General features: G+C 34.3%; 24 protein-coding genes and 1 long non-coding RNA gene across 38 annotated transcripts in view; 13 read left to right on the forward strand and 12 right to left on the reverse strand.

Annotated features, from left to right (window-relative positions):
• Positions 1-9,720: 9,720 nt before the first annotated feature.
• On the reverse strand, positions 9,721-49,170 carry LOC132704904 (guanylate cyclase soluble subunit beta-1). Of its 2 annotated transcripts, XM_060675219.1 has the most exons (15): positions 49,089-49,170; positions 48,713-48,907; positions 47,866-47,939; positions 46,474-46,574; positions 37,639-37,757; positions 36,431-36,586; positions 35,557-35,710; positions 30,005-30,159; positions 28,716-28,927; positions 20,669-20,839; positions 20,494-20,612; positions 19,415-19,533; positions 13,709-13,846; positions 13,236-13,393; positions 9,721-9,924 (listed from the first exon to the last, which is right to left on the reverse strand). In XM_060675219.1, exons 2-15 carry the CDS (start codon positions 48,719-48,721, stop codon positions 9,804-9,806), a joined length of 1,806 nt encoding a protein of 601 aa, XP_060531202.1. In that variant the 5' UTR covers positions 48,722-48,907; positions 49,089-49,170; the 3' UTR covers positions 9,721-9,803. The 2 variants fall into 2 exon arrangements, with proteins under 2 accessions (XP_060531202.1, XP_060531204.1); XM_060675221.1 differs by lacking the exon at positions 48,713-48,907.
• Positions 9,937-13,214, forward strand: LOC132704905 (uncharacterized). Of its 2 annotated transcripts, XM_060675223.1 has the most exons (6): positions 9,937-10,765; positions 11,344-11,511; positions 11,875-11,979; positions 12,037-12,160; positions 12,213-12,548; positions 12,602-13,214. In XM_060675223.1, the coding sequence occupies exons 1-6, from the start codon at positions 10,642-10,644 to the stop codon at positions 12,747-12,749; spliced, it is 1,005 nt and encodes a 334-aa protein (XP_060531206.1). In that variant the 5' UTR covers positions 9,937-10,641; the 3' UTR covers positions 12,750-13,214. The 2 variants fall into 2 exon arrangements, with proteins under 2 accessions (XP_060531206.1, XP_060531205.1); XM_060675222.1 differs by having other exon boundaries at positions 11,875-12,160.
• Positions 20,848-24,813, forward strand: LOC132704906 (uncharacterized). The gene has a single exon (XM_060675224.1). It carries the CDS (start codon positions 23,781-23,783, stop codon positions 24,720-24,722), a length of 942 nt encoding a protein of 313 aa, XP_060531207.1. The 5' UTR covers positions 20,848-23,780; the 3' UTR covers positions 24,723-24,813.
• LOC132704907 (uncharacterized) lies at positions 25,146-27,964 on the forward strand. The gene has a single exon (XM_060675225.1). It carries the CDS (start codon positions 26,214-26,216, stop codon positions 27,147-27,149), a length of 936 nt encoding a protein of 311 aa, XP_060531208.1. The 5' UTR covers positions 25,146-26,213; the 3' UTR covers positions 27,150-27,964.
• Positions 49,171-67,714: 18,544 nt separating the features above from the next.
• Positions 67,715-267,185, forward strand: LOC132705243 (head-specific guanylate cyclase). Of its 2 annotated transcripts, none has more exons than XM_060675723.1 (14): positions 67,715-67,837; positions 79,951-80,194; positions 171,643-171,719; positions 183,298-183,380; positions 183,649-183,819; positions 188,338-188,533; positions 188,586-188,725; positions 190,267-190,478; positions 216,227-216,406; positions 219,687-219,825; positions 237,313-237,479; positions 256,062-256,205; positions 259,995-260,149; positions 264,809-267,185. In XM_060675723.1, exons 2-14 carry the CDS (start codon positions 80,015-80,017, stop codon positions 264,999-265,001), a joined length of 2,037 nt encoding a protein of 678 aa, XP_060531706.1. In that variant the 5' UTR covers positions 67,715-67,837; positions 79,951-80,014; the 3' UTR covers positions 265,002-267,185. The 2 variants fall into 2 exon arrangements, with proteins under 2 accessions (XP_060531706.1, XP_060531707.1); XM_060675724.1 differs by lacking the exons at positions 67,715-67,837; positions 79,951-80,194 and adding exons at positions 92,672-92,902; positions 94,372-94,524.
• On the forward strand, positions 152,123-152,682 carry LOC132705257 (uncharacterized). The gene is made up of 3 exons (XR_009619366.1): positions 152,123-152,248; positions 152,353-152,535; positions 152,596-152,682. It is a non-coding gene; the product is annotated as an uncharacterized LOC132705257 (long non-coding RNA).
• LOC132705527 (uncharacterized) lies at positions 179,064-180,728 on the reverse strand. Its single transcript, XM_060676148.1, has 2 exons — positions 180,136-180,728; positions 179,064-179,751 (listed from the first exon to the last, which is right to left on the reverse strand). The coding sequence occupies exons 1-2, from the start codon at positions 180,514-180,516 to the stop codon at positions 179,446-179,448; spliced, it is 687 nt and encodes a 228-aa protein (XP_060532131.1). The 5' UTR covers positions 180,517-180,728; the 3' UTR covers positions 179,064-179,445.
• A 36-nt stretch (positions 267,186-267,221) lies between the features above and the next one.
• LOC132705248 (RIB43A-like with coiled-coils protein 2) lies at positions 267,222-274,192 on the forward strand. Its single transcript, XM_060675729.1, has 8 exons — positions 267,222-272,283; positions 272,342-272,482; positions 272,540-272,703; positions 272,754-272,890; positions 272,949-273,052; positions 273,119-273,346; positions 273,733-273,839; positions 273,900-274,192. Exons 1-8 carry the CDS (start codon positions 272,161-272,163, stop codon positions 274,039-274,041), a joined length of 1,146 nt encoding a protein of 381 aa, XP_060531712.1. The 5' UTR covers positions 267,222-272,160; the 3' UTR covers positions 274,042-274,192.
• An 844-nt stretch (positions 274,193-275,036) lies between these two features.
• On the reverse strand, positions 275,037-281,829 carry LOC132705250 (histone deacetylase 11). Of its 2 annotated transcripts, none has more exons than XM_060675732.1 (8): positions 281,597-281,829; positions 281,389-281,535; positions 279,349-279,459; positions 279,202-279,293; positions 278,637-278,808; positions 277,641-277,846; positions 276,144-276,252; positions 275,037-275,269 (listed from the first exon to the last, which is right to left on the reverse strand). In XM_060675732.1, exons 2-8 carry the CDS (start codon positions 281,518-281,520, stop codon positions 275,186-275,188), a joined length of 906 nt encoding a protein of 301 aa, XP_060531715.1. In that variant the 5' UTR covers positions 281,521-281,535; positions 281,597-281,829; the 3' UTR covers positions 275,037-275,185. The 2 variants fall into 2 exon arrangements, with proteins under 2 accessions (XP_060531715.1, XP_060531714.1); XM_060675731.1 differs by having other exon boundaries at positions 275,146-276,091; positions 281,597-281,827.
• A 2,584-nt stretch (positions 281,830-284,413) lies between these two features.
• On the forward strand, positions 284,414-300,819 carry LOC132705242 (uncharacterized). Of its 2 annotated transcripts, none has more exons than XM_060675721.1 (16): positions 284,414-284,610; positions 287,305-287,393; positions 287,449-287,623; positions 287,701-287,928; positions 288,480-288,653; positions 288,710-288,865; positions 288,919-289,013; positions 291,721-291,940; positions 291,995-292,469; positions 293,557-293,662; positions 293,721-293,982; positions 296,760-297,024; positions 297,075-297,367; positions 298,080-298,177; positions 299,424-299,539; positions 300,603-300,819. In XM_060675721.1, exons 1-16 carry the CDS (start codon positions 284,545-284,547, stop codon positions 300,764-300,766), a joined length of 2,982 nt encoding a protein of 993 aa, XP_060531704.1. In that variant the 5' UTR covers positions 284,414-284,544; the 3' UTR covers positions 300,767-300,819. The 2 variants fall into 2 exon arrangements, with proteins under 2 accessions (XP_060531704.1, XP_060531705.1); XM_060675722.1 differs by lacking the exon at positions 284,414-284,610 and adding an exon at positions 286,953-287,087.
• LOC132705253 (serine/threonine-protein phosphatase PP1-beta-like) lies at positions 300,810-310,369 on the reverse strand. The gene is made up of 7 exons (XM_060675740.1): positions 310,265-310,369; positions 309,580-309,711; positions 309,292-309,522; positions 308,318-308,494; positions 306,313-306,461; positions 300,986-301,120; positions 300,810-300,932 (listed from the first exon to the last, which is right to left on the reverse strand). The coding sequence occupies exons 1-7, from the start codon at positions 310,320-310,322 to the stop codon at positions 300,909-300,911; spliced, it is 906 nt and encodes a 301-aa protein (XP_060531723.1). The 5' UTR covers positions 310,323-310,369; the 3' UTR covers positions 300,810-300,908.
• A 2,893-nt stretch (positions 310,370-313,262) lies between these two features.
• On the reverse strand, positions 313,263-322,809 carry LOC132705241 (polyamine-transporting ATPase 13A3-like). Of its 5 annotated transcripts, XM_060675717.1 has the most exons (18): positions 322,521-322,807; positions 322,447-322,461; positions 322,231-322,391; positions 321,586-321,814; positions 321,322-321,526; positions 321,048-321,264; positions 320,680-320,993; positions 320,405-320,593; positions 320,145-320,354; positions 319,945-320,064; positions 319,197-319,478; positions 319,029-319,146; positions 316,722-317,086; positions 315,127-315,333; positions 314,988-315,072; positions 314,668-314,935; positions 313,870-314,077; positions 313,263-313,820 (listed from the first exon to the last, which is right to left on the reverse strand). In XM_060675717.1, the coding sequence occupies exons 3-18, from the start codon at positions 322,286-322,288 to the stop codon at positions 313,662-313,664; spliced, it is 3,234 nt and encodes a 1,077-aa protein (XP_060531700.1). In that variant the 5' UTR covers positions 322,289-322,391; positions 322,447-322,461; positions 322,521-322,807; the 3' UTR covers positions 313,263-313,661. The 5 variants fall into 5 exon arrangements, with proteins under 5 accessions (XP_060531700.1, XP_060531702.1, XP_060531698.1 ...); XM_060675719.1 differs by having other exon boundaries at positions 319,197-319,504; positions 319,995-320,064; positions 322,231-322,461; positions 322,521-322,809; XM_060675715.1 differs by having other exon boundaries at positions 322,231-322,461.
• Positions 322,810-323,047: 238 nt separating this feature from the next.
• On the reverse strand, positions 323,048-324,643 carry LOC132705254 (proteasome subunit alpha type-6-like). The gene has a single exon (XM_060675741.1). The coding sequence runs from the start codon at positions 324,502-324,504 to the stop codon at positions 323,764-323,766; it is 741 nt and encodes a 246-aa protein (XP_060531724.1). The 5' UTR covers positions 324,505-324,643; the 3' UTR covers positions 323,048-323,763.
• Positions 324,644-325,820: 1,177 nt separating this feature from the next.
• LOC132705252 (ATPase ASNA1 homolog) lies at positions 325,821-327,592 on the forward strand. 2 transcript variants are annotated; one of them, XM_060675738.1, is made up of 4 exons: positions 325,821-326,033; positions 326,158-326,398; positions 326,456-326,685; positions 326,778-327,592. In XM_060675738.1, the coding sequence occupies exons 2-4, from the start codon at positions 326,289-326,291 to the stop codon at positions 327,425-327,427; spliced, it is 990 nt and encodes a 329-aa protein (XP_060531721.1). In that variant the 5' UTR covers positions 325,821-326,033; positions 326,158-326,288; the 3' UTR covers positions 327,428-327,592. The 2 variants fall into 2 exon arrangements, with proteins under 2 accessions (XP_060531721.1, XP_060531722.1); XM_060675739.1 differs by having other exon boundaries at positions 325,821-326,028.
• A 200-nt stretch (positions 327,593-327,792) lies between these two features.
• On the reverse strand, positions 327,793-329,468 carry LOC132705249 (actin-related protein 10). Its single transcript, XM_060675730.1, has 6 exons — positions 329,284-329,468; positions 328,989-329,229; positions 328,740-328,936; positions 328,448-328,688; positions 328,123-328,372; positions 327,793-328,054 (listed from the first exon to the last, which is right to left on the reverse strand). The coding sequence occupies exons 1-6, from the start codon at positions 329,349-329,351 to the stop codon at positions 327,930-327,932; spliced, it is 1,122 nt and encodes a 373-aa protein (XP_060531713.1). The 5' UTR covers positions 329,352-329,468; the 3' UTR covers positions 327,793-327,929.
• Positions 329,469-329,602: 134 nt separating this feature from the next.
• LOC132705256 (ATP synthase subunit g, mitochondrial) lies at positions 329,603-330,265 on the forward strand. Its single transcript, XM_060675742.1, has 3 exons — positions 329,603-329,753; positions 329,837-330,030; positions 330,098-330,265. Exons 1-3 carry the CDS (start codon positions 329,714-329,716, stop codon positions 330,161-330,163), a joined length of 300 nt encoding a protein of 99 aa, XP_060531725.1. The 5' UTR covers positions 329,603-329,713; the 3' UTR covers positions 330,164-330,265.
• Position 330,266: 1 nt separating this feature from the next.
• Positions 330,267-333,756, reverse strand: LOC132705245 (UDP-N-acetylglucosamine--dolichyl-phosphate N-acetylglucosaminephosphotransferase). Its single transcript, XM_060675727.1, has 5 exons — positions 333,457-333,756; positions 333,294-333,408; positions 332,954-333,233; positions 332,684-332,849; positions 330,267-330,839 (listed from the first exon to the last, which is right to left on the reverse strand). The coding sequence occupies exons 1-5, from the start codon at positions 333,633-333,635 to the stop codon at positions 330,353-330,355; spliced, it is 1,227 nt and encodes a 408-aa protein (XP_060531710.1). The 5' UTR covers positions 333,636-333,756; the 3' UTR covers positions 330,267-330,352.
• On the forward strand, positions 330,999-332,586 carry LOC132705244 (beta-1,4-mannosyl-glycoprotein 4-beta-N-acetylglucosaminyltransferase). Its single transcript, XM_060675726.1, has one exon. It carries the CDS (start codon positions 331,168-331,170, stop codon positions 332,401-332,403), a length of 1,236 nt encoding a protein of 411 aa, XP_060531709.1. The 5' UTR covers positions 330,999-331,167; the 3' UTR covers positions 332,404-332,586.
• A 10-nt stretch (positions 333,757-333,766) lies between the features above and the next one.
• Positions 333,767-342,378, reverse strand: LOC132705251 (uncharacterized). 4 transcript variants are annotated; one of them, XM_060675734.1, is made up of 7 exons: positions 342,325-342,378; positions 342,067-342,231; positions 337,983-338,518; positions 337,073-337,172; positions 335,701-335,802; positions 335,362-335,517; positions 333,769-334,048 (listed from the first exon to the last, which is right to left on the reverse strand). In XM_060675734.1, exons 2-7 carry the CDS (start codon positions 342,106-342,108, stop codon positions 333,992-333,994), a joined length of 993 nt encoding a protein of 330 aa, XP_060531717.1. In that variant the 5' UTR covers positions 342,109-342,231; positions 342,325-342,378; the 3' UTR covers positions 333,769-333,991. The 4 variants fall into 4 exon arrangements, with proteins under 4 accessions (XP_060531719.1, XP_060531717.1, XP_060531718.1 ...); XM_060675735.1 differs by having other exon boundaries at positions 342,067-342,243; positions 342,325-342,372; XM_060675736.1 differs by lacking the exons at positions 337,983-338,518; positions 342,067-342,231; positions 342,325-342,378 and adding an exon at positions 339,039-339,175 and having other exon boundaries at positions 333,767-334,048.
• Positions 342,379-342,388: 10 nt separating this feature from the next.
• Positions 342,389-349,369, reverse strand: LOC132705246 (uncharacterized). The gene is made up of 7 exons (XM_060675728.1): positions 349,212-349,369; positions 348,117-348,304; positions 347,519-348,054; positions 347,363-347,462; positions 345,794-345,895; positions 343,898-344,053; positions 342,389-343,776 (listed from the first exon to the last, which is right to left on the reverse strand). Exons 1-7 carry the CDS (start codon positions 349,255-349,257, stop codon positions 343,723-343,725), a joined length of 1,182 nt encoding a protein of 393 aa, XP_060531711.1. The 5' UTR covers positions 349,258-349,369; the 3' UTR covers positions 342,389-343,722.
• A 13,819-nt stretch (positions 349,370-363,188) lies between these two features.
• On the forward strand, positions 363,189-364,860 carry LOC132704463 (facilitated trehalose transporter Tret1-like). Its single transcript, XM_060674473.1, has 2 exons — positions 363,189-363,266; positions 363,548-364,860. The coding sequence occupies exons 1-2, from the start codon at positions 363,233-363,235 to the stop codon at positions 364,858-364,860; spliced, it is 1,347 nt and encodes a 448-aa protein (XP_060530456.1). The 5' UTR covers positions 363,189-363,232.
• Positions 364,861-417,236: 52,376 nt separating this feature from the next.
• Positions 417,237-417,818, reverse strand: LOC132704464 (uncharacterized). The gene has a single exon (XM_060674474.1). The coding sequence runs from the start codon at positions 417,816-417,818 to the stop codon at positions 417,237-417,239; it is 582 nt and encodes a 193-aa protein (XP_060530457.1).
• A 354-nt stretch (positions 417,819-418,172) lies between these two features.
• On the forward strand, positions 418,173-502,124 carry LOC132704465 (uncharacterized). The gene is made up of 3 exons (XM_060674475.1): positions 418,173-418,263; positions 501,458-501,613; positions 501,676-502,124. The coding sequence occupies exons 1-3, from the start codon at positions 418,173-418,175 to the stop codon at positions 502,122-502,124; spliced, it is 696 nt and encodes a 231-aa protein (XP_060530458.1).
• A 26,317-nt stretch (positions 502,125-528,441) lies between these two features.
• Positions 528,442-529,143, reverse strand: LOC132704466 (craniofacial development protein 2-like). The gene has a single exon (XM_060674476.1). It carries the CDS (start codon positions 529,141-529,143, stop codon positions 528,442-528,444), a length of 702 nt encoding a protein of 233 aa, XP_060530459.1.
• A 27,605-nt stretch (positions 529,144-556,748) lies between these two features.
• The window catches only part of LOC132704423 (protein O-mannosyl-transferase TMTC2), a 420,838-nt gene continuing 400,870 nt past the window's right edge, over positions 556,749-576,716 (forward strand). Inside the window, exon 1 of the mRNA XM_060674416.1 lies at positions 556,749-557,228. Coding sequence (XP_060530399.1) covers positions 557,143-557,228 — 86 coding nt within the window. The 5' untranslated portion in view covers positions 556,749-557,142. The remainder of the gene's footprint in view (positions 557,229-576,716) is intronic.

Here is a 576,716-nt window from a genome sequence, read left to right on the forward strand (position 1 = left end):
CCTCCCAGGGGCAATTCATTGATACTGCTATTGGCAAAACGTAGAAACGTAGAGTTTGGAATGTTCCTGCTGTCACGTGTCGTTTATATTCCTGCCCATTAAAATATAACTGTAAAACTGCGACTGTAATTCCTTATTGCTCGCCCAGCGACGCACCTGGTTTTAGAATTCTCTTAGAAACTATTCGGTGTTTTATATGACTGTGATCGTTTAAAATAACCCGAAGGCATTCGAAACGAGATACAGACTCAATATCTCGAAGATAAAGTAATTAATCTCCGAATGGTTTGGGTTTTGCAGACGCAAGACAAAGTTTATACGATTTTTTTTATGTTTATTAGATTTACTTCGCCAAATAACAATTTCGGGTTAATGAAGGCATTTCAAGCCGGCTTGTTAAATTTTCGCGGCCCATTGCATCTAACAAGAGAAAACCATGTCAGTCACCTGTAGAATGTCCAGTGTCGCGGCATTTTGTTGTTTATTAAGTTCAATTGTTGTTTTCACTTTAAAAAATTACCTAAAATTTGGTGTCAACGAATTGTCGGGCAACCATTCTCGTTCGTGAACGTACACATAACTTTACGACGAGTTCTTTATTTATAATTCGCATCAACATTGGGAAATACTGAATGTTAGTTAGTTGTGGTTAGCTGGTTAGCTGGTTAGCATTTGATTTAAATCTTGTTTACAGCTACATAACTACATACATAAATAAATATATCTTTAGTTTAATTATTTGCAGTGGTAGCAGTAATGATTATTTTGGTTTGGTTTCAGATTCAGATTGTCGGAGCCAGAAATCTGCCTGTCCGTCTCTGCGACCCAGAGGATCCATTTTGACTCTCTTCATAGCTATACTTTGTTACCCAGGTTCGATAGTGGTTCCTTGATGTAGCTCGTTGCTTTTGGTTTGGTTACGTTTAGCAGATGGAAACCTTCACAATGACATAATATGTGCATGGCTGTTTCCACCTCTCCTTGGCAGAATCTGCCTTCAGTATTTTCATCCACCCCCATTAGGCTTTAATGTCTCTTGCGCCTGCAGTAGCCCGTCAATAGACCTACCATTATTCTTACTGTCTTTCTTTTGTGGTTTAGTTGGAAATTTGGCCGATGGGCATCTGAGGAAGTCCTTGGTCTATCTCCTCATCCATTGCGCTTTCGTTAACCTTTGTCAACCTGCTATCTGGTTTAATGACTTATGACAATCCAGAACTAACTTTTCTGTTATTTTGCTGAATTGCGTATTTTTTATTGCAAATTGAATGTCGTTATAGATCGCAATTGGCTTATTACAAATCAATGTTCTATTGCCGTGATCTTAGCTTGGCACACTGCTAACTTACCCATTGGAATATAAATTTTTGTTTTCATTCTGGGTTCACAAATTCTAGCTCCTATTCCTTCTTTGGTTTATGAACCGCCTGTGTACCAGATTATATCCGCCCCTATTGGTGGGCCATTTTTTCCAATTTTCTCTAGTCAATATTTGAGTCTTGTGATGTTTAACAAAGCAATACTTTCCACAAATCGTTCCTGTGCCGTAAAGGTGATCCATTGATTGTGCGTTTTTCAAGTAAGCATTTGGTCGAATAAGGCTCCTAAAAACTTTGCTTGCTTGGAAAATTGTAGTCTTATTCCATGTACTACTGGTTTGGGCACAGCGCCCCCCCCCCCCCCCCCCCACGCTAGACATCCCCTATATATTCTGCATAGGTGAGACAATATAATTTCCTGTCCTTTTTGCAGTAATATGTGGTATATTTCATCCACGTGATTTAAATGTTTGAAATTAAAATAATAGCCCATCTGACCCTCGCGGTTGGTTTAATTTTTTTTTGACAAGATTAGTTTCGATAACAACTTTTGTTGGAAAAAAATTAGAAGGAACATCAAGATATCAGTATGCGGTTTCAATATGTTTTTCTGTAAAATTTGAACTGCGCAACTAGATTCGCTAAATTGATTTGTACTTTTAAATCTAGACGAGACTAGGCTTTTGAGAAAATTTAAATTGTAACCAATTTATCCAGTTCGTGAATAGAGTCAATGTGGTTTAACTCTGATATGAACAGGTTATATCTCTGAGAATGAAAACGAAACTTTTATCGTACTTTTAGTACAAAGATTAGGTTAATTGGATCCTTTGGTTTCTGAAATTTGACTATATTTATGTTATCCGGGAGGTTTGTTTGTTATTGTTTATTGTTTTGTTATTACTTTTTGTTCTAGATTCTAAAGTTGATGTAGAATGACTGATATTGATTTGTTTGTTTTTCATTTTTTTAAATTTAATTAAATAAGTGCCTATCTATCCATGAAACTGTAAGTTAAGTATCTTCCTGGACACGTCTAATGCACCACTACTAAATGAAGTAGGAGATGCTGCAGGTTTAATTTACTTGCTTCGAGAAACTTTTCGTCAGATTAAACGTAACGTAAAACGGTTAGCTCGAATCAAAGGAAGTTTCGCATCAGATTTAACTTTGGAGTTCCTATTTCACTACTGCGTTGCTTTTGTCGTCGCCGTTGACCAGGAAAATTGGTCGGTTTTCCCCAAAAGCAAAAAGGCAAAAATCTTTACACAATGTCGAGTTATTTTTACGTTTTCTCATGTTTAATAAAAAAAATGTTTCTCTCGACAAATAAAGCGAATCGATGCGTAAAGCGTCGGTTCACTAATTCTGGGTAAAAATTATCCTACAGGTGAAAGTTGGTAATTATATTTGTGATTGTGTCGCAATCGCCAAAAGAATACCTTTCCCTTTGACGTTTCTGTTTGCATTCGCGCGAGACCGAACAAATACCATTAATTATTGCGAAAGACTCCTTGTTTTGTTAGCATTTGTTAATAACAGTTTCACTACTTCACAGCGCTTGGGCATCCCAACGTGCCCCCCGAATTGCAAATGGACGTCCGAACCCTAAACCAACTGCACTGGTTAAAAAAAATCCTCTTTGTATGCGATTTTAGGGTCCAGCAAAGTTCCCGGCTCTCGGGATGGAGCAAACATGTTCCTACTGCAGGAAGGAAAAAATTGTTTTTGACATTGACTGGTTAAGGTAACAAGTACACGCAGAGAATATTAGAATCAAAAAGACGCTGTTGTCATAAGGCTACAATATTTTCGCGTTGCGACGTCTAATTAAAGCACCAAGAGTCTGCACCAAGGCGCCTTGGCAACATCGCAACATTTTGTATCTCGACTATTTATTATGGGAAGGATCAGATGCTTTAGAACTTAAAAACCTACCGACATATTCTGCTCAAAATGACCGACGTCTTAGCAGGGCTGAAACACATCTTACAGATTTATTTTGTTTCTGTATTTCATTTTTTCATTGCCAACAAAACATGACCTCAATGAAAGGCCAATGGCTAAACTAAATCCTAAATGTTTTATAGTTTTATACCAACATAATTGTGCTATGTAAACGATGATATGGAACTACAATATCTACGTGTTAGTTTACTTAAAAAATATTGCACGGAGGTTTTATATTGAAAAACTTTTTCGTTCATAGATTGTCTGTTCATTACTTCATTTATTAACAAGGGTCGCAGATAAAATTTTCTCAATATCGCTTCTTCAGATTCGTTTCAATTCAATTAAGTCTATTAATCAAAGAAAAAACTACAAGTTGGAAAAACATCAAATTTAAGTACTCCGTCGGGACCGCGGGTAGCAAAACTTCTTTTTTTTTTGTTTCGCAACGAGCTGAAAAAAACTTTACGCATCATTAATTTACGTCCAGACGTACAATATTAAAAATTAAATCACTTCTATCCGCTTTTGTTTTGACCCTCAAAAAAATCAGATAGTGGAGAAGGGGCTTTTATTTTGGGGACACAGTCTGGAAACAATGGGTCTTTGTGTTCGAACTACCCCGAGTTCTGTATGCACGTATGACTCATGCAAAAATAATTTTGGATACTTTATTTTTCTGACAATGAACAATTTTTCCATTACTAGTCCTTTGCAGTATAGATATGTCTGACATTTTAATATTGACACAATAGAATATTTAGGATCATCACCCAAATCCCATGATCCAGAGACGCCTTATGTATAATCTAGGACAATTGGGCGCAGCCAAGTGGAAGCAGCCCACTAAAAGCACAAACAGGTGCAGAAAACATATATTAAAAGTACGGTTACTATTTTATTTTTCTTTGAAATGTATATTTAACTAATAATAAAAGCAAATTAAAAAATTAATAAAAATAAAAAATACAATGACCCTAAGAAAAAAAAACTAAATCTCAAACTGTTTGTCAGTACTTGAAGAACAATTAATTACTGCGAACTACTGTGCATTGCTGGGAAGACACTTTCGCTTTACCACGTCAGTTTCGTTTTCCATGAATCCGAGCCACTTCGGACATTTCCGGGATTTTACCGCACGGGTTTGGGAGCAATCGGAATGTTTCGGAGATATTTCCCACGCTTTGAATTTGTCCATTCTGACAGTCATGTCAGTGAATGTATTCGTGTTTTGCGAAAATGTACCCAAAAACTAACGGTCGTAGAAAAAGTATAGTATGCAACACGTTCGGTAAACTTTTTGAGTGACTCGTTTATTAAACACTCGCTCCGCTCGTTTCAAATAAACTCGTGAGTCAAATGCCGTTTACCGTACTTGTTGCATAATATACTATTAATATCTTAATTCCATTGGAACTAATTGATTCGTGGAATAGAACTATTTGAAACATGATAGTAATATATTTCATCTTATAATTAATAGAAAGGGAAAGAAAATCAGAAACTAGCAAGGAAGGAATAGCAATGATATAGAGAGTTCTTGACTCTGGATTTTTTCTCATTTTATTATGAGATGTAACGTTATCTCATAACTTGGAAAAAATATTATACTTAGGGACAAGAGTTGTTTGGATTCATATTTACTTCTAAAATATTATATTGCTATATATACAGGATAATTTTAGCAGACAAGTAACACAGTTTTTATTTATAATATCCTATATTATTATTAATTTTAAATGTATTTCCTATTGGTATTATACACTTAAGCTTTACTGTTTCTGATATATTTCAAATTTTATGTTAAGAGAAACGTTTGCAGTCTTTCAACTTCTCCGAGTGAAGGCTAAACCTAACCTTAGCAATTTAAATGAATAAATCGTTAGAAAACATTTTTTTCGAATGAAAACCTCAAATTTTTATAATTTTTTCGTATTTAACATTGGAAGAAAGGGCAGTTTATATGAAGCTATTGCTATTTGAAAAAGTTGTATATTTCGAAATATTAGCAATAAAATGTTTGGCCTTTCTAAAAATGGTATACCAATGTTAACAAGCAAAGATGATGGCCAAACATAGCAGAAACACAGCATCCATCACTACATAAATGTCACCTACTATTTACTGTTATAATTTTTTCATCGGTATTATGAATCATCCAAGAAAGTTATTCAATAGTATATTTGAGTTTATTTGACACTAGCGGAGCGCAGCAGAGCGAGTTTTTAGTAAACGAGTGGGTTAAAAAGTTTTTCTAATCCCATCTGTAAAATACCTAATTACCCACCGATCTAGCGTGCGGGGAGCGTCACTTTTCCACGTCACTTTCGTTTCCCATGAACCCGAGCCACTTCGGACATTTCCGGGATTTTACCGTACGGATTTGGGAGCAATCGGATGTTTTCGGAGATATTTCCCATGCTTTGAATATTGACGTTTGTCAATTCTAACGGTCATGACAGTGAATGTATTCGTGTTGTTTTGCGAAAATGTACCCAAAAACTAACGGTCGTAGAAAAAGTATAGTATGCAACACGTTCGGTAAACTTTTTAACTTACTCGTTTATTAAAAACTCGCTCCGCTCGTGTCAAATAAACTCGTGAGTCAAATGCCGTTTACCGCACTCGTTGCATAATATACTATTTCAACGACCGCTAGTTTTTGGGTACATTTTCGCAAAACAACATTCACTGACATGACCGCCAGAATTGAGAAACGTCAAAATTCAAAGCTCCGAAAATATCCGATCTCTCTCAAATCCGTGCGGTAAAATCCCGGAAATGTCCGAAATGGCTCTAATTCGTGGGAAACGAAACTGACGTGGTAAAGGGACGCGTCCCGTTAGATCGGTGGGTAATTAGGTATTTTACAGACGGGAGTAGAAAAAATTGTTTAATTTCTACAAATTGAACAAATGTTATCAAAAAAATCAACAAGAAACGAATAACAGGAAAAAAAATAGTACCGTTAGTTTATAAAAATGTAATTTTTATAAATTATTTCTTAATATTCCAAATAATTTGTTGAAAAGCGGCGTCTTTATGTCTAATTCTGCAAACGTCACTTTTGACATAAAACTCAAAATATATCAGGTATCGGATATTGTATATGAAATATGTCTACAATTTGATGAGGAATTAAAAAATATCTTCATATACAGTTTTTTTTTATTTTTTACAATTTCTGTAATAAAATATCATCATGACCAGAGCTCACCCGATACAAGCCACAGCTACATTCCAATTAGTGGGTGACATACTTTTTCAGAAAGTCATTATTTCGCATTTAATGCGCGCATTTAAAAAAGGCCGGAATGTAGTTGTTAAAACATTTCAATACGTTTAGTAATTAGCCCAAATAAGATTTGTACTTAAAATAATAATAAACGAATAATTAAGTACAACACGACCACTAAATGACGAAAAAAATTGCTATGACTGTACTAAATTTGTTATGACTTAACTCAAAGTTGGAAGAAAACACTTTATTCGATTCTGCTCAGCCTAAACAAAGTCCAGAAACATTTGCCGGACATTTTCTGATCGCCATTATAAGTTAGAAAATGTTATTATATTACAATAAAGATAAATTTCTATGGCGCGAGATCGGCAGCTGCGGAGCGTTTCGTTCTTCGAATTTAGGTTGTTTTTAAACGATACTGTGAATTAATTTACTATCGCGCTGTAAATCAGCAACAATTTGCCTAAGAAAAAAATCGAAGAGAATTTTATTGCTCATTGTTAGTAGAAATGCTGATAAACGATCTAAAATGAATGGGGAACAATTAATTTGATTTATAGAGATTTATAGAGATTGTATGGTTCTTGTAGTGAAATAACCTATACGCCTGGTAATATCTGGTCCAACGATTTTAGTAATCCGGGTTATCTTTAAATTTAAAAAAACTTCCTACACTAACGCGCTCCAGATTTTTTGTCTTCAAAAAATATGATTGGAGATGATTTAGCAGCGCATATTGGCATTAGGAAGTTGCTAGTAGATAACTTTGGCAGTTAGTTAACGATTCCTATACAATGATCGTGTATAATTTTAACATAGAATTCACTAATCCTCTTTCAGTATTCCTCGATAATATAATCTGGGTATCTATTTTTTTTCATACTGCTGCGTAATTTTCAACATTTTATACTCTGCTTCAGACAGCTTGTGTCAATTTCGTTTCATTCGTGGAGTTATTAAAGATTTCAAGGCAATATATCGCACAAAATGTCTCGCGAGGTCGTAAAAGAATGTAGCTATCTGGTCACCCTAATTACAGATAATAATAGAGTGGACGTGGGCGTAGCTACACGAATATAAGCGGGAACAGCATCTGTTCACTTCTTAAATCCTTAATAAAAACACAAAGCTGAAATTGTATAACCCGGAGTCATATTGGTGAAACAGTAAAACGAATTGGAGAAACACGAACACTTTTCCAGATTTGTCTTGTTTTCTAAGGCCTCTAAGGAAATTGTACAATTTTTAATGGTTATTATTCTATGGTTATTTAAAGGGTAAATCTGTAAAGTTTCACTTTTTTTAACTATAAATTTTGGACAATTTGACGATAGAAACAATGTTATATTGCCATAAACTGCTTTTGTCGTTTTTTTTTAAGTAATGTGCTTTTAAAACTTTAGAGGTAACATTTATTTGGACGCTGGGGAACTTCGAACTTCCATCCTCTTCGTTTGATTTAATAACACAACTTGTAACCTGAGTGTGCATTGATTTATAGTGATGAAAGTTCGAAGTCGTAAATGCTTGACTTTTTCCGTACAGAATTTGCAGAAAATTGATATTGACCAAATAGTTTGGAGTTAGAGTTTAAGATATTGGCCCTGCTATTGAAGAAATAAAAATTAGATGCCAAAACTCAAGTTGCAAGAGACTTACTTAGACCACTTGCAACAAACGCTAAATGGCTTTGTGTTTCAATGTAAAAAATCACTGATATTTCTTTTTGCAGTGAAGAAAGAAAAATAAAATATCTTTTCCTTATTTTTCCCATTTTATAACTGTCATATTGCATTAATAACATAATCCAAAGAGAATCTAAAATGAAAACGCCAAATAAGTCATTTGAAGATGATGATTTGCTTCCCATATTACATATACATAAATAAACTTCGTTGGTTAAACTGAGTGGGTTCGGTATCCAATTCGCGGATAAAGAATCTGTCGGGTGTTGCACATTGTTTTTGACAGTGGAAAGAGGCAGTTCACCTTGCAGGAGGCGGTTCAATGCAGATCGCTGTCTCGTTTCCAGTAAAGCTTTTAAAATGCGCGACGCACGCGGAGCGAATTCTTAAAACAGGTTTTTTGTACATAAATATATCACCTTCCGTCCTCGTCTACTAAAATATAGAGAATAATTTCTCAATTATGGCGGGACACGTCCCTACGCTATACGTAATAATTGTGTGTGTATAACGCAAATGGCGTATTATCCATTTCGTTTCGAAAACTACCTCGTAATATCGCCGCGTTATGCGTCTAGATAAATACTACATGAATAAATGGAGCATTTTATTACGACGCAAGAAATATGAATTGCAACATTCGAACCGCTTGCTTCAGTGGCTTAAAATAAGGTTTTTATTTAAAGCGAATACATGTAAGCGGCGAGGTAAATTAATATTTGGTTTCGTAATGGATTATGCTACTCCAGTCTGGTATTTTCTTTGGGTGAATGGTTAGCGAGGTTAGACGTACCGACTAAATAACTAAATGGAATTAACCTACCGGTGCTTTAAATAATGACGTTCATGGAGCGGATGGGTAGGTTGTTCTTAGAGCAGCGGTTCACATGCCATTATAATTATTAGAAAAACAGGTTTTTTCAAAATTTTCAAAACTGTATTCACGAAACTTATAGCTATATAAGTGCACCAATGAAGTACTGCATAGCTTTTTTAATAAGTGTTTCGCAAAATCAAAATAAATACATTTTAAAAGCAGTTTTGGTTTGTTATTTCATAAACTCGTGTTAATAAAACTATATTTTTAAAATATGGCTGCGGAATTGCTTATATGATGCCGTTACTATTTTTGAATTCTAATTCGACGGTGTCAACATTCTGAGAAAAAAAATTTTTTTAAAAAGCCGCCTTTTCTATGGTTTCCTAAATCTGTCCTTCCGCAGCAAAGCCTCTGTTTGAAATAATTGTTTAGGTGGCTTGGATGTAGGAGATTTTCATTTTTTTTTTTTAAATAATTTGGCAACTCCCCACCAGAATTCAAAAACAATGACGGTGAAGTATAAATGAGAAACGATAAGATAAAATATATTTTCCCATTGCCGTGATTTTGTGAAATTGGTAATTGATGTAATGAAGATATGTTATTATGTCACAATACTAAAATGAACTTTATATATTTTTTTTAAATATTCGAATAAACGAACTTGGAAAAAGGATAATCACAATAGTCAACAACCAAAGCGATTTATTGAACTGGCAAATAGTTTAAACATGGAGCCACAAACAACCATTATAATAAAAGTTACTAATTTAAAAAAGATAATGCGATTAACATCCGGCCCTTGATAGAATATATACGTCCATAGGGTCTGATTTTCCTTTCATGGTAACGGGTCCTCTACAATCGAAATGAAACTGTTCGTCGAAGTTGTCCTCTTGAAGAAGAACCCTGCAAAATATTTCTCTGTTACTCGCGATCCCGATCAAATTACAATTAATTAAGTTCTCGTAACCCAAAATTCCATATTACATACGCGACCCTAATAGGCTAAAGCTGAAACCTTTTCAACGCGCTGGAAATTTAATTGAATTATTTTAAACGTGGCCATACCGCCATATATTATTAACCTTTATAGTCGAGGAGTTCTAGATATTTATGCCTCGTTAAGTTTGGTGTATTAACTTTTTCTAAACGTGGCGGCATATGTGTGTCGTGGGAAAAGGTGTCAGTGTCGCGTAAAGGCGGAACTTTTCGAAAAATAATTGCTTGGATAATAAAATCTTTAACACTTGACCTTGCAAAACGAACCGAATGTTTTTTTTTCTTCAAATGTGTTTCGCAACGGGCAAAATTCTTTGCTTCTCTTGCTTATCATTCATTCTTCTTTGAGCACCATCTTTGACAGGGTAAAAATTTTTACAACCATTCGAAAAGTTGGTTTATTAGATATCAGATCATAGAAATCTTAAATTTTTTTTTATCCTTTCTGCGTTTGCTATTTATTGAACTCCTTGATGTCTCAAGTAGCTACCACTGATGTTATATTCAGTTCATGGTTACTTGTAGATATAAAAAAAAACTGCTTTGGTGTAGTCATCAGAATTTAACAATATAACTGTCAATAATATGACAATCTGGACAAAATAGAGTGTTATTTGCAACGCGATGGAATTGCTTTTGGGGTACTATTTAGACCAATTTAAAGATGCCCCACGCTGTAGCCTCTACGACAGGCGGAAAAGAAAGCAAATGGTGGAGTACATAAGTACTATGATACAGGGATGCGCAGGTATCGGTTAGTTTTCCCCCATTGGTTCCTGCGGATATTTTCCTACCTTGATGGTTTAAATAAAGAGACAAAATCATCTGTTTTTTCCCTGAATATCAAGTGTATTGTTTGTGGTACAATACATACATCGAATAGGATAATATAATTTGTGGAATGAGTAGGATACATTCCAAGGTTACACATGAAACATGAACATGAAACTGGGTTTTCTATTGTTGATTTTGGAGTTACATTAAATTTTTTAGTAAATTTAAACATAAACAAGTCGTTGACCCTCAGAACCACCAATATCTTCTAATACAATTCCATCATAATGTTAATCTTTATTATATTTATATATATATATATATATATATATATATATATATATATATATATATATATATATATATATATATATATATATATATATATATATATATATATGTATATAAACAATTTTCCTAGAATAAGAATGTTGAAATTTTTATTTAGAAGCGATTTTTTATCATTTGTCTTTTAAATTACAAATCTAAGCGTTTGCAGACTCTGCATCGAATGAAATGAATCGAGAACAACAGAATTCTAATTTGTTTCAGCTAATGACGATAACGTCCAAGAAACTTGCAAAGAGGCAGTTTCCACGCTAGTCCGGTACCATAAAAAGGCGAAAACCGCAAATGGAACCGTGTGCATGATGGGAAAGTACCATAACATTCTCTACGTCGCCATGAAATTGTGTTATCTATGGCAATTAAAAGACCACGGTAAGAAAAATAAGCTTCGCAAGCTGCAAAAGACAAAAACTTCCTCGCGGAAATGTTTATGTATGGTTGAATTTGTTAGTCGTAGGCTTTGAGACTTTCTCGTGTTAATCAGCGGCATGTGCTTTAAAAAATGTAATTTTTATCGGGAATATACAGTTTCGCTTTCGGGTTTGATTCAATCATTTTAATAATTATCAGAAAAGCTAATAACTAGTGTTGTTGGACATTTCTCCTTATAAATATTATTATCAAACGTTCATATTCCAAATTTTTTAAAATTTGTTTGTGAAATTCTCGGAAAGACCCATTGTATTCGATTGAACATTTGCATTATGAAGACATTGACTTTTGTTTATATTTTAGAAACAGTGGCTTTGGTCCTTCACGAAATATATTCATGCGAAAGGACATTCGAACGTATTTTTATTGGAGCGATATTCGGAACAAAGGCACCTCACTATATTGCGGGTACTAGGGTTGTTTTAAATTTGACTTGTATATTCCCAAAATTTGACTTCCTCCTAGGTTGGAAAAGTGATTTTGACGATCAAGAAGAGAACATTCGGGGCCTGGTGTACTTCCTAGACAAGGCCAACTATGCTAGATTGGAACTTCCATTTGACGTGGGAGGAGAAATTAAACTATTCCGGTAAACAGATGCAATTCACCTTTATTCTCTTTGCCGATTTTTCTCATTGCAGGTTTATTGATTTACCAATCGAGAGCTGCGGAAAGACATCTGCTACGAAACTATCCGTCCAACTGGGTTTACCCGATAGATTGTTAATATTGCTCAGGTTTGGTGCACTAACGGTAAACGACAAAGACGTAGTGACAGTTTATGATCACATCCTGAACCGCCTCATGGAGTTCAACCATTGTTATCCCTACAATCTTGTAGCTTGTTTGCAGTTGCTGCTGAGAGTAATTCCAATGGTAAAAATATGCTTGCCTGAAGCCGCGAATATGATTACCAAGGACTCTGTTATTGAGCGATATGGTGATCTAGTCGATGATGGACTTTTGCCTCTTTCCCGGTGCTGTAAAGCCTCAATTTTAAAAGACCATTATTTTATTATATAACTTGCAGGTGCGGTTTCCGTCCACCGGAACTCAAACATCTTTCCCGATGTACGATCAGGAGAAAGCTTTGGGAGAACTTCCAGCTTCCGACTGGAATACGAATGTTGCCTTTGCCGGTTACCTTGCACCGGTACTTAGATATTTTAGAAGATTAATTACAAATTTATTCTTGGATTTGTTCTTATGTCCAACTGTTTTATGCTATTGTATCATTGTTGTACTGTTCTTAGTTCAACAATTTAATGAGAGTTTATCGTATATAATAGAAAACGAACAAACCTTAAAATCCTCTTAGTTTCTTACGAAAAAGATATGGGCATGATTTGTTGTGGAGTATGTACTGAACAAGTTTATTAGAGTTGTTAACCCTTACTCGCTAAGGTTTATGTTTTGAATTAGTGTTTAAATTTTTTGCTTAAAATTCATTTTGAATTTTCTTACTTTCTTAAACTTCATTAAATGTTACAATTTATTTTTTCCTTAAAAGTGCTAGCGATCACTACAATATTTGTGTTCTACAACAATTTAAATTTTTTAAAATAAAATATCAACACCTGCGTCACTCACATCAAAATAATAAAATAAATTGAGATTAAATGAGAATAAATTGTTTGTTTTTTTCAAAAATATGTTTAGCCAACCTGTATGCATCTTCGGACACGTTTATCTTTCCCGGTTGACCTGTGGTCTCCGTTCTACTGGTCAGATTAACCGTGTTTCCGTACAAACAATACCTTGGCATGCGTTGCCCTATTACTCCCGTCACCACCTCTCCAGTGTGAATTCCTATGGTGATCCTCTGCAAGAAGTCAATAAGGTAGTATTGGGGTTATATTCAAAAGAGACCGGACAAGTCACCATTGAACTCCCATTCTAAACAGACAACACGTATTTAACCCACAACATTAGTTTCCCCTATAAATTTAAGTAATGAAAACCACTGGTAAGTTTCTATTTATTGTGTAGTGTTGGCTAAAATGTTTAAGGAGTTTGAAGTTTTATTGGTTTAATATTTTTCGCAGAAATTAAACTTTTTTCAATGACTTCTCTGGTGTTGTTGTCATGTGATTAAGCAACTTTTCTCAAGAAGTGGAAACATTGAAATTTCACTTACAACCGGCTGCCCATCGATAATAACTGTGTGCCCCAAATCCATCATATCCAGAGCGAGCCTAGCGATGTTTTTGGCGTGCGTAGTGCAAGGCTCCGGCAAACCGCTGACAGCCATATATTTGTCACCAACCGTTTCCACCTGAAAAAATTCCAATTACCAGAATCACACAACAACTTAAATTGCATTTAAAATGGTCATAACCATCTACACTGGTGTAACTGTTAGAAATTTCTTCCATTGTTTTGTTAAAGTTACCAAACGGGCGCACAGAGGTGCAGTGTTAGCGATATAAAAAGTGAGGTTAATAATGGCAATCCCATTATTAAGTAGAAGAATAATGGCGATCCCATTATTAAAAAAAAAATGGAGGTTAATAATGGCAATCGCAGTAGTAAGTAGAGGAATAATGGTGATCCCATTATTAAAAAAAAAAGTGAGATTAATAATGGCGATCTCATTATTAAGTAGAGAAATAACGGAAATCCTATTATTTTTAAAAAAAGTGAAAAACAGAGAAAATGGCTATCCCATTATCGAAAAAAAAAATTAAATCATGTTACAATAGCAACCCCGTTGTTTGTTTGTAATGAGTTAAACTTCAAATGGTAGCATTTACAAAAATTCTGTTGTTGGTTTCTAAAATTTAAGAAATAGCGCGAGGACGCTTTCAGAGCAGGATGGCCGTGTTAGCGATATCTTTTATATGGCCGCCAAAAGTCAGGTATGCTGAGTCAGGACGGACGAGCGTCATGCCGTTCCAGCAACGCAAGAACGAACGGCAGTACGACGTACACCGAAGAGCTGAAAGCAACCAATGTTGTAATAGGTGGACGAATAGATCAGTGCTTTGGTTTTTGGGGAGAGTTTTATTCAGGGTTTAAACCCTTACGCCACCCCTTAAGTTAACATACATTCAATCAATGCGGGCAGAAGTTTATCATATTGTCAAAACATGTTCCACTAACAGACCCCAAAGTAAAAAAAAAACAAATAAATCTCAGGTGCTGAAAACATTATTACATATCTAAATCGGGGACCATTTTGTTGAAGACATAAACGGCATTTTTTTTTTATTTTGTTGCAGTTGCAGTGTTGCGCTTCAAAGCTCTCTGAAGAGCAATAATTGGTTATTTCCCAAAAAAAAAAAAAATCGCAAGTTGTTAGATCCGATGATGTGGTCAATAAATTGAACCACTATTAAAATTTGCTATCTATTTACGACGGAAAAGTTGACTTAACAAGGCATTAGGTGTTTTTCTGCTAGAAAAAATGAATTTTCTCTCTCCTGCAATGACAAAAATGTTTTATTCCATTAAACTTGTTCTTTTCATTTACTTAAATAAAAAAATTAGCTTTACATAATTGTTTAAACGGAAAAAAGGCTTTTTACCTTTGTCAATTCCCTTCTTGACAGAACTTTAATTTAGAAGAAATTTCTTCATTTCAATATGATATCCGCTTAATTAAATAATTATAGTCCACTGTGATATTTTTAAAATGATAAACATTTCAAAATCTTCAAGCATACTCTATAAGAAAAATACCAAATTTCTGCTATATCTTATATCTAATTTGAAAATAGTATTTCAACTTTTTCAATTGGCTTTTCAAACTTTTGGGAATCACCTCGTAGCTGGCAAACGAGTTGACGTATCAATTACAGATTTGAAGTTTGCTCAAAAATCGAGCCCGAAACATGTCTCATTTTTCGATATATATGCTAGAAATACCCTATGCAATCAAGTCCCACTAAAATTAGCCTACCCTGTATAAACATAAAATCAAGGCTATTTTGGTTGCTGAAACATGTAGAATTACTCTTAATTTTGTGTTGTGTGTATTGGATGTCTTAAATTGGGAAAAATATTTTTTAAATCGTAGGAGATAAATTGGAGACAAAAAAAAGACCTTTTCCAATTTAAAGCTATATATTAATCAATCACACTGTATATTATTATATTATATTATTAGGTCTCTTTTAAAAACATTTGAAAGTGTTTAAAAATTATTGTCCCTTTTCATTATAGATAGGGCGCGTTTAGTACTACTAAGAATAATTTACGGTTACGCATGCGTTTTAATCAATAATAGTTTTCTACATCAAACATTTTATATCCAATTTATTCAACCTTTGAATCAGTGGAATATTTTAATTTCCCATTTGTCCTCAAATAAGCCCGATTCGAGAGACGCGTTTGACTGTTTACTTAGGTTTTTTCCGAGAAAGGCTGTGGAAGTGTTTATTGTTAATCACCTCGCGGACACCGCTAAGGAAACGAAGAGAAATTGGAACTCGTATCGCATAAAAACGTGCACGCATACGTGCCCGGTTATAGGAAATAATAACTCGAGCTAACATCGCGATCATTCCGCTTATTGCATTATCGCGAACAGGTGTTTGAGCCAACGTGCAAATTTACTTACGGACGGGACATTATCGCGTTTATTATTAATGCAAATAATCATCTCGGGTTTACAATCAGTTTCCGGAACAGTTTGCATTCCAGTAGAGATTGGAACCCGCTAATCAATGTAAAAGTTTTCTTTATTATTGTTTTTTTTTCATTGTTAATTAGTGCGTTCGTCTCTCACTAATGCTAAACTAATTGGTACGGTTAAGGATATTATTCGCTGTAGGTTTCTCTCAAGTCGGTACCGTATTTGCAGAAATGATCGCGAATAAGGTATTGGCCGTGGCAGCACTTTTTTATCCGCATATTCATAAACTGCATTTGCTTTTGCTTTCAAATACGAAATAAAAAGTCAAAGTGGCATAGTATTAGGCTTTATTTTTAAATTATTTTTAAAAAGTGCTGGACAAATTAGACTCAGGTTTATCTAAAAAATCACACATTGATGGTGAGATAAAAATTGTTAACAACTCTATTTTGGAAATACCAAACCAATATGCACCTTTGAAAAACAAAACATTCTCTGATGAACCTTGTACTTCGTGGATTACTGACAATATTAAATTTTTAATGAAGAGAGTGTTCTCGTGATCTCATATAGTACAGGCAACTAAGAAATTATACAAAACATGCAATTGCTAGGGAAAAAATAACTAATTTTAATACATTATCACAAAAAAAGGTCGGGAATTTTGGACCAACGCTAAGAAGTTAGATACTTCCAAAAATGAAAATCGCTTCGAGATTCCAGAAGAATCTTAAAGGTACTCAGAATAATTTTTTAAATCCTTTCAAAGATATTCTGACAGGTAGATACAGTGTAGTTCAATTTACGAAAAGTACAACAACGAACTTTTTGGTAGAAACATCCGAGTTTATATTGATTAAGCAGTGTTGCGACAAATCATAACCTAAAACTCAATCCGAAAAAATTTCATTATTATTATCAACAACAAATTGAACGAAATATTTACATTCAGATTGGAAATATTATTATTGCAATTCGAAATATAGCAAACCATTTACGTTGACTTTTGAGAACTTTTAATGGTTTGATTTTCACACTAAAAAGAAACCCATGACTAATTACATATGCCATAAGAATATATACAAATTAAAGCATTTTTTAAATGCACTACGAAAATATTTTCTCTGCAATAAAATTCCTTCACTGTTTGATTACGCGGATATGATGTACGAAGATTGCCTGTTTTGGCAAACTAAAACATATCTATATATCTAAATATATATGTTACCGTAGTCATATATCTCCTTTTGTTTGGAATTCTTTTCACTTGATTGAACAAATAAAAAACCATTAGTTACACAAGATATTCTGATTAGTTTCCTGAAACTCTCACTATCATTTCAGGTATAGTAAAATACGAGAATTTGGAACCAAACCTTCTCATCTTAACTAAAAAATGCTTGTCCGGAACATATTTTTCTTATAACGGTTCAATTTTTGAAAAAACGTCAGGAACAGCTATGGGTTCTCCACTATCATCAGTCATCGCGAATATACTTATGGAAGCCTTTGAGAAGAAAGCTCTCGACACATTCCATCAAAAACCAAAATTATGGAAACGCTACGTCGATGATACTTTTGTTATTTGGCTTCATGGTCAAGAATCCCTGGTAGATTTTCTTAAACATTTAAAATCTATACACCCTAACATACGTTTCACCACTGAAATACAACAACAACTTCCCGTTCTTAGATAATCTTATCAATAGGAAATCAGACCTAACATTGTGTCTACAGAAAACCTTAGCACACAGACCGATACCTCAATGCATTGTCACATCACCATCCGGCCCAAAAATCATCGGTTATCAACTCTCTTGTTTACAGAGCCGTAAAACTATCTCAGCTTACCTCTTGCTTACCTCTGCTCTTCTCTTTAATAATTTCCACATTGCAGATATTAAGCGTTCCATCACAAAATACACTTCACTACAACCTTCCAACAGCAATGAAACCGAAAGCAATCCCACATTTGCCATTGTTGTCCTTCCTTATATCCAAAACATCACTGAACACATTTCAAAATCTGTCAACCTCTCTGATCTGTCAAAGACAAAATTCCATTTGAGATACCAGGAGTTTACAGCATTCCATGCATAAGCGGCAAAGAATACATTGGAGAGACCGGACGAAAAATATCAACTAAGCTCAAAGAACATGAAAGAGCCTTAGGACTAACACAAATAAACTCATCAGCCTAACACAATCACGAAAACGGACATAAAATTTTATTCGATAAAACTAAAATTCTTGAGAGTCTATAGAAATCTATAAGCAACCTAACAATCTTAACCGTGGTCATCCATCCGGAATCAGTCATCCGAGACGGTGTTTATGCCCCTCATCTAACTCCGCCCCCCTCAAACAAGATAAAAGCAGGTACAGAGTAAAATGTGCGCCAGTTTCAGTCAAGCTTTGAAGAAGCCAACAGGATGATTGACGAAACGTTGGCTAGTTCGACTCAACAAAAAACCGACGCAAGAGGAATCCAGAAGTTTTATAAAAAATAAATTAAGTTATATAATACCTCGTTGTAGAACTTTAGTATTTCAGAGATCATTTACGTATGTGGCAATAAATATTTGGAAGCCCACACTAAATTAAGTAATTAACGTAATTTATTTTTTGTCGCCATATGTTTAAACTCCCACAGCAACTTCACCGTCGATTGAGGTTTTCGAGCTCTTTTTTCTCCGGTTGTTCCCCTTGGGGCAGACTCTCATTCAGCCATGTAGTATTCAAAAATTGGGTTGTTAATGGCAATTTACACTTAAAATATTTTTTGTTTGTTTTTTTTTGTATTTCTTATGATAGGAAGTTTAGTGCAGTTTGTCAGATGTGTATCTTTTAGTCGTGAAATATTCTCGTGGGATTTTAGGCTTCCAAACCATTTTAGAACTTCTCGCAAATACTCTTTCTTTAGAGAATGCTTGTAACGGTTACGGGGCTCCTTTCCGTCACAATTTGGCACTTTTTTTTTGGTGGATAAATAAGGAGAATTATTATTATTGTTATTAATTTAACTTTTTTTTCCAAGACCTTGATTTTCTTCAACAACCATTTGTCATTCTTCACACTGTTCTTCAAATTGGACCTAACTATTTATCATCATTATTCTATCATATACTTAATCGAACTATTGTCCTTGTTTCATTAGGCATTGGACTTAGCGACTTAGCGCTTCATTTTTTACTAAAATTAACCAAAAATGTGCCCCCCCCCCCCCTTCTGCCTCCGAAAAGGGTTCAGTACCTATAATAATAATACCTTATAGATATTCGGGTTGACCTTGGGATCTGTCAAATCGTCAAACTTGGTATACAGCTCGTTCAGCATTTTGACAATTTTCATTGCACCTTTGGAGTCGGTATTGGCGGCGCAATAGTCTGGAACAATAAAATGTATTTTAATTTTTTAAGCAAATTTCATAGAGGGATTAACCATTCTAACAGAATTTCCGATGTTATTTGACAGGACTAAAGTAGTTACGATCCAGTTATCCGCCAAACTTCTAAAAACATAACCCGAAATCTAATTCTCTAAATATTCCACCCAATATAAAAGTTTTACATTGTTATGATTCCTAACATCTAGTGGGCTTTGAGTTCACATGATCTAGGGACTATTACATTGACAGAGCGAAGAGAAATATTTTGAAGACACTAATTTTTGCTTTGTCATTTAAAAGTAATTGTATATTTTAATCTAAATTTAACAAGGGTGGCTATTAAAGTGCTTCCTTTTTATAAATGAAAACGATAGAGGCGTGTTAACTGCATTTGTTTATTAGTCTCGTTTACATTAAAAATTTTGGTATGTTCTAAATTCAACAATACTCTGCTTTTTGTTCCATAAAATTACTGATACACATTTTCATAATATCTAACTATTATAGTTATAGGAAATAAAATAAAATAAATTGCCTTTGCCTGAAAGTTTAAATAATTTTTTTAAATGTATATGTTCCAAATAAATGAGATCGTATCAAATTTTCAATAATATCATGAGTCCAAGAAATAGGTAAATGGCAATTTTAAGTTTATTTGTAGCTAAGACAATTATTCCCTTGAACTAAAACATCAGCAGCACCTTGTATATTAGTTAACCGGCAGTAGGAATGAATTTTAAATTTTGTAATGATACCTAGTGTTAGTAGCACATAAACTTCGAAAATTAATAGTTTATTTTATGTAATAACTCATATTTTTATTTCGTAGGCCTTATAATGAACACTGCATAATGAATATTTAGTATGATCTTGTCCTAAAAATTCTTTTTGCTATGTTTCTGCGAAATCTAACCAAAGTCCAGAAACTTTCAAAATGAGAAGAACTCAATAACTTTACCAGAAAATCCAACGATGCCGGAAAAAAGCAGAGTCACGCAGTCGTATCTTTTGGCCGGAACGGGCCTCTTGTGTCTTAATTCACTCGCGACGCTGATGGGTAGAACAGAGTATAGCAATCTGAGAAAAGAGAAAAAAGGGTCACTCTCACACCTAGGAAACTAGCCTACACTTACTGGTCCGTTTTTTTTTTCTCGCCGTCCAATTCTCGGTAGGTCTGTTGCAACTTGTCCGTCAATATTTCCAAATTCCTCGTCAATTTGTAATCCGCCTCGAACTGCTCCGACATCAGTACAAGATCCCGAGTAGCATCGTGCAACGGAATATCGCTAATGTAGAGTCCTCTTCTAATAATGTTATTTTTTATTATTATTAAAACTGTTTCTTTAGATCACAATACACATAGAATAATTTCATTGTATGATCCCAAAAAAATTGGGATAAATACAACTAAACAAAATATACATTCAAGAAGGATAAATATTTATGTAGAGACAATACACACACATTATTTATAAAATATAAGTACAAAAAAAGTCACACGCTTTATTTCACAATAAATCCTTCATTCCATGTTCTCAATGTCCGTTTAAATTCACCCAAGAAATTCGTCACTTACACTGTGTGTATGTGTCTGTCTGTGTTAAATGAGAAAAAATTTGGTATTTAGATGCATAATGCCTTAAAGCTACTAAAATTAAATTATCAGGGGTGGACTAAGAAACATTTTAGAAAAACCATTTCTTTTTATTTCTTTTCTATAAGATTGGAAAAAAAAATGTACAAAATGTGGTAGGGTACAAAATGAGTTTCCTCGAAATTCAATCGTTTCATCTACATTTTATACAAAACGTCTTAATTTTAAGATTATTGTATTGTAATATTATATCAAAGTCTCAAACAGGAACTAGCTTCTATTAAGCATTCTAATACCTCATAAAAAGCTAAAATAGAAGAAGGCAAATTTCAGTATTTCTTTTCTATAAGATTGTAAAAAAAATGTACAAAATGTCGTAGGGTGGAAAATGAGATTCCTCGAAATTCAATCGTTTCATCTACACTAACGTTTTATACAAAACGTCTTAATTTTAAGACTAGTGTATTGTAATCTTATCTCAAAGTCTCAAACAGGAACATGCTTCTTTTAAGCATTCTAAAATCTCATAAAAAGCTAAGATAGAAGAAGGCAAATCGTTTTTCTCAAATATCGAGAAATTTTAACTCAAAGTTGTAAAATACGTATTTAAAATTTGAATGTTAATAGCAGTATATTTGGACAACTTGTATATAAAACAACGAAGAAATTAATTTTGATAATAGCTTACAGTGAGAAAGTCACCACCATCTACAACGAAATTGATTTAAAAATGCCCCTACTAGCCTTTTTGGATTCATTTTGAGGTGAAAGGAATAGTACCATTTGACTATTCAGTTTGAAATAGTATAATTTTGTTTTTTGTAAGTGTGTTCTGCATGAACTGATTTTTTTTCAGCAATAGCAACAGCTTATAGAAATATTGAACCTGGGAGTTAATATGTTTCTCTGAGGTACAGTAATATGAAAGCTTTGCACTTAAGATGTAACATGTAAACCTTGTTTTCATTCAGAATTTTGTGTTATTTCCTGTTGGCGAAACTTTCATCGGGATTTCCACGTTTTAACCTTTTAGCAATTAGCAGGTGCTGCATGACACCTTTCGAAGAAATTGATTCTCTTAATGTTTGCTGCTGTCGCTGACTAACAAACCATGACTTGTATCGATCGCTTAGTCACAGAGTCGCTAATTGATAATAATTATAGAAAGCCGTCACTGCCGCTTCCGCAAGCTCGACCACGCGCTGGACGCTTAGATTTTGTTTGATTGGTGTGGTTACTATTATTACTGAACTAAACCGGCAAACGATAGATGTTTTTTACTTCCTATTAGAAACAAATTATTTTCCCTACCAATAATTATAAAATTAAAACAGCCAGCAATCACAATCTAAAATTGGGAGCGCACATTTGAAGATTAAATAGGTTTTTTAATTCCAGGACTAGTACTAGCAACGACATTGATTTTAATTTAAAAAATACAGATCAGAAATCATTGTTTCGAGTATTCAGACTGAAGAATATTGATGTCGACTTTTTAAGAATTTTTTTCACCTTCCTAGATAAATTATATTATCGCGATGATAAAATTTTACGAAGTTTTAGCACCTATTCGAGAGATCAGGGAAAAAGGGAAATCTTGGCTTACTAGTACGCTACAAAAGATAATCAAATGTGATGTGATGATGAATAAAACTGCATAAAATTCAACACAAAACACTATAATCATTCCAAGCAAACAAGAAATCAAACAATCATCGCAGTTAACATGGAAAAAAAATAAGCTTTGTATTGTCAAGTCAAAAGTCAAGTCAAAGTCAAGTCAAAGTCAAAAGTCAAGACTGCTGTTGATTGATGTTCTTTATGAAAAGTCCAGTTAGTGTTTAATGTGCAATTCTGAAGCAAAATACGTATACTAATTATATATGTGTCCCTCTTTCTTATACGTATGTCCTATTATTCTGTAATTTGGGTATTCAGCATTAAATAAATGCAGAACGACTATTTTCTATATTTCGTGTTTCAACAATATGCAAACTATAACTGGATTGATTCACTTGAAGGGCGTTGCTGCAGCCTTTGAAGAACTAACAAAGAGTGAGTTGGATAGGTGATAATGTCTGACAAATATCTCATATTTTAGGATAGATCGGATTCTACAGAAAATAATAAGCAAAATATTCCAAAACAATTAATACAAAATTTGATATTTACATTTACATTTAAAAAAATTCTTAACAGACATTAAGGACAGTTTCTTGGATTTTCTTTATAGTAACGTAATGAAACATCGGGTATTCGTAAAATACATTCCTAATATTCAATAAACAGTAAAGGAGGAGATTTGCTAAAATTTTAACTATTAATTAGTTTTAGAAACGTTGCTATTGCTAATTCTCGAAGAATATCCATAAGTTTACCTTACTATACTTGACTGGTTTTGGTTAACTTCAAATGTCTTAAGACGTTAAATCCCGTCAGGAATAATTATCGACCATATGAGGAAGACTATTCTTCCTATGTCACGCGTGTCGCGTTTTTTTTATCTATAATGATATCAAAACAAGACAATACTAAAAGGCAATGTCGCTCCTGAAGGATAAACAAATTAAAATGATATATTATTACGGCCGATTGTGAAGATAACAAGCCGCGACGCTCAAAATGTTTGTAGTCGATTAGCGAACTGCGTCATGAACATATTCGTGGCCGTTATACTTGGGGTTATTTTTCCTCCTAACGCGCTTGCCGCCATGAGCATGCTTAACCAGAACTCTATAAAAGAATCCATTTCCGAATGCATGATCAAGGGGGTGGAATACTACGCTCCCACGCAGAAAACGATATTCGTTTCGGTGTCAGTATCGAAAGACGATTACAAAGATAAGGCCACGGTCGTGTCTAAGACGGTACTGCTAAGTGGGATTTCGAGGAGGCGACTTTGGAAAGTCCTCGTGGTAAACCCCAGAAAGACCAAACTCTCCAATTCGGAAGACCTGTCCAAGAGTTTGCTGCGTATGTTTATCGTTTACTTTCACGACCGAGGCGAGATAGAGGACATCCTAAATCGTTTGGAGAAGGAAAGCGTTCTGAATCCGCACGCCAAATTCTTGGTGGCGTCTCCGATGATTTTTGAAAATAACTCCGCCATCGCCGAGGAAGTTTTCGTAGCTTTGGCCAAACGAAACGTTCTGAACGCAGTTCTCTTACTCGCGGATCACCTAAACATTGCTCGTTTTGAGATATACAGTTGGTTCCCATTCGAGGAGGGCGATTGCAACCAAGACAAAATAGACAACCTGAACTTGATCGACAATTGCACGTACGGACATTTCGAGAGAAACGCGTCATGGTATACCAACAAGGTGCCGGCGCGATTCAAGAAGTGCACCATGCTTGTGGTTTACGCCAGGGTCCCGCCGTACGTTTTAAACATGGATATGGTGACGAGTTTGGAGGACAGTAACGATAACCATGGGGTGGAGATAAGCCTCATAAGAAACCTGGCAAAGATGTTGAACATCTCGCTAGTTTTCCAGGAGTCTCCGATTCTAGGAACGGTTTATCGGAACGGGACAGCTACAGGTAATCCAAACGATATGGGGCACTTGTATTTGCCACCTCGGTATCATTAGGTATGAGGACAATGGAACCTTCGAATTGGTATCCGATTTTTCATTTTTAAAATCGAGCAATTATTTATTTTTTCGAAAAATTTTTATATAAAGGTTGTGCGCCTTGAAAATACCTATAAAATCAATCGGTTAATAAAGAAAAAAATCTGAAATGACTTTTTATTTAATTGATAACAAACAATAGAAGTCTTTAAAATTAAAAGTAAAACTATGTTTTTCGTTCAATTAATTGTTTTAATTGCATATTGTACAACAGTTCTACAACGATGAGCGTGTACGCAAATCAAAGTTCCGTGCTGATTTCATACTTTGGCTTTCACCAATACATGAATCAGTTATTCCGAGACAATTTTCATATCCCCATCAAACAGTTTATCTGTAGAACGCAAACCAGTTTCAGTTAAGTTCTGAAGAAGCCAACAGCCGAAACGTTACGAGTTCGATTCATCAATAGCCAGCACAGTAGGAATCCAGAATATTTGTACAGCAGCCAGTCACAGTTTCTTTGAAAAATTATAAATTTTGAAGTAGCCTTTACAGCGGATGCGAAAAATAACTTAATTTTCGTACCCGGCTCGATCGGCTTAAAAGCAGACTTGGGTGTTTTGTTTAAGGAATCGAGGAAAAAGTTTGAACCTAGAAATTACTTCCAGCGATTTTATTACTTAGGAAAATATTTACAAAACAACTAACGGGTAGGCCTCTCTAAGCAGCTGTGATTTTAAACTATTACCACATCAAAAATAGTGATAGGGAATTTTTGCATTAATGTTGTGACTACTTACCTGTTTTGTCGTTATTTTACTCTTACACTTAAAAGAACATATTTCTCAGCACAGCTGATCCAAATCGGCAGCGCCGTGCGCAACACAGAATGCACATGTAACTGATGGCCTGACAACGAGGCGTTAAACACCTGTGACTTATTCTATTGGTTGATGACAAATAAATTAACTTAATAATTGAAAAATGATTTAAACAATTTAAAATAGATGTGTCATAATTTTATTGTTTAATGTTACTAGAATAAGCATTGAACTTTGATTTCCGCAGACTTAGGAGTATTTTCTGAGAAACAAGTAAAAACTTATTTTATGATCTAAGAGACTTCTTTTATTGTGGTATAAAGAATGTTCTGTATGTTCTGCTACTCTCCAACACGACTCTCGTACAAAACATTTTTAGGAAAAAAAATAGCTTCAGCTATTTTTCAAATAAACTCTATTCTTACGCCTTAATGGTTAATAAACAAATATATTTCGAACTTTGAAATGGAACATTGGATAATAATTTAGCCCTACCATTACCCTCAAACCTACTGTGATAGCAGCTGACAGTTTCTATGAAAATCATCTAATTCGGTTGGCATAAGGGCCCTTCGAGTTGCTGCGAAACGCTACGAACCACGCCCACATCATCGTGGGTAGTTACGCTCAGACTTACGAGAGGTCTTTGTACTTTGACGCGAGTCTACCCTACGCCTTCGAGTCCATGGTGTGGTGCGCACCGCACGACCCGATACCCACCCTCCAATGGCTCGCCTTGCTCGCGGTGATACAACCAGACGTCTGGATTTTATTGGTCGTTTCCATCTTGCTCTCCACGTGCGTCATTTACGCGATAGCCAAGCGATCACCGATCGAACGGAATTCGTACAAAGACCCGGGGCTGATATTCCAAAACATTTTGATAATGTCGGTCAATTTTTCTGTGAACCTGTTACCGAAGACGGTCAGGGTGAGGTTGGTTATCGCGATGATATTATTCCTAGCGTTCAGTTACAACAGCGCGTACCAAACCGATCTGGTGAGTATCTTGGCGCAGGATAACAAATTCGAGGAGAAATACGTGTCCGTCAACGACATCTATAGGTACAACTTGACGACGTATTTTACGGCAAACACTGAGCGCTTCTTCCAAGACGACACCCTTGCGAGCCGTACGATTTTGTCGAAATACGTAAGTTGCGAGGTGAAAAATTACGAGCTCTGTGTGAAACAGGTGATGGTGGAGAAGAAGGCGGCGGTTTGTTTCCCGAAAACCTTTCTGGAGTACATGATCAAAATCTATACGACGAACGCCAACCCCAAAGTTTTGCAGTGTTTCATGTCGGAGCCCGTGGTGACCTTTCCTTTAAACTTTGTAATGTTCAAGGGCATTTGGATTTACGAAAGGGTTAATCTTCTCTTGAATAGGATCCTAGCGTCAGGACTGATAGAGAAGTGGGGACGCATCCCGAAATATCTGCATAGGAAAGATCACAGCCTGGACGATTTCGGTTTGGATGATCCGGACGCAGACGGTACGAAAACTCTAAGTTTTCACAATCTGAAATTTGTTTTCGTGTTTATGGTGTTTGGGCATATTGTTGCCTCGTTTGTGTTCGTAGTCGAAATTACGTACGATAGGTACAAGAATAAAAAATAATTTGCAAATATTTTTATCGAGAAAACTTCGGTCGTGTACCTATTGTTGCTAAAGGGTAATTGTTTAGAATTGTTTTATGGCTATAGCTAGAATTTGCAAGAAAAACATTACATGATCCAATGACGATTATTTCCTGGAATCAAATTTGAAAGTACGATTGAAGTTTTGGATCGAATAAGAATAATCACAAGTCACTACGGGTGATTAGATCATTAATTAATTAAAATCATTGCCACAAAACGCTGAATATAATTTAAATATCAAATGTATGTGTGTGTCCAGCATTAATTTGAGTCCGATGGTTTGATGTCAATAGCGAACTGTTAACGAGACCAAGACGGAATGTCAGTGTATATCCTGAAAGGTTGTGTGACATATAGATAAAAGGTATCCTCTGAAGACAAAAACTCGCATTGGTTATTTAGAAAAATAGAAATAACCTGTGGGAAATAAGAAAGATTTTATAATTATTCTGATGGATATTCTGGATTCTGAGATTGGTTCCAACGTTGCTCCAACAGGAAACTGCAACAATCTAGTCTTTTATAAATTCATGATGGCATTTAGTGTAATAAATTCAATACATTGTGCATGACCCAAAATCTTCAACCAGGTACCGAGTCACGCCGAGATATCCCTTTAATTGTAACTGCCATTTATTTTTAATTTTCCTCCCAGATTATAGGGTTAATCAGGAAGCCTAAAATATGGAAAAACATTTTGTTGCATATGACCACCCCAAGGCGATCCACTACTAAAGGAGCGCTATTGAAAGAAGAGTTTGAAAATAATAACATTTTGGTCTTATTTACAGGAGGTGCAGTTTTCCATTATATATATAAAGCGTATCTATAAATTAAAAATAAGCTTTTCTTGGTTGGTATTATTTTCATCGTGTTTTACTTTCAATATCGCTGTTTTGGTTTTAGAACAATAGTATTAGGATGGTATAATAAAACAGTATGTTTTCCCATATTTTACGCTTCCTGAGTAAGCCAGCAATTTTGGGCGAAAATTTGAAATAAATAAGAATAATTGACATTTATTTAGAACCAGAAAAAGCACTTGAGACCTTAGAGCGCTCCTTCTCAGTAGTAAGGAAAGAGATGCCCCAGCTTGCGTGCGTACATAATAATAATTATAGTCGATAAAGAAGTGTAGTAAATATATAAGCAAAATATCCCTAAATGACTCTTCTTAAATATTTAGTATCTCTTTTGAAGAACCCGATAATTTTGAAGAAGCTTGGTCCAAATGCCGTCCTGGATATTGTATAACGCAAAATGTTGCTACCACAAGACTTCACTTCACTTTTTATATACGGGTACTTTTATGTAGGGCAAAAAGGTTCGTAACGAAATGTTATTCGACGGAAATGCCGGAATGGAAGAATTCGTGGGATCTACCAAGACATTATATATTTACGTAAAGATTAAAATTAAAGTACCTAAAGACTAAATTTAATTTGGAGTGGAAACAGAACCGCATCAAATTGCTGGTAAAAAACATAGCACCTTATACATTCTTGCTAGTTATGGTTGCGGTTTTTAGTATTGGTCTACGCACCTCGTCAAGTCATCCAGGTTGACCACGCTTGGATAACACAAGAATATTACCAAATCCGATTCCAGAATATAGAGCATTTGACCTTTGAGCCTCAAAAATCGGTATTCCGGAGGAGCATCGACTTGCATTACACCCGAGCGCGTTTTCAACACGTATATCGTGTTAATGTGTGACAGGATGTTTTCGAAAGTTAGCTCCAAATGCGGTCGAATCTGAAAAACAGTAAACTTAATAAATGGCAAATTGCTATATCGGTGATTTGCTAAGTTGAATAAGTTATTATGTGATAATAATTCATAATGATAGTATCGCTATAGCATGATATCAGCTATTTGTGAATACTTTCTAGAAGGATTTGTTCGTAAACAAAGAAATTGTTGGAGCCTATTTTCGCGCTACATATTAACATTGCTTTGTACGGTTGCAAAGTCATTCTCTCTATTGTAAATTATTATAATAACTAATGAAGTTCTTATTTAGGAGAATATATTGAAATAATCACGTCAATTATTTTAACGTTCCGACCGCAGATCTGGAACACCTGCAGCGATTAGATGTTTCTTATAGTTTTGGTTAGTTAGTTTTGGAGCGAAAGTCACAAAAAACATTCCATGACAAATTGTAAACCATAATTCAAATCACTTCCAAACTCCTTCGCATCATTTAACTATTTATACTGATAAGTATTTACGGCTAGTTACCGTAAATACGTTTTTCATAGGGACCACTAATTTGACTTAATTTTTTTGAAATTTCTGAAAATCGTGGTAAAAACTTAATATTTTATACCTATTTTTTTATTCATTCCGCTGGTCCAATAGTGAGCATAAAAAATTGGTTATAGTATTTCCGATGGACAACACATCGACTCTTATGGTTATATTTGTCCATTCTTTTTAATTTTCGGAGTTTACCTTTTCTTGCGAATTATTGACATTTTGATTTATGTATGTATGGCAGCCGGACATATGATTGATCGCCATTGGGTGTTTAGATCAATGCAAATAGTTTATGTAAACCCAGCCTCAAAAGGTAATAGGTGGCACATTTACCATGTGCACAGCTTCAAAAACTGTTAATTAAGCTGTTGAAGCCACGTTTGATCAAAAATGATTGCGTAAGTTCTCTCCCACTATAATTTAAAACTCCTATAGCCCCGAAAATATATCATACAGTTCTTGACTGCGATGTTAATAGATATGCGTACAAAGGCGAAAAGAGTGGAAATCTATTCGGCCGCTAGGGAACGCCCACCGGGGGCAATTTGTACCACAAAACTATTTGCTCACCGGGTCGAGTATGTCGGTGACGAGGCAATTGTCCTCGATGACCTTGGGCATGACTCTCGCGACCGTCGATCCGGTTTGTACGATTTTCAGGTTCCTATCGAACATTATGTGGAATGGATATATGCTGCAGAAGGTGGACGCACTTACTTTCGGCTCTGAAACAGGTTGTTTACGGTACATTTAAATAATTATCGGACCCAGATTATCGTCGGTCGTGTGGTGAAATAATTTCGTACGTGTACATGCACGGTTCGCAAGATTGTTATAGAAATGAAAAATAAATTTGCAACGAGAGCTGAAGTATATAACCTCGAGGCAAAAATAAAAATTTCCATTCCAATGGGCAACCTGGCAAGCAAATTAGAGATTACAGCACTAAAAAGATTCCCAATAGAGCAATTGCGATATCACCCGGGTTCCAATGTCATCAAGACAACGAAAACCTCTACGAAGTCCTGAACCATCTTGTGATGGCTAAACTCATTGCAAAATTAGCTATCATGACAGGTCAAGGAATTGCTCATAAGCCCAACAGTAAATTTTACAGCATACCTCTAAGCTACAAAAGGAAAGCCGATAGAATAGTAGAACGAAACAGTCACAAATGTGTTATATAAGCATTGAGAATGTGTTTTAATGTGCTGAAAGTAACCTCACAATTGATCTAGTCAGTAAATCTCTGACGGATTGACGCAAATTAAATATATATAGTTTGTCTCAATCTTCATCGTGCTGGCTTTTGCCTGCAGTTACGGGCCGACAGCAATAAAACTCGAGTGCGGTGGGATGGACACTCAAAGGTTTTGCTAATAATATCATTTTTTTGTTAATCGAGGTGGATATAATCTTATTTCATTACAACGACATGAAATATATACAATAAATTCATAGCCAGGAATATCTATTCATAATTACATTCTTATTCTAAATGTCCAACTCTAATTCTATTTCACTATCAGAGTCGTCCTTGAGATTAATTATAACAAGATTTATATTGTTTTGTATATAAATGTAAGAGTCCTCAATTTTTATAATGTATTGTACTGAATTTTTGTAATTAATTAGTTTTTTTATCAAATTTACAAGATTTTCCTCTCTGATCTTCGATTTTACTAGGTTCCAAAAATGCTCTATGCGGTTAAACATGCAATGATATGAAGGAAGACGTATAACAGTATGCCCAACCTGTTCCGCTAAATTATCGCATACATACTGTTTTTAACTGCATATGAATAAGCTTTTCTGTAACTGAATTCAAAATAAATATCATTTTGTAACAAATATTCCTGGATTTCAGTTTTTGAACTTGATGCGGCTGATGTTTTGCGTAGCATATATAACACTGTTACTGGGAATATTTTTTAAAAGATTGTTTTGAATCGAATTTTCAAAAAGTTCGGCACTTGTATCCTCATGATGATCCAAGCTAAAATCCTTAATAATCTTTGCAGACAACGGCAAGCAGTTTGGGACAAGTCCGTCTCCTGATCCAAAGTGTATTATGGTAATACGTTTGCGTTTATTTGAAGGTTCTTTCGTCTGACACGATGGTGATTGAGGCACACTATACAAAATAAATTAAGTTTATCCCTATCCTATCATGGCTGTTACGTATTTCTGAGAATCATTTTAGTTATATGATCTGTTCATAGATATAAGAAAGTGACCAATTACTTTTGAATGGGATTATTCAGGGGTGGTCATTAACATACAATGCAACAAGATTATTACTTAAAGTTTCGGAATTTAAATTCAGGTAAAATTGTGGTCCCTAATAGAAAATAATTTTATATCTTGGTTTGGTAAACTACTTTTAAGTTTATTAGTAATCATTCTTATTTCGTGTGTAATACAGCGTGTGTCGAATCGCGTGCGAATTCTGCAAAATATGTGCGAGTTTAGTGTATCTCAGGAGATGCTCCCGCCCAAATGTAGAAAACACTTTTCTATTGAGACTAAGGAAGTTATAAACAATGTTTATTTGACTCTAATTTAGAAGAAACGGCCACATTGACGAAAATTCCAACATCAACTGTATGGAAAATTGTGAATAATCCTATTTCAGCGAGGAAAAAAAGAAGCGATGCTGACGTTTTCTCGAGTGTATATGAAAGTGATCAAGATATAATACGGCGTAAAATTTACCAGTTATGCGGGGAACAAATCGTGCCTACATTAGATATCTTAATGAGGAGGCTTGAAAAAGATGAAACCGGGTGTTAAATGTGGCAGAACTACCTTAAGGAAGTGTATTCAACACATGGGTTTTAGATTTAAAAAAATTGACAAAAGGCAAGTTTTAATGGAGTTTTTTAGAATTCGGAAAAAAATAGGATTTACAGAGAACAACAAAGGCCAATTATTTACTTGGATGAAACCTGGTTCGACACTTATGATACCCCGGAAAAGGGTTGGGTTGACTCAACTGGTAAGTGGAAAACAAACGCACCATCAAAAAGAGGTAAAAGAATAACTATTTTGCATGCTGGCTCTAAAGATGGTTGGATTCCAAATGGACGTTCTCTGTCTGCGAAAAATATTAAAGATTCTTCTCTGGATTATCCTGAAGACACCACCGCTGCTTTATTTGAAAGTTGGTTTAAAAACAGACTAGTTCCAAACATTCTTTCTAATAGCGTCATTGTAATGGACAATGCAAGTTATCACAGTAAACAGTTGACTAAAATCCCTTCCTCATGTGACACAAAAGCTTTCGTGCCATTCGTCGTAACAATGTTTTTCCCCGTGTTAACTCCAATGTCATCAAACTTATGGAAACCGAAGTTTTTAACATCCCTAAACCCGAAACATATAGAAAAAACAGAATAATCGTATATCCATATTGCAAATAATATAGAACAAATAATAATTAGAACAGGCGATGATAGCGATGCTCATTCTGATATATTATGTGAATAATTTTAAGTAATTCAAGTAGGTACTAAAAATAATTTGTAATTCTATTTTAGACTTAAACATAAATACATAAATAAATAAATAAATATTGTTTAGTATATTTCCTAACAAAACCTCAAATAATTAAATTCTAAGCAAAGTACGGACCGCTGCGATATTTCATTCTTACAGCTTGCCTGGGTCTTTCCTTGATTCGTATCAGTTAGTCACTTTCTTATATCTATGAACAGACTGTACCCATTATTTCTTCCTTAGCTGCCTCGTCCTCGCGGAAAGAAGAGCTATAAATGTTCGCCGAAGATACCAAATATCAGCGATAAGTCAATTAGCCTATGATGCATGATAATATAAGTTTAATGTTTAAACCCAACGAACTGAAATGTCCCTATGGGGTAAATGGTCGTTAATGCACACTACGATGAATTGAAAATTTAAAAGACAAATACAGAAGGGAAAGCATTGTGGCTGACCCCAAAACCAAGAGTCTTTTAATATTACTGAAACTTTGTACGATAGAAATGCTTCGAAACATGTAGTTTTACCTGATGATGGCAATGTTTTTCCTTTTATCATAACTAGTAGATTTTATTTAAGTTGCTTAGAATTTTGAGATTTTCTCGCTTACCATATAGTGGATGATTTTAGCAAATAATTTAAAAAAATCCATTTTATTTGCGCATGAGATTCTACGTAACAATTTTCAGTATATGATTGAACTTGTATTCCTTTTTAAAATAAAAACGCGATACTTTTTTACTAATTGGTGGGTGCTATATGACATTGGGTGCTTGTGTTAATATCTGTTTTTACGTATTTTCACATAATTCTATTAAGCTCTTACTTTCTAGATATGTTTGCATATTTTCCACAGATTAACTATGTGAATTTGAAAGCTACAGTTATTTTTAAATTTTGTTTTAAAATGCACATGTAATTTTGTTTTGTTTTAATAAATATTTAGTTTTATTACTGCGTGTTATTGCGAGAAAGTTAAGTCTATTACATTTTTATACCTATGTGCTACTATGAACGTCATTTCTCCGCAAACATTGGTTAAAATGTAATTTTTTTTTTGTTTATAAATATGCTAAAATCCCAAGAATATGCAAAATACTAAGCCGATAGGAGCCCACAAGAATAACTTTTGAGATCGTCATTAAGCAGGAAGATCAAATTATAAAATACCACAAGATATTTTACGCGGATAGCAATGGAAATTTTCGGGTTGCAGGTGTCGGGGGATTCGTACATTGAAACTATTGAAATTTGTGTCCCTTGCTTAATTGCGTTCGCGTTTGTGTGAAACGAAGCTGTTTAACATTAAACACATAAAGAATAATAGTGCAAATGCCTATCCATTTCCATGTTCGCGTGTCGTGGTTACCGATTTTCCATGCATCGTGGTTCCTAAACCGACGAAGTGATATTCAAACTAAATTCCGTTAGAATTGCGACGTATTCGGAGTCGTATAATTTTCCGCAAATGGCGACTCCTAATGACACATATGGATCGGTTTCGCAACGGCGGTTACAAATTTCGATTACGCTGCTTAAATTATTGAACACCTATTGTTTATTAATGGCACCATTAATAGATTGAGGTTACTAATACAACGCCGGATTAACCTGGATTAGTCTGTAGGGGAAAGAACGAATAAAAGGATGCCAGGATATTAAATGATGATATTAATTGTATCAAATAAAAGAGGCCAGAACAGACATTTACCACTCAAAACCCGATAGAAGTTTAAACGAAATAAAATTGCAAATCCACTGGCCCGTCCCCCAGGAATTATAAATGAAAATAGACTAACGAAACAACTTCAAACTGTGTTCTTTGAAGACAAACATTTATCAAGTTGACAACAATTTGGAATGCTGCAACTTTGAAAAAAAAACTGAAAAAACCTCAATAAAAAACTGTTTTGAAATTTAGATTGTGCAAAAACTTCAAAGCATGATATCGAGAAGGTAGATGCAACTTCGTTGTTGAACTTTAGAAGTAAATCATAATATGACAGCTTATACAGGGTGATTCATACAATGGAGATACTAGATACTAAAATATTATGATTGATCTCGACATGTTGATACAAATTTCGCTGGTGTCGGAGATACAGGGCGATCAAACTTTAAATTTTATTATGAATTTTTTCACAAATTTGAAACTTATTTGGATCTTGCTTTTTGATCGTATTTTTTGCTATCGAGTTATGGTTGATGAAAATCTGAAAGGATATTAATTTTTTTATATTGAAAGTACTGTCGTTACCGCCTAATTCTGTCGGTTTTTGACTTATTTCAATTGAAAATATTAAAGGTATTTTTTCTGATTTTAACATAAGGGACGAGTATATAAAAAATTAGGTTGCTTACTCTGCAAGACTTTCTAATGAAGTTTTTTACTTAAAGGAGCTCAGGAATTACCCGACTCAGTATTAACAAATCATTAAGGAACACTCTGTATAATTTGATATAAAATGACAATACATTCGAATTGGTCGTATAGTCTCACAAATTCTTTGTGTTCAAGTTACCCAAAAAAAATTAAAAAAGTCTTAACTTTAAGAAACATTTGGATTCGATTCACAATTGCATAAAATGTTAATGATTTAAACTGCGTTATTTTTTATTACCCAAAGAGAGAGTTTCAATCTCGTCAATCTGCGGCAACGCTGGTCGTTCTGGTCCGGACTTTTCTGTGATCAAAAACTGGACATGATCGCACTCCTCCTTGGTTTTGAGGATCTCAATTTCCACCTCGGTCTCATGCAGTTTGCTTGCGACGGTCTGAAAGATCCACCATTATCTCTGGTACTTGTTATTTAATTATACGGAGAAAAAAATGAATATTTTTATTCATCACGTATTTTTCAATATCGTGTCAAGAGTTTTCTCTATATGACAAAATTGTTAGAGACGGCCAGCAGTTTTAATACTAAAAAGAATATACTTATGATTTTTGGTCCGGAAAGTGTGTTATTTTTCTCCTTTAATTCCTTTGTATTTTAAAAATTCCATTATATTTTTTAAAGTGGGTGCAGTTATTTTACTGGTGGTCATAGTAGTTACAGAAACACTGCTTTTTCTAAATGGGCATGCCTTCTTTGCATTAAAGAATTTCCCCAAGACAGGGGAAAACTAAAACCGACAGCCATCCAGACAGAGAAGATATGCCAGTCAGAAATCAAAAATAATAATAAATAAAAAACAAAGTAAAAGAAAATAATCGTCATTAGATGATGAAGTTGCTAGGATGGAAGATGTATTGTGGAAAGGAATATTTTGAAAACCACAAAAACAGATGCCTGTGCCATTACCGTTTATGGATCTTATCCAACCTTTGGGGTAGAGATGGTCAAATGAAAAAAATTGTTGGATTTGTTTTTTTTTTTGAAACTTTTAGTAATTATTTTTGATAAATAAAACCTGATATACCCGCATAGATGTTGTCTTAAACATATCTACCAACTTTTTGAACAAAACCTCTTTCTTGCAACTCCGAAATACCTTTACGATCCCAATAACGATGTGTTCCAATCCAGGTCTGTCGGAATAATAATGCAGAATAAGCGCACCATCTTCTGGCCGTTCCGTGCACCGGAAAGAAGGAGCCTTCATGCCCGGATAGAGAGTTCCCAAATGATCGTGTAGAGCGTCGAGGTTCTGCAAATAATTCGAGCCAAATTTAATCCGGGAGTACCATTAAGATTATTATAAGAAATATTTACTCAGTGTCGAAAAACGTGGCTTCTAGCAGGGAGATGGCGCTGCAAGTTACTTTTGGATTTACAGGGTATTCCTTAATGATGCGCTAATGGTATAATAGTAATAGGGAATAAATAATTGCTGGGCTGGGCTTTTTTTTATAATATCTAAGAAACTATTAAGAGTATCTGTCTCAAACTCGGTAAGCACTTCCTTTTTTTTTCCAGGAGTGACATTTTTGTGGCCTTTCATGTGAATATTTTATTTGTCACTTATGCATAAAAGTCACCTCTTGCATTTTGCTTGTTAGTTGCACTGTTCTTGTCTAAAATAATCTATTTAAATGAATTAAAAATTAGTGATGATGATATGGTAAATTAAAAGCTAGGCGTTTTTTCACGAAAGACTTCCTAGCACGTAGGTGAATTATTTCTAATATTTACCGAAGACGAGTTCAAATAAAATTACTTAATTTTGTCTATCATAATACCTTGCTGGAATTACCTGGATTGCCGGAAGATGTGCCAATTTCATATTGAGTAAGCGTGGCACGTGGCATCAATCAGTCAGTGCTGCAAAATGTACCACTTTCACTTCAAGAAAAATGAAAAAAGTAACATTTATGCAGATATGGCAGTGACTACCATTTTTTCTCATCATTGGTAGGAATAAAAAAAGTCTGGTGCATCGAATGCACTTACAATGACATATTCGAATCGATTTTTAGATAACATTTTTTTTTAAATTTTATCACCATGTATCTCAAAATTGAAAACGTTTATATTAATTAGTATTAACAAATCATTAAGGAACGCTCTGCCTAATTTGATTTAAAATTAAGGCCAATTCAAATTGCTTTGGTCATTAAATTTACTTAGATTTATATATTGCATGAATCAAAAAAAGACTAAATTTAATAGGAAATATTTTAAAGCATTTAAAGGAAACTCGATTTTCGGCGACTCGGTGGAATTCCTTAAACCTAAACCAAGTAAAACAAACATTGTTACCTGAAGAAAATCCCTGGGAGTCGCTCCCAAGACTTGAAGGATTTTGTCGTATCCCGAATCTTGGCAGAACTCGAAAAATGTTTTTCCGAACAGTTCGAGAATTGTATTCGCTGGAATTTCTAGATAAAAAAAACGCTCCTCAGAATATAGCCATATTGCTAAATACCGAAATTAAACGCAATAAAATTTTCGTAAATTACAGTCGACCTTTCAGTAATACTTAGCTCTGGTGATTCTAGGATAAATTTAAGAAAGTATCAGTCAGTCAATTAACTTGTCATGTAAAGCCAAAATTATTTTAAATTTTTAGTTGAGCTTGACGTGGTGGAGAAATTAAAGATAAATAATTATTTAGCACCTAATTTCCCGGGCGTTCTCGATTGAATCCACAAATTTTAAATAAGATTGTGACGTTTTATTTTCAGAAAAGCCCAATTTATTAGAAAATAGTATATTTATTGGACCTATATCACATTATACATATACTCTGTTTACTATTTTTAACTGCTCAGGTTTTGGAACTTAGTAAATTGCATGCTAGTTTTTGGGAAGAAATACTATATTGACCCTCAAGTTTTAGTTAATTACTTTAGTCACGAGTTTGTGTTGGAGCGAACAGAACTCGACAGTCCAACTTTATGAAGTGTAGGTTATTCCTAATATAGGAACAAAATTCCAAATAAATTTAAAGATCTTTATATTTTTCGCATTTTTGAGCAGAAACCTCTAACGTTAGAAAGAATAAAAATATTTCCATTTTTTTAAAGTTAAATTTCACTTCGTATGCAGGATATTATTTAAATATTTAACTTTAGGGAATGATTTCATAGTTTTTTTTAAAACAAAAATTTGGTATATATATAGACCTTGGTTGTTGAGATACGGAGGTTTTCATTTTTATTTTTATAACTGGTAGAGTTACAAAAAGGGAAGTAAATAATTTTTAAATTTTCCCATTTCAAATCACATGTATCGGCAAGGGCTGCTGATAGCAATTTCTAGCGATTTCTATGTAAAATGACACAAAATGACACAATACGTATAAAAAGATTATAATGTTTTGAAAGATTAAAGAGACATGTAGGTGACGCCCACTACAGTACAAGCAGATAACAATTTATTATATTACTTAATATTTTTTGGGAAAGGGTAAAACAAAAATTAAACTTTAACATCATGCATCTCAAAAACGAAGATCTTGCTGACCCATATTTTTTCAAATTTACTATGGAATAATTACTTAAAGTAAAACTACATACTTAATTAACAACCTGTAGACTAGGTGAAATTTAAAATAAAAAGATAATATTTTCATATTTGCCAATTGCTTAGCATAAATAAATTTAATTTTGTATTTTAAAACCTTTCGTCTGTATCCTTATTGTGACGTTGTAATATAAAAACATCTTCCAATTTAATTAAAAACATTTAAATCAAAGTTGAAACGCTTTCCCGGACAATAATATTAATACGGGGAATAAGTGCCACTTCATAAAAACGAGTCACTCGAAAGTTATCGCGCCTCCAACCTTCCCAAACGACGTTTTGCTCAAAATAGAGCTTTCACGCGGATTTTCCACTTTCACCCGTGAATGGAAAACTCAGGCACCGTGCATAAAAAGCTCATTGATTTTTATACGTCAACGATTTCAGAAGCAATATAAAACGTTTTGTCATTTCGAGGGCTCGACGAGCACATTTCCTCGTTAAAGGTTTGGTAAAAAAGTCGATAATATCTTCCATCAACTGCTGGAAACTCCGCAAAGGTTAATTTTGCAATGTTTGCAACGGCATGGTATCTGGACAATGAGTAGATATACAGGGTTGCCACTTGTTGAATGGGATTGTATGGGTTACTTTTAAGCCGCAAAAGAGTCATGGAATAAAAGTTGTGGATTAAGATGCATAATTCCTACCAAAATTAAATTATCAGAGGTGGACTAAACAATATTTTAGAAAAACCAAATTTCTTTCTTTTTAGTGTTTATTTATCTGAAATTCTACATATAGTGTAACTGAAAACTTAGGGTGAAAAAAATGGTGCAAATTATGTTTAAATTTCAGATTACAGATAACGAAAATTAACACTATTTTACCCGCTTAATGCACACCTGACATATACGGGAAACGTTTACCGAAAGAATTGCGCAGCTCCGTGAACGTCAGGTCCACTCTAATGTTTGTTTCAAAATATTACAGCTTCCAAATATTTTAAGTCAGTAGCTGTTACGTTGGTTGGTAGATTATTGCCATTCTCGGAATTTGCGTTTGCTTATGCTAAGACTAGAGCCAGATATTTGTGACTCACATTATCATTCTAAAAGTTACCTTTTTCATGTGCGAACGTGTAGTTTATGCAGTGATATTTGAAAATCCAAGACATTTTGCTAGAATAAGTTTTTCGCTAGTCTAACAATATAATATATTTTATCTCAGGTATTTAATCTGCAGGTAAGATTTTTTTGTAATGAAAGTTTAGAAATTTTTTTAGAAAAATTTGTTCAGCCAAATGTCTGACCAAGAGGATTCTGAACTTGAGTATGCCAATTTATCAGAAAGCGGAAGTGACGATAGCGATGTAGAATCGGATTCGGAGGAAAGCGAGGATGATGACGAATGGAATGATATCTGGCAACAAATAAGTACAGTTCAGCACCACCACGTTTCCAGTTTATTGATGTTCCGGGTTGTACATTCAATGCAGATAATTTTGCAGTCTTGGGTTATTTCCAATTTGATATTGAATTGAAAAACTCATTGGTTACCGAATCTAATCGATATGCAGAACAATAACTACCACGATCGTCAGATGTTTTATTGTCTATAAAAATATGCATAAATATAATTCAAGGAATACTAAAAAAGCCAGAAGAAAAAACGTTGGAACAACTAAAAACGTTTTTGCTACTCCAATATTTGCAAAACTAATGTCTTTACAAGCGATATTCATACATAAGAAAATACGTTTTTCTGATAATGAATCATATGAAACATGATAAGGAATCATAAGAAAAGTGTGTATATTTTATATACCCGAACGAGACATGAGTGTCGATGAAAGTTTGTTAATGTACAAAAGAGGATTATCCAGTACATCCCTCTAAAACAATCGCGTTTTGGGATAAAAATCTACATCCTCTGCGAATCTAAAACAGGCTATTTGTATTCGTTTATTATTTATACTGAAAAGGAACTATAATATCCCAAAAATATAAGGACATGCCTATGACTTCACAGGTCGTATTGTCGTTAGTAGATTGTCTATTAGAAGTGGTATGACAAGGAAGAAATTTGGCTCTTTTCGACAATTCGCAATCCCGAAAATGTCCTAACTGCAAAGAAAGATAAAGAAGGAAATCTCATAAAGAAACTTAAATTAGTTGTGAACTGCAATAACACCATGGAAGGCGTCGATAGATTAGATCAACACTTACATGACTACTAACTAACTTAAAAACGGGGGATAAATATTATAAAAAAATATTTACGCATTTATTTGATTTTGCTATTTTCAACTCTTTTATTTTGTACAAAAAGAACGTAAGAGGGATGGATAATTTGAAATACAGAACAAAACTGATAGAAGAAATGAGAAATATCACTTGAGTACAAAAGTCAAGAAGGCAGTGCGAAGAAAGGCTGTACCTTATAGAAATTGTGCGGTATGTTGTTTAAGAAAAGACAGCACGGGCAAAAAAATCAGAAAAGAAACAAAATTTTAGTGCAGTTAGTGCGACGTGGGACTCTGCGTAGTATGGTCTGTTCATAGATATAAGAAAGTGACCAATTGATTTGAACGAATTATCCAAAGCAATTGGATACTTTCTTATATCTATGAACAGATCATACCTTGTTTAAAATTTTACCATACACACTTAAAATATCAATAATTTTTTTTGCATAAATTGGTTAGAATAAGCATAAATAATAATTCTTTGCAAAAAAAATAAATGATTTTTTATGTACCTAAATTGATTTTGAAATGTGCATTAAAGGGTTAAAGGGATAAATTCGATTCGATCTTCGTATTATTGGTTTTGCTTTCCTTTTAAGGGAAAGTGGTTGCAGGGGTCCAAACATTTTCGTAAATAAATGTGAATAAAAGCAGAATGATTTTTTGGAGTCGTTGGAAGTTCGGCCATCTGCGCTGTTCTGAATATATTGATTTAAATGCAACGATGTCACTTTTATTGCACCAAAAGGTAGCCAGTTAAAGGTATAATACGTTAGTGAAAACCGCATATCGATATCTCTTTCCTAATCTATTATATCAGAGAGTCGCCCCTTCTGGGAATATTTTCAGAATACCTACCATTATTAAATGTTAACATTCGTTCTTTTAGCAAAATATAGCTACTGTTAAAACATCAGCTTTATATAAAAAATGTCAGTATTAATTAATTCCTATTCTCATATGTTTGAATATTAAAAAAAAATATATTACAATAACGCGGATAAAACACTAACACTGCAGAAGACTCCATCACATATATTTTAACATTTTCAATGTTTTGAAAATAAACACGTAACATATCAAGCTCTTCTACAGGCGGAAAAGGTATTTTTTGTAATATATAAGGTTGTTCGGAAAGTCATTCCTTTTTTTCCCGTCAGAGGACTTAATTACGTTTTTTCGAAACCAACTTCACACTTAAGCCGCATAACCATTATATGTCTTGAGAGCTGATATTGCAAGGCTTGTGTGTGAAAAAGTTCTATTAATTCTACGCAGTAGTTTTTGGTTGGTGCCCTTTTAAATATGGAGAGCAATAAGCAGCATTTTCGTCTAATTTTACTTTTTTACTTCAGAAAAGGTAAAAATGCTGTCCAAGCGAGAAAAAAATTGACGGATGTGTATGGAGAAGGCGTGTTAACAGTACGCCAGTGCCAGAACTGGTTTGCAAAATTTCGATCCGGCAATTTTGATGTCGAAGATGCACCACGGTCTGGAAGGCCGGTCGAAGCTGACAAAGATGCGATAAAGGCATTAGTTGATGCAAATCGGCGAATAATCACACGAGAGATCGGTGAGAGATTAAATTTGTCGAATTCGACTGTTTATGGCCATTTGAAAGGCATGGGCTTAACCTCGAAGCTCGATGTGTGGGTGCCCCATGTCCTTACGGAGCGAAATTTGTGTCGTCGCGTTGACGTGTGTGATTCGCTCCTCAAACGTCAAGAAAATGATCCATTTTTGAAGCGGATTATTACTGGGGACGAAAAATGGGTTGTATACAACAATGTTAAACGCAAGAGGTCATGGAGCAGAAAAGATGAACCGGCTCAAAGCGTGTCAAAAGCCAACATTCACCAAAAAAAGGTGATGCTCTCCGTTTGGTGGGATGTCAAAGGAATCGTTTTTTTTTAAGCTTTTGCCGGACAATACAACGATTAATTCAGAAGTCTATTGTCATCAACTGGACAAATTGAATGATTCACTTAAAGAGAAGAGGCCCGAATTAATCAACAGGAAGGGTGTAGTGTTCCACCAGGATAATGCGAGACCTCACACAAGTTTGGTCACTCGCCAAAAACTTTTAGAGCTTGAATGGGACGTACTGCAACATCCACCATATTCTCCAGATCTGGCGCCTTCCGACTACTATTTGTTCCGGTCCCTGCAAAATTTTTTGGATGGCAAAACCTTTACCTCAAATGAAGATGTCAAAATCCACCTGAGCCAGTTTTTTGCCAGCAAGGACCAAAACTTTTTTGAGAGGGGAATTATGTTACTGCCAGAAAGATGGTAAAAGGTGTTGGATCAGAATGGCCAATATATAATTTAATAAAATATTTATTCATTATACGAAAACTGTCTTTCATGTTCCCCAAAAAAAACGAAATGACTTTCCGAACAACCCAGCATTTTCTCTTGACACCTTTAGCTATAAGTTTTTAATAACTTTGCATCCTAGTGCGTTTTTCAGTATATGAAAAAATTTACAAACGAATACGTCAAGTTTAAAAGTTAGCGCACAAAAAAAAAACATTAGTAATAGCTTAAAAAGAGCGAAATGAATGCTTACCCACAATGAGCGAGAAAATTTTTGAAAAAAATCTTTTTTTTTTTTGCTGTTCGCGAAAAGCGTATGTCTATGGCTTATTAGAGGCTTGTATGAGGCGATTTCTTAAGAAGTTTGGGATATTCCAGCGCTGTCACAGCTACCCTTACCATGGCCGTATATCTTAGATAATATAAAAAAATGTGAAAATTTTTATGTTTATATTATCTTTAAGTTATCGCATACAAAATGCACATTTTGCAACATATGTAACTCTAGACTTATTGCAAATTTAGAGGGTTGTGCACATGTGCACATATACTTAGTTGACGCCTAATCTGTTTCCTCACACCGTTAATAGTTAAATAAAAAGTTTAGTTTATGGAGTTTTTAAAGTTTATCGCTATTCTTCTGAACTTCTTTTCATGCATCTGATGCAAATTTAGGCAAAATTCACACAATATATATCACTATTATGTCTGTTTGCTTTCAGCTCCAAAACGGTTCAAAATAGGTATGACATCTTATAATAATCAAATCAAGAATGAACTGCTTTTTTATTGCTTTCATCGCTTACTTTATGTATTTTGAAAAATATGATTGTATTCGATAATTGAAATCGGATACGTAATAATGTATATTGTCAAGCCAAAACCATAATTTCATATTTACCTAACACACTAACAAAGTTTATATTGTATTGTTTTAGTATTTTTATATCCACAACAGCTAAAAAGAGCTTTTTCCATTCCCTATTTACTTCTTTAAGGCAATGAAGTTTGTATAAAAAAACTTTCGAGAACATCCCACAAATTTTATTTATCCATTTCAAGTGTGTAGCGGTTTAGATGCACCTCATAAATTATTAGATGCACTCGATTTTCAGTCGCCGAAGATCAAAAAGTACGTGTGATGTATATGTTAATAACGAAACGTCACGATCAAGGGACGCCGCTGCTTGATATTAGTTAATCAAAGTGCGTTCGTTACTAGATTTGCGAGAATGTTTATGCAGTTTGCATTTTATCTTCCTCTAATGAAACCTTTCCATCAAAATTATTATGTGTTGTTTGTCAGAAAGGGGCAAAACCCAAGTTATTGACAGGCACTTTTTAAGCAATTAACGCGTATGTGATGGAGTTTTTATTACCTACGAGGTTGAGAAGCTTGTATGACGGAACCAGCAAATCCACAATGAAAGGTGAAGACTGAAGGACAACGAATAGGAACGTCTGTTTAGGTTTGCATATTAAAACCAACAATTATTATTATGATGGTAGGACATCAGGTGCTTAGTGAGCTCCAAGTCAATTTTATAACGTTAGTTTTAAATAGCTAGAAACTCTTTTAAATTAGGTGAAAGTTCTGGAATTTTTCATTTAAATGTGCTTTCCGGCTAATGTTTCTATTTTTTGTAAAGTATTTTAATAAATAAACAAAATAAATACATTATGTTATACTGCAAAATTTCAGATTTTTAGCCAAAGTGGTTAGAATATAACAAATAGGTTAACGTTTTCGCCAGTTGAGGAACTGTTATTCTGATTCGGGTCTAAAACGCCGGACGGATTTTAAATCTACCAATAATGACCTCCTATACATCATATACATCATAATAGGTTATCGATTTGAGAAAATATATACATACATACATTTCTTACTTACAAACATTCAAACTCAAATTTGCAGAGTTTAATATTTTTATAAAAACTAAAACTTGCAAGAAAAAAATGCTACTAAATAATAACTGACAAACCACGTTTTTAGATTTAAGAGAAAGAGAAGACGAATATTTAAAGAATCAAATATGTATGAAAAAATTGGTGTTACATTCCGTAGAAGGTTTTTTAAAAATTAATGGCGAGAGAAGAAATTTTTTTGAAAAATAAAAAATATATGTATAACATGGTGTTATACGTGATAGATATTTCCCTGTACGTAAGCACGACTGACCCAAAAGCGTCTGTCTCTCTACCCGTGTTCGGTCAGAAAAGCATTTTCTACATATTCAAAACATTTTTTATTTTAAGGAAATGATCCAAATAATGGATATGGTCTTTTATGGTTTATTATTTAAAAAGAAGAAAAAGATCTAAAACCATTTTCAGGAAAAAGTCTTTGAAGACTTTGCTTATTAGATATTTGAAGAAATAAGTGAATCTAACTTTAGAAGAACTTAAGCAAACACAATTTGCCTCAAAAATAAACATAAACCATAAACATTCAGGGTGATAAATTTCAACCTTTGCAAAAGCATCAATGGTGTCTCTATATCTATATCTCTATATCTAGTATCTTTTATATGTAAAATGAAAATACTGAAGTTATCTTTTATTAAAATATTTGCCATTGACTAATATAATTGACTAATTTTTACATATATTTTTAGTTTTTAAAAATTTCTCTTTCTTTTCTCTTAATTCCAAAAACGCGTTTTTGATAGCTTTGACGGCAGCCATCGGTTCCGTTTGTAAGGGGCATATAAACTTTCATATTTGTTAATAGCATTTCTTTCTTTCAATTTCCAGTTTCTATTAAAATATTGGTTCAAAAGAACTTCGTCTTTAACTTCATATACATAAAAAAAAACCTTTCACCAGCATAGTAGTTATGCGGGATTAATATGTAATAGTCACATTTCTTCATTTTCATAAATATTCTACCTAGAGATTTCGATAAGGTTGGCAAGTTTCCGAAATTTTTAAATTCTTGGCGCAATATATGTAATCTGCATTTTGATGCAAAAATATCGAAGTCCAATCAAACCTAGAAAAGCATCTATCCCGATCGCCAAATTTCCATTCGGAATATCTATTACCTCGTTTAAACTTACTTAAGACTTCGACTGCAGCCGATATTAAATTATAAGTTAGTTCGTCCTCGTATATCTGGCGTACCAAAAATTGACCTTCCATCTGAACTTCGGCATTCTTCCTGCAAAAGAAATCCTTTCGTTGAGTCTCTCTTAATATGAAAACTTTTTCGGCCGAAAGCTTGGAATGAAGGATAATGCGAGTCGATTCGATAATACGACGAAAAGGTTTCGTTGGGACGATATCACGGAAAATATTAACTCTCAGTCTGGTCTACTTTTTGTTTGAACAACGATCGAGGGGGATTTCAATAGTGGATCTGCGTACACTAAATTACAAGTTAAGTAAAGAAAACTTTTTAAATGTAACACATAATAACAAAATCACGAAAATCAATAAGAGGAAAAAAAGTCAAAACTCAAATTATTTCTTCCCTGCAATTCAACTTCTTAAAAATATTTTGAAAAAGTGAAACATATTCAGGATAAAACTCACATTTTCATAGCCTAAATTTGTAGCAAAATGTAACTTGTTAAACTAAATTGTTCCCAAAACTAAATTTATTTATAATACATTTTTAAATTTGTATAAGCGTTCTTTCAGAATTTATAAGTTTTTGTTTATATTTACTAATTTCAACACTTTTAAGGAAAAACGGGGACCTAATTCAGAGGTCACTATAAAATATTACTTCTTATTTTAGCTGCGTGAATTTGTTTTTGCCAATAAAACAGATTACTGGAGATATTTAGTTCATTTTAGATCTTCATTTTTGAATTTGTACATAACATATTATTTCACAATTTTTTTTCAGAATTAAAAGTGTTGCGGACAACTTATTACCACAATTTTTTTTACCTTCAAAATTTTCTTATCCAATATTACCACTATAATTATCAGCAATAACCAGTCACTTTACTTTAACTATGAACTCTCCCTCAACAAAGTGGCTCAGCGAAGTTATTACTTTATATTTTTCTATGTGTCTGTTGAAACGTTAGCCTCCCTTCTGTTAGTATTCCTGTGAAACTTTACAGATGTTTTTTTCCAATATTTTGGGAATTTGGTATTATTCCAATTAAAATATTTTTTTTAAAGTCTGTATTCGGGGACGTTATTGTATAACCTGTTCGCAAATGGACAAATTTAAATGGTAAGTATTAATTTTTTTATTGTGACTTATGAATGGATTGGAGGAAGTAATTAAATTATTTTATAGGCTATGGTTATGCTAATGAGCAATCATAATCGATTCTTTTTGTTAATAAGATGACTACACTCTACAGTTACGCGAACAGTGTTAATGCGTAAATTTTAATAGGATAAGGTTTGATTAATTTACCAGGGATGTTTAATGTAATGAATTATTGCTCTTTAGTCACTACCACATCTTAGTTAGTTAGGGTACTTACTTGATTGTTTCCCAAGTTTTTTCGCCAAATGATTTGATTACCAGAAGCTCCAATGCATAGTTTACGAACCCATACTGAAAAATGAGATTACTACTGAATTTCAAGTAGAACTAAAAATTAAAATTTAATTATAACCAAAAGAGCTTATGCGGATTCAATATGTTTTCAATTTATTTTTAATTAAAAACCCACGTTGATAACATCTCTATTTTTCGGAAAATTTAAGGCACTGTTCTAAAACAAATTGATTTTAAAAGCTTTTAATTGGAATGCTAATAAATCAGTATGTTTCTAATTAGGAAAATCAAATAATATTATTTTTTTAAATTTATTTATTTTTAGTTTGGAATATCCATAACTCTAGATATATGCTGATAACATGCTAAATTCAACATCAAAAAGGATCGACATTCAATATGAACATGCGCGAGTCACTTTAAATCTCGTTTCCAACCAATAAAACCTTGCGGCCTTCAAAAACCATCATGGCCGCTGACAGTTAGTGAATTCCACAGTTTTTAGTTTTAATGACGGCAGTATTTTGTCATTAAATTTTTGTGCGAAAACCAGAGTTTTAGTGATATCACATTTTGGTAACAAAAAAAAGAAAAATAGTTAATATTTCCAAAAAATACTAAAGCAGTGAATCTAAAAAACTAATAAAATGTCATATTATTTTTTTCTCGTAAAAAAATATTTTAGTTCGATAAACAAGAATTCAAATGTTTGAAAAGAATGTATTCTCGATTAACTTCTAACCATCAATCGTCCAGTATATTAGCTGCATCATCCCTTCCAAATTTGGATTTGTTTATTAATATTAGCTTTACACATGTGCGCTCGTTACCTTTATCATTTAAATTAGTCGACGGCAAACCTAAAAATAGTAAACAACTTGTACCACCTATGACATAAGGTGTCTGTCCCGATTTATTTAGTTGCTTAAATGGCCGGTAACTTTCCAACCCGAAATTTGTTTCCGAAAGAATATCCAAGTGCGGTTGCTATTTCATTTCCATGAAATGTTAGTGTTTTCATGTGCCTATAAAAAGCCTATGTATTAGGGATAAAATAATATCAGGTATTTATTTTTTTTTTCTGTAAAGATCATCGAAAACGAATCGAAACTATTGAAACATTTGCGCAATAATTCGTAATAAATGATTAACCCACGTAGGAAACGCGTTACTGAATTAAGCACGAAAAAAGTTTCATCTCCTTACCATATCGCCACCAAGGCACAATTTACACGTAAACTTGCTAGCGAATCGAAATGATGCGAGGATGGTTGCCAGAGTATTTAGCGCACTGAAAGCTAAAGGAGAATCCCTAAAATTTCAGACGGCGCACGGTCATCGATTGGATGTGAACGCTTGCGTTGAAACTCTGCGCCAGTAAGAATTTCTTTCCCGACTTTTGAAAAGCGTCCGTTTTGGCTGACTTTTCTGAGCGATATTGGCGCAATTGAAAACATTGCCCTCCACTCATTCATTTGTCATCCCCAATAAACTCAACTCACCCTCAAGGTAACTTCTCACTCTCACAAGTGAGCTAGAAGAAAGATGCGAAAGAACTTGAAAGTATACATGTTATAATAAGCTGATCTTCGATTAGGTAATCCCCATGAGTAAACCGCAGAGGAATTTTAGTCTACAGGGTAGTCGTAATTGGGGTGTTTTATTTATTTAATTTATTTATTTATCATTTAATGGTTAAAATCACATGACGATATCTTCACTACCAATCGAGATATAGGGCTTTTTTTTTCAAAAAAACATCCACAGGCTACTGTAATACTTTTTACAAAACTTCTGGATTCCTCCTGCGTCGAACTTGCTGACGTTTCGCCAATTATCCTATTGGCTTCTTCAGAGCTTGGCTCCGCTCCCCTCAAAAAATATATAAGCAGGTCGAGAGTAAAAATGCTAGACAGTTTCAGTAAAGCTCTGAAGAAACCAACAGGATGATTGGCGAAACGTCAGCAAATTTGACTCAGAAAAAATCGACACAGGAGGAATTCTGAGGAATTTTCGGCCTTTTGAAAATTGCCTTTAACTTTTTTATTTATGAAATTTTTGTATTCGGAGAAAAACAACAAACATCAGGCAAAGGCGAATGCAGTGTTGCATTATGTCAAACGAAAACCCAATCAACTTTATTTCAATACATATCCAGAGCGGCACCAACCAGGCAAGCGAATATTTCGGACGTTAAAAAATAATTCAACAAATTACAGAAGTTTCAAAAAGTCAAGGCAAAATCAAAACCACTGAAGTGAAGAACGGGAAATCCGGGAAAAATTGACCAGTTGACGCAACAAATACTGGAAAAATTAAAGTTTTGTTTAAAAAAACATAAATTAAATCCATATCGTACCAGAAAAATCCATTAATTACATAACAGGATGCCGGTAGAACAATACAATTTTGCAACTAGTTTATCGGAAATTGCAATGAAAACATTATTTTTGCGTTGTTTATTGTTTGTAGTGATGAGGCGAGAATTAACTGTTCCGGAATATTTAACAGATACAATTTTTATAGCTGTAGCACAGAAAATCCACATGCTATAGTGCATCAAAATGTGCAAGGCTGATTTGGATTCAATATATCGTTGGGGATTTTCCGGGGTAGATTTGTATGACAGTAATTTACACAACAATCTTTGTTTTTAGCTGTATGTAAGTTCTATTAGTTTTTAATATAGTATATTAATGAATATAGTGAAGAGGCAAAGTAAACCAAACTTTTCGGACAACGAAGAAGATGCTTTAATTTATTTAGTGAAAGAATAAAACTGATAACAACGGTTAAAGGAAATAACATTTTCAGGACTTGAGATGTCCTAAATTTGTTTATACATACATGAAAAATATTTAAGGCAGCAGCCTATAAAAAGGACATCATATATTTAACTGGCGTGGGTCTAGCATTAGCATCATTTTCAGATACTGGGAAAAAATATTGTCGATTAAGAGTGATAAAACCATATTTGGACTTGCAAATATATGTGCTAGTGATGCTCTGGAACTCGAAGCCAAAGTTGAACGGGCAGTTCAAGTCAACTTCAAGTAATTGCTTAATCAATGATACATTGACATTCAAAAAAGTATTTCAAATTTTAAGTTAAAATGGAGTTTTACAAATGTTTCAGGAAAAAACTAACCCCAAATATTATAAGGCTACAGATCTAAAAATATGTTCATACATGTTTAACCAAAAAAGCTGCAACTATAAATATCATTTCAGATATTGATGTATATTAATTTACAAATATCAATAGTCCCAACAGACGAAGGCCTACTGCTGTCACTATAATAACTTTAAACTCTTCGAGTGAAATAACAATTTTTGGCAGAAGAGAAAATAGAGTTAGCAGAGCCCATTATAAAGGAGCATGAAGCTCGCAATGTCCTAGATCTGCAAATAAAAATTAAAAGTAAAGAACTGGAAAAACAAAATTCTTAGATTTGGATCTATTTTTCTGGATCTTTTCTTATTCTAAAACTTTGACAATATTGGAAAGTCAAATAAAGTGAAATCAAGTTCATCAAATCAAAATCAAATCAAATCTTCCGATAGATTAGGGCTACGAACATAGAGAAATTTGTTTAGTGAATTACTATTTTATATCTAGTATTTTTCAAAGATAAGATAATCTCGGGTTATGAACACTGGATTAAAGAAACGATGGAAGTGAAATGTTTGCTTTAATCCAGGATTTGACATGGGCATAAAAAGATCATATTTTATATATAATTACTTTAATTAAATTTTACTTTTGAAGTACATAATTTAATTTTGACAAACTAGTAATTATTAATATTCATTGCATATTCCATATTCATGCAAGAACCTAATCACTGGTAACAATAATGCAAATATTCTACAAGCATTTAATATAATAATAATAATAAACCTTATTCTATCTTTTCCTTTTAGACAAACCGCAACATATTTTTTAAAATCCTTATACACTATTGCACTCTTTGATTTTCTCTGGATGGTTATTATAATCTACCAGTCTCTTTTGAAATAAGCAATGTTGAATAAACGTAGCGGTTACAGTACAGAATAGATTCTCCTAGATCGAATTTCATAATGAGGAATATAAGTCCCAAATTTCAGCTGATCTGAAAAATGTTTGAGGTGCGCCTTGTATTTTAATATATGCGTGCATATTATTTACGCCTTGCAATAATTCCTGCTTTTTTGGAAAATATTGAATTGACCGTTGTTTCGGATTTACCTGATGTACACGTATATCAAAATATACTAATCATCAATCAAGTTTTCAGAGCGCGATTCGAGAATCGCCTCTTGTCGGCCTCTCCAAACCCCTTTCGTTATAAACACACATATACACAATTTTTGTGTTTGCCGGGCGTTAATTTAAAGGACATTTCGACTTGTTATTGGCAGAGGTTTTCAATCGGAATTTTCGATTTTTATAGGTCGTTGACGCGTCAATGGAAACTTTCACCGATATTTAACAAACAGCCACTTAAATCATAAAAAAAAACAGGAAAAATATCCCATGTACCTGACTGTAGAGTGCGACGATCAAATTTAAAACTAAAATCAATTTCGTATAATGACTTTTCGGTGCGCGTTTCACAAACATTAAGCTTTGTTTGGTTTCGCTTTGGAGCCGTTTGATGGGACGGAAATTGCCCCGCTTTGAATATTAATTTAAAAAAAACTTTCGACTTTTTAATTGGCGAAAAAAACCGCTGCATGCGGAACGTTGGTATGAACAGAACATATAACCCTGCCGATATGGTAGTTAGCGTGATGGAATACTTGGTTAGGTATCTGGAATTATCTGTTCATCTCAGCACGCTGTGCAAATAATGTTTTGTTGCTGACAGTTCTAGTTATACACGGTCAATGAACTCAGTACAAACTCGATTTTGTTAGGCAAATTTTATTTAGAGGGGACGGGCAATAATTGATATTTTTTTCTTAGTCACACACTTGAATACAAAAGGCAGACAAGTGGAATAAGAAATTGTTTTTTATCATTTCCTAATTTTTTTTTCTACTTCTTTGGGATTTTTAATCGTAAATTGTTTGCTAAAATCTACTTTGTGAATTCATGCTAACCATTTTTTGAACTAAGCGTTATGACTAAAATGAACCGCAGATGAAGTGGAGAATTCAATGATTTGTCTAATTTTAACTAGGTATAACTTTGAAATGTCTTTGCCGATATTGGATTTTTGGTTAGTGGTGCTAAGAGTAGTCTATACGGCACTGGTGAATTTTTTCTTAAACGCCTTCTAGTTCTAAAGGGAGTGTATTTTAGGCAAAAAATTTGAAAAAGATAAAGATCTTGTAATAGTATATAATGCAACAAGTGCGGTAAATGGCATTTGACTCAAGAGTTTATTTGACACGAGCGGAGCGCAGCGGAGCGAGTTTTTAATAAACGAGTGAGTTAAAAAGTTTACCGAACGTGTTGCATACTATACTTTTTCTACGACCGTTAGTTTTTGGGTACATTTTCGCAAAACACGAATACATTCACTCACATGACCGTCAGAATTGACAAACGTCAAAATTCAAGGCGTGGGAAATATCTCCGAAAACATCCGATTGCTCCCAAATCCGTGCAGTAAAATCCCGGAAATGTCCGAAGTGGCTCGGATCCGTGGGAAGCGAAACTGACGCCGTAAGAAGTGAAAAGAAAAAATACCTTTATTATACTTTATTACGTACCCACCTCAAAATGTTTTTTATTTATACATTCCGTTTTATGAAATTTTGGATTTTAATTTAAAATGGGAACTAAGCAGTAACTAGATATCGTATATATTGAAACAAATAATTACTTGTAAAGAAAATGATCAAAAGCAGAGGCACGCAGTTTATAAAATCAGCCAGTCATTCAGAGGAGTGCCAAAACTTTACTATTAAATTAATATAGTTTAATATATGCTTATATAGGTTAGAGTACCAAATAAATTTTTTAAACCAGGAGAAAAGTGGCTTTGTTTTTTATTGAATACTTCCGACTATCCAAATAACCTTTTCCTATTCCCTTCTGTAAAATACCTAATTATACACTGATCTAGTGTGCATTTTACGGCGTCAGTTTCGATTCCCACGGCTGCGAGCCACTTAGAACATTCGTGATGTTTGATGTTTTCGGAAATGTTACTAACGGACTTTTAACGTTTATAAATTCTGACGGTCAAAAATTAGTAATTTCTCAATAACCGTTTATTCTCTACCTTTATTGGCAACGTTATATTTTTAGTTTCTGTGCTGTATGAGTATTCTTCTAATTTCCCAGTTTAATAGCGCAGCGGAACTAGTGTCTAATTAAAGAGTGAAAGAAAGAAGTTTATCATTTTTTCGAACTTGTCGCTTACGTTCGCTTACACTAAACACATATTTTTTTAATATAATACCTTATAATTAAATTTTAATGTTACGTACAAAAATTACACGGATAAATTTAGAAAAGGCCTATATGCATTGACAAATTCATTCAATTTTTTTGTGAAACTGTATTTCCAAAATGCTTTAGCGTTTTTTCCGGAACTTTTAAAATTTTTGTATACTCGACTTAGGAAACATCGGCAAATTGAAAACCACCGGCAAATATTAAATAAAATCCAATTTCTGATATAAGAAAAGCACAATATTCTCCAGACAAAACTTTTTCGATGCCGCTCGTGGTCTTTGAAAGAGAGAGCAATGCGGCCTGAATAAATTCTTCGATTCGTTGTTTATTGTCACGTTTTCGTGAACAAAGGTGCTAATCTGCGTTGTTTTTATTGGGTCCCTTACACAAAAGTTTATTTTCGTTGACCCTGTGCGGTCACCGGTCTCTGGCAAATTGAATTTTGGACATACGAATCTTCAATGAAACTTTTAAATATTAATGTTTTTTCGGATCTAGGGTTATTCGGTATCCAATGCCGTCGGATATTAAAACGTGGCACGTTGTATCACGGTCGAGTTTTTAAATATTTCCTTAAAATATTTTAAATTTAAATCAAATAATTTTATATTTCATTCTACTCCGGAATATGGGAAATTTATTTTAAAGCTCTGCATTGTTTTTCTATTAAATGTCTCAGTACCAATTGTTATTATGGCTCGAAAGCAGCATTTAAATTGTTCATTTTGGCTAACTAAACCATATTTTTAAAAAAATTGTAAAAGATTACTTGTTGCAAATTTTTAAACACATTTTATGAAAATAACGAAAGACTCTTGGCAGGATTTTTTTTTATCTATTAAAGGTCTGATAAACACATTTTTTTCTCCTTATACAATCAGCAGAATGTGCAGCGGATTTTTATTTTTGCAGGTTTTAACTTTTTTGTGAAACAGTTCATTATGTTCACGACATATCTATAAGACTTTATGGGAAAAAGAAAATTTAACTGTTTACTAAAATATGCCAACGAAAATATGAAATTATAAAAATCGTTATTTTATTATTATTAATTTATATTCAAAAAAAGTTAATTTTATGTAAAATAATTACAAAATAAAATTGAAACAAAAAGCAATATTGACTCTGCCTTCTCGTTCTCTTAAATGTGCTTTGCTTCGCTCTTGCTTCCAAACAATAGATATAGTTAAAGCAGTAAAATAAAGTTAAATATAGTTATCTGTCGAGTGCATTTTTTTTACTTATACATTCTACCCGTTACTTTTATTTTTCACGATTTTTAATAAGAATGTCTCAAAATAATCAACTTAAAAGTATTTTAAAGTATAGTATGAATGTTGTTTGAACTTTGTTGTATATAGTACGCTATTAATATGGTTTTTCATTTCAATGGACATATTTTTCAAATGCAAACGATTTTAGAAATCACGAAGATAATAACTGATAACATTTGTGGCATTAACAAAAATTGACCTTCCTGCACGAAATAATTACCCTCCATTCTTTAGACATTTCCCAGTTCATCGGCCTTTCATTTCACAACAAAAATCCAGTGCTAAGGGTGAATTTCCTTTTAACTCAAAGGAATGGCAAATTAAGCCACCCACTGCTGTTTTCCTACCGTATGCCAGAAGTCAATTAAATGAATTTTATGAAATTTAAGCTCTTAAATTTTACTAATCGCTTATAATTATGTGATTTAATTTTTATTGATTAGGCATGGAGGTGACTTCGTTACTATCCGAGTTTCCACTTTTTTTAAATTTCTCTGTACTGTTAACTGTATAAGAGAAACAGAAATGAATTTGAAAAGCAATTGATTCTGGTAGTAAATTATTAATTCAAGTATCAATTTATTATTTCTAATTTGAATTCCAAAACTAACATGTTGAAGAATTTGCACACTGCTCTAACAGAGTTCCAACTATTACTCACAAGATATTCATATTACATAAAGATCCCGGAAACTCTTGAAGGGGTAGACAGCTCATTAAATGTGCAGTTCTGTAGTTTTGTGAACTTGCGTTTAAATACTTACATCCTTGTGATCCTTTCACTAAAATCGAAAAAAAACACACCCAGTAAATCGCCTTTCTGATAAAATAACGATGTAATTGAAACAATTGTTTTTGACACGCGTATGATACAGTTAATATGTTTATTGTACATTGTGTATTGTAAACGTTTCTCTTTGTACTTGTTATTATTTTCGTGGATATACAATTCAAATACAAATCGTACTGCGTTTCTATATAAACCAAATATATTGTCGTTATTATCATCATTATAAACATAGCGAAGATGCACAAATTAGTCATATAATCAAGGAAGATGGATGAATTAATTTTTATGTATACAAAAGCATAGGCAAATTAAAAATTTAACTCAATATACCCAATATACAATACCCATAAAATAACAAATGGAATATTTTTCCAAAATTGCGATATGTTTTGTAAGAAATGTGTAGGTGTAGGTGAATTTTTAAACTCGTTTTATTCTCCGTCTTCTACTGCGTCTGCTTTTGCTTTTTTGTTTGAGGAAATTGACTTTTTGAAAGTTAAAAGGTAATATTGGGTGATATTAATAAAAACTGAGTACATACTTGTAGTAAGTGCGGCGTAGATTCTAACGAATTGAGCACATATATGAATAAACTTTTTGTATGGAAATGAGTAAGTCATTTAGCTTCTTAAGTACGTGCTCCGATCACAGTGAACGCCATAATTTTTACAAGTCCATTAGTGGTAATAAGGACGCCTACGAAGTCAATATGGAATAGAGATGAAGGAAGCACAAATATGAAAAAAGGAAAACAACCTGAAAAAGAAAGACTAATAAAAATCAAACGGAAATAAAAGGATTAAACTGAAAGGATGGGAAACTAATTTTTTTAATTATATGGATGGAGAAATAAATCCTTTAAATTGCAGAGTAAAAGGAATGTGGATCTACAGTTCGTAAAAGTGTAGCTGTCAAATAATTTATTCTAATATTCATAAGGATATAATTTTTCTCTACTTATAATGTAGCTGCAACATCCAAGACTTCTTCCATAATAAAACAACCTATAAGAAAAAAAAACGAAGTCAGCAATTCAAGGTAAAACTGCCGTAAACCTTACTACACCAGAACTTCAACGTTTTGTTATCTTTAGGTTTGCAAAAGGAATATTAATACCAATAAAAGGGTAGCAGGATAGACGGCTGTCCAACTTTAATATTCAAAAAGATGTGACAGATCCAGCAGGTAATTATTCCGAACAAATATGACCATTCTTATGAATTTGTAAGAAATTATATCCATCTAGTATTTGATAGCATTACAGAAGGTAGTTACTATGGCCTTTAAATAATCTGATATTTATGAATATAGGTAAGAACATAGTTTGTACCAGAATATTTACAAATACACCACCAAAAGTCTTGGCTACCAAATATTTTGTCTGTTAGTAATTAATTAACTAACCAAAATATTCAAAAACCAATGTTACATTTAAAAACATCGTTATATTTCTCATTTCACATGTTTTGATGATTTTTTAAATAAAACTTTATAGTTTTGCCACGTTTGAAAAAAATCCAAACATTTTTTTTGGATCTAGCTTTGGGGAAAATTGGCTACTTCCATTCAAAATAGAGGTGTAAATTTCCCCCTTCCTTAAAATTAATTGATTCATTAATTGATAAAAATACCCAATTTTGGTGAAAAATAATAATTTTTGTTTCTTCTTCAACTTGGCAAAAGAGTACTTTAAAGTTTTATAAAAAAACTCTGAAACAAGAGAAATATAATGTAGTTTTTAAATTTAATATTTGTTGTGTATTTTGACTAACTTACTGGTACTGCCTTAAACCATGAATTCTTCTTGCTAATACGTCTCTTCTTAATAATCTACAATCTGTAAAGTCTCATCACCATCATTGTTCACATTTTCCAAAATAAGGAAATCTTCGTCGTGATTCTGCGATTTGAGTATTTTTGCGAGGTAACTTAAAATTATTTGAGTAACTGCTTTATTTCTCCGAAAACATTCGATTGCTCCCAAATCCGTGCCGTAAAATCCCGGAAATGTCCGAAGTGGCTCGGATTCATGGGAAACGAAACTGACGTGGTAAAGTGACGCTTTCCGCACGCTAGACCGGTGGGTAATTAGGTATTTTACAGACGGGACTAGAAAAAGTATTGTATGCAACACGTTCGGTAAATTTTTTAAGTCACTCGTCTATAAAACACTCGCTCTGCTGCGGTCCGCTCGTGTCAAATAAACTCGTGAGTCCAATTTCATTTACCGCACTTGTTGCACAATATATGCTATTCTCCCACCCTACGTGGTTATCATAACAACCATGCATATCAATTTTATAAACATGATTTATGCAGTGTATATACTATACGGAGTATTGTATTCTAGATTCTACATTAGAATGAATGGTAAATTTAAAATTTAGTTATAGTCGAAGATAAGACCAAGAAATTTAGATTTTTCGGCTGTTGTGATGATATTATTATTTACCTTTTTGTGTGTTTCTTGAAGATGATGAGAACACAGTATTAGTGTAGATATTTTGTTAAACTATTTGTTAAATGGGATCAATTCTACTAAACCAAGGGGCTAAATTTATATCCGAAAAACACCCACCTCGTTTGTTGTCGGCAAGTTAATCGATATAAAACCCATCTTCCGGAGCATGTTTCAAGAAATATTTCAGGCGCGTTGCCGAAGTATATCTCGGGAAAGGGACGAGTTAATAAAAATTTACGAGCGTAACAACTCGTGAATTTCAGTTACATTTTCATATACGTCTCAATTCATAAACGTGACACATACGTTTACGTCTACTTAGTGCGTGAATTAATTCACTTTTAATAAAGATACACCAAACTTTTGAAAACTCTCGCTTTCGCTTTTAGCTCCCTACCTCCCAAGTTTCTTGTTTACTATTTGATTACAATTAGAACTCTGCCATTATACGATTCCTACGCACGCGAGATATCCACGTCGGTCTTTATTTCAAATGCCACGGCACTTTGAATCCATGGATCTTTACACCGTTATTCAAAGAAAAACACAAAGAAATGGAAAAAACGACAATAAAAATACGAAATTAGGATGTATGTAAAAACATATTCACAGCCAAAATTTAAGTATTCCTTACCTTCCTTACTTTTGCATTAATAGTCAATAAACATTAGTTAGTAAAATATATTTGTAAAGCGATAAAATGCGGTTCTAATAAAAAGCAGAGCAAGCATTATATGTGAAACTTTTTAAAATCGGTATTTGGTATGATCTTCGAGATTTTTAAAAAATAAAAATTGCCTATAGGATTTTTACTTGAGACTTGCCTCGCACCAGTCAAACCAAAAAATGGCAGTTTCTTTATTTTTTTTCGTTTTTTTGATTTAATTTAAGATCGTAACATATGAACAATGGAAACGTAGGTACTACGGTAAGGTTGTCAAAACGTGGTAATGTCAGCTGCGGGATAATTTGATTCCATTCCAAGGAATCATAAAAAAATTAATAAAGATAAATAAGAAAATTTTATTAAGATTTTAAATATCATTTGGCATCCTAAATACTAAATTTGTTTTCTACTCGGTATATTCGGAATAATTAGATATTAATAGCATTTCGTCAAGTGGAAATGTTTCCCAAAATTCTATCAAAATAAATAAGAACTAAAAGTTCAGATTTTCACGAAATTATATATTTTGACATGACAATTGTTTCGATAACACAGTGTCTTTATCAAATGTTATATTTACAAACTACCTACTACTATATATACCGAAAAATGACCATAAAACCTTAATTAATGTGACATGAGACATTCAAATGTATTGCTTAACGATCAGTTAGATTTAAATACCTCTCCTTTATTGAACTTAAATTCTCGCATCAACATTAATTAAGGTTTATTGTCATTTTTAGGTAGTTTGTAAAAATATATATAATTTCCTGAAAATCTGAACTTTTAGTTCTTATTTATTTTGATAATTGGATTTTCATCAAGTAAAAGCCACCTCAGTTCAATTTTCCAAAATTCTATTTTGAGTATTAAGTTCTTTTATTCATATTTAAGTTAGGATAAAAGATATTGAGATGAGGTTTTCATTGGTTTTTTGGATCCTTAGTTGAGTGTGATGTATAAGAAGTCATATGGTTGCATTTATTGAACATTGGTAAGCAATCGGAATTGCGTCAATCAATGGATAGCATGAGAAAACCCCTTTTTAATGGTTTCAAGTCGTTTAATGCATTAAGCCTTTTTCGAGTTGCCGACATTTAATTCCGAAAACATTCGAACAACCCCACCACTGTCCTTACCGATTAGAGCGACGCTAACTATGGTTATATTAAGAAAATTTTGCTCAATTTATCGTTTTCAAAACTACCTTGTTATCTTACTTATTAACCCGAAGGCAATATCTAATCTATCGTATAAGGAAAGTACGAAAAATCGATGATAAACCGAATCTAAATTGGCGAAACTGTACAAAGATGTGAAAATATTATCCAATCGCTTTGAAACGTTATATACCTAACGTTTCCCGCGATCGCTGTGCGATTTTATTTGATTTTATTCGGCACCGACAACGATATATATATATATATATATATATATATATATATATATATATATATATATATATATATATATATATATATATATATATATATATATATATATAAAAGCGAGATATAATAGAGCATAAAGTGTATATCTTGACAGTAAAACCAAGCCTGTCAACGTTTTACGGCTCTCTCGGAAATGCGGATGTGAAACGTCCGTAGGAAAATTTTCCGCCCTGGAATAAAACCTATCAATACCTGGCGTGGATAAACGAAGAAAAAAAAGAACAAGAGAAGACGAATTGGTACATTTCGCAAAAGATGAAAGAAACTCCTTGTCGGTCGAAATTACCGGAAATTTATGGGATTTAGATTTTCACTTGGATATGGTATGCTGAAAGCTTTTCGCACTATGTTCGCAACCTGATTCGTTTTTATTTCGCGTAATTTTGTTTTCAGACGGATCATCTATGCCGGAGAGTACCCGATACGGTCGGTGTCTCTGTTGACTTAATATAACCTAATAGTAATGAGAAAAGATGATGCGAGATAGCTTAAAATAGCTTCTATTATAATAGTTGTCGCGTTTCTAACGTTATGCGCAGAATACCAGAAAAATATAAAGTTCATTCCAAAAACGGATAAGAAACCTGAATAAAATAAAGTAGATGATAAAATATAAATGCTTTAAGAGGTCAATAAACTACCACTAAACTAAGTTGCCTAAAGTTCAATATAACTTCGTGCTCCCCAGTCACTCGAGATTTACATGCCCAATGATATCATCAACCTCACTTAAACGCTCTCTTCAATAACAGAAAGAACCTAGTTCTCCTGTAGAGGAGGAGTTTGAGTTTGAGTTGCAAACGTTTCTGGTTTAGTAAAAATTTATGTTATTTATCAAACTGAGGTTGAAAACTCAAGCAATTATAGAGAGTCGAAATTCCAGGAATTAGCTTTATTTTTTCATTTTTGCGTGAAGGATAATCATGACCAATTTTTATTATTTATATTAACCGTTGAATGCCTAAGTTATTGCCAAAGTAATACTTTTAACGTATCACTTTGTTTGCCGACTGTCATTTTTTTTATCCAGCGAATAGCGAGTTGATCTGCGTAAAGAAACTTCAGGTAGGCCAGCCATGACACTTTGCATTATGCCGATGGAGTTTTCCCTTGAAATTGCTGAGTGTGATACATTTTTACCTTTATTTTCTCTCCCCCTCCCCTCTCTCTCCCCTCCCCACCTCTCTCCCTCCCTCTCTCCCCCTCTCCAACCCTCTCTCTCCGCCCTCTCTTCCCCCTCTCTCTCCCCCCTCTCTCCCTCATCCTCTCCCTCTCTCTCCCTCTCTCCCCCTCTCTCTCTCCCTCCCCCCCTGAATACAAAGAAATATGACTTGTTTCAGAAAAATATGGTCAACATTCAATGATAACATTTCATAATTTTTTAATTTTGATACTTTTCAAGTTTTCTTGATAAAAAATGTTGTGAGGTAATAATCAATATACAAGGTTGGGCAGAAAATAAACTGTAGGTCAGGGAGCAACTTATCAATAAATATTAAAATTATACTGATACAACTAGTGTATTTGTGTTTATTGTATATACCGGTACAGGACATCAACACTGCACAGATATCCATTCCGATTGTACGTGAAACATTGTCCCATTTTTCCACAAAAAACTCCACATTTTTAAACAGGATAGTTATGAAGGGGACATCTAGACAATTCGTGGAATAAAGTTTTATTTTCGTGGAGATTACAACTTGAGCTACAATCCTGGTTAGAGTTAATGTATTTTGTAAAACAATCACTAATAGTTAACTTGTTGTACAACATCGTGTGATGAGAATTTTGAGTGAAGTCAGTCTAAAAGCAAATTTCTTTATATAGAGTATTAATACTAAGAGATTGTCGAATTTATATGATCTTATTTAGTTTTTGTTTGCACAATGTTTCAGGCAGTTGTATCACTTCATCAGCTGCAGACTAATTTGAATTATAAAGGTCCTTTTGTTTCTCCGACATATTGCTCTCCACATTCACAAGGTATTTGGCAGGTATTCTTTCTCTTGAGTCGATGTTTCTGTCTCTGTTCTTCTAAGTATGGTATTTAATGTCGTCATGAATTTCGTAATGAGTCGATGTTTCTGGTTTCTTAACTTTATAGGAGATTATTTTGTCAATACATTTTTGAGTGTAGCTACTATGAAGCAAATCCTTTTTAATAGTGTTTAATTCCACATGGTGCTTCGTCACTGCATATTGCACTCTTTTGCAGAGTATTTGGAAGATTCCTAGTATGGTTGCTTCAGAATGGTTAGACTTAAAATTCAAATACTCGCTGCTCTCGGTTCCATTCCAAATGATATGATGAAGATTTCGTTCAACATATCGAAGACAGCCCCTAGGTTTAACATTTGACAGGGAATGGGGAACCCATCGTTAGACCATCATCTTACCTTAGACCAAACTTATCTTTGACTTGAAAGTGGGATCATATAGGAATCCTATAGGAATGCACTCAACTACGTCACGGCTGTTTGCTGTAGTCTAGTATATAAGTCTCTTAGCCTTAGAATTAAAATTAGTATGCACTCAAGGTCAAGACATATTCGACAATATCTTATTCATTTCTAATGTGATTAATGTTTTTGTTGTTCTGATTGTTTTCCATTTCAATGTCACTTGTTTCGTATAGGTTGATTTAATACATTCAAACTCAGATTAGACAATTGGAGAGAGTCGAAATTCCAATGCAAAATGAAAAAAACGTGATTAACGTTTATCAGATTTGTCTGTTTATAAACAATACTGAAAGCTGCATTCATAAGTTTATTGCCAAAGGAATACCTTTAACATATGACTTTATTTGCCTACTTCAATTTTAGTATCCAGCAAAAAAATATACTTCTTTCTAGTGCAAAACTTTTGAAAAACTCGTTGAATATAAACAATTTTCATTCTATGATTTCAAAATTAAAACAAAAAACTTCATAAGTCTTCAGATAAGGATCAACTATTTCAGTTGGCATGATATAGCGATAAAAAGTGCTCGGTTTTTTTTAATTTACAGGTCTGGTTAAAGTTTCGGCTTTCTCTATATGTATTTATTTCCTTTTCATATAATTTTTTATATACGGATTTAAAATCATTATTATTTTTATATTCCTAATTTTGACTCGAGCACTGTTGTCATTTGTATTATGGATAATATGTATGTTATATAGTATTTGTTTGTTTGTTTTTGCAAATTATATTGTAATGAGCATTCTGGGTATTGAAAATTTACAGATTCTTAGATGCAACACAAGCTTGTCATAACTGTACTATTGTTGATAAGAAGTATTGTCAGATTATCTTATATTGAAGATAAATATTTGATTGATTGATAGTCATAATGGATATCAGAACATGTGCGAATGTCATTGAAAATTACGATGTTGTAAGTATTATTATTCTGTAAATGGGTAAGGCACTAAAAATTAAGAACTATAGAAATTATGTAAAACCTGCATCTTATCGCCTTGCAGGCTCGAATGAAGTATTATTGCTAAAAACTCCAAGACAATGAAAGTTTAGCAATAGAATTATTGGCAGTAGAAGATTACCTTCTAGAACCGGGAAGAAGAATATTAATAAAATCCAGGAAATTTTGAATCTCCCTCACTTGCGTGTCCAGCTAACAGAAACTGGGCGTCGCTCGTGTTTGTGTATCGTCTACGTTTCCTAAAGCCAACTTTAAATTTGTAGTTCGACAAATAACAATAACGGGACGCTCACTAACCCCAGAACCCAATTGGGGGATCTCCTGTAAACAACAATTTGAACTTCGTTTTATGCGGAGTATTTTTGACGGCAAAGGATCTTCTATTACTTTGAGAGCCGTGCAGTTTTCGAGTTCAGTTTCTCCTTTTTACGTCTGCATTGTCTTTTAGATTGTGATCTCAATTTTGAGTGTGTGTTATTTGCCGAGGATGGTGGTTTGCTGTCATTAAATATTTGTAGTCGACAATCTGGGGTGGAAAAAAGAGTTTTCTCTTTTTTCTATACTAATTACGGTATATTAAGGTGAATATTTGTCCTATATCTGCTTAGGGTAGTATTTTACAGGGATGTCGCTTAACATTTGAACCAAAATAGATATTAAGTTGCGTTGTTCGCATCAAATTAAATTACACCCTTTTTTAAATTATTTTATATTCCAAAAATGAAAAATACAGGCTATGTCGACAGGTCTTGGAAGTTTTCAATAGACCTGCTTCGACTTCAAGCAAATCAGATAAATCGTCTTTTTTGAAAAGCCAATGATCACGCAAGTTGGCAAGTTTCTTCCTTACTTGTAGATAGTATACGAGCATTTGATCCTGCACAATCTTTTTTTTTTGACTGGCCTAACTGAAGAAACCTTTTTGGGCTCTATGCTGTACAATTGTCTTATAACCCCGGATTTGTTAGCTGCTAGGAATATTTTTTGACATTTTGGTGCACTTTTGTCTGGGAAATAGTACACAAATTTGAGATCGACTTCTTTACCATAGTTTGCTCAACGACTTTCTAGTCGTTCGAGTCGTTTAAATGGCTTTTTAATTAACTACTGCTTGAAATTTCCGGCCCTTGGCATGTCGAGTAATACTGGCTCTCAACTTAGATTGTAAATTGTTATATATTATACTACTTAACATTGAGAGATCGCTATATATATAATAAAGTCTTTTTTATAACCAATCTTCAGCTAACATGGAATTTCTAAGCAAATAAATACATACATACATACCAAATTATGATTTTATTGTGATTAGTCGAAGCACTAAAAGTAGTTTTTTACTAATCAAATGAAAACCCTACTAAAATCTACATAAAATAGAATAATCATTTATCTTCAATACTTTTTGTGATGTCAATTAGGAGACATAATCCATGTATGTTTGTGTTGTGTTTAGATATCAAGCTAAACTTCGCTTTTTGAGCTGTAATTATGTAGTTAATATTGGTCTATAGTAAATTTTGACAAAAAAAAAGTACAATTATTTAAAATGTCTCAATAAAGACTATTATTATAATTATGATTTTATTGTATTCTAATCTACCATTAGTGACGTGCGCTTTTATATTATGAGGAGAAAATACTTCTTTTAAGTAAAAAATTTACGAACTAACCTATATGGCAAGTCTGCAGCAAGATTGCACATTGTACAACGTCGACTGTGTTGTTTGCAAATTCTAGCTCTTCTATATTTTTCTAGAGTTCGTTGCCTTACAATTCTTTCCACACAAAAATTACAACGAAATATTTTTTATCCAGATCTTGGTCTTTGGGAATTTTTTGTGAGAAAGTCACTACAATATCGATTATTATCTTTAACACATTCACAATCGGAACTGGAACTTTCATCTGTCTATAGGGTAGGAGTGGGAAGAAGATTCATTCTTTTACAATTTCCCCTTAACATTCAGTAACCCATAAACTTCCTAACTGTACACATTTGTATTTGCATTTCTGTAAATAAGTTTGAGGGCAGCGACATACAGTTGGCTTTAAGACTAGGTTCCGATATTTTCGACTCTTCTCAGTAAGTTTTTTTACTGTAGTCAGCGGAATGATGATCTCTATAATTCAAGCCTCTTGTTCCAATTTTCTTAGAAAAACTATGTCTGTAGACAAATGTTTTATCAGCAACAATTACATAAAAAGAAAGGAGAGCGGTGTCGTTATCTAGGACAAAATATCGCAGATATTTGGAGTGCGGTTGTGGCTGAGTCTGGTACAAAATATCAAACCACGAACTTCCCTTTTCCGTGGTAAGTAAAGACGTTCAGTAGTTGAATTTGGATGCAGACATTTAAACTTATTCAATAATCGACGATCTAGTTCGTCAGGGTCAGTCTCTGTCCATTTTAGTATGCCAAACAACTGCGACAAGTTGTCTACTGCCCGTGCATTGATCATAGATTTTGCCGAAATCGCATGTAGGTACTTGTAGCTTTCTTCCAATTCCAGTGCGTTAATATACGATACCGGATATCATCTCAATTAAAAGAATCAATACATTGTTATTATTATTGACTTTCAAAATAGAAAATACTTTAAATTGCTTGTGTTGAAGTTTCGATGCCAAATTATGATTGTTTTTTTTTATTTTGGATGTGTTTTCGAAACACACATAATTTTGGACTGATGACGTCCCGTTTTGAGCTCTTATCGAATTCGAAGGACCAGTTTGTTTAATGCCTTTGCAAGCATATTTAGAGTTAATTTCCTAAATTTAATGTAATATATAAATAAATTTAAAAAAAAGAAAGTAAATACAGGGTGATCAAACATTAACATTAAAAATTAAAAGAAAACATCATTAAATGTAATTTTTTGAAATAAAAACAAGCAATTTTTACATCTTTATAGGACATACAAAAGTTTTTGATTTCGGGATATTCGCAGTAAAAAGTTTTCCCATTTCAAATATGCAACAAAACAAAAAATTCAACACATCCAGATAATAATAGCTAATAAATTAGCTACTGATTTTTTCAAAATTGAAAATACTTTATATAGCTTATGTTGAAATTTCGGTGCCCAATTATGATTCCTTTTTTATTTTGAATTCGAAACAAACATAATATTGGACTGACTAGGTCCCGTTTGGAGCTTTTATCGAATTCGAAGGACCATTTTATTTAAATTTAATACGTGAAAAGGATTCTTTCCCGTTCAGTAAACGGGTCGCATTCGCGGGTTCGCAAAAAAGGAAATTAGGCGAGATAAAAGATAAATAGTATGCGAAATTTGCTTCACCGCGCCAGCGTCAAGAAACGCATCATAGTCAGCGACGCCTTTTCGATATTCAGTTGTTCCGACGACGCTGAATGTCTCGCGTTGGCGACGCCAGGGCCCCCGTGTATCGAGTTCGCGCGTGTCTCTTGTTTTCGACTTGGACGCACGTGTCTTTGAAGAGTCATAATGATGTAATTTTTTGAGAGGTAAATTCGATAAACTGAAACGCCCTTGAAATAGTTTTCATTGTTTTCAAGTAAATTCTCATTGATTGGCGAAGTCTAAAATGGAATATTTCAATAACATCGGCGGGCATGTGTACTATTTAAACCTAGCTTTTAAGGTTTCACTTGAGGTGTAAAATAATTATTGTAAACGATTATTTTCCGTTAATAAGTTTGACTTTTTTTCGCTTTTTGAAATTAAGGGCTCTACAGCTTCTTTGGCTCTTTCATTATAGGATGACACATTATATCAAAACCTGCAAAAATATTCAAAAAACTCAAAACACAAAATTTTTCGTGGTCAAGTAACAATTTTGATATTTTAAACAGAACCCCTTGTATATTAAAGCATTTCGAATTCATCGTGGTATTTCAAACTAGGTATAGGATATTTTCAATTTTGTCAAAAATGACGTTTGTGGGTTTGTGAGTTGATTTAATAAATATATAAATATAGAAATAAATTTAAAAAAATAAATAAAATAAATAGAGGGTAATCAAAAATTAACGTTAAAAATTAAAATGAAAACATCTTTGAATGTAATTTTTTGAAATAAAAACACGCAATTTTTACATCTTTATTGGATATGAAAAAGTTTTAGATTTCGAGGTATTCGCAGTAAAACGTTTTTCTATTTCAAATATGCAACCAAACAAAAAATTTAACACATCCGGGTAATAATAACTAATAAACTAACTACTGATTTTTGCTCTATCTGCTAGAATTGTTTCTGGTTGCTTACTCCTGATATGTCTTTTCATCACTCGCATTGTTTTCGCTTCAAAATTAATTAGTTTTAATTAACTCTTTGACGGGTTTATAGCTTGGCGAGTTTTGTAGCAGATATTTCAATAATATTCATTTTTAAAGCTTCTTTGCAAGCAAAATGTCATAAGATTATTTTCTGCTGTTGGAGATAAAGTTGATTATTATTGGATTATTGTAATTCATTAACGTTGTTTAATAAAATCGACATGTACATATTTGATTTGTTTTCCGAAAAAAGAACAAAAACAAAATATGAATTTAAAATACTCAGTATTTTTATATTTCCGGACGATAAAAAGTTGTTTTGCTACCCTTAAAATCGAGAAATCTGAAATGCTTATTGCACCTAGTTTAGAAACCTCGAAAACAATGCACTAAACTCACAACTTTATACATTTTCAACGAAGTCACGCACATTCAACTCATTTGCCCGACGCTCTGTTTTCATTGTTATTTTCATCACTAAGATTTTATTCTGTCCATAAACGTTTTCTTTATTTATTCAGACTGACCTTCATTGTCAAGCAATTAGAAAGACTTAGAATCGTAAAATTTGGTGCATTTTTTGCATACAGCATACACGTTGCTTTAAATATTGACATAAAGGTTGTTATTTGTTGTTGTTGTTGAATAATTATAATGAAATATCACTAAAATGAAAGCAACCTCAAACAAAACTTTTTGTTTTTACAAATAACATGGCAAAATGTCAAGTAACTAAAAGAAAGTAGTGTATGAACTTCTGCCAAGGAGTATATAAATTTCCTCTCCAAACGTTTCACTAGGCAGAACTGCGAATATTGCAAACCAGTCAAAACCTATCTTTTACCAAATTTACCAAAATTCAATATGGATATGTAACGGTGTGATGCAGAAAATGTTTTGGAAATTTTCAATTGGAAATTTTGAGGGGCCTTCCATTCTGTGCATGGAATTTTATTTTTCTTCTTTGTATTTTTGTAATATTGTAATACATTATTCAGCTACTAATTCATTGGTGCCACCCGATGGTAAATTATTTATATGGTTAGTCATTAGTAAATGTACATACATTACCCGCAATATCCCCTAATTACCAAGATTCAGAGTATCTGATTGATTGGGTTACTATACTCAAAATATGTCGGTTTGATGAAACCCAAAAATTTGAAAATTTTTTGCAATTTTTTTTTGAGTCGTATGAACTGTACGAATGTATTTTATTCCCAATTCATTTTTCTTATTTAGTTTCTTTGGCTTATTCAATTTTTCGCTGTTTAGGTGTCCGGAATTTACGTCATCGTCTCAAACTCGAGAAAAACCAAATCCCCGGATCGGGAACGCTAATTTAGTTAAAATATCGTCTTCCCGCTTAATAAGCCCGCGGGATTGTAAATAGATTACAGGAAAATTGATCCATTTTCAAAAAGTTCAACTTCCCTAATTTTCCCAAACCATTTGCGATTTCGTTTTTTTTTTTATTGTTGTTTCGTCGACCCGAATCGAATTTAGGTTTAATTAGTTTTCCTCCGGAAGGGCCTAATATAAACATGGCGAGAGTGATAGCTTCGTAGGGCGTTCCGTGCGTGCCAATTTTACGAGAAAATTACCGGCAGGATTTTGTCGCGAAAAAGGTAGTCATCCTTAGTCAACAAAACAATCATTAGGGCCAAAAAATGTACACCAATAGTTTCTAACCAGTGAAAATTTATTCTTTGACAGATCGCTCTGGCATTTTATGGAAAATTAAGAAGAATTATAGTTAGAGTTTTAATTCTGCAAGCAGCCCACTTCACAAAGTGAAGTAATAAGCTCAAAAAAGGGAAGCAACCTTGTCCTCCTCCACAACAATTCCTTTTTCTTATTTTGTCTAGAAGTTACTCTAATGGCAGCCCACTTCTGAGACGGAGATAGTGAATTGCAAGTTATTTCATGTGCCCACCATAGATCATTGCGTCTGTCTGTTCCCTAACCATTTTAAATCGTTCTTTTGTTCTGGTACCACGTCAAACTAGCGATATTTCTGATTAAATGAGAACTAAGTATTTCTTGTTTTGGGAAAATTTTTGCCCATCAAGCAAAATCTTTTCAATTATTTGCTTTCAATCCCTACAAAGGGTTTTTCACAATTACGCACAATGCAACCATAATCTCCCAGATCTTTAGTTTATGTAAGATGATCGAGAATTACAGTTGAGATTCGATATCAAAACTCGACAATTTTATCTATTCTACTGAAACTCAGAATCTTACCATTTCCTATGTTGCAGTCCAAATCATTTGAGGTACACCGGTCGAACAGTGGCTAAACTGTAAATGGAGTAATATATTTTTATGTCGCAGGCACATAACATGGTATTCCTCACAAAATACTACATCGTCCTTAGTTTTTTAGTACTCGTATTGTATATTCTTAACTTTCGTAGGTTAGATACAAAGTGGAAGTGGTACTCGAATCGAAATCTGCATTGTTGTAAACAGTGAGCGAGACTAAGATCATATGGAAGAAATGCACCCTTGAAAAAAATTGGATTTATTTCTTTGATGAGAATCATAAGAAACGTTTTGCTGTATTCTTCCCAGATGTGATTGATATGCGGTTTTGAGCTGAGATTTTATCTTACGTCTTAACCTTTGATACTCGACATTACAGTGAATAAATGTGGATAAATGACTTCCGAATACCGCCCGAGACTAAAATAAGTCGCAGAATTCTTTCTTACTCATTGCAACTTTTAGAAATAATCAGGAGATATTTTTGAAAATGTTAAGTTTCTTGCTCTAAATGTTGAAATATTGCTATTTTGCATAGATGTTAATCCTTTGCTAACATAATGATATAAATCTTATAAATTTAACTGCTAATTCTACTCCGAAAAATACGGAACAAATCGGCTTGAAAAATTATGAAAAATAGAGAAAAATAGTTAGTATAGTTAGTGTAGCTCATTGTAAAAAGATCCCAGCAACTGAGTAAAGTACCTAACCCTTTATATCCCAGACCTAAATGGTTTCTAAATGGAGTCTTAAGTCGTGAATCATTGCATAGGATTTTACTTAAAATATCGTTATATGGGGTGGGAAACCGTAAAATGAAAAAGTTAAAACTTTGAATTTTTGAAGGTCTCAACGCCCTCTAAATCCATAATGAAAAGTTAAAAGTCAACGTTATTATAAGGCTTGTTTCTTATTATTCGGTCCCTGCATTGTAAACATTGATTTTAATTTTTCTTTTAATTCAACGGAAAACAACTACTAGGCTAAAACCTCCAGGATACCTCTGACACGGGTTGTCCCCAAATAATTTTGGCATCTAATATTTTTTGTAGCTATATAATGGTGCAGCAATCTGAAATTTTAAAATTAAGAACCCATGTTAGAAGTTCTGAAGAACTAAAAATGCTTTCTTTTAATATGCGCCCGCAGGGTTGTCAATTCAACTTGAAAGAGACGACAACATTGAAAATTCAAATAAAACAACTTGTATATTTCTTTTTTTTTCCTTAGAAAAACACCGCTTTTTTAAGCTTTATATTTTTTGGCGTAAGTGTGCTATAGGTATTTCAAAAGTTTACAGGGATTAGCTAATACATTAATTTGCATGACCGAATGAATGGCAACTCATTACAGAGCAGTAAAAGTGAAAACTCACTTTTTTATATGCAATTACCGTTAAGAAGTTCAAAAATGTATCTACTAAATCCCCATACATATCCATAGGTCTAATAGAAGAGCGTGAATCACCCATTATGGTAAACATATTTTTTCTTCTAGCGACTCTAAGATGTAACACATTATATTAAATTATATGGAATGAAAATGTCATTTCATAAATGTAAAAGCGGATTTTCTTGAAAAAATTTTTGAAAATCAATCAAGCGCTACGAAGATTAACGACGACAATGAAACATGAAATAAATATGGCAAAACATCACATAGCTTAAAATCAACGAACAGGCTTATAGGGTATATTTTAGGCAAAAAATATGTGGAATGACCCCAGCGCAGTGTCAGTTACATTAACAAAAATGGAGCTACAAAGAAACCAGTTATATAACTGCCGTTCTCGATCGGATATTTTGGGGTCTCGTGACAGATACTTTTTCTTGCGGTCCAAAATATATGATATATCGTAAGCGCTAATGCCGGACTTTTCAGATCTTTTCAGAAAAATATTCCTATTTCCCTAGTGAAAAATCTTCTACCCACACCTTTATATTTAAGTTTCATCATACCACCGAGTTTTTATGGGAATTGCCCGGCGTACTCTGAATTACGATATGAAAAATGTATGGCTCTAATAAAATTCATCTCATGTGCTCCTTTATGGAGATATTATATAGTTCGCCAATAGAAACGAAATACATCGGGTTATCAAAATTGTTAAACTCGCGTATCCAGAATATTTCGAATATAATAACAGCAGCATCAGGGTGTTCCTTCATTTTGAAATACAGGGTTAAAACTAACTAAATATAAGGAGACATTTCTAGTTGTACAACAATACTTTTTATTCCTTCCCGTACCGTCTGTGTCCGATTTGTATCACATATTTGCAGATTGTCAGATGCACTGTTCTTGATTAGAATAATTCAATTTAAAGTGCTACATTTCGCAGCGCTTGATAGTAGAAATTACATATTTATTGTTATACAAAAATACATTGCACGAATCAATCTGCTTTTACCATTTTCTTTTCTGATTTTCTCAAGAGACATATTAAGTTTAGTCGAGAAATATTTATATCGAAGACACCAAAAGCTTTGTTCTGACGTTCAGCTTCAGAGTAAATAACTATCCAGTTCAGCTACTACGTTGGAATATTAAACTTAGAGAAATATAATTCTGCGAAATTCAACAAAGTTTTCAGTAGCAAACTATCTAAGAAATTCCAAATTATATTCTATAGCGCAATGTAGTATGTAATATATTTTTCTACTCCCTACCCGAAAATACCCCGTTATGCACGGATACTGAAAGTGCCACTTTAAGACTTGACCCACCGTCGCGAGCCACTTCAGATGTTTTCGGTACTTTAGTCACGGGTTTTCCAGCGATTGGATATTTTCGGTAGGTTTTTTATTTTGACGGTTGCCTATTTTGATGATCATGTCGCAGGCCAGTCAGTATTTAAGTTACAAAGGAACAACCAATTCGAATCCTAAAGGGAAACTTAATAACACTTACATTCTGTTCCAAAGTTCTAACCATTCGTTTAGGCTTGATATCATATTTCGCCTATTGTTATCCAGTCCCTACGGCAATCAGGGATATGACTGAAGGGGCTGTCATCGCCTGCGTGGAGTTCCTAGGCTAGTGCTTACCTATTCCAGCATACAGATAATTACATGTAACTGCTATCATTAACTTTTATTTCAACTGAATTTTCATAGAAAATGATAAAAATTCTGGAAGGCATATTTTATATTTTCTAGGACTTAGTATTCAGGTTATATATATTTCCTTCATATTAGCCATTATTTTGTAATAAACTCGGAAATGACCATATTTTTCCAGGAAACTTCCACTGGCTACTGTTATACTATTTGCAAAACTTCTTGTTTATAAATCACACTTGCTGGCGTTTCGTCAATCATCTCGTTACCTTAGCTGAAACTGACTCTGTTTCTACTCTGTTACTGCTTATATATTGTTTGGCGGGGGCGGAGCTAAAGGAGGGGCATGAACATTGTGTCGGATGACTGATTTCCATATTGGTGAAAATTAAAGACCTGAGTCAAGTTTAAGATTGATTGGTTGCTTAAAGATTTCTATAGATGCTCGGATTTTTCTTTCGTAGAAATTTTAGTTTTATAGAATAAGACTCGATGTCCGATTGCTGGTGTGAGTTTATTTGTCGTAATCATAAGGCTCTTTCATATTATTTGAGCTTAGTTGATATTTTTCCTCCGGTCTCTCTAATGTATTCTTTGCCGCATTTGCATGGAATTCTGTAGATGTGTCCTTTCAAAAGAATTCCATAAATATAATCGCGATGACTGGTGCTGATGGAGCACCTATAGCTGCTCCCGACATTTGTTGATAAATTTGTCCGTTACATTTTTCTTTAATCGGTTATCAACTCTCTTGTTTACAGAGCCGTAAAAATATGTCAACTGGAGTCACTGAACCCAGAATTAAAACACCTTATATCCGCTCTTCTCTCTAAGAATTTCCAAATGTCAGATATTAAGCGCTACATCACAAAATACACTTCACCATAACCTTTCAAAGACAATGAGTCCGAAACCAAGCAAAACCAGATTTACCACTTGTTCAAAATCATCTTCGATCCATCAAAGACAAAAGTCCGTTTGCGACCAGACCAAAAATATCAGCTAGAACACGAAAGAGCCTTAACACTTCGACAAATAAACTCACCAGCAGTTGCCGAATACAATCATGAAACCGGACACCAAATCTTATTCAATAAAACTAAAATTTTCACATGTAATCAATTCATCTACCAAGAATATATAGAAATCTATAAGCAACCAAGTTAATCTTAACTCAGGTCTTGACGTTTCACCAATATGAGAATCAGTCATTCCCCTCCTTTAGTTCCGCTTCCGTAAAACACTATACATGCAGATACAGTGTAGAATGCAGTTTTAGTTAAGCTCCGAAGAAGCCCACAGGACTATTAAGGAAACGTCAGCAAGTTTGGTTAATAAATAATCGACGCACGAGGAATCCAGAAGGTTTGCAAATATTACAGATACTACCCTATTTGAACTGAGGAGGCTTATACTTGATGAAAATCCATTTATCAAAATAAATAAAAACTAAAAGTTTAAATTTTCAAGAAATTATATATTTTGACATGACAATTGTTTCGACAACACCAAATGTAATATTTACAAACTACCTGCTACTATATATACCGAAAAATGACCATATAACCTTAATTAATGTTGTTGCAAGAATTTAAGTTCAATGAAGGAGAGGTATTTAAATCTAATTGATCGTTAAGCAATATATTTGAATGTGTCATTTTGTTAATCTGCATGGCTTCCAATAAATTTAATTTTCTACTTTTTGTGGCTGTATGTAATATATCAAAATTGTCGTCAAAAATGTGTTTTTCTGTGTTTAAGTGTGTAGCACAATTAGAATCTAGACTATCGTTTTTAAACCCTCTTATATGTTCGTTAATGCGTTTCTTGAAGGATCTATCTGTTTGTCCAATATACATTTTAGGATAAGATCCACATTTCAACCTGTAGACACCTGATTTTTGGGATTTTATACATTTCGATTTATTGTTTTTTAATTATTTTCCTATTGTGTTGTTAGTTCTGAAAGCTATTCTTAAACCACATTTTGACAAATGTTTTGAAACTTTTTCACTAGGTTCTCCTATGTATGTAATTGTTTTAAATTGTTCGTGTTCTGTATTAGGTTTCGGATAAATAGAGTTTATTGTTGTCTGTATTTGTTTTTTATTTATAATTTTATCTATAATGAACGGATTGTAGCCGTTGTTCAGTGCAATTTGTTTAATGATATTAAGTTCTTTATTGTCATTTTCTGTTGAGAGTGGCGTATTAAGAAGTCTGTGTATAAAAGAATTAAATGCAGCCATTTTGTATGTATAAGGGTTACTTGAGCTATTTTGTATGACTGTGTCCGTGTGTGAAGGTTTATGATATATTAAAAATTAATTAATTAATGTAAATAATTAATTAATGTAATTAATTAATTAATGTAATTTAAAAAAGAATTCAATTGTCTGTCCGTTCCAACAAAGCAAGCAAAGACATCATCCACATATCTATACCACCATAGAAAACTTTTACTTAAAGGATGTTCTAGTATGATATTTTCCAAATTATCCATAAAAATTTCGGCTAACAAAGGACTAAGGGGTTTTCCCATAATCAAACCTTCTTTAGAGATATAAATCTGTCCATTAAATTCAAAATAATTTTGGTCTAAAGATATTATTAAGCAATCTAATAAATCTTGTTTCACCAATGGGTTAACCTGCTTCCGAGTTAGGGTGAAATCTACTAAATCTATCACATCCATAGGTGGAATACCGGGAAATAAGTTTTGTACATCAAAAGACAATAGTGTTGCGTTAGAAGGGATTTTGATGTCTTTCATTTTGTTGATTAATTCAAAATAATTTTTTATTGCAAATTTTGGTTTAAAGTCTGTGTGGAACTTTAAAATATTTACTAATTTTGTAGAGAGTTTAACTGCTGGAGCTGTTACATAAGACACGACTGGTCTAATTGGCAAATCTTGTTTATGTAATTCAACTAAAGAATATAATTTCGGCAGTTGTGGATTCATAATTGTTAAAAAATATTTGTCTTTGTCACTAAATAGTGTGGAGTTAGTAATTACTTCCTTGACTTGTCTTTGATATAACCCGGTAGGATCTTGTTTGATATATTGGAAAAGTTCTGGTTTAAGAAAACTGTTCGTTTTTGAAATATACTCTGGGAGATCGATAGCTATGACTGTCTTCCCTTTATCTGCACGTGTAAATATTATGTTATTTTCTCAAGTGTTTGTTGTTATCTATTAATTGAGAGTTTTTTATATTCGCTATTAAATGTTTGTTTAAATTAGAATCGTTGATGTCCTTAATTGCTAATTCACAATCGATCCCTAAACAGTCTAATTCTCTATTAATGTACGAGTTAAAGTTGAAACCTTTTTCCAGAAATTCAACTTCATTTTTAGAAAATGTTGTGTCTGTTAAGATTATGAACCTGTTGTAAAATTGATGGTCGGTATACTTTGTAATAACTGGCTTGCTTTCAGCTATTTTTGAATTAGAAATTAATTTGTCTAACTTTAGTTTTTGTCTAATAAACTTTTTATGAATGATAGAAGAAATGTCTGTTCGAAATTTATAATCAAATGTGTCAAATTCTATGGGATTAAGTCTATGAGACAATTCAGAATGTATTACCTTTACATAAATGTTGTTTGAATCCCGTTTTCTATACTCATGTCTTCGTTCTTCCTTCATCCACTTCGCCTGTCCTTGAATCTGGGCTTTCCTTGCAACGGGACTTCTGTTGTTGGTTTTTAATTTCATGAATTTGGGAAAATCCGTCCATTATAGATAAAATTATAAATAAAAAACATATACAGACAACAGTAAACTCTATTTATCCGAAACCTGATACAGAACACGAACAATTTAAAACAATTACATACATAGGAGAACCTAGTGAAGAAGTTTCAAAACATTTGTCAAAATGTGGTTTAAAAATAGCTTTCAGAACTAACAACACAATAGGAAAATTTTTAAAAAACAATAAAACGAAATGTCCAAAATCTCAAAGATCAGGTGTCTACAGGTTGAAACGCGGATCTTGTCCTAAAATTTATATTGGACAAACAGGTAGGTCCTTCAAGAAACGCATTAACGAACATAAAAGAGCGTTTAAAAACAATAGTCTAGATTCTAATTATACTCCACACTTAAACACAGAAAAACACATTTTTGACCACAATTTTGATATATTACTTACAGCTACAAAAAGTAGAAAATTAAATTTATTGGAAGCCATGGAAATTAACAAAATGTGACATTCAAATGTATTGCTTAACGATCAATTAGATTTAAATACCTCTCCTTTATTGAACTTAAATTCTTGCAACAACATTAATTAAGGTTTTATGGTCATTTTTCGGTATATATAGTAGCAGGTAGTTTGTAAATATTACATTTGATAAAGACTCGGTGTTGTCCAAACAATTGTCATGTCAAACGACACTATTTAGATAGGTTTAATAAATTTTTATTTGCCCTAAGGTGTTAAAACAGTTATGTGATAATTAGTAAAAAAAAAGATTTAAAAATTTACCAATCTCTATATTATACATTCTAAGCCAAATAAATTTAATATTGCATTAAGTTGCAAGTAGTAACAGAAGATTATAATTAAAAATTGCTTGGTATTAACTTATGATAAAAGATAAACGATGTTAAATATATTAAAGCGACATTTGGCCTTGATCCACCATGACTTTTTAGATATTGCTTTGACCATTAGGCATTTCAAAATACTGCCATGCAAAAAGAAACAAACATACCAAATTTACAAAAAAGCTTTTACAGTTTGGATGCATGCACTGGGAACATCAACTTTGGATCAATATTGTAAAGATCAGAAGCAGTATAAATAAAATAGAAGTTGATTATGATGATGTTTAACTACTCAGTAATTTTATTTCTAAATATTCTTTAAGTGGGCTTAATGGACTTTGGTCCAACTTTTTCAGGAAATTCTCTTATGTGCGCCCCAAAGAAATTTTATTTGAAGCAGAACGCGCGTTTTATTAGATTGTTCCGGAACAGAGGCGGATATGAAAAAGAGCGGCACCCAAAAATAATTACCGATCTTTCGGTCTCTATCCTCACACATAAAAGACGTCATTGGAGAGGAACAAAGAGTCAACCGGCTAATCTTCAAAGTGAAATTGCTTTCCGCCATTGCGAAGGATAATTTTATTAGGAGATAAAGGAAGGCCGAGGATATTATTTGCTTAGTGCGAATTCATTTCGCCGATCTGCGTCCCCTAATTTCGAGGAATTTTGAAATCGCGACCTTTTTTACACGGAACGAATCGTCGGTTGAAAGTGGCAGCTTTTATGGAGTCTAAATTGCCATCTAAAAATATAATCTAAAAATATAATATTTTAAAAGGGACAACGCTACTGAACTTAAATCTGCAATATACATGGGTATTCAAAAAAAAAGGATAAATTAATAAAAAGAAGTAAAAAAGAACTTAAAGTTTGACACAGGCGATTTAAAAATAAATAAATTGCAATTAGTTTCTGGTATTCTCTCATCTTGATTTTTGACTTAATAGTATATATGATGACCTTAGTCCGCTCAAAGCAATTTATTTCATTTATTTTTAACAAGCGATATGTTTTGTAGATAATTTTATTAGAGGTCAGGTGTGTCTATGCTATGCAGATTACTTTAATTGCTTTATTTTGCTTTGCTTATTTATGAGAATAGCACTTATATTTCCTCAGCAGTGTCTCAGTGCAGTAGATATCTGACTTATTGGTGCGGTCTAATTTAACATATTCCGTTAATTTAAAAGGGTTCCTCGGTTGTGTATATGAAAAGTTGCACATGAATAAAATTTTGAGCAATAGTTAATAGTTTTTAATAACATTTTACTGGCAGAAGTGATATCACTTTTTGTTATAGCTTAGTACTCAGGCACTCATTTATTATTTGAAATGATCGTATCGCAAAAACAACATGATAAAAAGAAAGAATCTAGAAATGAAATGAATCAAACAAGGAAAGTAGCTTACGTAAGTACTACAGCTTTTACCATTGCGATTTTGTTTCAGATGGACGTAGAATGAGCGACCGTTTCCGAGGCACCTAAATAAGGACGAACAATCGCACCGAATCATGGCTTGTCCTTTTCGCAGGACGAACACGGAAACCGATGACGGCAAAACGAAACTGAAAAGAATGCTGACAACGAGACAGAGCTCCATTCAGATTGCTATTGACGACGAGCCCGAAGATAAAAACACCCTCAATTTGAAACATTTAAACGCGGCCATACTCACGCTTACCGCTCCTTCGGTAAGTCTTTTTTTGTCCTTCTCCTCTTTGTCTTGGAATTTACACTCGACGGGGTCGATGCGGTAGAAGGGTAGGATTAAATGCGTCGCGTTTTATTTTTAGTCGCGTCCCTACCGCGAAGTGGGTATTCCGCTAAATTTTTTATTTAAATAACGCTCTACTTAGTAACGTACATAATTTCAATAAAGACGTCTCTTTGTTCACAGAACTTTAGTCATTTCATACTTTTTTAATTAGATTACTAGGTAAGTGTACAAGAACTGTTGAACAATACATCCTCAGGAGATCTAATGACATTAAATTATTGAATTTTTGTAATGATATTGGCAGCAACTTTACTAGTTATGAATTATGAGTTTTCTTTTTACGGTGACCGCACGACTTTGAGTTTCTAGGTGAAAAATAACTTATTTGGACTATATCTTTGTATTAAAAATTTAAAAATATAGGTCAATTTAAAATCTGTGCCATTGTCGTCAGTTCTCGTAGACCTGAATCTATGATCTTCGCTGTACTTTTTCCAAATTCAAAAAATCATCGAAATTTAAAGTAAAAACTGGATGAGGGTTTAGTTTGTCTGGCGAGATGAAATACAAATCAATGGCACTATGTGTGCATTCCCCTTCATTTTGGTCATGTTGACAGAAAAAAAAGTAGAGCTATTTCTTTTAAATTCTCCCAATTGAACATAGTGTAAAAAAGAGCAGCGCCAGGGTAGAAATTTTATTCTGCCTACCGCATCCAAATAGATGGGCAGAGTGCAACTTCTATTCTTCGTCGTATTTTTTTAATGTTTTAAAAACAGCATTTGCGATTTTCGAAGCACCGCGACTCGCAGCCATGTAAAACAAAAGCACTCTCGATTAGTTCAATCGTAAAGTGTTCAATTAAACAAGCTCAACCTTCTTTTGAAATACACCGCCCCATCGCTTGAGATAGGTAAATTTATTCTCTAAAATGTGTTTTTCGTAGGCCTCTCTATGTGTACCATCATTTTGGATTGGACTTAACCCACACTGATTCTCTTTAGGCCCGTGGATAAGTTCATACTATTAAAAATCAACAGCTACAGGCATGTTTTTTTTTGCGTTTAGTTTCAAATCGTTAAAAAACATTTGATATATTTTAATAATAATACATTTATTGTTATAACTATCAAAGTTACATAGAAATAATTACATAACCAAAGTTAAATAAGTGAAATAATGGTCAACAATAGGCCTTGTTAGGGCAGCCATCTAGAAGTTCTAGACACTGTTCAGGCCTCAATTTAACAGCCAAAATATAATAATAAAAAATTTCATACAATTTATTTGAAAGCGCCAAGCGTAGATACACATAATTCTAAAGAAAATAAAAGAGAAGAAATGGAGGGGGAAGGAAAGGAAAGGGGCACATGTTTTATAGAAGGGCTTAATATTAGAGCGTACGTAACAACTGCTTTTTGAAATTATTCCTAAACGTTGAATTGGACTGATTAATATTAAAATTAGTAATAGAGTTAATGCAAATGGTTATATTATAGGAATATGATCTTTTAAATATTTCTTTGCGGTGACGGGGTATAACTAGTCGGTGTCTTCCACGCAGATTCAAATTGTCTATTGATATGTTAAGAGTAATTTTTCTGTAAATATAAAAAGATAATTTTGTTTTAAGAATGTTGAAATAAAGAGAACTCATTCGTAATTTGCATCGAAGATGCATATTAAGCTAACCCGACGCAGCAAGGTACGGGGAGATATGATTTCTCCTCCTTACTCCATAAATTAGCTTTAGACAGGAGTTTTGAACCTTCTGGACACGGTAACGATCGGACGCATCCAGGCACGGTCCGTACACAGCACTGCAGTGATTAAATTGTGACAGAACAAGTGATTCACACAGCAACTTACGAGTTCCCTGACAAAGTACATGTCTACTGCCATAAATTTATTTTAAATTAGCATAGACAACCCTTAGTTTATTAGTAATATGTTCTCTGAACCGCAACTGCGAATAAAAAGTGAGACCCAAGCTTTTGCATAACTCAGTGAGTGGCAATTTTATGTTATTAAGTTTAATTGTTATGTTATACTTTGCATGGGTTAAATGATTATCATTTCCAAAGAGTATTACTGAAGATTTATTAGGGTTAAGCTTTAGGAGGTGATCTGTTGCAATGTTAAAAATTTTTGATAAATCAGTATTGATGATACCTTCCGCGGTAGCTATTTCTTGAGGAAAAAATGATTAGTAAATTTGAATGTGATCCGCATAAAAATGACAGTTGCATTGGTGGAGGGCTCCAATGAAGTTAAAAGTAAAAATAGTGTACAACAAGGGACCAAGAATGCTGCCCTGTAGAACCCCCATTCGAACACCTAGGAACGATGACTGTTGCTGATTGTTTACATCCAGAAAAACTGACTGTTTGGTGCGCTTCATGGGCTGGTGGAATCATTGGTACTTCTTCAAAAACGATGATAGCCAGAACGTTACAGTCAATGGTGATCGGGATAGAGCTATGATTACTAACTCTTTCATTCCTGAATTGAATAACCATGATGTCCAGGAGATGTGGTTTCAACAAAACGGTTTAACATGTCACACAGCTCGTGCCACAATCGATTTATTGAAAGACACGTTTGGTGACCGCCTAATTTCACGTTTTGGATCTGTGCATTGGCCTCCAAGATCTTGTGATTTAACACCGCTAGACTACTTTCTGTGAGGTTATGTAAAGTCAATGGTCTATGCGGATAAGGCACAAACGCTTGACCATTTGGAAGACAACATTCGCAGTGTTATTGCCGATATACGGCCATAAATGATGGAAAAAATCATGGAAAATTGAAGGTCCAGATTGGACTACATCCGCGCCAGCCGTGGCGGTCATATGCCAGAAATCATATTTAAAATGTAACTTCCATTGTCTTTATTTTACAGGTTACACTTGATAACGGATAGTCCGGAACGTTGTGTAAGTTAAAAATAAAGACAATGGAAGTTCGACATCCTTTTAGTATTTCTACAAAATTGAACTTGTTTTGAACGTGTGAACTTTTTACCTTTCTACGCTGTGTACGAATATTTTAAAATTTTCTCCTTTGCACAGATTGTGCGATCTGTGCAACTCGGCAAGTTTATTTTTGTTTTATATTGCGTTGTATTAGCATTTTGCTGTCCTTTTGTATTTAATTTTAATTTGTCACTTATGTCCCCGTTGTGTAGTTGGGTTTACCCTGTTGAAGACTGTATCTAAATAAATAAATAAATAAATCGGCACTCATGCGACCAAAAGGCTTTTAAGGACAATTTTCGCATGTCGTTATTTTCCTGAATTAACCACACACTGCACAACTCCGTTCAATGAAAATGTCTTTATTTTCATCTTGATAAAACTGACAATCTTGTCAAGTTTTTCAGTTGCTTAAATATAGCTTTACCCGGTAGATGTCTTTCGGGATATTTATTTAAATACGTTTCTTCGGCTTTTGATTCATTTTTACGGCAGAGTATGAAATATATCATACTTATCACTAATTGAAAAGTAATTTATTTTAAAGCTCATAATTTATTCTTCACCTGGAATCACTTGGGATACGCAGGAATAGCCAACTTTATGGAAAATAAACACAGCGATATGAAATCCCGCTATCCTGAAATCTTATTTTTTATCTTGACCAAACATGAATGTGTTACAAATGGTCGAAAAGCGACAAATTCGCTCTATAATGCACAGGGTTGTTTGAAATGTGCGATTTTTCCAAATAATGCCAAACTATTCAAATGATGTTCGTGGATGTAAATATTATGAATGTTTCTATAAAAATTGTCTTAATTGCTTTGAGTAGCAATGCGCTTGTCAATTAATTCGATTTAACATTTAGTTGGTGGATTATTATTAATTCCTATATTAAGAAAGTTTGTACTGGCATGAAGTTTTCATAAATTTGTTGATTTTTTTTGGACAATATGATCAAATTATAGCAGAAAATCTATTGAAATATATTTTGACTTGGAATCAATGAATGGAAAAAATTTGATTGATTATGAAATAATTTTATTAATTATGAGTCAACCTGTAACATCTAATGAAGACAACGTAGTTGGTATTTTAGTATATTTTGTATTTCTATCGTTTTTTCCCACTGAAGGTCTATGTTCAACATTTAGTAATAAAAGTATTCTCACTAGTTTCCATTGGTGATCTCCTAACTTGATGTCCGCTGCATAAAGGCTGGTTAATGTTTCAAAGAAACTTGCACATAATATAATAGTATCTACAAATTTTCTTAATACCTCTTGCGTTGGTTATTGAATTAATGGAAGTTGTTGAAGTTGTGCCAATCATCCTGTTGGCTTCTTCAGTGCTTAACTAAAACTGAGTTCCATTCTACTCTGTATCTGCCTATAAACTGTTGATCATTTGGTTGTTCGTTTTTTTTGATTTATACGGATTCTCAGATTTTTATTTTGCACATTGGAGATATTAAGCTTTGAATTATAAAATAGGGTTTAAAAAAAACCACACACACTCCTAAAATCCCCAAATCACTAATACATTTTTTAGTTCTAAATAATTCTCAAAAATATGGAAAAATCTAATTTACAATTTTCGTTATTACTGGCAAATGTTCGTAATAAATCTCCATTGTTGTATTACTTTTGCAAACTGCACATACGTTCACCATTGTTTTATTATATTTAGGCGCTAATTTACAAAAAACTTAGAAACATTAAAAAACGGTGGATATCACATGATTGGAATTATAAATCCGATATCGCGGTCGTCAAAACAAATGAGCTTAGATGAAAAAATTGCAAGCTGCAAAGTACAAAATCAACACGCAAGTGCTTTTCGTGTGTGAAGATCAAACTTGGGATACGCGGACTGGGATACGTATACGACAAGAAAACCCCATGCGTATCACATTTTTCCTGTAAAGCCAGCCGATCGACTCAAAATTCAGCCGGAAACCGAGGCCTATTGGGTGTCCGATCGTATCGAATAATTCAGATGCTATTGAGATACAACAATAGCATGGATGCACCGTAATAGTCTGTAGCGCATCCCATTATTATACTTCGTTGTTCCGATAAATCAACCGTTAAAGCTCTACAATTAACCCATGATTATTGCGTTAGAAACGCATTAGCAGCTGAGGTTTTCTCTGTGTCCCAGGTAAAATGTGTTTTCTGACAAGCTGAAGTTGTACGTGATTGTGTGTGTATATAATATGGATAAAGTAGAAGTAGAAGCAGTTTACTGACTTTTTTTTCTACAATTAATACAAACTATATCAGGTCCTAAAAAATTAACAAGAAGTACAAGAAATAAAAGGGATTAGAGATGCATTTTATACCAAAAAAAAATCAAACAAACCAACTGTGAACATTTGTGTTGTTACAAAAGAATTCCTCAATTCTATAAATGCAATTTTTAAGGAATTTCAAAATTTGTTGACGCTTCTTTATTTTACGCAGGTTGGGAGTTTGTTGTATACATTTAAATTCAATGAATTTTTCTTTGATTTCGCATTTTACAGTTAGTCATGGTGTTTTGATGCCTTTAATGGTGAAATATATTAAAACACATGGAAAAGGCATTATTCTGTGTGCCAAAAACATTGCCTTAAAATTATCTGAAAATGAGGTGCACACAAAACTGGAATAATCTTTTCTTGAAGTCTGACGGTGTTTATATGATAATGTGATAATATGATATATCGAAATTACAAAAAGTTCATAATTTACGAGTAAGAAAAATTACTGTATAACTCCCGTGACAAACTTTCCGTGTCATCGATAGTAGGTACAAGTAGTTCTACTGTATTTCCTATAGCTACTCTAGAATCGCTGCGTATTATGTGATGGGACGAGTTAAAATGTGCGGAGTAATAGATCCTTGTTATAACATGCAAAAATACAACAATAATTGGTGTAGATTTAATAGTTTCATACCCTTTTTATCAAATGCGGGACAACAATAATGGCTATAAATACAAGAAATCCATGCGTGTAGTATGTAAAAGCAATTACAAGAAATTTCATGTTAATATGTCAAATGTATTCCATTAAATTTAATATTTGTGGATAATAAAAATTAAAGGTATCTAGATATGTATTTATGAGCGTCCGGTAATGTTTTGACACAAATATACAGGCTTTATTACGGATTGCATCTAGAAATGTTAAATCCTACCAACTCCATACAGTGAGCTACATAGATTCAAACAGGGTTTATAATTATTTTTGGTGTATTATAATTCAAAAGAGCAAATTTTAATTAAATAGGTCCTGAGCTGCCAGCGCTTAACCAGTGTTAACTTCAGGTATTTTAAGACGCCACATCCAAACTAGCAGCAGCCATTAGCTTTATGACTTTGGCTTGGTAACAACCTCGAAAGCGAAATACCTTCTGGCTCGCTTCGATAACGGCTTGACATCGGACTCCCGTCTCTCTTAGCTGGCTCGTTCTGGAACACTCAGCAGCCACCCTGACTCCTCCTCCCCCCGTTACCTTGTAAGCGAGTAGAAAACAAAATTACTGTTATGTAAAGCTAGTGTTTGTTATCCAGAGTTCTACCTCCGGGAACTTCGCATCCGGTCATAGCCAGTGAACTGTGACAATGTACGTTTTATTGATTACCTCCATTAAATTAAATAAATAAAATAATAATAGCAGTCCACTGTCTTGAGTGCCAATGTGTGTATCTGTAAGTGTGAATAAAGTTTTCATTTTTCTGCTGTTTACTTCACATCATGAAAAGTTTTACACCATCTCGAATGTATATTTATTATATTTAGTCTAGCTATTAATATAGGTCTATACAAAACCTAAGTAAGTTTCTGTCAAATCATAACACGTAAATAATACCAACATTTAAAGGTACGATTGTTATTTTCGATTTAGCATCCTACGCTCGTCATTAAATTCATTAAGAGGATCTCGTTAGGACTGTCTTTCATCTATGCTCGTTAAATCACATTTGTCGCTTTCATTTGTTGAAGTGTTTTGTGCCAAAAACCTTTATCTAAATTTTAATTCTCGGCTACACCACATGCCCCGGAAGCATCGATAAAATAAAGTCCTAAATTAAGGGATGGTCGGTTAATGACTTTAATTTTTTATTTCGACACGTATGGTACAGTTACTGGACCGTCAAAAGACCGTTGTTTTTGATACTTTTGTCCATTCAATTTGTTTCCATTAAGGTCTATCCAAGAAGACCGTACAAGTGATCCAAAAAGTGACTAAAAACCGGCTACCAACATAAACCAAGACTTAACTAAGTCCATAGAAATGATAATTGAAAACGTGGCGGATCTGATAGTCGAATACTTGAACTTGTAACCTACAACTTGGACTGTCAATTACCTAAGAATTTAAGGGGTAAAATGCTTTTAATTATTAGCGCCTCGAACTGTGAAAAATGTTCGAATGAATTTATCAGCTGTCAAAGAAAGATGCTTGACAAATAAATCTCGTAAGGTGATATGTCCATTCTATTTTTTCCTCTTTCTGATAAAATAGAAAATGATTGTTCATTTTCTTATACCTAAAGCTCACTAGAATTGATTGATTATAGTTGATTGAACAATATCTCATTATTCTTACCACCCGAAAAATCGGGAGTTTACCGCGTTCCACTAAATAAGAAACGATATCACAAACCTTCATGTATGCTCTCTCTCTGGTGAGCACTGCCCTATAAATTACAAAAAAAATCGACGAATACGATATTTAAGATTGTTTCGAAATACAACACATCCTTAGCTCTATCCTAGACGATTGATATGGTAATTACTTCATTTGCTCGACGTCTAGAGAATTCCTTAAGTCAATTCTATTTTCCACAATTCCATCATCCACACCACTTGTAAAGGTAAGAACACAGACATTTGGATAAATTTGATATTAATGATTTAAGCACTTCGACATACCGAGAGTACGAGTTTCAATTCCTTCAAAGCAGGTATTCCATTGCTTCATAAACTGACTTATCCTTTCATTTTTTCATTTTTTAGTTATGTTTTTTTTATGTTGTTGCATAATCTTTACTAGATAAATAATTATACATCCAAGCCTGAACTGCATCCATCCTTTGGTAATTTTCTAAAATATATTGTCCTACCCAGCAACATTTCCTACTATATTGTTTTCTGTATTTAGATTCAAAGATAAAATATAACTTAACATTGAGTTTGAGTTTTCTACATACAATATGAAGATGCTTTTCCCTCAGCATATTAAGTCGTTTTATTTATTCTATTGATTGGAGTTGAACTATTCCAATCTTAGGTTAACTCCACAATCAAAAATTAGCGTCCATTATATAGGGTGTTTAATAAATATTGGTCCATCCTAAACTGGAGATAATAGACTCTAAAATAATATGTTGAGCTGAGAGAAATATTTTCTAATGAATAATAAAAATGAAGGAATGAAGGAATTTGAAACTTATTTCGATTTTGCTCCTAGAAAAGAGTTTGACTCTATTATTTAGAAAAATCCTATCATGAAAATCTGCAAGAATATTTAATTTTTCCTAGAAAATATACTCTCGTTTAGGCCGTTAGCTTTTGACTTATTTGTATATAAAAAGTTCAAGGTCCAAACAGCAGGGAATAATAGAGAAGTTTTGTTTAACATCGAAAGAGATTTAAGAGAGTGTATTATAAGATGTATTGATAGTATGATGGTGACTAATTCCAACGACTGATTTGATTTTTTTCCTTTTCATCTTTTAAGTATTACTATTTACAAAACTTCTGAATTCCTCCTGCGTCAACAACAAGCTTTTAAGTATCATTTATAAAAATCAGAAAAAATATCTCAAACTTCTAAATGCAAATGTCCGACAAAGCAAGACGACCTAAACAAGATAACGAAAAATGTTATATTCTTTCAGAATTTTGTTGTGTTTTAACAGTAACTCTACAGGTAAAAAATATGATTCTATTCATCTAAACGATACGGTGAAATTAGCTTCAAATTCGTAATTGTCATGTCAAATTGACCAAAATCGCCAGCTTTTACTATTATTATTAAAATTCAAAATAAAATTTAACTTATTGTTATCATAATATTTTGGTGTCTGGTATCTCCAGTTTAGAGATTACCCATTCTATGTGAATCACTTTCTATATACATACATCTATATACATACCTATTTCATCATACATACATACATACCTATATCATCTTTTTATATTTTCACAGTTACTAGCCATTTGTTTATATTGAGTTGTTAAAGTTCCGAAAATAGGCACTTTCGAATGCGAGGCCTCCTTCATAGCCTATTTTGTAGGGGGGTACTTTTGGGCGGGCTTTACGCAATTAGAGAGATTAAATTTAATTAATACGAAACATTTTCAAATATTTGCGGATACTTTTGCAAGAAAATCCGGGCACGTAAAGCGATCAAAGGAGCACTTTCAGAAAAAGAGCCAGAAAGACGATTGCCGTCGCCTAGACTTCCAGTCTCTTTGAAACCCGGTGCGGTGCCGCGTGGATGCTACGCAACTTATATAAATTTCATCGTCGGTAAAAATCCCGCCATAGACGCCGTTCGCCGAATTAAATAAACTCCGACTAACAAGCGGATCCTTGCCGTAAAAGTAATTGAAAAGAGCCGGGGCTATTAATAACGAAAACAATTTTTCACTCTTAACGGTAGGGGCGATCTGGAATTATTTTTTTCGACTCTTGATTAATTGCCCGAAGAGGCATTTTGTATTTCATTAATTTGCGGATGAGCCAAAATTATGCTTTTATTCCGGGACCTTCCGGTTGCCTCGTGAAAGGAAATTTGTAATTCACGGGATCATTGAGCTTGTTTTCTAAAGCAATGCGATCTCGGAAAAAAAGGTGTCCGCAACCTTTATGTAAATGTGTCATCTTATTTCAGGGTCTTTCGGTTAAAGGTATAAAAACCACAGGCGTCTTAAAGATACCGGATAGGTCATTAAGTTAATACCCACATATTTTTGAAAAATGATTGGAAAGGGTGGTTTACATCTTAATTAAAATTTTTATTGAATTTTTTACAATATTAATTTTTTTGGAAAGACTATGATAATATAATTAAAATGTTATAACTATGTTGGAATACCATTCATAATATAAGCTTTAAGCGGAAACACGAGGAACTAAAAAATAACACACGCCTATGAAACACTCCTTGATGTGCAAACTTCACAGTATTGCAGCATTTTTGTTATCAGATAGCATCGATGTCCACAAATAGCTTTTCGCTTTCGAAAATTCGGTTTTCTCACAAAAAATAAGCAAATGTAGAAGCACTACACAAGCAGAGTTATTTATTATTTTATGTGGTTAGCTTCAATGAAAAATTAACAAGACATTTTATTAACGAATATTAAATTAATTTTCTAATATTTTAATATGCTTGGGGACCCTCAGGACTTCTTAGTCATCTCTACTTCTTCCTTCTTCAGTTTCAGTTAAACTCTGAAGAAGCCAACAGGATGATTGACGAATTGTCAGCAAATTCTATTCATCAACAATCGACGCAGGAGAAATGCAAAAGATTTTTTTTTCTCAATATATTTTTTTATTTCGCTATGCATGGTCCTAGATCCTATTTTTTTATTTCGAAACGGTAAGTAACTATGAAAAAATTGCAGGAGACAAAAGAGTTTCTAAATAAAACGCATATTTAAAAAAAAATGTTATGTCAAGTTTTCCTTAAATTTAATTAAGAAGAATGCCTCCAGCATTCTTCAATTTAATCCCCCCTCCACCCACTTTATAAAATAAAAAATGTGCAGAAAGTGTGTTTTACAATAGTAATACCATTTTATTGCTCCAGCTATTTTCGTTTCTAATATAAAAAAATAAAACTATATTTTCGAGATATTTGTAGCGCGACGTTTATATAACAGAATACCCTTCAGGTTTTCGCATTTGTTTTGAAACACCCTGTATATGTTACGAACGAGTGGTCTTTCAAGGGTAAAGTACTCGGTTTTAGAAAACTCTTAGATTTATTGACTTTTCGACTCCACAACAATACTCGCAGATGTATAACCTACCGGTCATACCCGCACTTTAAGAGAGAGCAATATAGGAGCCGGCAGGCCAAAGGACGAGCCGACCATGCACAGGCGACCTGGGAGTCAATTGCCTCAGCACAGGAGAGATGGGTTGGAAGTCGGGAGGTAGAAGACAAGCCAGCTATAAGAGACGGGAGTCTAAGGACAAGCTATCAGCTAAGTCAGACCAGGAGTACTCTTCACTCGAGATGGTTTGAATGAAATAAACTGCTATCCGTTATATTGGATTATTATTACAATAGTTGCAACCAGTACTATAGAAATGTCCCGAGTATTGTTTTTATTATTTTATATTTTGTAAACTATGTGGGTATTAATTCTTTAATTCTGTAATATCCACATAGTTTACAAAATATAAAATCATAAAAACAATGCTCGAGGCATTGTCTGTACTGGTACCAACGCTACCCTTCAACCTGCATTGGGTCAGTCTTGCTCTGATAGATAAATATTGCCAACTCCATAAAGTACGCCGAATATTTTCAAACAGGGTTAATCATAACTAGTGCAGATTACTTTGTAAATCAAGAAGCATATTTGATTGAAAATTGAAAACAGTCGGTGGTATGTGATGGAGGTCTTAAACTTTTATTCTTGGCCCCGCGGTATTTTTATCACTACCAATCAATCAATATCTCTACGTTTGTATAAGCAGATATAAAATTCTTCAATAGAAATACTAGAATTTGAGTTATAAGCGGAATTTGATTAGTGGAAGTAGTGTGGCAATTTCAATTAAGAAAAAATGAACGTGGCCCCGCCATCGGCTTGAACAACTAAAATGTGATTTTTGATTTCTGCAAAAGATGAGTTTGAATATCAAAGACTTTAAAAAACGAAAATCAGAAAGTTCAATTTTTTTCTCAATTTAATGGAATTACTAAAATGTTGTAATTCAGAAGAAAAACAAAATAAAATTAAAAAAAATAAATGAACAACTCTGTGTGTGCAACAGAGTACAGAAACATTGATGAATAGAAATAGGTAAAATATCATCTTAAGTTTTTCAAAATTGCTTTTTGTACCCCGTTTAATTAAACGAATACGAATGTATTTTGAGGTACTTCAAATATATAATACAAATATTTGAGGCGACTCGTCTTACGGGATTGCCAATCTGAAATTATAAAATAATTATAATTCATTAATAAATACTTACGAAAACATAGATATGTATTTGTTTTTCCTAAAGCAACTCAAAATAATTTAAAATTATACGGCGAAGTCGTCAACGTTTCGCCATTTGAAACGACTTGCTATATTAGCAAATATCATGGGCAGAAAAACATGTTTACCGTGCGTTCATTGGTGCCAAGGATTTTAATTTTATTGGACGGGATACAACAACCTGAATTTCTCGTATATTTCACATGAAACACTCCCGCTGTTTACGAGATGGTTTCGGGCAATAAACCAGCGACGACATTGGTTCGAAATTAAAAAACAAAAATTACATAACAGGCTTTATCAGAACAATTATTCTTTCATAAAGCATTCCAAAAAATGCTCGCACAGCAAATTCCGTTGTAAGCTTTGAAAGGGCTTTCAGAAAGACGCGAAACGACCAAAGTTTGAAAATCCGCCTGAATTATTATTAACGGAAAACACGAATTATGGCCCCTATTAATTATTTTCACAGAAGTGGTAAGTTTTTCAATTAAATTTGTCTAGTTTCAATTAAACTTTGTTTTCTACATGAGCCACATAATTGCTTCAATTTTTTTTATTATTATCCTATAGACGAAAACATTGTCTTCGACTGAAAAATGTGTGACAAAGACGTTTGCATTTGTTTTTTAAATTAACCGTCATACAACAACAAACAACCGTCATATCCTACGACCTAAAATTGAGGTAAAATATCTTATAAACTGGGATGCACAATGTTTTCGTTAATACAAGATCTTAAAGGTGAAAAAGGTTTTAATAAACATTTTGGAAATCTGCGATAGTGTGACAAATGTCACTTTAGTCACAAGTTTTAATAAAGGAGTATCTCAAGAAGTTTATCAAAGTGTTCCGTATTATAATTTTTTCATTAGTTTCAAGTAATCGAAGAGTAAAAGACAGTAGTTAACTGACGCTTTACAGTGGCATTTTCCTCACTTTCGATAAGTGCACAATTAAATAAAATTTCTTATTCTTTATTGAGTACACTGAAATGTGAATAAAGGGAGGGGATTGGGAAAATTTACCCCAATGTTATAGTTGTCGAATTCTAGTAATTTTGACTATAAACATATTTTTCAGAACCTAGGATGTTCGAAAAAAACATTTTCATAAGAAACTTTTCTTTTTATTGCAATGTGCAGATGTGCAACTAATTGGAATGCCGGGAAGGAAATGACACTTTACTGTTTATAGTCAAAATTACTGTAAATCAACAACTAGAAACTTGCTTCGTTTAGTAGCTGTACTAAATCGTAATGATTTTTAATGATTTTTACAGGTTTCTATTAAAAGCAATTTTAGCAGGCTAAACTTCAGTTTATAATTATTTTGTATACTTATTTTAGGGAGTAGAATACAAGTTTGAAATTTTTCCCCTGCGCTGATATATGATGAGTCGAATTTAATTTTTTTGAACACCTCCTTACAAAAATATTTCTAAGATTGAAATCCAAATACTAGAAAAAATATCATAGAACCTTGTAGCAAAGGAATTACACAGGGATCCAACAAATGTTCGAGTCACTCTGTGGTGTCAATTTCTCAATGGTTAGATCAAACGTAATTTAAGGTCTTTAATTGTGAATGTGAATGTTGTATCTTGATAGAAACCCTTTCACTTGCACCTACACATGTTTTCTAAAATTTAGTTCGTTTGATAAAATGATGTTAGGGTAAATTTTCCATTGGTAATGGTACCTCATTTTTTGTTTTCTCATTTCTTAGTTTTTCTTTATCGATACTACGTTATACTTCTCATTGATTTCGGTCTTTACTAATTACTTAATTGCTGCCAGCTGGCGCCTTAAAAGGAAATAACTTGGTCCACTCAACGCAAAGCATTTTAAAACAACGAACAATGTAAATTTTTATTCGAATTGGGCCGTCGAATCCGCGTATACAACTCCCTGGTGACAGACTCTCACGCTTGGTATTTCCTGCAGGTCTCCGGCATACTTTAAAGAATCCCAAAAGTTACATAAAAGAAAATTTATGTACAGCGGGCGTCTCTTGTTTTTTCGTCGAATAAAATGTCCGAATTTGTTCCCATAAAAGATGCGGAAGCCCTCAGAGTGATGATTAATACCCTTCCTGAGGTAAGCTTGCTTTATATCCCTTTCTCTTCGGCAGTTGATCTAATTTTAATTTGTTTGTACGTTATTAGGAAATGCGTAGCATGTTTGCAAATTTGAGGAAACATCGAAAGTTTCTCGCGCAACTATCTTTCCCTCCTATTTGTAATGAAATATTTCGTAAATAGCAGTAAAATAGAGTTTTGGAAATCACCAAATTGGCTAAATGTATTTATTTTTTTATCATTTGTTTTAGTATTATTTATGAAGAATGATTTTACCGAAAATGAAGGAATTTTGAGATAAATACAGTGTGTTCAAGATAAGGATGTCTATCATGGGGAAATTGGAAACGAATATGGTTACATTAGAAAAAAGTTGCTAAAATTTAAAATTTAATAACGTGCTTAACGTAGTTATAGAATTAGATTTAACATTGTAGCATATCGAACTTCTCATATGAAAAAAAAAAAGAACCAACAGCAAAATGACGCACAACAACGTTAAAAAACGGCATGTACTAATATCTCAATAAAATCATTCTGACATATTCTCAACGCCATCATATCATTCTCTACTACACCTATACATTGAAAAATTAATAAAAACCCTTTTTTGTGTTTTAAACTATGTACAATCATGCCGTGTCATATATCTCTGTATCCATAATAAAAAATGCAACTTAATACACGGTGTATCTTTTTCACAGACCCTATGAAAAATAGAATTGATGATGATTTCGCCGAAACGTAACATCCTACTGATTGCTATCTTGTAGAGCGCGGAAAAATGGCAATGAGAATTGACCAATATTTTTTTATATTTCTTTACATAACACTAGCCAAAACTAACCAAATCTGGGAATTTGTTTTTTTTTGGCGAAGTGATGGCAATTTTTTAGTTTTCTCAACAGCATTAACTTTTAAAAAAAGTTTTTATGGTTTCCAGCATCCTCATGATAGACATGTTTATCTTGAATTGACTGTATTTGTTCAAAATCACCACAGAATATAATTTTGACTATATTATGGATTTGAAGTAAAGTAAAATGTTTATTTTATATGAATTATCTATAAGAAAAAATATGTAAGACGGAATAGACGAAAATATTATAAGTGTTGATTTTCGAAAACATTTTTAAGTCGTTTTCTACATCTAGCGACCTCTTTATGGCATCAACACGACGTCCAACTACAAGAGAGAGGTTATTCATCAAATTGGTGTTGTTGTGATGCAAATAGAGGCAGAGCAAGAGACTAGTGAGAGCGCAATTGTCTAAATGTGAATGGCTACTATGCAACGTAAACTGGGGAGGAAATAATTTCCGAGCGAGCAATCATAAGCGTGTGAGATGTAAAAAAATTAAAATGTTCAAAATTACTTTATAAACAGTTAAACACTGCCTACTGCCTTCTGTAGCAAGCAACAATGTAAACCTAATTATACACCGACCTAGCCTGCGCAAAGTGTCATTTTACGACGTCAGTTTCATTTCCCACGGATCCAAGCTACTTCAGACACTTTCGGGATATTACCGCTCAGGTTTGGGAGCAATCGAATGTTTTCGACGATATTACGGTATGACGTGAATTTTGACGTACGTGAATTCTAACGGCCGTGTCAATGAATGCATTCGTGTTATTTTCCAGAAATGTACCCAAAAACTCACGGCCGTAGCAAAAGTATAATATGCAATATGTTAGGCAACTGTTTGGCACTCTGCTTGTGCCAAATAAACTCTTCCAACGGATCAGAGCCATTTCGGACATTTCCAGAATATTACCGCAAGGGTTTGGAAGCAATTGAATGTTTTCGAAGATATTACGGCACGTCTTGAAGTTTGTCAATTCTGACGGTCATGTCAGTGTTGTTTTGCAGAAATGTACTCACGGTCGTAGAACAAGTGCGGTAAACGGCATTTGATTCATGAGTTTACTTTATTGACACGATCGGAGCACAGTGTTTTATAAACGAGTGACTTAAAAAATTATACCGAACCTGTTGCATACTATACTTTTTCTACGACGATTAGTTTTTTGGTATATTTTCCCAAAACAATACGAATACATTCATTGACATGACCGTCAGAATTGACAAACGTCAAAATTCAAGGCGTGGAAAATATCTCCGAAAACATCCGATTGCTCCCAAACCCGTGCGGTAAAATCCCGGAAATGTCCGAAGTGGCTCGGATTCGTGGGAACGAAACTGACGTGGTAAAGCGATGCTTCCCGCACGCTAGATCGGTGCGTAATTAGGTATTTTACAGACGGGAGTAGAAAAACTTTTTAACTCACTCGTTTATTAAACACTGGCTTCACTGAGGTCCGCTCGTGCCAAATAAATTGTTGTATGATATACTATTGACACACTTTTAAAGATAACGCAAACCAATTAATATCTTTGAGCTTTTCTGGAAAATCTGCAATACTAAGCACAAATACGGGCGCTGATACATGGGACTCTGTTGAAGTGGAATCGACAAGTTATCCCTATACCTCATTTGAAGATTTTGAACATTACAACGAAATACCAATCTTTCTCTGAGTGAATCGTTTTTAATAATTTCATATAAAAACGTGCAAAAATGTCGTCCACGTCTAAATTTCATGCTAAATTTTGGATTCTTGATATTCTTTTTTTGCTGACCACACCAAGAGAGAAACCGGAAACATAATCATTTTAGAAATACCAAGGGACTGACCAGCCTTCATTACCTTTATTTTTCGTTTACACAATATTTCGAGCAGTTGTTTAACTGCCCTTTGTCAAGTGCGGACTAATTTTAATTCTAACAAAGAACCGCATTAGAAAAAGCGCAGGTTTGATCAACCTGTATTCATTAAAAACAATGGAAACATCTTTATCAATCCAAGCGTGGACTCCGTCACGGGTGGGCGCTGTAGTAGTGTAGTACATAAGCTTCGTAGCCTTAGAATTAAAAATAGTCTGCACTTGCTAACGGGTAGTGAAACGTCTGCCCGAAACGTCGGGTAAACAAATAAAGACAATGGAAGTTTGACAAACTCTTAATATTTCTTCTGAATCATTGTCTATCACCACAGAAAATAATCATTTTAGTTCAGATGTGACATTACTGAGGTTTCGCTCAACGTTTTCCTTAGTTTTAAATTTTAAATATGTTGGTTGTTGCAAAACATTTTTAGAGAGAAGAAAATTTCTTTGGAATATAAGTTTTAGATGTTGCTTAAACCTAAGATTACTATCGATTATTGTCCCCAAGTATTTTGTTTCATTAACTAAACCATTTTCAGTATTGCCGATAGAGATTTCAACATTTCTTTTAAGAAAATACACTTTCTTCTTGCTTCCAAAAATCATAAAATGAGTATTCTCAAGATTACGTTCAAAATTGGTTTTTCAGAAAGATCACTTAGTATTTGTAAGTCCTTATTAATAAGTTTAATAGTCTTCGAATTTAAGTATTTCGAAATAAGTACGTGAGGGTCCTAAGATGAATCCTTATGAAACATCAGATGTAATACGTACTTGATCAACCAAATTATTATTACACTGTTTATCAATTATCAAAACCATTATAATTTAGTTTAGATAACAAAAATAATAATTCGAATAACCAAACAAAATAAGGATGGGTTTATCTTCTTATCAGAAGCACGCGAAATGTCACATTCATAAGCGCAACATGTCCCAAAATTCTTTCGAAACCCGCATTGATTTTTCATATAATTAAATTATTAATGAAACTGATGAAATATTTAATTATATAAAAATATTTAAAATATTTTAGATAAAGCCGGTATACTGATAACGCGAAGACGTTAAACGTTGTAGAATTTGATTTTTACGGAAGTGGTTTCGCAATTGAAATTTTCCATTGCTTAGGAAAATGGTTGATCTCCAAGCAATCATTAATAATATGTGTTATATATTTATTCCCACATGTAGTGCAAATTTTAAGCAGTAATGGGGAGATTTCATCCACACCCGTTGCGTTTGTTTTAATGTTATTGTAAATTTCATGCACTTGAGAAACTGTTGCCAGATTAAATGAAGAATAAATTGAATCATAAAATACATTATTTTGTAAAACTGAAAAGAACTATTTTTAATCGAGCAATTTTTGAAAGCGTTAAGAAACCGTACTAATATAATTCTGTTTTTTCTTTGTTAGGACCGAAAAAACAAAATTACATAAGCGTTTAAAATTGTCCCAATCACTTATATTTTGTTCTTTTAGATTTGTGTTACCCACTATCCGGTTGTTCCATAAAGATTTTTAAATTATTATTAAGCCAGGGCTCTTTAGGTTTTGTAATTCGCTTATATTATTGCGATTATGCTATTTTTTGAGATTAAGTTCACAGTATGAGTGTCACTTGAAAAGTTTCCGACCTAACAACGATACAAGACATTTTTTCTCAATTTTTTTACATACATAGTTTCCTTATAACTCTATACACTTCAGCGATCTCTTTAACCCATCCAAATTTTACCCAGTGCTTTCCCCCTAAATTAATTGTTCACGAAGGTGATTGCCTCCTTATTTCACAAAAATCTTTGTCGTCCAAGCGCAGTTTTCAGATGAGGGAACAAAAATAAGTCGTTTGGTCGTTTGGTCAAGCATAGTATGCTCCTGCAATGGTTTTCCTTTTTGACGTTGATCAATTAAGATGATGAATAGTCGCCATCACTTTCCCACTCGGGAAAACAATTTTTGTTTTTTTTTGAAGTCGGTTCTCTCTATGCAGTACACTGTTTTGACTGTATTTTTGATTCAGGTTTATAATGGTATATTCACTTTTCATCTACAGTAACGAATCGGCGCTAAAACTCAAACTTATAACGCCTATACTGCTCTAATAGAGCGTTGGAAATGTTCAACGGAACACGTTTCTGGTCTAACGTGAGTAAACACGGCAGCCAGCTCGTGGACAACTTTCTTCGGACATTTTCATAACCTCTGTTAAATCTCTCACTTTAATTCGACAGTCGTCTAACACCATTTGATGAACTTTAGTAACATTATCGTCGGTGGTTATAGTTTTTGGACATCCCGAAAGTTCATCATCTCCTAAGCTCTTACGGCCATCTTTCAATTCACCTACCAAAATTTCACTGCGGTAAATGACGATGCAGAGCTCCCATACACAGAGTTAAACTGAAAACTCAAAAATGCCTGAAACTTTGGTAAGTACGTATCAAGAGGTACACAACTACGATCACCAGCTTTTAGTAACTAGTGCCGCCATCTTCAGGGTGAGGTCGAAAACTTTTCAAGTGACCCTCGTATACCAATTTATGTTCTGAAATATCCTCAACGCACGTAATACCATTTATAATTATGGGGAAAGTCGCTTCAGATTCTCTGCGACCGACTTACTAATTACAAAGTCTCCAAACCTGAATTTTGAAATTATGAAAATATTTTTAAAGTCGACTTTCTCGGAAGTTGAATTTTGCTCGGAGAGAGGTCTGGCAATCTCAGCCATAACTGAATGTCGCCGTAAAATCTCGAACGCCTCTGGTAGGAGCCGAACATTATTTTCGAGTTTCAACAGCGCCTAACAACTGAACGTCGTTAAACCGCTAATAAAGACGCTTATTGGCGGCCGTGAAAAAATAATCAAAGAATGCAAGATAGAATAATAATGAAATTAAAATTGGGGTTTTTATTTCCTCCTCGGGGCATTCCGAAACTTTTTATCGTCGCCCGAAGTTATTGCTACACATAGAGGACGATTTTATCGACCAATATTGCAAGATTTTACGATCGAAATGAATAAATGTAAATATCCGTCTTTACTGGAGTCTCGCAATAAACTCTGGATGCCAGGCCTCTAAAATATGTTATTCGAAAGAGATATTCGGCGGGGACTTAATAACGGCCGCGTCAATTTTAATGCGAACTTGCCAGAATTCGTATTAATAGACGCCGTAAATCGATAAACCGGATTTTCAATTTTACGGGTTATTATTCCGACTTTATCCCCGAAGAAAGTGTTTAAATATTTTCGCGTTGCTTCGCCTATTACATTTTTTATGACGAAAGCATTTTACGAATCCCATGGACGGTTTGAAAGAATCATCGAATTTGATATTGCCACGGGTGCTTGGCTTGTCACCACCTGATTGTTGTCAAAAAATGGGTGCGTAGCTTCAATTCTTAGTAAATAATACTCGCTACCGCCATGACTAGCTTACAGTCGCGTCAAGTGACATAAAGTTAGCTCTAGAAATCCGAAAACTTAGAGCTTTTAGAAAGACTAGCCGGATAGACATATCAGATCAGAGAGTAGTTGACAAAAAAGTTAATTTAAGTTTCACAAAATACGCACCACTTTTTTCATTCATTCATTTTATAATGAGTTTAGAAATCTAAACCTAAACCTGCTCTTATATTTGCGTTATATCAAAACTCAAATATTATATACGAGGTGTATTCTTAAACTACCGCAATTTTTAAGTTTTATCAAATTAATTCCCCCCCCCCCCCCCCACCCCAAGATATGATGCACTAGCCTTGAGTTCTTCCAGCGATCTTCAATCATTGCAAACCTCCTTCCTTCCATGGGTTTCTTGAGTTTTGAGAACAGGAAAAAGTCGCAGGGGTCATATTCGGTAAATATAAATAAATATAGTCCGACGTTGTGGCAAATTAAACAAAACTATATTTTCTCTTATTTACACTGCACCTCGTACAACACCTTCGTCGACACTTGGTATATAGACAATAACTACTATATTAGTCTATGACCCGTCTTTCATATTTTTAAAGAAACACTGCGTTCCGCGTTAACCACGTCTTTTACGGCTTTTTCGTCTAACCGTCTAATACCTAATGCCCGTGGTCAAGGCTAGTGACCTATTTTTAACCTTTCGTCGGTACGCATCAAAAACTAGTCCCGAACTCCCGAAGAAATAATAAACGAAGAAATACTGTGCTGGCGAAAACTAAACTAAAGGATATGATATTTAATCTACATGGCGGCTGAGGCATATTTGTGATATTGTTTTCTGCCAAAAAGTTAGACACCAGCAATGATGAGTGAGCAGGTGCATTATCGTGATCGCAAAATGCATAATCGTTTTCCCACAGTTTCGGACGTCTTCTTCTTATTCTTGCAAACGGCGCATAATTTCAAGATAATACTGTTTATTGACCGTATGACCTTGTGGTAAGAACTCTTGACGTACTACGCCACTTGACGTGCTTTTTCGGTCTTGGCGATTCTGGGTTTTTCCATTGACACAACTGGGCTTTGGATTCGACGTCATAACCATATACCCATGATTCGTCACCAATTATGACCATTTTAAGCATAACAGGATCATCAAGTGGGATCATGATATGCCGTTGTTAACATTTCAAGTGTTTTACAGCACTGTATTTCATTTTTAACACAAAATTTTATGCAAATTCTTTGTTCCTTTTTTTTTGACAGTAGAAAACTTCCAAGCACACAAAACACTTCAATCGCTTCTATCTTACAAAAAATAGTAAAAGTGCAAACTGGTTGAAACTATGAACATATGTTAGGGACATGTGCACCAACATAACAAAAAAAATCGAATCGCCCAATTACAAAAGACAAATTACTTTTTGAACACACCTGGTATACCACTTTTTCTTTGAACTACTAAAATATTCATAAATGCAGTTTGGAATATAGCAAAGTAATAAATCCAATATCTGCAGGCAATATGACTTTATTTATTAAAACAGGATTGAAATATCGACAAGCCGTAATTTGCAATTGCATATGCAGCCAACATCAAAATTGCATCCTATACCCCACCATACCTAAAATTTGTTTGAAGCAAGTTAAGGCCATTTGAAACAAATAAAATGGCCTTTGTATCATTAAAATCATTATTCTTGTGAGCTCTTTTATAGTTGCACAAGATCAATTAGAATAGTGTTACAGTTTAATGAGATCAACGTATGTCAGCTTCGGGTTAATCGCTTAATCAAGACGAGTTTTGGACCATCTTTAAAATAATGATAATCCGTCGTTTATCTTTTTAAAAGTGAGAATGAAACGGATTTGTACATAGATAACTGCAGACAAGGCACCATGTATATTCTAGAGGTATATCAATAAATAAATCAAATCTTTCAAAGTTGTATGAATATTTATTAATGTTCCTACCGAGAAAGGCCCTTTTAACCAGTTTTGTTAGTAATTTTGACAATTATTGCAGCAGGTAACACCTATTTCCAAGCCGTGGCATATTTAAAAATGTTATTGCGAAATAGACCGAATCATATTTGTCTTATAACAGTTCGACTGGATTCCCGCGGTGAATCCTGAATATATCGGTTATGTTTTAGCTAAGAGGCCGAACACAGCTAAGCTTGCAAATTTACCGCAACGAAACGTTGATCCATATTAATAAGGGAGTAATAGGAATCTGGATCTCGGGGCATATTGCGATTAAGGGATTGGAACGTTATTACCGACGGGAACTATTCATTCGCATTCTCAACAATACTCAATCAGCAAAAGAGAGGTTAAAAGGCCAGTTTCACTAAACGAAACCAGTATTTGTTGCAGCCTCGTGAAGCCATCTTCCTGTTCAAATTCCAAAACGGCCCTTAGTAATATTTGGTTGTCACGTGAAACCATTTTCTTTAATTTACCCAATGAACTTTCCAGCAACTTAAGTCGTTTGATCGGCATATTAAAAAAGGTTAGCCTTTATTTACAGCTTTTTTGTGTCTCAAAAACACTGGGTGATGAAAAAATTCAGTACATAAGAAGAACTTTTTCATCACGTGTTGCCTCGTGAGATATCATATTTCTAAAGTACAGATTTTTAACTCCGTAATCAAAAAATTCAGACTTAGTTTCCCAATATTTATCTATATATCTACCCAATTTCAGATCAAAAATATTATCTAACCAAACTGTTTTAACCAAGGCTGGCTACTGACAGCAAGAAAAAGAGGAAGATACCTATCAATTCGCCTTCATAAATAATTATGAATATTATATTAGGAACATAATAAAGAATTTCTAGACGGCAGAAATAGTGACAACGTTTTAAATATCCCGAAAAAATTTATTGCAAATTTTTCTGAATAAATTATCAGCTAAACCAGTAATTAATAAAAATCGATTTCTTCGGAAAGTCCAGAAACACACAAGGTTGGGGGAACAGAAAAGACTAATTTTTGATTCTTTGATCTAAAAAATTATTATATTTTCCCAACATGAGTAGCGTACCGCCATTTTATCTATAAATATCAATTTGATCACCTTCTAGGACGCCAATTACATTATTTTTTCTACTCCTTTCCCTAAAATGCCCAATTATACACCGATCTAGCCTGCCGAAAGTGTCACTTTACCAAGTGACTTTCTTGTCCTACAGATCCGGGCCCCTTCGGACATTTCCGGGATATTACCGCACGAGTTTGGGAGCAATCGGATAATTTTGGGAAACATTATCCACGGTTTGAATTTAATATTTGTTCATTCTGACGGTCATGTATTCGTGTTGTTTCGCAAAAATATACGGAAAAACTAACAATCGTAGAAAAAGTAGCGTATGAAACACGTTTGCTAAAGTTTTTAAGTCACTAGTTTATCAAGCACTCGCTCCGCCGTGCTTCGCGCGTGCCAAATAATCAAGTAACTCAAATATCGTTTACGTTATCGTTTCATAATATATTATAAACGAAGATAAAACATAAGTATGTTTCTAAAATCAATATTTGACAAAACAACCATACTAATACTGTTCACTTTCCATGGGAAATTAAGGCCTAAATTTATAAAAATTGTAAATAAACTCATTACTCAAATAGCGTTTACTACACTTATTGCATAATATGCTTTTATATGAATTACACGAAATAAATCATTTTGTCAAAAATGTTGATACCTGGTATCCCGAAAACGAAGCGAGGTAGGACATATATTTAAATAAAAAAGTCGACTTATTTTTTTTTTGATTAAAATCTTTTCATTGAATTTTGAGACACCCCGTATATCATTTGTGTTTCATATGCTTCAGTTTGCGGACGCCCCGCCGAAATCACACTCTTTCTAGCTGGTGCATTTCAACCTATCAATAACACGCGGAAGTTAAATATTCAAAGAGAAAACCGAGAACAAACAATAAAAATAAATTGCTCCGAGGAAATACGAAAACGGAACCGAATAGGCGGGGCCATGAAAAATTCGACATTCAAACCGGAGTTTTACGCCTTTTATCATTGTCGTCGTCCATTGTTGACCTTATTTGCAGTTTTCGCGTTGCGCTTTCTGCTGCATCATGTTTAAAAGAAATTGTCTAAACAATAAACACTTCTATCTTCGGTACACGTTATACTTTGAGGTATTTATTTACATGTGTTCCCTTATATGTTCTTTTTATTATGGCTTCTTATGTGTGTCTTGTCAAATACATGTAACGAAGTTGGTTAGTAATGAATATTTCGTATTTTTATGTTTCTACTTATAACGAGGGTGAATTCAGAGGCATAGCAAAATAAAAAAAAACTTGTCTAATAAACTTTTGCCTTTGGTGAAAAAGAAGGTAAGTAGTAGAGGACCTTGAAACTGAAAATTAAATTATGAAAATTTGTTTCAGAATACAGTTTTTTTAAAATATAAGAACACTTTTTACCTACGTAAAATTATGATTTGAAATACTGTATATAAAACCTAGTCTTAACGTTTTATTCGAGCTCAAATACTTAACTATTTTTAAATTTAAAAAAAGAAAAGCCACACTAATATGAATTAATATAACATTTTAATCAAAGAAAACCTCCTTACCATTAAAATGCAACAGCCTGCACCGCACAGTTCTTGGCTAACAGCTTAAATATGGCCTGGCTTGTGGTACATGTGCTGAAAAGAATGTTCTTCAGGCAGGTATTAAACTCATTCCGAAGTCAAAACAATAAAAGTTGTAAAAATGGTATATCGTTGAGAAACTTTACCTTAACTGAAATTCGTCTGAAGGGACTTTCTTATCAATAGACTCCTGATCACCGGATAGATAACACAAAACTCTCAAAACTCTTATGTCTTAAGTGCGGTCAAATGAAATATTTTAGTAATAAATCTTCAACACTAAAAGTATATCATTTAAGTTAATCGAAATCCACAGATATATGTGCTTTAACACATGGACAATAGGGTAGACAGTTATTTATCATGGTCGTTCGGCTATAGGGGATTAAGGGACATGATTCTGTTGAGGGTATATTTTTCTTATTATATAGTTCACCCATATAAGGCAGAAATACGTATTTTTACTTATATTTAGTGTCTGTGTTTGTGTATATATTATATTCTATTCAACTTTTAGAATCCAGATATCTTAGCAATGGTTTTATTGCGCACAATTTCTGTCTAAAATATATTTTTTAAATTACGATAAAAATCCAAAAATAAAAAACAAAAAAATTTCTAGCAAACGCGGGATCGAGTGGAACTTTAGACACTCTATTTTTATTAGTGTACTTAAGCCACTTTTTAATTTGCATTATTTGAAATTTCTATTTTTACCGGACCATGGGATTCGAACAAATATACAAAACCGTTTATTTCAGGTATCAATTCATTCACTCTGGAAGACCATCAGATGTGAGTTACACATTTCTGTCGTTAATGATAAAATATAGGACTGTCCATTGAAAACAGTGAATAGTCGGATTAAAAGTGCTCGCAAGTATAAAACAAAAACGAAGATGTGAGGTCAAGAGAGTAAGGCGAACGGTAACTATGGTGACAATGACCCATTAATTGATTTAGTTGAACAAAGTAATTGTAACAAATCCTATTCCATCACAAAAAGAGTAATGGAGGACAAGTAATACGAAAATACACCAGATGCATGCACATAAATTTCTACTATATGTGTGGTAGCATCGAAGTCGTTCATAATGTCTGAATTCAAAATAAGAAAAACTGAAAATAATTCCTTAAACCACTGACGAAATAAGCGGTTAAGCGGGGCGCGGTAATGATAAATGTCAGACGCCAGATTGGCCGTCGAAAGTCCGCTTTATGTCCGTCCTAGTTCCGCAAATTCTATGAAAACGCCGGCGCTTCAGTACATTTTTGTAATTTTCCGCTGGCTTTGGTTCATTTTTAGATTTCAGTTACCCGAATTAGGTTGGTTTTATGTGCCACAGTGCGCGCCGCATATTATAAATTGGAAACTTTATAAATGGTTTTTCGTATCGCAAAAGTTTTTACTTTACGCGATAAACGAGGTATTTATTTGACGCTAAATGTGAAAATGTGACTACAGAGTGTGTCCAGGATAACGATCTCGGAAACGATGAGAGCTGTGTAGTCGGTTAAATTCTGGAAAATTTGCAGAATTTGGCTTATGAAAAGTCCAATTTATTGCAGAAACATATGAAACGAAATTTTGGAAAATTATTTTACTTTTTTTCTTATTTTCCTTTTCTTGATCTACGATCCATGATTTCAGCGATTGATAAATTCAGTTTATTAAATAGTGATTAGCTAAAACACTTTTTTTATTTTCTTATTTTTTGTTTGTAACTTATTCGTATTAATACCAAATGAGAAATGAGAGAAACAAATGTTAAATTATAATCGAAAGTATCAGATTTTATTTCCCTTATAGAAGGTAGCTCAATATTGCGGAATTCTTCTATTTCTCTAATAAAAGATTTTATTTTAGCGGAAAATTTTATTTGCAAAAATTATTTGTATTATTTTGAATGGAACATTGTGTATATTATCCTATACCTAATTGCAATAATACCTTGATATTTATCTTGATAATTTTAACAATTTGGGAAGATGTAGCATTATTGTAATAATTGTAAAATTTGTGACTAGTAGTTTAACAAAGAAGTACATAATTCGCAAAGCTGCGCAACTTTGTTTTCTCAAACACGTCACGCTCTATGTTATTGTTAGGATTGATACAGAATTCCATTGGATTTGCCATAAAATAAAATTGCTAGACAATAAAATTACATCAAAACTATAATAAAATATATAAATAAAAACGAAAAAATAAAGCTTTTCAAAGAAATTTCCACAGGTTACTGTAATACTATTTACAAATCATCATCATTATCATTTACGTTTTGCCAATCATCCTGTTGCCTTCTCCAGAGGGTTAGCTGAAATTGGCTCGCATTCTATTTTGTACCTGATTATATATTGTTTGAGTGGGGCGAACTTCTGGCCTGTTTCAGTCAATGTCTGAAGAAGCCGACAATATCATTAGTGAAACGTTAACAGATTCGATTAATCGGCAACCGACACAGAAGGAATCCAGCAGATTTGTAAATTATATGACAAACTGTAAAAAAAGTTTTATTTATTCTATTAAGCTGTAAATAATTTTTGCTCTATTCCTTATATTCCAGTGGAAAAGCAGTCAGAGAAATAAAAAGAAAGAACGAAACTTCGAGAAAATGAATAATATATTTTTTCTTCAATGGTTAGTAAAACTCCTCATTTCACTACTTTCGGTATTTTGTTTATTGTTTAAATATCATAAATAAATTTAAACATTTAAAATCGCGATTCATTCCTTAATAAAAATGAACTCTTGAATGTTTGTTATCAAAATTGTAATAATCGCTGTATAAATAAATAAAATTTAATGACGGAACGAAGCATGATTGAAACATCTTGTGTGAAAGTCTGCTTATCTATGGAAAATTGCTAAATTCCCCTTGAAGATAAACAAACTTAAGATTTTTATTATGTGATATTGTCTGGGTTATGGCGTTTGTATTGATTTTATAAATGTGCCAATATTTAGTAGAGCAGAATTTGAGAAACCAAGCAAGCGCATCGAAAGTTACTTCTTACTTCTTACTACTGGAAGCAACAAAAACATTAAATGTAGAAACTAAACAGTGCAGGAATTTCTTAATGACTAATACATAGTATTGTGGTAATGCGTTGTGGTTTTCGACATTTCGATGCGGTGTTAATTGTCTCTGATAAGAAAATTGACAATCGGTAACATACCCAACACAGATATCTTACAACCCATTTCTATTGCCGCAAATTGATAAGCTATTTGTTTATGTCGGCCGGAGGATTCTACGCATTTTATGAATATCTTATCGCACCTCCATTTATAATGTCCAAACATTTTATCATGACAAAAGTTGTATTAAATATCTGAAAACCTAAGCTCAACTTTTGACTCTTTAAGTTCGCAATTCGTCTCATCTTCTGGAACCGATGAAAGATGTTATGTTTGTAGTGTATTATTCAACAAGTTTGATAAAAGCCACTTAGTCAGGAGTTTGATTTGTTACGTGGGGATCGCAGCGGAATGAGGATTTAATAAACCAGTGATTGAATACGTTATTCAGCGCATAGCATACTTTTTCTACGACATTAGTTAGGTGTTGAGTGCATCTTTGGGTATTTCAGAGAAGGGAGTAGAAAAAATGTATTTAGTGAAGTGTAAATATTTCGCAACATCGAAAATTACAATTTCTATAATAAAAGCTAAAAGTTCGTCGTTGGTCCGACAACTGTCCGACTAAAACGAGCTTCATAACTTTGTAACAAATGACACTAAATATGAAAATGTAAAAAATTTAAGGGCAAAAAGACAAACGAGAAAACTTAGCGACCGAAGCCGCAAAAAACCGACACTAAATTACTTTTGGGTAGGCTGTTCCCGGTTCGATTGTATGCCAAGCATATTCCCATCGTAAACAATGGTTCTATTAATAACATATTATGTTCTAGGCGGCTACAGCAATCTGTTTTTGGAAGGGCTTAATTTAAATTTGAATGGAACAGAGGATTTAGGTCTCCCCGCCGTCACACGGGGAACAAAAGTTCGATCGATATCATCAGAAACAAGCGATAGGGATTTATAGAATTATGGCGTTCGCAAAATTTTCATTAACGCTGATGATAAATACACCTCAAGTCTTCTATAGCATATTTTGGAATAGGGGCGTTAGTTCAAAGACGCTGAAAACAATATTTTAAGTGACATTTTGCAGGTAAAAGAAGTATTGGCAGCGTTGAAACTGAAAAAAAAAACATTAACATCAAATTATTTACTCTTACGTCAGCACGTTTGTAATTATACTTTTCCAACAAACTACGATTTCTTCTGTCACACTGATATACACTGCATTGCAATCTTCACAGTTCAAAGAGTATAGCCCTCATCTAGTATATTGTTCGTTTTAAAAGCTATAAAGAAACTGAAACTTAGAAAATTGTAATGAAATATTACCGAAGTTAAAAGTTAAAAGTTAAATGTTAAAAAGTCAATTGACAGACAAAATAAAGGGCAAAAACTAATGGCAACAAGAAGATTAGTAGAAAAATTGTATTTTGAAAAATTTCGATTTCTTTTACCTTTCCTAATTAACACCATTTCGAGAAACTATCAAGAGTTCTCCGATTTCCCCCTCCAAGGTTTTCTCATAAATTTAATTTATATACGGTAGCAGTTCGGTTTGCTATTGTTGGCTATCTTTCCAAGTCATGACTTGTTTGAAACTTTAATTTAATTTGTTTCATTTTTGCTATAATTCTATTGAGAAATTTCTCAGATGTTTTAAGTATTCCAAATTTCGTTGGTCCAGAATAGTCGAACTAGTAACTTAGATATTGTCAAGCATGTGTTGGTTTTCGATATACAAACGTACAAAATCTACGAGCTACTCCACTCCACTACTTTTACTCACAAGTACATCTAGAAAGTTTCTCTTTTTTGGTGGTAAATCTTATGCAGTTATTAATTAATTAAGGAGGATTGAGAAACGAGACCAGCTGTCTAGAGGTTTCATTCCAAAATCCAGATTTTGACATTGACGCAGTATCTATGCTATGTGTTTCAAACTATTCCATGAATAAATTCGCTATCGCTGGCGAAAGTGAGCAAGTGTGGAGTTGCTTTCAGACTCATTTTCTTTGGGTAAAATATCAGCTAGGTTAAAAGAACATGAAAGAGGCTTAAGACTACGACAAATAAAGTAATCAGTGATTGGCGAATGTAATCATGAAACCGGCCATTAAATCTTATTCAACCTAAACTTCTGGCATGTTGTTCTAGCAAAGAAAAGTCCGAGAATTCATCTCTAAACAATCAAATAATCTTAACCGTAACTCACCTTTTACCAATATGGGAATGGGAATGTCTTTTCTCTGGCTCCACCTGCAAATCAGTTTCAATTAAGCGCTGACGAAACCAAATAGTACAGTAATCTGTGAAAGTTTCTTTGTCATGATTATGATGAATGATGGTGATTGAATTTGGCTACCTGCAAGACGAAAATAAGATTTAATTAAATCTAGTAAACCCAGAGGTACGTTCTCATTTTGGGGTAGTGATATATGTTAACGTACCTTCTCTTCGAACAATGCAATGCACATGGCATTAAAATATAAATTTAAGCGATTTCAGTGATATATTGCGATCGATGGCGCGCTTAAGAAGTTAACTTGAATATAAAGCAACCGTAAAAATGTCTCGTAACGAAAACTCCAAAGAAAGTTATTGGTCGGCAGCTGCTGAATTTAATTCCGAAGAAATTTTCAATCGCCCCTGTGTCCTAATCTGCGTTTAAAATTCTTCCAGAACCTTCGAATGTGTGCGGAAAATGCACATATGTTTTACAAAGGCGGTTTATGGGGCTGCAATTCGTACCGCGACGGAATATTTGCATTGTAACTGGTTTAGTGCAATTAAATGATTGGGGCGGCTTGGTTTGAGGAAAATGTTTTTTGGCTTCGTATTTAACGGTACGTCAAAGTCTCTTTACGTTAGCATTTGTAAATTTGCGTTTCACGAGCAATTCATTTGCGTGTCGTACAAAAAATCTGTTTATTTATTAAATGTAAAGCCAAACATACTGGTTGATGCAATGCTGACTTTGCAACCACCACTAACGGCTTCAATGAAATGGAGTTCTACCTGCTATCGTAAATTTATATCGGGGTTTTTCTATTTCCAAAAATTTAATATTATCTATATGTTTCTTTCGTATATCGATTTTAGAAACATCGCCATGTTTTGCCCGTGGAAAGTCATTTCCACTGCTAGATATATTGTTTAATTAATGAAAAAGTATTGTTCTACCCCCTTCACTTTACCACGTGAGTTTCTTGTCCCACGGATCCGAACCACTTCGGACATTTTCGGGATATTACAACACGGCTGTCAGTTGTTTTGCAAGAATGTACCCTAAAACTAATGGTCGTAGAAAAAGTATAGTATGTACCACGTCTGAAAAACTTTTCAAGCCACTCGTTTATTAACCACTCGCCCCGCTCGTGCCAAATAAACTTGTGACTGATATGCCTTTTACCACACTTGTTGCATAAAATACTATTTTCTATTCCCTTCTCTAAAATGCCCAATTATACACCGATTTTGCTTGCGGAAAGTTTCTTGTCCCACGGATCCGGGCCACTTGGGGCATTTTCGGGAGATTACGTCTTGAATTTTGACGTTTGTCACTTCTGTCTGTAACGATCGTACAGCAGGTACATTATCTCCCGATGTCAAGCAAATTTGAAAAACGGTTTATAATTACTTAATAAACGACTTAGCGCTAGTGCTGCTGCAAATGAACTATGTGGCTAACCCTTAACTTCAGTGAAAAGAGCAGAATCAAATTATATTAAAACAATAAAACCCAAATTTAAATGGGTTTCGACTAAGGTGACCAGGATGAAAATTCACTTAAAGTACCAAGAATAAGTGGTACATTTACTAACTAATGACGAAACCCAAATAAACTGTGAAATTTAGTAATTTCACGGCCTATTTCGGCATGGGCACACTGGAATTCTTACGATCGATGAGAAATGGTTTGACACTGTTGACACTCGATCCACATTACAAAGGCTTCTTCTTCTATTGGGTGAATACTTTTATGGACCACTTTCCACCCCTTGACAGTTAGACCGGCGATCTGTAGCACTTGCTTATTCGTAGGATTCAAGGGATTCGTAAAGAAAGATATTTTGTTAAAAGTTCGCTTGGCGATACCAACGCGTCACAGTCCCATCTGCTGTTAATGACGGCACCAAGATATCTGAATTTATTCACTCCACTCTTTCACCAATTATTCTGACTTGTGCAATTTGTACCTGCCTACTAATTGCCATGGTTCTGGTTTTAAGAATGTTGCATATGCTGCCCGACATCATTTATGTTATTTAAAGAGTATCGTTGTGTGAATTCAAGTGTATTTACCAGAATTACCCTGAATTACTATGTCGTGTGCATATCTGATGTTATTCATGGACTTTTGGTTGACTTTAATTCCCTTGACTCCCTTAAAGTAACACGCATAGTCTTCAGTTAGACCAAAATTTTAACAAAGTGAAGTGTTACGCAAACCAGCTGAAAATAAAATATAAAACAGACTTAAGGACTTCAATCACTTTTGCAACTGATAGTATGATGGAACATTGTTTTCCATACTACAATTTTTGTTTCAATCACTTCTCTTGTGTTCTATTTCGTCTTCTTTTCTTAATGGTATCGCAATTTATGCGTTGGTTCCAAATGTTTCTCCCATGCTTTGACTAATATAGGATTTTTCTCCTTCTTTGATATTTTCTTTTCTATTGTCATCGCCATTTATTTGCTGTACTAGTACAGTTAGTCCTGCAGAGCCTGATTTGCTACCTTTCAATAAATTTCTCAATGTATTGCCTTTGTATTTTGTCAGTGTTAAGGAAAAATTTCTTTCTACAGCTTAATGAGTATGGAGGTAATAGCAACAAATTTCGTTTCCAAAAAAAGGTAAAGGAATTTTATAAATTTACCATAAATATTCAATATATGTCGGAGATCATAAGAAATAATCGAAATAATATAATAAAAATAATAAAATAGAAATAGAAACCCGGAGTGGCGGGTTCTGATGGCGAGCGAGGCGAACCCATTTTGGTATTTTTCCGAATATAGCCTGGCTTTATAAAAGCACTAGTTAGGTCGGATTTTAAGTAGCTCGGATAGTTTGTTTTTGATAGGCTATTTTGCAGTTGATCTAGCGGGTCGCGGATCGTTGGATTCCCTTTAATAATCAATTTAGTTATTAGATTATTTATTTGTTTTAAGCACCAAGCTAAGTTCGCAGACATATATTTTATTATGGAAAATACAGGTACCATGAGAAAATAAGACTACTTACTTTCTTTTGGGTTAGCAAAATGACTTGCTAAAAACCTTTTTCGAAATTTGATTTCAATTTAGGTCAAATATGTAAAAAATATTATACGTACTATTTTTTATGAAGGGATAAGAATATTTAGAAATTTCTATTCCCTAGCAAGTCAACTTACTTGATTTTTCAATTGTACGGGAGATAATGAATGACTTTACGAAGATTTCTCTCAAGGAAGTCGAAAACTAGGTGTTGTTGTTGGTATAGCATATCTTCAATGAAAATAAGGTCTTTCCGGTCCCTAGTCCCTTAACAAACTGAAACTGAATCCTTGAGTGAATTATATTTAAATAAAAATAAATCTAGATTTGTTTTGAACTAGGAATAAATTTAGATTTCAGCCAATCGTCTGTATCCGCAAATTTTAGCACTTTAGAATATATTTGGTTATGTCCTGGGCTTTGTTTTATTTTTCAGTATTATAATGATTGCTGTGCCGGTCGTATTTTCAGGTAGGTTGGCGGAGGTTGCACATTTTCGCCGATAAATTTCGTGTTCATCCGAATTTGATAAATGTGGCACCGCCGGAAAATTCGTTTAGAGTATGTTTAATGTGTTATGGTGTAAAAAGTTTGGAAGCTTTCTCCGACGACGCCGCGGCAGCATTCAAAAAATGCGGTCGAATTTTAAGCCGGAATGGTGTGTTCGGTCACGTGGTTTTTGCGCCGTATTATATGGGAACAGATTCAAAGAAGCGAGGAGAATCACTGGCTAGTTTTTTCATCCATCGATCATCGCGCTATTAATCAACGTTCTGCGCCGGCAAATGCTTCGCCATATCGAAATGTCAAAAACTTCGCGATTCGGCCGTTTCGTTCCGGAATAAAGTAATTCATAATTTTTCCAACTTTTTCGGAAAATGTATTTTTAACTTTAAAACAAATTTAATCTAAATCCGTTTTATCTACTTCGTTCAGCGAAATGATAAAATACGAATAAAATGTTCTTAACCCGATCGATTATTATAAAAAAATAGTAAAGTAAGGTAAGTGTGTCAGGATTTTACAATTTTCTTAACAAAGTCTACACACTTTATTTCGTCCTAAAATAACAAAGTCACTATCTATTTACACGCTATAAATAATTTATATAACTTCCCTATTTATATTTGCGCGCTCCGGCTTCTTTTTCCGACTGACTGGCGAGCGCGTTACATCGCTGACTCACGATGGGGGTGAAAAATAGCCCTGTTCCAGAGTCTGTGCAGATGGGCCCGTGTCAGGGCCGGGCTCAGGCCATACGTCTCGCTTGTCACAATATGTATTCAAATTGAAAACAAAAAAAATCTTTGTATATAGAAGTCTTCAAATTAAAACCATATTTAACAACTGCAACAACAAAAAAACAACGCAAACAAAATCGGGATAAATTGACCATCTATGTATTTATGTGAAATGTACCACGGTACACAATCACACGGTTTTGAATATAGAGAGCTACAAACTTCCCTAACCGTTCAACGGCAATTGAAATGTTTTTAAAAAAATTGTTTTTTTCCAAGTAAATAAACTCTAACAACGTGGTCAGTTGTCTGAAAGTGAATTTTAAGTTGAAGATAAAAACCTGTGTTACATTTACTTCTCAGGCCTAGCAACCCCACCTTATGTTATATTGCCCAACAAGTTTAATAAAAGTTACTATAGCTACGAGTTGAAATTATTACTATAAAATTACTTACTATAATTACTATAAAAATGGCACCCGGTCTCCAAAACAAACAACAACTTTAATAATTTCAAATTTCGTGCATTGTTCGCACCTTCTAATGCTTGATAGATTATTGATAAACTGGTAAATATCACGCAATGTGTCACTTCATCTTCAGATCAATTAATTCAGTGGGATATTTCTTTTGACGCTAAATAACAGAGTCAAATACCTTTCCGAGAATACTCGTGGGACGCTGCAGTTAAAATGGATTCATTGTTAACACGGCCAGCATAAAAATCGTCTTATTTACCCAAAGGGGAACTTAGCAGGTTATCACGCTCATTTAAACGCGTAAATCGCTTTTAGGAAGCTGGGGCAAGTAGATGTCACCCAAGAATAAATGAACCGGTGGTTTGAATTGTGAAAACTCTTCTAATTTAATCATTTTATATTTTAATATGTGCCGTAATATAGCGCCGTTTTTTAAGGATCGATTTCACCTTCATATTTACTTATATGTCTAACTTATGACAAAATATTCACTCTCATTTCAACTTTGCCTTGTTTTAAGTGTCAGTCATGGCGACAAGGTTCGTACCTGTGAGTGTTAATGTATTCATTCAAAATAAATTCACGCGAAGCTTGTATTACAAAATATACATTGTTCCAGCAGAAATCGCCAACTTGTTTCTGATCGATCAAGCTGGTAACAAACTTTACCGTGTGTTAAGTGAGTTGTACACGGCCTTTTTGTTTTTAAGGGGTCTGTTGTACTGGATCTTTAGCATGCAGAGGGATGGACTATAAAAATTGAAATGTATTATCCATATACCGATTCTTCTGATCATTTAATATTTTTTGCCAAAAACGAGTCTAATAGAAATTGAATATAATATAATCTTAGCGTATATAACCATATAACCTATGTAATTGAAGTAATCACGCACAAGATTATTGATGGCCGATATTAGGATATCAAAATGGTGAAACGCCGGTCCCGAGGACATATTGGGGTACTCAGTTCAAAACTAAAGAGTTATTTTAAGTTAGGGAAACGAGGACGAATCCAGAAGGGTCGCAGTCGGTTCAAACGGAGTTTTACATTTAAGTGGTTCGTTCGGTTTTAATTAGGGGTCGCATGTAGTGGTGAATCCTTTATTCTTATTAATTTCTCGTTTGAAACTCGGACTTCCGAAAGCAGTGCTTGTCAAATGATGCCGTGAATATACAGAGTAAACAGTGCCTTGCACCTAGAAATCTATAATGGATTTCACTATATAAGTACCAGTAGGAATTCCTGCAATTCCTTAAATGTAAGGATTGCCGTAGGCACTCAATATAAACTGATTATAGTCCGGTGCGTTTGCAATAACAAATATTCCGACGAAACTGGATTTTGGATGCTGCTTCTTATGCTGCTCAATCAGACTTTTTTAGATTAATATGTATTTTGAAGGATGTTCAGTTAAATGCCACGGTTTTTTGTAAAAAATTATTTTATATCACCAGATTTAATTGCATATATATATATATATATATATATATATATATATATATATATATATATATATATATATATATATATATATATATATATATATATATATATCTCACTCACACTCACACTCACAAAATCTCACTTGGAATCATCAATGCTCGCACCGCGAAAACACTTCGAACAGTGTTCGAAGATGCCAAGTGAGATTTTGGCGAAACATCTGCAGGATTCCAGTCGGAGTTCAACAAGCGAACGGATGATATCCCGGAATATAGTGTCATCACATTTTTCCATCCGTGAATCATCCATATATATATATATATATATATATATATATATATATATATATATATATATATATATATATATATATATATATATATATATATATATATATGGTTTTTAAAACGTCCTCCGACGTCGTCCGATTCCCAATCTCCATCGATTTCTGTCCCTCCATAGGTCCTCGTTCAGCCGTCTCCATTGTATTTCACTATCGATGCCCTCTCTCCAGCTCTTTCTCGGTCTTCCCCTCGTCCTTCTTCCTGTAGGTGTCCAGGTGAGTATTTGTTTAGGCAGTTGCTGTTCTTCCATTCTTTGGACGTGACCGTACCACTTTAACAACTGTTTTGTTCTTATTTCGACTGAAATCGTGTGGCCCACCTTCATGGTTGTGCGAATTGCTTCGTTTGGGACTCTTTCGGTTCTTGACCTTCCTGCCGCTCTTCTCCAAAAGTCCATCTCTGTTGCCTCCAGCGTTCTCATGGTTCTTTCTTTTAGTGGCCAGACTTCACTGCTGTATGTGACTATGCTTTTAATGATCGTATTGTATATTAGGTGTTTCTTTCGTCTCGTGATTTTTTGGTCCCACAAAAAGGTGTTCAACATAATAATGGCCTTTTTTCCTTGATTATTTCGTTCTTTGATGGCGTAGTCTAACGTCACACTGCTGGATATGTACATTCCCAGGTATTTGTAGGTTCCGCAGCTTTTGATATCCTGACCACCCTTTAAGAGGAGGTCGCGTTGTGCTCCACCGATACACATATACTTTGTCTTTTTTTAAGTTTACTTCCAACCCCCATTTCTTGTATTCTTCGATCAGTTTTCGCATCATGTATTCTACATCATCGTAGTCTTGCGCCATTATGACTTTGTCATCTGCGAAGCTTAGGGTGTATATGTTTGTATTGTTAAGGGGAATGCCCATATTTCTGCATTTTTGCTTCCATATTCTTAACGCTGGTTCAAGATATATCTTGAACAGGGTGGGGGATACAGAACACCCTTGTTTGAGTGCCTTGTTGGGTGTAAATCCATTGGACATTTTTTGACCGACCTTGACTTTAATGTGGCAGTTTCTATATACTTCTTTCACTGATCTTATTATGTTGACGCTTAGGTTTGTCTTGTCTAATGCCTCCCAAAGTTTTGTTAGCAGTATGCTATCGTATGCCTTCTTCAGATCCACGAACAGGAGATGTATCTCCTTATTGAAGGCTGACATTTTCTCGATAAGCTGGGTGACGCAAAACAGATGGTCAACGACGGATCTTCCCGCGCGAAAGCCCGCTTGATCTTCTGCTTTACTGTTGGTGTATTCGCGTTCTATTTTGACCTTTAATATTTTACCGTAAATCCGACTGATTGAGCTCGTCACTGCGATACCTCGATAGTTGTCGCAGTTTTCCTTGTTGCAGGATAATTTCCATTCTTCTGGGATATCTCCGCCGTTAATACAGTTTTGAAAGAGCTTTGCTAGATGTTCATATAGTTTGTGTGTTCCATATTTGATTAATTCTGCGGGAACATTACCTCTCCCCGATGATTTTTTATTTTTTAAGTTTGTGCAAATATCTTCTACCTCATTAATGCTGATTCTGGTCGGCGAAGCCGAAACCTGTATTATGCTAGGGCTGTCGTCTTGAAGAAACTGTTCTCGGTCCTCTGTTAAAAGTTTACGGAAATATTAATTCGATTTATTCGTTGTGACGGGAGTTACTATCTCTCTCTTTGTGTTTTGGCGTAGAGATTTCAGAAGCTTCCAGCTTTCACTACTTTTTGTTCCTCACAGGTAGGTATTTATTTTGTTGCATTTTTTTCCCATGATTCGTTTTTCTTCTGGGTTATTTTTCTTCTTACTTGGGTTTGTGCTTCTTTGAAGACTATCTTATGGTAGCTTGATTTGCTGGGTAGGTAGTGTTGCTACTTTTGTCTTTTATCTTCAATATCTTGTTTAATTTCCTCGTCCCACCAATAGGGTTTGTTAGATTTCCGGTCATCGCAGTATCCTATCGCTTCTTAGGCTGCTTCTTTCAGGCATTGTTTAATATATTCGTAATGTTCTGTATTGTTATTAAAGTGTTGTGGCTGGAGTTTCTGGTCAAGTCTTTTTTTGTATAGGTCTTTCGTAATTTCCTGCTCAAATCTCTCAAGATTATATCGGGGTTGGGGGTTGTCTGATTTGAGTATCATGGTCTTCTTTTAGTTGGGTCTCTTGTCTTTGTTGTCTATTTGATTTTGGTAGTGAGACGATTTTGGCCTTGAGTAAATTATGGCCGCTGCCACATGTTGCACTTCTAAGCACTCTAACGTCATACGTTCTCATCGATGTAGTTTGTCGGACAATCGTATAATCTACGATTGATCGTAGACTTCTAAACTTTTGTTCCCATGTATGGATCATTGGGTGCTGGAAGAATCCATTCGTTATTCTAAGTTCGTTTTGTTCGCACAGTTGGATTAATCTGCGGCCGTTGTCGTTTGTGACATTCTCGCCGAATCTACCCACCACTTTGTCGCCTAGTTTGGATCCGGTTCTTCCGTTTAGGTCGCCAAGGATTATGACCTCTCTTGAGGTCCCAATGTTTAATATTTCTTGATACAGCTGTTCGAAGAACTCGTCTTTTTTTGCACTGGGGCGTCGTCATTGACTGCGTACACCCCGACCATCGTTAGCCTAAGTCCAAACAGTGTCAAGTTTATTTTGATAATGCGTTCACTAATGGCTTCCCATGATGTTATAAATCTTCGCAACTTTTTCGCAACCAGAATAGACACGCCTTGTTGTGCTCTCTTGTCTTTGGCCACGGCACTATAGAAATGATGCGTAGTGTCCCAGATTTCCGGAGCCTTGTTCTTTCTTCTTAGTTTCCATTACCACTGCCACCTGTATTTCTAGTCTCTGGAGTTCATAAATTACTTCGTTTGTTTTGTTGGAGATTCCTTGGACATTCCATGTACCAAAATTCGTTATCATTTTCCGTAGCTTGTCATAAGGGTTTCCGTCCTTTCCGAGGCTGTCGATTGGATTTTTTAACAGATTTAAGTTTTTACGAGTAACGGGGAGTTGGCCCGATGTCTCAACCCCCTACCAGGAGGGCCAGGTGATTTGTGCTCAAGGTTGTCTTCCTCTAACCTTTGATGTACCACCATCCCACTACGAGGCAGTAGTTTCTTCGCCGTATCCTGGCAGGAGCCCTTATACTACTATCATCCGGGCCAGATGAACCTTAGTTTTTTAACGAGGTTGTTACTCCTCCCCCTCCTCCTTTCCCAGAAGTGCAATGGGACCCGAGGTTTGGGACTGGCATAGCGGAGTTGCATCAAAAGTTTTTGCCATAAATATAATAGCAAATAAATAATATATATAATATGTTTGAAAAATACCATATTTGCTTGCCGTCTTTTACATAGGGTTAATGGTCGAACCAAACAGGCGCGCAAGTGACCCACCCGTGCCTGTGCTTTAGTGTTTAAAATTTGAATTATAGTTACTATTGGTGTGTGCACCAAAATAACCGCTGTCCCATCAGGTGCAGGAAAAAAAGCTGTAATAAATGAAGATAAAAAAACCGCCATCACATTTTACTGAAAACAACCCGGTTTGGGCAAAAAAATGTGTGAAATGGAAACGGATCATTTTATTCCGCCCATGGAGAAAACCACTTTTAATAGAGCAAAGCGGAATTATCTGCTGTGGACGACGATATTTGAGAGAAGTTAGACTGTTTGGAAGGGAAAGCAGGAATATCTATTACATGAGCGAAACTTAAGGACATATCGTTGGTAAAACATTGCAGGATAAAAACTTAAAAAGCGTAAGGCAAACTTTCATGGACGACTATTGTTCATCTAACTACTCGGACGATGATGACTTAATCTACAAATGAAATTCTATTCTAAATACTATGTTTTTTTAATGATAATATTTATTACAATTTATTCATATAATTCTATATAAATTTCAAAATAATCTTCTCAAATATCAATTATTTTTTTAAATGATACTATTTATTACAATTTATTTGTTTTCATATAACTCCATATACATTTCGATTTAATTTTCTCAATTATTAATTATGTAGTATCGCTGCTGTCATATTACTTTCATTTACCACAGTTGTCTTTCTATTGTTTGCAAATTAGTGTCATCTTAATTCAGGAACGTTTCGAGTAGTCTAGCTCTTAGAAACTGAAATACGAATAATTATTATTGCAATTAAGCAGGACTTTACGATATAACCTTTAAGTTGTCAGCATTGTTTAATGACCCCTGTCATTGCAAATTTAGATTAAAAAACAAACTATAATCAATTTCTTCGAGTAATGGCAGCATATGATAATTATGAAATGTGGCCAGTCCGTAGGCAAATAGATACTTTAGAAAATTTGTACATTATTGACATTTACATTTATCTTACCGCAATGTTTCCGAAAGCGCGGTCCTATCAAAATGTGTTATTTATTCCCGTCATCTTCAAATAAGCGGGATAATTATTACCCAACATGTGGTAAGCGAAATATGGAAACCAATTAAATGGAAAGTTAACCCTAAAGATAGATCGCTTGTTTGTACGGTTGGTTATTGACGAACGTGTACCCAAATCGACTTCAGATGTTCGCATTAAGCCTTGATTTGGAGTGTTTGGAATTACGAACTGAAAGGGAACTAACCAAAACTGTCTATCCGGGGAGCACATCTGTGTGTAAATTTTACTACAAAAATTCTCATTCTTGCATGATAGCGTCTAATTTTAAGCTGAACGAATCGTAGACTACTAGGGTTAGGAGGATAACGTGGTGATCTAGTTCTTAGCACCTCAATTTTCCAGAAAATCATTAGCCAGCGATATCCACAAATTCAGTTCCATAAATGATGTTAACTTTTTATTCAACGATAGCCCTAAACTTGCCACGTCTTGCATTAAAAAATAATTTTTGTTTTACCACCATTTTACAGGAAATTTTTCTGTTTGGCTATTTTAATAATATTTAGGAGAACTAACAAAAATAGTTGTTGATTATAGCATCTGCTCTAAGATCCAACCTTACCCACCTGCTAAATCCAGGTTTCGCATAAATATTGAAGTTTTAAATGGAAGCAATATTATTCGATATGACCGTCCAAGCCGCAAATAAAGGTAAAACTGCCGTTTAACATATAAGCTGCTAATTGACTCATATTATTCAGTGCAGCACGTCAAATACAATATTGGATCAGATTACAATGATTTGGGCTTTTACGTATTTAAAAAAATTGATTTAAATTCGTAGCGCTGATGTGCGCAAAATTCTAGTTTATAGCCAATAATGTGCCACGCTCTGGTTTATGAATTAAAAATTAGGAGTCAAACCGGCTGCTTTCTGTTGCGCGAGGGGCAAATAACTCCCGTGCTCATAAGCTTGCTGCATTGATGTTGGTTAAATCGTCTGGCATTTTTTCGGATATATTTTGAGCTGTTAATAGATTTATCACAGTGATAAATGGAAGTCCAAATCAATGAATATGTTTATTTGTTAGTTGTAATCCGCTTAATGTGTTTTGTTTGAATATTTTTTAAATATAATTTGAGTTTGGTTGGGTTGGCTTTTATTCGTTTTCTTATAAATTTTTATAACTTGTTGAATAGTTTCAGTTCTGATTCAAGTAGTAATCAAGATGCCCCACCGAGCAGAGGTATAATAAGATAATGATTTATTTAATGAACTTAATGAATTTAAGAAAAGATATAGAATGTGTAAAAATAATATATAGGACTTGCCTTATGTTGGTTTGTTTTATTTTTCATTGGTTCATAGATAGTTTTTATCTGCGCTGTGCTTCTCATGCCTGTTGTTTGTATAGCATTAAATACCTTACCACTCTTTATCGTATTTATCTTTGTTGTAAGCTGCATTAATTTTTTTATGGTCCAACACACAAAATATTTGTTCTATCTATTGTTATTGCATTTGTCCTATCACATTATCCATTTTCTATTCTCAACAACGAGATTTTGGAAAATTTTCAAAATGCTGCTTTTTGTCGGTAACGGCATTTCAAAACTGAGATTATGGGGCATGCTAGTAAAAAAATCATTGATTTCGTTATCATCATCGTTTGATTTAACAGCCAAAAGAGTGACACAATTTTTAATAGTGCCTGGGAAATATTTGTAAACGCTTGTTAGATTACAACAGTCTGTTACATATCAAGCTTGATTGATGAATACTGGCCCTAAATAAAGAAAGGTAAGCTATTAGTGGGAAATTTTCAAACAAATGTTCTCCTTGCTTTCGCGCATATTTGCCAAAACATTATAAATACTAGGAAAATTGTATTTTGTATTTTTACCAAATCCGAACACTGTGTAGGAATACTAACGAACTAACCATTATTTTGGGTGATAATATGCAAATGGTCCTTACTAAAGACCAATTATTCGCCTTTTACACCCCAGATAGATTTCCATCACCCATTAAGTGAACGATAAATCACCAATCTAGTTAATTACGGGTGTTCGTATGCCATAATGGAGACGTAATCGCGTTCCGCTTGTCCACAGAAATCACGAATTCGTGAGATATATAACCCATAAATGCTCTTATATGAATGTGACAACAAAATGCGGTTAAAACGTAAACATTTCGATTTCAACTATTAAGTTTAAGGTTTGGAATTTTAGATCGGTTAACGTTTCACTGTGATAATTACGCGTTTTGGAGCTGCCCAACACCCGTTTTGTTTTGATGAGTTTCAAAAAGTTTCTAAAACATATGCCCTCATTTTATGAAAAACTTAATTTGTATCTTTTTTTTAATTTAAAGAATGATGATAAATTTCATTTTAGCACTTGGGTACTTGCGCAACAAAAAATATGAAAAGAAGTGAAAACTTATTGACAAATGCAGAGCAAAATCGGAAAAAATCTTTGAATCTGAAACTGTACATTTGTTAATATTATGAATGTAATGAAAATTAGAAATAAATATTTATGAAAAAGCGTTCCACGGAAAAGCAAAAGTCTCTTATCAGCAGTTTTGACGGCGAGAGTCGAGTCTTAAACATTCATAACTGGGTCCAATTAAAAATCTTATGAAATTAAGTAATTTAAATATCTTGATTAATGACACAAAGATCCCCCGTTAATAATATTGGTTTGTTTAATTTTTGTGTTGTCGCATTTTGCTTATTGTGATTCCGAATACATAAGTTTTCAATGTTTGATCCAAAAATAAGGCAGAATTGCAAATTCTAAAGCTTTCTTATTTAAAGTAGCAGGCGACATCCAACATTCAATCCATCATCGCCAACTTATTTGCCTAACAGGCTGATTATTTTATCCAATGTTCACTTTATAAGCCAGCGGCCTAGTCGTTCCACATTTCGTATATCTAAACAAAAATCTGTAATGTTTGAAACAAGCTTCTCCTGACTACTAGTACAAACGTAAAACTTATTTACTTCACGAAAAATTTAGTCAGATGAATTAAATGTTTGACTAGATATCAAACTGTATATTTGTTTGAATATTTAGTTAAAATGTTTTGTTAATTAAGAATAGTACCCAGTTATTTAATTGCAATGAGGAAGCTAAACTTTACCTTTTCATCTATTTAATATAATATGTATTATAATAATTTGAAGATACATTTTTTCTGTTATTTTTTTCCGGCTAACAAAGACGGTTTAATACTGTTATTAATTTATCTGCAATAAAGGGATGTGAAACCTATTGCATTAAAAAAACGCGACTACGATACTTCTAATTAAATTTGCACTAGAACTTCCTGACTTTTCCGAACATATTTTCTTTTGCAAGAAGGTAGGTGAGACTAACCCATAATAATTTGTTTTTTTGTTCCTGCTGTTTGGCAAGTTTTATTTATTATTATATGTTCGCAAACATTTCTTACATTATGACATATTTGTTTATTAATTTCGACAGAACAATACGTGAAAATAAAATCAATTACTTGTTTCATACAGATAATTGATAATTTCGTTGTCAGACCTTTTGAAAGTATAATACATCTTCAAAACCGGAGAATTCCCATCAAATAAAATTGGAGTCAGAGTGGCCGGCCCTTATGTTCTGATATCACATCGCTAATTCGCGTCACACTCCCACATCAGCCCATTTAAGCGCCCACCCTCGTAGAAGACCTATAGTTTATCTCCCAGTTAAGTCAGTCGATAATCTGTTTATTTACGACCCAATATTGTCCTCTTGGAAGGTAACCGGACACTTTGGATGAGGGTGCTTTTAAGCTGCGATGAATAGCTTCCCAAGGAAAAGTCAATACTTTTAATTTAATCTGTTTCTTTTTTATATACTGGGGTGAATACGGTACAGGAATGCCTATAGAAAATGCCTAAAAGCCTATATGTAATCGTATATCGTGTAAACTGAGGTATGAACTCCTTTGAAAATTTCTTACAAGTAGATATAAAAGTTAAAGTGAAATTATAACAAATTATAAACTTACCACATGTTACATGTAAGGTAATAGAAAAAACTTCTTTTGCAACACTTTATACGTTAATCGATCAGAGTCTACGTCCATAAAGTTTAAAGTGGGCAAACTATAACTTAAAACGAACGCGATCTCATAAACAAAAACAAATATTTGCTTCAACTCGACTGTAGTTTTATTTCCATTGCCCAGTGTTTGGTTTCTCTAATTGGCTTTTGCACCTCTGCATTTTCACGTTTGAGAATTTTCAGGAAGAATAATTTTGTTCTACAGTTGTTTACTTTTACAAGACAAAATAATAACGCGTACATATGGCGCCAAATACTACTTAATCTTACCTAAATATAAAATATATAATTTAATCTCTAACACGGATATATAAATAAGACCAGTATCACTTGATTTTCAAATAAGTATTTTCTAAGCCTTTTTGTAATTGCATATAGTTTAGCCGCTTTGTAAAGGAAAGGACCATTGGTACACAGTAAGAATTAGAACACTTGGAATTAACATCAAAAAATAAAGTAGATTGGAACGAGCCTCTAAATTAAGCCATGCCGCAACTACACCGTACCCGTTGTACGCTTGCTGGTTGGGAAATAAAAGAAGTTTAAAGAAAAATAGCACATTTCTATTTAATTTTGTCTACTGGTCTCCACATTGTTTTACAGAAGACCAGATGCAGTTTGCAGTTGCTTTCCAATGTTATGAATGTTGTTTAGAATATCTTAGATAACTTTTAACTCCTGAAGTGATTCTTATTATAGTATACAGTTTCGGTCTCTATGTCCAAGGACAAGGCGTAAAATGTAAGGACAAAGAGTAATTCAAAAATATAAAAAACTTTTATGTTGTGAAAATTTTGGTTTCAATCTTAATTTATATTCATATAAACTATAAACTTATGCGAAGGCTGACAATAAACACTGTTTTAGTTTTTGACTAGTTGAATTAGTTAGCGAACGCAAAGATAAGAACAGCGACTGTAAAGTAAAATGAGTCACTCTGGTCGGAAATGAACTCTGAAGGAAGCAACAAGGCAAGCAAACTTTTGCTTGCCCAGCAAACAAGTTACTTTCACGTTAAACTTCCACGTTATCTTACGACGGATTTTAAAATTTTCCGTGTGAATTGGCCGATGCTATTTGCTTCAATACCCTCGTGGAAACTTAGTTTCCTCCTAAATAATAGCATAGCATAACAATTTTGTTTTATTTCGTCACTTTTTATAGTAAAAAGGTAACTTGGAATTTTTTTTTAAAGTATAGCGAGTTCTAAAAACATTTTCGAACGATATCCAAAGAGCGGTAAAGTCATTAGCTTATGGGTTTATATTCTCTTGCCAGGTTTTAGATCTGGATTACTCTGCCTCTGTCTTAGGAAGTTTCACCCTTCTGTCAATTTATTGGTTATTAACGGGTTACTCAATTTTCTGATGTTATTTTGACTTGAACAATTTTTGGATTTTGTGCGTTTTGTTGCCGAAATTATGTTAAAAGGTTAGATTAAATTCGGATTTTTTCGTTATCTGAAAGAACAAAAAAAGTATATGTAGCAGTGGAAAATGTGTTTGATAAAGTATTTGCGTGAGATTTTTAAAAATCGAATTTCTAAATTATATTAGGAATCCAACTTGTACTTGAATTAAATAAGATGTAGACCTCCCGGAAAAGCACCAGGTCGCCATTATTATTAAGTTTTACATTTTCTAAAAATCGAAAAGAAATAGTATATTATGCAACAAGTGCGGTAAACGGCATTTGACTCACGAGTTTATTTCACACTAGCGGAGCGAGTTTTTAATAAACGAGTGAGTTAAAAAGTTTACCGAACGTTGCATAGTATATATATATATATATATATATATATATATATATATATATATATATATATATATATATATATATATATATATATATATATATATATATATATATATATATATATATATATATATATATATATATAATGTGACGTTGCCAACTTATTGGAAAACAATAGAAAATAATTAAAAACATGATTTTATATTATATTTGTATCTATCTATCCGCACCGCTTGTAATATCATAAACGGAACTTAAGATATTCAACTTGTTTTACAAAGAATTCAACAAAGCACGTAGTAATTGTATCATACAGATGTATCCTAACTGCTTTATCATTTTCAGTTATTACCCGTCTAGCACAAAAATATTCACGGATTCAAGCTTTTTCGTTATATTAATATGATTGATGGATGATTTCTTGTTATTGCAATTCGTTGCTGTAGTGTACCTACACAGATAAAAAGAATTAAAGTAAAGAAAAAAATAAAGCATATTTGTTTTAATTAAATAATTTAATTAGTATCGAGCAACTAAATATCGAATTCGAAGAATTATTTTTTTTAATTCGGATCTCAACTAAAATATATTTGTTGCAAAGAAAATTGTATTTGCCAGGATAGGTCGTACACTATTACAAGAAATATGTTTGCATTATTACAATTCTACTTTATTTATTGCAAGAAAAGGGGTATACTATATTTATTTCAACCAATGTAAAGTAAATTTGCATTATAAGGAAGGACATTTTGGCGGAATCAAATTTGCTATCTTCAGGTCGCTGATCGACTCATTTGTATCGGTCACCAGTGAATTGCAATTTCGGCCAAATATGGACCACTTTTGTATTGTTTATTAAAAAAAATATCCTTTATAAAAAGTTGTGGTACATGATGGTTTAAAAGCTACAATATCCAGAATTATTAATTTGCAAGAGCAAGAGCCATGTAAACTTAGTGATTGTGGGAACTTCTACAATGGTACAAGATTATAATCTAATGCCATTTTTTTTACTTTCTCTCTTTTTGCATTTATAGCTTCTTGTATCTGAGTCGATGTCTAAAATAATCCATACCTAAAATTTATTTTCTTCAATAAAATATAGGTACATTGTTTATTACTTGAATGACAATAGGTTCCCTAGACTCGGCAATATTAGGTTTCCACTTTTTAAGTTCGAGGGACCCATTACATATTAAATAATTTAATATCCACATACCTTGAAACACCGGAACAAGATGTTTCCCTCCCCATTCAGATAACAATTAATCTATTATTCATACTCGCAATCAGCATATAAAATAGCGGCAATACAAATGGCTATGTGCACCCGTGTCAACTCCTATTCCCGTCGGAATGTCCAAAAAAACCGGTTACTGACGTCAAAAAATTATGCTTCCGGGAATTAGAGATTTACTGACAGCAAATAAATTTTAACTTGAGAAAATATGGTAACATACTATTAATTTAATATTCGCTGTATTCCAGTTAATACCAAAGGCCTGTGATGTTAAGAATTGTTTAATTCAGGGAATAAATTGTGCAATATATATTTTGTTAATGTCGGTTTGTAGAAAATGTCAGCAAAACTTTAGTGGCCCAATAATATAATTTGCAAAATTGTGGATTATTCAATTAAATATTATAGTTAAGACAATTAAATTAAAAATATAATCAATTTTGTCTCAACAAAGCTTATTTACTGTTAACGTATTCTTTTTCTTGTAATTAATTTTTCCTTTCGTAACATTTGTTATTAAAATGATTAAATTGATCTCAGGGAAAAACTGTTCTCTATGTAGTTGTGGCTGTAAATTATAGTATCGTATAGATATGCCACCATGAGCTCCAGGTTACGGATAAATATTGCCGTTCAATGCCTGATTCAAAAAATTGAAACATGGAGTCAACTATTCGAGAGCACCAAACCTGTCGCGTTTCTGTATTCCCATAGCGGTGGATGTTCTATTTTTAACAAAGTGGATTGTTACTCTAGACGGATTTTCCGTCGAATGTGCATGAAAAACATGGAAAAGCAATCGTGCCGTGATTCCAGTCGACAAAGTGATCGTAATCGGAAATGTTATCTCTGAAGGAGCGGTAAAGCCCGACGCGATGTTTTGGCTCATTTGCTGGAAGTAAATCGACTTTTTAAAACATATCGAACTATAGCTATTATAATAGAACCTTTAAAAAGAGGTTCAAACATGACATTTTTCCACTGATGTTTATTATTTTATTAATTAAATAGATGGCGACAAAGACTGCAGATATGTTTAATTTATAACAGATTTTGTTTGTAATTTTAACTCTCTGTTTATTAATGTAATAACAATAATAGGTTTATCGTATAAACAATACTGCAACAAAAATATACTAACATAAGAGAACAAGATACAAAAAGATTCCATATTTAAAAGTTTTCAATTTAAAATTTAATAACTAAACAAGAGTTGGTGGCATAAGAAAATAATAAAATTGTAGAATTGTACTAAATTAACCGAGTTGATTACTGAAATAACTTAGACAATTAGATCAAATTGCAATTTATTCTAGAGGGAAGTGGTAAAGAAGGATCAGTATTACGATTGCTTAGAGCAGGTTATTCACTTGATAGTTTAGATAGTTGCGATACAGTTTGGAACAGTACTCTAGCATTCTTTCTGAAAATTGTTCCTTATAATACCTAATTAGAAGGGAGTAGAAGTAAAAGTAGTATAAAAATAAGGAAGATAAAATGTACGCAACAGCTGGGAGCTATATACTAGTTTGCATAGGATTATTTGATTTTAGTAAAAATAATCTAATATAAACGTTTGTACTATATAATTCATAACTGTAAACATACCTTTTTAAATTAGGTTTAGTAAAATATCAACATTTTTTGCCCAGGCGTAAAATATTCAATAGTTGGCACAAAAATTTGGATGCCTATACCTATTTCTTGATATCAAAAGGCCCTATCAAAATTTATGTAATTTTAATAATAACAGTCTTTATTGAGAATTGAGATACATAATATACATAATACACAGTATACAATACTAAAATCTCCAATTAATTTGTATATTAAAATAAAATATAAACAAAAAAACATGAAAGTAAATAACTAAAAATCCCGATCAGCACTTATTTATCTAATAAATCGCCTTTAATATTCTTTCGAAACAGTTTTGAAGATGATAAGGCAAAATGTCTATGCTGATTAAACATTTTTGCCGCCTTATAAGTAAACCCCCGCTCGTAAAGAGCAGATCTGTGTTGAGACACAGTTAGCGTCTTCTCCCTAATATTTACATTGTAAATTTCATAGAGAAAAACTATCTTATCTTTTAAATAGGTCTAGAAAACTTCAAGATCTTGTATATTAACACAGCGAATAGGTATTCAAATTAATTGTTTATTCTCAACCGCGGCACCAATTTAATTTTACGGGACCCGTAGTCATATTTCCTTAAGCCATACACAAACCTACAACAGTTGTTTTCTATTTTTTGAAGGCGTTGATGATCCAGGAGTGTTAAACATGGCTAAAACAATACGAAGCAATATGACAATGCAGAGATAATATATGACTCATAATTTTTTCCTAACTTTAAAAATGCTTATTGGCATATAGAGTCTTAAGTAAAAGATAAGTTCTTTTATTTGAATTTGAAATGCGCTCACTAAATCTTAATGATAAGTTCAGCGTTACTCGTAAGTTATTGGTCTTGGTAGCAAATGACAAGGGTTCCCCATTTATTTCAAGATGCAAGTATCTTTTCAGGAAATACATTGCAGAGTCGCGAGCAATGAGTAGCACCTGAGTTAAAGCATCTCTCTCGTTATAAGTAAAAACCTGCTGCAGATCGAAATTAATACCTACCTAATCAAAAATATAAACAAGCTGGGTATCGTCAGCATATGTATATATAACTTTCGACACACCATCTGTCGTCCTAACAATTTTCCATCTATTTTGCAAGTATTTGCAAAAGAAGGCGAGTGGACCGTCAGAGAGTTCAAAGTATTGCAGTTTAGCGGATAAAAGTGAATGATCCACATTACCAAGAGCTTGAGAAAAGTGAAGTAGAATTTTTATAGTAGCAAGTTTGTCATCTAAACTCTGAAAAATTCGATCCGTCTCATTAACCAAAACTTTTGCAGTACTGTGTCCCCGACGGAAACCAGATTGAAAAACAGATAGGATGTCATTATTTTTGACAAATTCATAGATCTGTAAGTAAAAAACAATCTCACAATCTTGCTCAAGACAGGTAGTAAGCTAAACGGCCGCAGGTCATTAAGCGATTCAGGAGAACTTACTTTAGGACACATCTGTCTTCCTGCAGGCTGGAAAGTAATCATTCTCGAGGCATGAATTTACTATGTGGGTTATATGGTTTAGTAGTATGGGTAAACTCAGTTTTAACGTTAAAAATGAAATTCCACCAACTCCCGAAGCATTTGATTTATTTTTAATTTTTACTTTATTTATTTATAACTTTATTTCGTCAGATGTAGGGAAGAGAAAGTGAAACTCAGAAGCGTTATGTCGCGTAGTCTGAAAGTGTACTCGAAAAAACCGCAATAATATAGTTATTTAACGTCTCACCATTTTGCATGTTATCTCATTCATTCATTCATTTCAAAGAGTCTTTATTCATTTACAGTATACTACATCGTCAAAGCCATATTTACATTACATGCAATAAACATATACAATATAATATCGTAAATAAACTATAGATTGTCATCAACGACGGTGGCGTGATGCCCGCGTCGTCCGGCCATGTTCGGGCGAGTGTTGGGGCACTTTGGTCCGGCTTGAAGTCTTTTAGTTGACAGCACCCTCCGGGTTCATGGCGCGTTTTGGTTACCTGTATCGAAATTCCAATAATAGCAATGCGGGGAGGGTGTTTTTATTCTATTGAAAGGAAACTAGTCTTAGTAAAAACCTTTTTTAAAAGAATTGATAGTTTTATTTCATTCCGAAAATCGGCGAAGGTGTTTGCGTATTTAGTTAACTACAGTTGGTGGGGATGGTACAGCGCGAAGATTGCATTTTCGTTTGGACGTGCCGAAGTGAAATGAAAAAAAAAAAAACATAGTTTTTGGTGGTTTTGCGCTATGTATGTTTTTAAGACTGTTTGTTTGCCTATTGGCTTGAAGTAATTGAACCGTGATTTGCGTTTGTTATATGTCTTTATTGAACAATAGAAGATGTTGATAAATAAGTTGGTGTTGGTTTAGTCCGTCTATGTGTCGTCTATTTATAATGTCTTTTGTGAGAGGCGATTGATGAAGTTGAACTCGGAAGAATTTATCAGATATTGTGTTAATATGATCACGTGAGAGGGACTTGGGAAATCTCGTGAAGTGTTCGGATTCGAATATATAGTCCCTCATTTGTAGCATGTCTTAGGATCTTATTTTGAAAACGTTGGAGTTTGATAAAATAAGACTGGGCTGCTCTTCCAAATAAGGGAGCACCGTAGAAAAGGATGGGTCTTAGGAGGGTCTTGAAAATAAGAATTTTATTTGGGATTGAGAGGGCAGATCCCCGACAAGTCAGAGGGTACAATTTATGTATGGCTGCGCTTGCTTGCTTAATGCGACGAGTGATATGGGGACGGAATTTGAGTGGTTGGTCTAAAGTTAATCCTAAATAATTTACTCTGGTTTTTGGTTCGATGATGGTATTGTGAATATTAAGTTTTTGTATTATGCGATTATCGTTATTGAAAAAGAATTTGCGGGTAAGAATGATTTGTTCAGTTTTGCTGGGGTTCAGTTTTAATTTCCATTTTTGCAAAAAGGGGAGGAGGGAACGTAGATGAAAAAAGCGATGTTAGCGATCTCGGTCCTATGGGAGTGGGCGTAAATATGCGATCTGCATCCTTCGGTGCGTTGGAATATCACCTATATACAATGTATATAGCCATGGGCCCTGTGGCACTCCGGCGTTTATAACGCCGGGTTCAGAAAGGGTCTTATTTACGCGTACTGAGAAAGTACGGCCCTGGAGATAAGAGAGGATGAGTCGGGTGAGATTTGGGCGAAAGTTAAGGACGTGGCAAAGTTTGTACAAGAGTCCGTTATGCCATACCGTGTCAAAAGCCTTCTCCATGTCGAGAAGTGTCGCGACGGTTAGCATTCTGCGATTAAACGCAAGTAGTATAAGCAAGTATGTAAGTACAGTCTCATGCGCTAATGGCCACGGGATGAAGGGTGGAGTGGCCTTTGCGAAATCCGAATTGAAATTCAGGGGACAATTTTTGATTTTCAGCAAAATTATTGATCCTACTAAGGATGATACGTTCTGCAACTTTGGACATTGTGTTGAGAAGTGAGATAGGCCGATAGCTATTGGGTAGTTTAGGGTTCTTGCGGGGTTTGCAAATTGGAATTACAATAGGTTTTTTCCATTGTGCGGGAAAATGCTGCAGACCCAGTACGGCTTTGAGGATATAAAGGAGTTTGATGATGGCTTTGCGTGGTAAATTCCTGAGCAATATATTATATATATTGTCAGGACCCGGGGCTTTGTTATGTTTATGACGGCTCGTAATTCGTCAAGTGTGTGTCCACAGACGATCCTCTAAAGGCTTAAGAATGACCTTTTTTTCCACTATATTTCTGGCATTTTAAATGTTTGCTGTTAATTCTTATATTTCTTTTTCGAGAATTGGGATGTCTTGTATATTTGTGTTAATAGTTGGCATGTTATCTGGTATTTTCGGTCTTGATTAAGTGAGAATATGTGCATATTTCAAATGTTTACAGTATCTGTAAGAAAAGGAGCATGAGGCTTACTCAGTCTCACTGAACGCACAGGGGCATGGCTATCGAATATTTTAACCAAATTCGTAGTAAGCAACTTAATTTTGCTCTGAATATCATGGATATAATATAGTGTGTCCCATTTAATTTTGTTCACACTTTGTCGAAATGCCTGTCGCATCTGTGAGCATACAATCTGTGCTTTCGGCTTTTAACTGTAAGTCAGAGCTCGCAAAACACCAAACTGTGATCGGAAATTAAATCAGTATTCAACACGCCATGATCCTTCACATACAATATATTACTTATGAAAATAGGATCCAGACGATTCGCTCTGGTTGCAGTGACTTATGGGCTCATTAATTATTTGCATCATATTTTAACAATCAAAACAGCTGCTGATAGGATTTAAGAGATCCAATAAATTCACATTAGCGACAATAACTGTACAGTCAATGTTGTAGGTAACAGTGTATGATACGAGTTTACGGATTCCCCTGCAGAACGCCTTATGGGTGAGCGATACACAACTCCTATCAGTACAAACAATTTTTGAATACTAAAATTGATCAGTAAATTCTCTAATAGGTTAGTTATTATCACTAACGTGAACAGAATATTTTGAAGCTTTTATATCACTGTAAACATAAAGCTAGGTCAATTTCGCGATCTATGTTTTCGGTGTTTAAATTATAACCCCAAGTCTCCGTCATGCAGACTATATGAAAATCGTTAGCAATAATTAAATCTTTGATATCCAAAAAGTAAGCAGTTGAAGAACTAACATTAAAGTTAGCGATTCTGAGGTTACGACACACCGCCATCACAATAGAAGAAAGTGAAGATTAACAATTAAGATGCTTATTTGCGTTTTACGTAAAGAAGAGTTCACTCATCGTGCTGTACAAGATCATTAACGTGTCCCAACTAAAATGTTATAAGTCATTAGCCAACATTATTAGGCCCTTGCCGCATTTCCGATGTAAAAAATAAAAAAGATCAAGTTATTAGTTGTTTAATACATACATACAGGGAGTTTTGATCTATAAAACTCAATAAATTAATGCAATTTGAACAGTATAAATTAACGTACAGAGCAGTAAATAAAATATAATATTATGAGCGGTATACACAGGTAGTGCACAAATTTAATACATATATATCTATAATTAATAACGTAAATGCACAATAACAAATACAACAAACAGACATTTATTCTTATTAATTATACTTTATATTATACAATTAAATATAAAATATGAAGGTTCACTACCGACTTTCAGTTAGTGCTCGGAAGAAGACTACAATGTGTTTGGCGAAACGTCAGCGAAACCTAGGCAATACTCAGCGCAAAAGTATACGTACAAGTTTCACAGCATGGAGAAGTTTCTTTAAAAAATGATATATGCATACCTTAGATACTACACAACACCGATTAGATTAACGGGTAAGTGTCAAAATATTCCGGAAGAATAGAAAGAAATTTCCAGTTGATTAAGTTGGTTGACGTTTGACGAAATGACGAATAAGAACATGAGTGTTCAAGTATTATTTTATAAAGAAAACGTCTCAAATGGAAACTTTTAATTTCTAAAACATCGCTTGAATATATTTATTTCATATTTTGAATGATTCTAGACTCATTTACTTCGCAAGTAGTGTAGAAAAAGGTAATTAAAATTTTTAAAAAATCAGAATATTTTAATATTGACTAATATCAAGGGAGCAATAAAAGATATAAATGCTCCTTGAATGGTGGCTTGATATATATATATATATATATATATATATATATATATATATATATATATATATATATATATATATATATATATATATATATATATATATATATATATATATATATATATGATGACAATAACGAAGATATGACAACTACGGAAATGCCAGAACAAAACTCTGAAAAAAAATTACGAGACAAAATAATGAAGTGTAGATGAAAATAATAATAACAATTTTCAAGAAGAAGTTTTTGTACCTTTTCAACACATATTAAACATTTAGAAATAAACTAAACATTTTTTAATAAAACAATGTAATAAGAAAATAAAGAAAAATCTAACATAAAATGATTACTCAATGGATAATTAAACAGGTAAAGAAAACCAACATTCTACAATAAAAAATCAGATGTGGTATAAACGTCAAAAAATATCATAAAACAACAATTTGTAGACGGCCAGAAACAATTCTCGAAGAAACATATTCGCATAACCATGTCATTATTCAAATGTTGTTAAGAAAGGTTTTTAAAAAATGTTTGTTCTTGTGCTTCTACCAATTTTAATATTGCACTTATCTCTTCCTTTATCTATTCTTTTTGTTCTTCTTTGTTTTCTAAATGTGTTTTCAAGTTTCTTATTAACATAAACATTTTCTTGTTTTTTCCGAGTTTTTCCCGTCTTACTTTCATCTTTAGTAATCTTGGATCTCAGTTTACTGTATCCTTTTATTATCATATTTACCTGCAGTGACAAAAACAACCTTTAGCCACACTTGATAGATTCTTTTTCTTTGGACAATCGTTTCTGGATTAAATACTTGGTGCTCCATTTAATTTCGATTTTATCCCAAATAAGAGAACAAGTCCTAGACCGACTAAAAGAAATATTTTCTTCAATTTATGTATAACATTCGTTATATAACCGTTATTGTGTAATACTCGTCTGCATGTCTCCTTTACGCTCATCCTTATGTTGGGTTGGATAGAATTTTTGATTGTTTCCACCACACAAAAAGTTATATATGATACATACAAATTGGCTATCCTCCATGAACGAAATTTTGAAACGATAGCTAGGGAGCATCAGCCATGCAAAACCGATGAACATTGGACCGTTTTGATTATAAAATGGTAGACACCAGTGGATAAACCGGTCAATTTTGAAAAGCACGAATCTGTTGACATAACTTGCCAGCATATTGGCAGAAAAGTGCATTCAAGGACAAAATCATACAGATTTTGGTAGGGCTGAACTATTAATTACCTATCAGCTATTGGGTATTTTACCTTAGAAAGTTAAGCGCAGTACTGGTTTTATTTCGTCAATGAGAACGAACTTTTCCAAAACTTTTTAAAACAATCACCGAATTAAAAATTGGGCACGATGTGAGAGACAACAAACAGAATAGCAAAAGTTCTGGCCGAGAACCAAATATTTGCAATCGATTTAATTCAGCTTAACTCGACGAAGTTCGAATAATACTCCAAGATACTTTCGAGTTTTCATGCCGCGCACAATTCTCAACATCAATTTCCCAAACTAGTTACTCTAGTGGACAACCTCATTAAACGGACGCAACTGTATAACTTTCCGAATGTCCTCTGAAGCACGTACGCGGATCAGGAAATTCAACGCGCCAGAGATAAAACGACTGCTAGAGGTTTAATTTTAATTTATTTTGTTTGGTCGCTCGATGCGTGTGCGGTTTATTTTACATTTGCTCCATTCGCGATGTCGCGATTCCACATTTGACCCAGGCTAATAGAATGCTCCAACCAACACACTTTTTCTTGAACAATGCGTGCCGTGCATTCCTGTTAAGAAAATCTATAGTCCCACGTCACACTAAGAATACAGTGTGGGGAGCATAGGTAATGCAAACGTGTAGTAGTCGGTTCAGCCCAAAATAAACATTTTAAATAGATTTCTCATACAAAGATTAGAATAACATGTTTTGAATTTGTTTGTAAAATAGGTAATATATATATTATAATATATAAAATATGTATTATATGGATTAGGTGAAGAAGTTTAGAGATATTAATTAATGACTGAAATGACCAAGTCCGTCAAAATAGCTTATAATTCTCCCCAATATGAAATTTTTTGACGTAGGCATAGAATCCCTCTTTACCAAAAGTCCCTATTTCTGAAACTCTGAACATTATTTCAGATATATTAAAACCCGGGAATCTGGAACCAAACCGACTCATCTAAATATTTCTAATCCCGAGAGGGGAGTTGATAATGATCTTCCGCTGAGAACGTTCCCTGTATTGCCTCTAAGCTCTGTATCATTTCCTTACAAGTTAATTCATTAGAAAATCAATTGTCTGTTTCTTCTGGAACAATTACGTTTTTATGTGCCGCGGTTGGAAGGGAGACATCAGTCAACTTTCTTACCGCAGTTACACAGATCCAACATCAATTTTCACAACCCTATTTACAATATGTGTGTTACCCTCAACAAACTATTTGTGATTTATGTTATGATGATCTCCCGGTGATACTTAGGCAACTTCGTTTGGGGTCGCACTGACAAGTCTTATCCTTTTCTTTCTTCTTCTTACTTTTATTTTAGTTATAAGATTAGTAGATTTAAGATTAGTTTTTACTTCTGCTGTAAATATTTCATGAGATTTAAATTTAATATTTCCTGTAATTGGGTCATGTTACCTGTTGGAGATAAAGTGGTATTATTATTATTATTATTATATTTTAGTTATAACGGCCAAACTTTTAAATAAACGTCGGGAACTGCGAATATATTCATGAAAGCCTTTGAGAAGAAAGCCCTCGACACCTTCCAACTAAAACCAAAATTATGGAAGAGCTTCGTTGCATCACACAATACACTTCACCGCAATCTTCTTAAGATAATGAGTCCGGGAACAACCCCACTGACCACATATCAAAAGTTTCTATTTCCACTTGGCCAAAAATCTCTCAACATCTTCGATCCGTCAAAGGCAAAATTCCGTTTGAGATACCAGGAGTTTTCAGCATTCTATGTATATGCGGCAAAGAATACATCGGAGAGACAGGACTAAAAATATCAACTAGGCTCAAAAAATATGAAAGAGTCTTAAGACTACGAAAAATAAACTTATCAGCAGTTGCTGAACACAATACCGAAACAGGACATCAAATTTTCTTCGATAAAACTAGAATTCTTGCAAGAACTAAATTCTTCTACCAATGAAAAATCCGAGAATCTATAAGCAACCAAACAATCAACCACGACAATATATAAGCAGGTACCGAGCAGAATTCGAGTCTGAAGAAGCCAACAGGATAATTTTCGAAATGTCAGCAAGTTCAACTCAACAACCGACCCAGGAGGAATCCAAATGATGTGTAAATATTATTATAGTATTATATCCTGGGGGCTGTGGAAGTTTCTTTGAAATAAAAATGATTTTTTTTAATTTTATTTCTTACCGTTAATAAGGAATTCAAGAAATTCAAACAAGGCCAAGTGCTCTGTGAGAGTAAGCAAGCGATATTAATAATTGCCGACACACTTTTTCAAGGTCGATCAAGAAATATCCGCCAACAAAATTTTAATATCATATATTTAGACGAGAGTTGGGTCAGTTTGGGTCATAGGATTAATTTTGCTTAGCGTGCCAATACAGATCGCAGAGACACTTTTTTAATGGGTTTCACAACAGGTCTGAAAGCACCTACAAGAGAATTCTATATGTTTTCTTAGCAAAGAAAAGCGACTGCGAATATTTCGAGCAATGGTTTAAGAAGTCGCTAATTCCCAATTTACCTAACAATGAACAAAAAAATATTGTTTTGGATAACGCTTACCTTATGGAAAGAAGTCAAAATTCAAGATTGGTTGCTCAAAAAAAAACAATTTCTTTAACGATTCCTACTTAAAATCAGAGCAGCTAGAAGTTTGCACGTATACAGCAATGAGTATGACAAAATTAAGAAATAGCTGTACAATACGGGAAAGATGTTTTACGTTTACCACCGTATCACTGTGAGCTTAACGCTATCGAGATGGTATGGAATCAAATAAAACAATATGTGGCAATGAACAACTCCGATTTCAATACAAAACATTTTCGTTCGTTAATAGATGAAGTATTTCAGCATTTTCCTGGAAAAAATTGAGGAAATTACGTTTAACATGTCATAGAAAAAGCTGAAAAGGAAATGTGGAGGAACATCAGGAACTTGTTATTAGCGTAAATTACGGCAACCGTTTTGAAAGCGACAATTTCACTGATGTACATAAAAATTAGCATTACCAGCGATGCTACTATACCACTTTGACTATAGAATGGGATAACTAAAGGTTACATAATAGGTCTGTGTGTTTGTCCGAGTACCCTCCATTAACATTCTCGTAATCACACAACAATATCGCATAAATATCTTCTGGAATACATGGGGCAGATCCCGAGAGGCACAGATATTTGTGTTCCAGTAGAGCAGCTGCGTCTCTGTCCCAGACTTCCAGTAACAGATGTTTGGAAACAATACCCTTAACCAACAACTGCTGTCAAAACACACACACAGGAGACCTGAGAAGCCCTTAAAAATTTCCAGAGTCCAGGGAGCAGTGCAGAAACTTATTGTCACATAAGACAAAAGGTCATTCGAATATTCTGCTGTAAATCAATTCAAATTATTTAAATTCAACCTTTCGATAGTTCGGCTTATTAAATTCATTAGTTTTCCGTTACTACATTCCCTGTGGGTTAACAGAAACTTTTCGATGTCATTACTATGTGACGTCTCCGGGAAACTTTCAAGAGTAACAAGATTAGCATTAATTATTTCTTAAAAAGCGCAGCGCGAGCAACTGGAAATGTTGTCATCTTACCTCAAGACAAATTATTTTATCGACAAAGAAATTCAAATAAAAGTCCTTAAAAGTCGTTAACATAATTTCACAAATAATAATAAAAAACTAACCAAAACTGGTGATAATGACACTGCCGACATATTGAGTAATAAACCAGATAAATAAGCAAATAATAAAACTTCCTTCAAACCGAACACCTTCCCAAAAATCCCAAAAATATCAGGTTAATGTCCAAATTTAAAGCAAATTGCAAAGTGATTGTAATGCAATAATACAATTTTTATTTCAACATATTAGCAGAAAATTAGCCGAAGCTTGCAGTTTGTTATGGTTCAGCCTACATCATTATTTATAATTGCTATGAGAATATTGAAATTAGTAATGCAACAAAACTAGGAAGGCCAAAATCGAAATCAATATTTCAGAAGTACGTCCAGTGAAATAGAAAAATATGCAATGCATTACATGCTTAAAAAAAATAATAGAAAAATCAAAATAAATAAGAACTAAAAGTTCAGATTTTCACAAAATTATATATTTTGAAATGACAATTATTTCGACAACACCGTGTCTTTATCAAATGTAATATTTACAAACTACCTGCTACTATATGTACCGAAAAATAAACCTTAACTATTGTTGTTGCGAGAATTTAAGTTCAATAAAGGATAGGTATTTAAATCTAGTTGATCGTTAAGCAATATATTTGAATGATTGAATTTTCTACTTTTGTTGGCTGCACGAAATATATCAAAATTGTCGTCAAAAATGTGTTTTTCTGTGTTTAAGTGTGTAGCATAATTAGAATCTAGACTATTGTTTTTAAACGCTCTTTTATGTTCGTTAATGCGTTTCTTGAAGGATCTACCTGTTTGTCCAATATAAATTTCAGCACAAGATTCACATTTCAACTTGTAGACACCTGATTTTTGGGATTTTGGACATTTCGATTTATTGTTTTTTAAATTTTATATTGTGTTGTTAGTTTTGAAAGCTATTTTTAAACCACATTTTGACAAATGTTTTGAAACTTTTTCACTAGGTTCTTCTATGTATGTAATTGTTTTAAATTGTTCGTGTTCTGTATTAGCTTTCGGATAAATAGAGTTTACTGTTGTCCGTATTGTGTAATTTGTTTAATGATATTAAGTTCTTTGTAGTAATGTTCTGTTGAGAGTGGCGTATTAAGAAGTTTATGTATAAAAGAGTTAAATGCAGCCATTTTGTGTGTACAAAGGTGATTTGAGCTGTTATGTATGACTGTGTCCGTGTGTGAAAGTTTATGATATATTCAAAAATCTAATTTGTTTTGCGCTTTCGTAATAGTTAAGTCTAAAAATTAATAGAGTTATCCTGTTCAATCTCGATAGTGAATTTTATACGATTATGTATTGAGTTAATATAATTTAAAAAACAATTCAATTGTCTGTCCTGGCAAGCAAAGACGTCATATCTATACCACCATAAAAAACTTTTACTTAAAGGATGTTCTAGTATGATATTTTCCAAATAATCCATAAAAATCTCGCCTAACAAAGGACTAAGTGGGTTTCCCATAATCAAACCTTCTTTAGAGATATAAATCCGTCCATTAAATTCAAAATAATTTTGGTCTAAAGATATTATTAAGCAATCCAATAAATCTTGTTTCACTAATGGGTTAACCTGTTTCCGAGTTAGGGTGAAATCTACTAAATTTATCACATCCATAGGTGGAATACTGGGAAATAAGTTTTGTACATCAAAATACAGTAGTGTTGTGTTAGAAGGGATTTTGATGTCTTTAATTTTGTTGATTAATTCAAAAGAATTTTTTATTGCAAATTTTGGTTTAAAATCTGTGTGGAACTTTAAAATATTTACTAATTTTGAAGAGAGTTTAACGGCAGGAGCTGCTACATAAGACACGACTGGTCTAATGGGCAAATCCTATTTATGTAATTTAACTAAAGAATATAATTTCGGCGGTTGTGGATTCATAATTGTTAGAAAATATTTGTCTTTGTCACTAAGTAGTGTGGAGTTAGTAATTACTTCCTTGATTTGTCTTTGATATAACTCGGTAGGACCGTGTTTGATACATTGGAAAAGTTCTGGTTTAAGGAAATTGTTGGTTTTTTAAATATATTCTGGGAGATCGATAGCTATGGCTGTCTTCCCTTTATCTGCACGTCTAAATATTATGTTATTTTCACAAGCTTTGTTTTTGATAGCTTTTACTAGTGACATTTGATAAATTCCTTTGGGTTTATTGTTACTTATTGATTGGGAGTTTTATATATTCGCTAATACATATTTGTTTAAATTATAATCGTTAATGTCCTTAATTTTTAATTCACCATCGATCCCTAAACAGTCTAATTTTCTATTAATGTACGAGTGTTGTAAGTTAAAGCTGAAACCTTTTTCCAGAAATTCAATTTTATCGAAAATGTTGTGTCTATTAAGTTTATAAACCTGTTATAAAGTTGATGGTCCGTATACTTTGTAATAACTGGCTTGCTTTCAGCTATTTTTGAATTAGAAATTAATTTGTCTAACTTTAGTTTTTGTCTAATAAACTTTTTTATGAATGATAGAAGAAATGTCTATTAGATTTTTCAATATATCATAAACCTTTACACACGGACACAGTAATACATAACAGCTCAAATCACCCTTATACACACAAAATGGCTGTATTTAACTCTTTTATACATAGGCTTCTTAATACTCCACTCTCAACGGAAAATTACAACAAAGAACTTAATATCATTAAACAAATTGCACTGAACAATGGCTACAATCCCTCCATTATAGATAAAAATTATAAATAAAAAACAAATACAGACAACAATAAACTCTATTTATCCGAAACCTAATACAGAACACGAACAATTTAAAACAATTACATACATAGGAGAACCTAGTGAAAAAATTTCAAAACATTTGTAAAATTTGGTTTAAAAAAAGCTTTCAGAACTAACAACATAATAGGAAAATTTTTAAAAAACAATAAAACGAAATGTACAAAATCTCAAAGATCAGGTGCCTACAGGTTGAAATGCCGATCTTGTCCTAAAATTTATATTGGACAAACAGGTAGATCCTTCAAGAAACGCATTAACGAACATAAAAGAGCGTTTAAAAACAATAGTCTAGATTCTAATTATGCTACATATTTAAATACGGAAAAACACATTTTTGACAACAATTTTGATATATTACATATAGCCAACAAAAGTAGAAAATTAAATTTATTGGAAGCCATGGAGATTAACAAAATGAGACATTCAAATGTATTGCTTAACGATCAATTAGATTTAAATACTTAAATTCTCGCAACAACTTTAATTAAGGTTTTATGGTCATTTTTCGGTATATATAGTAGCAGGTAGTTTGTAAATATTACATTTGATAAAGACACGGTGTTGTCGAAACAATTGTCATGTAAAAATATATAATTTCGTGAAAATCTGAACTTTTAGTTCTTATTAATTTTGATAAATGGCTTTTCATCAACTAAAAGCCACCTCAGTTCAATTAATAGAAAAATTTGTAATTTTATTTCCAATATACGAAGTTACAATAGATTTTTACCTTAAGTTTGGAAATGTTGTTATTGTTTTGGAGAAAATGCAAAAAATGCAATAAACAACCAAGAATCAAACAGTAAAAAACAGCTGTTGAAATCTAAACTGTTGTGAATAAATCTTAAATTCAAATATAGAATATGTTAATCAGAACAGAACAGTGTCAGAACAGTTTTAGAACCTGTTCGAGATCAAATTTTGTTTCTCTCTCCCTGAACTTCTTTGATTACATTCTTTTATAATATCTAGCAGACTTGAATGGATCGGTCATGTATATGAGCGGTACCGAACAAAGAAATCTGGGATACAGGCGACTCTACAAGCATACAATTTCCAAGACTTTCGAGACATCGATTCAAAGACTAGATTTGAAAAGTATTATCACCATCATCATCATACCAGGTGGAAAGCCATAGTTATGGAAGTCAAAACTTTACTAGGGTTATACAGCCAACGAAAATAAGAAATAAGTAATAAGAAACCAATCCAAAAATAAATTTATTTCAAAATATTAGATAAAAAGCTTTAAATTAATTGGAGTAACAAAAATTTGATTAGGTTAACAAATTTTTTTTTATATTAACGACACAATGCTTTCTTGTCTTAAATGGTTTGCTTACATCTTATATAATAACATATATTTGCGGTAGCAGATTTCGGAGAAAAATCAGTAAAATTACGGATTTTTTTACGGCTTTTCTCCCCGTACAACTTTTTTTGCGTACCGCCATCTATCTCTCCTAGAAACCTACCATTTCCTGAAGCGGCATATATGCGATAAGATACGCGTAAAGAAGGTTTAATCGCATTTTGACAGCCCCCCATCAATATCCAATCCTTTTCACATTCTCCTGGAAATTTTCGCATAATATAATCCTTGATGATTTATTGGTGGTTTTAGTACATCGGATTATTATGAATAGCATCGCCGTGTACCGTGTTGGATATTACGCATCGTTAAAATAATATTACAAGGCCCGTGAAATGGTTTCATCTTGCTGGAATTATTTACTAGACAACAACTAATCATAATAACGTAAAATTAATTTTAATCCTAAGAACAGGAGGCTATTTTTCATTAATGGATGAATAACAATCAGGAAAGTAACAGAAAGAAAGGTTACACGACGGAGCACAATGTTGGCTAAGGGCTGTAGCGGAACATAATAAAATACACTAATCAGAAGAAACTGATTTTTTTTCCCTATTGAAAGGTACATGTATCAACCGATTTAAATAAAACATGTCAAAAATCAAGATATGTTGTGAGGCACGAGTTTCATACCCTTAACTGTTGGAGTTACGAGAGATATTAAATACCCTTTATATTACATAGTAACTTGAAAACATATGCAACATTGATTTATTGAAAATTGAAATAGAATAGAATAGAAACTTTTCATACATTTGTAAGTCTATTTTCTTAAAAAGGAATATTAGGAAGAATAATATGATAGTATTTAGCTTTGAAGTCAGCAAAGAGAACATTTTATCTTAAACAGTATACAGATTAAACAAAAATCTAAAAATAAAGAAGAAATTAATAATATTTACACTATCAGTACACATGCTAGACAACATATTATTATAGAATGTATCTCCTATCTTAGAAAGATTGACATCTTCAAGGTTGCAAAGAACTTGAAAGGAAGGAGATTGTCATTTCTAACGACCTCTCCTTTTCAAAAATCATTTGAAAAACGCTAGATTACGGAATTTTGATGCTAAAAAGGCAATAACTTAATTATTAACGGACAGACTTATACAGTTACTACATTGATGGTGTAGAAGATAATTAAAATAAAGAAGCTGAGAAGTACGCAACATATATAGACAAAAATTGGGAGGGTAGAACAACTATACAACAAAATGAAGGAAGGAAGGAAGGGAAAAGGGCAAACACTATCAATTAAGAGAGTTACCAGGAAAGGGAAGTTACAGCCCCAAGTTTTAGGTCGACAAAACTACAAGGAAGATAAAGAAAAACTATGTTATTGTTTGCGTATTAATTTGTACTCAACTGGTCATATTCGCTAATTTGTTTATTTTGATAACATTTCTTTGTTGCTTTTCTTTTGTTTTATTGAAGTAAAAAATGGACCAGTATACTACGTTAGAGATTTCAGATTAACCGAAGTTCGTACCACTATAGCAGATTGTATAGACCAAACAAACTCAGTTTTTGATAGCGACCCGGCAAAACAGCATTTTAGAGCATTTCAAGAAGAAGAACTTTCCCCAGTTTAAAAACGCATTTGATATTATAGTTTTAACTAAAACATGAAAACCAGGAAATATCGATATTTTCTGCTTAGATGGGTACAAAAAATATATGTAGTGAAGGTAGCGTAAATTAAAATGATGGCGTATTAGCTTATGTGTAGGAAAACATAATTTTGAATTTTCTTTTTATTTAATTTTCGGTGTTAGAATAATTAGAATTCAACTAAAGCATTAAATCGATTGGTTTTTCGGCCATCTATAAACCACACACTATCTTAAAGTCAGAATTTATAAACGAACTAAATACGTATATACAACAATACGATGTTTATACCCGACATAAAAATGACAGCAAGTCATGTCTAGATTACATTTTTGTAAAGACTAAAATTTTTGATAACTTTGAAGCCAGTTGTATTACAGTCTCACATTACTGATCATTTTCCGACATTACTAATGTTACCTTTAAATAAAAATAACGGAAAAAGTAAAGATAATGAGAAATATATTATATACAAAATTATGCCCAAATTAAAAACCCTAGCTAAAAATGAAAATTTCACTTTAGTATTTTGTAAGACTGACGCTGATCAGTCGTTCTAGCGATGGAAAATCAATCAACTAAAATAATAAATCTTATGAGGAAACTAAAAAATAACTTTTACAAAAACATACACATACACCAAATCAAACGTAGCCCCCAAAATATATGGGAAACTGTAAATCCGTATTTGTCTCATAAAAGTAGAAAAAACTCTGATGAGACTAATAAGGTTCAAGACTTAGAAAGGATATTATTTGATCCCTACGACATAGCAATTTTCTTAACCAGAACCATTGACTTTTCAGAAAATCATATTAACATCAGAGACTCGATGTTTATTGAAGAAACGGGTGTTGGTGCGATTGAAAAAATTATTAGCCAACTGAAGAAGAACACTACACCTAGAGAGGATGAATTGATGTTGAGATTCTAAAAGAGATTGCCAAACAAATACGCCAACGACTATCGTATATAATAAATATAATAATTTCTACAGGTAAAGGTCCCCAACACTTTAAAGAGGCTTCTGTTAGTCCAATATACAAAGCAGGTGATCAAATACTGGGGCTCATTATCGTCCCATCAGTATTTTATCAAATGTAAGTAAAATATTCGAGAAAGTTATTAAAATAAGATTGAGAAAATACCTTCCACACAAAAAACTTATTTCTAAAAATCAGTTTTACACAAAATCAAAGTACAGCTGCAATTGCATTATTATTCAAAAGCTACCGCCATAACAGAAAACAATCAGTAGCAAGCAAACTGTTCACTGTGGAATACCACAGGGAAGAGTCTTAGGTCCCATTGTATTCAATATCTACCTAAATGATTTACTTTCGATGAATACTAATGGAACATATACAGTCCTAATGATGGAAGCCGACACTTGGAATAATGCAGAATTACAAGTTAAGGTAGATCTTTGTGCAATAATCAACTGGTTTGATGAACATTTACCATATATTTGCAAAAAAGCAGTGTATGTACCCTTTTCTAATAACGCCTTAACATTACCAGGTGACATTAATGAGGTTTACCTGACACAGAGATCTGAATTGTGGCAAATAGAAATAAAAAACAGTTTCAAATATCTTGGGATACCATTGGACAGTCATCTGAAATGGGATATTCATTTCAAACACTAGTTTAAAAAATCAGATCCTAGTATATATTTTTAAGCAAACGAAACAAATTCTTTCAATAAAAAAATTCTTTCCTTCCACTTTGCACTGGTCCAGTCACTTTTACTATACGGCATTATCAGCTGAGGCAGTACATATGAAGTAACATAAAACCATTAGAGGTAATTCAAAAAAGAGCCCTGAAAGTTTTATTTCAACTTGACCGACAATATCCCTCATATCAACTATTTATGTAATGCAGGTATTAATTATTCGGCAACTATACTATAAAGCAACTGAGATTCATATGCGGAAAAACTCATTATTCCACAACCACATACCATATAATTACTTTTCTAGAGAAAAAACGAAAGAAAAGTTAACACAACAATTTGCAAAGAATAGGATGGTACAGCCAACATTTCTGTTTGTTAGAAATCAATTATATGACATAATTCCTGCTGAAATGAAAAATATTACATCTAAAGGGTTCGGCTATAAATTATTTCGTTAGTGGAAAATTGTCCCACAGTCATTGACCAACTTTAAAACTATAGCTAAAAGCAAATTGAATCAAATGGAATCCATTGATTTGGTTCCTTTTTCCTTCTTTTGGTCCGTTTATTTTTGTAGGCTAGGATTATATGTTTTACTTTGTCTGTGTTATTTGTAAAATAAATAATACCTAAGGTAGCAGACAAGTTCCGCAACTCAAGCTTAATTAAGTGTTATGTACTCAGTAGAATCTAGGGTTCTGTTGAGGTAAAAGCTTTTATCTTTTTTTTCAGGCATATTATCTAGAATTCTATCGTATATCCATGTTAACAATTTCTTTAGTGAAATATTCGCCACTGTATAAATGTAATAATGGGTAGTTTATAATACATATTTTCAATTACTTATGTACTTTTGAAATTTTTATAAACTTGAACAAATACAATCACATTACTACATTCAAAATGGAGATAATTTTAGCAGAATGCCTGGCGAAACACTTTTGAAAATTAAAATTCAAAAGACCCAATTGTCAACTGTTTTCAGTCAACACTTTCCATCCAATTTCAAAGCCCAATTACAGGGTAAAATGAATCGCTCGAACATCACACGTCGATCATTTAAAATTCGTCCATGCAAAAGTTTCGCATTTGACCCATTTTCCCTTGACTAAATTTGCGGTCCTTTCGGTTTGTCAGTTCGTATGAAAACACGCGTCCACTAAAATACCCTCTTGTTTGAATGAAATAAAAGGCAAAACACCGATAAGGAGAAAAACAATTCCCCTGGCAATTTTAACGAGGTTCAGTTTATGTTCGGCGTAAGGCAAGTTCTTTCCAACGGCTCGGCTGGAGGCTTGTTGGTGCATGGAAAATTATTTTTATTTTCTCGTTTTCCTGGAACATTCCTAACAAATATGATTTTCTTGGTCGACAGATCGTACAGTATATACATTTTTTCACAAATTAATAATGTAATGTAATAAAATATAAAAAAACCTAGCGGGCACGGTCGGCACTCAACATAGAAAAATATATTTTAAACTGTATGTATAACTTTTATTATACAGAGGGTTGATTAAGTATATGGCGTAAATTTAAGGAATGATCCCTTTGTTAATTTTAAGACAAAATGTATTGGCGTATTGGAGCAAAATGATGCCAAAAAAAGAAAAACCAATCGCATCGTGTGTACATACAAAGTGTGGTTGTCTTCAGTCTTTCCAATCTGGATATTTAGTCCAGCACCAAGTGATAAGCGCCAACTACAAATGCCCACTGGAGTTTCCACCACTTGATGAAAATCATTTTTGTCAATCCGGTATTCACTCGAATTTGCGTTTCTCTTTATCCTTTTATTTCGTTACTGCCTAGTTGGAGCAGTGGCAGTGCACTCAGTGCAGACTCCAGTAAATCCTTATAAAAATTTTAAAAGCAAGCAGCCGCTTGACAGACTAAACCAGGTTTTATCTCTACGTTATTCCATCCGAATTTGATACGGGCGCACTAAAGGGGATAAACCGAATTCGAAGTAAACTGCAACGGATAAGAAAGTCTCACGAACCTCGTTAAGAGGTCTGCAAACGTGCAGTAAACTATAAAGTTTCTAGATAAAAATATTTCATGTTTATGGCGTTATAAGCAATTCATGTGGTAATTTGGGTTACTGATTAATCCTTATTCTAGTTTGAAATAAATCAAATTAGAATTGGCCATTACTCTACTTGTTAGGATTTTATTAAATTCTACAAGATTACAATATACATTTAACAAGAAAAATAAAAAATTGGCTTTGCAATCGACATTCAGCATAGTAATGATGTCGCGAAAAATATTAGCACATGGTTTTCCGAACCTTTTTCATGTATGTAAGTCGGCAGTCGCTTTTGAACTTTGTGCTTTGGTGAAGCGCAGTTTTTCTCTAAGTTTTAACTTGCAGCATTTTACCCAGTGGCTGTTATTTTTCTCACTTCGCAATTGAACCGAAAGCGCGACAGACACTGTCAGCTGCAACCCTCCCACACATGAGGCCTTTCACCCCAAAAGAACAAATATCCAGTATTTACGATCATTACGGTTAACACCAACGTGGGAAAACAAATGTCGTCGTTGCGCCTCACGAGTTTCAGTACACGTTCGCACATTTCCTGCAGCCACATAGAATCGAAATTTTGGTTGACAAAAATAATCACGGTAACCTTAGTAATGTAAATATTTTTTTCCAAGTTACCTTGGTTTTGGATTGTCGGCGTGATAAAACAAATATTAAAGTTTGCAAAAATGCGTACATTGGGGTAATTTTTTTACTGCAACTAAATTTTCGAATTTGCCGGTCTATAACCATCAAATTTACTTTGACAATAATCATTATTGGGTAAAATAATATAATATATTTTACTAATACTCAATTTTCATTGGTTACAACAAATACAACACATTTAATAATCTTTATACAAAATATTAAAGAGAATCTAAATTCTCTATTCCTAATATCAATACGTGATTGGCCATAATATTTACAACTATAACAACAAATTTAGTGCTATGTATGTATGCAAGACTACGATTCGCAAAACATATCAAGTGATTCTGTCAATACTACTATCGAATGCTTAGAAAATTCTACCCAAATGGTGTAATAATGGGTTCCAACCTTAATTTATCGCTATGTGAGCGACTAATTATCTTCAACACGCTTATTTCAAAGATCGTTTTCATATAAAGCTCCTAAATTACCTGGAGATCTTTTAAACGACTTATCTTTACTTAGTTAGAAGAAAAATATTAAAAACATTTATTTTAATAAAGACGATTTTTTATTGTAATGATTTTTTTCTGCTCCCGTCTGTAAAATACCTAATTACACACCGCTCTAGCGTGCGGGAAGCGTTACTTTACCACGTTAGTTTCGTTTCCCAAGGATCCGAGCCACTTCGGACATGTCCGGGATTATACCACACGGGTTTGGGAGCAATCGGATGATTTCCAACGCCTTGAATTTTGACATTTGTCAATTCTGACGGTCATGTCAGTGAATGTATTCGTTTTGTTTTGCGAAAATGTATCCCAAAACTAAGGGTTGTAGATGCAACACGTTCGGTAAACTTTTTAAGTCACTCGTTTATTAAACACTCGCAAATCTCCTAGCAGCGTCACGTTTTCGCTGACAGCGTGATGACCGTTAAATTAAAAAAAAAACATATTCCAAAATACAACAATATAAGCTTTAATGCTTACCATAATTCTTGGTCAATTTCATGCGTTTGGTCCCACCATGAGCCGCTACGATATTTTGCAGGATGACCGCCCGCGTGTGGTTTAGATGGATGTATCTTTAATGTTAAATTGATGTTGCGTTTCGACTAGCAACCAAATGACCGCAGAATACAAACGGAGCGGTGTTTGAATTCGGGTCGTCCAAATAAAAAAAAAACATCGCATTCTGTTGGCGGCATGTTCGCAACGGCCATTAACTTCGCTAATTTCTGTAGTGTGTGACACGAATTAAATTAACATTCCTCGGCTTTAGACCGCCTAGTCCTGACGTGTGTTCGGCCTTTGTTCCACGCACGGCTTGGGTAAGAAATTTTCTTTTGCTACACGATAACGATGCTACTAAAACGATGTCGTTTAATAAATTTGCAAAGTGACCTTCAAACATTTTTAAAGCGATGTTTTATAGGAAAATTAGGCACCTGTTCCCCGGAAAAGGTATATTCTGTCACAGAAATATGTTCCTCCTGATATTCAATGGGTATGAAGCTTTGTTGAATTTACCTGCAAAGTAACTCTAAACGTTTGGCGCCAAAAATGAAGACAACAATGGCCTCTGTACTTAGATGGAAGGTACTTCCTGATTCGCCAGGTAATAACATTTCCATTATCATAAAATGATCAAAAATATTATTAATAACATGTCCGTTAGGTATAAACAGCAGAAGCAGCCAAGGATTATCATATGTGGAATATTTCTCACTAGATAATTATTATTTTTCGACACGAAATCTTTACGCACATTTTCTTTCTATAGAATTTAACAATTGCAGTGTAAATTATTTTATTTATATCAGAATTCGGAACAAATCACGTTTCGTTCCGAGCTTTAGCCTCTGTCTCTCTGTTGTAATTAAATTAACTAATTAATTAAAGAAATTAAATATATTTTAGATATTTATTTGATGTACACTTGTTCATTAGTAAAGCAACAAAATCAACATTTACGTTATGTGTAAAATATAAGTTCCTTAATTGAAATGCTTTACTACTATAATGCTCTAGATTGAACGTTCTATAAGTATAAAAGAAATAACAAGGCACTTCATTCTAGTTTATCCATCAAAAATAACATTTCCGAACTCTCAAAAAGTCTCAACTAAAATAGATTCAAAAATAAAGGAAACAAAAATTTCAACACTTTTAAGCTGCAACTATTTTTAGTTTAAATATGTAAAACAAAGTCTCTTCGTTTAAGCAATGAAAGAATTTTAGTTTATTATTAAATTTTGTCCTAATTCTTGGATTTGGATTTGGTTCTAGCTTCCTATAAATTCGCTTCTTTTCCGAGACACAGGGTGTTGAAATTCTAAGTATTCAATTTTTGTTCAAACCTTTCATCACATTTTATACTGCGGAATATGTTTTATTTTATTTGCATTCATACGAAATTTGTATGGAATGTTTTAACGATAAAAATGGTGCACCACTGCTTTATCCTAATAAAAATTATTTTTAAAATTTCCTAATTCTCTGAACAAGTCGATCTCTTAACTTCTTTCAGAACTATGCAACATTTTCATGTAAAAAAATAAAAAACCAACTTCAAAAATTTTGCACAAAAAATACTTTTTTCCGTAGAATTTTAATACCTTGCATCTGCCATAAAACTTTCTTGCATTAATTTAGGAATGCCCTTTATAAACTTTCCGCATGTATAGGGTGGCCTATTTATATGACACATGTAATTTACGTTACCCTGTAAATCAAATGATTTTTGAATACCCTAACCTAGGTCATATCGTTTTTGACAATAGTGACTTTCACGGGTCTAAATCGATATATCAGACTGAATTCCTTTGAATTTGAAGTTAATTTCCATGCAAAAGAGGATCTAATTTAGTGATCTGTAGAGATATTTTAACAATAAATAAATACAAAAAGGGGAAAAACTAATATTAAATGAAAAAAGTTTAAATGAAAAAATCATAAAAAATATATATTTTTTAATGGAAACGCTCCATTTTTATAAGGTGTAAAAATTGTATATTTCGAAATATTTGCAATAAAACATTTCCTAATGTTAAAATGCTATAAGGGTTTTATGTTTTATTATTAGTCGACTAGCTACGCCGATGGCGGCGAAACATGGTGAAAAAACAACCGAGGGCTACAGGGACGTCTCTATTTTGACTGTGGGTGCGTCTGTAAATCACTAAGTTTGGAAGTTTTGTGTCATCGATTATAAGGGTGTTTTATTCTTATTGTTATTTTGTTGTATTATTTCAATTTGTTTGGGTGACAAGATTATCATTTCATATACACCAAAACGCATTATATGCAATAATGCCCCAAAAATTATCATATAATGTATCCCAGTTTCTATAATTCCCTCCACTGCCCCCCACCCCCCACCTTTAAACTTCCCCACAATGCACTGCAGTTCTTCACAATGCTCTTACAATGCCCACAATTCCCTTGCAATGACTCTTACAATTCTCCCTTTTTTAATTGATAGACCCATCACCTTTTTTTAAACGTACCCAAAGCCAATATTTTGAAAACTCTTGACATTAACGAAAAATGTAATAAATAATAAATGCTATTTATTGCACAAAAACATTTCAGTTAAAATAGAAAAAAAGAACACATTTAAGTGCTAATTTCCTATAAAACGGAAAGTCAAGTTTTGACTTTCTATAACTGAATATCTTCAAATTCCAAGAAACAAAAATAAGAAAAAAGTTTTGTAAATTATTTCATAAAAATCTGTTTTTTTTTTCATAAAATCCAAGTTTTTACAATTCATGAATTTTAGAAAAGTTTTGGTTCCATCGCTATGTTATTTTCTTATGTTATATTTTAATACTTTCATACGATCATATCTGTTGAAACAGTCTTTATTAATGACGTAAGGTCATCCATCAACAGTGGCGTGGTAATTTCCCACGGAACTTTGGCAGTTTTTTAAGTTTAAAATTATTCATCCACAATATTTTGTTCCTAAATTACCCTAGAAGAAGTGACTCTTGCTATTAAAACAGAAAAAAACAGGGTAGTATATGACTCCAGACCTGTAACGGCGAATCAAAATATCGTCAAGATAAAGAATTTATTGCACTAGTTATTACATCGCGAGAAAGTTAAATATTATGAAAAAAAAAACAAGAATGGAATAAACATAACAACTTAGTATTTTCATTATTATATTGTGTATGTTCCGAACTTTTTCCGATACTTTTATTTGGTCTGCAAGGTTGCTTTTTTTGCTTGCCGTGCTAATTTTTAACTTGATAGAAATAAAAATTTGCACAAGCTGCACATTACGCAGCAACGTACTGATGTACGGATACGAAATAAAGGTTAAGCTGGTTTCAGGAAAACGTGGGAAATAGCTCACAGGTGCGCACCTGCAGCTCGATAAAATGTTTGACAATGCCTTTACAATGCCCAAAATCCCATACAATGCCAACGCAATGCCCATACCAATGTCTATAATACCAATTTACTTCCCACAATGCCCAAATACCCAATACCCAATACCTTCAATTCCAATTTCCGACAATGTCATGCAATGCCCCACAATTTCTCTGGGTTGTACACCAAAAGTCATTGTGTTCTCACCCGTCGTATATACCAGAAGAATAACTTAACTACCGAAGTTGCCAATTCTGTAGTGCTTAAATGTTTTTTATTTCTGCCATATTTCGAGTTCATACTTTCGGCGAATTAATGGGCGTATATAGGGCAAATGTTTTGTGGAAAATCTTTGAAAATCTGCTACTTTTTGTAATAGAGAACCTCATACAAAGTCGCACTTTGTTTTTAAAATAACTTCTAACGATTTTTTCCTTTAAATTTTTAATGTTTTGTTTTTGACCAATCTGTATTTATTTCTTTTGAAAATACCACCCAAGGAAATCAATTGCAAATGTATACAAACGCTTCCAGCCAGAAAAATTGATGGATATAGTATATTTTACAGAAGGGAGTAGGAAATAGCATATTATGCAACAAGTACGAGCGGAACGAGTGCTTAATAAACGAGTGACGTAAAAAGTTTAACAAACGTGTTGCATACCATACTTTTTCTAGGTCCGTTAGTTTTTGGGTACATATTTGCAAAAAACACGAATACATTTACTGACATGACTGTTAGAATTGACATACGTCAAAATTCAAACCGTGCGATAATATCTCTGAAAACGAAGTGGCTCGGATCCGTAGGAAAGAAACTGACGTAGTAAAATGATACTTTCGGCACGCTAGATCGGTGTATAAATAGGTATTTTACAAAAGGGATTAGAAATAATTGTAAACATAATATTACTAAATTTAAACACCTGTTGTGTAATATACCTATATACATAAACTTGTTTTTATATTGTTTACAGATTCTGAGATTATGTGTCGTCCCATAATAAGCGGGCCACCCCGTATCTACTTGATTTGTTAAACGTGTTAAATAGACTACGAGGTCAGCTAGTAAAAGGTATATTCCTGTCAGTGTCGTTAAAGGAGTATTCAGTTTCCGGAAGTCTGAAACTTTTGAGTGTCAAAATCGCTAATTCAAAAAGATTAGTTTCACTTTAGAGTTTCGTATTTTGTCATCGTAGGTATAAAGTTCGAAGCCGTTAATAGCGACTTCTCTTTAATATTTAAGTAGCGCTTTAGTTTGATAGCTTTACGTTATGTCGTTCGAGAAAGACATCGTCGGTGATAGAGTTATTACAAGAAAATGAGTTACATTCGAGGAATAATAAGTAGGGACGTTGATCGAACTTCGAATAACTGACGGCGCGCCTCCGTAGGGAATCCGGTTTCTAAAAATAGGGGAGCTAGTTTATTCCTTGCAAATGGAGTACTTTCGCTCTAGGATGAAATTGCATCGACAATTGAGCAAAAGGACTGTCAACGGCGCTGAGTTTGGATGATACAAACTGATCGCAGCGTTTAGAATTTGATGTTAAATACAAAAAATAACCTGAACAAAATATTAAAACACCGATTTATAATAAATATTTTGATTTCCTCTTTCACAAATTTGTGGCAACCGTCATCGGTGGATCGCGAGAAAAGTATCTCCAGACTTGGTAATACACGATATAATTTAATTTGTTATAAAGTGTTCTATTGAAAGTTTTATAACTCTAAATTGCTTTTTTTAAATTTTGGTACATAGCCATAGTGAGACATGATCTATATTTTCGAAATGTTTACGCTCCTGTAGGGTTGACGATTCAACTCGAAGCGGTCGACAATAATGGAAATTCAAATCAAACACCATGGTTTAACGCAAAACTCTGAGTAACCTTTGTTAACATTTCCTTAGGCTTAATCCCTTACTTCGCTTCATTAAATCTTAATAAGTTTCTGCGGATGTCAGCTATTACAAAAATTTATTGGGCCTGCTCAATACATTTGTTTGAATGACCAATACATGAGTTGATGGTAAGTCATACAAGGTGCTACAAAAATTAACATTTCTGAAAGAAAAAGTTAGTAAAATTATTCTTTTTTAGTGCAACCATATATATTTGACAAGAAGTACCATAATTTATCTACAAAATCTCCATAAATCTTCCTATACCCATCGGCAACTGTTTCTTAGGTTTCAGAGAATTAAGATTGTTCCCCCGTACTTTATTTAAAACTGTTTGTCTATGTCATGTAGTTTTCAAGGTCAAACGTAATTAATTTAACTCAATTCAACGTGAACCACTCGTTATCATGGATACAACACTTTACCTACATATGAAGGGCAAATCTACAAAACGAAAATTTAAAATAACTCTATCTAGTTTTTGGCTCTCGAAACTGAATTTAACATAATACTATCAATCTGCCTGTGATGAGTTTCTAAAGAGACTACCAGAATTCGGTTGTTTAATCCAAAATTATGACACTAATTGATAAAAGCAAACCATCTTCAAGAACAAACACTTCACAAATATTTAGGGTAGATTAGTTTTTATTTGAATTGTAATAACTTTGCTAGCGAGCTGGATCTCGTTAAAAAAAGCACTACTTACTCTATGTTCTACATCATCAACCATTTATCATAAATATATTTCAGAACTGAAAAAATTTCAAACAAATTTTCATGCTTCTTGTGTATATCATAAAACGCATGGAATTTATACATTTGACTTTGAAACGTGAGATTCGGGAAGAGAGGAGGTAACTCCTTTTGTTATTTTTTAAAATCATTCTTCATCAAATTTTAATATTAATGCTTATTTCACAAATATTTGGTATTTAATTCCACTAACTCAATTAAGAGATAGTTCAGAAAACTAAAATTTTAGATTTAGATTAGTGATTACTGACTTTTTTATTCAGTGTGTTATAAAAAATGCTGGTTTTAGTTTTTGTTTATTTTATTTTCCTTATAGTAGCTAATATAATCTAATATTGGGCTGTAAGTCTGTTGATTGCATAATCTAATACTAATACTAAAATTTCACAAACGTTGCTCGTTTAACAAAATACCAAGAAACATTCAGTTGAGAAGTCTAATATAACTGCCACATGAAAAGCTTCATTTGCATCTGTTATTATGAACTCACTCACTGAGAAGATGCAAGATGCTAAAAATCATATCTGGAACAACTGTATCCACTAAATACCAACTCACCCAATCTCTTGCAGTACCAACGGCGCAAGCAGAAGAATCCAACTAATGTAAAAGTGCTAAATAGAATGAATGATCAACAACCTCTGTTTAAATTTAGCCCACAACTAGCTGATTTTTAAAACACGGGACTATTCTAAGAAATGTTGCGAAATAAACAATTAACTTAGTTTGATATTTATATTAATGTCAGAATACCACAATTCCTGCGGAGTATTAATTATTATAATTTACTAATAATAATAAATAATTATTAAACGTCAGGGCATCTAGGCTTTGGAAAACAGACATTTTAAGTAACACATTAAACATTAAAATATAAATTCCTTTTATAAGTCGAAGAAGCGCTTGATATTATTGCACTGCATAAACTGTTACTGCCATTACTTTAAAAATGTACCTTGCGGTCTAGAATCTTGATAATTTCTAGCAATTTCTCATGGCCCCATTGGTAATTCTTTTCCTCGTACCATACAGCTAGTAGTTCCATTCCAAAGGAAAGCTAACATTCTTATTAATTTTAATAATTGTGAAATTTGAATTTGAATATCGGTTTGTGAATCTATTTTAAGAACACGATTTTTAAATTTAACAATTAACCGGGGAATTTCATTTCGACTTTCTTTTCATGATTATTTTTGTTAATTTCAAGCCTAATTTTTTTAAACAAACAAACAAAGTACTATGTCTATATCGTTTTTTTTAGTATAAATTTCGTTATGAATAAAAATAAACTAAGAGGACTATAGGACTCATTTTTAACCGATATTGCGTGCTTTATAGACAGTAATAAAATGCCTTTAATAACAAAATACATTAAAAAATGTTGTATAGTTAATGAAGCTTGCAAGGGAAACAGTTGTTCGTGTAAACTTTGCCGAATAAATAGCAATTAAGATAACTCGCACGCCACAGCTAACTCCCTTTAACAACCATTACCCTCATAATTAACTCCTTTGTAATAATCACCCGATTCGTCCTTTGATAAATTTGATGATTTTGTTTTAGTTGTGGAGAAGCGGTGCAGTTTTCATAGACTGATCGCGAGAATCTACAGCAACTATTTATGTAGTAGTACGAACAAAAACAAAGGTTGTTATTTTTATTTTACTCCATAAAACAAATATCCCCGACTCACGCCGAGCCACCCCTACGTTCGAGAACGTTTGCAGTGAATAATGCGACAGTAGACAGTGACAAATTTCTTAGGGGTGGAATTTTGCTTTTAACGCGTAACGTTTGTTTTTTAAGCGCCTTTTGTTTCAGACTCCAAATCTGAAACTACGACGTTTACATTATCTTACGTAAATGGTTGCCAAAGATGTGTTCGCGTGTTGGTGCTTTCTTTGAAGCGGAGCGCCTAATGGCCGCTAATAAAAACGGAACCAACCGATTGTTCAGGATACCCAAAGAATTGTAGATAACACGAAGATAATTTACACTTGAAATAGGAACCAGGAATAAGTCATTAAAATTTAAACTCTTGTTACACATAATATTTAAAAAACAAAAAGGAAAATCAATAACGAAAAATTTTTTTTCTACATTGCTTATAGAAAAATTTTTTGCTGGAGCTGTGTGTGTAAAATCTCCTTAATTAAGAATGAGCAATCTCACTAACTAACCAATCACCAAACACCTATCTTTCATCACCACACTTACACTTACTTGCGATTACATTTTTTTCTTATAAGCTCGGTCAGAATCGTCATCCAAAAAAGAAATAGGCTAATCTTGCTTTAATTAGATTTGAAAAATCCACTTCCACCGCGGCAGGTATTTTAAGGAATGGTATTGTCAAATAAATGTACACCACTCACTTTTTTGCAATTTTTATTATTTGTTAATTAATTTAAATCGCTGGAAGTAGACCTTTTTTTACTCTTGAAATTAACTTTTAGTTCTTTTAATACACAATTAAAAAAAGATCTAAAAAATTGACACTAAATTAATGATCAAAATGCCTATCATCACCTTCATTATCGGAATGTTGTCTACTCCAGCCGAGTTTTGGCGCATGTTTTTTGAAACACATTGCATAAATAATGGTCAATGATTACGCGTACTACTAACAATTAATAATATTCTAGTAACTGGACAGGTACAACTTCCTATTTGCAGTGCTGTCAGTTTCTAACTTAAAAAATAAGTCTAAATAAATTGATCTGCAAATTAATATTGTTATTGATTTGGTGTTAATTAATAAATTATTTGATGAAATTTACAAATATGTATCTCCAGTTGTGAATCCAGTGCATTGTTTCTAAACAAGACAAAATTTTACTTTGTTTAATTGGGAGAATTAAAATTAAATTTTAAATATCTGTTGCAGCTAAATTAATAACAATTTGCAAATTAATTGAATCATACGTGTTTGGGCACGTGGGATTTAAAATATGGCGTGCTTTCTCTGCTATTCAGAAGTCGATTGCGTTTATTGCCGCTTAGCGAGAGACAGCGGTCCTATAGAAGACGTTCATACTGCTCTCTAGTAGTTGTTAGGAGCAAACACCGACAAAATAGGATGAAATAAATAATTACAGTCGGCGATTACAACAGAATAAAATATACGGTACGGAAAGCTAAAGAAACAAATGCTTGCAAGACAAAATTCAAACGACTTTCCAAGGAAATAATGTAAACAGCCATAAATCTCTACTAATGGATAAGAAATATAGGTGATTCGGCATTATTATTACTCGAGCGACAATGAGAAATACCAGGCATCAGCCCAGAAAACCACTTACGTTTATAAGAATATGTAAGTATATATTTTTTGAAATTCCGATATTTTAACCGAATAGCCAGCAATCTTATCTATATGCTTATTTTTACACGAACTATTGTTGTAATATTTGCTGGTACATATTATTTTCTTCGTCCTACACGCGCACTTTTTGTCGACGCAATAGCGCTTGCAATTACACTGTACAAAGCCTGTTTTGATCCAAATGCTAAACCAGAAGCTGTGCGGAAAGAAACAGACGTTGACGGAACCGAAGAAATGTCGATAAATTTTGAGTCAGGCAAAGTAAACTCATTACTACAGTACAACGACTGCAAAGGTCGATCTTTCGTTTCTGAAAAGGAATTAAAAATTATGTTAAATATGTAGCTGACATAAGTTTATTACATACCAAGCTGATAAAGTCCAGAGTCATTAATACTGAGTACAACAGCTTTCTTTCTCGGGGCAAGTCTATCTCTGTCAACATGAGATACTCCGATAATAACAATCATTTTCTCGGATTGCTTCTCCAGTCCTTCTTTAGAATCGTCCCGTACAATAATTATTTTCTTTGTTCATAAATATCGGTTACATGTAATTTTCTGTTTTTTCTGTACACATTTTTTTTCTCCTGTTGATCTTCATCATGTTTATCTTCACTTTCGTCTGAATTGTTCTGATAGCACAACTTTTGTCAGTGTTCTTCTGTTTCGATGTTAGACAAAAGTTCTTCAGAAAGTGACAAATCCTTGAAACCGATCTTCTGAGGCACACCGAATATAGCTTCATAAGGAATTTTAGTTATTCCCGTATGCAGAGAATGATTTGTACTGCTTTGCACAAATCGCAACCCTTCCGACCATTTCGTTGTGTGTTGATCGGTCACCTATGTAATCAGCATGTCCCATGCATCTTGATTTGATCTCTCAACGGACCCTTGACTCTGCGAATGGCGAGTTTTTCCATGTACCAACTTCAATCCGGGCCACATTTCAGCAAGATTTTTGATTATACGGGGTGCAAATTCTCTACCATTGTCGCTTTGTAGAATCATATGTGCCCCTAAAAAACAGAAAATATCTAATAACTGATAGGCAGCTTCTTCAGCTGTCTTGGTTTTCAATGCTCGTAGTACGGTGAATTTTGTTAAATGATCCTGATAGTTGAGGATGAAACAAAATTCTTGGTTTGGTTCACTTTGCATGTCAATTAAATCTACTTGACAACGTGATTTTTTTTCACTTGTCAAAATTGGCTTCACCACTGGACCTTAGAACTTTCTTTTTTAATTGGCATTGCTTGCGAAGTAATAAATAAATCTAAATTATTTGCCGTGTTATGTTACTCTATTTTCTCTTGAGTTTAGAATCCATAACTGAAATAAGCAAAAGTACTTGTAGATCTTGGGTCCATTAAAAAAACTGAAAAAAAAAACAAACCTCCTAATCTCTTATGTCCAATCCCACATGAGCGGAATGAATTATGTCAAATAATTCGTAGGTAATGCAAAAATACCGCGTTCGGCGGTTTCGTCTGACCTTCTTTCAATTAGCTTTTCCGTTTCGCCATCTTTTAAAATATTTTATATTTTTTTATATTTATATTTATATATATTTAAATTATTTCTTTCTTTTCTTAAAAATATTGCTACGATCATTGCTGCCACTTATAACTTCTTGCAGTTCATCATTAAAACGTAACTTAAGGTCTTCCGTGGCACTTTCTAGCGACTTTCTAACCCCACACAAATCAGATACTAAATGGAATTAATATTCTTACTCTAGCTTCGTATAGATATCGTGTACAAGCTGAGACACGCACAAAATCGACGATGCGTTTGGTATTCGCTTTCTGGCAATAGCAGTTGACCCAAAATGAGTTCTGGGCATCATTAAACAGCCGGAAAGCGATATGTTAGCAATTTGTTTACAAGTGCCGAAATCAATCTTATTCCCTGTCTAGTGTTGGTGCTGGTTGGTTAGTAAAGCCGATGTTGTTTGATTATTTCTTATGGCTAATCGATGTTCCTCGAGCATGGCTGAAGTCCTCCTATTGGTCTGTACCACGTACGTCAAGCAGCACGATCCGTACGCCACACTATATACTCCTTGGTTCTCCAAAGTAATTTTTTGTTTTGGGTTTCTTAATATTGCTTCAATGGTATAATCAGGTTTGTACGCCGTAGATATCTCGTGTTTTCGTAATATCCGGCCTATTCTGTCAGTAACCCCCTTGATGTATGATCTCTCTTGGGTTTCGTCCTGCACTCTCTGTTACGGCTGCTGTTGTTTGCTTATTGCCCTGCTGATGGTGCGCCGTTTTGAAGAAGACTGGTACTAATTTTCTTCTTTGTTCTTCTTGTTTGTAAGCCTGACGGACCAAACAAGTATTTGCCACTGCCTGTATCCGTGATGGGTGGTGGTGAGACTCAGCGTTCAGATATCTATTGGTGTGTGTTGGTTTTCTATAGACAGTGCCTTCCAAGTGTCCATTTTCGGCCAATGTGATGTGTACATCTAGAAAGGTCAGACTGTTATCCTCTTCAGGTTCTATTGTGAATGGATGGAATTCAGATCATCTTAGAATTTCAATAGCTCGTCTTTTCCAAAAGACCATACAACAAATACGTCATCAACGTATGTTGTCCATAGTTTTAGCCTCAGGTTTGTACGCCGTAGATATCTCGTGTTTCCGTAATATCCGGCCTATTCTGTCAGTAACCCTCTTGATGTATGATCTCTCTTGTGTTTCGTCCTGCACTCTCTGTTGCGGCTGCTGTTGTTTGCTTATTGCCCTGCTGATGGTACGCCGTTTTGAAGAAGGCAGGTACTAATTTTCTTCTTTGTTCTTCTTGTTTGTAAGCCTGATGGACCAAACAAGTATTTGCCACTGCCTGTATCCGTGATGGGTGGTGGAGAGACTCAGCGTTCAGATATCTATTGGTGTGTGTTGGTTTTCTATAGACAGTGCCTTCCAAGTGTTCATTTTCGGTCCATGTGATGTGTACATCTAGAAAGGTCAGACTGTTAGCCTCTTCAAGTTCTATTGTGAATTGAATCCTTGAATGGATGGAATTCAGATCATCTAAGAATTTCAACAGCTCGTCTTTTCCAAAATACCATACAACAAATACGTCATCAACGTATGTTGTCCATAGTTTTAGCCTCAGGTTTGTACGCCGTAGATATCTCGTGTTTCCGTAATATCCGGCCTATTCTGTCAGTAAACCCCTTGATGTATGATCTCTCTTGGGTTTCGTCCTGCACTCTGTGTTGCGGCTGCTGTTGTTTGCTTATTGCCCTGCTGATGGTGCGCCGTTTTGAAGAAGACAGTTACTAATTTTCTTCTTTGTTCTTCTTGTTTGTAAGCCTGACGGGCCAAACAAGTATTTGCCACTGCCTGTATAAGTCATGGGTGGTGGAGGGACTCAGCGTTCAGATATCTATTGGTGTGTTGGTTTTCTATAGACAGTGCCTTCCAAGTGTCCATTTTCGGTCCATGTGATATGTACATCTAGAAAGGTCAGACTGTTATCCTCTTCAAGTTCTATTGTGAATTGAATCCTTGAATGGATGGAATTCAGATCATCTGAGAATTTCAACAGCTCGTCTTTTCCAAAAGACCATACAACAAATACGTCATCAACGTATGTTGTCCATAGTTTTAGCCTCAGGTTGGTACGCTGTAGATATCTCGTGTTTCCGCAATATCCAGCCTATTCTGTCAGTAACCCCCTTGATGTATGATGTCTCTTGGGTTTCGTCCTGCACTCTCTGTTACGGCTGCTGTTGTTTGCTTATTGCCCTGCTGATGGTGCGCCGTGTTGAAGAAGACAGGTACTAATTTTCTTCTTTGTTCTCGTTGTTTGTAAGCCTGACGGACCAAACAAGTATTTGCCACTGCCTGTATCCGTGATGGGTGGTGGAGAGACTCAGCGTTCAGATATCTATTGGTGTGTGTTGGTTTTCTATAGACAGTGCCTTCCAAGTGTCCATTTTCGGTCCATGTGATGTGTACATCTAGAAAGGTCAGACTATTATCCTCTTCAAGTTCTATTGTGAATTGAATCCTTGAATGGATAGAATTCAGATGATCTAGGAATTTCCACAGCTCGTCTTTTCCATGTTGTTGTATGTTGTCCATAGTTTTAGCCTCAGGTCTCTGTTGCTTTCCTTTCGAAGTAAATCATGAAGAGGTCAGCAATCACAGGTGAGAGAGATGATCTCATTGCTACTCCATCTACTTGCCGATATATTTTCCTATAGTGGTGAGTTAAAGGCGCTCACGATTGGACCCAGGGGAACCCTGTTCTTATGTATCTTTGGGAGCCCGTAGAATTTTGAACAACGGCTCGATTTTTCCCTGGGTATGTCCGAGATCGTAAGAAATAAACGAAATAATAATATAATGAAAATAATAAAATAGAAATAGAAACCCGAAGTGTCGGGTTCTGATGGCGAACGAGGCTATGCGGGGTTAGACTTCTCGGACATATTAAAAGAATGCACAACACAGTGCTTAAAACAAATGAATAATTTTATAATCATTTAATGATTATTAAAAGGCAATCCAACGATCTGCGACCCGCTAGATCAACTACAAAACTAGTCAATCAAAAATAAACTATCGGAGCTACTTAAAATCCGACCTAATCAGTACTTTTATAAAGCCAGACTATCTTCGGCGGTGTGCGTTCTGTTCACTTCGGAAAGATACCAAAATGGGTTCCTATGGGTCCACAATATATGACAGAATTATAACTGTTTAGGTTAGACCGATAAATAATGAGAGTCAAAAATAAACACTCAAAATTTATCAGACATCGTTTCAAATGGTTTGAAGAATTTACTGACATGTATTTATTAGGTATTTAATTTATTAAAATCTTCTTATAACAATAAACATTGAAATTTATCCGATAGATGGAACATTTCCTATAGATGCCGTTTGAAATTCTAATACGATCCGTTATAACGCCACTGCATGCTCAGTTGGTCTGAATTATACCCGATAATCCCGATAATAAATAAAGATAAAGTCGATCGGGAATTAAATCGGTTTTGGAAATCGTGACATTCCGGTACGAAATGGGGGGGCGTTTTAAGATTGGTCGAGATTACATTGGGTAGCTTACACTGTGTTATTGCGTTTCAGGTAAACCAAGCGCGTCCGATAAAATAAATACATTTACGAAAATAAAGGAAAAGAAAATTTTGATTTGTCGAATACAATGCAAAGTGCATAAATAAAAATTCATTTTCATTTATGTAGTTTCAATTGTGTGAATTAGCATTAAACGCAATCTCTTATACAGGATGAGGGCAGTCCCATACCGAAAATTTGCCACTGGAGAAATTGACGTATGGTAAAATTTTCTTTAATTAAAGAATAAGCTAATTATGATTTTTTGCTGTTTGAAACGAGTAACGTTGAACATTAGTAGACATTAAGTTTTCCTGATCTATTTGCTGGCATCCAAAATTAGAATTTCAGATTTAAGAAGCAATAACGCATTCACGAGGCTTATTGTCTCTCCGCGGATAACCAGAATTCGAATACTCTTATAGCACATATAGGCGATTACGGGAGAAATTCCGTTCAGATGCTTTGTTGAATTGCCTCGACAGAAGCACTATTGATTGACTTTCGAGCAGAATGTTATGTTTGCGTAAATTGCAAATGCTGATTAATGTTCTGTCATTTATCACGTATGTTTGGGGACAAAAGGCATGTTTCGAAGGAAACGTTTCTCTTAAGATTAGTTTATTTTGAAATTACAAGCTATTGATTCTAAAATGAGCAATAGCTAGGTAAACATAATACTTAAATACAGTGTGTCAAGGGAAAATAGAAACGAAAACAATCTTATTCTGTTTTTCTCTAAGTTGTTGCACCTACTCATTTGGGAAGTTGCCGCTTACTTTAATTTGAAAAAAAGAGCAATAATTAGTACCAGCTAAGCATAATACGTAAGCAAAATCTGTCATGCGACAATAGAAACGTAATGAAGCGATATGCAAAGAAAAATGAAGAGCGCCATAATTTTATTTTTAGTCGCTTAACTCAAAAAAAAAAATATTCTTGCTATTTTTCTTCATGCTATTTCAAAGTTATTTCAATTTCAAAGCTCTATCATCATCTTGATAGTTTGTTGCTTAACCCAAAATATTTTTTCTCTTCCTGTTGTTTTTCTCTACGTCATTTTATTTGGAAAGTTGTCGCTCCACCTGTGTGTGTGGTCTTTCAAGATTCCTGGAACATACTGGTAATTTGTTTATCCCATCATACGATCAACCTACTCATTTCATTATATGTTTATGTGCAATACTGAAGCCGTTGAAGGTATATATCCCTCCTGTTCATCTAATGTATTCAGTTTTTGGTCTATCCATCAATGTTTTTTCAGCTCTTCTTCAAACTATTTTTCTTACTATAGCCTCTAATATTTATGTGTTATGTTTATTTCGCCGAATTTGATCGATTAGCCATGCGGCTCTTCTTCATATTCTTGTAGCATCTTAACATTCCATCCATCCATCCATCCATATATCTCAATTCCTAAGGGTTTTTTAATTTGCTGGAGGATTCTTTTAATATCAACCAACCAACCAATCGATGATTTCGAAGCTAGTATTGCTGTTATTTTTGACGCTGATATCATCACTTTTTTTAATTTTCTATTTTCCTGACTTTGCGTACTGGTTTTATAATTTTTGTTCATTAGAAGGTTGAAAGAAAGTGCCATTTATTTTCCTTTGAGATTTCTTCAATATTTTCATTTAATGTTTGTTTTTGTTATCTATTAATAGGAATTTTTGTGTATATTTTTTTTATTTAAACTCTAACGTCAGTTTTTCAAAGAAACTTCTACAGGCTACTGTAATACTTTTTACACAAACTTCTGATGTTTCGCCAATCATCTTGTTGGCTGCTTCAGACCTTGAGTGCAACTGGCTCGTATTTTACTCTGTACCTGCTTATATACTGTTTGAGGAGGGCAGAGCTAAATGAAGGGCATAAACCCTGTCTCCGATGACTGATTTTCATATTGGTGACGGGTAGAGACCTGAATCGCGGTTAAGATTGTTAGGTTGTTTATAGATTTTTATAGACTCTCGGATCTTTCATTGGTAGAAGAATTGATTGAATGCAAGAATTTTAGTTTTATCGAATAAAATTTTATGTCCAGTTTCATGAGTGTGTTCGGCAACAGCTAATGAGTTTATTTGTCTTAGTCGTAAGGCTCTTTCGTGTTCTTTGAGTCTAGTTGATAATTTTCGTCCGGTTTTTTGTCTTTGACGGACCAAAGATGTTGAGAAATATTTGGACAAGTGGTTTTGACTTTATACTTTTTTAGAACTATTGATATGTGGAACGCTTAATATCTTTAATGTGAAAATTATTAGAGAGAAAAGCAGAGGTAAGGTGTTTTAATTCTGGGTTCAGTGACTCGGGCTGAGATAATTTTACGGCTCTGCAAACAAGAGAGTTGATAACCGATGATTTTTGGGCCGGATGGTGATGTGACCATGGATTAAGGTATCGATCTGTGTGCGCAGGTTTCCTGTAAACACCATGACCCAATGTTATGTCTGATTTTCTATTGATAAGAATATCTAAGAATGGAAGGTTATTATTAGGTTCCAACTCAATGGTAAAACGTATGTTAGGGTGTATAGAGTTTAAATGTCTAAGAAAATCTACTAGGGTTTCTTGACCATGAGGCCAAATAAAAAAAGTATCATCGACATAGCGTTTTCATAATTTTGGTTTTATATGAAAGCTGATGAAATGAAATGAAAGGAGATTAAACCTTTCATCTAAAACCAAAATTATGGAAACGCTACGACGATGATACTTTTGTTATTTGGCCTTATGGTGTTTACAGGAAACCTACGCACACAGACCGATACCTTAATGCATGCTCACATCACCATCCAGCCCAAAAATCATCGGTTGTTTTTGTTTACAGAGCCGTAAAACTATCTCAGCCCGAGTCACTGAACCCAGAATACACCTTACCTCTGCTCTTCTCTCTAATAATTTCCACATTAAAGCGTTCCATCAAAAAATATACTTCACTACAATAACACAACAATAATGAGGCCGAAAGCAATTCTACACTTGCCACTTTGGTCCTACCTTACATTCAAAACATCAATGACCACATATCAAAAGTTCTAGAGAAGTATAACGTCAAAACCCGATTTACCACTTGTCCAAAAATTTCTCAACACCTTCGGTTCATCAAAGACAAAATTCTATTTGACATAACAGGAGTTTACAGCATTCCATGCATATGCGGCAAAGAATACATTGGAGACACCGGACGAAAAATATCAACTAGAACACAAAAGAGCCTTACGACGAAGACAAATAAACTCATCAGGTGTTACCGAACACACTCATGAAACCGGACATAAAATTTTATTCGATAAAACTAAAATTCTTGCATGCAATCAGTTCTTCTACCAACGAAAAATCGCCAACGAAAAATCCGAGAGTCTATAGAAATCTATCAAGAACCTAACAGTCTTAACCGCGACTCAGGCCTTTACCTGTCACCAATATCAGTCATCTGAGACGGTGTTTATGCCCCTCATTTAGCTCCGCCCCCCTCAAAGAATATATATTCAGGTACAGAGTAAAATACGAGCCAGTTTTAGTCAAGCTCTGACGAAGCCAACAGGATGATTGGCGAAACGTCAGCAATTTCAACTCAGAAAAAACCGACGCAGGAGGAATCCAGAAGTATTATATGATGCTTCAGATTGAATAATCATTTAATGTTTAATATGTCAAAAGCATCGATAAGTTTTGATTGGTCAAAATATAAATATTTACTAACTTCTACGCAAATAAAATAGGTTCCTACTTGTCTGTTTCCAAAAGTCTAAAATATGTCAAACATAATGTACATAATTATATAGCGTGTCCCATTAGAGAATGAAAAATCAAGTAATATTTCAAAAATAGCATTTTTGAAATGGTAATTTTAAAATTCAAATTTTCACGCTTTTACTCGCTCAACGGTTATGAGAAACACTCTGTGTCTCAAAAAAAGATGTAAACATATTTCATATGTCGAAAATGTGAAACCGCACGAAACATACACACCCGCCGAACAATATCTCTAATATCATTATGCGATTAAAATGTAACCGTCTAGAGTCTAGACATTTCTAATATTTTAATGATGCAAATTTATATCCGTCCGCTCCATGCGACCCTGTGACAAGATATCGTTACTACACCAGGCGACTTTCTCGAATTGTACTGTGTTCCAGAGACTTTTTAATAAGCGAACAGCCTCTGGGGAAATTTTCACTCCTTTAAAAGGATACGAATTTATTTAGCCACGAATCGGTTTATAACCGCATTGTGAAAAGATTTAGTTTAGGGTTTACGCCGAAAGCAAAACACAAAAAAAACTGTCTCAGAGCTTTCCGACGCTTGAATCGACGCTGTTTATGTTTGCCAAGTCTTCCGAACTATTCGAACAAACTAATAATCACCGGGGACCATCTCACCAGAAAATTGTTTTTCCACACTTCCGCTACGAGGCAAAACAACAATACTTTCAATTCCTGCTGACTGTGAATTAGCTCGATTTCGCTGAACTTCAGAATCTTAACAACGTTGAAGCACTGGCAAAATATATTTTTCGATATCCTGAGTGTCAGAAAATACGTTAAAAGTTTATTCACGATCAAAATATCCCAAGTGAGAAAAGAAATACAAAACGTGCCAATAATCTTTAATGTTACGTTAGAAAAAACACCTTAATCATAATCCTAGCTACGATGCGTGCTTACAATCGTTATAAATAGAAACACTCAAAACAAAAGACACAAATTTTCATTAAGAACGTAAACTATTCACTCGAATTATTTAAATCTATTATTTATTTAGATTGGAGACAAATTATTAAACTGAACCATTGTACTAATAATTATTAATGATAGATATTTCTGGTTCTGGTTTAGAGTTAAAAATTTAAGTAGTCTATATAAAGTTTGTTTTCATGAGAGAAATGCGAAACGTCTTTTTGATCGATGAAAAAACAGTAGTCTTTCATTTATAATGCGTTGCATAAACCAATCGTGATATATAACCTTAACACAGGTTGTATTCCGTACATATGTGAAGAATTTGCTGGTAGATTATTCAGCAACTGCCCTGATCGTTGCCAAACTATTAGGAAATATAGAGGCAACAACCGAGTAGTGGTTTAAAACCAATTCAAGCTCCTATGCAAACGATAAAGACCAATTGTTCACACTAGTAACATCGCAAACAAGTTTCAAATTAATGTGAAAACAAACCTATAAACGTCAGTTCGCATGATGTTTTTGGAATCAACCGCAGCAACATTTTTATTATGTCATTTGTTTCAGAACGACGCCATCCAAGAGGCGGTAAAGTCATTAATAGCTCGAGAGCAACAGAAGAATCCCCAGCGATATCAATGCTTGTAAGTAATTACATATTAATGTTGGCCAAGTTCTCCGGTTGTGTAAATGATTAAAATGAAGCTATAAGAAGCGCTTTCACAATTTTCAATTATTATTTCAATACGATATGCAATGATTTCGGCGACACTGCTGTCTAAAAAATTATGCGTTTTCCCTATAATGATTTTCCGACAAAACAATTATTTATAATGTTTGAACTTAGGTTTCCACAAATACTTTGGGAGCAGGAAAGAACATCCTGAATGGATACTAAAGCGTTAGAACCTCCTAACGATAGAACCGCGAAGATAGTTTGTTGGTGGACGTTTGAGTCAGAAAAATTTGAAATTCGGTGTGCCCAAAAAAGTTTGTAGTAATAGTAGTCAGATTTATTTAATAAAATTCAATAAAATTAATTTTTGATATTAATTTCGCTCAAATTAAAAAAACTTTTTTGTGACTGACGATGTTTTGTAGCTAGTTAAGAAAAGTGCAATTTTTGTTTAGTCATCTTTGAGATTAAATAATTGGTTAGTTTTTTTGCTTCTAAAATTATTGCGAAAACTCATCCGTAGCATACAACGTTAGTGAATGAGATTCGGTTTTAATTTAAATGCCAAAATCGGTAAACGCATCGAAAATATTATGTTTTTTTTTTTCGGAAAATCAAGCGCTGTATTAACCGGGGTAATCAAATTTTGCTAGCCCCAGATGTAAATATTTCATTCCCGCAAAATTTAATATTCACCAATTCTCTTTTGCGAATTGCGGTTTGTTAAATTTTGGTCACTGCTTGAACGCCGATAATCAGTTTTTACATGAAATCTCCAACAATCCGCGGCTAATTACTACCAACAGTTTTAGATATTTCCGCTGTGCCGGATATATTTTTTTTATTTTTACTTGGGTTTGCAAAATGTCTAGTTACTTGACAAGTAATCAATTATTCAAAGTTACGCGACAGTTATAATATTGACGTTATGCTTCCAAAATGTTTGACGATACTCAGCTCAACTTATACAAACCCTTTAGGGTTTAGAAATCTAACCTAGAGATAAGCTGAAAATCTTTGTCTTGCGATGCCTCTCATTTCAACAGAATGGAAAGGATATCCCGGAACACACGACAGTGTGAAATTGTAAACACAAAGGAAAAAGATTAAAAACCGCCTTCTTTCATGTTTTCGTGTTGTTTTAATTTTAAAATCATAATGCAGAGATTGTTTTAGGAAGTTATTATGATTTTTACAGCATTTTTTATTTATGCATTTGAGAAACACAAATTTTGGTTACCTAGTTTTACAACTGGGCTGCGACCACACGTCAGTTTTGTTGGAAACAAATGTTTATTTAAAAAGACATTAGTTCTTTGTAGAATAATGAAAACACCCACTATAAAATAAATAGATAAAGCAGTCCATTTAGAAAGCAGTGTATTAAAAAAAAAAACCTTTTTTGCTCTGATTTCCCTTACACATATTTTCAACGACTTTCTTGTTATTCTATAATTTCTATATTACGGTAATGTTTATCAGACAGTGATAATTTTGCTTTAATAAATAAAATGAACACGGCGATCCTAAAAAGTCAGATTAATTGGCACATGAAATCAATACAGTACAATTAAATTTAGTACGTAATAATTAATTGATTGCAAAAAAAAACTGAAAACAAGAACAACTGTTGCATCTATATGACAACATTTTTGTTCAAACACTTAATAAACTTTAGTAATAACTTTCGATGGGCATCTAGATATAAAGCAGTAACGTCATTGTCTCTAGTTTGTACAGGAATTATGTCACGAGCCGTCCCTTCAGCCCTAGGAAGAAGATGCTCAGCTAGATTGTGCCGCGTCAGGTTTTAATCGCATAAAACTGTTGTTTCACTTATTATTATATTATATTATTATATTATTATTATAAACTTTTTAATCAGCGACTTTCGGTTTCCTGTTAGAAAAGTCAGGTCTAGAAGGAATACACACACAATGCCACTTAGAAAGGTATAGTCCATCGATGTTGTAATAAATTATATACCACACCATACAATAATACATATAGTGTCGTATCTGGAAAAACGAAATTTTGTATATTTGGTTAGTTGTAATTATTTGGTTAATTCTGGCCACCCAGTAATGATAATTTTCAATACCATTTTCGAAAGGGGATTCAGTTTTCGAGCACAAATGATTACGAGTTACCCATGTATTTATGTCTTTCAAAATTTTTAAATCAATACCTAAAACTATTGAAATCAACAAATAAAATAATTAAAAATTTAAAATAAGGAAGTTAGGTTATGCGAGATAGTTATGAAATGCTCTGTATAATATAATATTATATATTAAAAATTTTTGCATTGCATTGGACATAGCACATCTGTACCAACAACTTTTATATGTAAAACTTTTCGAAAGAATCCCGCAATAGTGAGCTACCCTGTATGTTTAATTTGACTGATTGAAAAAATAGTTCGGCGTAATAAATTTAAAATTTTAGGCCTTGGGTTTTAATAGATTCTGCTCTAGTACTTAATTAAGACCTGTCTTTCAAATGTTAATTATTAATTTAGTTTTGCTATATTTACATGAGAAACGCTTATAAATCGAAAATCTGACGATGCAACTTAAATTCAATCTTCTTTCAAAACAACTTTATTGCCGTATTAAAGCGAACACTTTTTAACAATCTTTGCCCACGTTAACATAAAAACCTTTAGCAACAGCCGGATATTACTCTCTTTATTGAAAAAATCTTTTTCGCGTCTTCGTCTCAAGACGTCGAGAGTTTTAACGTGAAATTGAACGAATCCTCTCTAAAAGCATGACAAACAGGGAGCGAAAAACATGAAAAATTTATTTGGATACTTTATTTTTGATCGGTGTTTGCACGGTTTCTTTTTAAAAGTCATCAACTACGCATCTTGTTTGCCATTTTGATACCTACTATTTGTTTAGGCCATATTTATTCTGTTCATACTTCTTGCTTTATAATATATGCGAAAGATTTTTAAAAAAAGTAAACTTGACATATTAACAAGAACTTGGTTCCCTAATAACCATAATAAAAATAATCAATGGCCAATCAACGCTATCCAAGAATTGCGAATTAAAAATTGTTGTTTTTTATTCGTTCTTTAGGAATCTACACTTCCCCTTGGTAGAACTTACTCGCTTACATCGTGTATCACCATAAAATGTCGACAACTGTAATAGATCTAATGGGACAAATTATCCATTAATTTTTATCATGAAATATTTTAACAACTAGAATACATAATAAAATATGTGACATTAAATGTTTCAATTCTTTTTGAACAACTCTTAGATCCTTGCAGGATTTTATCATGTCCAGAATTTTCTTAAAATTGCCTTAAATCAGTCGCACCCCAGCAGTTTTAACACCAACAGCGCCAAAGGGTCAATTTAACATTTTTAAAAATTAGTTCTAAATCTTCCAGACCAAGGGCACTACGGGGCTGGATTTTTTCGGCTTTTATTATTTTTATGTTGTATACACGTACAAGTAAGCTTAGTCTTGTTTGGCATATCATTTTAATTTTTTGATGGCTTTTACTTATTAGCTCCGCTAGGGATCATTGTGATCCATGTCGAACAAGTGATTTGTTCAGTTGTTGTCTATTGTTATAACATACACGTGTTGTAAAAATGTGCCGTATCTCAATGTTTCTGAACTTGAACAAATAGCCAACTATATGGCAATGAATGACTTTGGTGGAGAAGATGATAGTAAGGTGGAAGGCGACGAATCAGTATATTTCCCAAGAGAAATGAGTTCCAGCGAATCATGCGATTCTGAGGCAGTGACCAAAGAATACCATAAAAAAACGGGTCTACAGCAACCAAGGTATCCAATTATCTTCGATATGTAGCACTGAAAAGCTCGTAATTTCTGAGAAAACAGAACTAAAACTATATTAGATATTGTGTTTTTATGTGCATGTTTCTACTACTTTTCAATATCAAAGTGAACAATTCTGTGGCAACTGATGGTGGAAATATTTTTGAAATATATATTTTTATAATTCATATGTCTGTACAACCTATGATTTTAATTGTTGCAGCTGGTGTTTTGGTTAGTCATCAAGTTGCCACTTTACAAACTGAAGGAACCGATAGTGAATGTAAACGAGGTAGGGGCGTGGACGTGGACGTGGGCGTGGTCATTCGGCAAGAGTTCCTCAAACATCAGCAGCAAATGCAAGCTCCGATATGTTTGCCATTGGATCCGACTTCTTTGGCAGTGATAAGGAAACAGGAAGGACATCCACGTCGAACATTGTTAGAGAAACTCCAGGACCACCACCATATGATGAACGGCATATAGTTAAAGGAGATATGTTGAGTGCATGGCGATTGTTTCTTTCTGAATCAGTTTTGCGACCCATAAAAATGTCTGCCGAAGCTGAAGCTCGCCTTAAGGATGAAAATAAATCGACGATTACACTAGAGGAACTTGATGCATTTATTGCTTTACTGCACTTTCGTGGGTCTTATAAGTGAGGAAGAATGAATTATGATCTCTTATGGTCTATTATTTGGCTCATGGATACATACATCAGCATTAACCCGGCCTGAGGAAAACCAGAGCTGTCTTCTCTCAATTCACTCAGGCAACTCTCAGCAGGCGCATCCACGTCGCGGGGGTGGGCCCGACACGCGTATGAGTCGGTGGCTAAGTTCTGCTGGGGACCCAGTATAGCGGGGTATAACGCTGTCCCCTTGCCCGGGGATACGGGCGAAGACCACACCGGCGGTGAAGGCGTAGAAGAAAGGTGGATCCGGTGTAGGTGGCAACCCAGCCCTCAGGGGGTAGAATTAAGGCAGACTGGAGTTGGGCAGCAGCAACTCCAACACCAGGGTAAAGCGGGGAAGAGATACTTCGGTACGGTTTGCTACTGGATATTAATGTGCGACTGTCAAATAATCGACAATATCATTATGTTCTCAAGAATAGCCACTATGGATATAAGTACTAGTCAAGAAACGGCTCCGAGTCCCCGGCGTCCCTTAGATGGGACAGGAGCGCGAAGAATCCCCGGGTGGAAGTCGAAAACTGTATTAAAGCGTATCGCAACACGGAATATTAGAATCCTGTTTCAGACCGGAAAGCTATAGATATACAGATATAGATACTGGGACTATCGGAAGTACGCTGGCCTGGCTCAGGCATTTGCTATCAAGATGAAGCAATCCTCTACTATTCTGGTGCAGACAATGGTGATTACACTAATGGAGTCGGCATAATCCTAAGGAAAGAACTAAGACACTCAGTGATAAATTTCATCCCCTATAAGAACCGCATGATGCTACTACAAATTAGAGCACATCCCTTAAATATAAATCTGGTACAGATCTACGCGCCTACAAGTGGGAGTAGCGAAGCGGACAGAGAAAAGTTCTACTCAGATCTAGAAGAACTAACAATAAATATTAAGAAAGAGGAAGTGCTCATTATAATGGGCGACTTCATTGCAAAGATTGGAAATGGTAAGGTTCAAGACTGTGTTGGTAATTTCGGATTGGGTGCGAGACATGAACGTGGAGACAGATTGGTGGAGTATTGTCAGGAGAAAAACCTAACAGTCACAAATACATTCTATAAGCTACACCCTAGAAGATTGTATACTTGAACGGCGCAGGGCGATAATGATCTTAGACGAATAAGAAATCAGATCGACTTTATAATGATTAATAAACGTTTTAGAAATGGAATACAAAGCGCAAAAACATATCCAAGCGCAGACGGCAACACAGACCACAACCTTTTGCTAGCCAATATAAAATTCCGCCTAAAGAAGCAAAGTAAATATAAACCGCCACTCAAGCTAAACGTAGAAAAACTTCGAACCGAACAATATAAACAATTATTCAACAAGAACCTCCATGAAACACTACACGAAGGGAGTAACTGGAACGACATGAAAAATGCAATATTAAAAGCTGGGGAAGAGGTCCTCGGAAACATCCCAGTGAAACCAAAAAAAGAATGGATGACCCCCGAAATTCTTATACTTATGGAAGATAGAAGGAAGCATAAGAATAAAAACAGAGAAAGATATAACAACATACATAGACAAATAAAACGCGACATCAAGAGAGCTAAAGAAGATTGGCTGACACGCGAATGCCACGAATTGGAAGAACTTCAGACCAAACACGACACATGTAATTTACACAGGAAACTAAAAGAACTATCTAGGAAAACTAGGAATAACACAACTTGCATAACAAGGAATGAGCAAGGTCATGTAATATTCGACGAGGAGGAAATAAAGCACTACTGGGAGAATTACATTAGAGTACTATTCCATGACGACCGAGACAACATAGAAATAACAACAACAAACCAGCGAAACGACTGCCTGGAAATACTTCCTTCCGAACTCAAGTATGCTCTAAAAAACAGTAATAATAAAAAAGCCGCAGGCCGTGACAGGATGCCAATTGAACTCCTGAAAGCACTCGATGAAGAGAACATAATCAGGCTAACACAAATTTTTAATGATGTGTACAATTCCGGAAACATCCCAACAGAATGGCTAACTTCAACTTTTGTTCCATTACCTAAAAAGAACAACCCAACCCAATGTCAGACTTATCAGCCTCATGTGCCACCCCTTGAAGGTCTTGCTGAAGATTGTCCAGAACAGAATTTATAAGAAATGCGAAGAACAGCTGGACAACTCGCAATTTGGCTTTAGAGGAGGAATGGGGACAAGAGAAGCGTTTGCAATGACAGTACTTCTCCAGAAGAGCCGAGAATATAGCAAAAGTATATATATATATATATATATATATATATATATATATATATATATATATATATATATATATATATATATATATATATATATATATATATATATATATATATATATATATATATATATATATATATATATATATATATATACAAACAAACTAACTGTTAATTATTGGGATCACCCCAACTTCGATGGATCGCCGTAAAGGGAGCAATAAAAGATGTTGAAGCTCAAAGCAAAGTGGCAAATTATTGTAATATCTAGCTTTCGCCCATGGATACAGGCTTCATCAGGACACTAAGTCATATAGAGAACAAAAAAAAAACACTTCATCAGAGTTAACAATCTAACCAAAAAATAGTGAAAAAACTTACACAACACGCCTCTTTCAACCTCTACATATAGAGAGATGACATTGGTATATAAAATAAAGTGTTTCGCCCGTTCTAACTATCAACATAACACTCGATGGATGAAATTTATGGAAAAAATTTACAATTGTAAAAAAATATTAACATCCACCACAACGTTACAAAACAATTCCACTAACATAAAACGTTAAGGTCAATAAAATATCCGGATTGATAAAATATTAAAAGATGAAAAAAAAAAACAGCCGATTTGTTACAAATGACACTCCGTATTGTCGAGAAGGAAAACTAAATGTGCGGGAACTTATTAACAATTCGCAATAACCTAAAAAAGCCACAACCAAAAAACCAGTCAATGATACCAACTGTACAGCCAACCATAACATATGTAAAACACCGAACAAGGGAGGGAATTTCAAACAGAATTCTTTCAAATATACACCCATTGTACACTATTTATATAACTATGTTTACATTATTGAAGTTAACGTTAAGGGTAATTAGAAACAATCCTTTAGGAACGGGGAGAAAGAAACAAAGAAAGGAAACTGTTTTTAAACATTAATAGCAACAAATTTAGCAACCCACTACAACCTGACCGTATCAAAAAACTCTGGTAGCTTATGCTTCGCAGTACGACTCTGATTAAGAAGATAGGTGTAGATGCTACTAAGACCCTCAACATCCTTCTTTCTGTTGAGGCTATTACTACAACAGTTAATATAACACATCTCTAAAAACTTACGTTTGAAGAGGTTCTTTTCACTCTTTAATACTACCGCTTCATCGTACATGACACTATGTCCGGTATCATTGACATGAGCACTTAAACTAGTAATATTTGGTTTTAACTTACAATCACTTTTATGAAGTGTTAGCCGTTTTTTCAACTTCTGGGAAGTATGACCAATGTAAATTAAATTGCAAGAGCATTTAATGCAATATACAACGTCTGATTTATGTAACGATGGGGTAATGTCTTTAAGATTGGAATAGAAGGATTTGAGGGGTCTTAAGTTGTAATTGGCAATTTTTATATTAGTATCTTTAAAGATCCTAATCAGAGCCGGGGACAATCTATCTATATACTGTAGTTTGCCAAAACTAGGCAACTCATTATTAACATTAAGCTGTGGTTGTAAAGCATTAGGCAGGTGTGTAGTGGCACTATTACAGGAGAGAATTTTATTTATTTACGATTGTGGGTATTTATTATTAATTAGTAGGTTCCTTAATAACAATAAGTTCTTATTTAACAGACTATGGTGACAAATTTTTTTAATGCGATCAGTCAATGCTACAATCATATTGATCTTTTGTTTTTTAGGGTGATACGATGTGAAGGGAATGTATCTACCGGAACTAGTAACTTTTCTATGCCAATCAAGAATAACTAAATTTTCACTAGTGCGAATGACCTTTGTGTCAAGGAAAGGGACTGAACGATCTGTCTCCGTCTCCACCGTGAAAGTGAGATCGGAATGAAAGGAATTGAAAATTTCAAGTGTGGATTCGATGAGGTTAAGTGGAACTGCTGTTAATAAATCATCCACATATTGATATATGAAGGGGAATTCAAAACTAACTCTGTCTATCACATAATAAAGTAATTTGTTCATAACAATCTCAGCGATCACAGGGGAGGCCGCACCCCCCATAGGAAGGCCCTTCACTTGTTGGTAGAATTTTCCATGAAATGAGAAAAAAGTATTATTATATAGAAAAGTTACCGTATCCAAAAACTCCTTCTTAGGTAATGTACAGTTGGGCTCAACCAAGTCAAAATGTTCCTCTATAATATCAACAACTAACTGTAATGGAATATGAGTAAATAAGGACACTACATCGAACGAGACAAGTGAAAAATCAGATGGTAAAATAGACTCATTAATACGCTCCGCAAACTCAAAGCTATCTTTAACCCTAAACTTATTGAAGCTACTAAAAGACTTATAAAGAATTTGACTGATAAATTTAGCTAAGGGTTGCGTCGACGCATATATATATATATATATATATATATATATATATATATATATATATATATATATATATATATATATATATATATATATATATATATATATATATATATATATATATATATATATATATATATATATATATATATATATGTTTTATAGATTACCAAAAAGCGTTCGATAAGGTGCAACACATGAAATTAATAAATGAACTGAAGAACATCCAACTAGACCAAAATGATATTAACATAATTAAAAGCATATATTGGCACCAGACAGCCACAGTAATAGTCAACAACTTGGAGACGGATGAGGTACGAATCCAGCTAGGCGTTAGACATGGATGTGTACTCTCACCGGCACTCTTTAATTTATACTCTCAGGTAATCTTTCAAAAGGCTCTTTCGGACAGAGAAGAAGGAGGAGGAGAAATTATCAACAATATACGATTTGCGGACGATACGGTAGTTCTGGCTGAGTCTCTCGAAGACCTACAATTGCTGGTGGATAGAGTTTACAACGAAAGTCGTGCAATGGGGCTCACAATTAACATAGAAAAAACTAAATTTATGGTTGTCTCAAAGAACCCGGCGAGGCAACATCAGTTATACATAGAAGAACGAGCTGTTGAACAAGTCGAAAAATACAAATATTTGGGAGCGTACATCACCTCTGGCCTAGATCAAGATCAAGAAATAAAGGTCAGAATCGAAATAGCAAGACAATCATTTCTTGGTTACAGGAAGATACTCTGTAATAAAAACTTGTGTCTCAGTTTGCGATTGAGGTTCGTCGAATGCTATATATGGTCACAATTATTATATGGGGTAGAAACCTGGACACTAAAAGCACAGATCATCAAAAAACTGGAGGCCTTCGAGATGTGGCTGTATAGAAGGATACTAAAAATTCCCTGGACGGATAGAATTTCAAACGAAGAGGTCTTACGAAGAACTGGCCGCGGTAGAAAATTAATAACTTTAATAAAAAGACGCAAAACCGCTTATCTGGGGCACATCTTAAGAAATGATAAATACCGTCTACTACAAACTATTATGCAGGGAAGACTAGATGGAAGAAGGGGTATCGAAAGAAAAAAGAAATGACCCTGTATATCTGCAGTATTATATCGTTAAGAAGTCGTATCATGTCTTTGCTATTTAAAAAATACTTAATATTACCAACAAGTGACCTAATGTGGGCAGCTATAAATTCAACAAGAATATGCCATCTTAAATCTCGAATATCTCAAAAACTAAGTAAAATTTAAATATAAGATAAATTACAAACTTACCTTTTTTTGTCCTAGAATTTCTGCCTAAACCATGCAAAATTCGAATAGGAATTTCTTAAGAAGGTGACCTTTATTTTTACCACGGATTCCAAAAATGTCTAAATATACATGGTGTTCCATTTAAAATAACAAAGTTTATGTCGGGAGGGACGCTTTTGGGACACCCTGTATCAACAAAATTATAATATTTTAAATCTTCAGGAGAGTCCAAGAAACTTTTGTGTGAAACTTTTTTTCGTATCTCTTGTGGGTTTCCAGATAGTATAGTGGGTCGTTTTATTTGCCACACGGTGTACACTACGTCTCTGAACCACGGAAAGCCATACTAAGTCAGTCAGAAATTGCTGCTTCCGCCCAATCCTAGATTTCGGCCGTGCGTAAGAATTTTGAACTTTTTGTATCCTCTTATCAATCCGTATCCAATCCAAAAATGTCCCATAAAGTGGCCGCAAAATTTAAATGTAATGAAATGAAACTTTCGCATAGAACAGGCTTACAAAATCTAAATGATTATATGAGTTTTTAAATGAAATTGTGCTATCCTCCCCTCTAAGTTTTATACTTTGAAAACAATATGGCAACTGACTTGCATGGATTGATTTGCAGAAGATGCTCGTTACAAATTAAAGTAGCAACCAAAAAAATGGTTTTCAAAAATTAAGCGAATAAAATTTTTTGTTGTTTTTTTTTTATTTGACATTGCGACTTAGTTATTTTGGTTAAATAATACGAAACATATTTAAGCACAAATTATTGCCACAAGTTGGTATTAAAAATTCGATTTATTGCGTTTCATATCACCTATGCATACTTTTCATTATTTTTGTTAAAATTAGATTCAATTTTGTTCCCGCACTGTTAATTTTTGTTAATATATTGATGTATATTCACAACACATGCTTATTTAAAAATATAACATTGGCTTCATGTTAAGTGGTTCATTTTATAAGTCATTTAACTTACTTTATACTTCCTGCCGAATTTTTTCCAAGACAAAAACGCAAATTGAACTGAGGTGGCTTTTGCTTGATGAAATGTGATTTCATAAAGACACGGTGTTGTCGAAACATTTATGATGTCAAAATATATAATTGCGTGAAAACCTGAACTTTTAGTTCTTATTTATTTTGACAAAAAAAGCACTTATTTTTTAATTGTTTCAGGCAACGGTTACCCCAAAATATTTCCCGATGCTCGCACTACGCTTACCTGGAAGATATTTACGACTTGGTGCAAAGGGACGAGGGTAAGTGCATCGCATTGCTCCCGTTTACATTTCGAAATTAAATTAAATGTCGGAATCGTCATTGTCACGTCAAACGTTAATTCAAAAAAAAAAAAATGACCGTGCGCGAAAACAAGCTTTGGCTTTCATCTGCGGACGAGAAATCATTTTCCGGTTCCACGGAAAAATTCGCCGGGACAATGGAAATCGATAATTAGCGTTGACAAGCCAATCGACTTACGTTTTCGGGATCGAGTTTGCACAAATTTTCATCATGTCTCCGTTTCAGAGATCGACGAGGTCCTTTTTTTCGACCAACTGGGTCAAGAACTCATCGCCTCGTCATGTACAGATCGCATGGAAAGGGCGTTCAGATGTTTGGGCGGCGACCTCAAAGAGTTTTTAACCACCCTCGACGGCGTTCACGACGTTCTCAAGTACCAGGAAAATGTCAACGAAAGTGAGTAATTTTCGATAAACGTTTTCCGCGGAAATTGTGAAGTTTAATAATCGGATACGCGTTCCGGACTTTGGGAATTGTTTCCGTCAAATTTTCTGATTCGGATTTAAGGGAAGAGTTGCGGAAACGTTAATTTAATAACCTTTTAAAGTGACGTAGTAAGAAGCGGCAACCGGGAAAGTAGGGTCACGACACAATGTGAATTCCCAAAACTTAACTTAGAAGAATAGCACTTCAACATTTCTATATACTTTTAAAATCTTAACAACCAACGGAAACAATGTGAAAGAAGAGCCGACAAACAAAAAACAAAATAACATAACTTACAAAATAACTTGTTTCTAGACATTTCAGAAAAGGTGGGTAATAAAATCTCATTATGTATGCAAAGATGCTACAGAGTGACTCAACGAATATTTATCCCACTACCATTGTTGGGGTAAATTTATGGGTTTCGAACACAATAAATAAATTAAAATTAGGCATTAGTCAAACTCTCTCCTCTTCTTTTGCGAAATGCTGGACTGGACTTTTCTGCATTTCTGTGCTAGAGCTAATTCCTCAATGCTTTATAGTTATGCTTTGACCAGACAAAGTTATTATTTTTCAAAGTAAAATCTAAAATTGGTACTTCTCAGTAAAGATTTCTACAAAGCTAATTTTCATTCAAGACCCCCTATATACCGGGTGATGATTTGCCGAACGGAACATAAAAAATAACATATAGATTTTTAAGTGGCCAAATATTGGCTTCCCTGTACATTTTATAGCATAGTTGTAATATAACTTGTTGGAAGACCCGGTATGATTAACTCATGTACCGAGTTTGAATAAATTTTAGTAAGCCAATCTTCAATTATTGAATTAAATATAATGGTAAAATTAGAAAATTTATATGGCTTAATTAATAAATCAAATATCAGTAAAATACATTTTGACATTGACAACACGAAAATTCGTGACAATATTTTAATTTCCGATTGTTATACGTTCTTAAACGCGCTTTACTTTAATTAAAGCTAAATATGCGCTATTCAATTCACGAAAACGTAATGATAATTAAGTGGTATTATTCAGGAAACAGTATTACAGCAGTGTCTGAAATGTTTTCAGTTTATTTTCCCGCTAAAACTGTATCTCTGATTTCAACAATTAAACATATTGTTACCCAATCCGAATCCAAAGAAACCTTAATAAATAACTGCAAATTTTCAGCTAAAAATGTCGATGATAGAGGAGAAGAAAGGGAAAGAGATTTGAACATTTTACTGCATGTTGAGGAAAACATAATGATTAGTACGAGAATTCTTGAACAAGCCGTAAATAAACATCAAACCACAGTGTTGCGCACATAAAAAAACATAAATTTTTTAATATTTGTTTCACTAGTGGATGTACATTCACAATCAACAACGAACCAAATGTTCAAAACTATCAGTATTGGAGCCAAAACAAAGAATATCGTTCTGTTCATACTCGAAGCCTCAGAAAATAAATGTTATGGTGCGAATTCGCGGACATTATATTATTGGGCTATTTTTTATGGAATATAACCTCACAACCTATTGCACTTATTAAAAAATCAAATTAAACTCGCACTAGAAGAAGTTGGGAGATCTGGTACCACATGGATGATTGTCCAGTCCATAATTTACGTTATGATTAGGGAGTATTTGGGAAATACTTTTAACGGGAATATTATTGGCCCAAGGTGCCGAATACTTTGGCCACCGGCCTGAAGAAGTTGTTCGAGAAGATCAGGAGATGTGGTACCACATGGATGGTTGTCCCGTCCATAATTTTCGTATGATTAGGGAGTATTTGGGAAATACTTTAACTGGAATATTATTGGCCCAAGGTGCCGAATACTTTGGCCACCGACCTGAAGAAGTTGTTCGCGAAGATCAGGAGATCTGGTACCACATGGATGGTTGTCCAGTCCATAATTTACGTATGATTAGGGAGTATTTGGGAAATACTTTAACTGGAAAATTATTGGCTCAAGGTGCCGAATACTTTGGCCACCGATCTGAATAAGTTGTTCGCGAAGATCAGGAGATGTGGTACCACATGGATGGTTGTCCCGTCCATAATTTTCGTATGATTAGGGAGTATTTGGGAAATACTTTAACTGGAATATTATTGACCCAAGGTGCCGAATACTTTGGCCATCGACCTGAAGAAGTTGTTCGCGAAGATCAGGAGATCTGGTACCACATGGATGGTTGTCCAGTCCATAATTTACGTATGATTAGGGAGTATTTGGGAAATACTTTAACTGGAATATTATTGGCCAAAGGTGCCGAATACTTTGGCCACCGACCTGAAGAAGTTGTTCGCGAAGATCAGGAGATCTGGTACCACATGGATGGTTGACCAGTCCATAATTTACATTATGATTAGGGAGTATTTGGGAAATATTTTTAACTGGAATATTATTGGCCCAAGGTGCCGAATACTTTGGCCATCGACCTGAAGAAGTTGTTCGCGAAGATCAGGAGATCTGGTACCACATGGATGGTTGTCCAGTCCATAATTTACGTATGATTAGGGAGTATTTGGGAAATACTTTAACTGGAAAATTATTGGCCCAAGGTGCCGAATACTTTGGCCACCGACCTGAATAAGTTGTTCGCGAAGATCAGGAGATGTGGTACCACATGGATGGTTGTCCCGTCCATAATTTTCGTATGATTAGGGAGTATTTGGGAAATACTTTAACTGGAATATTATTGGCCCAAGGTGCCGAATACTTTGGCCATCAACCTGAAGAAGTTGTTCGCGAAGATCAGGAGATCTGGTACCACATGGATGGTTGTCCAGTCCATAATTTACATTATGATTAGGGAGTATTTGGGAAATATTTTTAACTGGAATATTATTGGCCCAAGGTGTCGAATACTTTGGCCACCGACCTGAAGAAGTTGTTCGCGAAGATCAGGAGATCTGGTACCACATGGATGGTTGTCCAGTCCATAATTTACATTATTATTAGAGAGAATTTGGGAAATACTTTTAACTAGAATATTATTGGCCCAAGGTGCCGAATACTTTGGCCACCCACCTGACCTCTCGCCGAACGACTTCTATCTGTGGAAAGTGTTATCTATATAACTGCTAAAATTGAAAATCTTAACCATTTTCTTAGAATGTGACACAATATCAACAATATCAACTAAGCAATGTTAGAAATTAATTTTGTGATCGCTTAGGTAACTGATATTTATTTTAAATAATGTTTCTTTTTAGCAATGATTTGTATCCACATTTTTATTAGAATTATTAATTAATTTTAATAAAAGACTTGAGGGTCAAATTTGCAGTCGTTACTTGAAGCTTCCTTGTTACCGTCCTTTAAATGAAATTCATTCCAAGAACGCTTTAAGGGGCAAGGAGGTTTTAAGAACCGAATATGAGTTTGATCCGAAGAAAAACAATGAGATACCTACATTTTTATTTTTAATGTCTGCAACTAAATGTGCAAAACTTTATTGTAAATAACCAACCTTTATTTGATATTTCATTGTCCAGCTCGACGTGGTCAAGTTTTAGAAATAGCGTCATGGAAAATATTCGCTCGTATTTGTTGAATCGGCCTTTTGCATTTTTGCCATCATATTTAATTTAATATCTGAATATTGGGTTATTAAAATTTATTGGAACTCGGCACATGAGTTCAAACAGCCAAATTTCAATATTTGGCCAACTAAAAATTGGCATGGCAAATTCTATGTTCCATCTGGCAATCCATCACCCGGTATAGGCATCCTTCCAAATTTACCCAATTGGGCAAACCATTTAGTTGCTGATAAATCTAAAGAGACAGACATAGAGGGATACCAAGAAACCGTTTTTTACATTGACTTTCATTTGGAGACTGAGTAACAATTTTCTTATTTATGTTGACGACAATGCAATACCTCTAAATAAAGTAAGATTTACTAAAAAAATAATATAATTTTAATAATCAAATAATGTGCAGTTAATATCAATTATTGTTAAAAATTAATAAATTTTTGTGATTATATCAGTATGACCTAAGTTGTTCCTACGTGGTCTAGCAACTTGAAAACCGTAAGAGATGGAAAATCATATTGGGAAAAGATTTACATATTTTGGTTAAGAATTTAGGGACTGTTTTTAATCAAAAGAATTACGATATTTAGAATATGTAACCAACCAACTAAAACTAACCAAATGTGAAGTGTAAATTTACTTTATTTTTGTCATTTGAATTATACTATATTTAACTTAATAATAATTAAATGAAATTCAATGGATTGGAATATTAATTATAATTGATTAATAATTGATAACTTAGAGAATTTTAAAAACTCCAATATTTTCCGTTGATCACTGCACAATATAGTTCCCGGTTTGAATTTGAAGAAAAATAGAAACCTAGTTTCCCGAAGTGCCTACATTGCGCATAATTTTAATCATTTCATAAACTCAACGAATGACATATTATTTAGATTGTAACTGTAAGAGGTTCGAATTATCGAAGCTTATTTTCAGTGGACCATCACGAAACTGAAGCAGCTTTCGTTTGTAATGCGATTGACGATACCAATATTCAACTGGACTTTACGACAGAACGACCCGTAGTAGCGTATCTTTTAGCAGGCAGTCTCAAAGCGATAGCGAGATTATTGTATTCGACCCATGCAGAAGTGAGATTAACGCAATGTTCGCAGGACAAGAAATACTTCAGGTTAGTTACCACGAGATAATATTCCTAAAAATGCAAGGAATCCGTCTTTCAGATTTCACATACATAGGTTAAGGCCGCATAACGAATGCAACCATCTGCGGCAGAACATAAAGTCGACTTTGGATGCGAAGGACAATCTTCAAATGGGCGTCCCTACATTTTGTAAAGCATTCCCTTGGCACTTTGTGATAGGTAAAATCGGCGATTAAAATTTCCGCGTTTCATATATACGATATCAATTTAAAAAATTATTCCCTTTTTTGAAGTAGGTACATCTCAACGTTTCCTCCGGCCGTTATTAAGAGAAGAATGGCCAATTTTAAAAACCAGCTTATATACAGTCCTGCTTGGCATCAGGTGTAGCCGTTAGTCACTGTCCTGTCCTGTGCGCTTCAAGTGTGACTGACTGCTGGTCGCTGGTGTGTGAAGTAGTCCCGTGAGCGTCATGAGTGACCTGTGTTCTCTCTGGTGGGATATAGTTTTGTGCTCCTCATGTGTGACCACTGATCGCTGGTGTATAAAGTATTGACTACTAATTGCTGGTGTGTGTAGTAGTCCTCTGAACAATAAATTGTGAATGCTGGTCGCTGGTGTGTGTCCTGTGCGCATCAGGTGTGATAGCAAGCCGCCTGTGTGTGAAGTCTTGTGTGAAATAGTCCTGTGCTCAACAAGTGTAGCCGCTGGTTGCTGGTGTGTGCAGTATTCTTCTACGCATCAAGTATGACCGCTAATTGCTTGTGTGTATAGCAGTCCTGTGGGCATTAAATGTGACCACTAGTCACTGCTACTTGAAGTAGTGATTTTCATAGCCTTTTTACTTCAACTGATGGTTTGGAAAGGGCCTCCCGGCTCTCCTGAATGAATGAATGAAAACAGCAAACCAATGTTGTTCTTTGTACATTATTCCTGCCTTCGGTGTTGATTTTTCTGCCCCGGACTTTGCTCGCTTCGCTCTGCATCGTTCGTATGTTCCTTACTGCAAATGGATCTTCCCAATACATAAATTTGTCCGCACTGACATGATTCTTTATATTGTAATATGAGTTTGAAATATTTTGTTTTAAGTTGGCGGAAAGTCAAGTCACTAGTTTAAAAAAAAGAAGAGTTGGCATTAATTAATTAATGATCGGGTTTTGGTGTCTGCTCGTCTTAGTTCAAGTATCGTAGTATCTAATTGTTCTTAGTATCTGTGTGTACCTTGCGTCTTGCTACAGAATCATCGGGTTCATTTCAGACCTAATCACTCTTCTTTTTGTCGTATAGAAATGATTTGAGGCTGCGTTAAGTTATGACGTAACGTTAACCCAGCTCAACCAAGCCTTGGTTGTACTGTCATCATCAACTTACGTTTAGTATGTATAACTTGTTAGTATAAATTTTATTTTGTATTCACCTGAAGACGACCGGAGATACAGTTGCAGTTGAAACGTTGTGAAAACAAATAAAATAACAACAGACTTCCAAAATAACTCATTTCATTACTTTAAATGATTTCCTCGGTTTAAATTTCGCAAATGCGAAACGATTGCAAACGAAGCGAATGCGACTCCTGCTCGCCGCAGCAAATTGAGGATGTCGTCCGGAACGACGCGAATAAAATTCATTGCCTCGTTACGAATTCGACGACAATTTTATTCGACAAAAGAAAGACAAAACGAGACATTATAAATCGCGTAAAACTAAAACAATTTGCTTAAAAGCGTCAGCGTCTCACGCGTGTCTTTTTCCCGCAGACAGACGTTTGGAACTCGTACAATTGGGATCCGGTTTTATGCGACTCTTCGGTCGTTTTCTAAAGACTTGTGGCACCTCCGTCGCTACTTACTTCGCTTTTAACCGACCACGAAGCATCACGCTCTCTTTTAACGAAATCGTGAAAAGAGCCAACACACCCTTTGTTCTCGCCTTAAAGAGGATTCCTGGAGACCGCTTGTATCAGGCAGAGGTAAGTTTCATATTAACCAATGCTTAACGAACTAGTGAGACGAACATCTCATTCGGTGACGTCTCGAGCCTAAACAAATAGAGGAAAATTACCCGTTATGGGATTTTTTTCTGATTTGAAGGATGGATGTATCTTTGAAAGCAATATCAACTTAATAAGTCGCTAGCCTATCAATTGTTCTGCCATTTCCGTTATGCGTGTTTGCATTATTCTTATTTACATAAACAAATTTAATTGTTTACCATTATCCGAACGCATCATAATATGGGGTATCCGAAATATCCCGAATAAGGAGACCCCATTATAGCTAGAAACTGGATCATCAAGAATAAATTAAAGCACAATGCTACGTTAATCAGTATGCCCAGCCCGGTCAGCCAAATTATAGCACAGATACTGCTTTTTAATTACATGTGAATTTAGGACTTCCAAAAGTTGCGTTTTTTTGTAACCGAATTCAAAATAAATATTATTTTCTAAGAATATTCCTGGATTTCAGTTTTTTAAATTGCTGGGCTCATGCTTCGCGTAGCAAACGGCTGTGGTAGCTTGCCTTATCCATAACAATAACATTTACACAGTTATTAGGAATATTTTTGAAAATATTGTTTTGAAACCAATTTTCAAACAGTTCGCAACTTGTATCATGATGGTAGTCTCTAGAGTCTTTAATATTGTTTGTAAACAACAGCGAGCAGTTTGAGATAAATTCGTCTTCTGACCCTACGTTTTATGGTGATGCGTTTTCCTTTATTTGAAGGTTTCATCAAGGTAAATTATTGTAAGTAATTAAATCTCCAAGTGCGTAATCCGTGAGATTCCTTTACGTCTTTGCCTTTTGATTATTTTGCGGTACTTAAATCCCATTTTCCGAACAACTCTATGGAGGGAGGGTGGCACGGCTTACATTTATATAGATTTCACCTTCGTCTAGTTTCTTTTTCAGTTTATCCAATATATTTTCCTTCTTGTTAGGTCCTGGTCATTATTGTCTATACAGTGAGTTTAAAAATCATCACGTTTATTTCTTCAATTCTCCATTATTAATAATATACCTTATCGACGATATTGGCGCTTTTGTAAGTACACAGGTTTCTTTTAAAGCCTCTCGTTGAATAAATTCTCAACTGATTAAAGTTTCATCGACATTTTTCACAACCGGTTTTGCATCACTCGTCAAATGATTTCGACGCGACATTGTTATATTCTCGCAAAATAACTTTTTCCAAACGGACAGTACAAACGATTAATCAACACTGCGACAAATGTTCAATGCTCAACAAATATGCCTTGTCACTCAAGTAAGAATAAATTTTGTGCTAATGGCTTTGCCCAATAACAAGCCAACAAGATGAAGACTAAGATAGACTATACCTCAAACGACTTTGTAAATGTCCAAAACAAACTGGATAGGAAAGAGTATTTTTAAAACAAAAATCTGATCAAACTAGGCATATTAAAAAAATATCATTTTCTTTGCGCATAGAAAGTAAAATAGAAGCTCTTACCACCATAAAGAGGTGTGCTATTTCTAAATGGTTTAATGGCTTTCGTCATCGTCATCACCAACTTTCCCTCATGAACAACAAAATATTTTTTGCAATGTTTAAATTTGAATTAGATGATTTTTAAGTACCTCATATTAGGTCATACAAGGACTCCAGCCTAATATTGTAAAGACATTTATTTTTTAATAAAAAAAAATAATTTTGCAGTTGTTTATTATCTAATATTATCATTCCCGGTTAATAAAGAATCAATTTTGCTAAAATAAATTATTCAAAACATACATTCTTTTGAAAAATTTAAATGGTATTCCATAACTTTCGAGTATCCCCAATGATTTGAGATCTTCCACACTCTTCGTTGAGCTTATTTTGTTTAACGGTGGGGCATTTTTTTTTATTTACTTCTGTTTTGTAACTACGCCATATTTTTTTAATGAAAAAATGTCAAATTTCGCTTTGACCCTTTCAAATTAAACACAAACATGACCACTAGAGGGGGCATTATTTAATGCGAATAAGAAAATAGAAGTTTTACAAAATTTTGCATCTCATCAAATAGAGATTTCTTTTATCTGAACCATTTTGCCCTATCCGCTTAAAGTGGTGGAGAAAGGTTAGATGTATTTTTATTTACTCTTACTCTATATTCCACGTTGTAAACAACAATAATATGCATATGATAGTACATAGCAGGGGGCGCTGCCTTCCAACTTAACAAACATTGCGCATTTCTTCAGGCATGTAGTTTTATTTTTTTAAATAATTAATTTTTTTAATACAAATGTATTTGCAATGGTAATGAATTATGACCACTCCCAGGAAATATAAAAAAATGATTAGTTTACTTTGATATCGATAGTAACATTAGATTAATATAATTCCATTCAAATAATATTTTTTATGTGCACTTCTCATTTATTTTTCACTAATTAACATGTTTAGAACGAATATGTTCTGATTAAGGCGTTCAAAACGCACACTTAATAAGTTTCTCAAATATACTTTCGGAATGCATTTGGCAGATCTTAATAAAATTATAACGCGATAATTCAATATGCAGCGTGTTAGGTTTTTTAAAGATTTTTTTAATAACATCTAAAATAGTCTTTTCCGGAATCCCTCCAAACAGATTTTTATTTATATATTATTTGTGCATTAGATATTAGGGTTGCAAGCAGCATCACAGTAAATAATAAACAGAAAAGTGAAAAAAGGACTTTATACTCTATAATTTTTGTTAGCTTTTGCAGAACGGTGAATAGAAAGACCATAAACATTATGGGAATAACCTATCCATACACGCGACAGCATAAGTAAAACGCACGTCTCTAAAATTTGGCCTCAAACTACCAAGTTCATTGTTGATAAGAAATATGTCAGTTTCATATTGTTAATAATTAACAGCAGCCAGGTTTTTCAGAAAAATTTTTTGAGCGCTTTCGAGACGTCTAAGATATAATAGCTGGGATTCCATACAACGTAGTCAGACGAAAGCTTACTGGGTACAAATACGTAATAGATTCATATGAGAGTTTTGGGGATTAAGAATTCTTTTGTTTTCCTATTTATAAAGTCATTGTGTCATCCAACTTTTCATCTAGAATAACTCCCAATTATTCAAACTATACAAAGTTGACAGGGTTATTTCTTTTAGAAAGGAAAAAATTTAATCATTTTGATGCATTTTTGAACAGACTATTTTCATTGCAGTACAAGGTGTTTAAATTTACACCTACAAACAATATTATCTTGCCTAGAAGTCCTAAAAGGAAATAACTCGGCCGCAAGATCAAACTATGGAGATATAGCAGTTTTCAAATATTTCATATTTTTATCTAAGATTTTTAGCTTTTTCTTGTAGTACCTAATTTGTTTTATTGTTTAACCCAGTGACTAGTTATTTTGAATCTAATATTTAAAGTTCGTAGTTTTAGTTATTAAGAAAACAATTTAAACAATTTAAACAATATGATTTTGTCAATTTCGACAAAGAATAAAAAATGCTTTTTTATAGTTTTCTTGTTAATATTGTTTAATGTTTTCGTTTATTTTTTAATTCTTCGAAACAAAAAAATTATTTAGTTAAAATCTCATTACAATATATATAAGTAAAAAAAAATCAATTGATCCTTTAGTCCAGATGGAAATAATAGCTTGAAGCGTTAAATTAAAGTGCTCCTTCGGCAAAATTTTGTCCAACATTTCTGCCGCATTGATGTGATTACCATTGCCCCGACTCCTAGTGTTTTAATGGCTTGCTTCATTCTAAATTGTTTGCCACAGCGCCAAAGTTGTCTGACCAATGGCAGTTTTAGTTTAGCGTTATTTAATTCAATGACAAAAATCATTTAGAAAAACTTTTTCTCCATTTAGGAATTCGCAGCTAAAAGTTAAAACAAATAAATTACAATCCTTTTATAAGGAAAAAGCTCCGAAAAGAGTTTTGTTTAATCCGTCGTATATCTAGCTACATTGTGTTCTAAACTAACAAAAAAAAAGGTGCAAAACGAACAAAGTTTAAACAAAGCCAACAAGCAAAAGCACTGAACCGTATTAATGGTTGAACTAGTTTTTAAGGGAAATGTCCCAACATTCAATACAACGCTCTCAAGGGCATAATTATCAGACAAGAGCATAACGAGCATATGACTTAGCTTGTTTTGTGTTCGCGATACAGGGTGGTCAAAATTTTATATTAAGTACTCAAAAACCTTTCAGTTAATTTTGAAAAAACTTGCTCGTTGCTTATTGGTCGTCCTAAAGGTCAGTGTAATTAGAATAAAATTATTCATTTCAGTGGCGCCTGAGAGAGTAATCTAATTGATGTTTTTAGGTAAAATTATTATACGCCACTGTTGTTTTGAAGATTATTTTTTCTTTACCGCCCTATGCGAGCATACAAAATGAAATCACTTCATTAAACGAAAATTTTATGCATCTGCATTTCCGCGTTAACCTAAATTCTGATTTCCAAAAACTCTGTTGGAGAAATTTTAGGTTAATCGCTAGAAGTTCCAAGTTTTTAAATTTTATGGACGCTGTTGGCCCCAGAGCACAACTTAGGCAAACAATGGTGGGTCGTAAAGCGTGAAGTCAGAATGGTGTACTAAAATTTACAGCAGAAATATATGATAAAATCAATAATGGACTTACTTTAAATGGCCAGTTTAAAGAATAAAATCTTAAAGAAGGAACGAAATAATTGAAATTTTATTTAAAGGTGCTACTTTTTCATTATTAAAAATGTATTACATATTTACCAGTTTTTATAAATCTTTCTTCCAAATAACTTAAGAAACTGATTTTATCTACTCATTTACAAAATTCATGTAGTTATTACGTTGTTACATTTAAATTTACTTTTTTTTTAAAGTGCTCTAACAAACTGTACCTTTTTAACAATAAAAGAGCTAAACTAAAATTATTTGTAATTTGTGCGAAAATTACCGATTTTCCGAATTACCGATTAACCGAAACTGTTCATTTCGCAAGAATTGACTCTATTGAAATGGCTCAATACGTATATTTGGATTTTCTTGCCGCAATAGATTGCGGCTTTTTTCTCCTTATTTTCATTAAATGCCCCAAACGCTGGATGAATCGAAATCGTAGGGTTACCATCAGTATACCCGAGATAACATTTGCAACGACAGTCCGAGGGGAAGAGGATAAAAAACACGCTTTTTTTCTAAGGATAAATGAATATGTATGTCTTCATTTTTGTAATGTTAATAGAAATAAAAATAATTTTTAACACATTTCTCTTATATTTTAATCTTCTTTTAGGACAAAAGAGATAAATCAAATTTGTAAACATTATCACAAACGACATGATGATGACATAAGAGCAATTTAATCTAATTTAATCGGCTCCGTTAATATCTTAACTCAAAGAACCAGCTGGAGAGTAACAGTTACATAAAACCTTTTTTTTTAGGTAATATTGGTTTGAATTTGTAAATTTTGGATACCTAAGAGGAAAAGCAATATTTGAGGAGTTTAATTTTATAATTTTCTTGTTAGTTTTTAAGTTACATTTGTGTTTGTTCTCACTGAACTTGATTTTTTAAGTAGATAAGAGGGTGCTGAATCTTTAATTATTTTGTTAAAAAGAATGGAGAAAGAAAAGTTTTATGTTTTATGTTTATGTGGAAGTGTCTTTCGAAAATTTAATAGAATGCTGCGTTTCTATCATTAAAACATTAACCGGACACTACCATAATTAAATTTAGAAGGGACTAAAGACTCGCTCTTTTTTTTTGCTGAAAAGCTTGTAATATCTAATTTATTGAGCGTATTACAATATTATTTTCCTCAAACACGTGCAGTTTTCTGTGCTATTCTTCGAAACCATTGAAAACTGTTTTCCTTCAAATTTTAATTTAGTAAAATTGAATTTGTTGGTATTGTTATACAAGCAAAATCAACGCTGTCTATAAGAGTAAGTAAGTATTTTAAGGACTTTACTACATTTTTGAAATACAATGTACAATTTTAAAACATTCTAACTTATAGAATCCATTCTTAAGCAAACTAAGTTACTGCGAAATTTTAGAGTAACTTGAACAATTGCCATTTAAGAAATTCCCGAGTTAATCCGACAAAACTACGGGGTTGATGAAAATACAAAGCAAAGGGAATATTAATTAAATTTAAGCTAACAAAGTTTCCGTCCGCTCTTTAGTAAGAAAATGTAGAATGTCAAATTAAATCTCATAAATACCGAGAAATTTCAAGTTTTACATTAATCAGAAAAGGTTTCGCTCGAAGAATGATGTCGCCCACCTACAGAGTGTGTGACTAAGAATACCACACAGAAGGAAACTAAGAACAGCTGTCTCAGTGTTGCTTAAGATATTTATTTATATAATTTCATTATTTTCATTATTCAAGAGAATAATTCCAAGTACAGAACAATATTCACCGAACATACAAGCAGTGCATATTATTACACATGTACAAAAGTTATCAATTTTTTATTTGCAGAGAAATAAAATAATCTAAATCTAAATCTATGCAACTAAGACAACTTGCTATCAGGCATTATGCTCTGTTTCTTATTGCGAGACAGTTATAAATCAGTTTTGAACTGTAAAACTTAGTGGCCTTAGCCGTGTTCCATAGTACCGTGTATGGTCTGTTCATAGATATAAGAAAGTGACGAATTGGTTTTGAATGGGATTATCTAAGGGTGGTGATTAACATACAATGCAATAATATTATTACCTAAATTAATATTCTTTGGTTTGGTATACTGCTTAGTTTAAGTTTATTAGTAATCATTCTTATTTCGTGTGTAATACAGCGTGTGTTGAATCGTGTGCGAATTATACAAAATATGTGCGAGTCTAGTGTATCTATTGAGACTAAGGAAGTTATAAACAATGTTTATTTGACTCTCATTAAACGTGGTGTCAGCAAGCAAGTATCTTTAGAAGAAACGGCCACATTGACGAAAATTCCAACATCAACTGTATGGAAAATTGTGAATAATCCGACGTAAAATTTACCAGGTATACGAGGAACAAAGCGTGCCTACATTAGATATCTTAATTAGGAGGCTTGAAAAAGATGAAGCCGGTGTTAAATGGAAGTGTATTCAACACATCGGTTTTAGATTTAAAAAAAAAATTGACAAAAGGCAAGTTTTAATGGAATCTTTTAGAATTCGGAAATGGCGACTGGAATATCTAGAAAAAATTAGGACTTACAGAGAGGAACAAAGGCCATGCATGGATGATGGATAGATGAAACCTGCTTCGACACTTATGATACCCAGGAAAAGGGTTGGGTTGACTCAACTGATAAGTGTAAAACAAACGCGCCATCAAAAAGAGGTAAAAGAATAACTATTTTGCATGCTGGCTCTAAGGATGGTTGCATTCCAAATGGACCTTCTCTGTCTGCAAAAAATATTAAAGATTCTTCTCTGGATTACCAGGAAGACACCACCGCTGATTTATTTAAAAGTTGGTTTATAAACAAACTAGTTCCAAACATTCCTCCTAATAGCGTCATTGTAATGGACAATGCAAGTTATCACAGTAGACAGTTGACTAAAACCCCTTCCTCATGTGACACAAAAGCAACAATCCAAAACTAAATGTATATTACCGACATTTATTTTCACGAAGATTATACCAAAAACCAATTAATTGAGGTTCTGCAAAGCTTGAACCTACAAAAGCAATACGTCTGTGAATCAAAAAATCTAGGGCATACAGTTTTAAGGCTTCCACCTTACCACTGTATATTTAACCCAATTGAACATGTTTGGCACCAACTGAAATCTGCCATTCGTCGTGACAATGTTTTTCCCCGTGTTAACTCCAATGTCCTCAAACTTATAGAAACCGAAGTTTTTAACATCCCTCCACAATGTTGGGCAAATTCTGTTAAACATATAGAAAAAGCAGAACAATCGAATATCCATATTGCAAATAATATAGAACAAATAATAATGAGAACAGGCGATGATAGCGATAGTGATATTAATATATTATGTGAATAATTTTAAGTAATTTAAGTAGGTAATAAAAATAATTTGTAATTTTATTTAAGATTTAAACATAAATACATACATAGATAAATATTGTTTAGATTCTTTCCTAACAAAACCCCAAATAATTAAATTCTAAGCAAAGTACGCACCTGTTCGGCAATATTTCATTCTTAAAGCTTGCCCGGGTCTTTCCTTAATTCGCATCAGTTAGTCACTTTCTTATATCTATGAAGAGGCTTTATCTGATGATTGCCAAGGATCCCGAGAATGACAGGTAGACGGACAGGTAGTTGATGGGCCCGTGTCTTAGTGTTTAAGAATAGAATTATAGTTACTTCCCGACAGTTCTGGAAAATGACTGTTTCTGAATTTGTTGATGAGAAACGGACTTTCTAGAAATGAGAAAGTTATTATTCTCAATGCGAAATATATTCCAATATGAGTGAAGTTGGACAGTGAACGATATACTGACATGTGCTCGAGGATGAACGGCCCCATCAGATCACCAAAGACAAGTACAGAAAGAAAGGAAACTGCATAAAATGCAGCAGAACAACATAGTTAAAAAAAAGAAAAACAAATATCTGCATTAGACAAAATAAAGTCAAATGAAAAAGGACGATTTCATTCCACCAATAGGTAAGAGAAAATTGTGTAAAACTTTGAAGGACATGACAAAACTCAAAACAGAAAATCGCTGCACTTTCACAGATATGCTGAAAAAGGAGTTACTGGAGATTATAAATTTGAATAAACCTCCTTGTAATGCTTCGAAAATGTAATTGAAATTTGAAAGAAACAGTGTGGGAAGCTAATAACATGCTACTACTACTGTCGAGCCCCTTATTATTTCTCTGGATTCCTAGTTCATCCTACTACTCGGAACATGATAAGTAAAATATACAAATGAAGTTGTGTTGTAAGTAATATATATTTTTTTAAATAATATTTTAACTATTTTTATATTCTTCTTATTTATATATAAGTTTTTCATTTACTTGATCTTGCTATAATTAATAACTCACATGTTCTGCCAATCTCTATAATTTTTTAATTAAATTAAATTATTTAATTTAATTCATTAAATATTTATTATTTAATAAAATACTTGTAGTAACTCTGCTGTTGCATTACTTTCATTCACCAAACTCCTCCTTCTATTGTATGTCAATTAGTGTGACTCAAACTTAGGACCGATTCGAGGTGTATAGGTCTTAAAAATTGAAATACGGGATTTATTTTATTATTTTTTATTTATTTATTTATTTATTTGTACTTTGGGATATAAGCTATAACTTGGCCAGCCTGGTTAATGATCCCTGTCAATGTAAAGTTACATTTTATTACTCTCTCGCATTAATAAACTAGGTATAGGATTTTTAATATACAGACTTAATATGTCGTTTAAAAATGTCCATATTCCGTGACAATTCATGCTTCCAAAAATGCAATAAAAATATAGGATTTTAAATGGGATGGGAGCGTAGCTGGGAGAGGAAGAAAAAAAACTGAGAAAAAATATATTGCACCATTGTTAGGTCACAAACTTTTCATGCGACCCTCGTAAAGTAATTAACCTTATGTGATTAACAAAGTTTATTGTGGATTAAACACAATGCCCAGATCCTTGGTGTATTCAAACCTTTCTAGCAAAATATAATTAATGGAATAATCGTAAACAATAAGATTCGTTTTCCTCGTAAAAGTTAAAAGTTTTCATTTAGCCGCATTTTATAGAAAAAAATATTTCGGGAGGATGAAAACAGAGGATAACTATGAGAAGTGAAAAGATCATTGTCTATTAATTGATTTTTTTCGTTGCTTTTGTCTAGTTTCAAATAAGTTCTGTATTTAAACTTACCAAAATTAATAGGAGTAATTTTACTGCGGCTTTTTTGAAGTTAAATCTATTATACTTCTTCTGAAACAGGATGATCTTTTCAGCTAGATATCCTATGTCCCTCTGTAAATAAGATATCGAATAGGACGAAAAATCCCGTGCCTGAATAGATTGGAAAACCCCTGCCCTTTCAGTGAAATATTTGCTTCATCCGAAGCAAAATCCACGTTCCTTTAAAAACTTCGATTTTGGGGAATTGAAACGTACCAACTAGTATTTATTACAAATGAGAATTTGGAAAAGTTAGGACCGAAACTAATGGAACTTTGTTGGTGGAAAATCTAACCATGCGTTCTTATTCCGCTCAACGCCTGGCTGAACTTTAAACGGAATTTATAGCATTCTATCTACGGGTAAAAAATATTACCTTTTTAGGTTTTTGTGTTCAATTGTGATAAAGTTTCAACAACGACGACAAATCTGTAATATTCACAAATCCTTGTAAATGAAAATACTTCTCAAATATGTCTATGAAGTTTTGGGAAATTAATTCCATTACAAATTTACAAAGTATCTTGTATTCATGAATAAACGTTTTGCTTTTAGATAGATTAGATTATTTATTTAATATTTATTTATTTTACATATTTACGATTTAACCATTTTACAAAATTTTTACATTCATATTAAAGGCAAAGTTAACAGTATAACAGTATAACAACTAGAAACTATAACAAAATGTAACAATAACAATAAACAAAATTAACTGGCAGCATTCGAACGCAACACATCAGAACGAAATGAACGGATGCTGTCCACAAAAGGATCAAGCTTTAAACAGTTGCGCACTTTCAGCATTCTAGTGAGGGGTGAGTAAACTCCATAATTTGCGCGATGGTAAGGTATACGGAACATTGAGTTATCACAGCTTCTGTAATATGCGTTAAATTGTATTCTATGTAAAAGAGCTGGACAATAATACCAACCATTCAGAATCTTAAAGAGAAAAACTAAATCACTCTGAGATCTTCTGGCTTGAAGAGTATCAATTTTGAAAGCCTTAGCTATAATACTGTAGTTGATCTGGTACCCATTATAGATAATAATATGCGCCTTTGAGGCCAAAGATCTTAAAAATGATTCCTGAACGGCTTCGATGTTATCTATATGGCAGGCATAATATGGAGACCATCCCACAGATGCATACTCTTGTCTAGAGCGAACCAATGCGATGTAAAGGAGTTTAAACCAATGTGGAGTAAGTTGGCCAGTATTACGGACAACAAACCCAAGGACTCGCATTGACCTGTTTACTACTTCAGCAAAATGTGTCACAAAATTTAGTTTAGAATCGAAGCAAACACCCAAATCTTTAGTACTAGTGATGGCCTCGATCACGATTTCATCAATACTATACTGGTTGTGAACCATACTTAACGAACGACTGAAGCTAATACTACAGCATTTCAGGCGAGGCTATTAATGTTAGACCACATGCAAACACTATCAACGTGTCTCTGAAACAGCAGAGCATCCTTGCGTGATGCAACCCTCCTGAATATCTTCAAATCATCCGCAAACAAAAGACACAGCGATTCCGAAACTACACTAACAATATCATTTATAAACAAGTTAAAAAGGATGGGTCCAGTGTGAGAACCTTGGGGGACTCCCGAAAGAATATCAATTTTACCTGAGACGTAATTATTAATACGAACCAACTGAGTACGACCAGACAGCCCCCAGGCCCATAGCTCGAAGCTTAGAGACAAGATGCACATGACCCGCCCGGTCAAACGTCTTCGAGAAATCCGTGTAAACACAATCCACCTGACCAAACTCCTCAAAGGCGTTCAACAAAAATTGTTGGTAGGTGAGTAAATTTGTTACGGTAGATCTACCCTGTACAAATCCATGCTGTTGAAATGCCAGAATTCCCCTGCAATGCCACCAAAGTCTCTCACAAAATAACCTATCAATCAGTTTTGGAACCACCGACTGCATGCAAACGCCTCTATATTTAGCGATATCGCTTTTATCACCACTCTTGTCAATCGGTACCAAATAGCTAACCTTCCAAAAATACCTGAAGACAAGGACAGGTTTAAAATATGCTGTAGTGGCCTACTCAAAGTACAAACACATTTCTTAATCAAGACTGATGGAATCCCGTCCAGGCCATGCGAAAATCCAGTCTGCAAGTTCATAATTCTCTCAAACTCATCAGTAAGTGAAACACTCATGGAGTTAAAGTCTAAACTATAAATTAAACAAGTATACTTGATGCAAAATATACAACCAAAGTTTGTTCCCATTGTTTTCAGTGTGGTTGAATTGTATTTTGCTATACCACAAAAACCAACTAATATGCAGTGTATCTTATACGGGTTCCAGAATACTTTAAAATTAATTCTGAAAAATATTCGATTTACAACAAATCAATACAATACAAAGTTTTCTTAAGGATGTTCATATTACCTGCGCTTATATTATAATACATGATGTTCTTTTGTCATGGATAGGGACGAACTTTTAAAAATTAAATAAACCACTCGTAAGATATAAAATTGTTATTTTCATTTTTGGAGCCCACTCGCAACAAGTTTATTTTGAAATGTAATAAAATCTGTATTTACCATGGCCCACTCATTAAACAAAAATAAAGGTATATGCTTTGTCTTTGAAATAGCTTCTCCAAGTCTAATAAATATAATTAATAACATGCATGTTGTTCCATCAAAGCATAACCACATGTTATTAATTAATTTAAAAAAAACTAACTAACCAAAACTGAACGAACTACGAAGAGTGATATTTCTCTTAGCGACACCTTTAAATTCATAGCCTTGAGTCACGAAAACCGCAACACGGTAAACCATCAAAAATGGGACTTACTGTGCATACCGGCTTTGCAAAAATTGGATAAAAATTATCAGATCTGCACTGGCACAAAATTCAAATTGAATTACTTAAAGCATTACGTAGCCCCGGCAAAGTAACAACTGTATGCCGCTTCCAAATGCATTTAATTACATCCAACGAAGCGGCAACAAGCGTTTAACTACGAGAGCACCGAAGGCCAAAGTCTGCTTCATCGGAAAGCCTATTAGTAGCTATCAGACTGTCAGTTACAGAAGACGTCTTTCCCGTACCCTGTACGAAACTTGAATGAAATAATGGAATAACAATTATTGCAATTGAACTTGGTTTATCGTATATCACTTTGCTACGCAAGTTGTATGTAATCAAGAGCAACAACGGAATTTTAATTGGAAAGTATACTGGATCTTTTTTATAATTCATTTAGTTACGTCTAAAAAGAATAGTTCTCAAGTTTGTAAACGAAATTTAAAATTTGATACGTACTAAGAACATTTTGAAATCAGCAGAATAGCAATGACAATTTAAGAAAATGTTTCAAAATTTGAAGGTATTTTTACCGCTTTATGTTGCGCTTTATATGGGTATCACCCTTCCGCCATTTTTAACGAATCGTTACCTATTTCTTTGAATTTATTGCTTAAATCAACACCAGTGTTGCACCAGTGAAACAAGGAAAAATTTTACTCCACACGGACATTTTAAGGTTGCTGTTCAAAAAAAAAACTTGTAATAATATATAATAATAATACACACAACGGAAAATAATGGCATATAGTACCGCTATTGCAGTTTACTATCATATCTGATCCTAGTGCTTACTAACAATAATAGAAAAGATAGCGCTGAACAAAACGATCTGATGATTTCGCATATAATGGGGAAGCCTCAAATATTAATTATCACACCTAGAAGTTTTTGAACGAAAATATTTGTCAACAGAATAAATGTTCTGAGCAAACACAAAAGACAAATAAAATAGACTTATAGGTTATAATTTTAATTGAGGAGAAACGGATTTAGGGGTGAGGGTGATGCTAGGGGAGATGACAGGCCCTAGGTATGAATGACTTTGAATCTTTTCACCATGATAGCAAATTTATTCTTGAACTGTCATATAGCAATTCACTCAAACACTCAAAAATCCCCTATGCAGTCTTTTTTGCTAAACTGTCTAGTTAGCTGTTGGTGACTACAGCAGATTTTGTTGTGTTCTTTATAGTATAAATTTTGTTTCGAATATTACATCTCCATTGCAATTAATGCTCGTATTATTGTTCTTTTTAAGTGGCACCATAGTCCCCACAAGAGTAATTTTCATCCTTTCTTTTGATCATTATTAATCAACTTATACCCTCCGGTAAAATCCTTCTGTGTAGAGGAATAAAATGGAAAATTACATCCAAGCAATAGCTTTATTAGAGTTGTGCTGTACTATGATTGTTCCGTATATTCCGTATATTCCGTATAACGAATATTCTATATCATTTAACTTGCGCAAGGGGGTTCTGCAGAATAGTATTTGGGGTCCTCTTTTGCATATCGCATATACATTCAGATTCTCTAGAGCCTTAGTTTCTTTTGGCTTCCTTTTCTATGCTGACAATACCTATCATTTTCAGAATACCTCATAAACTATGCTGATGTACGTATAAATAATAACCTGGATAGTATTTACATTAGACTATCTAATCACCTTTTAAAACCACATTTAAGTCTTCGGCAATTATGACTCTCAAATATTCAAATTATGCTTTGTGAAAATGCCTTTTCGGAATTATGTTCAAAGTTTTGCATCAATCATTTATTGAAAACTACGCTTTACTAAGGTCTTCCATAAAATACTCGCAAGTGACTTTGTAACTAGATATGTCTCGAAGCGGTGGTCTCACAGCACCACAACATAGAAAAGAAATGTATGAAAAATCCTTTCCTTATAATATTTCTGAAAATATAAATAACAAACAATTTTAATATCGATCGGTGTCCATTATTATTCAAAAGTAATTTTAGAAATGAGCAACTGCTGCTACACCAGCGATGCAATCTTTTAATTAAAAATATTAAGACTTCTCTATCTATTTCTTCTGTTTTTTTTTTTTTTGTAATTGTGATTAAAGTTTAATGGCATACATTTTAATAAGCGATTAAAGCTACTTGCAGTATTTGCTCTGTTATCATTACAATTTGAAAGTATCTACTCAAATCAAGACCTGAACAGCATGCGGACCATCGGAGATATGCATTTTTATAAGGTCTGTGGTAAGCCATATTAGCCATAGTAATTAGGTATTAAAACATATACTTTTGGTCCCTATTGTAAATGCGATACTGATAAATAGACATTGTTTTAATTGTTGATCCCTTACTATCTTATTTGACATATGCCGCTCATTGTACCTTTATAATATAGTAATGGGAAATAAATTTATGACACTGTAATGGCTTGGAGACTTCAGACTTCAACTACCAGAAATATTTTTCGTGGTTGAAGATAATTTGATAAAAAGCCATTAATACATAGCCGTGGAAGATCTATATCATTGCGAACTAAGTCTTATTGGACTCGTCTGAGGCACAACATGATATCCATTATGATTGTTTTTATAATGTAATTTCTGTATGTTTTTTTTTTTGTCTGCCGTCTTTGGCTCTGCATTTTCACTGTCAACAATAAGCAAGACCATATAGCAATTAGATAATAATAACGGTATAAATGAATACGTTGCAGGCGGCATTGATGTTTTCGTTGAAAAGGGAATCATTTTTCGCTCACGCTTCAAAACATTTACCGAGATCTATGCATATTTATTAATATATAATATAAATAAAATAATAAGCTATAATTTCCCCTCAACCAATATCCCCCGCATTTTTTTTCTCATCCAAAATGTTTGTTATTGCCAACATCAATTAAAGCACATTGGGCATTTTCTTATTATGCAAAGCTAACAGATTGCTAAACTGCTCTATCGGTATATAAAAAGATCATCTTGTGCTCTTTGTTGTGCCTCGCAATCTGCACAAAGTTATTCTCCAAGAGCCTCTTCCTAATATCTGCTCGAAGTCAAGAGCGATTCAAAGTTTCGTATTCCGCTCAAGCGCCGAGCCAAAATAATATTCAACACTAATTACCCTCATACCTAAGAAAGGCGTCTTTGAGCTGATTTAAACCGAACTAAATATCGCACTCGACTAAAACTATTCCATTCAACGTAGTTCCGTTCCACGATTCTGACTCTCGAGACAACATTTGCATGAAAATGGACGCATCCATTTTACAGTTAAGGAAATGCATATCAGACGGGAGGTGCAAGTTGTTATCCGATATCACACTAAAATATTTAGATTACAGCCTTGGGCCATTAGGAGCGGGTGATAAAATTAGCAGCACAATAAAAGACAGCTGAATTTTAATTCCATAAAAATTGTAATGTTTATAATGCAAAGTAATTAAGTAACGGACATTTCATGTCATGATGTGCCACATTTAGATACGACTAAGTATCGGATATAAAATGTTTTATTTTCTATGTTATATAAAATGGGCCATCAAATATTTTTTATTAGCACTTATTAGCAAATTCAATAAATTAAAAAAAATGTTAAGTTTTCATAAAAATAATAAAATATATACACAGAAAATTTTATAAAAAACGAAACCATGCACTTAATTTGATTTTTGCTTTCCACGTTTAACCATCTTGGTAACTAGATTTCTGTTTCAGAAAACGAGACGTTTTTTTTTTGAGGTACAGGTTTTCAGGTTCTATTAATATTACGCATGATGACTGCAAGATATTGGAATAATTCTTATAATTTATGTGAAATTTGTTTTTTATTACGTGTGTCGTTCGAAAAACACATTTTGAACATTAAATATCACAGGTTAAAAAAATTACATGCACATTGTGTGGAAAATGCCATTTTTATTATATTTGCTTAAAAGAATTCAAAACAGAAATTAAAAATATGAGGTGATTCGAGGGTAAGTATTATCTCCGGATATGTTGATTTTTATTTTCATCAAATTTTTATTTTGCGGCAGGCAGAGGATTTAAATACGCAAGTGGTAAATGATGAGGGCAATGCAGCTGACCGGCGTGAAAAAATTTTGAGCTTATTGTAAGTTTGTAAAATGTATTTCTATTGCTAAATGTTCATCAATTTTCAGTGTCATTTTGTTTAGAGCCTTCCAATGTAGTCTTACCATGTCCGGAGCTCTGTGGTATATGTCGAAAAGTACGCGACAAGTGAGAAAAATATAAGAACCAAAAAAGACGGAACGTATCGGCAAAAAAAATTACAAATTTATGCAATGGCGTGTGACAAACAAGTTCTACAAGTTCCGTAAACCTCAAAAGCGGACCCCTGTATAGCAATTAATCTAAATTTTTCACCCATGTCAGCTACATTGCTCTTAGCATTTAACCAAACATTTGCGTGGTTAGATAGGCTGGCTCATTAGCATTAAAATAAAACCAAGAAAATGTTAATCCAAGCTGAAAGATTTTTGGAGTATATTTTTGAACACTAACTATAAATATTTCCGTTAGTTCTATAGAGACATATCACCCTATATATTTTCAAAATCAGGGAAAAAAAAATAAAATCAATAGAGCATAATCTACAAAAAAAAATACGTTTGGGTTTCTCTTATGCATGCGGTGGTTTGTTGCGAAAAGATAGAGGTGAAACAATAAAACTTATGCATTTAAATTTAAATTTTCTTCGTGTATCCCATAATAAACTCCCTAGGAAAATGCCATGTGGTATTCTCAAAAGTTGGAGGGAACCCATCAAACGTGCCACAGGTTGTTATTTTTGTCTTATTGAGAAATATGCTTTGAGAGATGGAAGCTGACAAAAAATTATTAACAGATTTCAAAGATGCCAATCAAAATTCATTTGTGCATTCTCATGTAACTTTTGTTGGTCAAACCTAGCAGACGTGAGTTAAAAATATGAGCCAAGGTTCTACTGGTATCAAGATATTAGAGGTATGGAACATGTGGCTGAAGTTAGATTTGGATTCGGATTTGCGAATATTACAGTGGACCAGTTCGTTATTTCTAGTAATTAAAAAAAAGTATTCCTGTGGAAATTCCGGGAAATTAAGGCACGGAAATATTGTAAGGGAACTCCCAAGAGCCATATTCAATGACGCTATACAGAGAATAACACCTTTCCGCTCGTATCACAGCAAATAATAATTTAACTAATATTTCGCAATCTTGAAAAAATCTGAAAATGTCTCAGATGTTCAACCAGACCATTGAAGAGATACTTTATGGAGCTTCAACCTTGAAACTGTCGGCAATATATAAAACCACCCCCAATTGGGAAATACCAAAAAGTTTTTTATATTTATTTAATCTCAAAAAAATCTGACGTCCCAGATATTGAACCATTGAAGAGCCACTTTGAACCACCTTGAAGCGGTCGGGAATATATAAACCTACCCAACCAACCAACTATTCGTTTTATTTATTTCGGAATCTCAATAAAATCTGACGTCCCAGCTATTGAATTGGAGAGTTAAAGAGCCACATAGAAGAGCTTAATAAAACAACTTAACAACTACAAAACTTCTACTCAACTACATTGAAGCGATCGGGAAAATATAAAACTACCCCCAATAATGAAATAATCAAATATTCGTTTTATTTATTTCGGAATCTCAAAAAAACCTACTGTTGTGCCAGATATTGAATTAGACCATTGAAGAGCCACTTAGGAGAGCTTCAAAATGATGTACTACTCAACCACCTTGACGCGGTCGGGAACTTATAAAACAACATTCTCACATAAATTTCATAAATTGATAACAATTGCATATTATGTTTCATTATTAAATATTTCCATTATAGGGAATGCTAATATTCTACAGAATACTAAATTCTGTACTTGATGACGTTTAAAGAAAAAACAATTTGAATCGTTTCCGGATTAGGATCAATAGTTATCATGCTGGTTGTACAATTTTTTTCAAATAATTCAAAAACAAAAAGAGACAGTCATATACACCTTTTGAAAATTAACTTAAAATTAACCATAGCAATAAAACATGATCAAATTTACAGGGTATGCAACTTAACATTTTAAATATGACAACCATTTGAAAACGAATGGTAGGGCATCTCATAGTCGGGGGTAGTTTCATACCTTCCCGACCGCTTCAAGGTGGTTGAGAAGTACATCATTTTGAAGCTCTCCTTTGTGGCTCTTCAATGGTCTGATTCAATATTTGGGACAACGTCAGGTTTTTTTGAGATTCCGAAATAAATTAAACGAACATTTGGTTATTTCATAATTGGTTATTTCATTATTCCCGACAGTTTCAAAGTGATTGAGTAGTACATCATTTTGAAGCTCTCTTAAGTGACTTTTCAATGGTCTAATTCAATATCTGGGACAACGTCAGCTTTTTTTGAGATTCCGAAATAAATAAAACGAACATTTAGTTATTTCATTATTGGGGGTACTTTTATATCTTCCCGACCGCTTCAAGGTGGTTGAGTGATACATTATTTTGAAGTTCTCTCTTAAGCGGCTCTTTAATGGTATAATTCAATATCTGGGACAACTTCAGATTTTTTTGAGATTGCAAAATAACTATAACGAATTGTTTGCGGTGATGCGAGCGGAAAAGGGGTTATTTTCTGTATAGCAACATTGAATGTGGTTTTTTGGAGTTCCCTAACAATATTTCCTTGCTTAATTTTCCGGAATTTCAACAGGAATAGGTTTTTTAAATTAAAGCAAATAACGAACTGGTCGACTGTAATATTCGCACATCCGAATCGAAATTTTAGCCTCATATATGGAACAGGGTTATCAAGGCAGAGGGAATGAAATAACAATAGGTGATCATATGTGAAATCACCGGGATGCTTGTGGAATGAAAAAGTGTTTCTACTACTCAAATTAAAACTTAATTTTTATAAATATAAAAAAGATGTTGACGTTTTTTGTAGCAATATAATACAAATTTCCCAATGACAATTATTTTCTGTTTTCATATTTCAATCACGTTTTATAAAAATGTTAACATGAAAACACAAGTGACTATACATCATCTGAATCATGCAGAAAGCAACAATCCACAATAAACAAAAGAGTTAGGTTTGTTACGTAGTGCATGAAATTTCGTTTAGGTTATTTTTTTATGTCACATTGTTCACAAGCTACCCCGGATTATAAGAAACTTGCTGTCGTCAACAAGTTGGGCTGGTATTTTGAATGCGAGGAAATCCCATTTAAAGTTTAACAGTTTACTAATTTGTTTTCAAATTCAAAATCTCTTTATTTTAGAGTTACGAGAGAAGTTAATGGATCTCTTTTTTGGGAGGTTAGCTCTACAAAAAATAAACGACTGCGGGATCGTCTTCTGTCCTGTCCGCATTTATGTAGGTTCGACAGTCAATTTTTTGTGGGTTCACAAAGGTCTTGAAATATTTAAAATACTGAAAAAATTCTCAAGTTACTAGTTACGAGAGTCAAATACATATATTATATCAGAAAACCTGACATGTTTAGAAAAAGTTTTATTTGAAAAATATAGAGCAGACAGCAAGGGACGAATAATTCTATTTGGTTAGATGCCACGAAGTATTCGCGGTGTTCTCCATTACGCCGTGTTTATGTCGCGCAAATATGAAAGTAAAAAGGAGAGGTTCAATGATTTTTACAATATTTCCACCCACGAATACTAAAAAGTTATCTACAATTTTTTTTTGGATTTTGTTATTTCAATTGGTTAGTTCATTGCTCACATCATTTCAGTGGACTATTAAATAGGTAATTGTGGACCAATCAGATTTTGCGTTGTTTGTGTTTTCGGTTTTAAGTAAAAAACTATATGGTAACACCTTTATTGAACGTAATTATGTTTGTAGAATATGGACACTAATAATAAAGGCAAGGACTGTTTATTTTCGTGATAATTATTTTGTTTATGACTTGGAAATACTTGTGCCTCGATATAATATGTTTTTCTCAATATTTCCATTCAAGTACTGTATTAAAAAATTTTAATCGAAAGCAATGTTGAAGGTTCTTTTGCTAATCAAATCCTTTATAAGTTTACATTCAGGTGTACAAATTGCCGAGAACTGCCACTATAAGTTTTATGTTGTTTTTTTATATTTTTAATAATTGCATAACTTCATATGTCAACTTGAAGTTGTTACTGTTAAAATTCAGACAAATATAATAAATAAAACAAACATATAATTGTGAAGTACGAAATAGAACATTCGACTCAACAACAGTATCATCAAAATGGCAAACGGCAACACCAAAATATATGATCCAGGGAAAAGAATGTAGTTGGTTGTTACAGGGTGGACAAATAAGCGACCTACGCGGCTGTAACTACGAAACCATGAATTGTAAGAGATTTGCGGAAAAAAAATTAGAACCATAGTTACCAAATTATGAAGTGCATTTTTATGCAGTTAGGAGGGGTTATGGCTATTATCGGGTAGAAAATATTTTTTTACCGAATCAGTTGATAGAACTGTAAAATTCTGTATCATTTTGGTTCATCGCTTTTAGTTATAGGGCAGCAAATAAGAGCGGAGGGGAGGGAATTGAGAGAGGAAACTTTGCTAATTAAGAAAAAACATAGTTGTGACAAAATTGTATTCACTTGTCCCGCTAAATAGTATTAATACGAAAATTTTAATTTTTTTTGATGTTTCTCAGAAATTTAAAATAGAATGTTACAATTGTTTTAACAGAAACTGAAAAATCAAATTTGAAAGAAAAACTTTCTAACCCCGTATCAAAAAATAAAATAACTTATTCAAGCCTTATTGCTTTTGCGTTTAACATTTGAAACGACAAGCGTTCTGTATTATCAACGTTATAACTTGGTAACAATTTCGCTTTCTCAAAAAAGCAAAGCCCAAAATGAACTTTCTATTTTTCAGGTGCTGTTAATAAATTCTACATAAAATAAAATAAAATAAAGTAAAGTAACATTTACTACAGCAATCAGATAATACTTTGAAACAGATATCAAATGTACATTAAATTGGAGAAATTTGTGCGTGCATTTGTTCAGTTTAATGCAACTTAACTTACTAGTTATAGCTAAGTTCGTATTAATGTTTAATAATATTTGAATATTAAAATTAAAATTAAATTAAATTAAATAACATTATTCTTAAATTTATCATTCACTTGATTTAAATCACTTCCAGAATGTCATAGTCAACACTAAATAACCAGGAGTCAACAAGTCTCTTAATTTTTGTATTTATTCTTATTTTGCAAATATATTGGAAGGGCGTTATATATTCTAGGAGCTGCGAACAGAAGGCCTGTACTGAAGTGAATTTTACAGTTGGTACTGGCATGGGTTGGTACAAATCTGGTTTGCCCTGAATAACTAAATGATCCTTTATGAATTTTGTTAATGTTAGTGGTTTGATGACCGTTTTAATGTATATTTTGTTAATGCTTAATTCTTTGGCGTCAGTAAACACTTTGAAAACATATTTCTGACTAATTGCCAGCGGTTGAAGAGTTGTGTCCCCAAACACATACACACACACACATATATATATATATATATATATATATATATATATATATATATATATATATATATATATATATATATATATATATATATATAAGGGCACTTTTTGACAAATTCTGACGCAATATATAAAATTTATAGAATAACTTTCGAATTTTCACAGTGATATAGTAGACATGGTCGTCCCATTTAAGGTTTTCATCAAAAACTAGCTTTAAATATTTTAACTTTTTGGTGGAAGCACCAGTTTTCGTCTTGGAATAAAGGGTTCTAACTAGATTAAATGACAGTACACTATAATCTGGCCATTTTTTTTTACCGGAGTTAATAATTCTTCAGCCTTTGAAAAGGCTTCTTTGCAAGTGTTTTCAACGATAGTGAATGCCGCATCATCCGCACATACAATATCTCCTCTCGGTAAAATAAAAATATTCCATGCATATATAATATAAACAAGATTGGCCACAGAACTGTTCCCTGCGGCACACCTTACCCCACCAGAAAAGAGCGGCTCAGGGTGTCACTAATTTTAGCTTTTTACGATCTATGTTGATTTAATCCGGTTTTTTACTAGCCCTCTGTATGTTGATATATTATGTTTATGTCAATTCTGCATTCCCTTTTCGCTGAGTTTGATTTTTGGAAGTTGGTAAACATATCAATAATTTGTTGTAATTTATATCATGTTTTCAATAGTAACCGCGATTAGCCGAATTACAGTTTTAAAATATTATTAATATTTTAAAAACTTTTAAAATATACGTCGGAGAAGTGTTTGGTGAAATTTTAAAATAAATGATGAAACTATGATTTTCGACGAAGTGATTTGCGAAATAAAACTAGCATAATATTTTATCCTTAAATCCGTTCCTAGTCATACGCTTCGTTAACTACGACGAGTCCTTTTTTACTTCCACGGGATTTCGTTCGAAAGATAAAAACGAGACGATCGATCGTTTATCAGTTTTTTTTTTCGATGAACGGCTATATTTTTCTATGAAAAGGTGCTGGCGAAATAACTTGAAAATATTAGTGTATGTTAGGCAAATTTATTTAGTGACCATACAGGGTATTCAAATAGACTGTGCCTCATTTTCGGTAGATTTTAAGAACATGAGAAACAAAATAGTTTTTTCGCTTTTTTTTAATTAAAATTCATTATTAATAATTAAATACTTTCATCCTCATCAAATCGATCAATCAAAAATAAACTTTTTGAAACTTGTTCTAACTAAGGAGGCCCAGAAATAATTAACTAAATCAAAGAGCGCAATAGTAACAAATGAGTATTCAAAAAGGTGTTAATTTTGAATGTATTTCATTGGAGCTTAATGTTGAGTAATGAAATTATATTATTTAAACTTGTGTTTCCAAGAAATTTTTCTATCCCTATCTTTTCATCAAGCTATTCCCGATGCCATGTCATAGTAGAAATTGACCAACCTTTTCAAGGATACTGTACCAACACATTTGAGGTGATGATCGTCATCTTGATCAATATTTTGATCAGTATTTTGAATTGTTTTTTCTACATGCTTAAATGCCTAACAGAGAACATCATCAAAAAAATTAAGATATATAAAAAGGAGTAAAGATATACGAGGTGTGTTCAAACTGTAAGGTGACTTCTAAGTTTTATCAAAAAGTATTTATTTATTCATCAAAATTAATGTTGCCTTCTTCAAAATAATCAGTTATAATATACTTGTGCCAACGTTTTTGCTAATCCTCGAACCACTTCTGGTTGGACACAAGCAACGATAAGAGATCAGGTGGATTATCGCGACTAAATCAATGAATTCTTTTACCACAATTTGGGACGTTTTCTTCCTATTGCTTCTCGCAAACGGCGCATAACTTCAAAGTAATACTCTTTACTAGTCGGACGACCTTGTGGTAAGAACTCTTCACTTACTACACCACTATAATGAAAGAAATCAGTAAGAAAAACTTTGACATTTGATCTACTTTTTTCTGCCTTGGCTAGTTCTTCCATTGGGAAAATTGGGCTTGGGTTTCGACGTAATAACCATATACCCATGTCAGTAGTTATGATCTTTTAGAGCATATCATGATCATCATTAACGTTGTTTAACAGGTCTTGAGCGATACTCCTTCGACGGTCCCTTAGTTCAAAATTAAGCAATTTAGGAACAAATTTTGCTGATACACGTTTTATGAACAAAACTGCGAAAAAAATTGCATGGCATGATCAAATAGAGCTGCTGACGTCTTCAGCCACTTCTTTAATAGTAATTCGCCTATTTTTCAACACTATTTCATTTTTCCAACGCTTTCATTAATTATTGGGGGCTTCCAGAACGAGCTTTGTTATTGGCGTCTTCTCTTGCTCAAAGTAGATTTACAATATGTCCTTCTCATTGCAAGTGTTTTGCAGCACTGTATTCAATTTTTACACAAAATTTTAAGCAAGTTCTTTGATCCATTTTTTTTTTGACAGCAGAAAATCGTCGAGCGCACAGAACACATTCAACGCTTCTGTCTCACACAACATGTGTACCAACATAACAAAAAATATTTCGAAGATCGAATGTACGTAGCCCACCCAATTATAAAAGCCACCTTACTTTTTGAACACACCTCGTATAACGTCGTTTTCTCTGTAATGTGAACATTTTTATATTTTTCAATATTATTATAATATTTAATTTTTCAATTTTTAAATCAAAGACTTTTTTAAACAATTTAAACAATTTTTGCAACAAACAAAAGAAGCAAAGTAATTTCACAAATATATTGTTTACTAGCTTCCCCTTACAAGGGACTCGAAAAAATACTTGTAACTAACATTACCTCTGAAAGCTTCCACCATTTTCTCTCACTTTTATTTCTCCAGCGACATTAAAATTCCAGAATTGGCTCAAAGATCACATGGAATTTGAGAACTTCGAAAGGAAGAGAAGCCTATTGAAACCTACAGCATGACGCAAAACTTTTGTCATGTACTAAACTTGATAATCCGAATATATATACCGAAAAATTTCAAAACTAACCAGAACTAACTTCGCACTTTCCTTCGGAAGCAGTTTTCGCTTGGGTTTAAAACAAGAAACTCAACGATTTGAATAGCCACCGCGTGGAACCACTAACTGCTTTATATTTATTTTTACCACCTTTTTTTGCTGTTTTTTGGGATTGCCCTCGTTTATATTTTTTTATAAAATTTATTCAGCTTTCAGTTCCGGTTGTCTCTCTTGAATTAAGATATTCATAAATAGCTAATCAAATTATACTTCCTAGAAACAATTCAGAATAAGAGGATATGAAAAGCAACCATACTAGTTTTTATTATATTAATGAATTGTCTTTGCATTAAGGATGCAGCATCGTTCAAATGTAAATAAAACTATCGCTTGCAAAACTTTCGACTGAATCGGTCCCTAAACTTTCAATTTTCTCCTCGTCTTATAGGTTTGAAATAAGGTTTGGATTTTTTTTTTTTGACAGAATCTCGAACTCAAGGGCCAGATGGTTCACTGCCCAGAATCGGATTCCATCCTGTTTATAGGATCCCCTTTTATCGACGGCTTAGAGGGTCTAACTGGAAGCAGTCTGTTTATTTCCGATATTCCGCTGCACGACGCTACCAGAGACGTGATACTGGTCGGAGAACAAGCTAGAGCTCAGGTAAGCGCGTAAAAATGTTCCAAGTTGCCCAAGGCAGCGTGTAATTAATTAAAGTTACGTCAAAACTTTCAGCTTGGGTATTCGCGAGATGCGGGTATGAACGTTTTGGAGTGAAATTACATTAGATATTGTCAGATCAAATCCTCAAAATACTTAAACCTTATCTACCAGATTATTGTTAATTACTGTTTGGAATACATTTAGCTTCGTCAACGCAGTCTTTTATTGTAATGTAATGAAAACAAATTAGGTGTGTTAAATTGGCTCTACATCGCGCCCTACGAAGGTAACGTATATCAGTATAGAGTTCTCTCGTATATTGGCTCGTCGTTTTTTGACAATTTATGAAGGCAATCAAATTTCGTTGATATTTGTTATTAATACATTTATCATGGGCAGGAATGAGAAAACGCCTAATTTTAACAGACCGTAGGTGCAACGTTGCAAATTTTAATCTTTTTAACCATATAAAGGCAATGAATTCACTCCTGGTTTATCCGGAAATAATGATAACTTAAAATTTAAATTGTAGCGCCCGTATTTTTTTTACGATACACACATTTTCTCCAGTTTTTAAATTTATTTAATTTTCAAAATTGCAGTTTTGTATTATATTTCTGAATAAAAATACCTTCACTTGCCTCACAGCAATAACCTCTAAAGTTTTGTTTGTTATTTACTTTGAATAAGCTACTGTATTGGTATTAAGACAAACCTAAAACAAATGGCACAAACGCCACGATTATGCCTATAATAAGCGACTAAATAAAAGAATTTGAAAACAAATCAAATATTACTACTTAGTCCACAATAAGCATAATTATATTAGACCAGTCCAATTTGGATCGTTATATTATCCCGTCACCCGGTATTTGATTTGTAATTATTTATTGAATATATAATTTTAATTTTTAAGCCAAAATAGAAAACAAACTTCAGAAAATAATCAAAGATAATTGTCTTATTTTTCACAAATCAAAAATTACGTTAACAAACTAGCATACTATTACTAGTGTCATTTGGGATAAGCGGAGCGGGTGCTTAATAAAAGAGCGACTTATTCTATGCTACCATTACCTTTTTGGGTACTTTAATAGGCAATGTTATTATTGAATCGACTAGACAAAACGATAATATTGGAAATTTCGTTTTTGGATAAGTTTGGATTTTTCGTATTTTTAGCTCTCTCCAAAAAAATTTTTTTTTGCAGACCACACCTCGTAATTTATTTATATTTTCAGTGTCGCCATACTAGAGTGAAATTTTTAAATTCGAATAACGTTTTCAAAAAGAAAAACATAAGCAAATGCCTCGTTTCACCTTAATGAAAAAATCGATCATTCTGTTGGCTCCGTTTCCAAATTTAGACTTGAAGTATTTCCCAATAAATTTTCAAACGCGATATCATGCCCGAGATGAGGCGGCGCTAATTGAATTTGTCTCAAAACGAAGTTGATTACGCTCATTAGAAAGGCTGTTTGCATAAATATGGCGAAGTTGAGCGGGATGCAACTTAAAAGCTTTGACCTTAATTTGACTATAAAAGGTTTATGCCTGCGGCGTTGGATGTGGCGACAGTTTTTGGAAATCGAAATCCATGGCGTATTTGATGTCGCATTTTGACAGCTATTAAATTGAAACGTTACTAAATTTTTTTGCCAGACATTTAGGATATAAAAAATTGTCGTCGGGTGTTGGGGTTTCTCCATATTTCGGAAGTTTCCCCTATTTTAATTATAGATTTGGGACCAATCGAATCTTTTCGGTAGATTTTATTCACTTATACGATTTTAACGTTTATCAGTTCTGATAGCACGTCTCTCAGTGAATGCATTCGTGGTGTTTTTGGAAAAATGTAGAAAAAGTATAACATGAAATACGTTCTTCACTCACCCGTTTATAAACCATTTGCTCCGCTGGTGCCAAATCATTATCAAACTTGTTGCATAAATTCTAAAAAATGCAAAGGAATATTTCTCTTATATTTTTTTTATTGAAGGGTACATAAATTTCAAAAAGTAGAAATACATAATTCTTTGCGAAAATATTTTGACAAAAATTCAGGATATAAAAATTTGGCGTTAGGTGTTGGGGTTTCCCCACATTTCGGAAGTTTCTGCTATTTTAACCACAGATTTAGGAGCCATCGCATGTTTTCGATAAATTTTTGCCACGGATACTATTTTAATGTTTAACAGTTCTAATGGTACATTTTTCAGTCAATGCATTCTTAGTGTTTAGGAAAATTGAAGAAAAAGTATATCACGTAACACTTTGATAAAATTCTCCAGTCACTCGTTTATTAACCACTTGCTTCGCTCGTGCTTATTAAAGGGCGATTATCAAACTTGTTACGTAAATTCTAAGAAATAGAAAGAAATATTTCCCCTACAAATTTTTTATTAATTTGATCGCTTTGATATTTCCATATTTCGCGGCAGATTTAATGACAGCTTAAAAGTCAATTTTTAAACGATTGATATTGATTTATTATGGATGCTGAATCTCATTTTGTGAAATTAATCAAATCTGATAAATAATTTGTTTGAGTTCTATTTTTTCTTATCAACGTACAAAAATCACTCTAAAACACAGGTTTCTTTTCGGATGGAAACTAAACATGTTTCAGAACTGTTGCATTGTCGATTAAATGTATTGCCCCATAAAATTTTTGATAATTTGAAGAATTAGAACTGTTAGCTGTAGTCAATTCAATTAAAAATACAAATAATATATGAAAACAGAAAGAAATAAATGACAATTGCGATTTTTTTTTCTTCAAATATCGTGCGAACGAACTGAAGTTACCAATTGCGAACGTTTTAAAAGTAACCGGTCTGTATTTTGCTTAAGAATAATAAAATTGTTAGTAAAACACGTCGTTTGAAAATACGGCTAAGTGATTAACTAGCACGTGCACCCATTTTTTAAGAATTTAGTCCTCAGATTAAATTTGTTAAGCTGGTAAAATTTTTATAACTTTACAACTAAACAATAAGTTAAGGAAAATTTTACATAATGAAATGGAATCCTTTAAAAGCATTTCATTTTTGTGTATTTGGTTTTTACAATTAACTACAATTACAATTAATATTTTGCGGTATATTAATTTATTTATTTTATGATTGGGTACGTGAAATCAACACACCTTTACGAAGGAAATATGAACTACCCAAATCAAAAACTTTTTCGAAATAGTGGCAGCTGAATTAATGTCCCTGCAGCTAGAACCCAACATTCATTTCCTTGCCGCACAAACACCGAATTTGTTTTGTTTCAGGACGGTCTCCGAAGAAGAATGGATAAATTAAAAAGCTCCATTGAAGAGGGCAACCGCGCCGTAGATAAGGAAAGGGAGAAAAATGTTAGTCTCCTACATCTAATTTTTCCACCCGACATAGCGAAACGCCTTTGGTTAGGTAAGACAATGATGTGCTTTCAACAAAAGCGTAGCCTAGTAACTAATAATGATCGGGTCTGGAAAACAATAGATATTCTATAATTCATGGATGCATCTTATTCGTATACATATAAACTTGCAGATAGAAAGCAACTAAGAATAGAAAGTATACATAAATTGCATTGAATCACCACATTATCTTCATAATAAAATGTCATACATAAGCAGAACTTTAGATTTCGCAGACAGACATCATCTTATCTAAATAAGAAAGTTTTTGTGGAATTGAAATTTTTAGGTTAACCCCATTTAGGACTATATATAAAATTATGTAGGTATGGCATTCGAGGTCTGCCTTTGGATCTTATAACCTCTTATCTCCAAGGTGGACAGCAGTTTGTGGAATACCAGAATGGCCGTTCGTAACTTAGATTGGCAAATAGCGGTGTATCCTAGGGCCCTGTCCTGGTCCCATTGCTGCTTACACATTAAAAAAGTGACCTATATCATTTCTTATCTTCTAACCACTGCGTGTTATTTGCCGACGATACATCTTTTACTTCATCTGCTATGAATGCTGAAGAACTATCCATTAAAGCAAATATGTTGGAGAATATAGCAAATGTTTGGTGCACTCCAATTATATCGTAAATAGTGCCTTGCTTCCTTGGTGTTCGGATTGATGACAACCTGAATTTTAAACATCATAATTAGAATGCAGAAGAAATCCATTCGTTTTGTTGCAAATATATGGAGATCATTGTCAAACTTATTTTCAAAAATTTATAGTGATACCTCTTCCTTGCATCTTTATCCACTATCAGTTGTTAGAGATCCACAGAACGAAAGGAGACTTTGCAGCTAATTCCGATTGCTACACTTGTTCGACTCGTTCTGTCTGCTTAGAGAGTTTAGGTTTACACTCAGGAAATCTGAAAAAAATTCTATAGATCTGCGACTATACAACGTATTGCCGAGATCTGCAAGAGGTTTGAGTAGCCCAAACAGCCACAGCGGTATTGTTTTTACTCGGTACGAGCATACAACTATATTTGTTTTTCATTTATGTTTATCTAATTCTCACGTTCTTGTGTTGTGCATTGTTTTAGAACTATATCAACAAATTCGATTAATGTTGATGAATTTATTATTCGATATCGTTCGAATTACATCATGAAATTTAATATCGAAACTCCTGAGAACGATAGCACGAGAATACTTTGTCAGAACAGATTAGCTGAAAAATTCAGGCCTGTGAAAATTTTAAAGTGAACATAACACAAAGCGCAACAGAAGCAATATGTGTAAGAACAGTACACCAAAAACAATTAACCCTGGTTTACAAATAAAATAAAGGACCTGGCAAAAAAAAAGAAAACCGCTTGTATCAGATATATTAATAACCGAAATACAGCTGAATATGAGAAGTACAAAGAGACTAGAAATAGAACAACCAATGCGATCAAACAATTGATGCAGGAAAATTGGGAAAGATTTTCTAAACATATGGAAAACGATCTGTATGGCGGACAAAAGAAGATATGTGGTCTGTTGAAGAATAGGAAAAGGCAGGTAGATGATAAATAACGTCAAAATGGAGGAATGGATAACCACTTTCAAATATATACTAAGACGTCTAATATCAGAAAGAGCTATCGTAACCAAATAATATCAACACTCATAACTAAAATATCACATTAGAAGATGTACAATCAACTAGAAAGCAGCTTAAAAACCGAAAATATCCGGGCACCGATAACATACCAAATGAGTTACTAAAATGAATGGGGGAAATTAGTAGAAGAAATCACAAGTCTGTACCAAATCATAATTCGCACAGCACAGATCCCCTCTGAGTGGAAAACAAGCATAACCATTCCGGTATGCAAGAAAGGGTCAAGAAAGGATCCTAATAACTATAGAGGAATAACCCTATTGTGCTCTCCATTGAAGCTATCAAAAGCAAAAGATTACGAGGACTATAGAGACTTCTGAAGGTTTTAGAAAAAAACGATCCACAGTGGACGCCATATTTATTCTTTGGCAACAAATGGAGAAGTCAATAGAATTTTATGTTTCTCTGTTTTGTCGATTTAACGAAGGCATTCGATAGAATAAATCCCCAAGACGTGATTAACATTCTAATTGAAAATAACATTGATTCCAAATATATAGGAATAATCAGAGAACAAAATGTTAACAATAAAAAGAGGATTAAAACAGAAAACGGCCTCACTCAAGAACTTTTAATAAAGAGCGGTATCAGACAGCTTAAGCCCTACACTACTTAGCATCGTGATAGGTAAGATAATCAATAGTGCGAAAATAATGAATGGTGGTTATCAAATGGGAAATAACTCTCTGAACATTCTCTGCTATGCGAACGATGCAGTTCTTGCAGCGGAGAATGAAGATGACCTACAACGACGATTACATAAACTCAAGGAAACTTCAAAGAGATATAACATGATCATCTCCACGGAAAAGACACATGCTATGGTGATTAGCAAAGTATTGATCCGGTGTAAGTTGTAAACGAGAAGATCACTGGAACAGGTCAAGATATTCAATTACTTAGGGGTCAACATATCCAGCTCCAGAGATGTGATAGAGAAAATTCGAGCAAAAGTTAATAAAACGACACGTATTTTAGTATATCTGAGATACATGATCTGGCAGACAACAGCAGACAACTCAACAGCAAAATGAATGCCTCGAACCGCGGAAATAAGAATACTACGGAATTTAAAAAGAGTCACTCTAAACGATCAGATGCGCAGCGAATCCATTAGAACAGAGCTAGGTATACAAGTAGATACTATTGGAGCAACCATGTGGACAGGATGAGGTCAGTAAGATTAACAAAGGACACAAAATCCGGGCACAAAACGGCCGGGTGTACAACGATGGCGAGATAGCTGGACGTCTCCTTGACAACAGGCACTATTAGCTAGATTAAACACTGCATGGCCCTAGTCAAAGAAGAAAAAGATTTTATCATTTTCCAAGTTATCAAACAGAATGTTAAAATTACAAAGATATCTAAGAAACTCTGGGGTTTACGGTATAGGGAAACCCGACACCATGAAATAATAAATGATATTAATTGACACAATTTAAACTTGATTATAGGAAATTAAAACACATCGCAGGTAAAAATTTGAATTAATGTATTCCTAGAATGAAAAAACAATCAATATCAGATCAGTATTTTTGTTTACTTTGATATTAGCTAGAATGCAGTTGTAAAATTTCTATTGCAAATATCCTGTTCCATTTCCGGACCTCTCAAGCCGAATGAAGTCTGCCATAAGGTTATTTCTTGTTGGGTTGTTGGATAATAGATCTGTATTTTAGATAGCGTGCAATAGGTACTGCATTATGTTCGAATTCGAATTCGAAAATACGAACGTCTGTCTAAAATGCCTTGCCATTATAACAGGATTGATTCTAAGCGAGAATAGAATGAGCAGAGTGAAAGTGATATATTTTTAAATAGAAATAGCTTTGGGATAATTTTTTTGACAGGTTTATATTTTCCCATGCTAATCCTGCGTCCAAATAAACTCCAAGGAATTCATTTTCCCGTGCACACCGAGGCAAACGGTGTTGTTCGATATTGGTATTTCTCACAGTTATGGTTCACGCTAAGCTTTTCTTCAAAATTTCCGGCAAATCCGGATGATCTGATCTAATACAAATATATTTTTGAGTTACGGATGGAAGGCTATTTGAAAAAGTTTGTTTTAACTAATTCTGTAAGCTGTGTAAAAAGTATAAACTTTTGACAAATTGACAATCTTAAGTTATAATACGAGGTCATCTATTAAGTGTCTCAACCAAAGTACCGGCCAGCGCGACACTGTGGTAAAACAAGTTACGTCGCCCTTGGAGGGCTTTAAGCCAGAATTCTACCTCAAATTAGTATTCCGTTGCCAAACACAAGTGTAAGCAAGGACTGACACGGCACGGCGCTCTGCTTTCTAATACAATTTGGAAAATAAAGTTATATAGTTGCAATTTTTTTTTGCCTGTTTGTTGATTTATTGTGTTGGTCGAGACGTCAGTTACATTTTTTTCGTTTGCCCGATAAAAAAAACGAATAAATCGTCTATTCCATATCCCTCTCTCGAAATAAAAATACTCCATTCAATATGTTTTTCATTTAGCGGATTGGATTCGACGTGGCCCCGACACGACCGCAATACCGAGCGGGATTTGTTCTCCACGGAAAATTAAACATTATTTTTTGCTCAAAATATTTTTTTTGCGCACGTTAAGAATTTCGCGAGTCTATTGGGTGATTAAGTGCCTTATTCCAGATACATTCCAAAAACAGTAATTAAATTGCAAACATTTCGGTTGAGACCTCGGGAAAATGGATCAAGCACAGATTTAATAAGTGAATAGTTTGTAATAGAACCATTTTCTTTTAAATGACGGATTTATATTAAGTTTCTATGTACAGTCTCTGATATATTGGCTGTCAAAATACGGAAACAAAATGACAAAGTACATTTCGTGTTGCAATAGTATACGAATTTTTAATTTCATAATTTTTCTAACCCACATTGTATTGACACGGATATCGTCTTTTTCTTTTCTAAAAATGAACAGAATCTATGATTTTTTTCAAAGTGATTTTTCGCCGAACTAAATAATAAGTTACCATCTTATTTGCTAAAATTCGGGATAATTTTTGACTAATAACCCGTAAAGTGTTTTTTTTCTCCAAAAATAGAACTATTTTGAATCATAAGCTATTATCTTGATTCGGGTTTAAAGGCCGTCGTCGGTTGGAATTACTTTCTAACGTTTCGCTAGCACGAGTGGCGAGCTTCTTCAGAGGTCCTTCCATCTCCGATGTTGGACGTAGACTGACGATTTCTCCTGCGCAGGTTGTATTTATGCCGATTGGTGGTGGGCGGGGCTTGTTCCACTTCGGTTGGTCTCGGGATATCGATCGGTACTGTTCGGGCGTTCCTAAGGATCGGGTTCCAGATTTGGTTGAGTCTAAGGGTCTCCTCCATTCTGTTGAAATTGTGTTGGTGTTTTTGTATCTCAATGGCTTCCCTGACTAGTCTGTTGTGATAGCCGTTGACCGGTGCTAGTAACTTACAGCTCTCAAAGTGTATCCTGTGTTCCCCGCTGCCCAGTGCGTGTTCAGCTACTGCAGACTTCTCTGTCTGTCCTAGCCTGCAGCTTGCTTTATGCTCCTTAAGTCTCGTTCCCATTGATCTCTTGGTAGTTCCGATGTAGACCTTTCCGCATGAACACGGAATGCGGTAGACACCTGCAGCTGAAAGTGAGTCCCTGTTGTCCTTCGCTGACCTGATGGTTTGCTGGATCTTCTTTGTAGGCTTAAAGATTGTTTTGATGTCGTGTCTTTCAAAATACTCTACCAATCCTGTCGGTGACACTCGGAATATACGGCAGATATGCGTGGTAGGTGGAGGGTCGTTGTTTGGTATCCCGTGATCTTGATGATCTTGAGTTCATTGATCTCTCGATCTCCCTCTTGCTGTAGCCATTTGCCTCGAACGCAGTTTTCAGGTGTTCAAGTTCCATCTGGAGGTTATCCGGTTCGCAAATCCTTCGGGTTCGTTCTGTCAGGGTTCTGATAACCCCATACTTTTGACTTGGGTGATGGTTGGATAGAGCATGCAGGTATCTGTCCGTATGGGTTGGTTTTCTGCAAACTGTGTGGTCCAGCTTGTTACCTCGCTTCCTCACTAGGACGTCCAAGAATGCAAGTTTTTGGTCATTTTCAGTCTCCATAGTAAACTGGATGCTGGGATGCTGACTGTTGAGATGCTGCAGAAAGTTGTTGAGCTTGTCCATACCATGTGTGCAAATCACGAAGGTGTCATCCACGTACCGGAACCACGTTGCTGGCTTGTACTCTGAGGTCTCGATCGCTTTTTCCTCAGTGAGACGACGTCGAAGCTCACAAGGATGCCGTTTTGTTCAATATTGATATCTTGAATCTTGCGCACGAAGTCGGTGGAGTCCCTGATGTAACTGGTGCCGTATCCTACGTGTGGTTGGAGCAGCGATGCCAAGTGTTTAGCCAAGTAATACGTTGGTGATCCCGGTGCGCTAACTATTGGTCTTAACGGGACATCTACTTTGTGTATCTTAGGTAGTCCATAGCGCCTTGGTGGAACAGTCTCCGTCCTCACAATGCGCTTCTTGATTTCTTCTGACAGTGATAATGACTGGATGAGCCGGTTGGTAAGACGTAGTCTAGCTTTCGTCGGATCCTTTTTCAGAGGTTTGTAGCTTCCCGGGTCCAAGAGTTCCTCAATCTTCCTTTCGTAGTCCTCGGTCTTCAGAAGAACGGTTGCGTTTCCTTTGTCCGCTGGGAGTATGATGATACCCTCATCCGTGTTCAGGCTATGCAGTGCCAGTCCTTCACTTCACGTCAGGTTAGTCTTGGGTGGTTTTGCCTTCCTGAGGAAGTTGGCTGTCTCGATTCGTATCTCTTCGGCATGTTGGTCCGGTAGGTTCTTGATGGCTTCTTCCGTGCTGGAGATGATCTCTTCAATCGGAATGTGACGGGGAGTGATTGCGAAGTTCCCTCCTTTGGTTAGCACTGTTCTCTCGACCTCCGTGAGTACTCTGTCCGTTATATTGACCACGAGTCGCTCACTGTCTAGGCTTGCTGTTTTGGGCGTTTGTTTTGTCGCAAACTTCTCGTACTTCCTTATCTGTTGCTCCTTTGTGCGGTCCACTTCGTGCGCAAGATTCAAGATATCAATATTGAACAAAACGACATCCTTGTGAGCTTCGACGTCGTCTCACTGTTTACCAAAGTACCTCTGAAGAGTTGCTTGGACCTGGTGAACAGGATATTTCTTGTCGATATTTGCAAACTTTTTGAAGTCTGTCTGACCGGTAGCTATTTCGTGTGGAAGGGAAACTTCTGCGAACAGGTGGACGGAGTGGCAATGGGAAGCCCATTAAGCCCGGTTATAGCCAACTTATTTCTGGAACACTTTGAGGAAAAAGCGATCGAGACCTCAGAGTGCAAGCCAGCAACGTGGTTCCGGTACGTGGATGACACCTTCGTGATTTGGAAACATGGTATGGACAAGCTCAACAACTTTCTGCAGCATCTCAACAGACAGCATCCCAGCATCCAGTTTACTATGGAGACTGAAAAAGACCAACAACTTGCATTCTTGGACGTACTAGTGAGGAAGTGAGGTAACAAGCTGGGCCACACAGTTTACAGAAAACCAACCCATACGGACAGATACCTGCATGCTCTATCCAACCATCACCCAAGTCAAAAGTATGGGGTTATCAAAATCCTGACAGAACGAGCCCGAAGGATTTGCGAACCGGATAACCTCCAGATGGAACTTGAACAACTGAAAACTGCGTTCGAGGCAAATGGCTACAGCAAGAGAGAAATCGAGAGATCAATGAACTCAAGATCATCAAGATCACTGGATACCGAACAACGACCCTCCACCTCCAACGCATATCTGCCGTATTTTCCGAGTGTCACCGACAGGATTGGTAGAGTATTGAAAAGACACGACATCAAAACAATCTTTAAGCCTACAAAGAAGATCCAGCAGACCATCAGGTCAGCGAAGGACAACAGGGACTCGCTTTCAGCTGCAGGAGTCTACCGCATTCGGTATTCATGCGGAAAGGTCTACATCGGAACTACCAAGAGATCAATGGGAACGAGACTTAAGGAGCATAAAGCAAGCTGCAGGCTAGAACAGACAGAGAAGTCTGCAGTAGCTGAACACGCACTGGGCAGCGGGGAACACAGGATACACTTTCAGAGCTGCAAGTTACTAGCACCGGTCAACGGCTATCACAACAGACTAGTCAGGGAAGCCATTGAGATACAAAAACACCCACACAATTTCAACAGAAAGGAGGAGACCCTTAGACTCATCCAAATCTCGAACCCGATCCTTAGGAACGCCCGAACAGTACCGATCGATATCCCGATACCAGCCGAAGCGGAACAAGCCCCGCCCACCACCAATCGGCATAAATACAACCTGCGCAGGAGAAATCGTCAGTCTGCATCCAACATCGGAGATGGAAGGACCTCTGAAGAAGCTCGCCACTCGTGCTAGCGAAACGTTAGGAAGTAATTCCAACCGACGACGGCCTTTAAACCAGAATCAAGATAATAGCTTTTCAACGGGCCGCGAAAGCCTTAACCTATTTTGAATTATATTTTTGGTTAGAAAAAAATATTGATTTGCGGTTGTTGGGCCTTTATTTGATTATCTAATAACGTAACAAAGGTCATATCGTTGAATTTATTATTTTATCAGAAATTTATCTGCTTTGGGATTATATCAGAAAATCCCACCTAATGGAAAGGTAAGCATCACAACGCGTCACACAAAGAAAGAATGTTAAAATAAGAAAAGCCCCTTTTAACAACTTCAAGTTTATTATAGTATATTATGCAACAAGTGGGGGAAACGGCAATTGACTTAAAAAGTTTACCACACGTGTTGCATACTATACGTTTTCTACGACCCTTAGTTTCTGGGTACATTTTCGCAAAACAACACGAATACATTCACTGACATGACCGTAAGAATTGACAAACGTCAAAATTCAAACCGTGCGGTAATATCTCCGAAAATGTCGCACAATGATACTTTCCATACGCAATATCGGTGTATAATTAGGTATTGCACAGAAGGGAATAGAAAAAATGTATTTAATATTGTCGCAACCATTTCAACCCCATTCGGCAGCAACGAACCCCAATCGATATTTTGCAGAAATTAAATGTCTGAAGTTTGGGTTTTGTTATTCAAAATCAGAATATTATAAAATAATGTACGTGGTTCCCCATGCAATCCAAAGGCGTCATTTACCCTTCAAGATAGGATTGATCGAACTAAATAACTGTGTTGGGTTCCTCTTCTTCTAAGCAAAGCAATAAGTAAGGACATAAGTAGCAAATTGTTAATATTAAAATATATACACTTACTTTTTTTCCAAGGGATCGCAGTCTAAACCAGCCACAACTAAGAATAAAAACATGTTTTTCTCTAAACATGAAAAAAAAATTATTACTTAATCCCAACAATCAGTGGAAAAGGATCGCAAACAAAAACAAAACTCTGACAAAACATATTCCGCTTAATAGAAACAAGAGTTTTGAATTTGTTTCAGTTTTCATTGTCCCTTTAAGTTCCAAACAACAAAGAAGGCACAAACTTAACTATTCGTTTGGTAAATTATTTCTTCTACCCTCAACTTTAAAATACTAAATTAAAATACTTTTTTGTACATGATCAAAGTGAACAATAATAGGTGAATAACAACTTCCACATAAACTTTCTCAAATGTATTCAATTTCGGGGCGTTGGGAACGATTCAGCCTCCAATTCGATTCCAACTAACGTTTCACGTTATAATAAATAGCAATTACGGTGTTAACAATAAATTAACGCGAATAAACTCTGGTCCGCTGAGTTGACGCTTCCGAAAGCTAATTAAAACATATTTTATCCGTGTCCTCGTGTATAAAACTGAACCCGCCGTACTCTCGTGGGTAATTATTTTGTTCATAAATTAAAATTTTAAACACGCTAACAAATCGCTTCTCTGGTAATTTTATTACGTAACCAGATGTGCACCCAAAAACCCATAATTCATCTGAGTTTCGATGTCGGTATACATTAGATTCACGAATAGTTTAGCCCGCGAATTTTTGACCGAAACTTTAACTGAATTAATTTAATCAATCGCCAGTCCATTGGTCAGTTGAATTGAATCGTCAAACCGTGTTTAAAGAAATCTCGGATACGAAAAGATTAGAATTCTGCTGAAGATATGCAAATAGCACAGGTCTACAAAATTAAACTTTTTGACAGATGTATTTATTTTGAAAACTGATTTTATATAATTTTGGCAGGTAGATTTCAAAAATTCTATGCATTTATTTGTAAGGTAAGGTAAGGTTTTTTTGCAAATATTGAAGAAAAAATAAAGATATTTCTAAAATAATTTATTTTTTTATTCTGTAAAAAAGTGGAATCCTAATTTAAGAAAATTAAAAAAAAATTACTCCTACTTTTTTGAGTGAAATATTCGTCTGTTTTCCAGAATGCTGCGTGGTCCGGACATTCGCCTGTGTGACTTAAGATCGTATACCAGCAGTTCCCAAGAAACTTATCAATTACTTCTTTAAATGAAAATCAGGCATTTTTCTCGACATTGGCCATTACGTTTTGAAAATCCTTGTTTTTGGATAATGTTCTTATCTGCGACCCAACAAAAATACCTTCTTTTATCTTGGCATCAGATATGGCTGAACATTTATGGCACAAATTTTTCAAACACTGTCCATTTTTGTCTAGGGCTTTAACAAAGTGCTTCATCATGCCAAGTTTGATATGAAGAGGAGGCAGTAAAACTTTTTTGGGGTCAACTAAGGTATCTCCTAATAAATCCAATGTCTATCTCTCACCCGACTATCCCACTTACAAATAAAGCACGGGAATTTTGTATAAACCCCCTGTTGTCCTAGGAGCTTCCGCAGCACTTTAAGGGCACCACAAAGCATCCGCTGATGCTCCTGGTAGCTTATTTTCTTCAGAAAAATTTCATACGTTTCTTTTAAATGCACCGAATGTACAACGAGGCCAATTAGTTATCATTGTGCCTTTTATACTACGCAATAAACAGGCGCCAATCTTCTTTTATATATAGCACATTGCCTAATTTTGAAACTAAGTCAGGAATATTGTTGCAATACATTGGCGGTCTATATATAACTCTGTTTCGCTCTGGTTCAACACTTCAAACTCTCTGAAATCTGGTGTGAAATCTGAGTCATCTGTGTCGGTAGATTCCTCTAATTTTGACGATATGACGTTTTCTAGTTCATTTGGGGCCGTAGGTATGGGTACGTCTGATCCATGAAAAAACTTGACGAATAGCAGAGTCAAAATTGGGATACACAATTTGTTTCTTATTTTTTCTATTGAGTCCTTGAACGTTACACGAACAAAAATAACAATAATCGCTGTGGTTCCTAGACTCTCTCGATACCATAGGAACACCAAAGCTTAACCATTTCTTCCTACCTTTTTGCCAGTTTCTTAATGCTTCAACGCAAACGGAACAAACAGTATGAGGACCCCAGGTCCCCACATTTTTCACAAAAGAAGTTATAGTTTGCCTTTGCTTTCCTTCGACGTAAGTACGACAGATATTACAAAAGTTATTTGTATTGTTCACACAATACCTTCTTTAGACAATTTATACGCTCTAGAACTCTAGAAACACGCAACAACGAAGACTACAGTCGCGAACACAGTAGTACCACGACCAATATAACCAAACTGCCCATAAGCAGGTTACAACGCTGCTTTGATGCTTCTGGGCCTACTCTGTTGCTTTGCGGAGAAATCTAATATTATCCAGTGTTGCCAAATCACAATTAATTTCATAAAAATCAATTCATTTAAAAAACACGATTAACAAGGAACAAACATATTCATGTCCTTAATAAAATAACATTTTTTTAAAAAATGACGTAATAGAGTAAAATCGTTTTTTTGGAAAAATGGCCCCTAAAAATATACAAATAAGCAAACAGCTTTCAGACATCAAAATCATTGTAGACTTGTGTAATCATAAAAACTGTAGTAAGCGGATTTGAATAATAACGGAGCTCATATTTTTGTTACATTGTCTACGTTTTATCCTTTAGTATATATTATTATCATCGTTTCATTTTCAGTTTTAAATTCGCAGCTTTTAGAGGCACTTTCTAAGCAAAGAATCTTAAAATAAGTAATTCCAAGATCCGCAGAATAAGTTTTCCATCAGACAGAAAAACATTAAAATGATATCAAATAGGGTAGTTATTTTTTGCGACTGATTACACGGCATGTTGGCATTTAACATACAGAGGTTCGGTGGTTCTGTTATCACTGTGGCTAATGGTCAAAAAGCAGCACTTGAAATAGGTCTAGGCAAACTCAAATTAATTTGAAGGATAACTTGAAGTCCAGCCTTTTGTTTATTATAATCAAAAACTCATTACATGGTTATTAGTTTGGTTATTAGGAAAGCCTCATTTTTAATGTTCCTTTTTTACATTCAACTTACATATCCAATAAACGATACGATGTTTGTAAAACCCTTCTATGCATACTAAGGCGTTAGAATCCGTTGCCAGACAGTTTAAGTTTAAGTTTAAGTTTTATCTGCCCATGGAGGAGACTTGTTATAGAGCATCCATTGCTAATAACCAGTGAAAAAAATCCATCCACTAAAGAAAATAGCTTGTGCAACATCGTACAAATAATTTCTCGAACTGCTTTAGAAACGTGATAATTGTTGTAAGTGTTCTAAATTTCAAACAAAATTCAGAAATTAAGTTAGCGATTATCAATAGCCTTGATCCTGCCACCCCTTTGCAAATAAGATGTTGGTAATGAATTTGTCACTAACGGTTATCGTTTTTGTTCGTTTCGCTATGGTGTTACAGCAGCAGCGACCCTCTCATATTATTCCACAACACGAGAGCATAAACGCGAACCCAGTCTGGGTTCAACTGCAAACATTATTTGAAAGGTTGTTAGTTTATTTATATTCATTCTATATCAGTGAAATTAAACAAGACGACAAAGTGTCCAATACCCTCTACTGAGAAAATATTGATAGCACTGAGCTCTGTCGAAATACCTAGAAAAAAAGATGATGCACAAGAAATGTGGAATGATACTAGAGCCTGGATAAATGAAATAGTCAAAAAAAGCTGTACACCTGGAAAGATAGAGATAAAATCTAAATCTTGGTTATCTGATAACACTGTCAGTTTGCTGGAATCACGAAAACACCTAAAAACCTTGCCAGCAACAATATCTGATAAAGAGTTAAAATTGAAAAACATCAATAAAGAAATAAAAATTAGCTGTAGACAGGATAAAAACGCTCACATTCACAAAATCTGCATGGAAATAGAAAGGCACTCCGCAACCAACTAATCTAGGGAACTGTGAGTTTCTTCCCACACAATCCGGATGGCATTGCTGAAGTCTGGCGGAAATACTGCAATAAACTTTACAACGATGATGGACCCTCCAACACCGTAAACCATTCTACACTTACTGAACACGAAGCCAGGATTCTTAAATCGGAGGCTGAATGCGCCTTAAAGAGCCTCAAAAACAACAAAGGTCCAAGCATAGATGGCATAGCTGCAGAGATACTAATGTCAATAGGACAGCCAGTAGTTGATGTTTTACATTTTCTATGTAATCGAATGTGGAAGACAGGAGTTTGGCCAGGCGAATGGTGCAGCTCACTTTATATGCCACTGTATAAAAAGGGTAACCCAGCAGACTGAAATAACTACTGCATGATTGCATTAATACCCCATGCATGCAAAATTCTCCTACAGATCATTAATAACAGACTTAGATCATATCTACTACTCCAGATTGCAGAAGAACAAACCGGCCGCGAGGGTGCGAGAGAACAACTAGGAAATGTACGACAACTAATTGAGAAAGCTAGAGAATTTAACATCACAATGTACCTCTGTTTACTCCAAGGCTGGTAAAATGGCCAAAACTGTGGCAAATACTCAAAGAAATGGGGGTCCTTGACCACTTAATAATACTCATCCGATAGCTCTATGAACATAATTACGGTCTGATAAGAATCAACGGTGTCACATCAAAAAACAGGTTTCAAGCGATGAAGGGTGTCAGACAGGGATGTGTTCTCTCGCCCTTACTGTTCAACATATACATCAAATACATAATGAGGAACATTCTGGATAACTGGCAGAGTGGCATATCTGTAGGGGGAAGAAAAGTCAACAATCTGAGATATGCCGACGACACACTAATCATAACATCCAGTGTAGAAGAAATGGAATTTATTATGCACCATCTCCAGGAAACTAGTGCAAAATTTGGATTGAAATTAAATCCCAACAAAACTAATGTCATGATTGTTGACCGGCAAAACCAGAACCAACCCAACGTAAAAAACATAGCTGGATGAATAAGTACCTGTACTTGGGATCCTTAATTGACAATAGCGGTGCATGTGAATGTGAAATAAATCGAACAATTGCGCTAGCTCGAACAGCTGTAACTAAGTTAAGTAAGATCTGGAGAGATACAGTCATCACTAAAAACACCAAACTAAGATTGTTGAGTTCACTTGTGTTCCCGATTGCCACTTATGGACGGCCCACCGTACAAATGAGTCCATTCTTCAAGAACTAAACACTGAACTGAATCTGTCAGAAATGATAAATCGAAGCTTTCTAAAATTCATTGGCCATATTGCAAGAAGAACGGACTCGCTGCAACTACTAATAGTCAAAGGAAAGGTAGGTGGAAGACGGCCGCGCGGAAGGTCACCCAAAAGATGGATAGATCAAAGCAAGGATCTTATCGGCTATGGCCTTCATAAAACCGTAATCATGGCTCAGAATAGAACGGAATGGCACAATACCATAAGCACTGCTTCAAGAGCATCATAGTCACTAATCCCTTCTTAGGGAAATGGACTAAAAAGAGAGATATTAGTCCTTAATCATAGTTTGAGATTATCACTATGTTACATTAGAATGTTTGAAGTTGCAGGTTTCAACACTAAATAACTAAGTTCCAGATTCCTCGACAGAAATTTCCTGGAATCTGACTGTAGTTGAATAAAGGTCCAAGTACTCTAATATATATAACTAGCCGTTTTTGGTTCTTTTCTTAAATCTTTAAGCTGATTTTTGTACTGTTTTGTATGGCTTGTGGGAAATAGCAGGAACTCGGAGTATGACGTGAAATTAAAAAACAAAACAAGACCAACGAATCCAATCAGAAAAGCCAGAGAATACCGATGGATAAATGAAAGCTACATTATGAGAATCTCCTGGTAGCAAAGCGATCTGAATATCAAAGAACAAAAGATTACATTTGGAAAAACCACTAAACAGACAACTAAGGCATTCTCTCTCTTCAAGAAGCATTACCTAACTCACCGACGTCAGGTAATACCCAGCCGAGCTTCTAAAGTGAGTAAACTAATAGACTGCAAAACTTATTTCATTCTTGCTACCGACTGAACAAACTACCCTAGGAGCTGATATCAGTATTTAAGAAGCCAGATGCAGGGGGTTACAATGGTCTTAGTCTTAATCAGCCCACTATTTGGAAAAGCCTTACAGGAAAGACTTGGAAGTAATACAGGTCACAGAATTTGAGAGTATCCAAGTTGCTTTGTGCCCGGCCGGACTTGTTACAATATGTACCTGTACTCCAACAAATCACGGAAAAGATGAAGCAGTCGATCAGGAGGTTCATTTGGCCTTCATTGATATAGAAAAGGCTTACAAATCTTTCCTTAGGGTTTTTCTGTGGGAGGCTCTCGTCGGACTGACGAGGCCGCTTATCTCATGATCCAGAAACTGTTTAGAGAAAATTTATCCTATTTTAAAATTGGAAGAAAGTTGTCAAAACCGGCAGGGGTGCAGCCTATCACGGCTCCTTTTCAATGTTTTCGTTGGAGAAATAATGAACATATTTTTACATTAAGCTTGTCATATGACAAGTGGTTTTGGCACGAAATTCTAAAGATTTTAGGCTAAGAGGACTATAGAATGAATATGCAAAATGGGATCTGTAGCTCAATCTTAAAAAACAGAATACTTGCCAGTTAACACTGAACAGAACAGCGATAAGACGCGGGCATATCGAGACTAGAGAGAAAAACGAACCTCACAAGTTATGAGTGATACAGAGATTTAAGAAGCGTGGTTTGTAGGGGTTTGGGCATCTGTTAAGAATGCCAGACGAGCGATGACTAAGAAGGGTATTCGAGTGGACTCCTCCCGATCGAAGAAAAAGGAGTACACCAAAAAGATCTTAAAATTACACCATGAGGGAAGCAATGGCAGCTCGTGGCAGAACCATAATTTAATTATTAACCATTTGGGCAAAAAAATGTGGAATATGAAATATAAAATACGACTCACAAATTTGCAAATTAGCCAATTACATCTATACAAAGCATTTTTCACAATTTACTTGTCTTTATTCCCTCATGCAACATGGTTTCAACGTATATCATTTTAAAAATAGTGTAATATTCATGTTTACAATCTATAGTAACTCCTTGTCTTAAAATAGGACTTGGGTAATTTTTCGGATTTTCTTGAATTGTAGCATTATCCATAACTTAAACAGGAGGAATGAGATCTAACATTTGTTTCTTCCAGATAATAGATGTTCCTGTTTTTCCTTCGAACTGCTTTCAGATATAGTCGTGGTCATTAGATAATTTCTTTATAAATATATTCTTTATTAAAAGGATTTTTTACAACGAAAATTCATTTCCTTCATAGCGTTCCACTATTTCTTCTCACCCTCGGGGGGAACGAAACCATCCTTTTTCATTTCAGACATAAGTTTATCCAACTGGTGGCAGTCTTCTCATTTTCATTTATTACCTATTCTTTCCTGTACTTTCTTGACCTTAAATTTTCAGATATACATTTTCTGATTTCCAGAAAGTGCAATTTTGCTAATCCGTGTCTTAGCAACAAATTCAGACACTTAGATACAGGTAGGTTAACTACCTTCCAATCTTGGTTTATAACTTACGGGTATTAAGAAACAGAGATAAATTTATGTAAAACGATGAAAAAGCTATTAAACTAAATGATTCAATTATCAATTTGAATTAATCCAAACCCGTTGTTTCCATTGCTTTGTCAATTTCATATGTTGTAAAGATAATTACGGAATAATTAGTTTTCTGTACCGCATTGTTCACTATGGACAATCGTTTAAAATAGAATGCATAATAAATGAAATCATTTTAATTAAAGAACTTCGCTGGAAACCCTATATGCACAACTGAAATTAATACAAAAATGTGAGTGGTACAATTTTTTATTCTGATATGTCAAACTATTATGATATTTGACTGTTATAGTTTAAGTGCGATGACAAATCAGACCGCTTTCAAAATGCCTTGCCATGGCCACTTGCCTCAGTTCAAGACAAACAGCTTTTTGTCATTAATTGATACTTTAAAAATTAGAAAATATGTAACTTCTGGCATGTTTTTTTGTATATGTTTTAACTTAATAGGATAAACGATACTGAACCAGCAGAATGTCCAATACTTTCGAGATTGTGAACTTCCTCTAACAACTCCAATATGGCAAATTATTTCATAGGAATTTATGAAATTTTTATGACAAACTGAGTATGCATATTTTTTTGCAATACTGACCCGCAAAAGTTCCAATCAGAGATCTTTGGGCTAAATAAAAGACGGCATTCTGCGGTATAATTAAATCCAATTTCTTCTGAGAATCTCGAAACGTTTTTGTCCCTCAAAAGCAATAAGGAAAGCATTCGGCCACGTCGCCAGACGCTTAAACTCGCAAACAATTCCCGAATAGTCCTTAATTTAACCGGAAACATCCCATTAATGCGAACGACGTATACTCTGCTCTATAAAATTTCAGGTGAAACGATCGAGGCAAAAACGCACGAAGACGTGACGATGCTCTTCAGCGACATCGTCGGCTTCACTTCGATTTGCTCCACTGCCACCCCGATGATGGTGATTAATATGCTTCAGGAACTATACAATCAATTCGACGTATTTTGCGGCCAGTTAGATGTGTACAAGGTAACCTAACTAACTAATTATAAGTTATACTCGGGTTTTTATTGAAACAAGAATTCCCTTAGGTACACAACTGAACGTATAAAACTTAACTTTAGGTAACTTAGTTTAATAAAGCAACACTCATGGTAGTCAAAATGTTTTCATTACTCGATGTTCTAAAAAACACTGGAATAATGTAATTTAATAATAATGCTGCATTTTTGACAACAAAAAAGTTTTTTAATGTCTCCGCTTCTAGGACAGAGGGATTGTCTAGTTTTTGCAGAAATTGTGACTGGTGGTGCAGAACTTTGCTATTTTTTTTCTTCATTGCCTAGGCCATTTGTCCGAATGATAGGCAATGAGTCGCATACGCAAATCTTGAAGGTAGCCCATTCGCCTCAATTATTCAACTTTTTTTGATTCTTTGAATATAACGCGGCCTGTTAATCCCACCTGTGTCTATTTTTCTGAAAAACACAGTAAGGGGCCTACAGTTAGTTTTTCTGGAGGTTCCACACATCAATAGGTTTCACGGACCTTAGGCAGACAATAAAGTTATGGTCTGTTCATAGACATAAGAAAGTGACCAGTTGCTTTTGAATGGGATTATCCAAGGGTGGTGATTAACATACAATGCAACAAGCTTATTACCTAAAGTTTCGGAATTTAAATTCAGGTAAAATTGCGGTCCGTAATAGAAAATAATTTTACACCTACCTGTGTTTAATATTCTTTGGTTTGGTATAGTTTAAGTTTATTAGTAATCATTCTTATTTCGTGTGTAATACAGCGTGTGTTGAATCGTGTGTGAATTATGCAAAATATGTGCGAGTCTAGAGTATCTCAGGAGATGCTCCCGCCCAAATGTAGATAACGCTATTCTATTGAAACTAAGGAAGTTATGAACAATGTTTATTTGACTCTCATTGAACGTGGTGCCAGCACGCAAGCATCTTTAGAAGAAGCGGCCACATTGACGAAAATTCCAACATCAACTGTATGGAAAATTGTGAATAATCCCATTTCAGCGACGCAAAAAAAGAAGCGATGCTGACATTTTCTCGAGTGTAGATGAAAGTGATCAAGATACAATACGGCGTAAAATTTACCAGTTATACGAGGAACAAAGCGTGCCGACATTAGACATCTTAATTAGGAGACTTGAAAAAAATGAAACCGGTGTTAAATGTGGTGTGGAAGTGTATTCAACACATGGGTTTTTGATTTAAAAAAATTGACAAAAGCCAAGTTATAATGGAATTTTTTAGAATTCGGAAATGGCGACTGGAATATCTAGAAAAAATTTGGATTTACACAGAACAACAAAGGCCAATTATTTACTTGGATGAAACCTGCTTCGACACTTATGATACCCTGGAAAAGGGTTGGGTTGACTCAACTGATAAGTGTAAAACAAACGCGCCATCAAAAAGAAGTAAAAGAATAACTATTTTGCATAAAGATGGTTGGATTCCAAAAGGACTTTCTCTGTCTGCGAAAATTATTAAATATTCTTCTCTGGATTACCATGAAGACACCACCGCTGATTTATTTGAAAGTTGGTTGAAAAACAAACTAGTTCCAAACATTCCTCCTAATAGCGTCATTGTAATGGACAATGCAAGTTATCAGTAGACAGTTCACTAAAACCCCTTCCTCATGCGACACAAAAGCAACAATCCAAAACTACATGTATAATGACATTTATTTTCACGAAGATTATACCAAAAAGCAATTAGTTGACAAAGCTTGAACCTACAAAACTGAAATCTGTCATTCGTCGTAACAATGTTTTTCCCCGAACAATCGTATATCCATATTGCAAATAATATAGAACAAATAATAATTAGGACAGGCGTGATAGAGATAGTGATACTGATATATTATGTGAATGATTTTAAGTAATTTAAGTAGGTAATAAAAATAATTTGTAATTTTATTTTAGATTTATACATAAATACATACATAAATAAATAAATATTGTTAATTATCTTTCCTAACAAAACCCCAAAAATTAAATTTTAAGCACGGACCTGTTCGGCCATATTTCATTCTTACAGCTTGCCCGGATCTTTCCTTAATTCGTATCAGTTAGTCACATTCTTATAACTATCAACTGACTTTACATGTCATTTTTGATGGGGACCCTCTAGAGAGTTATGATTTCCAAGCCATATTTAGCTGAATTGTTGGGAACGTACTGTCTGGAATATATTCTGATATTGAATAATATTTTTGGCTGCTTATAGCGCGGTGTTCAAAAACACTTCGTAAACAGTTCACAAAAAAAACTACTTAACCTTATTGTAATAAGAAAAAGAATTAGAAGGCGTATTACTGCCTTTATTTTTATTTGGTCGGTCTTATCAGCAGCAGGGGTATTTGGACATTTGGACATGGTTCTCCGTTTTTGTGTTGTGCATTTGGATTAGACATTCGTATAGTATAAGCTCAAATGTGATGGTCCAGTAATAAATTGATCAATGCCTAAATTACGATTTTTCGAAGTCTTAGATAGAACTAAACATCCGATTTATCATGGAAAAGTAAATTTCGTATTTCATATTTCAAAAAGTTAAAATAGAATTGGTTGGGCCTTTTGTACCCCCCCCCCCCCCTCCCCCTAACGACCGTGTGCATCTTAGGGAAAATAGTGGATATTCATAAGTATATCGCTAGATGACGGGCAATGCTTGGCCATCCACCGTCCCCCTGGGAAGATCTTGTGTCATACAAAATTTGCGGTGTTAAAATGGAAAGCAATAGCATTTAGAAGAAAATAATACAAACAAATTCTTGAAAAATGGAACTTATTACCATTTAATTGTTACCTATTTTTCAATTTTATTTATATTTATACATGTCAGATTCTGCGTATTGGCGGCTTACGTGTTGACTATAGCTTTATAAATATTAATTATCATGTCTCTTTCAAACTCTTATTATTCAGCATTGATCAGATTTTATAATTTGCTCACCTATTTATCCTGTCGCTAAAATAATAATAATAATAATAATAATAATAATGATAATCATAATAATCATAATAATCATAATAATCATAATTATAATTATAATTATAATTATAATTATAATTACATTTATTTCAGCAATTAGACAATACATTCAAAAAATATACATCAAATACACAATGAATTTGAGAAATTTGTGCGCGCATTTCTTCAGTCTAATGCAACTTACCTTACTAGTTATGGCTAAGTTCATATAAATATTTCAATTGAATACTTAAATTAAAATTATTAAATTAAATTTTATTCACAGTTAATTTATCACTTCCAGAATGTCATAGTCTATACTAAACAACCAGAAATTAATAAGCCTCCAAATTTTTGAATATTCCCTACTTTACAAATGTATTGGAAGGGCGGTATATATTCTAGGGGCTGCAAATAGAAGGCTCCTCTGCACTGTAGTGAACTATACCATCGGTACTGGCATTGATACAAATCTGGATTTTACCGAATGGCTGATTGTTTCTTTACGAATTTTGTAAGGACTTAATAGTCTGGTGACTGGTTTAATGTAGATTGTGACGACACTTGGTACTTTCAGTAAACAATTTTTTAGAAGCATATAGTTTGTTTTTAAATAATATTATATTCAAACCACGCTTCTGGCTAATTGCTAGCGGTTGAAGAGCCTTATCCCCTGCAGCACCCCAGACACATACACGATAAGATAAAAATGCTTCATCCAAAGATTTATATATCCTACTAAAGGAACTCTTGGACAAACTTTGACGTAATATAAAAAAATATGGAATAATTGCGAATTTTCAAAGTGATATAATTGACGTGGTCATCTCATCTAAGGTTCTGATCAAAAACTACCCCTAAATATTTTAACTTTTTCGTAGAATTTATGTAAAAATCCCATTTACAATTCATGTCATAGCAACAGTCAAATTTATGAATTTTTATTCTTTGAAAGTCTGAAACACAAGCATTCGTCTTGGAATAACTAATAAATTGGGTTTACTCTATATTAAGTGACAGCGGGCTAGAATCAAGCCATCTATTTACCAGTAATTTTTCAGCCTTTGCGACAGTTTCTTTTCAATTATTATTTCGGTAAAATAGAAAATATCTCATTCATATACAATGTAAACAAGATTGGCACACCATACCCGACTGGAAGAAAGCAGCCCAGGATGTCACCTTTTGCGCTCTATCTTGTAGGTATTATTTAAGCTTTTTTTGTTTTTACTAGCCCTCCAATACCTAAGTCTTCAAGTCTCTCCAGCAACATATGGTGCGACACAGTGTCGAATGCCTTGGCCATATCGAGAAAGACAGTAATACACTTTTTTCTGTCATTAAAAGATCAGACAGCTACCTTGATCAACTCATCTTCGGTGCCTACTTTTTTCCTAAAACCAAATTCATTTGTGTTGAATGAGGCGTTTTTTCTAAAAATTGTTTTATTCTAATTTCAATACACTTTTCAATTCGACATTTGGTCTCTCGAACCTGGGAGGGATAGTAACGGATTCCTTAAAAATGTCTGGGAAGACTCCCTTGGAGGATACCAGATTAACCAAATATGGTATCGGCGTAGTCAAATATTTATGTTTTTCTAATTAGATCCCACGTATTTTTCAGCGATTTAATTATTTCTATTAATTCTTTCTCTAGCATTAGCGACAAAAATATACTCAAATTACTATTTTTCTGTTTACAACTTACATTTTTTGCATTTTTATCTTCCACGCAAGTGTTTCCCCCACACTGAATCCCTCGGCTATGTCCTTGGATTTTGTGTAGGCAATATTGTCCCTGCAAACAACACTGGAAAATGCTTTGGACTTTTTGACATTCCGGCGCCGCATTTGACAGTCATGAGGTAAAGGGTTTTCTAGGTGCCAATGTTTAAGTTGTTTGATATGTATAACAAAGGATGCGATCCGTAGTTTTCCCAATATAATTTGGCGAATCCACAATTTTTTTTTATTCTCATATGAATTAAAAGTTTGTTGATGAACCGTATAGATGACACAATTCCATTAAAACGTCTCGAAATTTCCATCCAGTTTTGTCGGTATTTTACGGAAAGCTTTAAAAGGGCAAACAAAAACCCTCCGGATTTTCCACACACTTAAAATGTTAAGAAAACCGAAAGCGGCAGCCCGAAGCCACAGCAAAAGCAAAGTTTGTTATTGCGAGTTTTAATGAATCAAAATTGGAGAAGTTCCTTTCCTGCCAAAGTTTGTTTCTAAAAAGTTGCTCAGTTAATGGTAAGCAGCAGACCTTTTTAAAAAATAAAAAATATATTTTTAATTTTTTATATTCTGAATTGAGTTCTCGGTAATAAATACCACAGATTCTTTGAATTAAAATTTCATTTGAGTGAATACAGAATGCAACCATGGCGCAAAATTCTTTACCAGAAATGTGGAAAAATGAAACACTTAAACAATACTGAAAATAACAGTCAAATTATAACTAATCAATATGGCTTACGTCATATTCTTTTCATTTACGGATTCTAAAAACTGTTGGGCATCTTTAAAGTTCATCCTGACCATAGTCTAATTTATATGAAATTATTTTGCACAAAATTAAATGATACGCTGCCAATTTATATAGAGACAATCAAATATAAAATGATTTTCAAATAGATATATTTTGTATTCCGAACATCGATGATAAAATAACATTCTTAAACAATTGTATTTTATGTCTGTTTAATAAACATCCTCCTATAAACCGCTCTAAAAAAAATAAAAATTACTCGTATGCATACTTACGCTACAAAATTCCAACATTAAGACTCCTTGGTCGTAATTATCTTCTTTCAAGTAATCTATCTGATCCTGATGACTTAAATAGGTTTTTCATTTAGTCTGTACAGAATAACAAAGTGCCTGAACAACTAACAATTTAAATTTGTGCTTGCTACGCAAAATAAAATATTTGATATAATTAAAAATATAAAATCTGATAAGTTAAATATTACCTTAATTCAGCTGTATTATCCTGTTATTATTCCGATTATAACTCATATCATAAGTGCGTGCATTTTTGAGTCTCACATCTTCCAAAAACAAAGAACCCCACAAATTTTAATCAGCTGAGGTCGATGAGTATTCTTCCTACTCCTTCCACATCGTTGGAATGAATACTTGACTAACAAATTTTCTGGCAGAAAACAAAGGTAGTTTGGTTTTAGGAATTCTTGTAGCTGTGAAACTACGTAGCTGATATTACTGACGACATACTGCGAGCAATTGTTGACAACAAGGTCAGTGCACTGATAGAGTTGCACTTTAGCAAACCCTTCGATACAGTAAATCATAAACTAGTTGTCTCTATTCTGCACTATATCGGATTTGACAAAAATTCGAACACATTATTAAGCTCTTTCTGGTCCGATCGAGTTCAAAGAGTATTCTATTATAATAAGTATTCCTCACCGCTTTTTGTTTTTGTTGCTATATACTATTTATACAGAAGATATCTACTTGGAACTCATTAATCAAGTATAGATCAGAGCCGTTTTTCATACTTTAATTTCATACTTTGTGATATATCAGATTGTATAGGTAATACTCCTCTTGAACAGTATCTGGTTCTTCCAGATGTCCAACATTTTTCTTTAAAAACGAAAAAATCTTTTGTTGACCATGTATTAAGTAAAAGTTATTGTAATTTGAACTATAAATATACTTTTATTGTTATTATTATTATATCGATTATTTTTAGGTCACTATTTTTATCTAAATTTGATGAACTGGAACCATGTTTTTTTACGATAAACAATAAACCTTTATTATTATTATTATTAAGATGTTTCATTCATAAACATTTCTTAATTCATCATTTGTGGGTGACTTTCGAGCAGTGGAAACTTTGAAATAAACATCCCACATTCCCAGTCAGCTCAAAGAAATGTCGAAGAGAAAACAACCTAGTCAATAACAGTATTTCCATTGCTTCTCACATGTTTGACCGTACAACTGTGGTCACAAAATAGCACAACAAAACAAAATAATTTAATTGCCGCGAATTTGCACAACAACAACAACAGTGAAAAGTGGCAGTTTATTCAAGTTCACTGAACTTCTGGAAATATGGGTTAAAAACCCATTAGAAAGAGTAATACTGCCTTCGACGTAGGAGAAACTACGGACAAAGATCGGTTTTCGGCCAAGATAATAACCAAATGTTGTTCCAAGAATTTCTGGGTTAATTTCAAAATTACTGTCAGGCACGTACTTATAAAGGGTGTTTTTTTTTGGATGTATAGAACTTTAAGTTGGCATTCAAGTGATTGTCAAGTGATTTATTCTCAGTTTGGTTTGGCAATTCATCATGAATAGACTCACGCCTCAACAACGCTTGCCAATAGTGCAATTTTATTTCGAAAATAACGGTTCTGTGCGGAATACGTATCGCGCACTACGTCCATTTCATCGTCGACAAAATCGTCCATCAGAGCAGTTAATTCGATTAACCATGGAACGTGTTCGTACCACGTTTACTCTTATTGATAACTCGCATCCCCAGAGACGCCCTACGATGCATACAGAAGAAGCTATTGCTGCTGTAGAGCGTAGCATTGAGGAAGACCCGAATGAGTGCATCCGCCATCGAGCACAGGAATTGGATCTGTATCCATCCACTTTATGGAAGATTTTGCGGAAGGATCTTGGTTTGCGTGCTTACAAAATCCAACTCGTGCAAGAATTGAAGCCAAACGATCATCAAGTAAGGCGTAGATTCGTCGAATGGGCCCAAAACGAGATTGCCGTTGTTCCCGATTTTCATAAGCGAATTTTGTTTAGCGATGAAGCGCACCTCTGGTTGAATGACTACGTCAACAAACAAAACTGCCGCATTTGGAGCGAAGCTAATCCTCAAGTGTATGTCGAAACACCGTTACATCCAGAAAAACTGACTGTTTGGTACGCTTTATGGGCTGGTGGAATCATTGGTCCGTACTTCTTCAAAAACGATGATGGCCAGAACGTTACAGTCAATGGTGATCAGTGTAGAGCTATGATTACTAACTCTTTCATTTCTGAATTGAATAACCATGATGTCCAGGAGATGTGGTTTCAACAAGACGGCGCAACATGTTACACAGCTCGTGCCACAATCGATTTATTGAAAGACACGTTTGGTGACCGCCTAATTTCACGTTTTGGACCTGTGAATTGACCTCCAAGATCTTGTGATTAAACACCGCTAGACTACTTTCTGTGGTTCTATGTAAAGTCAATGGTCTATGCGGATAAGCCACAAACGTTTGATCACTTGGAAGACACCTTTCGCCGATATACGGCCACGAATGTTGGAAAAAGATATGCCAGAAATCATATTTAAAATGTAATGCCACAAGATTATCTTTCGGATAAATAAAATTCATGTCAATTGAATAATCCATCGGTTTATTGCAACTTAAAATTCTATACATCGAAAAAAAACACCCCTTACAATATCACACAAGCTAAATTGTTGACTATTGGGATGGTTCCCAACAACATTGTTTAACAAACGTCTGGACTGAAATTTAAAAAATCAAAATTTAGACCAAAAACTTCTTCGTCGCACATTGTATATTTTCAGTTTTTGTGTGCCAGGAAGCCGACTTCTGAAAAAGAACTTTTTTACAGTAGTAACGACTAAAGCTCGAAGTCGTTAATAGGCACATTATAAAGCTAATCAGAATGCCCAGGGTGATTCGTTTAATTACGGAATCAAGAATTTTCCATATTTTACCAAGGAACATTAGTGGCTTCCGTTAAAAGTTAGCGTCTCTCATTTTTTTTTTCACTCTTTCCAAGAAACCAGGCAAGATGTTTCCCCGTCGAATTGCGCTATCTAGGCATTCCGGATATTGTCCAACCACTAGGTATCAAAATGTCACCCTGCATTTTCACCATGCAATTTCAAATTAGCCCATTTCCCGTCATAATTTCTTGTATTTGTTGTTGTAAACATTCAATGTCCCGAGAATTTTCTTCTATTTACTATTGTATTTTGTCGATACAAACAGAATTACACATCAAAATCCCCAATCATTCTGCAATTTTAAATTAGCGTACTTGCAATTCGTGATTTCCTCCACTTATCATAAAATATCTAGGTCTGCCTTTCTTCAATTTTTTGTTGCACTGTTTTGATGCGAACAGAATTTTCTGCGATTTTTCTTCCTGCCACCTCGAATTTTCTTTCAATTTTTTCTTCCAGATTTGCCAGATTTCTGGAACTTTCCCAGTTGCCAAAACAAAAACCACGTCACAATCAATTTGCTTTCAATGCTCAGCGGAATCGTTCCAACAACGCAGATTTATTTTCAGTCTCTTTCAAATCTCCCTAAAAATTGTTCGGTTGCGACAATGGCAGTAGTGAAATCAAACAAGTCAATTCGGATAAAACTTAACGAAAAATATAACATATTTCTTCTAAAATCATAAAATCTAACTAGTTATACACTACTATTCACTATTCATTCCGCTAATAATTTATGTAATAATAATATCTTATAGCCGTCGAGTATATTTGCGCGGTCTGGTTTATCTTTTCAACTAACTCAAGCAGGCACACAGCACCTGCTCGTAATAATGGTAGAATATCCGAACTGTCTTCCAGCTCCGTTCTCTGCGTAAAGTTCGCCGCACGATGTACCGTTTTTTCAAATGGTTTTCACTTCGGAAACAGTTTAAGACCCGCCTATAAAGCGGAAGTGACCATTCTTTTCAGCACCTATACCACAAGCCACAAGAACTCTGCCGTGCGGACTGTTGTATTTTAAGAGCAGAAAAATTGTCTTTGATTAAACTGTTATATTAATTTATATTAGTGTGCTTTTTATAAATCTTAATAAAACAGTCCCAACTTGAGGTAGCTCGATTTCAAAGGAAATTTGCCCATTAGATAGGTTGACCTTATATGAAACACATTAGAACACTGATTCTAATTTAAACTTTTAACATAAGGACTCGAGAAATTATATAATATAAAAATAATAATATATATATATATATATATATATATATATATATATATATATATATATATATATATATATATATATGGCGTGTTTTCCCATTTTGCTATTGACTGATTTGTGGGGGTTGAGGAAATCCGAGTGTCAGTTTTGGAGTTATTTCTATTCCGTTTTGTGTTTCTAATTATTAATTACCAACTTACTATTATTCAATTGTTTTTAAAATTCTAACATTATTCCATTTTGTTAGTCACTTCCGATGTGCAGCGACGAAGAAGTTGAGATTACGGTCGATGATGTAATAATCGTTGATGATGAACTCCTGTCAAATTCCAAGGGATCAAAGACTCGGATACATTTGCCGGTTACTGCGAAAATTATAATTTTAAATAACTTCCGAGATGATTAAAACACTGTATGCCACAGTACGTGACATAGTTGTAAATGTTGTCCGAGAAAGAAAAACGCGGAAAGATCGTGTTGTCCCACAAAGTCTATTTGACACGCATCAAGCCGAAATAGTGAGACGGCTGATATATGATGCGTAACAGGAGAATATTGCGTAATGTTTTGAACATTGTATGTTGCCAAGAGGCTTTGCGTGCCTTCGTACGAAGAATTGACTTTTATTACAAGACCATCAATAAAAGACAAGTTTTGATGGAATCAAAAAGAGTTTTGGAATGGGGGACAAGATATTTGGGAGAAATCCGTGAAATTCGTGCTAAAAACGTCCTCATCATATATTTCGATTTGATAGCCGCGATTCCGTCAAAAAAGGATGGATTGATGGTAACAGGAATTGTTAGTTAGATGTGCCCGTTTCGAAGGGCAAAGGAATTATCATACTACTTACGGGCTCTGAATCTAGCTGGGTAGCTTTCTGCAAGAGACGTAAAAGAAGGAAAGGCTGACTACCACATGACAGTAGACATCTTTGAAAAATAGTTTTCTGAAAAATTGTTTCCCAATATTCCACCAAACAGTGTTGTCATTATGGACGACGCCAGCTACCATTCTGCACAAGCAGAAAAATACGAAATTTATCATCGACTAAAGAAGTCATGTAAAATTGGTCGCTTGAAAATGATATGTATTTTGCAAATTCTTACACAAAGAAGCTTATTTTCCCAAAGACAATCATATTTTTTTTTATTGTAAAAAAAAATCGAAGGGCAAAGGAATTATCATACTACTTGCGGGCTCTGAAGCTGGCTGGGTAGCTTTCTGCAAGAGATGTTAAAGAAGGTGTTAAGTATTCGTTTAACGTGAAATGAAAACTCGACCACGACAATGCAACCGTTTACTCACGACTCCGTACAATACGCGGCCAGGCAAGTGACTGCTGTGGATCACCCTAGGAAAACGTACCACATCACGGTTTACAAAAAAAACTAAACTAAACTGCGATATAAAAAACTCGCATATAGAACATCTTCCCCCTATAAGAAACTGAAACTAACTTAACTCTAGTAGTGTTTACGTACACTTGCATGTAGATATGAGTGCCATGTTTACTGGGCGACTTGTGAACGATTTGGTGGGTTAATCTTACTACGTCTACGAAGCACAAGCGCACTGTGGTCACCTGGGCCTTGATTGTCGTTGGGGTTGTTTTCACTGGGTGAGATGACGTCTTCACTTTCTGAGTCCGATGTTTCGCTGTCGCTAGACCTAACTGATGTAACAGTATTACTTGATCTGTTTCTTGTTATGTTGGAACGTGAAGTCATCGAGGAGTTTTTTTTTATTTGGGGCTGTCATGGAATTTTCCTTGCTGGGGCATGGCATGTTGTCGTTACAATGATACCTTTTTAACTGACTTGAATGTCTTTTCCATGTGACTCCACCCACCAACTCAACCAGGTAAGTTCTTCGGCCAAGTATATCTCGAACTACCCCTTGACAAAACCTGCTTTTATCTGAGTTTGGACGGTAGTCCCGGGTCGTTTCTGGATGATATGGAGCACCCGCTTTGTGAATGATCCCCAAACTTGCCAAAAAATTTTGAAATTCCTCGGACATAAACGTTTGACCGTTATCGGTGGAAACTTCTTTTGGGAGACCAAAACGGGCAAATAGAGCTCTAAAAATTTTTATGGTTTGTGCAGAAGACATGTCTGAGACTATGAAACATTCTAGCCAATTTGGAGTGGCATCTTAAATTACTAAAAATGTTCTATTTTAAAAAAAAATGGTTCTTTAGGAGTATCCCACATAATTAAAGAAGGTTTCGCGGAGCTTTCCGAATAAAGTGCGCATGTTTTGCATGAACGCGCAATTTTCTCAATAGAATCGTCGATTTTTGGCCACCAAACATATGAACGCGCCAAGGCTTTCATTTTAACGATTCCGGTACGAGTTAAATGTAATTCCATCAAAATACTGTCATAGAAGACTGGTGGCACAATTAGACGATAACCCCACATTAAACAACCATGTTCTACACAAATTTCATGTTTTTTAAGAAAATAAGGTTTAAAATCTGTAGAGGGGCAAGTTTGTGGCCAACCGTTTCGAACATAAAATAGAATTTTGCTGAAAACGACATCTTTTGAGGTTTGTTCTTTAATCTTTTTTAAATTAACTGGGAATTTTGAATTTTCAATGTAATTTAAATATGAAATTTGATCTTGTTTCCCCGAGTCGAATAGTAACGGGTTGCTGGAATGGTGAAACATATTTTCAGTGTTTCCCCCTAACCTAGATAGGAAATCCGCTCCGGCGGCGTTTTCGGCACGCACAAATTTCGTAACAAAACGTGACATTCTTCGTTTAGTGTGTTTAGTAGTGTTGCCCATTTTTTATCCTCGTTCGTCATCTCATTCGCGACGAAAAAGTGTTGAAGTCAAAATTTCCGAGTCAAATGAACCGAGGTTCCCGAGAAAAATTGACATTTTAAATAATATTTTGGTTCGAGTACGGACTGCGCCACTGTTAAGTATTCGTTTAACGTTAAAGGAAAACTCGACCACGACAATGCAACCGTTTACTCACGACTCCGTACAATACGTGGCCAGGCAAGTGACTGCTGTGGATCACCCTAGGAAAACGTACCGCATCACGGTTTACAAAAAACACTAAACTAAACTGCGATATAAAAAATCCGCGTATAGAATAGAAGGAAAGGCTGACTACAACGAAAACATGACAGCCGACATCTTTGAAAAATAGTTTTCTCAAAAATTGTTTCCCAATATTACACCAAACAGTGTGGTCATTATGGACGACGCCAGCTACCATTCTGCACAAGCAGAAAAAATACGAAATTTATCATCGACTAAAGAAGTCATGTAAAATTTGTCGCTCGAAAATTATATGTATTTTGCAAATTGGAGCGGGGATTCAAAGTTGTCCGTTTTCCACAATATCACTGCAAATATAATCGGATAAAACTGATATGGGGGCAGTTGGAACCCAGTTTAAGAACAAAAACCTCGCCGAAATTAGAAATAGAATTAATTAGATGTGAAGTAGGAAAATTATCTGCTTCTACTTGGAAAAAATGTATAGAACATGTCATCGAAGAACAAAATGTTTACAGAAGTCAACTAGCGCCAAAATTAATTATGAATGTGGGGGACGAGTTCAGTGGCGATAGTCATTATTTTGATATGGAATAAGGTTTTTTTTTTTAATATTCTAACATTGTTTTATAGCTAAATTTACTCATTCCCTTATATTTATAATAAACATTTTAAAGTAAGAATGGATTTTTCACTGCGTGGACTAAGAATTACCGATGAAAACAAAGTACGGTTCTGTAAGGTCACTGTGGAATTGTGAATCTATTTATTGAGGGTTACAAAGAGAAACCGAAATAAGGTAGGCCTATGGTTAGACCTTCATAAAAATTTACCGAAGTTAAATACTGGATTATGTCGGATATTGTGGGCGAACTATTTATTCCCCCAAGATTATGGAACGCAGAACGCAGTTATTTTTCGCACTGTCAAGAATCACCATATTCATTCCGCTAGATAGCTCATTTCCGCGTTGAAGCGGTAATAATATATCCACGTTGTTTTGATATCGAGGTTGAAATTCATTTAGTTTGAAGAAAGAAAGAACGAAAAAATTGTTTTACGGTGCAGTTATTTGCTCATCTGCTTTATCACATCCTGTTGCATATACGCTGTATTTATTCATTTAAATTCAAAATAAATATCTTAGCAGCACGATCCGCTATTTTCAAATTATATGTAATGTTTGTTTTTAATTTTCGTACGCAAATATTTGTTGATTCATAAAGGTTTACGCAGAACGCAGGTATATTCCGTGTGTGTTATCGGAAGAACTAACTTAAATTCATCCTTCGTATTTTAATTACCAAAGGACTTGCAATGTCACCAATAACACTAAAGCTACTAGTGTAATATTTTTTTCATTTTTTAAACTACAATAATAGGAAAATCTCCATGATTCGGATAAAAACGTGCTTGCACATTTCTCGCAATTCGAATAAATTCTCTCTGTCGCCACACAATAGCTTTTAAAAACGTGTATAAGGCTTCATAAAACTAGCACGCTCTAATTGCCTCAACGAAACCGTTAAAATAAAAACAGGCGAATAAAAAGCTACTCAGTTCATGTGACTTTTTGTTTATCGTGTAAAATATGCTTTCAAAGGATTTTATTTTCATGAAACTAAAGACATAATTATGTTTGACGGTCAACAACACTAAATTTGTGAACCAAAACCCAACTCCTGTTGCTCTAAATTTGATGTTACGCACTTGTTGCAGGAATAGTAACTGTTAGTGAAGTGGGCGAGAGAAATATCTCGTTAATCAGCATCCGATTAGATTATGGGTTTTATAAATAGTTAATATTAATTTGACTCCTAAATAGTAGATAGCAGTTAAAGTATAAGAGATAATAAATAAAAAGAACATAAATCCGGAACTTGTGGCAGAAGATGGATATACTGATTTTATGCTGATGTTCGTTTGGGGGGCAAAAAACAAATCCTTGGAATATACATAATCTTATTTCGTTAATGCGAAATGTTTTTAAACCCGTCAGCTGATAAGTAGATTTAATTAGCAACATGTGTGTGTATCAATTAAAACTTTGTAGCAGAATAGAGTAGGATCTCCGAAGCGTGTCGTGGTGTTATGTTCAGGAATCTATAATGGCTGGTAGCTTTGACTAACAATTTAGGAAGTAAACATGAAGTTTTTACAAACTTGAACTGGTCTTGAATTAATGAAGTAGTGTGGAAAAAGTTTCTCAATTTATAAAAATGAATTTTAAAATTTTACACAAATTTTTGAAGTAGGGCAGGCCAGTCAATAATCAACAACATGTGCATGTTTATAATTAGACAATATTAGACCAATATAATGTTAAGCATAATTGCTCCAATCAGGATGATTTACTTAAGCATGTATAAAATGTTTCCAAATCCATGAAAACAGCGAAATTCTTGCCGGAGTTTACAGCAGGTAATCTAACATTTTTTAAAATTACTTTAAAAATATGAACTTCTACGATTAGACACAATAATAAATTATCAGGTATTATCAGCATTATATTGTTTATTTTCCCAAAGACAATCATATTTTTTTTATTGTAAAAAAAAATCGAGGGCTACAGAAACGTCAATATTAGGTTTGGCTGTGAGTTTAGAAAGCAATGTATGTTTATTGTTCAATTATTTAATTATTAACTTTAATACAATCATTTATATACGTATAGTATATGAAACATTGAAAATAAAAACAATATAAAAATTATATTTTTTTGTAGAGAAACTTCCACAAAGTACTGTAATATTTATTTATAAATCTTCTGGATTCCTCCTGAGTCGAAGTGACGTTACGCCAACCATCCTATTGACTTTTTCAGAGCTGAAACTGAAGAATAAAACAGGATGATTGGCAAAACTTCAGCAATTTCGATTAATCGACAAACGACGCAAGAGCAATCCAGAATATTTGTCAATAGTACTAGTTGTAGTGTGCAAGTTCCTTTGAAAAAAAAGTCGAAATTTGAGTTCTCCATTTTCATCAATATACATATATAAGCTTTTGATAAGAAAGTCCTCGACACTTTGCATCTTAAACCAGAATTATGGAGATGCTAAGTTGATGATACTTTAATCATTTGGCCTCATGGTCAAGAATCCCTCTGAGCTTTTCTTAATCATTTAAACTCAATACACCCGGACATTCGTTTTACCATTCAATTAGAAACTAATAATAACCTTGCATTCTTAGATAGCCTAATTAATAAAAAATTAGAGCCAACATTGAGTCATTCAGTTTACAGAAAACCTACGCAAATAGACAGATTCCTTAATATATTCTTTAAAATGGTTGGTTACCAACTCTTGCCACAATGATCCTTCCTTAGGTTAAAAATATTACTGACCGCGTATCAAAATTTCTTAAGAAATGTAATGTTAAAAGCAGATCTAAATTCCAAAAATCACTCTTCGAACGATTTGAGACACCAAGAGTTATGTTGGGCTAATGAGCGTTGTAAACCACCATCGGATGACTGATTCCCAGATTGGGGACAGGTAGACACCTGAGTCGCGATTAAGATTGTTAGGTTGCTTATAGATTTCTATAGACTCTCGGATTTTTCGTTGGTAGAAGAACTGATTACATGCAGGAATTTTAGTTTTATCAAATAAAATTTTATGCCCGGTTTCATGAGTGTGTTCGGCAACAGCTGATGAGTTTATTTATCTTAGTCGTAAGGCTTTTTCGTGTTCTTTGAGCCTAGTTGATATTTTTTGTCTGGTCTCTCCAATGTATTCTTTGCCGCATACGCATGGAATGCACTAAACTCCTAGCGTCTCAAATGGAATTTTGTCTTTGACGGACCGCAGATGTTGAGAGACTTTTGGACAAGTGGTAAATCTGGTTTTGACGTTATACTTCTTGATACATGGTCAGTGATGTTTTGAATGTAAGGAAGGACCACAGTCGCAAGTATAGGATTGCTTTCGACCGAACGTTTAATGTGGAAATTATTAGAGAGAAGAGCAGAGGTAAGGTGTTTTAATTCTGTTTTCAGTGACTCGGGCTGAGATAGTTTTACTTCTCTGTAAACAAGAGAGTTGATAACCTATGATTTTTGGGCCGGGTGGTGATGTGGCAATGCATTAAGGTATCGGTCTGTGTGCGTAGGTTTTCTGTAAACACAATGACCCAATGTTAGGTCTGATTTTCTATTGATAAGTATATCTAAGAATGACAGGTTATTATTAGCTTCCAGAACGGGAGGTTGTTGTTGTTGTATTTCAGTAGTAAAACGTATGTTAGGGTATATAGATTTTAAATGTTTAAGAAAATCTACCAGGGATTCTTGATCATGAGGCCAAATAACAAAAGTATCATCGACATAGCGTTTCCATAATTTTGGTTTTAGATGAAAGGTGTCGAGAGCTTTCTTCTCAAAGGCTTCCATATATATATTCGCGTTGACTGGCCATAGTGGAAAACCAATAGCTGTTCCCGACGTTTGTTCAAAAATTTGACCGTTATGAGAAAAATATGTTCCCGATAAGCATTTTTCAATTAAGTTTATAAAGTTTGGTTCCAGATTCTAGGATTTTAATATATCTGAAATGATGTCGACAGTTTCGGGAATAGGAACTAGAATATCTTGTTGACCTAATGTAATGCTTTTTAATTGTTCAATGAAGTTAAAGGAATTAAGTACGAAACTGTCAATTTTCCCTGTAAGGAGTTTTAATAAGGAAGCTAGATATTTTGCTAGAGAATATGTTGAAGAACCAATGGTGCTGACAATAGGTAGAAGGGGTAATCCTGGTTTGAGAATCTTTGGAAGTCCGTAGAGACGAGGAATTTTAGAGTCGTGAGTGGTAACAGAATTTTTGACGGAGTCTGATAGAGAAGAAGCCTTAATAACAGATTTAAGGTTGCGATCCATAGATGGAGTAGGATCTTTTTTAAGTTGACGATATGATCCGTCTGTAAGAATATCTTGAATCTTTTCCTGATATTCATTTGTGTCCATGACTACCGTAGCATTTCGTTATCTGCTTTTAGGATCACGATGTCTGGATTGGATTTTAGAGATTTTAGGGCGATGCGTTCAGGCTTTGCAATATCGGATTTAGGAGGTTTTGATTTTTTAGGGATTTTTGCGGTTTCAAATCGAATTTCAATTGCTGTTTGAGATGGCAGTTTGTTTAGGATAGAGTTTAGATAGAGCAAAAACCGACGCAGGAGGAATCCAGAAGTTTTGTAAAAAGCATTACAGTAGCCTGTGGAAGTTTCTTTGAAAAATTAATAAACTCATCATTATAATTCTTACATTTAATTTAATTTTAACCGCGACTCAGGTCTTTACCTTTCACTATGGGAATGAGTCATGTGAGATAATGTCCATGGCCCTCCTTTCGCTCCCTCAAAGAGTATATAGGCAGGTGTACAGTAGAATGTAAAACAACCGACGCAATAGGAATCCAGAAGGTTTCTAAATAATTTTTCATAAAATAGTTTAGTTAGCCTAACAATAATGGACACAACATTTTGACATTTTTCTTATTATTTAAGAATTATGTAATTACTAGTTACTTTTTGTAGTAAGGTTATTTTAAGTTGCGCATCAGAATCATGTGGTGGGCAATATTATGGTACTTTGCAGGTCGAAACTATTGGTGATGCCTACTGTGTTGCCGGTGGATTACACAAGGACACTAGAACCCATGTGCAACAAATCACCTGGATGGCGATGCGAATGATAGAGACGTGTTCGTATCATCAAACCCATGACGGCCAGCCTATAAGAGTAAGTGCACGTAAGGAAAACTGTAAGAATGAGGAGCTATGTTCAAATTTTGGATCCCTAACACCCGAGCATGCGTTAAATTATATGTTAGTCTGGGCAAGACAAATCGCAATTTAACATTTATGCAAATCGGTCTTTGATATGATTGGCTAATCTTGTTGCGCTTAACTAACTGCTCCATAGGACGTAGTTACATCACTCGCAAATTATCCCAATTAATCTCTACCCGTGTGAATTTCATTCAGGTGTGCGTTAATATTTCTGCTGACGATGTTGTGTTTAGTGTCACTCGTCTCAAACCACTTTGCCTGTACCAATGTTATCGCACGTTAAGTTTTAACGAAAACGGTACACTCCGTTCATTTCGAATTATGTCAAAATACGTGGCGCAATAGAGCTCTGACCAAGACAACATGATAACCACTCTTATGAAGCTCAATTAATCAAATTGTTTTTTAACTTAACAGAAAAAAAACATTTTAAAAATCTTTAGAATTTTAAACGAGTTCGGTAAAAGCATACAAGAATATATTTTTTTAAATAAAATCCCCTATATATTGCCTATGAAGATACTAGGGGTTTTTCAAAGTCTTGCCAACTTGAGTAATTTTGAACAATTTTATTTAACTACTATATCCTTTTTAGTTATTGCATTTCTGCCACTTTTGTTAAGATTTCGCTATACTTGTCGATTCAAGTTTTTCCGCATTATTCGCAAATGAAAATAACAATAAGAAACTATTTTCAAGATCTGGGCGAAGTAATGTATAGAAATTTTAGTAGGATTAGTTGATAACTTCTTATTCAGTGTTTTTAAAATAAGCATTTAAATTTTATTTACTATTTCAATATGTATCTTTTCTTTTTCGTTTCGTTCTTTAACGGCTTTCATTTTTTCATATTTTCAAATTTTCTATAGTTTTGAATACCAAAATTATTTCATAGTAAAAAGACGTATTTGAAAGTAGTACACTGTTTGCCAATTATTAATCTGATAGAGTAAGGTATTTTTGTATTTGAATAATAAAAACGAATGTTGCGGAAAAGCATCGATTGGGAAACCCCAACAAAAGGGTATTTCATTTCAAATAATCCGAGAAAAATTGTTTCAAAGGTCGTATAACGGACTTACGTGCTTTACTGAAGTCTCGACTATCTTAAGACACTTTCTGATAATATAAAACGCGAACTTAGATAGATATAGGAGACCAATAACTTGGCAACGTCGAATTAAAATTCGAAAACAATTACCCAGTCATATTATATACAGTAGAGTTGTTAAGCGCTACATAGTGCAAATATATGTTTGTGCTGAGCATGCTTATGTGTTGTTTTCTACAGTAGTTTCCATTGTCCTCTTTCTAACAAAACTGTGCATCCTTGGAAATCTTGGAACTATAGATATAACGTTTCATTTGATGTAAAACAATTATCATTAAATAGCACTTTACGGACCTTATCTGTTGTTTTAAAGCATACACTCGAAATTGTAATTAAATATAAAAACGGACATATCAATTAATTGCCTAACATATCTGCGTCAGTGGATTTTGTCTGAAGCCCTTATTGTCTAATTTAAAAGTGAGTAATTCCCAACAGGGTTGTCCCGCTACCCTTTTCGTTCGACACGGTCCCGAGAACCAGCAATCTACCAATGTTAATTGAGTTTGTCGGACGACAAATTGGTTATACTCAAAAATCGTCTGGTTAATCAGGGTACTGTGACTACGCAGACCCCGCGTTATCGGAAATTAGGTGGGGAAATACGAGATCACACGCAACACCCAAAACATTTACCACAGATCCTACTTAAAACAATGTAATCAATTTTTGATGTGGTATAAAGTTTTTCAAGACTAAATTGTTGCGAGTAGTTCGATAAAATATTCTTACAAGAAATAAATTTAGCGTAGCAAGAAATTTGTCTACATTAATATAAATTCAAAACTTTGGAACTTTGGAACTTCGTAATAGCTGTGTTTATATATCGAGTTCGTGTTCGTGTTCCTCTGATGAGTATGAGAATAATGATGAGTTTAAAAACCGAAAAGAGGCATAAAATGTGTGGGAATGTGGCATACCCAAAGACATTATATCCGAGAGCCCTTAATATTGAAAGTAGGACTATGTTCATCGTTTCCTTGAGTAGTGTTCTACTGAGTAAAAACGAGAAAATCAACTACGCTACTATGCAAAGCATAACCTTTAACAATTAAAGCTATAGGCAGCATTAGCTATGAGAAAATGTGACCTTATAAACTTTGATAAACAAAGTTTAAAGAATTTTTATGTTTTACGTTGAAATATTAACCTAATTGTATGTCTGGTTACTGATCCCGATGATTCGGATAAATCTGCGTAGGTCTAGTGAACTGTCGGTGCGTGTGCATTTATCGTAGAGTAATTTTGAAAAAAGGAATACGAGTTTTTCTTCTAAATTCTTTATTAAACTATTACACATATTCAAGAAAAATGGTCAGTTTTGTGTACTACTTAAAGTACCGTCTGCACAGCCTAAACTTTTTTCTTTCTTTCTAAATAAAAAGATTATCTATTGATGGATATTTACGCTATTACGGGACTGTACAAAGTGAAGCGAAAACTTATTTTCTTTAATCGGTAAAAGTGAAAACCCAGTCCCTACTTTTTCCAATCCTTAACATTCCTTTTTAGTACGAATTAATTTATAGAAATATTTTAAAGCAGGATTAGAAACTAATATAAACTGAAACCACGAATTAAGGTCGCACTTTATTTAATACCCTAACCATTTTAATATTTCCATAATTCAAAATCACCAACACTAAAACATTGAAGTTCGACTTCGAAATGTACAAAATACTGACCCTTAATCACAGAACTTACTGTGCAGCTCAAATCATGGGAAAAATTCTGATCTAAAATAGTATATATGTAACAAGTGTGGTGAACGGCATTTGAGTCACGTTTAGTCAAGTTTATTTGGCACGAGCGGAGCGCAGCAGAACTCGTGTTTAATAAACGAGCATACTATTATTTTTCTAGTCTCTTCTGCAAAATACCTAATTTTACACCGATCTAGCGTGCGGAAAATATCACTTTGCCACGCGAGTTTCTTGTCCCATGGATTCGAACCATTTCCGGGATATTACCGCACGGGTTTGAGAGGAAACGGAGGTTTTCGAAGATTTTATTCGCACGGTTTGAATTTTGACGATTGTCATTTCTGACGGGCATGTCAGTAAATGTATTCGTGTTGTCTTGCAAAAATGTACCCTAAAACTAACGCTCGTAGAAAAAGAATAGTATGCAACACTCGCTCCGCTCGTGCCAAATAAACTCGTGGTTCAAATGCCGTTTACCGCATAATGTACTATTTCTATGACTAATTGAAGCCGTGTGATAAAACATCCGATTGCTCCAAAACGTGCTGTAATATCCCGGCAATGTCCGAAGTGGCTCAGATCTGTGGGAAACGAAACTGACGTCGTAAAATGACAGTTTCCGCAACCGCTAGATTGGTGTATAATTGGGTATTTTATAGAAGGGAATATTGATATTGATTGATATTGAGTTAGTTGAATACTTTAGCTTTCTTTAGCCTGTAGTACAAATATTGGAATTTCTATTCACGTTTTCAGATTTTTAAAAATAATAATAAACCACATTTTTTATAATGAATTCTGGTATATGAATATTTCAAAATTTAACCATTTAGATTTATTTTTATCCGTCTCTCATGGCTCATTCATGTCCATAATAATAAATAAACCATGCATAAAAATATAAATAATTGACCTGTTATTGCAGATGCGTATAGGAATCCACACCGGTTCAGTATTGGCTGGAGTCGTGGGTGTGAAAATGCCCCGATACTGCATGTTCGGTCACAACGTCACTATAGCAAATAAGTTCGAATCCGGAAGCGAGCCTTTGCGGATAAATGTCAGCCCCACAACGTACGAGTAAGTGTGGCATTTTCTATTATTCTCCATAGTCACAATCAAACAAGCCATTGGATAATATAGATGCTCCATATAACGTTATAATGCAACCCTATTTCATTTCCCAATGTAAATGACGACTTTCGGTTAAGCCAGAATTGGTTTTACGGGCTAATTTATACCTGATCGTCATCTTCTAAAATTTTAAAGTGTTTGTTAGGTAGCCATATTTGGTGTCATCCGATTATGAACCGATAAATGGGTATTACGTAGCAAATCCCCCGAGATAAATAAGATTATTTATGGTCTCCTATTTTTCCGACTTTATTTTTAATGTTTTATGATGTAATAAATTATTCCCTAGGAGGTCGCAAAATCCATCTTTCTCAGGGTTTGGGAGTGCTAAACAAACGGGGAGAAACAGAGTAACGCTGTGAAAGTTTCGATAACTTTAGTTCATTCGGAAATTAGATTACAATACATACAATCACGTTATATTAATAATATTTTCCGAATAATAAAATAAGTGTAATGCGACAGTTTTAGTGAAAAAAAAAAACGTTAAGAAATTTGCTGATTCAAATTCGCCAAACGCGCTGGCATTGGTCATGAAGTCGGTGCTTGGATCGAGTCCTTCGGGGTAGCTTTTCGCCGTATAAGCAGCATATTTTCATGTTTGTATTAGTTATAGTTATACAATTAGTTAATATTTCTCACAAGCAAATCATTCTCCTTCTTTTGACATTAGTAGTAACAGTGTATAATTTCTTCTATTTATATAATTATTTCGTACCTTTCAAGATCAGGTTTCATCTAAAGCTTTGATGTCCATGCCGCTAGGTTGCAATGTAGCAATTTTTTTTCTAAATTCCCAACCGAGACATCTGCGATATCTGCGTACAAAACATGCTCGTAAACTGGTTTTGTCAATTTTCTATTATTTCATTAATTCACTGCCATTAGTATTACACGAACTCTATCTCTGTCTATTCAAAAAACTTATCCATACACAAAAAAGGTCTTAGCCATTTATTTGCCAGACGATGCCCTAACTTTTATCTTATTTATCTCTGTCTTTATTTCCTCACATACAAATTGAAATTGATATGAATAGAAAATTGAGGTTGAAACACTTTCTATTCTCCTATTTGGTTCTGCCTGAAACGCTGAACAGTTCCGTAATGTTGCGGTAGGTAATTTTTCTTGTTATAATTGATTATCCGAAATATTTTGGGTTCTTATTACTGAAATTTTCCAGTTTCGTGTCCGTATCTGAGTATCTAATCGAAGCCAGCTTTTGTCCGTGAAAATGTGTAAAACTACATCGGATCCCAACTACATCGAATACCATTCGGGCTGCAACATTACTCAGTTTGTGTTTGTAAACTGCTTTTTGCTGGACTCAGTTTCAGGCTTAATTTGAACCATGAATTTGACCAATCTTGTCTTCTAATTTAAAATTATTGTTATTTTCTGGTCGCTACGGCTTACTAAACCAAAAAGTAGTGGAACTATCGTTTAAAACCAATTGCCCATCCTGGAAGAAACCTGCTTAGTTCGGAGTTCGATTGATCCAGTACGCAACATCGGCTTTCTAATGAATAAGATGTTCAAACGGACTGCATTAAGGTACATTGTCGCAATATGGCGCACGTATTTCATCGGCGGCTACATCTTGCATTTTATCCCTTTTCGTACATCATAAAAATTCCTTTTACAGCGGTTTTATAACGGTTTTCGTCTGGAAAGTGATTCCACGAAAAAGTAAAATGTTCATGAAGTCTAAAAGCGCTAAAAAATTTATGACCTCATTTGTCTCCGGAACGCGGAACCGCTAAGCCATTTTTTCCATCCCTGCCGGTCGAGCAAACGTTTATTTTGTACTGCAATTTTTCTTTTTCCTTTTTCCTTCGCGCGAATCTTGCACGCGCGATAAATAATTAGCCTCGAGGCGGGTTTTGAATTAATTTGGAACAATTAATTACCACGTGAGAATGATTTAATTTAATGTTGAAATAAGCGGGCGTTGACGCGAGGAAACTCAAATCAAAAGCGGTGGGGGAGGTTTAGGATAAAATGGCTAAATGCGGATTACAGTTCGGGAGATTTAGATGGAGAGATAAAAGAGGCTGATGCAGGAAGAAACAGTCAGTGCAGGTGAAAGATTCGTAATGGTACCACAAAACTACAACATTAACAGAGGAATATCTCTACTGTGTACAGGATGTGCCAAATTCCACACTGTTAGAGGCAAACTCCCTTTTCCATAGGCCTAAAAATAATGCGGGTATCTGGAACACAATTTTCATAAAACACTTAATTGGGAAAACCGCACATGGCACAGTTTCAGAGTTATAAGATATTTCTGGAATATGCGCATTTCAAGAAAATAGGTGCACCTTTTTTATTATGGAAAATCATGCGTTTTGTTTTATGCAAAATTTATTGGTTTCAATATAGTATTTTTACAACTAATTTTTTATTTCATTAATATTTGATTAGTTCTTAACCGATAAAGAGATTTTTCATATTAGACGCTATGTATATTTTTGTCTTATTTAAAATACATAAATAAAAACACATCGTAGTTCATAGAATGCAAGAGTAGTAGTTGTGAAATTGTGAATGCTGTTGTAACGACCAATATCTTGAAAGAAAACAACCTTTCAAAAACATTTTAGGAAGAATTTAAGGAGAAAGAGCCAAAAACTATACATCATCTGTAGGAGTTACCAAAAATAGTGGTTTGGGAGCAGTTACAAATAATTATACAATGTCAATTTGAAAACTAAAGACACCAACAAGACTGGCAAGAACCAACATTAGATAAACTTTAAAAGAACATACACTCAGTACCAGAAATGTCTATGGTGCATGTAGTAGAAAAATCTAATCGTGAACCGTGACTTTATAACTAAAATCAAAATTTCGTCATTACCAGTACGCATGTGTTACGGTTGCATTGGTCAAAACCTACTTGATGAAAGTTTAAAGCATCAATTTTTTCCAAGATGCCTCTAGCAAAATACCAAGGCTATATACCGGGTATCCCATATAAAAAAAAGTTTTTCGGTTGATAACTAATAAAAAAAAATAACTCTAGGACAGCAACGGACCATTCGTGTTTATGAAAATCATGGTCCAAACATAGTCCACGTATTTATAGTAAAAAAATCATGTCTGGGAAGATTTAATCCTGTTTTTAGGTATGAAGAAGCTGTTTTATAAAGACCAGCGAAAACGAATTTGTGAAAAGTCGAAACAGATAGTTAGTACGACCTTGAAATTGGGTGTACAATGCAGGAATTAAAATAACAGAGCAGGGAACGAAACCAATTTGAATTAGATACAGTCGACTAACTTATGAGTTTGGGTCGTAGCAGGTGACGGGCCAATCAGAGCAGGAAACCAGAAGGATCTAATAGAAAAACTTAATATTTCTTTACCAATTACTAATAGAGAACGGTATGAAAATGAATTAAAATAAAAGTAAAGTTGAAGTGAATATAGGATATTATAGTGGGAAGAATGTTGAAGAAGGAGAGAAAAAATTGGCAACAGCAATGAAACAGGCCCAAAACAGAAAGGCTTGCAAATTATTATATATAGAATAATAATATAATTACACCTACTGTGGTGACTTTAAAATACCTTCCGCACAACAACAAACATTGCTAATATCACTCGATTATGGTCTGTGTAATCTTTAGTAGGGCGCACCTACTTTCATATGTTCCGAGATGGAATTTTTAACGCACACATTCTAGTTAGTGCAGAGGAAAGTGCAGATTTTGTCCTTCAACATGACAATACAAGACCACCCACACCATACTACATAAAAACTTTATTAGACAAAATAGTGATCTCTGTGGTTCAAAAACACATATAGATAACGCGAAATAGGAGGGGCCAAAGGGTAGACAACACCTTTTTTTCAGCACTTGCTTGAAAGAATATTTTATGAATTCAATTTTTAAACAATCTAAATGTTAATATGTACTGTAAGCTGCATTTATTTTTGTTGATTTAGCTGTAATGTAATAAGCGTAGTTTATAGCAACTTTTTTTGAAAAAAAAAGAAGGAAAAGGAAATATTAAAGGAACATAAACTAGTAGACCGAAAAACTAAAAAAGTTCTCTCTTGCACTTTTCACTAAAATATTACAACTATTAAATCTGTATAAGTTTTAATCACTCTAAGGTTATTCAACATTCTATAGAGACTGAAAAAGGGTTTCTTAAAAGTGTTATTGATAGTAATTCTGTAATCATGATGACAATAAAGTACTTATTTATTTTACTTGCGTATTTTGAACACTTGTCTTTCGAAACCGAACAATTTAATTACTGGAACTGTTTCTGGCCATTAACACATTCGAATAGTCTGCTGAAATTACAAAAATACTACCATATAATTAACTGCGATGTAAAATTTTTACCCGCTGTAGGTTTTGTCCCTATTTTAACTCAATTAGTTTTCGACTGATGAGACGAAATACGTTTAGCCCAACAAATCGTTTTGTATGGCTTTTGAAAAGTCGACTTTCGGATTTGTACCCTGAAATTACAAAACTCTACTTGTTTTCCAGAACTTGCCGCAACATAATTAAACCCGCGCGAAGCCCAATCTTAAACAACAATCTGACGTGTGATTTAACCCTGCAAAATTACTATTTCCAGGCGGCTGATTACGACCCCGGGCTTCTCCTTCGAACCTCGGGACCGTTCCTGTCTCCCGAAGGACTTTCCGTCCGGTATTCCCGGGACTTGCCACTTCATCAACGGATATAAACATCCGGAGGTGCCCGAAGAATGTTCGTTGGCGCAACATATTGAGGCGGGTTTAAAAGACATCGGTCTCAGCGTAGATTAAGTTCTAATCACCTTAAGTTGGACAAACAATGTTTCTGTTGTCTAGAACAATGATCCCGAGAGCAGCATTTAAGTGAATGCTGGCACGAAATATTTTCCTCCATTATGTAGGCTAAACTTGGATCCGTGTGTTCCCAGTCTTTCAAAAAATATTCATTATAATAAATACCCTACATTTCATTGTCACGCTCTTCAATATTTTAGCTATTTTTCAACTTTTTATTTTTAGTTTTATCATACCTGGCTAAAATTTTAAAGTCATGTCGTCGTCGTTAAGGGCTTTCTACAGAATAGAGCAGCAGGTGATATTATAAGTCAAGAAGATTGGTTAAATTTCTAAATTGGCAAATAATGGCGTTGAAAGAGAAAAGTGAAACTTTTAACAAATCGTAACAAATTTTTAAGCTGCTGAAAAAGTTATTTGATGTATTTTGCAGAGTACATTTATCGTAGCTGAAGCACTATGTATTTTTTATTATCTACTAGCAAATCATTTCACAAGTTTGATCAATTTTTACAAATAATTTGGTTTATTATTGTAAAAACATATTTGCTCTTGCAACCGCTTTATCTTTTTGACATTTGCCTCCTGATTCATTCAACAAATCTTGTTTCGATTTCTAATATCATCTGCTGTTCTGTGTTCTGAAACTCGGTATGAATACAAGTTGTTTCAAAATTGAACAAATAAATCTTAAGGGCATATTTATCAACCAACAATATAAATATCTGTCCTACCATTTTTGTTTGTAAAATAAAGATTGACAAATCAAGTAAAAGGTGGAGTAAAAGGTTTTTGAATAACAAATGAAAAAACCGATTTTTTGTATAAACTTTGACACCCCGTACCTCAAAATCAAAGTAGATTAGGAGACAGGTTTTTATTGGAGACTTTTTCTATGCCCTTAAGACCTTCGTCCTGAATTATGAAACACCCCAGCATTATCAGAAAACAATCATACGCCTAACTAAATCTTCATATTGTTATTATTTATAATATCATATCATCATATTTATCCTATCATGTTATTTAAGTTGATGACATTAAATTTTAAAAGTGGTTCACTCTTAAATTTTGAATTTGATGTAACTTATGGTTCTAAAGATTAAGCTCTCAAGCATAATATTACATGTTTATCAAGTTCAATTAATCAATTTACTTCACTTGATTATTTGTAATTTGCGATTTAAATATTGTTCACCTAGTAGCGGGATCATCCAAATTTAAAATTCTATTTGTATTACATTGCTGTGTATATTATAACGAAAAAATGTATATTGTATTAAATGTTGTAAAAATAAGCTATAAATGCAATAAAATAGTCTAAACCTGTTACAAAAATAATATATTTTAAGAAAAGACCTATATTGCGAGGATGTAATATTTGGTTTGTAAATTTTTGATTCGACAAAGAATATTTTCAGCTCCGAAACTTTACAACAGTTTTGGTTCGCTAAACACTTTAACACACTGCTAGCAAGTCCTATCGCTGTGTTCTCCTACTTAGCAATGTCAACATCCAAAGAAACTGTCGAAATATTGCATACAAATTCCGATATTACTGGAAATCACAAATAGCAAATAAACTGTCAATAACCTTCTGACGTAATGGTCATTCAAAAATTTGTATAAAATGTTGTAATTCATTTTGATTCTAGGATCCAAAATAAACTATTTTTATGGCATGCCGAGAGAGAAGTAATTTAATGTCGCGATGCAACCACAGTAGCAGTGACTTATTTAAATATTTGTAAATAACTGTGTGAAGGTCTCCTTGTAGATGTTTAGACTATTTGCTATTCTTGATACTTGTTTTCCGTTTCCTCAATCACTCTATCATCGATATCGTTTAGTAATTACAAACAAGAGCCATTTGGTCGATAGTATTTCTTTTCTACACGCCACATTCAAAGGACAAAAACAAAATTATTTATTGCATTTTCGTGAAATTTAGTCAACTGTATTTCAAATTTTGTTAATTTAAATAAGTTTGTATAATATTTGTACTAATTGTGCAGGAAATTAAAGCGTTTGTTCTAAAATTTTCAGAGTTAGGGTGTTACGAATTTAACTTAGACTATTTTATAAATGTTAAGCTTATTCAGTGCAATAAAGTAAATTTTTATGTACATTTTAAATACGTCTACTGTAAAGAAGCTTTCTTATTGAAATAAAACATACGTGATCCGTTTTAAAAGTTTTATTAACTCATCGCAACCCTTCTCTCTAGCATTAGCGGAAAGACAACGGTGTAGTGTACTTTTCTATTGATTAAAACATGGAGCAAACGTGTTGTTCATACCAATTGCATATTTTATAGTGAACAACGTCTCAAAAATGTAACGATTTAATTATTTTATAAGCAATCTCGAAAATTTCATTCTTATTAACTCATTACATTTTCAAAATTGGAACATTGTCCATTTTGAGTCACTTTCAAAAGGTTTTATTTAAGAAAATAAAAGAAACAAAATTCAAATCTGTGCTCTTTAAAGCAACCAATTTAACGATTATTACTTTCCAAAACTGTTCAGTTTAAAATGATTTAAAATATACAAAATTAAGCCAATGGCTGATAAAATGTTTCTAAGAGTCTGTAATTCATATTTGATCACTCCTAGACCTTTTGGAAAAAAAGAAAGCTCGGTGATATGACAGAGGTTTTAAAAAGACACACCGTCATTCTTCTGGCGATAATGACGATTTCCGCCAGAATAAAATGAAAGACAAAAATCAAATTAAACAAAAATGTTGCCACCGACTTCTGGCTATACTTCGATTACATTTCCTTTCTTCAGATTATAGTTCACCATTGTGAAGTTACAGTACTGTACGTAATACAACTTACATTGAAGTAGTAAAGAAATGCACTCTGCTTAGCCCATCAAATTTTAACTGTGATGTTTATTTTGCGAAATATTTCAGTGGCCATATAAAAAAACAAATAAAATTCAAGGTGATCCGTTAAAAAATCAAGAGTTTTTTTTAATTCGAAAAAACATTTTTTGATGGTCGTTTGTGACCACCCTGTATAATATATTTTCGCCATAGATAGGTCAAAGCATTAAACATTCAGTGGAAAATTTTAGATTTTAGTTTTGAAGTGTAAAAAACCACATTTTTGCAAAGACCTGTTTTATCGCAGAAAATGCATTTGCCGAGCGGATAATTAAAATTTTCAAAAATATTCATTTGACACAAAAAATTCGGTTATTATGGCGCCACGGAACACTCTGTGCATACAAAAAAATATATAAATAAAATATATACATATGGTCAAACACTTTAAGTATTTAAGTTTTTTCCTCAGAGTCGTACTTATTGAGCTAAGGTATAGGAGCATGGTAAATGGACGACTTTGTACATGGGTCGCTGATTTCGGTGATCATCCACATCGCAGATTCTGAAGCTGAGGACTGAGAGCGATATGGATAATCCCATGGTAAATAAATAGACCTCACAAACATCGATGGAAAGATTTCCGTGGAGGATATAAAAATTACTAACGCGCAGAAAAGTACATTATCTGCTGGGGTCAATAACCAATTTTTTAAACTGGGCTTAATAATTATAATTATATTTTTATTTCGTTAAATTTGAATAGAAATATATATGTATGTATATTCTATAACAAAAACTAACTAGTTCAAGTACTTTAGCTACATTTTTTTCAACTAATGGTCAAATTTAATATCATCTGCCGGTTGACACAAGTTTAAATTTTAGTTTTGCCCTTCTTTTGGATTTCTCCTGTGTCGGTTCTTTATAAATTGAACTTTCTGATCTTCCGCAGATCATGGCTTCTTCAGAGCTTAACAGAAACTGTTTTGCATTCTATTTTATATCTGCTTATACATTGCTTGAGGGGGGCGGAGCTATAGAAGGGGCATGAGCCGCGGTCGATTGTTTGGTTGCTTACAAGAATTGATTACAAGCAAGAATTTTAATTTTATCATGTCTGAGTTCGTGATTGTGTTCGCCAACTGCTGATAAGATTATTTTTCGTAGTCTTGAGGCTCTTTCATGTTCTTTTAGCCCAATTGATATTATTCGTCTTGTTTCTCCAATGTATTCTTTAACACAAATCTATGGAATTTTTTCTTTAACGGATCGAAGATGTTGAAAGATTTTTTGATAAGTGGTAAATCTGGTTTTAACGTAACATTTCTTAAGAACTTTTGATATGCAATGAGTGATGATATGAGTGTAAGGAAGGATCAAAGTGGCAAGTGTGTGGTGTGTGAAGGTTGTGGTGATGTGTATTTTGCGATGGAACGCTTAATATTAGTAATGATGTGTCAATTATTAGATAAAAAGGCAGATGTCGGGTGCCTTAATTCAGGGGCCCAGTGATTCGGCTGTATAAACCTATCCAAAATTATCGACTCACTGAACCGAGAATTATAACACCTCTGATAATATCCACAATAAAGATGTTAACAGTTTCATTAGAAAATACACTTCACCACAACCTTACAAAGAAAATCAGTCCAAAAACACCCCCACACTTGCCACTGTGACCCTTCCTTAGATTGAAAACATTACTGACCACAAATCGAAAGTTATTAAATATAATGTTAAAACCAGATTTACCACTTATCGAGCAGTTTTCAGAGTTCCATGCATATGCAGCAAAGAATACATTGGACATATGGGACCACCGGAACAAGGGATATACATATCATCCATTCGTTTTCTTAGATTTTTTTCTCTAATATTTATAATTTTGTAACGTTGCTATTGAAACCCATTAAAAATCCGTGCACTGACAAGGTCTGATAAGTTTAGGGATTGAACATTTCAAAAACTTACATTTTTTTAGTGCGATTGCAACAAAATATAATCAGCATCCTTCTCTCTTCATTATCCTTTACAAAGAATGTGGTGACAGCATTCATATTTGATTCAGTAGTTGATTCCATGCTTGCTTATTTTTTGCATTCCTTTCGGCATCATGCAGTCTTGTATTTATTAAGGGTTTTGTTTGATCTACACATCTAGTTGGGGATCGCCTTCTGCTTTCTCTTCTATGAGGAGCCGTGATCGCGGACTAATTTCTTGTAACACGGATATGTTGGTTCGAGGCTCTGACCATGAGACTCGTAAGAGTCGTCTATGAACCCACATTTCGAAAGCCTTTATTCGGTTTTTATCTGAGTTTCGTTGCTTTAGTGATAGATTTGTTCTTCTATATTTTGTTTAGCTTGGTAGTCGCAGATTTTGCTATGATCAGACTACGGCGTATTTCGGTCTCAGATTTCCCAGTGTTGGTAATTAAGTAACTTAGACAGTTACAACTGTCTGTGGAGGATTGTTGTCTTGTCTATCAACAATCGTTATTTTCGTTTTTGGTTTATTTATTTTTAATCCTAATTTTTTGCACATGATTTCTGTTATGGCCGGTATAATTGACGCTATGATCATACATATTCCGTGTTGCAATTCATCTAGAACCTCTTTTATGACGTATTCCCTATAAGTGTTAAATAAGTTTGGTGAAAGAATGCAGTCCTGTCGAAGTCGATTCTGACTCTCGCGTTGTTTTTCTGGTAAAGGTTTCGGACTAGTTTGGGCATTTCCATTTGCTTCATTGTGGTCCAAAGGTAGCTAGTTACCTACCAGTTTACTTGATCAAACGCTTTTTGATAGTCTACGAAGCAGAGATAATTGGAATAATAATTTCTCTAGCCTTGAACAAAACCTGCTTAATCCTCTGAAAACGGTGGTAAAAGAAATGATTTAGGAAGGTTATGTATGATATATAGGAAGATCTTACTGGCGTGAGATTTTAGAGATGCTGTTCTGTAGTTGTTGCACTCTAAGAGCGAACGTTTTTTGAATATTGGAATAAACTGCGACTCTTCCTAGTCTGCCGGTCTCTGTAATGTCTTTCAAAAAAGCTTACAGATTTTGTGAAATATTTCTGTTTCTTCCTTGTCAAGAAAATTTAAGACCTCTGCCGTTATTTGATCCGCACCTGGTGATTTTTTGTTTCGGAGAAGTTTTATGGCATTTTCAACTTCCGTTCCTTGTATATCAGGCTCCTGGGGGGGGGGGGTGATTATTCTGTAAAGTTTTTTACAATTTACTTTCCAAACTTATGGTTCTCTACAGCCACCTAAGATGTGTTCATTATTTATATTAGGTGTAGTTTGTTTCTTCACTTTAGTTTTATATTTGGCCCAAAGTGGTTTGTGGTTGGATCCACAGTCTGTCTGTGGCTTGGCTTCGATGTTTTTGATTGAACTTTGCCATCTATTTCTTATTAACATATAATAAATTTGATTTATAGTTGCACCTGGTAGACTCTTCCATGTCGAGAGGCGTCTGAAATGATGCTAAAATAGGCGTTTGCGATTGTAAGGTTATTTCCAACGGCAAAGTTTAATAGTCTCTCCTCTCTAATTCTGATTTCCTAATCCGTGTCTTCCTCCATTAGGTATGTTTTCGAATACCGTACTGCCAACTTTTGCGTTAAAGTGGCCCAAGATTTGGCGTTCCAAAATACTGTACATCTCTTCTACGTCTTAATTTGGTGATTCGGTTGTGGGCATACACTTGAATTATGTGAAGTCTAGTTGGAGTTGCGTTCAGTGTCATGATCATTTGGTCACTCACAGGATTATACTCTATTACATATTTGAAGATGTTTCTGTACACAACCAATGCAACGCTGCTCCGGCAAGTTTGTTCCTTAGCCAAGTCGATAGATTTGGCTACAAGGAAAATATAATAGTTTTGGTTAGTTAATACATGGTCATGAATACGTCGAAAAATTGAATTGTTTTGATTTCGATTTTTAAAGAAAGTCGAAAATGAATATAAATATTTAATATATATTTAATTACTTTATATTTTGGGCGTTATCCAGAGTTATCCATAGTTTAAGCGAATATGGAAAACCCGGAGGTAAAATTTACCGCGACTTGTCTTGGGGGAGCAACAATGTAGAAGAACTTGAAGAGTAATAAATAATTCAATCTATAACACCTCTCGTGTAGTGGTAATAACGACCCCCTTTTCCCGTTGTCAGTTCATATACATGTGCAGCAAATATGTTTCTATGGCAACTCCACTAAACTTGTGTCGTCAGGCAACACCGCAAACACTTTAACATTTGTCGACAATTATTTCAAATTAAATCGATATTAAAGGAAATATGTTAAGTTTTCAATTAATGACTGAAAAAGATCGAAAAGAGGCGGCGTATATTGAAAGAAAAAGAATCCAAGAAGAGGAAAGGAGAAAAAGGATATTCAATCCTAGATTAAGAGTTATAGGAGTGAGAATCTTACTTTAATTAATTATATCTCAAACCGAAATTTCCTACTCACTAACAGATCGACACTGAAGCATTGCAGCGACAAGTTGAAGAGAAGAGAAATGAAGAAGAAAATCGTCGAAAATTGGACAAGTTATTCGATGACCGTTTGAACCAAGCTGATCAATTGGCATTGCAGTATTCTCAAAAGCAAAAAAATGTAAGTACGTCGCCATTAGAAGGTATCAATTATAGCCAGAGCGATTGAAATCAACAGGAAGAAAGAAAACTGCAGCAGGAGATCAACAATTTTCGAAAATACTGTCAGAGACCTGAAGATAGACGCGAATTCGATTTGAATGATCCAGAGTGGATAAAAAAACAATTGCCCGCCCGCTTAGACGATGATGATCCACGACTGGGACCATCTTCTGCGCAAAAGTGTGTATATATATGTAGGTATTAAAAACAAATTGTTAAATACCTAATAGATTTGAGGGCGAAGATCTTATCAGTGAACAAAGACTGAAACTTCAACGAGAACAAAACAAAGCGTGGCTTGATCAGCAACTACTGGAGAAAAATCAAGCGGAAAGGGACAGACAGCTAGCCGAAGATGCCTACAGAGGTATATTAGAATTTTTTAATAACATTTTGATTTTTTTAATATCTTGATCGTTTTGAAGAGGCTGTTTCGACCCGAGATCGGAGAGCATCCGATTTAGAAAAGCTTGAAAAGGATTGTCGAAGAAAACTTGAGGAAGCATGTAAGAGATATAACAAAGCCTTGGTACGATCTTTAATTTTATCCGCGTGACACGTCAATCCGTTAACATGCTCGAGGAGCATTTTTTAGGCGGATGAACGGTTAAACGAAAAGATGAACAAGGAACGGCAAATTTTAGAGGATAATACCGCGGAAATTTATAATAACTTAACCAGCGACTTGCTCACCGAAAATCCGGACGTGAGTCAAAGTAACATTGGTCTTGGGAGAAAAATTGCTTATTCTTACAAAGGCATGTCCGAAGAAGAAAAGCAACAAATTAGAAAGGAACAGCTGTGTCAAATTGAAGAATCCAAGGTTCGTATTCACGGAATTTCAACGAAATTTTATTTCAATGACCACTTGCGAATAACTGAAAAAAATTTCTACCTTCGATAAATAAAAACTGAAATTTTCAGTGGTAGAAACTTTAACTTATTATGAAATTAAACATGTTGATAAATGTCCATAAATAGCGAAAATATTCAAAAAAGTCAATCATATTAGTATTATTTATTAATCATTTAGTGGGTGAAGACATCTTTAAGGGTGAAAAAATTTCGATATCTATTGAATTAATTCATGTTTTTTTTTGCAAAACAAAGAAATCTTAATTGTCTCAGATACTACTACTAAAAATACTAGTACCAAATACAACACAATTTGATAATTTCATTTTTTTTATTTGATACCGCGATTCTCAGAAAAGGAAGGAATTGGAGTCGAAGATGAACTCGGACTTTGACAATTACATCAACGGTATTAACAGATCGGTTCACCTGATGAACAAAGAGCTGGATAGAAAAAGGCGGTAACGTCAAACGTTTATTACAATCTGTCGATGCGGAAATGCCAAATTTCTAATTTTTAGAGAGAAAAACAAACAACTAGCCGAAGAAAATAGAAGACTGGCCGAGGAACAAAAGAATCACAAACAATATTTAGAAAAAATTGTTTACGCTAACCGAACTGCTCCGGAATATTTCCAACAATTTAATAAATCTTCCAGATAATGTTTGTCATATTGATTTTTTTTATTCATTTTATTAATTTAACTCCATATAGAATTACGTACAACATAGAATAGATATGTTTCTCAAGTTCATGTCAGTGAATGTATTCGTGTTGTTTTGCAAAAAAATGACCAATAACCGACGGTCCTACAAAAACTATAATATGCAACACTCGTAAAATATAAAACGAAAACAAGGATATTCAGGAGGAATAATCGAAAAAATCCAGCTTAGATAATATAAGTTCTCAGCTTGTTGACTACTTCAGATCGTCGTCTAAAACCACTTTTTGCGTCATAAAAAAACTCTGTAAGGAAAGGCCGAAACTTAGGTATACGCTTAGTAGTAATGGGAAATTTCAGATCTATAAGCACAAAAACTAAAAACTCGGGCGTGGAACAAAGCAAATAACCGTTTTGGTCAAACAATTTCTTATGTTTTTTTAGTCGTATTTTCTAGTTAGACGCGGCATGGTCTCAAGAGTAAAAAAATCAACAATTTCGGATTGACAATCTAAATTAGATAGCGAGTAATTATTGTATTATTGTGTAATATGCAAACTTAAAATTCAGTACAAATTAGAGGACTGTCAAAAGTCATTTTGTCAGTAATGGTGAACATTATTAATGATTTCTTTTTGGTTTCATGAGATTTTGTTTTCATGCTATTTAAGGAAGCATGACTTATTTTGCCCTACACGCAAATATCTTAAGTTCTTGCGACAAACAATTTTTCCGTTAGTCAGAATATGTTTCAGTTTTTGTCTTTAGTCACATGAAACGGTCCAAAGTTAGGCTGAACCCTCTGTAACTTAAAAAAAAAATAATGCATCATATCCCTGGGATTAAGATGAACTGCTCGCTGTGCCACGGAGCACTGTGGGCCAAAACATCAAAATTAATATCAACAGATATATTTTTGACACTACACGCGATGTTTATAACTGACACCCTTTCAAAGTGGATACAGGCCATTGTGAGAAGTTCATGGAGTAAAACAAATTAGCTGGTATAAAAAGAAATGTTAATTAGCATCATAACAAAATTACCTCTTTCTGAAATAACATTTATTGGGGACAAATTAAACTTGAAAACCTTTTCGTGATATAAAAGAACAATGTTTTTTTAAAAGAAACTTCCACAGGCTACTGTACAAACTTCTGGATTCCTTCTGCGTCGGCTTTTGTTGAGTCGAATTTGCTAACCTTGCTAAACTCTTGGGAGCTTGACTGAAACAAATGATTAACGAAACGTTAGCACAAAAATCGAAGCAGGAGAAATCCAGAAGTTTTTTAAAGAGTATAAAAAATACAACAGTAACATTTTTTTGAATCTTTCAACATTTACAACAACATTCACAACAAATTTATTTATGGTAAAAAAAATATTTCTTTGCATAACTAAGTGTGAGAGATTCTTCATAAGCTGCATATTATAAACGAATATGTAATTAATTGTGAAAAGTATACCTTCTAGGATTACGCATGAAAATCGTTAAATTATTATAAGCAAAAACTAGCAGCTTTAGTACACATTGAGCACATTGAGTCTTTGTATATGAACTTTATATATGAAAATCTACACTGAATACGGAAGAATTTATTACTTTTCATTTAACAGAATTTCTAAGTCAGAACTGAAAATGCATCCACCAAATACTAATAAAATACAGAAATGAAATAGTTTTATACAAAACCACGCAACAAAAGTAAACCGTGGTTATTTTTCTGGTTGATTTGACCTAATGTGCGAGGCCACGCCAATTGCTGTTCCTTTCTTAAATTTGTTGAACCAAGTAGGCAACAACTAACTAAAACTACAAAATGTGTAGTGTTTCTAATCAGCATGAGTACAATAAACGGACGATACTACAATTCCTAAAAGAAATATTCTTGCGGTCCGTTTATTAAACCAACGTCGTATAGATTAATGATCGAATTCGCTGTAACACGGGCGGATTTTCTCAAATAGCCTCCGCTGGTTAACATGACTATCGGAATGCTTCTCATCGTAGCCTCTTGAAATACGTATTCGTCTCGTTTCAAAATACCCTGAGCAAAATATCTTATTAAAAGCTTATTACGATTCAAAGCGGCTACTCACGTATTCCGAAATCGACAAGCCGCCCAACTTGTCACCATTTAAAACGTCCGTTCCTGCATTGTAAACTATTAGGTGAGGGCTAAATTCTTCAAACACTTCCGCGAGACTCCTGAAAGTCGCATACAGGGTGTCCTTTAATGATGTGACAATACTTAAGGGGATAATTCGTGGGTTCGTTTTAAGAAAAAACTTTGTGTGAAGGTTTCAGATACAGCTTGGTAACGTTTTCAGGCGAACATGTGTTTTTTATATCATCTAAGAAACGGTTTAACATGTATTGAAGGTTCGGAAATCCATTTTGTGCATCAAGGGACATTTTTAAGTGTTTTTTTTTTAATTTCTAATAGTGACGCTCGCCCACGATTTGTATATCATATTTTGGAAGAAAAAATACTATGCAGCTGATATTTCTTAAGGTGAATATTTTCTTTCATATTTTCATTCATTCTGCATACAATTTACCCCGTGGATTTTCAGTGATCAATGCACCGTTCTTGATTAAATTAATTAAATTAAAAGTGCTACATTTGGCAGCACTGACCGACCAATAATCTATACTAATCAATACTAATCCTAACTAAATTATTATAAAAATTCCACTTTAATGGGCATTACAGGTCAGATGACAATTTGATATCTGAAATATTCTAACGTCTTAACAGTAAAAAGAAATCCAAACTAGTGAGGAATCCTTTGGAAAGATCGGTTTCATGAAACAATGTTTCTTACAATCCTAAATCTTTAAATGCAAATTTCTAGAAAAAATTATAATTGGAACCTTATGGAAGTTAATTTGTCCAACTATTCTATTCGTTCTCGACTCTACTTCTATTGTTTCATCAAAAATTGTTTGATTATAAGTAATCTACTCCAATGGCTTGAGTTTGTTTGTTGGCTATTACTGTGTGTATTTTTGGGGCTGAACTTTTTATCAAATATAATTTGACTCGAGTAAATTATATGTGACAATTTATTTTATTTTCTGCAAAACTAAACTTTATTATTAAACGTCGATCGAAGTGGGAAAAAATTAGTCCATTAAATCAAGGGGATTTATTTACTAACTTTTTTAAACTAACTTGCTGAAACATGAAAAAACAAATAAAAATTAAGTTAAGATTTTTTTTTCGAAGGTTTTGAAGACTAGGAACTTATTGCAACTCAAGGAAGAGTGACATACTGTAACATATTCCAGGTTTGCATCTTCAAAAATTATGAGTCAGTGTAGCGAAATGTACCACTTATAATTTAATCATTTTAATTAGAAGTGATGCTTCATCTGACAACGCAAGAGTAGGCTTTCATACAGAAACAAAACGTAATAATATGCGATACAAGTCGCCTGTATCTCAAAAATTAAGAGGTTATGACATAAGCTAAAATGAATTTTTTTTCTTAAAATGAGCTTAAGTATGTATCCCCTTCAGTATTGATCCATTATTTTGGATACCCTATATAAAATTAATTTCAGCGGAACAATTTCCAGCTCCAACTTACTTTCTGATTAACTTTAGATACTCTTCATCTTCGGTAAAAAAATCTAACGGCACATTTTTCCTGATTGCTCCCTTGACGTTGACGTCTCTGGGGTAAATCCATTTATTGTATACGTCCATGATGTAGATGTCATCGTTATCTTTGAAATCGTGTTCGTAGCCGTTGCCTTGATGAGCGTCTAGATCCACAATCAAAACCTTTTGCACCTATAAAAAAACTGCTATAGAACTTGTCATTAAATTCAAAATGAGGTAAGGGGTTGTCGTTCACACACAATACAAATTGATGAGAGGGTAACCGAAAATGGTGGACTGTTTTTAGAAATCCATATCAATCACTTTTTTAGTGAGTCATAGTTTTGACTTATGTATTTCGATGGTAACAACAAGAACAACACGAAAGTCTGGCAAATTGTTTAATTATTTTGCGATTTGATTAAAGCTTGAACTAATCTGTAGAATGGTTTTACTATAAGACAAATCCGGGCCTCAAAGTTTAGTCCCTGTATAGCTCGCCGTATATGTAGCATATGTTCGCTTATATCTGGAAATAAGAGTGTATGATTGCCCCGTGCTTATCGTGAAGTAGTTATGTAGGACTTTATATTTTGATGTGTACCTTATGTATATAGATATATATTTTAAACTAACGCTCTAGACGATAAGACCATATGGAATTGGTTTTGTATTTTTGATTTGTTAATTAAATTTATTAATTTATGACAATAAGTAATTGTGAACTGAACTGAATTGAAATCGGAGGTACTTTATGCTTCGAGACTATTTTAAAATACGCTCTGTTGCCAACATTTCGCTTAATTAAAAATGCATATTAAATTCTAAGTAAACATTAAGTTAATTTTGTTTTTCCTATACCTTTATTTTGGGAGTTTTTTGAAAAGCTTTCCTGGCAATAAACTTTAAATAAAACGTACATTGTTTCGGGAATCCTTTTAACAGGATGTTCTTTATCAAATTTTAGACCAAATTTATTTACCTTTTTTGGAAAATGATAGAATAGGAATTTTATGAGCAGGGTAATGTCGGCGTAAACGCAAAATCCACCACCTTTAGAAGCCGAACAGTGATGAAAGCCACCGCCTATATTAATGGCCCATCCTCTGTCCAAAGCCAATTTTCCCGCTAATATTGATCCACCTGTTTGATATCTGAAACACGGAACGTTTCAACTGCTCATACAGTTTCTGAAGTCACTATGAAGATTTTAACTGTATATTTATCAGCCAAGAATAAATCATATGTCCTGTGTTCGAGATCCACAGTGATAAAGTTTATAAAAGAAATCGGCTTTCTATTAATTACACAAAAAAATTTTAGCTGATTTTCACAACAAGTATTTATTATAATTATTATTAATTCGAGCGGCGTTTCAGAGAGTGGCATAACCAATATTTATAGGAAAAATCATAATACGCTACTGATTTTTGAAGATTTAATAATTTTTTGAGATTTTATTTTTTTTTAAACGAAGCTAGATAAATATGCTCTTAAAATCTTTGTATTCAACTAACCTCCCTGTATAAGCAATAAGCGCAACCTACCTCATTGGTCGTAGATAGGCCTTTTGCACAAAATAATTAGGCACTAATACTAGTGGGGCGACTTCGGCTATACCCGCTACTGTAAAGCTACACTGAAAATAAATGGATCTTAGTGATACAAAAATTAGTGGAAAATATTCCAACAACCTTCAAACTTTTTAAATATTTCTTCTTATGCACCATCAGTAAATGAGCTTTCTTCGCTTCGTTTGGCACGACTACAGTCTTTTTAGTTACTAATCCCCGATCATTGAGCATCTAGAAATGAGGAAATGTTAATAGTTTATACAAGATATGTCAGTTTTTCGTAGTAGGACGGCTACCGTTTAAGGACAACTACGGCAAATTTTGGCAGCGTTGCTCAATTTTGAAAATTTGTTTCGGGGCGTAAATTATAATCCACAAAATTAAGACAATTCAAAAAGTTGTCTAAATTATATGAATATAGTCAATCGAGCATCTAATATAAATAATAATAATAATAATAATACCTACTTATGACTCTCATAGGTGTCATTCAGTCGAGAAAAAAATGATTATTGTCTCCGATTAACTTTTAAATATACAGGGTGTCCAAATAATTTGTAAAAGTAATATATTTCGTTTATTATTTGTTTTAGAGAAAAATATTGAAACGAAAGTTATATACGAGACTTAGAGAAACAATTTAAAATTTTAAAAATATACAGGGTGCTTCATAACCCAACTTATATTTTTAAATGAAACTGCCTGTATATTATGGCAATAATAGATACTCCTTTTCATACTCAATCACTTAATGTATAGTTTTTATAGTCTATACTGCGTGTTTACGGAATTATGGCAATTTTTTTTTGTCAAAAATGTGTTTAGTACCGTTTATTTTTGACGCCGTTTTCGACACATTGTATATTATACTTATATTAGTTACTCCTATTAATGCTCTTTCAATTTTATTGAGCATTCCCTATAGCCAAACTTAGTATACTTAGAAGTACGTTAGCCATACAAATCTAAGCTTTCCATTCAAATGTAGGTTGGTTGATCATTTAAAGTGAATGGAAGATGTTTCGATTAATCAATAAAGTGAAACTTAATTAAACAGTGATTTTTTGTTTTGCAGGTATGTTCTTAGTTTTTAAAGGTTTATTTCTGTAACTATTAGCAATATTATAATATAATCCCTAGCGTAAAATACTGTTTAAATGGTTTTTCCAAAGTTGCGCAGTTCATAATTTTATTTTTGTTGAAATCTCTGGTTTAATAAATTATTTCCGCCTGCTATTATCTGGAAGAATTATAAATAATTGGTCTCTGTAGACTTTTCACGTGCAGGTAATATTTATTTGGTGATAGCTTCGGACGGTTTAGAAACTTGGAGTATTTTGTTCGTAAAAAATACCTGAAAAAATACTAAGGTTAGGTAGAGGGAATGCTCAATAAAATTGAAAGAGCATTAATAGAGGTAATTAATGACAGTATAAGCTACAGGGTGTTCCATTTCAATTTATCAAGAAAATTAATATTTTTCCTTTTGACCAACCCTGTATAAATGATTCGAACTAACTTTCTAGACAAGGATACGATTAGTTACTGTACCATTTTATAAAACTGTTGGCACAATAAAATTATAAGTGTCGGAAACTGCATCAAAAATATAAGGTATTAAACATAAATCCAGGCATTTAGTGTTTGATTTCCCACATATTTATGAATCACCCAGTATTTTGGAAAATGTTTTCAATTTTTTTCTCCTAGTCTCAACTACAAATTTTGTATTGAACATTTCTTGACACACTATTTGGACACCCTGTTGTTTTATGTACCCAAAGTATTCAAAAAAATGCAGCATGCATGTGGAAACTAAAAAATCTTCAAATTGCTAAATTCCCGGCATCGTCTTAAATTTTGCAAATTGAGCAAAATTCTTGGGAGTGTCGGTCAACTGTTTATTTTGATTGATACACGCTATACATTTTGTGAAGCTCGGTGACGATTTTCTTTGTGAAATTATCGGAATTTCTTGAAATAGATTTAACGATGAAAAAACTATGAGACATAATAATAAATTATAATCAATGTCATTGTAATTAAGGGTTCTATATTTCTACATATTTATATGGCTTCGTACATCGAATAATTAAAAAAAAAACGCAACAGAAAATTGATGCTATAGGTGGTTAAATAGAGTATTTATTCGTCACATACCTTGAAAATATTGCCCCATTTTCCCGCGTCGAATGGATGCAATCTCTCCAAACCAAAAAACTTGACGTTGTACTCTTTCCTGTATATTATCGGTAACTGTTCTGGCGAGATATTGACGTAAAGTGAATACATTTTTCAGTAGTTTACCTAACAAAATTTGCGGTGTTTATTCTGATCCCGCTTGAACACCTTCATCTTCGAAACTCACCACACTTAAATTTCCCGCCAACATTTATCGATCACCAGTCGACGTGATGCAGTCGAAACAATATTTCCAGGAAAAAGGTCGACATTACGCGATACGGGCAAATAGCGAATCACATACATTGCAGGGACTTTTGGCCATTTGAACACCGATTCGATGTGATTTTATTTTTTGTATTTGAATGAAAAATCCTTAAAAGTCGCGCCCCATGACATGTTATTGCGGGCGCACCAGCTGAATTTTCAGTCACCGCGCATGCTAATTGTGTTGGCAACAGATTCTTGGAAGCTTCACAAAAGCAGTTATTTATTAGTTCCTATTATATTATGTATCGTTGTTTCTGTACCTATTACGATCGTCCCTGGCAATTTTATGGTTTTGAATTACGGTTATTTTTGTATAGTTATAGTGGATATTTTTCCTGCAATAAAACCTTTATCTTTGCTGCGGCTGCTTTCCTAATTACAATGCATTGATGAAGAAACTTGGTTGCATTGTCATAATTTAAATATCACGCCATATAGAATATTGTATTTTCTGCTGCTCCGCCGTTTACTGATTATTTTTATTAATCATTTTTCTATATCCAAGTTTCACGATTTACCAAAAATTAATTATATTTCATAATTTTTTAAAGCTCTAATAATATGTTTATTATTTTTTGGGTCCTTAGAAAGCCGAAACGAACGTATTCGAAGAAAGAGGGGATTTTTACCATATGCCATCTACTCATCAGAGGTTTGTTAGTATCGAATTTACAACAAACTCTTTTTGTCGTGATTGATTTCATTTTGCCTGCCAAGTTGACGAATTTCAAAGGTTCAATAATTTTAAAACCACGTTTATCACAAATTACATCTGGTACCAGTACCAATTTATTGTATCTGCGAATTGATAGAACTTAAAATCAAACAAAAAAAAACCAAGAACGTAGATAAACAACTGAAATTTTTAAAATAGTTATCAATATTTATTTATGGGTATTTTTCTAAAACTACAAGATGGCGTCTTTAAAATAAACTAAATCACAGAGAGTTATAATTTTTAAGATAACTTTGTTAATTCGTCAATTTTCTAAACCAATTTTTCTAATGGTTCTTTTGAATCGGTTTAGAATATTTTCTACCATCAAAAATTTTTCATAACAAATAAGATATTTGTCAAATATACCATAAAACTTTCACAGAATATCAAAAGTGAAATAATATACAGAAAGCTTAATTTAAAATAAATTAATGGCAACGTGTATTAAAATCGTAGAATAAATTTAAAATTAAATAGCGACATCACCAGTGCAAAAATTCAGATTTTTTTTAAGCATTTCTATGTAATACCGAACTACAGCAAGTGCAACAAATTTCATATTTGTCAGTATAGTAGAATAAATATATGCAATAATATACGGAATTTTTCTGATTGATTATTTTTTTAGATAAGTTGCATACAGAAATAAATAATTAAACATCTTTGCTATTTTAAACATCAGGTCTATATCTAACGGTTTATCAGAAATTAGTTACTTTTCTTAACTTTTGTTGTTATCCCTAGTTTACCAAGAAAAGGAACGATTAGTTCTGTGTAAGAAGCGTGTTCTATAAATTTTGCCAGTATTAAAGGGCAGTTTAAAAGTATTTTTCTTCTGTTAGACAGCCATATTCCTGCTACTGATCAGAGTTTCATTAGTACCGGATTTCTAACAACCTCTTTTTGGTATTATTGATTTTATTTTGCTAAATTTCGCTGCCAAGTCGTGATCCATGTCCTGAAGCATGTCCGTCAAGATGTCGCTGATCAAAAAACGCAATCGTTTCTACTCTTTCTAAAACGGAGTACCATATTTGAAGAATATCAACAATTTTCCTCATATCTACTATCAGTACTAGTATCTAATACTCAATCGAATTTAATATCAATAAAAAAAAGTTCCTAAAAATGTAAGTCCACAAATGCTTATTTGTGAAATTTTTGAGATAATTAGGGATATTTATTTATAGGTATATTTAAAACTCTAAAGGAAGTCAAAGTCTTTAAAAAAACTAAGACGTTATAACAGGACAAAGGCCAAGAACATAAGGTACTGATGAATCTGATGAATCATTTGACTCCAGATATTGAGAAAATGGGTCCATAATATTTAGCAGATTGCCGAAAGACAAAGTAATCAACATCTCAATTCAAGGTCTCGTAGTAGAATCAGTGCACCACTACATCTACTCGGGCAGAGAAATCAACAGTCAACGAGACCACTCTAATGAGATTAAAAGAAGAAAATAAATCGGAGTAGGTTCTTAAACATGGATAAAATCTTATGTCATCCAAAATTAAAAAGATCTAGATATAGAAGCGTATGCCATAATAGTCGACAACCCCAAGAGAGACGGTACATAGTAGAAGGAGCTTATAATTTTTAAAATACATTTGTTAATAAATCAATTTCCAACATAAATTTCTCTTCTTGTGTAACAGCTGTTTGCCATGAAGCTCAAATGATAACGAAAATAATATACCGGCTGCTCTATTGAAAATAATTTAAAAAGTTAAAATTAAAGAGAATCTTCAATTTTCCAGCGCAGTTATTTCTTAACCACTTATAAGTAATTAAATAATTGCAACTTCATCAATTAGTGCAATTAATAAGTAAAACGGCACCAAAGGACCAAGTTCAACAAATTTCATATTTGGTAATAATTTCGGAAAATGACCTATAGATTTTACAACACTTTTCTGATCGATTAATATTTGAGCGCATTGTTTATGAAATTTTAATTATATAAATTGCATGGTCGCCCTTAAAAGATCCCAGTTGTTATAGAAACCCCCACGGACAGATATAAACATATTGGGGATTTGCTTTAAAATATAGGTCAGACAAACGCTGTGAGTGGACAAATGTGCCGGGTGATAAACAGTTGCGCGTATAACAATTTATCAGTCCTTTGACCTGCTAAAAAATGTTCGTTTGCAAAATATCTTATCTATTTCTAAGCGCCATTTTGACGAAAGCCGTAGTTTTGCAGGTGAGAAACGGCTGCGTCACATTTTATTGGGTAAAAATAGCAGAACATCAGTGAAACTGTATCTCTAAAATTAAAATTGTAATTGAGATGTTCATTAATAGTTCACTTTCAACGCTTTTAGATATTTTTTTACAGCCCTAGTAAATAAATAATGTTGTTTTTTATCTAGTTTCCAATTTGCATAATTTAGGGCTTCTTCATTACTTAATTAATATAATTATTAATGTTTTTCTCAAATAATTTTCGTTTTTGGTAAGGTAACGTTACCGCAATCGACACAAGCAAAGGAAAATGTCTTCAAGTAAAATGAAATGTATATTAACCATCCAGGAATAATTGCAGAAGTGGCAACCGAAATGGTCTTGAAATTTATTTTGCCTATAAAATAATGATAAAATAAATTAAATAGTTGCAAGGATAGATATTTTTTCACATTTAAGATCTACCGTTAATTTTAATAATAATAAATGATAAAGCAACCCTGCAGAGCAAGTAGGTTCATGACCTGTGTCGTCAGTTTTCTATACATTTGCTTGTCAGTTGCCTTCTTTTTTCATTCTTGCCATTCTTGCTATATCCATTTCGGCTTCTGCCTTCCATCTTGTTTTTGGTTCTCCCTGCGGTTTTTTTTACCGGTTGAATGAGTAAGAAGTGGTTTTTGAGATTCTATCTCTATGTATTCTCTGGACGTGTTGGGCTTTTAATTCCTTCTATCTTCTCATCCATATTGTATTCTCTTTCTGTGGACCGTCATTTTTATGTGATACTTTTCTTTCCCAGACTGATAATCTCTTGTTCTTGTCTTGTTCTGCTTTGTTTAATTTCCATTATTCACTTCCATATGGAACTACGGGTCCTATGATTGTTTTGTATAGTCCCACTTTCCTTTTCCTGAATATAAGTTTACTCAACTTAGTTAGTTTATTCAATTCATAAATACTACCTGGTCTCAGTCTGCTTTTTACTTCTATTGACATATACTCCAACAAACACCGTCCCCTGACCCTATTATCTGTTCTTAATGTGACTGAATCGTTTCTGTTAGTTTGTTACCTATTTCAAGTTCTTTCAATCCGTTCTACAGCTCATTTATTTTTATTAGATCATAGGTTAAAAAAGATCGAAGATCTACCAATATTTTTTTAATTATTCGTTTTGCATAAAATATAAGAAGTGCAAGATCATTTGAATAATGTTGTGCGCCATTTGCTATCAATATCAATATATCAATCTTTTATAGTTTCAAAGATTTACATTAGATATACAACTTCGTTTGAATAGAATAGGATTATAACTAATGAATTTCTTGTAGAAAGGAGAATGTACCCTTTTTTCAGTTCTTAAAAAAAATGTATTACTTTCAAGGAAAATAAGAACGCAATGCAAAACTACTTACTGTCATGTGTCAATGTCAAACAAAAGAAAATATGACATGTAGGTATGGAACATGTTCATAAAACATTACCATTACTATTTTAAATAAATTGAGATATGATGCTTTAATTCTTTATTTCTTAACTCTTAATTCTTAATTTCACCCCAATAGTTATTATTATCTATTAACCGAATTCGTCATTATAACAAAAATCGCGCATATTTTTCAAAAGACCTTGCAATTTATTTATTTTTTGCACACCAGCAAGTATTGGTACAATACGTTAATATTTCTATCGTTCGTGTTTTAACAAAAAATAAATTCTAAAGTAGACAGGCACATACTTATTGGTTCGACCCGGTAATCCGTGAAGGTCTCACATGCAGTAATGCTATCCACATTACTGTTAAATTTTAAATCATCGATTGTCTCGCCGTTAGAATTTCATCAAATATTCATGGCATCAATTGATTTTCATTGTAGACCATTAAGGTAAAAGCAGACGAACATTTTTATCACTACTCCATGCCCTTTGAAATGCAATTTTTGGCGAACTGTTGGCAAGTTCCTAAAAATGTCTATTTTTGAAAACTTTTTTTTGGTGTGCTGAATTTGTAATAGCAGTAGCAGTAATAGTAATTTTTTGAATCGATAAACATTATTAGTACAAGATTAAACAGAAATTATCGTAACAGGAGGCAACGTAGAAGAAGATCAATATCTATTCCTTTGGACCTTTACATTTATTTAATTTTTTTAATTAATTTAATTAGTTAATTACCTAAACTTAATTGAGATTTACTTAAATTATACATTTAAAAATAAAATGCGTCATGAGCAGAATCTCTGCATCAGTCAACAAGGAGCACTGACTAGCTAACCCAAGAAGTAATGAAATTTTTATTTTATATTTTTATTTATATATCATGAAGCGCTAAACAACATTTCTTCAATTATGTGTCTAATATTTACTTCTAAAACTGACGAGGGATATCATTGAGTTGGTGCAACTTCTCTCAAACATGTTTTGTTATGTCAGCGTGATATTGTGTTCTTTGCTCCACAGTAAGCCATTGTGAATCACGCAACTTACAAGTTATAGGTTTGTATTCTTAATCACAAAAGCAAATCGATTTTTGTACTTTTCGAATACGTTATTGAACTTTCTGAATAAAACATGGGCCACATATTTCATCACATTAGTTGAGATTGTTATGAATAATTGAAAAAATCAACCTTACTAACGTGTCGAATTGATCCAAATAAGACTCGAAAACGTAAACTATTCATCAGGTTAAATAGATACGAATATTTTTCAGGACAAAACCTTAACAATCGGTTTGCCTCAAACGACATGCGGGTTCAATGGGAAAATTCAGGAAGCTACCAGAAACACCACAACAATAGTGTAAGTAGACACACAGGAATGGCATTGCAAAAAGTAAAATAAAAATTTTTTGTAGATTACCAAAAAATTGTCTAGCGCAATACAGCCTCAATGCCGACAGGATCGCAACGTGCCAAAATAAACAACGCTGCACGCTGATGACGTGGAAAGTGCTTAGAGATTTCGAAAAAACAATGAATACCAATTACCAGAATACAGGAGAAGGTGTCGTACAATTTAACAACTCATTAGTAAGACGTTTGACAATAAACCCTCAATTATTCTACGAGGCTTCCAACTATTGTCAACAACCTAGGATTTGTTGTAGTTGCAACCTGGATTTAAATACGACCTCCACGTTATGCTGAAAGATCCCGACGGACGAATCGAGGAGAAGCAAGTTCCTTTAATTTATCCAGAACAAAACGACATGCCTTATTCAGATGCATCGGCTGCCAGCTTGATCTTGGAAATTGGTACCTCTTACGTGTACATTACTTCGGATCTTATTATTAACGCGAAAGTAGCGATATGTTCTAATTTAACGGCATACCATGTAAGTCATTGGTATGGAAATCCCTTCCTGATAAAATTTAAAATAAATAGGAGACAGTGTTTCTGCACAAACATTTTAAATTTTAGAAACTCTTTAGCTTCGGCACTCTCAGCAAAATGGTAGGTATGGCCTGGAACACTCTTGGAAGCAATGGCTAAGCACCAGAGCACAAGAAAGGCTTACAGTGTGAATTAAATATTGTCCTTTCAAGCCAATTATTAGGAATATACTCTTTGAGATACGTGGAGTATCCGTTGAAGAACTAATCAAGAGCATAGCCACCAATAACGGTTACAGTACGGTTTAAGTAATTATACTAAAAAATTTATTATTAGAGACTTTAAGAGTTATAAAAAGTTATAACACGTCTATACTATTAATGACAATCTAAATTGACCATGTCATAGACAGGTTGGTTTATATTGGACACTTTTAAAGGGGAACTCCTCATTCTTAAGGAGATAGGCGAGTGTTCTAGAGCAATCCCCGAATTTTGCTGCAAATGCCATCGATTATCTAACCAAAAAAATAGGTAAACTGTCCCGTTTTAGTTCGAGTGGACATTTTTGAGTCAAAACGGATCGGAAGTTATTATTCCATTGACAGAAAAGAGTTCCCAACTAATCATCCTTTCTGATGTCTTGATTGCCGCTGTCCAAACGAGCGCAACATACGTGGTGGAATGTAATGTGATTGACGCGGAACGAGAAGTGTCGATTGCTAACGTAACAAAAATTAATCAATATCCCATCCGGATGTATCTGATGGTTTGTTATTTCAGGCCATAGTCAAAATTAAAACTGTCGAACCTTCCAAAGATATTTGGGACAGCTTTGAAGTTCGCCTGCCATTTAAGAAAACTACAATCAACATGAACAATCCGATCACAATCAAGCCCAATATTGTTAACCCGTTTGGAAGAGAAATGAACTATGAGGTACACCCGAGTTACTTCTGTTCGTTATTAGTTTGTTTACTAACGAATTACAGATCGAATGGTTTTGTTTTCTGGAATCAAAAATTATCTGCGATAATCAAAGGGATTCGATTCTGCATTTGGAAAATGGTTTTTCTCGGGAAGGACTGTAAGTGTGCTTTGCTTTGAATTTTCATTAATATTGAAATTTTGATTTTTAATATTAGCTATAAAGGTTTAAAAAAGATATAAAATATAAATAAAAATTCTGGATATTTTTAGGAAGAGGTAGGAGGTATGGGTCGTTTATACCTGATCCAATATTTTTTCGTTTTTGTATGCAAAAAGAAACTTAATGCCCCAAAATAAGTCCCTATCCCGATCATAAATACACTGAAAAGTCAGAATCCTTAGCAGTATCAGGCCAAGAAGTAATTATCATATTCTTGAAAACATATAATGCAAGCCAATTTTTCTTATATTAAAAATTATTTTTAAAATCTTTAGATATGTTATTCAGAAGTAATAACTTTGGAATAAATTAAATGACTTCGGATACCATACTTGCACAACTGAGTACATGATTATAGGGTATTTTAATGTAGAGTAATAAAATGGAAAATTCCACCCAATTCCACTCAATTTCTATGTCCGCCATAGGAAACAAAATTATTAAAAATTAAAAGTTAATTAAAATTAAAAATTATTCAATACTAATAAATAGGCTCTGAAGAAAAGAAGAAAAGTTTTTTTATTTAAAAAAGGAGCACTAGACAAACGTGTCATAAGATAGCTAAACTCCGTCTTATGGGGTGATATAATTACTCGAGAAACAAAGTCCATCGTCTACCACAAAATCTTACGTACGGTTCAGAGCTTAAAACAATGGAAATGAAGGAGTTGTGGAATGTCTAGACTAGAAGGACAAGTGGGAAAAAAAGTTTAACCTGGTATGGGCACCTACAGCGAATCGGGGAGGCTAGATGGCCAAAGCGCATCAGGCAGTGGAATCTCGACGGACGACGGAAACGGGGAAGAAGCTAGAACGTCAAAGTTGATGGACCAATGAAAGCTCGAGACTTACAATCGAACGATTGGGATGACATAAATATATGGCGCAAAGGAAGCGAGAAACTATTGAGGCTGTCAAACACAGGCAAGATAAATAGACAAAGCATAACCGAACAGAGTAGAAGAGAGAGAGAAAATACTTTTCGCACTAAGCTGGGCTGGACTACTTAGATCATGTGCCCAGTGTCCGGCGTCCGTCGAGGGTTTCTTCTTCGGTGCTTCATCGACATAAGAGACTTACCGATTGTGGACGAAATGAACAATAATTGGGCTGCCTTAAAAGGAAAAGGAATGAAAATATCCAATTGCTAGTCTAAAAGCAGGCTATGCACAAGCAAAATACCATACCGCATAAACACTAACTTATAAGCGAATATTACAAGCATGAAAGAAGTTTGCTAAGATACCTGCAATATCTTCCGTAGCATAGGGGTGAAAGAGGAAAGAATGAAGATGAATGGGTGCAGGGACTCCAATGGCTATTAAGGTGTTGTAGAGCTCCTGGCTCTCACTCCAGTAAAGAGGGCCGTCAAATAAAATATGGTGTAAGTCTCCTATTTCTCCACATTGACAGAGATTATTCGGGAACACGTTGATTCTGTGCAAATGAACCGGACTGAGGCAATAACCGCTCCTTAGTCTGCACAAGGTCGTAACTTCTCGTCTCGAACCAATCATTCTCCATGTAGAGGTCCATGAACTCCAAAGGTTCTGTAAAGGGTAAAATTCCCGAAAGTACACATCCAGAGCCACTAGGGGAAGAAGCTATAGCATCCGCAATTTCATTTTCCAGAATGCTGGTGTGACTAGGAATCCAGCACAAGTTAATCCTTGAGCCTCGTTCAAAAAAATATATCTTGTGGTAGTATGGCAAGAACAAAATTTAACCAGTGCTGGGCGAGCTGTCGTAGAAAACCTGTCAACGAGTATTAAAGTGCTTTCAGGAAAAAGAACGAGACTAAGAATCGTCCACATTGGAAGCGAGGAGGGAATTTTATGAGGGCGTTTGCTATCCTTTCAATCGTGCCTTTTGGAAAATGATAAAATATATTCCAGCTGCTTCAGTAGTACTGATCGATGCCGCAAGTTAATTAAAGAAGTATCAACTGACTGGTTAACCACGAAATATTTTAATTTTGAAGATACTTAGATAAAGAAGCACAAATTGATAAAAACATCGCTTTATGAAATACGCAGTAGAAGATTTAGCAGAAAAAATAGGTGTGCTGTGCACACCGCTATATCATTGCGAGTTAAGTTTAAGCTAACGTTTATTAAGCAGTTCAGCGTTTATTAATCAGTTCAGACGACTTTTAACTTCAGGAAGAGATGACTGTACTTCAGATAGCGAGGAATAGCATTTTTTATAATTCAATTTCAGGATAATGTATTTTTTTTATAACGCTGATAAAAAAAATACTATAAACGTAATGCATAATTTTCTTTGTGTCAAATAAACATTATTTTCTATTTGCGAATATCATACGAGGACACCATGCAACACCATTGTCAGTGTTGATGAATGGATAGCAAAAGACAAAACCCGAGTTGTATAACCGACACGATAAAAAAAGAAATTTGAGTCACTGAGTATCCCCTTTGCATACCTATTACCACTTTAACTACTTTATTTTCTGTGTTGGTAGTCATTTGAATTTACGAAAATAAACCGTTGCCTTTTAACAAGGAAATAAAACCAAAAATAAATTAACTTTTTAGTGCGGAAACCAAAACTACCAAAAGATTACTATGAGACTCTACTACCCGCCTGGGTTAGCACATTGAAGATTTCTTTACGTTTTTAGGTATGACATAACCTTGAATGTGAAAAATGGAGAAGTGGAACGAAACGATTCGTGCCAAGTCGAGGTAATTTCTGGGGTACCATCTATCGAATTCCATATGGAGTACCCACTAAAACCCTTGAACGGGATCGAAATTGTCGCGCACATAGACGAATTAAGAACCTATTGTGCCGTGAGATGGGTTTCGGGTGGGCAGTATGCCACAGACCTAAATAAAATTGTAAGTTATTAATGGGTATGTAAGAGAAAACCGTAAATAAAATTTTACATTTAGCCAGGTTTCCTTAACGAAATCCATAATATTTCGTCAATGGATCGATTGTTTCTCGAAGAAATAGAAGAGTTTGGAAACATTACGATCTCCAAAGAGTTTAAATTAAAGATTCCGCCTCCGTCGAAAACGTGGCCCGGCCTCCAAGACGGAGTGCACAACGTGTCATTGACGGTCTCGTGTCCATCTATCCAAGAAATTAATAACCCCGCGGAAATCATAGAAAAACCGTCGGACTTTATCACGGTATCTGGCTGGACGTTAATAGAAATCGAACCGACGCCAATTTTGAAACAACTGAACGTATCTTCTGAAGATTGCGTGGCGACCAGATCGATTTATTTGTTTAAAACTAGTCCTGCGGTCGGAACAAGGCCCATATTATACAAATACGGGTTCATATTCGACGATTTTGATGCAGTTTTCTATACCGGGATAGATGTGTTTTCCACAGAAACGATACTTCCGTATAACGAAGGTATTATACTATAGTTAATAGCATTCAGGTTGTCTCACAATTGATGGAACATTAGACTTGGTGGAAGAATGGAATGTGAGAATTTGTGGAAACTTTAGGCACTTACTAGTTCCAATACAATCTGATCAAAATTAATCTTAAATAGACTCAAACTTGTTCATAAAATCATTAATAATCTACAAAAGTGTAATATTAATATTAGGTTCTACCCAAAACGTACATGATTACTGTTGGGCATTACAGAATAAGGCATATAATACTTTTCACAAAACTTCGGTGACGGTGTTTATGCCGCTCATTTAGCTCCGCCCCCCTCAAACAATATATAAGCATATATAGAGTAAAATGCGAGCCAGTTTCAGTCAAGCTCTGAAGAAGCCAACAGGATGATTGGCGAAACGTCAGCAACTTGGACTCGACTAATGTTTAATGTTTTATTAATAAATTAAAAGATGTTTAAAATGTCAATTAATTATAAGCAACAAGGCAGTGTATATTAGTTTTTTTTTGTTATTTTAGGAGCCACTGTTTGTGGCACTGACTAGAGAATTATTGTTAATATCAGTTCATGTTTGTGGAGATATTGTGTTTAATTAATGGTTTATAAAAACGTTACACTCACAAATATGTTAAAATAAGATTCCAGATCCTAGGATATTCCATTTGAAAAAAATAACTTTTTGTTAATTTTATATAGGATGGCAAAACCGCGAGACACTCTCTATACGAAAAATGCGACAATAAAAAGTGGAACAAGTGTAACAAATATAATTTTTTTTCGTTTGTGCTATTTGCGGTTTTGTGACATACTAGCCACAAAAGCTTCAAACCTCTCAACGAAACATGTTTTTTCTACTCTCCACTCCAAAATGTCCAAATCTGAGGAAAAGTGTCGCTTGTGACTCACAAACATCAAAATATGTGCTTCAAATTTACTAGAATTAGATAGCATCCAACCTGTGACTAAAGTACTGGAACTCACGCTTTTAAATGACCTCTTGCGCACAACTGATTAGCTCATAATTGATTACTTTAGAGTAGAGAGTAGAAAATGTATCCTTGCAATATCACTTATGCGTGGATTTAGACAGGGGCATTCAAACTTACGTGGAAGGATGCGATTATCTGGGTAATTGCGGGAGGATGTTTGGACCAACAATTATAACCAACGTAGAGAACACGCTAGACGAAAGGTTAGCTTACAATTAAAAATTAACTTGGAGTAGAAATATTGTCGATTATTGATTTTAGCGGATTTTTAAAAATATTTCACCAAAAACTTGAGGCTGGTGATTATACCAAAGCAATGATATACGCGGTCATCTTCACCCAAACCTCCAAATATCAAACGCACAGCATAAACAATACAGTCAACAGAGAATTAAAGGAAAAAATGGAATCATTTCTGGGCGCTGATCCCAAGAGTGAGTCGTGGAAAGCAAGCGCAGGAATATTCTTACAAAGTCTGGTTCAATTTGAAGCTTACTTAGAAGTGTCGACGGATATTATTGAGGTGAGGACTACCAGAAAACTTGTCTGCTTGAACAATACAGAATGATTGAAGTTGGTACAAATAAACTCCATCACTTTACATTATTCACGAATTAAAAAATGTGATAATTTGAAAAATAACAAAATTTTGTAAATATAGAATTTTTGTGGTAAGTTTAAAATGAAATAGCCGCTAGTAACTTTTATTTGGACTAATGTAAAATCAAATCAAACTTTGAAGTTGGCGCCGGAGTAATTGTGATATGAATTTCGCGCTGGCAATTCAGAATTGTCAAAATGCCGAATCAATTTGATGACATTCTGGTTACGTTTTAACAATTTAGTCGTATTAGGAGTTACGATATCTTGCGTTTAGTAAATTATCTTCTTTTTTAAGCCTAAAATTTCTTACTTGCAGACCTTGCAAACGATTTTTATGGCATTGCTTCAGTAATATTGTAAAGAATATCCCAAAATGGACATTTTCATTTGTATAACTTTTTTGTCACCATTTCTAAAAATTATTTTTAGACGCAGTTACTATATCAATAACGAGTTATGATCTAAAACTGATAATAAAGGCTAATAAAAACCCTAACCCTTCACCGAACGTCCTATACAGGACGTTTCTTAATGATGTGTCATGACTGAATTGTTAATTCCTGAATCTATTTTATTAAAAAAAAAACGTCGTCCCTACAGGTTTACTCAGATTTTGCATTTTTCATTGTCTATTTTTCATTTTTTTCTGTGGGGAAATTCCTGCTGAAAACTTTAAATTTTCATAGCATCTACCAGTGCCAAGATAATGTAATTCCAGATACGTCTCCTCCATTCATAAGTAATTATACTTAATCACCTGGTGTCAGTTTAAATTCATTTAATAAATTAATATGGGAATACATTTTTCGGTGCTTGTTTTTTGATCATTTGTTTAAAACAGCAATCGCTACCGCCACTACTGACAAGTGATTCCATTTCATGACGTGTTAGTCCGAGGATTTACAACACCAAACTGTTAAAATTAACCGAAATGTGTGGCCAAAAGAGTCTGGCGATTCAAAACATCGTTTCGAATCGTAGCGATATATACAGTGGTTTCTAATTAGGCTGGATCCAATGGTGACATTGACGACATTTATAGATATTCCCTAAGCTACCAAATTGTCTTATTTTAAATGGACGAGTATGTTTTTATTCCATTTTTGGATTACCGTTGACAAAAAACCAAAATATTTTAAACCAGAACTAGAATTTAAGTAAGATTGGCGGGTGGAATTTGGTGGTGGTGTTATGGATGAATCGATTTTAAATCCAAATTTCTCGAGTTATGTCTTTTGGTGGATGAGGCGACTTTTTGTTTGAATAGTTTCGTTTATTAATTGCCGATATTGGTCAAATGCTTCATCGGTTGATGAAACATGGTACCTAAATACACTTCAAAAGGTAGATGTATGGTTAGAATCATTGGTTTAAAAGTTATATGGCTTTTGTTTATAAATGGTATTCTGACCAGTGAAAAATATTATACCCTTTTAAAGATGTATCCCCCAATTAGCTTTGCTATATTCGAGCATTCTGAAATGGCGAAATAGGAATGATTGTGGATAGAAAAATTGGCTAGAATTACTCCGGTCAAACCTCCAATAGTAAATAAAAAAATAAATCCTAGGAATCGAAGAGTAGTTTCCCTTTTGAGAAACAATATCCAGGAAGAACTAGCATATAAACTTCCACAAGATGGGGCAAGTCCCCATGTAAGAGAGTACCTGAATCAGATGTTTCCAAATCGGTGGATCGGAGGTACTATCGAGTGGCCGTCTTTTTCACCAGATTTAAATCCCCTAGATTTTTTTCTGACTAATATAGAAACTAACCAAAACACCGTACGGGAATTTACAGAATGCTTAGGACATAGTCAAGTAGCAGAAGTAAGTCAGTTTGAGCATTTATTCTAATAAGTACCTTTCTTTTTTGTTTTTAAGTAGTTTTCATTGTTATTTAAATTTAGCAATTTGTTAAAATCATTAATTATGTTGTTCATAAATTAAATTCTAGTTTATTAATTAAATTATTAATTTTGTGTTTTTTATCATTCCTGCAAAGATTTTTAAGAGCAATCCAAAAATGGAATAAAAACACACCCTTTGTATATAAAATAAGAAAGTTTGGTGGTTTAGGGAAAAACCATAAACGTGTGTGGCAACGTCGGCTATGTCACCTAATTAGAAACCTCTGTATACTAAATTTCATCAATTTAAATCTGATAATTTCTGAGATATATGCACATGCAATTGGCACATCTTAATTGATTGGATGCTTACTAGTAATTCCTTATTATGGCACGCGAATATTTGTGCTGCAGCAGAACATAATTATTATTGAAATTTTAAACAGCATTCACAGAAAACAACATAATTAATATTACTATTCTGGCACTCACAAAAGGTCACATGACATCGAAAATCCCTCAGAAGTAATCTTAGTATATGATACGGATATTACATATATCAGAATTCGCCCAACAATTTGATGACAAACATTTCGAGCTTTAGCGATCCTTCCGTACACGTCTCAGGATGTTTGTCGGTTTTGAGCTTTATTCAAATTCGTCATCGTTGAAAAAGGCACGAATAATAAATCTTCTACTAACAGTGAACAATTATTGACATTTATTAATTCATTCATTCCAATTTTTTTCAAAATCACCTCGCGAGTTACCCCCCCGCCCCCTTCAACATTGACACATCACTAAGGAACGCGCTGTAAATTTAGAATGTTTAACTTGAATGTTTGCAGAGCGTAATACTCCTAAGGGATCAATTGTCTTCAACAGAAGACCAAAGGGAATCAATTGGCAGACATTTGCTATTAACCAAAGAAAAAAATAGTCACACACTGAAGGAGATGAAAATCTCGTTGGAATTGTCGGAGTTTATAATTGCGAATTCGATTAACAGGGAGAGTATAGAGAAAGAAAAGGAGCATATAGTAAACACGTTAGTCGCGTATATGGAACAGGCTTGCGCCAATATTTTTAAAGGACATAAGGTCTTCCAAGTTGGTTAGTTAACTAATTATTTCATATTCAGGCAACTAACGAGTCGGTTCTAGAAATGAAAACTCTAATTTTCGCTGTAGAAAAGTTTTATGTCGGTAGTAAATACGTAACGATTCCGTTCGAGCAGAATTCCTGGAATATGACGGCAAAAATTAAAACCCACTGGCGCGGAAACTCAACAGGGTACTGTTCGGCGAAGACCATGTTCCGAGATTATTTTAGTAGAAATTCCACCACCTTTGGATTCCATCTTGTCCGCGGTCTAAATAGTCCTTCCGAAGAGGCCGTCGATTTCAACGTAACAGTATTCTTGCCCACCGAAGAACCGCAGCATAATATTTTAAAAGTAATTGTTTTATCGATAATATATGCAAATATGATATAGGGTGATCTGTTAAGGATATGGAAGCTCGCTATCCTTAACGGATCAGCCTGTACAATGGACACGGAAATAGAAGAAATACTATACGTTTAAAACGGTTTGATGCCAAACGTGTAATTTTTCCACACTAATGAACTAACCATTTTTTAGGATAACCTAGGTTTTTTAAATACCACTGTAGTGCAAGAAAACTTTAAAACATTAGATGTCGAAACCAAAATTTTGAAAAATCGTTAAAAAATAAGTTTACAGTCTCCTACAGTGTATGCACGGAGAATGTTTGACTTTGACTTTCATTATCTTCTTACTTTAACGGATGTCCAAAAGGTTATTGTCAAATTATTCCAAAAAGTGACAGATTAAAGAAGCGTTTCATCACACAAAAGACCTATTTAAAAAAACGACATCCTAATAAAAAATATTTCGATATTCTTTTTTGTTCTAGATAATTAAGGCACAATTATCGGTAAACAGTACTTACACTTTCAATTGCAGGAGCTTGTGGAGAGTTTCTCCTGCTTTACCCATATACCAAAAGCATATTAAGGAAAACATATCTATTCGAGCCGTTTTATTACACTGATTTTTTTTAATTTTAACGAAATCAATTACTATTTACTAATTTATAAAACAGACTTCTCAAGGCTTTTAGATATTTTTAGTATTAAATTTTTAGTGTTCAGTTTACAAAAATGGCTGGTTGAGTACCTGCAGAATAAAAAAACATCTAAATGGTTACGTAGTATGTTCCTGTCCATCTCTGGGATATTTCTTGTAAGTACTATACCTATGTAAGTTAAAATATTCACAGAAAATAAAACGAACGTTGTCACAACTCAATCAGGCAGGTGTTTGACAGTGGCGTGCAGTACAATGTATTGCAGGATAGGCAAGAGGCGAAAAATTTTTGGGGTGCCACGCCCTAATTATACAATTAAACAATATACAGCTGACTTACAACCAAATTTCTAATTTTCTACTTAATACACATCTTGATAAAACATCATAAAATTGATCGTTTGCCTAAAATAACGTGGGACCGTTTCTTACATAGTTCTGTAATATCATTGGCATTGGCAATACCGCATGCGGCGGGCCACGGTATCGCACTGCATCCGACGGATCGGACGGTCTCGACTGCTTTCGTGTGTTCATCGCTTGCAGTCACGCACTGCTTTTGCTTGCCCATTTAAATGTAATGTTAAGCTTTGGCCGTCCGTTCGACTTTGAATAATGGGATGCGTTTTTTAGGTAATAATAAGACGTTGAACAGGTGGCGTTTGTTTTGTATGATATTTCCGGCTTTGCAACCGTAATAAAGACTATACTAACTTACAATTTAGAAAAATAAAAATATGTAGGTCATTTTAAATAGGTATGTCTTAAGTAATGAATGAGCGTTGTTAGATAAGTAAATTTTCAATTTATGTTTGTTTTCAATAAACGAAAGGGTAGGCAATGCTTTTTTGCCTATATGTAATGCACGCCAATTGGAATCTGGTGCGTGAAAGGCGTGTGAATACTCTTGATTGGCGACCATTCTTCCATTAACAGTTTAGATTTTTGTTTTGGTTTTTGTAATAAGTATTTTATTTCTACGTACCCGAATCGGTATTTCAACAAATAAACAACAAAATTAACTAAGACAGAAATCTTATCACAACCCTAAAATTCAAGCCAGACTCGCATGTCCACAAAGTCGAATCTCGCAGACGGGTTATGGGCGAATTTTTAGATATGAATTACTAAATGCCACAGCACGAAAATAATCGGAAAAGCTTAAAAACTATTAAGGTGAGCATTACGCAGAAACATGTAAATTTTACAGGAAAAAAATTATTTCCGATAATTTTCAAAGCAAATTTATAGTTTCATACGCACAAACAATTCCTTAGTACTGATCATAAGAAAAGTAAATTCTCTCAGATATCTACAGTAGACTACACCTTTTCTATCCATGTGGAATTTGTTACGAAATTGATCGCATCCGATTGCAATACTTAAAACTAATCTTTTATAGTTTAGACTTGGATAATTCGACATCATTAAATGCCAATGCAACTCTGGAAGAATATTTTGACAACGCAGAAAACGTTACGGTTAATATTCCCGAGATATCGTTTAATAGATTTGATGGTAAGTATCAGCCAGCAATTCCCGTCTTTCCACTAAAATTTTACCCCATTACTTTCAAGAATTTTTATTGTTGCTGCTGCAACCACAAACGCCGTAACCCGTTCATTCTTCCGTTTGTTTTTTTCAAAAGTGTATAATAAAATTTTAAATCTCAGAGTTCCATTTATTAGGGGAGGATACAGGGACATCATCGGATTGTAGATAAAAACATTGGTCATTTCTCTCCCAGACCCCTCTGTGGTTCATCAAATACCTCCAAACTTCTTACAAATTGTGAACAACAATTAGACGTCTGAGAGGGTAGATGGGCCAAATTGGACACTTTGAAAGAGAAACTCTATCCTTTGAAAAGGAGATGGACTAACGAAAACTAATGTCTGGAGCTCGATTGTGTGTTTCTATGAAAACATTTCCACAGGCACGCGAAAAGGCGATTTTTTTATATCCGATATGCTTTATGTTTTTGGATCATTGAAAAGGACTTAAAATTACATTTCCAAAGTTATTGCATACTTGATATTTTTCTATATGCACATTTTTGAAAAACACCCTAAAACTCTAAAGCCTAGAGTTTCTTTTTAAGTGTCGATTTGATTCACCCTGTACAGTGTGTTCCATTTTAGTTACAATTGCAGAGTAACATGGCTAGCAATTTTTACGTCGTATTCAGCAACGCAGTCAGTTTTTTAAAAATATTACTGTTTTTTAATATAACTTATTAATGTGCAACTAAAAATAAGAGATACGAGGTACTCTCAAAAATCTTAGAGTATTTTGAAATCCAAGAGCTGCCTCATTCAATTTCTCATAGAAATCTAACCTATAAATAATTTGGAATCTATTGGAGTTATATTCAAATACCAAAGCTGAAAGAGCTAACGATATCTATCTATACGCTGGGGCTGCAAAGTGTATATATAATACGAAGTCTATAGTTTTTACTATTGAAACCAGACATTGAAACCAGTTTGTAAAATTTTGGACCTGGGAACAAATCAAAGTGTTGTGTCTGACTATTTTGACGTTTCACATGTGCGACGTGTTTCACATCTCTCCGTTTTAGGTGAAAAAATTTCGTACGTCATAATAGCGTCTTGTTTCGGAGGGTTTGTGATACTGTGCTATATTATTCGCAAATTGACGATATACCCGCAGCAAAATCCAATTTTCGACCCGACCCACGAAAACGTCCATTACGGAAACCTGCTTCACGACGAGATCAACTAATCAATATAATTTTATCGATAAGGATTTTGTTTGAAATAAAGTTTTTTATTTTACCTAAACCTAATTTATTTTACATCGATACTTAACCGCCTTATCTAAAACATCACAGCGTACTTTATAACGACAGATTATTGTACATCGACTAGTTCTTCTTAGGAGTTAATATCTAAAATCAAATTAATTATAATTGAGTGGATTTCCTCTTTCCCCGCCGCTTACCTGAAACGAGCACAACAGGTCTTCATTTATGGACATAAGCGCTCCCGCGTTGTCAAAAGTTCCGCAATAATTCGGAGCCGAGAATAACGTCAACAATTTCCTCTGAGCGAAAAACTCGTAACCATCCTCGACCACCTAACAACAGCATTCATGTATTATTAGAGACTGACCGTTGATATTGTAAATATAGCCACAATATAGACAATATAAGGGCGCTGTCTATGCCTATAACTCAACTAACATTTTTCGCACCATAGATGTTAGTTTTGTACGACGTCCAATAACTACCGATAACTACTTTAACTTTTATAATATTGCGTTGAAAATACTTTATATCTGTAAAACCTTTTATGTTGGTTACTTCAGATTTTTTAAACATGTTTTATAGCGTTTTTAAAAACCTTATAAAATATAAAACTCTTCAAAATAAATAAGAATTGAAAGTTCAGATTTTCATGAAATTATATATTTTTACATGACAATTGTTTCGACAACACCGTGTCTTTAATAAATGTAATATTTACAAACTACCTGCTACTATATGTACCGAAAAATGACCATGAAACATTAATTAATGTTGTTGCGAGAATTTAAAGGAAAGGTATTTAAATCTTATTGATCGTTAAGCATAACATTTGAACGTCTCATTTTGTTAATCTCCATGGCTTCCAATAAATTTAATTTTCTACTTTTTGTGGCTGTATGTAAAATATCAAAATTGTCGTCAAAAATGTGTTTTTCTGTGTTTAACTGTGTAGCGTAATTAGAATCTAGACCAGGGTTTCTTAAACTTTTTTATATAGCGACCCCCTTCAAGCTTAGGAAATTTTAAACGACCCCCTCCTCCATATAATGAAATATATATTAACCGTAGATATAGATGTAATATCGCACTATTTTACAATGTAAATAAAATAAGGATTAAAGAATACGTACCCATTCATTTCACATATATATAATTGGAAACGTTGACGGGATATCGGTCGTAATAAAACACAATAAATAGAATGACATAAAACTATATATATATATATATATATATATATATATATATATATATATATATATATATATATATATATATATATATATATATATATATATATATATATATATATATATATATATATATATATATATATATATATATATATATATATATATATATATATATATATATATATATATATATATATATATATATATGACACTATATTCCGGGATATCATCCGTTCGCTCGTTGAACTCCGACTGGAATCCTGCATCCGACTGGAATCCTGCAAATCCTGCATCCGACTGAAATCCTGCAGACGTTTCGCCAAAATCTCACTTGGCATCTTCAATGCTCGCGCTCCGAAAACACTTCGAAGTGTGCAGCGCAATAAAAATAATATGCCGATTCGCCTAGCCTAGCTTGATTATGCTTCCGTATTGTATGTGTAAGCTGTAAGGCGACGCAGCGTCTGGGTACTTATAATCACTAAGTTATCTTGCAAACACTGACGCCGGCGGCCAGACATCAATGTCGAACGCTCAGTTGAAAATCGAGGAGCGCGTTGTATTTATTATTTTAAATGCTACTTCCATATTTTCATTTATAGGCCCTACATAACAGTTTTGCATTGCCACTTTTTTCAAAAAATAGTTATAATAAAACTACAATAGTATTTTGTATGATTTTTATTTTTATTTATATTTGTACGTAGTGTGTATACTAATTTTAAAATTTTATTTATAATGATTAAAAAGTATCAGATCTTTGCGACCCCCTTTCAGTAGTCTCGCGACCCCCCTGGGGGTCGCGACCCACAGTTTATGAAGCCCCTGATCTAGACTATTGTTTTTAAACGCCCTTTTATGTTCGTTAATGCGTTTCTTGAAGGACCTACCTGTTTGCCCAATATAAATTTTAAGACAAGATCCCCATTTCAACCTGTAGACACCTGATTTTTTACATTTTAGACATTTCGTTTTATTGTTTTTTAAAAAGTTTCCAATTGTGTTGTTAGTTCTGAAAGCGATTTTTAGACCACATTTTGACAAATGTTTTGAAACTTTTTCACTAGGTTCTCCTATGAATGTAATTGTTTTTAATTTTTCGTGTTCTGGATTAGGTTTCGGATAAATAGAGTTTACTGTTGTCTGGATTTGTTTTTTATTTATAATTTTATCTAAAATGGACGAATTGAAGCCGTTGTTCAGTGCAATTTGTTTAATGATATTAAGTTCTTTGTTGTAATTTTCTGTTGAGAGTGGCGTATTAAGAAGTCTGTGTATAAAAGAGTAAAATGCAGCCATTTTGTGTGTATAAGGGTGATTTGAGCCGTTATGTATGACTGTGTCCGTGTGTGAAGGTTTATGATAAATTGAAAAATCTAATTTGTTTTGCGCTTTCGCGTCTAAAAAATTAATAGAGTTATACTGTTCAATCTCGATAGTGAATTTTATACGATTATGTAATGAGTTAATGTAATTTAAAAAAGAATTCAATTGTCTGTCCGTTCTAACAAAGCAAGCAAAGACATCATCCACGTATCTATACCACCATAAAAAACTTTTACTTAAAGGATGTTCTAGTATGACATTTTCCAAATTATCACTAAAAATATCAGCTAACAAAGGACTAAGTCGGTTTCCCATAATCAAACCTTCTTTTGAGATGTAAATCTGTCCATTATATTCAAAATAATGTTGGTCTAATGATACTATTAAGCATTTTAATAAATCTTGTTTCACCAATGGGTTAACCTGTTCCCGAGTTAGGGTAAAATCTACTAAATCTCATATATAATACATATATAATATAATATAATACTGGGAAATAAATTTTGTACATCAATAGACAATAGTGTTGCGTTAGAAGACATTCTGATATGTTTAATTTTGTTGATCAATTCAACAAAATTTTTTAATGCAAATTTTGATTTTAAATCTGTGTGGAACTTTAAAATATTTACTAGTTTTGTTGAGAGTTTAACTGCACAAGACACGACTGGTCTAATGGGCATATCTTGTTTATGTAATTTAACTAAAGAATATAATTTCGGCGGTTGTGGATTCATAATTGTTAAAAAAATATTTGTCTTTGTCACTAAATAGTGTGCAGGTAGTAATTACTTCCTTGACTTGTCTTTGATATAACCCGGTAGGATCTTGTTTGATACATTGGAAAAGTTCTGGTTTAAGAAAATTGTTGGTTTTTGAAATATATTCTGGAAGATGGATAGCTATGACTGTCTTCCCTTTATATATTATTTTCAGCAGCTTTGTTTTTGATAGTTTTTACTAGTGACATTTGAGAAATTTGTTTGTGTTTGTTGTTATCTATTAATTGAGAGTTTATAATATATTTTATAAACTCTATATTTTATTGCGAATCTTTTCCTAAAATTCATATTGGACAAACAGGTAGATCCTTCAAGAAACGCATTAACGAACATTAAAGAGCGTTTAAAAACAATAGTCTAGATTCTAATTATGCTACACACTTAAACACAGAAAAACACATTTTTGACGACGATTTTGATATTCTACATACAGCCACAAAAAGTAGAAAATTAAATTTATTGGAGGCTATAGAGATTAACAAAATGAGACATTGAAATGTATTGCTTAACGATCCATTAGATTCAAATCTCTCTCTCTCTCCCTTATTGAACTTAAATTCTCACATCAACATTAATTACAGTTTTATGGTCATTTTTCGGTATATATAGGTAGTTTGTAAATATTATATTTGATAAAGACACGGTGTTGTAGAAACAATTGTCATGTAAAAATATATAATTTCGTGAAAATCTGAACTTTTAGTTCTTATTTATTTTGATAAATGGATTTTCATCAAATAAAAGCCACTTTAATTTAATATAAAACTTTTACTCTTGGGGTTTCAAAACTTCACAAAATCCTCATAAATCTTAAAGCACCTAATAAAGATTCTATAGCTACTATTGAAACTGGTTATAAATATAATATAATACAATAAATATACGCTATAAAACTTGTAGCCCAGTAGCAAACTTTCTCATAATGTTTTTGAAGTCATGATTTTTAATACTTGCATTCTTAAGAAAAACTTTTCAAAAATTAAATGTAGCAGCAGCTTTTTTGAAAAGAGTGTAACCCATTGTTGTATTACGGCACTAAACTTGAGTCCCGGATCAAGTTGTTTGCATTTTTATCTCTTTTAGCGGTTCAAAACTTTATAAATATTTCTAAGAAAAAAATTCCACTTCTTTCAAGACGAATTAATAAACAACGAATGAAAAGTGAGGTTATGATGGCATAATTGAACAATTTTCCAGGTATTTTTAGTTTTCCAAAGCAATTAAACCAAAACTAAGCAAAACTGTAGGTTTGTAAAGGTATAAGTTTTTAAAAATTTAACGTGGTAATCATTGCCATTCATTGTATTTATTGTTATTGTTATATTTTGTTCTTGTTTGATTCTAGCTGTTATACTGCTCTCTTTCTCTCTATTTGCCTTTCATGAATGAAAAAGTTCTGTAAATTGGTTAAACCGTAAGTAAATAAATAAATATTTTATGCAATATTCCATGAACACTTGAAGACATATTTCTTCAAAAATATGCAACGTTGCATTTTAATTGTAACAAACAATTCATGTGACATAATTTGAATTTTTAGACTTTTACCAAAATAATTAAATCTGGATAAAGGATAAAATGAAAAATTATTCTATAAATTTTTGGTGCCAAATAAAATAAAGTCGTATTAGAAAAATTTCAGACTATTGATTGTTATATCATTTAATAAGAAGACATTGTCATAACAATGTCAAATGGAAATCCGTTGTTGTGAAATTTTTCGGTGTAAGAGCAAACTACAATGACAAGGACACAAAACAAAATCAATTGGAAACAAATAATATAGAAAAACATGAAGTGAAAAGGGTGGTAGTTCGCGAAGTTTATAATAACATTTTAATGTATTTATACATTCATTGCCGTCATAAAACTTATTTATGATTTATAAAGGTAAGGATAACAGCCTAATTACAAATAAACCAGGAGTAATTTTTATATGGGACTTAAAAAATTTCATCACCGTTACCTTTACAGGATTCGCCATTTAAGTGCTTATAGGGGTTTCATAAGAGTAATAAACATTACGCAACGAAAAATGTTAGTTGGAAATACAGGAACTTTTGAAGCGACCAAGAAAAAATCTCTCAGGCCTGCTGTTATATTTAAATTCTCGCAACAATATGCCCAGATCTCGTTAAATGTTCAAGTAATAGCAGGTTAACAGTGTGGAGATCGCTACAAATAGCTACAAAATATTATAAGCATGAAAAATACTCATACCTGATGTCCGCGACAAATTAAATCAAAATCGTGTTTGGCCAAGAACTTTGCCACCACATCGGGACCAAACGAAAATGAGACTCCCCTATCGTTTTCAGTCCATCCGAGTTTTGGACATGGATCGGACCATAACAAATCACAAAGCAATCCTAAAAAAATATTTTTATCGGTAATATTTTGTTATGCAAAAGTCTGAACATTACTGTTTTCATGTTCTAGATAGTAAAAGAGGCTTTTCTAGTCGATTATGTGGTAAAAAATGAACAAAATTAAACTTTGCATGAAAGTTTATCTAGTCAAACATATTTTTTTTTGTACTTATGTATCAGCCAAGAGAGCTGAAAATGAACTTGAAATATTCAGGCATAGGAAGGAAAGAGAATAGGCAAAAAAACAGATTAAAACGAATTTTAAAAACTGAAAAGAAAACTAAACAATTTGTAAATATTAGTGTCATGAATAGTATTTTGCTAATAATTTTTACTTTATTCTCCATTTAGGGCATTGAATATATTATTCATATTTTGTTATTTTTTGAAGCAGTTTGTATCACGATAATATTTTGCTCTTAGGTCAATATCAGTTGGCCTGCTTTATGATTTTTTAGGTTTGTTTATACCTCTTAAGCAAGTGCTAATAACAAAAAACCAACCAAAAAAAAAAAAAAAAAGAAGAAATACGCCAACAAAAAAATTATGAACTATGTATCCAGTTTTATAATAAAAGCACAATTTTATATTTAAATAGTTTTTAAGTGCGTAAGTTTTCAGCTGCTTTTACAAGCAATTTTTATATATATACTTACTACTTACTGCTACTACTACACATAAAAAAAAACGATCGAAAATTAGTATGTGCGAACAATCGAATGAACAAAAAATGCATTTAATTAGGTAAGTGGATATATAGATAGATACATATTTTTGTTGCCATTAGATGCCGAGCTGTCCTTTCTATTATTTTTTCGAAAACTATCACATTGACCCCAGTGCGATTTGCTACAAAAGAGTGACGTCATATCAGCTGTAGCGTAAATTTGTACTTAAGCGCCAATGACGTCAATGTACTTTTTTCTAATAATTCACACTTTCGCTTTTCTTAGCTGAACCATTATCTTTTCAATTTGAACGGTCTTATCCTTAGTTAAGCTCTACTATCAGAGTAACAGAGTTAGCTCAGTGGGTTTGTCCTTATTTTTAATAAAAGGAATTTAGATATTTTGTGGAAATTTGGCAGGAATGTAGCTACCAGAGACATAGAGGCCCTACCTATGCAGATTATAAAGCAATGACAAAAAAAATTGAGAAGGTTCATTGAACAAGCGCATGCGCGAGGTTTAAAATCTTGCTTCTAACCTAGCAACATCCAACATGGCCGCTGACAGATTGTCAACAAGTTTAGATGCGGCAATTTAATTAAATAATATGGATATTGTCCCGTTACAACGAAAATGGCGCGAAGGGCAGCTTAGTGGGTGAAATTTAGAGGCATACGTAGGGCCACTGCATTATCTAACAGCTATAAGGGCAAACAAAGCATAGACTGAGGAGACTGAAATGAACTGGTAGACCATCGTGCATAAACACGTACGATTTCGGGTTAGAATGGCGGACATCCATCAGTAAATTTCGCAAAATTTCTTCAAGAAAATGGCAATGAAGTTGATGATTTTTGGGTTAAAATATGAAACTTTTGTAGGACCGCCGTCTTGGCTCCCGCTTAAAATCGTAAGTTGGAATTTATTTTTGTAGAAAACAGCGGCATGTCGATAAAAATATTCAGTGTTACGTTTACGCCGATGCCACTGGCCTCTACCAAACGACCCACAAAACATCTACAGCAGTTTAATTGAAAAGGAGAAAAACCCCTTTTTTAATATATTTTCAACCCCTTACGTATGAAAAGTAAAGCCATTGCAAACCATCATTTATAAAAATTTTCATTTCTCCAGCGAATAAAACCTTTAAGGATGGCCATAGTAACCGTAATAACAGGAATAATATACCTTGGATGGGAACGTCGATGGGTCTCTCAATATTCCTGATCTGTCCTATGTGTAACAGGTCAGGGCTCAAACCGCCGTGGCAACAGAATATCTTGTCACCGATTATGGCGGCTACGGGTAACCTGTTGAATAGGTCCGTGAAAATTTTGAAAAGTTTCGTATTGTACCTACGTTTACCTAGAAGAATGTTTCACGCGTTAGGGTGTTACTCTTATTATGTTGATAAGTAGGTGCTGACCGATAACGTTGGTATTATCGATTAAGACTTTTTTTAATCGTATTGGATAAAATTTATTACTTGCGCCATCGAATTTATTGAATTTATTTTATGGCGAATTAAGATTGATTGCCTTTAGAGGTGATTATTTTTTTTTGTACTTATGTATCGGTGTTATCTGTTTTCCTTTGACATCATTTTGTTGGCAGACAAACTAGGATCGATAGTAAACACACTGAATCGTATTTTTCTATCGATTCTAAGTAAATTTTACTTACCCACATATATTAAGCTACAATTTGAAAGTAAACAGTGGGCGAAATACTATTTTTAAAACGTATATCTCTGCATTTGTTTTATACAACACTAGTTATTGCGCCATGGTAAAACGTCTTATAAAATCAGATTTACTGATTTCGGTATGTACACGATACTAATTCTATAGGAAAACAAACTGTAAACAAAAACTGTAAAAATTAGGACATTATATTTTTGCTATTTTCCAAGAATTGCGAAACTGTAAAGATGGCTTGGCAATAATTTCATCAAAGAAGTCACAACATGTCTCGACAGATATTCAACTAGGCGATCATTTGCCAAAATTTACCAAAAACAACTATGATGTAAACAATTGTCAAAAATTGTGCTCATATAAAATATTTTCACGTGTCACCAAAACGCGTTTAGTTAAAAGTTAAAATACAATTTATAAGGTCAGGGTCTGTGGTAAGGGCGACAGTCAATATTACCGGCTTACATTCGTCGTAGAATCCATATATTTTGCAAACTTGGGCTGCTTCGTGATTTCCCCTGAGCAGAAAAAAGTTCTCCGGGTATTTGATTTTGTAAGCTAAAAGCAAGCACATCGTTTCCAAGGATTGCTTGCCCCGATCCACGTAATCTCCAAGGAAAAGGTAATTGGAATCGGGCGGAAATCCACCGAATGTGAACAGTTTCAGAAGGTCGGTAAATTGTCCGTGAACATCGCCTAAAAGTATCCGATTATTGTACCCAATAAAACGTCGAAATTTATATCGTTAGTTACCGCACACTTTGATCGGTGCTTCCAGTTCCAACAACATCGGTTGTGACATGAAAACATTTAACGCTTTGAAACACAGGCCTTTAATGTCCGATTCTGGCAAGTTGATCATTTTTATTTTGTTGCTTTCTCTGACTAAAAATTTAAAGGGACACTTTCTAGTATTGAAACACTTGACAAAAAGTAGATCAATTTCTGATGGATTTTTGGTTTAAACCTAGCTTTAAAAATTTGCAAAATTTGCAAAATAAATAGATACACTAAAAGCAAACCAAACAAGTACGTCAGACAGAGAAAGTCATATTTTCCTATACTGAGTAGTGGTTCATATTTTAGTAAACAACCAAAAGATTTTTTATTTCTGAATAATGCTGGCTGAAGGCAATTTTTCGAACGTACTAAACTACCACCGTTCTGTTTGCTACTAATTAAAGTTATGAATATTACATAAAACGAAATAATATCATAACAACGACTAAAAATTCAATTAAGGAGGACAAAGAATAAAATAGCTAATGAAAATTATGTATTATTTACAATATAACATCAAATTTTGATAATCCCATTAATCTATTCAACGCTGGTAAACCGAATGAAATAAACAACTCTATTTTTTTTGTCGTTGCTTTACTTCGCAATCACATTTACTGATTGATGTAAAGTGGTCGACGTTATCATGCGGACTTACGCTCTTTTGATGTTAATTTCTTGATAATACCATCGACGTCAACCTTAGCGAACGACATTTTCAAACAGAAGTTTGCCCTGCAATCTTAAAACTACTGCAAATTTGTTTCACACAGTTTGCACAATACGAGTGAGGCACGATTTCATCGAACAGGCGATAAGATAAAAATCCTAAGCAGTATTAAACAATGAAAAATAAGTGTTCTATAAAACTCAATCACATTACGCAGTTATACCTGTGCCTACTTAAAAGGTGCGAGTGGTATATTTTTAAATTGAACATCTGCAAAATCAAAATTGGAATTAATATTACCGAATGTTATGTACAGGGTGCGTCAATATCGTTTATTGCGGAAGGGGACGATCATTTATTAGCAGTTATGAGCCCCCCAGGAGTCATTTCAATATTTTGCGGTCTACACAAATTTGTTTTAGGAAGGGACATTCTATATCAATCAATCAAACAATCAATTTGACCGCTAGCAGTTCGTCAATTCGTCAGTTTTCAATTTGCTGCCCACTATACGTTCAGCTAAAAGACGAGTTAAGGGTGCGTGGAATGCTGGAAAGTAGGATAAAATCTTTTTTCTGTAATTGATGTCCTTAATTTATAACGAAATCATTGCTCTAACTCCTAACATCTCCTCCCATACTTTTAGCCGTCATCATCATCTCTCGGACCTGTAGTGTTATGTAGTCCATTTTAGTGTCGGAATTTCCATTTGAAATTTTAGGAATCCCGCTTAGAGAATCTGATAAAATAATAACTTTTGTAAAGGCTCTTTGTAGAACAACTCTTAGTCCCTCCTTTATTGCTATCGTCCCTACTGTGGCAATACACATTCCTTTGTGAAGTTTTGCCGAAAATTTATAATTAATTTTTGGTATATAAACACCAAATCCAACCCTCTCACCCTGTTTAGAGGCATCAGTAAAAACCAGACAATGTGTTTGGATATATTTCTCTATTTTCTCTCTAATATGGGCTTCCGCATTTTCTCTTTTTATATTTAGCTTAAGTGGTTCTATCGGGGCAATAGCGTTAAAAAAGTCTACGTTAAAGCACGGGAAAGTCGCACTAGAATAAAGTCTGTTACGGTAAGGCAAATATATATTAAATCCCTGGGCCACGTAGGGGGCACACGCTATTCTATCATCATCTCTATCTAAATCACCTCCGTACCTACCACAGTAATTTCGGAGATTCTCTATGAGGTCTGTTAAAGGATGGTCCGCAATGGCTAGGACTCCAGCCAGAAAGGACACTGCGAGTTTTCTCCTCCTTGTGTCCAGGTCCAGTTCCGATGCTTCCGCCAGCAAAACATTCGTTGGGGTTGACCTCATACATCCCAGCGCTATTTTCAAACCTTCAAAATGGATCACATTAAACTTGTTAAGTGCAGTCTTGTTATTGGGGTTCAAGAAAATGGAACCATAATCTAGGTGGATCCTAATCAGAGTATGAAGTAAGGTCATTAAGATTTGCGGGTCTGCACCCCATGAAACTCTACTTGCGCATTTCATTATATTAATTGCTTTCTTTGCTTTATCACAGCTATATTCCACGTGCATATTCCACTTCAAATGTTTTTGTAGTACCACTCCTAAATATTTTATATGGTTCTTAAAAGCAATTTCCTTATTATCTATTTTTATATTTACCGACGGGGCTCTTCTCCTACCTTTTCTAAACCAGACGGCTTCACATTTATCAATATACAGTGAGAGGTTGTTGTTCTCTAGCCAGTTCTGTAATATTTTTAGAGCTCTATTAACTTTGCTTAAGTAGGTAACTCTATGTCTTTCCCTTTGCAGAACAGGACCCAATCATCCGCGTAACCCACTATCTTCACTTGACCTTGAAAGAGTTTATATAATTGTAAAGTATAAATGTTAAAAAGGACTGTACTTAAGGGGGACCCCTGTGGGAGGCCCGAAGTAGCTAATGTTGGTCCAATTGGTCCAAAGATCTATTTTCCAGTATTTTATAGATAAGGTTGGAGAGCTGTACCGGAATATTAACTGTGTCATAAGCAGATTTTATATCTAGAAAAACTGCTGCTAACGATGAATTGCGGGCAAAAGCTAGATTGATATGTGTAGTAATCAACGCTAGATTATTATTTCCTGTCTGTGTCGAAATCCTGTCTGGAAATGAGAGAAAGTAACTTTGCTTTCCAGTAAACGTTCCATTCGATTTTTAATCATTATCTCTAACACTTTAATATAGCATGAAGCCAAGGTAATGGGTCTAAAATGGTCAATGCTATGGGGGCTCTTATTAGGTTTAAGTATCGGGATGATGGTATATTTTTTCCACTCGGTAGGGATGACATCCCCATCTAGAATGTTGTTATATATTTTCAGTAAGGCTTTTTTTGCTTCGACTGGTAAATGATTAATCATCTCATACGAGACGTCATCTAACCCCGGGGCAGAGAACTTCTTATGTTTTAAACCGTTATCTAGTTCTTCCAAGGTAAACGGTCTAACATGTTCTACAGGAATTTTCATTGTAAATTCGGGTTCCATATTACAAATGGCCATTTTATTCAGAATTCCCTCTCTCGGGAGTCATCTATATTATGTAGTTTGCGGGAAACTTTATTCCCTTTAAATTTATTAATTTTTTTCCATACATACGATATATTCGATTTTCTGTTAAGGGATTCGCAAAATTCCCTAAATTTTGACATCTTCTTGCTATTTAACTGTTTTTTAGCTAATGCTATATTCCTTTTATGACTATGTCAAATTCGTCATATTACAGAATAGGAATTTATTCGCGCATGCGCAAATGATCCTTTCCTGTCAATAGTTTCGATTTTATAACCCCTAAGTACAATGGAAGTGAAGTGAAAATAACTCTTCATTTTTTAATTTAATGCCTTATAATGGACATGCAACGTGATTACCACCAGAGACGTCGGATGCTTCGGTATATTTAACATTTCGAATTTGGACCCGAATATCGTTAGTGCTGTTAGTGATTTTACCGTTCTTGACTATTTGAGAAGTATTTTGTTTCCAAATATTAATTCAACAGTTATTTAAAATGGTTTTGAACTGTTTACTATGTGGAATAACCAGTTACGAGGATGTTCGAAAACTTCAGTTTTTATAGATAAGTTACACCTGTGGCGACAATACAGCATAAACTTTAGATATTTCCAAGCGTGGAACGGCTAAACCAAATTATGGGAAATCCTTCTGCACAAGCAAACATTCATAAATGTTTCTTTGTGTAATTAGACACACACTCGCGAAAATATTACCAATAAAGCAACGCGGCAAATTAGGAGCAAATTTTATTCGGGTAATAAAGTCATAATATAAGAAAATAAAACTTTATTGAAGTGACAATATAAAATAGAATATTGAATATAAAAATATGGCAATTATATTTGGTGGGCAGTGGCGTGTCTATTTCTTAGGGAATTAAGACGTTCGAAAAAATTATTGTCCTGCAATAACACTTTGTACTTATTCTTAGGAATTTTTTTGCAACACAACTTCTGCAGAACTTTCTTCAACCACGACCGATCTCCAATACATTTCTGAAAAAAAAAGGAGTGAACGAGAGTCAGAGTCTCCTGTTAAACGCACCTCTATAAACCCGGCTGCGAAAAAGTGAGCGAAAGGAAATAGCAACAACGTATACCTAAAATGATCCTGCTTCTTCGCTACGGAAGACGTGTAGATTATATCCATAATTTGTGCCACCTTGTTACACGGTCTAATCATCATCCAAATGACGAAACACGTCAGCAAGAAAGCGCTCGTAATGAACCAAAAATTTGTAATCAACATTTGCCTGGAATCAGAACAATCGCAACAATATTTTTTTAAAAATGTATTACATTCGAAACAAACGAAATCGACTTTCGCCAATTTTTTCTTTGCTCCCTGTTCTCTGTATTTTATTACGTCTTAATAAGTCTCGATCCTCAGCAGTCCTCAAAATATTAAAACGATACGATATCTACAGTCATTTTATTCCCTATTTTTGGTTTGTGCTTTCAATGTTGCGTCGGGACTTATTGCAACTGGATGGGATCGGAAATCGCGAAGAATTTTGTAAAATATTTTCAAAAATTTTTTGGATAATGAAAAAATTCGACTTTCTTGAAAATCATATGCAACATCGAAAAAATTCTTGTAGCAGATGTGCGAGATTCGTGGCAAGAACGTAAACATTCCGCTTAGTCAAAAATGTACAGGGTGTACCAGTTATGGACAAGACTGAAAACTGCCAGTATTAGAGTAAATTATAAAACTGAAATACAGTAACATATGGACTTTTTTTTCACATTGGGTATTATTAATTTAGCACTATTGAAATTATGCAGAGTGAATCGAATATCCTTAGAGATGCTGTTAGGAGGCAAACTTAACTTGGCATACCTATAGGGACGTCCTTTTGATAGGTGCACTGCCAATATGACATACTGGTAACATGAAACGCTAAAAAGCACTGTATTCTCCCATGAGACCACGACTTCGTCAACTGTGTCCGGCGGTATCGGCTTGAACCACGTCTGCTGATATAAATAAAAAAGAGCCCCTAGCTGAACGCAGACGCACGTTATAATCTGAAGTATAAGAGGCAACAAATTTTTGGCGGATACTAGAGAACTCATCGGTCTCTTTGGGCAAAGCTCATTGGCCGGACCTGGAAGCAAACTTATTTACCCTCTTTTTACTGTTTGTCCCTTTTATATTACCTTGCCTTCCCATCGAGACCGCTAGGGTTGTCGTTATAATCAAATCAATAAATAAGAACTGAAAGTCTCCCAAGGTTGAATGGCACTACAATGCTGCCTATTATAAATAATATGCTGATAGGATGCCTGGAAGTCCTACCTTATAGAGAATTAACACGGTGATAAACTGAATTAAACTGTAGAGAGCCATATATTTGAAAATAGCAAAGCTTGTAACCAACGCGCATCTACCTTCTAACATCAACAACGTCAAGCACGAAATATTTGAAATTGCTGACGTGAAAGGTGCTGCTACGCTAGCTTCCGCCGGAGACAAGGAAACACCGACGTGCGCAGCTTTTAACGCCTAAAAAAATACAAATTTAACGTCCTAACCGATCAAATCACAAAATATCGGTTTTTTGGGTAAAAAAATGGAAAAAAAATCGCAAGTCCGGTGGAGATTCAACAATATTATACAAGTATACAAGGCAAAAATAGTTTGCGGATCTGTTTGTGACCAAAAAAAGCTCGGCAGCGCGGGCCTAATTACACGAAAGGTCGAGAGCCACAGTCAAACGGCTCGCTAAAGGGCGGTAAAAGATTAGTAGCCTGTGTATAGCGAAACAGTACTGTGTATAAAAGGTGACTCGAAAATATGGGTCGGCAGACCCTTTGTCTGAAAACAACCTTATTTTTTGTATTTCCAGCATGGTTTTTATACACAGGGAGCTAAAACTTTTTAAATTTAATTACACTTGTTAGATCAAACTTTTCAGGTAAATTTTATAAATAAAACCGCCATACTTTCTTTTTTATAACAATCATGGTTTTTGAGATATTGTACATTACTATATTAAAAGTTAAAAATGAGCATTGTTTAATAGTTAACCCAGAACGAGGACAACTTACATACAACTAAACATAAAAGGTCTTTGAACAAAAATATTTAAAAACTGCAATTGTTATCAAACCATTTTAAATTTTAAATAGTTAACCTTTAAAATTTTTAATAGTTTAGTTTTCCTATATACATGTTCCTGTCAAACATATTTTTTTAAATCGCCTATTGACATAATTTTATGTAGGTTTAACAAAATGTCACCTAGGAAATAGTTAAAAAAAAAAATGATGTAAGGTAAGAAAACTTGAGGAGTGATGTCTGCATAATTTGTTCTCTCCTCTCTTTTTTTATAACAATTATAGTTTTTAAAATATTGTAGATTAATTGCTATATTAAAACTAAAAATAACCATTAACAACATTAAGCCAGAACAAAACTAAATATGTACAAAGAATCTTGTTTCGCTTTTTTTTCTTTTTTGTCAAAATATCTAATATGAATGCAGATAATAAGCATTTTTATTAAAGAATCACCCATAAGAGGTCTCTGATATTGTTTTAAAAAAATTAAGAAGGTAAATTTAAAAATATATATTTTGTCTTGAAATAGTTAAATCTATACTACATAATACTAATGTTTCTTTAGTATTTCTTTTTCATAACAAAAAGATTTCAATTGCTATCAAAAACAAATAGAAAACTGAGCAAAGTAACGATTTTATTAAACTAAAAAATTTTAAAACCATAGGCGCCCAAATCTTCCAAATTTTAGTTTTCCCACATACATTTTTTTTTAAATTGCCTAGTGGGATTATAATTTTATGTAGGTTTATCAAAATATCACTGAGAAAATAATTAAGAAAGAAAACTGAAGTAGGGACTGATATTCGATTATTAAAAAATTCAACAAACCCCGCAATCATTAGCACCGTCGCCGACCATGGAAACGATATAATCCAAATTCTGGAAATAAGTAACGAGCTGCGTCTTTTGGTCGGGCTGGAATCGGGCAAATATCGTAGCCCTGACCAGCAGACCCGGAACTATATCTGGAAAATTATTTTTAAACAAGTTCCAGGTTCTTCCGTCTATCGCAAAATGACAGTCCGTATTCCTATAATAACGAATCTGGTCTTCTCTATCGCTGGAACCGGCCTTTTTTATTGTAAAACCTTGCGATTCATTCGATTCGTCAGCATCGAGAATGTAAACATCAGAGTTTGGCGGCACCATCCCACAATCTTTGGCAACTGCGATCGCGGTCATAATATTATCCCCTAAGAATGATAATAATCAATTCAAATTATACATTGAAATACTAACCAAATACCAAAAATTCCGACAAAGCTGGATTTTGGTGGAGACTTGGGCTATAATTAAACGGTCAAAAGTCCCAATTTATCCCATGTGTACCGAAAATGTTATTAAAGTTCAAAAGTCAAAAATATCATTTTTCATTATATGCATCCATTATATCCATAAAAATTAAAGCGCCGCAGGCCTCTATATCTTTAATAGCTATATGGACTTACTCCATGATCCGCTAGAAAAATACTGTTTTTGATTCATTATGATTATTGATATTGATTTCATACTCTTTAAAGTCGACTTTAACATTCAAGTAAATCAACTTGTTTCTGTTGAATTAAATTGAATATTTGATGAAGACTGGCCTTAATAATTAATGTACGCTGATAAACACTCCACACACAGTCACTTTTAGCAGTACAACTTTTTCATTTTACTAATTGGCGCAATTCCACCTTCAGTTAAAAATTTATTACAAATAATGCCACATTTAAGTCACTCAAAAAAGACAGGTATATGAGCGCTGGACACTAGAGTATCTCTATTCAAGTCCATGGGTGTGCAAAGGACTAACTAACGGTTTTTTTGACAGTATATTCTCAGTATTATATAAGTTCATACATATAAAAGACACAAATAGGCTTTTTTTTATATGGTAATGTTATTATCCCTCGCCATCATAGTGCTATGTTTGAGAGGTCTTTTACTTATGATTTGGCGAAATCCTACAACGGCCTTCAATCTCAACTTTCCAAACATTATTGCAGCATCATATTATATTATTAAAAAAATGTTTCTAGAGTTTGGGTATGTAGATAATTTATTTTTTTGTTTATTTATTTATTCTTTCCCGGGATACATGTAAAATCAACTGAACTATTTATATATTTTAGTTGCACTCGTATCCTGTATGTATGTATATTTAACTATATATATTTTGAATAAAAATTTTTATTATCATTATTATTATCATTACTATTATTATTGTTATTGTTATTATTAAAGTGCCTGACTATATACAGGGTGTTATTGAAATGACATCGTATAATTTAATGAATAAATCTCATGGTCGATGGACAAACGGCAAAAATACTCGTCATAATGGTTCCAGCATGGTATTCCAGAAAAACCGCTCCAAATATGCTTGTCAACAATAGATACCAAGGAAGTGTTTTTTGATCTGATGGTGTTTCGCGGATGTATCTGGTTTAATTAAATTCGCTCTTTAGAAAACTAGTCACAGAAACAAATATCGCTTTAAAAAATAAATTGTTGCGGTCATAATCGTTATTGTATATCGATTTATTATTATATTATTATATATATAACACCCTGTATATATACTGGAATCCAACTATTTGCGTAAACGCCATCAATATCGCAGAAATAATGTGAATTATTCTACTAAATTTTCCTAAAATGTCGAAGTAGCAAAACTAATTCACAACAGATCACCATAGTAAAAACAGGATTTTAGGGGCATATTTTCCGTTCCTTCCTGAATTTATCTTCAGTTCATTTCGGTTCAGTTAATAAGAGAGCATGTAAGAGGCAGTATAATTGATATAAGGAATACTTTTGTGAAGTAGACGTATAAGTAGCATGTGTGCCTGATGCACAATGTAACCCAACTGTTAGAACTGCGATATCTTGGGCATGGCGATTCCTAGGAAAACAGTATAAGATCGATTTTTATAGTTAACAAATTGATAAAGATAAAAAGATAATGATAATTTTTTTTTTATCTCGACCTTGAATAAATTTTTTACCATACATAGAATCAATTGGAACTTTTTGAACTGTACATCAAGAAACAAGCTCTGTCGAAATTTTTGTTATTTGAAATGTCTATTTTGATAGGGACTATAAGCAGCCTCAAAAATTTAATTCACAAAATATTTACCAACTAACCTGTTATCATGACTGTCCGAATATTGGCTCTTTGTAACTGTTGCAGAACAGGTCTAGTTTCATCTTTTAACGGATTCTGCATGATAAGCAGACCGAGGAAAATCATGTCGCGCTCGATCTACAAAAAAATATTTAAATCATTCTGAGAACAAAACCAAAACTCTATACCATATCCCTTTTAGCTTTCTGTGCGTCTTTCCACTTAAATTTCATTGGGAGGTCCTTATACGCTAGCGCGATCACTCTATAGCCCCCGGCAGTGTAATATGACAGTTTGGAGTTGAAGTCTTGAGGGACTGATTCGCGAAGGCATAAGCCACATATTTTTTCTGGGGCACCTTTAGCAAAAGCCGTCATATTTGGTTGTCGCAGATCGCGACATATCACAGACATAGATTGATTTGCAGATGAAAATGGAAATTCTTTAAGTTTTCCGATTTGATAGTTTTGCTGAAAATAAAACAGTGTTATACCAACTCTACAAAATCCTATATTAAATAGAGCACAACGAAAAAAGGAGAAATATTCATTAAACAAAGTGCGTGTTTCATTTAAAAGTGTCAGACCTTTGGGTTTGTTAACATTCCATACAATCAGCATCATATTTTTCTAGCTAGCTACATAATTCCCACCAAAAATTTATAGCGTAATATGACAAATTCAAGGACAAAGTTCAAGTTTTCAAAAAATTTTGAAGAAAATAAGAACAAGTCCTTTTTCGTGGATACATTTATGGAGAACTTTCTCAATTTGTTTGACCAGTATTTAATGTCAGAATGATGCATCCAACCCATCAAAATTGTCAATTTACAAGAAACTCCTGTTAGCGTATCTATATAAAATTTGTTGACCACTGCAACCAGAATGATATGGTTTATACAATACAGCATTCAAAGATTGCTGGAATATCAGTTACCTGTCCTATTGCGCCGGCATCTCTTGAAAGGAACGAATTTTCCTTCGCACTTGGTGAAACTATGGTTGGAGCGAGCATGTCAAACCTTGAATTTTCATCTTGGCCCGGCTCTTCTAAGCTCTGCGAGGAATTTAATTCGATATACACACAAAACAAAACATGACCTCAAATAAACCACTCAATAAATTCAACAAACTCACCCACTTCGTAAACTCAAACATGTTTAAATCCAGAGGATCGCCATTTAACTTTCCTCCAATTCGTGTCAAAGAATGACAAACTGCCATGCATTGTACAAATTTTTTGTTGGAATCTAAATCATTAACATCGGTAACGGGGCGGAAAAACTTGCTGTTGTAACATGGTATCACAGAGTTCATATCTAAACCTTCATGGGTTAGTGTGCCAGTCTAAAAGAAATCTGGAGATCAATTGATCTTCTAGGTGGTTGGTAATATACCTTATCAAAACAAGCCAACTTTATTTTGCCACAAACATTTATCCTTTGTGGACTGATGCAAAAAATTTTCAACTTCTTCAATCTGCTTTGGCTGTAGACTGACCCTACGGCCATTGCTGCCGGCAGTGCTGGAGGTACAACAATAGTAATAATGTCAAAAGTCCTAACTAGAATTTGCTTTAAGGCAGCCTACAATTTGGACCATATAGATTAAAAATTTGAATTCAAATTTTAGATTGTGTAGGTAGAGATACAAAGGAACTTTTTGCACTTACACCTCTTTCAAAGTACAGGTATAAACAATAAGCCATGCCGCTCACAGCAATGGTAAATAAGACAAATACAAATTTGAATGCGTCTTTGTAAAACTGTAAATTTATTGGAGTCGGAAACAAAATACTTTTGACCAATTGGCCCTTGCACGTTTCAAAACCAGTTCTCACTACCCTAGCTAGTACACTTTCTCCCCCATAGTACCTAGTTTGGAGTACATAGGTACCCGAAAAAAGGGTATGACGTTTGTGCGCATTAGTACTATATTGCTTATTGTCCGAATGAAGAGCAGTTTTAGTAACTGGCGTACTTTCACCTAGAAATGTCTTTCGAATTTAACTTTCACCAAGCAACAAGATCTTCAACTCACCAGTAAGAACACTTTCATTCACAATACATTCTCCAGTAATAAGGACTGCATCACAGGGCATAACGTAATCTCCCACGGGAAGAACTATTAAATCCCCAGGTACTAATTTCTCGGGATCAATGGTTAAGTTGCTAAGCTTCCCATGACAGTCTGACCTTAATACATCAACTCTATGGCATTTTGAACTTTCTACACTATCATGTAACTTCTCACTTTGCTAAAGTACAACAATTGAATTTTAATCCCATCAATTTTATGGATTAAAAAATACTACCTTGCGAGTCTGGATCATAGCAGTAATACTTGAAAATAAAGTGAGAAAAACAACACAACCAGCATAAATAAAGTATTCGTCAATACACCAAAGGATTACAGAAAAAGCTTGAAACATGTAAAACGGGTTGAAAATTTCTTCAGTAAATAACTTCCAATAGCTTTTAATTTCAACTTCAATTTTATTGAAACCATATAGTTTCAATCTAAAAATGTAATCAATAACAAATATTGAGTACTAAACCACAAAATATTTCATACATACAATTCCAAATAATTGTGATCACACAAACCACTAGTATTATTTAAATATTCATCGACTGTCAATGGAGGAATTAATAAACTCAATGTACCAAATTCCTCTCTCTCTGTTATCCAAACAAATAAAGTATGTTGATGATGAAAATATCTCAAATTCAAATGGCCTCTATTTGGTAGGCAAATGCCCTTCATGCTGACTGTTTGAATATAATCATTATGATGGTTATCGCTTACTAAAAATCATAAAACAGGTAGAGTTGATCCTTCTACTTCAAATATGTTCATGAGCTTAAATTATAATTAATGCGAATATTGCAGTAGATAGGCATTTGATAAGAAAGTTTAAAAATTCTTATTCCCCATCCAATTCTTATTAATCATTTATTTAATTAGTTAGTCATTTGGTTAATTAGGTACATTTTTGTTATTTAATTAACATTAGTAGTTAATGGAAATTTAAAACTTTTTTGGGAAAATTCCCACTTGTTAACATCAACAATTCTGAATATGTTTTTGTGAAGTTGATGTTAATCAAACAAAAAACCAGAATTTGATTGGCTGAAATTTTGTGTCGATAAAGTACTTTCAAACAAAAATATTAGAAAGGATTTTTTTTCTTTACTGTTCTTATACTACAGTTATTCCTTACCTAAAAGGAAAGCTGCTACTTTGTTTGGACATTGTTTATATTTAACTCTGGCCTTCATTTTTGGATAAGATTCAAAAAATACATATGGGATACCAAGCAACAATACTCCTATAAAATGATAAAGGAGCGTTTTTTCCACAGATGCTTTGAGACCAGAAATTCTACAAATAACCTCATCTTGTTCTTCGTTTAAAATTTCTTGAACATTATTATCACCTATTTCCTGATATTCTGCCAAGAAAATAATAGGTAAAAAATTGCAGCATACACCTTAAATAAGTCTTAGTTACCATGATCTCTAATAGGGAACATATTCTACAGGAAACACCAGTATCTTAAAATCTTAAGTTAAAGAACCTGAAACTATTACTACTAAACACTACAATCTTATCACATTATTTGTCAGGGTATGAATAATATTAATACAGACTATCTAACATTGTGAATGAATACTGGTCAGTTGCTTTAGTTCTTTTTCCATAACTATGTATTTCAATAACAACTTGAATAATAAATTTATTAGTTCCATCCAATAAAAGAAAACACATTATTGTCAAAACAATATATTTTTGAAAACCTTCACAGTATAAAATTAACATAGACAAAGTATGTTCCAAAGGCAATTAGCGCCTTCCCAAACCTATATTGTTGGTGGTAATTAAAACCCCTAACATCGGCGCGACAGTGGTGCCATGTCTACAAACATTGGGCTCCAAATTTTTGGTAAGATGTGCTGGCAGCACACAAGGAACGAAAAAACTTAGATATGGTAAACATTTTTGGAACAGCCTAATCTTCTGGTGAGTTATTAGACACGACACTAACCTATTTCTAGTTTAGAATTTCGGTCTGTAATGCAAACTATTTCCAAAAATTACTCTGTTAGCAGAAAATTAGTCATTACTGAAGTAACAGAAGTATTAAAAAAATGTATTTTAAATAATACATTTAATTTTGAAAAAATCTGCACAACTTAAGTGCCTGGTGATTTTCAATGTTTTAAACTGGCAACATTGGACAGTTATATTTAGCAGTATTCTGAGCATATATCCTTAGATCATACTATTTTATAATGGTAAAAGCGTAATTGAGTTATATTCTTAGATTAACTAACCATTGTTAATCTAATGCTATATCGCCTATTTATTTTACATAGTTTAATGCAAACATATTTCTCCAACATTTATTATACCCTTTTAATGCTGTTATTTTTGCCATAACAGAATTCGAGATAGTATTTAATCCTAGGTAAAAATAGATAATTTAATTTCAAAATGACTATTGTCTGAAAGACCCACCCTCTTTCTTCAACTTTCAACCTTTTTACAATTTACAGTAATATTTTTAATGGACAAAAAGTGCAAATAATACAAATTTCTGGGTGTTCACAATAAATTTTGTTAGCATTTTTCATTTTGTGACAATTGCAATAACTGCTAAACAAAATACAAAGGGAAACAAGTGGAGTATAGATTTGAAATATGTATTTTTATCCACAAATTGGAAAAAAACGTGAAATACAAAACAACTAACTTAATCCTTCTCTGCTATCACAGTGAGATGTCTATCAATTTCTTGCTCTGTTAGTTTTCTAAATTTTGGATTCTCCTTAGATACAACTCCAACCTCAATCTCGCTTGGCTTAAAATCCACAGAAAGCACACTGGATAAGCAACCAATGGCCAGCTGAATAACATCATCATGCTGAAGCTCATGTTTTTTCTTTAGCTTCTTTTCCAAATAGCTGTTCGCCTCAGTTTGCTTTGCTCCAACTGCTACAGCTCTGTAACCACAGTAATAACCGGCAGGATCTGCTTTATACACACATGGGCCGTATTCAGCATCATATCCTATAAGCACCATTGAACACCCTAATGGGCGCATTTCAGCATTTTGTGTGTAAACTTGTGAAACATCTGCGACGCGTCTACATAGTGCGTCTATTGGCATCTCATATCCATTCTTGTACTTGAACTGAGCTGCTTCATAACGAGCTCTTTGCACTTGTGACTTGCTATCGGCAATCATACCAGTCATTACACAGCCAATATTATCAGTTAGCTGAAATAAATGGGTAATAGTATTTGCGTCGATTAACTTATCAGGTATTTTTCTCTGCGTAACACACACTGCCGTATCAATCCCTTTTAGGGCAATAGATGTAAGGCCGGCTTGATTAATGGCTTTGAAAGCATATTCTACTTGGTACAATCGACCTTCGGGTGAGAAAATGGTTATGTGACGGTCAAAACCTGCACTACTTCCACGCGACATTTTGAGTTTCTGAAATTCTTATTTTAAAATAAACTAACAAAATACTAGCGTTTAACAGAATGATACACCAAATTCCTAGCACAGAATATTGAGGTTAAACAATGATTTTGTTTAATTTTGACATATGCACAGATCGCAATCTAAGAGTGAGCAGTTACGACTATCAAAATCAAGAAGACTTCGAGGACTTCTTAAGTCATTCTTTTGATTCTGTGTTGGAGCATTGCACACGGCGGTTTAATCTCTGCTCGCTCCCTACAGAATCCGTTGTATTCGTCCCAAAAACCCTGATATTGGTATTTTTTCGTGTGATTCTCTTTCGGAAGTGTTTGCTGATCGTTTTTATGTGTTTAAGCAGTGTCGCTGTTTTGACCGTTCACGCCGATATGGAGGCCGGATGGGCCCGGTTCGTCCGTTGGGGAGCGGGGGGATGCCGGTTTTTTTGGTATATGTCAAAATCCTTTTTTGCTAACTGAGCAAATATTGGTTATATTTCTTATTTTTACGTAGTGGTCTATGATCAAAAGCGAAAATCCTTTACTGAAGTCGGCAATGGGCGAATGATCATAGCAGTGTTGCCCAACTTTAATGTGAAACGCCTGATCGAAATTGAATTGCGGTCATTGATTATATCCTCGACGGAAGTCGGTAATGGGCGAATAATCATAGCAGTCTTGCCCAACTGTTTTAGTGAAACGCATTATTGAATTGAATTGAGGTCATTGATTTGGTAATTCGCCAACTTTGCACTTAAATGTGTTGTAGTTCCTTTCCGTTATTTTATACCCACACACAATTTCCAAATTTTTATGCTTTTTTGTCTTTCCAGTAGAAGGAATTAATCGATAATACATATTACATAAGCTGTTTGTTAACTTTCTGCTGTGCGTCACTTGACGAAAATAAAACTTTTAACCATTGCCCGGATCATCGCTATTGGTCTTCCTAGAACAGCCTTCATACTATCCTATTCGAGTCATGCCAAATTTAAAAAACGCAATCAGGTTAATCAGTGTGGCGATGATTCGAAAGTGACTCCACTTATCTAACCAGAGTCGGGGGGCAGCTCGTCCCAGTCAATCTGGCTGTTCACTTACCAAAATCCAGGGAAAAATAGTTTAGCATTAAAAATAAGCTCGAGTGCATTGATATCGTGAACCAAAGAAGGTAGTTACATCGGAGATTAATTATAACAACAATGGCAGCTTTTCTATGCATACAGGATACAGAGCGCATGATCGTAATGGATATGCCTAGCTGAGTGCAAATAGTATTTTTTTTTTCTACTCCCGTCTGTAAAATACCTAATTACCCACCGATCTAGAGTGCGGGAAGCGTCACACGTCAGTTTCGTTTCCTATGAATCCGAGCTACTTCGGACATTTCCGGGATTTTAGATATTTCCCACGCTTTGAACATTGACGTTTGTCAATTCTGACGGTCATGTGAGTGAATATATTCGTGTTGTTTTGCGAAAATGTAACCAAAAACTAACGGTCGTAGAAAAAGTTTAGTATGCAACAAGTTCGGTAAACTTTTTAACTCACTCGTTTATTAAAAACTCGCTCCGCTCGTGTCAAATAAACTCGTCAAATGACGTTTACCACACTTGTTGCATAATATACTAATTCCCTCTCTTTTCCATGACTACAGTTCGACCTCGACAACGTGAAACAAATTTAATTTCTGTGCTCTGTGTTTTGATGTTTATAATGAGTTCACAGTAACCAATTTTTTGTAAGCACAATTTTCTACAATTCACGAAATTAATCAGTTTGCATAAAATGTCAGAAATTTCTACGTTGGAACCATCTTTAAATAAGGTCATTCAGCAAACTAGTTTAAAATGGATTTTTGTTGGTGGTAAGGGGGGAGTTGGAAAAACAACTTGCAGGTAACTTTATCCCAGAAATATAGTAACACTGAATTTATTCCCCATACTTGATTTCAGCTGCAGCTTAGCTGTTCAATTGTCAAAAGTGCGTGAATCTGTTTTAATTATATCCACAGATCCAGCTCATAATATATCTGATGCCTTTGATCAAAAGTTCACCAAGGTTCCAACATTGGTGAGAGGTTTTAATAATTTGTATGCCATGGAAATTGATCCAAATATCGGTGTTAATGAGTTACCAGAGGAATATTTTGATGGTGATCAAGATGCGATGAAAATGAGCAAAGGTAATTTGTAACTCTGAATCTCTCTGAGAATTTGTGTTTCACTCTACTAGTCCTTCCCCTTTAATACCAATACCAATACTAGTCCTTTGTAGGTATACTTCAGGAACTTATTAACGCATTTCCGGGTACTGATGAAACAATGAGTTATGCTGAAGTTATGAAGCTAATAAAAAGCATGAACTTTTCTGTTGTAGTGTTTGACACTGCTCCTACAGGTCACACACTTCGTTTGCTTTCTTTTCCACAAGTGGTTGAAAAGGGTTTAGGGAAATTAATGAAAATTAAAATGAAAATTTCACCTCTCATCAATCAAATTGGTGGGCTGATTGGCATGTCGGATATCAATTCTGATAGTTTTTCATTGAAAATGGAAGAACTTTTATCAGTTATAAAACAAGTCAACAAGCAATTTAAAAATCCTGATCAGACCACCTTTATATGTGTCTGTATAGCTGAATTTTTATCATTGTACGAAACAGAGAGGTTGGTACAAGAATTGACGAAATGTAGAATAGACACTCACAATATTATAGTAAATCAGTTGTTATTCAAAAAATCCGGTGATGACAGCTGCAAAATGTGCACTGCCCGTATGAAAATTCAGCAAAAGTATCTAGACCAGATACAAGATCTTTACGAAGACTTCCACGTGGTTAAGCTGCCACTCTTAGACAATGAAGTAAGAGGTGTTCAAAAAATAATATCATTTTCAGAGTATCTAGTCTTGCCTTACTCTGTTTAGTACATTTAAAGGGCACTGGGATGTATAAATTATTTGAAACATTATTATGAGTGTATGAAATGTAATTCCACTATTTTTTTAGATATCTATGTATTAGTTTGTTCTCTTTTGATGTTTGAGCTTTAGGTTGTTGTTATATATATATTCTTGAATTAAACTTTTGAACCTACACTTATTTGACAAAAGAGTATAGTTGCTTTTAGATAATGCTGGCGTGATGTTTGAAATGACTCGCACATGCACATTTTGAATGTTGGTTCCAAAAGAATGTTTTGTCACGATAGTTAGAGCAGACCTCTGATTATCTAGTAGTTATTTAAAAACAAGTTGGCAAAAAAACAAAATCAATATTTTCAAGCAATTTTTGCACACATTCCAATAAAACGTGTTTGAAGTGGAAAGTGCAAAATTTTTATTAAAGGTTAAATAGCATATTCATAAATAAAAACAGGACACATGCACTTTTTACATTAGCAGAATAATTATCGTGAACCAAAAATGATTACAAGGCCCTAATGCTAGTCACATCTCTTAAGTTAACCCAGTCTGGAAGGTGTTTTTCTTTTAAATAAGCCTCCTTGGTAAAAGCCTTCAAGGAAAGGAATTCTGTAGCTCCATATAGAGCACCTAAAAATAGGAACATTTACGTTGATTTCCATTTTTAAGTCCAGCAGAAAACAAATAATTCAAAATACCTCCGAGCCATGCCGTGCAATTTTCCTTGCAAGGTGGGGTATGAAAATAAAACTCCTTAATATTCAAAACCTTGTAACGTTCACTTTTTAACTGTTTAGCTAATTCTTCCTTTAAACGAGCCTTAAAACCAGGCGCCATTGTGGTCCCTCCAATAAGAAGCAGATTTTCGGCCAATTTTTGCCTCAAATCAAGATCCACTTTCAAAATTGAATCTAATATCATTGTAGACAGACAGTAGTGATCATTATCCTTAAAAAATGGTTACACAAGTCAATTAGATCAATATTATGTTAATTCAAATATAACAAACATTTTAGGTATTACCTCCTCATACAATATTTCATATGCTTTTTCCCTAGTTTTCCCACAGACATTTAGAATGGTATTTCCTCCTACTGGGTACTTCACTTCAGGTGGAGGAATTGTTTCAGATTTTACTAAAGAAAGCTGCTCTGCTCGAGATTTCTTAGTGACAAAGCAACATCTTACTTTTACATCCTCTATAACAGATTCTGGGAGATTCTGTACTCCACTATTCGAGCTACTTAGAAGTCCTTTCAAATTACTAAAATATTAAGCAACATTGCAGGGCAAGTATAAATAATTAGTCACTTGCCTATGTATTGCTTCTGCTCCAAGAGGCAGTGCTTGCCAGCCTTGTATAATAGGCAGACCGTGACAAATAGGTATAGCTACTGCTTCTTTATAACCCACATCAAGTACAAGTGCAGTATGTACTGCTAAACTTGCTAAGCTTACTAAGTGCGAAGGCAACACTAAAATCATTGATACTTCATATTGACAAAAAAGCACCTAAAACAAACATTTTTACAAAATGATATGCTTACAGCCTCACTTCTCATACCCTTGCGAGTGTCTCGCGGAACAAGGTAGGACATAGTAATGATTCAACAATTACCACTGGCCTGTCTTTGGGACTTACTAGTGCAAACTTAAAATATATCATATGAATAAAATCCGTAAGCATGTTAAATAAATCTTCTGGAGATTCATAGTCACACAGTTTACGTAACCGATCCGTTGTTTTGCAACGTACTTCTGAGCGTATAATATATCTGGGGGCGAATTCACTTGCAAACCCAAACCTAAAACCAACATGTTGACACTTAATTTGTGAAAACGAGAAAATGTGTGCTTACTTTGTATAAGCAGTTCCTATATCTAACACTACTATCAGCTTTTCACTACTTAAGGATTCAATTGGCATTTTTGTATTTTACCAGGGCGATGAATTCAGAATAATTTTTCAAAAAACATCAAAGATTGGTTACTGGTCATTGGTCAGTTGCATGGTAAATTTTATTCTCTGGATCTAATTGGAAGAAGAAAGTTAAAACTCTTGCCCACTTTTAAATTTTAACTTTCTCAGTTCAGATTAATTTTATTCACATTATGTTTGTGCAAGTCTTTTCGGTTTATTAATATTTCACAGAATCTCAACTTTCAACAAAAAAGTATTAATGTTAGTCTATGGCATGTAATGGTCTGTGTTTGTGCTCGTCTGTGGTTGGAGGGTGATCGGAGTAATTTTTTTTATAAGTTTTCGGGGTAGAACAATTATTTAAGAAAATGTCGAAGTTGGTCGCCCAAATTCCAAGTTTGGCAAACAGTAAGTAACGGAAATAATAATCATTAGTAAATTTACGAATATAATTACGTAATATAACCTTTAAAAATCGTTTTTTTTTATAGGACTGGCTGCCGAGGCTCGACCCAGATTGAATACTTTTGTAAAATATGCAAAAGTGGAATTGTCACCTCCAACTCCGGCTGATATTCCTCAAATTCGCGCTGGCATTAGTAAACTTATCAGTGGTGCACGAGCTGGAAACTGGAAAAATGTTACTGTCAGGGAAGCTTGGTTGAATACTTTAATTACTGTTGAGGTAAGCAAATGCTGTACGCTCCAAATTCGTTTTTATGGATTTATTTTGAGCAAATCTTTCGTTTTAGGTCCTTTGCTGGTTTTATGTAGGCGAGTGCATTGGAAAACGGCACATTGTAGGTTATGATGTTTAAAGTGTATTTGTTTAGTTTAAGAAGTATATAGAAGTCATCTGTACCTTGTTCTAGTATCGGCGCACTCTTTTATAATAGTGCTGAATAAAACTGTCAAAAAAACTCAACATTTTATTGAACATATTTCTTGGTAACAATAATAGCATTTAAATTTAAAGTACCCTAAAACAACATACTTTTCTTCTTTTATTAAATGTCATAAAATACCCAAGCAAATGGGTACCTAATTACAAAAGCAAGTATGCTGCACAGAACCTGCATTAAAATTAAAACTGTTGTTAATTTGGCTTCATGCAAGGGTCCAAAGTATAGCAGCACTAAATTAATTAGTGTAAAGTTATTTGTCACTACAATCCCATCATTTTCCTTCCACTGTATTAGTCTTAATATTTTAAATACCACAAGGATCAATTTTCCTAAAATATTTAGATCACAATATTTAAACACTGTGATGCTAACTTCCATTCGGTCAGTCTTTGAATTAAATTTTGGCAACCTATGTCTGGGGCAAGGTATTAATTTAAATAGCTGAGGAGATGAATAAAGAAAATTGAAAACCTGAGGAATGAAAAATAATAGCGTAGTTTTGCTGAAGTGACCCAAAATCCCGACCACTGCAAATGTCATTCCTGAGAAATAGCAAAATGTGTCGCCCACGAATACCGAGGATGGATACCTAAAAATAAATAAAACGACAAATAACAAAAAGTATGATTCTATAAATCTTGATTATTTCCCAACAACTACTAACTTAAAGTTGTCGCGATTTATAGCGCTTGAAGTGTAGAGAACGAAATTAATAAACTGTGTACTAATTGAGTTCCGTATCATATCTTGATGAGGCTAACCAAAAATTCTGTTATGGATCCTGCCTTCTGAAGGACCGTCTATACTATGCCATGAGCCTAATAAAAATAAGACTGGGCGGAGGTCTCATTTTGAAAGGTTGAATGTGACAAATATGGGTTGAGAATTCAGTTACCGGTCTGTGAAAATAAAAATCGATGAATTTATTCAGGCCTAATTTAAAGAAGGTATCCCTTTGGATGCTTTTGCTCACCCAAATTCTATTAGTTTTATCATATTTTTATTTGCAAAACACGGAAAATAAACTGAAGCTGCAGGGAATCTCCTTCCTTACCAATAGCGAACAAGAGAAACCCGAAAAATTCACATATCATACACTAACGGAAGGCAAAATAAACTTGAAGCGATTCACAACCCGAGAATATTTTATTAATTTCAATTCAAGTTTGTGCTTTACGGGAGGCACTGATATACTCTCAATGAGGATTTCTAGGGAACTTAACTGGCAATGTAGTTGCCTCCCAGGCTGGCACGGCAACGATTGTGGTTATTCAGAAGTGTTGCTACGGGCCCTACTGGCAAATAAAAAACCAATAAAACTAAAGGGCCCGCGAATATTTCAGAGAAGACTCATATATTTGTTTAAATTTGACACTTTTAGTGAACACCTGACGGACATTAGAATACATGAACTAGGCGATATTGTCGATTTGTTTGTCATTCATGAACCAAGAGGCAGTCGACTAAAGCAAAAAATGAAAATCAAATTTTGTCAGGAGTATCAACAGAAGATATTGTATGTTGAAGGTGAAGCTGATAATTTATGGAATTTAGTAGAACCTTATATAAGCAACTTAAGGGCGGATGATATAATTTTCACTAGTCATAGCAATGAAATACCCCACAAAGATGCATTAATTTTTTTGAAGTTCTATGATGACTTTCCTGAACCAATCAGTTTTCGCTTAAGGAGGTCAGTCTATGGTTTTTTCTGGCGACACCCTTCAAAAACCATAATAAGTGGAGGTGCTTGTACTGTATCGTATTTGAGAAATATTTTAAGTGACAACTTGGAACTGCTTGCAAGTAATAGTTCTTCACCCAACTTTTCACAGAAAGGGATAATTTTGGGTGATTTAAATCATACTGGAGGGTGGTATTGTGAACTGTGTGGCACCACAGATCAATTAGTGGAATATTTAGCTAATAATTCACATTTTGTACACTGGGACAAAATGAATGTTCAAAAGATTGATATAAAATACTTGGAGAACTTGATTGAAGGTGGTTTATATATAGATGGCAAAATGCAGCTTGAAAGGAGTCACAGGTACTCTGATAATAATTTTGCACCAAATTTTGCATTAGAGAATGATTGGAAGTTTGACTTCTTATTAATAAATTTGTATTCTCAAGATGATTATTATGCCTAAAGCTAAATAAGTTTTTATTTGACAGATCTGATTTTTGATATTGACTGAACTTTATTAATCGACAAAACAAATCAAAAATACTTTGTTAAGTTTGTATTGACAATTACCAAGAGGTCTGTGATAAACTACAGTGTATCAATTAAATATGTTTTCATTTATGTAAATAAAAATTAGTGAAAAACATGTTATTTCTTTATTTCTACTTTGATAAAGTGTGGAGCAACTAAGTAAAATGTGGAGAGTAGATTTCAGTTTAGCAATAATATGGAATCAGACTTACCAATTATGTTTTAATAGTGCAAAGGAAACTCCGATATATGGCAACATAAAATATAAGCTGAATTGGTGAGCTTTCCATAAATTTCCATACAGTTCAATTATGTTAAAAATAGCAATAGAAACGGCTATCACAATACTCTGCCCAACTTCCAAACCATTGACACCAGCTATAACATTTTTAAGAATTGTGATTGCAAATACAAATAGTAAGTTCAGTTTTCAAGGCCTTACAATTTTAAATCTCATTGTAAAAACCAAATTTAATTCTTACCGAGAATATTAATGGCATTTGTGCAAAAGACAGCTAAAGATCCCATATAGATATAATATACTAATCCAATGTCAATTGAAAGTCCTAACCATTCACGTAACGGTTTTGGAACGATGATCGTTGTTACATTAAAATTTACATAGTAAACCATGAGCAAAGGCAGGGATGCAATTGTTGGCAATAACAATTTGTGTCTCCATGGAACGTCTAAAACATCATCCGCAAATCCTAGAAGCAACATGCAGCAGATTGAAAGAAGAGCGGATATGAATTTCACAAACTGAAACCAAAATTCAATAAAGAAAATTCAATCTATCTGGCAGGTAAAAGCATTAGGTACCTCATCATGTGGAAAAGTTTTACTCCTTAACAAATTGTGACCAAATGGCACTGGTATAAACAAAAACATAGTGATTAGGAAAGTACATCCTACCACAACCCCTAAAGATTCGGGCCTGCAATGGAATATTTGGAAACTAATAAAAACCAAAATATAACCTTACACTTTATCACTTGTGGTTTTGCTCATGTCTATTCCGAATAAGTTTGCTTTTATAAATTTCTCTTTTAAACTAGGAATTAATCTAACTGTTATGAAATATACCGTTACACTCATAATAAAGTTTATTATTACCGGAAACATTTTTCCGTATTCTTGATTTATATCTATATCTGGCGCCATTCTTCATAATTTGGTGACGAACCAAAGAAAACAAAGTAGTCATACAACAGGTATTTTTCCTTATATTCGTTTTATCAATGATATTTTTGACAGATACAAAAATATTTTTTGCAGAGAATAGTTACTTGCCATTAACGCTGCATTTGCGAGGCCGTCTGACGTACAATGTTCCTCAAACCAAAGATCCTCCAGTATTAGTTACATTGATCCATGATAGACATGTTTGCCTTTTAACCGAAATTTATTGCATTACAGGCCAAAATAACATCAAATGTCTAAGATATACAAATAAAGCAGAAGTATAATTGAATATGCTAACATATACAAATAAAGAAGAACTATGAATATGTTTCAGTTTAGCGTTGATCCATCAACTTCAAAGCGCTCAGTAAATTTACCACTTTTTCCAATACCTAAAAAAGTCTCATAATATTATCATTAATTTCTAATAACATATAGGTATATAAATAAATAATAAGAGAGAGCAGTCACGCAATTAGAAATCGAAATAAAACCTAATCTATATAAACAAATTGGTATCATTTATTCATTTTTTTAACAATAATTAGATTTTGTACCACTGAGGTACCTAGTGTAATTGGAGCAAAAATTTTGATATGTAAACACACTTGCTTTAAATAATATTATATGCCGCCACTTTTAACTTTTAACTAAGTAATATGCTTACGAAAAATTGCAAATTTTAAAGTGAACCAAAGCGCACCAAAAGTAATATATATAGTCAACTGCAGCGTTTAGAAAAGCCCATGCAAGTGAAACACTTGCTTTGAGCTGATTATAATTTATGTTTTGTTAAGATAAGTTGAATTTTGGTAAGAAGAGTATTTGATTGCTATACTAAATACATTTTTGTTTCCTTATAAAAAATCTTTGTTTACTTTTATAATACGGCCAATTAAATTCATTATTGTGATATTATTTACCGCACTAGTTGTTTAAGTTTCGTTTCGAGAGTTAGCCGTTTTATTGTCGTAATGTGCTAAATATTTCCCAGTTATGTACAATGTTTTACCTTTGGGAAATTATGTTCGACAAATGCTAGTCCCCTGTTTTTAAAAATATGTATATTTTTTATTTTTCAAGTGTATACCAGGAACGTTTTTGTATTAGCACACATTAGCATCATTAGTACCAGTGCAAAAAATATTTTTTCTACTCCTGTCTGTAAAATACCTAATTACTCATCGATCTAGCGTTCGGAAGCGTCACTTTACCACGTCAGTTTCGTTTCTCACGATTCCGAGTCACTTTGGACATTTCCGGGATTTTACCGCACGGATTTAGGAGCAATCGGATGTTTTCGGAGATGTTTCCCACGCTTTGAATTTTGACGTTTGTCAATTCTGACGGTTATGTCAGTTAATATATTCATGTTGTTTTGTGAAAATGTACCCAAAAACTAACGGTCGTAGAAAAAGTATAGTATGCAACACGTTCGGTAAACTTTTTAACTCACTGGTTCATTAAAAACTCGCTCCGCTCGTGTCAAATAAACTCGTGAGTCAAATGCCGTTTACCGCGCATAATATACTATTTCCTACGCAACTCTCTGCGCCTGCGCAACTAAACAGATGAAAATACATAATTATAATTCTTATCGCTTTAAATAGCTTTAATATATTAAATTTTTAGTTTGGCATAGGTAAAGTTACACACCTCAATCATAAAGATATCACATGATATATCATTATCATTTCATTATTACCCAGACATATAGCTGAAAGTTTCCCACGAATATGTCTCCAGCGGAAAGGTAAAGCCTTTTTCCCAAATTGCAGTACATTATTAAAGTTGTCATTGAGTTTCCCTTGTCGAAACAATTCCATGGAGCAGCACTGATTGCTTCATGTAACAGTTCATTCTGAAAATGTTTATTATTTAATAAACGGCAGTGCATACAAGCAACATGAAATAATTTTTTAAACGCGGCAAGGTCTTACAGATTGAAAGCGAGTTTTTCGATATCGGCTTAGAGAATGCAATTATTTTTAGCCTAACCAATGCATCTATTTATCTAGTACTTTTACTTAATTAACCAACTAACCTGATAACTGAAAATTTCGGCCCAAATTGCGTAAAAAGTTGCTAAATATAATGCACCTATTAGTTCCAGCAACATGGCGCCTGGGTTTGTACCACCGTTGTGCTGGAATTGAATAGTTATAAGGTGTACGTATGTCGCACTCTCTTTGGAAAAAAAAAGAAGCATTTAAATAGTTCTACGAAACCAAGTAAAGATAAAGCACCAAGTTTAGTCCGGAGTGCCATATTTTTTAGAGTAAACACCGAGTTTACTAACAACATTTAATAGAAGAGTTCACAAAACTATTAAGGTTTGTCATGATTTTTCACGTATAAGAATACAAGTAATTTAGTGATGGGATGTATGTTAAATCAAAATTAGGACCCAAAACAAGAGATTAGGTGTAGAATAAAGCACTTAAGAGCAATCTTCCGTAAACTAAAAAAAACATAACAAATATTATTTACAAAACTTCTGGATTACTCCTGCGCCCATTGTTGTTGAATCGAACTTGCTATCGTTCCGGCAGTCATCCTGTTGGCTTCTGCAGACCTCAACTGAAACTGAAGAAGCCAACAGGATAAAACGTTAGCAAGTTCGATTCAACAACAACCAACGGGAGGAATCCAGAAGTTTTGTAAATAGTATTACAGTAGCCCATATAAGTTTCTTTGAAAAATTACTTACAAATAAAAATCTGAACTTTAAACGATACTATAAAGATACTGAGCCCGTAAATGTTATGTTTGGTTCTTTTGTATGGTGTAGAGGTCTGGACATAGTGGGGAGATTCTAAAAATAAATTAGAAGCATTCGAGATGTGTCAGCGAAGAATGCTAAGAATATCGTGGGTCGATCGCATAAGAGATAAAAAAGTTCTTCGAGGAACACAATTAGAAGATGGCGAGTTTTACGAAGTAGTAAAGCGAAATAAGCCAAGCAAATAAGAACGAGCGCCTTATCCTTCAAGGTCAAATTGGAGGACGAAAACGAGGAATAGGAAGAAAGGAAGGAAGGAAGAAAGATCTCCAAAATGCTGAAATTAACAGAAACATATGACAGTCGCCGACGCAATACTCTGCATGTCACTCTAAGAAGAAGAAGAATATTATTACTATAAAATGATCAAAAAGAGTATTACAACAATATGTTCCGAATGATAAAACAACTGGTAAGCGTCAGTTGTACGCCTTCTGACTAGTGAGAGATATTTTAAATCATAATTTTGATGAAAAAAATGCACCTACCTATTTTCGAATGTCCTAGCGGTTAGTGTAGTAATAGAAATTTTTACTTTCGCGGTGAAAAATGCAAACGCTAAGTTCGACGCTGAATATACATACTAATGCGATAGTGTGCAAAAGCCTTAATTAATGTTATATCAAGTACTTACCAACAGAAGAATGTAAGATAGAGTAGTTATCAGTATTATTCCGCTAAAAACGTGAAAAAATAGAGAGACTTTAACAGAATTAATTACCATCTTGGCGAATCTGGAAAAAAAAACCTTGAGATATTTTCGAGTGAAGTTGTTGAAAGAGGTTGGTTTTCATTTGCGATTAAATTTTAAATTCTAGATTCTGCGATTATGCCACTTGTACAGCGTCGAGCAACCACGAATATCAGATGATGCCTAACACCCTACACACTTATTATTCTATTTTTATGATTAGGTTCTCGACTACTCATATCAGCCTATCCCCTTTATACTAGAGCTCGAAACTATTAAAGAATTTGAATTTGAGCGTGTCCTCTTCTATTTTAGTATAGTTATGTCTGCGGTGTGGCGGCGGTTTGTCTTTTAATTCAACTCTTTATTAGCCACACATTCCCAGATGTATTTTTCAAAAATGCCAGTCGCTATATTGAGCATCATGAATAATGACAAGAATCAAAAAATTATTTTGTTTCGTCACCTTTTTCAAGGAAATTAAGCGATATATTTTTCAATAATTGACTTTTGCTTGCATTCCTTACATATTTTCATTTCACGATTCAAATATTCTGCCATTTTAGGATTGAAACCGGAAAAATGTAAGCAAATATCTACTGCATGCTTCAAAATGTACAAAACATTTACATTTGGTAGGATTTTTCAAGAAAAACATTTGTTGTATTTTTACACATGATTACCATTATCTTCTTTTGCCAAAATCTTTTAATGTGTAGTTTATAAACAAGTTTACACAAAAGATATCCATGGCCTGACACGTGTTTGCAATTCCCTCATCTTTCACGTTTTCTCATAATTATAAGAAAAAAATTATTTAACAAAATTGCACAAAAACTGAATTCGTATTTACACTCGCAGTTGTATGTGATCCTTCACCCAAGTTTTTAACCGTTGCTTGATGACGATTTGGCATTCTGTGTTTCCAATAATATCAAAAAAGGTCAGTTTTCTCTCCAACTCCTTCGTTATATTTATGATTTTCCACTTAAGTATAATAACCTCCAGTTTATACGTTAGAATCATGTACGTCCAATTTAGCAAGTACAAAAAAATAAAATATCCATAGCCAAAGAGCAACATATGATAGAACGCTGCGAGGACATGCTGTAGAATTATTGGCAATTTTAAATACGGTAGGACCATAATGACCGTATGTTCGGTGCTGTTGTAATCGACGCCCCTGTATGGCAAAAGTAATATTGGAGTTGGGCAACAGAGCATCAGCGAAACGATGAGAACCATCTTTCCAGTCCTTATGCCTCTCTTCAATTCTTTGACCGCTTCCGGTTCTATCTCCTGAATTTTCCAAAAATAAAGTTGAGCATGGCGTCGAACCTCAGCGAAAGTCTTGCGTTGTAAAAGAAATGGGACAAGTGCGAGATTTGTCTAAAATGAAGAAATAAGCGCCTTTTACTGCCTTTTCGGTGGTGAAATGTGTCCCGAACAGTGAACTAGATATAAACTGGAATCGTTCAGTTAATGCAAGGAAACGAGAAGTAATGGGGCTTCCCTTCTTTGTCTATGTTGATAATAACAGCAGATGAATCTAATAATAGACTGTTTAATATTATTTTCTATTTTTGTTCTACTTTCTGTGTGGATTTTTTTGGTAAAGGCCAGTTTACCTTCTTTGAACTAAGTGGTCGTGACTATATGTTGTCCTGTTGTCTACGTAGAATACACCGACTATTGATTTCGTTTTCACAAAAATTTAACATTTTTTTTCCTTTTGCGCAAAATACAAAATATTAAATTTAATTAATTAAATTTACATACATTACAAATATTTTTTCTGGCCAATAACCGAGGCAATAACTTATCAGTTTGTTTGGCACAGTTAAATGCGGCATACCACAAGGTACGGTAATAGGACCTATACTTTTTAATATTACTAATTAATATTTACTTGGATAGCTTATGCAGTTCTGTTCTAGACGGCAAACTTATTTCATATGCCGCTAATACCGTCATAGTTTTCTCTGCAGAAACGATTCGCTAAAGCTAAGTTTAAATATTGCAAAAACATTATACACAGATATATAAAATATATAATTATAGAGTGCGCCGGTATCAAATGGTTAGGTTAGTGATAGATGACCTTTTAAAATGGGATCAACATATTCTTTACCTGTGCAAGAATAAATAAATTTTATCTATTGCGAAATATTATGTTAAGGAAAAATCCTGTTATAATCTGTAAAGCACTAGTGTAGTCCCTATTAAATTATGGTATACTAGTATGGGAAGGAGCATAGAACTGTCGTCTAGACTATCTAAAAGTGACATAGAACCAGATATTACACACTTTACTGAGAAAACCAAAACTATATCCAACAAATCTCTTGTATTGTGGGGATATACTTGAAATTAGGAATTTGTATATAATAGCTGCATGTAGTTTTGTCCATACAAATGAAAAATTTAACAATTTCATTTGTCACAATTACCACACGAGAGCAAATTTAAATAATTTATTTAATACTACACATTGCGGAAACAGTTAATTAAGGTAACATTAAAGGAAAACAACGATTTCTAAAGTTATTTCAAAATTATTTCGGATTGAATAAACAACTCTTTGTGTGTCTGTTTTAACTTCGGAACTACGGCTAAGTTAAATTCTATTCAGTGAACTAATAACACATTTGAAGTATAGCTCTCGATATTAGTAATTGGCTTGCCTCACTTATCTTTTCTTTTTTTTTTGTTATACTGTTGGTATGGTATCCTTTTTTCTTTTTTTTTTTTCGGATAGGGTTTCCAAACTTTTTATTATTATTATTATTATAGTATTTATATCCCTTTATTGTTATTTATACTAATATCTAATCTTCTGTAATGACAAAAATCTGGACAATTAGGCACATACAGGTATTACTTTACCTAGGTGCCAGATTAGCCATAACAATGTGACTCATATATCATAGTGTAAGTGTAATAGTTATAAAGTTTGCTGTGTAGTAATTGTTGTTCTAAAAATTATTTTTTTATCATACATTTAAAGGAAATGTTGTTTGATGTTCAGTATCAAATATATCGGTCGGTCAATGTAATTAAACAACGAAATCACTCCATTTGATTTATAAAAGGTGTTGAAGAAGTGTGGAAACAGTCGAATGTCACGCAAATTACACAATTTAACAAGACACTACTAATTGCATATAATAAAGAAATTATTCAATGACAATAAAACATGCCACCGAACCACTGTTGGTGGAGTTGGGGCCTTCATTGGGACATTAAATTTGAATCTCTGCAATAATATAGCAGGCAATTGTCTCTATTGAAAACTTTGTATATAACTAATAAATTATTTGAAAGAAAGCGCCGAAACGTCGGCATTGAAGCTAAAATGATTTCGGTGTGAGACTCTCATTTGAAAGTTCAATTTCTGGATCCACTTTCCAAACTGGTAATAGTTACCAAGTTACCAAGAAATTTTAAATACAAAAGTTCTTTGTATTTAACTTATATCAATTTTGGAATTTTAAATTGAACATCCTACATTTTATTGCAGATTTAGTGATAAAAACAAAGGTAACTTTTTCCAGACCGATTTCTTTGATTTTCAAACACCTTGAGAAATATTTAAGATTATGTGGCTTGGTATATAAAAAACAGCATATTAAGTCCTGAAAATAGACACTAGTAATATTTGAAAAAGTAACTTAACACAAAACTTAGGTTTAATGAATTTGCGTTAATTTTTGTGGTGTAGAATTATACCCAGTGTCACTGGTCTCGGACTAACAATAATCTAATAAGAAGAATTAAAAAGCAAAATTATCGTAACGTCAAAGTGTGAAAGGTGTAGTGTGAAGTGTAGTGTGTGAGTTGATCAGAAAACTGACAACTGTAATGAAGAAAGTCCTGATCCGACACCAATGAACATTTTTGGGAACTTTAAAAAATAGGGTATACAAAAACAGAAACATACATACAACAGCAGAACTAAAACAAAAATATGGGATAAATATATAAAAAATAAATTATAAAATGCCAATCTTTTAAATATTATTCGGCCTTTAAATCTTTCTTGTCTTAGATAAATATTTTTAGCTTAGTTTTTTTCAAAAAAGAAGAAAAAGTCAAATGATCTACAATAGGTATAGCAAATATTTTATGCGCATTGAAATTAGAGACGTAACGTACAGGATCTCCAATTAAAAAAAAAAAGAAGTGATCTTGGCATCTACAAATTTCGAAACTCATACAGTAAAAAAGACACTCGAAAATCACGAAAATTCTAAACCTAAGCCTTGTGGGCATACATTACTCTTGTAAATATTACTAGTTAGCCTAATATCAATATTGCGAGCTTTTCTTAGTAAGCTGATTTTTCAATAGCAAAGGCACATAACCTTAAATACGTCCTAAACCAACGGAAATAAAATGGGTCGGTCTGATAAATTTTACCTTTGCTTTTATCTCTGAATAAAAAGAAAACGCCATAACATATAGGGTGTTTCAAAAATTTCAAGGACACCTTATTTGGGACACCCTATATATTACAGGGCCATCTACCGAGAATCGAAAAAAATGGGATTTTTATTTAAGATTACAAAGTTGCTCCGTCCGTACCATGCGTGGGTGTATTTTTTAGTTTTTTGATCATTTGTGTAATTATCGAGATATTTCACCGTTTCAATACCGAGTAAGAGAGGGACAAGGAGTTTCAGTTAGGCTCTGAAGAAATCAACAGGATGATTGGCGAAACGTCAGCAAGTTCGATTAAACAATAACCGATGTAGGAGGGATGCAGAAGTTTTGTAATTAGTTTTACAGTAGCCTGTGGAAGTTTCATTGAAAAATTGACAAGAATTGACAGTTCTAGCCGTCTTATTTGATTGTAAACTTTGCCTCACTTGTGACGTTACCAGTTTAGATGGAGTTCACTACCTTAGGAAAAATTCACTTTTGAAATTTCAACTTACATGGAAAGCTGTAAAAAACATTGTTGCAAAGTTGGCAAACATATCGAAATCGCTATAAACCGAATTCCAAGGAACCACCCAGCATGGTTAATATGGCGATGAACTGGTAGATTCTGTTCTCGACCACGTTAGATACCAAGCATTCAATAAACCAAAGCGGTTTAACTTAAAAAAAAACTATTTTAAGGCACTTGCTAAAGGTGTAAGAGAAATGCGATATAAACTGTGCTATATTAATGTCGGCCGATGTAAATTTACCTTCATGTTTTGGATCTTCGTTCCTGAATCTTCGAAGGTAATGCATCGTTTTAGAACTCACTGTAAGTTACGTCTCCGTATATACCCACTTATTAGTAATAAATTATAAATATCCTTAATGCCGAGTGTGTCTTGAATTGTATAATTTTGCGTATGCATTATTTCTTCGAGGCGAAATAATGACCAATAATGTAATTTGCCTATCTCTGAATTTGTAATGGTCTACTCGCAGTATACTTACAGTCTTTAAATTAGAAAACTTAAATCGAAAATGGGAACGTCTATGAGAAAACTACCATTTAAATAGACAAACGACATTTTAACAAATGAAATATATAACAAAATTTATTAGTAAAAACAAAGGATTTTATAGACGTCTTAAATTTTATAAAATTGCATTAAATCAGCCCTTGTTTTCGTATTTTTACACTATTTTTATAGATTTTTCTATCAATTCGATTTATTTTAGTGTCTGATAGTTGGCTACGGTCTTCTTAAACATTTTGTATAATACTATATTAGATATTGCGGTATATTGACTATTTACATAAAAAAGTAACTCTTGATGCAGTACATTGTACAGACGCATCGTTCTAAATCTAGCAAACCCTGCAAAACGAAATATTTATAGTTTTCTTTTCATGACTGACATACCGACAGTTTAGTGTCCACGAGGTTAAGTGCAACATTGAAAATTGATCGATGTAAATCTCAACGCAAAGTTCAATGCACTGTTAAACCTAATAAAGGTCGCTGTAATCCAGTTTTCCGGGTATTAATGAATTACAAGGTAATAACTAAATACATATTCATAGAGTAGATTCGCAGTCACACTTTATTTGATTAATTTTTCAAATGTTTAGATGTATATAATAAGAAATATCTGTAAGTCTTAGCCAAAGCAAATAGTTGATTAAAATTTGGGTTATTGTGAAAATTACAGAAAATGTTGACTTCTCTGGCCATGTATGCTTATATGAAAATTTCCTTAAAATCAATTCTCAAAAACTAAAGTTATGTGCTTGCTTTTGTAACTCCTCTTCGGCAACTCCGTCAAAGCTCTCAAATTACCTCTTCTTCCTCCTTTGTTTAGAGAAATGACAGACAAAACAGTTTCCAAAGCGAATCAGGCAGCAGGGACCGATGCTGTGAAAGAGTAAGCTTTCCTCTTGGGAGGTAATTCAAAATATATACCAAACATTATGAAAATAATGCCGTGGAACAAATAAAAAAAAATTAAGAATGAAACTGTTGTATTCAAGATATTATTCAATTCCATTAACTCAATAATGTTCTCCTATCTTAGTATCGCATCTTGTTTTGTGTAAAGCTTGGTGCAACATTTTCTACACGAATAAGAAAGAGGTATTTTTGTTACAATAAATTTCGGTGCCCTGCTCATGACTCCAGCAACTTGAGTACGCTTAATAAGTTAACAACCTTCTCTACGATCTGAAACAAGACGAATAAATTAAAATTTGCGATCCCGTAAACGGTTCTGGAGTTAGTACAGCCTTTGTGACCTGCGTATATCTAATACAAATTGCGTTTCTGGAGGCTAGTGTAAATTTACCCAAACAAGAAGTCTGAAGCTCATTATAAATATGCCGCCACCTGTGAGAAATAATTTCCGTTTGAGGTTATCGTAGAGTATCAGAATTGTGACCGAATTACTCCTGTCAAAACAATTCCAGTGTGACAGGCTGATAGCGTCGTATAGCACGTTGGTCTGAAAAACAATAATTGGGAATTAGTATAGCACATTTAATGATAATAATAATCTATTTTAAAAGTTGTTTTAAATTAAAAACGCATATTAAGTTTGTTTTTTATAGTACATTTTTTTTAGTGATGGTTTTGGTAACTTTTCGTTTTGATGTGCATGCTAAAGACAGATTTCGATTTTACTTGGGAGCCTAGTGCATCGGGCTAGACGTTACTTACAATTGGGGTCATTTTTTTAATTTAGTTTGGGTTGTAAAGGTGAAAGGTGTCTGTAGTAATATCCGCTGTCAGAATTATTCTCACCCACATAAAATTTGTACTTTTTACTGCCTGTCGAATTCGTATTGCATTTGACAAGCAAAATTAGATTTTTGGTATGTGCGTAGCATTTAGCCTATTTAATCCATCAATTAAACTAAGCAGAACACATAAGGAAAGTATTATAATAATTAATTACTCTCAAAACATATAGTTTTATAAAAGTAGCTCATTATTTGAAATATTAACTAAAAGTACGATTTCGAATTGTTACGTCTTTATTCCAGATTATAACTTCTTTTGTTAACTGAATGGTAAACTTTCATGCTTCCGCTAAATATGTTTAATTGAGATGTACGGTATAATATTGCGTTGATTTGTATGGAATAGCAGATAACGAGAGAGAATTAATGAGGAAAGAACGAAAATAAATGAATTTTATTGACAATATTCTTAAGAAACTTATAATTGCCAATATAGAGAAGTTAATCAAATTCATATACACGAGGTAAAACTTATTACGGCTAAATAAATAACTTATACAATTTAGTTGAAATTAATTATGTTTATCTACAATTTGTATTAAAATTTTGTCATCAAATACATGTTATCGGTTCCTATTAGTATTATGGACATTATTTTGATTTGTTCGTCTTTCGTGCATAGTAAAGTTTTAGTAAACATGAATCTTATAAATAATGAAGACATGAAAGCCAGTAAATTTGGAATTGCAGATCATAACAGTTCTTGTACAAATGTAGGTTCGTTATTTGCTTAGTGTGTCACTTTAAATCATTGGTTTATAAAATTTGCGGAAAAATTAAAATATTCTCTAGCCGACAATAAATTCGTTTTTAGCAAAGCCGTACAAAAAAACATTTTTCTGACTCCAATTTAATTGAATATTTTCTAAACAGTGTTAAACATAAAACGTAAAAAGGTTACTAAATTTCGATAGTTATTCCTGATTAAAAAGACATTTCAAATTGCAAAAATTTCGACAGAGCAGGATTTTTCTACAGAGCAGTATACAACAGCGAAAATAAAGTGCCAAAAGTTCCCATCGTTCTCATGTGTGCTAAAACAGATAAAGTACGGATTATTTTTGTTTCTTTCGAAAACCGAATAACCATTCATAAGATATCGCGATTTAAAAAGTTGAAGCACTTGAAGTTATTTCATATTACATGCACACATTATTCCACTTATATTCTTAGCCAGGCACTTAATTTAAGTAACAATGCCTATTTGGCTCTTATACGTATGAGCTATATAAGTCTGAGAATATAAACTCAAAATAAAATAAGTCCTTATGTTCCTCTTATTTTAAAACTTACCTCATACGATAAAAATCCAGTAAATTTAGACTTTTGACCCATTTTTTTAGCCCTCATGGGATCGATAGGGACTTACAATACTGAGGTATACAAAAAATTTTTATATCTAATTTGATCGGATTTAAAGCCATTTCGCACTTAGTCTATACCTGGTCGCAAAATGCTTCGGCCCAAAAGACGTAAAAAAAGGCGATGTACAGGGCTGAGACCAGCTCCAGTATAAAAGCTGCAGTGTCGGCACTTTCGTCGCGCTGAAAATTCATCACAATTTGTGAATTAACTCTCGCTCTGAGAGTTTTTAAAAATGGAAGTCGCGTTTCGCAAAATTGTTCCCAAAACCGAAAGGTTTTGCGACCGAAAAAGTAGTACGAGCCCTAACAACTAATTGTTCGGACGATGTACGAAATAATAAGAAAACATATTTGTATTTATTTTAAATTTGCCTTTTCGATTGAAAAATGAAATCACGCACTTATTTTTATACACATAAATTACATAACAAAAAGTTTCAATAATATTCAAGTCGGGGCTACTTGATGGCCACGATAAAACTTTCATATTATGGTCTCCAAACCATTTTTTTTGTTGTTTTCGCAGTACGGCAGGACGCACCGTCTTATTGAAATATAAAATTTTCATTTCCAAAAGTTCGTTCTATTGATGGATTGATAAATGATAAAATTTGTTCGTATTTTTCTGCAGTACCATCAATGAACTCGTAGTTGTCAACCCCTTTACCACTCATACACCCTCATATCATAACGCCCTGGGGAAATTTTACCGTGCGCTTTAGACAATCTTTGTGAAAGGCTTCTGATTTTGTACGAATCACCCTTTTTCGAAAATCGCCTACACACACATCAGATTTTGATTCGTCGCTGAAGATAACGTTACTCCACGTTTCCGTTGTCTAGGATATTTTAGATTTTGCATAATCCAAACCGTTTTTCTTCTGAATAGACGTTAATAATGTTTTTTTTCCTTGGCCTTTAACAAAAGTAGATCATAGAATATTAGTAATTTTTATAATGAAACAGGAAAAATTGTAAACTTACCTTATAAAAACTCAAACCAGACTTATGCATCCATTGTTTACAACATTCCCTGGAGACATTTAAGTTTGCCTCGTGATCCCATTGGGCTTGAATTTGTTGTAAGACGCTTCGTCTGCTTGTTTTTCAAATCTTGACCAGAATACGACGATCTCTTTCAGTGATTTTACGGGGTCGGCCTGAACTTTTACCACGAACGCTAACACTAGCTGTCTTTCCATACTTTTTTATAATATCCCTGACTGTTGTTTTTGCAATACTCAAGTCATTTGAAATTTTTTACATTGATTTACCTCTGCAGTACTGAGATATGATAATTTCTCGCATTTTTTTGTTTGTTGCAACACCACCCGTCATTTTCTTATCAACTATTATACAAACTTGAAAGATACAACCGGAACTGACATCTCATTTATCTAAGCACACTACATTTTATCATCAATGTATGGGTAGCATTGATTTCTTGGTCAATAAACATTCGCGTCCGAATATTTATTTGTCAGTAAATTTGGTATGTTCCCGTTATTTTGCTATGTAATTCATGCGAAATAAAAAATAATTCGTTACGATAGCACTTTCTGTGCTATCGTAATGAATTATTTTATCATTTTTTATCATTTTTTATATCGTCCGAACATTTAGTTGTTGGGGCTCGTATATGCTTACCAACAAGGAAAGGTATAACAAACTGGTCATAAGCGCAATTCCACTGAATACATGGAAGAGTAGTGATATTTTGAGACTCTCTGTCACCATTTGGCCGTACCTGTGAAGTATCTCAAGGTCAATTATTTTTACAAAGGAATGATAATATAGGCGTACACTTTCAGATACCAATAATGTTGTACGTAGACCTTCAGTCTCTCGTGAATCTCTCGCTGACAGTTTGCGTCATCTCGCATAGAACCCAATTCAACATTTTTACCTAATCCTTCAGTAATATTGACAATTTTCCACTTGAGTATCGTAACTTGTAGCTTATATTGTACAACCAGGTACGTCAAATTAAGCATGTACAGGACTATATAATACACCTTCCAAAATACAAGTATATGATTAAAAAAAACAATCATATAATTAACGGTCAACGGCAGCCTCAGCTGCGGTAAAATGGCAATCATTGGGTGCAAAGTGTTATCGAAATCTACCCCGTTGTACGGAATGTAGAAGAAGGGTGAACAAGAATTGAGAATAAAATTGGTAACCCACGCGACTTTCGCGATTATGATGTCGACTGAAATTTCGCGAAGGGCCTCAGAAGACGCCGTCGAGATTTTCCAAAATTTTTCGTTCGCGTATTTTCGAGCAGTTTGAAAAGCGTTGCGCTGGAGCAGGATTGGTGTTAAACAGAGTGTGGTCTAAAATTCGCAATAATATAACAACCAGAATAAAAGTGAATCGGAACGCTCATATATCTTACGTGATACGAAGTAAAGAACATGGGTGCAAAGTTGATGGCAGTTTGGAAATTCGGTTTGTAGGCCATGTAGCCGAGAACTCCACAAACTTCGCTTATTGAGCACACGAGTGTCAAAGTTCCGATGACTAGCCAAACGGTGTTGTTCACTGCTAGTGACCACAGACGCTCAATGAACCACAGTGGATCGTCTGGAATAATTAAAAAGCTTTGATTCTACTTATATATTACTTCTGACTATTAATAATGATAATAATTGACTTGATTCTTAACAAACAAGATATAAATGTACAAGGAAATATACAGGATAAAGTCTAGTCTTAGGTTATTCACATTTAACCGTGGTAAAACTAAATTGCATCCTACCATACTATAACTTATTTCATGTAGATATAATATAACACACTATAATAAATAAAATAAATTAACATTTAATTTAAATTATACTAATTAATAAAATAAAAAATAAAAAGAATTAATTTACATATGTACTTTATAAAATAATAACATCTATCCAATAATTCAAGACTCTCCCTGCTTATTAAATAAGTAGGTTTTGAAGAGGGCCATTGAAGTTCATTATTGCTATGTGTTATACGATCAGATTTTTTAAACTCATGCATCCGACAACGTAAATTTCATTTTGGTTCTCAGAAAATAAAGTAAGTCAAAGGAAATATTTAAATTATTTATTATTTGTATTTATACAGTTTTTGAGTATCTCTCAAAATAATTTAAGTATAGGTGGTAAGAAGCGGAAGCTATAGAAATTTTTTTGAAAATTTTTATAGCTTTCTTATGGAGAAGAAACAGAAATAAGAACAAATAATGCAGTAGCCTGTGACGGTTTGAAAGATTAGAAAGAAATAAGTAACTCAACCAAGTATGTTGTCATATACCGCTTTCTTATGGATGCCAAAGATTGATAAACAGTGTATAGAAAATAGTTAAAAAATAAGATATCATGAAAGAAAAAAAAACACAGTATTTGAAAAATAAAATATAAAAGATAAATGTAGAACCATTGAAGAAAAAAATAAATACTCTCTTGGTAGTGAATGAAAACTTTAAAAGATGCTGATGTGTTTATTAACTTACCTACTGCTAGCGGATCTGTAGATAATAACAATTTCAAGACATTCATGTCGAAGTTTGGTTTTAGTAAAAACGATTTAAAATTGTTGGATTTTTATATTTTTTGGAAATTACAAGTCACTCGGTTTGACAGAAAGGGTCTGTCATTAACCATACGCATATCGCATACGATTACAGGAGAAGTGATGGAAAATAGGTTTATATCACGCGATAATAGGTGCTATGCCGTTGCATACAATTTTATTTCGAGGATTTTTAATCACAAGGCAAAATGAGTTAATATACTGTTTGTTCAATTATTAATTTAATGAATTAATTTTTAAAAAGTCCTGTCGATTCAATATTTTTTTATTTATTCATTTACATTTTTCGTAGATTTGTTAGATACATCCGTCCAACTATAATTTTATACTAAAAATAAATGAATGCACAAACTAAAATAAATGAAATTTGACGAAAACAGATTTTCAGTAAATTCAACTGAGGGTCATAAGTTAAAAAATAGTATCGTTCTTATTAAAACCGCCACTTTTGCTCTAATATTTCAAAGGAAATTTGTATATTAATAAGTTAAAAATGCCTGGCATTTTGAACTATAATTTTTGGTATTGACATTTACATAGATAATCAATATGAACTGAAGACATCGCAGAGGCTTTGGGTTAATATTGCAATATTTATATATTCGCAGAAAATCCTTTTAGAAATACTACTCTCTCCACATTTTTGTTACAGCCATCTATATAATAATGCATCGGAAACGAAATGTGTGTAGCTTACTTTCTTTGAACCATGGTAATCGATTTTACTCGTCATGAAGTGAAAGTTCAACTATTGTTAACTAGATGGTTCTGTTCGTGTCATTTTTAAATATTGTGGAGATCGAAAAGCATTTTTATTAATAATATTTGGCACATAAATCTTTCATAACCATGCAATAATAAATTGTATTAGATGCAGCATTTACTTAATACGCACATAAAGTACCCAAAAATGCGTGGAATTTTACGGTTAATATTACACATTTGTTCCGTAATTTGTTGGATATTTAAACTAACTGAATATCTCACTAGTTGTAAGTCCGACTTTGAATCTCGTATCGATGACCGATTCTATTTTAATTAATAAAAGACTTTCGGTAATGTTGATCAACAAAACATTTGCGAGTGTTCGCGACTAAATTTGCCAAAGGTTTATGGATTGATGGATTTATTGTGTGAGGCCGATGTCCCGCTTTTCGGCTTTAGCTGCCACCTCATCAGATTCAGCCCTTATAGAAAGTCCGCTATAGTGAGGGGATATTTTGTTCAGATCAAGTCTGAGGATTTCGGCCCCCACCAGTTTTGGTTAGTCGGGCACCATATGCGACCAATCTTGTGCATATGGTGTTAAGGGCTTCAATGCTTCATGCTTCTATACTGCCTTTGAATAGGTCAACCCTGGTAATGACCGCTAGTATGACTGTTTCCACTGCTATCTAGCATTTCTTGCCTGATTGGCACGATAGATCACTGTGGCAGGTGGTAGAACCTCAATAGAATTTTATTTTATTTGAAAACTTTAGTGCTTACTGCGGATTACTGTTCCTGTATGAAGCACTTATTAATAGGAAACTAGTAATTTTCATTACTTATATTAGTATTAGCTAAAAACCACAAGAAGTGATTTGAGGTTCAGTTCATTATCTGGAAAAGTAACATTATTTCTGACATTAATATGAAAAAATTCTGAAAAACAATTAATCGCTGTTTGCAAGAACTAAGAAAAAATAAAAACCGAAAATCAACAAAGAACAAAATGGAGAACTTGAAATTGGAATGAAGTGTTCCCTCTTCATTTATACATAGATTTTAATTAACTTTTGTTTACCTTTTTTCACCTTCCTATTTACCGACTCGGTGACGCTAAGCTTAATGATCTTTCGCGTCTTCCTCTGTTCCGGGCGAAGCTGAGCGAACGAAAACCATGATTCAAGCAGCCTTAAATTGCTCCCTTATTTACTGCTGCGGTGTAATATTGCCCTCTAAATGTCTTAACGTCCTTTACTGGGCGACTTTTTCTCCGAAACGAGGAGGTATATTAAGGTCCGGGCGTTTCTAATGACCGCCAACGAAAATTGCGAGATTTTTTGATAATGAAAAAGTAAAATTATTATTCAACAAATAGCATCCTCGCAACTGAACGACGAAAAACTGTATCTTGTGTGACCTTATGTGAACTTTATATATTTATGTAGTAACCAACCGCAATGCAAAACAAAATTCAGTAATAATTATTTTATTAATTAAATCTTCTCCTCTTAATTATGAAAGCAAATATTATTAATTGTTATTATTCGCTGTATCTTCAAACTTGTTACTTATGAAAATAAAGCCTTCCAAAAAATATTCTTCTTCTTCATGTGCCGCGTTCGTTATGAATGTACGCTGATTATGAAACCTATTGGATCATTTAAAATATTAAAGTACCCTACTGTGGAATACAAAATTATTAAGGTTCGGTGGCTGAGGCAAGTAAAAATACAGGAGTCCATAATAATAATAGTAATAATAATAATAGTAATAATAATAATAGTCTTTATTGAGATACTTTTAATTATTGCACAAGGTTTAGACAAAATTAATTAGTTCAAACTAATATAGTTACACATCTCAAACGTCGAAGTGTAGCTTAAGATCTTAATCTGAGCTACTCAATATTAACCGAATATTTCAATAATAATTAAACAAGCTATAATAATACGAGTCTAAAAATTCAATATTGGAAAAATAATAATTTGTTTAGGCAGAGAATTTTGTATTCCAATAAATGGAAATTAATTTTTTTCCTAAATACTGAGCAGGATTCAAAATATTTATTATATTTTTTTTACAAGAATAGGGCTGGGCCATATCCAGAATGTTTTTCGTCCTTGAGGAACATTATGAATTTCATACCGAAACACTACTTATTGGTATGGTAACTTTCTCAAACCATAAACGAATCGGGCACAGCTGTTCTGGAATTTTTTTGTAATCTAGATTTATCCGCAACGGATAAGAATTGATATTATAATGGAAGGCAATATATAACTTTAGAAAAGATACCTGCCTCAGAGAGTATTTTTCTTTTCTTTAAATTCAATATATGTTTATTTGCATATAGCATTTTGAGGGATGTATGTCTTTTTACATAAATTAGAAATGTGGCAACTATATCTCAATTCACCATCCGTTATCACTCCTAAGTTTTTCTGTTTCATTTGTAAATTTAAGATCTTTATTTTCCAATTAATAATTTGTGTTTTTTAGTAGAATTTAGTTTGTTTTTACTATACTGAGAACGACTTTCAAGATCCAAACTAAGATTAACTTCGACGTTATCATACTTAGCTGAGTTAAATGTGGGTAACAGCTGGGTATCATCAACATATGAATGTATTTGAGAAAATTTGACTTTCTTTCTTAGACATAGCAAATATGTACAAGAAATATAACAGAGTTCCAAGAATTGAACTCAAATCTGATATACCGATATTAGTTCTAACGAACTGCTGCCTATTATTTAAATACGACTGGAAAAAAGATACAGATCGATCAGTGAAACCAAAGTGCTTTAGTTTAGCATACAATAACTCATTATCCGCACCATCGAATGCCTTTGAAAAGTCAAGTAAGGCCAGTATCGTTGAAATATTCGTATCTAAATTTTTTATTATTAAATCATTGATATGCAGTAAAGCAGTGAGCGTGCTTTGTTTTGCAAGCAAACTTGACAGGCTTGATGGAATTATGTAACGACTAGTTGTGTACGAAAGTACTTGCTGATGAACAACCTTGTCCAACACCTTGCTAAGCACAGGTAATAGTCTGGTTTGTCTAAGATCATTGACGCCGGATGGAGAAGCCACTTTCGGAATTGGACTGTTTTTCATAAGGATGCAAACTACCCAGTCTCTAAACAAATATTTATGATATGAGTAATGTGATTCAGTATAACCGGGAGACACAGTCTAACTATAAGTAAAGCAACATTGACACATCCGGCAGCATTTGATTTAATCTGTCTTATGATACTGCTAATGTTTTCTTGAGAAGATAGCACAAAATCAAGACCAGAATTACTTATCCTATAGGAGTTATAAAATTCAATCTGTCCCACAGGCTTCCTCAAAAACTCTTAAGGAGTAGCAGTTGAAACATGTGAATCTAGAGGTGGAGATTACAGTACTTTAAACACCGTCCAAGAGAAATAAAGGCGAAAACAATTAGTAATAAGACAATTGGTGTCTATACCGACATCTAAGTCAGGTTGGTCGACGCATATGATGATCAGAATCGTTTTTTGGAGTGGCTAAATCTATTGCAAAATCACGCATCGAACAATGGATAGAAAAAGAATCCTGATAATGGTGGAGACATGCGACGACAACGAATTTTTCAGAAATGAAAGCCGTATGAATAATGGTATGTTTACTGGGAGTGGAAGAAGACGCTGAATGAAGATTTTCCAAGAAGAGAGAGAGGTGTGACAAATAATTGTGAAGGTTGAACTAAAATCTTTTTTTTCCTGCGGCCTATTCCCGCAATCCACGAAAATCAAAATTAATTATGCAGGAGGGATTCGAACACCAACCAATTTAAATGTACGTGTGTTCTGTGTAAGTTCCTGCAAGCCAACCATTTTTTCTACTCTACTACTCTAAAATACTCAATTATGCAATGAATTTTTGTTTTCCCTTAATATGAAAGACCCCGGTCGAGTAGCCTTGTTCCACTTTCAATTTTTAATAATTTCATTGTGGCAATTTTATACTAAAAACATTAATTGTTATTATTGTATAGGATGTCGTTGAAATGACGCAATACCCTGAAAAATAAGGGCCTTAAAATGGCAGGTTAAAATGGTATTATTTCTAAAATGGAATTTGTGGTTTGTGCAAGGGTAGAGCTAGTTCTATGACTTATTTATGGCAACAAGATTTTTTTATAAATTGCACCCCTTTTCTGTAAAAAAAACATTTGTGTTTTAAAAACCTTAAAATTCAATTATTATCGACTAACTAGTTTAAACTTTTCTATTATGCATTGGTCAGACGTGCCCAAAGTATCACTTTTATTATTAATTGTTTATCAAAAATTATATTTCTACGACAAGAAATCCGTTTCAGACGTTACATAGTCCTTAAAAAAAACGAAATATTAAACTAATAGAGATCTATCAACATGTGATTTCAAATGCAAGGCAATTAAATCTTTTGACCACATCCAGCCCATAAATCACGCAAAAAAGCTTTGGCTGGATTGCCAAAGGAGAGTTACTAAACTCACATAACACATAGCATATAACTTTATCACATAACTTTAGTGTTTTGAGCATTTATTTTTAGGGAATGCAATATTTTCTGTAATCGAGTATCTGTTTCAGTTAATAAAACGACATCGTCTGTGTAGGCCAGTAAGTTGATGGCGTCACACGCCTTGAAAAGCTATTGAAGAAAATTAGTCGTCAATATCGGCAAAAAAAGGGGAAAAAGTAACGGGCTAAGCAATACTGTCGCCAGTTTATATCGAAACAAAAGCGCGTTTAAAATCAAGCAAAGCTATAAAAGGTTTTCTTTTTTCAGTCTACGTTTGAGTGGTTTATTTTTTTTTATTTAATTGTTAAATTTTCTTTGCCATTGTTTTGTCGAATAGCAAGCGCCACGAAGATTGGTCTTTGCTTTGAAGAACGCGTTTTATGATTAAATCCTAATAGGAATTCAATAATTAATATTCAATTGACGGTATTAGCATGAACTTATTATAACTTTGCATTGACCACTTAATAGTCTCAAGTCATTGATATAATGCAAACTTAATATTAAGTTAATAATTGTATTAAATGAAATAATTCCCAGCTATGGAATATTTTCCTGATAATTGCGCTAATACTCTGCAGTTAATCACATGCAGCCATTAATATTAGCGCATTTTTTTTCTGTGTACTGTTTAGAGATCGACATCCAAAATCTACTTTGATTCCAATTTACTTTATGCGGCAAACGCAAATCCGCAGTCCATATATTTTCTGCGAATCCCCCGATTAAGATCGCCCGTTTCATCCCTTATGTAACTTTCAAACCACTTGTATGTAAATAATGAATGAGCGTTTTGAAGTCTACCCGGCCCGAGGTTCATCAAGAGTTATTGCTCACGCCCAAAAGCTCCCGATCAGCTTTCATTGCCTATCTTTTGATCCTCTTAACGCCACAAGTTAAACGGAGATATACGATTTATTGCAAAACGTGAATTTTGTGCTGCATTCGATCGAATTTATTAGTTTTGTGGAAAAAATCACAAATTAAGTCCATTTAAAATGAACTTTTTATTCATAAACACAGAATTTAGATATTTTTTTATAAAGGACAGAGATTAATAATTTTTCAAAACATTTATTTAAAAACTTTTATTTTTTCGTTAAATTGAAATGATATTTTTAAATATTACATTTACATTATCTACGTTACATTTACTGAAAGAACATTTTTTCCCTTGATCACTTAACAACATAATTCAATACCTTTACAGATTACAGATTTACAGATGATTTTGTTAAAAATTATTAATCTTTTTTGCTACTTTCAAATTTATGATTAGATTACTCTTTTACTTTTTGAACATTTTATACCTATTGATACCTATATTGACATTTTTTAATATTTGTGGGTTGTTTTATTGAACTCCTTAACTTAATATTAAATATCTTATTATATATTAAATAATTTTCAATTTTAGAACCATTCAAAAAAACAACACTAACACATTTGCTAAAATCAAGTGTTAAAAAAGCCGTTTTGCCTATACGTCCAATACAAGATCCTTCTGGGGCCAGCTTTATCGACCTTTCAGATAAATATTACATTCTTGCTATTCCAATACTGCAGCATTTATATTAAAATAAGTTATAGAGCAAATCCTGACGAATGTGAAATTTTATCATTCTGAAACCTTTGCTCGATGTTTAATTTTACTGAATTAGTTAATTTATTTATTTTTATATTAAAAAGACCATTTTTCTTACTCTACTACTCTAAAATACTCAATTATGCAATGTATTTTTGTTTTCCCTTAATATGAAAGACCCCAGCTTTATCGACTAACTAGTTTAAAATTTGCTATTATGTATTGATCAGGCGTACCCAAAATATCACTTTTAAATGTCAGCTTCCTTACACACTATCGCGAGCTAGTTCGACCTGATCCGGTACTTTAGTAACAGTAATTCAGTAATTGATGGTATTTTGATGTTTGTCAATTCTGATTGAAACGTCATACCTCTCTTATCCAAGAACTTATGGTCGTAGAAAAAGTATAATATGCAACACGTCGATCAACTTTTTCAGTCACTGGTTTACTAAACACTGGCTCTGCTCGTGACTAAAGTGTCAATAGAAGGATATCGTTCTGCAATACAATAAAGGCGTTGTGGTTGGCATCTATGGGGAACATACGGAAAATTCTCTAAGGTGTCACCTCACGTAAATCCAATTTACCGGTTAGAGGGACGCGAAGTACTGTATGCATAAGATGCCTTGCCAGTACGCTAGCTCTGATGTAGGCGAGAGAAAGACACGTTTAGAACTGACCACATGCATGGACGTAGCACGAGGCCGATTAGAGCAAGAAGAGATTCAAAAAACCAGCAGTTATTCACTGTTTCTGCGACCGTTAAAACAAACGAATACATTCACATACATACATTTGACATACAAAATTTAGGGGGTGGGAAAGATCTCCGAAAACATCCGGTTGCTCCCAAACCCGTGTGGTAAAATCCCGGAAAAGTCCGAAGTGGCTCGGATCCGTGGGAAACGAAACTGACGTGGTAAAGCGACGCTTCCCGCACGCTAGATCGATGTGTAATTAGGCATTTTACAGACGGAAGTAGAAAAATGATCATGACCTAAAACTGTGAAATCAGCTGTAAATGGTCATCCACTCAGGAATAGTTATATTCAGTATTCACCTGAAGATCACTGGATATACTTTACCAGTTGCAATGTTGCAATGTTGGGAATATTAATATATAATAATATGTCATTTATCTCAACCACTACATGCACAAAATCGGAAACAAACGGGATTCCGGCGATATTTCACTCACACGGAAAAACTCAGTTTACTGGTTTCATCTGCGGCGAAGGAATTGAAAAAACGTAACACTGAAGGACTCAGATTATGCAGATTTTTGAAGAGCCCGGAATAACTGCACCAATCTGGCCCCTTTTAGCATATTCTTCCATGCAAATAACCTGCTCAAAAATGCACACCTCTCTGTAAACCACGAGCTCTTTAGCTTAAATAATACGATTATAATTTATATTTTTCCTTTCCTCCTTGCGAAAAGTTACACGCTTAATAGGAAATTTATTCAGACGGTTTACATAATTTCAAATGGTAACTTAGACTTCACTGCTGAGTTTCTTGCTTAAATATGTATGCCAATTTATAGAGGCCAACTGTAACCGTAATACCGTGTGGAAGCTACAGTAGATCGGATAACGTGAAGATTTGTTCCCCATTCAATTTTTGCCTCAATTAAAACCAAACTTTTAAATTTAAGCCAATCAAACTGGAACTGGCGAGGAGCTTCCTTATTTTCAAATTTTAATTCGATATTACTTATAGAAAATAAATATACATATATTTTTATTTACACCATACATATTGGCAAGTCTATTGTTAAAACGGCACGCCAGGCATTTTTAGAATAACTTTTTAGTTGAAGTAATAAAAACGGGCTACTTCTGGGGTTCACAAAAAAAGGGAACGGTGGCGCGATACCTACCTTAGCATAATAAATATCAAAATTAATTCGAATAAACTTAAATTAAAATTTGTCCCAAAAAGGAAGTTAAAGTTAACAGTTAATTCATCATCATCAATTCTTTCACGAAAATAGCACAATAACTACGTCATTTTCACTTAATAGTTGTGGATAAATTCTTCATAATCAAAACTTATAATGTCGAATTGACAAAACAAACAAACAATCTTTTCGAGGTATCCGGGTAGCCGATGTCAATTTCAAACCCATTTTTGAGACAAGCAATAAAAAACCCATTAAAGTGTTACATTTTATTTGCGTCCCTCGTGTTTCGAAAAAGTAAAGTGACACACGATACACTCGAGAAAAGATGAAAGATCTGTTACAAAATAAATTTGAAAATACACATATTCTTTTAAAGCTTTTAGGAGATATATTGAGTTTCACGCTACGTTCATCTTGAACGGTAGCCGATGTAACTCTAGCCTGATATATATAATAACTTTCGCAGTTTAATGGCAAATAAAACCAATGGTTCGTCGCAGCGCGTGAAATTTGTATGAAAGTACATTTTCATTAAAATAAAGATATTTACTTGATGTTGGATTATAAATTGGTTGATTGATATATATTTTGATATATTTGGCATTTTTTAAATACAGACAAGGAGGCAAAGCTCTGTTAAGAAAGAAGTTGTGAATAAATGCCAACTGATGGAATTCTATTCCAAAAAAATGAAAAAATGTTGGTTAGTACTACATTTCCCATGAGAAAATTCAAGGCTACGGCTAAACTTTGCCGTTTTTAAAAATTTTAAGAGCCTATGCCAAAACGCAAATAGAAGAATAAATATTTGTAAAGTTTTTCTATACAAAATCCTCTATTAATTATAATATATATATATATATATATATATATATATATATATATATATATATATATATATATATATATATATATATATATATATATATATATATATATATTAATATAGGTTGATGAAAAGAATGACATTTAAGATACAATTGAAAAATAGCATCCCATTTAGCTTACTTCTTTTAACTTATAGATTTCATCGTGCAAAATAGTGCCCCCCCCTTTTTCTTTGACCGATACCGATTTTTCTAAAGTTTTTTTTATCATTTTTTTTACAATTTATAGTGATGATTATATATATATATATATATATATATATATATATATATATATATATATATATATATATATATATATATATATATATATATATATATATATATATATATATATATATATATATATATATATATATATATATATATATATATATATATATATATATATATATATATATATATATATATATATATATATATATATATATATATATATATATATATATATATATATATATATATTAATATAGGTTGATGAAAAGAATGACATTTAAGATACAATTGAAAAATAGCATCTCATTTAGCTTACTTCTTTTAACTTATAGATTTCATCGTACAAAATAGTGCCCCCTTTTTCTTTGACCGATACCGATTTTTCTAAAGTTTTTTTTATCATTTTTTTTACAATTTATAGTGATCGTTTCGGTTGTGTAGTTCACAAAGAGTAAATTTTGAATTATTCCCCATACATAATATTATTGACAAGGATGATCTGACAGACATCAACCTCGCGTCTTTTGTTTAACCGCTTTGCTGCAAGGGAAAACAACTCCACACACTGATTAGGAAACCTAATATTGTAGGTGGAAGTACAAATGTGGCGACATTCGTAAAAATACGGTCTTCCATATAACCCCCTCATTAAGAGATGATATAATGTGTAAGTAAAAATATATATCAACGGAAGTGACAGTTTCATGAGTAGGGACAACTTTGAAAATACACACAATATCATAATATAGATAGAAAGTGAAATACTATAATCAAACATAAGATAAACAAAAAAAAGAACTCTGTTACACTCTGGAAATAAAAAGCTACACTGTGGAAATATTCAACTCAATTCAGATTACGTATTCTTCTTTAAATTTGCAGCTTATTTAATACCGTTAGAACAAGTGTTCGTTTTACTAAGTTTGCAAGCTGGGCACCCAATCTGAATTTCAAATCTCTGATGAAGAACCAGTCAAGTTGACACGCTGAAATAATTGGAAATATGGTCGTATTTGTGGATGTAGCAACAGAACCGTAAACATTACTGCTGAACTTTTTGCCAGTTCCTTCTAATAAACTGACTCAGGGCGGGCCAAAAAACTACACTCCAATATGCAAAACTGTAATAGGACCAAACTACCACATGGCTTAATTTTAACTTTTTTGGTCACAGCGTTCTTATGTATATATGTATGTATAAAGTTTAGCGTACCAATTTTGAGATAATCGATCCATCGATCCATAGGCCTAGATTTCTAGGGGAGTCAGACAATTTTAAACAAGGAAAGCAATAATATAATTAAAGGGACCAACATACTACCTTGGAGAACTCACCTATCTACTATTAAAGTAAACCATAAATTTAAGGAATCTGCACTGGGGTCAGTCCTAAGCTGTACTCCAAATTTTGTTTCGCTATTGATGCAAAAAGCTATAAAATTCCTAAGCCAACATCAGTTCTCGATTTCCTATATATGGTGAGGGCCTTATTCCGTAGTCTCAATAATAGTTTGGAATTATCTATAATCCATGGAGCAGGTATTTTTTTATGAGTACAGTTCCTTCCTATTGACCGTGTCCCAGTGAATGCTATGTATGGAGTTATTAATTGATGGTAAATTAAAATATCTCCGCACGTAGTAAAAAGTAGGTGTTTTTTTTATTAAAGTTTTGTTGAGAATGTCATCCATTCTTGGACTAATAGCATTGTTACACATAGATGTCAGATTCATCTATGTGTAACATTAGTACGTCCGGTGCCCTGTCAGACTCGAGGCGGCTCAGATATAATTTCATACAACCCATATTCACACATGTCACTATTGAAATCAGTGCCGAACACAACAAAGTCATACCGGATAGGCTCCAAATAAAAAATAAATTTGCAAAATAATAATAATTAAAAAAAAGCAATTGATCCGAGTTGTTCACAAAAGAGCATTTTATGAATATTCATAAGAACAATTTCTTTTTAGAGAAAAAGAGTTTCTACCACTTTTTAACTTATTTGAAGCAATACTTTAGCAGTAACGACTTGAAAGTTGGTAGTTGATATGCGAATAGCATAATCAAATAGAATTTCATATTTTTCAGCTCATTGAAAACTCCGGGGAATCTTATTGAACCCGTGTACAATCTGAGTTGTTTACGATGCCTGCACAACATTTTCCGAATTGAGTGTTTTCCCAATGGAACTCTCTCCATGCAGACCTGACCGGCTTCTGGTAGTGTGAACGGTTTTAAAAATGCCTTGGACAGACATTTGTTGTTAATTACCCATGTGTATACGATTTTCTAAGAGTTACATAGAAAATGCATTTTTTTTCTGCGTTTAGTCTTATATAATAATAATAGCAATAACTAGAAAATGGGGACATTTACAAAGTATGAAACAAAATCTATTAATTTAATTTTAGGTAAAATTGACAAGAATTAAAATTTTCCAAAAAAACCAAGAACCTCGACTGCAAAGAAAATTTTGTAAAACAAAGACTCGGTTTTTGATTTGGATTTTGCTGTTAGCAGTGGTGTATGCGAAATAAACTAAAGGGCACGATGATGAAAATCGTTGTCTATGATTTACACAAATTCCAAGCGGGGGAGTCCTGTTAGCATTTTAATATCCTCTTTGCTTTGTACCCCGGATTTTAATTAAATTAATTTCCGACATACTGCAAATTTCGTCGAGGTAAAATCTTTAATAAAATTTGTAATAGGTTGCACCGCGGGCAATCTGGTGAAATTGACGATCAAAAATGACTGTCAGCTTATTAGTTCATTTTATATTTTACCAGTTTTACTCTATTGATTTTGAATGGACTTTTTTTTGTCGAACGAAATTAAATGCATTGTGAGTTTATTCCAGCAGGATAGTAACAGACAATAGTAGTTTTAACAGTTATGTTAGGTGCTTGGTTACGTAATTTTTTAATTTCTTCGGATTTGGGATTTTTTGAGAGTTGAGTGGACTCTTTTAACTTTTGGTTGCGTGGAATTATACCTCATTTGTTAATAGGCATTTTCTGCTTATTTTTATTAGATTTAGAACATAGAAAAGGCCCATTATTTTTAAGTAGCTTAGAGTTTTGTATATTTTTATTTTATTACTTGGGGAGATGCTTTTTTTTATTGTTTTGCTTCCCGTTGACATCTTACCCCAAGAGTATATAAGCTCGTTATGAATACAGCAACAACCCCCATTTTGTTTTCTTTTTAAATACTATTCACACTGAACCCTTTCCCTTTCTGTATTTTCAAACCATTGATATATAACCTTCTCACTACTAATTGCTGCGTCACTTTCGATCGTTGTTTTCTATGTTTCTTTATGCTGTTTTCTGCATGGCTAGGCTTTTGTCGACGATATATCGAAAAAACGGAAATGAAAAAATGTCCTTTTAAAATACGACAAAAGATCTGATCGTAAGTGTTCATAAGCATTTTCTACATATTTTCAGGAGAGAACGTGAAAGGTACCCAGCATAAAAAAGTAACAAGGATTTCACCGACTCTTTCATTGTGCTTTCAAATATTGTTCACCACAACATACGTAACTATCTTCACTTTCTCAAATTAATGATATGTAAAGATCCAATGGACGTCCGTTTTTGGCCTATTTTAAGTTTATGGTTGTTTCATGGACGTTCATGATATATGATGTGATGACTGTACTATGGATATTAACAGGCTAGTTTTTCTGTCTATCACTTTATTCCCTGTATCACGAAAAATGTCATTTCGAAGGAACATATACGAAAATATAAAATGTGTAGTTTTATAAATCGTACCGAAGGATAAAAAGATGTTTAACGGGGGTTAATTTTCGTTATAATGGTGAATATTTTATGAAAAAAAAGTTTTTCGCGATTGAAATAATCGAACCAAGCAAGCCCAGATTTCTAATCATGAATGAACATAAGTGGTGTGGTATCGTGTCGCTCTAATTTAGCGTTTTATTTAAATGGATTCATTAACTTTATCGAATTTGATTAGCAGATAAAACACATTTAAAATTATATTGGATATTGTGTCATTTGTTAGTGTTCTTAGATATTTTGTAATTCTTAGATCGACGACCGTTCTAAAACCATGGTGGACTATTCCGTTGTCAGTGTTTTAACAGGTAACTGATCATTTTTTAATCACTTATCCACTAGTTAACGTGATAGTTTTCGATCGAGCGTTTTAAAAACGTTTTTGTTTATATGGATAATTTTTATGCGTGGATGTTCTACATTTCGATCGATTATCTCATCGTCCACGTACCGATTGTATCAGATTTTCTAAGCACGTCGATAACTGAACACAATATGGCTGTTAAAAAAACAGATAAAATATAATATACGTTTTTGCTTCGTCGAGAATGACATAGCGATTATAACTTGCTTAATTTTCCAATTTAAGGCTACGCGGTGGTGTTTATAGCCTGCGCGAGCATGTCCTGGCCGTCTCCTGAAATACCAGCACTAAATTCCAGCACTTCGCAACTCGATAGCGAGTTGACGACTGAAGAAATCTCGTGGATTGCGTCCTTCCTCGGATTGGGAGCGATCCCCGGACCGTTTATATTCGGATTCTTGGCGGATCACGTCGGTAGGAAGTATTCCATCCTCTCCTTGAGCGTTCCCCTGACGTTAAGCTACCTTCTAATGCTATTTACCAACAAAGTAATCTATTTGTATATAGCGAGGTTCGTTGTCGGGACGGCAGTGGGAGGTGTGTTTACGGTGTTGCCCATGTACGTCGGGGAAATGGCACTGGATCGCCACCGAGGCATCCTGGGAAACGCCATGACCACCTTTTTGTGCCTCGGACTTTTGTTTTCATACGCGGTAGGTCCTTACTTGAACTTTTTCGACTTTAACGTGATGCTGGCCGCCTTGCCGGCGGTTTTTCTCGTGGTGTTCGCGGTTGTCGGCGTCGAGAGCGCCCACTATTACATGGCGAAGAATGACCGAGCCTCCGCTAGGGCGGTCCTGCTAAAAATCAGGAATGTAAGCGACCAAGAGGTCGAAGAAGAATTGGAAAACATTAGACATCTGACGGATAGCGAACGAGGCGGAAAGCTGTCGGATATTTTCAAGTCCCGGGGGCTAGCGAGAGCGCTGTTCATGACGCTTGGAGTGATGGTTTTTCAACAGCTTGCCGGCATAGATCCGTTGACGGCTTACTCTGAGCAAATTTTCGACGAGGCCAACACCTCGATCCCCGCGGAAATTTGCGCAATAATGATCGGTTTGGTTCAGTTCGTCGCGAGTTTCATAACTCCGGCCGTCGCCAACCGGTTCGGTCGAAAGACCCTTTTGATATTCTCAGCCGTCGGAATGGCCGTGTCGGAAGCGACGTTGGGCTTGTATTTCATTTTCAAAAATCGTTCGGTGGACGTCAGTTCCGTGAGTTTCTCACCGGTTTTGTCCCTCGTGGCATACTACGTATTTTTCAATTGTGGGTTTGGATCGATTCCGTTCACAATTGTCGGTGAGATATTCCCGAACAATGTTAAATCCAGTGCGGCAGCTGTGAACACCAGCCTTCGGTGGCTGGTGGGATTCCTGATGACGAGATTCTTTCGAAATTTGGTGGATCTAATTGAAGTGGGTTGGGTTTTTGAACTCTACGGTTTGATGTGTGTGCTCGCTGCTTTCTTTATCGGTTTCGTGGTTGCCGAAACGAAGGGAAAATCGTTGAAAGAAATTCAAGACCATTTGAACAATTAGTATCTATTCTGGAATTACTGTGCGGAAAGTACGCTGCTCAATTTTTAGTGGCCTTTTATATCGATTTTTCATAGCCGATGTGGTTTGTTAACGTAATTCTTCTAGTGGCGTCGCGGAAAAACTTTTTTGTATTTTGCTGATGTTATATTTCGTTTCTTAATGCGAGAGAGTAATAAAATTTAAATTTGCCATGACAAGGACTGTAATAAACAGAGGGGCTGATAGTGGAGATATTAATTATTTTCAGATGAAGTAAATAAAAACTGTAATAAAAAGTCGTTGAAGTTCAGAGTAATATTAGGGGGGTCTGCGTTTTTTGGCATGTTATTAATTCGATGCACTTACTCCATTTTTCACAATCGTTTGTTCAGGAGGATTTGAAGGTAATTTTAAACGTGCTTTTCCATGCCTTCTCCAAGAATGATTTTCGATTTTTGGTAAAGAAACTTCATTCATTTCAAAGTTTTGCACCATTTCTTCTTACCCATGGATGGAATGAAATAATCATTTTTCATTTCAGACCTTATTTTGTCCAAGGTAGGTATTTTCTTAAAAGTGTATTTATCACAGTTCCTTTTATTTCTGTGATTGTTTTTGATGAATTGATGGGGCCAGGTTTATCTTCTTGCACAAGTCGCTATTTTGCTGACTGTCCAACTCCTGTTATATTCGAACACATTAAGAATAATAATTTTTTCATCATTAGAAAATCCCCTTTTCAACAACAAATTAGCAAACATTTTGCCAAAAAGTTCCAGAAAGCATAATTCTATTTTTAAACACTACAATACTATACCTATTGAACACTGCTAAGACTATTAAGTTTTACAGTTCAATAATAATTTATAACTCCCTCGCATTAAGAAAGAGATCATCATAGGTACGAAAAAAATACATTTTTGTTGGATTTTACGGTACCTCGCTTTAACTTTTAACTCAAAAAAGAAGCTAGGTAATTTGATGAACTTTAATTTAATTAATTTTTCGTAAGGATGCGTGATTTTTTAAAGTTTTGGTTAGCATATTTTATTATTTTTTAGTCATGTATTACCAAGTGTAGTTCCAAAAATCCAGAATATTCAAAAACATATGGAATTAATGGTTTTGGAAAGTTATTAAGCTATCGTCACATAAATTGATTTTTTACAAACCCAGCTTAGATAAAGCCCATCAATTTCTTCATTCAATTCAATTCAAGAAAATGTCTTTACTTCACGGTAGATTTATAATCTGCGAGATCCCAGTGGTAAGAGTAAAATTAGAAACACCCGGTATATACACTTTTCGCCCTAAGAATTGGGTCTTGAAGTTTGGTCAAAGTGGTAAAGAAACTGAGGGTGGTTGCTCGCTTTTTACAACTAAATTCAAATTTTAAGCTATACTTGAGCTTAGTTATTGTTAAACTCATTTATTTTATTTTGCAATATATGAGTTTTTCTCAAATGTGCAGGTACACTTTTTAGATTGTATTTATTTACTTTGTTTTGTATTGTTATTAAATTTTTCTTATTCGTTTATTGATTTTATTAGTTTTGGTTAGTTAAAAAGTAGCAAAGTTATTCTTCACATCTTTCATCAATACCCGTATAGTTATAATGGAGTCAAAAATCATAGTTCGTGTTCTAGGAAAACGTCGAAAGGTAAGTTAAAAAAGAAAAAAAGAAACGATTTACAAATCTTCTGGCTTCCTCCTGCGTCAGTTGTTGATGAATTGAATTTACTTACGTTTCTCCAATCATCAGCTTAACTAAAACTGGCTCGCATTCTACTCTGTACCTGCTTATATATTATATGAGGAGGGCGGAGCTAAAGGAGGGGCATGAAGAATTGATTATATGCAAGAATTTCAGTTTTACCGAATAAAATTTTATCATTTCATGTTCGGTTTCGTGATTGTTTACAGCAAATTCTGATGAATTTATTTATTAATTGCCTCAGTCTTAAGACTCTTCTAGTTGATATTTTTAGTCCGGTCTCTCAAATGTATTTTGCCGCATATGCATGGAATGCTGTAAACTCCTGGTATCTCAAACGGAATTTTGTCTTTGACAGATCGAAGATGTTAAGAGATTTCTGGACAAGTAGTAAAGCTGGTTTTGATATTATATTTCTTAACAACTTTTATTATGTATTGAGTAATGTTCTGAAAGTAAGGAAGCACAACAGTGGCCAGTGTGGGTTTCATTTTGGACTTTTTTTACTCGAAAAACTAAAATTCTTGCGTATAATCATTTTTTCTAACAACAAAAAGTCGAGAATCTATAGAAATCTATAATCAACCAAACATTCTTAACCGCGACTCAGGTCTTTAACTTTCACTAATTTGTGTGAGATGGGAAACTGGGGATATTAAATATGGTTTGTTATACTTCAATGAACATTTAGTTTACATAACTAAAATACTTCTTAAGTATTCGATAATTTAAAATTTGATTACATTATGATAAACTTCAATTTACTTAATAGCATATTGTGCAACAAGTTTGGTAAACGCCATTTGAGTCACGAGCTTATTTGGCATGAGCGGAACGCAGCGGAGCGAATGTTTAATAAACGAGTGACTTAAAAAGTTTCCAAACGTGTTGCTCACAATACTTTTTCTACGATCGTTAGTTTTGGCGCGCATTCTTACAAAAAAACACGAAGAAGGGAGTAAAAAAAACCTTAAAGTTTTAGTATTATACTGAAACTCCCACTTACTTTGGTAGTAGAAGCCAACAATGGCAAGGGAATCTATATAAGAAATGCAACTTTTATAAATTTTCCTTTTTTGGAATATAAAAGTCATTTTGAAAAGTAAAAAACTATTTTGAAACCTTGTATGCTGTGCTCAACAGCGTGAATAACGATTTATACAAAAACGCCATTATCAATTCCCGTTTTCGTTTGACGTTTTTAGATTGTATTGTATCAAAGACATCACTTCTCTCGCAGAACTTTCATTGACAATACAATATACAATCCAACAAATTGTTGGGTAAAATGCTAAAAGCTTAGACATTGTTAAGCGAAAAACTTGTAAATAACTTTGCAAAATTTTACGTTAAATTGTTAATTGGTAAGAAACTAGGTCTGGTCATGTAATTTTATATTGATGAAAATAATGTTACCTTGATAATCAAAATTGATACTACTTCTACCATCTACATAAAAAAATGGTGCTCTATTTATTGAAGCTAATTATAGCTGGTGTGGAAGCTGCTATTTTGGAATGGGGGTTACGAGTAAATGATAAGTGACTGACATCAAGCAATCTGAATGAGACTGCAATACATACGACATAGAAACTCGCGACCTGTTATTTGGTTATGTGGCTCTGAGTCATAAATCCGGAGAAAGATTGTGACAACAAATTCAGCGTTGGATAAACTGGTCGATCCATGGGATTCTTAAAATGCGTCGATATAACCACATGTCAAATGACTCGATTCTTGTACAGGCAGCCTCAGTTAAAGTCCAGGATTCCACCCCGTAGAGTAGCACTGGAAAGACATAGCACCCCAATAGCTGATCTTAGTAGGCAGTGATAGACCATGGCATTTAAGTAGTTTTGCCATTTTCAGAAATGCGGCTCTGGCCCTCTCTAATCTGCATTTGATCTCCAGAGAGTGATCCCACGTTTCACTTATTTTGGTTCCGAGATAAAACAAGTCTGAACTCGCTCTCTATACTGGTTATCTATAGAGAGTTGGCCAACATGGTTGTTGGTTTTTGACACAACCATATATTTTGTTTTCTTAAAGTTCAGAGAAAGCCCGTATCCGTCACTGACCTCGACCACCTGAACCATCATCTCTTGGAGAATTTCTAGGCTATTAGCAAACACTACCGTGTCATCTGTGTATCGTATGTTGTGTTGCACATTATCAAAGGCGATATGCTACCACTGGATAATAAAGATCCAGTGGATGCACATAGGATAGACAACCACTTGAACCATTTTTAAACATTTGTATCCCAAACGACTAATATTTTGAAATAATCCTTGTCGTAGATTGATCAAGTGATAACCCTGGCAAATATATGTATACCTGCATACCCGTTCCAAAAGCAAATAGACCCCGTGTACCTAAACTAAATTTAAAATCATTTAATCACGGAGTGGGTGGCAGCTTTCGTCGAGTTTATGCCAATTTAAAAATGAGGCCGTCCAAACGTAACACTTACTCCAAATAACAATTAATCAATGTCGGCGAAAAATTAAATCAAGAGCTTTTTCCGCCGCGAAGTTCGAATCCGATTGATAAATTAGGTTATGGCCCCGATAACATTCGCAACCCCGCCGTCCGCAACATTTGAATACAAATTCGACGGAAATTTTGTTTTCGGTGCAAACATTACGAAAATTACGAAAAATAAGCGCGAGCGGAGCGTGAATACGTTTATTGCGATGTCGGCCGATAAAAGAATTTAATCTGGTCAAACCAGCGGCAGCGATTTGACAACTGACGTCATTAACCCAAACATCAACGTTCCACTTACATTTTTCTATTTGTGTTATTCAAAAAGATAATAGTTATAGTTGGTTTATGCTTAGCAGTTGTGTTTGTTAGTTGTGTGCATAATTTAATTAAATGTTAAGTACTTGCTTTACGTTTTTATTTCAGTATCATAAGTGTATTATTTGAAATTGCTATTTTAATGCTGTTTTATAATTTTGAATGGATTACGTCGCTTTGTCAGTATTTAACAACTTTAGAAAAGATTAAAGATTAAAGATTAATGATGGTCAGCATCGAAAAGGAGCTACGAGTCGCTTTCTCCAACAACAGGCATTACGAAACAGAAAATGTACTGCTTTAACCTTCAGGAAAAAATAAATTACAAATCACGCAGATTAAATTCGCGAGACACCATGCATATTGGAGTGGGGGTGACTGGAAGGGAGTTTTGTTAACAGATGAAACTTAAGTGATGATCGTGCTGCAGTATGGTGCATGAAATAGATTTTATGGTTGTATTATATCTGTAAAGGAGCTATTTAGTGGTGGTTCGAGGTCTATGAATGCAGACTTTTATCTTGAAAATATTATTCAAGTTTGCGTAATGCACCATGTGTAGGGGATACATTCATTTTGACGCAAAGCTCCACGTTTAAAGAACTGGAGTGGAACTTGGAGTGGCCTCCAAATAGCACACTAAAAACAATTAGAGTGCAAGAGTCAGAGCGTGTTATTCTCTTCGAATTTGATAACAGTTCCCTAGTAGTAAAGTTTAGTAGCTTTCCATAATTTTAAAGTTCTTGTACTTCTGTTTATTTCACTTTATTTGTATTATACTAACTCTAACTTGCGCAGTATTATCATTGGGTGTTTATTGAAGTTTTAGAATGGCATTAGAACAACTATGCAGACCGACCACAAAAAATCTTAAACTTTTCAAATAACTTCCGAATATCGCAGGAACACTGGAGTCATACCTCGGTTTTGATTCAATAACTAGTAATTGAGCTGCGTTAATTTAGGGATCACCCAAATGTAATTGATTTAGTATCGGTTTATCAATACGGGGTTATGTTAGAGGGTTACCTGATGTAGAGCCAATTAGTAACATGCAGCTAAACGCTGCACAACGTTAATTCAAACATATTTATGTCAGCGTCAGTAAATAATTTAACGTCGCCATTTAAAAATAAACGACTGTAATGTCAAGAAATTTAGTTTGAGTATCTAGTATCTTTTTAATTTTTATGCATTATTTTATAATTCTAAAAGTTGGGCATGCCATTGCATCTATCTATCTTCACAGAGGATAACTAAATGTTTTAGGCGCAGGTTTTTTTGAATAATATCTTGATCTGTAAAGAATAGAAATTGAAAGTATAAAATATATATAGTTTTCTTTTATATACGGATGAAACTTGCGACCAAACCTATACAAAAATTTGTCAGCACAATGTAACATTTAGATTTATTTTTAAAAATATGGACAGGCGAAAGTATAAATAAAAATTGCGAAAAAGTGAAGATTATAATGAAATCTACAACAGTCTAAACATATGAATCCTGGCGAAAGTATTTGGAGCGAGATATAATTATCCCCAAAAATTTTATCACCCTCAGTTTAATCAATTTGATCAAATAAATTTCTTCTTTCAGTTCCATTAATAACAAAAAATATTTTTATGATAAATATAGTGCTAAACGCATTAACCAGGGCATGAGTAGGGTTAAGTTAATTTGTGATTTAACATTATGCTAATATTAACACTTACTTTATGAACAGTTAACTCAGAATCGACCGCTAACTAACGCTAACGCTAACGTTAATTTAACTCCTATATCTCTCTGACTTTTAATCGTAAAAATTATGTACCTCAATCAACTCATTCTGAAAAACAAAAACGAACAAAAATTGTCGACGATAAACCCAAAAATCATGCCGCATTTCATCTCGTCGGGCAGAGTCCGCAGCCGCAATGTGTGAATAGGGGGGATTCGGCGGAAACTTTGTTTCCCGAGCAAATAATATCGTAAACTGAAAAATAAGCAGGTCCTATAAAAATATTTGCACATCGACGACCCGTACGAAAAACTGTTTTATTAGTCGGGGAAATAAAAACCAGTACGATTTTGTACGGCGTTGTCGATTTTTCCCGCAATTACGAGTGCCGTTTCACTGGTACTTTGGTACGGTATATTACAAGAGATAATTTTGATCTAAGATTTTAACACTTATTCTTCTTATCGCGCTGTAAAGGTCCAAGTTGAAAGAAACCTTCCCCGCAGTAATAACAATAAATGTGAATGTTTTCCATCAGCAATCAGAGCTGTTTTCTTAACATTACTGAGAGGCTTAATAATATAGAAATACTACAAATAATGAATATAGCAATAGTAATAGAGACAGAAATTAAAATTATCAAATTATTTTAATCGGAAGACGATATGGGCCTTGGAAGTGATGTTTTGCCATTGACCCCTTCCAACTGTATGTTTGCCGTGTTACTGTGGATCTAGTCAGCCTTAATCAGCAAGAACTGTTGCATGACCAAAAACTTGAATTTGGACTGCTCAATGTGCTAAAAGCAAATTTGGATAAGTGAAATCTTATTGGTAGACAGATACATTTTCAGATAAAACATTATAATGGGAGAAATTAAAGGAAGATAATGGAAAAGCCAAGGCGGAAAGAAAGTTAAAGACGGAAATGAAGAAGAATAATACAGAAAAATAGTAGTGAAAGGAAAGGTTCTGAAGAGTAATTCCCGGTTTTACGCAAAGGGTGTTACCCAGACTACTAAGAAATACAATTGAATTTCTACGTATGCACGAAGAAGAGTGCTCGTGATATGATTTCGTCGATACTGTGGAGAAAATTGAATAACTTGTTAAAGCAAACGATGGAGGTTGCCTAAGTTCATAAAATGCATTTATTATCTTTAGCTAATAAATCCAAAATTAGCTTAAAACTATCAAGAAACAAATGTATAGCACAATTAGAACAAAAAATATATTTATTAAGAATTAATAATACAATATTCAATTTAAAGAATCCATGTACAGAAAAAGAGGCTTTTCCTAACAGATAATTTTTTAAGTCGATGTTCAACACTGATAGATTTTAATTTTTTGAAGAAATTATTCTCGGATAGATGATTCCCATATAGGTGAAAGTAAACATCTGAGTCGCGGTAAAGTTTGTATATTTGTTTCCAGATTTTCATTGATTTCAGGATTTTTAATTGGTAGAGTAATTAATTACATTCTAGAATTTTAGTTTTAGTTGATTTAGTTCGGTCAAATAAGATTTGATGCCCAGTTTCATGACTATGTTTTGCAAGGTTATGTTTCATAAATGACATATGATTTTTTTAAGTTGAAGATGGGATTTGTGTTCATGACTACCATTGCATTTTCTTTATTTGCTTTCAAAATTGTCAGAAAGTAGATGAACAAAGAGAGTTTGGAAGAATATAACCCCAAACTTTAGATTCTAGAGCTATGCGTTCAGGCTTCGGAATATTTGCTTTTGGAAGTTTGGATTTTTTAAGGATTTCTGCGATTCCAAATCGAATTGCGTTAGCTGTTTGTGATACCTTTAACACAGTGTCTGACAAAATTCGAGAATTCATAGAAATCTCTTAACAACTAAACAATCTTAAGCGCGTCTCAAGTCTTTGCATATCACCAGCATGGGAATCAGTCATCCGAGAGAATCTTCAGTTTCAGTTAAGCTTTGAAGAAGCCAACAAGATGATTGGCGAAACGTTACCAAGTTCTACGATCGACAACTAACAAAGGAGGTATCCAGAAGATTTGTAAATAGTATTGATAAATTTTGATGCCTTTACATAAATGAATTTCTAACCAGCCTGCCATACTTCATTGGTAATAGGTTGTTGTTTATTCCACGGGTAAGGTACACTTGCGTGTGACTAGAAAAGTAATGCTAATATGTGTTGATTAAATTAGAAGTTTAATAGTGCCCGTTGTAGCCCACTTTTGGGATTCTTTAATATATCTTTTAATATTCTTTAATATATCCTTTATAATAAATAATATCCACGTCTTTATCAACAATATTCTTCTGTAGTTTATGCTGAACTGTATCGTAGGTGGTGAAGATGCTTTTCCAAATATCGTATTTGTTTTATGTAATACTCATCCAAATCGTTGAAATGTTTGGAGGGTTTGAGAAGGGCAGTTACAGTTACAGAAGTTTACATCCCGTGCAACCTCCGTTGTTAGTTCGTGAAACGTGCCCACAACACAAAAGCAGTCTGAGGCAAACTTTTTATTTAAATTATAAATATTATTATAAAACTTCAAATTCTCGGCAACAAACAAACCCAGAAATTTTGAATAATCTTCCGTTTAGACTCATACTGAAGAGAAGACTTCCGATTGCCCGATAACTTCGGCAACGCTGTTTTCTGCAGTGATTTTCCAAGAAGCGTTCGATTCCTCTCACCACATAACCGTATACGGCATTTTATTTTAACGGGTAACCGTGCGATATAAACAAAACGATACATTTATATTTTTAAGCAAATGTCTAGGTAGCGGCGAATGATGTTGCACCTTCATTTATTCTGCTCCGGTTTGTTTTACGTCCGGGCGTTAAGCGCAATGGCCGCCGCGCCGCGAGGCGGAGAGAATGAAGTTTTCGACCCGGATTATGATTTACATAATAAGACCATTACGAGAAACGAATTGTTGCGGGTAAAAAGTAGGAAGAACAATTGCGCTGGTGTGGATGTGGAGTTTCGCGTGATCTATTTCGCAGAAAAATGTGTGCGGGAGGTGTTTGTTTTTATTAGACGACGGTCGTTGTCGGCTAATAACGGTACATATACGTAATCGTTTATTGCCAGCAACGGTGGTCGTAACGGTAATATACGACTAAAATTTTACACTGAATGTATTGCACCGCTCGCGTCGCAGTAACCCGACGCCATGAGTGAGAAGGATGTTTTTAACATCCCTAACAATATGAGGAAATGATAAATACACCGAAAAAAAGTAATTTCGTTTTCTATTTCACGTCACTTAGGCGATTTCAAATCAGCGAATAATGACGTTGTCAATGTTATCGCAGCTAACGACGTCACACCAATGATGCTTTGGTTATATTCAATTCACTCATCGTGAAATACCAAAATAAGAAATAACTGCAGTATTCAATATCACACTAACCAAACCCAACAAGCAGCCAAGAAGAAAATAAAAAAAAACACCCTTATCTCAATAATGACAGTTCTTTCATTCGAATGTCGTTCAGAGGTATTCAAGACGAAGTCCCAAATTCAAACTTACATTTTCAAAGATACAGTTCCAAAGATAATTTTTCACTTCAAACTTAAAACACTTTGTGAAATGACTTAACAATAGTTCTAAAAATATATACGATATATTTCCAAACTAAACCAAAATTTTATATTTTGTTTTTATTTTTGGTAAATATTTTCACTAAAGAACAACAAAATAATATATTATGAAACAAGCGCGGTAAACGGCAATGTTTAATAAACGAGTAACTTATAGTATATTATGCAACAAGTGCGGTAAACGGAATTTGACTCACGAGTTTATTTGACACGAGCGGAGCGAGTGTTTAATATGCGAGTGAGTTAAAAAATTTACCGTACATGTTGCATACTATACTTTTTCTACGACCGTTAATTTTTTGGTACATTTTCGCGAATACATTCACTGACATGAGTGGCAGAATTGACAAACGTCAAAATTCAAAGCATGGGAAATATCTCCGATTGCTCCCAAACCCGTGCGGTAAAATCCCGGAAATGTCCGAACTGGCTCGGATTCGTGGAAAACTAAACCGACGTGGAAAGCGACCGTTAGTTTTTGGGTACATTTTTGCAAAACAGCACGAATGCATTCACTGACATGACTGTCAGAATTGACAAATATCAAAATTCAAGCAGTGCGGTAAAATGGTCGAAAACATCCTATTGTTTCCAAACCCGTGCGGTAATATTCCGAAAATGTTCGAAGTGGCTCGGATCCGTGGGATAAGAAACTCACGTGGTAAAGTGACGTTTCCCGCACGCTAGATCTATATATAATTAGGTATTTTACAGAGGGGAGAAAAAAAACATACTTCTATCTAAATTACATAACATTACTAACTATGCAGTACACCGCATTTTAAAAAATTATTGCAGATTGAGCAACTGAAGATAAACATCTCGTAGTACACATCATTTCCTTGTTTATTAACACCGTACAAAACGTCACTAGAAATGACAAGCTTGTTCTTTCATGCTTAAAACTTCCACCTCTTTTTATTCTATAAAATCATTAAAAATATTTTTACACCATTGACGAGTGTTAAGAAGCAATTGCAGAACAAATTAACAATTGATATAGATGTGATTCTGCCATGCCTGAGAGTTTTAGGCCGGACAATACTGACCGCGTAAGACTGGCAAAAGAAAATTATGATACTAATTGAGGAGGTACGATCAAACTATTGCAAGAATATGACAAGTTTATAAGGAAATTTCTCAACTGAGATCTGATTAAGCGAAGTAAGTAAAATAAAACAAAAATTGACAACACGCTGTACTTGTGAAAGTAGGTACTCGGACATTCGTGGAAAATAAATGATTTGCAAAATTTTAACACCTCAGCGTTTTAGTAAATTTTATAATTGAAAACGAGATTTTTTTCGAAATGTGCACATAGAAAAGTACCTATCGTACATAAAATAAATCGCAGATGTTAGTCTAAATGACCTACCAGATAAGAAACTTGCAAGCTCAGGTTAGCTGTAAATGGATAAAGCTAAAGGGCAAGGAGGGCTCTTCTAGTTTTAGTGACGCAAAAAAACAGACAGGGTTCGTTTAAATATGGGCGGATTTGATGCCCTCGTGAACAAAAATAACCATATGAGAAGGCAAAGACGTATTGGAAATTTAAAAAGGAGGCTTTCTAATATATTAAACCCACATAATGCCCGTGCGTTTCTAAAGCAACGAACACAAGCAAAATAAAAGTGATGGATTAGGTTCTTGCTAAAAACGTACCAAGATAAATCGACAAGGTGCATTTTCAATGACGTACTTTCTTTTGATATTGCCTCCCAGGTTTTACATGTGATAAACTTCATACATAATGTAATGGCGCCCGCGTAATGTGTATTGTAGCTGGATGATTCGCAAGTTGCTTGAAAGGTCGACACGTTATTTACCTTTCAAGGGTTTTTTGTCGGATGAGGGTTCGATTTAAAAATGGCAGGCCACGATTACTTTTAACACTTCATTGATTTTTTTATAAAACTAGCTTGGATTCGTTGGCTTCTTTCTATTTCTCTGTGACTTGATTAGCATAAATGCTAGCTGCAAAATGGTTCTGCCTATGTGCACAGATTATGTGTACAGATTATATGTACAGATGGTTAATTAATTTCAGTAAATGAATAAAACTATTGGTCCTCCACTATCTACTGTTTGGCTACTTACGGATAGCACTACGATAACAAAATGAAGCGTTTGAAGAAACTATAGCACTTAACAGAAATGTATAAAATTAAACTATATATTAAGTATTCTTAACATATAACACTACGTAACAAATTTAAATTTTGTCTTGTTTATAGTGAGCTTTTTCTCTTTTTCAAAGTCTCATACACCAAATAGTGAACTTAGTCATATGATACTCTACAAAAACAAATATAACAAAAAAATAAATCAAGTTAGTCTTTTAATTGGAAAATTGCTTTATATTGCTACAAAAAAAATCTACATCAATTTTACACTTATAACATTTAGGCCTTAAGCTGAATATTCTGACGATTTTTTTTTGTATATTGGTCATAACCATCGCGGAGATTTCACACACAATCACCCATCTGCCTTGATAACGCTGTCTCATCCATCAAATATCTTCATGGAATCTTTGCCCCTGTTCCCCGCCCATTACTCTAACGTTGTCGCGAAAAAGATTTAGACGGGAAGAAATACATGCGTGCACAACCCATACATTTGAAACCTGGTAATAAATTTTCGGCAACTTCAACATAGTCGTCGCTCGGATCGTTGCCCAGAAATCACTTTGTGATGGCGCGAAATGTTCTGCGATCGTTGTTTTCATTTTTAACCAGATTATTTTCAACGTCTTTGGAAAATTACATTTTTTTGATCAGATGCTTCTTTATAGGTTAACAAAACAAAAGAAAAACTAAACTATAAGATCAATAGTTGCCACATATTACATTTGTTATCCATATTTTTGGCAGATCTGCTAACTCAAAAATAACATCTATAGGCGTTTCACAGTTTTGTATTCTGATTTGACTGCTTTACAAGAACAAAATATGTAATATCATCAACGTCATGACCCACTAAATATCCAATTATGAAACCCAGATAAACAAATCAATTCATTTAATATAAGTATGTAAATATATATATCAAAATAATTTATCATATTGTGAAATAATTGTGCAAAAGGAGGACCAAAATATCCCAAATACTGTCTATAAGAGATACGGGATATGACCGGACAAAAGGGAAGTTTCCTGGAAACGTCATAAATTTATCATCAGAGGAACTCGATGAATAAACACTAAGAAATAAACGACTTCAATAACATGTTCCCCAATAGGACGAACTCTTTGAGATAGTAAAAAATTAAAACAATAAAAAATAAAGAAATGCGGGTCACAGGTCAAATAATTGTTGTTGATTTAATTTTGCGCAGTAGCGGTAATTGACGGATAATTTGTCGACACTACTTATAAAATTAGTTGCTATGATACTATCTTGAGGTTTGAGTGGATAACCTTAATGAAACAACCTGTAGAATAATGTAAATAAATTGGTCCAACTGGTATAGCACCTGAAATATCAAACGAAATGACAAGATGGAGTCATTATAGCAGTTTCGGCCGATCGTTGTTTTTCTGACAAATTATGTTTATTTTTAATATATTAACACAACGTCAAATGTCATCAATTGTTATATATGTCACCTATACAAAATAAGAATATTTTGAACTTACGATCGAAACGTTAATAAATATTTAGAAGAATCACATTAATTGTTCTCTTCAATTTCTCTTGGGTATTCGGTCTCTCGGAAACAATTAATGTGATTCTTCTAAATATTTATCTGCCGACGTTTCGGAATTCAACAAACGAACGGATGATGCCACTTTAGTTTGGTTGTTGGTGGTTACGTTATCCTTCACCTTGATCATAGCTTGGAAGATTATACAGTCGTGGTTAGTTTTGGTTTGCGCTTTATCTATGATTATTGGGTAATAGATCGTCCATGTGCTGTTGGTGATCACGCCATCCTCGTTGGGAAACCCTATAGTATGACGCATTTGTGCCACTTCTACAGATTTCTTCTGTTTAGGACAATAGCGTTTTCATCCGGTTCTTAAGGATCTTGTTTTCTTCTCGGACTGTGCAGAGAGCCGGCGGTTTCCTTCAACCATTCCTTGTATGTTGTGCGCTGCAGCACCTTGGCCAAGCTACTTGTTTTGGTAGCAGCGGCTCTCACTGCCTTCTTGGGGTTGCATAAACCTTTAGTAACTTTATCAGCGTATTTAATCTGCTGACACAACTTTGTGAAGTTTTGAAGTTTTCTAGGAAGCTGGTGTAAAAGAGGAAAGAGGATTTTTATTAAGGAGAGATGGAGGTAAAATTTTAAAATTAAGATGTGACTCAATTTAAAGTAGAGTGATTTAAATAATAATTATTAAGATGAGCCTCAGACCAAACTTAGCTGAACTTCTTTAAGTTTTCTAATACTGTTAATAATCTTATAGCGAAGAAAATTTTTGAATTATATGATTCACAATATCAATTTAGTTAATTTTAGTTAGATACTTTTTTTTTGAAACTCGAAGTGTAACCAACCCCGTGTGTGTTATAATAATATTGAAGCTATGGTCTAGCAATAATTTTCTTTAATCACATACAACGCCGACGGTATTTCCTCAGCTGTCGAGATCGGGGGGTATCTGTCTTGGTGAATTGTGTTTCCTGCAGAAGACATTGCAAACCATTTAACTAAACTTAAATTGATAAACCCTATAAAGCCAAATGGTATTAGGATGTACTCGTCCTACTACATACTTCTCCCATTATCTCGGAAAATGCCTTTTCCGGGGTTCTCGACGTAAACAATAAGCAACGTCAAAATAACCGACTAACAGACGTAAATGAGATTAACGCGGGCCCTGCTTAAGAATTAATTGGGGATGCGGATGACAGTCTCGGACGGATTTTACAACGAACTGGGTATTTGATCGACGTTCGGCATATACATCTCGCACGAATGCTCCCAGCTGTTGTCAAACGCAGGAGTCTCGCTGGAAAACAGTATTTCTCGATGACAACAAACACGGCCACGGCACAAGTGTTAAAAATTCGTCTAAATCCAGGCGGATTTTTTAACATGTTAATGTTGCAAGTGGTTGTAACACATGGACTATACAACTTTCGCTTACATGGCGCCAAATAATTGAAATAGTTCTATTAAAATCCTTATGAAGGTTTGTATACACAAGGATGATTCGCCAAAACTAAATAACCCAACTTTGCCGTTAAATGTTTTAAAACATAAATGTTTGATGTTCGTGGAAACCGTTGCTTTTACCCAAAAAAGGCCTGATTTTTGAGAAACAACTCCCTACCGTTACAAAATTCCACTTCCTAGACTTAACGAAAACTTGTTCTTGCTTTAATGGGCTTGCAACAACACTTCTTTTACTCAAAATGGGCGTAATTTTTTAAAAACTATTCTGCGTTGGAAAATTCTTAAAATCTTTGGAAAAAATACTATAAACAAAAATGAAAAATAATCTTGGTAAAAAGGTTTGCAAGCGGGGCTTTTCGTTCATGTTAAAGAACGGTGGAAATACAAAACAAACATAACCCCAGATGGACATTTTTGTTTCAACAGCAACGAGTAATTTTTATATTAATAAAAAAAATGATGGAAAAGAAGGTTTTAGTATTCTAAAACCAGAAAATGATTAATATTTTGAGGGACTCTGTTACTCTGTGACTTTTTAACAAAATTGCGTTTTGGTTTTAAAACTAGGTTGTTAAATTATTATTACATATTGATCAGTTTTTGTGGCAGACAGAATAATTCTGTCGAGGGTTGTTTATATTATTTACTAATAGCTGAGACTATGGATATAAAAAATAAATTTGAGTTGTTTTACTTGTACATTATTAACTACTTTATCGAAAAATCTAAATATGATGCGTTCGTAGATTAAAAGAACACGTCAGTGTGACATTCGAATGGATTACTTTGTTTACTTTGACGTAGTTTTATTTGAACAATTCCAATTATATTATATTTATTTAAATTCCTGTATATTGGCTGACAAGATAGAAATATACTTTGTTAAAGTTTGCTAATATAAAATTTCTAACGCTGATTCCGCCAATCCGCATAAAAAGAATAGCAAACTTTTGTGAAGAGTGCACTGATAAAACAGTCACAAGCACAAAAATAACCTTATATATATATATATATATATATATATATATATATATATATATATATATATATATATATATATATATGATGACACTATATTCCGGGATATCATCCGTTCGCTCGTTGAACTCCGACTGGAATACTGCATCCGACTGGAATCCTGCAAATCCTGCATCCGACTGGAATCCTGCAGACGTTTCGCCAAAATCTCACTTGGCATCTTCAATGCTCGCGCTCCGAAAACACTTCGAACACTTTCTACTACTACAGCCGTCTGTTACACAAAGCACCAGCCACATCCAGTTCACAAACTGAAACCCAGGAATATTTGATATAAATAACATTATGTATGCTATAATTTGCCTGAATAGGCTGGGCATACTGTTTTACGTATTCCTCCATATCACTGTATGTTTAACCCAATAGAGCACTTGTGGAACCAAGTAAAATCAAACAGCAGAGCAGAAAATGTTAGTCATACTTTAAGTCCCAGTGTTATAAATTTGATAAAAAATCATATTAATAACATATTTGCTACTATAAACCACTTAAAAGCAAAATTACCAAGCTACTAGGCACAAAGGTTCACGCACAGTGCGTCATTTACTCTCAACATAATTGAATAATAAATAAATAAGAGCAGTTTGCTGAAAGTATTTCATAGACAAACTTTTTGTTGGTCATATTACACAGCGTAAGTAACTCCTTATTGTATAAAAATTTACGAGATATCGATAAATCTACCTAATGATTGACACTAAAAAATGAATTACTGCTTCGTGCAAACATAACCTGATCCACGGGAAATATTCCGTAATGAGCAACGTGCTTCGTATGAATATGAGATAACAGAAGCGAAGTCTTATAAAAATGGTTTCAAAATAATACGCAAACTCACTTTGCATCCGCCAACGCCGTACCTGTCTCGGGCTCCCAGATTATCTTCAAAAAAGGGAGCGTCTCTTACGTTTCTAACATTTTAGCGCCATATTTTACGTGATATTTTCATGCCGATAAGATTGACGTATACAAAATGAAAGGGAATTGAGTTTCCAATGACGAAGTTGATGTTTTGATGTCGACGAGTTTGGTTTTTTAAGAATCTTATTATGGACGCCACATTGAAGAAAAAATATTAGCAAGAAATTAGAAAAAAACTTCATTCTTCAAGGTGATCGAAATTGAAGTGTTTTACTATGAAAACCTCAAGTTACACCTTGTTTTATAGAACTTCTAATTTGAATTAATCACTACTGATTTTGAACTTAAATTCTGAGGCGTTTGTCTGTTTGTTTTTGGGTATAAACTTTTCGTTCTAAATAAAAATTTCTGTAGATTTTATTAGCAACATTTTCACAGGCACTACATATTTTGTTTTAATATTCAGTACTAAAAATTTGTAATAACGTATAATTTAAAATCAAAAAAAATATTTTTGTGGTCATGCTAATTTCACTCCCTGCGGCGGCCTTACTTGTTTGATTGTATAGCGATTTTTAAAATTTTTCGATTTGCAGCTGTCAATTTTGCGAGTTTTGACAATTTTAACTGACAATATATATGAATAATAAAAAACGAATTTGATAACCTTTTTGAAAATTAAAAGAGAAGTAGAAAAGCACCAACGATTTTCGAGGAAATAGTAGCCAAAACACTGGGAATCAATGTAATGACAGTGCAGAAAATTGTGTATGAAAAAAGTGTGAGCGAAGCAAGCTAAAGGCAAGATTTGAGGAATATGTGAAAATCCAAGTTCGGAATGCGATTTAGGGTTTATTAGATCAAAAATCAAAGTAAATCCTCCAGTTCTGAAAGAAATAAAAAAAAATACATAAACAGTTCCTTATTTTGCAACTGTGCAATATTGTTACTATTAACACATTTTGGCAGTGTCAGTGTTTTCTGATTTTTCGATCAATTTAGCAGCTGCAGACGGAGAAAGGTTGATGCGTGATTTGAACCAACTTTGTAAGTTTTGTTTGAAACAGCTTAAGGTTTCTGGCAGAACGGTTCTTTTTTTAAGTGATTGCATGAGTAGTGTATAAGTATAGGATAGGACACCCCCACTCCTCTCCCTTTTTGTGGGCGTGTCCTCCTTCCCCACGACTCTCTAGCTCCTCCCCCTTTACCCATAATCCCTTGAAACTGGCCCCCATTAGATAAGCAAGCACCAATGGGGGTTTAATCAATCCCTCTCCTCTAGTTTGCGATGGCGGCGAAGCCAATCAGAGCCTAGATATTTTCCCACCCGTAAGAAAAGCAATGGCGTCAATGAAACTTGATCATATTGTTCGCGTGACCATCTGCACCCTCTAGCGGTTCGAATGTAAACTAATGTCCCCTCTTGGAATAAGATTTTCTTTAATAAGGTAACCCCACCTAGTGAATATTGACCAAAACATTTATTTCAAAAACATATAGTTCTGCGAATGTTACCCTCGCGGGTACAAACTGTACTTTTACTATTGCGCACAAAGGGACAGGGAAAATAAAGACGAAAAGTGTTGGATTTATTTTTTCGGAACTGGAAGCTGGCTGGCACAACCAATAATATCTGCAAAACAAAAACTTGGTTAAAATTTTCATTAATAAAGAAACCATATACATTTTTTTAAATTTATTAAGCCATCTACCGTGCGTTAACTTCATACATATTTCCGCATTCTTCTGTTTTAAGGTATCGTGAAATATTTGACTATTTATCTGGGAAAAGTTCATATTTGGAAAATATTATGTGTATGTGGCCGTGGTAGGTTTCTTTGCTATTATAATTTTATTTTTATTTTTTAATATTTAAAAAATTAATTTATCTATCTTATTGATGATTTAGATTTTCTTTGCTATTTTATTATTTGTTTTTATTATTTAATATTTTCAAAATTAATTTATCTATCTTATTGATTATTTTAAGATATCGCAGTCAACTTTACTATTTCATCAATTTCTTTTATTTATTACTGCTTATCTGTATCTACTCTTTAATCTCCTATCAACCCATGAAGCAAACTCGAAAGGCATCTTAACTAAAAACTCATATACTTTAAAGTTGCTGCTACTACTACATGAAAGTGTGTTTCTATGGCAATCTCAACAACAATGAAATCTGGACGCTTATACTAAATTCTGTAATACTCTTCTCTGCTAACGCTCTAGGAGACGCTATTTGAACCCCGTACAAAGAAAAACTTCTACAGCCCAAATAACTTCTCTGAACCACACTTAGCGCATCAGCCTTTCACTGTCCTGCAGCCTTCAGATTAATATTCCGTACTAACTACGTATGCCATACACGAAACGATCTCTTTTCTAATTTTTTTCTATGCGCTACATTAACGAACAGTATCTGAAATTTTCTGCCTGTATATTTTGTTAGCCACCTTAAAAAAATTAAAAAAGGGTACGCGAACCTAGAGGATATTTTCCATATTTTTCAAAAGTGGTGACAACAATTAATGCAAGTATTATTTTTAATAATAATTCATCTTTCGCTATGACATGAAAACATCGATTTTTTTTAATTCTAACTTTTCTCTTTAGTCTATATCTGTTCTTTAACTAAGTCCCCACCTTTTTGAAAAACCAACCTCTAAAAATAGTTAATTTTCTCTAATATAAAGTTATACGATTTCCGCAATGTGTGTGAATATTTTTGCTAGAGCATTTAGTTACTCAGTACATGTCCTAATCAATATTTTAAAAATATAATTCTAATGATACGTGTTTACGATTTGAAGATATCTAAACTTTTCCCAGTTTTATAAATGAGAGCTCACTGCCAAACTATCAAACATCACAGTACAAACTACCGTACTACTCCCCCCTGGACAAAATCAGGTTAGTCAGTGTCATTAATTCTACCTGCGATAACGAATAGCGTATTGTTAAGTAACGTTTAATACGCAGAAAATTTAAGTAACAAGCAAGTCTAAGCAATCAGAGTTATTGAACGCCCATTTTGTGTATTATGTTCAAAACAGACACCCTCTGGGCCTACGAATTCAGCTACCACCTACTGCTTTCACTACTATTAACAAAAAAAAAAATAGGTGGCATTTCTGTAATACATGCAAAGTTTATGTGAAACTGAGTGGAAGACAGAGTAATGCAACAATATGTTCCTAAACATATTTCCATACCATTCCGTAAGCGCTTACCTCCAAGTTTTCTCATAGTCAGTCAAACCATCAAATGGGAAATTCCAATCCAACTTATGTAGTGGTGGAAATATATCAATCGCCTACGTTATCGATGGTACCCGACTGAAGCTTCTCCGTCTTCTTTACCCCACATGCCGACTTAAAAAGATACTGGTCTACGTCTCAATATTCCTGTTAAAAAAAAGAGAGGTTCTATATTGTCATAAATATGTTTTTTCAAAATTTTACCAGATTGGTTCATGATTCCTTATATATGCTGTGTTGGCAGCAATGTGGCGACGACTATGCTTAAACTTTCCATATCTCGTGTCCCCATGACTGGTCTGTTTCATATATGAAACGTCACCTCGCACCGCTTTGAACCTCCTTAAAAAAACGAGGCAAGTCTTGTACTTATCATATCAAGTAATATGAGAAACTTATATTTTATGCCAAAACTTATTTCATCACCTCCAAAGGGGAGTAGGGGTTCCTAAAGTATGGTAGGTACATCTCTTTCATTTTTTAATTTAATGGAAAAAAGTGACATAATTACTCGACGTAACTCGATCCGGATCGTTAACGCGACTCAAGATGGGGGTTTAGAGATGCTGTGGTAATTAAATTGATTCACTAATCACAGTACATACTGAAACCCCTTATTTCCAAAATAAAAAAAATTGTTAACTGCTAACACACACAAAAAAAATTCTCACCAATTATATTTGTGGGGTCGTTTTCAGAATTTGTCGAACGTAGACTCCCAAGAGGATAGGTCCGCAATTTCGAAAAATGTTCATGTCTCGCCGCTATGCATTTGTACACGAAGCAGGGCCGGATTAACAGCAATTATATTCTTGTGCTTTACTAGTTGCCATGGTCTGTTAAATGTTTTACTTAAAAAATTGTCTATTTTTGTACAAATAATATACCTTTTCTAAAATAATTCTGCCTTTATCAAATTGAACAAGGGCACGTCTTTTCGCTTTGAAAAGCGCGGCCCATGTATCTTCCAAAATGATCCAAATCGTTAACCTTTAGATGTTCGACGAATACAATGTTCATTCAACCAGGCCTTCCGCGATGGCAGTTGCGAAAATTTTTGATTCCTGTTATGCAAATCTAAACGGAGCAGGCTCGGATTGTCAGCAAATACACAACTCGCCGATTCAATTCTGAGATGTTGCTTCACGAGTTACCATGATCTGTCAAATATTTTAATTAAAAAAAAAATTCTATTATTTAGCAACAATATACATTTTGAAAAATAATTTCGTCTTTTTCAAGTTCAATAGGACACGTGTGTTCGTTTCGAAAGGTTTCGTAGTCTGTAGCTCTGTCGAATTCTCCAAAATTCGTTAAATTTTCAAAATTTGTCCAACGCAGACTTCCACTCACGCAGTTTCGAAAACTTTCAGGTCTCCCCGCCATGCATTTGTACACGAAGCAGGGTTGGACTATCAGCAAACAGCACATCCGTCATTTTTCTTCTCGGATTCTGCTTGACGAGTTACATCGATCTGTCAAATATTTAGCGTAAAACAAAATTATCTATTACTTTTACCAAAAATGAAGTACCTTTTTTCTTTAAAATAGTTCGTCCTTTTCAAGTTCCGAAGGTTTCGTAGTCTATATCGTCTGCGATTTGTCCAAAATCGTTGAACTTTCAGAGATTTTCAAAAATCGCCCCAACGCAGCCTTCCACACACACACGCAGCACGCAGTTTCGAAATCTTTCAGGTCTTCCCGCTATGCAATTGTACACGAAGCAGGATCGGATTGTCAGCAAACAGCACCCCCGTCATTTTTGTTCTCAGATTCTGCTTGACGAATTACATCGATCTGTCAAATATTTAATGTAAAACAATCTTATCTATTACTTTTACCCCAATATTAAGTACCTATTCAAAATAGTAGCACCTTTTCGAGCTCGAAAGGTTTCGTAGCCTATAGCCCTGCCGAAATGTCATTGCATTTGTACACGAAGCAGGGTCGGATTGTAAGCAAACAGCACAAGCGTCACTTTTCTTCTCGGTTTCTGCTTGACGAATTACATCTATCTGTCAAATATTTAATATAAAAAATATCAATTTTACCAAAAATACGTGCTCTTCTAAGATAAATTAGCTCTTTTCGAGTTTAAGAGGACACGTATCGTCAACTGTGGGATGTTTTGATCACCCTCTTTGATCACTCCCCTCATTTTATTTTTAATTTTTAATTAACATTTTTTTTTAATTAAGTATAGAAACCTCGTCAAACATATACATAATATTAGGTAAAAATGTTTCGCGGTTACTCATTAACGTCGCAATTCCGAAAGCTTCTTACCTATCTTTTTCCAGTCTTTTTTGTTTTATTTATCCGTATATGAAATACACAATTAACACAAAACATAAACTCGTTGGCGATATTGCATTAAGCAACAAACGTGGATAACAGAAACAAACCCTTAACACAAACGCTTCTTTAAACTTCGACTGACACGTGAAACAACCCGCATTCCTACGAAAGGCAGGTATACCAAACAGGTCAAATTTAAGCTACCCTCCAGTGTCGTCGTAGGTTCGGGTATAGTAAATAACGAATACAACAAAGCGGTAATTTTTAATAATTTAATTTGCATTTTATTAAACTTAAGGTGTTATGTAGAAAATGTGACATTTCTACAATTAATCAATATACTACGAGTACTTTTCCGCTTAATTACGTTAGATTCCATTCAAACTTTTCCGGTTTTCATAATATCTCGCGTTTATTTAGAAGCTAATGGCCTGTCGCCATTAACCAGACGTCTCCAAAGGCTGGTTTGTTATTATGTATATAAATCTTAACAAACACAAAAATAGAGATATATTGCCACCGAAAATCTGAATTTATGTTTAAAAATGTAACTTTCCTTATTTAAACTATTGCCTGCATTGGCGCCTATATTTTATAGTTTTTTTTTGTATCCTATTTTTTGTTTTGCTTGCAATTGTGTGTCCATTTTCGGGTACTGAATTTTTTTCTCAAATTATTAGAAATTACTCAAAACGGAGTTAAAAACAGACGAGGAGAAAAGGGAAGAACCCTTATTTCTCCGACACTGACCTCCGATTTTTATAAAAATTGACGCCTTGACACCCTGCCCGTGAATATTTTGCAAAGGATTTTTAAAATTTAACTTCCAAATAACGCATACTCTCGCCGAGTGTCACAGTTTTGGGCCCTATTTTGCTATGGTTAGACAGGTTTATTCTTGTACATTGTCGGGACAAAAGAAGCATCTCCTTCATCCAAATGGACTTTTTCATACCTAATACAACAGCTCCCGGGCATCATCTCGCCTTAAATGTTTCTATTGAATTAATTTTAGTTACAAAAAATTAGATGATCGTCAAAATTGGCATAAAAAGATAATCAATATTTAATTAAACAAGAATATGCACAAAAGAAAAGAGATAAACTCCGACACTGGAAACAAGGAAATATCGCTTAAACGGCAACTGATCTAGCGCGCGCCTTTTTTAAAAATAATAATAATTTTTCAAAAGAATTCTAGGCTAAGCTAAATACTTGGTGCAACAAAATATTGAAGGATCTTCATGATCCTACCTGTGAGCGAGTAGAAAATTATTTGCAAAGAGGATAAAGGTATATCTTAATATAAATCGTTTATAAATTATTTCACTATTGATAATATGTCCCCTTTTAAAATGGCGCATTATTTGATACGTACTTTTTTCTTGTCAGAGCTTGTCTAAAAAAAAAGCGGGATGGATGGAGGTACTCCGTCAGGTTTTTTCCTGTCGAAACAAGTATGTGAGGCGTTCGCTTTGGATCTGGGGAACGGGTGGGGGTTATACGTATATAAGCTATAAGAAATTTAAATTTTTATTCAGTTTCCATTCATACAATTTTGTGATAAGTGCAGAGTGAGAAAAATGTCTGAAGTCGAAAATTATCCAACGCAATCATTGGATTCGTGGGGAAGATTTGTGGTCAATGCGGAAATAATCCACGAACAAAAATACATTTATGAGGCAGCAATTACGCTGTCGGAATTCGGACTAGAAATTACCTCAGGTCTTAGCCCAGCAAGAATCTTCGCTCCAGCAGTGAAAGTGAGCTTTCTCCCCTACGCTTTGTCGGAGAAAAGAAGCATTTCGTTCGACGAGATAGACTTCACAGAATTAATACAACAGCTTCCACTGATATTGTCAGCAGGCCCGACTGGTAAAGTTATGTATTTAACTTGCTTCAAACTCAGCTGTCTACAATGTGATGGTGAAGTCTTGGTCAAGATTGGAAATGACGAGGGTATACTCTATATTTCGAAAGACTGGGTACAGGAATTAATTACTATAAGCAAATTGGTATTTAAAAGAATACGAGTACTGTCTCGTTTGAACTTTTACGAGTACTACGATAGAATATTGTTTGACTATACATGAAAATTTGCTGGAAGACGCCAAAATCTTTCCGCATATAGAATATTTATGTTCTACAGAGGAGAGTGAGCAGAACGACTGCATGGAGGACTACATGCGTTTTGGAAAAATGCAGATAAAACAAGATATCAACAAAAGGATAGCATGGGACAAACCTGTGTTTTAATAGAAATTTACCTGTAAACTAATAATAATAAATGTTTTATAACATTTAGTGTGTGTGTGTGTGTATGTTTTATCCTTACCCCCCCATAAAAAAGTAAAAAAAAACAAGTAATTGCGTAAAATAGAAAAAAATTAAAGAAAAAAAAAATAACAACAAAATATAATCAAACAAAACATAGTACCACCCGAATTAAACCTTCAGAAATTACTCCTACAAGGAAGAAAAAAAAAGTCAAAGTTCAAAGCGATGCAGTGCGCATAAGTCGCAGAAAATCGGTTTTTGGCAAAAGCTATGAAAGTAAGCGTAGTCGTCGCCACATTGCTGCCAACACAGCATAATAAGGAATCATGAACCAATCTGGTAAAATTTTGAAAAAACATATTTATGACAATATAGAACCTCTCTTTTTTTTAACAGGAATATTGAGACGTAGACCAGTATCTTTTTAAGTCGGCATGTGGGGTAAAGAAGACTTAGAAGCTTCAGTCGGGTACCATCGGTAACGTAGGCGATTGATATATTTCCACCACTACATAAGTTGGATTGGAATTTCCCATTTGATGGTTTGACTGACTATGAGAAAACTTGGAGGTAAGCTCTTATGGAATGGTATGGAAATATGTTTAGGAACATATTGTTGCATTACTCTGTCTTCCACTCAGTTTCACATAAACTTTGCATGTATTATAGAAATGCCACTTATTTTTTTTTTGTTAATAGTAGTGAAAGTAGTAGGTGGTAGCTGAATTCGTAGGCCCAGAGGGTGTCTGTTTTGAACATAACACACAAAATGGGCGTTCAATAACTCTGATTGCTTATACTGCATGGTTTTTAGAGTGGAAGTAAACTATGGTCATATACCCCTGATTAAATTCAGAACTAGAAAATCGTTGTGTCACTGCATTAAAAATAATAGTAAAATTTATTGTAGGCACCTAGTAGAGTCTCGAAAATTTCCATTTTTAGTGCCAAATTGGTTACTCCAGTAAGTTCCAACTGTTCTATTTTTTTTAAATAATTTATGATGTTAGTGAGTTTCATTTCAATTATTTGTTACTTAAATTTTCTGCGTATTAAACCTTACTTAACAATACGCTATTCGTGATCGCAGGTAGAATTAATGACACTGACTAACCTGATTTTGTCCAGGGGGGAGTAGTACGGTAGTTTGTACTGTGGTGTTTGATAGTTTGGTAGTGAGCTCTCATTTATAAAACTGGGAAAAGTTTAGATATCTTCAAATCGTAAACACGTATCATTAGAATTATATTTTTAAAATATTGATTAGGACATGTACTGAGTAACTAAATGCTCTAGCAAAAATATTCACACACATTGCGGAAAACGTATAACTTTATATTAGAGAAAATTAACTATTTTTAGAGGTTGGTTTTTCAAAAAGGTGGGGACTTAGTTAAAGAGCAGATATAGACTAAAGAGAAAAGTTAGAATTAAAAAAAATCGATGTTTTCATGTAATAGCGAAAGATGAATTATTATTAAAAATAATATTTGCATTAATTGTTGTCACCACTTGTGAAAAATATGGAAAATATCCTCTAGGTTCGCGTACCCTTTTTTAATTTTTTTAAGGTGGCTAACAAAATACACAGGCAGAAAAGTTCAGATACTGTTCGTTAATGTAGCGCATAGAAAAAAATTAGAAAAGAGATCGTTTCGTGTATGGCATACGTAGTTAGTACGGAATATTAATCTGAAGGCTGCAAGACAGTGAAAGACTGATGCGCTTAAGTGTGGTTCAGAGAGGTTATTTGGGCTGTAGAAGTTTTTCTTTGAACGGCGTCTCCTAGAGCGTTAGCAGAGAAGAGTATTACAGTATTTAGTATAAGCGTCCAGATTTAATTGTTGTTGAGATTGCCATAGAAACACACTTTCATGTAGTAGTAGCAGCAACTTTAAAGTATATGACTTTTTAGTTAAGATGCCTTTCGAGTTTGCTTCATGGGTTGATAGGGAATTAAAGGGTAGATACAGATAAGTTACGAAAAAAAAGTCTGTACACTATTCTCAAAGATCAGCAATAAATAAAAGAAATTGATGAAATAGTAAAGTTGACTGCGATATCTTGAAATCATCAATAAGATAGATAAATTCATTTTGAAAATATTAAATAATAAAAACAAATAATAAAATAGCAAAGAAAATCTAAATCATCAATAAGATAGATAAATTAATTTTGTAAATATTAAATAATAAAAATAAAATTATAATAGCAAAGAAAACCTACCACGGCCACATACACATAATATTTTCGACATGTGAACTTTTCATAGATAAATAGTCAAATATTTCACGATACCTTAAAACAGAATATTGCGGAAATATGTATGAAGTTAACGGACGGTAGATGGCTTAGTAAATTTAAAAAAATGTATACGGTTTCTGATATCCTACTTTATTAATGAAATTTTTAACCAGGTTTTTGTTTTGCAGATATTTGTGCGGAGTGGGGGTGTCCTATTCTATACTTATGCACTACTTGCATGCACTCTAATTATTGACACAATTGCATAAAGTCTAGAGGAATTTTACGACCCATTTAGTTTTAATCCCCAAACGTGCTAATCATACATTCCAGAGACGTAAACAATTTCCGTTGGTGGTTGGGTATCAAATAAACCAATGTTATCCATTTGCTGTCCGTCGCTGAGAAACTTCTGTTTGTGTTAAAAACCTGGCGAGGTCGTTAAATATTATGAAAGCCCATCTAGCCATTCGCTGCATTTTACTTCAATATGCAGATACGTCTATCGTCACGGGCAATTTGAGTTGATGAATTCGAGCCGGTCCGCGGTACAGGACGTTAACGCCCGCTTGATGTATTTAGGGGGTCTTGCCTACATATCCGATTTTGCCGGAGCTTTAGGCAAAATATAAATTGCCGCAATTTATAAATTGACGCGGCAGTTCCGTCTTTTCGGTCACCGGAACATGAATATGCGGCGAATTGTTTATGGACGAGAAAGAAAACCGGCAACGGTGACAAATTTAATTAACTGCAACATAAAATGACATTGAGAGTACACACAGTTATCCCAGACGAAACTAATTGTACAAAAATTCTTAGTTTCGGTTAATTGGTATGGTACCATTAAGTATGGAGACTATTCCTATTCCTATTCTATCTGCGCCACGTCCCTGTCCTTTGTCACCAAGACAATGCATTCAGACCTTTCAATGTCTTCACTCCCTCCATAGAAGAACTTTGTACTGTCGAGGATGTACAGTACCTCTCTCATGGGGAGTTTGGATAGTTCCTCGGGCTCAATGAATTAAGCTCTTAGTAACCTTAATCGGCTGCCACCTATCGATGTGCAGCTAGTTAGAAGATGAATTCGAATTTCCTCTTCTTCTAAACACAGCTTGCTATGTCGTCGCCTTCTTAAATGGAAATTTCCTGTTAGTATTCCTACCAGCCAGAGCTGAGAACGTAGAGCGCAACTCGAACCTTCGACTGCCTCAGTCTCAGTAAAGTCTTCCCGTGCGGAGCGAACTGCGACACAAAACAATATTTTCTCCCGCACAGAGCCCGTTGTCCTTTGTAGGGATCCTTGTTCTGTATGGTGCATGGAAGTATAAGGTAGCCTCAATTCTGTGCCTTTTCATGGAGCCTTTGTTCCCGCCTGAGATAGATGGCAGTTGTTGATGCCCCCGGCTTCCAGTTTCTCAATCTAAGGGCATCGAATCAGAAACTAAGGTGTAAGGGCTCGAGTCCTAGGATAGTATCCATCGTCGCAGTTGGCATGGTTTTCAAAGACCGGTGACCATTATGCAGCCAATCTTTGTCGCCTTAGAGCTGCTGTGATACGCTGCCTTTCAGAGGAACGCTATCATACCAAGGCAGTTTTGAGAACGTGTGGTCTTACCACGATCGTGTATATCCAGGACGCGATTACGGTTTATTTCATTAACGTGAACTGTCCTGGAGAGCTTGGTGTCCACAGTCACCCCCAGATACTTCAGTGTTCGCACCGGTTTCAACCAGAATAGGCCAATGAATTTGGGGCTTGCTTCCTTTTGTTGGGAACAGAAGTAGCTTTTTGTTCACATCATTCGTTAAATCGATCAAAAGTCTGAAGTATCACTTCCTTCAGTGGTCCTAGATGCTTGCTTTTAATGACTATACACAGATCGTCCAAAGTAGGGACGCTCAAATAGGTGTACCTACACTTTTTCTACAATATTACAGTCGAAACCAGATTTTCTGCCCACTTATTGTAACGAAGACTACTTCAACTTAGAACCTCATTTTCTTGTTCTAATAGTGGCTCCATGGAAGATTTTTTACGAAAAAACCACAAAAAATGAGTGAAAGTTTTTTGGACGATATTGACCCAATTCTAATTAAAATCACCTTTTGCGCCACACATTGTCAAGTATCAACTTAAAAACTTGCTTTTTAAGACGAATAGTACCTTTTTCTAATCACATTGTTAGTTTACATACCTAATGTTTTAACCATTCGAAGTCTCGTTGTTCCCGAATGGTTGGACTGACAACTTGCTGGTATACATATACAAAATTTGATACATTCATTAAGTGAATGAAGGAAATTGAGAAGGAATGTGTCTGTTCCATTCAATTTTACGAATATATCTGGGCATGGATTTGAAGCCATTTGATGAATATATTTCCCACCACTGGAGAGAGTGAGGAACCCTTTAAATACTACCTTCTTGGACCTAAAACCGATCTTTCACTTGAAAGTAAGACTTGCACAAACAGAACCTCAAGGGCCCCATCTTTTCCCAAAAAGTTGTCTTTCCTCATTCTAGTTACGTCAATATCTAGCGATTCCATTAATAATTAAAGGATATCTAATTAATTAAAACAAATGTAGCAGTAGACAATACAATACATTTATTGCTTGTAATACTTTGATTACACTAATAGCAACGAGTTTCGCCGTTACACTATTTAAATAATAGAAGAAGAAGAGAAAAAAATATTTGCGCACCAGCTATATCTAGAGAAAAAACAAATTGCAAACAATGACATGTAAAAATAAGGTATAGACTAATAGATTATATCACATTGACTTAATATTACAGCAAAGCAAGGAACGAGGGGGAATTTATTTCCAATATAGGAATACATAAAGCTGATTTTCCTGTAATGACAAACACAATGATTATTCATTAAAAATAAAACTTGTCAATCCAAGGACATTTAGAAAATAATAGATTATTTTTTTCAAATTAAGATGAAAGAGCATGATTGAAATTTCGTCTCGCTCATTGTTGCATATCACACCCCTGTCTCCAGATCCTGTAAATAAGAAAAACAGTGATCAATTACCTATATCTAGATAATCCAAATTAAGTCCAAACGAGCAAACAATTGAATTGTTTGGAGTACATAAACGCCTCCAATAAAAAATGCATTTCATCATACGTCGATGCGAATGGAGCTCGTCGGTAATTATATTAACCATGCAATTTCGGCCTTAAATGATGAAATATCCACCGAATCCGTATATAACTTGGGCGTGTTGGAACGAGCGCATTTCCCTGCGCGCACGAAGTATCCTGTCAGGACTGTAAATTTTAATACATTTCCGTTTGGTAAATAATCGGTTAATAGCTTTGACGGGACGACACCATTCGCGTCGTTTTTGGAAAGACGAAATTAGTGTCGTCGGCGCTGAAAAAGGTATTACGTGCTCTGAAAATTATGACAAAAATGATTTTGATAGCCAGGAAAAACCAAATCCAATTTAACAAAATTCAGCAACAGTTTTAATAAATTTGCAGAAATTCTTTTTGAATGACGGAAAGGATTAAATGTCTATTTATGCTCATAATCCCACTAATACTGCGATGGATTAAGGGGTTTTATCACTGCTCCTAAGGAACATCGACAGTTTTATTGACTGCCTCAATATGGAAAATCACTACACTATTGCATGTACACGCTGTGTGAATTTGTAATGTTTCGTTATAATTATAACAAGGGAAGTGAGGTTCTTGGTCGCTTGATTGAAGATATTTATTAATAAAATAAACCGATAAATACTACTCTCAGTAAATGGGAGGCGATTGTTAAATGAACAATAAACAATATGTGCCGAAAGTACCGATAATAAACAAGGTTCGAACCGAAACGCACACAAGTCTGCGGTATTCACCACTCCGAGTGGAACGGACTTACGTAGGAGCGGATGACGTTCCCTTGAAGGATCTTTGAGGCGGTAGCAGGCTGCCACCACCCAACGGTTGTTCGGCGACGATGTTCTCAAGACCCAGAAATATTCGAACGTAAGGTGGCCTTCCACCTTACGCCAATTGATCGGACGTCGTCAACACTGCGGTGCAATCGCTTCTCTTGCCTTCCTGTTACCCACCGCTCGCCTCAGTCCACCTTAACTTCGCCGTCGTCCAGTACTTCCCCTCGCACCCAAGCGGCCGTCCCTTCGTGATTCGCACCGCTTTATATTTACCGCCACTCGCACACTTTAGAGAACTTAAACTTAAATAAGAAACAAATAATAACAAAATAACATAATATGCATACGGTATGCTACAAATTAAACTAAAAATAATTGAAGAATGGTGTATGCTTTGTCTATTAGGGTTAGGAAGACGAACATGTTTTTTTTTTAAGGAAAAGAAAACTCGGCGACTGGATCGCACCGGAGCTCCTAAGTACTAAACAAGGCTTCACCAAGGAGGTAAAGTATCTTGGGGTGACACAACGTGATTGCACTAATATCGAATAGTGTTCATTATTTATTGTTTATATATCAAAAGTCTTAACATTTGGCACCGTAGTGATATCTGTTTTAACCAGCTCAAGTGTTTACTGAAGTCATTTTCTACTTTGATTTGAAAATTGTCCCAAGAATCATCTTCGTATACGAAAGCTTGGTAGTTCGCAAAAACCAAAACCAGTCGTACATGGTACAAATTATATGAGAAATTGTTTTCTGTTTACTTTCCGTAAGATAGTTTCCACGGTAATCAGCGTACGTCAGAGTGTCAAAGGCATTCGAAAGATCGAGAAACACTGCAAGAACTTTTTATTGATTTTCAGTGAGTTGTAAATTTGGGAAGTTAACGAGGCTATTGTGTTTTTTATCTGCTTATCTTGCCTGAAGCCATAATGATTTTTCTTCAAGATTTTGTTTTCCTCTAAAAACTGGAATCTCTCTTAAGGGCCTTCTCAAAAATTTCTGCTATGTCAGTTATAAGTGATACTGATCGATAGTTTTCTGGGAGGTTTTTGTCGCCTTTTTAAATAGTGGTTTTACAAGGGAGATTTTAAAATTTTCAGTACAATTTCCTGTTTCAAAAATTTGGTTTATTAAATAAGATAATAATTTACTAATTTCTTGCCCAATCGGTTATAGTGTTTCTGTTTTGATATTATCAAAACCTGGTGATTTTTTTAATTTCAGCATTTCTATAGTTTGCATTATTTATTCGGAGGTGGTTTTTGTTAATTGGATTTGTTTTGTTGTGTTCAGGTAATTACATTTATACATTTGTGTATTATTAATATTTTTTTGCAACTTTTCCCCCCACATTTCAGAAATAATTGTTAAAAGTATCTGCAATTTGAAAATCAATGTTAGTTGTTACGCGGTCTGCAGTTTTATTCGTTTTATTTTTCTTATTTATTGTATTAACAGTATCCCAGTATTATCCAATTTCTGTTATTTTTTGTTCTTATTAATTTCTTTTTGTTGTATGTATAAGTCGGTTTAAGTCATTCCTATTTCTCGAATATTTTGCTTGGGAATTGCCATAAAATTTTTGAAAACCTCATTTTCGTTTCGTATTGACTGTATAATACCGTTGCTCTCTCTATTTAGAATTACTGCTTATTTTTATTTTTTTTTTTGAGTTTTCAGCTAGTCTTTAACATTACTTAAAAAAATGGTTATTTTTTTTATTTGACTTTCTTGATATACTGTGTTCCAATTTTGATTATTTAGGCTCTCTTTAAGTTTCTGTAATTTGTGTAATGGTTATATGTGTTTTAATCATATTCGTATATAACGGAATGAAACGCTAGAAACAGACAGATAATCGCTAACGATTTGTTGTGCGAGTTTTTATTATATAGGTCATTGACTACCCAATAAGACTGTGCATGTTGGTTTTTATTAAAAACTGATCCAAAGATTCCTTCGTTTTCCCTTCCTCTTTAGCTATTTTATTACCTTTTACTCAAAATGTTTAAGTAGTCGGTTACCGTGTCACTATTTTCTTTTAATATGTTTCTCACCGTCAGTACATGTATGTGTGCAGATTTGTCTAAGTTGTTGAGATATAGATCAAGGTTTTTTGAAAATGGATTTTCAGACGTTTACCTAGGTCAACATTTTGCAAAATAAAGTTGATATTTTCCATACAAGTTTTTAATTAATATTTTATTAACCTTTATAACCCCAACATAAACAATTTTTGTTTCAAAATTATAATTTTTATTTATGATTATATTGCCCTCATTCCTATTTATATCTCAAACATTGTATAAGTCATATGCGGGTATTGTAAATAAAAATGTGTGTGGAAACTTTAATGTTTCTGTAAAAATAAAGAATATTCTTAGAAAATCTGTGAAAAATTAACCCAAAATTATTTTTTTTTTGTAATCCTTTGGTCTGAAATTTACATCTCTAATATAACGAACCACATTCTAACCAAAACTAATTGAAATGTGTAATTTGAGTTTAGCAGAAAAAAACAAAAATTTTATTAAATTATTTAATTATTATATTATATTTCTATTAAAGTCTTAAAACTAATTCCACCTACAATATAAGACTAATAAATCAAAGTAATTATCTTTAAATAGCTAATTTATTAGAAGAAGAAAATGTTAAATAGCTTCTTGATTGGGGCAGGTTTTGTATATACTCATGACTCAAATGTCGTTTACCACACTTGTTGCATAATATACTATCTTTAGTATTGTTAAGCGAATATTTCGGTAATATTTTTTTCATTTAAAAAACAAAACCTCTTTTTTGGTCTGTGAAATAAAATCTCACTATTCTAGCAGCAAATTTGTTACTTTGGAAGTAGCTCAACTCAGTTAAGTAGCTTATTAAACATACGAACCGAACTAAACACCAACTTAATGGCGACTCTCATTAAGACTCCCCTATTCCACAGACGTACCAAAAGCAGAGGTCCATCAACTACGAATTTGTTAATAAAGGAGAGAATAGTGCTGAAATGCGTCGTGTAATACTCCGTCCCCGCACCTGAGACGTAAAACTTATAGTCTGTATAAATTAAACAGACTGAAACAATGTCGTGCTTCGCGGGATTCATTTTAAGATGAATGTGTACATAGAGAAAATTACTCAAGAGCTCGCTTGGTTTCTGTCCGGATTACTCCAGGTAGACTAATTGGAAATTTTAATGTTCTAATGCGTGGCGAGGGATGGGCGGCGAGTTACTTTCTAATGAGGGAATGAAAAGAAGGGAATCCGATTAAAATGAAGGACGTATCCGCAACTTCGAAATTTCTAATTAAACGGTGCAATCTTAAATTAAAAGTCAATTGTGAAAGTTAAAGGGATTAATTTTGGCCGCATTATCATTAAATGATCAAAAATGGTATTTAGTCATGTGCTCAGGGCAAGAAAATAACTTCAAAGCGTCAGTTTTAGTGAAAAATGGAAATATGATATCGTATCGTATCGCCAGCTAGCAGTTAATGTGTAAATCTAACTTTCTTGTTAGAGGCGAAGCTAAATGAATGACATGAACATTCTCTCCGATTTTTATTTGATGGAAGAATCGGTTACATGCAAAAATTTTGGTTTGGTTGATTAAGATTTGATGTCCGCTTTCATGTGTTTTTAGTTTTCGGTCTTTTAGTCTAGTTGATATTTTATCCTGATATGGATGGAATTTTTGATATGCAGTCAATAATGTTTAATTCATTAATGCTTAACATATCTAATGTGGAAAATATTTGAGAGAGAAACAAAAGTTTGGTGTATAAGATGCATATTTTTTTTAAACTACCCAATACAATTTTTCTATGGTGAGGTGAGTGTTCTCACCAGTACAGTAGTTGAATTTCATGATGGTTTCGTTTTATTTACCCAAATACTAAAGTACCAAATGATTTATTGATTGGTTTTATTTAACCAAAGGAATTTAGTTAAATATTAGTAAGTTCTCTCTTTGAACTGTTTTAAACGTTGTTACTTTGTAGGTTGAAAGTCGGGGCTACTGTCGCGTGTTTCTGCCCTTCAGTATATTAGGGCTTGACTTGTTTATTGTACTGTCGCGCGTGTCTCTACCCTTAGTATCCATTGTACGATCGGAATAATCAGCACTAATGATAGAAATAGGTACTCTGTGTGATCTGCCCTAGTACCATCAGTCTTAGATTTTATGCCATGACAAGATATATCTGTTATCTGTGTTTTCCGGTGCTATTAAGTAGGTAATATTAACTTTGTCTTATTATTTTTAATAATCTTTTGGTACTCAGGATATTTTTTTGTTAGTTTCAGATGCGAACCATGTCACCTCGCTAACGGATACATCACCTTCCGTTTTGAGCAAAATATTTAATAATTATTCATTAAAAATATAAGTATATATATTATATATTTGCAAATTAAAAGTTTATTGTCATAGTTACCCTCTTTTCAGGTGTTTTAACTCTGGATCCAGCGATTGAGGTTGAGGAATTTTTACGATTCTGTATACAACAGATATATGATATTCGTTGACTTCTGGACCGGATAGTGATGCGACACTGTTTTCTGTAAACTCTAAACGTATGTTAGGGTGTATAATGGTTAAGAAAATCTCGGAGGGATTCTTGACCATGAGGTCAAATAACAAAATTAACATCAACGTAGTGTCCCCATAGTTTTGGTTAATTTTACGACTGCTTATTATGAAGAACCCTTGCTGATTCTGATATTTGTTCATAAATTTGACCGTTAGAAGAAAAATATTCTCGCATTTTAATATATCTGAAATTATGTTGAGAGTTTCAGGAATAGGAACTTTATTTAGTAAAAAGGGACTCTACGTCGAAACTAAGCAAAGTATCGTTTTATATAGATATTTTGCCAGAGAATGGGTTGAAGAACCAATGGCGAATATGAACCTTTGGCAGAAACGACGAAAGCTAGATTCGTGCGGGGTGACAGAATCTGCAATCTTCACTTTGCAAGTGCTGGAACTGCACAAATTTTATTAAAATGTCGATAGACTCTTATAACATTTTGGCTGGGAACATTTGAACGCGTCTGCATTTTAGATTGATTTAAAAACTTTTTCTTAAAAATGTTTAAGTTTAAAAATAAAACAGTACCCTGCTTTTCTATGCAAAATTTGACGGAGAGCTTTTTATTGAACTAAAAGTGAAGTGAAATGAATTACCACTATAGATTTTTATTTTCCCGTTTTGTTATTTTATTTTATTCTGTTATTTTGTTATTTTATTTTATTCTGAAAAAACATTTTTGGAAACATTGCTTTTTAATATCGGCAATTCCAATTATGTTCCAATTTTTTTTGGAGACAACTACTCTTAAATCTAAAAAAATGTTTTATATCACTTTTTCCGATTTTAACACTATAATTATAGTATAGTAGCAATATGTAACAACAGTTACAAAGTCTTCTTTTTATGATTAGTGACAATTGCCATTAACAAGGCTACCATAACTTGAATGGAACTGAAAAAGACCTATTAATACCTATCATGTATCAAACAATACATAAGAAATGGGTCCTGAAGAAAGAAACTGACGGAGAGACATTTATTAAACAAAGTTGCCTTTTTAATGAATCAATTTTCGCCTCTGATGCCAATTTGATGCGTCGCAGAGCAAAACAATTAGATCGATGTTGCTAGTTTGAAAAAGCCCGTTGCCTTTGTTTATTTTCGTCGGTGCCGCAAATTGGAGATTTTTTAAAAGCGAAATGGAATATTCGCGCAATGTAATGGTATATTCCAAAAGTATTGCCCTATAGATTGGATAAATATTTAAATATTGATTTATTGTCACAGAATTAACTTTATTATTTTTTTACCAAAGTAATCCCCACGCCGAAAATGTTATTATTCCCTTAATGCAACTTTATCACAAGGTCCATAAACATAATAGGTTTCCTTACGCTTCCCGTTACCTCAGTGCCCGTAACTACTATGTCGTTACGTCACTCGGCGGCCGTTTGTAAAAGGGCCCATCAAACAAATTAATTCTTTTGCTTAGTTTTCATAATAACAATTTCTCGGCCTATTTTTGATTCTTGTCTTTGCCTCGGATCCGATATCTATTAAATGTTATTGTATACATTATTTTGAAAATAAATTAATACAGAAGCAAAATGTTTTTTGCACTCTAAAAATATGGTATTCAATTGGCTCTTAGTGGGGGAAATAAACCATATGCATTTCCAGATACAAAATGTCAAACGCATATCTTTTCATTTACAAAATAATGAACAATCCAAGTAAAAATAAAAAAAACTATAAGTTAGTAATTTATAAATTAATAAACATATATTTATTATTAAACTTTTTTTTAAATAATTCTTCGTGCAAATCAGTGTCACATCTTCTTGGTTTATAATTCGATAGCTTCTTAAATATATACAATAAATTTATTTATTTTAGACCCTTTTGGATTGACTGATTTTTATGAGCTTTATATTTCTGTTCAATAATCTTACTTTTTCGTTTTACTCAAGTAAAGGTTGCATGAGCCCCCCCCCCCCGCCCCCCGTGAGTTCAAAATCTTGCTGTGTAAAATGTTCAGGACACACACGATTTTTCGATATCTATTTACCATTTCTCCTACGTCTCTGAATTTTGAATCGATAAAATAAATATATTGTTTTCCCAGATCATGATGCTTTTATTCTGTTGTATCTTTGGAAGTATGCCTTACAGCTAGCGAAAAAGGCGATGAGAAAATGCTGGTTCAAGTTCCTAAAATATCCGCGAATAAGATAATATGCTTTTTAGTTTGCCTTGGTAAGGGACATTATGAATTATGACATCATAATCTTCAGAAAATTTCAGATTTTTTTTATTTCAACCGTTTTGTCCTCTCTGCTAAAATAAAGTGGCGGGTTATGTCTGCTTAAATTTCAATGTTTTTATCTTCGGATTTGGCAATCGGAATCAAACGAGCTAAGTCTTTAATTTTAGATGTTAAGTGCGTCTCGCGCCGCCTTACAACTTAACACATTTTGCCTGGTTTTGTCAAAAAATTTTAACATATATATAATTTCAGCTAATACTAAAGAGAAATGCACCATTAAAAAGTCAAATGATTATATTACTGTTTGCCATCGACAATTACCTTATCAAATTATTAATTTTTCCTTATTAAATTAGAAAATACAAAATGGTTTTTTAATAGGTCCGTTTGAAAAAATATTTTTATCTATTACATTACTTACAGGATAAAACCTAAATGTATTAATTATAATCTAGGTTAAAATACCGAAACTAACCAAAATTAAGCCCAAAACTAGGGAAAATATGATGCAACATGTAATGAACAGCAGCTGCCGTATGGCCAGGGGAGAAGTGTAAGCTGCCGTACCAGACAAAGATTGCAGTCATGTATCGAGCATGATAGGAGACACTTTGAACCCTTTGGGCGGCGGTTACGTTCCTTTCCATTGAAATGGGATCACAAATATTAAAGAAACGAGTCGTAGATTGATTTATTCCCATTGCTTTATTATTTTAAATCAATCTACGGCTTTTACGAAAAGATCCTTTTTAAAAAACTATTACTTATTTCCTAATTAATAATTGTCGATATCAAAGTGTAACTTAATATTAAATTAATTTTGTCATTCTTTGAAAAAAGGTATTAAGATGAGGTTTTCGCTGACACACTTGCACACGTCTTTGCTATTAGCTAAAATTACATATTCCGTTGCATTTAAAATTTTCGAAAAAATGCCCAATGTTTGTTAAGTTTTACCCCTAGCATCTACCGACAGATTCACATTATTATTAATATTTTTATGGAGAATATAGAGTAAGGAACGCTATTCTAGCTATTTTCCTATATATTTATGTATATAAGGAAGCCTCACTCAGCATTAGGTTTCATGATACCTGTAGAGTTTGTAAGCAAACAAATAATATAATTAATAAAATGATCCATCGTTAACCGCGAAGCATTCTTAATAACCAAACTATTTCGCAGTGAAATGTTTTTACATTTACATTACACCTGGTAATGGTTTGCCGCGTGACACGTGCCGAATTTGGAAGATCTATCACCCATTCAGAGGCGTGCTCTGCTAAGTTTTATTGGCCGAGCCAATGAAATGGGAAACTTTATTTGAATCTTTTGCGTATACGTTTTAAAAATGCTTTTTAGGTGTACGTAAAGCAACTACAAACAGGAACCAATTTAGCAAACCGCTCGCTCATTAGAGCTCCCGTCGAACTCCTTTAAATCAAATGTCTGACACCTTCGAGGCAAATCGCAAACAAAGGTTTCTCCGAAAACTCTTCCAAGGAAAATACGTTTTTCATTGTGGACTAATTTGCCGAAAATAAACTCAATTAAAACTCTCTCAACAAGGTAATCAAAAGTTCGGGGAAATCACACGTATTTTTTGCACCCTCTTCTCCCTTTCCCGCTTTAATTTGAATTTCATCCTTTGAGACGCTTTAATAAAATATTAATTAAGGAAAGCCATTTTGCGTTTATTTTATTCCCGGTGTTGAGTAATTCATTCCGAAACGCAGAGACTTGAACTCGACGCTAATGGTGTTATTTTCTGTCATATTCAACCAAGTAGTGAAACTGAAGGTGATATTCAAAGAACAAAAGTCTATTGCTAAATAGTGCGGAGTAATAAAACAGTACGACCAAATTTAAGGGTGGTTCCGATAAACTCCATTTTATTCAACATACCTATTCAATTTTGTAGTTTTTCTGCGCTCGTGTAAAAATGTAATGCTGGAAAGTTGTACTTTTCAAGTTGAGGTGTTTGAGGCAAAATTGTGCCCATCGCAAAATTGTAGTGAAAAATAGCATCAGTTACTCTTCACCTGTTTTAATTTTACGATATCATATTCTAGAGTTTTCTCTTCTGATCCAATCTGACCTATATAAATATACAATACAAACAATAATTTCACTTTATTCGGACAAAAACAGCATACATTAGATCACATATCTGAATTGACGAAGTTCATCTCTATCTTTAAAAATAAACAAAACGATCTTCCCCTTAATCAGGTAAGTAGTAACACATTATACATATATCTAGGTGAATGCAAAAAATCATGAGCAGAGAAACAAGAATATTTGTGAAACTCAGGCAGGTTTTTAAGTAATATTAATCTTATCACTCTCACCCTCAATAAGAACGGATACTGCTTTTTGAAACTTCAAGCTTTTTTAAGATACAGTTTTTCAAAACAGATACATTACAAGAGAAGCTTCTTTCAAAAATTGCAGTTCTGTGTAATGTAGGCGTTATAATTCCCTTATATCTTATGTTCAAATTGGGAACATTCTATAAATTTATGGTGAATTTTTAAATGAAATTATTTTGTGTACAATAATGCATAGTGCAATTTTCGTATGCATTCATTTTAACCCAGGTTATGTTTTAATTTGTGGATAACTGATCGATCTCTTCTAATGCTACAAATAAATCTTACACAATAGTTTTTCTGAATTTTTTGTACATTCCTTGCTGTCAAACAAGGACAATACACGATACTACAGGAATTAAAAGTGCACAGAGTAATACAAGACTTTTAATCTGAAAATTGATTTCTTAAGACACTCAGTGAGGTGCTTTTCAAATCGTAGGTCAATATCTGACCAAAGTCCCAGATTTTTTGTTACATTGGAAAAGTCTGATTTGGTATTGTTTATGTGTTTATGTAATGACTACGCACACTATTTATGATAATAAAATTCTATTTGCTGGCAAATAGTGAGGAATGACATTTACTAGGATTTAAAAGCAGAGGATGAACATTAGAAACTTCCAAACTTAAAAAATAGCGTTAAGGTTCACAAGATGATAGTTTTCTATCAACTTGTTGACTGGAAATCGCACAAACAACTGAGTGTCATTTGGGTACCTTTGCATCGAAATATAACTCAAATGCCCGCCCAGAAACCCTGTTTAAATCGTATAGAAAATCCGACCAAATATGAAGTCCTGTTGAACCCCGGAACCAGAATTTCGGAAAGAAGATGTTTGACCATCGATAATTACTTTTTGTTTACGATTTCTTAAATAGTTATGGAAAAATCGCACAATCTTGGCTTTTAGTGGTTTAATATATTTTAAATAATTTATTTCTTTGTATTATAAGAATTTTAATCACATCCGTTATCTATTGCTTATGCCTCTTTTTAAAGACAACTTTTTGGTTGCAGCATGAACGTCCAATAACATGCGTAAGGTTTAGTTATAGAATTCTACTTTATCATTAACATTTGCATTATGGTACAGATAGACTTCAACCATTCTTTAAATAATTACCAAATATACTCTCACTGATTATTCTAGGATTTGTGAGGCGTCAGCATGATAGGATAAGATAGTACGGAAGGTCGAACCCAGTTGGTCTGTTATAGATTTAGCAATAATAATAATAATAATAATAATATGTTAACTGCAAAAACAATATTACAGTAAAAACAAAATAAAATATTCGGGAATTTCTCATATACTGTATAGAATCAGGTCATGGTGGAATCATAGAAAAGTTTTTTGGTTTCTCTTCAATGCTTCAAAAGCTTTTATGCCAATTGAAAAATTGCAATGGCAAGTTATCAATTTTTAATAAAAATCTTTTTTTACCTTTTCAACCTGAATATCATTTCCAAAAACTATAACAGATGACTTCGTGAGGTGAATTTTTAGTGATTACTGGTACAAAAAATAAGTTATATCGAAATTAATATATTCTTTACTTGTTGATGGTTACAATCACCAAAAGACATATACAAATTGGTGTCGTCGGAATATAGGTAATATTTAAGATATTTAAGTGACTGTGGAATATACAATAGTAAATTACTCCTAAATGGTTGCCATGCTTTCTACTGAACATATGTACGAGGTGTGTTCAAATAGTAAGGTGACTATAGCAATTGGGCGGCCTACGTACATTCGATCTACACATGTCCCTAACATATATTCACAGTTTCAGGCAGTTTGCTCGTTAACTTTTTCTGTGAGGCAGAAGCGTTAGACGTGTTTTGTGTGCTCGGCAATTTTCTGCTGTAAAAAAAATGGAACAAAGAAGTGGCATAAAATTTTGTGTAAAAAATGGAATACAATGCTGCAAAACACTTGAAATGTTGACAACGGCATGTGGTAAATCTACTTTGAGCAAAAACAAATGTTTATCAGTGGTACAAGCTGTTCCAAGATGGCCGAGAAGACGCCGATAACGAACCTCGCTTTGGACGACCCAACACGTCAATAACTGACGAAAGCGTTGAAGAAGTGAAAGTAATGATGTTGAAAAATTATCGCTCAAGAGCTGGTAAGCGACGTCAATGATGACCCTGATAAGACGGAAAAAAGCGTGTCAAGTTCGATCAAATGTCAAGGTTTTGCTCACTGTTTTCTTTGATAATCGTGGCATAGTATATCAAGCGTTCTTACCACAAGGTCGTACGATCAATAAAAGAGTATTATCGTAAATTATGCGCTGTTTGCCAGAAGAAATTTGAATTAACCAAAACGTCCGGAATTGCGAGAAAACAATTCATGGATCTTGCATCGCAATAATGCACCTGCTGACGTATCGGTGCTTGTGTCTAACTTTTTGGCCAAAAACAAAACCACAATCAATATGTCCCTCTGCGACTTTTTCCTGTTCCCAAAACACAAAAAAGGTGTGGAACGATTGAGGAGATAAACCGCTGGAAAAACTCAAGGCTATACCGGAAAGTGCTTATCATAAGTGCTTGGTGCCTCGAGGATTGGAAACAACGTTGGGATAAGTGTATTATATCTGGGGGGATTACTTTGAAGGGGAGAGCATTACTTTTGAAGAATAAATAAATAAATACTTTTTGATAAAACTTTTCGAACACACCTCGTATACCTATGTATAGTATATATACAATTTATTACCTCCATATATTTCATACTCAATTCATGCAATTGATTAAGATGGGATCAGTTGGTAAATTTTAGCAAATAACGCGGGTCTATATTATTTGCCGCATATTAAAGATAAACATAACGAAACTCTAAATCAATATCAGAAATCGGAGGGTGTGGCTTTACCAAGAATAGTTACCCAACGAAAACAATCCGTCAAGTTTTCAATTAAATGGAGCTGTTAACTTTAATTAATCTCTTTTGGAGTAAACTCCAAGTGAAGTCCGAGTAAATTTAGGATAACACTGCGCACAGGGACCGTAATCTCTCGACTGTTTTTATAAGAAAATCGACACACTTCGGCTAAAAATACAAAGAATCCTAAATAACGTTTCTGGCCGCTATTTGATTCGAGCGAAAGTGGAAAGACCCATCCATCTTAACTAGTTATAAGGCTGCAATTGCTTAATCCAAATCAGTTTTTAGTTTCTTCCCTTTTTTGATTGTAGCTATTCCTCTGCACGTGTTGATTTTGCAGTAATTGCAGTAAGAATTAAAACTTGCTGCATGAATCTACATTTTCAGCATCCCGCCGCATTAACAAGGTACTTGATAGATGCTCTCTCTCTCTCTCTCTCTCCCTCTATTTCTTTGGGCCTGGCAAATCAAGTATGTCCTCACTTTTCTAGTAGTTGAAAAAGTTCTAAACTGATTGTAGTGACGCATCTCGCGGGCCACGTAAAGTTAATTAACATGATAAATACAAACTCGCAAACCGGATTCGTTTTGTTTCGATGATTATTAATCCGGAAATCATAGGAAACTACACAAAGACGTTAGAAACGGAAAACAATGGGGGTTCCTTAATTACGTGTTGGCGTAGCGCACAGCCACCATCACAGTTCACAAAGGACGCTAACGATAATTAGTGCCAGGCGTATAGAAATTCAGCAAATTACGTTTATTATTACATATTTATTTGCCTTTCAGAAACAGGTCGCATAATCGTGACATATTAGAATTGTTTACTACGTTTTAGGATATTAAGGTGAAAACCAAATACATTTTCTACAGCGAACTAAGCGACTTCGTTCGCGAGGTTCGGTAACTAATACAAATGAACTGCGACGAACGCACCAAGAATGAATTGAACCAGAAACCTCTAGAGAACTAGGTAATTATTGGAGTGAAAATAATTTGTTTTAATGTTTTACAATCGCTGGCAACCACTACTTAAAAAAAAAAACAATGTAAGACCTCATATACATGTCCAACGAACAAGGAACAGTTTAATTATTTGTTTTTTGATTAGTTTTGAAATTATGAGGCAATAAAATGCCCCATAATTTCTGCTTATATCCACTTAGGTAATGTTTGGACCAATGTGTATGCCATCTTCGATTGCTGCTTGTTACATAGTATACTATGTTTTTATTTTTTAGCAATTCTGCTACAGAATTATTATTTGTGAACCCGAACGCCGAATTTGATTTTTTAAGATATAAGGGTGTTTGCCTTTTATTGTGAATAGTGAATATTGTGGTAGTCTGTCACTTGTCATTGTATAATCGGATTAAACCATCCAAAATGGCCGCAAAAAACTTTTATTGACCCAGACTCTTTGTTAAAACTTTGCATCGGAATCACTTTTCATAAGGCCTTCCACTTCAACGGAAGACAAAAACTAAACCGCCAACATTGTCTGCCAAATCGTTTCCAGAAAACAATAACCTTTAGTTCTGAAAATTAGTTTAAATTCCCCTTATTCTTAACTGACACGCCAGTAATAGCTTCATCGCTTTAATGTGCGCTGACTCCTTGTATTGTTTTCAGAATATTATCACCGTCACACTCTACTAATTCTCAATACAGCCGTAGCAACCATAAACGCGACTTACGCGACGCTTGGAAGGCAAATTAACTGCTATTGATTCTGTTGCGTGCATTCATTTCCATTAAAAACCACTCGAAATTTATAGACCAGAAATACTACGCTAAATTAAACAATTATATTGTACCGAGCGCTGTTTATCTCTACGTACAGCAAACTTGAATTATTGTTCATAGGAATCCGTCCACGTAAACATTCTAAATATGGATATCCAACCACTGCTACATAAAATATCTCGTGGGGTATCCAGTGAATCCTGAAAAAATGGAGATAGTGATATAGTGAAAAAAAATCGAGACTTCGTATGTACAAGCTATATCAGAAAACAATCTATCCAACATTTGGAAGCCAAGCTATGAAAAGAACACTTCTAATTTTCAAAATGTGCTACGTAAATGCACATTAAGTTATATTGTTATTGAGTCTCTAAGGAAAGACAGATTGGTTCATCCGTGAGCACGCTGTATAAACTTTATTTATATCTTTAAGGTACGACCAATGTGATAGTTAGATCACCAATGTATCAAATTTATCTAAACTTTAATTAACTTAAAATAAAACTAATCGTCCATCCTTAAAGATACCTAGTTTGTTACTTAATTTTCTCTGTTCACTGTAGTTCTTAAAATCTAATTAATTAATTTTCCACTTTCCTTTCTTCTCATCATCTTTCCATGTTTTTATTAGTTCTGGGAATACTTTTCTTCTTCGTACAGGCGTAGAAGATAATATAATGAGGTGGAAATATTTTAGTTTTTATAGATAGATATTATAGACATACGTTTATCCTTAAACTTGGTTCATATCTTACGATGTTAGCGCCAGAATTTCCCGGCCTGACATAGATGCAGCTCAAGTATCACGATAAAACTTTGTCTTCTTTTTAATATATATCTTAGGCTGCGAAAAAAAAATTGAAGTCTTGCGTCAAATAGTTTTTCATTGACAGCATTTTAAACAAGACGTGTCCAAAAAAATGTTTCAAATTGAGTATAGAGCAGTCAGTTTTTGACAAAAGAAGGGTTAGCACCCAAAATTATTAAAGCAAGGCTGGATGGTGTGTGAGACCAAAGTTCTGCTTCGTATTCTGTAGTGAAAGAGTGGGCAAAACGTTTTCCAATGGGACAGGAGTCCCTTGAAGATGATTCAAGAACTGGTCGACCAGTGGAGGTCATAACTGAAGATATTGTTGCGATTGTGGAAAAGGTGGTATTGAATGATCGACGTTTAAAGGTCAAGGAAATCTCGGAAATTACTTAGCTTTCTGATACAAGTGTTCATCGAATCCTGCATGATCATTTAGGTATGCATAATGTTAGTGCAAGATGGGTTCCTAAAAACCTTTCGGCTATTCAAAAACAACGCCGTGTCGAGTGTGCGCGGTATTTTTTGGCAATCTGTGGGTCGGAATTGAAGCCTATGATAGAAACTATTGTGACGGGAGATGAAACTATGTTTCTCTATTATGACCCTCTATCGGAAAAAGAACCAATGCAGTGGCGTCGTAAGGGTGAAGCACCTCCAAGAAAATCCAGAGTATGCCAGTCAACAAAAAAGGTGATGGCCACGATCTTTTGGGATTGTGAAGGAATTCTTTTGATAGATTCTAAAGAAACTAATACCACTGTAAATGGTAAATATTACACAATATTATTACATAAATTGTGAGACTTCATACGTGTAAAACGTCGAGGAAAACTGACCAGAGGCGTTCGTCTTTTGTACGATAACGCACCTGTCCATACTGCTGGTGTTGCACAAGCTGCCATTTTAGAGTGTGGGTTCCAACAGATAGATCATCCCCCCTATAGCCCAGATATGGCCCCCCGCGAATATTATTTGTTTGGATATTTGAAAAAGGACTTAGGTGAACGGCGGTTTAACGACGAAGTTGAGTTAAAAGAGGCTGTTTTAGCTCATTTTGCAGACAAACCAAAAGAATATATTTTTAAAGGGATTGGGTTGTTAATAAAGAGATGTAATTAGTGTATTGAAGTTCAGGGGGATTATTTTGAAAAATAATAAAAAATTGTTAATTAAAATAATTAAAAAATCATTAAAAAAAATTCGGTACATTCTTTAATGTTTTTTATATCTAGTCTACATAAATAATTTTGATTTCGTCTTGGTTTTCCTGCCATGAGAGTATTATATAGAGCAATTTAACTCATTAAGCCTTAAAGCCTAGCGGATCCATTTTGGGACCCAATTCTTACTTCTCCCAATTACAGAATGAAAAATTTCTTCATTTGCTCTCCGCCTTGTCGCTTAGAACTAGTTTTACCGAGCGGATTCACTTCAACGTCTGGCAGCTTTACGAAATTTATTGGCGAACATTTTACTTCGTTTAGGGGAAACCTATGAGAATATATTCCTTCTTTATGGGTCGTATTGGAGGCGCAGATGTTTCTTTCGAAGGAAAAGATTCAAAGCTTAGGGAATTAGGGAATTAGGGAATACAACTACTAAGTTTAACTTCTTTGATTTAGAACAAATAGATAGATGAACTCTATTATTTCCACTACTTCATAGAACTTGGAATTTTGAAGTAAAACATTAAGGAATTAGAGAATACCTCTGATAAGTTAAAACGGGGATAACAGTTCGTGTTTATATGTGTGTGGTGCTAGATTTTAATAGCGTTAGATGCCTGCCTATAAAAAATTCTGGTCGAACTAAACTACACAACGATGCAGGCAGTAATTTCAAAAGGGCAGTCTCCTCGTACTTCCCACCTTGATTTTCATGTTCACGTTTATAATAAAAATATAAACTGTATATCAAAATTTATTTATGTATTTTATTTTAGTAATTTGAATATTAAAACATTAATCAGATTACTCCGTAGCTTGCGCAGCTGATTTTAGGGTTTATTACGCTGTGTGTTGGATATGACAGTGTCTTCCCCTTTTGGATCCTATTAAGAAATATTCCATTCCACGAACTGGTATATATTACCTCCTAGTATCTCATTTGAATTCGTTGAGCCAGTGATTTTCTTTAGTCAATGAAGATACATTTCTTCACATATTCATAATTGAAGTGGAAGCGAAATACTAACAATAAAAAGCTTTAATTTTAAAAATTAATTATTATTCGAAAAACTACAATTCGGAATTCCAAATTGGGATGAATCATTAATATTTTGTTTATAACGGATTAATTACGAAGCGAACTATTTTAATTCCCTTTGAGTTTAATTTGGATAAATTGTTTATGTTCATCCTCAAACTCTGCATTATCCGGGGGTTATTAAGTTTAGGACCTTAATATTCGCTTTGGATATTAACTTGATAGAATTATATGGTGTTTATTTATATAACGCACGGTAACGGCTAGTTAGCGAAAGCAAGTTTTTGCATAAATTAAATATGCTAAGGGAAGATAACTCAAACAACCGTCTACACTAGGGAAAACAAAATTTTAGTTTAACATTAAGCGACCCTTAAGGTATTTTTCCATTTTATAATTTGTGATATGTTATAGGATAACATTAGATAGGACTGTTCGGGGTGTCCCAGTACGGGAGGCCAGGTACCCTATTAGGGAAACGTATGACCCTGGAAATTATTTTCGAGTTTCTAAATTGTGAATCTTCAATTTTCGAACTCCATTTTTATAAAAACTTCCAATGTTCACCATTGTTACTCCTGCTACAAACGCAAAAACGCCGTATCCAAATTTATTGACGATCTGTGAGCAACCATGATGGTTATTGAATACGGCCAGGTCATTAGATAAATAGATAGATATTTATGGATTTTATTTGATGCTTGTAAAGTTTTTTGTTGCCTACCATTTTTTTATTTAACATAATCCAGGGCGTACAACAAATTAACGCGTTAGAAACGAAATAAAATTGTGATTATTTCATTACACATGTTTCCACATGAATAATTCCGTCATTCTTGAATCGTGATCACTGACAACTTGCGCCGTTATTTCTCTCCAATAACTTCGATCCTGGGCTATATTTACAAAATTGTAGAATGAAGTGCCGGTGGCCGTTTACATCTGATTAGTCCATCGGGATGGTGAGCGCCTGCTACTCCCGAAAAGTTGTTACCTTGTCTACGCGCGATGTGTACGAAAAATTCCATTATTCTCGCAACGAAGAGGACTCGTTCGACATGCGAGCCGTCCATGTAATTCGAAGCATTCGCCTCCAGCATCACATCTCCAAAGAATCAATTCTTTTTCTGTCTACTGCTTTAATCGCGCACCGTTCAGCCATATATCTTAAGATGAGAAAATCAAAAATTGAACTGGTTTCATTTTAGTGTTTTTCATAATTAATCTGTCGTTCCAGATCATGGGTAGTCGACTCATTGCACTTCAGTGCATTTCTATTATTCTTCGGATGTCACTCTCACTTGAACCCGTGGTAATAATATACTCGGTAATATATGAGCCAAGCTAAATGAAATGATCAACGACTTGATACCTTTGCAGCGCATCTGTCAATTGCAGATTTTGGTTTTATCAGCATTTCCCATAAAGTCACATTTATTGCTTTCTGTCTCCATTCAGTTAAGAAAATCAAGCATTTCCTCCTCTGATGCAGCTACTAACTTTGTATCATCTACATATCTCATTTGTCTAATGCCTTTCTCAATATGTTGTCCCCATAGATGTTGAAAAGATCAGGATGCATACTGGCGAACACCCCTGCTAGACTTGAATGGGAGCGAATGCTAGTTTTCTATTATGACCTTGGCCATATTCTACAGATTTCTTATGAATGCAAATATGTCTTTACGCTCTTCCATTGGAATATTAAATTCTCTGCATTTCTCTATATTAAGGGTCCGTTCTTTGGTGCCTTTATCCTTCACAAAACCTTCTTCTTCTTGAGGGATCAGTCGATCTAGATAGTTTCTTAATAATGAAGTGGTATAAATATAGAGGTCCCAAAGATTGGCCTTTCGACCACTGATTTCCATTAAGATTTTGGTGCCATCTGTGAGACTTTCTTTCTTTCTTTCAAATGTGATATTGCTTCTTCCACCTCTGCATGCGTAATGTTTGGTACCTGCACTATTTCATTGATGTTGTGAATAAAAGTAGTTACAATTGATTAGTTCTGGTTAGTTGGCAAAACTAATTATTAATGGAAGAAAGAGTGATGATAGTTACTAAAAATTTGTTTGTTCATATTTTAGGTTCATTGGGTTGTTGGGTCCCTATTTCACGGTCTAATGATATAAAAAAAACTCATATCGCTGCATTTATTCTTGGTGGCAACGTGAGCAATGACAATCGCGTCATTCACGATTTATAGCCCTTTTTAGCAACTGCAAGTTTATTACAAAAATAGGGCAATTATGGTTACGTTAGAAACCGAGTTTTAAAAGTGAGGAAAACAAATACATTTTTAGAAACTCGAAAATAATTTACAGCATTTTGTCTCTGCCTATCAACTTATTATTTTCTTTTTCTTACTAGGACACGCTGTATACTTTATCAAGTAACATCGACATTAACCACACAGAGCAAATATAAAACTCAATCGTCATGCAACTAGAGACGGAGTGGATATTTGTGTAAAGTTGATATTAAAAGAAAACGTATCAGTTTAAAATCGATTAAAGTAGATTTTGGCGCAATTTAAAATTGCTTAATGTCGATAGTTCTCCTAATAGTTAACCTGAAAAAGTAGGCAATGCTAACGTTTTTAATAATCACTTAAATGAAAGTATTTCGGATGTTGCCATTGCACAAGTATGCTACTTCAATTTTCATGGTTACTTGAAGAAGTTTGTCTTTTGTCGGCTTTACGACATGAGGGTCGATAGATCCATAAGACAGACAAAGTCAAATGCAAGGGGTAGTGATGGGTTTGATATAAAAAGGATAAATTATATGAAAAGTTAATGTATGAACAGCTTAATGAATATTTCTTGCAGTTAGAAATTGCCCCTTCAACACAGTCTGGATTTCGTGGAATGCATAGTACAGCTACCGTCTTTTAAAGGTAAGCGATGATATTTTTAACAGTAGCGATGAAGGAAAAGGAATCTTGCCTTATACTTCCAGACTACAGCAAGGCCTTTGATACCCTGATTCACTTATCAAGAAAAGTGATAGTTTGTTGTATAGAACTTAATAAAATTTTCCATACTTAAGTTTATTAAGTCAACTGGAAAAACATTATAATAAAATGCTGTGTTATAAGAAAGCGAACGCTTTGATGGGTGGAATCGATAATTTATTCCTATATCTTATCCCTGTATCACGAGGTTCGTCTCGTTCACAGCTATTTGAATGAACCAAGTCAGAGAGTATCATAATGCGATTCATTTTCTTCCTTTTCTAATGTTGCACGGGAGGTTCCGCAGGGTAGTGTATTGAGCCCCTTATTGTTTTCTGTCTACATCGCGGATGCTACTGACCATTTAAAATATCTATCTATCGCTATCTATTCTCATAAATGAAACGAAAATCTAGATATTATTTTTTGGAAAAAACTTAAACTTGCTCAAGAATATTGATTTTAAGGTTGTCGTAAAATTTAGGTATGTTTTTTAATAGCAATCTTATTTTCGAATCGCACATGTCTTATATACTTCAGAGAAGTTATGGGAAACTAAGAACTCCCTATATATTCAAAGATATTTTAAATACACACATCAAACTAAGGTTATGTGAGTCTCTTATTTTTTCCCTTTTATCTTACTGTAATGTGGTATACTGACCTGCCCTCTTCAACAAAGATCAGAAAATACTACACAGGCTGCACAACAGTTGTCTAAGGTTTTGTTATAATATTAGGAAATTTCATTCACACAATTCACCTTATATTGCGAATCCGGATGACTTAACTTAGAGCAAAGATTGTTTCTCCACTTATGTATATTAATCTTTAAAATTGCGGCAGTCCGAATAGCCAAAGTATCTTTTTTAGAGACTTGTCAAGGGATCTGATATTCATCAGCGCACCACTCGTCATAATTCTCTGTACAATGTCCCGTGGTGCCGCATTATTATTATTTTTTTTTCCGAGGGATAACGCTGGGAATCTTACATCAGCCAAACACCAGCTCTAGCGTGCTGATTGTTCCACATAATGGGAAGACCCCGACGGGGATGCGCACCCGTCGGGAGTGCCGGATTCTTACCGGCTAAACCCAGCAAACCCGTCTTCACCACCTAGCTGGGAACTGTTGTTCACATTACTTCCAGCTAGGGGGCGTGTCTGTGCCACGTGGCGTTCGTATCTGTCGTTCCTATATATTCCTCCGCGCAGTATCAGTCAACACGTCACGTGTTGTCTCGTTAGTCCTCTAGGCAGCCATCTGCCTTCTTTCTTAATAGTATGTCCCTTATGAACTTGTCCACAAGGTCCCAGTTTTCCGTTGTCGACGTCATCAGGTCAAACACGTTGTCTAGCGTAATCGGTCCAGTTAACGTCTCGAGTCTGAGCAGTCGAAGAACGTATGTTCCGCGTTGTCAGTTTCTCCGCAGTACTTACAGCATGGGCTCGTTGCCTTACCCATGCGGCAGATGTAATGCCGGAAGTATCCTTGCCCGGAGTGGAACTGAGTGGGGTAAAAATTCACCTCACCCCCGTCCCTCTCCTTCCACCGTCGCACGTCCCTGATTAGTCTCCTCGTCCAAGTGGAGTCCGTGCCGTTAGTCCATTGAGTCTGCCAGTCGTCCATCGTCACGTTGCGTGCTTCTTTGGACGCCCTTGCCCTGTCCAGTTTCATACTACGCTCGTAGACACTCTTTCGCTCAAGAGCTCAGAGGTCTATGGGAATCACAGCGGCAATAACTAACACCGCCGATTCGGGGACTGTTCGGTACGCGCACGCGATACGAAGAGCCCCCCGTCTTTGCACCGACAGCATGGCCTGTCGGTATTTCTTTACTTCCATCGCGCCTCCCCATATCTCGGCTCCGTACAGGAGAATCGAGTGGGTTACTGTCATCAGTAGTTTTCGCGTCTTCTGTTTTGGTCCTCTCGTGTTTGCCATAAGGCGACTGAGTGCTGCAGTTTTTGAAGCTGCCTTGTCTACGGCGCGCCTGATGTGCGACCAGAACGTCAGCCTCGTATCCAGGTAAACACCGAGATACCTGATCTCGCCTCTGGTCGCCATCTGGGTCCCGCCTACTGTTATTTGCACATTCCTGTCAATGTGCTTTCGTGTCAGGTACGTCAGTTCGGTCTTCTGTATAGCTAGGTTTAGCCCTCGTCCCCGTAACCAGTCTGTAATCTGTCCTAGAGCTCGATTCAGCCGGAGCTGCGCCCAACGACCGTCCCGTGCAACTATCACGATGACGACATCGTCCGCGTATGCTACTAGGTGGACTCCCGGTGCCATCGGGATTCTCAGGATTCCGTCGTAGTCAATATTCTACAAGTCCGGGCCCAAGATCGAACCCTGCGCCATTCCAGCCGTAAGCTGTCTCGTCCTTGTGCCTGTCTCCGTTTGGTACGTAAGTGTACGCATGTAGTCCTTCATAATGCGGCGGAGGTATGGAGGCAACCTGAAGGTAGTTGTTAGCTCCCCCACGATGTCCTTCCACCTCACCGAATTGAAGGCGTTTCGTACGTCGAGTGTTGCCAAGAGCACTATTGGCCTGTCTTTGCGGGGCTTTGTCTGCGCTCTGTCGAAGGCGTCCACCACGTTCCGTATCGCGTCTATACAATACATTGTGCTTTGTTGATAATAACAATGTCCGGTCTGTTGGGGGCTATGGTTTTTGCCATTTGTATTGGTGTGTCCCAATACACGGTTCCAGAGGCAGTTTCATGCTTCCAAGCGGGTGAGTATGGATGCGTAGGCTTTGTTACGCTAACAGTTTTGAGATTTCTACTCACTCCCTGGTGACCTTTGCGACCATGTCATGTCTGTCTAGATGATCCCACGGCGCGAGGGTTGGCCACCCGGCAGTGATATGCTGGATGGCTTCTACGTCTCTTTCACATCGACGGCAGTCCTGATTGGCTACATTTTCTTTTGTGGACGTGTTTAATAAAAGATTTGGTGTGGACATACTTGTAATATTCTCCTGGCTGCAGATTCTGAATTTTCGTATCGCTGATTAGGGTTATCGGCCTCTCGTTTTTTGGCTTTCCCCGTCGCAAGTGCAGGCATGCGCATTTCTCCATTCCGAAATTTAGCCTTCCGTCACATGCCATACAGCTTTAATTCATCTTCGTAGAACTGTTATTGATATAGATTTCGCTGGAGACAGTAACATTGTTGCATCCTGAATTGAGCATCTTACTCAGTGGGTTCAGTGCCAAACAGAACCACAGCGGAAATGGCTAACTCCCTGAAAAATGCCTCGTTTTATATACATCTGCTTGGTGGTGTATGTTTGTTGGCCTCGCACATTGATCGTTGTCCTCCAATTTGACACCAGACTGGTCAGCGGTTCGCGCGTTTTTAGCTGATTTTTTACAATTCTATGACTTTTTTTAATCGATCCACACCATCGTTAAATTGCGCGTTTTAATCCTGACGTGCTTTGCATATAAGTGCATATAAGCTACTCCCTTCGTCAAAAATTCTGGTGCTCTCTGAGGGTTTTGCAATAACTGATTAAAGCACTCTGCTACATTTGTGTGAGTAGAGGAGAAGGTTTTTCCACCTGAAGGCATGTACTCTGTCTTTTCCTGGAGCCTTCCAATCGCTAAGGCTCGCCACCAGATTGCTCACATCCTCCCCCGATATTTGGAAATCTTTCAGCCCAGAACTGCGTCATGTCCTCCCTGGTTGGCCCTGATTGGGCACTTTTTAGGCCGTCTAATTTCCTATAAAACAACTGTTGGTTTTCGGAGAACGTTTTATTTTCCTGGTACCTGCGTGATCTTTCTCTGTAGTTCTTTAATTTTAGCCTGGTTGCTCTAACCGTTTGTTTAAAGTTGTCAAGTAATTTTGATAGTGATTCACCATTATTATTGTTATTATTATTATTATTAACTTTTTGCTTTGGCTTTTGTTTCCGTCTACATTTTGACGAGCTAGCCCTGTCTGCGTTCCAAATTTGGGCGTACGCAGAATTTCAAGCGTGATCATAGACGCCGCTTCTCGGAAAGCTGCTCGAATGTTAGACCCCTTTCGCGAGCAGGCGCTGCGTTCTATAAAACCAAAGCGACGCTCGTTGCTGATAGTAGACAAGAGAAACTGTGTTGGGCGGAAATATAAATACAAATAAACAGATATGTTATAAAAATGATTAATAGTGTGTGTCGTGAACGGTAGTGTGTAAATAACTTTGTTATTTTGAGTGACGGTTTTAATTGATTTAAAAACAATATTATGTAGACGCTGTTATAGGAATAAAATTGCACTTCCTCATAAAGAATAGAGTGAATTGAATTAGCTTTTCAGACCAAAAGATCAACCTCCCTTTTACGTGGCTGGGAAGAATAAGATTTAGGTGCCATTGCCTTGGAAAAACACTAGAATGATAACGAAAATAATTTTTAATTAAAAACTAATCAATATTTCCAACGATCGTGTGCAATCTTAAAACTATATTTGCGAGCAGAACCAATTTCCACTTATCTTCAGGGATATACCTGCACACGGAAACTTTATAGATGAGCAATTTAATTTTTTCTACGCCACGGACCGCAACGCAGTGATAAACGATCACAAACTACCGGGATGTTTTTAATCTCTTTTATACCCCCACATTACAGTTTGCTAATTTAAATTCTTTCAGATTTATGGTTGTTTGTCTTTGTATTCGGGTGTGAAATAGCAAAGGACAACGTGGGTCGCGTCCGGGGCACGGGGGACCGGGGAGTGTGTGCGCTTACTGATAGTGTTCTGTGTTAATTAAAGTTGGTTAGTTATGGCATGGCGGAGTGTTTTATCCATTAATGGAATTAATTCTCGGCTCCGCGGCGTGCCGTAAAATAAGACGATTCCGGTTGTGAAATATGGGGATAAAAATGTGCGAAAGCGGTTTTCAATAATGCTGGTAATTATATTAAGGGATAATAAAATTTACTGTTATTTTTATTGCCTGCGGGGGAATCGAGTTGACGATGTACATTTATCGTTCATAAAAATAATGAAGATGTTAGAGTAGGCTGCGGTTGTGGTTCTGGAATTCTTAATGGATTTTCATATACAGGACGAATCCTGTTAAACATTCTGGAGAATTAACAGAGGGTATGTGAGTGCCTACAAATATTTTTACAGGCTCAACGTTGTGAAATCTGAAAGAACGATTGTTAACAACCGATTTAAAATGGTTAAAAAAATATCATAGAAAATTACTGGCAATCAGGTTTATATTCTGCGATTGAGGTGGCCTACGTGGACTTCCATGTAATAATATATGATATGCCGTTTTAATACCACTATAATTATAAGAATAAATATTAATGTCCTCCTTCCATTCTTATTTTTTTGTGTCCATCAGAAGTTATTAATTAAAGAAATATTAATTTATCCATTTATGTAATCTACACGTAATTGTTAGCTGATTGATTCCTCGACTTCGATTGCAATATCAAGGACCTCGAAAGTAGCTTACTGTTCAATAAATAGTTTCATAGAACACTCATTTTAAGGTTTTAGCTGTCATTTATTGAAAAGTACAAGTTTTGGGTATTTGAATTGAATATCACATGATCTTTTAAATCATTATGTAGTGCAAATATTGCTATTACTTTGATAAACGACACTTTAGCCACGATGCTTATCAAAGTGTTACATACATTTCTACTACCAATAGTTTTTGTGTACACTTTTGTAAAACACCTTGAATACATGCACTGAGTGACGTGTGACATGACCATCAGAACTGATAAACGTCAAACATCATTCATGGCTAAAATCCACCAAAAACATTAGGTCAGTCCAAAATTTCTGCCCCAAAATAACGGAAACGAAGCGAGTAGAGAATAGTTTTTTCGCGCCCAAACACAACCAAAAATATTAACAATTCATTAGCAAATCGTTATATGTTTTACCATCTTGTAAAAGTTGGGTATTAAATAAAATTTGGTTTGGTGCACAAAGTTCTTAGCTAAATTTATTGTTACTTGGGGACTGAATTAATGTACTCTGATATTAGAAACCCATCCCCTGATCCACTTGCGAAAGCAATTAGGTCAATCAAATGCTTATCCATTCATTATGCAATGGTTTACCGACTCCTGCCCGGAGGTTGTTAGCCTCCAAATCGTTCAACAACGTAATAATATTGGCACATTAAATCAGATGCTTTCAAGGCACTGTTATCGTTATTGTGATCTGATAAACAAAAACATTTAAGCCAAAAGTGTACATTGGTTAAAACGTTGCAATTGATAATTAGGTAGGGGGTTCTTCTCTACCATTTTTGAAATCTAACCGGATCGACCTATAATGGACAATCATTTTTTTATTTTGCTTCTAGCTTATTCATTACAGTTACATTTAAATAGATAAATAATTTATTCACAAAGCCAAATAACAAATTCCAACTTATGTACATAATCAAACAATGTACACATAAACTATAACAAATGTATAAGACGAGTATTGACACAAAAAACAAGCACATTCTTTTTGAGAAGAAAACATAAATCATTTAAATGCTCTCCAATATATTTGAAATTCTTTCAGGCTGTAGAAAGCATTGGCCGACAGGAGCCTCTTGACGTGTTTTTTAAATTGCCTTATTGATAGATTTTTAAGGCACGGGGGAAATTGTAATAGTATAGTCTTGCTTAATTAAACAACCTTTTATAAAGCATATGATTGATCTTTTATGCTGCTTAAATATCTGTTAACAGGATTGTTTCAGAGCAAGTTTTAAAATTAATCTAAACAGCCTCTTTTGCTGCAGTGCTGTTGTCTGAAACAAACCTTTGTTCACGATACTTTATTGTATTAGAGGTTGTATGATGGAGATAGTATTTAACGGTTAATATTTGAACTAAATGATCAGACAACCCGAAGTTAATTTGCTTTAGATTATAGTCTTTGTGACAATCAATCAATTGTTGTTGTACTTATCCGTCCAGTACTATTACTCTGTATTCATCTGGGGGAATCTACTAGGGAAGTCAAACCAAACAAATCGAATAAATTTTATATATATTTTATGGCGGAAAATTGTAAAAATTCCTCAAGTTGTGTGTGTACAAGAAAATAATACACAATGTGCTCTTATAACTCAATGCGCAAATTAATTATTCAAAATTAAGCTACCTCCATGTATATGAGTAAGGCGTTTAAATGTATGACAAACAGTGTAATCTTGAAGTGTTATACCAGTTTAGACTGCACAAAAAGGTTGTTTTTAAATAGTTTGATCAATCTGGGAGCAGCGCAACAGCAAACTACAAACAATTAGGTACTATCTAAGTAGTTAACTTAGCGATTATACAGGTTGGACCGATACAATAAATTTTGTTTTTGCTTTGGAAATATTTCCATGGAAATAAAAAAATTTCCATAAAAAAAGTTTATATATAATTTTTTTAAAATGAACATACCTGCTAATTAAAGGGGAGTTTCCATTTAAAAGTGTCGAATTTGGCTCACTCTGTATAGTCATTAACTCCGAATCCGAGCCTTAACAAAAGCGTGTCAAGTTGCAGGATATCACGACATTCCGATCGAATGTGTTTCTAAACACAATATATATAGACAGCGCGAGACTTATAAATTAGTAAGCTCCATGTGGCTGTGACAAGGCTTTCCCAAGTGGCATCTATTGGACAGGCCTAGCAATAAATAATGGTCGTGCCACCATAGTAACGATTAGCTTTATATTTCCCGACGGTGTAACTGAACCAGATTCGCCTACGAATTTTTAGGCGGTCCTGCATTATTTATTATGACGTTCCAAGTCTGCTTCCTCGCTGGAAGAAATTTTATCCAGTTATAATTAAGCAGCTAGCAAAACAGTTTCATTAAAAAACTGTTTAGGCTTAATGAACACTGAAGGAAAGTTAACCGAAGGTTTACGCAAAATTACAATTAAAAAAGAGGTCTTCAAAAACATAATTCAATCCAATGAAATTTTTTTCTAAAGAGCTCAATCAATTTTATGAAAATAGTTTATTTAAAAAAAAAATTGTTATGGAAAAATCTGATATTCAAAAGAGCTTTTCTCAAAAGTAAGCGACTAAACTAGTCGAAACTTTGGCTAGATACTTCAAGGACGTATACAAAGTTGGAATGTATATAATTTCACTGAGTGTTGCTCAAAAATTACTTTTTGGTCTACTGGACTTATTACAAAATTGCTAAATTTCTTAATGTTACTACCTGTGCATAGTATAAATATATAAATTATTATAAAATAAATTATATAGAAATTAAATTTTAGAGCAATTTTTTAATTAACGTTTTGAAGATCCGGTATCATTACCTTGATGACCTGTTTAAACAGTAGCTTTTTCTTTTGCTACAAATAATGATGAGATTATTATTGGATATTTTTGCGTTGGTGTGAATGTCATCATGTTACTAGAAATCTTATAATACTATAACAGCAAATACTAATTCGCTAAACGATTGAAAGATACTTATAAAAGTGCTAACGTAAGTATTTATTCTTAACAAATTCTTTAAGAAAAAAATAAATACAAGGGAGGAGTAATGGTAAAATGCCGGTTTTGTCACACAAGAAACTTTTGAGGTTTAAGAAAACTCTTCTTGTAATAACTTCTGAGCGTTTCGGCTCTTTGTGTTGAATCATAAGATTTTTTAAAAAACATAGGTTTATTTAACGCGCACCCTTCCGCGGACTGCCCTAATCTCCTTAACTAAAAAGTCTAGTTCGAGCTAGAAAGGAGGTTAATTGGTCTCGTATCGGTACATTAATTCTTTCTTTGCACCACGGTTAGGAACGGGAACCCAGCAAATTGCGGTGGGCGTTACTGCAATATCACAGGAAACAGGTAATAAAGCAATACGGAGCGAACGGACAACATCGTTAATATTAATTGCGCTTACACGTCCGCAAATGCAACGGGAAAACCGAACTGCTAAAACCAAAACATAGAGGAAATGATATTTCTCCGTATTCAGATTTGCAAATTATTAATTTCCGACTTCCTCTGGCAAATAGATGGCTAACAAGATAAGTTTGAGTTCCTTTATATGTATGTGTGTGTGTGTGTCTAAGCAGATAGCCTGCGGATAGGAGCGGGACCGGTCGAGCTAAAATTAAGAGCCGTTTTGCAAACACGAGCAAATTTTCGTGTCCACACATCTTCTCTTATCTCTCGACTTTCATATATATTACCCATAATTTTGTAGCATGCGAATGGCTGGATATGGCCTCTTATTTCGGGAAACGTTGTTTGGGGATCTATTCAGTCGTGATTTATTGTCCGAGGGTTGATACGGAGAGAGAAATGTAGGCTTCAAAATGTCTCGTGACTATAATTCTGCCGGAAAAAAAATGAATTTGCCAGATTGTATCATAAAAGGGAAGAAAATATGTGCAGATGTGTTTAACATTTGAAATCAGCACACGGAGGAGCAGGCATGATGAATTTAGTCAAATTTTGGATGTACTGATGTTGATCCACTAGTTCATAGATATCATTAAAATCGTTCAGTCAAATTAATGAAAATTGATGTAAAATGATTGTTTGCTAAAATAATTGCATAAGGAAAGAAAGTTATCTCTGGTCGTATTTGGGGTAAACATGTATATATATATATATATATATATATATATATATATATATATATATATATATATATATATATAATAGAAGTCAGTATTAAATAATATACTTTACATTATTATTTATATTAGCTACTTATATTATCAATTCGGGATATTAAACGCAGTAACACTTATCGACCAGGATCCACACCATCCTTTGTTAATAGTTTCTCTCCGAGCCGCTTTTCCACATGTCTCTAATTTTCCAATCAATAGGAACGATCAAACCGAATTTAAGTGCAGGAAGGCCTACTATCCTCATATGTATGAACTGATACAGCATGCAGACTGGAATAGTGTTATGGAGTGCTCGGATGTCGAAAGGGCTCTAACACTTTTTTACGACATGCTAAACAATATTTTTGACGTTTGCACGCCCACTAAAACACCGAGTCGAAGGCGATTTTCATTATGGTTCACCAAAGAAATGATGGCAACTACATTTGAGAAGGAGAAAACTTTCCGCAATTTCAAGCAACACAAATCTTCTTATTATTTTGGTAGATATACCGGGTTGTGCAAGTCAATTAAGTTCCATTCATGCATTGCCTATACTGATTTTGCTGGTCGTGCTGAGTTAGGTATACATGATAGTCCTACCAATTTCTGTCCTTTAATCCGGAACTAGTCAACATACCTAAGCTTACTATCCAGGATGTCTTGTCAGCAAGCAAAGCATTCAAGAACAGAATTATCGCCTGTCCTGATGGCATACCAAGTTTTATCGTGAGAGACTGTTCCCACTCACTGTGTGCACCTTTATGTCACGATTTTAACCTGATACTTGAAACGGGTGTTTATCCTGAGCCTTGGAAATATGTCAATGTTTGTCCTATTCTCAAAAAAGGTGATCCTTCTGTAGTTGAAAACTATCAACCTATATCAATCTTGTGCAATTTTTCTAAAATATTCGAGATTATATTAAATAAATTTATTTTTGCTCAAATTAGAAATAAACTATCTGCGCAACAACATGGTTTTTATGCGAAAAGATCACTTATGCTCCCTGTCTTCGTATGCCTGTGACTCCCTGAACAAGCAAGGTCAAGTTGACGTTATATACACTGACTTCCACAAAGCGTTTGACCAGATAGATCATCACTTACTGATTGAAAAAGCATCTCAAAAATTTGATTTCTCTTATTCGCTGATTACAGTGTTGAGGTCCTATCTGGTGAACCGTCGACAGTTTGTTGAGATTGAGGGGTTTAGATCGGTTCCTTTTGTTCCAACTTCTGGCGTGCCTCAAGCTTCTAATTTTGGACCTCTTCTGTTCAATATATTTATAGACGATCTTATATCTTTGATCATCTGCAACAAGCTTGCCTATGCGGATGACCTAAAACTATATGAATGCATTGAAAATGGCCCGGACTGCATGACTCTCCAGGACAACATCAATATTGTCAGTCAATGGTGTACTAAAAATAAATTGCATCTTAACATCAGCAAGGGTAATGTGGTTTCTTACCACCGCACAAAAACTCCTATAGTCTTTAATTACAATATGGATGGTACTGTCCGGACTAGACTTGCCACTGTGAAGGATCTGGGGATTTTATTTGACCAGTCGTTCTCTTTTGTACCTTACTAAAATGATTTCCAGCGTAATGCAAATTTTATAATTCGTAATAAGAAATTGCAGGCATTTTTGTAGTTCAGCTACTGTTAAATTGTTATTTAACTGTTACGTCAGGTCCAAGCTTGACTATGGCTCGCTGATATGGCCACCAATTTATAACTGCCACACTCAGTCCATGGAGGGTGTGCAGAGAAGGTTACTAAAGTATCTAATGTTCAGGGAGGACGGTTCCTGTCCTATGAGGGGAGTTGCTAAGAAGGTTCGCTATACTACCTCTGAGTTTGCGCAGAGACTTGCAATCTGTTTCATTTCTCTATAAGTTAGTTCATTGCGGAGTCGATTGAAGGTTTTTTGTGGAACAATTACGCTTTCATGTGCCGCGGCTGGAAGGGAGACATCAATCAACTTTCTTATCGCAGTTACCCAGGTCCAATATCCTTTTTCAAAACCCTATTTACAATATGTCTGCTACCTTCAACAAACTATCATCGTACTGCGATTTATATAATGATGGTCTCCAGGCCATACTTCGGCAATTTCGATTGGCGTCGGGTTATCTGTACCGATAAGTCTTATCCTTTTCTTTCTCATTCATTCTTTCTTTTATTTTATTTATTTATAAGATTAGTTTTTACGACCCCTGGTATATATTTAGTATTTCCTGTAATTGGGTCATGTTACCTGTTGGAAATAAAGTGCTATTATTATTATTATTATTATTATGATTATTATTATTATTATTAATTATTTATATTACGATTAGGCACCATTACAAAAATTAAAATTCCATTATTACAATTATGAATAAAACTTTAAAATTAATAAAACAAAATCTTTTTTTTCAGATCTCATGTTAGTTAAAAGCATACGCTTCGCCAATATCAATGTATAGTATATTATGCCTCAAGAGTCTTTAATAAACGAGTGACTTAAAAAATTTAAAGTTTATCAAATACGTTGCATGCTATACTTTTTCTACGACCGTTAGGTTTTCGGTACATTTTTGCAAAACAACACGAAGACATTCACTGACATGACCTTCAGAATTGAGTAACGTCAAAATTCAAGTCGTTGGAAATATTTCCAGAAACACCCGACTGCTCCTAAATCCGTGCGGTAATATCCCGAAAATGTCCGAAGTGGCTCGGATTCGTGGGAAACGAAACTGGGGTGATAAAATGACATTTTCCGCACGCTAGATCGGTGTATATATACAGAAGCGAGTAATTTCCCGATCCAACTTTACTCACTTGCTGGAGCTAGGTTTCACATGAATATGAATGTTTAAAATCTAATCAATATTTGGTAAAACTGCCATTTAATATAGAGGTCAGGAATAATATTTTTCGGTTAATGGGTTATCGTTAGTGTGACAAAGTTAAACGGAGACTTGAAAAGCATCGAAGCGATATGCAAAATTTTGCTATATTGCCAAACGTCTCCTCAGTTCCAATAATATAAGGCTCAGGCATAAATTATTAGTATAATTTAATTCTTACGACGAGTTGCGCCGTTCTTGGTACAGATTTCTTTCGCGCAATGACGTATTCGGAACTATGTTTTTAAATTTTTGACGCATTTCTTTACAATGCTCCAAGAATATATACCAATTTATTGTTCTTTGTTTTCGTATACGTTTTCGCTTGGAATAAAATAAAAACGTTGATTTTAATTAAAAAAAAACAGAATATACTTAATAAAATCATAAAAAGACATGAAAAATAAAAAAGAAATTCTAAAAATAAAACTTAAACTAAAAAAAAATATTATTTTATAAAAGGTCATAAAAGTCCACTGAGCAATATCCCAATCTATCATAAAATTCTTGTCGAACTTTGGCCAGTGTTTCAGCAGTAATATTGCTAATATCATTTGTAATTTTATTACGAAGTTCTTCTAAATAATTGCGATCGTGTGTGTGCGTGTAAATAGTGCTAGTGATGTAACCCCAAAGAAAAAAATCATTTGGTGTCAGATCTGGGGATTTAGGTGGCCATTTGATTGTTCCCTGTCGACCTATTATGCGATTAGGAAACGTGGAATTCAAATAATCCTACCATTATGTGTGGGGTAACGATCTTGTTGGTACCAAATTTTATAAACACATGACATGTGTTGGTTCTCTTATGAATACCCAACAGCCACTGCCGGATTATGACGACCATATAATGAAAATGAAGATTCATCGGTGAATAAAATATTCGGTAAAAAATCTTCATTTTGGATAGCTGCTTTAATCATTTCTTCACAGAATACATGCATGCGTTTTTCATGATCGGTTGGTAAAATTTCCTGCGTGCTCTGTAATTTATAGTGTTTCTAACAATTTCTCTGCAAAATATTCTGTACTATTGTTAGTTTTATCTCAAGTTCCCGGGAAAATTGAACACTATTGCACGGAAAGTTTACATTTGTTAAAGCACCAACTCTCGAGGTTCTCTTTGGTCATTTAAGGGACGTAAAATTGTGCTATGTGCAGCCTATTATCAAACAAAAATGCAAATCTGCCAATAATTTCTTGGATCGAACTAAACATGAAATACCACTTAATAATTTTAACCCTTTTGGATTTGAACAGGTTTTTCTTTAATCTCGTTGCAATTGTGTACATTTCTTGTTACAATCTGACATTCCAGGAATCTCGATGTAACTGTATCACATTACTGACTATAGAACGTCAAGTACACAAATTGATCCGATTTCAATGATTTGAGACGTACGCATTTTCAAAAAACGATTTAAATTTGTAACGCAAATATGCTCAAAATTCAAGTTAAAACTTAATAAGTAGAACATAAAAAAATGTACGCGTTAAATTGTTTTAACTGAATTAATGAAAAATAGTTGTTAAAACGCAAGTAATCAATATTCGATCATTATCATCCACATTAAAAAGAATTAATAGGTGTTTTCGATGTATAGAACCTTAAGTTGGCATTACTGTTCAAATGGCGAGCGATTTAACAGCTGTCAAATGTTAGTCTCAGTTTGGTTTGGTAATTCATCATGAATAGACTCAACAATAGCCTGAACAACGCTTGCAAATAGTGCAATTTTATTTCGAAAATAATGGTCCTGTGCGGAATACGTATCGCGCACTACGTCCATTTTATCGTCGACAAAATCTTCCATCAGAGCAGTTAATTCGATTAACCATGGAACGTTTTCGCACCACGTTTACTCTTATTGATAACTCGCATCCCCAGAGACGCCGTACGGTGCGTACAGAAGAAGCTATTGCTGCTGTAGAGCGTGGCATTGAGGAAGACCCGAATGAGTCCATCCGAGATCGAGCATAGGAAATAGATCGGTGTCCATCCACTTTATGGAAGATTTTGCGGAAAGATCTTGGTTTACGTGCTTACAAAATCCAACTCGTGCAAGAATTGCAAAACGAGCTTCCCGTTGTTCCCGATTTCCATAAGCGAATTTTGTTGAGCGATGAAGCGCACTTCTGGTTGAATGGCTACGTCAACAAATAAAACTGCCACATTTGTAGGGAAACTAATCCTCAAGTGTATGTCGAAACACCGTTATATTCAGAAAAACTAACTGTTTGGCGCGGTTTATGGGCTGGTTGAATCAGAACGTTACAGTCAATAGTGATCGGCATAGAGCTATGATTACTAACTCTTTCATTCCTGAATTGAATAACCATGATGTCCAGGAAATGTGGTTTCAACAAGACGGCGCAACATGTCACGCAGCTCGTGCCACAATCGATTTATTCAAAGACACGTTTGGTGACCGCCTAATTTCACGTTTTTTACCTGTGAATTGGCCTCCAAGATCATGTGATTTAACACCGCTAGACTATTTTCTGTGGGCTATGTAAAGTCATTGGTCTATGCGGATAAGCCACAAACGCTGGATCATTTGGAAGACAACATTCGCGGTGTTATTGCCGATATACGGCCACAAATGTTGGAAAAATTCATCGAAAATTGGACGTCCAGATTGAACTACATCCGCGCCAGCCGTGGCGGTCATATGCCAGAAATCATATTTAAAATGTAATGCCACAAGATTATCTTTCGGATAAATAAAATTCATGTCAATCGAATAATCCATCGTTGTTTAATTGCAACTTAAAGTTCTATACATCGAAAAAAAACACCTCTTACATCAGTCTCTTTTAGATTTTGATTTGATTTTTATAGGCGTAATTGTCTAAATTCTATGGTAGATAAGGATAACCGTTCTTTATCTCGAATATTATGGACCGATGGAGGAGTCAATTTGCATAATCTGCGTTATCTTTTCGCCAGCCGTGAAATGAATTATCCAAATCGGTCGAGTATGACTGTCTGGGGTGGTACTTTTGATCGAATTATAGGACAATTTTTCTTTAATGGTAAACACCAGACTTATCCAAACCTTTGGATAGGAAGGGGCAGTTTGTTTCCGTGCTCTGCAAGATCTCCAGACCTTACTATCCTGAACTTTAGCCTTTGGGATAGAATAAAAGATATTTATTAAATTCGCCCTACATTTCAAGCGCAATCATCTGACTCGCTTATATCTGGAGATATTGGAGAGATAGAAACTGTACCTCGCTACTCTTACTGAGACACTCGGTATATTAGAAATCGGGCTCGAAAATGGTATATTGTTATTTTTGCGCAGTTAATCGGACGGGATGCGTCAAAAGCCAGCCTATTATTAAAAATCAGCCTTCGGAGATCCTTTAACCTCAACGAAAAGGAACTGTTAAAAATAGTAAATTTGCCGCCGTTGTTCTCTCCACGCGCAAAGCATACATAGCGCGCGCTCGTTTATCATCCGCGAAATTAACTCTGACACATTATCAAAGGGGCGAAACAAAAAACTCTCTAAATTTTAAAATTTAATCGGAGCTCGGTCGGTGTCGTCGGGCGGATCGCGACATTTTTATCATTGTTTCTTCTGATAAAATGCGGACGTTATAAAAAATGGTTCAAATTTGCTATAGCGTATACCGTCCTATTTGATTTCTCGGGCCCTTAGATCATACCAGGTGTCCCAATAATGCGCGGAGGTCAATATCTTGGAAACTGTTGCCGATAGAAAAAATATTAAATTAGAAAGTTGCACAGGTGCATCAGAAGAATAACATAATAGTATATTATGCAACAAGTGTGGTAAACGGAATTTGAGTCATGAGTTATTTGGTACGAGCGGGGCAAAGCGGAGCGAGTGTTTAATCAACGAGTGACGTAAAAAGTTTGCGAACCGTGTTGCATACTATACTTTTTCTACGACCGTTAGTATTTGGGTACATTTTCAGAATTGACAAACTTCAGAATTCAAGCCGTGTGATCAAACTCCGAAAACATCCTGTTGTGCTCTCAAACGCGTGCGGTAATATCCCGGAAATGTCTCGGGATAAGTAACTCATGTGGTAAAGTGACACTTCCCGTACGCTAGATCGGTGTATAATTGGGTATTTTACAGAAGAGAGTACAAAAAATTATTTTTATGTATAGATAATGTTCCATGAATGTGTAAGACGAAAGGTTATATTATTTTTGCCATTTTGCAGAAAGTATATGAATTTTAAGTTTTTTTGATAAAATTATGATTTTTATGCGGAGCTTTGATTTTTGGCTAGAATATTACTGAAACTACGATTTAATCAGCGCTGTACAGGGTATCTCAAATATTGGGGAGAAATGAAAATAATTCCGTTTTTTTTTTAATGGCATTATAAAGTTTTTTTTTAATTTCACCCTGTTTCTAACATGAAATGCTTTCGTTCTAAATAAACAAGTCGTATGCCTACTTTACTAGGTACATAAGTTGTTTTGAAATGAATAAACTAAAGATCCTACTCTCCACTCTCCCCCTGTTTCACACATTGTTTTATTATATTTAGCCACATAATTTTAAATAAGTTATAAAAAATCAGAAGCATTACAATGCAACCAAAAGCTAATAAATATTTTTAACCAGTTCATCATACATCTGAATGCTATTCAAATGACACCACAGTAGTCTTGACCAAGACAGACAATTCTGTACTAAAATTGTTCTGAGATTGTTGGAGTGTGCTTTGTTTTCGGCGGCCAAAGTAGGATTCTAGTTACTTTTTGGGTTTTGAATGAGGTGGCTCTTGAAATTCAACTAAATTTTGATATTGTATATTTTCAAGAATAACAACGGCAACCAGTGTTTTATTATCCATAATTAATAACACAACAAATATACTAAATCACAATTAAATCACTAATTTAGTAACAAATGTTTTGTAATTAAAGGAGAGTGAAAATGCGTTCTTCCCGATTAATTATTTTATTTTGTTTGTTTGGCGTTTGATTATGACCTTGAGAATATTCCATTTAATTTATAGTGAGTGACGCTATTGGTGTGACGTCAGTAGTTTGAATAACATTGTCGACGTCAGAGAAGTATGCACTAACTTAAAATCGTTTAATACTATTCGGGTTATTGTATTGCGGACGTTTTACTGCTGCTAACATCGATTTGAAAATATTTAACATCAAGTCAGACCTCTGCAACATATTTTCTTCTTTCTGCGATTAATCTGCGGCGCCTTTCGTTGTTTCAGAAATCAACTGAGCAATTTTTAACGACTCTATGGACTTTTATAGCTAATGACAATCACGCAATCCGGGGGAGTATAACATGCGGACGGTAGAAAAAGTGGCCGCCGCTGCCACAGATTTATCGGGTTGGTTTGTGTTTTTTTTTTGTTATCCAGAATTTTAGAGATCGTCTCTGGAATCGTAACTGCTAAATTAAACAAAAAAATACAATAATATACTCATACAAAAATACATAAGGTCATTTTGCGTTGGTATTATGACCATTTGAAACGCATCAGAACGAATAATATCCAGACAAAAATCGGAATTATTAGAGTTTGTTACATCCGCATACACACTCTAAGTCTCGCGCCAAGATGCGTTTTCATCGTAGCTACCATTAGGCCCCATTTTTTGAGTCTGAAAGCGTTCATGAGTTTTTCATGTTCATATTTCTTCTCCTTCTAGCAAAAAACTAGGATGCTTAAAATTTGGCAAATTTTTATTAATTAATTAATTAATCCTATCTAGGAAACTCGTTCAACTCGTAGAATCCATTCAGATTCAGTTTCGTTTTCAAGCGACACTATGTAATACATATCTCTCGTGATATTTTGTGTTAGAGAAAAAATAACAAACAAACTCCAATGTTGCTGATTTAAAGACAAGAGAGATCACACTAAAGGTCCACTGAATATTACAACTGGGTACATCAACGAGCATGTATAACAAAATGATATAGTATGAAAGACTCGTTTCTATTGTCAAGTTCAACATTTTTTTTTTGTTTTGTATTGGTAATTGGCATCTTCTAATACACTAAAAATGCTAATTAATGCTAATATTTCGATATGCTGTGTACTTGTAAATATCATTATCGAGATTCGTCGGTTTTTTCTATTCTGCTTGAATCATTCTAACAAAACCAAATGAACTAAAAAAATTATACTTTCTGTAACAAGCCCCGAAAGTGCCATTTTACTAGACGAACAGTCGAGTCCACTAAAAGCACCTTCAGGAAGTGTTACGTACAATGTTTTTTAAAACCTTCTCAGTGTTGTACCATCGATAAATTAGAAAACTTTTATGCTACAATATATCAAAATACAAGAGTCTATTTATTTCATTACTATGGAAACCACTTGAAATATCACTTCCACTAAATTGAAGCAGTCCCGAAAGTAACCAAACGTCTTAAATACTATACTTTTTCTACCAGCATTAATTTGTGGGTATATTTTTGCAAAACAACACGAATACAATCACTGACACGACCGTCAAAATTTGTATGTTATGCAACAGGTGTGGTAAACGGTGCATGAGTCATTAGTGACGTAAAAAGTTTACCAGACGTGTTGCATACTATAACTTTGTCTGCGACCGTTAGTGTTTAGGTACATTTTTGCAGCACAACACGAATACATTCCATTTTCATGTAAACTAAGATTTTCTGGCGATATCAAGCCAGAAAATGTCTCTTTCGGGACAAAATGAAATTACAAAACAATTAGCATTCGTTTCTTTGAGCAGTAGGAAAAAAACAAATATTTGGCTACGTTAGAAAATTATTGCGGAAAATTCGTTATTATTCCCAACTATACTCAGGCATAAAGGTTCAAAGTAAAAAATATAAAAAGCATTAACTAAGCAAGAAGATAAAAAAGGTTTTGATAATAATCAAATCTGCCGAGGGGTCAGAGTTGAAAGCGGAGACAGTCCCATAACCTTTCCTTTCAGGCAATTCATTTTCGGACTACGGTCATCCGGGGGACGATTTTAAATCTTTCACAATTCAAAATATACGTTTCCGAGTTAAAAGAATCGAAAATTCAAGTTACCTCCGAGAGCAATAGTGTTGCCAGAGAGGCGACGTAAAATACCGACAGCTATAACTATCCCGGAATGGAGTTTCTGGGAGAGATCGTCTCCAATTTGGCATCAAAATCCGGAATATAGTGGAAATAACACCGCCTCGCAGACGCAGGGCCATAAATATCGCAACGCTCGCGATATTCGGCGGGACCAGCGACTGTAAAGTTTCAGTCTTTTTCACATGCGGTGTGACGTTGTCGGTGCGGCTGATAGCGTACGAAATATTTGCAAGAAATTGACCGACATGAGGCACGAAAAGCGAGAAAAATTTACATCACAAAACTGTATGGAAATATCGATATTTCAACAAGTGCCTCTTGCAAAATTTTAATAATGTACCCCTTACCTTGAAAGTTGGAGGACCTTTTGAAGAAAATCCGCCAATAAGTAGCAGCGTCGTTGGCGAAGTATCTTTCCTATCCTATCAAAGAGAGAAGAAGGAACATGGGATGTTGGTTATTTGCGTATTTTAAAAACTAACTTTGAGCATTTTATTTAAATTTAGATATTTATTAGTAACCAAATACTGGTTATTATTTTGTTGCAAGGCCATATCACTAAAAAAAGTTGTTTACGATATTCTTCTTTACACTTTTAAAGGCATTTGATATCTAAAGAATACTGGATATTCTGTTATAACGTCTACTACATGAGGATGGGCGACATTCAGCTCATGCAGGCTGTGTTTAGAAGGGAAGGAAACTCCAATCCATCGAAAGATCTGAACGCGGTGCCTTGACCATAAAGGACAGGGACGCACCGAATATTAGTCTGATAAACGCCTCTTTGGTCATCAGTATTAATTTGACGGTGATAGCGAATGCAATTGAAGATGTTTATGTGCCGCATACTGTACTTTTTCGACTACTGTTTTCAGTAAAGTCTGACGTGAACGTAGCTAAACTCTACCAAAAAGATCCGATCGCTCTCAAAGTCGTGACTGCTATACCCGGAATCATCTGATCTATGCATAATTGGGTATTTTATAATAGGGAGTATAAAAAAATTATATTCTATTATGTAGTGAATCTATCTTTCTATTGGGTCGCTTATTAAATCCAGGGATTTTTTTAAATACATGTTCAGCTATTCATAGCAACTATTTCTTAGCATTCTTTTCCTACTCAATAATTATAAACTCGAGAGTGCTGAAAATCTCTTGTGAGTTGCTATTGGGGAACCGTAAAGAGGTTGATTGAATCTTTTGACGTCATAAGAGTGCGTTGAGGGCCCTTATAGTGCTGTAGTAAACTATTTAAAGAACAATTTGTCAACGCTTATTGACATCCCACGTGCACAGCTATCAGGTCCAGACTGAGAATAACGCATCTTAATTATTACACATACACATTAACTTTTCTAATAAACTTGTCCCGTTTAAAGCAACTCAAGAAATGTTCCAAAACTTAAATTTATGTTTGTTTATTACTGTTTTGGTTTGAAGGCAGGGCTCGTGATTTTGTAGATTGTTCTTCTTTTTATTTTTACTTACAATTGTAGAATGTCATTTTTCTAAAACCCTTTTATTGACAATTAATTATCAAGATTGTACTTTATGAATAAAACTAATTGGTTGCGAAATTGTCCTCGACATAGACATAGAATGTGCAACGCATATCATAGTTTTATCTCACAGTTTGGTATTATCTGCAGTCCGGTAGTTTTAGATAGTTACCAGGGAAATAGCGAAATCGTTTTTAGGTGCAGGCCTGTAACCAAACAGAGTCCTAAATTACCTTCGCTTATTTCCGCACGATTTAAATCATCTGAGGCAAGCAAGTAATGTTCATTAAACCAGAAAACAAATCGCTTGAAAGATTCGTTCGCCCAATTAGTAATTTGGTAGCCGGTGACATTTGATATACATAACTTTTGCGTTATTTAGTGGATCGACAAGCTTAAAAACGTATATTAGTCAATAAGTTTTCTAATGGAAATGAGTTTGTGCTTTGTATGTGTTGTGGGTCTGAAATAGAGGCGAAATAATGTCGCTGTCTTTTTAATAAAATTGATTGATTGATTTTCATAATTTGTGAATAGATTTTATGAATATGAGCTACAGTTTTTACGATTTATGGTTTGTTGAGTTTAATAGTCCACCCCTTTCTTTAGGCAATAAAATTATATAACTACGAACCAATGGAGATACGTTCCCTCGTAAATTTATCAAGCTAGTCCATGGTTCATTGCTTTAACAAGATAGAGATAGATTGGATGCTTCGGAAACAAAAAAAGGTCGAAAATACTGCACTTCGGGGACAAGTTGCGAAACAAAACCCGTCCCAAGCGGTACAGGACAATGCTAAATCGCCCCTGACTTAAATCGCAACCGTTTAAATCGACCATCATTCGAAAATCGTTATTTTTTTAGATTAAGGTCTAGTGAAAACGATGTAATGGTGATTTAATGTGTCCTGAAAGAACTTATTTTTAATATACTTTTATAGCATTTTGCTTTCTTTTCAACATTGTTTAACATAAGTTTTCTTCCTCTTAACGTCAGACGCTCTCTTTTAGAGTTGACATTCACAATGCTAATGTACGTCGTAAATTATACTTTGACACATCAAAAAAAAATTCTACAATTAGGGAATTTTGACACAAGCATACTATTCCAGCCTTTAAACAAGCATTAGAAAATTACGTGCTCTATATGCAGTAGTTAACATTCCGTTCCGCTATAGGGTTGAATCCACGCGTCTTTTATTTTGATGATTTCTGAATAATTTCAACTGAGGATTCATGTTTTCATTACCGTAAGTCTTTACTCCTCACATTGTTATTGGAATTTTCTTTATTACACTATTAGATTAGTATTCTTTTGTTCCAGGGAACGGTTTAAACAGACGCAAGTTGTATTAGATTGGAAGTCTGAATTGTTACGTCCCATTGTTCACTTGAGTATGATGTAACTTATTTTATTGAATTAAGGTAAGCATTCTGTTGGAATAATAAATGTATTATTATTACAAAAAAGGAGCTCTTCTGAACGTTTACGTCAATGTGATAGATTATATCAAAATGTGTATGGAACAGTTCCGAACCCGGCAAAAAAATAACCTCTTAGTAATACTGCATTGAGTGTAGAGTTATAGATAGATATTTCTAGTAATCTAGTGTTTTTTTGTTGGCGTACAGGTATTGATTTGATATTTTTTAACTAGTTTTTTCAAAAAGAATTGTAGTATGTAAAAATATATAGGAAGTGAAAAATAGTCCTTAATATTAATAAAATGTTAAAATGTCATGGAATGGGAATAATGGCAATCAAAATAAACAAATAACAAAAAAAACAGAACTACTAAAAGATAATAAGATTCACTTTGTATAGACGATAGAATATAAACAGTGAATGAGTAGGTACTTATAATAGAAGTTTTTTTTTTTTTTTTTGCCAAAACTACTATAATAAGTTCTGATTTAAATTTTCCAAGCGTTCACGAAGAATTACAGGGCTTGGTAATTTCCACCTATTAACTTACTGTAAACTCTTTGGCATTTCTGAGAGAAAGTATTTCAGCGTTTCACCATTTTTGGATGAGTTTGATTTTCCATAGAATCGCAAATTTTGCTACTAACTAAATCGATTATGAGCCTGACTGATAGAGGCTATTAGCACAAATAAAGGTGTTCAATAGGTCTTCTGAAGATTGTCTCCCAACTGATGATTCTATCCAGAAATTAAAAAAAATGTCTGTCTGTCTGATGGAAAGTTTTGGCGCTATTTTGTGGTGCCATTTAAATTGTAGAATGTAGAGTCGGAGTTGCAGGGAGAATATTGCTTAATAGTTGTCCAGCAATTTAATAAATTATATTAATATCGCTGCCGCAATATTGTTCTAATAGTCTACTATGCAACAAGTGTAATGAACGGTATTTGAGTTACGAGTCTCTTTGGCACGAGCGGAGCTAGTCTTTAATAAATAAGTGACTTAAAAAGTTCACTAAATATGCATACTATACTTTTTCTACGACCGTTAGTTTTTAGGTATATTTTTGCAAAACAACACGAATATATTCACTGATATGACTGTCAGAATTTATTATTATATGCTGTGATAGATAAATTTAGTACTGAGCAGCATTTTTCCAAAATCGCAATGATTTCAAGAGCCATTATACTGTCAAAATCTATTTACGGTTTACAGATATTGTAGGATTAATTTTGGCTGAAAACAAAAATGTTTGTGAGTGAAATAGATATTTCATGCGAGATTCGAAATTATTCATTCGTGTTTACATGATGAAGTTGAAAAACAACTGTGACCAATTTTCACAATAAAAGCAAAATTGTCTTGAGATTTTTATTTCACGAGATATTCTCGTTGGGTTTGTTTACAGAAAATTAGATGTTTTGGACTTCAATTGTCTTTATAATGTACCATTTGCTATCATGTGTAGGTATTGTTTACAGCTGAGTTACTAGGAAATCAAGACTACATTTATACAATAACGTTTCCAAACATTTTTAATATCTTAGGAGGGTTTGAAAAAAACACTTGGGATTTTGATGAGTGATAGCTGCTTCTTTGAATTTCTTCCTCCTCGTCCTTTCCGACGAGTTTAGCTTCTGTAAACTTTATCTTATATCCATTTCTCCATAAGCGGGCAGTTACACACCCGATTTCTCTGTTACCCCTATTGTTTTCATTTTCATGTGTTCCTTGATGCTCCCTTCTGAAAGTCTCTCAGCTCTTTTTTGGCCGGAGCTGTTGGTCTTTGTGAGAGAGACTTGGTCCAACTGAAGTTGGCGTTTATGTTGTATTGTTTACCCTTTATTTAATCTTATCGGCCAGACTTTAGATGTAAGGAACGTTAAGCGCCAGTTTGTTATATTTTTCAACAGTTTTCACTAATCTTGTCCAGTTCCTGCGTCTACAGAACTCCGTCTACAAAGTTAGACTATCATTGAGGATGGTGCTTAATATATTCTCATTTTAGATTATATAAACAGGTTTGAGACACAAAATAGCATTTGTGCGCAACAGATAACAATATAATCTTAAAACTATATACCATATTATAGCTTAACAGTGCGCTGAGCACTTAATGGTGAGCAGAGTCTTTTTTCACTACAATTATCCACCTCCAATAATAACCACCAATGCACGGAAGTGTTCGTCATTTACTAAGGGGCTTACCGCCCATTCGGCCGATTACTCACTTTGGGGCCATGTTTTTCCCCCAAGAGTCGAAGTAAAACTGAACAATGCATTATGCAAAGCAGCGAAATCCTTTACATCCGAAAAGTTATTATTATGCCTCTTCTCGAAGCGAGCAGGGAGATTTAGGAATGAATACGGTCAAATGTTAACTCGGGGATCAGTCCGGAGTCAAAATCCGAAGGCACTAAACCCCGGATTAGAATGTCTCTTTCTAGTCCGTCTTAGCGGGATTTCTCTTGGATCGGCTCGAAATGAGACAGATTTCTTTTCTTGCTTACCATACATTCGTTGACATGGGCGCGCCAACAAAAAATAAGTTTTAGTTTAGAAGCGAGGAGAAATTTTTTGACTTAATACAAATGTTAAAAAAGAGGTTTCAAAGAGAAGACAACGCTTTAATTAGACCAGGAAAACGATACTTTGATGGGCTTATTTGAATACCACCTTAATTTGTGGCACTGCTCGTTAGAAAACTATAAAAACACACAACACTAATTCTAGATCTTCTGCTTCTAATTATTCTAATAATGTTCTTATTATACTCTTTTTTTCCTTCCTTTTAAACCTCGCACCCAATATCTGTGAAATTTTTCTTACTACAAGATTCAACGACAAGCTGCAGCCCTTCTTCTAGCCTCTTTTGTTGCCATCGTTTAGCATAAAATGACTGCACAACACAAATTGTTGTTTGTACTACCGAAACAGAGAATTGTCTATTGAGAGAAAAACTCTCTAAGTCGAATGTTTAACAGAAATATATCATCTTTCGTGAAAACATCTGAGAAAATTTTTGGTAAAAGCAGTTTCTTTGTTAAATCTTAAGTTTTAGTTTATTTGAATATGTGGCCTCAGAATTTCTCAAATTAATTTCGCAGTGTTTATGAGAATTGTTACTCAAATTAAGCAACTCAAAAGTGATTTTTGTGAGATTTAAATAGTGTTATTGATTACAATAAGTTTTCTTGTACGCTAGAAAACAAAATATGTTTATTATAACTATAGTCTTACCAGTGAATATGTTGCACGGTCTTGTCACTTTCCAAAATATATGCGTCATATTTGATAACATGTTATCATTTACAACACTCCGGTAATGGATTTGCACAAAACTTTTGGTTTTGTAGTGCACTTTAACAAATAGTTTAACCAGATCGCTTCGAAAAATACTTTACGAAAGTTTTGTTTCCTCTAAACTGCAATACGCTGCCATTGTTTCATTGGTAGGTAATGTGCCTATTTCAGAAGAAAGTTTTAAAAGTATTAGGCAAAATGGGCTTCTTACTCAATTAGAAAACCGGAGGGATAATTTACAATAGCTATTTTTATATTAGTTGGTCAACATGGCTCATTTTTAGCTCGCTTAAATTCCCTAGATGAGTATACTATCTACTTTCTGTGTGTGATCAGTACAATAACTCAAATAACCTTGATCTTTTTTATGATAGCCTGAAATACTTTAAAGGGAAATTATGATTTTCTTTCTTCTTTTGCTTGTCTACTTTATGGTGTATAGAGCATGTTCTGTAGAGTTAGTTCAGGAAGACTGAAAAAGTTTTTTTCGTAAGGAAAAAGAAAATAGGCTACTTGGTTGCACCGGAGGTCCTAAGTACTAAACTAAGATTCACTAAGAAGGTAAAATATCTATGAATACACTCGATAGTAAGTTGGAATTCCCATATCGAAAGCCGGATTATGAGGACTGTCGGCGGATCATAGGCAAGACTATCCGCCTATACGATCATCAAAAGACCCATGGGAACATACGGTATGATTGTCTGGTGTCATGTCCATTGCAGAGAATGTAGCATGGCGGAATCGCTGCTGGAATGAGGCGACGACCTCGTTTCCACTATTATACGCATCCAGGAGGCAAGGGTAAATGACGTCTACTCCGTCCGTTCGAAAAGTAAAAAAGGTTCGGGACTCGGAGTGTACTCCCATTATAATGACTATGGGTAGTATCCCTAGAGCGCTACAGACGAAGTTCGCTGGTATTACTGCAGACGCAAATTTACTTGTTAAACTGTGTGCATCTATACAGATAGTAGACAGGCAGTTCTGGTAATTCATGTTTTACATGTGCTCATCCATGGATGGTCTAATGGCATACGCATTACTAGGAGCGCAGGCGGACTAAATTTTATAGGATTGGAGCCTTCTATCCATCTGGCGACGTCATTTATTAAATAGCTGATAAAAGAGAACCCCCGAAAACAACTTTTAAAACATTGGGATGAAAATAAGAACGTCTCATTCTTGGAATATAATGTTTGAACTAACCTCTCATTCTTGGTAATCACAGAGACTACTCTTGGAGCTGTCATTACTTATGTACAATAACTAGGCTTTTTGAAAAGTGGAATGCTCTGTCTAGGAGGAAGCTATTCTCCTCCACGTGCAGATACAGAAAATAACTAAATAGATAATTTTTTACATGCAAATGCAAATCTAGTTAATAATAGTCAAAGAAATAACGCTTCACGTAGAAAGGATTCACTAGTTGAGAGGATAGTGCTTAAATTAGATCTAGATAAATTTCCATGATATTTATCCTTCCCAATATGCATGTGAAGCTTTAACTAAGAACCTGCTACACAACTTCGATTGTCAATACCTAAGATGGAAAAATCTGTTCGTGCATCATTACGACTAGTTTCGAATATAACTGCGCCTAATACTGCAAAAATATAGAGTTAAAATTGAAACTAATTTTGCCTGGACGTAGTTATTTTCATTCTGCCTTCGGGTGTATTACGGCATGTATGAAACTTTTAGAACATTGATTGCGTTCATATGTGTAGGCAATTGTTTCAGTAAAAGGTTTTTTTTTTGTTGTTGTGCCACAGTTTTCGCAAAACCCGTGCAACTTTTGTTCCCCTAAATGCTGTGATTTAACTAATCAGCATACTGCTTACTATACATTGAAATAATTTTTGGTGAGCTTTGTTATAGTCATTCCGTTTACGGAAAACCAAAGGTGATTTCAATTAAATTGCTTTATGAAATACTATCGGAAAATGTGGGTGAGCAAAAATGGTGGTTCTAGTTTAAATAAAATTGATTTTTTCGTCAACGGCTGATAAGTTTATTTGTGGTAGTCTTAGGGCTCTTTAATGTTTTGTTCAAAGCGAGTTTAGCGGAGAATCGGAATGACAAAGTCAGTCGAAACCAAACTAGTAAAGATTTGCTATAGAAGAATGCTGAGAATACCCTGGACCAACACAGAACAAATTTTTTTGGGTCACGACGTCGCGAATCGGACATATAGTGTCAGAAATAGTCTCCAAAAAATGTCAACATTTGCTATTGCCTCCAGTCCGTTTTCATTGAAATGTTACTCAGCCACCACCGACAATTCCATGTTTGGTACCAATATAAGTACTTATTAATCCTTTACCTTTTATTACAGTGGGCCATCTTTCCAAGCAAGCTTGCCTGGCGCTTTTTAAATTACCATCATGTCATGTTTTACCAACAGTAGTAGTAGTAGTAGACATTTCTAGTAGTAGACATTATTTTGTTGAAGGTAGATTTTTAAGCAAAAAGAGGGTATTATTCTTTCATCCGAAATTAGTGCAGTTCCTTTTTTTCCTTTACTGTCGTTTGGTACAAGTCGGTATATTGTTGATTGTCCCACTCCAGTCATATTCGAATACATTTTTACTATTTTTGCAACTCTGAATGTAGAGTTCTGGTGGCAAAGAGCTTTGAACACATTGAAGAACTTAATTTTATCCATTTTCGAAAAGTAGTTATAATTGTAATTTTAAATACTAAGGTAAGTCGACGACCTGTCCGTCTACCTACCACTCTCTTGATCCTTGACCCTCATCGTAGTTAGAATACTACGTCTGTGAAATACGGCTAACACAGTTCAATAATAAAAAATAAGAAAGAGAGCTTTGGAAAGTATTGTTTATTTTTGCGGAATAAATAGTCAATTTATAGATTAAATAACGATACGAACCACAAAATGCAACAACCAATATGGAAATTATTTCATTGGTTTTCTCATATTCGAAACCGACACGAAACGTTCAAAACCGTTAAAATTTTTAAAGCCGCCCAAGAAAGGGAGAACTGGTAAAAAGGCATCTCGGAGTAAGAAAAGGACTTGGCAAAAGGCACGTTATTTCTTGGGGGGGTTTTAAACGTTAGTCGTCGTTTTTTTCCCGACATGTCGTTCTGCTCTCGAGGTCTTATTGGCAAAATAGAGCGCCCGTACGTCGTTTTCAGAGAAAATGACAGAAGTTCACTGCCACGTGAATATCGTTTCACATCCGTACGTCCCAGGCATTGGCGTGGTTTTAATTTATGTCTAGTGTATTCGAATTTCACTGGAAGCCTTTTAAATTTTACTACAAAAATTTGACCACTTTTTAAAATCGCTTACAATATTTTTGAAATTAATTTAATTAAATAATTAAAAATGAAATAAATAACATATTTATTTTATTTTTTCTTTGTTTATTATTTAAGAAAATTCCCAACCCGCTGCCATACATTCTGGACCACTTGTGGTGGCACTTCCCGATATACGTCAATGATTCGTCCAAACAGATTTTCCAGTGTGTAACGTGGAATGCTGTAAGTTTTAAAATTAGCAGATACAGCTTTAAGAGGAACAATTTGTTCTGAGAATTTAAAGTGCATTCCAAACCCTCAACCGACCGGATTCTCTCACAATAATGGACTATCTGCTCAAGCAAACAAGTAATAACACAAATTTTTTTAGAGTCAGAGCTGTTAGGGGAGCTTTTGCGTCTATTTTGAAGGGTGGAGCTTTTCAAGCTAGACTTTATGAAACTTGAATTGGTAAAGCTCGGGCGTTTAGCGAAGTTTTCAGCTTAGAGGTCGGTCCGTTAGAGGAGTTTTGAGTGAAGCTTTTAAAGCTGGAGTATGTATAGCAAAAACATTAAGGGGAATCTTTTAAATGAACTTTTAGAAGAACCTTAGGTGAGATTTTAGAGTTTATTTATTTATTTATTTATTACAAAGGTGCCCTAACATGAAGAACTAACTTCACAATTTACAAGGACACACTAACAATTATACCATTATTTAATTAACAAAGTAAAACTTATAAGTAGGTACCTACCTATATCTACGATAAGCAGAAGATAAAAAAAAAATAAAAAAATAATAACAATCAAACTTACCAAACTAAACCAAAACTAACACTGTATATTAAGTGCGTGAATTACAAAAAACAAATGTGAAAAAATAAGGAAAACAAATCAAAAATTAAAATAAATTTATAGAAAAACCCTAATTGCTTGATTTCGAAACGAATTAAGTGATAACGCAAAGATGTCAATGTGCGAAAAATTATTATTGTAATGTCTATGTAAAAGAGATATTGGGGAATTGTTACCTAAGTTTGTATTAAATCTAGGCACGTAAAATAATGAAGGAGTTCTTGTTATAACGACTCTGGCATTGAAGGATAGTTTTTCCAACAGTAAAGGACAGTCAATCCTACTATTAATAATATTTTGCAAAAATATAGCACTGGAGATAATTCTTCTAACAGATAACTTCAGTATATGGTAGAAATTAAGACTAGCTTCATACGAATGAGTTAGTAAGTTACGGTTAAATCTAAAATTTAAATGAAAAACAAACTTTTTTGTATTCTCTCGATTCTGTCTATATATTTATGATACTGAGGACTCCATATCACACCGCCATAGTCAAGGTGAGATCGAACGTAGGAATTGTATAGAATAATAAGCGATTTGTGATCCTGAAATTCCTTGCTAACTCTTAATATAAAACCTAAATTTTTATAAGCTTTTTTACTATATTCTCAATGTGGATATCAAAACTTAATTTTACATCTATAGTTATTCCAAGATCCCTAATCTGCTCTACTTTTTTTATTTTTACACCATTGAATGTGTAGTCAAAGTTTATATCATTTATTCGCCTGCTGAACTTAAGACAGTAACATTTATCAATATTTAAAAATAGACGATTATTCACACAGTATTCATAAAAACGATCAACAAAAAAAACTAGAAAAAACACTATATTAAATTTACGTTAAAATTTCACACACAAGGTCATTTCAGCATGTTTTCAGATAATATTTGTATCACTTTATCCTTATGGTTCAAGTATATTTTGCAGTCAAAAGTCCAGCACTTGGCTCCTGGATTTTTTCTGCAAAAATCGCGGGTTTTCTTGAATAACCCTTTATTTTCAAATGTCAGCTGCTCATTGATGTATATAGCCGAATCATTTAATTTAAGACCTTTCTTTTTCCGGATAGCAGCAATGACAGCATCTTTATCATTTTTGGATTTCATAGTAACAATTATAGAACGCGGAGTCCTGTTATCAGCATTCAGATGGGCAATCCTCTTGTAAGATTGAAAGGTATCCTTTTCGGTACCAAGAGCACCAAAGACTGAGTTAATTACCATACGTAGATCATTTCCGCACTTTTCTGGGATATTATTTATTTCTAGATTATTCATTCTTGCTTGCTGCTGCAGAATATTAACGGATGTTTTCAATTCACATACTTGTTTATTTAGATCTGTTACCTTTGACTCAATCTTTGGCATCTCCTTGACTGAATTTTCCATTTCAATTATCTTTTTATTGAAGTCGTCGATCTTCCCTCCAAGGAACTCAATCGAGACCTGTAGATTTGTTTGGGTGGATCTAAAGTCACCAATATTGGACTGCATAACATCGAACTTGTTATTCATTTCCACCAGCAACTTTTTTATAGTATTATCGGATTCTGTGTTATCACCGGACAAGCATTGATTACACCGGTGAGAAAATCCCTGAAGTCTAAGTACTTCAGTTGGGTAGGGAGACTCCAAACAGGTATTATGATATTGTTGTTTACAAACAAAACATTCTACGGTCACAGCTGACCGGCCTAATCGCATTTCACATATCTCACAGTTCAATGTCATCTCGACGAGCTCGGATATCGCACAAAAAAAAACGGCAGCAAAAAAACTAAAAAGTACGAGATTTAAATTTATCTACTATCTCTGGTTGTTTATACACGTTTTTTGTAAAATTACTAATGATAATGAACTAGGATTCACTTGAAACTAATCCGCACTTTTAAACCACTGTTCTAACCATTTTATACGGAGCGATAGATAAACGTGTTTTACTTTGACGTGTTACAGCTTTTAAACGAGCTTTCAGAAATCTTGTATTTAAAATAGCTTCAGAAAAGTTGCAAAAACGAGGAAATCTAGATCGCGCTTTTATACGGTACTTTTAAATAAATCCACCGTTTTTTCGAAATTACACTTTCGTTTCTGAGAACCGGCAATTGAATTATTAAAGGGAAGGCTACTCAGTAAAACCTAAATAAGTTAACTAATATTGGTAAAAATATTTTAAAATGGTCGCATTCAGCGGAAGTAGCACAGCGCTCCCGATACCTAGCAGTAGCGATTGCGATTGGGAGCCTGTTAGACATTTGAATTTGCGCTACAAATACAACATGTTGTGAGGTGGATGCCATTTTTAGTGGCGAGTTTATTTTGTGCTAGGTAGCGGTAGTATTTACAAAATTTACAAATAAAGTTTTTTTTCAGGGTCCCAACAAGAAAGTTTTCTCGAAAATCCTTCGAGTTTTCGAAAATCGTATCAAGGAATGTCTTTTTTCAAGCAAACGGTAATCTTTTTTAAACGCTAATTTCACTGACATAAAATACAGATGCAATTTTAAGTTATTTATATATAAACCGAAGAAATATTGGATAGGAAACGGAGAAACCTGAAAAAAACATACACAGGCATTAAAGACAATATAGGGAAAACTGAAAGGGGTAGAATTTACTAGGAATATTATCACCAGGTTGATGAAATACATAGGGAGGACAAAACAGTTAACCTCCCTAACCAAATAACTTCGACAGCAGTTCCTGTTATAAAGAAAGAAGCTCCTTGCCGAAAAGAAGAAAGACCCATCTTCTATCCCAGTGACTGCAGATGGAAACCGCTTCAATCAGAGGAACACCTGTATCCCCCCGTGAGTTGTTTGAACAACTTTTTTATTGGTATAATTAAAAAAATTAAAGGCCTATAACATTTTAGAAGTGCCAAGAGTAGGGAGTCAAACACTATTGAAAGAAGAAAGAATTAAATATAAAATTTTGCACTTATTATATGAAATACAAAAAAAGAGCAATAATTCAAAAACTTTTATTTCTTATAAAAGCATATTTGCTATTTGGTTCCTCTTCAACTGCAATATCTACTTCCAGGTATGGAAGTAGATATTGCTAAACATATCAAATGTCTCTCTGCTCGAAAACGTGCTACATGTGGTAAATTCTAAATAAGTTAATGGGTTTATAAATGAAGGCTTCGAAAATATTCTAAGAATCAGTTCTCTTCATAACTCCTTACAGTCTTCGTAATACTTCTGATTTTTTGGTATTGAACACCTATTACCTTCATTTTCCTCAAATATTCGAATTGGTTCTGCTAATTCCGAAGTCATTTGACCAAATTTTCCTCCCTTATTTCGTTTTGAATTAAAATGTCCATAACATCCGTTTCTACTAATTTTTGATGTAGTAGGTACGATTACAAAGACGTTTGACTACACACAAACACTGAATAAGATATACCTTCGAAAAAATCTAAATCTCAAAATCAACACTCAAACAAAAATAAGACACCATAACCTCTGCATACACATTCGCAATCGCTACCACTACGTATCGGGAGCGCTTTGCTATGTTCGCTGAATGCGACCAATTTTGGATCAGATCGGATTTCTTTTTCTTGACAAATGAGTCTGGCCTCTCATCTTTCTGAATTCGTTTTCTTAAACGATCGTGCGAAACGGACAGCAACTACGGCATTCCTAGTTTCGAACATAGAACAAACTCAGCACCCATACGTATCTTGTTCGTTATACAAAATAATATTCACAATAGTAAATTAAAGCCCCCGCCCGCCCGCAGGCAGCGAGCGCATCCTTTCCATTGAAACCGAGTCCTTCAGTGCCCATCAGGCGCACAATGTCGGCCATTGTGTAGTACGAGGCGCTGCTGATTATCTGTCATATTGAAATTAATATCGGGGTGCGGCGAAACCCGCTGAACGGGAACAAACTGACTGTCGTGGCGGAAAATTATTGTTGTTGTCTGCTTTACGTGTACGACATGCACCTGTCGGAGGCGGCTTTCGAAACAAGTGTTTTCCCGGGTGATATTAGTCTATCGGAAATCTCAGTGAGCGTACCGTTTCCAATCGGAACCTCAAAATAGGAAAGTTGCAGCGGGCTGACACGTATAACCCAATAAAATTTAAATGGTGATATTATTGCGCTTTATGCTTGTCTTGCTGACTAGCTTCATATTGAACTTCACGGTTTTACAGATGCTAGCATGAAAGCATACAGAGCATGTACATACCTAAGATGCAAAAATGCACAAAACAAGATTTTTACAAGTTTGCTTTGCTCCAAAACCAGAGTTGCACCGATAAATACTATCAGTCTGGTGACACTTGAGTTCTCTGTTTGTATTCTGTTAGCCAACTTGGCAAAAACGGTTAGCGAAGCACTTGAAATAAATTTTGCTAAACAATATTTTTGGACAGATTCATCTGTAGCTTTAGCCCGGCTTAGAGTAGATATTTCTACCTACAAAACTTTTGTCGCCAATAGCGTGAGTGAATTTTTTTTTAACGAATAAAACAGATTGGCATCATGTAAAAACTGACACCAACCCTTCAGATTTGGCATCGACACGGTGTAGTCTACAGGTTTTAGTTAAAAGCGATTTATTATATTAGTTGAGAGCGATTGGCTATGGAGCGAAATAAATTTGAATTTACTTTTTCGAGACATAGACATTCCAAACATAAAAACTATTGGTACTTGCTTTGCCATTAATGAAAAAGTGTCACAATTTTTACCAATTATTGACCATTTTTCAATTTTGAATAAATTATTTGCATATATTAAGATCACTACAAATTTTGTCAAAGCAGCGACAATATAAAAAATATCTTGAACTACCAGAAAATGTCAAACCAACAAAGGTAAAATTTAAAAAAGTTTTACAACCACATGAGCTTGAAAGTGCATTTTTATTCTTGATTAAAATTATTCAGATAAAAAACTTTGACACATTTCAAAAAAATTCAAAAATTTTAAAACTCAATCCCTTTATGCACCAATCGTTAATACGAGTAGGCGGAGGGCTAAAAAATTCTATATTAAATTTCGATAAAATACACCAGATTGTTTTACCCAAAAAGGATAAATTACTGAACTAATAATCAAATATGAACATGAGAGACTGTTGCACTGCGGTACGCAACAATTAATTTACTCTTTGAGGGCAAAATTTTGGCCTATTGCTGTAAAAAATACTCGCAAAAAAATTACCAAAGGTTGCCTAACGTGTTTCAAGATACGACCCACTGGTGTAAAATATTTAATGGGTGAGCAACTTTTTGAGAGAGTACAACCGAGGAATCCGTTCTCCAATTTCGGAATTGCTTACGAAGGACCATTTCTTATTCGAGATAGGCACGTAACTAGAGGTCATAAACTGATAAGAGCCTATTTGTGTCTTGTCATTTAGAAGTGACTAAATTGACTACTGCTGCGTAAGGTAAGTCCTCGAATATATTTTCGGATAATGGAAAAACTTTTATTGGCCCTTGCGCAGAGTTAAATTCTTTGTACAATTTCCTTGAGGAAAATTCCGAAAATTTTGCTGAGGAGAGGATAAAGTGGCACTTTATCCCAGCCAGGTCATCGACCTTCAGAGGGCAGGCAACCATTAAAAAAGCAAAATTTCATTTAATGCGGGTAATTCAGGGTAATAGTAACTCATCATCACATGAAAGTTTTTGACTCTGTTGGTGGAGATCGAGAGTATTTTAAATTCTCGTTCCTTGTTTCCATTTTCCAATGATCCACTGATCTCAACCCTCTTACTCCTGCACATTTTTTAATTGGGCGTAGCCTGTCTGCTCTACCCCAATCAAATTTAGTATACCACAAAATAAACTGAATAAGTACTAACGCATAGAAGCTATGGTACAACAATTCTGGACTCGTTGGCGTAAAGAGTACCTCAACGAACTTCAAGTACGTCATAAATGGGCCCAAAAGGGAGAAAACCTCAAGGTTGGGACTTTGGTTCTCCTAGTAGAAGAAAACACCTACCGATGTATGTGGAAGCTGGGACGAATTATTGAAGTTTTCCAGGGTCTGATCGCATTTTGCGTGTTGTCGAAGTGACAACTCAGGGTAGTGTTGTGAAAAGATCTGTTAATAAAGTGCGACCGTTTTTGATTATTTTTTTCTGTTCTAAGAGAAGTATGTAGTATTTCTTTGCTAACCGACCATGTAACTTAGTTTTTTAGCAGCTCCTATGTTGTCGATAGGGAACGTAGGCAACAATTACAATCTAATACTTTGTTTTTTGTTGAAAACCGTGCGTTTTCAAGGTGGGCGGTATGTTTAAGATATTTTCGCCATGTTGCATTATTTTTTTAAGTTACTAAATATGTTTAACGCCAAGTGGTTAGGCCACCCGTTCCATATCTATTTCTGTGTTTCACCGAGCGCTGCGGATTGATGTCACTTGTGCGGGGGGGACATTCATAATACTCGAGTTTTGGTTTAACTTGAGCCAAAGCAGTGGGGCAAGAAGACAGAATGATTACAAAATGTCGCAATCGGTTTACAATTGAATTATATTAGGAAAACGGGCACTTTCTTCCATAATCGAATTCATACCTCATATCTAAAACCATCAAAAATTGGACACGCCGTACTTCTTGATCTGGTTGTTTACGTCGGTATTTCTTTCAGCTTTATTTTTGAAAAAACAAGCAAAAGAGTCATTGGACTGATTGGAAAAGTACCTTTTTTAAATTTTGATTTCGAGTGTTCAGCATTCCTACGTTCCCTTTCATACGTATCGGTTCGTGCTGCCGAAATATACGGGGCTCGAAATCAAACACGCTGTGCGAAGTCAGAGAAACCGTTGCGAAATTCATTTAAGCGTCGGGGTTGACATTTTCGTTGCGTCGCGTCGCATCGAAAGTTTTTCGTTTAAGCGCGCATCCATTTGTATTCATAGCGTAAAGTTACCAGAGTTTGGGTTTAATATGTTTGAGTTTAATATGTCCACAGTTTGCTTTAGGAAAACAAACCCCAATCACCCCGAAGGGGGAAAACTTTAATATGATCGGGATTCCGGGTTTATCGTTTGGTCGAAGCCGTTGAAAGATTACGCGTCGACCGAGAGATAATGTTTCTCTAAATGAGACTTCGACGAAATTGCTTGTTTTACAGTTCAAATATCGTAAATGAATTGGATATTAAATGTCGGAGGTTTGGCTAATGATACAACTTTTGGAATTAGTAATAATAATAAGAAAAATTCTCTCAGGAACTGAAGGTTAAATGCAGACCGGTGTAAATATTCACATATTCACCCTATAGCAATTTTCGAGAGGGGCTGCAACTGAATATTTTCTCTGGAAACGAAAGCGAAATATCTATTTAATTTGAATCAGTTGCTTCCTGAAATGTTTTAGAATTCTCCGGCGCCAGTGGTTTTTTGACTCTTTCCGTAATTTTGGCTGCTAACTTCACACCGTTAAATACAGGTGATACAAACATAAGAAATCTGCAGTATCATTTGTCAAAACATAAACTTAATTTAAAAAACGGCTGATACTTTCCCTTAAAATAGAAGCAGTGTGAAATGCAGGCCTGAACCAAAATTCATCAATAGAAATTAAAAACAAAACATATAGTTGTCATTGATACTATTTTTCCATAAAAATATTCAGTGTAATGCTTGCTTCGACGCCACCGATGAAGGTGGAAAAATTTTGACTAGCTAAGCTAGGTGAGTGTTTTTGTTTTTCTATATGAATGATCAAATTTCATTTCCATATGACATTTTTATAGGTCTGATGGTATTATGTTATTTTAGGCGAAACACTTCACGCATTTTTTAATCATGATTATTTGCAATATAAATTTTAAAAAGAAAATAAAATATAGAGTATCCCCGCAAGAAATGCAAATGCTTCAAATAATCGCAGTTTATATGGTTCTTCATAATTTTCATCATGTATATTATTTCATTTATATAGATAGATAGTTTTATTCACAAAGCCCAGTATGTATACAGTGGATGGACAAGTACATTATGGAGTAGTATAAAGATACATGGAATTATGTATATAAACAATACGATAACACACATTTAACAGTACAGTATAGAACAGTTACAAACGGATATACAAACAGTACAAACATATTGACAAAATGTAGAGAAAATATCACTAAACTCATCAGGGCACTCCTGTAATATGTTTCAAATTCTTTCAGGTCGTAGAAAGTATTGGTTGACAGAAGCTTTCTGATGCACTTTTTAAATTGTCTTGTAGATAATGCTTTTATGCTTGAAGGAAGCAAATTAGAGTAATAAGGTCCTGCGTAATTTGGCGACTTTTTGTAGAACATGTGGTTCAGTCTTGGCTTTAGAAGGTGTTTTCTGTTTCGGGTGTTATAACTGTGGACATCCGTGTGTTTCTTGTTATTTTTATGAACGATGATGAATAATTTAAATAAATATATGCAAGGCACTGTTAGTATTTTATTCTTTATAAATATATATTTGCAGGATAGCCTCGGGGGCAGTCTGAAAATCAACCTAAGTATCCTTTTTTGCTGAATGAACACCCTCTCCGCATCACTCGCTTGTCCCCAGTTTACGATATTATATGAAATAGACGAGTACGCCGAGGCATAATAGAAAGTCAACAAGGATCTTTCAAAGAAAAATCTCTGATTGTTAACATTGCAAAAAACGTTTTGTTCAGTTTATTACAAACACTATCTATGCCGTAGTCCCACTTTAGGAAGGCATCGATGTAAGATCCGAGAAACTTTGTTGTGTGGTTTAATTCCACGCGTGAACCCGCAAAGCTGAACGCTGGGTTAGTCAGAGGTTTAACACACTGACCAGTGAAATCGATCGTAACTGTTTTTTCCAAATTTATGATCAAATGATTCTGTTTGCAAAAATCAACAAACTGTGCAACAACACAAGAGAACCTATTGATCAGCTCCTGAGCTTCCCTTCCGGAGACGAAGATGGATGTGTCATCCGCGTACATAAAAACGAGGCAGTTGCTATTGAGGAACTCAGGAAGGTCATTCACATACAGAAGAAAAAGTAGTGGACCTAAGATTCCTCCCTGGGGCGTGCCTAAGTTGACGTTGAACGGTTCCGAGTATATTCCATTCACTTTTACCCTTATTTCCTGTGTTTCATATATGATATTATCCAACTATTGATGTTACTTCCAAACCCCAGGCATTCTAGTTTTTTTGCCATGATATTCAAATCTAAGGAATCGAAGGCGCGCGATAGATCAAAAAACACTCCCACAACTGTCTCACCCATGTCGAGTTTGTCGTAGATATACTGGACAAGGTCATTAGTTCCCGTTTCCGTTGAGTAACCAACACGGAAACCATGTTGCACATTCGATATAATGTTTTCTTGCTCCAAAAAATGTGTCATTCTGTCGTACATGGCCTTTTCGAGTACTTTAGAGAACCAACCTGCGATTGTTCTAGGCCTATAATTCTCTATTAGCTCAGAGTCTCCCTTTTTGAATGCAGGAATCATTTTTGAATTTTTCAATGCCGCAGGGAACTTCCCGCAGAGAACGGACGTATTGATAATAGTAATTAAATATGGAGCTAAAACAAAATGACTTTGTAATGGCCGACTAAGGGTTTCCAGGCAAAAAATTGAAAACAATATAAATCTAATTTAATAATTTGAATGAAAATAAAAGTTTAATCATGGTAATTTTTTCTTATTAAACATGACAAACTAGCATTAAACCACGTGAACAAAAATTCATAAGATATCTTAATTGGCTGTTGAAAGCATATAGCTGCTAGACATAAAGAGGCACTGCCTATGCTGATAGTACAGAACTGTTTAAACAATTTTTGAGAAGAACAAGGAAGTTTTTAGCCAATGACTTTGCAGAAGTCGGCAACCGCCTTGCCCACTGACAGATCGTCACGTTTGGATGAGGAATTTTTGCGGCAGTATTTTGTCAAAATATGCCTAGGTGTTGTTAAATGTTCTGGATTAATGGGTTAAGTGTGTGGAAATCGCTGTTTAATAAGAAAATTTCAGTTTAGTGGGTGAAATATAAAGACATTACCTTCTTTACGAAAACACCATAGCAACTTGAGGTGCATGAATTTGAAGTATGCTTCTCATTCTTCTCATTGAGTGTCATAGTCTATGAAAAATTGCTAGAGTATTTCTGATATTTCCACAACTTTCACATAATTGTGTTCCTCCGTGACCTATAAAGTGATTATTATAATTCTGATATAAAAATTCCCTTGCCTATCGACTGAAATAGGTAGGTACACCATCGTGGATAAACATATAATTTTGGGTTATCATTGAGGACATTCTAGAGCAAAAATCTACTGGCGATAGGGATGTGCATAGAGCCTACCTGGTAGAAAATGCCCAATTAAGTAAAAAGACAAAATCGTAACTCACACATTTATTTACAAAGAATTGCTCGCGGTGGTGAGATTCCGTGACGAGATGCAGAAAGAAAGCGACGCATAATGTTATCTCTCACCAGCATGAATAAATCAGGATTATTAAGATATGCTAATACTAGAATAAATAAAATCACAGGCTATAGACCGTTCGAATAATTTAGTTTCATGAGTATATATTTGGCCTCATTCAGTCTATAAGACACTTTCGTATTGTGGCGATGAGAAAACAACATCAATAAATTTATATTTATTATTTTATATATAAGTTTAAACTTTTATACAATGTCCATGTCTATACCTAAATGATTTGGAATATGACACATCAACGTTCTATCGGCACTACACCTGCCAAACAGCACCACAGCCATTCTAGAAATTTTAAGTTAAGTTTTTTGGACTAACTGGCATAACAAACAAATTCGGTAGGGCAACGCATTAGAAGTAAATATTGGTTGTTCGGATAGTCATTTCGTTTTTTTTGGGGAACATGAAAGACAGTTTTCGTATAATGAATAAATATTTTATTAAATTATATATTGGCCATTCTGGTCCAACACCTTTTGCTATCTTTCTGGCAGTAACATAATTCCCCTCTCATAAAAGTTTTGGTCCTTGCTGGCAAAAAACTGGTTCAGGTGGTTTTTGACATCTTCATTTGAGGTAAAGGTTTTGCCATCCAAAAAATTTTGCAGGGACCGAAACAAATAGTAGTTGGAAGGCGCCAGATCTGGAGAATATGGTGGAAGTTGCAGTACGCTGTAAAAGTTTTTGGCGAGTGACCAAACTTGTGTGAGGTCTCGCATTATCTTGGTGGAACACTACACCCTTCCTGTTGATTAATTCGGGCCTCTTCTCTTTAAGTGAATCATTCAATTTGTCCAGTTGATGACAATAGACTTCTGAATTAATCGTTGTATTGTCCCGCAAAAGCTAAAAAAAAAACGATTCCTTTGACATCCCACCAAACGGAGAGCATCACCTTTTTTTGGTGAATGTTGGCTTTTGACACGCTTTGAGCCGGTTCATCTTTTCTGCTCCATGACCTCTTGCGTTTAACATTGTTGTATACAACCCATTTTTCGTCCCCAGTAATAATTCGCTTCAAAAATGGATCATTTTCTTGACGTTTGAGGAGCAAATCACACACGTCAACGCGACGACACAAATTTCGCTCCGTAAGGACATGGGGCACCCACACATCGAGCTTCGAGGTTAAGCCCATGCCTTTCAAATGGCCATAAACAGTCGAATTCGACAAATTTAATCTCTCACCGATCTCTCGTGTGGTTATTCGCCGATTTGCATCAACTAATGCCTTTATCGCATCTTTGTCAGCTTCGACCGGCCTTCCAGACCGTGGTGCATCTTCGACATCAAAATTGCCGGATCGAAATTTTGCAAACCAGTTCTGGCACTGGCGTACTGTTAACACGCCTTCTCCATACACATCCGTCAATTTTTTTCTCGCTTGGATAGCATTTTTACCTTTTCTGAAGTAAAAAAGTAAAATATGACGAAAATGCTGCTTATTGCTCTCCATATTTAAAAGGGCACCAACCAAAAACTACTGTGTAGAATTAATAGAACTTTTTCACACACAAGCCTTGCAATATCAGCTCTCAAGACATATAATGGTTATGCGGCTTAAGTGTGAAGTTGGTTTCGAAAAAACGTAATTAAGTCCTCTGACGGGAAAAAACGAAACGACTTTCCGAACAACCTTATACAATTTCAATAAAACAAATTAAATTTATTTTAAATTTTTAATTTAATTTTTAATTTTTAATTTAATTAAAGTATTCCGTTTTGAAAAAAAATCCATAAAAAATTCAGAACAGAATTGATAAGTTTTTAGCACCTGCGTTACAGTATTGTATATAAGTAGCCATGTTAATAAGATGTAAATGATTTAAATATAAATATAGATCAACAAATATTATTGAAAATTTAATTGAATAACTAATGGAAAAAAATATTCAAAAGAATGTTACATTTAGTTAGGTAAGTTTCGATCATTTTTTGGGCAGACTCTGTATACTTTTCGGGAGCGGGCTTGGTGAACTCTACGCAAAAAATTATATGTAAATGGGATACATCTCTGTATCTTAAAAACCAAGAAAGTTACGTTTGTGTCATATTTGAATTTAAAAAAACCGCACCTTACCATCTTTAAAAATGAACATGAACAAACAAGCAAACTTCCAAAATTGAAAGTCCCCATGTTTTCCAAAACTTGATACTAAACAAACATAATGTCTTTAAGTCAAGCATATTTGAACTGATGCACGAACCGGGTTATTTAGGGTTTACAATCCATAAATACAGGTTTTCCATTAAAAGAACACCCTTGCTCAAACAAGTGGTTGGTTAGTTTTGAAGTTTAGAAAATATAAAATAAATATACACAGTTGAATGAAAGACCTTTTGATTAGCGATTTTCGATTGTAGGGCTATCAGGATACATTTAGTTGGGATTTACTGCTGGTTAAAATATTGATAATTTTTATAATTACTGGTTTGCAATCACTATTTGATCACTAAATAATTCAATATGAACTTGGAATTTAGAATAGTCGGTTTTTGTACACCGCAATAAATATCGATGATAATAGTCTTTAAAGAGACGTTGCAAAACTTTTGCTTCGAATTTTGAGTCCACAACCCATAAATATTTCTGTGGCGCTTTGAGACACGTATGGGATCGCTTGAAATTAGAAGATAAATGTTTACCTTAATAAAAGTCGTATCGAGTTTCTTGGGTCCGCAATAGAGAATTGATATCGGGAAAATCAGGAGGACAAATTTGACTGGACTTATGTTATATTAAAGTGTATATATATATATATATATATATATATATATATATATATATATATATATATATATATATATATATATATATATATATATATATATATATATATATATATATATATATATATATATATATATATATATATATATATATATATATATATATGCATATATCGATTTGATCTGAAATACGCTAAACTATGCGTGCTAAATAACATTCTACAGATCGACGGATACATATACCAGGTAATTATTTTTGAAATACGTATTGACTACACCGCAAAAAAAATCCGATTAGAGTTGAAAGAAATGTCTTATTCGGCTGATCCACCAATTTATCGTCAAACAAATCAAATTATTTAACATCTTGTAATGTATAATGTAAATGTATTAGTGGAAAACCAACATATGCAACGTTCTAAAAATACAAAAACTTTCAACATGAATATGTTATATATATGAAATATGAAATATTTTTTGACAAAGATGCAGTGGATTATGTAAACATTTTAAAACTTAGCTTAAAAACGTAACTAAATGCCATAGTTTTTTTTATCTTAATATCCTATATCTTTGTTATGGTCAACTAATATCATAGTATAAGTCTTAGACAGAAATATGGTAAATATTGGAAAAGTTAAAATAAATCGCAAAATATTGAAAACAAGTATATATTTAAACGTTCTAGGTTTTTGTAAGATCTTTCAGAAAAAATAATAATATATATGGTGTACTATCTAGGAACATCGATATTTTTCAATTTACAATGATCCAATTGTATTTGAAGACTCCTAACTAACCAAAACTGCGCAGCGTTCTCTCTAGTACCGGGGAGGATTTTGACATGGTTACCTTCCTTCCTGGTAATTAAGATATGTGCATCATTTGGTCTAGTCTTCAGAAACTCCGGGGTTTGTCCCATAAATACTTTCCTATCCCTTTCTCTGCGATGCTGTGAATTGGTTCGAGACGTTAACAACCAAAACGTGTCGATTTGTGGGCGGCCTGCCTAAGAAGCTCGTAATTAATCATCCGAAATTTCAGCATAGCAGCACCGCAGTCGCCATTGTTGATCAATACCAATCATCTACCTTCCTACCGGCGAAACCGCCAGTCGATAAACAATTTGGTTCGGCACTTGACTTAGATAAAAGTTATCGGAAACTGTGGGCCACAAACAAAGGGACCAAAGCGTAGCCCGAAAACAAGCAAACAACTAATCCGGAAAGTCAAATCGACGTGATCCGTTGAAAGTATAAACAGTTTTGGATGCGGGGCAAACAGGGAAATAAAAACGGACACGGCGGCGACTTCGGGGGATGTTCGCAGCCATTTTTAGATAAAACAAAAAGCTTGACAAGTGCAGCAGTCGTCTCTCAGATAAAAAGTTTAACGATTACAGACCCAGAAAACTTGTTAACAGGGTCTGATAAGGCGGACATATTGTTTGGATGTTCGCCCATCTCATATCGGGCAGAGATTTTCATTTTAGATCTGGCTCGTGTTTTTGGGTAGAAGGAACAGTCAGTTTTAATGTTGATTTGGATCTGTCTGATGAGTTTTATTTATCTGATCTTTTAAATACGCTGCGCGGCCGTAGAGAATCCCGTTTAGTTTGCGAATACCGTGCCGTTAGCTCCAAATTGGGATTTAAAGAGAGATTTGTGGCTTTTTTCTGCCGGCAGATCAATGAATTAGATTTGGGTTTGCAGAGAAACGATTTTTTTTTATCAGTTTTAAAATAACTTTTGTATGTCTTGTGTTGGTTCAATTGTTATTTATCTAAACTCCAGCATTTGATTTACAATCAGTATAGTAATAGAGAGAATATTTTTTCCACAATTGTAAAATTCATTTCAATTCAACTTAATATATTGAGCGAAGTGTCCTGTTAAATCATAAGTGAGCAAAGTAAATTAATCTCTTTGCATTGATACAACTGGTTGTATATTCGAAGTACAATACTTCCACCCTATTCAATGCAGACACTGCAACATTATAGGTATATACAGTATAGACAGTTTTTCTTCCAAACAATGGTGTTCCTAAAGGCCGTCAAAATAAGCGTTTGTTCCAATCCTCGGCTATTTCTTCAGCTTCAGAAACAGGAAATGGTCGCAGGTAGTGAAATCTGGGGTTATGCTGGATGGGGTAGCGGTTTCTAGCCCGGTTTATAGATTTTTGCTACACACGTAAGAACACATGTATTGTGTGGATGGAATAAAGGCCAAAATCTGCGCAGTCTCCATGCCACTTCTTGACAATCATGTTGCGGGGAAGTTTCATTAATGTTTTTTTCCTATTTTTCTTAAATTTCCCGAAGTGACTTGCTTCAGACTTACCAAACCATACCAGTATACAGACTGTTTCTTAATGAGAAAGAAATTTCATCTAAACATCTTCTTGCAAGTGCCGCACCGAGATGCAGTTTGTTAAAGTGCAAATATTATATTTTCCAAAGCAACTTCCAGAGGCTGTACAACCCTCTGCTGCTTTGTCTGGTTGATATTTCACCAAATATACTGCGGGTTTCTTCAGCGTGCAGTATAAAACTACACGCACTTTAAATGCTTGAGTGGGCGGAGCGAATGAAAATGGGGATTTTATTAGGTTTTTTCATAGACGAAAATTTCGAAACGATTGACAATTGCTTCCACTCCAACAAAGGGTTTGTGTGTGTGGTTGACAATTTTTGGTCAGCGAACGAATTTTCAGACCTAACCTAAATTTATCCTCGTTACAACTGTTTTTAATTAACCCACAATCGGCAGTACTAAGTTTGATAGACAATTATTATTTGAAATAATCTAGAACTACTAGTTGCAGATAATTTTCATTTTTTCTGCCTATATAAAAACACATAACAATTGATAAGAGATTATGTCAATTTCCTGACAAAATTAACTCGCAAAAGAAGCATTTCACCAAATTCAACGGGAGCTTATATCTTGTCCAATTTTTGCAATATGTAATCCTAAATTAAAAACCAAACTTCACACAGACGCATGCTCCATCGGTGTAGGGGCAATATTAAAGCAAATTCTTGACGCATTTATTAAATTCACAGTAATCGAACCAGTATATAATCAAAAAAGTAACTACCTAGCAGAATTATAAGCGACAGAGGGACAGCTTCTACATTTCGAACTTTTAGAACATTTTGTAATGCATATGGGATCGAGCACATTTTAAATCCCGCTGCTTCGCCCAGAAGTAATGGCCAATGTGCACGATACAACAAAATCATTGTGGGTGCACTATCAATAACAGCTGCATGCAAAGACGAAAGAGATTGGGACAAATATATAAAACAATTGCAAAGTGCACTTAATACAAGTTTTAATAAAGGTATTAATTTGACCCCCATGAAGGCGCGTATTGGCTATAATTCAAAACATGCGGCAGAGCCAATAATTCTGAATGAAATCCAAGACGAAATAGATAGGCTAGACCGGGAAGAGCTTAGGTGTAAAATTTAGTATCACATATCGAAGAACCAAAAAAAACAAAAAGAACGCTATGTTAAAACACGACGAGATGCCACCAGGTACGACGACGGTGACCTACTTAGAGTATTAATAACGAGTATACCTACTACGGGTGCCCGTCATAAGCTTCATCTGAAATACAAAGGCCCTTTTTCGCATCACAAAAGTAATATTTAATGTCAGATACGAAATTGAAGACTTACGAGAGGGGTTCAAACGTAAAACAACTGTTGTAGCCGCAGACCATGGTAAAAAGTGGATTAGTATACAAAACGAAGAATATTAATGGCAAACATTGCCTATAAGCTAACGTCGCTTGTGTTTTGTATTTTGGCAAACGTTGCCTATAAGCGAACGTCGCTTATGTTTTGTATTTTGGCAAACGTTGCCTATAAGCGAACGTCGCTTCTGTTTTGTATTTTGGCAAATGTTGCCTATAAGGGAACGTCGCTTGTGTTTTGTGTCTCTGCAAACGTTGCCTATAAGCGAACGTCGCTTGTATTTTGACAAACGTTGCCTATAAGCAAACTTTGCTTATTTTATTGTTTATAAGAGAATGTCGCTTATGTTTAAGATACTCTAGTAGCTACTATTGATTAGGTTATTTTGATTACGTAATGATTAAAACTATAAACCAAGCTAGAATGGTCAAATTATTGTAGTTTTGTTAGATTGAAGTTACTTTAAATTTTACCAGCAGGTCTGAGGACAGAGTAATAGTCAGGATGGCCGAGTGTTAGAGTGTTACAAAGAGGCGCTGCTTTGTTCTTTTGCCGATTGTAAAATGTATCGGCGTCTCAGGCAATAAAAGACAGAGAGGGCAAGTTTGGGGTGAGGAGATATAATTAGGGTCCTTTTATGCGATGTTTTTTTTAGGTTTACGATAAGTTTAGTTAAGACGTAGTTGTCGAACCGAGAGGATTAAAATCCATTTTGCTTCATTACGTTGTTTTATTTGATTATCCTTACACTCCAAAAAATATTGGTAATTTTTATTAAAAATGTACGGATATGTATTAAAAAACACCCCGTATAGCTGGATAATAAAATGAAAACGGAAAATTAAATAGCAGCTCCTCTTCTTTTCTGCGACAGACGAAAATTAAAGCCGAAATTAAATCCGACCGCTGCAAACGAAAACTAAAACTTTACCAAAATAAACCGAGAATTTTTCGGCGGTACAAAAACTTTACGTGTTCGAGAGAGCGACGCGACATTAATCACGGCGAAGCCGAAAATATGCCGTCGAAAACGCAAAGGCAGAATCTCAAATGCAGTCGCGATGGACCATTGCACTTATTATGGCACCCCATTGGCTTTGTACTCCGCTCTTACAAATTATCGGGCTCATTCTTCACGCGCTAATAAGGCCGCTTTCTTTCAGTATTCGGTTTCGCAGATGGTTTTCCGTGTTGCTTTTACGACACAAAAGCGAACATCTGGCAAATTGGATTCAAGTTTCGTGTTTATTCGGTTCCCGACGCTTCTTAAAGATGGCAATTTTTGAATTATATAACTAGCGCTTTACACGTTATACCGTAAAACTGAACAGAGAAACGATCTGACATTTAATGTTGTCAAAAATGAAAATATTTCCCAATAGAGGTGGATTATTTCGATAAGAGCAGTATGATATTGATAATCGAATTCCTGCGAGTGTGCAACACAAAAAGATCCCCTAAATTTAACATTTAACACGTAGATGTAACCAAAGATATCAATTTCAGAATTCATTAACACATAACATCCCACCAATCATAGCAACTTTTAAAATATAAATAGAATGCGTTATTTCGACAAGTTGGAATAATGACAACGATAAGTCAGGCAATTGGAGATCTTACTATTCAGTGAGACCTCCGGCAGAATAAATGTTTAACTGCTTGATTGTGGTAAAAAAATTAGTGCCTTTATCCATTCATCGCAGTCTTCAACACTAGAGGAAAAGCTTACCAGTTCTAAATCCAACACCAAATATATTCTATTGATGGATGGAACAACGCAATTTATGGATACTTGGCTTTCTTTATTATTTAATCATCCCTTCATTTCAAAGAAAGTGCTTCATTTTGCACAATGCGAAAATATCCCATCAGGTTTCTGCAGTGAACCCAATCCAAATTACATTGGTTTTCATTTAATTCTACAAGATACCAGCGTTCCAAATCACAATTTAAATTCGGATTTCATAGTAGGATATCGTTCTGGTGCCATTTCAACAGACCACACATATCACAAAAATAAATTTAGCGATGTAATTTCATAAGTTTAGTTTGTTTCTTTTTTTGAGTTAACAACGATCAATAGCTATTAACTACAAACAAAATGATTCAGCGGTTATAATCTACTAACACAATAGGATTTTTTTTGGCCCAAAGATCTAATCCATTTTCGGATATCCAACTTTGGACACCATTAGTTAAATCAATCCAAATTACGTTTGATTAGTGACTCATCAATGTTACAAATGTTTCTCCAAAAGTTTTTGTTTTTAATTATTTGGCTACTTTATTGCTGTATTAGATTTTTTTTAGATGATTTCTGATTGATCGAGAAGAGTTATCAAAGCATGCTTCGGAAAACACTTTTCAATTTCATAACATCTACTAATGTTAAATGGATTGCAATTAAATGTGGAAAAAACATACATTTGAGACTTACAGACAAGAACCCGCTTTAATATTTGTTAATTTCGTATTTACATTTATCTATTAGCAGTAAACCAAAAGAACAGCACGCAACATAGGAACTGGGAAATAATTTTAAAAAAGATCAAAACCCCGTCCCTAAATTCATAGCTACTTATATCTTAACATATTATGATACATACTGAATATATCAGTTCATTAACATGAATACATAAGAAATGAAAAAAAAAAAACTGTACAGTATCTTATTTATAGAAATATACTTTGGCTAATTATCTTTGACTAATTGATTGATTCTAATGAAAAGTTTTATAATTTCTTCTAATAAATGCAGGCATCAGTTTCCTTACTTTATTGGGAACAGAAGTATACCATTTGTAGACACAGTAGGAAAACGATCCTTCAATCAATGCTTTACGATGCGGGGGAGGAGAAGTAAGACCCCTATAGCGAAGATTCAAAGTGTGGACATCAGTTTGGTATTTTATTTTGTCAAAGAGAGATGTAGGGCAGGCATTTAAAATTATATTATGGGAAAAAACAACTGCATGGAACTGTCTGCGTTTTTCCATTGATAGCCCATTTGCCTCACGGAGTTTATACGATATGCGATCATGTCGCCTAACGCTGTAGATAAATCGTAAACACGACTTTTCCACTCTCTGTATTTTGGTTGTATCTTCTTGATACAAACAAGAACCATAAACCCCATCTGCATAATTAAAATCTATCTATCAAAGCTTAGTCCCAAATTTCGCTCCCGTTCAGCGCAAATTAAATGCTGATTTTGAACACGTATTCGAAAGAAATGTCTGAATACCTCTTTAGATTGACCAAATAACATAAGGAAATATTTGGTAGTATTTAATTCCAATTGATGCGATTGTGAAAACTCTTCAAAGGTCAAAGGTGATTTGCTTGTCTATAATTTCCATAGCCTTTTGTAAATTTTCCGCAAAATATGAAAAATATATTTGGTATCATCAGCATAGGAATGAATTTTGCAATCCTGTAAACAACTACTCAAATTGTCTGCATAGATATTAAAAAGGAGAGGCCCTAATATTGAGCCTCGGGTTACCCCACACGGAATAGTAACATTACTTGACTCTCCTTTAGATGTTGAAAGAACCTAAAAGCGGTCAGTGCATTACTGACCATAGAACTTCATGATTTTGTCGAAAGCTTTAGGATAACCCAACAAAATAAGCTCAGTCGTTTTACTCATATCGCTCTCCCGAACAATGCCGTGTGTTATATTTAATAGTGTTGACGTGCAGCTGTACACTCCGGTTAGTATCTAAATGATCTTTAATTTGTTGGTATATTATTTTTTCAAGAATTTTTGAAAATATGGGTCGTCCACTGTTGTAATGGGTAATGTGTAATGTAATGGACAGACCAAAGAAATTTTCCAAATCCAAATACGGATTCGATAATGCAGCTATTGATTATATTCGTAATAAAGGAAAGTATTCTATCAAGGCACAGGATTATCATTTCTAAGTTCAATTTATCCACACCCATCGTAAGGGATTTAATTTCTTGAATATGTCTCCAAAGGTCGTTTTCCGTTACTGTGGAAAAACCAAGCAATCTATTAAACTTTTTTGTTGTATTTTGATTGTAAAAATTTAGTAAATTCTTATTATGTGGGCACCCAGTGCCGCAGTTCTCAATGATTTTTTTATTAATTTCGTCAGGATTATTTAAAAGATCTGGAATATCAATTTTGTTATGTTTATTTACAATATCTCTCAGTTTGCTATCAGATGTCTTTTCCTATCATTAAAAAAAATGACGGATGGAGCTGTGTAGCCTATTTAAAGTATTTAAAAGGGAAGAAACATTTTATTTCAAAAATAGTCTCCAGTACAATTTTTGAAAACCTGAATACTTATTCTCCAGTTTGGTTAGAATTCGCAAAGATTGTCAAAATTTATCCGTAGCGGACGTCCTCTCCAAAAATAATTTACTGCCGGTCATTTCTAAGCGAGACGGAAAATTTGTATCCAAATCCCTTTTATTTCCTTTTTTGTCCGGCACTATGTACACACCCCTTTACGGTTCAAGTTCTGCTAACACTGTTTGCGGCCATAAAATAGCACCCCGTTTCCAGTAGTTTTATTTGCTCCTTCCCTCCGCACACTCTGCGAAGGACATAAATTATGAAGCGAGATAAACATCCTGTGGAGGTTTTATTTGCTCACGTAAAAATGCCAGATAATCAAATTTACACGTCCAGGTTCCACACGGATTTGACCTTTCGCGTCGGACTTTTCTTTGTTTTCGTTTGTCCCCTCTGCCCCCAATGTCTTTGTAATTTATTTTTAGCTGCTATACAAAAAGCAGTTACTTTCTTCGAGTGCGGGATAGAAGCGAAAGAGACCGGAAATATCAAAAATGCAAATGACCCGTCCGCTGCAGTGTATTAGTGTAGTTCCCAGCTAATCAAACGATTCAATCAACTAGGGCCATTCTAATGTGGGTTTGGATATTGCAAATGTATTTGTCCTCACCTGTCAAGTCATTTATTTTAAAAATTATTATACTTTCACTTTCTTAAATCTACTAAAACCGTTCACATAAAATTAAAAATGTATTTGGACACTATACACACTCATAATAATTTGTATAACTTTTGCTAGTTTTGTTTGTTTAGTTTTTTTGGCGAAGGTTGTAGCAAGAGGGAATGTTTTGAAGTTTTTTTTTACGATGTTTAATTGACGCTTTAACAAAATTTTTAATTTAAAAGAATATAAAAGAACATTGGTAATAAAAACCTTTTTTTTTTCATCCAATCCATTATTTTTGAGTGTTTGAAAATATAGTATATGATTTTTAATATTTATTTCTCGAGTGGAAGCAGCCCCTAAATTTGTAGCTCATTATGTTATCAATATCTTTTTATAGCGGAGGTTTGGATTGAATAATAGGTAAAAATCAATTCGCTTTAAAAATTAATCGGTTCGATGGATGTTCGGAAGTTTGCGATAATCGGTCACCGGAAATGCACCGAAAAAGGCGAATTTTATTTTGAACTCTATCCCAGAGATCGCGAAACTTTAATTTAAACTTAAAATTACCTGCTTGCAGAGTTGTCAGGTGCAGATCGAATAGAAACCATTTATCAAGAAATGAAAGTTTAATTCAGCGACAATAAACTCATCGCTATTGTTGATGCTAACGAACTTTTGTTTGGGAAGAGCATATAGTTTCAGATTTACACGAAAAATCTTTAATTACATTCTAAAATAAAATAAATAACAATTCAGTGTATTATTCACAAAAAAAGAAAAAAAATTCTCTCAAGCTAACGCATTATAGTAGTACGTTTTATGTTGCTTATTCTTTCATTTCATTCTTCGAAGTTCGAATTTGTATTCTGCTGGATTTGTGTGATAGTGTGTGAAAGCTATTTGTATTATATTGCAAATATGACAGAAGGGGATATAAAAGCAAAATTTGATGATCTGCTTTTGGTAGACTCTATCCTCATAAACTTATTACACGTCCTCCGCAGGTTTATCCATACTCCTACAGAATATTGGCTAACCTTATTCTATTCAGTAGCTAATACTTCTTGTTGCGTGTGACAATTATTGATGATTATTGAGAGCTTAAAGCACTACCTTGACCTAAAATAACTTGAATGATTCTCTGCCACATTCGATTAGGTGGCAAACACAAATGTGTGGAACTTTTTTTTTTGCTTTTTTTTGTCTCTCATTTTCCACTCCATTTATTTTTCATATCCTACTTCAACTGAAAAAAAGGAGTATGAACACAATAACAAGGAAATGTGCGGTTAGCTACTATTTATTTTTCTTTTAATGAATTGGTACTTTTTGGTAGTTATTAATATAAATAAATAATAAATAAAACTTACTTCTTCACAAAAGTGGTTTTTAATTAAATGTCTTCAAGTTCGCGTATAATTGTTTCTTTTTTAAATTTTAATTAATTAATTTATATTATATTTTTCGTTGTTTTACTTGAGAAAGTAATTTAAAAAATGTTTTTCACGGAGAAAAAATTATAGTTTTATAGCCTGGCACATTGCAATAACGATAAGTCATGTTTAACTCAATAATAATGTTGAGCTGACAACTGTCTTGAAATTTTCCATATTAAGTTTTTAATTTAAATTTTATTTACTACGATGTTAATCACAACAATAACAATTTTTAGGTCTAATCAAAGTATATTTATTCATCCGAAAAAATATATACAAAGACCTATTATCTTTGTTGCTTTCGAATGAAGAAAACTGGGAAAAAAATTAAATTATAATAATTTAAAATACCAAATAGCCAAGAAACCAATTTCAGCTTCTTTCAAAAATTGAAATGAGGTGGCTTTTACTTGATGAAAATCCATTTGTCAAAATAAATAAGAACTAAAAGTTCAGATTTTCACGAAATTATATATTATTACATTTGATAAAGACTGGTATGGTGTAGCTCTTGGTGCACATTCGTGGAAGAACGGCAACGGGTGGATGGAGCCTCAGCGCTTCTGCAAGCATGAATGGTTGCGTTGGTTAGAACTAGCGATATATATGAATCACTCTTGACAAAATAAATAAGAACTAAAAGTTCAGATTTTCAAGAAATTATATATTTTTGCATGACAATTGTTTCGACAACACCGTGTCTTTATCAAATTCACATTTGATATAATACACGGTGTTGTCGAAACAATTCCCATATAAAAATATATAATTTCGTGAAAATCTGAACTTTTAGTTCTTATTTATTTTGATAAATGGATTTTCATCAAGTAAAAGTCACCTCAGTTCAATTTTTACTAAATTATAATATCTCCAGGAAAATCATTATGACTTTTAGTGAGCGTTTCATTTAATATAGTTAAATTTTTCAAAAATTATTGCGTAATAATGGGTGCGTAATACGTGGTAATTTTATTATTGCACAAAAGTAATGACGATATAGCTCACAGAGTGTCTCAAAAATACGCATTTTTACAGAAATTTACTTTGTTCTAGGTTGTTTTCAGAAAGTCTGAATAAGTTTTAACGAATTAATGCTAGAAAATGAGAGAATAAATACCTGTAACTGCTCCCGACAAATTCTAATTAAATTTATATCATTTGAACATGCAAACGGTAATTAAATCCGCTTAGCTGCAGCAGCTTCTATCAAATTTGAAGTAAATGCCTTTATTTTAATGAGCCAAAAATAGTATATTTCACGCTGAGGGCAAAATATGGACGCCCGCTTGAATATTAACATTTAATTTTTTTAAAGCTGGCTTATTAATAAATAATCCCCTTTTAGTATTTAAACATTAACGTAAGGGGTAAAACCCTCAAGGGAACAAAATTTTAAATTCAAAGTGCCCTAGTAATACGAAAAGCTTTGTGAGCATGGTTGAAAAATATTAGGAATTAATATTAATCACATTCATCGTAGATAGAAATGAGTAGCTAAAACACGACTGAAGCTTAAGAAAGATCGAGCGCGGTTTACTGAAGCGCAAATTTGTGATTACGTGAAATCCTTATATTATGCCCAAGCTACTTCAACAAACGCGTCTATCAACAGTAGAATACAAAATCCATCATCGTCAGCTTGTCTTGTAAAGGGTTTATCAATAAGAATACTCGATCTTAAAAGTGTGATAGAATAAAAACTTTAAATATAACGGACATTAATTTAATATTTATTTTAACCTTTAACCCCTAATACACTGTCTTATAGACGATACCGAAAGGCTGACTAAAAAATATCTGCCCACTTCCGTGCTTCCAAACGTCGTTCATGTAATTTCAATACACATCGGTACAGAGTAGGCGCTGGAAATGCAGAAGTACATCGTGTTCTATATATTTGAATTCTAAACTTGGGTGCCGTCGGCTAGACGGGGTCATAGCGTTAATGTAAAGACACAGTTGAGCGTGATGAAAATTTTACTGTTGAGAGCGATGATGCCATGAAATATTTATTATCTTTACTTTCGGATTCCGGAGTGTAAAGGTAATAAATATTTCCCAATTTGATGTGTTTTGTTACAGGTGATAGCATGTTAATTTTTTAAAGAAACTTCCACAGGCTACTGTAATACTTTTTACAAAACTTCTGGATTACTCCTGCGTCGGTTTTTCGGTTTTTGCTGCTCAGTTCAGTCAAGCTCTGAAGAAGCCAACAGGATGATTGGCGAAACGTCAGCAAGTTTGACTCAGCATAAACCGACGCAGGAAGAATCCAGAAGTTTTGTAAAAAGTAGGTGATAGCATGGTTCCTGAAGAGCCTGAGAAGAAAAGAAGCGGCAGTGAAGTGTTACACACAAGCCAAATTATTGCTATGGAAAAAACAGGTTCTGATGTTCTCAAGAATCCGCAAGGGTCTACGAGCACAACGCAATATAGTACTACAGTTAAGGCCTGTTCATAGATATAAGAAAGTGACCAATTGCTTTTGAATGGGATTATCCAAGGGTGGTCATTAACATACAATGCAACAAGATTATTACCTAAAGTTTCGGAATTTAAATTCAGGTAAAATTGTGGTCCGTAATAGAAAATAATTTTATACCTACCTGTGTTTAATATTCTTTGGTTTGGTTTAGTTCAAGTTTATTAGTAATCATTCTTATTTCGTGTGTAATACAGCATGTGTTGAATCGTGTGCGAATTATGCAAAATATGTGCGAGTCTAGAGTATGTCAGGAGATGCTCCCGCCCAAATGTAGAAAACGCTATTCTATTGAAACTAAGGAAGTTATGAACAATGTTTATTTGACTCTCATTGAACGTGGTGCCAACAAGCAAGCATCTTTAGAAGAAACGGCCACATTGACGAAAATTGCAACATTAACTGTACGGCCTAAAATTTGCAAGTTATACGAGGAACAAAGTGTGCCTACATTAGATATCTTAATTAGGAGGCTTGAAAAACATGAAACCGGTGTTAAATGTGGTAGAACTACCTTATGGAAGTGTATTCAGCACATGGGTTTTAGATATTAAAAAATTGACAAAAGGCAAGTTTTAGTGGAATCTTTCAGAATTCCGAAATGGCGACTGGAATATCTAGAAAAAATTAGGATTTACAGAGAACAACAAAGGCCAATTATTTACTTGGATGAAACCTGGTTCGACACTTATGATTCCCCGGGTTGACTCACCTGATAAGTGTCAAACAATCGCGCCATCAAAAAGAGGTAAAAGAATTATTATTTTGCATGCTGGCTCTAAAGATGGTTGGATTCCAAATGGAGTTTTTCTGTCTGCGAAAAATATTAAAGATTCTTCTCTGGATTACCATGAAGACAGACTCTGATTTATTTCAAAGTTGGCGTAAAAACAAACTAGTTCCAAATATTCCTCCTAATAGCGTAATTGTAATTGTAATGTAATGCAAGTTATCACAGTAGACTGTTGACTAACACCCCTTCCTTATGTAACACAAAAGCAACAATCCAAAACTACATGTATAATAAGGACATTTATTTTCACGAAGATTATATCAAAAAGCTGAACAATATACATATATCCATATTGCAAATAATATAGAACAAATAATAATTAGAACAGGCGATGAGAACGATAGTGATACTGATTTATTATTTGAATAATTTTAAGTAATTTAAGTAGGTAATAAAAATAATTTGTAATTTAAATAAAAAAATATTGTTTAGTATCTTTCCCAACAAAACCCCAAATAATTAAATTCTAAGTGAAGTACGGACCTGTTCGGTCATATTTCATTCTTACAGCTTGCCCGGGTCTTTCTTTAATTGGTATCAGTTAGTCACTTTCTTATATCTATGAACAGACTTTACCTGGTTTAGATGACGCAGCAAAAAGTATTTTGTTCACGAATTTGCACAAGTCTTTAACGAAAAAGTAAGACTTAATGCAAAAAAGGTGAATGTTTTAGCTAAAATGAATGAAAAACGCGAAAATGACCCCGCAATACCGTAAGGTACAAATCAAATAATAAACACACCTCGAAGGTTAACAAAAAAAAAATTGGAACCTACATACAAATTAACTCAATTCAAAAATCAAAGACACCATGAAGATGTTAAAAGCATTTATAATTTTCATGCATATGAATGAAGATTGCCATTCTCACCCTGTTAGCGGTAGTTATATTATAACAAACTTTCATCATGTTTATTATCACATTAATCTGGGGATTGTTTATATTTAAAAAAAACAACGCTATTAAGAATTAATTTTATTTTGGATAATTTAAATACGCCTTGAAGTCGCTTATTAGCAGGGTTGGGCTGAATTTAATCATTATTTAAATAAAACTCCAAATTTTTAAAATCTTTTGAGACCAACATAAAAAGCACGATGTAAAAATATTATCACAACTCTTTAAAAAAAAGACAAATAAAATAATAAAATACACTTTATGCTTCTGTATTTTTGTTGTATAGTTTGAACAAAAACACTGATTTCCCCCATTTCCTATCCGCATCCTGTTCTTTATATCCAAAACCAACAGTGCTGAAAATTCATTCTACTGACGCCGAGGAAGCAGTTGCACGCAGGAACTGTTTTATTTCTGATGTCCACAACTGTATTCCATTTACGTTTTTTATTATTTCATCCGAAAACATTATCTTTTTAAATAGGCAACAGTCCAGTGTTTCCATATAAATAATTAATTTTTTCTAAAGCCCGATTCTTCTCTTCGCGTTTTAACTCATATTTTTTGCTTTTGAGGGTTATAGGCTATAAAATAATATGAGTGAGTTTTTTCTATTTTTGAAAAGCATTCTCGAAGATATATTGTAAATGTTTCCACTGTTCTGCAGCATCTGAGATGGTAGCATTTTTTCTCTGCAAAATATCAAGAGCAACTGTTATTGGTTTTAAAACGCTTAAATTCTTGTGCGGCATGTTTAAGGCCAATATTTGACACCTTTTGGTAAATGGTAAAGCATTTGTAAATCTTTGCAACAGTAAATTCAAAATATGTGCAGAGCAGCCCTAAGTTATAACTTTTGAGTCCGTCTTTTCCAAAGTTTTTCCCATCTCATAAAAGATTTTACCTCGCATTCATATTGTGATTTGCATTAATAGATTAGGTCACAAACTACTTCAGTCAAATATTGAAAGTATGAGATTTTGCCGAAGTATCAATAGTTCGTGCTTATATATCTGCGGTTCTTATTATGGATATTTGACAGCCCGTCAATACATATTCACGCATTGACCTGGCAGAGAAGAAAAACATTTTGCCTTTCCTATTCATAGATGTCATCTGAAGGGCTTGTTGATAACTTTTTTTATGGCGGCGTATAACCAGGTCTTAATAAGTGAATAGCTTTTTTTACTTCAGAGTTTTCAGTGCCCTGAAGACTCGAATTAGTACAAAAAATTGAATTTACCATTGATTTTCAGTTTTTTTCTTTTTCTTTGTTTGAACCCCTTCTTTGTTTAGAATTGGCGGAGATTTCCAAATGCTTGACAAATCTGTTATATATGTTAGAAACAAGATCTACAGAACTGTCAAGCGGCATGCGAGTGCCTAACAAGAAAATAAAAACATTAAAAACATAATTTATAAATTATTAATAAATGATAAACAAAATACCATTAAAAAATAGTAAGGGGTTTGGATTTTATTAAATTTATATGGTTACCTTTTCGTTAAATACGTTGAAAAACGTGTCCATTCTTTCCTAGGATAAAGAGAAATTCTACGATATGAATAGGAAATACTTTTTTAATGTATCGTAAAAAATAAGAATCAGGACATGACATTTTGTTTGTTTTTGTGAAAACCATACTTGTACATTTTAGGAGATTGAAAGGTAAATAAAAATGAAATAAGTAATAATAAAACAAAATATTATTTACCTACCTGTAGTCGTTTCTTGCTGCTTATTATCACAAACATTTATGGATGGTATTGGACAACGACAATTTATAGATCGGAAGAAAACAGTTCGCGACGGACTAAAAGCGCGTTCTGACGAATACTGAGTGTGTATATTGTACCGTATTGTTATAGGGTCGTTAAAATATTTTGTAATTGCTACAAAAAAACGGAAAATACATTTTCTTTTCAAAATATAGAAAAAATGATGATTCAAAAATAAAAACAACGATTTTTGATTTTTTAAATATAAATCGCAATTTTCTAAACACCCGGACTTTATTAACCAAGCAGAACCCATTAGAACCTTCATTACTCATTACACCACTCCATAAAAGAAACAAAAGGGGACTTTAATTTTTTTATTAACACTCTTCAGGAGAATCAAGAAATCCTAAACCAAGCAGTATCATCAGCACAGACGATACTTAAAAGGTTAAAAAGTATAGAGACGCTCAGATAAAAAATGTAAAAAATAATCAGCAAGACATATTGACCTTGATTAACTACCTAACCCACATAGCGCAAACTATAATAAACCTCTTTGTTATAGACATTATTTCTAAACTTGACCCTAAAACACGAATTCCTTTTAATAACATAATTAAATACTACAAACTAGTGCACGAATAAAATGTCCATTATAAATAATCTATGAATCTACTGAGATCGAGAAACGATTTCTTTAACCTAAAAGAAAATTGCCATAAAATCTGCTCACTGAAAACGAACCCTGTATCCTACAAATGATAATTTTATCTAATGATTCCAATTGAAAATAAAAAAATCTCAGCTAATATAGAATAGCCAATAAAAAATAGAGCGTCTATAATTTTGCCCGCAAAATGTAATGTTAAAATTGAAAATAATAATGTCCTAAAAAAATTAATAAAAAGCTTGTTCAAAATATCGAACATGGCAGTTAAGAGAAATTAATGTTGAGAATATAAAAGAGATATAGAATGTGTGAAACTTAGTAAATAACCGTTTAAAAATTTAAGTTTGTTAAACTCTAGTGTCTCAATTACAGTAATACTAATAGTCGTTGTTACAATTATTGAAATAATAATCATTGCATGTTATTATTACTAGAAAAGAGAACAAAATGTAAAGGTGGGCAAAGGATCTCGGACACTTATTTACACTTACTACACATCGACTTTCCGAGCAAAAGCCATAAATTTAACAAGAATATGCCGTAAAAATTTGGCGTATTGATTTCGGAACATCGTGTATAAAAGAGCAAAAGAGAGGCAAGAGTTCTCATTCCTAGAATTTTAGATAAATTTTACTGGTCCTGTGAAGCCTTTGGAAGAATAGACTGTCACGTGTCTCGGACAACCTCTACGGTAGTTTATTACACACCCTGAGAGATTAGTTAAACACATCCTTATCGCGGATCCACGAAAACGCAAGAGAATTTCATTCAAATTATGCAGAATTTGCCGGTCTATCGCTTATACCTAATTCAACGCCGTGATGCGGTTATAACGTCATTAAAACCCGTATATTAGGCTTTGCTGTTGTAAAGCCCGTACCTGATGCGGCAGTGCATGTATTAATTACTTAAACCAAATTAATATCTGTCTGACAACAATGAACCCGTTGTACTTGCTGCCAAATGCGTAGCGACGCTACAAAAGTAATTTGATGAAAAGAATCCTTTTCCCGGATAAAACCTCGCCGAGTTTTCGTTATAACATTCCGAGAATTTATTTTTCCCTCTATAACGTAAAATCGATTCCGGAACTAAAATTGTATTTTAAAAATGTGTGGTGGTAAATATTTTCTTTGGCGGAAATCAGAAATTTGAGGGAAGAGACAACAAAGCGCCTTCCATAAATCCTTATAATGGCAAGCGGTTTTTATAATGAAGAAAAAGATATTTCAACTCCTAAAACAATTATAAATACGTACATATAAACAAAAACTTTGATGAGTCAATAAGAAAACTCTTATTTTTTAGAAAAGTTTCTCATCAAGCAACGTTAACGTGAATATGAGTAGTTAGTATGACGCCTTCGCATTGTTTATCAGCTATTTTTTGGGACCTCTGCTATTGACGTCACTTCTCACCACAGAAAATCAAGCACTCTTTTGCATACACTGCGCCGGATACAGTTTTTGAAGCGAGTTAATAAATGAATATGAATTTCTATATCGCAGCGTCATCACTACTCTGAAATATGCACTTAATGCGTTTTCTGCATTCAAAAGAAAACCTCTGAAGTGCACCTATGGAAGAATACCCATAATTTATCCTTAAGTAATTATTATAAATCAAAATAACAATATTTTCTTAATAAATATAGTCGTAAATATTACAAATATGAAAAAATGTTGAAAATAACAATCAATTTTCTCAAAATTAATTTCCCAACTGACTTTGTTTACTGAACTGCAAGTACAATTTCAAAGTAATTAAATAATTCATAAGTTTAAACTATTTGTTTGGACTTCCCTTCCCTTATTTGAATTATAGCTCAACATTTCGGTTGGTGGGGCCAACCGTTGTTAAGAGAATGATGACATATTCTAAAAAGTTCGAGCTGATTATATGAAGCAGTGGTTTTTATTCTTTATTTACTTCAAGTCTCCTCAATAGACAGCTTTCTTAATATTTCTCAAGCAATTATGTTGTTTTTTAAGTATTATAATTTTTGCCTTCGGCCACTGGCATTTGGTGCTGAATTTTCAAAAAGTATTCTGGATGTTGTTTCGCAAACATTGTTCCTCAGTTCCAGAGTTTTTGCTAGGTATTTTCCGCTGTTTTTTATCATTCGTTCCGTTTTCTTTAACTTATCAGCATCAAGCCTGTTTATGTACTTGAGCTCTTCCTGATAATCTTGCGTGGTCTTCCGGCTCTCTTCAATTACAACTATTCACTCCTCTTTTGGTCGTTTGGGAGCTTGCCTTAGCTTCCTGTATACCTTACGCAGCTTTTGAGTTTTCTCTGCAGTTCTGACATCTTCTTCTTCCAACCAGTTGAACCAACAATGAAACAAACTAGGTTGGCGATTGTAAAGAAAAAATATAATAATTTTTGGCAACATTACTCTAAAAGAGACCGAAAATAGAAACTCAAAACAGAATCCAGTGGCAAAGCGAATGCGGAAGTCTCAAATTAAAGAATCAAAGAACCTTTTAATATTGAAAAATGCGATTATTAATAATTATTGAGGATGGACTAAACGCGTTAATTGACCAAATTAATAGCTTCGAAAAACTGACTACTGGCTTGATTAAGTTCAAAAATTTTCTAAAACAAATTTAAAACGATTGTCCTCGTCCCCGAAAGGACCTTCTCGAGAACCTACCGTCTCGAGGTCGCAAGTTTAATATTCAAGGCAATTACTTCACTGTCACGTACATAATTAGGGGTCTTATGTACACAGGGACTTTCCAAATTGAGGCGAAATCCTAAGACAGTCAGCGAAATTAGATTGCCTTAAAGTTAACAGCTACGTCACATATTAGTGCGAAGTAATTTTGTTCGTCGCCACCAACCTTAATGGAAATAATGAAAATGTTGCGATGAGGTGAACGGCGAATAAAAGTTCGCCGACGTTGGCTAAAGCTGTAATTAAATTGGGCGACTGGATGAGCGTTTGACGGTTTTATGCTCGCAGGAAAATGCGAAAAAGATGTTTTACGTCCCACATCAATCAAAAGTACCCAAAGTTTTTAATATTCCTAATTTTCACGGTCTCCCGTTCTATTGCTATTACTTTTTAGCTTACTGTCCATAAGAATAATAATTTGCTTACGACAATTACTTAAAATAAAGTTACAAGTTAATAAATATTGTTAAAATCAGTTAAGCACAAAGTTTCACTTTAAGACGTCAGCGTCGTTAGCGACTGTAACGACCTACTACCTACGTTCACATTACGAATTTTTTAAATTTAGGTCTTAATTTTGCATGGAAAGTGTATTAGTGTAGTTGTTTGTCAAATATTGATTTGGTGGTGAGATCCCCACAGACAAATACAGTGTTTCGGTTAAAGCATTAATCTCTCAACTAAAAGCAAAACTATTTATTTTTCTTTACTAAATAGAGACCAGACCGCTAGTGCTTTGCGAAAAAAATATTGTCAAGTTCCTCTAAAGCAACAAGAAAGCGTATAGATTTGGGTTCCAGCAAGTGTTTTGACGAAAGCGACAGCGATTTAGTTTTGCGGAAACATTAGGAGAACCTACACTACGCAATCTGTTGGAATGGCTTATTGTTAATGACGAATTCCAAATTAACATTAATTAACATTAATTGTTGTCAATGGCAAGAGGCAAATAATTTAAGAATCCCGGCAATAACAACAATAAGAAAATGCCGTTCCGAGAAACCATGATAACCATGGTTTAAGCAGTCCTATCCCTTATCTCGAAATCTATGAAAAAAAGTTTGATAGTTTGAAAGTTTGTTTCCAATAAATTGGTCTTTATTTTTTGCGTTATTCGAATTGCCACTCAATTACATACAGGGTGGTCAAATAAAGTTACATTTTTATTATTTTATTATATTTTTAAACACCCCTTTAACGCTTTTTATAACGTTGCATATTAACTTCTAAAATATTGTTCTGTCTAACATATTTTAAAAAATAATACGCTTTCTCAGATAATATACAACATTCAAATATTTTTTATCAAATATGCGGTGTTATTTCTCACACTTTTTTAAAATCAAACACTCTGTATATTTATGTATTTTCTGATACCCCTTAAAAGACGAATCCAAATATACACTTATCAATTTGGCTCTATAGTTTCGTAGAACAAGGGCCGGACTTGTATCATTTGCAACATAAACTTCTAAAGTGCCTCCTTTTTCTTCTTTTCTATATATTTCCAATTGAGAAGAAGTGCTTGATCCAATGAAATAATATTTTAAAGTTAATTAATTCCGTTAATATTGCATTCGAATTGTTCAAAATCGCTGACCAATGTTCATATATATTGTTGGATTCGTCATCTACCAGAAAATTCGGGATGTTTGATTTTTACTAAAATTGAGAGAAGCAACATTTTTCGAAACCCTGCAACCCCTCGTATTGGATAAAAAATATTTTAATTTTGAATATTCTCTGAGAAAAAGTATTATCTTCCAAAATATGTTACGCAGAATATTCTATTATAACCAGAATCACGAAGATATTCGCTAATAACGGTGAGTTAGAGGCTGATACGTAGATATTTATATATACTGCTAGATTAGTCTTTGGAAGGGGTCTTTAAAAATGTAACAAAATATAGGGTTTTCGATTTAAAAAAATCAACTTTATTTGACCGCCCTGCATATAATTGATTGACAATTGAAATAATACAAAAAAAATAAAGATTATTTTACTGGAACCAACTTTTAAATGTTTTTTGTAACACTGATAGGTTTCGATATAAAGTCCTTCCTAAATCAGCCACCCTGCACACGTTTATGGCTTATAAAATAGCTCTAATTTATAATTCGACTCGACTTATCGTGAGTCAGCGCTGTGTTCTATATAAGTCATTCGCATAGCTTACTACTCAGTCAGTAAAGGAAAGTCACAGTTTAACGTTATTAATAATCAGTCATACGTTTATATGTAGTAATCAAATAAGTTAGTTGTCAAATTAAAATCGAACGCAAAGCCCAAATAAAAAATGAGTAATCAAATATAGAATAGATATGGGATATAAGCATAAATCATCATATCAATAACAAAAATAGACATAAATATCTATGAGATCGAATAAATGAAAATAACATATTGTGATAAATGAAAAATCTTACTTAAATCACTTGCAAAAGTCACAAATCCAAGTATCAAACTCCGGAGCAGCAAAATCATAATGTACCTAGAGTCCAAACATTAAGCATTTAATCCAGCTTTCTCCACTTTAATTCATGGAAAAAAGGATTGAACAGAACATACATTTTGCGACAGCAAAGCAGAGTCAAGAGATACTTGGTCCATCATGTTCACTGTCTTCATCAAACTGGATAAAGTGCTGTTCCTCAGAGTATACTTCTTCACAATAATTCTTACTTTTCTTCGTTTGTTTGTTTCTATTCTCAGTTTTCTTCTTATTTTTTGTCTTACTTTCTTTTTCTTGTCTCTTCGTATTTTTATTTGCTAAATCATTTTTGTAGGGTGAAGATGTTATGACTGTTCCTACAGCATATTTTCTTTCTCTGTTAGGTACTTTTTTTAGTTTCTCTGGCCCTGGACTTCGAGGTGTGATGGTGTACATTAGCAGTTCTTTCTGGTACAGATATTTCAGAAGATCAGAACCTGACCAGTTTCAGATCTTAATTCCAATGGAGTGATATTGGTTGTACAACCATCTCTTACGGCATTTTGTTGCGCAGCAATAAAGTCCACATCACTGAACACATTTTTATTTAAAGGCCATTACAGTAACTTTGAACTCGTTGGCAACAATTTCGCCTCTTTGTACTTTCAAATAGAATTTGCCAAACAGCTCCACAATATCATATGAACGTAGAGGTCTGTTGTTGTTTCTAATTCTCCTACTATTTCTTCACTATAGTATGTTTTTAATGGCTTCATGAAAGTGTTGTCTAACGACTGCAATTTGTGAGTTGTATGTGGTAACGAAACTGTGTCCAAGTTATTTTCCCTAGCAATATCTATTATATCTATATTGCTATCGTGTCCATCTAGTATCAGTAAAACCCTTGGTTCAGTAGTCAGGTTGGTTGAATAAAGTGCTTGAACCAGTCTGGAAACCCTGTTAGATGTGCAACTCCGACTGATCCTGGAGGACAGCCTTTCATTAGCTGAGCACTCAATTTTGCCCTGGGAAAAATAATGAACGGTGGCACAAAATGTCCAGTAGCTGTCATGCAAACAACTATTGTTATAAGAGATAATATTTCTCGTAATGTCAGTGCAGCATTATTAATATGTATTCTACTAGCTGACGTTCAAGTTCGGAGCTCAATAGAGTTTTTCGTCCTAATGAAGTAGCTGCTGCCACTTCTGGAGACAGGTCATTTGAGACAGATTTTAAGTATAGACGAAATAAAGTTATTCTAGGCACTTGAAAATGCTTTTCCGCTTTCAAATATCCCATTTTGTTTCCCCGGACGAATCTTATAGCTTATTAGCACTTCGACGGGCTAACTAAAAAAAATAAAAAAAACTCGAAAGTTGTTTCAAATTGAGTGGAGGACGTACCCCTGCCCTGGCCACCCAGTTGATGAGGGGGGTGGGTAAAACGTAAGCAAAGAGAGATTTGGCGCCACCCGTTTTTCACTGGATGTAGCTCCTTGAATAGTGAAAAACTGATTATCACAAAACGGGAAAGGAGGAGTATTAGCTACAGAAAAAAGTCTAGGCCTTAAGTTCACAGCAAGCGTCTATTTTTATTAAATAAAGTCTCCAAAAAAAGGGGAAAAACCAAAAGTACGAGTTTGGTGTTATATAAAACATAAGCTTCCAAAGTTATAAATAATTGCTTCAGCGTTACGGTCTTGAGCGCTCCATCCTTACATAAGCCGGCCGCATAACAGGCATGTAATACACGAAAGCTCAAAATCAATCAATCAATTCGCTTTAGAACAGTATAAATTACTCCTACAGATAAAAATTTTTAGTGATATTGCTCTATTTTCCTCTGGTGGATCTTAATCAGCATGACTGTCTAGAATATTCTGGAATGGACGATCCTCAGTTTCAAAGGTTGTCGAGACACGAACTTCACCTGTCACCTTGGGCGATCTTCTGGGAGGTATTGACAAAAGAAAATGCATGTCGCTGGTTGTCCGAACAAACTAGGGCCATTTATAATGGCCGGAAATAAAAGGCCTAAAAGGAAGCAGAAGCACCCCAAGTACCCAGTTACATCATGCCGCGCCAGAAGAGACCATGTGATAGAGAACAAAAAGTGAAATTTAAAGATAATAACTTGTATAACGAGCTTACCAGGTTGTTAGTGGCCTTCGTCGCTAGTTATCGGAATTGTTTAAATTCGCTTTACCCAATATATTCAAATGCACAAATGTGATATCAACTGAATCAACCTTAGAATATGGGTTCGAAACTCCGATAGATTATATCCGCGTTAGCGTTCTAGATTAAAAAGAGCCCGATAGCAGCTTGTTCTTTTAATATTGAAAATAACACAAAAAAACACACAATGATTTCATTGGTCGAGGAAAAGCATCCAACCGATTCGATATTCCCTGGCGACGAAGGACGGTTGCGACTCTGATCACTTCCGGGCGAATTTAACGCTATTGATTGACACTTGGCTTGCTATTGATTAAAATATTGTCGTGTATAAAAGTGAATTAAATTGAGATTTCGATCGCTACCCCATTTTGAAAGTACGACCAGTGATTCCGGGACAAGATAACGTAAATGGTAATTGAAATTTGCTTCCAAGCGTAGTTAATGTTAAATATGTCAGCAATTTGGATTGGAAACCTCGATGTAGCCGGTGAAATTGAACAAAACCAATTATTATGAACACCTAAATGAATTTAAGGTAAGTGCAAGGTGCAAAAATTGTACACTAGTTGAGTACCGATAGTATTCCTAAAACTGATTTATACACATGCTTTCTATTCTTTTTTTTTTAGTGTTTTACTGGCGCATGCAGCATTGGTGTTTAGAAGGACGAGAAGTGAGCTGCAATATAGAGGAGATGAAACTAATTACTTTGGGGTAAATCTAGCCTGTAACAAGTTTTTTGTTACTTGACTGATTGTGAAGCAGAAATTATAAAAAAAAACATACGTAACATATAATTTTTTAATGAAATAGTAACAAATACGAAATATAGAAACCTAATTATGCAATATTCCATGATTAGACACCGACGACTGTTCATATTTGGATATTTATATCAGTTCAAAGTCGTCTAAATATTTTTTCAGGTCGCAATATTTTAATGACAGAAGATCACAAAATCGATATACTATATAGTATAACACTCATGTGTTCGTGAATAACTGGTAATACTCAGTTATTACTTACCTTTAAAATGTTCTGCGTGACAACATAACACGCCTGCCATACCTAGTGGTGTGAGTGAGGTAGTAAATAGACCGAATGAAATAGAAGATAGTCGAGTGTTGTGATTCATACTTATTTTTCTAGAGAAATTAAAGTGTTCTGTTCCTCTAGCAACAGAGAAGCAGGAGGGCGCCAATATATAAATAGTCAACTGCTATAAATAGGGATGTAAATTATTAGTTGTTCAGTGAATAGTAGTGTCATTCAGTTATTTTGGATTAAATAAAGTGATTTCACCGTCACGTTTGAAGAATCTGTTCAATTTTTGTCAACTTAAAAATGTAACATTATTTTCATTTGTGAATTTTAAATTCTATTGTTTTCTTTTTTTATTTATTAAGTTTTCTTTCTCCGCTGTCGCTCTAATTTTTTAACTTGCTTAAGTTACCCGCTAAACAATTGTGATTAATGGGTTGAATGGCTAGAAATAAATTAAATGAGTTTCTGTTAATTTATGTTGTTTAAAAATTCGACTTAATCAAATGTTTATAAAATCACATTGTCTATAGATCTGGATAATATTCTCTTTGTCTTTGATATTGATATTGATATTCTTTATCCAAAAAATGTTTATAGGATGTTTGAAGAAAACTTTAATGGTACCTTGTACCTGCTCGCATACAAAATCTGACCAAAGGTTTGCCCCTCATTTATTATTGAAATGAATGTAATCCCTTGCTAATTTTGGGGTGTACGAAGAAACGCACGGCAAATCGTCGGAGGGAAACAAATTACTTCGAGATTAAAGTGGAAAATTTCACTTTATCGAGTTTTCTTGCAGGCTGGCGATTAAATAAACACCGCGTCACATTTGATACGCCGGCAATCCACAACGGCTCGGCTGCAGCAAAATGCGGCGGTGCAATACTAAATTTAATGATTTAAGCATGACGTTCCCCCGAAATTCGTAATAATTGCACAATTCGTAATTCGACAAAATGTTGAGTCCTGCCGGAAATGACGAATGCTGGAACATATGGCCCGTTCTGGTCAAATGTCACAAATATACAGATTTATATTTCGTAATTGTCGTAACCGCCGCAGAAGCGCAATCTATCTGCAGTAATGGACGTACACTATAATGCGCCATCAAATTGTTATTGAACTGAGTTTTTCTGATAACGGAACTGGTAAATACTCTTAATTTAGTTTTAAACTTAAAAAATAACTGCATATTTCATCATCTTTTTATGTTACACGAAATCCTTATTACACATAGGATGGCGAAAAATGAATATGAAGTCTAATCTTTGACCTGCATGATAATGCTGATCTTTCCATAGAATATTTTTTTCATAGGCAGAAGCTAGATTAAGTAACAATAAATAGTAACTATACACTGAGCTACAACACTTTTTTTTGTTTCATTTGGTTCTTCCATCAACTGTGAACAACTATCTTTACATTTCTATATCTTTGAGAAATACAGTGCCTATAAAAATTACTTGAAGTTTGAAGACAAAGATGCGAAAGCCTTGACTATGGACGATGTCTGAATATGTTTTTTACATATCATTATCAATCATTTAAACTTTCACTCTCCAAAACATATAATGTATTTTTCTGTTGAAAACAATCTCTGCTTCCATGTTTCTATTATTTTATATTTAAGTAAATCTAAGTATTTGTGTTTATTTTTTTTGTATTTGGAGAGCTTTAAGAACTTGATTTTTGAGAACGGGAGAAACTTTTTTACCGAAATACCTCATGGGACCCAGATGGGGCAACCTTAAACATCACACTCGCGTTTATTTTTATTTAACTGGGTACGTCGTCTTCGTCGTCTCGAGTTTTCAATTTAAACGTTCATTTATCTTCCAATAATGAAATAGGAGACAAAAATGCAGAAACGCCAGTATTGGCGTCATTAAGACTTTGTCTCGGGCGTCCCCTTTCCGTCGCAAAAAAAATTTAATATTGAAATAAGACCCGTTCGTCGCTTTTATTTTCTTGTTTTGATGGATCCTATTGTGTTTTTTCAATAAAGTCCGAAACGAATTCACAACGATTTAATTTCAGGACGTCTCGTTCGCATTAATTATTAGGAATTTTAATCATCTTCTCCATCTCTTCAATGTATCGTTGGCGCTTTAAAATCATTCACACTCACTACCAATCGATCTAGTTCCATTATACATGGAAAGAATGAGATTTATTCAATTGTAAGCATTTAACAAAAAATAGATAGAGAAAGACCAATAGATCAAAGTTTAACCCGTATTAAAGATGTTAAGACAAAGAAACTTCATATGGCAAGACTGCAGACTTTAAGGTCCCGTAATATTTCTTCAAAAGGATATCCATTCGCAGTGTATAATGTAAAGAGTTACAATACTTAAACCTCGAAAAGAGATTTTCAAGAGATCATTTACATTTACATTACCTCAGTTCACTGTCCCTCTTCGCACTACATTTAAAACAAAATTTATGTCCCAGTGACACCGGGTCCCCATCATATGTTTGCGATTTTTATAATCTAGTGTGTGGTAACAGTTAATATATTGTTTTGTTTTCTTTTTTTATATTGTAGGACTATGTTTAAATAGAATATAAACTATCCTTAACTTCAAAGATGGTCTAAACCGTATCCAGAATTTCTTCAGAAACTGAATTTAGCTAAGCAAATAATTTTTATTATGGTTATTGTTATAGCTTTTCTAATGACTTTTTTGCTCAGACAGTAAGTGCATTAATATTATTGTCATAGGCAAGTAAAAATAAAAATAAGATTAGGTAACGTAAAATAACTTATGAAAGCGCAGAAAAGCCACTAAAAGTAAAATATAGGTTTTAGTTACTAAATTTTTTTAATAATAAATCAGAAGTTCCAACTTAAGTTAGAAGTTTTGAAAAACATGTCAGAATGTCGCTGGTTTCGGAAATACGGATTTTTCTCATTAATTTCTACAGTTTTTGTATTGTAATAATATAAAAGAAAGGTTGTTCAACTCTGGTTTTTCGCATTTAGGAAGTAATTTTTCTGATTCTATTCATACATACAGATAAAAGAAGAGATACGGGGACAATGAAAAACTTATATTTAGCAATAACAATTTTGGTGATAGTACTGAAAAAACTTCAATACAAATATTGGGATTTCATAATATTGTATAGACTGTATTTACGAGACACTTACCTCAGAAATTTTGTATTGTTTTTCAGAAATTCGGACTTGTTTCTCAGAAGTACTGACTTAATGGTTAAATAATAAATCCGAAAATTTGCTTTGAAGTTTTTTCATAATTATTACCAAATTTATTGTTGTTAAATCTTAGTTTTTTTTTTGTTTCCCGCGTCTCTTCTTTAAACTTTTAATGCAAATAAGTCAAAAACCTATCGAGATGGACGGCCTTTCATTGAAAAATTGATTCTTTTTACAGATTTTCGCAATGTTTCAACCAAAACTCAATGGATAAGAAAAATGTCATTCGATTTATCTAAATAATATGGTGAAACTAGTGCCCGCTAGGAGCAGCGTCCAAATAAGTTTTAAATTCGTAATTGTCATGTCATGAAAAAATTTCGTGTATATCTGATGTTTTGATTGGCAATGTTTTATTTTTTGGTGGCTTTTCTGCGTTTTCGTAAGTTAATTTTTATTATGCAGTCTTTTTTTATTTTTTTTACTTACTTCCTTGCAATAATAATACCTATAACATTATAAATAATAATGCATTTATTGTCTGAGCAAAAAAAAACATCATAAAAAGCACAACAAGAATCATAATAAAAAATATTTAAAACTAGTTCTAGAATATAACAAACGACAACAAAACACCTAAATTTTGCTTTGTAGGTTGTAGCTAGAGGGACATAAATCAACGACGCCGACAGAGTTCCAAATTGACGCAATGTGATATGTAAATGATCACTTGACAATCTCTTTTCGAGGTTTTGGTATTGTAAACACACTTTTTAAATGATGCACTTCAGCGCATGTAACTTTACTTACAACAAGGCTATTATTTTGATTTTCCACGATATATTTCAAAAGAGATGTTATATTGTGTGTAGTGTGTGTAGTGGATATGGTAAGCAACTCGATAATCTCTTGTTCATTAGACGAGATGATTTGAGCTTTCATTATCTTTATTATTGTTATTATTATTAATTATTTTTATGTTTTAGTTTCAAGAAATATGAGTGTTGTCTAAACTCAGTCCTGAAACTGCTTTCACTTTTTTCCATATTACCCTTACATCTGCACTTGATATTATGCTAGACATGTATTTATTCCAACTATCTCTTTCATTTTTGAGAAGTTTTTCTTGCTAATGCTCTGGCTCTTTTAAAATGTGTAAGATTGTCTGTTGTAGGATACTTTTTAAACCTGTTTGAAAGACTTGTTTTATTTCAGAACCACCAGGCTGCAATTCTTATAAGAGTTTTTCCTCCTGTTTTTTGTATAGCAATATTTGGTGCTGCTATAATGCACTGTGTAAAGCTCTCCACAGTAGGATTTATTGGTACATTCAGGGTGTTGGAGTATTTATTCCAATCTGCTTTTCTCGTGTGGTCACTATTGTGTAGGTCATCATCTACTGTCCAAGTAAGTGTTGTTGCGAATTCGCTTGATGCTATGGTTAGATCAATAGCTGAAAAAGTATTTGATATCGTATTAAAATGGGATTTCCAGTATTTAATAATGCGCGAACATCACTTTCTAACCACTTTTCTAGAATAGGGCCACCTCTATCTATTTTTAAAGATCCCCAGATCGGATTGTGGGCGTTGAAATCTCCTACAATTACTTGTGGAACAGGTAAAAGACTTACAATATGTTGAATATCTTCTATGTTCCAAGTTGTGTTTGGCAAATATGTATTGCATAGTGTCAGTTTTATAGGGATGCTTATCTTAATGGCAACAACCTGTTGGTTACTGCGGATTGTAAGTCTTGTATAGACTACATCTGATCTTATTAAAAGTGCTACTCCTCCGTGTCCTATTCTCCCAGGGTTAGTGTCATACCTGACGAATGAATTTCCTTTGGACCGATATAGTTGACCTTGCCGAAGATGAGTTTCTTGCAGTGCAATGCTGATTGGTTCATGGTCTTGTATAATTCGCTGAATTTCACAAAAGTTATTTATGCAGCCTCTGTAGTTCCATTGTATATTATACAATGGAACTACTATACTACTACTATAATACTATACTATACTACCAAGTATCCATCGGTGATGGAATTTAAGCAGACTTATCCGTGTTAGGGACAAATATAAGAACATTAAACATATCATGTAAACTTTGTATATAAATAGAGCAATAATATAATTTATATCACAGACATCATATCATAGATTTGACTAGAAATGTTGGTGGTTTGCGGGGTTTTCCCTTGGGCCATCCTTTAGCAGGTCTTTTTTCTTTTGAGAAAAAGATGCATTTGATTCAAAAACTGACTCGGTATCTGCGTCAGTTGATCCTTCAGATTTTTTTTTCCTTTTATCCGAGTCGGAGTACATTGAGGAGGTTGATCTTCTTTCCGGTCCTGGAGCTACTGGTGTTTCACGTTTCATTATAAAAACGGATTTTAAATTTTCAACTAAGGTTGGTAATAGCTCGCCTAATAGAGTTTTGAGACTAGAGCAATTTTCCTTTTCTGTTATTTTAGTTGTTTCTGCATAGGTGATACCCGGATATGTAATTTTCTCTCTGATATTTATTTCTTGATTAGATATTTCTGTTTTGTATATGGGGGACAGTTGCATGATCTGGCATTATGTTGGTTTTGGCAATTCACACACACACGACATTCGGTTCACTCTCTGCCTTCCTGCGTAGGTTTTCCACATATGTAGATTTGCGGATTTGTGAATCTGACGGTTGTATGTTCATAGCGTTGACACTTAAAGTATTGTAGCGGCGGTGGAATGTATGGTCTAACTGGTAAATGATGAAATGCGATATTGATGTAGTTGGGAAGCTTCGGCTTATAGAAGTTAGTATATGCGACATGCTTTGCAATTCTTCATTTATTTTTGCTTTTATACGTCTCACATTATGTGTGTTTGCCGTTTCAGTTTGGTTTCCAGATAGACATCTTCTTAAGTTTTTCGGCATTTTCAGTTTTAGGCGGAGGCCTAAATAGTGAGGGCATTCGGCAATGTTTCACTATTAACTTAATTCCAGGACAGTAATCACAGGTTGGGGTGTAGTTCCTCGCAGGAGGTACATTGAAGTAATATTTGTATGGCCGATTCTCAATCTTGTCATTATAGATTGTTCCCTTCTAGTCAGGAATTTTGGTTGTAGTCTTGTAGTAACATTTGGGAGTATTTCTTTTAACTTTGCGTCACTTTGATTACAATCAGGGTGCCAGGATTCTATTTTTTTTTAATTTTTGTACTCAGATCATAACAGCTGATAGGGATATTTTCAGGAGGTTCTGCGGTCGCTAAGTTTGATGTTAGGTCTACTAGGTCATTTTCTTTAATACCACTGTGACTTGGTATCCAGATAAGATGGATGTTTTTGTTTTGTTGTCCCAGTCAATCAATTGTTGCTAGGATGTTTTGGGTTATAGGGTTCATACAATAAATATTTTCCATGTTTTTGATGGACCTGCACCTGTCCGAAAATATTAAAATATTTTGTTTGGGAGATGTTTCCGCATATCTTAGTGCTTGCCAGATAGCATAAAATTCAACAGAATTAATATTTGTCGCTGGGTGCAGGGTCCATGCTACCAACTCCAGTTTTTGTTTTTGATCCGTCACTGTAGATGGTTATATTATTTGGGTATCTATTTTCAAATAAAGATATCATATCCTTGATTAATCGAGTGTTTGGATCATCTCTTTTTGCGGTTGGACAGTCTATGTGTAGCTCAGGTTTTCTTAGTGTCCACGGTGGGATTTCGCAATGTTTCATTTGATACATTTCCGGAATATCAATGTCCATTACTTCAAAGGTACTCCCGCAGGTCTAGTGATACTGCGACATTTTTCGTAAGCAAGCAATTGTTTTTCTCGGTTGAAGATTTCATAATTTGGGTAAATTTTCAATCCGCAATTGAGTAGAAGCTATTGTCTTCTGTATTTCAACGGGAGAGTCCCAGATTCGCAACATAACGAAGAAGATGGGCTTGTTTGGAATGCACCTATTGCCAATCGGATTCCTCTAGACTCGATTGAATCCAACTGCTTAAGACAAGATTTACGCGTGCTACCATAGCCGATACACGTAGTCTATTTTAGATAGGGTGAGAGATTTATAAATATTCAAAAGAGTTTCTGCATTCATTCCCCAATTCATGTTGGATACAGCTTGAATAATGAATAGGGTCTTTTTCATTCATTTATGGTTTCAGATATATGTTCCCTCCAGCGCAGGCGTTTGTCAACAACTAGTCCGATTGCACACATTCAATAGGTTTGCCAAAAATCTTCAAATCCGGGTAGCATGGCAGCTTCTAAGACGACAGAAGTGAAGACATTTTGTTTTTGCTTCGAAAAATTTAAAACCAAAGTTTTCTCTCCTTGAAGTTGTAGGTTTTCGATAGCACGTTATAGTTTTCCCTGTACAACGTCCATAGATTTATCCGAACCAAAGCTGGTCAAATCGTCCACATATAAGATTTTACCAATCGAAAATTCAATTACCGAAGTTATTTCGTTGATCGCAATGACAAAAAGAATGATGCTTAAGTTGAGTTAGAGAGTTTCTGTTCCAGTCGAAAGTAGATAGACATATATTGCAAATTGTAACTTCCATTGGGTAATTGATTTCTACAGCTATTGCTTGTAGCTGGGTTTGTGACGCAATTTCTTTGAACGACATATTATTTTTTACAAATATACAGATACCCCTCTTGCTCTGAGGCGTGGAATTACGTCTCCTCTGAAAGTGTTATAACCTCTCAGGTTAAATTGATCATCTGGTTTAAAATCTGTTTCTTGCAGGCAGATACAAAACCGTTACAGTACCATTGTAGTATGTTTTCTTGTTTGTCTATTTAAGGTTTTATAATTATTCGTCCGGTGGTTTTCTTGGTTGGCTTTCGTCACTATTGATTGATTCATCTTCGTACGTGGGTCTTATAATAGTTGCTCTTTTCCTCTTCTCCAAATTTTGGATGGATGTATCCGGCAGTACGCTCGCATCGGATCTAGAGCTTTGTTGACTAGCTTGTTACTGATACCCAGAATAGGGCCTTTGTGGGGGTAGTGGGTTTAGTATGACTGACTTTAGTTCAAAGTATTTTTCAATAGGCCCTTCCTTAGCTGTTCCTCTACTATTCGCGCTATAGCAGGAATTAAGTCTTGGATTATTTTGGGTGTATCTTGGACGTTTGATACAATTCTGGAGTATGTATTACGGCTGTCTGGTCTAGTTCTTGGCTTCACTGTAACTAATTTTTTTTGTAACCTTAATAGTCTATATATTTATTTATTTATTTCTTCTTGCATCTTGGGACATTTCCTAGATCGCCCGGAGTGTACCCCTTTGGAATTAACGCATACCAAGTTCTTTCCACACGGTATCCCTTCATGCGGATTTTGACCACAACCACAGACTGCATCATTTGTGCAAGTAGTAGTCATGTGTCCGAATTTAATGGTCTTTTAATCCTGAACCGATTTCTTCAATGGAATAGTTACGCAGGTCTTCACAATAAACGATTCCTTTTCAAGTATTCAGTATTCGTTTTTATCTATTAGTCTCTCCATGGATAGGAACTTAAGGGCTTACGTTCTGGAGACAGTTTCTACTAGTACACCGTCTCTTATTTACTTTACATTCCTTAGGTTACCTACCTTACTATATAATTGATTCGAAATGAGAAAGGCACTGATTTTATCAAAATTTTCATTGTCTGATCTCTTGATTACCAGTAACCGAGGTGTAGTTTCCTTCTTTTCTCGCTCTCCTTTCCTCACATTGCTGCTGTTTCACATCAATTGCAGGTTTAGGCCCAGAATTAAGTGGAGTGACTTTTTCTCACGTTCTCAACGTTGTCTTCATTTTGGTGTTCCAGATGTGTTGTTTTGTCTACCAGTAATAGAACTTCCTCCAGCCCGGGGTTTACCGAAAGGTAAGCCACAGTAGTCTTCTATCGCACCAAGTCTACTTTATCAGTGCCCTGAGCGTGTGCTGGAGTTTCCGATCGCTTCTACACCGTAATATTGTTTTCTTTACTCATGTCCATCATATCTATTAGGGATAGAAGAGTTAAGAAGAAAGAAGGAAGGAAGGAAGGAAAGACCCCTAGCCCTCGTAACCTAATAGCGTCGGCGTCGGAAGCAGCAAGATTTGGCCAAGGGAGGCCGAAAGAAAGTTTACAGAGAAGACGGACCTACCCAAGACTAGTTGAAGCAAAGTATGACCCGATGCTAGAGGGGCAATGCCTAAGGTGGCTTTCTGTGCAATGCATGGTTTCTCCGGCGTAGATCACTCCTCCTTTATCTGGGCTCGTGACCGAAGCAGACGGCCCTGCTCCATTTTCAAGGGCAGGGCCTCATTATTTTTATTTAGTATTTGCCTGGAGATTATGCTTGCAGAGTTGAAGTCCAAAATATCTCGCTTCATTGGAGTCGCTCAGAAGCAGAGCAGTCCCACTGAAAGTTGAATTGGACCAATAAGTGGCATTTTGCCTATATTATTGTATCATATTTTAATGCTTTTTGGTAATAAAACGTGGCCTAAGTGGTAGTTGGATTAGTCTGACGTTTCATAATTTGTAATTATTGGCAATCGTAGTAGTAAGCTCAAGTCTTGTACATGTATTTCACATTTCAAGGTTTGTAATAACTTTTTACTTTATCCGAACTTGAAGACAATTTTATAACGGTAAGTAGCTGCTTATTTCATTTTATTAGTTGAAGATTATAAATTAAAATTTTTCATTTTAAAGACTAAATACTTATTGGGTGGGAAATGTACCAGGAAGTCTGACCCTTGGTTTGTAATTTTTATTTGGAAGCATATTAATGTCAAATAAGGCTATAATTAAATTAACTAAGGTTTTGTATTTATAAGCCACTTCTTCTTCTTCGATGTCTGAACAAAATGATGCCGACATAAAACCTATGTCAAGTGAGTGTAACATACGAAAACAAACCAAATGGCGTTGGACGAGGCATAAATCTGAGATGGGAAGAAATTCAGGAAAATGCGAGCATGGTCTTCAATGTTATAAACCACAAGTTTACAGTCATTCCTACTTGCCGTGGAAGAGCGAATTTGGAGTGATTGCAAAAAACAATTCTACCGTGACTGGGTGAAAGTTATTTCCAGCACCAAGAAAACGAAAAAAATTTAAATAATAAAAAAAAGAAATCTGAAGACTTTAAAAGTACTTTAGGCCACTATTTTTCTATTATTTTTTATGACATTTAAACAAACAATCTCTTGTTTTCTCCAACACGACGTTGGTACTGATTTTTATGCGTCGCGAATGACAGCTGATAATGTCCATAACCACTATTCAGTCAGTTCTCTCCCTTAAAACAATCCTTAAATGTCAATTTTTAGTAGTAAATATTCATTTCCAACGTTCAACTATTAATTTTCCTTCAGTTTCCGGAGGTACTTTAATACCCTTCGACCATCTTTTCGAGTCAGTTTAACGGACACAAGTAATATTTTCATCTCCCCCACATTTTTAATTAATCCACGTTCCATCAAGTATTGTCATCTTCAAAAAACAATTTCATTGCTCTCCTGTCGAAATTTCGTCAAAATTCTAACCAGGGCACGTATTTTCTTCTTTGGAAACAGTGAACTTTTTTCGCATTCCATATTTGGTGTCGTCATCAAGGATTTTTGCTGGTGTTCCTGAACTTTTCGTCGCAGCTTCGACCGACGCATTCTGCTGCAATCGTTTTACTAATGTAAAAGTAAAGTCCCAGAAAAATTTTGAATTTAAAATTGATATTGGTACCACGCAAAGAAAAAAATTATATATTTATTAACGATAATTAGATTTTCAAGAATATTTTTATAATAACACACACAAGCGTCTCTCAATATGTAGAATCGACAATAAACCGACTGATAGAATATGCTTCATTAAAACTTGCCAAACACACAAACAAGTTCTGATATAACGAGCAGGAAATTATTCTCATTCGAGCAAGATCGACGGGCGAACTTAAGATGAATTTCTAAGTAAAGCCGCTTATATTATGTTCGTCTTCTTGGAGCTGCATTGTTATGGTTTTATTTTCCTTATTTATAAAAGTTCCAAGAAAACATATTTGCAAAAGCATTCAATTTTTTGGTTCGGCATTTTATTTGCTGCTTTATTACCTCCATATCGCTGGAGATTGAATACCTAATAAAAGCGTTTTGCGGTTTTCTACGTAGGTATCACCGTATCCTTCAGATGCTTTACGCAAAAATTGCAAATTATATTGTATTTCAGAAGTAATAATTTGGACTAATTATTAAAATTTAAGAAAAGGAGGGACGTCATTTTTTCTGTTTTGCTACAATCTATTTCAGTTTTGAGTTGCACAAGAAAAACGTCCGCATTTATAAAATACCAAATTAAAACGGCAGAGTATGAATAGTATGAATGCAAATCCATTTTCCCCAAAACGGTCCATCCGAGCGATATCAATCAAGTGCACCTTTTTCTCGTTTCCGATTTTATAACAAGTCTAAAAATCAACCCACAAAATAGTATATTATGTAACAAGTGCGGTAAACGCAATTTGACTCAAGAGTTTATTTCACACGAGCGGAGCGAGTTTTTAATAAACGAGCGAGTTAGAAACTTTACCGAACGTGTTGCATACTATACTTTTTCAACGACCGTTAGTTTTTGGGTACATTTTCGCAAAACAACACGAATATATTAAATTAAATTAAATTAAATTAAATTAAAATTTCAATCTATTTCGGAGATATCAATAAAAAAACCGTTTTCAGGTTAATTCATTTTAGTTGATGTGGTTCCATTAGGGGGAGTTTTTTGACATATGTTTATATAAAAAAAGGCAATTTTGGTTGTAAAAAATACTCTTATAGTTTGACTCACTAATTTTGGTATAATTCTAAAACTTTCTCTCAACCTATTCCGGAAATATTAATAAAAAAAACATTTTCACGTATTGGTTTAGTTCATGTGTCTCTGTTATGGGGAGTTTATATAGAAAACTGGGTCTTATTTTGGACGTAAAGTATGCTGGCCCACTAATTTGGGGACACGCTGTTTTACATTTTTATATTGTATAATCATATATCACATAAATATCTTTTTACAAAACATGAACTTAAATTAGATTTGTTTAATTTTCTTATCATCTACTAGTTCCTTGTTACTTTCGAAAATTTTATTAAATCGATTCTTTTTTATTACTATTGTATGAACTATCTATCCCTATCAATAATTCCACACCACCACACCTAACATATTTTTTTATCTCTTTTGTGAATTGCATTGAAGCTTTGGTATTGAAACATTTTTTATCCTTTTTTTTGGTTCTATCTAGACTACTTTATTACTATACTATGAGAATGTACTGAATTTGACTGGCAAGTCAAATGCTAATTGCTGCTCTATATCTGAGGATGTTTCCATCTTCGGTGAGTTTATATGACTTATAGTTAGGCATCATAACGAAATCGCTCCTTAAAATACGAAACTAGCAAACTCAATAGAAATTCCGATGTGCAAATGCGGTCGCAGTTAGCGAACGAATTAATTAAAAAAACTTGCTGCGCGTAACCAATTGTTGTGTGCAAATAGGCGAATTCAAACGGCAAATGAAAAATACTCGACATTTTAATCACGTCTGCAGTGGGGCATAATTTTCCAGTACAAATCGTTCGTATTCGTTCACTCGAAACTCTGAATTGTACTCGGCTAAGACTCATTCAACTCAAGACCATATACAATATCATAATAATAATAATAATAAAACGTCTTTTATTAATTACATTTTTTCCAAAATTACATTTCATAAATAAACAAAGGGCTTCAATGTGGCGAGGTCTAGCTTGAAAGCTATTCTACCTAACCACTAGAAGCGAGAGAAAAATCGAAAATAATAGACAAAAACACACACACGCACACATATTGTTACTCTACGTTAGGTATAGCTCGATTAATTTTTTAACCCCGGAAGTTGGTATTTTTTAAATTCTATTTTAAACTTCTTCATAGAAAGTTTTTTTTTTTTCTGGCAGCGAATTGTATAACATAATTGTAGAATACATATAGATTCTTCGAAACAGGGAAGTATGATATTTAGGAATTGAAAACACGCTTTTATTTCTTAAATTATTACGTGAACGGCTCTGAGGACGTAACTGAAACTTGGCTTGGAGGGGGGCAGGGTAACTACACATAAAAAGCCGATGAGTTAAATTTGAGTACTACGCTTTTCCATTTTTAACCATGTTCACAAAACCTATTCTCCGTGTCTAAGATCTAGAAGAATCAACAACATTTAACTGAATATTATTAATTTTTAAAGAAATTTGTTTTTTAGCAACAATTACCTTTTCGTTTGAACTAAAGAATCGTACATAAGACTTACTTCACTTACTTTACACAAATTTTCCAATTCATTGTTAATCATTGTATTGTTAGCATTATTGACATCAAAATAATCGTATTCATCAAAAGCGTAAGCTTGAACACTGCAGACAGCTGGAGATTTTAAAATACTAGTTGTATAAATTAAAAAATAGAGGTCTACCATTGTAATTTATACTCTGAGACTTGCCAACTAAATACGATTTAGATAAATTTAGAGCTGAATTGTCCAACAAATAGTATTTAAGCTAACATTAATATCGAGAAATTTTCTAAAATTTTAGAAATTGCTGGAAGGAGACTGATAACACGCAGATCAGAAAATTGCTCTGGGTTAGGTTTTTGAGGCAGAGGATTGCCAACAGTTCGAATCGTCAAAGGCGTTTTAAAAAAAATCTATTTGATTTTTACCGTTATTAGACATAATTTGTAGCAATCTTAGGATCGGACAAGTGTATAGGAATTTCCGTCGATTTATTGGCTTTTATACTAAAATCATTTACTGTATACCACAGCTTTATAGGATTCGTTGTGTTGGCCATTAATGTACCACTATAAGCCTTTTTTTCTTTACGAAGACATGTAAAGGCAAAGTTACGGAGGTCTTTATATCTACTAAAATCAGCTATATTTTTAGATCTATTCAACTTTCGTAAGGCGAATTCGAGCTCTTTCATTATTAATTTCAAATTCTGTGTTAGCCAGCGAGCTTTGGTTCAGCTAACTCTTATTTCGTTTATTGGGGCGTGACGACCGTAAATCGATAAAATGAACTTTTAAAAAATATTAATTTTTTGGTCAATATTATGTTCTCTAACCAATAAATACCAAGGAAGCTGTGCCAAATCGGCATTAAAAATTTATTGATCAAAATTTTCGAAAGACAATTTAAAGTTCAATTCTTCAATCTGAAAAGAAAAGAAAAATACATAACAAAAATTCCCGAAGGTCATAATTCCATTTAGGAATTTGTTCAGTATTCCGGTAAATTTCTTACTGGCGATAGTAAAAGTAGTAACCAAAAGTAATTAGAAATCTTTTAAAAAGATTTTAAAACTCCTTTTTTGTTGTCCTCCATGTTACAGTTATATGGCCACTTATGATGACTATGTGGAAGTAGGGTATTATCGCAGGATGTGTTGCTTATTCGGCATCTGAAATCATATAAATAATAAATAATGAAAGTCCTAGAGCTGCTTTGTAAGAGTAATTATCGTCCATTCTTATAACGGGTGATTCAATAAGAGTTTCCACATTACAATCTGAAATATTTTTGAAACGCCACTGTATTTGTTTATTATCATATGAGATTTCTAACCTCAAGACATAAACAAAATTAGTCATGGAGCAATATACGACTGAACAACGTGTAAAAATTTTGCAAGCCTATTATGAAAATGGTCGATCAAGAAAAATCTGAGAAGACAATTTGGAATGTAGCTCAAAAATTTGAGCAAACTGGATCTGTAACTAACCTTAACATTCCTCAACGTGTTCGTGCAGGTCGGTCAGTGTAGCCGAAAATCCAAACACATCGATTCGTCATCGATCGCAGCAAGTGGGCCTTACGTATTCAACCACACAGCGAATTTTAACAAAAGACGTGCATCTACACCCATATAAAGTCCAAACAACTCAGGAGTTGAAACCTCGAGATCATAAACAGCGCCGCGTGTTTGCAGAATGGATACGAGAACAACGAAAATCATCTTTAGCGATGAGGCACATTTTCACGTTGGTGGCTTTGTAAACAAACACAATGCTCATATTTCAGGAATAGAATATCCAAGAGAAATTGTTCAAAAAGCAATGCATCCTCAAATAGTGACTGTTTGGTGCGGAGGAATAATTGGCCCTTTTTTTTCGAGGGTAATGCGGAGACCGCTGTTATGGTTAATGGTGTTCGCTATCGAAACATGATATCTCATTTTTTCTGGGAGCAGTTGGAAGGTATGGACATTGAAGATTTGTGGTTCCAACAGGATTTAGCCACTTGTCACGCATCCAGAGAAATGATGCAATTGCTGCGGGGCAAGTTTCATGTTCGGATTATCTCACGTAACGACAATATCAATTGGCCGCAGCAATCATCTTACTTCTCTAGATTTTTTTTGAGGTATCTAAAAAACACAGTGTATAGAAATAAACCAAACACTATTCCAGAGCTGAAACAGGAGATTAGACGCGAAAAGTGATAGGAAATTTCAATAAACTTACGTCATGCCACACGAGTTGCTTAGGTCATTTGAATGACATCATCTTTCATATCTAATTGTAATACACTAATCTAAAATGGCAAATAAAATTGTTTGTATATTTTTATATCCTTCCGAGTTTTTTTTATTATTTGAATCTGAAAACCCTTATTGAATCACCCTTTATTTTAAATAAAAATCATTCTTTAAAATACTAGTTGCATATTTTCAAACAAAATTGTACTATTGTGGTCTGTTATTGAACGATTACGTTGCGCTTAAACGAAAAAAAGCAATCGTGAAGAAATTATCGCCGATGACAACCCTAGCCCTCTTTGCCGTTCAAAAGCCAGTTAAATTACGCTTCTTTTTTTCCGGCACGTGAAAAAGTTAGACGACAATTTCGACATTCTAGAAATTGCAAAGTTCAAACTCGTCTTAGGTACTTAAGATACGACGGGCAGATAGAAAAAGGGACGCATTTTTTTTTGTGAAGGGAATACGATTTAACAATACATTTAAGTTTTATTGGTGCTTGTAGAAAAATACAATATACAACATGTTTATAAACTTCTTCAGGCACTTCGTTAAGTATATGACTTTCATAAACTTTCATAAATCTTTCTTAACACCCTACATAATGACACACATTCTTCCGAGAGTGCGTTTCAAGATGAGTTTCAACGATATGTCCAAAAACGTCATTTTTTTACATGAAGGGAAACTGTTTAGCAATTTTTAAAACGAGAAGCTTGCTAATATGTTGCCACGATCTATGTTTTGTAAATTTACGTACTTGGTTTTTTAAATGGAACCCCACTATGTAGTTCCGAATTATTGATCATACATTATTGAATGACTAATTTACTTTATAAATCATCCTGTTGAGTTCTTCAGAGCTAAATTGGAACTGACTCGTATTCTACTCTGTACCGGCTTTTATGATGTTTGAGAAGGGTAGAGCAAAAAGAGGACTTGAATATTGTCTCGGTTGAGTGGTAAAAAGTAAAGTCTGAGTTACGGTTATGATTGTTTGGTTGTTTGTTGAAAGTCCAAAAAAGTCGGTATAAATTAGATTGTTGCTTCCACTTATACTTCAACAGATGTTGTTCCCCCTAAATGTCTGTTGAACTTAACATTAATTAATTTAAATGGTCCATACTGATACTCCTGCATTTTCTATGTAATAATAGATCAGGGTGTTTCTTAATGATACCCGAATATTTAAGTATGAGACAACCCCTTGAGAGCTTTGAGCAGTAAAGTACGAAAGACCTATACAAAAAAAGACTTAACCAGAAACTCCAGCCACAACATTTTAATAATAATACAGAACATTACGAATATATTAAACAATGCCTGAAAGAAGCAGCCCAAGAAGCGATGGGATACTGCGAAGACCGGAAATCTAACAAACCCTATTGGTGGGACGAGGAAATTAAACAAGATATTGAAGATAAAAGATAAAAGTACCAACACTACCTATCCAGCAAATCAAGCTACCATAAGATAGTCCTCCAAGAAGCACAAACCCAAGTAAGAAGAAAAATAATCCAGAAGAAAAATGAATCATGGGAAAAAAATGCAACAAAATAAATACCTACCTGGGAGGAACAAAAAGTAGTGAAAGCTTCTGAAATCTCTACGCCAAAACACAAAGAGAGAGATAGTAACTCCCGTCACAACAAATAAATGGGATGAATATTTCCATAAGCTTTTAACAGAGGACCGAGAACAGTTCCTTGAAGACGACAGCCCTAGCATAATACAGGTTTCGGCTTCACCGACCAGAATCAGCATTAATGAGGCAGAAGATATTTGCACAAACTTAAGGAATAAAAAATCACCAGGGCCAGGTAATGTTCCCGCAGAATTAATCAAACATGGAACACACAAACTGTATGAACATCTAGCAAAGCTCTTTCAAAATTGTATCAAAGGCGGAGATATCCCAGAAGAATGGAAATTATCCTTCCTTACCCCTATCCACAAAAAGGGCAACAATGAAAACTGCAATAACTATCGAGGTATCGCAGTGACGAGCTCAATCGGTCGGATTTAAGGTAAAATATTAAAGGCCAAAATAGAACGTGAATACACAAACAGTGAAGCAGAAGAACAAGCGGGCTTTCGCACGGAAAGATCCGTCGTTGACCATCTGTTTTGCGTCACCCAGCTTATCGAGAAAATGATAGCATTCAATAAGGAGATACATCGTTGTTCGTGGATCTGAAGAAGGCATACGATAGCATACCGCTAACAAAACTTTGGGAGGCATCAGACCCGACAAACCTAAGCGTCAACATAATAAGATCAGTGAAAGAACTATATGGAAACTGTCACATTAAAGTCAAGGTCGGCCCAAAAATGTCCAATAGATTTACACCCAACGAGGGACTCAAACAAGGGTGTTCTGTATCACCCACCCTTTTCAAGATGTATCTTGAACAAGCGTTAAGGATATGGAAGCAAAAATGCAGAAATATGGGCATCCGCCGTAACAATGCAAACATATACACCCTAAGCTTCGCAGATGACCAAGTCATAATGGCGCAAGAGTACGATGACGTAGAATACATGACGCGAAACCTGATCGAAGAATACAAGAAATGGGGGTTGGAAGTAAACTTACCAAAGACAAAGTATATGTGTATCGGTGGAGCACAACGCGACCTCCTCTTAGAGGACGGTCAGACTATCAAAACCTGCGAACCCTACAAATACCTTTGAATGTACATATCCAGCAGTGGGACGTTAGACTACGCCATCAAACAACGAAATAATTAAGGCAGAAAGGCCATTACTATGCTGAACACCTTCTTGTGGCACCAAAAAATCACGAGACGAAACAAACACCTAATATACAATACGATCATTAAGCGCATAGTCACATACAGCAGTGAAGTCTGGCCACTAAAACATGAACCATGAGAACGCTGGAGGCAACAGAGATGGACTTTTTTTGGTCCTTTTTTAGTGAAATTAAAATAAGTTTCCGTTACTTTTGAAACATTTTATTTTTTGTGACGTTTCGGCCATCAAGACCTTGGTATTGGTATTGGTATTAAAGGGGGGAGCCCTCGCGGGCGTCCAAGCACTTAGGCCACCAGATGGGCCCGTTGTGCCCCCAGGTCGCTCTAGAGGGCGTCCAGAATGCCGCCCCTCCTGTAGAAGGTCAGCAACTCCTTTAGCCCAATACCGTGCACTGAGTCCGGATCGATCAGGGCCGTTCCGAAGACTCCCAATCTTGCCCATGTCAAGGCAGGGCACTCGGTGAGCAGATGATACGGGGTCTCCTCCCCTTCCATGCACCACCTACACTCCGGGTCGTCTCCAATGCCTAGCAAGTAAAGATGCCTCCTAAGCCTGCAATGTCCTGTGTAGGCCCCTGTTAGTGCTCTACACTCCCTTCTGGTCAGTCTAAGCAGCTCCCTGGTCCGAGGAAGGGCGGGCCCATCCATCATAAGCCTCGCCTGCCTCATTCCCGGAGCAACTCTCCAGTCCCCCGCGGCCCGGTCTCTCGCCCAGGCTTCGAGAGCTCCCCGCCTCACACACGGGGCGATCCCCAAGCGGGGCTCTGGCCCTATATGCCTATGTGAGGAGCCCTCCCTGGCTAAGGCGTCCGCTGCCTCATTGCCCCCCATACCGGTGTGACCCGGGACCCAGACCAACGTGACCTTTCTCTCCTCAGCCACCCTCCTCAGTACCCCTTTGCACTCCTTTATCAACAAGGAGCGCCATCAAGACCTTATTCAGACATTTAATTTTAACCTACAAAAATGTATTTTTAAATAAAATTATTTATAGCATTATTTTCCTGGTCATAATTAAAACATAGATAAAAATTTGTATAGGAGTCAGCAAAATAGATTGAAATGATTAAAAATTACTAGTGCAAGTCAATAGAACATACAAAATGATTAAAAATAGTATAAAAATAGATGCACAACAATAAAACATACATAATTTTTTATATTACGATTACATACCTTAACCCAAAAATCAACGGTTCACTATATAGTTGTTTGGTAATTTACAGTTTTACAACATTCACGCAATTCTTTTATTAAGTATTTTCTGTATGTGTTATACAACAGATTCAACTGATTTGGTAGCTGTCTGGAGAGCCTCACTTAAAATATTTTTATCTGGAGAGCCTCACTTAAAATATTTTTATTAAAAAACATTTCGCACTGAGCCCACATCAAATATATGGCATTAAATATACAATTATTTCGTCTGTAGCATAAGGCAAGTTTGTTTGATGTAATTTTTGAAAAAATTGATAAATTTTGCCAATGTGTTTGGTACCCTTTCACTAAGTCTAGAATGATATCCTGCATTATCTATAATAATTAAAGCCAGCCTTTTCAGTTTCAGCAGCAATTTTTCAAAAATGCGTCCATGTTTTGTAGTGGAAACCACTGTAGTTATCCGGTAATTGGTGCCATCTCTGTCGAGTGTACACGACACCGAGGCGTAATAGACAATGGTAGAACATGGCCAAGTAAAAAGGTGGATTTTGCCATTTTTAGCATACGAGTGAAAACAGGTAAAAAACTCAGGCACCTTGTCTGTATCAATTTTCATCGTGTTGGGTTTCAACGGATCCTCCCCAATAAAACTTTAACGATGTTATTACCTGTTGTTATTGGGTAAAGCCATTAACAAAAAATTTATTCTTTTTGGAGTGACAAGGCAAGGATGGGCCAGGTATATTTTTTCCTTTCTGGTATATTTCTTGTGCGTGAACCATTTGTGGCAGTTTTGAATATTCGTTTTAACTCTGAGTTTTTGGAAGAAGTTATTTTACGAGAGTATTACAATGTCGCTTCGAAATCGTTTGTCTACTAACAAAGACGTCAATATCGTATATTATTAATAGTGGAGAGTTGAAGAAAAGGAATAAACGTATTGATTTTCAAACTCACCGTATAGACAATAGTGATCACTACACTAATACACTAATAAGAACAAAAATGTATTGTCTTTATCAAGGCTAAGTTGTTCCTACCTTGGATAAACTGAGAAAGAAGCTGAAAAGATGATATTAATATAAATATAATCCTCCATAGAGATGTTTGCAAAATATCCAAATTCAAGTAGTAATGGAATCACATGGATTACATACTCCGAGATTTAATTACCTTCAAGAAACTAAAAGATATGGATTAGATAACAGATCCATAATTTACTTTCATGAAACATGGTACATACACACAACACTGTATCCAAAGGATGAGTTGTTTTCACTGAAAATTGTCAGACGAAAGTACCTTTAAATAAAGGAAAACGTATTATTTCATAATACACGCTGGGTCAGAAGACGAATTTGTCCCAAACTGGATGCTGTTGTCTGCAAAGCATTTGCAGGATTATCATGACGAAACAACTACAGAACATTGTGAAAATTGGTTTCAAATAATTCTTTTCCAACATATTCCCAACAGTGTTATTGTCGTGGATAAAGCAAGCTACCAGAGCCGTCTGCTAAGCGAAGCTCCAGACTCATCAAGCTCAAAAACTAAAATCCTGGAATATTTGTTAGAAAATGATATTTATTTCGAATTCAGTTACAAAAAAAGGGCAACTTTTGGAAGTTTCTAAATTCATATGCAATTAAAAAACAGTACGCATTGATAATTTGGCTGAACAGGCTGAGCATACTGTATATATCGAATATATTTGACAACCTAATGCCATCAATAAAAGAGAAAAGTTTGTACCTGGACTTAACAAGTAAATACCAGAAATTTTTGAATTAAACTTTTTTTATATATAACTTACCATTTCTCCGATCAGATAATGCGTGGACGAAGCCATGTTTTATGTCCTGTTTTGTTCAATAGTGCAGTAGTAGCAATAATTAAAGTAACTTCTCTGTGTTTATTATCATGAACGTTCCAGTTATCTTTACCATTCGATAAATTCGAAACGTAGTTAGTTGTCACTCAACCAGCGCGTCATTTAGTAAATCCCCGATGAGCCAAGTTTAATACGTCCTGCGGCACAAAAACCCTTGTTGACGTAGGTAACTAAAAATAAAAGAAATTTCCCCGGGGAGTCTTCTTCAGTTTCACCCTCGACCGCGTAATATACGGCCGCTAGACGGCGCGGACTTAATCTTGGCAGTAAAAACCCTGTTAATCTGCCGCCAAGTCCCGGTCCGGGACCCGGGAGCCATGATCTCAAGGTATACCCAGTAATGTCTCGGGAATTTATCACCGTCCATTTGGGCGGTAAGCAAGGTGCAACGTAATTTAGTCAGCAATCTGTAGTAATATATTATCCAGTTCGGGACGCGGCAACGGTATGTGCAAGCAGCAGCAACTCCTCGGTCGGTAACTTAGGCGCACCAATTTAGTGCCTCGGGTTCATTTTCTGACGTGACGTATTCAATCTCATTAGTCGACGTTTCACCGCCCGTCGACTATGTCGACGTAGTATTATATTATACCCCTTTTTCAGCGTCGCCCGTCGAATGAAACCTGAGTGCGTAACTCGTTCGGTTTAGACGTGGACCCTTAATAATTTCGGCGGCCCAAGCTGCAATAAAATATTACCCGATTTTAGTGTTTAGGGAAAAGTGCTTGGGCAAACTTTGACGTTTTTCCCCCCTCAACAGTACACTTCAACGACCATTGCAAGGGTTTGGTTTTACACATCTTTTTCTAAGCGACTAGGCTGTTGAATTTCCAGTTCTTCGTTTTGAAAGAAACAAATTGAGAGGGTTAAAAATGTTACTTATCTGGGAGAAACCTTTAGCCGCTATCAAAAATTGTGAAAAATTGCAAAAGCACAGCTGATTTCATCAACTATTACGCAACACTTTGACTCCCTTATTCTAAATAGTTCGACAAATTGTGCATGTGAGCATCTCGTTATGTAAATATACTTGATAGAGTTCAAACTTCTTTTTACAAAGTCTCTTGGCCCTGTCTCAAGTAGTACTTCAAGTAACAAAGAACAACTGGGCCCCACAGATAAAACAATGGTATCAAGAATTTGGATTTCTCTCCTTTTACGAAAATTTTAGCTTTAAGAAATGCTACAAATCTCCTACTAACCAAGTTTAGAGAAACATGCATTCGATCATACTAGACCCCTTGCTACCACTTACTTCACCGAGTTGGCCTCAATAGATGATATAGTGGCCCTGCTCGGATAAAAACTGATGTGTGTCTTAGGTAGCTCTGATAGAGATGCAAACAATCTTGAACGCGTGCCTTTAGATTTACGCCCTAACCAGCGAATATAGACGCACCTAACTCCTGAATATTTAATGGCATTTTAACATAATTCGGACATATTTTGAAAAAACTTATTGATGATCTGTCAGTGGTCATATCCGTGGTAGAATACCGAAGTCATTTTTTATCAGCATAGAGAGTTTCTATATCTCTAGTAGCTAAATGGTCTAACCCATTGTTTTAACAAAGGAACATACGAATGTCTTTAATACCTAAATATCTGGAGACTTGTGGACCGGTATCTAAGGGACTGGGTGGAGCTGGAGGCCCCATTAGAGCCAACCCAGCATGCTTACCGAACTGGCGGGTCTGTGGGTTCCGCTCTTCACCATCTGACTTCCAGAATGGAGGAGGGTCTGGAGTGTTCGCGGACATCGAAGGGGCCTTCAATAATACGGTCGGTCCTGTACTCGATCTGCAGGGCGGTGGAGCGTACTGGAGTGGGGATGGTCATTATAAACTGGATGCGCTCCATGCTAACTTACCGGAGAGTTAAGGCAAGGCTGGGAGGGGAGCAGGTATCCATCGGCTCATCACGGGGCTCTCCACAAGGAGCGGTCTTGTCCCCCTTCCTGTGGTGCCTAGAGGTGAACGAGATATTGCATATTCTGAGGGAAGACACGGGGTTTATGCTCCGGCATAAGCAGACCACCTTGTGATAATGACACAGAGGACGGACGTGAAAAGGATCTTGAACAGGGCATTGGCAAGATTCTCACAATGGTGCCGAGACAGCAAGCAACTGTCAGTCCTAGCAAGGTGGAGATGGTCATCTTCCCCAGGGAAAGGAAGGTGGAGCTTGGGGGTATATTTGGACTCCAAGCTGACCCTCTAGGAACACATAAAATCAACGACCAGGTCGGCCTTTGGAGCTCTATGGGCGTGCCGGAGAGTGGTGGGAGGCATTTGGGGCCTGGGGCCAAAGATCACGCATTGAATCTATGGACAAAAAGAGCAGGAACAGGACTAGTTCTTGATAAACTGCAGAGATTGGCATGCCTCTGCATACCGGACGCCACGAGGACGGCACCCATGAGGGACCTTGAGGCTCTGGTGGGTCTACCCTCTTTGGCGAATCGGGTGCAGATGGTACACAGACGGGTCCAGAATGGGAGATTTGACCGGAGGTGGAGTGTACTGGGCGACAACGGGATCGAGCTTGTACTGCACCGTGTTTCAGGTGGAAATTTTCGCTGTATTTATGGAGGTCAGAGAGGTGCTTCGGCTCAACACAGTAGCAGGTGAGTACTCTTTCGCTCTGACAGCGCTGCACTTATGGTGCTAAAGTCAGTGCGCACGCGCTCCTTGTTGGCCAGGGTCCCGGGTCACACCTGATCAGGAGGCAAAGAGGCTGCGGACGCCTTAGCGAGGGAGGGCTTCTCGGACAGGCATGTGGGACCAGAGTCCCGCTTGGGGATCGCCCCGTGCATGAGGCGGGGAGCTCTCGAAGCCTCGGTGAGAGAACGGGCCGTGGTGGGCTGGAGAGTTGCTCCGGGACTGAGGCAGGCGAGGCTTATGATAAATGGGCCCGCCCTCCCTCGGACCAAGGAGCTGCTTGGATTGCCCAAAAGGGAGTCTAGAGCACTAACAGGGGTCTACACAGGACATTGCAGGCTTAGGAGGCATCTTTGCTTGCTAGGTATTGGAAACGTCCCGGAGTGCAGGTGGTGAACGAAAGGGGAGGAGACTCCGTATCATCTGCTTTGACATGGGTAAGATTTGGAGTCTTCGGAACAGCCCTGATCGATCCGGACTCAGTGTACGGTATTGGGCTAAAGGAGTTGCTGAATTGCTATAGGAGGGGCGGCATTCTGGGTGCCCTCTAGCGAGGTCTGGGGGCACAACGGGCCCGTCTGGTGGCCTAATTTCTTGGACGCCTGCGGGGGTGCCGCCCTTAAATATCAATACCAATACCAAAACCAATATCTAAGTAACATTAACTGCGACACAGTCATCCGTCTAAATATTTAAGTAACACCTAAATATTTGATGTTCCTACTGAACATTCACTGCTCAGTTTTATACAGCGCAGCGCTCTGACAAAGCCAACAGCGTGTTTGGTGAAACGAGTCTCAGTGCCCTTAATTTCTTTAGTCGTGTCGAATATCTAATGTGGCAATCCTTTTTTGAGAATGGCGAATTCTGATTGAGTGCTGAAAGAAAAATTAACTTCGTAAATTATATTCATATTTGAAATCGGAAAATGAAATAGACTATTTTTTCGAATTTTAATCAATAAAAACAGTGATAGTGTCAAAATATGGCAATCAAGCTATACATCAAAATGGCTGTCACTATTCCATCCATAAGCTCTTTATACCAAATCTTTAGAGCAGTGTTCATACGTATTTTTTTGCCATCTGTTCCCTAAGACTTGATATTCCCTTATTAAATTATATAATGTAATTTTAATAACACCCATATAGGTTATCTCTCTCACACTTAGGCTTTTGATCCCTCTATCGATATAAAATAGTTTCAGCTTTTATCGAAAAGTGGGAACAACTTCGTTTTTTTAAATAGTTCTATCCACTCACAATACTCTCGATTAAAGATTCTATGTTTCCTGAGGAAGCGTATAAAATTGTGAACTTAACAAAATCACTGCAGGAATTGTTCGTTCGTTTCGTTGCAACCTCCAAATTAATTGGTTCCTGTTGCGATTAACTGAGGTTTCTGAACACTACTAACATATTTTATTTGACTAAATTAAAAACAGGACAACAATACTAGTTAAGGGTAGGACGCAAAATTTGTTTGCTTTAGAAATTAAATGATATATTAAATTTTAGATATTTTTAGTTCAGAAGCTCTGAGAAGCTGATTCCAAACTGTCTCCTACAAGTTTAATATGCATTCAAGAATATGAGAGTTGTGTTAAATACTCTGTTTCTATTTAAATCTCTGGGAGCTTGAATGCAATATTTAAAGCAATTGCATGCAATTTACTTGTATGAATTAGATTACATTGAAAAGGTAAAATTATTAATCGGAAAAACTTTCTGTCCTGTTCAGTACTGCAACTCATTTTATTTTATGTTAAAGAAAGATAGGGTAATTGATATGTTATTATTAAATTTGTCATAACAATTATTTTTGCAGCAAAATCATATGATATCATTGTCAAAAAATTAGCAAAAGGTCATATTTTTTCAAAAAAAATACCTTATTTATTTATGAAAAACTGACAAGAGCAATTGCATTGAAACGGAACAGTCGAAAATGTATGCTGTCAGACACAAGTTTCAAATGAAAACGTGTATATAGTTTCAAGGATCGTTGTAGGCCACTGGTTAAATGATAATGTCTGAAAAAGTCAAATAAGTTAGTATATTATTATTTCCTGCAACAAGTCATTTTGCAAGAGCGATAAAAGTAAAGAAACTCGTCTAATTGCCACAAGCAAAGGGGATTTGCAATTGAGGCAAATTTAAATGTAAAATTTTGGGGATTTACTAATTAGAGTTCCTATTTTATAGAAGGAAAGGAAAGTCTAAGTCGCTATTTTCAAGCAGTGAAACTTGAAAAAATGCGGTTTTTGGAGAATTATTTCACGTTATAATGAAAGAGAGAATGTAGAAAAAATCCCAAAATCAGGAAAGCCCAACAAAATCCATTTAGGATTGATAGAAGAATCAAGAGAATATCAAGTTCAATGGTTAGCACAGGGGGTCAAGCAGGAGGGTCTTCTTCTGTACGGATAGTAGGGCTGCACTTATGGCGATGAAGTCAGTGCGTACGCGCTCCTTGTTGATAAAGGAATACAAAGGGGTACTGAGCAGAGGAAAGTCACGTCACGGAATGAGGCAGGCGAGGCTTATGATGGATGGGCCCGCCCTCCCGCAAACCAGGGAGCTGCTTAGACTAACGAGAAGGGAATGTAGAGCACTAACAGGGGCCCTACACAGGACATTGCAGGCTTAGGAGGTATCTTTGCTTGCTAGGCATTGGAGACGACCCGGGTGCATGGAAGAGGAGGAGACCCCGTATCATCTGCTCACCGAGTGCCCTGACATAGGCAAGATTGGGAGTCTTTGGAACGGCCCCGATCGATTCGGACTCAGTGCACGGTATTGGGCTAAATGAGTTGCTGACTTTCTATAGGAGCGGCGACATTCTGGGCGCCCTCTAGCGAGGTCTGGGGACACAACGGGTCCATCTGGTGGCCTAATTGCTTGGACGCTTGCGGGGGTGCCCCCCTTAAATACCAATACCAATACCAAAACCAATACCTAAATAACATTGACTGCGACACAGTTATCCGTCAAAATATTTAAGTCCCACCGGAATATTTGATGTTCCTACTGAACATTCACTGCTCAGTTTTGTGCAGCGCAGCGCTCTGACAAAGCCAAAAGCATGTTTAGCGAAACGAGTCTCAGTGCCCTTAATTTCTTGAGTCGTGGGGGCATAACGGGCCCATCTGGTGACCTAAGTACTTGGACGCCCGAGAGGGTGCCCCCCTTTAATACCAATACCAATACCAATGGTTAGCACAATCACCGAACCATAACTCCATTGAGAACCTTTGAGAACCTTGGAAGTGTATTGAAAAAAGTTATTGCATAATACCAAGTTATTTGAAATTTGGACACAGTTTCATTATAATACCTTGAGATTTTTGATACTGCATTATTATTGATTTCCGGAGTAATTGGTTGAATTTACAATTTTTAAATAATTGACTTCATCAAGTTCGCTTTTGTCAGATAGTGTATGTGAACAGATTTTCAGCAAGTTGGTAATTTAGTTTTCCCACAAAGTCTAGTATTCCATCAACTTTGAGATATATATCAAATGTTATAAACTTTATGCGAAATATACAGTTTTTAAATACCGAATACCAATATATGCCGGGTGATGTAGCGTTCTTGGAATGAGCGATGTCTGCAAATTTCCACCATGACATATATTTTTTGATATCTATTGTCTTGACTCGAATACCGACAGTTTTGAACATTTGGTTCGTTGTTTAGTGAAACAAATATTTTTTTAAAAATCTCTATCATTATTTGGTTTTTCTATCATTTTAAAGCAAAATGCTACTCTTTTTTCTTGATCGCCTTGGTGCTTTTCGTATTTATAAAAAAAATATTTGTGTTTTTTAATGTGCTCAACACTGTGCTTTGATGTTTATTTACAGCTCGTCCAAAAATCCTCGTACTAATCATTTTGTTTTCCTTCACATATAGTGAAATGTTAAAACCTCTAATGCCCTTTTGTTCTGTTTCATTATCGACATTTTCAGCTGAGCATTTGCAGTTACTTATTACGGTACCTTTGTTTAATAATATGTTTAATTGTTGAAATTGAAGGTATAGTTTTAAGAGGAAAATATACTGAACACATTTCAATACTATTTCCCGAATAATTAAGCCGCGTTTAATAACGTAATCAAAAACAAAAATGTTGTTATTGTCACGAATTTTCGTGTTGTTATTGTCAAACTATATTTTACTGGTGTTTGATTTATTACCTAAACTATAACAATTTTCTAATTTTGCCATCATATTTAATTCAATAACTAAAGATTGGCTTAATAAAATTTATTCGGCAGATGAGTTAATCATACCGGTCCCTTCAAAAAGTTATATTACAACTTTGCTATAAAATGTACAGGGGAGCCAATATTGTAAAAATTTACATGGAATTTCCTATGTTCCGTTCGGCAATGCATCACTCGGTATATAGGACCCTGATGGTATTACCAGTGAAAATTAATATTAATCGACCTGCTTGTTTGCTGAATTATTTTATTTTTTAAAACTATAAGCTCGCGTCCCGCGTCTCCGACCGCATCATTCGCCGTAAACCGTCCGAGAACAATTTCGTTCCGAGGACAAAAATGATTGTCCCAGCAATAGTATCTGGCAGATTGCGCCCCGATACGTGCGAAAATATTTAATTCGCGTCGATAAAAATTTCTCGTCCCATCCTTCGCGGATTCGCCGAATCACTTTGTCGAATTGTCTATTTTCGAAACTCGCAGTAAACTAAACTGGAATATTTGCTGAAAAGGATTCGAGCTGAGCACGAGATCATTGTTCTCAGATTACGTCGACAACAGCGAGCTTCTGATAATCCCTTTCAATGTCGGATTTAAATCCTAAGAAACGGATCTGTTCGTTGCACTTCCTGCGCTGGCCACGATAAGCCGCTTATCGCAGAGACGACGAAAGTGAACGCGCGATACGAACCTGGGAGCGTTTTTAAACTGCAATGTTAATTAAAGCCATGAGGAAAATTCAGGCCGCTGCTGAGCGTTAAGTAGGGAAGCAAAATTACTACTGTAGTCACTCGGGTTCTTTTTAATTTTTTTATTTGCATTCAGTTTTCTACTATTACTTAAGATCCGACCAAAAGAAAGAGCGAATGAGAGAGACCAGACTTTTGCGAGATGACAAGAGGAGTGGACTCAAAATACGGATATTGCTCAGTGCACCAAAAAGCTGATCCCAGATGTGACGAATGGATGAAGTGTCAGCACAGAACGAACGACTATTTTGTCACTCAGATGCACAGTTTCATGGGTCCTTTTGATGTTTCACACAAAGGATTTGGGAAAGCGAGGATGACGGATGCACCCAATGCCAGGGCAGGGACGATGCAGAGCACGCACTAAGTGTCACAGAGGGCGACTTTAGGGCTGCAACGGAACGGCAGCTAGGGAAGCAACTGTAGGTGGACGACCTCGTCAGCACCATGTTCAAGACCAGTAGCGAGTGGCAAATTATTGCAGAAATGATCATCAAGATCATGACGCAGAATAGAGGATGGGATAGAGGATAGAGGAAAATAAGATCCAGGAAACACGCCTGGTGCGAGGACAGTGCCTGACACCCATAGACATACCGCAAAGTGATACGAGGATGTTGGGTGACAACAGAGGTGGGTTTAGCGGGGGTAAGTACTCTATTTTGAAACTAACGTGTGCATAAGAAATATACGAATTTTATGTTTTCAATGCTGGTTTAACCTGATTTGTTTAGTGTTAATTAAAATTCCATAAATATGGAACAAGGAAGACAATTTTTTATCAACCATCACTCCTAAGTCAGAAAATTCAATTCCAAGCAGTAGTACAATACTATTAAATTGATGGTGAAAATTTTGGAGGGATTGATAGGAGAGGTAAAGAGTTGCTATTACACCATATATAGTTGTAGTTTGAAACAAATGTGCTACTATATTTATGGTTCAATGGCGCTGCAATCTATGAAATCACGTTTGACGAACCTGAACTATTTTAATTATTTGCAAAATGTAACGGTATTACATCTTAACAATGAAATAGTCATAATTTATAATAAAATATATTTTATATAAATTTCTGGATGCCTCCTGCGACGGTTTTTGTTGAGACGAACTAGCTAATGTTTCGCAAATCATCCTGTTGTCTTCTTCAGAGTTTGAGTGACAGTTTCTTATTTCCTATATCCATAGCTGTGTGACGTCGCTGTGGAATTATTTAATTGTATGGCCACAAAAGCTTTGCATCGTTGAGCTCGGATCTGTCTTCGCAGGACTTTTCGGCTGCTTTCAAACGTTTTGTAGTTAGTCGAGGAGGATGAATTTTCTTACATGCTGTCTTCTGTGGAGTATCTTTCCGTCAGATAGCACTTCAATCCCCCATTTTTCAGGTCTGTGTGAGTCAGCAGTAAAGTCTTTAAAGTCCTAACCGTCCCATGTAGTTGGACAATAGATCTTGTCTCGAGATTTCCAATGTATTTGCCCACCCAACGTGAGGCTGCTCTAAATTCCCTTCCTCGATTGTGGGCTTCTCCCCTCTCTTAGATGAAGATCAGAATCTAAAAGTTCCCTGGAGAATGTCCATCAAGTCAAAGTGGATCCCGAGATCTTGTTTTCCCAAGTTTCCCAGGGGCGACCTAACATTAGCGACGCGAAAGCCACCAAAAAGGTGGCGAGCGTCGTTTCCTTTAATTGATTTTTCTTTAAAATTTTGCCATTTCACAATTTCCGAGCTTTGTACTAACTTTTTCGGAAAAAAATAGTTTAAACCAATTTTAACCCATCCGAACATTTATAGTTACTTAAGTCCAGAAGTCATTTGTATTAGATTTTCATTGTATTAAAATTGATTTTTTTATTATTTTGATTTTGCAGTTTTTGATATCCGAGCATTTAAATATTTCTTTTCAAAATGTCATAGTAGCGGGGACTATTATCATTAGCTTTACGTTTTCCGAATCATAATGTTTCGGTCGATTTGTTTATGAACGGTATAGTGAATAAATTGCCAATATTTTTAATGGATCGTTTTTCATTTTGTTATCCATTCCTTCCCAACAACAACAAACTATTACACGCACAATTTTATTATAAAAACTAATACATTAGCACGTTCGTTTCGTAGAGCAAACAAATTAAACGTTACGGCACGACACACAGTGTGTGAACATTAGGAAAGCGTCATTAACCAACTCAAACTGTATAACTGCACGGCATATAATAATTAATAAATACTCGTTGCGATACTGTAGTTAATTATAGTTGTAATTACAAACCGGGCTGCTCATAAAGTCAATTGAAACATTAATTTTGTAATTCCGAGCCTCTTATCGGCAAAGCAGCACGTTTGGGGCTTTTCACCTGAACTTGCTTAACTAGGACATCGACAACGTCGCGTCGCGACGCCTTAATGCCCTTCGCTTCTGTTCGAGCTATATAATTTTACTATCACTACACGCACTGTTTCTCCGCTTACTAATTCATTTCCCATACTCTTTACATTACAGTGGTATAATTTTATATGGTGATTAAATCTTTTATACAGTCTGTCTCAATATTCATCGTGCTGGCTTTTCACCGCAATAATGGAAGTTACCTGCCGACGGCAATAAAACTCGGGCCCGGTAAGTATAATAGGACAGAACATTAGGGACGGGCTCTCAAAGGTTTTGGTAATAGTATAATTTTTTTGTTTCTTTAGATGGGTATAATCTTATTAAATTACACTAAGAAAAAACAATTACATTAAATATATCCAATAAATTCAAAGCTAGGAATATTTATATATAATTACATTTTTATTCTAAATATCTAAATCTAATCACTTCAATTTTTATAATATGCTGTACTGAATTTTTTCAGCTCTCAATTGGGATGATTTCACTTGGCTCCACAAATTCTCTATGAGGCTAAAAATGCAATGATATAGAGGAAGGCGTAAACATTATGGCCAGCCTGTTCCTCCAAATTATAGCATACATACTGTTTTTTTAAGTGCATATGAATTTAATACTTCCAAAAGTTGCACTTTTTTGTAAACGAACTCAAAATAAATATCATTTTAAAACAAAATTTCCTGGATTTCAGTTTTTGAACTTGATGAGACTGCTGTGTTTGCTTATGTTATCTATGACACTGTTATTGGGAATATTTTTGAAAAGATTGCTTTGAAACCAATTTTCAAAAAGTCCAGCACTGGTATCCTCATGAATCCAAGATACCAAGCTAGAATGTTTAATATTATTTGCAGACAGCAGCATGCATTTTGGAACAAATCCGTCGTTTGACCCAGTGTGTATTATGGTGATGCCTTTTCCTTTAATTGAAAGTGGTTTCATGTGACAATTTGAAGTGGAATCAACCCATCCTTTGGATGCAGTGTCGTGTGTATCCAACCATGTTCCTCAAGGTAAATTATGAATCTATTGTCTAATCTATATCTTTTAAATTCTTGAAGGTAATTAAATATCCAAGTACGTAATCTGTGCGATTCCAGTACTACTTATCTATGTTGCGGGACCTCAATCTAATTTTACAAACAACTTTATGGTGGCTGGCAAGGCTTATATTTATATTGGTTTCATATTCTTCTAGCTTTTTTTTTTCAGTTTTTCCAAGGTATGAACAACTTCACTTTGATAAATACAATATATTTTCCATCTTATTGGGTCCTGATCACTATTGTCTATACGGTGAGTTTGACAATCACTATGTTTATTCCTTTCCTTCAGTCCTCCACTATTAATAATATCACTTATCGACAACATTGGCGTTTTCGTAAATAGACATGTTTCCTTTAAAGCTTCTTGTTTAATAAGTCCCCTTATGATTAAAGTTTCATACACATTTCCACAATCTGTTTTGCATCAAGCGACAAATAACTTTGACACGACATTGTTATTATTTCGTAAAATGTTTTTTTCGAAAGGCACAGTAACAACGATTATCCAACACTGTCACAGATGGTCAAAACTCAAGAAATATACAGGGTGTTAAAAAAATACGCTGCCAAACTTTAAGAAACAATTCCTTGCGTGATTTTGCATATTTTTCAAGGTGTTAAAATTTTCTAAAAAATTAGTTTTTCCTTTTATAACTTTAAATATCACTTTCGATATTTGCATCAAATTTGGTGTACATCTTTTAATTATTGAGAAGCGACTTTTGACACAACAGCTTTGTTCGTGTTTGGACTAAATTTTTTTAAAGGAAAAAATGGCACGCTACTGCATTTTCTGAAAACGAAAATGATTTTTAAAATCCCCATTCAATTTGGAGCAAATTTAGTGCATGAACTTGCTTTCGTACGACGCACGGTTTTCACTTAAAAAAATAAATAAATACAAAAAAATTACTACTAACAGGAAGATGTTTATTATTAAATAATATTAAATAACTGTAAACAAAAGTTTTAATAAAAAAAAAAGCTAAAAAGGACCGAGTGAGTGGTGATTGGAAATTATAAGTGTCGTCGCAAAACAACTAACGGAGATAAAAAAGACATGGCCATGAAAAAAGGATCACTAGAGTATTACAAATTATACTTATTTCAAAATTGCATTTGGGTCATAGTAGGTGCATTTAAATGGTTTTTATTTTTGAAACGAAAACCGTGCGTCCCACGAAAGTTCATTCACCAAATTTGCTTCAAATTGAATGGCAATTTTAAAAATATTTTTTGTTTTCAGAAAAAACAGTGACGTGCCATTTTTTTCTTTTAAAATATTCAGTTCAAACTCCGTACGGATGCCACTGGTAAAAATAAAAATAAAGCTTTTGTGCCAAAACCGCCTCCTAATAATTATAAGTTGTTCACCAAATTTGATAAACATATCGAAAGTGATATGAAAGTTATAAAAGGAAAAACAAATTTTTTAGAAAATTTTAACACAATGTATTTTAAAAAATATACATTTTTGGAAAGAAACATACCTGACCCACCCCTGCCTTGTCACTCAGGAATAATTTTTTTGTTAATGGCATTACCCAATAACAACAGGTAATAATATTGTTAAAGTTCTATTATGGAGGGTCCGTCCAAAGCCAACACGATGAAGATTGAGACAGATTATACCTATACAAATATTTCATAATTTTAGAAATCATATTAAGTGGTTTTAGCAGCACTGAAACCCGACAAAATTATTCGAAAACAATTGGAACTGAAAACAAAATGGTCATAAGAAAATCCTGGATATGAGTTCCTCCTTTTATCCCAAACTATAATTTGGCAACAATGTTAGAAAGCCTAAAAAAACTCTGGAAACGTGTAAAAATTGACTTTTTGAAGTATAAGAGGCGCACATAATTTCAATATTAGTGTGAGATAGGCAATATATTTTTTTAAAGCTGTAAAAGCTTTGCGTCCAAACTTCCACTTTAAACCGTTGTTTCAGATTAGTGTCATTTTTCATTATTGTAGACTATTTAATAGAGTTCGTGATCATTTTTCATTTATGCGCTATTTCATTCTTCTTCTTGGAGGTTGCTGATCATCACGGCTGCCTTCACTTTTGATACTGCTGATCTAAATAATTCAAATGACGATAGACCAAACCATTCTCGAAGATTGCGCAACCAAGAGATTTTTTGGCGCCCTACACTTCGTCTACCTACAATTTTGCCCTCCATAATGAGTTTCCGCAGCTCATATCTTGTACCGCGTGATATATGTCCAAGTTTGCGTTTTTTAATGGTAAAGAGTATTTCAAGTTCTTTGCCCATTCTTCTTAAAACTTCCTCGTTTGTAATTCTACTAATCCACGAGACTCTCAGCATGCGTCTATAAGTTCACATTTCAAAAGTTTCCAACCTCCTTGTGGTTTCTGTATTCAGCCTTCCAAGCCATGAAGCAACACGGGAAATGCATAGCATTGCACCATTTTTGTTCTTACTATTAGCGATAGGTCCGGAGTCGTCAATAGATTTTTCATTTTTATGAAGACTTTTCTTGCGTGTTCTTGTGTCTTCATTAATTATGGTGCCAAGGTCTTTTTAGTGTTTTACATGTTCAATTGTTTTCCCGTCTACGATGAGCTGACATGTTGCTTGATTCCTTTTTGTTATCATTTTAGTCTTGTTGATGTTCATGTTGAGACCGTAATCTTTGCTAGCTTCTACTACTTTGTTTAATAGTCTCTGTAAATTTCCCATTTATTACTATCCCAGCGGATTCGTCATCCCATGCTTCTCTAAAAATGTTCTCCGAGTATATGTTGAATAGCATTGGAGTAAGATACACCCCTGTCTGACACCCTTCCGTATGCTGACCTCTTCGGAGAGAGCGTTATCTAATCTGACCTTAGCGACTTGACAATACAGCTTTGATATAATCTGCATGTCGTGATAATCGATGTTCAGTTTTTGTAGGATTTAGTTTTTCATGCCTGGCATTATCAAATGCTTTACTATAATTGATAAAGCACACATAGAGATCCTGATTGACATCTGGACATTAAAGGCGTTCCAAGCCCATTGCGGAATCCATATTGCGTGTCAGAGGTTTCAGTTTCGCAAATGTTTTGTATTCTGGCGTGCACGATTCTTAGGAGTTTTTTCAGAACGTGGCTCATTAGACTTATGAGTCCGATGGTCATCATATTTAGATGGTAGACATTTTTTTGGGATTGGGAAAAATTTTGACAGAAGCCAATCAGGGAATATTACCAGTCTTGTATACGTCGTTGAACAGATCTAAGAGTACCTGCATCGAATGTTCGTCAAGCAATTTCAAAAGCTCACAATGCACATCGTCTGGCCCCACTGCTTTGCCAAATTTTGCTATCCTTATAGCGTGGTTAATTTCATCTCTTGTTATTAAAAAGTGGGTTCTCGGTTGTTGTTAGCTCGTAGTCAGTTGCTCGTTGGTCATTGAAAAGCTGCTTTATATAAGTTCTCCAGATCTCCAGCTTATTCTCGATATCCAAAATTATTGAATTTTGTTCGTTTCTTAAATACCTGAGTATCTTTTCGATCTTTCCTTTATCTTTTTGTGCATGCAGGTCTTCTATTTCTCTGCACCTTTCCTTCATCCAGTTCTCCTTCGCTTCGTGTATTTTGTTACGAATAGTGTTTTTAAAGGCCTTGCTGCTTTTATGTTCTTTCTTTCGTTAGTGATAAAATTTCTTGTGTCATCCACTTCTGTTTTGGCACCCTCCTATCTTTCCCAACTATTTCTTTTTGTGTTGTTACTACGGTAACCTTAATTTTTTCCTCTGTCGTTACCATGATTCCGACCCCATTATAGTGGTGATTTCCATCGTTGCCCGAGTAGTACAGTGTTCCTCTGTCAAGCGTGCACTTACCAGAATCCGGCCATCACATATCAATTCTCAACCTCTCAATTTCTGGAATAACGTTGTCCATCTTTCCTGCCTGATATAAGCTACGTACATTCCACGTTGCGATTCTGATGTTGTTTGTATGCATTTTAAAACACTTCCCTTGATAATTGGCTGACGGGCAGATTCTCACCACTAAAGGAGTGCCCCGGACTAACAGCCATCGATTCTAGGTTTTCAGTCATGTGGGTTATCTTGGGAAAATAATCAATGGGTGGTTTCCCGTTGCCTTCCCCTGTATCTAAGCCGCAAACTCTTAGTCAGACGCTGCTGTTGTGGACTTTTTTTAGCTTCACCTTCTTCCATCGGTGGCCCTACCAGTAGCTACGCTACCGCCGGCATCGTTCCCTGGATATTGAAGGTTACTGAGCGCTCTCAGCAGCGACAACGTGGAAGTCCCCGAGAGGGACTATTTCATTATTGCTTTGTACATATTAGAATTGGAAATGAAACAAAGCGTATATTTTAATTAAACTCAAAATATAAGCTACAAATGTCGATATTCTCAATAATGTTTTCAGCACATTAATTAAATAAATTTAAAGTAAATAAAATAAAAATAAAATAAACTAAAAATATTAATTATTCTGAATTTGAAGTTTGATTTTAAGTAAATCTGTAATTATAGGTCAACATAAATTTATATGGTAAAACGGATTTGAAAAATAACTATACTATTATACAATGTGTTAATGTTCTAATGTTCTACCAATTTATTTAAGTAATTATTGATAATTTATATATACTGAGTCCCATAGTATTTTCTTGTATTACTAATGTGATGAAGTTATTATACCTAAATAAACATTTATGTTAATATATAATTTATAACACAACAACATCGCGTATACGAAAAAAGTGAATTTTACAGGAGAGAAAATTTTATTTTAAATGAAAGAGTTAATGCACACATGACTTTTCTATAGATCTTAGGAAACAGAAAACAAAAAAATCAATTTTGCAGTATTTTGGGCAGCTCAACAAAGCTAATGCAATGAACTGGCAGGAGCGCGAGCGAACGGATGATATCCCGGAATATAGTGTCATCACATTTTTCCATCCGTGAATCAATACCTGAGAATATATATATATATATATATATATATATATATATATATATATATATATATATATATATATATATATATATATATATATATATATATATATATATATATATATATATATATATATATATATATATATATATATATATATATATATATATGTATATATATTCTCACGTATTGATTCACGGATGGAAAAATGTGATGACACTATATTCCGGGATATCATCCGTGCGCTCGTTGAACTCCGACTGGAATCCTGCATCCGACTGGAATCCTGCAAATCCTGCATCCGACTGGAATCCTGCAGACGTTTCGCCAAAATCTCACTTGGCATCTTCAATGCTCGCGCTCCGAAAACAGTGTTCGGAAAAATATTTATTTGTAATAAAACCGCTTTTTTTTTTAAGTCCACAAATGACATTGTTTATTAATTGAATTAAGGATTCATTTATTCGTGAACTGCGGAAAACAATTATTAATTAATATTTTTTAAATATAAAATTAAAATATGACGTAATAACGGACCCGGAAACGCTTTTGTCATCGAGATACAGAGATGTCCAAGTTTTGCGATTTTTAGTTTGCTTTTAAAATTTGCTCCAAATATTTTGCAATTATTGAATTGAATTTTAGTATGCCTAGTGCTGCATTTAACGTTTTTAAATATTAACTCGATTTAACCCCCTTGAAGTGTAAAATGTTGTTTTTCAAGAACGTAGTGACATTATTTATTAATTTAATATATTGATTAATTTAGTTATTAATTGTGCAAAGCAAACTGTGGCAAAATTCAGCACTTACAGACTAAAAAACCATTAAATAATTTTCGAAATCTATTTGGTTGCCGTAATGTCAGTCTACAGATTATCCCCAAGAGCATTCTAAGCGATTTTTCCAATGCTTTTTAAGTCTTAATTGTAAAATTTTCGCTATTATTAAAACTCCGTCGTCGCAGAATTACGTGAATGACGGCGCATAAAAAATCCGTATAATTGTTACAGTACAATCTCAATATTATGCGAGCGCAAAACGAAAAGGACTTTTTAATTTCCGCTCCCCCGAATAAAAACGATGCAGAGGCGGCCACTTAAAATCTGGGCCCGGTTCCGTTTTAATCCACTTAAATATTATTTTCGTCGGACTATCGCGTTATAAAAATAAAACTAAAACCGGATCGGGGCCCTCGGCAGATAGCGACTACCGCCGCCGGTGCGGAAAAAAAAGTCCGGAACATGTTTCCGGGCTTACTCCGAATGCAAATAAAACGCGAAACTCTCCGAATTCCGATGTTTTGCCGGCGAAAACGTGCGAATGCGACGACCGTGTCGGAGTTATATGTTAATGGGATATCAAAAGTACCCCCCCCCCCAACCGACGACCCAACAAGGGGGTTGTTTTTTTGGCGTCGCCCGCTGGCCTGTGTAATTTTAAACCCTTCTAAAGGATTTTTTTTAACTGCGATTCGAAGAATAAAACCTCAGTTTCCTTTTTTATGACAAGTAATCGCGAATTTGCAAAATTTTCTTTTGGAGTGCTAAGAACCGTCTGGCCCGCCAGTGCACTTGGCTCCGGGGTTCCCTTCGTAAGCATCTAAATAAAAGTAAATGATTTAAAATTTATATGCTGAATTTGTTGGGCAGTTTCGGTTAGTTTTGGTTGTAATATGCCTGCTTTCAATGATTAATGATTTTACTGCGGGAACCAAGTTCGACGGCTGAGCGCGTGTTAAATATAGGTTTACATATATTGAAGAAATTTAGAAGCTAAGGGCATGACTAAATGTTTTGGTCAACACACTCTTAGCTGTATCAATTTCCCTTAGAAAGGCAGCTACAATTCATTCTGGCACTATGCAAAGTTACCAAAGATGCAAATGTATTAAGCTCTGCTCTCTGTACCTTATAGTTATAAGAATAACCAAATAAAGTTCTTCTTGTAGTAGGTAAGTATTATAAAAACTTTTCTTGTTTTCAAGTAGTCAAGAATAGCTAGTGGTTCGAAAGTATGCATAATGACTAAATATTTAGGTATTACGCATAATACCTGTAATTTTTTTTGTTATTATCAACTTTTACGGAATAATCTCAGTTATTATGCATAATATCTGATGATTTTAGAATTTATGCATAAATCTTTGTCATCAGTTAGTATGCAAAACCACTAACAGTTTTAGTAATTATATATATATATATATATATATATATATATATATATATATATATATATATATATATATATATATATATATATATATATATATATATATATATATATATATATATATATATATATATATATATATATATATATATATATATTATTATGACACACTATTCGGACTATTCTTATAGAAATATCAAACATTGAACTTCTAAATATTTATTATACTAGGTGTACCAAATTTCAATTCATTATCATCAAAATTCTAGGAGAAAACCAAAAAAACAAACAACAGTTCTTGAAATTTTGACGCCCTGTATCTTTGCAACAAAGCCCTTTTTGATACCGATACATATATTTTAAAATTTAATGATCACGAAAATTTTCCATTTAAAACAGCTGATGAAGGACAATACTTTTTTCATACTTTTTTTTTTAATTTAATAACCATTGTATTGCAGCGTTTCACGAATAAATTGATCGATGGATAATATTACAAGTGTGTTTAAAATATAATGGTTTTATTAGAAACAAACAACTTACTACCTTTATCTCGAAATTGGTACAATTTACAATAAAAGTTCAAAGCACCAAAATATTTAAAAACATCAGATCGCATCGAAAATATTGGGTTTTTAAATTTTCCGACGAGTACCAAATTTCAATGCAGCATATCAAAACATCAGGAAAAAATCGAAATAAATCTTAAAATCTTAACACCCTGATCTCGATAACAAAGAATTTTGATACGAAATAGTTGAATACGTGGTGCCTACGAATAGTTGCAGCAAACTTTCCCCATTAATATTATGAAATTAACTCCTCATCCTCCTATTGAACTCCAGCAGGCGTAAACGAGGTCCATCTTGGTTTATAACAATATGTTGTGTTACACTTGAAGTAAGACGAAGGAACACAGCATTTTACATGCCGTTTTTTAACGTTGTTTGTGCTGCTGGGGCTTTTTTGCTATACAAAATGCAACATCTGAGGAGAAGCTATATACTATAGTATTTAGATAACTACCCAGAGAGAACACACAATAACGCGTTTTACCACAAACCGAAACTCAATTTTACATACCCGACGCGCGTTTCGCCAACCAAGTTGGCGTCTTCAGGAGAAGATTAAAACCGCGCGTTTCGTCAACCGATTGAATCGGTTGACGAAACGCGCGTCGAGTACCTAAAATTGAGTTTCGGTTTGTGGTAAAACGCGTTATTGTGTGTTAGTGCAGTGCCGAAGGTTCCAGTCAAGAGTTTGATAACGATGGCTTCACGGTCAACGGAACTTAACTTATACCATAAGGTTAGCACTAAGATTAGGTTAATAGTTTTGTCAAAATTTCCGTAATAAATTCATCTCACAGTTTTAATCTTTTCCTGAAGATGCCAACTTGGTTGGTGAAAAGCGCGTCGAGTACGTAAGGGTCGAAGGTTCCAGTCAAGAGTTTGACCCAGAGAGAAAACAACCAGTACAAACTTTATTAGAAGAAGATTAACCACAAATCTGAAGCAGTATGGTGCGTTTATAAAATCAGTTTTATATAAAAATAAACCCTGTAATGAAGAAGAAATAAATAATGTACCGTTAGCTGTTACTGAAAATCCAGAAACATTGTTATAAAAATAGAAAGGACAACAGGAATCGCGAGATTTACTTCTCGTTTTACTTTGAGAAAGCAAAAGTTTCACCTGCTCAAATTTAAAATTTGTCAAGCGCTCAGATTTGGCGATGAAGAAGGACGATGAACATTTTGCGAATTGTGTACTAGGAAGTGTCAAAGAGACGAAAGCTTTCCCCATAAGATTGGTAATAAATAATGGAATTTTTATCTGGTGAAATACTCATTATTGGACAAGAGATAATCCTCGAGTTTTGGGTTTAATATGTGGGTTGGGATTTTTGGAACACATTCAATAGGTACTTTTTTTTATAATGATTCTCTTAATTCTGACCGTTACCGCAACCTCCTGGAGCACGACATTGAAGAAGCTTTGGACACTTACCGCTTGCAAAAGTGAGAAACTGTTGGCTTCAACGGAACGGCGCACGCCTATAAGGCCCTAATCTTAAGCGAGTACCTATCGGACAGATTTGCGGAAAAATGATAGGTGCCAGCAGTTTCGTGGCCCCCTCTTTCGCCGGACTTCACTCCATTCGATTTATATAGGGAGACTACAAAAGTTATGCTTACCAGCTAGTTTTTGAGACTGAGGGTCAACTGAGAAGATTAGTTCTTGAAGTCCTTCAAAAAAGAACAACTAATGTGTTAAGAAATGTGTTAAATTCGCCAGTTTGAACACCATTTGTAATCTAAATTTTGTTGTAGTAATTTCTTTTTTAGTAAAGCTCTCAAACATTGAAAATTTAATAAAAATCCTTTTTTTGTGATTTAATCCATGCATAATCATAGTGTAAATTCGTAATAAAAAATGCTATTTAAAACTTGACGTAGTTTTTCCATGGACCCTATGAAAAAATAAAATTGATCATGATTTAGCCGGAACGAAATGTGAACACAGAAAAAAATATGAGAGAAAGCGACTTTTTTGTTGTTATATCTCTTTGGATACCACAAGAAAAAAAAATGAAATCCGCATTTTCTTTGCGTATCTTCGTAAGTGATGGGATTTTTTTTAATTTTCTCAACAGCACATTATTGATCATTAAAATTTGCAATTTTTTTCTTGTTTAACCATTTTCGCATCTCTAATGGTTTCCAATATCTCCTGATAGACGTCGTTATCCTGCACACACTGTATAATATCTTTCCTAAAGGGTTAAAAATGAATACTAAAAAAATAACATTCAAAAACAAAAGCGTTTAGAAACAAAGATACATTTGATAATTTGTTTATACATTGTTAAAATGTCTTTTGTGTATACCACTTTCTGTGACTGTAAATACACTTTATTATTATAATTATTATTTATTTCAAACTGTGCAAATAGGTACGGGAAAAGGCATTTCAATTTTTTTAATTTATCTGCTAAAAGTACTGTTTGTTTGATAAATCACTTTGCATTCTTATCTAACCCCCTGTAAATTAGATTTTCTCATAATGTTTAGTTTAATAAAACTACAAAATCTAGTCATTATAGACATGTTCAAATCTCACATGAAAAATCGTAATAACGCCATTGTCAGATATTTTAGTATTTTATCGTTAAGTCAATGTTCCATTTGGTAACAGCTTAATCCACCGTATTTATTTTACGTGCTTAAATATTTTAATCGCTAAGGCTGCTCTAATTCCGTAAAGTGCGACAGAGAAAATCATATAAAAGCCGGACGCAGAAGGAATTATTAATTAAAGCCAAATACTTTACGTAATTAAGGTGTCACTGCAGACTACAAAGACACAATTCCGCTTTTGCTTTATATAGCAGAATGCTGTTAAAAACGTAATTATATTACACACACATTTATGTAAGAGACAATCTACTGTTGGAATCAAAATAAGATAATATAAGAGTTTTGTCCCGATTATATTCAATTCAAAACAATTTATTGATGTTTATTATAAATATTATCATTAACTATTACCACAGTAAAAAACTCATTCACGCTATAAAAGGCATGATACTTTTTACCAGATATTTAAATATATTTGCACCATACAACCCGCTTATTGTAGTTTGCGAATGATTTTTTGTATGGGGCTATTAATTTGTCAAAGAAACTTCTAGAGGCTGTGTGAACTTCTGGATTTCTCATGCTTTACATATTAACTCTGTCTTGTTGCGTGTCGGCAAACATGCTACTGGCTTCTTCAGTGAGTCAGTTTCAGACAGCGCAGAAAGTGTACCTACAACCAGCTTATTGGTTGTAATAGACAATATATCATTAGAACTTGTCTTGCCAAAATAAGGTCGTAATTCTTTACATAGTTTGAAATTTTGAAGTGACTTATATTTATTATGATTAATTTTATCATTGCCAATATACTGTTAAAAATAAGAAAACGAAAGGATAAATATTCTCATGTAAAATCATCGTAATCTATATATTAAGTAGCCATATCTATTTGATTGTTGCAAGTCGAGTCAGATAGAAATTTAACTACACTATCCTGACGAATTCACTTGTTGCTCAGTCTAACAGGTTTTCATTTCATTTTGACTCCTTACAAGAAAAAAACAGTAACTTTGTTTATCGGTATTCAACGTTAGATTGTTTTCTGGCATTAAGTTTGCATTCCTACAGTGATGGTCTTGGACATACTACTCAATTCTTCAAAATTGTTGTATCTGAGAGCAAAAGTAGAAAATATACAGCGATCCACGGCTTAAATGATGCAGAAATAGTCTTCTTCTTCTTAAAGTGCCGGTCCTCTGTGGACGTTGGCTATCACGTTGGTCCATATTACTTTGTTTACTGCGGATCTGAATAGGGCTGTTGATGTCATTCCAGTCCATGCACGTAGGTTCCGCAGCCACGATATTCGTCTGCGTCCTGCCGATCGTCGACCCTCGATTTTCCCCTGTAAGATGAGTTGGAGTAGGTGGTATTTCTCATTGCGCATAATGTGTCCAAAGTATTCCAGTTTTCTGCGTTTGATGTTTGCTAGGAATTCCATTTCTCCTCCGATGCGCTCAATGACCGTTTTATTTGTCACATGATGTACCCACGAAATTCTGAGGATGCGGCGGTAGCACCACATCTCGAAGGCATCTATACGTTTGCACGAGGCATCGGTAAGGGTCCATGCTTCTGTCTCATAAAGGAGGACCGAGAGAACATAACAGTTCAGGACCCTTATTCTAATGCGGACGCTGAGGGATAGGTTACAGAATATGTTTCTCATTTTGTTAAATGTGCTTCTTGCTTCTGCAACAACAGATTGTGATCTGACGGTATGTCTGCGCCTGGGTAGGTTTTACAGGATACAACTGCGTTGCGATATATTCGGTTTATCATTATAAAGTCAATTTGGTTTCTTATGAATCTGTGGCTGCTATCCGCTGGGGATTCCTAGGTGTACAGTCTTCTCGAGGGCAGTTTGAAAAAGGTGTTCATAATAGTAAAGTTCATTTCCTCGCAGAATTCTATTAAGCGTTCTCCCCTCTCATTTGTCACCCCCAGCCCGAATTCGTCTACCACATCCTCAACCCTTCCTTGCCCAACCTTGGCGTTTATGTCTCCCAACATCATATTAACTTCTTCTCTCCTCGTATGTTTGAGGGCAGTTCTAAGCTGTTCGTAGAATTCTTCCATCTCTTGTTCACTGCTCTCGGTCGTAGGTGCGTATGACTGTATGATATTCAAATCGAATGGTTTTGATTTGATTTTTATCAGTTCAACTCTGCTCGAGATGGGGATAAATCCTTTTACAGCTTCGTTGGTTTGCTTGTTCAGGATTATTGCTACTCCGTTTCTATTTCTGGTAGTATGGTCTCCGGAGAAATATATATGGTGTTCGTCTATAGTGCAGTGTCCCGAATTCGGCCATCGTGTCTCACTGCACCCCAGTATGTCGATTTGTAGCCGTTTCACCTCTTTCACTATATTTGCCGCCTTCCCAGCCTGGTACATGCTTTGCACATTCCATGTGCCAATTCTCTTCTCTTTGTTTATTCTTAGGACATCATTGGAAAACCGGGGGATTCTTCGCACCCTCTTCCCACTTAAGGGGTGCCCGGGACTGAGGGCCGTTGCTTGTTTTTGTATATCCATTTTAATGTCTTGGGGAATATATATGATCCAAGTAGTTTCCCGTTGCTTTCCTGGATTTTTTTATCAGCCGCCCCTAACATGGGGAACAGACGCTGTTTGCAGCCGCCCATTCTGGGTCAGACGCTGCAGTTTCACCATATCTGGCTACCCTCACTTGGTTTAGTCTGTGGGTCAACACAGTGTGCCGGGGTGTGGCGCTTGGAGCCAACAAGTGAGAGTTGGGTGTCTCGTGAGGACCAGTTGTCTGAGACCTCCACCCGTCTTACGACGCTTGGAGTGACCGTCCCTAACAAAAGGTACTACCTCTCCGACATAACCCCTGCACCCCGCAAAAATAGTAGCAGGGGTCAAAACTCATCAGTTTGAAAGTTACGAAAACAACTTTGCTTTTATTTCTTAATGCAATAATTTTTAATTTAGTTTGAACTTTGAAAATAGAATTTCACAAAATACAACTATTTTTTTTTTAAATCGGCCGTCGAACTACAATTTATGAATGAAATTTAATTATTACTCATCATAGAAATGGATACAACACCTCAATTTTCATCAGTCGAGAATAGGTCAAGATTGGCTCCAAATAAGATCTTCAATGAACATAGAAAGAGAAAAGTATCATTGTGGAGAAAGCCTAAGGAAGAACTAAAAAAAAATGTTATGGGACTGTATGGCATCTGTAGGAGTGGTTATGCTTTTCATTGAGGGAAATATTGTACCTATCTTCCTCTCTCTATTTACATTTCCTTGCTAGTGCCCTAAAATTGATAACAATTATCGGTTCTATCATGGCAATGTTCCAAAATACAAGTCATATCGCGTCGGCATTTGGTTGCTTTATACCTGCCCAAATGTTGAAACACCAGCCTAGTCACCAGTTACTGAGAGTTTGTTGTTGATATAAAAAATGAATTTAAAAGTGGCCCAATATCTAACAAAATTGAAATACAAGTACTGAAGTATAGAATATAATTTCCACGGAGTAGATTAGAAGATTTGTTCTATTAATGCTCAGAAGGTTAGAAGCCATTATAGCAGGCCTATTTTATAACGTGCAACTTTCTTCTCTGTTTATGTTGTTTTATTTCTGCATCATTTAACCTGTGACGTTAATATTCGATAAAATTTAGTTAGTTATTTATTGTAAACTAAGTAAAGCATATTTAAGATAAAAGGTAATTTATAATTTTTATAAAAGTGGACCTAACAAGCTCCCTTGAAAGAACCCTAGATTCTGAGATAAACTTTTGTTCCATCCCTGAGCTTTACCGTCCGAGTTCTGTTATCTAAAAAATATTTAGAACATTTAATTCGGATATCTTTTAAAATTTGAACCTGTCGATAAAATATAAAATAATATAATAATAATAATAATAAAAATATAAAAAACTAACTGATCAGTGAATGTTATTGAGGATGTGTTTGCTTTCTTTTATTGTTGGCCGAATGAGGAACAATCAATAAATCAATATTTTATTAAAATGGACGACAAGAGAATACTTCACATAAAGTTGTCAAATGAATATTCGTCGAATATCTGTTCAGCTCAAAAGCGACCTTCAAAAGGACCTTCAAAAGAAAATTTCATAACCCCCCCCCCCCCCCAACTGCCATAATTTTATAAGAAATTTCTGGAATCTTACCCTTTTTGATTGCGTAGGGGTCCAGCAAAACGACTTAATAAAGCATAGAAAATTCTACCTCGTAAGTATTTCCAATCATTCCGACGGTATGAGATTTTCCTCTTTTCCCATTCTATACTCCGCAATTGTTGCCAAATTGTATTGGAATAAAGGGTATTGAAAATTTTTGAATGTTATAATAGTGTGGCAGTTTGTTGCAGAATTGGTGAAGCAATATTTTCATGAAAAACTTTTATCTATAATACATTAATCCACAACAAACACAGAAAAGTTTACATTTGCGTTCCGGTTGTACAGATATTCTTGGTCCAAAACGTTTTTTAACTATTTTTAGCTCATCTATTTGGATGGATCTGGACTTCTTTGTCAATTGCTGAAAATACCCACTTTAGAAGTTGGCGCCAACATTCGATACAAACTGAAGACGTGGCACCAGCGTTTAAGTTTTCTGCTTTGCATGTGAACAAAATTGACCAGGAGCGGGCACGTACGGCATTCTCCAGGTGAATTTACATAATACGATCGAAAACTTTCAAATTGACCCAAAACAATACACTTGTTTTATGGATCCCATCAGTCGGTTAAATTTTTTTTGTTTGCGGTTTCGGTAGAAGGCGGTTTCAAAAATTGGAACATAGTATTTAATCATTTTTCTTAATTCGGCCCAGAGTGTATTTAAGCGTTTTTGGTAATGAAGTTTGCTTACCTACATGGTCGTGATAACAGAACCATTGTCAAGTGTACCATAATAACGCAAATCCGATCGTAGGTTAGCGAAGATTTGTTAATACAAAGGAATAGGGAAAAATATAAAAATCTGTTTTTTTTTTACAGTCAAAAGTGCGATCTGTTAAAGTTAAAGTTAGTTATATATAATAAAGATGATGCCTTCGTTAATTTGGTTAAACTTGACACTTATTTGAAAATGACTTCGAAATTAACATTTATATCTGTAATACTGGTCCATTCGCTGTAATTTTAACTGCAAAACATTTTTGAAACCTCCGAGGTACTTTAGGATTACGATTAATACTGCAAAATAAAGTAACCTCAACAAAACATCCTCACTAATTATACCAAAAATTAAAATTTACTTATCTATATCACCATGCACAGAGACCACATAAGTTAATCATAAAAATGCCATTGTCGTAATCACAATATATGCATTTAGAAGTCCCGTGAGGGGTGTTGCCTAAATGTGAATGGTTGCTATGGTAACTACACAAGGTGGGGGAAAATAATTGTCCAGAGGAGCAATGAATCATTGGCGTGCCAGATTAAAATTGTCAAAGACGTATTACAAATAGCAAATTGGAAATAAATAAAGTAACTTCAAAAAATATCAAGTTCATATCAATATTTTTAATATCTATTTTATTTTAAGGAGGAACAATTGTGTTCTTCGGGGAGACTGTGATGAAAAATTAAAAATAAAACACTTACGATTTAAAAATCTAGTAGAGATAGGTGTATTGTCTTGATTTTTGTGGTCTAAAAACTTTAGGACTTCTGCAAATCCTAATAAGTCAAATCAACAACAATAAGTAATACTATGCATAAATATTACACGACATGTAATAAATACGTGCATTTATTTACTTGCCCATGAAATGATGCATTGTAATCGAAACGACCAAGTTTATCAAAAATTTCGTACCGTTGCGGCATTTCTACTATCAGTTTTAATAATGTTATTGTCCTAAGACACTTTTAAATACTCACTGTTCCGTCCAATCGGAATTGTTTTGTTTTATTTTTCCTCTTTAGTTTTTGATAATTCGGGAATTTTTATGTCCAGCAAATTGAAATTGGTTTTCATTTAATTAATTGCTACGGTTATATTCTCCGCGTATTTTGGTGACAATCTCACTGGGTATACGGCCAGAAAAAAACCGTATGTAGCTCCGGTGTCGTACTCCGCTGTGATTGGGACTAGTAGACTCAGGTAGAGACCAACGTGAGAGCATTTGCCACGTGTCAAAACTAAAATCTCGAGTGCCGTCAAGTATTGCGAAATTGTGCCAGTCAATAGCCAGAGCTGCAGCAAGGTAGGCCAAGAAGAAAAGAGAATGTCATTTTCGTCTCGTTATACCAATATATTCTTATTTAACTCGCCGCGTTATTTCTAGTTTCTATTTTATCAAAATGCTCTTTCTCGTCCAGTCACTGTTGTCAAGAAGCAAACTTGAACACAATGGGTGTGTTTTTCGATGTATAGAACTTTAAGTTGGCATTACTGATTTAACAGCTGTCAAGTGATTTATTCTCAGTTTGGTTTGGCAGTTCATCATGAATAGACTGACGAATGAACAACGCTTGCAAATAGTGCAATTTTATTTCGAAAATGATGGTTCTGTGCGGAATACGTATCGCGCACTAAGTCCATTTTATCGTCGACAAAATCGTCCATCAGAACAGTTAATTCGATTAACCATGGACCGTTTTCGCACCACGTTTACTCTTATTGATAACTCGCATCCCCAGAGACACCGTACGGTGCTTACAGAAGAAGCTATTGCTGCTGTAGAGCGTAGCATTGAGGAAGACTCGAATGAGTCCATCCGCCATCGAGCACAGTAATTGGATCTGTTTCCATCCACTTTATGGAAGATTTTGCGGAGGGATCTTGGTTTACGTGCTTACAAAATCCAACTCTTGCAAGAATTGAAGCCAAACGATCATCAAGTAAGACGTAGATTCGTCGAATGGGCCCAAAACGAGATGGCCGTTGTTCCCGATTTTCATTAGCGAATTTTGTTTAGCGCACTTCTGGTTGAATGGTTACGTCAACAAACAAAACTGCCGCATTTGCCACATCCAGAAAAACTGACTGTTTGGTGCGCTTTATGATGGCCAGAACGTTACAGTCAATGGTGATGAATGATTATCTTTCGGATAAATAAAATTCATGTCAATCGAATAATCCATCGTTGTTTTATTGCAACTTAAAGTTCTATACATCGAAAAAAAACACCCCTTGGTATGACAAGCAAGTAAAATGAAGGTTCAACTCCCCTAGAATGGCGTAAACATCTGTTCAATAGGACGTTGTTACATGATAAAAGTGCATTTCTTACGAACCGTATTGCTATTAGGATAAAAAGATGTACTTGTAAATTTAAGGATTATGATTAAAGAGACACTGGCACGATATATAGAATTGGGTGCTTTCATAATGAAGTAATGTGGAGTGATCCTAGTGTTCGCAATCATTGACACTGCTGAGACTGAAATAAAAAGTGTGGTGTCTGTATTCGTGTTATGTTATCTGTCGCAATTATAATACAAAACCGTTCTTGGTGGGTGTATTACTGCGGTTCTAGATACTGACTTTAATGCATCAAAGAAGTAAAACCCATATACAAAATATGTGATATTTTGTATATATTTATAACGTGTTGCCTATCTAAGAGAAACTTACTAAATTTACGAAGTCACTATAAACTTAACCTCGAAATAATATTCGTCTTTATTCATCAGCAAGGTATTGTTAGATAAACGTGTAATTGTGTTCTCAAAAATTTACGGTGGCCGGTCGTTTTCAGGGGCAAGATTCTATAACTATTTTAATTTAACGATTTAATAAATTTCTAGTTTCGTATCCATTATTATAACAACCCCCTCCGTTTCGTCACGACGTCTATTATTTCCGAACCGAAGGGCGACTGTCGTCGTCGACTGTGTTATTAAATTTCACCCTACGCAGAATTAAGGTGGTAGGTGTTTTTCCATGGGCTCACAAAAATATTCACACCAAGCATTGCAAGTCAATAAGCCGCTACTCAAGCATTGTCATTGATCAGTAAAAAAAATCAAAAAAGAAACATACTAGAACAATAAGCTTGAAGGTACCAAACGATTTCGTAATGCCCCATTGCATATTTACGTTCGCAATATCTATTTTATTGAAAAGCAGTATTAACCAAGAGTATTAATAAACCTTTAACTTATGTTTTGAATTTTCTTATCTCCCCAAGAAATGAACAAAAATGGGAAGCGTTCAGTGAAATGTAAAATACCTCCTGTTCTAGTTTTAATATTATTAGAGAATTATTTTCGCAATTTGTCTCAATCAATTTGATCCGCCTCTGACTATTTTACCTAGCCCAAGGCAATCTAGGGCCACGTGATGGACGAAGGCGTACCCATTATTGGCAACTTTTGAACCTCTCTGCGCATTACGGCGAGTCTTAATTCATTTTAACATTTATCGGGGTGTCTGAAGTTAGGCAGCCTATATCGAACAGCAGCAGTTTCATTAACACCCCAACAGGAAAAGATCGCTATCGACTTACAAGAAGGGGTGAGCGGTAAAACCGATTTAATAAGGGGATCCAGGCCGTGTTTGGTACATTTAGTCAATTATTTCTGTGTATGTGTAGTTAAATAACAGAACCCTGTATGATGACGAAAATCATATATGCTATTAAATCATCTAGTACTTTCATGAACGAACTGAAACCGGATAAAATCTTGCTAAAGAATCAGATAGCATACTAAGATAAAGAACGTTTCTCTCGCTAAGTTAACATAGAAATCACAACAGTAAGAAATTCCCAGTTCAGACTAAGTCCACATCACGAAGCAGAGTCAACACTTAAGCGTGATTGGGCGCATTGGTTTGTATACAATAATAATGTCCCAGCCTATTTAACTATTTGGTGCGTAGATTTCAGAAGAGAGCTATAGATAAGTATATCTCGATTTCCAAAAACATTCCTCATCATAACATACATAATAACATTCGTGTGTGTGAAACCAAGCGGCATCACCAGCTGTTGGAGAGTGGAAGCCGGGAGTTTAAAGACAAACTGGCGGTTCAGATCGACCAGGGTGTCAAATGACCGAAGACCAAATATCAGTAGGAAGTTTTAGGGGTGCAGATGGGAGTTGGCGGAAAAGCGGGCTAAACACTGTTGGTGCCGGGAATCTAAGCACAAGCCAGTTTTGACAAACTCGTATCTTAAGAAAGTTGGTTAGCCACATAACCTTCTTTGAAATAAAGAATAGTTTGTTTCACAAATGTCGAGTCAAATTCACACATTAGCGAAATATCGGGCTACAAATCTGCTCGAAAAATAATGTATATATTATTTATCTTAAAAACGAAAATAGATACAGCAATAAAATATTACAGTATTACTATTATGAAAACACAGTTTTTGCATATTTTTTCGAAAAATAAATGGATGGAATTGATCATCTTTGACTAAATTTAAAAGGTTTATTAGATTTTTTTATTACATTTTAAAAATAATTAATTAACAAACATTTTTGTAACTAATTGATCCCTTCTGATATCCTATTATTGAATGCGCATTATCCACAGCCCATACATGCCTGAAAATTTTGAATGACATCCGTTAATAAACTGCCTTTTGGAAAAAATCATCCTCAGTTCTAAACCTCTTGGTAAAAGAGCTTGCATCCTCTGTACGCGGTATGGATATAACTGACGTTATTTGAATATTGTTCATATAGTTGATGCTGTAATTTTCTTGGTACTTGTCTCCGGTTGCCTTTTAATAAATTTAGCACAGCAACTTCTAATCCAGGTGTTCAAATTTCGCAGTATTGGCCGGTATCAAAACTCCTTTTCTCGGAACTTCCAGATTCATGTAGCCTTTGATGGAGCGTGGTAAACAAGCTATGATGAGCGATTAGAATAGGCTTGTGTACATAGAAGTATCTTCCGAGGAATTTCTGTTATTATTGAACAATTAAATGATATAGATAATAAGTTTTTAATTAAATCAATCGTATTTTGAATTCAAATTAATGCATTTCTTTAAATCTTATTTTATTTGAAAATTATTATTATGTATTAGTATTATGAAAAAATTTTCAGGCAACACCGTGCCTTTATCAAATGCTGGTTGGGCTTTCTTTGCAGCGGGGCTTTTGTTATTCGTTTTCAGTTTCATGAACTTCGGGAAAACTCTGTTGTGCAAACACTTGTTAAAAAACCATATGTTTTGTGAATATAATCGGCAACGTAGTAACAGTTTAAAGTACCAAATAGCCAGGAAGCTATTATCAGCTTTTTTCAAAAATTGTATTGAAGTGGCTTTTACCTGATGAAAATCCATTTAAAATAGTTAAATAAGAACAAACGTTGTTCAGATTTTCACATAAATATATTTAAATGACAGCTGTTTCGGCAACACCGTGCCTTTATCAAATGCAAGTAAGCATAGTTTAAGATGAAACATAAACACGTAATTTTTCCACCACATTTGTAGCACGACATTTCCATATTGGTTGACTTTTGACCCCACGTCTATATAACAAACTACCATACGTTTTAAACAATGAACAATGCCTTAATTTTTTCAAGTCTGTTTTGAAACACTTAATTCTCGTACCCTAAAACTAAAAAAGGTACTAGAGATCAACAATAGCTTGAAAAGCTGACTCATTTAAATCGAAACCTAAAAGTCACATTAAGAAAGAAATAAGAAATATTTCGATTTTAGTCGACGAAACAAGTTATACGCTACGAGGAGCAAAACTACCTGCAACATGACAGAGATATTGAGCAAAAGCATATTGACAGATGACACACTGGTGACTTAAATATAAGAATAATAATATTAATAAAGAAGTTGATTATTTTCATATTCTCAACAACAAAACATGATGCGCCAAGTACTATCGAGGCAAATGTTTTTTCACTACTAGTGATACTAGGATTTCATTATGTGGTTAGAACACACACTTCTGTGTGCAATATGAGCCAGATTCGGGAAAACCGTTTAAAATTTTCTTCAATTCTCCAATTTCTGTCAACTAAAAAAATAAAAAAATTTCAATTATACGAGAATATTTAAATATATATAATTCAGTAAATTACTTACCTCCGTTAGGATCCTTAAATTAATAAAATGAAATAATTAAAAAAAATAAATATAGTATATTGTTTCATTTGTATTCTCTATTTCATGTCGAGCTTTGACACTGAGTTTAAATCACGCGTATTTTGGAAAGGAAAGGAAAAGAAATACATTTTATTTCACCAAATTTGAGAAACTGTAAAAGTTTTTTGTTTGATTATAGAAAATCCGCTTTTTTCTAGTCAAATTTAATGTCCGGCTTATACAAAATCATATGAAAATTGATGCGCCTCTGTGTTATTTTCGTAGAGACGAAAATGACCATTAGCGCATGCCTCCAAACTTCACTCACTAATATACACTTTTCGTTATAAACAGCGATCTCCATACACCTAACTCGTTTTCCAGAACATTTAACGAAATCTGGGTTTTTTGTTTCAAAGAAACTTCCGGAGACTGCTGTATTTACGAATATCTCCTCGTGGGTCAATTGTGTATAAATCAACTTGCTGGCTTTTCGACAGTAATCGTGTTGGCTTCTTCAGAGCTTAACTGAAACTGGTTCGCATTCTAGGCTGTATGATCTGTTCATAGATATAAGAAAGTGACGAATTGCTTTTGAATTGGATTATCCAAGGGTGGTTATTAACATACAATGCAACAAGATTATTACCTAAAGTTTCGGAATTTAAATTCAGGTAAAATTGTGGTCCGTAATAGAAAATAATTTTATACCTACCTGTGTTTAATTTTCTTTGGTTTTATTTCGTGTGTAATGCACCATGTGTTGAATCGTGTGCGAATTATGCAAAATATGTGCGAGTCTAGTGTATCTCAGGAGATGCTCTCGCCCAAATGTAGAAAACACTATTCTATTGAGACTAAGGAAGTTATAAACAATGTTTACTTGACTCTCATTGAACGTGGTGCAAGCAAGCAAGCATCTTTAGAAGAAACGGCCACATTGACGAAAATTCCAACATCAACTGTATGGAAAAATGTGAATAATCCCATTTCAGCGAGGAAAAAAAGAAGCGATGCCAACATTTTCTCGAGTGTAAATGAAAGTGATCAAGTTATCAATACGGCGTTAAATTTACCAGTTATACGAGGAACAAAGGAACATATCTTAATTAGGAGGCTTGAAAAAGATGAACCCGGTGTTAAATGTGGCAGAACTACCTTATGAAAGTGTATTTAACACATCGGTTTTAGATTTAAAAAAATTGACAAAAAGCAAGTTATAATGGAATCTTTTAGAATTCGGAAATGGCGACTGGAATATCTAGAAAAAATTAGGATTTACAGAGAACAACAAAGGCCAATTATTTACTTGGATGAAACCTGGTTCGACACTTATCATACCCCGGAAAAGGATTGGGTTGACTCAACTGATAAGTGTAAAACAAACGCGATATCAAAAAGAGGTAAAAGAATAACTATTTTGCATGCTGGCTCTAAAGATGGTTGGATTTCAAATGGACTTTCTCTGTCTGCGAAAAATATTAAAGATTCTTGTCTGGATTACCATGAGGACACCACCGCTGATTTATTTGAAAGTTGGTTTAATAACAAACTAGTTCCAAAAATTCCTCCTAACAGCGTCATTGTAATGGACAATGCAAGTTATCACAGTAGACAGTTGACTAAAACCGCTTCCTCATGTGACACAAAAGCAACAATCCGAAACTACATGTACAATAACGACATTTATTTTCACGAAGATTATACCAAAAAGCAATTAATTGAGGTTCTACAAAGCTTGGACCTACAAAAGGAATAGGTCTGTGAGAACTATGCAAAAAATCTAGGGCATACAGTTTTAATTCCATTGAACATGTTTGGCATCAACTGAAATCTGCCATTCGTCGTAACAATGTTTTTCCCCATGTTAACTTCAATGTCCTCAAACTCATAGAAACCGAAGTTTTTAACATCCCTCCACAAAGTTGGGCAAATTTTCTTAAATATATAGAAAAAGCAGAACAATCGTATATCCATATTGCAAATAAGATAGAACAAATAATAATTAGAACAGGCGATGATAGCGATAGTGCTACTGATATATTATGTAAATAATTTTAAGTAGTTTAAGTAGGAAATAAAAATCATTTGTAATTTTATTTTAGATTTAAACATAAATACATACATAAATAAATAAATATTGTTTAGTATCTTTCCTAACAAAACCCCAAATAATTAAATTCTAAGCAAAGTACGGACTTATTTCATTCATACAGCTTGCCCGGGTCTTTCCTTAATTCATATCAGTTAGTCACGTTCTTATATCTATGAACAGACTTTACCTGCTTATATATTCTTTGCGGCGGCGGAGCTAAAGGAGAGACATGAACCACGTCTCCGCTGACTGATTCCCATATTGGTAAAAGATGCAGACCTGAGTAGCGGTTAAGATTGTTTGGTTGCCTATTGTCTTTCAATGGATTCGCAGATTTTTTTTTGGTAGAAAAATTAATTACTTGCTAGAATTTTCGTTTTATCGAGTAAGATTTGATGTCCCTATGATTGTGTTCGGCAACTTCTGATGAGTTTATTTGTAATATTAGTAGTCTTAAGCCTCTTTCATGTTCTTTGAGTCTAGTTGATATTTTTCGTCCTGTCTCTCCAATACATTCTTTGTGACAAATGCATTGAATGCTGTAAACTCCTGGTATCTCAAACGGAATTTTGTCTTTGACGGATCGAAGAATGTTTAGGGATTTCTGGACAACTGGTAAATCTGGTTTTGACGTTTTATTTCCTAAGAACTTTTTATATGTTGCCAGTGATGTTTTGAATACAAGCAAGGATAACAGTGGCAAGGGTGGGGCCTCTAAATATCTTGAGCAGTAGACTAAAACATTGGTGTGAACATCCCACAAGTGATATAAAGTTTGGTTTCTCGATTGAAATAGCATAGATAGAAAACGTTTGATGCTAATAATGAATAAATGAAATGAAAATACATAACTTGTGTGTGTTGTGATCAATGTGATTTTCAAGGCTACTTTTTTGTGAAAAATAGTTTGAAATTGCTGAATTAGCGAACTTCTAAAGTGCTCTTGGAAAAGTTGGTGAGCTGTCTTCTTTAGCAGTTTGGATTGATTAAAGTAGTGGTGTCCAAATTTGTTGAATAATTGGCTAAGTTTGACTGGACTATATTTGAAGGATTGAATGCATGAAATTGGCTATATTCGTACCAAAAATCAGTTCGGAACCTTTTGTAATGTTTGTAGACAAAAAAAAATGACGCATAAAAATTGTTTTATTTTTCTTTATTTTATAAAGATGTGGTGAAATTTAAAGACTCCATGCCGTCTATATATTTCATGATAAACCTATATAAAGCGAGTACAACCACCCACACCGTAAGATTTATGCTGAACGTTGGCTCAGAAGGTATTAATAACGCTGAAAGCAAGCGGCAACACATTCCCCAAAAGACGATGATATCAGGAAACTAAGTATTGTTTATTTTGCTTGCTCTCTATAATTAAGTGTAGCCCAACATGCGGCTCTCCATAACAATTACAGAATTTGCGTGCGGCCGATGTAAAAACTAGATACGGTTTATACGGGGGAGGGACGGCGGACCAAAATGACACTTATCGATAACCGACAACAATCGACCCTTTGTACGTCTTACGTATCGGCAGTACAAGGGACAATTTTCAAACGACATTTAACGAACCGTTGTATCGTCCGATAGCAGAAATGCTCCATTATAGGTATTGTGTGTTTTGTAGGCGCCTCAATAGAACGCACTTTACACATTGGCTACTAGTAATTTTCGAATAGGTCGTCGTTAAGTCATGCGCTGTGCGAAAGCAATGTTTATTTAATGAAGGCTTGGTTATTTTGGTAAGCAGACATGGTCTATGAAGGCGACCAAAAAAAAACGATCGGATAAATTCGACATCGGCTTAAAAGAGTTAGTCCGTGAAAGTGAAAACAAAAAAATAATAACTGCAGCATGGTCGCCATGAAATTCTAAGAGAGTAATGAAATATTGCCAGTATTCATTTCAGATGCCTTATTTCTAATGGCACTCATAAAATATGGAGATTTTTGGGCAATAGAGCAGGAACGAACTTGTTTCCAGAATAATGGTTGACGCAATATAATTAATTAATTTACAGGGTGTGTCAGATTGGACACATAAATGGAAACTCCTCTTTCTAAAGGAAAACAAAAAATAATGCTAATTACAAAGGGTGGAAAGGAGATTCAATTTTTCTTTTCAATGATAAATAACATTACTATTAATTGCAGAAGAATAGAAATTAGAAAAAAAAAGGATGTTGTGGTGAGTATATTACCACTAAAGCTCAATTTGTAACTGTTTGAGACCGAAGGGGAGTTTGCCCTAAGGAGAGGTGAACAATCGGGGAAAAAGGAGACCCAAATCCAAATCGGCGGGGAAGTGGTCATGGAAGTTTAAACATAACACTAAAGATAAATAAAAATAGCTATTGAACATTTAAACTAATTATCCTAAAAGTCGATTTTGTTCTGTAAGTAAATTAGATTTTATTAATTTTGTTTACATAGATAGCCCTAATTCCCTCGTATGACGGGTGAGACTATTCCATATTTTTATTGCCACATAAGTAAATTATCTCTGAAATGCTGACGTTCTACACTAACAATTAAGATAATAATAAGAGCTTTTCGTTTTTGCTATGTGTCATGCAATTATGATTTCCCTCCTTGCCCATAGGTGGGGTTTTCTGACATAATGGTAAAAAAAAATTGAAAAAAGAATAAATGCAACGATATGCCTTTTTTTATACGCCATAAGATAGCCAAGTGTGGTGAACAATTAACCAGAATTCTCTGGGAGTTTCTGTAAAATCGCCAATCGTGTAAAGTTCGAAACTTTTGAACATTTGCTACGTGGATTTTCAAATTTTTCAGCGCACAGAACCAGCAGCAAGAGAAGCAGAACGACGGTCTACAAAGGTACAACTCGCATGTGACGAGTTGGAAAATTGGGCCGGAAAGGAGACGAAATACGAAACCGTAAGTGCCATTTCCTTTTGCCCCTCCGACACTCTGTATGGTCACTTGAAGGGATAGTTTAGGGCTCGCATTGCACGCAATTAGGTTAAGAAAAAGATAAATCAAATCGGATCAAATCGATAAATGAGCGATTCTGAAATCGAAAATCTCGAAAAGGAATTCAATTCAATTTTAAAGTTAGGGAACAAAACACAAACAAGAGTCAAAACAATGACCCAACGCCGGAAGTTTAGGTAGGATGAGTAATGCGGAACCTAAATTTAATTGGAATCTTTTTAAATCCAAAATGGATAACATTAAATCTTACGACGGAAATAGCAACACACTAAATAAGTTTATTGCTAAGTGCGAACGATTAATAAATTCCGCCTTTAATTCGTGCGATGCGGAACTAAATAACCATATCTTCCATTGTATCATACACAAACTAGTAGGGAAAGTCGAGTTAATGGTAGGCAACTGATCAGAATTGATGGATTGGTTAAGCATAAAAGGTGCTCTCATTCAATGCTTTGTAGATAGGAGAAATTTAGATTGTCTAATCCAGGAATTAACTAGAACAAGGCCGTTCAAAAACGAACATTTAGTTGATTTCGGTGGTAGGCTACAACTTTTAAAGAGTAGTGTAATACAGCGGATTAGTAATTCAGAAGATTTAGATCAAAATGAAAATCTTTTCCATGTGAATTATTACCAGATTCTTTAAAGGAAGCCATTGCTTATGTTTCTGAATTTAAAAAATTCTTAAAACTCTAGGGGAATCTAAGCAACACAACAAAATAATTCCAAACACCCAATTTTCAACAAAGCATTTCAAAATAATCCCAAATGCCCAACTTCCAACAAAACAATGTAAAACAATTCCAAACACAAAATCATCAACCATTCAACACGAAACAACATTTTAACCATTTCAACAATTCCAAAAACAGCCAAATCAGAGTAGATTTCTGCCTGGAATAAATCCCAACACAAATTTCATGCCAAACAATTTTAGATAATTTTCAAATTCAAACCAATATCAAAATCAATTCCAAAAACTACAATTTCCATCTCAAGCAATGTTCAACCGAGGCAAATACCTCAAAGACGATTTCCAACAAATGGGGAAGTTTTCGGACCCCCACGGAATGTCTTCAAACCCAATGAAATATCACCCAACCAACTTTCTAAACCGACACCAATGCTGGGTATCTCAAGACAAACAAACAATTTATTTACAAGACGACCGATAAGACAAAATTACTTTACCAACAACAATCAAACCCCGAATTTTATAGCGGAAGAATTATTTAATCAAGAATGTGATGAAAACTTTGATTATTCTGTTAATCAAAATGAGTATAAAGATTACAACGAATTTGAGGAAAACTACCAACAAATTGAGTATGAAGATACATCACATATCGAACAAAACGTCAAAACACAAAATCCAAATGACGAAAATTTTCACGAACAAACAAACAACCAACCCTAGTAGAAATTAATATTTCTTCTAACAACGCTTTACAGTATATTCAAATAAGTAAACCAAATATTAAACTACTAATAGACACGGGTAGTTCATGCTCGTCCAACTATAGCTTAAAAATATTTTCGAAATTGTATTTATCATAAAAATAATGAAATAAAGACAGCAGTAGGAAGTCAAAATACTAGATTTCAAGCTAGCATACAAGCATTTTCCGAATTTAACATCGATTATCGAATAGCGTTTTTATTATTTGATTTTCATGACTTTTTTGACGGAGTAATAGGCTTAACTTAATTAATATGAGCCCGAACATAGATTTAATAAATAAAAAGTTAATAGGATTTAACAACGAAATTCCATTCAAATATAGAAAACAATCAGACTCAAACTTTACTCTAACCGTAAATCCCCATGAAACTTCATTAAAGAAAATACCAGTAAGTGAAATCGAAGGCCATACCATGTGCTATTTCATATGCAAAAAATAATTTCGCCCTAGTTGAAATTCAAAATCCAACGGACGAGACAATATCAGTTACGTTAAAACAACCTTTACCAGTTGAACAATTTAACGCTGACCAATACGAATTTTACAATTATAACACCATGTCTGACAATGTAAAAATACGAATGAAACCTAAAAGTAAGGACATAAAAGGAGTAATACGTAATCAACACATGAACTCGGAAGAAAAAGCTGTAATCACAAGAATTCTCGGATATTTTCTATCATCCGGGAGATAAGTTGTCATTTTCCTCGAAAATCAAGCACGAGATTAGGACAACGGATGAAATACCAGTGCATACGAAGTCACATAGATATCCATTCGTCCACAAAGAAGTAATAATAATAAGAAAATCAAGCAACCCATGGTCAAGCCTTATATGGATAGTGCCGAAGAAATTAAACTCATCCGGAACCCAAAAATGGAGAATAATCGTAGACTAACGAAAAAACTATTTCTTATAGCCAGCCGCTTTCATCAAATTGAAATGAAAGAGGACTCTATCCAAAAGATAGCTTTTAGCGTAGAAAACGGACATTCTGAATACACATTCGGACTTAAGAATGCACCATCAACCTTCCAACGTGTCATGGATGTAATTTTGAAAGACGTCCATAATAAAATATGTATGGTCTTTATGGATGACGTAACCCTTATAATTACAGGACTAATAGAACAATTCAGAATCTGAGATCAATATTCCAAAAATTACGAGAAGCTAATCTGAAGATTCAAGCGGACAAGTGCGAATTTTTACGACGAGAAGTGGAATTCTGCCACAGAAGCCTGAAAACTGCTAATCAAGCGTAATACGGATCGATAAAGTACCAGTACTAATTAAGATACCAGTAAACTGTTAAATAGAAATTAATGAAGAAAAGTTCTTCAACGATGTAAAAATCCAGTTCGGAAAACCAATATTTTTCCAAAAATCCAATTGACTGAAATGAACGCAATGAAAGTCCTGGGTGTCTTTCAAAAACAAATATTGAGGAAATATACCAGCTAAGAGACTTAGCAGAAAAAATAACTCACATATAACCAATAAAAGAAGAAACAAATACTTTCCAAATAATTGTTATTGTTTTCGGAATAATCATAGTTCAAATTTTAGTTTTCATCATTAAGAAGCTCTTTTTGGAAAAAGGACGAAAATTGAAGAAAATTGCATCCAAACCAAAGGAAATCTGCCAAGAAGAAAATTTTCAAGCTTTTTCGAAAAAACGTTCCGTTATTTTCGAATGTTAAGGAGGGAGGAGCTAGTAACTAGTTAACTAGTAAAAATATATAAAGTAAGTTATATGCCCCAAACTGCAGACGAAGCCCAAAGCTAATTGTCACATTGTAAAATTGGTGCTAATTATTCCAGCCTTCGTATCGGCTAGAACGAATAAATAAATGTTTTTAAAAACGCTCTCCCGAATTTTGAACATTTAAGTAGTATCTCTATACTAAGCACTTTTCAAATCGTTATTGGTCTACCGTTAATTGCCTAGAGTTACTTAAGTTTTTTAAACGCTTATGGCATTAAAAACGTCTTATTTAAACTCATTGTAATCGAATGCCTAGTAATTATGCCTAGTTAGGAATGAAGAATACTACTAACTATTTCTAATAATTAATAAATTGGTTCGTTTTCAACAATGCTTTGATTAGTCGACTAAATCAAATTATTAAAAGAAAAATTAGTGTTAATAAAAAATTTACTGAAAACGGACAAGATATCAAAACGGAATAATGTCAGTCTGGGTAATGTGCGAACCAAGGTTAGTGTAAAAAAAAGTAATAGATAAAAACACAATTTTATTTTGTTTTTAAATATCATTTGGCAACTTAAACAATAAATTAACTCTTTATTTTGGTAAATTCGGGATAATTAGACAACAATATCAGGTAAAGTGGATTTTTTTTCCAAAATCCAACTTTTTTTTGAGCGCTGATATTTATACTTGCGGTTAGGATAAGGATATTGAGATTCTGTTTTCACTGGGTTGAAATGAGACTAAACTATATATATATATATATATATATATATATATATATATATATATATATATATATATATATATATATATATATATATATATATATATATATATATATATATATATATATATATATATATATATATATATATATATATATATATATATATATATATATATATATATATATATATATATATATATATATATATTTGACGGAATGTGTGTTCTGACAAATTTTAGTTTTGATTTTGGAGAAGGCGTGGAACTTTGGCATAGCGTCTGGGCTTTACGAGTGCTTCTTTCAATCTTCGTCTTCGTCATTTTAGAACTCACATTTAGTAGGTTATTTTTGAAATGTCTATATCCCAATGTGCGTAATACACCTCTTGCGCCCTTGACCAGGTCTTCCTACAAAATTCTCATTCTCTTGATACTACTTTAAAATATTGTAGACTTGCCACTCGTCAGATCAGATTAAGTTGCCGCGACTATGCGACTCAGCGCAACTTCATCTTCAATGACCAAACCAATTAAAGGCCAAAAAAAAAAGAAAATTGACACATAATATTAAACTTCACCAAACCGGAAGTAATGACAATAATTACAACAACTTTTTTGTTTTTGGTTATTTTTGGAGATAAATTACAAAAATATTTTGAATAAATTATGGCACCTTTAGGAAGCCCTTTCAGTCTGCCCCCGTTAGAACCTAGGCACACAGTAAACTTTGACATATTTTTATATATAGGAAAAACATAGTAAATAGATTGAGCATATTCCCCAAGAGTCACTGATAGAATGGACTAGGACCTGTATTTTCGCATATTCCGCTTGAGAACCGCACGAAAAGAAACTTTTATTTAAAGAGGATGCATATATTTAAATCGTTTGATGCGCCCGCCTTGCTTCCGACATCCGTATTTTACTGCCGCACACAAAAAACGGGCAATTAACGATTTCCAGTTAAATTTCAATTACAATCGGAGTGTTCCGGACAGGTGATAGCAGTTCAATTATTACGGGCTTCTTGTTCTATGGGGTTTATTACGTTAATTAAATTCTGCGCGGATTTAATTATAAACACGCTTCATAATTATGGATTTCCAAATGCCCCCACCTCCGCCACTTGTTTTGCATGGAATGTAATTAGCAACTCTCATCGCTTGTCAATTAAAAGCGTTCATGTTTAATGTTTGGAAATTAGTAACCAGGGTTTTTTTATTGTTGCGGGGGTTTTAATTTGAGCCTGTTTCCAGTAAAGGGGTGAGCGCTTTTCTGTATACTTGAGTTGACCGATGCAACTTGTCACTTTCATGTTCTGATGACTACTCAATAAATAGTGGAGTTTAAAGCATAGAACGACAAAATTTCAGTTACCTGTTACCAAATTCTAGGAACTCCAGTGTATATTAGGGCAAGGACAAACGGTATGAGCGGTGTTGCCGGCGTTGTTCGTTGTTAAAATTCAAATCTGTGAGTTTTATGGTACAATTAACTAAACATTCTTACCAAAACCTACAACTTTTATTAAGTATGTTATATATCTATTTTTAATACTTTGCAATTTATTTTAATTTTTTCCTTCTTTCTGTCTAATTTTTACCTGACAACTGAGCAAATAAATTAATAAAATTTATCGTGGGGTCAGTAAAGAAAAAAAACTAAGTAATGATTTTCCTAACCTGATATTAATTGATATAATTTATTTCCTGATATTTCGCACATATAATATAGAAAATGTGGGTTACAGTTCCACTTTTTTATTCATATTCAACTTTTGCAAAATTGTACGTGCTTATAAAAAAATATATGCTTCAACACAAGAAAGTTTACTTATCAATGAAAATAATGTTAACAATGGATGTTTGATACCCTAATCACGTTAAAATAGAAACAATGCTATTCCCTCACTAAGAAAATTGAAAAAACAATTTTTAAGTAAATGGTTCTAGAGAAAAAAAATGCTAGAAATTCTCTTTGAGCTTCTCAAATCTGCACCTCGCAATTGACAACTTCGTTTTTAAAAAACGGCTGCTTCACAAATTTGGAATAATAATCATAGTTAAACTAGTTAAAAAGTTAAATATTTTTTGTTTAATGGTCTTTGTTCTATCACTGCAAGGAAAGTTCACGCACGGTATATCTATGACATGTATTTTGGTCGTAAACTTTTTGAAATCGCTGGTTCGCACGCTCGCCAAGGGAACAGCGTATAGTCTCATTAAATAAGACGGTGGTCACAATTTGTCCAATTAAGCTCAATTGCGGGATAACCGCCCGATTAGAGTTGTTGGAAGATATATTATCGCGACGCAAGGGGAATAGATGAAACAGTCTGACACATCTGCGTCCAGTTCTCATTGGCGTAACTAAAAATAGTGTTGTAATATTCCCGAAATGTTATTCTGTCAAGCAGGAAAAGTGCGCTTTCCTAATGGACATTTAGAAATTTTCAGTTGATGGCGACAACAAATTTCTTTATCTTAGCTGATACGAGGGGGTAACCAAAAAAAACCGCAATCATTTTTTATAAACTATATATTGCTTTGAAAATCACAGAACGACCTTATCCCCTTCAAAATTTTTTATATTCAGCTCATCCCTCGTTTTTTTCTTGACCTCTTCAATGTTGTCAAATCGCTGTCCTTTCATGTCCCTTTTCATACGTGGAAATAAGAAGAAGTCACACGGAGCGAGATCAGGCGAGTAAGTGCTGAACAGAAATGGCTGTGTGTGCAGGTGCATTATCGTGGTGAAAGAACTAGTCCCCTGTACGCCACAAATTGCGCAATCTTCTTAAAACTTCCAGATAAAAAGCTGGATTAACGGTCTCACCACAACCTAGCGGCAGAAAGGTGTACTATACAAGCTCTGCGCGCGGCAATTCAATTCCGGTTTTTTATGGGTACCCCCTCGTAATTTGTAAAAAATCACAACTTGAAATTCTGCCCCGAAAATACTGCCTTTTGCAACAATTTAACTACAAACTAATTTAATACACTTTGCTACACTTTACCATAACTTTTGCATACCTTGTAAATTTTAAATTGTATATTTGAAATAAATGTGGAGAGAGGAAAATACTCATCAAAGATTTACCTTTTCTAAAATATTTCTTAGTTCACCTCTTATAATTAAATTTTCTTCTTAGCTTCAAGACATTATGCATCTAAATACACTTAACATATAACCGACCCTATGGTGGTTTAACAGTAACCCAGAAAAGCAAATCAATATGCGTGTAAGTTTCGATGATTAATCGCAATTTTTGTACTGTAAGTCTAGTAATATACGAGGTGTGTTCAAAAAGTAAGGTGACTTTTAGCCTTAATCAAAAAGAATTTATTTATTCATCAACACCAACGCTGTCTCCAGACATAATAAAGTTGCGCCAACTTTTTTTCGAATCTTCAAAGCACTTTATGATATAGCCTTGAGTTCTTTCAGCTCTTCTTTATCTCGTCAATAGTTCCAAACCTACTTTCTTTCATGAGTTTCTTAAGTTTTGGAAACAGGAAAAAGTCGCAAGGGGACATATCCGGTGAATACGGTGGCTGAAGCATAATTGTGATTACGCTTTTGGCCAAAGAGACACAAGCAACGATGAGTGAGCACGTGCATTATCGTGATGCAAAATCGACTTTTCGCAACTTCAAGGTAATACTCTTTATTGACCGTACAATTTTGTGGTAAGAACTCTCGATGTATTACGCCACGAACTTGAGGTGCTTTTTTCTGTCATGGCGATTCTGGATTCTTATATTGGGACGACTGGGCTTTGGTTTCGATGTCATAATAGTAATATACCCATGATTTTTGCTGCTACACGTTTCATGCTCAAGACTTCGGAAAAAACTGCATGGCATGAGCTAATGGAGATGTCGACGTATTCGTCCACTTCTCTAATAGTGATTCGATGATTTTTCAACACCGTTTGTTTCACTTCTTCATCGCTGGAGCATCCAGAGCGAGGTTTGTCATCGGCTTTTTCTCGGTCATTTTGGAATGACTTGTTTCCTTTGTAAACAATTTTTTTTGTTCGAAGTAGATTCACCATATACCGTTGTCAACACTTCAAGTGTTTTGCAGTACTGTATTGCATTTTTCACTCAAAATTTTATGTAAATTCTTTGTTTCATTTTATTTGACAGCAGAAAATCAACGATCACACAAAACACGTCTATCGCTTCCGTCTCACAAAAAAAAGTAAACGTACAAAGTGGCTAAAACTGTAAACATATGTTACGGACGTGTGTACCAAAAATTACAAAAGTCACCACACACCCTGTAGTTTCAAACTTTGCTTGTCATGTTTGCTTCTCGATATAGGTGTGTCATCCATCAGCATCAGGGAAATATCAGTTTTGATACTTAAGCGGTGAGACCTCCTATTTGATTAATGAGTGACATTTTACCAAGTAATACTTAGCTGTCTGTTGGGCGTTGCTAAATCGGAGGTAACGAGCTACAACTTGCACACCTAGTACAGCCCACTAATCGAAGAGAAGATAAGCAAAATAAAGCTCTATAACTCTATAAAGAGTAACAATAGATACTTTGTGTTTCAGAGAAAGACAGTTTAATTGCAAAATTTGAATCTTGAACCTATGAAACACTAGTTTAGCAAAGGCTTTTTATTGCATTCATTACGCAAAAAATCAAACAAAAATAAGAGGACAGAATGAATAAAAAATATTTATCTGTGATTAAAAATGATGAAAATTGTGCTACATTAATTTTTAATTTTTTAAACAAAACCAAATAAACACCGTAATCTTTAATTTTCGGCCTGGAAGAACGCGCGACTTTTCGATTTTCCGTTTTCCCTATAAAAGCAATGCCCCGGAGGCTTAAAATTTTCAATTCATCCAGAATATTATCAACAAAGGGGACAAAAGGACGCTTCGCGTCCGCGCCAGACAAAAACATTATATTGAAACGTCCGCATTTCTTCTTAGGACATTCGAATAACGTGTAATCCCAAGACGGCTTAATATAAACCACCGGAGAGGATTTCCCTCGGGCAATAATGAAATAATTTTCGTATAATGTCAGTTTGCCGCGGCAAAATTAAGACATAATGGGCTCTCTATAGTGGTCAGCTTGGCCGACCGCTTTAGAAAGCGTTTCTGACCGATCACTTTGATGTAACACATCGCACGCTTTGATTAAAATTGGACCGGCGAAAATTTGTTGTTTTTTATGGATAAAGAGGCGTTTGTGCTATAAAAATTCCGACGGTACAATGATCGAAATCCTCGGATCTTGAACATCACGTAGAAATGCGATTAATTCCTGGCCGCCGACAAACAGGCATTTCCACATTTCAGGTCAAACATTCAATCCGGTTGCTATACGCTTGCACATAAATCGTTTAAGTTAATTAAACATCGGTAGAATAAAAACTGCATCATAGACAGGTTAGAATTAGTAGTATATTTTATATATATGTTTGTTTATTATGTTTATATTTTATATATATGTTATGTATATTTTATATATAAAGTCTTAAGCTCTCTGAACTGAATTTCATGTCGAAAGTGATCACTGCAGGTCTAAATATATTTTTAGATTTCTACGGCTGAAAACCCTTGTTTTCCATTTGGCGTTAATTTCCTTATAAGAAGGAATTAACTTCCGTGATCTGCGTTGATATTTAAAAAAATATGTAATTTTTTTTAAATGCATTTTAAAAAAGGTGACTTCGTATAAGATTTCCTACTTCAAGAAGGTGTAGATTTAGAAATATGGGCAATCAAACCTTTATTTCCTTTGTAAAATTTCTAATTATACACCGATCTAGCGTGCGAAAAGTGTCATTTCACCACGTCAGTTTCTTTTCCCACGGATCCGAGCCACTTGTATTGTTTTTCAAAAATCTAAGCAAAAGCTAACAGTTACAGAAAAAGTATAGAATGCAACACGTTTAGTAAACTTTTACGTCACTTTGTTTATTAAGTAATCGCTCCGCTAGGGTCACAGAAACTCGTGACTCAAATGCCGTTTACCACAATTCTTGCATAATATACTATGCTATACGGATTTTAATCAAGAGGATTACGACGAAACATGGTAAAAAAGTACAATCGAGCACTACAGAAACGTCACTCTTCTGGCTTTTTGCTAGGTTGGATTTCCGAGTCGTATGCCGCCTAAATTAGATGATTTGAATTTTTATTGCTATTTTAATGCAAAATAATCTGATATCTACACCGCGCTTTTACAAAAAATAATTCTAACACTCTTAAGTACCAGAAAACAAAAGAAATTAAACATATGTTTTGTTAAAGTTAATTAAATGTTACTTTTTATAAAAAAATTAATTGCCTAACCCTATCCCTAAAACATTTAAATTATTCTGTTATTTGTTTAATACTGTTTCCTGCAGCTATTCCCTTAAAAAATGTGAAATATTTAGTTTTCACTTTCTACATATTCTTGATTTAAGATATATATATATATATATATATATATATATATATATATATATATATATATATATATATATATATATATATATATATATATATATATATATATATATATATATATATATACATATAAATATATATATAGAAATATAAAATGCTAAAAACTTTTAACCGCCTTTAAAAAACTATTAAAAATTTCATTCGCCGATCACATGTCGACTGAGCAAGTTCTGAGAGCAGAGAGAAAACTCTGGTCATACTTTACGAGGTGATAATAGTATATTATGTAACAAGTGTGGTAGATGGTATTTGAATCATGAGTTTGTTTGCCACAAGCGGGGGTAGGGGGAATACACGAATAGGTTCACTGACATGACCGTCACAATTGACAAATGTCAAAATTCCAAGCCGTGCGGTACATCCGATTGCTCCCAAACCCGTAAGGTTATATCCCGGAAATGTCCGAAGTGGCTCGGATCCACAGGAAACGAAACTGCCATGGTAAAATGACACTTTCGGCACTGTATATGGTGTATAATTAGATATTTTACAGAACGGAGTAGAAAAAATGCTTTCAATTTAGGGAGAATTAAAGTATAATATGGGACAAGAACAAGAAGAAGAAGAAGAAGGAGACGAGACCAAATACGTAGTAATCTTCTATCTTGAATTTTAACGAGAGTTATAAGTGCGGGTTTTCTCGTAACCATAAATGCTTGTTTTTATGTTGAACATTCCTGTAGTGGTAAGTGTTGATTGCTGAGTAAAAATTATACTTGATACATTTAACTGGTGTCTTAGTATCTCCTGACAAAAATATCATCGATAAATTTTGTTTTCACCAGATTTGCAAATAGTATGCTTCACGTTGTTTTTCTTAAAGTGCCACCTTCATTCAATGAAGATCGGCAACAATCTTTCTTTTCTTAGTAATATGTGTGAGTCCAAACTAGTCCAGTCTCTGATGTTCTTCAGCCAAGAGCACTGTCGAAGTCCGAGGCTGAATTTTCCCTCGATCTGACCTGGCAGCAAATCAGAATTTCTGAATGCTGTTAAACAAAAATTGTAGTTCTTCGTTTGTGTATTTGAATGAATTTCTAAAAATCGTATGCTTTCCTTTCCTGTGACACTTTTGATATAATTATTTTAATCAAGAAAGGTGCAACAGACGAGAAAAATTCAAGAGGCGACTTTTCTGGAAGAATGACTAAAGAAACTTTTGTCATCAAAAATGTTGGACACAACAACAACAAATAGTATAGTAAATATCATTACAGTAGCCCGTCGAAGTTTCTTTGAAAAATTTACAAGCCTTTTTGGAGAGCTCATCCAGCGCAAAAGCATAAAGTTAGACGATCACCGACTGAGACTGGTAAGATTACTCTGTACACTGACCTTTTTGTTAGGTTGTAAACATCATAACGTTATGCCTAATTTTCTTAAAATATCCCATCATGTCAAAATTTCATCCGCTAATAAAATTCTTCGAAAATCTAGTTTCACTTTACTTTGAGAAAGAATTCATCATACCCGTAAGGAAACAGACCAAATCAATAAAACCCTTATGTCTCTACCTCTTGAAATTGCTTCCATCTTGTTCCCATCAGAGTTCGATACCATTTTAAACGTGATTCGTGACAAAGCTTTAAAACTTTTATCTTTTATCCAAAATCACATTCAGAAATTTGAAAAACTAACGTCAACACAAGTGAAACCATCAAACTCTTCTCAACTACCAAACACTGTGATAAATGTATCGTCCCACCAACTTTCGGACACGGAAAAATCAGTTCTTGCAAAAGGTTCCAACTTCGTCCATGCCCCACGTATTATCCCAACAAAGAAAAATATTTCAAATATCGAGTCTATCCTAAACAAACGGCCATATCAAACAGCAAATGAAATTCGACTTGAACTCGCAAAAATCCTGCAAAAATCAGAACTTTCTGAATCTAAAAGCCTGAACGCATTGCTCTAAAAATTATAAAATCTAATACCGACATCGTAATCCTAAAAGCAGATAAATGACATGTTACACAAATGAATACCAGGAAAAGATTCACAGATGGATCATATAGTCAAGTTAAAAAAGACCCTTCGTCATCTATGAAACGCAACTTTAAATCTGTTATTAAGGCTTTTTCTATATCAGACTCCTTGAAGGAGTCTCCTGCAGCCTCCCAAAGATCCACAAACCAGGACCTATCGTCAGCACCATTGGTTCCATAACCTATTGTTTAGCAAAATATCTAGCTTCCTTATTAAAACCCCTTACAGGGAAAACTGATAGTTTCGCACTTAATTCCTTTCACTTCAGTGAACCATTAAAAAGCATTGCATTAGATACACAAGATCTTCTGGTTAGTAGAATCTCTCTTTACTAAAGTCCCGATTTCTGAAACTCTCAACATCATTTCAGATGTATTAAGATCCGACAATCTAGAGCCAAGCCTTCCCATCTTAATTGAAAAATGCTTGTCTGGAATATATTTCACTTATAGCGGTCAAATATTGGAACAAACGTCGGGAACAGCTATGGGTTCTCCATTATCACCAGTCATCGCGAATATAATTGTGGAAGCCTTTGAGAAGAAAGCTCTCGACACCTTCCACCTAAAACCAAAATTATGGAAACGCCCGGTGATGATACTTTTGTTATTTGGACTCATGGTCAAGAGTCTCTAGTAGATATTCTTAGACATTTAAATTCTATACACTCTAACATATGTTTTACCATTGAATTAGAAATTAATAATAACCTCCCATTCTCAGATATTCTTATTAATAACTACGCACACAGACCTATACCTTAATGCATTATCATATCACCATCCGGCCCAAAAATCATCGGTTATTAACTCTCTTGTTTACCGAGTACTAAAACTATTAATTCAAAACATCACTGACCACATATCAAAAGTTCTAAACAAATATAACGTCAAAACCAGAGTTACTACTTCCATTTGAGATGCCATGAGTTTACAGCATTCCATGTGTATGCGCAAAGAATACATTGGAGAGATCGGACGAAAAATGTCAATTAAGGACCATGAATGAGTCTTAAGACACAAGACAAATAAAGTCATTAACAGTTGCCGAACATAATCACGAACCCGGACATAAAATTTTGTTCGATAAAACTAAAATTTTTGCATTTAATCAATTCTACTATGAACGAAAAATCCGAGAATCTATAGAAATCTATAAGCAACCTAACAATCTTAACCGCAATTCAGGTCTTTACCTGTCACCAATATGGAAGTCAGTCATCCGAGACGACGTTTATGCAAGTCATTTAGGTGGGCCCCCCTCACACAATATATAAGCAGGTACAGAGTAAAATGCGAGCCAGTTTCAGTTCAGATCTGAAAACGCCAACAGGATGATTAGCGAAACGTTAGCAAGTTCGACTCAACAAAAACCGATGCAGGAGGACCCCAGAAGTTTTGTAAATAGTATTACAGTAGCCTGCGGAAGTTTGTTTGAAAAAAAAAACGTGGGATACAAATCACTGGCCGACGTCATGTCAAGATAAAATGTGCTCAACAATTAACCTCTTCTGACATACCTTCAAGGAACACCCTATACACCGATACACGCTGCCACCTGTAGTATTCCAGACTTGAGAATGAACAATCCCTGAAGTTGCGCACGCCCATAGTGGGGCGTGTGGAAACTGAACAGAAGCGGGAAGGGTCGATCGTTTCCCCGACAGTCCGCGTTCGTAGCGCAATGAGAGTTTACGTGAGTATATAACCGCGAATAGCGGTCGTTCGATCGCACAGTAGAGCACTCTCATGCTTCATCGCATGTGGTATCGTCGCGCCCGGAAAAACTGCAACACAGCCGCGTGCTACTCCGTACCCTTGCCGGAACAACCGCAGCAGATCAACAATTAATTTAACGCAACCTCCGACGACCCGACAAAAACAAGTCAATCGTTATCGTTTACCAAAGAGAAGGGTTTCTCTCGCACGAGAGAGAGAGAGAGGGAACCTCTCCGGAAGTATGATAGACTTTAGACGCTTGGTAGGCTGAAGAATAAATCAACAGCTTTTTACTCGTCCTTTGAACGTCCGCGTGAACAGATTAAATTTTGATAATGGATTACGTCGGTACGGCCTGTTGTGCTTTGGCCTTCCTGCTCTATTACAACACGCTGGATTCTGGATTTGTGTACGACGACCGGTAAGTTGTTTGGAAAAGGACTTTGCGGATCCCTTTCCAGGCTCGGTCAATCACATGAAAGTTTCTTAAATGCAAACTTCTTTGCTTCTCCTCTCTATGGGATGTTTGATAAACTACAAATAGCATCCAGTTTATTTTTCATATGTTTACAAACAAATATGTGACCTTGCCTCAATTTACTACAAAAATATTAAAATTAATGTAGGTATTCGTTCATATCTCAAGTTATGTTTTCGCCCAAGGCAATCTCCTAAAAGATCATGATGTGTTTCATTAAAACGTCCCTTTATCACAATATTAAAAAAAAAAAACAAAAATTCGAATTTATTGGGTACAGTTTATAGTGTCTCTCAAAAGTTACAGTTTAACTGATCAAACGTTGAAGCAATTCGAGTGATATTTGACTGGCGATGCGATTACTAAAGCTTCAATTTTAAGCGATTTATCGATGTAATATATCCCTTGCTTAACTTTGATTAGAAAATGTGCCGGACTAAGTTATTCCGAAATAGAATGTGCAATAACAACGTCACAGTTTGATTTTTTGAAAAAAGTGTACCGAACAAAGTACTCCAAAGTGAAGCACGTACTAAAAAGTACTCGTTCTAGGAATCGCTTCATGATAACTACACCATCTTTATCTATTTTACCAAATTAGATCCAATAGGTCTATTGCTATTTTCGAAATACAGAAAACCGGTGAAAATCTACAGCTACTGTCCCTAAAATATATAATATAATATATTAATAAAATATTTAAAACTAAGCAATATCTGTAGGATATGTTCCTTATATAACAATATTAATACGTTTATTGACCCATTGGACAAAAAGGAACACATTTTATAGAGGTAGCCTCCAAACAAAAATTAGAAACATAATATTTTAGCAACCAATACATAAATAGACGTAGAGAATGGAAAAAAATAAACCAGTCTATAAATATGCAGACGAAGGTACGATAAAAAAAGTAAACATTAAAATTTTATTTAATTAATCATTGAATATTTTTAATCCAGTCCAAAAATTACAAAAAAATAAAAAAATGCACATTCAGTTATTTCAAAATATGTCGCAAATTGATGAAAAGTACAATATTACGTTTATGTGCCTGGGACCGATAAATAATTTTTCCATCAGATATGTGCTTAATGGTCTTGTAAAAGAAACTAACACGCCAATTATGCTTTTTAAGTCAATTTAGATACTCAAGTTTATGAGTTATATACCCTTTTCAACGAGTGCAGAAGATCAACCTTAGACACGAGTTTCTGTATACGTATGGTTGGACTTATCGATTGGGATATCATCTACTTTTTTGAGCAGTGGTTTAGATAGACAAATTAGCTTTTTAATAACATCAAATACACTGAAACCCTACAAAACTTATTAAATACTGCCATACATTTTCAAAACTTAAACAATCTTTAACAATCTATCTATGTCTTTGCATCTTCGCTAGCTAGTAATCAAGTGTTACTCATAAGGGCGTTCTTTTCTTTCCGAACACATTCCAAATGAGCAAGTTTTTAGGAGACTGGGCTACGACAGATAACTTAACAAAATGTAAAATATCGAAAAATATTACCACCTTCTTCATTCTTTGCTAGGTAATCGATATACTAAGGGGTGTATTTGTGTAAGTTGATAAATTTTTTGTGGCATTACTTTTTAAATATGATTTCTGGCATATGATGTAGCCCAATCTGGACGTCCAATTTTCAATGACTTTTTCCAACATTTGTGGCCGTATATCGGCAATAACACGGCGAATGTTGTCTTCCAAATGGTCAAGCGTTTGTGGCTTGTCCGCATAGACCAATGACTTTACATAGCCCCACAGAAAGTAGTCTAGCGGTGTTAAATCACAAGATCTTTGAGGCCAATTCACAGGTCCAAAACGTGAAATTAGGCGGTCACCAAACGTGTCTTTCAATAAATCGATTGTGGCACGAGCTGTGTGACATGTTGCGCCGTCTTGTTGAAACCACACTATACCGATCACCATTGACTGTAACGTTCTGGCCATCATCGTTTTTGAAGAAGTACGGACCAATGATTCCACCAGCCCATAAAGCGCACCAAACGGTCAGTTTTTCTGGATGTAACGGTGTTCCGACATACACTTGAGGATTAGCTTCGCTCCAAATGCGGCAGTTTTGTTTGTTGACGTAGCCATTCAACCAGAAGTGCGCTTCATCGCTAAACAAAATTCGCTTATGAAAATCGGGAACAACGGCAATCTCGTTTTGGGCCCATTTGCAAGTGTTGTTCAGGCGTGAGTCTATTTATGATGAATTGCTGAGAATAAATCACTTGACAGCTGTTAAATCGGTTGCCATCTTGAACAGTAATGCCAACTTAAAGTTCTATACATCGAAAAAAAAAACCATTATCTATATTCAAACCAATATTTCAGATACTGGTACAATATGCGAGATGCGCCTACTATATTCCGTCAGACAGAGGATAAAACCCTTAAATTCAATTGGATATAATGAACATGTGACCCCAATAAGTGCCTATGAGAATACCGAGTTTTTAATTTTGATCCGATATGTTCCTCAAATTTCAATTTGCAAATTGAATTTCAAACCTATATTTTATTTCCCTACCGTCCATAAGTCGCACTACAGTGAGCATCGAACACTTAAAATTTAACTACATATGATATTCGTTTGGCGACAGCAGACCAACCGTATTACCAGCTCTTTGTTTTATTTCGAATACGTGCGCCATTGTTGTTTGCAGAATGTCACCGTGGAATAATTCCATATAAAATTTATATAAATCAATTCGAAAAACGAAAACGCGTGTATTGTTTTAAATTAAACCGTAAAATATTGAATCAATCAATATCGCGACTGCGGATTGAAATATTTTGTGTGGTGTATGCGTAACCCATATTACATTGACCTTCGCAGTGGTAGCGTTGTATTGCATGCAAAGGTAGAAAAAAGGAAAGAAAGCGGTGCTCGGTTGGCATGTCTTTCGGCGACTCGAGGTTTGACCCAACCATTAATTACGTTTTCCGCTCCAGATTAAGGCAAAAATGTGGCAGACAATTCACTATAAGAATAACCCAATTAGTTGATTGGCATGTGTTTTATGAGTAGAAAAGACAATTTGGAAATAAAATCCATAATATTACAAGGTATTACTAACTGTTTGTGCTTAATAAGATTCTAGCCAAGGTGCAGTAACGTATAAGAACGCCTATCAACCAAACCAAAACTTTTTCTTGTATTTTTCGGTATTTTTCTTTGGAGTTTTAGCGCACAGGGTGAATATTTGTTTATTTAGTACTGGTGTCTCTAAAGCAGATACGAGAAATTTTAATTGGGTAAAGAATTGCAGTTTCGTAATCTGTACTCAACATTCAAGATGTTTCAAGAAAAAAACTGATTTTCGGTGATTTTTTAAAATTCTTCTAGTTGCGTAAATATTAATTGTATCATGATAAATACAAAAATTTTTGGAAGTTTTGTCCTTAATAAAATCACATAAATAGTATATCATGCATACAGCTGTTTCGACAACACCGTGTTATAAATTTAAATTTAACAACGGATACCCATTTAAATCCAATTGATATAGATTGGAATATCTCATTTTTTTAATCTCCGTAGCTTCTAACAAATTTACTTTTTTCATTTTTGATTCATTTGTGCATTTCTGTTTTTAAATGAAAAGTTACAATCCGAACTTTTATTTTTATATGCTATTTTATGTTTGTTAATACGTTTTTTTAAAAATGTTTTACCTGTTTGCCCGATATAAATTTGGGGACATGGTCCGCATTTTAGCTTGTAGACTCCTGATTTTTGAGTTTTTCGTGACGTGAGAGGGGTCGTAATCATTTCTAAAAGGTATTTTTTTATAATATTTAATAATTTATCAAAATTTTCTGTCGTATTTTATTGTTTTATAAATTTTGTTATTTGAAACTGTTTTTTAGTTATAATCTTTTTTATCAAAGAAGGGTCGTAACCATTGCTAAAATTTATTTTTTTAATAATATTGAATTGTTTTTCAAAAATTTCTGTCAAAAGTTGTATATGCAGTAGTATGTGAATAAAATAATAAAAGGCAGCCATTTTGTGTGAGTGAGGGTGATTTGGGTTATTATGTATTACTGTGTCGGTGTGTGAGGATTTATGGTAAATGGAAAAATGTAATTTGCTCTGTAATTTAGTTATAATTAAGTTTAGAGTTATCTAGTTTCGTTTCGGTATCCGATATGAATTTTGGGACATTTTTACTTATGAACTTATGATTTTTGAGTTTTTCGTGATTTAGTTTTTTTTAATTATCCTATGGTGTTTTTGATGTTTAAAACATTCTTGAGACCATTTTACGTAGGTGTTTCGGAACTTTCTTGCTAGGTTCTCCTATGTATTTTATTGTTTTATAAATTTTGGGTTCGATGTTTAATATGGGATCATAGGGTTCGATTACTCCCAACCAATCCAGTTCGAGTTTAATGTTTGATGTGGTTTTGTGGGTTCAACGATTTTTCGACCATCTAGTATCGATGGTGGTTTCTATGACTTCGAAGATATGTTTAAATTTACGCCCTAGTCAAAATTAACAGTGGTATCAATATGATACCGCCATTGTTATTTTAATTGGAAATTACCTATATACAATACTTCTCAGTGTAGGATAGGAAGAAACGCCGGTGTTTTATGGCCGCCATATCTCCGCGGTTTTCGATTTTTTTTTGTGAGGAGCTATAAAAGACTAGGTTTACAAAGAAACTTATGCTACAATAAATGGGCTTCCACCTGTTGTAAATGAGATTTTTAATATTATTGATTTGCGATCTGTAAGAAAGGTAATTTTATTTTATTTTATTTATTATTTTATTGTTTTGAACTGAGGTGGCTTTTACTTGATGAAAATCCAATTATCAAAATAAATAAGAACTAAAAGTTCAGATTTTCACGAAATTTATTTCGTGAAAATCTGAACTTTTGGTTCCTATTTATTTTTTATTGTTTTGTTACATATTACGTTTTTTTCGTAGATAATTAGATGAAGAGCGTCAAACTGAAACGTGAATTAGAATAAAAGAAAAAAATCGCTTACAAAAATTTTATTTGTCAACATAACCCTCCTATGTTAAAAATCGTAATAAAATTATCTATTTAATAAAGATATAGTTTAATAATGTTTTCACTAAAAAAAAGTGTTTGTCATGTGTCAAAATTGCCAGCGTGAAGAATAGTATATTATGCTACAAGTGCAGTAAACTGCATTTAACTCACGAGTTTATTTGACACGAGCGGAGCGAGTGTTTAATAAACGAAATTCGAAATACTTGTTACGTTTAATTCAATGGCGTACTTTAAATTTAAAACATTAGATATTTGTAACTTACGAGATATCATTAAAACTAACATTTTTTTAAGTTGAAGTTAAATTTCTACTATGTATGTAATTGTTTTAAATTGTTCGTGTTCTGTATTAGGTTTCGGATAAATAGAGTTTGTATTTGTTTTTTATTTATAATTTTATCTATAATGGAAAAAATTAGTAAATATTTTAAAGTTCCACATAGATTTTAAACCAAAATTTGCAATAAAAAATTCTTTTGAATTAATCAACAAAATTAAAGATATCAAAATCCCTTCTAACGCAACACTATTGTCTTTTGATGTACAAAACTTATTTTCCAGTATTCCACCTATGCATGTGATAGATTTAGTAGATTTCACCCTCACTCGGAAACAGGTTAACCCATTGGTGAAACAAGATTTATTAGATTGCTTAATAGTATCTTTAAACCAAAATTATTTTGAATTTAATGGAAAGATTTATATCTCTAAAGAAGGTTTGATTATGGGAAACCCACTTAAACCTTTGTTAGCCGAGATTTTTATGGATAATTTAGAAAATATCATACTAGAACATCCTTTAAGCTAAATTTTTTTATGGTGGTATAGATACGTGGATGATATCTTTGCTTGCTTTGTTGGAACGGACAGACAATTGAATTCTTTGTTAAATTACATTAATTCATTACATAATTTTTTAGACTTAACTATTCTGAAAGCGCAAAACAAATTAAATTTTTCAATATATCATAAACTTTCACACACGGACACAGTCGTACATAATAGCTCAAATCACCCTTATACACACAAAATGCCTGCATTTAACTCTTTTACACACAGACTTCTTAATACGCCACTCTCAACAGGAAATTACAACAAAGAACTTAATATCATTAAACAAATTGCACTGAACAACGGCTACAATCCGTCCATTATAGATAAAATTATAAATAAAAAACAAATACAGACAACAGTAAACTCTATTTATCCGAAAGCTAATACAGAATACGAAACAATTTAAAACAATTACATACATAGGAGAACCTAGCGAAAAAGTTTCAAAACATTTGTCAAAATGTGGTTTAAAAATAGCTTTCGGAACTAACAACACAATATGAAAATATTTAAAAAACAATAAATCGAAATGTCCAAAATCCCAAAAATCAGGTGTCTACAGGTTGAAATGTGGATGTTTGATGTTTGATGTTTGATAATGAACATTTATATTGGACAAACAGGTAGATCCCTCAACAAACGCATTAACGAACATAAAGAGCGTTTAAAAACAATAGTTTAGATTCTAATTATGCTACACACTTAACACAGAAAAACACATTTTTGACGACAATTTTGATATTTTACATACAAAAAGTAAAAAAATTAAATTAAAAAAAAAATTAAATTTATTGGAAGCCATTGAGATTAACAAAATGAGACATTCAAATGTATTGCTTAACGATCAATGAGATTTAAATACCTCTCCTTTATTGAAGTTAAATTCTCACAATAACATTAATTTAGGTTTTATGGTCATTTTTCGGTATATGTAGTACCAGGTAGTTTTGTAAATATTACATTTGATAAAGACACGGTGTTGTCGAAACAATTGTCATGTCATAATATATAAATTCGTGAAAAGCTGAACTTTTAGTTCTTATTTATTTTGATAAATGGATTTTCATCAAGTAAAAGCCACCTCAGTTCAATAACCATATGGGTTATATTCTCTTAGTGTTTTTAAGGTTTTAGATTGACTTTAGATTGAAATTCAATAACTGAGCTTTTTTGAACATGCAGAAGTCAAAAATTCTACTAACCAAAACTGTTATTTTTTGAAAATTATCCTGCCGATATTTTTAGACCCAAACTAGTTAGCGTAGATCTGATTACGTCATTAAACAAAACGCTGGAAAAATATCTCAGTTTTCCGTTGAGGCTGTACCCTATAATATCAAAGAAAAAATCACACTGTACAGATTGGTGGCTTCCTACACAAAAATGGACTCTGAGTACGAAAACAAAAATTACACTAATGCAGTACTTGTCAGGTAATTAACTAAAGCGTAAAAAAAGAATAGCTTATAAACGGTCTAGTCCGAGCTTCGGAATTAATTATTCCGTCCTTGGATGTTAAAAATTAATGCGCTACTTCCCACATAGGCAAACATGCGAGGGCAGTCGTTAAACACGTTGCACAGTTAAAAGGGAACAAACAGAGGCTCGCTGGGCTCTGTCCTCTACGTCGAACGCGCATAATAAATAATTACAGGTATAAAATATTCAGACGATTGCGGGGAAAAATGTTCCAAATGAATTTTACAAGTACAGGCACGTCAAATGTAGTTATTACGAGCTAATTGTAGAAACACAGGTGTGTGTCTCGGTTAGTCACTGATATTTTCCTCATTATGTCCCTTAATTATTTACGCCTATTGACGTTGTCGTAGTAGATTTTTATGTGATTATGTTTTAAAGCCGTTAGATGAGAGATAGGGCCAGGCGGACACAAAATCGTTCAATGAAATTTACTTAAAATTAGTGTTGGCTTGAGCGACTCTCATCAAGGAGGATTGAAATATATGTTAGGTGTCATTCATTTAGTTATTTTCAGTGAATACTGTTTCAAAGCTGAGACAAATTCAAATTTTTTTCTTCAATCTTTTTTGCCTTATCATTACCGAAAATAATTACCAATAACTCCTTTTTTAGGCTATCAATCCCGCTATGAATAATCAAGTTCTATCAACAGGTGGCATTTTTTGATAATCCAAAAAAAATTGTCAGAGAAATGCAATGATTGATTTTTTTACGTCATTAGATAGTCAAGTAAGGGCCCAGTAATCCATTCCGAATTTACTAAACTAAACACTATTTTATTGTTACGTTTAGTTTATAACTTTTTTCTGCAACACCTTCGAAGTGCACAAAATTACCCCATAGCTGACATTACTGTTTTTTGACATCCTTTCTCGTTTTTATGTACTTACTATAGGCTCTGTGTGGGGGGGGGGCGTGGTCAAGGAAAAATTGGATGCCAGCGATCCTCGTGAGCGTCAGTCGAATCTTTGCACTCCAAATTTTCGTACACTCTAATGAGTAGTGTGATTAAAAGTGAAAATATAAATAATTTTAAACGGTTTTTAATTATAAATAAAAAATGGTTAGAATGAGGCGATCAGGAAATACTTGTTGTGTTCCTGGCTGCTGTGTTAATGAAGACTTAAACAACATAAAATTTTATAAATTCCCCACGCAAGGCTATAACGTCGAAAAGAGAGTAAAGTGGGTTAAAGCTGTGAAAAGAATCAAGTAAGTAAGACCATGATTATCCTAATAACTGATTCAGAATTTATTGTTATAAATTTGTAAAAATGATTATTCAATTTTCTGTAGTCGTGACGGAAGTTCTTGGGAACCTAGTTTAAGATCATGTATTTGCAGTCAACGTTTTGTAGGAGGTAAAAAGTCGGAGCATCCTAATAGCCCTGCATATCTCCCAACAATATTTCCTGAAAAATATTACGGAATACCAAAAATAAATAAATCAGAGCAAGTACAAGCACAAAGCAGGTAATTTTTCTATTTATTAAACCTTGATTTATAAACGTGGGTATGTTTTGCCCCGGCCATGTAATTAACATTAAAAAAAGAAAAAAAATCGCAAAATTTTTTTTCCACGAAAAACTATATTTTTTGCTTTACATTTGCCGTTTAGTTGGTTGTAAAATTTTTCATTTGTCCTTAATGTAATATTTATTGAGTAAACCACATACATTTCAAGAAGTTTCTCTATTGGTTTCGTAAAATTATAATCGATATTTCGGATTGACAATTAGTAACGTTAACAGTAATTTTGTACATAATTTTTGGACCGAGATCAGTAGATACAAAACGGCTGGACGTAAAAGACCCACGTTTGTACAGAGGATGATATGAAAAATTAATTGAATCGTTTTACTAAAAATTTTACTAAAAAATATAGGATTTCTCGATTACAGATTCGCGAGAGCAATGCGGAGAAGTCAAAATTCAAATGGTTCCGAAATGGACAACACTAAGCTTGTTAATATAAGAACACGTAACGATGACCTCAACGACAATAAGGATACCGATAACCTGAATGATCATATGGATATACAGCAATGTAGTGAAGTTATTATTGACTCACTGCAACCGCGGTTTAAAGATGTTGCTGTACAGATTGATTTTCATGAAGAAATGAATTCAACCTTCGTAAATAATATAATATATAATATAATAAATATGGTTCTTTTTTAATTGGACTTTTCCCGTAGCTACAGTTTCAATATAGCCGACATTAAATTTTTTCGTTTCTTTATCCCATATTGGTTTCGATTTGCATGATATTGGACATTTTATTTCAACTATTTTAGTTACCATGCCGTCACTGACTACTGTTCCATCTACTGAGACTCCTAACCAGGCCTGTTTGTGAGACACAAAATACGTGAACATCATGCAGTAATTTGTAATTTTCGCGAGCTTTTACCTCATTTTGAATTCCATAATTTAAACTTTTCGGATGCAGAAAATCCTGTAGTAAAGATTCAGGTGAAGTGCGAGTTATTGTTTTTATCTTATGAGCTTTTGCGCTGGCCGTTATGCGTACACGTCTTGCTTCAAACCATTTTACCGTCTTGCTTTGTTGTGTGGTTTGTAAACACAATGTGAAAACTTCTTCACTGTCTAATAGTATCCGGTCTCTGTAAAACTGTGCTATCTCAGATGACAGAGCCAACTTGTCTTTTCCTATGGTGATACACTGACCAGCACTCTTTAAAAGACAAGCAATCATCTTTTTCGTACAGTCTGATATTAATTCTACCTGTCGTTCTTCGAGACATATATTCATGACCACCGTACAGACTTGTTCTTCCTCACTAATATGATCGACTTTTAACCTTTTTTTAATTGGGCATTCGATATCGTCAAAGTCTTCCAAAGTCAAGTGCAGTGGCTGAGGAGGATTTTTAAGCACTTTTTGAGGAAAAAAATCATTTACCGTAGCTCCTCGAGAATATTTTTCTTTCGCTGAATGATTAATTGATGGAAATCCCCACTTTTGCTGAACACTCGTTTTAGACACACTCCGGTCATTGTTTATTCGGTGGATAAATGCCGCAATATGTTTGCATTCGCCAGTTTCTTTGGCAATGCAAGTACATTGAGCATGTACCACGTCCCTTTTACTATTCAGCTAAAAAAATTAAAGAATCAAGTAAAAAAGCCACTTTTAAAGTTTGACAATTTTTTTTCTGTAATCTGTAAATTATATGGTGTTTCAGTGACGGACGTTTGCCGAATGCATTTAGCAATTAGCTTATTGTTAATATTGCCACCAACGTATTCTTCAATGTGTTTAATATGACAAAAAGCCAATTTTTTTCCTTTTTCTAGCGTACCTGCAGTGAAAATTATTGAATGGGAGATATTTTCAAATCCGGTCTGCAATTTGTGACGGTTTCATATTTCAATGGTAAAATTTAGCATTTTTAAAGTGAGAGTGCTGGCACATTTGCGAAGTAACGGGTTTATTTTATTAGTACCTTGTAGAATTAATTGTACTGTCCATTTCCTTCACCTTTTGCTGTTTGGCGAGTGCTGCTTAACAATTAAAATTCTTGTTTATTAGGTTCATATCGATTTTGCAATTTGAACACACGTTCTTTTGTAGACTCGGTTCCTTTAGTTTCGGACTTGTACTCCCCGGCCGATTGTGTTGCCGAACCATAAATATTTTATGCTGCAACGGCTGTGTGCGTGGCCCCTTGTTCGCTTGGTTTTCTCTTAAGTGACACCGGTTTACTGAGAGATACTAATGCAAAAAACAGAGTATTAGTTGCGCATTAGAAGGAGTCATAACCATTACCATCTGTCACCCTATGAGACTAGGGACCACATTTGCTTTTCATTGCTTCGGTATTCCTTGGCGAGCCTAGTAAACATTGTTTTGTTTCTTAACCTATTCTTCCTCGATTTTCTGTGACTGGCCGTCCGGTCGCCACCATGGATAGCGTTCGGGTAATTCGATCTCGTTGACGCAACCTCGATTCTTTGGCACGGGCCATACGGCCATCACCACAGATATAGTTCGGTTGTTCTTTCTACTGGCGGCGTACCGTCGACTAGGTTGGCAAGAGTGGCGTTTTCCCTCTAATTTTTTGTGCCCGTTTAGCCTTTTAATAAAACTGGTTGTCTGAATCGTCCGGCATTTTGTACGCTAGCTTTTGAAGCTTGGGGTTGTGGCAGATTTTCTTTTGTGTGACCGATTTCTTTTTGAGCCGGTAGTGCTACCCCAATAAGAGGGGGATATGTGAATTGGTCACTAATTTATGATTTCCCATACTTTTGGATCTATTTGGAGTTTGGAATGGGAATCTTCCTCAACGAGGGATTTTGAAAAGAATTGTCATTGCCCCATATTTCCAGAAAACCCTCGAATCGAGGTAAGTTACCTTTTGGAACCATTTCGCTACCTAATCAGTGTTCCTCAATTTATGCCGATTTTATTTTAGGGTTTTTTTTTTCTAATTAGTATTGTACGTATTGTTGCTCCGTTTCCCGCAAACCTTCCACGTGGTTTCTTCTTTCACCGGAATACCAGACCAGACTTGGTGTCTTGCAGTGTATGCTGTCTCTTGGGTACATGTTTAGTTGTGGAGTTTCCCCTATCGAGCAGCCGGCTTTCCGGACGGACTTTGCTGGGTTAACTGAGACTGCCCACCTGCGGCTGTCTCATTGAGCCACCATTCCATCTTGGCTTGGTTCCCGGGATAGTGACAGACAGCTGTGTAACGTTCGGGACATCTTGAGGTTTGGGTAGCTTAAGTGGCCTGTTCTCTTCAAGAACGGTTTGCGGAACTTATAGCCTTAAATTATAGTGTCTTATATTCTTTTGCACCGCCAAAACTTGAAGGTGAGATTTGACACTCACACCTACCACCAGGTTGAAGGAAATAAATTATTGTTCGTGATTCACTTGTTTATTTCCTTTACGGGTTGGTACCTCGGGTTGATAAGTCTACCTTTTTCGAATCACGTGGCGCCTACCTACCACCTTCCGGGACTGACCGAGGTGCCCTTCACCGCCTTCCAACCTGGCTTTGGTTTAGTATATATATATATTTTTTTTCTTTTCTACTTTATTAATTTTTCTCGGTTGTTAATGAGCTAGCCTAGGCATTGTCTTACCTCACTATTAAATTACGAATTTAATTAATTAATGCGTTTCTTTTTCACGACCCTGAGATGGAGAGGTAAGAAATTTTACCGATGCCATATTTTCAGGTTATGCTGTCAATAAAAAAACTATTATTATTTGTTACACGTTTTAATTACAGAAAAAAAAATTTGTTAATATATAATTTTCACGTACCTTTCGTTTAAAACACTTTATACTACTTATTCATCTCAAAATTTATTGTTAATTGTTTTATTTATAAGTTAACACTTAACGACAATGATAAAATTGGAGTGCTGTAATTCCTTCTTTTCCGTGGGCGGCGCTATTAGGCCTCATACACGCGAATTACAAGTAATTTTTTCATTAAAAATTCGGTTTAAGCACTAACTCTATAGCAGTAGTTTTATTTGGTAAATTCTGAACAATTGAACAATAATGTAACGTGATAATGGTACAAAAATCAACTTTTTTTAGTTTCATCTTCTTGTATTTATATTTTATGTTAGGATAAAAATATTGAGAAGCGGTTTTCAGTGAATTGTTGTTCCCTTATTGTTATTTAATTTCGTGAAAAATAATCGTTCGAACGCCCCACAAGTCTTTCTATTTGGAAAAGCCCGTTTCGCAAGAAAGACTTGAATTTTTCTCAGCTTTAAAGCGGCACTATAACTATGGTTTACATGGGAAAATTTTGTATAAACGGTGTTCAATGTTCAGTGTGCAAAAATCAAGATGAAAATTACGCCCCACAATGACGCAGCGTCTGATTGAAAGGACTATCCCACGGATATGGTGAACATTTTGTTGGAAAGGTAGCTCAGTAGAAGTAAATTTTAACTTTGGTTTTAATTAACTTTTTGCGAGTGACAGATGGCGGGGATTCATTCTTTGGAAGGTGTTAATAGTGCAACAAGTGTGGTAAACGGCGTTTGAGTCACGAGTTTCACTTGCCTAATAAACGACACTTTCCGCAGGCTAGATCCTTGAGAAGGGAGTTGAAAAAACTAGTTCTTAATTTTAATTAACTTTTCACGGGTGGCAAATGGTGGGGTATTATTATTTAGAAGGTGCTAAAATCAATTCTTAGATATTCGCTAGGTGCAATTTAATTTATTTTATATAACATTCAATCTCTAAGCTGTCGATGTCTCTGGTCTCTATATAGGTATAAACTCCATTTGAATATTCAATAACGACCATGTCTTCAAACTTGTACTATTTTATTTATTTAAACTTTCGGAAACTCTACTTCTAAGCACTTGTTTATGAATTTCACACTCGTATTGCCATGAATTAATTTGCTATCCAAGTTCTTCATTGAATAAAAACACAACTTTGAAATAGTTAATCAAAAGGAATGCAGGTAAACGGCACGCACCAAGATTTCTCCTTCCTTTGAACGTCGCATTGGAAGTATCTCCACCAATGAGCCATCTCCGGTTTCCAAGCTTTCGACCCGGTTTAAACGTATATTTCCATAATAATCGGTAAGTTAGGATTTGCTTCAATCAGTGTCATTAATGTTAATTAGTTATGAGAGAACCCAAAGGATTTACATTAGACGGAGTTTCGGAACTTGTGTGAGCACATTCGCAGGGAATTAAGGTGCATTATTCCGGTTTGTTGCCTTGCCGGCTCCGACCAGTGGCGTGACTTTTCGGTTTACCACTTTTCAGTTTTCAGTTTTCAGTTTTCTTTTAACACGGCGCTACAGATAATTTTAATTTTGCTGTAAGTTTCATTCAGAGACGTTTTATATATTTGGGATATTATAGGTGCACCTCTAATAGCCTTAAGTTCCGTTAGGTGCTCCGTTCATGTTAAGCTCGTGCCAAATCAAACTAGTGACTAAAATTGAGTTTTGCAAACTTGTTGACTAATATACCTTGTACTATTGTTTGCCTATTCCCAACAATAATTCTAACCAAACAATTCTCCGAATTAACAAATATTGGAGCAAGTTCCGCAAAATGTCTGTTCTGCAAGACAATATTTATATACGTATAATTAATAAATACTTACGTAAAGTACGCCTCTAATTTTAATACGAGTAGAAACGTATTTCATAAAACGAAGATTCTCCTCGGAAAAGGCAAAAATTGAACAAAGTTATGATGGTTTTAATTTTAATTAAATAATTAAATTTTTATTTAAGTAAAGACCACCGTAAATTCTACTTAAGAATAAAACCATCATAATTTTATTTCATTTTTACTGTATAGTTATTTACTTTAAGCAAGGTCGAATGTGCGGTGTCTGATCACATGTGAATTGTGCGTATGTCGAGCCGTGCTACAGGTAAATGAGGGACCTATAAGGGAAATTTAAACGAAAAGAAAATGCGGAGCATGTTTGGTATGTTCTTGAAAAAAAAAACAAAAGTCGTTTTTAAATTCGATTTTTTTTCTCACCTGCATCTTGCCACTGAAAGTCCGTCTTTGAAATATGTATGTGGAATTCGGATAAATTCAAGATGCCAATAAAATTGATCATAATGGAGGTACATATTCGGTTTCAATATGTTCTGAATAATTTCCCTTTGAATAATTCCAACCCCTGTAAATAATGGCGCATAATAGGTTCACACCCTTTTCTTTGGGAACTAGGGTATTGATATTCCGAGTTATCCTATTCCGCGTGTGGAACAGTACTCATTCGTATTGTAAAGTTGACAAAACTGATCGAGATTTAAGAAAACAAAATAATATCCGAAAGTCTAATGTTGGTTTTTTCCATTACCAATGATTTTCTACTGGAATCTAAAAAATTAAACAAAACTGCAAGCAGAACAGTTATTACCAATATAATTATTTTTCATTATTAGTGATTAATGATTTCATTCCAATAGTTAGGTCTCAGAAGACTCACTGGGCCTCTTTCTAGAGCATAAGCTCAGTGCTTCGTCAAGTCCAGTCAATGACTTGATTACTCGGTTAGAGCATTGCGTCATCTTCCGTCCAGTTTAAGAGCTTAATATCATTGTTATCATCACGAGAGTATTCCTGAATCAGATATGTTGCTTTGATAATATTGTGCTACTGTGAAAGAGTAATGATCAAGGTTATAAAAAAAAACACATAAGTACATATTTAGAAAAAAGTGACTGCCTTCCCAGGGGCAAATATTAGTTTTATTTAAACGATAACGAGGTACTGTCTGAGTGCAAAATATAGTTTATCTTATTTCTATGGATTTCATTAAGGCTACAATACATAAAGATTGAAGGTACTGGTATTACTCGAAGACTAGAAAAATAGGGTCGATATGATTCTCTGTAATTTAAATTGAACAGAATTCTAATTGTCTTTTTTGGAATCTAAAAACCCTTATTGCGTGACTAGAATTAAAATATTAAAATATATATGGAGCGCTCATATTGATGTTTAATATAGCATAATACAATTTGAATTTGGGCTTTTCATATATCTCTTCGACGGGTACTCTTTTTGGAGCTATTGCATAGTTAAATCCCTTATTCAGTACGCTGACTTCTGTATCGGAAAGATGGTATGCTGAAATATTATGAACTGTACTGCTTCGGTTTGTATTTGGCACTTGTCCTGATTTTTTGGAATTTGACTGAAGGATTTCTAATTTCTTCCACAGTTTTTTTGACGTGATGTCCTTGTCTTTCTCAGTGCGCCATGATGTTAATAATTCTATGCGGTCCCACAGCAACTGATGGATCTTGTTGCTCAGTTTCAGGTGGAGTCTGAAAAGTTGTAGCTCAGTCTCACTAATTTCGTACCGGGTCCGCCTGATCTGGTCTTGGAGTAGGGCCTTGCTAGCTTTGTCCAGGATAGCTTGTGTCTTTCTGGTGCGTGTGTGATAAGACAACCTTGTAAATGTTGGCAGCAAGTTCTGGTTGCGGCAGTTTTTAAGAAAATTCAAGTTGCACAGCGAAATAACCCTCCTTTGTCTTAGTTTTTCATAACACTTGGTGGCTGTAAAGGTCTCCTTCCCGTAAAGGTGTATGATATTCTCACGTATTGATTCACGGATGGAAAAATGTGATGACACTATATTCCGGGATATCATCCGTTCGCTCGTTGAACTCCGACTGGAATCCTGCAAATCCTGCATCCGACTGGAATCCTGCAGACGTTTCGCCAAAATCTCACTTGGCATCTTCAATGCTCGCGCTCCGAAAACACTTCGAACACTGGGAGGTTATCCGCGGTGCGTGCGGTATTTATACTCTGCGCCGGAGATGGTAACGGTGCTGCTTGTGCGTGGGGGGAGGTGGCTCCGCCCCCTGAATTGTCGCGTTGTTAATTTCGCCCGATCGTAGTTGCGATGTCCCCGTTGGCTGCTGCGCATCGCTCTGCTGTTTGATTATCGTTCTCCACGTGTTGGATAAATGCAGAGCGTCGTCTCTCGTATTGAGGTGTCCGCACTTTTCTATTTCGATGGCCTCTCGTATAATCCTAGTCCTAAAATCAGGAATATTAGCTATTTGTTTGCAAGTGCCGAAATCAATTTTATGGCCTGTCTGATGTTGGTGCTGAAACAAAGCAGATGTTGTTTGTTTGTTTCTTATGGCTAAACGATGTTCCTCGAGCCTGGCCGAAATCCTTCTGTTGGTCTGTCCCCCATACGTCAGGCTGCACGATCCGCATGCTACACTGTATACTCCTTGGTTTTCCAGAGTAATTTTTTGTTTTGGGTTTCTTAGTATTGCTCCGATGGTATGGTCAGGTTTGTATGCCGTTGATATGTCGTGTTTCCGTAATATTCGGCCGATTTTGTCAGTAACCCCCTTGATGTATGGCAGGACAGCGATCGATCTTCGTTGAGTCTCGTCCTGCACACTCTGCTGCGGCTGTTGTTGTTTACTGATTGCCTTGCTGATAGTGCGCCTTTGGTATCCGTTTTGTCGAAGACAGGTACTAATTTTCTTCAGTTCTTTATCTCTGTTCCTCTCGTTTGTGAGCCTGAAGGACCGAGCAATTAATGTATTTGCCACTGCCTGTATCTGTGACGGGTGGTGATGAGATTTAGCGTTCAGATATCTATTAGTGTGTGTTGGTTTTCTATAGACAGTGTGTTCCAAGTGTCCATCTTCGGTCCTTGTGATGTTCACATCTAGAAAGGGCAGACTGTTATCCTCTTCAAGTTCTATTGTAAATTGAATCCTTGAATTCCTAGATCATCTGAATTCCATTCACCATATATATATATATATATATATATATATATATATATATATATATATATATATATATATATATATATATATATATATATATATATATATATATATATATATATATATATATATATATATATATATATATATATATATATATATATATATATATATATATATATATATAATTGTGTGTTTTTCAACTTTCTAACCATGGAAAGCCCAAATTCTAATTATATTATGTTATATTAAACATCAATATAAGCGCTCCAATTAAGATTATCGTCCAAGGTGACACCAACATGATCCTTAGTAAGAGATGAAAAAGAAAGAAGTTTTTGTGTTTTATGATTATTTAAAAATAAATTATTACAAGAAAACCAAGAGTGAGCGTTCAGCTCAACCCCGTAAGTTAGTTCATCTAATCTAGTAAAAGATGAGCTGGTACGTATTGTATACGATTTTTAAAATAGGATTCAAAACATAATAGTGTTGATAGTTGATAATGACTCTGACACTACCTTTCGAACTGCATACGTAGTAGATTTTCCAGGCAGGAATCTCCACTGTTCCTCGCAAAAAAGGACATAATAAACAATCTAATAATAATTATTTTAGGATAAACAATAATAAATGATGTTTTAGTGTAAGTAATATAGCATAATGGCAACAATCCTACCTCTAAATTTTCCACAGAACATTCGAATTTATGTTTGAGGCAGCGTAATTTTTTAAATATTTGATATGATATTATTGCCGTTGGGTTTATTTTTAAATGCAATGCACATTGAAAACTGATTTTTTATTCATTTTTCCTCAAATACCCCGTGAGGGCAGCGTAGTCGGAATTTAATGCTCTAACCTAGTAAATTTATTCCTATCATTTTAATATCTCGTAAATCGTGCAGCTTGCTCTAGTGTTACGTGTGCATCTATGCTTAAAAGCAGATGTCCCACATAAGTCTGGCCCATTGTTTGACATCTCTTGGCAGCATTCCCCTTTGTATTCTGTGTAAAGCGCTAGCCTGTTGATTGGCCTTTTAAAGCTCGCCGTGTTTTACCCAATTAAGATCTCTTTTACCGTATAAAAATGAAAATTGATAACCGCCTTTTCCATTTTTGAATACCGCTACGTTGAATTTATTCATCAGGGTTGGGAAACTTAGATAAGAATATTCCGTTTGTTCTTGTATTTTTTTTCTTTTGTTGTACTCTGCTTCAAATTGTTTGAGTTAAAAATATTCTACGTGCATGTTACAAGGAAATACGTTACACGTACTGATTGACGTTTTGTTTGAAAATATTGAATCTTCATGCCGTTTCTCATTTTTGCATCCGGTTTATATGAGATTAGAAGTTAAACTTTATTTAAAACAATAAAATGTTTATATACAAATCTCCCAGTATTTCACATACTGTTTTGAAACTTGGTTTACATAATTTAGTTTATACCTTTCATATTTTATCTAATACTGCATGCGCGCTATTATTATAATCCAAAAATATGTTTCGTTGAATATAGGCTTTACTTTGCATAATTTTTGTTTGTTCTTTATTTTTAATAACTCTAGTTTTTGAGATATTGTTCATCAATAACTAAATTATAAGTCAGAAATGACCATTAGTATATCTAAATATATATCTAAAAAACTACAATTTTTCTAAAAAATTATGTAAATTAGAGTAGAGAAAATTTGAGTAAGGTACAGGCCACGCCTTTTTTCTGCTGGTTGCCAAATTCCTAAAAAAAAACAAAAATTAATTCCCTGCATTATAAAAACCGTGCACGAACATGT

This window comes from Cylas formicarius, unplaced genomic scaffold (assembly GCF_029955315.1).
Source record: "Cylas formicarius isolate icCylForm1 unplaced genomic scaffold, icCylForm1.1 PGA_scaffold_7__23_contigs__length_41026272, whole genome shotgun sequence".
In the NCBI taxonomy this organism is placed as follows: Eukaryota; Metazoa; Arthropoda; class Insecta; order Coleoptera; family Brentidae; genus Cylas; species Cylas formicarius.

Coding starts and splice junctions, on each gene's coding strand:
- LOC132705249 (XM_060675730.1), bottom strand. CDS start 329,351: ATGCCAATTGAATCCTTAAGTAGTGAAAAGCTGATAGTAGTGTTAGAT. Junction 328,373..328,447: donor ATGAAATATTGTATGAGGAG/GTAATACCTAAA, acceptor CCATTTTTTAAG/GATAATGATCACTACTGTCT. Junction 328,055..328,122: donor TTGCACGGCATGGCTCGGAG/GTATTTTGAATT, acceptor TCCTATTTTTAG/GTGCTCTATATGGAGCTACA.
- LOC132704906 (XM_060675224.1), top strand. CDS start 23,781: ATGAACATATTCGTGGCCGTTATACTTGGGGTTATTTTTCCTCCTAAC.
- LOC132705250 (XM_060675731.1), bottom strand. CDS start 281,520: ATGTATTCACTTTACGTCAATATCTCGCCAGAACAGTTACCGATAATA. Junction 279,460..281,388: donor AATGGGGCAATATTTTCAAG/GTATGTGACGAA, acceptor CCTCATTTCTAG/ATGCTCAATGATCGGGGATT. Junction 276,092..276,143: donor GCTTGTCGATTTCGGAATAC/GTGAGTAGCCGC, acceptor TATTTTGCTCAG/GGTATTTTGAAACGAGACGA.
- LOC132704907 (XM_060675225.1), top strand. CDS start 26,214: ATGGTGTGGTGCGCACCGCACGACCCGATACCCACCCTCCAATGGCTC.
- LOC132704904 (XM_060675219.1), bottom strand. Junction 37,758..46,473: donor GGCTGCAGTCGAAGTCTTAA/GTAAGTTTAAAC, acceptor TTTTTTATCTAG/AAATTCCAGCGAATACAATT. Junction 35,711..36,430: donor TCGTTATTGGGATCGTAAAG/GTATTTCGGAGT, acceptor TGGATCTTTCAG/ACCGTCGCAAGCAAACTGCA.
- LOC132705246 (XM_060675728.1), bottom strand. CDS start 349,257: ATGAATGTCTTGAAATTGTTATTATCTACAGATCCGCTAGCAGTAG. Junction 348,055..348,116: donor TGTTCTTTACTTCGTATCAC/GTAAGATATATG, acceptor TGCGAATTTTAG/ACCACACTCTGTTTAACACC. Junction 343,777..343,897: donor GCTTCAGACTTCTTGTTTGG/GTAAATTTACAC, acceptor GTCTTGTTTCAG/ATCGTAGAGAAGGTTGTTAA.
- LOC132705251 (XM_060675734.1), bottom strand. CDS start 342,108: ATGTTTGCCAACTTTGCAACAATGTTTTTTACAGCTTTCCAT. Junction 338,519..342,066: donor TGTTTTTTACAGCTTTCCAT/GTAAGTTGAAAT, acceptor TCTTCATTTTAG/ACAAATCTCGCACTTGTCCC. Junction 335,518..335,700: donor CCGAAATTTTCAGTTATCAG/GTTAGTTGGTTA, acceptor AAACATTTTCAG/AATGAACTGTTACATGAAGC.
- LOC132704465 (XM_060674475.1), top strand. CDS start 418,173: ATGTCCGGTCTGTTGGGGGCTATGGTTTTTGCCATTTGTATTGGTGTG. Junction 418,264..501,457: donor AGTTTCATGCTTCCAAGCGG/GTGAGTATGGAT, acceptor GTCGGATTTAAG/GTAAAATATTAAAGGCCAAA. Junction 501,614..501,675: donor CAATAAGGAGATACATCGTT/GTTCGTGGATCT, acceptor GGGAGGCATCAG/ACCCGACAAACCTAAGCGTC.
- LOC132705252 (XM_060675738.1), top strand. CDS start 326,289: ATGTCAGAAATTTCTACGTTGGAACCATCTTTAAATAAGGTCATTCAG. Junction 326,399..326,455: donor GTTGGAAAAACAACTTGCAG/GTAACTTTATCC, acceptor ACTTGATTTCAG/CTGCAGCTTAGCTGTTCAAT. Junction 326,686..326,777: donor TGCGATGAAAATGAGCAAAG/GTAATTTGTAAC, acceptor AGTCCTTTGTAG/GTATACTTCAGGAACTTATT.
- LOC132705243 (XM_060675723.1), top strand. CDS start 80,015: ATGGCTTGTCCTTTTCGCAGGACGAACACGGAAACCGATGACGGCAAA. Junction 183,381..183,648: donor CTTGGTGCAAAGGGACGAGG/GTAAGTGCATCG, acceptor TCTCCGTTTCAG/AGATCGACGAGGTCCTTTTT. Junction 216,407..219,686: donor GAGAACAAGCTAGAGCTCAG/GTAAGCGCGTAA, acceptor GTTTTGTTTCAG/GACGGTCTCCGAAGAAGAAT.
- LOC132705242 (XM_060675721.1), top strand. CDS start 284,545: ATGTTCGTTTGCAAAATATCTTATCTATTTCTAAGCGCCATTTTGACG. Junction 292,470..293,556: donor GATACTTCCGTATAACGAAG/GTATTATACTAT, acceptor GCGTGGATTTAG/ACAGGGGCATTCAAACTTAC. Junction 297,368..298,079: donor CGCAGCATAATATTTTAAAA/GTAATTGTTTTA, acceptor TTAAATTTTTAG/TGTTCAGTTTACAAAAATGG.
- LOC132705244 (XM_060675726.1), top strand. CDS start 331,168: ATGAATTTATTCAGGCCTAATTTAAAGAAGGTATCCCTTTGGATGCTT.
- LOC132704466 (XM_060674476.1), bottom strand. CDS start 529,143: ATGGATATACAAAAACAAGCAACGGCCCTCAGTCCCGGGCACCCCTTA.
- LOC132705241 (XM_060675715.1), bottom strand. CDS start 322,542: ATGTTCCCTATTAGAGATCATG. Junction 322,462..322,520: donor GTTCCCTATTAGAGATCATG/GTAACTAAGACT, acceptor TTTTCTTGGCAG/AATATCAGGAAATAGGTGAT. Junction 314,078..314,667: donor TCAAAAGGACGTCCCTATAG/GTATGCCAAGTT, acceptor TTCTGATTCCAG/GCAAATGTTGATTACAAATT.
- LOC132705527 (XM_060676148.1), bottom strand. CDS start 180,516: ATGGGGGGTGCGGCCTCCCCTGTGATCGCTGAGATTGTTATGAACAAA. Junction 179,752..180,135: donor CATTGACTGATCGCATTAAA/AAAATTTGTCAC, acceptor CATACTTCCCAG/AAGTTGAAAAAACGGCTAAC.
- LOC132704905 (XM_060675222.1), top strand. CDS start 10,642: ATGGAATTGCTTTTGGGGTACTATTTAGACCAATTTAAAGATGCCCCA. Junction 11,512..11,874: donor ATGGCAATTAAAAGACCACG/GTAAGAAAAATA, acceptor TTTATATTTTAG/AAACAGTGGCTTTGGTCCTT. Junction 12,549..12,601: donor GGACTTTTGCCTCTTTCCCG/GTGCTGTAAAGC, acceptor TATAACTTGCAG/GTGCGGTTTCCGTCCACCGG.
- LOC132705256 (XM_060675742.1), top strand. CDS start 329,714: ATGTCGAAGTTGGTCGCCCAAATTCCAAGTTTGGCAAACA. Junction 329,754..329,836: donor AATTCCAAGTTTGGCAAACA/GTAAGTAACGGA, acceptor TTTTTTTTATAG/GACTGGCTGCCGAGGCTCGA. Junction 330,031..330,097: donor ATACTTTAATTACTGTTGAG/GTAAGCAAATGC, acceptor CTTTCGTTTTAG/GTCCTTTGCTGGTTTTATGT.
- LOC132705248 (XM_060675729.1), top strand. CDS start 272,161: ATGTTAAGTTTTCAATTAATGACTGAAAAAGATCGAAAAGAGGCGGCG. Junction 272,704..272,753: donor GGACCATCTTCTGCGCAAAA/GTGTGTATATAT, acceptor AATACCTAATAG/ATTTGAGGGCGAAGATCTTA. Junction 273,347..273,732: donor GTCAAATTGAAGAATCCAAG/GTTCGTATTCAC, acceptor CGCGATTCTCAG/AAAAGGAAGGAATTGGAGTC.
- LOC132704463 (XM_060674473.1), top strand. CDS start 363,233: ATGGTGGACTATTCCGTTGTCAGTGTTTTAACAG. Junction 363,267..363,547: donor CGTTGTCAGTGTTTTAACAG/GTAACTGATCAT, acceptor TTCCAATTTAAG/GCTACGCGGTGGTGTTTATA.
- LOC132705254 (XM_060675741.1), bottom strand. CDS start 324,504: ATGTCGCGTGGAAGTAGTGCAGGTTTTGACCGTCACATAACCATTTTC.
- LOC132704464 (XM_060674474.1), bottom strand. CDS start 417,818: ATGGCACCGGGAGTCCACCTAGTAGCATACGCGGACGATGTCGTCATC.
- LOC132705253 (XM_060675740.1), bottom strand. CDS start 310,322: ATGTCGTTCGCTAAGGTTGACGTCGATGGTATTATCAAGAAATTAACA. Junction 308,495..309,291: donor ATATGGATTCTACGACGAAT/GTAAGCCGGTAA, acceptor ACATTCTTCTAG/GTAAACGTAGGTACAATACG. Junction 300,933..300,985: donor ACCTGTTGTGCTCGTTTCAG/GTAAGCGGCGGG, acceptor ATTTGATTTTAG/ATATTAACTCCTAAGAAGAA.
- LOC132705245 (XM_060675727.1), bottom strand. CDS start 333,635: ATGGCGCCAGATATAGATATAAATCAAGAATACGGAAAAATGTTTCCG. Junction 333,409..333,456: donor AAAACCACAAGTGATAAAGT/GTAAGGTTATAT, acceptor ATTCCATTGCAG/GCCCGAATCTTTAGGGGTTG. Junction 333,234..333,293: donor AAACTTTTCCACATGATGAG/GTACCTAATGCT, acceptor TTTTGGTTTCAG/TTTGTGAAATTCATATCCGC.